The sequence below is a fragment of the Vigna umbellata genome, chromosome 5, assembly GCF_029865625.1.
Source record: "Vigna umbellata cultivar VRB3 chromosome 5, Vumbellata_1.0, whole genome shotgun sequence".
Taxonomy (NCBI): domain Eukaryota; kingdom Viridiplantae; phylum Streptophyta; class Magnoliopsida; order Fabales; family Fabaceae; genus Vigna; species Vigna umbellata.
Window position 1 is genome coordinate 58241854 of NC_142169.1, and position 502836 is coordinate 58744689.

The 502836-nt window shown below is 32.5% G+C and overlaps 53 protein-coding genes, 2 non-coding genes and 1 pseudogene across 74 annotated transcripts; 34 read left to right on the plus strand and 22 right to left on the minus strand.

Annotated features, from left to right (window-relative positions):
• Nucleotides 1-19982: 19982 nt before the first annotated feature.
• Nucleotides 19983-34176, plus strand: LOC148198725 (putative LRR receptor-like serine/threonine-protein kinase At1g06840). 3 transcript variants are annotated; one of them, XM_088115490.1, is made up of 22 exons: nucleotides 19983-20312; nucleotides 20426-20477; nucleotides 20749-20922; nucleotides 21584-21734; nucleotides 22342-22413; nucleotides 22593-22664; nucleotides 22925-23068; nucleotides 23213-23284; nucleotides 23415-23486; nucleotides 24127-24201; nucleotides 25531-25599; nucleotides 25733-25801; nucleotides 25922-25993; nucleotides 26547-26633; nucleotides 26772-26840; nucleotides 27055-27542; nucleotides 29753-29911; nucleotides 31054-31337; nucleotides 31684-31735; nucleotides 31925-32175; nucleotides 32802-32936; nucleotides 33460-34176. In XM_088115490.1, the coding sequence occupies exons 3-22, from the start codon at nucleotides 20817-20819 to the stop codon at nucleotides 33814-33816; spliced, it is 2856 nt and encodes a 951-aa protein (XP_087971616.1). In that variant the 5' UTR covers nucleotides 19983-20312; nucleotides 20426-20477; nucleotides 20749-20816; the 3' UTR covers nucleotides 33817-34176. The 3 variants fall into 3 exon arrangements, with proteins under 3 accessions (XP_087971616.1, XP_087971614.1, XP_087971615.1); XM_088115488.1 differs by lacking the exon at nucleotides 20426-20477 and having other exon boundaries at nucleotides 19984-20312; XM_088115489.1 differs by lacking the exons at nucleotides 19983-20312; nucleotides 20426-20477 and adding an exon at nucleotides 20360-20425.
• A 788-nt stretch (nucleotides 34177-34964) lies between these two features.
• Nucleotides 34965-37462, plus strand: LOC148198726 (large ribosomal subunit protein uL16-like). The gene is made up of 4 exons (XM_088115492.1): nucleotides 34965-35293; nucleotides 35860-36361; nucleotides 36936-37017; nucleotides 37167-37462. Exons 1-4 carry the CDS (start codon nucleotides 35284-35286, stop codon nucleotides 37233-37235), a joined length of 663 nt encoding a protein of 220 aa, XP_087971618.1. The 5' UTR covers nucleotides 34965-35283; the 3' UTR covers nucleotides 37236-37462.
• On the minus strand, nucleotides 37431-42179 carry LOC148198727 (metal tolerance protein 4-like). The gene is made up of 7 exons (XM_088115491.1): nucleotides 41775-42179; nucleotides 41024-41193; nucleotides 40421-40619; nucleotides 39479-39657; nucleotides 39248-39398; nucleotides 38829-38959; nucleotides 37431-37918 (listed from the first exon to the last, which is right to left on the minus strand). Exons 1-7 carry the CDS (start codon nucleotides 42004-42006, stop codon nucleotides 37739-37741), a joined length of 1242 nt encoding a protein of 413 aa, XP_087971617.1. The 5' UTR covers nucleotides 42007-42179; the 3' UTR covers nucleotides 37431-37738.
• Nucleotides 42180-51593: 9414 nt separating this feature from the next.
• On the minus strand, nucleotides 51594-55947 carry LOC124828708 (KH domain-containing protein SPIN1-like). Of its 3 annotated transcripts, XM_047302073.2 has the most exons (8): nucleotides 55396-55947; nucleotides 55015-55248; nucleotides 54813-54901; nucleotides 53733-53878; nucleotides 53321-53437; nucleotides 52899-53015; nucleotides 52591-52734; nucleotides 51594-52067 (listed from the first exon to the last, which is right to left on the minus strand). In XM_047302073.2, exons 2-8 carry the CDS (start codon nucleotides 55095-55097, stop codon nucleotides 51921-51923), a joined length of 843 nt encoding a protein of 280 aa, XP_047158029.1. In that variant the 5' UTR covers nucleotides 55098-55248; nucleotides 55396-55947; the 3' UTR covers nucleotides 51594-51920. The 3 variants fall into 3 exon arrangements, with proteins under 3 accessions (XP_047158029.1, XP_047158028.1, XP_047158030.1); XM_047302072.2 differs by having other exon boundaries at nucleotides 55015-55947; XM_047302074.2 differs by having other exon boundaries at nucleotides 54813-54897; nucleotides 55015-55944.
• Nucleotides 55948-68387: 12440 nt separating this feature from the next.
• On the minus strand, nucleotides 68388-70132 carry LOC124845153 (uncharacterized). 4 transcript variants are annotated; one of them, XM_047322216.2, is made up of 2 exons: nucleotides 70004-70132; nucleotides 68388-69855 (listed from the first exon to the last, which is right to left on the minus strand). In XM_047322216.2, the coding sequence occupies exon 2, from the start codon at nucleotides 69467-69469 to the stop codon at nucleotides 68528-68530; it is 942 nt and encodes a 313-aa protein (XP_047178172.1). In that variant the 5' UTR covers nucleotides 69470-69855; nucleotides 70004-70132; the 3' UTR covers nucleotides 68388-68527. The 4 variants fall into 4 exon arrangements, with proteins under 4 accessions (XP_047178172.1, XP_047178173.1, XP_047178171.1 ...); XM_047322217.2 differs by having other exon boundaries at nucleotides 68388-69397; nucleotides 69607-70107; XM_047322215.2 differs by having other exon boundaries at nucleotides 68388-69523; nucleotides 69607-70106.
• A 3231-nt stretch (nucleotides 70133-73363) lies between these two features.
• LOC124845152 (uncharacterized) lies at nucleotides 73364-82603 on the minus strand. Its single transcript, XM_047322214.2, has 6 exons — nucleotides 82047-82603; nucleotides 80898-81074; nucleotides 78434-78547; nucleotides 77903-78103; nucleotides 76029-76196; nucleotides 73364-74046 (listed from the first exon to the last, which is right to left on the minus strand). Exons 1-6 carry the CDS (start codon nucleotides 82326-82328, stop codon nucleotides 73654-73656), a joined length of 1335 nt encoding a protein of 444 aa, XP_047178170.1. The 5' UTR covers nucleotides 82329-82603; the 3' UTR covers nucleotides 73364-73653.
• A 12167-nt stretch (nucleotides 82604-94770) lies between these two features.
• LOC148198728 (uncharacterized) lies at nucleotides 94771-103562 on the plus strand. Its single transcript, XM_088115901.1, has 9 exons — nucleotides 94771-95052; nucleotides 100364-100406; nucleotides 100513-100576; nucleotides 100663-100708; nucleotides 100814-100912; nucleotides 101196-101264; nucleotides 101354-101504; nucleotides 101765-101865; nucleotides 102261-103562. The coding sequence occupies exons 1-9, from the start codon at nucleotides 94771-94773 to the stop codon at nucleotides 103410-103412; spliced, it is 2007 nt and encodes a 668-aa protein (XP_087972027.1). The 3' UTR covers nucleotides 103413-103562.
• Nucleotides 103563-118225: 14663 nt separating this feature from the next.
• LOC148198729 (uncharacterized) lies at nucleotides 118226-123343 on the plus strand. Its single transcript, XM_088115902.1, has 10 exons — nucleotides 118226-118241; nucleotides 118511-118800; nucleotides 119304-119358; nucleotides 119462-119525; nucleotides 119752-119797; nucleotides 119895-119993; nucleotides 120218-120286; nucleotides 120378-120537; nucleotides 120759-120862; nucleotides 121240-123343. The coding sequence occupies exons 1-10, from the start codon at nucleotides 118226-118228 to the stop codon at nucleotides 122764-122766; spliced, it is 2430 nt and encodes an 809-aa protein (XP_087972028.1). The 3' UTR covers nucleotides 122767-123343.
• Nucleotides 123344-154857: 31514 nt separating this feature from the next.
• Nucleotides 154858-156497, plus strand: NDHN (NADH dehydrogenase-like complex N). The gene is made up of 4 exons (XM_047298810.2): nucleotides 154858-155403; nucleotides 155514-155630; nucleotides 155744-155829; nucleotides 156140-156497. The coding sequence occupies exons 1-4, from the start codon at nucleotides 154978-154980 to the stop codon at nucleotides 156201-156203; spliced, it is 693 nt and encodes a 230-aa protein (XP_047154766.1). The 5' UTR covers nucleotides 154858-154977; the 3' UTR covers nucleotides 156204-156497.
• Nucleotides 156498-167654: 11157 nt separating this feature from the next.
• On the plus strand, nucleotides 167655-170307 carry LOC124826056 (cytochrome P450 714C2-like). Its single transcript, XM_047298813.2, has 5 exons — nucleotides 167655-168047; nucleotides 168456-168682; nucleotides 168777-169024; nucleotides 169116-169470; nucleotides 169751-170307. The coding sequence occupies exons 1-5, from the start codon at nucleotides 167753-167755 to the stop codon at nucleotides 170174-170176; spliced, it is 1551 nt and encodes a 516-aa protein (XP_047154769.1). The 5' UTR covers nucleotides 167655-167752; the 3' UTR covers nucleotides 170177-170307.
• A 6211-nt stretch (nucleotides 170308-176518) lies between these two features.
• LOC124826055 (cytochrome P450 714C2-like) lies at nucleotides 176519-178907 on the plus strand. The gene is made up of 5 exons (XM_047298812.2): nucleotides 176519-176881; nucleotides 176997-177223; nucleotides 177316-177563; nucleotides 177659-178013; nucleotides 178350-178907. Exons 1-5 carry the CDS (start codon nucleotides 176581-176583, stop codon nucleotides 178773-178775), a joined length of 1557 nt encoding a protein of 518 aa, XP_047154768.1. The 5' UTR covers nucleotides 176519-176580; the 3' UTR covers nucleotides 178776-178907.
• Nucleotides 178908-182505: 3598 nt separating this feature from the next.
• LOC124826053 (reticulon-like protein B1) lies at nucleotides 182506-188484 on the plus strand. Its single transcript, XM_047298811.2, has 6 exons — nucleotides 182506-182643; nucleotides 182836-183088; nucleotides 183282-183462; nucleotides 184311-184455; nucleotides 184540-184609; nucleotides 184720-188484. The coding sequence occupies exons 2-6, from the start codon at nucleotides 182929-182931 to the stop codon at nucleotides 184881-184883; spliced, it is 720 nt and encodes a 239-aa protein (XP_047154767.1). The 5' UTR covers nucleotides 182506-182643; nucleotides 182836-182928; the 3' UTR covers nucleotides 184884-188484.
• On the minus strand, nucleotides 188138-190237 carry EMB3143 (YCF54). The gene is made up of 3 exons (XM_047298815.2): nucleotides 189809-190237; nucleotides 189222-189454; nucleotides 188138-188632 (listed from the first exon to the last, which is right to left on the minus strand). The coding sequence occupies exons 1-3, from the start codon at nucleotides 190070-190072 to the stop codon at nucleotides 188440-188442; spliced, it is 690 nt and encodes a 229-aa protein (XP_047154771.1). The 5' UTR covers nucleotides 190073-190237; the 3' UTR covers nucleotides 188138-188439.
• A 1262-nt stretch (nucleotides 190238-191499) lies between these two features.
• LOC124826058 (heat shock cognate 70 kDa protein 2-like) lies at nucleotides 191500-193528 on the minus strand. The gene is made up of 2 exons (XM_047298816.2): nucleotides 193309-193528; nucleotides 191500-193207 (listed from the first exon to the last, which is right to left on the minus strand). The coding sequence occupies exons 1-2, from the start codon at nucleotides 193526-193528 to the stop codon at nucleotides 191571-191573; spliced, it is 1857 nt and encodes a 618-aa protein (XP_047154772.1). The 3' UTR covers nucleotides 191500-191570.
• Nucleotides 193529-195966: 2438 nt separating this feature from the next.
• On the minus strand, nucleotides 195967-198080 carry LOC124826059 (Ribosomal protein L17 family protein). The gene is made up of 2 exons (XM_047298818.2): nucleotides 197726-198080; nucleotides 195967-196691 (listed from the first exon to the last, which is right to left on the minus strand). The coding sequence occupies exons 1-2, from the start codon at nucleotides 197979-197981 to the stop codon at nucleotides 196282-196284; spliced, it is 666 nt and encodes a 221-aa protein (XP_047154774.1). The 5' UTR covers nucleotides 197982-198080; the 3' UTR covers nucleotides 195967-196281.
• A 6008-nt stretch (nucleotides 198081-204088) lies between these two features.
• Nucleotides 204089-207129, plus strand: LOC124826060 (bifunctional bis(5'-adenosyl)-triphosphatase/adenylylsulfatase FHIT). The gene is made up of 5 exons (XM_047298819.2): nucleotides 204089-204230; nucleotides 204305-204418; nucleotides 205472-205618; nucleotides 206536-206634; nucleotides 206735-207129. The coding sequence occupies exons 1-5, from the start codon at nucleotides 204123-204125 to the stop codon at nucleotides 206849-206851; spliced, it is 585 nt and encodes a 194-aa protein (XP_047154775.1). The 5' UTR covers nucleotides 204089-204122; the 3' UTR covers nucleotides 206852-207129.
• A 972-nt stretch (nucleotides 207130-208101) lies between these two features.
• On the plus strand, nucleotides 208102-215401 carry LOC124840476 (bifunctional bis(5'-adenosyl)-triphosphatase/adenylylsulfatase FHIT-like). Its single transcript, XM_088114793.1, has 5 exons — nucleotides 208102-208174; nucleotides 208264-208374; nucleotides 214515-214661; nucleotides 214802-214900; nucleotides 215007-215401. Exons 2-5 carry the CDS (start codon nucleotides 208264-208266, stop codon nucleotides 215118-215120), a joined length of 471 nt encoding a protein of 156 aa, XP_087970919.1. The 5' UTR covers nucleotides 208102-208174; the 3' UTR covers nucleotides 215121-215401.
• Nucleotides 215402-218770: 3369 nt separating this feature from the next.
• Nucleotides 218771-228621, plus strand: LOC124840481 (uncharacterized). Its single transcript, XM_047316541.2, has 19 exons — nucleotides 218771-218928; nucleotides 219235-219347; nucleotides 219440-219515; nucleotides 219628-219770; nucleotides 220014-220184; nucleotides 221344-221551; nucleotides 222106-222191; nucleotides 222347-222578; nucleotides 222726-222849; nucleotides 223172-223308; nucleotides 224496-224604; nucleotides 225370-225412; nucleotides 225865-226027; nucleotides 226245-226315; nucleotides 226412-226505; nucleotides 226969-227196; nucleotides 227365-227574; nucleotides 227794-228186; nucleotides 228330-228621. Exons 1-19 carry the CDS (start codon nucleotides 218902-218904, stop codon nucleotides 228453-228455), a joined length of 2754 nt encoding a protein of 917 aa, XP_047172497.1. The 5' UTR covers nucleotides 218771-218901; the 3' UTR covers nucleotides 228456-228621.
• A 529-nt stretch (nucleotides 228622-229150) lies between these two features.
• On the minus strand, nucleotides 229151-232077 carry LOC124840487 (calcium uniporter protein 1, mitochondrial-like). Of its 2 annotated transcripts, XM_047316551.2 has the most exons (3): nucleotides 231871-232077; nucleotides 231107-231707; nucleotides 229151-229783 (listed from the first exon to the last, which is right to left on the minus strand). In XM_047316551.2, exons 2-3 carry the CDS (start codon nucleotides 231581-231583, stop codon nucleotides 229298-229300), a joined length of 963 nt encoding a protein of 320 aa, XP_047172507.1. In that variant the 5' UTR covers nucleotides 231584-231707; nucleotides 231871-232077; the 3' UTR covers nucleotides 229151-229297. The 2 variants fall into 2 exon arrangements, with proteins under 2 accessions (XP_047172507.1, XP_087948190.1); XM_088092064.1 differs by lacking the exon at nucleotides 231871-232077 and having other exon boundaries at nucleotides 231107-231838.
• A 3851-nt stretch (nucleotides 232078-235928) lies between these two features.
• LOC124840491 (uncharacterized) lies at nucleotides 235929-240790 on the minus strand. Its single transcript, XM_047316557.2, has 8 exons — nucleotides 240630-240790; nucleotides 239299-239387; nucleotides 239072-239210; nucleotides 238300-238374; nucleotides 238106-238227; nucleotides 237948-238023; nucleotides 236308-236367; nucleotides 235929-236208 (listed from the first exon to the last, which is right to left on the minus strand). The coding sequence occupies exons 1-8, from the start codon at nucleotides 240750-240752 to the stop codon at nucleotides 236071-236073; spliced, it is 822 nt and encodes a 273-aa protein (XP_047172513.1). The 5' UTR covers nucleotides 240753-240790; the 3' UTR covers nucleotides 235929-236070.
• A 6068-nt stretch (nucleotides 240791-246858) lies between these two features.
• On the minus strand, nucleotides 246859-249105 carry LOC124840497 (aspartyl protease family protein 2-like). The gene has a single exon (XM_047316565.2). It carries the CDS (start codon nucleotides 248710-248712, stop codon nucleotides 247135-247137), a length of 1578 nt encoding a protein of 525 aa, XP_047172521.1. The 5' UTR covers nucleotides 248713-249105; the 3' UTR covers nucleotides 246859-247134.
• Nucleotides 249106-252619: 3514 nt separating this feature from the next.
• Nucleotides 252620-259674, plus strand: LOC124840479 (uncharacterized). The gene is made up of 7 exons (XM_088091663.1): nucleotides 252620-252763; nucleotides 252877-252918; nucleotides 253009-253041; nucleotides 255816-255845; nucleotides 258951-259212; nucleotides 259293-259340; nucleotides 259444-259674. Exons 1-7 carry the CDS (start codon nucleotides 252742-252744, stop codon nucleotides 259466-259468), a joined length of 462 nt encoding a protein of 153 aa, XP_087947789.1. The 5' UTR covers nucleotides 252620-252741; the 3' UTR covers nucleotides 259469-259674.
• A 6140-nt stretch (nucleotides 259675-265814) lies between these two features.
• Nucleotides 265815-271756, plus strand: LOC124840480 (uncharacterized). The gene is made up of 10 exons (XM_088091714.1): nucleotides 265815-265994; nucleotides 266072-266227; nucleotides 267777-268056; nucleotides 270657-270704; nucleotides 270784-270837; nucleotides 270920-270956; nucleotides 271037-271089; nucleotides 271173-271209; nucleotides 271291-271338; nucleotides 271449-271756. The coding sequence occupies exons 2-10, from the start codon at nucleotides 266089-266091 to the stop codon at nucleotides 271464-271466; spliced, it is 714 nt and encodes a 237-aa protein (XP_087947840.1). The 5' UTR covers nucleotides 265815-265994; nucleotides 266072-266088; the 3' UTR covers nucleotides 271467-271756.
• Nucleotides 271757-275345: 3589 nt separating this feature from the next.
• Nucleotides 275346-276287, plus strand: LOC148198730 (uncharacterized). Its single transcript, XM_088115903.1, has 3 exons — nucleotides 275346-275376; nucleotides 275474-275870; nucleotides 276248-276287. The coding sequence occupies exons 1-3, from the start codon at nucleotides 275346-275348 to the stop codon at nucleotides 276285-276287; spliced, it is 468 nt and encodes a 155-aa protein (XP_087972029.1).
• Nucleotides 276288-287473: 11186 nt separating this feature from the next.
• LOC124840498 (protein FAR1-RELATED SEQUENCE 11 pseudogene) lies at nucleotides 287474-289531 on the plus strand (annotated as a pseudogene).
• A 5934-nt stretch (nucleotides 289532-295465) lies between these two features.
• On the plus strand, nucleotides 295466-301850 carry LOC148198731 (uncharacterized). 3 transcript variants are annotated; one of them, XM_088115162.1, is made up of 11 exons: nucleotides 295478-295806; nucleotides 295884-295925; nucleotides 296736-296777; nucleotides 297739-297774; nucleotides 299349-299757; nucleotides 300879-300926; nucleotides 301006-301053; nucleotides 301136-301183; nucleotides 301268-301316; nucleotides 301396-301435; nucleotides 301547-301850. In XM_088115162.1, exons 1-10 carry the CDS (start codon nucleotides 295698-295700, stop codon nucleotides 301408-301410), a joined length of 846 nt encoding a protein of 281 aa, XP_087971288.1. In that variant the 5' UTR covers nucleotides 295478-295697; the 3' UTR covers nucleotides 301411-301435; nucleotides 301547-301850. The 3 variants fall into 3 exon arrangements, 1 of the variants encoding a protein (XP_087971288.1); XR_015786595.1 differs by having other exon boundaries at nucleotides 295466-295806; nucleotides 301268-301435; XR_015786596.1 differs by lacking the exon at nucleotides 296736-296777 and having other exon boundaries at nucleotides 295475-295806; nucleotides 301268-301435.
• Nucleotides 301851-304328: 2478 nt separating this feature from the next.
• On the minus strand, nucleotides 304329-307078 carry LOC124840484 (2-oxoglutarate (2OG) and Fe(II)-dependent oxygenase superfamily protein). Its single transcript, XM_047316546.2, has 2 exons — nucleotides 306181-307078; nucleotides 304329-304815 (listed from the first exon to the last, which is right to left on the minus strand). The coding sequence occupies exons 1-2, from the start codon at nucleotides 307012-307014 to the stop codon at nucleotides 304567-304569; spliced, it is 1083 nt and encodes a 360-aa protein (XP_047172502.1). The 5' UTR covers nucleotides 307015-307078; the 3' UTR covers nucleotides 304329-304566.
• A 4305-nt stretch (nucleotides 307079-311383) lies between these two features.
• TIC40 (hydroxyproline-rich glycoprotein family protein) lies at nucleotides 311384-328427 on the plus strand. Its single transcript, XM_047316535.2, has 14 exons — nucleotides 311384-311826; nucleotides 312831-312942; nucleotides 313104-313161; nucleotides 313257-313274; nucleotides 317407-317683; nucleotides 322872-322978; nucleotides 323061-323124; nucleotides 323638-323710; nucleotides 324313-324353; nucleotides 324720-324765; nucleotides 325418-325512; nucleotides 326235-326338; nucleotides 326414-326461; nucleotides 328058-328427. Exons 1-14 carry the CDS (start codon nucleotides 311634-311636, stop codon nucleotides 328112-328114), a joined length of 1293 nt encoding a protein of 430 aa, XP_047172491.1. The 5' UTR covers nucleotides 311384-311633; the 3' UTR covers nucleotides 328115-328427.
• A 225-nt stretch (nucleotides 328428-328652) lies between these two features.
• On the plus strand, nucleotides 328653-331824 carry LOC124840472 (uncharacterized protein At1g65710-like). The gene is made up of 2 exons (XM_047316534.2): nucleotides 328653-330657; nucleotides 330788-331824. The coding sequence occupies exons 1-2, from the start codon at nucleotides 329440-329442 to the stop codon at nucleotides 331697-331699; spliced, it is 2130 nt and encodes a 709-aa protein (XP_047172490.1). The 5' UTR covers nucleotides 328653-329439; the 3' UTR covers nucleotides 331700-331824.
• Nucleotides 331825-332387: 563 nt separating this feature from the next.
• Nucleotides 332388-336157, minus strand: LOC124840475 (nodulin MtN21 /EamA-like transporter family protein). The gene is made up of 7 exons (XM_047316536.2): nucleotides 335507-336157; nucleotides 335383-335430; nucleotides 334450-334572; nucleotides 334077-334226; nucleotides 333461-333632; nucleotides 333148-333208; nucleotides 332388-332897 (listed from the first exon to the last, which is right to left on the minus strand). Exons 1-7 carry the CDS (start codon nucleotides 336140-336142, stop codon nucleotides 332795-332797), a joined length of 1293 nt encoding a protein of 430 aa, XP_047172492.1. The 5' UTR covers nucleotides 336143-336157; the 3' UTR covers nucleotides 332388-332794.
• Nucleotides 336158-339377: 3220 nt separating this feature from the next.
• Nucleotides 339378-340520, plus strand: LOC124840489 (NDR1/HIN1-like protein 6). The gene has a single exon (XM_047316554.2). The coding sequence runs from the start codon at nucleotides 339595-339597 to the stop codon at nucleotides 340324-340326; it is 732 nt and encodes a 243-aa protein (XP_047172510.1). The 5' UTR covers nucleotides 339378-339594; the 3' UTR covers nucleotides 340327-340520.
• A 5345-nt stretch (nucleotides 340521-345865) lies between these two features.
• Nucleotides 345866-349180, plus strand: LOC124840485 (Ubiquitin carboxyl-terminal hydrolase family protein). 3 transcript variants are annotated; one of them, XM_047316549.2, is made up of 3 exons: nucleotides 345866-347341; nucleotides 348564-348817; nucleotides 348894-349180. In XM_047316549.2, exon 1 carries the CDS (start codon nucleotides 346086-346088, stop codon nucleotides 347334-347336), a length of 1251 nt encoding a protein of 416 aa, XP_047172505.1. In that variant the 5' UTR covers nucleotides 345866-346085; the 3' UTR covers nucleotides 347337-347341; nucleotides 348564-348817; nucleotides 348894-349180. The 3 variants fall into 3 exon arrangements, with proteins under 3 accessions (XP_047172505.1, XP_087971013.1, XP_087971012.1); XM_088114887.1 differs by having other exon boundaries at nucleotides 348655-348817; XM_088114886.1 differs by having other exon boundaries at nucleotides 345866-348817.
• Nucleotides 349181-349900: 720 nt separating this feature from the next.
• LOC124840486 (uncharacterized) lies at nucleotides 349901-351516 on the minus strand. Of its 2 annotated transcripts, XR_015779909.1 has the most exons (3): nucleotides 351184-351516; nucleotides 350572-351087; nucleotides 349901-350275 (listed from the first exon to the last, which is right to left on the minus strand). XR_015779909.1 is itself a non-coding variant. In XM_047316550.2 (2 exons), exons 1-2 carry the CDS (start codon nucleotides 351395-351397, stop codon nucleotides 350834-350836), a joined length of 468 nt encoding a protein of 155 aa, XP_047172506.1. In that variant the 5' UTR covers nucleotides 351398-351516; the 3' UTR covers nucleotides 350508-350833. The 2 variants fall into 2 exon arrangements, 1 of the variants encoding a protein (XP_047172506.1); XM_047316550.2 differs by lacking the exon at nucleotides 349901-350275 and having other exon boundaries at nucleotides 350508-351087.
• Nucleotides 351517-354059: 2543 nt separating this feature from the next.
• LOC124840502 (putative metal-nicotianamine transporter YSL7) lies at nucleotides 354060-356960 on the minus strand. The gene is made up of 5 exons (XM_047316569.2): nucleotides 356808-356960; nucleotides 356517-356614; nucleotides 356285-356419; nucleotides 355847-356036; nucleotides 354060-355151 (listed from the first exon to the last, which is right to left on the minus strand). Exons 1-5 carry the CDS (start codon nucleotides 356943-356945, stop codon nucleotides 354060-354062), a joined length of 1653 nt encoding a protein of 550 aa, XP_047172525.2. The 5' UTR covers nucleotides 356946-356960.
• Nucleotides 356961-360796: 3836 nt separating this feature from the next.
• On the minus strand, nucleotides 360797-364738 carry LOC124840482 (FLUCTUATING-LIGHT-ACCLIMATION protein 1, chloroplastic-like). 2 transcript variants are annotated; one of them, XM_047316542.2, is made up of 8 exons: nucleotides 364571-364738; nucleotides 363753-364144; nucleotides 363388-363493; nucleotides 362801-362856; nucleotides 362090-362251; nucleotides 361817-361900; nucleotides 361237-361350; nucleotides 360797-361143 (listed from the first exon to the last, which is right to left on the minus strand). In XM_047316542.2, the coding sequence occupies exons 2-8, from the start codon at nucleotides 364107-364109 to the stop codon at nucleotides 361021-361023; spliced, it is 1002 nt and encodes a 333-aa protein (XP_047172498.1). In that variant the 5' UTR covers nucleotides 364110-364144; nucleotides 364571-364738; the 3' UTR covers nucleotides 360797-361020. The 2 variants fall into 2 exon arrangements, with proteins under 2 accessions (XP_047172498.1, XP_047172499.1); XM_047316543.2 differs by having other exon boundaries at nucleotides 364545-364738.
• Nucleotides 364739-364876: 138 nt separating this feature from the next.
• On the plus strand, nucleotides 364877-366040 carry LOC124840483 (GRIP/coiled-coil protein). Its single transcript, XM_047316545.2, has 2 exons — nucleotides 364877-365092; nucleotides 365777-366040. Exons 1-2 carry the CDS (start codon nucleotides 364892-364894, stop codon nucleotides 365843-365845), a joined length of 270 nt encoding a protein of 89 aa, XP_047172501.2. The 5' UTR covers nucleotides 364877-364891; the 3' UTR covers nucleotides 365846-366040.
• An 816-nt stretch (nucleotides 366041-366856) lies between these two features.
• Nucleotides 366857-367991, minus strand: LOC124840488 (protein LEAD-SENSITIVE 1-like). Its single transcript, XM_047316553.2, has 2 exons — nucleotides 367845-367991; nucleotides 366857-367717 (listed from the first exon to the last, which is right to left on the minus strand). The coding sequence occupies exons 1-2, from the start codon at nucleotides 367936-367938 to the stop codon at nucleotides 367077-367079; spliced, it is 735 nt and encodes a 244-aa protein (XP_047172509.1). The 5' UTR covers nucleotides 367939-367991; the 3' UTR covers nucleotides 366857-367076.
• A 2132-nt stretch (nucleotides 367992-370123) lies between these two features.
• Nucleotides 370124-371039, minus strand: LOC124840500 (protein LEAD-SENSITIVE 1-like). Its single transcript, XM_047316567.1, has 2 exons — nucleotides 370946-371039; nucleotides 370124-370839 (listed from the first exon to the last, which is right to left on the minus strand). Exons 1-2 carry the CDS (start codon nucleotides 371037-371039, stop codon nucleotides 370124-370126), a joined length of 810 nt encoding a protein of 269 aa, XP_047172523.1.
• A 4012-nt stretch (nucleotides 371040-375051) lies between these two features.
• Nucleotides 375052-375990, plus strand: LOC124840496 (uncharacterized). Its single transcript, XM_047316563.2, has one exon. The coding sequence runs from the start codon at nucleotides 375178-375180 to the stop codon at nucleotides 375715-375717; it is 540 nt and encodes a 179-aa protein (XP_047172519.1). The 5' UTR covers nucleotides 375052-375177; the 3' UTR covers nucleotides 375718-375990.
• Nucleotides 375991-377462: 1472 nt separating this feature from the next.
• On the minus strand, nucleotides 377463-377535 carry TRNAE-CUC (transfer RNA glutamic acid (anticodon CUC)). The gene has a single exon. It is a non-coding gene; the product is annotated as a tRNA-Glu (tRNA).
• Nucleotides 377536-378596: 1061 nt separating this feature from the next.
• ARF8 (auxin response factor 8) lies at nucleotides 378597-385610 on the minus strand. Of its 3 annotated transcripts, none has more exons than XM_047316538.2 (14): nucleotides 384972-385607; nucleotides 384639-384751; nucleotides 384383-384481; nucleotides 384224-384280; nucleotides 383978-384133; nucleotides 383816-383900; nucleotides 382935-383025; nucleotides 382679-382843; nucleotides 382473-382595; nucleotides 381799-381874; nucleotides 380909-381056; nucleotides 379535-380526; nucleotides 379261-379451; nucleotides 378597-379133 (listed from the first exon to the last, which is right to left on the minus strand). In XM_047316538.2, exons 1-14 carry the CDS (start codon nucleotides 385012-385014, stop codon nucleotides 378956-378958), a joined length of 2517 nt encoding a protein of 838 aa, XP_047172494.1. In that variant the 5' UTR covers nucleotides 385015-385607; the 3' UTR covers nucleotides 378597-378955. The 3 variants fall into 3 exon arrangements, with proteins under 3 accessions (XP_047172494.1, XP_047172493.1, XP_087972499.1); XM_047316537.2 differs by having other exon boundaries at nucleotides 384639-384754; XM_088116373.1 differs by lacking the exons at nucleotides 378597-379133; nucleotides 379261-379451 and having other exon boundaries at nucleotides 379529-380526; nucleotides 384639-384754; nucleotides 384972-385610.
• A 304-nt stretch (nucleotides 385611-385914) lies between these two features.
• On the plus strand, nucleotides 385915-387579 carry PQL3 (PsbQ-like 3). Of its 2 annotated transcripts, none has more exons than XM_047316556.2 (3): nucleotides 385915-386051; nucleotides 386338-386814; nucleotides 387132-387579. In XM_047316556.2, the coding sequence occupies exons 2-3, from the start codon at nucleotides 386356-386358 to the stop codon at nucleotides 387225-387227; spliced, it is 555 nt and encodes a 184-aa protein (XP_047172512.1). In that variant the 5' UTR covers nucleotides 385915-386051; nucleotides 386338-386355; the 3' UTR covers nucleotides 387228-387579. The 2 variants fall into 2 exon arrangements, with proteins under 2 accessions (XP_047172512.1, XP_047172511.1); XM_047316555.2 differs by having other exon boundaries at nucleotides 385916-386056.
• A 9126-nt stretch (nucleotides 387580-396705) lies between these two features.
• Nucleotides 396706-401661, plus strand: LOC124840494 (cysteine-rich receptor-like protein kinase 3). Its single transcript, XM_047316561.2, has 8 exons — nucleotides 396706-397158; nucleotides 398934-399325; nucleotides 399439-399561; nucleotides 399825-399952; nucleotides 400111-400324; nucleotides 400416-400647; nucleotides 400772-400922; nucleotides 401061-401661. Exons 1-8 carry the CDS (start codon nucleotides 396773-396775, stop codon nucleotides 401376-401378), a joined length of 1944 nt encoding a protein of 647 aa, XP_047172517.1. The 5' UTR covers nucleotides 396706-396772; the 3' UTR covers nucleotides 401379-401661.
• A 4365-nt stretch (nucleotides 401662-406026) lies between these two features.
• Nucleotides 406027-409437, plus strand: LOC124840495 (cysteine-rich receptor-like protein kinase 2). The gene is made up of 8 exons (XM_088116017.1): nucleotides 406027-406534; nucleotides 406674-407065; nucleotides 407272-407385; nucleotides 407733-407860; nucleotides 407944-408157; nucleotides 408260-408491; nucleotides 408642-408795; nucleotides 408876-409437. The coding sequence occupies exons 1-8, from the start codon at nucleotides 406068-406070 to the stop codon at nucleotides 409176-409178; spliced, it is 2004 nt and encodes a 667-aa protein (XP_087972143.1). The 5' UTR covers nucleotides 406027-406067; the 3' UTR covers nucleotides 409179-409437.
• Nucleotides 409438-410134: 697 nt separating this feature from the next.
• On the plus strand, nucleotides 410135-414845 carry LOC124840501 (cysteine-rich receptor-like protein kinase 2). The gene is made up of 9 exons (XM_088092034.1): nucleotides 410135-410943; nucleotides 411545-411854; nucleotides 411980-412371; nucleotides 412581-412700; nucleotides 413142-413269; nucleotides 413410-413623; nucleotides 413733-413961; nucleotides 414075-414228; nucleotides 414301-414845. The coding sequence occupies exons 1-9, from the start codon at nucleotides 410166-410168 to the stop codon at nucleotides 414619-414621; spliced, it is 2646 nt and encodes an 881-aa protein (XP_087948160.1). The 5' UTR covers nucleotides 410135-410165; the 3' UTR covers nucleotides 414622-414845.
• A 1607-nt stretch (nucleotides 414846-416452) lies between these two features.
• Nucleotides 416453-420268, plus strand: LOC124840492 (cysteine-rich receptor-like protein kinase 2). The gene is made up of 8 exons (XM_047316560.2): nucleotides 416453-416942; nucleotides 417960-418348; nucleotides 418470-418610; nucleotides 418678-418805; nucleotides 418933-419146; nucleotides 419240-419471; nucleotides 419562-419715; nucleotides 419802-420268. Exons 1-8 carry the CDS (start codon nucleotides 416563-416565, stop codon nucleotides 420114-420116), a joined length of 1953 nt encoding a protein of 650 aa, XP_047172516.1. The 5' UTR covers nucleotides 416453-416562; the 3' UTR covers nucleotides 420117-420268.
• A 13157-nt stretch (nucleotides 420269-433425) lies between these two features.
• LOC148198732 (uncharacterized) lies at nucleotides 433426-437238 on the plus strand. The gene has a single exon (XM_088115904.1). It carries the CDS (start codon nucleotides 433426-433428, stop codon nucleotides 437236-437238), a length of 3813 nt encoding a protein of 1270 aa, XP_087972030.1.
• Nucleotides 437239-437265: 27 nt separating this feature from the next.
• Nucleotides 437266-440677, plus strand: LOC148198733 (uncharacterized). Its single transcript, XM_088115905.1, has 2 exons — nucleotides 437266-437616; nucleotides 440624-440677. Exons 1-2 carry the CDS (start codon nucleotides 437266-437268, stop codon nucleotides 440675-440677), a joined length of 405 nt encoding a protein of 134 aa, XP_087972031.1.
• Nucleotides 440678-448132: 7455 nt separating this feature from the next.
• Nucleotides 448133-451614, minus strand: LOC148198734 (uncharacterized). Its single transcript, XM_088115906.1, has 2 exons — nucleotides 449659-451614; nucleotides 448133-449625 (listed from the first exon to the last, which is right to left on the minus strand). The coding sequence occupies exons 1-2, from the start codon at nucleotides 451612-451614 to the stop codon at nucleotides 448408-448410; spliced, it is 3174 nt and encodes a 1057-aa protein (XP_087972032.1). The 3' UTR covers nucleotides 448133-448407.
• A 15263-nt stretch (nucleotides 451615-466877) lies between these two features.
• LOC124838510 (cysteine-rich receptor-like protein kinase 2) lies at nucleotides 466878-470226 on the plus strand. The gene is made up of 8 exons (XM_088116273.1): nucleotides 466878-467285; nucleotides 467364-467758; nucleotides 467984-468097; nucleotides 468386-468513; nucleotides 468874-469087; nucleotides 469167-469395; nucleotides 469512-469665; nucleotides 469745-470226. Exons 1-8 carry the CDS (start codon nucleotides 466909-466911, stop codon nucleotides 470045-470047), a joined length of 1914 nt encoding a protein of 637 aa, XP_087972399.1. The 5' UTR covers nucleotides 466878-466908; the 3' UTR covers nucleotides 470048-470226.
• Nucleotides 470227-473615: 3389 nt separating this feature from the next.
• LOC124838516 (cysteine-rich receptor-like protein kinase 2) lies at nucleotides 473616-477509 on the plus strand. The gene is made up of 8 exons (XM_047314138.2): nucleotides 473616-474178; nucleotides 474353-474744; nucleotides 475539-475649; nucleotides 475781-475908; nucleotides 476046-476259; nucleotides 476362-476593; nucleotides 476687-476837; nucleotides 476922-477509. Exons 1-8 carry the CDS (start codon nucleotides 473802-473804, stop codon nucleotides 477222-477224), a joined length of 1908 nt encoding a protein of 635 aa, XP_047170094.1. The 5' UTR covers nucleotides 473616-473801; the 3' UTR covers nucleotides 477225-477509.
• Nucleotides 477510-480213: 2704 nt separating this feature from the next.
• LOC124838517 (cysteine-rich receptor-like protein kinase 2) lies at nucleotides 480214-485398 on the plus strand. Its single transcript, XM_047314140.2, has 8 exons — nucleotides 480214-480675; nucleotides 482502-482893; nucleotides 483237-483350; nucleotides 483604-483731; nucleotides 483940-484153; nucleotides 484259-484490; nucleotides 484633-484786; nucleotides 484877-485398. The coding sequence occupies exons 1-8, from the start codon at nucleotides 480296-480298 to the stop codon at nucleotides 485189-485191; spliced, it is 1929 nt and encodes a 642-aa protein (XP_047170096.1). The 5' UTR covers nucleotides 480214-480295; the 3' UTR covers nucleotides 485192-485398.
• A 2069-nt stretch (nucleotides 485399-487467) lies between these two features.
• DJ1D (Class I glutamine amidotransferase-like superfamily protein) lies at nucleotides 487468-491567 on the minus strand. Its single transcript, XM_047314134.2, has 5 exons — nucleotides 491318-491567; nucleotides 491098-491214; nucleotides 489792-490235; nucleotides 489122-489484; nucleotides 487468-487883 (listed from the first exon to the last, which is right to left on the minus strand). The coding sequence occupies exons 1-5, from the start codon at nucleotides 491369-491371 to the stop codon at nucleotides 487695-487697; spliced, it is 1167 nt and encodes a 388-aa protein (XP_047170090.1). The 5' UTR covers nucleotides 491372-491567; the 3' UTR covers nucleotides 487468-487694.
• A 756-nt stretch (nucleotides 491568-492323) lies between these two features.
• On the plus strand, nucleotides 492324-492405 carry TRNAS-AGA (transfer RNA serine (anticodon AGA)). The gene has a single exon. It is a non-coding gene; the product is annotated as a tRNA-Ser (tRNA).
• A 107-nt stretch (nucleotides 492406-492512) lies between these two features.
• Nucleotides 492513-496924, plus strand: LOC124838513 (ARM repeat superfamily protein). The gene is made up of 8 exons (XM_047314135.2): nucleotides 492513-493694; nucleotides 493907-493991; nucleotides 495128-495224; nucleotides 495589-495652; nucleotides 495738-495794; nucleotides 496075-496112; nucleotides 496212-496293; nucleotides 496629-496924. Exons 1-8 carry the CDS (start codon nucleotides 492642-492644, stop codon nucleotides 496716-496718), a joined length of 1566 nt encoding a protein of 521 aa, XP_047170091.1. The 5' UTR covers nucleotides 492513-492641; the 3' UTR covers nucleotides 496719-496924.
• Nucleotides 496925-497410: 486 nt separating this feature from the next.
• On the minus strand, nucleotides 497411-501919 carry LOC124838518 (helicase sen1-like). Of its 3 annotated transcripts, none has more exons than XM_088115951.1 (7): nucleotides 501751-501919; nucleotides 500731-501318; nucleotides 499052-500281; nucleotides 498634-498961; nucleotides 498243-498501; nucleotides 497913-498149; nucleotides 497411-497749 (listed from the first exon to the last, which is right to left on the minus strand). In XM_088115951.1, exons 1-7 carry the CDS (start codon nucleotides 501856-501858, stop codon nucleotides 497722-497724), a joined length of 2778 nt encoding a protein of 925 aa, XP_087972077.1. In that variant the 5' UTR covers nucleotides 501859-501919; the 3' UTR covers nucleotides 497411-497721. The 3 variants fall into 3 exon arrangements, with proteins under 3 accessions (XP_087972077.1, XP_047170099.1, XP_047170098.1); XM_047314143.2 differs by having other exon boundaries at nucleotides 497411-497761; XM_047314142.2 differs by having other exon boundaries at nucleotides 497411-497764.
• Nucleotides 501920-502836: the final 917 nt, after the last annotated feature.

Consider the following 502836-nt stretch of genomic DNA (forward strand, 5'->3'; position numbering starts at 1 on the left):
TTCTTTTAGTTTTTTTTTTCTCAAAATTCAACAGAAAATATCTATAAAAATCAGACGACTAAAGTCAGATATCTCTAGTTTGAATTCTGTGAATCAAAATAAGATAACTAAAAGAAAAATGTCATTAGTAATAGTCAATTGAACTTCTCAGTCGAAATTAATCAATATGATATATGTAATGTACAAAAAAAAATGTCACGGAAACATAAATGTATAATGGTCTTTGAAGAAAATATCATGAGAGACGTAATATAAACAAAAACATGAGTTCAATATAATATAAAAATTAACATATTTCGATCTGGTTCAAGAATCAAATGTTTTGTTATGGATCTCAGACTATATGACATTGTTTTGATCTTAAATTTATCGAATAATATTAAGATTAATTATTGAAACCTTATTTTTTTTAAGTTTATTCTTAAAAACCACATTTTAAAAGAGATAAGTCTTATATTAGATAGTAATAAAAAAAAATAAAATATCCTACAAAGACGAAGATACATTAATTTATTATTTAATATGAAACTTAAACTTCTGATAAGATACATTAATCTATTATTTAATATGAAACTTAAACTTCTGATTAAATTCTCATGACATACTAAATCCTAAACAAAGTTAAACACGAAAGACGAATACTACTATATGCAAACTGATGAACTTTCTTTACTCTTGTTTTCAATGATTACCCATCACTACAAACACTAAACAAACTTACTTTTACTTTGTTACTGTATGATATGATTTGCACATGCTGCAAACACCCCATATTCAGACGCAGATGGCAAAGGGAGAAACATAGAAATGAAAGATGTGAAGTTGGTGAAGGTTTTAACATGAAATCCGGGTAATGTAAACGATAATAACAATATTTTTTTAAAATGTTTTAACACCATTTATTTGTCGTGATGGATCTATATTAATGTTTATGATTATTATTATTGATTGTGAAATAATTTTAGACCAATCATAAAATAACATTTAGATAATATTAAAATGTTGTCAAAATATTATCAAAATATGGTTATCTTAACGTAAAATAGTGGGAGTCCAGGTGCTCAGAATAAGAAAAATAGGTTGGTCCTAACCCTCAAAACGGTCCATGCCCTTCTTGAAGGGTCATTTTGTGGCCAAAATGAGAGACACTGACCCAAATTTAACTCCAAAGCAAAGCTTTAATTTACTGGTCAAACTCGGCATTGATTGCAGAGACATCGGCCACCTACACCGTTTCCCTGTTTCAAAATAAGCATAACTGTATACAGTGACAGTAGGTAGGAACTTTATAACATACCGTCTATTGAAGTGTCTTGGAGAAAATTATTAGCCTCATTGAGATAAGATGATAACCCTAGAAAAGCGACTTTTTAATTCATCTCATTGGATCAGACTCTTCTATAATTGCCAAAACACATCAAGATCAATCATAACTTCACCAATATAATCAGGTTTTTATCCAAACAACCTATTAAAACATTATGACATCAAAATGCATGTTTGGTGGGGTTCCTATGTTTCAGATAATGTGGGTCATATTCTGTTCTATTATTCTTCAATCCTTTTATTTTCTCCATAATTTCACTCATAAAACACAACTTGCATCTTATTTCTTGATTTTTACACATAAATGTGGCTACCAATTTTTGTTCCTCTTCTTGCATATAATTTAGAACAAAAGAAAGAAAATACACATGGCAAGGAATGAAGTATAGGTTTAATTTAAAATTTCTTTCTATTTAAAATTGTCCCCACTTCCAAATTTACTCTGTAAGTGTTTACATTCATTTTAGATATCGTATATGTGTATAAGTTTGAAAAAGGTAGATTACAAAAATATTATATTAGTTATAACTAAAATCTATGTAATTAATCAATGTAATATGCTTTTTAGCAGGCACTAAATTACTTTATAAATACACATATTATAATATAATATATAATGTTATTTTTTAAAATTATATTATGGTTTATACGTACGTCAACATGCAATTATTAATGAATATATACCAAATTATCAAAAATTAAAATTATATAAGATTCTACTTAAACATTAACGCTTATTTAAGTGCACCAAAATTATCACAAAATTAATTATATGTGACTAATCATAATTATTAATAAAAAAATAAATTAACTGGATCAAAATACAAAAATATATTGTCTAAATACTACAATATAACACAATAAATACTAATTGCTAATATGTAAAAAATAACTTATCAACTGTAACAAAGTTTTTCAATATCAAATCTACTGCTTAATACATAGACAAAAAGATATACAGTAATAAATAAATATTATCTTTTTTTCATAACATATATGAAATCGAAATATGAGTTTTCTATAATATTTGAAGTGGTTTATTATATATTTCCAATAATTAGCAATACTATATAAGGTATAGTTCACGTCCAATGCATCTTATATTAGTGCTTTAAGCTTTCTTGTTGTTGAATGTACTAATTAATATATGAAAGTTAACTATGTTAATTTATAAAAACATAATAAAAATGATCAAAGTATAGTTTCAATACAACTAAATATTTTAAGGAAAATCCAATGTAAAATATAAAAAATAAAATAGATTTACCATGATGTTACATATATTAATAAAACTAAAACAAAAAGTTACTACCATTAGTTCAAATATATATACGAATTAGTTATAGAAATTAAAGAACTGTAGCCTAAACTATGGTTATTATTCTAAAGCTGCTTACGCTGAGACTGGAGATACAAAATTAGACAATGATACAGGTTTGCCAACTACTCACACTGATTCAGCTATCCAAATTCAATAGAAAAGAGGCTTTGATTATAATAAACAATTTCCATATACACTTTTGAATTTGTTAATTTACAATGAATTATCATTTAATTAATGTTACATCCTTCTTATGTGGGCTCCAAACTAAAAAAATATCCTTAAATCAAAGATTATATATTTTCGGTTTAATGTCTTCATAATTCTCTATTTTTATCCAGAATTTCAAATAGAACCCTTTTTTTTTTTGCGTCTCAATTGGATCCTTATTTTTGTAAAATTTGAGTAATTAAAGGTCTGCCGTTAAATTAAGCAAACGACCGTTTAAGTGTTGATTACATGGCATGGTCAATCTTCAAGTTAATGAGACGTGGCATTATACATTAATTTTATATTAAAAGTTATGAATGCATGATGGTGTAATAAGCTTTTTGAAAGGGCAAAGTGGGAAAAATAAAGACTTTCTACTTCTTCTTCTACCTCCACATTCTCGCTCTTGCATCCCAAATTTCCATGGCTGCGTTTTGGTTCTTTTGAATTGGGAATGCATGAACCTTGAAGGTGGTTTCCCTTGCAGGTTGCGATTGGGATTCTGGCTTAGAGGAGGTGGATAGAGATTCACAGTGGTGCTCTGGATGCTTTTTGAGGGTTTCTGTTGTGGCCAGATTTGGGGGTTTTTGGGTTTTTCTGGTTTGGCTTTACTAGTCCGGTGATGGTGGGGAGCGATAGTTTTAGTGCCTGCAGTTGGAGTGTGGAGGAGATTGAATCTTGTGATCTGGCAGAGAGGAACACGCTACTGGTTATGCGATAGTGGAGAAGACAAAGATGTCGCGGCGCACTCGCGATGATGGAAGGACATGGTCTGAAGGTTCTCGCGACGGTGTCCATGGTAGCGTGAGGTAAGATTGGACGAACTATGTCTGTGTCGTAGTGGTCATAGAGGTTGGCGATTTGGGTGGTGCGACTGGGTTGTCTGCTTTGCACGGATTGGGGTTCATGGCGTTGGTGGCGGCGACTTTCGCTCCGACGAGGATGATGATGGTGGAGGCATGCGATGATGATTTTGCGAATTGATTTTCTTTGTTTAGGTTTCTGCGATTTTGTGCTTTGATTGACAAAGAAGATGATGGGGTGTGTCGCGATTCTGATGGTGGTGGCTGTGGAGGCTCGCGACTCTGCAACGACACTAACGGTGTAGATGAACAGCGGTGGTGGGCCACGGCGAGATGAGCAAGGTGGTCATGCTTCAACTTGTTTCAAACGGATGTTCTTCCCCACCAACACTTGCATCTATTTCAACAACAACAATTTTGTGAATGAATGATGAGGCCTATGACTCAAATTTCCCCAATTTCATTTCGACATAGCAATTGCAGAGAGAATGTATAATACCAATTTCCAACTTTGCCCTTTCTTTAATTGAATTTCCATTCTGTTTACTTAATTTTTTTAATTCAAAATTTAAAATAATAGAATTGAGTCACGTTTTTAATGACACATATGTTAAAACAATACTGTCAGCATGTCAGGTGACACAATCCTTAACGCCGTTTGATCAATTTGACAGAAAGTCCCTATTTGATTCAATTTTACAAAAATAAGAACCCAATTGAGACGCCAAAGAAAAAAAAGGTCCTATTTGAAATTCTGGATATAAATAGAGACCTATGGAGACATTAAACCTATATTTTCAACTGCTATATTGACAAGGCCGATAATAAATTAATAAAGGTTCTTCTTTATTTATATTCTTTTTAACTTAACTTTTTGTTTCATTTGTAAGATGTGTTTCCTTTTTAATTATGAAGTCATATACTTTGCAGCAATATTGTTTTCAATAATTAGCATCTGGTTTTTATGTTTAAAATTTGTTATTGCATGTATTAGATCCTTTATGGTAACATTTTAATTGGATTAACTTTTTGGATAGCATATGTTTTCTTCGTATTACATTTTTTTTGTTGCTTACGAAAACTGTCTTATGCTGAATTACTTTGCCCTCGCATTAAAAAAGTTTAATGAATTTATAGCCTCTTTTTTTTTTAAGAAATCTGTGCTGGAATTTTTTTTTTCGAAAAAAATATATGTTTGTTAATCTCATTTTTCAAAATAATTGTACGTAACACCTTCACTCGGGCTAAAGCAGACTTATTGACACCGGTGCATATGGACAAATTATTTTAAAGATACAAAATAATTTAGTCATGTAATTTTAATGTTTAATTTTATATTGAATATAATTTTAATGTTTAAATTTCTGTGTAAAACTACTCTAGTTTATTCTTTATCAATTGTTCTCAATGATTGCTTAAAAATTGAAGTATAGATAATTTATTTTTTTTCAGTTTTTTGAGACGATTTTTAATAATAAAATTGTGATAAAAAGATTAAAAACAAATAATATTTCAAATGTACGAGAATTGTGTATGAGACTAATTTGATGCGTCTTTTAAAAAACAAAATAGGAACTTAAAATCAAAATAATACTATTTTTGCTTTACACATAAATAAATAAATGATATAGAAAAAGTGTATCTTAAAATCATCCATGGATCCCTGACAATATTAGTAGATAACAAGTTTTGGTGGTAGATATGGTGAAGAAGTTAGAGAAGGTCAAGGTAATTTCGTTGACTAATCTTTTAATCACATAAATAAGTTAAAACATGTTTGTTCATACTACTTTTTTTTTGGGTTAATAGATTTTATATGCCTCGCAAAATTATGGATAGGAAGAAATTGACCGTGGTAAATAAAAAAAATAAAAAGTTATTAAAATAATTTTTTAATTTTTTAATTTAAAATTTACAAATATAATAATTAAAATAAATAAAATTAATATTTATTATTTAATATGAATGAATTAGAAAGTATATGGAAGAAATTAATCTAAACAAATTTGGTATGGAGAATCTACAACACAAATAGATAACAATCACACGTAAACCCACAAAAGGTAATATAAAGGGTAGAAAAGTAAGAAAAATAACATGAAAAATATCATAAAACTAATAATGCTAAATAAGAAAACTCTTAAACTCATATAAATCCACAAAATATATTATAAATGGTAGAAAAGTAAGAGAAATAACATGAAAAAATTACGTACAATTAGTATGGCTCAATTGAAATATTAACAAATTTTAATTTACATACATAAAAAAATTCATTAAACTCGTATGTTACAATTTTACATAACAAACTCTCATATCAAACTTTAATTTCAATTGAATGTATAAAGGTTCTATTTATACAACAATATGGTATAGTAGGTACTTGATCGATCGCAGCAATATATATTAATTAGGTAAGATCCAACTTATGTATATAGAACATATTCAATCAGGTTTTTATGAAGATCGAGCAGTGAATAGAATAATCGATCTGAGTATACCTTAGTCTAATTAGACTTATATGTAGTGATTAGTGCAAATCAATGTGATAATTATAATTAAGAGGTGATTGAACTATAATTAGGTTGGTGGTAAATAAAAGTCTATTACAATTTATATAAATAAGGGGGTCATGTGAGGTAGTTGTCGACATTTATTGGTGTATTTAATGCTTGAGCGACCAAACCCTTTTTGACTTAAGTATTAGAGTGTCTTTTGAATGTACCACCCGAGTGAATAATTGAGCAAAATGAGGATTCATTATATCACACGGACTAGAGGAGAAGATTTAAAAATTAGGGAGAAGGAAACCAAAAACCGAACCACCTAAGAGTTATTGGTACTCCACCGATCTAGCATAAACATTTTGACGCTTACTGTGAGGCCAAACAAACACTTATAAACTCACATGGTGACTACAAGGAATATATACGAATAATGTTGTGCTAGAAGAAGCTTTGGATTATCAACTGGACCCGAGGGAGATGATAAGGAACCTACAAAAGTGAATGGATGAAATGCAAAGTAAATACGAGGAAGAATTGAAAGCCTTGCACACATAGAATGAAACCATGTGATAGGGGCAAGGGCCTGAAGAATCCTATGCCTTCACCCTGACTCTACTAGGACCAACCAAACAGTTGCGTGATGAGTTTGACCATATGGTTTAGGAAAGTAGCTTTGGATCCAGTACAAACCATGATCCATTTGTAGCAATGATAGACACAATCAAAATGCTCCCTTTCACTTTGGAAATTGCGATACCCCTTTACTCGACATTTGGAGAATGCCAATGTTTTAGAAGTATGACAGATCCACCGATCTGGACAAACACATAAGGATTTTCATGAACCAAATGACAGTGTATACGACGAGCAATTTTCTCTACTTCATTGAAGGGAAAGGCCTTGGCTTGGTTTTCGTTACTCCCACTGGACACTACAGATTGTTCAACCACAATCAGGTCGAAATTTGGAGTCCAATTTTCCATGAGCTGACCACACCACTTGACCTCGATCACCCTGGTCAATGTAAGACAAAAGAAGGATGAGTCTCTTTGGGCTTCCATGGACTGATTCGACAAAGTAACCCTACTGATAAGAAATGTTAGTCTTGACACCATGCACCACATGATCACAATGTTATGATTTTGATCATTCATTGACAATATGTGCAGCAGCCCGTTGAAAATCTCGACGAACTAAGGCAGAGAGCTGCAAATTTCATGCATGTAGAAGAGATGAGAGATTTTCGAAAGGGGATGATGGTCGAGCCATCCACCGATGATAAGGGTGATAGAAAATCCTTCGGGAAAAGCGGCGCGCGGTCCAAGTAACCTATGAAAGGACCACATTTTCATTAATACATCCCTCTGAACACTTCTTTAAAAAAAATATTGAAAGCTTTGAGTGAGGGTATTTTGCCTCCACCTAGGTAAAAAACCACTCCTCTTAATGCGGAAGACAATAGACATTGCCTTTACCATCGCAACCTCAAACACACCATAAAAGAGCATGCTACCTTATGAGATAAAATTGAAGAGTTGATTCGAGCGGAGCATCTGAAAAAGTTTGTGATAGTCGAACATGTTGAAAGAAGTCCTCCTTGTGGGTGTAATTCGCCAAGAAGTTGTTTCCTAAGAAGGAAACTTGAAGAATCGATTGGTAAAGAGTCAGTTCACTTACGAAGTCGCAACAGGAGTAAAGCTAGATTGTCCATTAAAGGGTGCAATTAACACGATTTCAAAAGGTTTTGCAAAAGGAGGATATTAGCTTCCACTCAGAAGAAGCATACCCTAGTGCTAAAAATAGTACAACCAGTGGAAAGGCGTGTAAAAAACATGCCTTCTATTATGTTTACAAATGAAGATTTTAAAATCCTCGACCCCAGTCAAGACAACACAACAATGATAACAATCGAACTTGTTGATTATAACTTGGTGACATCTTTATCTCTATTTTATTTTATATTTTTCTCTTATGTATTTTTGTTTATCTCTCTTGAAAATTTAAATAAAAAAAAATATCATCTCGCACCATTGCGTATTATCTGAAATATGATATCCAAATTGTATCACATCCGAACTCTTTACTTAGCAAAATGATTATTCATTTTAAACAAAAGGATAATTCATTGAATGAACAAGAGAAAATGACTTACAAACCAAGAAAAATGAAAGCCAAAAGTCAATTCAGAAAAAGAATTTTATAACACAATTTACTCCATCATTCTTCACCTTATAAAATAAATATATTAAAATGAATGAATATCCGTTGTCCGTGTGGTATTATCATTCCTATTTAGACTCATGTTCCGTACAGTGGAAAATATTTTCACTTTTGAAATCTTGCTTTTGATTTCATTCATTTGTTGGTGACAACTATGATAGACAATAATTTCAGCATTAGATCTTTATTTTTGTTAATGGATTTTAGGGTTTCAGAAACAACCCACTTTCTTTATTGCATGCTCAGAAGCAGGAAACATGGAAGCGAACTTCCGAACAGTGTTCAAATTGTTGAAGACACGTCTCAAACAAGAGACACTCTTGCAAGAAAAAGACATAAGCTGGGGCAATGAGAATGTTGTAAAACATTTTTTTTAAATCAAATAAATAAAATGAAAATGAATGAGTTGTTATGTTTTCCATGTTTTTGAAACCATAAATTCATACGACAAATATTTGTTGAAAGTTTTTCAAAAGAATTTTAAAAATTAGTTATAATAGAGTTAACTGAGTTGGATGAAATTTGCTGTAAATATTTTAAAACATGTGTTTAATTTTCAAGTGGAATAGTTCTCTAATTATTACAATAATTTGGTAAAAAAAATTCTACTATTTTAAATATTTTCATTTTAAAAAAACATTATAATTTTATCTGTTAAAATCATGTAACATAGCATGCAAACATACAAATTCATTATTTAATAAAAAAACCACACATAACAAAAAGAGTGAATGACGGACACAAATCACCACAATAATATTTTTGTCATTAATTTAAAAAAAGAAATACATTGGTAGTACTAGGAAAAAAGAATTATTAAATTTATTTTTTATAAATAAAAAATATTCTTAGATACAAGTAAAAAGTATTAAAGTAAAAGGAATTAAATAAAAATGGACTGGTTTAATTTCAACCAATCAATAATCATTCCAAAATCTTTTGTTTTAAATTTTGTTCCTATCTCCTAAGCTTTTTATGTTTTAAATTTTGTTGAATTTAATTTAAATGTCTCTAATTTTAGATTTCTGAATGTGACTGAAACATGAATGCATATAACTTGTAATTATAAAACTCCAATAATGAAATGTGTGGACGATATAAAAAAATAATTTTGATATAAACTTCCGCAATGCATTTTTTTTTTGTGGTCTTCCGCAAGAGCAAACACGTCTTTGTTCATCGGCAGAGTAATTGGGCCCATTCTTAATTTTGAAGCCCACCATTTATACGAATGGACAGAGAGAGAATACAAAACTAGGTGGCCCTCGCTATCCAAATCTAACAGCTGGGCATTGTTGGGCCATTTTGATAAAAAAGAAAAAGAAAAAAAGTGACCACTAGAAAATGGCTTAAATCAATTTTTATTTTTCTTTTGAGTTTGATAATGATGTTAGTTATCATCTTGTCCATTGTGAAATATTTCTTAGTTTCAAGTAGCCATTCTTCTCAATTATATAAGACTTATATTTTTAAATACGTTCACTTGTTCATTATTATTGGATTTTTTTTTTCTTAGAGAGTAGAGTAGATGATCCAAAAATAAAGTTAGATTAATTCTAACAACGATCTTAAAATATAATCTAATATGCAACTAAGTTGAATAATTGAAGAGAAAATTTTATCGGTAATTTATCTCTCCCAACAAATATATGAAATTTGGCAACCATAAAATGGTTTGAGTGCGAGTTCACTTTTAACCAAAACAAAATTTTATTTGAATTAATTTGATTCTAAATGAATTCAAATATACAAAAATTAAATTGATTCAAAATGATTTTTTTTTAGTGAAATAAACTCTACAAATCTTAAAATAATATTCCATTTAGGATGACGAATGGCTCCTGGGCTTTTATTGGGCCATGATACCAGCGAAGCCCATCCACAAATGTTATTGATTTCGTCTTCGTGATGTCAATAAGGAGGGAAAGCAACCTATTCATAATGACTTCATCATTTAGTAAGCAATTTAATCTAATTTATTTATTAGTAAATTTAAGAAATTATAATTTTTTTAATCTACACCCCTTTACAAGTAACCAAAATTCAAACCTATTTTAAAATTTTGTTTGCTTCACATACAAATAAATTATTCGTTCAAGTAAGTCAAGTTATTAGTGAGTCAAATTCTTTATTTATTTATACTAGAATTTAAAAAAAAAAATTAATCCATCTGACTTGAATCTTTAATTTCGGATTAGCTTAGAAGTTTTAATTATTTTGAGAGCTTTATCTATTTGCGTAGTCAATTTAATTTAGTTATCAAGTTTATAAATATATATATATATATATATATATATATATATATATATATATATATATATATATATATATATACATTGTTTTGAGAGCTTAAAATAATATTAATCATTTTTGGTTAATTATATTGTCATGTTTACATAATTTTTATTGTGATATAAAAATGAAAAAAGAAAAAAATCTCGTAATTATTTTATTAAGACTAGCTAAAATTCAAACGACACTTATACCACTGTTATATATATATATATATATATATATATATATATATATATATATATATATATATATATATATATATATATATTAATAATCTGAATCATTAATAAATTTTTGTAATTAAAAAGCTATAAAAAAATTAGATTTGTTTTCTTTATTAATTCTATGTGCGATATATTATAAAATAAATTTAAATGTAACATTGCTTAAGATTTTATATCTTTTAAATAAAGAAAATAAATATATTTAACTATTATTAAAAAAAGTGTAAATTAGATAATAAATAAATGGTATTTGTATGTTAATAATGATTATGTTTTTGGGTATTTGTATGTTAATAATGATTATTATATAAAAACAATGGATAGTTACTCAGTTTGTAATTTTCTTTTATCGGACTCATAATGTATTGTGTTGTTAAAGTGGGTGAAGTTACTTTTAACATTCTGATAGTTTATTTTTATTTTTATTAATTTTTTAATTTTACAGTATAATTAAAAATAAAATAAGATTATAACATATGAACACTAAAAAGATGCGTATAGATTAATATATTTCTTTTCTTTTTTATATTATAAGAATCTTATTATAGTTAATTTATAAAGTAAAATTTATATTCATTTATGTATTATAAATTCCTCTTATTTAATCAATAGAATCTTTAATTTTTTTTGAAATATACAAGAATATGACTAAATATTAAAAAATAACGACTTTGAATAACTTTGATAATGCCACAATAATTTTATCTATTGATTGAGTATGAGTTTAACATTTCGATGGATAATAATATTTATCGTAAGAAATGAGAATGATGACCAAACTTGGAACTTTAATATAAAATAGTTCTATCGATTAAGAGAATTGTTAGGATAACTTGAAAAACATTATGGAAGGTGGTCATTTTAATGGTGGCGGTTGGTAGGGACCACAACATTGAGTTTCAGAAGTTTGAATAAATATTTATAAGAAAATAATATTAAAGGAAATTGTAGAGAGCTACGTGAATTTTGGCTGCATCCGAGTTTGAAATCAATACCACACTTAAAAGCTCTTTAATTTTGTTTGAAATTCAAACTATGCCATCATTGTAATTGTGACTTATAACCGATAGGGGAACTAGAAAATTTTCAAATCTAATCATAATTCAAAATTATTTCTCATTCTTGCCAACAATAAATATCATTAATCCATACTTTGAATTGAATATATAATTATTTTTTTTGTGAGCTCGTTTTTAATTGAATATTGATGTGGAGAATGTTGAATTTTCTGGAAGAGCCGGCTATAGGTTCATTATAAGTATTATGAGGTGATGGCAACAAATAAATTATAATATTTATTTTTTGATGAAGTAATAGTGTAGAAGCTCGAATTATGGTTTTCATTGTACAAATTATAGATGTGTATTTAATATGTGGACCTATATAATCCTAATAATGTATTGGGAATTATTTGTAAAGTATTGATGTTTGATTTGTATTGATAATAGTTTATGTAACAAAGAGGGCTATCATGAATTAATGTATAGAGTGTAGAAAGTTTGCACAATTGAATTGTTCTACTTGAATTTGGAAAAATATTTGTTTGATTAAAAACTTGTGATTTTTTTTAATTAACTTCAAACTTTGTTTTATCTAATTTTGAAAAACAAAAATGTTGTAAATCTAGTTATAAGTTTTTAGAAGTGATTGTATATTTCTATAATATTTTCCCTTGTTTGTCGTGTTTACTTTCTGTATATCTGTATATTTGGATAAATTTATTCACGAATGCTAAAATTGAAACAGATTTTTTGGGGAGTCAAAACTTCAGTTGAAGTGCGAGTTTAAAATAAAAATTGAAAGAAGTTATTGTGACCACTTTTACAAAATTATTTCTTGCAAAATATAATTTTCCCGTACTTATTTGGTGTTTTCCTTTTGTTCTAGGCGTAAAAGAAATGCAGTCTAAACTCAACCTAACATTGAACATGAGTAGTTGATAGGATTTGGATAATTTAAAACAAACTTAAGAAAAATGTGTTTTTATTTATTACTAAAATAATGTATGCTAAAATGTATTATAATGTTATTTAAAATTTATTTTTTAGGTTTTGTGTGATGTAAAATTATCTATGAAATTATCACAATAAATTTCATTTTATTTCTTTTCAATTGATAATAAGATACTAAACATTGTACGTATTGATTTATGTAATGTTCTAGTTAACATGTTAAGTATAATGAGAGATACATTCATAAGAATGAAATTCAAAGGAATTGATAGGAGCTCATATAATAAGTAAAACATGTGGTTTAATTTGACACAAAACAAAGAATCTTATTAAGGTTTCATGTGTTGTTAATCTTTCTGAAAGATAGGTGTGTTTTCAGAAACGCAAACACAGCATGACTGTTGTTAGCTTGTGTTGTAAGGTGTTGGGTTAAGTCGTGCAACCAGCACAACCTTCATGTTTAGTTATCAAGATTAAGTTTGAAACTCTGAGTATTGTCTGTTATAAGCTGAAGAAAGATGAGGATGATGTCAATCTATTTAATATTTGTTGAAAAATTATTGATGTTAAATAAATTTTTATCATCTTTAGTTTTGAAAAACTCATTTCCACTTAAGAAATTGATATTGAAATTGTTGTAACATTATTATATAAGCTATGTATGCATTGAAAAAAAAATATTTTCCTTTTATATAATTAAGAAGATCAATTTGTTTATCACTTCTCAATCCTTACGAGAATAAATCCCATTTGTCAAGATCAAAAAAATTATCATGTTCAAATGTTTTCGAAGGTTTTAGCATTTTTATTTCAGAAGTATAAAGTATAGTGACTTTCATTTTTTAACATTAAAGGAAAAACCAAAAATATATTGATATATTTTAAATTGTTCAAATCTACTTTGAAATATGATAATTGTTTCATCTACATGTACAAAAAGTAATCAATTATGAATGATTCTTAAATATATTTTACAATTTTATTCTCAATGTTTTCATTAAATTGGTTAAAATAATGAAACCTAGGGTTGTCACACTAAAAAAGAAGAAATACTAACTATCTCATTCTACTAATTAAAATAGAAACATTGATAAATTTTGAGATATTATCATTATGATTATTTATCATTAATTATGAGATTTTTTTTAGCCTTTTTATGGACATTATTTTGTGAAGATAATTATGAACAATATTTGATTGACATAATTAGTGACATTATTTGATAAACATTTTTATGAGTGATATGTTTTCTCTTTATTTAGTGGAGTGTATGAGTGGCATATGAAAAGAAGAGTTGAGTTTTCTTATTGTACTTCTTCTATTTCTTAACATAGTATCAAAAGCTAAAAACAAATTAAGGAAAACTATTTTTTTTTTGCATCACTCCAATACAATGGCAACAACCTTTTGACATTCTTTATATTATTGACACGAGAGTCTCACATCATGTGATAGGAAATTTATCTATTTGATAAATGTAAAGAAGATGCCAACCATACTTGGTGAGGTTGTCGAATGGGAAAGATGTCACTGCTATAAAGGAGTGCAATGTGGTTCTTGATGATCGTTTATAGCTTGAAAATGTTCTTTTTGTGTCACAATTAACTTGTAATTTAATTTCTATATCTCAACTAATTGATGCCTCAAATTGTATTATTCAATTCAATATCATTAAAGTTTTTAGTTGTTTATGTCATACACATCATCAACATCGTATTAGATACATATCTGCCAGCAGAAGTCAAAAGTATATATTTGGGGTACCCCAATGAACAAAAATGATGAAAATTGTATGATTTGGAATCCAATAAATAATTTATCTCTCGAGCTATGAAGTTATAAGAACATTAATTTCCTTTTGTTGACTCACTAGACAGTGCTCCTTATACTCCTCCTGTTAATTATATTATTGAGTATATTCATGAACAAAATTCCATCATTAAAATTCCATCAACAAAATATAAGGATTTTGTAAATTGTATCATTAGAAAAGTAAATTCCTCAGAAAGTTCATATGCTCAACAACATGTCTTAGGTACTCTTTACCTTATTACTTACCTTGTAAATAATGAACGAATTTTTGCTAAACATCACAAATTTTGTTACACCTCTAACAAAAAGAGAAAAACCTAAATTTTTTAAAGAAGTCATAAAGGATTCTGGTTGGGTGTTGTAATGACCTATAAAATATAAGCCTTTGAAGAGAATAAGACATGGATTATGCAAAAAATCCTACCTGAAAGAAAGGTCTCGGATGTAAATTTAAATGGGTATACAAAATAAAACATCACTTAAATTAGAGCATATAACATTTGAAAAGCGAGACTTGTCATCTTCAGATATTGATGAATCAATATTTTCTTGACTTTATCTAACTTATTGTACTAGATTTAATTAGGGAATTGTGCTTGAATGTTCATTATTTCTCCATTTTGCTAATTGTGTTTATACCATAAATTCAAAATTTAATTAAGCCGTATAAAAAAATTGGAGAGAAAGTATTAATAAAAAAATTTTTAGACAGAAAAAAAAAACTTTGTCAAATTTAGTAGTATCACAAAAAAAAAATCCACGGACTTTGCAGATTATTCATGTTGAATATAAAAAACTTTATATCCAAGACTTGACTTAAAAATGCATAGCAAAAGTAGGTTATGAATTGCATAAATAATGGCATCTTCTTTATCCAAACAGCTCGCTATAATCATAATTCACATTAACTCAAATAAGTTTGTGACATTTGGATAGTTAGGTAATTAAATATAAACTAATTTGATGTATGACTTAGATATTTTTAAGTTCAAAATTTGACAATTCTCAACTACTTTCAAACTACCTGCTACAACTCCATAAATGTCCTTAAACTTGACTTTTGTGCTTGATGTGATGCCTCTTACCTCAGTCTCATAATGTCAATTATGCATAAAACGTTTTTCATTTTGAAAGATACAACCAGGCAGATTATTAAAACTCCAAACCCTAGTTAGTAGTTGGCTACAAATAAATCTCATATTCAACTTTTGGAAGCAAAAATTATAAACATTTTATATTCTCTTACTTATTTCAAATAGAAGATAATTTTTATTACCTATTTTCTTCGTTTTATCTTAACAAATGTAACTATAGAAATTGAGAACAAAACCACTTAATGATAAAAAAATAAAATAAAATAACTATTTTTATTATATTCAATTGTCTCACCTCATTTAAGAATTAAATATAAGATAGTTTAAATATTATTTTCTCTTTACATAATTTAACACTTATTTTAAAAATAAAGTCATAACATTATATAAGTTTTAAAACGGATAATACCTCCACAATGTGATAATTGACTTTAATAACAATGTTTCAATAAACTTGAGATTAGGTTAAAATAATAATCATGCTCATTTTAATAAATTAATGTTAAAATTTAATTGTATTTTTTTTATTGTTTATTTTTAATTTACATATGTTTAAAAAATATAACTTACTCGAATTTAGATATGAATTTAAGTCTTATATTATATATAAAATAAAATTAAAACATATATAAAACAAAATATCCATAAACATATTACTTTAAAATTTTTAATTAAAAATAATATCAATCTCTAATTTATAAGAGTTAGATATCATTCTCATTATATATTCTTAATGAGTTCGTTTCTTCAAAACCCATACTATTTGTTACAATTTTTAAATGGAAAACTTCAATGAAGATATTATGGTTATTAATTTTATTTGATTTTGTGTACACCCAATTGCGTGTCTTAATTGTTCCCTGGTAGTGCAACTAATTAAAATACTTCATTCATAAAAGAAGTATATTTAGATAGTTTTTCGTGCAATCTTATGAAAAATATTGCTATAATAATGTACTATTGGTAGTTTAATAATTATAATAATCATTTAAAAATATATATTTCGCTTGAGTGAGAATAATATATTTGGTTTTCTTAATTTCATATTTCAACTTGACTCAAGTATCACACTCATGAATTCTAAAGTATGTGTTGACTCTTGCTAATGTGGGAAAGAAATTATGCAAGTATATATATATATATATATATATATATATATATATATATATATATATATATATATATATATATCTTTATTTATTTACTCATGTGTGTTGTGAATGTGGAAACAGATCTTGAGCATATGTAAATTGGAATATTTGTAAAAAAAGTCAAGTGAAAAAATAATTATTCTATTATTGATATAATAATAGTAACTACTACGATAATTAATTAATTATGCCGTGTTCATAATATTAATTTAGTGCATCTAACTTAACTACACTAACTTTATTAAAAATGGATATATTAAATAGCAACTTTATATGTAGCAAGTGTTGTACTACTGTTTTATTTAATAACTTTGACAGGTCGAGAGATTTAAATTTTAATTATATTTAATGAAAATTTTCTATACGTGAGATTATATTCAACGGAAGCTATATATATGATCAATGCCATCTATTTATCATTTAACGATATTGTTCATATTTTGCATTTTTATTTCTTAATTATTATATGTAAAAAAAACATTATGTATTGATAATATACATGAAATTTACACATTATAAATTATTGTTGATATATTTTTCCATAGAATGATTATACAAGTCAATAAATAAACTAACAATTAAACCCCCTTCATTATTTTGGTCCGAAATTTAGTAATCTTATATCACGTTTAATGGTAGAACTGAAGGAACACTTATATAAAGTTCGATGTGATAATTATGTGATACATTAAAGTGACATGCAAAAGCAAAGAAATAAATTAACAATTAAATTAATTACAATTTAGAAGTTATTAAAAGAAGGTGTTTAATTTTTTTTATATCGAAATTTAAGATAAACATAAACTTTTATGTTAACATTTAAAATTTATTTATCATTTATTGCCATCGTATAAAATTTTATCAAAATAATAAATTAATTTATTAATCATTATTTTTATTTTTGCATGTTGTCCGAACGTCTTATAGCTTCAGCTAGACAAATTTCCACACCATTCATGTTGCATTAGGTTAGTTATCACATCATCGAAACAACAATTTCCATTCAACTTTTATATGAACCATTCAATAAAATCAACAACATTATATTCAAAAGACCAAACAATAAAATAATAAATTCTTTCATATTGTATCATCACACAATCAGTTACATACTAGACAATTAACTGTTAATTAAACGATTAAGCAAGCTACCATTAAGATTAGACAGTCACATAATTTAATCATCGATCAACAGTCAGAATAATTAACTATAATATTGAACAAGTTAATATAAAGTATCTTTAGCACCAATTAAGTTTTAATTAAACAGTTATTAATAAAAATTTACTAAAAAATCTATAAATATAAATTTGAGGTAAGATGATAAATAATTACATTTATTACATTATTAATATCTTCAAAAATTAAATTGGCTTTAAGACAGGGCGAGTGTCATCTAAATAGTTTCAGGGAATTACAGAAAACAATTTTTAAATCCTTAAATTAGTTTCTAAACATTGAAAGTTGATTTCGATCCTACGTCCCAAAACAACTTTATTCAAAAACAATTATTAAAATAAAAAAGAAAAACACAATTACACAACAGCCGAGAAAAAAAATTCTAGAAACAATTATATATTCCAAATATATTAACTTTGTCTATTTATATTAAACAAAATTTAATTAATATATACACATTGAAACTTCTCACAGATAGTGGCATTTGGTACACTTTCTTTTTCCGCAATTGCACATGTTTGACAAAGGTGCAAATTTCACAAAAAAAAAGTAACCTAATCTAATTTCTATTACTTTCGTATAGCAATTACTTATGGTTGCTTTCTACACAATTTAGAATAGTTTTAGGTTTGCCTAATCGCAACTATTGGTTCACCTATTTCACATTACTTTCTTTTTAGACTAAGTAATCCACCAATTTCATACCATTAGGTCGTAATCGAAGGTGTGAAACAATATGAACACTTTCAACAAAGAATCTAGAAAGTTGATTTAATGATTCATATGTTTTCATCAATTACTTTCATCAAACCAAGCTGCTTTTTATTTTTAAAATAATAAATTTAAACAATAATAAATTATTCGTTTGATATACGTCATTTAATGTTTTATAAAATTGACACGTAAGTGGCAACTTATTATTATACACATATGCGTTTTGACGTCAAAAAAATAAATACAGCCAAAACATTAGTGGAATTAAAAGTAAAATCTTTTTACTTCCTTAATTTTTGCTATTTATGGCACTGATACTGTAATTTATACATCGAGAAATGCAACCACATTAGGCAAATAAAAAAAAGACCCTAGTACAAAATGAATAAGATTTAAAATGAAGTGGGTAAATAAAATATTGACGATTTTTAATTTCAGAGGTTATTTTGTTATGGTTTTATTTTCAAACTAATTTGAACAATGTTTATAATTCCAAAACTAAATTTATTGATAACCTATAATTTAATGATTGCTTTGTTGGTTTTAAATATTAGTTTAACACTTTTACGATTTTAAACTCATTAAATCGATGATTGATTTGACATTAATTTCAGAAATTGGAGTTACAGTGAATAAATTTTAGTTTCTTAATTTTTATTTCATTATTTTATTCTTTCTTAATTAGCCGACACCGCTATCAAGGACTTTGAAATAACACTATTGAAGCTGGTTAAAAACTGCAATAAATGGTTTTTTTTCTTTTTTATCAAATAACATATCTGGAATTAAAATTTACTCTCCGAGAAATATTTATGTAAATAGTATTTTTTTTAATGTTGAAAAATTGAATTCTGAATTATGTTATTTTTTTTATAATTTTTGATATATTTTTCTTTTTTAAATTAAGAAATGAAAATTTTGATTCAATAAACAGAAACTGAATTTTAACTTATTTTTCCAACAATTCTTCTAATCATATTTCAGAATTTAATTTTTTCAAAACTTAAAAAATCATATTATTTATGTTTTTTGAATGCATATGTATTATTTGAGTGAAAAAAATCTTATAATTGTTAAAAACATTTTCATTTAATGATGATTTAATTTAATTTTGATGTTTGATTAGTATATTATTTTGCGATAAATAAATTATAGCAATATTTTAAAGAAAAATAATGATTGAATCTCTGGGTGGTAGTTGGTTGTTGTCTCTTGCCAGAGGCATTTTCATGCTGATTTTGGGTGTAGTGAATGTCTGGTTCATGTATCATAAAAGTCAAATTCGTCCACCCTCTCATTTCAGAGCTTCTTTATTTCTTTTTTCTTTCACCAATATTTTAATGCATTTGGTTCAAATCCACAGTTGTGAAAAACATGGCCTTCCCACATCATCAATCCCCCACATTTTCTGCTGCATTTCTTGTTGTGGCGACCTGGTCTCCCAGACAAGACAATACCCAAGAACCATCGCATACTGTGACGCCCTTTCACTTTCACCTTCTTGGTACTTAACATGTCGCACACCCATATGTTACTTTTTTTATTTTTATTTATCTACTTCTTTCAAAGTTTGAGTCTTTTTGTATTTTGGCTTCAGTTTTTCTTCTCTTGTCTCAGGTATTCTCCTCTAGTTTCAAAGGGTTGTTTCTGAATTCGGTTTTGCTTTAGTGTAAGAGTTGCTGGGATTTGAACTTGTATTCATGCTTCTTACTTGGAATGAGATAATTGTAGTGTAGATGTATCAGTCTATACTAGTCCATTATCAGTCAATTTCAGCTGAATATATCTGCACACATGTGTATTGATCGCCTTTTTATGTGAAACATAGTTGTATGAATCTCTTAGTTGCTAATCGACATTAATCCTTTATTTTAATGCAATTTTTCAATGAAAAGTAGAGATTCTCCTCTCAATTTTTCACATGGTTTTGTTGTTATCAGGGAGAGAAAAGTACACTGCCTAGTTCATGAGAGATATTTGAGAGTTCTAGTGCTTTTGCATTTTTGGGATGTATCTTTCAAAGAGTTTCAAGCATGAAGTTGTTGTCATCCTGTGGTTTTGTTGCTATTTGCTACATGCTGCTGGGCAGAATAACATCACTAGCACTGTTGAAGGTATTTTTTTTTTTTTTTGTATTCCCTGATTGATTTGCTTCTATTAGGAATGCACTGATGTTTTTTGACTAGTTGGTTCATTCATGACATTATGTAAGAGTCTCTGTAATTAAATTATTTAGTTTAGAGTCTTATTCTTGTCTTCTCTATTCCTCTACATAAAAATTGGAATTTAAACACAGGGTAGCTGGACTTGTGCACTAATCATTCTTTATCTCAAAGGACCCTTGCATGAGGGGCTGTGCAAGGGATGTACTATTAAAAACCATTTATTTTCACCTAACAACTTAAGATTTTGAGATACATGTTTCGGGATAGCTTCTCTTTGATGGTATACAAGTGTTTGTCGAAGCGGTAGCTCTTATCTTTGCGGAGTGATTTATGTAATATGTCATAGCATACGCTATTGTTTCTATGTATAACTATGATCGAAAAGATCACGTGTGAAATTGCTATAAAATCTGAAAATATGATATGCAAGTGTCTCTTACAACAATAATACCCAGACTTTTTTTAAAAATTGAGAATGGAGTAAGAGAACCCATTATTCTAATAAAAGAAAAAAAAAACTAGGTAGGAGCTGTGAAGTGTTGCTTGTGATGTGTACTGTATTTGTTGGTTCTATTGATGATATGATGTTCTCATTTGAATTAATGTGCAGTTGAAGCATTGATAGCCATTAAGAGTAGTTTGATTGATCCTAATGGAAATTTAAGCAATTGGAATCATGGAGACCCATGTACATCAAGGTGGAAAGGAGTTTTGTGCTTCAATGAAACACAGGAGGATGGCTATCTGCATGTTGAAGAATTGTATGAATTATATCTTCTACTCGGCATTTCTTTTTCATAATTGATATTAACATTTCCTTTGTCCTTCTTTTATAAGAAAAGTGCTTGCGGCACTCTCTTTCTCTAAGATTTTCTCCATTATTGACTATAATTTATTGGAAATCGGAAATTTTGGTGGGTCATCTTATTTAATGATTCACGCTCTTGATTTAGATTTGGATCCACCAAAGTTAGTGATTTTCATTAAATTTTAGCTGAGGTGAGTGTAGAGTGTTGCTAGCCTTCCTCCTTTGTTGCTCTCTCTAACTCTCTTTCATAGGTTGCAAATAGATTCAGTCGTTATTGTGGGTTAAACATCCTCCTACTCTATAGTTTATAAGCTGTCCTCTAGAAATCAGTATAATCACCTAAACAGGATGAGAGCTGAGGGACACAACAAGTGAACACTTCTTTATGATGATCTTTTCAGCATATTTTGATAAATTTACATGCTTGATCAATAATCAATTTCCTTTTATTTCTGACGTCAATAATTCAATACTTATAATGCAGATCTATCAATCTGTGTGAGAATTGAGAGCTTTCTTTTCACTTCTACTCCATTGAGTTTGTTTTTTCTTGGCTGTAGGCAATTACTGAGTTTGCAACTGTCTGGAACCTTGGCACCAGAGCTTGGCAAATTAACATACATGAAAAGATTGTAAGAAAATATTTGATCTGATGTTTGAAAGGACAAATATTCTGAACAATATTCAGTTTAGCATTTGCTAGATACCATTTTCGCTTGAGTAGGGGATTTCGCTAATTTGAGTTTTTTACCCCTTTGTAGCTTTTATTTACCTACTTCCTCTGATACATGTTTTTATTTGTATTCTAAAGGAACTTTATGTGGAACAACATAAGTGGCAGTATTCCAAAGGAAGTTGGCAATATCAAATCTTTGGAACTATTGTAAGTTGAGCCCTTTAGGCATGTATGTTGTCCATCAAATTGATTGAACAATTCAGTTGTTTTATTACATTTTAGAAGTATTAATGCATAAACATCCTTGTCATTGCTTGAATTATGAGTTGATTATATAAATTGAATTTAAATATTGTTTCCTTAAGGGGTAAAAGATTGTTTTTAATGGTTGTACGAATAAAGGAGTAGTAATATAACAAGAGTTGCAAAGTTTCTACATTGTTTCTCATCAAATGTGTTTTTTGCAGGCTCCTGAATGGAAATAATTTAACAGGTTCACTACCAGAGGAGATTGGCTATCTTCCAAACCTGGATAGAATACAAATAGATCAGAACCATATATCAGGACCTCTACCTACGTCATTTGCAAATCTGAACAAGACAAAGCATTTGTAAGTTTTTGACACGAAAATGTGGTTTAAGAATGACCACTCTTTCTATTTTTATGTTAACAATTTTATTTCTCAACATTTTTTATCCTGACCTAGAAAATAGAAAGAAAATAATGTTTAATACCCCTCCCCTCAATGGAGCAGTCACATGAACAACAACTCACTCAGCGGGCAAATCCCACCAGAGCTTTCTCGATTACCAAATCTTGTTCACCTGTAAGTTGGTAATTGGATATCGTTGACATCTGCAGCTATTAACATTTTCCCATGTGTGTTTTTTTTTTTTTTTTAATTCTTAACGATCATGCTTATATCTTGCTCAAAAGATGCATCTCTGTTTCTGCAGTCTTCTCGACAATAACAACTTATCTGGATATCTTCCCCCTGAGCTGTACAAGTTGCCAAAATTACTTATCATGTAGGTTTCTTATTGTTTAAATAATATATGTATATATATATGTATATATATATACATACATACATATATATATATATATATATATATATATATATATATATATATATATATAAGCATGTATAGTTTTGTTTCTTTTTTATTTTTGGATGGAAAAACGCATCGAACTAGTTTCAAGGGACATCTTATTAGATTTCAGAGAAAAAACAGAATGTGTATTGTATTGATTTTACTGTGACAGCTAAGCAAAGAAAAGGACAAAAAAGGTCCTCTTTATTCTTTAAAAAGGAAGAATTGAGAATACTTCTGAAAGCACAAGGAAAATGATCATGATATGAACACCTTGTACCAAGTAGAGAAATGGAATTTTATTTCAATGCCATCTGATGCTTTAGGTTTTGATCAACCTTAGGTTGTAAGAAGTGAAATTGCTTGGCAAGTAGTGGAAAACAGGGCTGGCTACTTTGCCAGCTAAGTCATCTATCATAGATTTTGTTGCATCAATATTTGATATTTGCTACATTTGTCACTGTAAAACTTTTAATCCTTTTCTGATGTGTTCTACTTATTGTTGACTGTTTTAATAAATATTCCTTGATGTTTAATTAGATTTTTAAAATGTTTCTTTATCTTGCTTTTGCAGTCAACTTGATAACAATAACTTTGAAGGAAATAGTATTCCTGATACGTATGGCAACATGTCAAAGTTGTTGAAGATGTAAGTGAATTCTGTAATTCCTTGTTCTTTAATGGGTTTTGCAAGTTCAGGTGCCTAAGTCTTTATTTTAAATGTTAATGGTGAAGTACCAATTTGAGATACTATAACCTTATGATTGATTTCTTATAGTAGGAGCGATAATCATACAAAAGGGAGAAGTCTTAGATATATATGATATGTAAGCAGAGGGAAAAAAAAGGTTTAAATAAGAAGTGCTTGTGGAAATCATATTTAGACATTTGAATCCTTGGTAGAGCACCATTTATTGTTATGCACATAGAGCATTATGAATTTATGACTCAATGAGTTTGACACAACTAACATTCTCTCCCTCAAATGAGTATCGTGTTATTCACTAGCAATGATGCTCTGTTACTAATGCTTATGTGTGATGTTCTTGTTGAAATAAGTAATAAGTAGTGCATTGGGAACCATTTATCTGCTGTAATCATGATTAGTACCTAGTCTTGTACCTAGAAGTCTAGTGCACTCTATGAGTTGTACCTAGGAATCTAGGGTAGTCTGTTGATCTTTCCTCTTCCATTGTATCAGTTTCTATCATTATAAATAGAAGATCACAAGAGGGATCTTGTAAGCCCTCCAATTTTATATTCTCTTTTTACTCTCAACTATTCTCATTGTTTAGAAAGTTTCTTGTCTTTATTTGGAAGGATTTTTGTAGTTGTCTAAAGAAAAGGCTTTTGGTATCTGTTCCAGAATAATATAAAGTCCATACTTGCCAACCCAGTCTTCTTTGTTTGGATCGGTTTATATATTTTGGTTTTGTCTCTTTTTTATAAAAAAAATTGAAAAGACTATATTCAGTCAGCAACCAAATGAAATTGCATTATATATATAGTAAGTGTAGAGCTCCAAAGCGATGCATGAATTTCTATGACGCCTATTTTTCATTTATGGACAACTGTTATTTGATAAAATGTCAAATACATAATAAAATTCCTTTTCATTACTGAAATATAATAGACAAATCCTAGAAGTTTAAGATTATAATATGGAAACCACTAAGTTTAGTATGTTTGTGGTTCGGTTTTTGAACTTGAAAACCAAAAGCAAACTTAACTGAAAAGCTTAGTTTTTCAGCTAAGGTTTTGTTCAATATTTGGTTCTTTAGATTGATTTTACGGTTTGGAATGATTTGAATGGGCTCTTGCACACTATTGGAGGAGAACATGCAATCACTATATATTTCTTCTATCCTCTGCTAAATAAATTTCTCACCAGAGAAGAAAATTTAATTTGGTCAAGACGAAGGGCTTGATGTCAAGATTGACTGTCTAAATCTTATTAATGGTTTATTGGTATTATTAGGAGCCTTAGGAATTGCAGTTTGACAGGACCAGTTCCTGACTTAAGCAGGATACCTCACCTTCTTTATCTGTAAGTTCAGTTATCTGTAATAAAGAGAAGTATCTTTTCCTGAAAAATGAAGATTCGAATATACGTGTTTGGAAAAGAAAATTTCTAGTGCAGTTTGTAACTGTGGTTATTCTATTATTTGTGTAAATTTCAGTGACCTTAGTTTCAACCAGTTGAACGAATCAATTCCTGCCAATAAGCTTTCTGAGAATATCACAACCATGTGAGAGTCTCTATCATTTCATCTGTTGTACGATTTTATGTTTAATTATTTGGATTCCATATGTCATTTTGCCAATATTTTCCAAATATGTTAGTTCTTGACCTCTTGAGATATGTGCAGTGATTTATCAAACAACCACCTAACTGGAAATATTCCATCTTACTTTGTTGATCTTCCACGTCTTCAGAAGTTGTAAGTTGTTTTCTGTTTTGTCCTCTTTTCTTTTACATCAAGCTATATAAATTTATTTATACATTCTATAAGCCAGACAAGAGTTACTACTGTCTCCCACCTTATGTCACTTATAGATCATATATTGGATTACTGATGTTTATAGAAACTGGATCAGAAGTTCTTACAAAAAGAATTCTCAAAGGGAAAAAAATGAGAGTTTTGTATATTTCTTCCAATTGCACTAAGTGTTCACAATACATCCACTGGCACTTCGAGGGTCTAGCAACCTCCCACAACAAAACTATTTCTCTCCCCCTTTTCCCGGACGTAAACACCTCTCTGTACATAACCTCCCTTCAACCCACAACTATAACTAACAGATTTTACAGCTGTTTTAATCAAAACAAAGAGCTGTATTTTCCTTTTTCCTTGTTTCTTTTTTAATAGGCCTTTGTAATAAGAGGTTGTTTCCTACCAGATGTTTGATATCGAAGTATTAAACTTTTATATTTCTTATTTAATCAATCAAGTTATAAAAAATTATATTTTCTTCTATCATTCTATTGGGCAGGTCACTTGCAAACAATTCATTGAATGGCACTGTTTCATCCTCTATTTGGACGAATAAGACTTCAAATGGAACAGAAAACTTTCTTTTGTAAGATCTTAAGTGATAAATTTCCCATTTTGGGAATTTCACCATGCTAATATCATTTGTTTATCTGTATGTCCCTCTGTGTAGTAGACGCTACTCAGTACATTCTGCTTCGCTGAGCTTTCGTTTCTGATCATGCAGGGAGTTGCAAAATAATAGCCTTACAGCTATATCAGGAAGTATTGATCTTCCTCCAAACGTCACAGTTGTGTACGGTTCTAAACTTATCAGCTATTATTGTCAGTTTGTTCTTAAATCATTGTGGTGCAGATTGGAGATTTTCATATTTTTCCTCCTTGTTATGCATGTTCTAAACATTACAGTCACTAGGCCTAAGGTCAAGAATATAGCATTGGATTCAGCATCATCCCGTCTTTTTTAAATAGCTTCACATGTCATTATTTAAAAAAAAAATGTATTTCAGGCTTGATGGGAATCCCCTTTGCTCAAACAAAACCCTTGATCACTTCTGTGGACCTGGTGGTGCTACTGTAACAAATGGCTCATTCACTACAAACTCCAGTTCATGTAAACCTCAAGCATGCCCTCCTCCTTATGAGTACTCTGTTGATTGTTTCTGTGCACTTCCATTGCTTGTTGCCTATCGGCTGAAAAGTCCTGGATTTTCAGACTTTACTCCGTATTTGGATGATTTTGAGACCTACATGACTACTGGTCTTCAATTATCTACTGATCAGCTAGAATATACTTTTTATTGGCAAGCAGGACCTCGATTGAGAATGGACTTGAAATTTTTTCCTCTATATGTTAATAACACTAGCAATCATACTTTCAATAGAAGTGAGCTCCTACGGATCAGAAGCATGTTCACAGGATGGCTAATTCAAGACAGTGATCTATTTGGACCTTATGAACTGCTTGCCTTCGATCTTTTGGGTCTTTACGAGGATGGTAAGTCTTGGAAACTACTTTGGATCTGCTAGATTGCTTTGATGGAATAAGGATTGATGCATGCTTTTAACAAAACTACTTGTTTCATGTTTGATTTTATACATACCGTGTGTGGACAAAACAAAACAAGATAAAAGTTTAAAAGTTATGTCGAATCTGGTAGATGACTCTGTGCCTGCTGTTAGGATTAAGTTTAAAGGACCAAATATGAACCAAATCAGACTGGATATTCTTTAGGAAGTTTTCTATCGTTGTCTTGTTTCCTTTTTTCCCTTCCTATTCATGAATGTAGGGGATATGCTCCTTATTTCAAAGTCCCAAACTATCTCTGATGGGTTTTGTTTCTTTGTGATTGGATCAAACCTAATCCAACCCCATCCAATCTGACCCAATTTTCTACTGTTAGGTGACAAGTTTAAACTTCAGACCCAACCCAACTTAATCTACCAAAGTTATTAAATAATGTTAATAGCTGTAGTAATATTACTATTTTTAAATTTACTCCATTACTCTATTAACTAAAAGTGCATTTTTGAAAAAATAAGTTATTTAAATATTAAATAATATAGTCTGCTTTTTTAAAATAATATTTTAAAATATGTAACAATATGTGTTTTGAAATTACAAAATTTAGCAAAACAAAAACTGTGGCCCAATTAATTGACTTGAGTCTAAAAAAAATGTCAAAATCTGACCCAACTCGAGATATTTTTATTGGGTGTGTAATGGGTTTGTCCAAACACAACCTAAGCTGACCTGTGTACACCCCTAGTTTTTGGGAGCTGGACAGGCCCATCAACATGCCCCCACAATTCCTTCCCTTTCATAAAGGTGTTGAATTGAAACTCAACTAAAGTAATGCTTCCCACTGAGTTGGCCAATAAAAAAATAATTGTAATTATCTTTTTTTGGTATGTTCAATAGTCTTTTAGGAGTCGAAACTAAAGACAAGGTTTGGGAGAATAAAATGTATTTAAATTGATCTTGACGTCAACAACTTCTGAGGAATATGAGACTTTAGGTGTACCAGAACATAACATACACATTTAATTGAGAGGAACAAATTCCCACCAAACAAGATTTCATGAATCAAAACTCAAGAAAAATTGGGATTGAAAAGTGAGAAACTGAAAGTTCCTAGGGCACTACAAGAAATTTAGGGTTTAGAGTAAAAACTCTTCTATCATATCAAATCTGTCTAAATAATACATGACTAATTTATAGCTATTCAAATCTGTGAATTAATGAAAGAAAACAGCAAATAAAGTTGTAGTGAAATTATAGAGGAATCAAAAAGGAAGAAATAAGTCCGGATTTAGCTAATCCTTCAACCCACCAACAACATAAATTCTTGTCCTTTAAATAGTTTCCTTTCCTGCATCCCCTTTCCTAGTGAAGCTATGTTGTCTTATAACCAAACCCTAATATCCATTAATAATTTGCAAAATGTAGCACGGGTATTGACATCGAACTCGACACTGACATGTGTAGTGTCGAAAATGTTGGAGATGGGATACAAATTTATATATTAGATCATTATGAATTATTTAATTTAACAACCAATAATTTATGTACTCAATATCATCTATAAACAAGGTTAGCCATATATAATAATATAAATATATTGTTACCTAATACAAAAATGAATTTAATCCATCTATCTAATATTCAAAAAGTGAAAGTAGTGATAGTATAAGATTTGTTCCTTATTTATGTAATCATAACATAAAAATCAACTTATGCAATGAGTTTACAAGTTTATGGGTTTTTAAAAAATCATTGTATTTGTCATTATTAACATTGTGTTTGAGGCATGTCAAAATTATCTTCCAAACAAAAAAAAAAGTCTGTCAAATTTGACACTTCATCGATGTGTTTTACATGTGTTGGTGCTCGATATGTGTTGCACATGGGGACACACCATTTGTGAGGCATGTCCAAGCTTCATAAGAAGATGAAGAAGATAAAGTGCCACTTTTGACCAATACCCTAATGCATCATTTTTGCTAACTCCTGATAGCTTTCACATGGCCTTTCTGTTTTAGGTATTGGAGTATTAGGAGTCAAAAGGAGAGGATCTTGTATCACACACATTATGTCCACTTTTCCAATTTTGTTTGCACAAATGTGTGCTGTACTTCCAAATATTGAATATCATATTTGATAACTGTCACAGGACTGTCTTCATACTGCCCATATTGTTGTTGCAGAAATTGGCAAGGATTCAAAATCAGGAATAAGCACAGGTGCACTGGTTGGCATAGTTGTAGGGGCAATTGCTTGTGCAGTGACATTATCTGCAATTGTTACCCTTCTTATATTGAGAATCAAAATGAGAGGCTACCATACTGTTTCAAAGCGACGTCAGGGTGAGTTCTGTAACATGAATTATCAGCTGTATTGCTACTTTCCTCTTTAAATTGTTTTAAGTGCTCTTCCTCTTCACGATGAGAAGTCTTGGTGTTATTATTATTGCCTGAACCATATCTGAAATATAGTTTCTTTTAATGTCATATTTACCTTTGGGATGGCTTCTGTGGACATGTCATAATAAATTGATTTCTTGAAATAGTTCTAAGATGTTCTGTCTCTTTTTGTTGCATTCATTGATAAATGTCCTTGGATATTTTTCTTAGATTTTGTTAAGAGAAAATTGATTAAATAAAAACGAGAGAAAATACGACTAGTAGGAAGGGAGGAGGGTGAACTGAATCCTATACACAACAAGGAACGTGACAAAATTTAACACAGCAAAGCTCGTAATGTTTGCAAATCAGAATTCAGAAATAACAATGGCCTTGTGAACAGCTATGAACAGAACACCAAAGATAGCTCTAGGCCATAACCAGTATACAGAAAAAGAGAGACATTTTTATGGGGTTGGGGAGTGTGGGGACAAGATATAAGACATTAATAAAAAGACAAGACTTCTGCCACTGAAATATATATATGTTTGTATGAATTTTTACGTTGTATCTAATCAAAGTTGAAAAATCATAGGAGAACCAAGAAGTTTAGCTCAAGACCGTCATGCTATGTAGCTTGTTAATCTTGTAATATTAAAGATGCTTGTGTATTGAGAAGCTCATGTGGTTGCAGGTTGCTCAAATCGAATTTTATCCCTTCTTATCATGATTTGTATTGTAATCATCAGCCTTGCTTGTAAATTGGATACTTATGACCAAGGAGGTGCTAATACCGCAACATTGGCTATACTTGTTTTTAGTGTTTTTCAAAACGTATAATCAATTTAACTGCAGTTTGGATATTCATCTATAAGCTGTAAAGATATAGTTTACACTAGGTATAAAATTACTATTGTTTTAAGTTTTTCCCATCAGAACTTCAACATTCTTGGTGGAATTATATCCATTTTTCTTCCTGTTTGAACTTGATATGATGGAATCAAAAAAATTATGTGGTACTATGACTACAAACCATATCTGATTGGTTAATGATTGATTTATTAATAAAGTCTTCTCTATTCACATAGACTTACGTTTATTTGCAGCATCTAAAATCTCTATAAAAATTGATGGTGTAAGGGCCTTTACTTATGGAGAATTGTCCTCCGCCACAAACAATTTCAGCATTTCTGCTCAAGTTGGACAAGGTGGCTATGGGAAGGTTTATAAAGGGACTCTTTCTGATGGCACAATTGTTGCCATAAAACGTGCTCAAGAGGGATCTCTGCAAGGTGAGAAGGAGTTCCTTACAGAAATATCATTACTATCAAGGTTACATCATCGCAACCTTGTTTCTCTGATTGGATACTGTGATGAAGAAGGTGAACAGGTAATTCTTTTTCCAAATTCATAAAATTTAACACTCACTATTTTACTTCGTAATCTTAATGATTTTCTTAATTCGTGATGTCCTTTGTGGAAGTTAATATCCAATAATCCCATAGATTTCTACCCCTTTTTAACTCCTAGAGGAAGTTATTTGTACAAAAATTAAGAAACAAGCACTTACGGGCTTAGCTAGAACCATTTTAAACAAAAGGAAGGAAGTTATATGTAGGTCGAAACTCACATCCAGCTGTTATTGAAATTTGGATTTTGATATTCATGCATGACTTAAACTTTCTTGCTGACTATATTGAATTCCTTCCATTTGGCTTGCTGCTTCATACTTGCAGATGCTGGTTTATGAATTTATGTCTAATGGCACATTGAGGGATCACCTTTCAGGTATAAATTATGCTCTTATTTTCTAATATTCTGAAATTATTAAGATTTTGGTTTCATTGCATTATTCTGATGAATGAGTAGCCACGTATGCTTTGAACATATTACTTGTCTCGAAGCCCAACCTACATAATTGTGTGCCTAATTTCCTTTCTAAGATGTCTCTCTAAAGGGTAAGCCTATTGTTTACAGTTACAGCGAAAGAACCCTTGACTTTTGCCATGAGATTGAAAATTGCACTAGGGGCAGCTAAAGGCCTCATGTATCTACACACAGAAGCTGATCCTCCAATATTCCACCGAGACGTAAAGGCCAGCAACATATTATTAGACTCTAAATTTTCGGCAAAAGTGGCTGATTTTGGACTTTCGCGGCTTGCCCCAGTTCCAGATATGGAAGGAGTTGTTCCTGGTCATGTATCTACGGTGGTAAAGGGGACCCCGGTAAGGGTTTCATGATTGGATTTGGTTTTGCTAAATAGTGAACATGAATAATAATTACAAGATTATAAATCATATTGTTGAATTACTAATCTATCTTGGCACTTGTATAAATACTATTAGTGTAAGCTGTAATGGATAAATAAGTATAGGAACAGCAGATCAATGATATCTTAGCAACTATCTCTGCACTGTATTATTAACAAGCCAAATTAATACCATGGAAAAGGCTGCTAGCATCGAGTAGTAGTATATAGAGCATATAGTAATGTTCAAAAGAAAATAATGGTTTTGAGAAAACTATAGAGGTTGACCTAGTTAAGGCCAATGTTAGGAGTGTTTCTTTTGAGAAAAGAACAGGTATTAAAACTTCAAAAGTATTAGAGCTTGCTGTGATAGCACCAAGTCGTACATTGATTAGAGATTAAATAATGGTATATAACTTATAAGGATGACCAATTTAGCAAGATGGGTTAACTTTTTAGGTTATATCATGCTTCACTCATGCAGTTGTCTCCGTCCAATTAAGCTTCAGTAATGAAATAGTATCTCAACATGGTTTTTGAAGGGTTGACTTTTGTTTACTTGGTGAGTTTTAATCTATTTTTCTCACTGTTTTGAATATGCAGGGTTACCTTGATCCAGAGTACTTCTTAACTCACAAGTTGACTGACAAGAGTGATGTTTATAGTCTTGGTGTTGTATTTCTGGAACTTTTGACTGGGATGCATCCTATCTCACACGGAAAAAATATTGTTAGAGAGGTATTTGCTTATTGTAGAACCTCTTTTCTCTCCCTTTTCCCTACTGATAACAGCTGGAACTTTTTCTGCTGTCTCATTATACTTCACCCTCATATAGTTTGAGTGTTGTTTGTAATTGAATCATGTCACCTCAATATAAAGACAGAGAGCGTCCTTTCTCTCTACATAAATTCTCGTCAACAAAGGTTCTTTTTTTTTTTGGTTATTGATGTCCAACTATTATTCCTTTAATCGAAGATTTTGGGTAGACAGCAGCATAACTAAGTATTTCACATCATAGGTTGAATCAAATTAAAGAATTTTCAAGTAATGTCTGTCTATCCTTTTGTTTTTGTCGTGTAAATATTCCTTCAACCATTTCCTATGCCTTAAGATGTCAAATAATAGAGTGTTTGACAATTTACTTTTCTAAATCTTTCAGTCTTATAAACTAATCTGAGTACTTGGTGAGATCAGTCTCTAGCTTTTGGCTTGGGGATACCCCAAATTCACCTTTGCACTAACTTTTCTGAATTCTATTCAGGTTAATATTGCGTACCAATCAGGTGTAATATTTTCAATTATCGATGGACGCATGGGGTCTTATCCATCTGAGCATGTGGAGAAATTTTTGACATTGGCCTTGAAGTGTTGCGAAGATGAGCCAGAGGCACGGCCTAGAATGGCAGAAGTGGTTAGAGAGCTTGAAAACATATGGTCCACAATGCCAGAATCAGATACCAAGAAAGCTGAATTTATGTCCAGTGATTCTGGCAAAACTGACATTCACAGTATACCATCTTCATCCTCTGCTTCTGCTATGAAGACTCCTTTTGTATCAGGGGATGTGTCTGGTAGCGATCTTGTTAGTGGAGTAATACCAAGCATCAAGCCAAGATAGAACTATACAAGTTAAAAATTATTACCTTCTGCAATCATGGTGATTCAAATGAGGTTGTCATTAGCCTGTGCATTAAATAATTTGGCCATATGGTTACTGCTTTTCATTTTCACCCTTTAAATTTTCTTCTCTGTATAATATGATATACTGATAGAGCTCTAGCTGGTAAATAACATCGATTTTGTATACCATCATATGCTCACTGGTTGTTTGTATGTAGTGCTAGATAAGTACTAGGGAGTTGAATTATGTTTGAAGTAGCTTATTCAAATGTTTTAAGTTTTTTCTTTCTTTCTTTATTTTGGTTAAGTTTGAACTTTTCATTTATGGAATTATTCAAACTGTTTACTGATACTCTAATCTAATCCTACTGGCTAAAAAGAGTAGCTTCCCTCTTGAACCATGTTTATAAATTACTATTTTTTGATTATCTGTTTCTTTACCTTTTTATTGTATGCTATAAATTGGAAGGATTTCAAAGTTGAGATTGTCATCAAAATGAAAAAGAATTCCACTGCTGTTTAAAAAGTTCATAATATATACTTGATGAAAGAATTTTGTCTATAATCTCTATTTTTCATCCTTCGGTTGAGTATACAGTTAAATGCAACTTTATTTACTTCCGGACTTGAAATGTTAAAATTTTAATTATAAGGACTGTTCGGAAGTAAATAGTATAAACACAATATTGTAAAGATATTTTATCCTGTATTAATTTTATTATCTTTCGCAATAATTATTTTAAAAATTAATTATAGTATAAATTTTTGTTTTGTTAGCCATGTATTCAATGACAGTAACGGAATATAGAAATTAGATTCTATGTTCAAATGTTAGTTCTATCATTGTCTTGATGATTTAATGGTGAGGTTCGAGAATAAAGAAGTGGAACAACACAACGGTAAATAAAGAACCATTAAAGAATAGGAGTTTAACTTCTGTGCAAGTGACTTACTAGTGTTTGAATGAGTGGTGTAATTTATTTTAATACACAATTTTAAAAGTTTTATGAGAAACATACACTAAATAGATATTTTAATACATCCGTGCCTGTTGGGTGTATTTGGTGCATTTATTATTAAAAATAAAAATGGAACATTTCGTTAAATTAGGAGCACTTTTTTTTTTTTTAAAATTATTTTATTATATGTACTTAATAATAAATCATGGTAATTATTATAACATTTTATAGATGGCGAGTTTTACCAAATCATTTTAAGTCGGTGGAACTTAAAAGGCTTACCTGAAAGTGGTCTGATTGGGCCTCAATGACGGGTCCAAAAAGCTAACCTTTTCTCGAACATTCTGGGCCGACACCCAAAACGGGCCCATGCAAGTAAACATGACGCACGCCCATACGCACACGATCACAAACCGCGTGCACCTCCGAAGGGTATAAAAGGACCACCATCTTCTCCCCCTCTTTCTTAAACTCTTGGACTGTTTCATCAACGCAACTCAAACATAATGGGAAGAAGTAAGCCACAACAATCTCTCTTTTTTTTTTCTTTCGGTTCCTTCTGAATGTTAAATCTGCTTCTTCAATGTATTACGCCAAATATATTATCATTGAATAATGTAGAAATCTAGTAAAGTAGTTAGTTAGGTCATATTTAGATAATTTTTTTGATGATTTAATTCCTTTATCTGGTAGCATAGAATATTCATCTTTTATGTTTTGATTCAGTAAACTTTCTTACATTTCGTCTTTAGATATAACCCTATTCTGTGACATTTATATAATTAGAAACTAATAACAGGCCTAGAACTTTTTGAAGTATAACATGAAGCAATTAGTTAAACTAGTTTTCCATCAACTTTAGTTAACAGTAGGGTTTATGTATGAATTGATTTTAAATTTAAATGTTAAATGTAGAATTTAATAATTTTACGCTGGCTATTAAAACTTGTAACCAGTTGGTTAATGGAAATGATTGTCCTAAAGAACGATATGATATGATATGATCGAATAGTTGATGATTGAAAGAGGATGAGGAGTTGTGTTACCAATTTCTGTAACGGTGAGCGTGTGATGTGGTTCAGGACCGGCGCGTTGTTACCGTCAGATAAAGAACAAGCCGTATCCGAAGTCGCGGTTCTGCCGCGGCGTTCCGGATCCAAAGATCCGAATATACGACGTGGGGATGAAGAAGAAAGGCGTGGACGAGTTTCCCTTCTGCGTCCACCTCGTCTCCTGGGAGAAGGAGAACGTGTCCAGCGAGGCCTTGGAGGCGGCGCGCATAGCCTGCAACAAGTACATGGCGAAGTTCGCGGGAAAGGACGCGTTCCACCTGCGCGTTAGGGTGCACCCCTTCCATGTGCTCCGTATCAACAAGATGCTATCGTGCGCCGGGGCGGACAGGCTCCAGACCGGGATGAGGGGGGCTTTCGGGAAGCCGCAGGGGACGTGCGCGAGAGTGAGTATTGGACAGGTGCTGCTCTCCGTTCGATGTAAGGATGGGAATGGTCAGCACGCTCAGGAGGCTCTTCGCCGCGCCAAGTTCAAGTTCCCTGGCCGTCAGAAGATTATTGTCAGCAGAAAGTGGTTAGTTATTTTGGTTTCATATGACATATCAGTTTTTGGATTGATTGAAATCGATAAACACCCCTTCTAAATCGTTGGGAAAATTGAAATATTAAGAATATAGAGTGGAGGTTATAATAATTTGGAAGTTTTTAACAGTTGCGCGAAAAACTTGGTTGCAGATTAGTTCTTAAAACTGGTATTTGCAAAAATCGAGTAATAGTGCTTCTACATTGTATTAAAACTAAAAAGGCATACATGATTAGTTCTTTTATGTGGATGCTTCTACATTGTATTAAAAATAATTTCTGTTATTGTTTATTAATGACATGATGTATATATGCTATATTAGAATGATAATTAAGATTATATGTCTAAATATATTCGACATTATTTAATGACGATTAGAATTATTTTTGAGAAAAAAAACTAATAATTTCTTTAAAAATATTAAAATCAAATTTCATATATTTTGAAAGATTAAAAACATCAAGAATTGTTAACCAGCTTGAATTTAACCTCTTTTTTTTTTGCTTAAATAAGGTTAATTTGGTGGTAATGGCCGTTTATTTAGTAGTTTTCTTTAAATTTTCAGGGGATTTACAAAGCTAAGTCGAAGTGAGTATTTGAAGTTGAAGTCTGAAAACAGAATTGTGCCGGATGGGGTCAATGCCAAGGTTTGTCCTTCTTAGATCATAAAATGTGATTTTGAAAAGTATTTCTGCAATGTGATTCACTATATCCCTTACTTAGAAGGGAACTTGGAAATTTTGATTTGACTTTCTTTAGGATTAGTAGATTGACTATTTGATTTTGTCCTTCTCAGGTTCTTGGGTGTCACGGACCTTTGGCAAATCGTGCGCCCGGAAGAGCTTTCTTACCAGCTACTGCTTAGGTCATTTACCAGTAGGAAATTAATTGAATGTATGGCTTTTCGTTTCACCTGGTGAATTCATTTGTTACCTGTTGATTATGGTCTGAACTGTAACTATAAATTATGTATCAATCTGTCTTCCAAATGCCCTGGGAGCTTGAAAGACGCACATTTGTTGTATTGAAATCTCATTATTCTATCACACTTTAAACGGAATAGAAATAAATAAATATGGTTTCTGTTGTGTATATTGTTTCTGAACTGTGGTAAAGATGTCGAGGTCTACAAGGACCCCTTCTCTGTTTTTTTAGCGTATTTCGTCTTTTCCAGACAACAATTCTTCTGAACTAAATAACGATTTAATTAAAAGGAAAATTTTTGCAAACATAATGGTTGCCGTTTCACACAACAAACAGCTGGATCCTTCTCTACTGCTTAAAGTTTCGTTCTTCGTGAAGAAGTTATTTGCCATAGACTCTACAACAGAGGTTGGGCAGTTTTATACATATACCTGATAAATGTGCTCAAGACTGATTGTTGGGCAGTTTGACGAGAACTGAGTGCTCTGGTTTATGATCACATTCGAAGTCTAAATGAACAAACGCCCGCTCAACTTCTGGGAGTTTCTCGAGCTTTATCTGTAGGCTCTCCCCAATGGCGTGTGCTTCTTTTAAGGGTAAATCTTCTGGCAGTTCAATGTCAACCTGTTACAAACCGAATCCAAATGAAGAGACAAAATCTAATCGTACTGAAATATGACTTCTTAATTTTTATTAATGATTTAAAAAAATCATGCAATCAGCATAATCCAGATAGAAGAAATATATTTTATTTGTACTACCAGAGAATTGCATCCAATTTCATACATGCACATAGTTTATCTCTCAATAATTCGAGCATGGATTAATGCGAACCATTACGAAAAAATAGTTATATAGTCTAAACCATGTGCAAGTATCGATATGCCCAAGCCTTCAGTCGTCACAAATATGTTAGTGTTAAGTACATAGAAGAAAAATACTACTATAAAACTAAGGGAAAGCCCGAAAGGAAAGCATATTTCTGTACAACAACAATAATGACCAGGTTTTATCTAAATATGATCAACTACAAAGTTTAAAATGAGACTGTTGGTCTATCAAAAACTTATAAAGTGGTTCACTCCTCTTTTATGAATTTCTATATTAAATTTAGATGCCATGTGACACTTGTATGATTTTCTGGGGCAAAATTGGATGCAAAATCGCTTCTGATAGTCTGTGCTCCATAAATTCAAGCGGACCTGGATTTAGTTTCAAGTTGTAATTTATAAGATTTAACAAATTGAACCCAATTGGAGACATCGCATCTGATTGTCATAAATTGCTCAGCGTGAATGTTATTGTGAAAATGAGTTGGACCTAGACAATCACTTTTCTAACATTCTATATTAAAAACGAATAGAACAGGGCTATTTGTTCGTTGCTTTTTTCTCTTGTGATAATGAGTTAGACCTAGACAATAACTTCCCTAACATTATTTGTTCGTTGCTAATATAGAATGATAAAATCAGCAAATAGGTAGTCATTTATAGTTTAATTTTTGGCAAATCGATTTTGTATGAATAGAGCATACCTCCACAAAATACAGAACCCCAAATGTATATGCGCGAACAGTATCAATGCGCTTGACTCTAGGGTGCCTTATAACGAGATATGTGAGCTTCTGCAAAACTTCAGGAGGTGCAGATTGTCCCACCAGTGAAACTACATAGAAAGTTATACAGAATCAGAATTAGTAGAGTTTTGATAGACACCAGGACTTGAGAAAAGTGGTGGTTGAAGCAGTAAGAGCTAGATGTAAAAGAATCTACTTTCTAGAGTTAACGACATTTGTGCTTAGTGGAGAACCCTGATTTAATATCCGTCTCCCAACATGGGACACGAGTGTCGTAAACTTAGCTAATAAGTTATCGATGTTCGTTTATAGCTTTCTCTCATGGGCACATACACTCGCTAAAATCTGTCTGTTTCAGAACGCTGATAAGGATATACCTGCATTTTCCATGACAGTGCGTGACCAATTTGTAATAGTGTAAATTGCAAGCATAATAGCTCCAATCGGGTCGATCCACCAGTAATATTTATCACCAAGCACAGCTGCAACTAATCCAACCACGTTTGTTACAACATCAAATTGATGATCCTGCAAGTTGGCATTTCTGAGATAGTTCAGTTGTATTTTAACTTCATTCATAAAGAAACATCAGAAGAGAACCACCATACATCTGCATAGGCACGGACAATCTTGTTTGCCGAGTTTCTACAGTAAAGCCAGAGCACAAGCTTCACTGCTGTTGCAAATAGCATAATAGAGTACAACCATATTATCTGTTCCGGGGACATAATTTCACTAGGACTGTTTTCTATTAGTTTTTGTACAGCTGTGATTAATACCTGAAAGCCTATAGTGAATTGAATTAGTTGTTAATATACGAATGCATTTCAGTACTTTTAATAACACAAATATGTGAAAACTATAGAGTACTAAATATGTAAATTTAAAAAGCAGTAGGATTACAACCATTAACATTTGAACGTATACTTCAACATATTGAAGTTCACCTTTTATCTATCACTTCATTAAGAAAAACTAATTTAAAGACTTTGATTCTGGTAGAAGCTGTATGTTGTCAATTGTGGGGTTTAAAAGCTTGGGGAAGACGGTATACCGCCTGCAGCATTCTTTCTCATACTAGGACCTTTTTGATTTATGGTCGAATGAAAAAATAATAATTCTAAACATATCTCCCATCATATTGGACATTCTGTAAGCAACCTGTTATCAGCTATAACCTAAGCTGAATCCTTTTCCTTAATTAGGTAAATAAGAAAGCCTTTAAGAATTTTGTTCTATTGTTTGGGAAACAATATTGTCTCTTTAAGTTCACCATAGACATTAGAACTTCGAGCAGTTAGATTCTACTGAAAAGAGCAAAAGTAAAGAAATTTGATTCCTTCGTATTGGTTTGCATTAAGCATGAGCTGATGCACATCCAGATTGAAATCTGAATCAGAAATCTTTAACTTTTAACTGAATTTTTTTAATTTAAATAAAAGGGATATTGCGGCATGCAACTCCCAGGAGAAGGAAACACTTTTGAATAAAAATATAAGAGCATAATGGACAGTGAGAAAACAGGAATAGCTCAATTCAGTTTGACCCACCAAGTGTAGCCATGATTGCTGCAAAGATAATAATGCCAACTGGCTGAACTCTTAACTTTCCTATTGGGTATTTATAGATATTTATGTTCTTCATTGCGAGGTGAGTGAACCAAAGTATGCCACCAGCCATGAGATCAAGCAGCGAATCCAAAGTTGATGCCGCAATAGCTATTGACCCACTCCTTATGGTCGCATAACTCTAGACAAAGATATGTATATATTGTTATTTTTCAGAAAAATTATCAATAATGGCAGTAGAAAAACAATCACTTAAGGAGTTAATTATGATTAAACAAGTTTAAACAATCAACTAAGCTTCATCCACAAGTCCAAATAAGCTTACGTGATTGTTAATACGTAAAAGTTTTTTCATTTAGTTTCTTCTAAAACTGCTTTTAACTTATATATAATATAATTTTAAGCTTACTTATTTTTCTTTCTTACTTTTTTTACACTGTGAAGACATTTATCCAACAGGATCTAAGCTAGTTCAAAAAATCAATTCTCTTCTAAACACTGGAGAGAATCCTTTCATGACTTGGTCGCTACTTCAGATATAACACATGCATTCTAGACAGACACACAAAATGACATATCTATCACCTTTAATATCAACAATGCTACATTTGCATAATTAGAAATCCTCATCGCTCTTTCTTGTTGAGCTAGTCCAGCACTGTCTTCCTCATCAATGCAATCAGATGACACCACAGAGTCCACTTCCTCAAACGATTTCAGAGTAGCTAATTGTCTTTCATAGTATTCTATTTCCCCTGTAGCTCAACCAAATTCAAAGTTAAAAAGAACCTCAAACGATTTATTTCATCTTATAGTCATCTCGTTCTAAGTCTAAACCAAAACACAGGATTTATTTCATCCTACAGTCATTTCGATCTAAGTTCTAAACCAAAACACAGCATATTCCGCGACGTTTACAAGATAACCGAAACTTTAACAGTTTAAAATCACCACAGAACATCCCGACAGTGATAAATTGTTATATAGAAGTATGTAGAGGCTATACATTATAAAATGAGAAACTAGGTGACTAGTTTAGCAAAAAAATAAAAAAAATAAAAAAAAAAGAAAAAGAAAAAGAAAAGAAAAAACATTATTCAAGAACTTCACAGAAAAAAGCAAGATTCATCAAGAACACGCATCACAGCCTTCAATAATTTCTCTGTTGACATTTGACTTTACACATAACACAAAATTCACCAGTGTGATATGTGCATAACACAAATATAAACTTAATCATACATTCTGTGAACAGTTATTCAATACAAAATTAAAGACCAAACATATTTATACACAAATATTCATTAAACTTATATTCATATATATAGACATAGACCTTTGCTTAAGGCGGTGGTGGAGGAGAGGTTAATGCCGTCGTAGGGAGACTCGGAGTCGAGGCCAGAACGGACTTTATCGGGAAGCTTGGAGAAGAAGAAGGTTCTGATAGAGTTGACCGAGTTCCGACGAGTGAGTCGGTCAGTCCGGCCACCGTTTTTGGCGGAGTTGTTCTCATAATTGTCCTTTTGGAGAAGCGGAAGCGTCGGATCCAAACCCGTACTTGTTTCCATGACGATTGATGAACCTACTAGGACAAAGGTCGTGACACATGCAAGGCTCACAGAGATTCTGAAAATGAACCGCAACTAACAAAAATATAATATCCATAGCCTTAGACACAGATCATATATAGCCGGCTATAATTAAAACTATGGGTTAACATAAAAATAAACTCGATTTGAATCTATTGTGCAATAGTTTAATGGTGTCTCACGTCAGTGTATTATTCTCTTTTATTGCGAGCTAGACCTCTAACAAAAAAATATCTATGTACTATACCCTAGAAAGTGATAATAATGCTTCTCTTTCTTTCTAAATTTAAAATTTTGAGAAATATCAAGAAATTCGAAATTAGTAAAATATGACACAACTGCTAGTAAAAGTTTAACTACCAAAAGTGTATCATGTGTTCTTAACTTTTTTTTATAGGTTGATTAATTTTTGTGTGAGAAAATCTTTATTGAATTTATTAAGATGACAATTAACTAGTTAATATGATTAGAAATTAAATTTGAGATTATTATTATTATTGAAATAATTTTGGTGTTAGTTAATCTTTGTACGTTATAGTAAAAGTACTTTATTTTCTTAATTCTAGATTTGTATCGTATTTAAAACTAAAAGGTCGAGTGTAAATGTGAAGGAAGAAAAGTTGGATCAATAATAAGGGTAAAGAAGGAATGAGCTATATGGTTTCGAAGAAGCTTATTTAATATGAAAAACGTGTATTCTTTAATATAGAATTTTCATAAATTAAAATTAATAAAAATAATTTCTATAATAAATAGGTTAATTTTAATTTATAAAAAAATTGTTTAGTTTATTATTATTATTATTATTGGAGTGGGTCTATGTACAATAAAAAAGGACCACGTTGTTACCGACATATCTTACAAGAATACCCTACTTAGTAAATTGGGTGTGTATGGTGTTTTCTGGAAAAAAAAAATTATAATAATAACAAAAATACATGGAAAGGAAGGTGTTATACATTATTAGATATTAATTAAATTTACTTGATGTCATAAATTATTAAATATCAATTAAATTTACTTGACGTCATAAATTATTAAATAGTAATTAACTTTACTTAATGTCGTAAATTATTAAATATTAATTAAATTTACTTGATGTCGTAATTATTAAATATTAATTAATTTTGAATGACACAGGGAGATTTTGAATTTATATCCAAAAACTAATTAGTTTTGTTTAGTAACATGATAAATTTAAAATTTATTTCATTGTAGCACTAGATTATTTTAGTGATAATTATATTTTCACCGAGGTTCGTAATTTATAATGTATCAACATTTCATAAAAAAGAAAAAGAAGAAAAAGGAGTAAATAACTTGTTAATAGACTTTATATGGTAGGTTAAAAGTAAAAGGAACATTTAAGGAAGGGTTATCATTTTTTTTAAAAGAGGCCGGATAATTCAGATAAATAACAAAAAAAAAAGGAGTGGATGTTCCCTTTAAGGTTCTTGTGAAGAAAGTAAGAAATATAATTATTTTATTTTATTTTAAGAAAATATTTATAATATATATATAATAATAATAATAAACAAAATTATAAACAAGAAAAGTGTAATTACTATTATTTTAAACTTTGAAATTACATTTAAATAAAAGAAAGTTTCCAGAAATACGAAATTTTAAAAGGAAGTTTGAAGAAGCAGTTTGATGCATCAGTTTCCTTTGATGACATGTGTGGCATGCGTATCTAACTTTGGACCAATTCAGCAAACTATATGCTTATAAAAGACAAAATTAAAATTTCTTAATACATGTTGTTATCAGAATATATATTCAACCACGCTGTCAATTATATTTAATTAGTACTCACATTACTTCTATCTTATTATACTAATATAAAAAGAAAAGTGTAATTTATGAAAACCTCAAGAAATATCACTGTGATTTACTCTATTATGAAGTATTTAATAAATTACTTTCAGGACTTACAATATTTGATTTAGTTTACTTTAGAAATAATTATATCAGTAAAAATGTTGACGATTAAATATTGTTTATCTTGACAAGAAAAATACATCTGTCTTGCGAAATTATTTACCAAGAAATATTTACAGTAAACTATAAACTGATAAAACAATATTTTAAAAAATTACAATATATTATATTATGCATTTTTATTCAAATATAATCTTGCAACGTATGGTATTTCTTTAATTAAAGCTGATAAAAAATTATTTAGCATAATCTTACTAAATTCTTTAAATTTTATTTTTATTTTGAAAAATTCACATTAAATATGTAACATTCTATTTTAATAATATAAAACTACTAAAAGAAATTGTATATACATAACTGACAAGGAACCTGATACTACTAAATCATAATATTTCACCCTTGAAGAGCCAAAACTATTTATTTTTATGTTTCTTTCTCAACCAATCACTGAATCAATTAAAAAGATGTTCTCTTCCAAAGCTTACATTAGTTAAAGTGATCATTATAAAAGAAAAAACAACACACAAATAGACAAAACACAAAAAGTAAGGGTAAGTTAGTGATACAAAACATTTCATAATATACTTAAATATTTTAAAAATTCCACACATTATACATATAACACAATTTAACCAACCAAACACTTTATACATAACCATATTTTAACTGGACTGTCTGGACTTAGAATGAACGTCGAACTATGGCGGGTTATGCACTTGTGGTGGTTTCTACTGCTTTGCAAAGTCATTGCTAATGAGTTTCACCATACCATACTCACAATGTTAGTCTCTTTCACGCCTTAGATCATACTGGAAGCACCAAAGACTAAAAAGACCTCTTGTTACTCTCACCAAATGTGTCAAACCTCTCTGTTTGAGAAAGTAAGACCATTAGAGTGTCAGAAAAACTTCCAAGACTAAGTTACATGCATTCATCCTAACCACACTAGAAACCACAACCGGGAATTCCACCTTGGAACTCACTTTCACAACTTTGAAATCATTTGAAACCATTGAGATCACTTCACATTCACTTAGTATATCAATACATCAGACTCCTAATCGTACATTAAAGAATTAGAAACACACTTACAAGTTATCAGAAGTCACAAAATAACATAATTTTCTTCATAGCATCTTGATACCCACATTAGGCAAGGAAAATGGCTTGGAAACCCTCACCAACAGCTCCAGAAAGGTCCAAAATCCCCAAAACGACCTAAAGAATGTCCAAAACTGATATCTAGAACTCCAAATTTGAGATCCAAAAACTAAAACCCAAAAAAGGGTGCAATAGCGCTTAAGGGGCGCTCGGGCGCTGCATAAGCTTCTAAAATTCACCTATTTTGACTTTGGTAACCCTCTACACAAGTTTGAATTGTTCCTGCAATCCCGTAGGCATTAAGACACCTCAGAAAACACACCTCTAACTCAAATTGACCACTCCAAAATCAAACTAGCCATTATAGGCTACCTAAACTCACTTTTACCACTTCCTACACCAATTATAGCAAACTAAAGGACTAGACAAGTCCTAATTGGCTCCAACATAGACCTTAAACTCTTCAATTCAGTCTCAACTCCTTACATCAAAATTTCACTACCCAAACCTCTCATTTTGTACTTAAAACCACTCAAACATTAACCATTGACCACCCTTTTTAATCTTAGATCAGTTTCCACTTAAAACACACTTCTAACAGACTTCAATTTACCCCATAATAGACATGGAAAAACTGCTTTCTCACACCAATTCATATCTCACAGATTTTCCATTGAAACCTCCATTTTCAACTACACACTTATGTTTTTTGGACCACCTATTACTTATTAGAATCACATCCAATTCCAATTATCCAACATCATCAAATTTACAACCATTATAACAATAATCAATTAATCATCACCAAATATTAATCATCCAAGCATCATGCATTCCAAAGTCATCATCTAAACATAATGCATATTAGAACCATTTTTCACAATTTCAGTTTCATCGTAAAATCGAACATAAAAAAATACTAAACATATACAACAAACATAACCTAGAGAAAATACTAGCTTTCCTCACCTCATAATGAACAACCCAACTCTAACTACGTCTCATCGATTGCTTGAAATGCAAGGAATGTCTAGATGAACATACGAAACACCAAATTGGAAGTGGACAGAGTCCATAGGACTTTAGATTACTCAAGAATGAGTAGATAAAGCAAGATTACACATGCAACTACACTTAATTCTTCTAAAACCATATTAGAAACGAGAAAAGAAAAAATTGTCGAAACTTACTTGCTCTATGACATATATTGATCAGCTAGAAATGTGAACTTTGTCGCCGTATTTGATTAGACACCTTCTGATCATCAAAAAGACGACTAAAAAGTCAAAACTCTTAAATAGATGATATAAAACTCAAGAAGAGTGTTTAATAGAGAAATAATATGTTTTAAAATAATAAAATTTGTTTATAACAAAACTATTTATAAAAAATCATTTAATATTAAAATAACAAGTCTCACTATTTTTAAATTAAGACCATTACTAAAATACTATTTTGTTGGGTTTTACAAAATAAGTATATGGTAATAGATAGACTTAATTGGAACTTTAGTTCTTCAAACTTTTAGAAAAAAAATATATTATCTTGATTAAATAAAAAAAGTTTGTGACTTAATTACAATTCTAGCAATTACAACCAAATATCATTAATACATGTGTCAAATAACATAATAAATAACTGTTATATTATTATTTACTTAAACATTGAAAAAATCAATTAAAAAAATAGTTAAATATATTTTGTCCAGTGTTAATTTTGTGATAATTTGTTTATTGAAGAAGATGACGTAGCCAAGTGGTATTTGACATGTCTGATTAATAATTTAAAATAAGAAATGCCGTGTAATTTAAAAAAAAAATAGTTTTTTTTAATTTTTATTTTCTTTTCCATTTCTTTTTTTTTTTCTTTTTCTCTTTCATCTTCTTCTCATCTCCAGGAATCGCCAGCGTTCACCTCCTCCCTCCATCTTCTCCTTTTTAAGCACGCGCACCAAAGGCAACCAGGCCAAAACCCTTCGCTCTTCCTCTAACGAGCGATGTCTGCACTAGCCGCAGCTTGCCGTTGCGTTCCTCTTGCTAGCCAGGATCGTCGTCGAATACCATTATCACTACAAGTGGCTTTGCTAGCGTCAATGCGAACCTTTCCCTTTACTCCTTCTCTTGCGCGAAACCAGATGGCTTCCACCAATCGATATTGATTTTCCTACACGTTGACCCAACTCGCCGTCGGCTGATCACAAAAGTAACGCCGTCCAAAATGAAGATGAATTTCGCACATTTTAAAAATACATAAATAAATTTTATATGTACGAATTCAAATATGTAAATAAGGAGTCGAAAAATATACTTTAACCTAAAAAATTAATAATAATAAGAATTACACAATTATAATATATAAAATAAATTACATTGAAAGTCCACGAAGTTTTCCTAAATTATAGTTTTGTATATATATATTGTGTTTAAAATTTAAGATATGATGTAATATTATTAAAACTTAAGAAGGATGACATGTGACAAAAGAATGGGACAATGTAATATTTTAAAAATAAAATATTTGTGTATTATTAACAAATGCAGTATCAACGTAATTCTTCAAAACCTAAAGAAACTATTTGTGTAATTTAGTCAATTTACGCAATATAAATCTAAGACCCAAATCACACAAATATAATACAAATACGCGAAATTAATCTTAATAAATAAATATTAAAAAGAATATATTGAGTTATTATTAATGAACTTGTCAGTTTTTTTTTTTGGTATAGAAAATTATTTATGGATTGGACTCCTGAGTCCGATCGCATAAGAACTTAGATAAAACGTTACTGTTACTTTTAGAACGAATGTAGAAATAAATATAATTTAATATTAATTTTAATGATATTTTTTTAATATTTCTTTTTGAATAATATATGCATGGACTAACATAATATATTTTTCATCATCTATATATACTAATTTTTAGATATGTAACTTCATATCCTATATTCTTAAATTTTAAAAAGATTATTATAAGTTAAAGATAAAGTTAACTGATGAAATATCAAATATAAAGTAATCTTTAATTGTAACATCCCAAAATACAGTAATCACTATAATTTAGAATTAATTACAATTAACAGTTAAAACATGTAGTCTTACACTAATAATAAAAATTCCAAAACGAACGCTGCTTAAGTACAAAGAGAAACCACCATACAGCAGTATTTCAAATTTTAAAGACGAACGGTTTTACAAACTTTAACCGAACGTCCAAACATCTAAACACAAACACTAAAGTCTACAACTAAACGAGCGTTCTAGGGCTCGACTTTAACCTCTACTTCGACCAGATTGGCGTCCTCCAAATTTTCTTCTTCCAGAGTTTCTTCAAGCAACATCTCTCCGTCTGCTCACATCCACACGGATGATCATTGCATAGACAAGACGGACGTACACAGACGAACGACAACACAAGGAGATAAACACAGGGTAAGCTTAGGTAATTTAATTCATACAACTCATATAAATTTTTAACATATGAAATCAACATACAAGAAATACACAAATAAATCAACATAGAGTAAATCATCCCACTCTCATAAATAACGACGGTCCGGACTGTATGAATCCATGTAACCGCAGGCGTTCGTGCACCCGGGTGATGTAGTAACTGGAACCATCCATCAGCTGCCAACCGAGGTTAACCCTATCAGTCCAAAGTACTCAATAGGACTAGAGTCTCCTGCCATTCCCACGCATGACCTACTCCCCTCTACATGAGGACGAGCACTCATGGAATATCAGGATGAACAGCCATCAGCGATTTTACCATGGTCATACTATACAACATATCACATTTAGATCATAGAGACGTTCCTCCTTGGAATACTCGTTCGAATTTCACAAACATTTATTCATCTCATATAATGTTCATCATTCCAAAATAAAGTAATACCGACTACCAGATAGATGAACAACCTGTATTAACACGGTACTCGACACTGTCGGTCGACACAGATGAATGGTCTGCATTACAAGGATGCTCGACACTGTCGGTCGACACATATGGATGATCTGTATTACCAAGGGTGCTCGACACTGTTGGTCGACACAAATGAAGGATATGTCTTACAAGGATGCTCGACGCTATTGATCGACACAGATGGATGATCCGTATTACAAGGATGCTCGACACTGTCGGTCGACACAGATGGATGATCTGTATTACAAGGATGTTCGACACTGTCGGTCGACTCAGATGGATGATCTGTTATACAAGGGTGCTCGACACTATTGATCGACACAGATGGATGATCCGTATTACAAGGATGTTCGATACTGTCGGTCGACTCAGATGGATGATCTGTTTTACAAGGATGCTCGACACTGTCGGTCGACTCAGATGGATGATCTGTATTACAAGGATGCTCGACACTGTCGGTCGACACAGATGGATGATCTGTATTACCAAGGGTTTTTTAAGAGAAGAGTAAGAGCGCTTGGTGTAAGACCGAGCTCTACCCAATACAATTACTATGTGTAAGATCGACACTGCTCATTATGAGCTCTAAGTAAAAGACCTACATAGCTCATGCCCAACCAGAATCCTTCCCAAATGAAAGTATTCCAATTCAAAGAAGTTTACTAGAACACCAAACGGTCGAGAACCGTTTAATGTCGGACATACGTTATCATAAGGAAGTTGATATTCAAGTTTCACTTACATTCATTCGCTTCTAAACATGTATATTTCATATTCTCACGTATCACCCATATCATACATTTCAACCAACACATATCATATTCATCCAGTACAGCAACGTTCGATCATGCATACTCAACCAGCATACATCTCATACATTCAGTTCATATCATGTCTACATACAACATACAAGTATAAATTATATTACTAAGCTTCCCTTACCTGGTCCAGTAGTGAACGAACGTCCTAACGTGTAAATTCTGGATTCGCCCAACTACCACTTCTATCCTCAGATCACTCAACTCTTGCGAACTACAACCATTTACAGAACCAAAGTTTGATTCAGACAAGGAGAATGCAAGTAACCCTATTTGGTTTTGCATGAGACCTAATAATGGACAACTAAGGGACGAACTTACCAGATTCAAGACTTGAACTTGTTCGGGTTGATGGAAAGCTTAGGACGTCTGGATCTCTTCTACGGTCTCTGAAATTTGATCGGAGAAGAAGAAAGTGAGTTATGGTAGAGAGAAGATGGAGGTTCTAGAGAGAAGTTAGAGAATTTGGAAATCAAAAGTTTGGGGAAGAAGACGAAGCATGCAGAAGAGTGGGAAGAGTGTTTTTCAGAAAAATTAATTTCTCTCCCCACGTAAGACGGACGTCCATTCACCTACTGCCACTTGGATTCCACTAACGTTTTCGAATGTTCCAAAGTGACACTTGGCAGTTGCATGCAGAGTGAGTGTGAGTGCGTTTTAATGGCACTGCACGTGTGGCGATGGTGCATTAAATGGTGTTCAGAACGAGAGGTTGTGGGTGCGTTTCTTAATAAAATTTCTGGACAGGGTTTAGACCATTAATGGGGTGATTTGACAGGTGGAGGTTTTAAATTTTCGAGACCTTACATTAATTCTTTTTTTAAAGTTTAGCAAGTTTAATTTAATTTAGTCAGTGAGAAGAACTCTCAATCTAATAGTTGAATTAATATATTCAATGTATAAAAAACCATTAAGCAAAATAAGCTATTCAAAACCAACCCTTAGAAATATGAAAAACACTTCCAAGTACAATTGTTTCCCAAATTCAACTTTATTTTGAACCAACATAATAGTCAAACATTCATTTAAACACATTCTTTTGCTCCTTATGATGAAAAATGGACTTCGAAAAGCTCATTTCTGTTCTTCAATCTCAACATCAGTGACAGAAAAACAGGTTGAAATCCATTTAGTAGAAACTGATTTCTGACCTGATTTTATAATGATACAATGACGTCATCTGATAGATCGATTTAGTAGAAAAGCATCTTTGAGTTCATCTTTATTCCCATCCAAGAAAAAGTTTATCTTTATGGGGTGTAAAGGAGGTTCATAAAGGGTTGAAGAAAGCAAGTGATGTCCATAGTGAAATGATTGCTGCATGAATGGTGGAGAAATGCAATCTAGAATATCCCCAACTTTACACAGACAATGATCTATGAGTCAACCTACAAGAAGGTTAGTTTGTCTTTTTAGACTATCACCATAGTCATGGTCAATAACATCAACATCAACAATAAATTCTAAGGCCCCCACCATTGATGTTAACCCCAAGACATGATTTTGTGCTACAAAAGGGGTTTGTTAAAAAGTGCATATAGCACAATTGTTTTTGCTTGGTGCTCATTTGGCCAAACTTTTTATCAAAGAAGTGGCCACACTGAGAACAAGTAGTGAAATACTTTTTATGCTCAGTAACATATGCCAAACTTTGTCACATGATATTGAGAAATTATTGTGCTTTGTAGATAAATAGTACACTGTAGCAAACATGCATAGTTACATATGGTCATGCATGTGATAAGGATTTGAGTGAAGTCAATTTTTTAGATAAATATAAGTGCAACTCAACTAGAAAAATTGCAGATATAAGAAGAAGTTGAAGTACATCTGATATGAAAACATATCTTTCCAATACTGCAAATAGACAGTTTTAAGATAAAAAAAATATCATTATGATAATGGGGCCATAAATAGGTCAAAATGTAGTTGAATAGTTTTTGTTCTTGTCTAGTGACAATGAATACTATGTTGTTTCTCTCCTTTATTTTGTTCTTCAAATCAGCAGCATCAAATCAGCAAGGTCTTTTCATTGCAGCTTTACAAAATTTAGTTACAGGAAGCATTCAGCATTCAAGGAATGCAACAATTCTCAACATATAATCACTATTGATCAGTTTTGACCCGTTTTATTTCATTAGAAGTGAATGGAGAGATGCTACCACTCAGTTGAGGGCTCTCTTCTCTGAAATTGGAATTAAGCATAGCTAGTTCTCTTAGTTGTTGTCTTTTGTAAATGTCCTGTGACTCATCCTGCACATGAAAGGGGAGGAGAATCAGAAAAACTTTCTTAACTACACAAGATATTTCCATCATGTTACTTTGTTCATAGAAAATTTGTTTGAAAAGAAGGCACAATAAAATATTTGTAGCACTTTTCCTGGTATAGGCTTTCCTTTGAAGGAAAAGAAAAACAAATACAATTTTGTGCAGAAAGAAGGGCATGGTTTAATATGCTTACAATATTGCCTTTCATTAGTTAGTCACACTGTTAACCATAAGTGGTAGCCATGATACAGAGGGAAAAAGTTGCAAAAAATCTCTCATCACATTTTCTGGTTTCAGTTTAGTCCTCACTTTAAAACATTTTACTTTTTTCAATTAAAATGTCACTATCAGACTAAGTTGGTTGATAATTTACCACACTATAAAATATCGTATAGATATTTGACATGTCAGTCAAAACAAGAAAAATGACTATTTCCATGTAAAAAGTCACTATAAAGAATCAAAAAGTTGTAAACTCTGTAACGTAGTTGGAAAGGGAGAAAAATACCACTGGTTTAAGTAGTTCTTGTATGATTTCCTGTGCTTGCCTCAACCTTACATCAACAACACTGGCAGGTAGTTCAGCTTCAATTAAAATGTGAAGTGGATCATTCAGGTGCTCATAGCCAGGCCTTCCTCTTAACAACTCTTCCTTTATAGTGAGAAAATTAGAACAAATTTAGAGCTCACAAATAACATTGATGTGGAAACAACAAAAGTACTCAACAAATTTAAAGGAGAAACTATGAAAAATTGATGACAAGAAAATCAGGCTCCATAAAGTTAGTGAACAATGCATAAACCAGAGGATGTTACCTTGTCTAAGTCTTTAATTGAACCTTTCCCTCTGATAAATACACGGCACCCTGTAGTAGCTTCAACTCGCTTCAGTGAATTACCCCTAGGGCCAAGAAGCCGGCCAACAAAATTAAACTGAAAATTAAAATAGCCTTATTAACCCAAAGGTTAAAAGAATACAAAACTAAATAGTTCACGCACCCATTATATTGTCATCATCATCAATCAAAATCTTCATATGTAGCAAGTTTATTGACTTTTACAATAATTACATTGGAAGTCATACTAGTCATAGTCATGATATTTGATTCATTGACAGTGTAAAACTTTTACACTGACAGTGCATAGAAATTGAAGTCCTAAAACTATCAGAATATCATAATAATAAGCTTGATTTATTGTTTATAGTAAAGTGCTGTGAAGCATGTTACAAATCTTACATTTGGATAGCTATCCTTAGGAATATCCAAGCGCAATATTTTCTTCACAATGGGAGAACTTGGAACAACGGATGAAGTTTGCCAATCCATGTTTAGTCCCTGCATACCAGCTAACCTCTGATGTATAACAAGTTTAACAAATCAGTAAAAGAAACTAGAGATTACAATGAAATAATGAAACAGATACATAAGAGGAATGTCGGTACATGATAGAAAGAAATCAAACTGTGTTATACAACAAAGATTAAAGCATATATAAATTTCTGATAGAGGCAATGTTGCCACCTTGGACACAATGGAGAAGAGGGAATCTACACATTTAGTGCTAGAACTATACAGGTTAAGAATCAGATTTTTTACAACAATACATAAATGATATACACTGCATAGAACATAAAACTCAGGTGCTTACTTCATGTGACAGACTGTTCCAGCCAGTAAAGTTTGATGTTGAGTTTGGAGAAGCCATATGATTTGGATTTATGAATCGAATTCTATCAAAGTCACCAAACCCTTGGGTCTGCACCAATTCATTCTTTCCAGTAACCCTTGAAATCTCTGATAATAAAAATGTAATAGTGAATATAAGAACTTGTACAGAGATTAGTGAATCAAGGAACATGAATGGTATTAATGCAACCTTTCTGATAGTAAGGCAACTGTAAATTATGCATAGGAACTAGGAGGTGTAGTGAATGCCATCTATATGAACATCTTGATTATCAAAACTGAATGCCATTAAGAATAAAAGTGATCATTTGAAGGTTTGTTCTACTCATGCAAAAGACAACGCCTATTTTTGTTTTCTTAGACTATATAAAGTCTCAAAGCTAGAAACATTTTTGCATTTCTCTGAAAGGAGGCAATGGCTAAATTGCCACCATCTTTGAGTACCATATATTCTTTTTGTGGGACACCCAAAAAGTATCATTCTAAGATGTTCCCTGTTGTTGATTGATCAAGAGAAACAAATTCTAGATAATCACTGGGAAGATAGCTTTGCAAAAGAAGAGTGTAATTCAGTTGATTGTTTTTCAAAACATACATGTTTAAACTTCTAATTCCTTAGGCATTTAGTAACCAAGATTCATTCTCAAGCATTAACTGGTTCAGGCTGGTGAAGGTCAGAAATTGACAATTCAGTGCATTTTAAAGAACCTTAAATAAAGGTTTCAATAAACAGTCCCTGGCTGCAATTCCACCCGCAATGCAAGGTTGTTGGAATCTCTACAACCACAATTGTGGATGCATCGGTCGCATTTGTCCGCAATTTCTCACAATATTGAGGAATGCAACGAAACTGCGACCACAATTCAAAACCTTTGAAGACAAAGAACAGTGAAAAACTAGTACAAGTAACCAGAAAGGTAATTTTTGCCATGACATGGCCTAATTCAAATGAAACAATAGAGATCAGTCTAAACGAATGGAGAAGAAATAGGAGAAAATTCACAGAAAAATACATGAATACATGGATATGGAACAAACGGACCTTGATTAAGGAGTCTGGTGCATAAGGGTAGAACTTGCATGAAAGGTCCAAGCTTTTGGCGTTCTGCCAGCAGCTCCGCTAAGTACTGACTAGAACAAAGGTAAATAAGAACATATTGAAAGAAATTAATATACAAATGTATGTGCAAAGGAAAAACAAAAGTTCCAAAGTAAACGGCAGAAGAATCACATCATCTACATACCTATCAGCATCAAAAGTGCTTCTCATGTTTATGTTTGGTGAATTGGCCCTTTGGGATGAAGGTAAGGAAATCTGATTGTACATGTTAGAAATGAATTGTACAAGGATGTGGGTTGGTTGGTTGGTTGCAAGGATTAGGCTTTTGAGAAAATTGAAAGGCAACAAGAGGGGAGAAGAAAGAGTTGATCGAGTGAGATTGGATGTGGTTCAAAAATCCCGATATGAACAGAATCACCTAACATATGAGTTAGAAAGACAATAGAGAAAAATGGTCAGGGAAAAAAAAACAATAAAGGAAGGTACAAAGCTACAAATAAAAAGGAGGGCCACTTCTGTAGTAGCTCAGCAGTTAAAGCAAGCCTTAAAGGGTGTCACTCTGTACCTCTCTGGGTGTGTTTTAATTGATGTTTTGTTGGCTTGTGTTGCATATGCAAGAAGACTTTATATCATGTTTGCGTGTTTTCCTAATTCCTTAACAAACACAAACAGGTGGGTTTTTTGGTTTGCTACCAAACAAAACAGAAAACTCTCTAATCAAACATGTATTAGGGGATTCAAGAGATCATGGATGAAAAAACCAAACAGTCAAAACTACAAGAGAAATCTCATCAGATATTCACTTCAATTCATAAGCAGATTGCAGAGGACAAATTAAAAATGCTAAAGCAATCATGCAGCCTCCAAAACATGAATTTTTTCCTATCAATCAGAAAGAAGAATCAAAGAAAGAAGCCACTCCGATGACCAATGAGGATCACTAGTTCTGTGTCACTAGATCATGAGCATGTAGATTGAAACCAATCGCTACCTATTATCATGCTTCACGCATATGAATTATATTTAATATGTTTATGTTTATATATTTATACATAATAGCATATCAGTATCTATATATTGTGAATACTAATAACGAAATAGTATAAAATATTTTTCTTCTTGTGAAGTCTCTGGAAGTTTTACTTAGTCATAAACAGCAACAACAGAAACACAGAAAAATATCTTCTAACTGCCTTCAAATCAATCAAAATTTGTAACTTCGTTTCCCTACTTTGGTGCTTAGCATATCAAATCTCATAAAGTAGGGCAAAATATCAAGCTATTATTTATTATTATTATACTGCTATTAATTTTGACAGCTTAATAGCCGCTATTATTGATTACTATAATCAACTTGCTTACAGTTTGTTTCAAATCTGGTTAGTATTAATGTTATGCTATTTGTTTTTTAAACACCTGTCACCCTATTCTTGTCTTACTCCAACCCACCTACCAAACAAATTCTGCTTTGATTGGAATTTTCATACACCTCATTACTAAGGAATCACCCAAACATCATCATTATTATTATTATAATGATAAAAATCATATTTTTTTTACATTGTTATTATTACTATTACTAAGGAATAAGTCACTTCACACCTTTCTATGTGTGTATTTTAAAAAAAAAGTGACAGGAAAAGAAAGAAAAAAATAATGTTAAATGAAGTCAATTAATTCATGGTGGTTGTTATTTGAAATTAAGAATAAAAATTGTGCATTGAAATAAAATATCCCATTAAAATAGGTATAAAGTATTAAATAGCATCCGAGTAGTATAAAATTGGAATAAAACTTATCACATGCATGAAGTTTGAAACACTATAATACAATACCTTTCCATGTCAAAACATATATTAAATGAGTTCCTAATATTGTTTATTCGGTAATCAATTAGATTGGCATAAAATATAATGTGAAAGTACTCTTACCATTATAAAAAGATATAAACTTTTTGTAACCAAAGATGTAACGTGAGAAATTGAAAATGCCCATTAATTTATTTATGAAAAAAAATCAATCTTTTTGATATTAGAATGAGGCTTGAGACTGAACTCGGATGTAATTGTGTCAGATTCCTTAAGGGTGTTATTCCTCTATTTGTTGGCACCTATGCATGAGTTGCAAAATGACAGAAATAGAAAGAAATGTTGTTTCTTTTTTGAATTTTATTAATGGGGGAGAGAAAGATGAAGAAAATGAAAGCATAGAATGAAAGATTGAAGGGAAGAAGAAGAAGAAGAAAGCTAGGTGGTAGCATAGGATTCCTAGAAGAAGTAGGAGAGATTGGAAGAAATAAAAAAGTAAATAAATAAATGATAATGTGCAATGTTGGGCCAGTGACAAGAACGTGTGGAGCAAATAAGCCACAAGATAGGTGACAATTATGATACTCATGCACACCCTACAATGCTATTTTGTATTTATTTTTTGGCAAGTTAGTAATCTTCAAAAATCTCATGCAATGTTGTCGATGATGCATCACATCTCACTGCAATAAATTTTCAAAACAAATAAACATGCATTGGTTCATTTTTAATGCCACTTGGATCTTACTTTCTTCATCCTAGATGACCACAATGTATTTCTCTTCAAATGAAATTGGCTAAAGTTTTCATTTTTATTATTGAGGAGGTTATTTTAGTGAATTCATTTTAAAATAATGTATTATGGAAAATCTAAAATTACTGTTTATATAGATTATGAAGGTTTGAAAGTGGTAACTCATACTGATGCATCTACCTGCTATAGCCCGTGTGTTGGAATGAGGCCTTTAAAATAAAAGTGACAAAAACTATTTTCATTTTAAGAAAATAAGTTTTTCAGGGAAATAATAGGTAAACTCTAAAAGGAATTTGAATAGTTTAAAAAACTTTTCGTAATTTAGTGTTAGACTCTTTTTATAAGGATCGGTTGGTCTATAGACAGTTTTGAACACTTAAGAATTTTTTAAAAAATGTTTAGAAAACTAGTAAACAAATAATATAGAGATTTATTTTTATACTGATTCATTCCAATAGCTACATCTAGTTCTCTTTTAAAAATTAAAGAATTCCATTATCTTTGAAAAAATATAACGAGTTTTACCATTCCTACTTAGTATAACCACTTCTACATAAGATAATCCAACTGAATATAAAAGTTTAACTCTCTGGAGTTAAACAACTAAGTGTTTTAAATTACTTTTGATTATTAAAAAACAACAAAGTGCTTTTAAAATAAATACATATATAAAAACTCTCAGAAATGATATTTGTCGATACAAAGTTTATTTGAAAAACTTGTTACAAGAAGTTTTCTTTTTCAAAGAGTTAGACGGCTAAAGAGAATAATAATGTAAAAGTATATGCAATTAGTTATTTTATTGTCTTCGTGTAGTCTTTTTTATATATGCAACTTCGAAAAAGATCGGTTATTCAGTTTGATGTAGGTGTATAGCCTTTTATATTAGGTCAAATACTACTTTGCTTTTACAGAAACAATTGTACTCTTTATACAAATTGGACATATAAAAAACATTTAAAAAATCTTTCTGGAATGGCTTCACATCTCTTAATGTTTTTTTAAATCAATAAAGAATTTTTGAATAAAGTATTTGTTTTTTTATAGATTTGTACAAATAAAGATAAACAACACAACATAAAAAGGATATTATTCATATATTTGGATTCAAAATGTTAGATGTTCATCATAACATTTAGCTTAATCATTATATTATAACATTTAGTGCAGTCATTTTTATAGATACTATTTATTTTTACTAAACTTCAAAATAAAATATTCCTAGATAATCTTCTCTTATCATTTATCAGTATATAAATATTTTTTCAAAACTTTTTTTTACATAAAATATCATTTTCTGTTTTTTCTTTTAGTTAAACATTTTTTTTAATTTTGAATCCTTTTTCAAGATAAGTATAACATATAACTAAACATTGAGCTTCCATAATATTTAAAAAATAAAGTAAATAAAACATAAAATTTCCATGTTATTTTGAATCATTATCTGCATACTATATGTTTTCGTACCAATTTCCACTATATCTGTTAATAAATAAAATAAGAATAAGGATAAACTAATTTTAAATAAATTTTTGAATATATATATATATACGAATACATTTACAAATTTATAATATTATTATCTATTATTATAACATCACATATATTTATTAATTATATTATCATTCACATCATAACTTATAAAATTCAAGGAATCAGTAATTACCCAAGACTCATGAATAACTCTTTCATATAACAACATTATCTAAATGAAATAGGAGTAAATTCATCACAACTCAAAACCTTTTCAAAGATGCATCATAATAATAATAAAATAAAAAGTATACTGATCGGAATTGATTGTCATTTATAGATAATTAAACATGTATTAATAGGTCATATTCTCTTACGCTCTAGAAATGTACGACATTAATGATTAATTATTGGGTTTGATTACCTAAAATATATTGCACTAATGGTTAATCAATGGACGTGGTACAATCATCTTCTTCTATCCTACTAAAATATAAACCTCTCTATAAAACATATATGAGCGTCGAAGTGTCTTCTGCAGGTCAATCAACCGTCGAAAAAGATTACTTGAAGAGTTGGTCGATCGAAGCATACCAACGAAGGACGACCGACCTCAGACAAATGTAATCGAAACAAAAACTAAGACTCAAAACATACCAAGTTTTTTAGTATAAGAACATGATTTAGCTTTTCACCACCCAAACTTATATGGTTTACACCATCGATAAAACTATAATACATTTTTTATTTAATGTGTTTTTTTTTTTACTTATAAATACCATAAACCTCAACTCAATGATATTGTCATCCTAGATATCCACCTTTTCATAATTCCATCAATTATTGTGTAAGATACAACTCAATTATATATTTCCAACCAAACATTTAATGATTACATGATTCAACCATATACATAATATAATTATAGCATTTAAATTCCACAAATGAAACAAGCATTTGGAAAGAAAGGCATGTCAACTTAATTAAGTCACCATTTTTTAAACAATATTCTTTTTCAAGACAAAGAATCAACATTGATCCTCGTTGCTTAAATTATGAAAGATAATTGTGTTTGCTTCTCTCACAAAAAGTTCAAATTATTACTTGAAAATTAAGTTATATTTCTTAAGTGACCAACAATACTTTATACATACATTTAATGTCATTTCTTGAGCACAACTCGATTTCAAGGAGTATAGATGACAACAAAAGATACAAAATAATTAAAACATATTTTGAACAATTTTAAAAACTATTTTCCTCCACTTAAACCTATTAGCTTAGTTTTAAATACCAAAATGCACCGTCTAAATAAACATATCAAGGTTTTCGTATATAAACCTTTTGTTTTTTTATTCACAGTACCAATAAGAGATTCAATTCATCTAAATGCAACTCAAGCAATTCCATTTTTTGTAAATTTTTTATCATAATCATTTTAAACTAAGGTTGTCAATATCAATCCAAAAGTTCAGGATAGTTCCCTTATTTAGAGGTAGTTTTGTTATGGAAGAAAACTAACTTCCAAAATCATAAAACTTCTACAATGCTGAAACTTTCAAATAACTTTGAGAGTACACATTACAAAACCAAAATAACACCACTAGTTCAATCTAAAAGAAAGTTTATATTTCTCAGTTGATTAAACATGTGGATTACACACAACCCCACATGTGCTAGGAAAATAGAAAAAGAAGGATTAAAAAAACTTACCCAAATCAAAATTCTGATAAAATACTTAATCAAATCTTTTTCAACCTTTAAATATTGCGATGTGATCGTGAAAATGATAGAATATTAATCTAAAAACTTATAGAGAATATATAATATTTATACTTTTAAGGAGATGAAGGTTTATAATAAATGCAAAATGAACTCAAATCAATTGAAGCTTACATAATCAAACATAATTTCAAATTAAAAGAAATATTTTTCATAATTAAAAATTGCAGTATTTAAAAAATTTTAAATCTTTCCCTTTTCAATAAAATAAAAATAATCATTTAATATTTATATCTCTCTTTTTTATAAAAATAGAAAATATCCTTTTCAGTTTTTAATCTTTCCTTTTTCATAAACAAAAAATATATTTTCAAATTTTAAAGTGTCCTATTTTATAAAACAATAAATTTTGAATATTTCTTTTAATGAAAAAATCTTTTCAAATTATGAATCGTTCCTTTTCATAACACTTTTAAGATTTTTTAGCGAAAGTATTGTATAGCGGATATTTTTATTGTTTTTAGTTTTTATGAAAGGAAAGAAGATTTTAAAGTTATTCATATTTCTTTATCATATGAAATAATGAAAATATCTATCACGAGAAAGGAAAAAAAATTTAAATATTAAAAGAGTCATCATAATCCAAAGCTTCAATTATAAGAAAATGATAGGATAAAGAGACCTTTGCGCAATATTTTCAATCTTTGTCTTAAAGTTATTTGTTTACCAGTATACGTATTATTTTATAATATTAGTAACGTTTTCCAACTTATGTCAAACGTAATTATTTTCTGTTAACATCAACATATATTATTTTTTTTCCATATCAATCAGTGATTTCTCAATCAACATCACTATGTTATTTGTTTAGCCGTGGTCAAATAGGATTTTTATATTATTATTATTGATGTCAATAAAACTATTTTTTATTGAGAGTAAGAGCGTTTTGTTTAATTTTGATATAAATGATTTATTCTTTTATATTGTAAATATTATTTATTCACTAGCACAAAATAGAACTTTTCGATGTATGACAAACTGTTATCTATTTATTATTATGATTATTTTTTTATTCATGTTTTCAAGGTTGAAAGTTTTATATTTGTTTGTAATTAAAATGTTTTATCCAAATAAAAACACGGTTTAAAATATAATAAATTTGAATAGTTTTATCTGAACAAAACAATTAGAAATTAGAAATTTAATAAATTTAAAAATAAAGTAGTTTAAATTCAATACATTTAAATTTCCTGCAAGTTATAATTTATCCAAATATAAGGTTAAGTTGAACAAGGAGTTATCGTAAACATCAACAATCTATAAAATAAATAAGGAAAAACTTTTTACTCATTGGAATCAAACAATCTGATTTGACTATGGCTTAGATTTTGTGTGTTATAGATTTGCTAAAATTTGCTACAATAAGCTAACAAACAAATGCACTGCTAGAAATTTAGACTAACAAAAATTCATCCTTTTAACCTAAAGAGAGAAAAAAACTCAGTCTAAACATACTTTTTTTCACTTTACTTTATATTTACTCTTTGTTGCTTCCAAGTTTGTAACTTCGGAAAAGAAAAAAAAAAAAGTAGATATCCTTAAAAAAATTGTGGAGAGAATGTAGGTTTTAGATATAATGATTTTATAGAAAAATGTAAAATAAAATGATCTTATTTATATATGTGTTTTTTTTTAAAACTTAAATCTTTAGCATTCTTCGTTTAAAAATCTCCTAAAAACAAGTCATTACATAAAATGGTCACATTGCTGCATTTTTATGAGTTGAAAGGCTTAATTTAATCTTTTATTAACAACCGAACAAATACTTTGACAATATTTTTTTTACAACATTTTAATATCATTTACATGTCATTATGTGATTTGTCTAAAATTATGTCACAATCAATAATAATAATTATAAACACTGATAACAGAATGACAATGTTAAAATGTTTAAAAAAAAATATTTTCGATATATCATTGTCTAATAAAAAAATATTAGCACTAAGAATGTTGTTTGAGCAAGACACATGATCTTCATCTTTTTTTTATGACAAAAGCTCAAGGCATGTTCGGAGACAATAACATAGGATTTTAGATATTGTTACTCCAGAATATTGTTACATCACATCAATCATAATTTCTGAATTCTACTATATAATGTTATTATTTATTTATTGCAAAAGATAAACAATACGTTGTGCAAGTTTCATGCATTAGTTGCCAACGTTAATTTTATGTTTGTTATGCAACGTGCTGCCAACTTCCGCAAGCAAAGGTCTCCAAACGGTTTGCAACGTTTAATTTAATTAAAATATTATTTTTTCTAAAAGATATTTTGGACTTTTGGGATCATGGGCTTGATCCATGAACTCTATAAATAGGGAGCTCCTCCTCCATTCCAAGACACACAAAATTTCATTCTTTCTTATTCTCCTCTTTTCTGAGTTTCATTCTCTAGCTCTTTTTCCTCTTCTAAACTGGGTTGTTCTTATACTCTATTTAGAGTTCCTTGCTAGTTCTGAGATCCTCAGAAATTCTGAGAAGTTCCTGTTGTATCCTGGGGGCTTGCGCAATACACCGCGGATAAGTCCTTAAGGGCAGTGATCTACACGCCTCAGGAAGTATTTTTGTTCGTGATCTTTATTCTACTTTTGTCAGCTTTTACAACAATCTTAAGGACTTATGGCTGACAACAACAACAACTCAATCCCGGAGAATCAGAATAATGTTTCCGGAACTCAGACGGTCTTCGCGAAACCTTTCCCGGATGTATCAAAAATTGAAGTCTTCTCTGGTCAGAATTTTCGGCGCTGGCAAGAACGCGTGTCAACCCTCTTAGACATGTACGGAGTCGCTTTTGCTCTTTCATCTTCAAAACCCGAATCCAGTCTCCCTCCAAATTCAAAACAAGTTGAAGATTGGGTTCATGCAAACAAGGTATGCCGTCATACTTTACTTAGTGCACTCTCTAACGATTTGTTCGATGTATACTGTTCCTATAAGGAAGCGAAAGAAATTTGGGATTCGTTGATTCTCAAATACACTGCTGAAGATATAGTCAGACAAAGATTCATAATTGGGAATTACTATCGCTGGGAAATGGTTGAAGATAAGGACATAAAGTCACAAATTAATGAGTACCACAAGCTACTCGAAGATATCAAAGCGGAGAACGTTCTTCTTCCAGATGAGTTTGTTTCGGAGCTTCTGATCGAGAAACTGTCGCCTTCATGGACTGATTACAAGCAACAACTAAAACATAGGCACAAGCAAATGTCACTTTCAGAGCTGATCACTCACATAATTATTGAAGATACCAACAGGAAAGAATGTGCTGCTGTAAGGGCCAAAGCATGGTCTGCAAAAGCAAACATGGTAGAAGATAAACCTGCTCCAAAAAGGTACGAACACAAACCTGATCACAATAAGAAAAATAATTTTCGAAAATTTCGCCCCAACACATCTAACCCCACCTTTAAGAAGAAAGGAAATTGCTTCGTATGTGGGAAGCCGGGCCATCATGCACCGCAGTGCAGACGCAGAGTAAGAAACGACAATCCTCCTAAGGCTAATATAGTCGAAGGAGATGACATTATTACTGCGGTCGTTTCTCAAGTAAATCTGATGACCAATGTGAGCAAGTGGGTAGTAGACTCTGGTGCTACTAGGCATATCTGTGCAAACAGAAGTGCTTTTACCTCTTACACTAGTGTAGGGGATGGAGAAGAACACGTTTACCTCGGTGATTCCAGGACCACTCCTGTTCTGGGAAAAGGGAAAGTTCTTCTCAAACTCACATCTGGAAAGACTCTGGCCTTGAGTGATGTGCTACATGTGCCATCAATCAGAGTTAATTTAATCTCTGTAGCACTACTGGGAAAAGTGGGGGTTAAAGTGTCATTCGAGTCTGACAAGATTGTAATGACAAAAAATAATGTTTTTGTGGGGAAGGGATATTGTGATCAGGGTCTCTTTGTACTTAACATTTCTGAAAATATTAATGAATCATCTTCTTCTGCTTATATTATTGATTCATATGATATATGGCATGCTAGATTAGGACATCTAAATTCTTCCTATGTTATGAAATTAAAACAACTAGGATTAATTAATATGCATGATAAACAGAGTAGTAAGTGTGATATATGTGTAGAATCTAAAATAACAAAGAAAACATGTTTCTCTGTAGAACGCCAAACTGAATTGTTAGGGTTAATTCATACTGATTTAGCTGATTTGAAACAAACAATGTCTAGAGGAGGTAAAAATTATTTTGTGACCTTTATAGATGATTATTCTAGATACACCAAAGTATACTTAATCAAACATAAAAATGAAGCCTTTGATGTGTTTCTTACCTATAAAGCAGAAGTAGAAAATCAATTGAATAAGAAAATTAAGAGGATTAGATCAGATAGAGGTGGTGAGTATGTGTTATTTAATGACTATTGTGTTAAAGAAGGAATCATCCATGAAGTAACCCCACCGTATTCACCTGAGTCTAATGGAGTAGCTGAGAGAAAAAAATAGAACTCTTAAGGAGATGATGAATGCTATGCTTATTAGTTCTAGTGCACCTGATAACCTTTGGGGAGAAGCCTTGCTTACTGCGTGTTTTTTACAAAATAGAATACCTCATAAGAAAACTGGTAAAACTCCGTATGAGATGTGGAGAGGTTATCAACCTAACCTTAAATATTTAAGAGTGTGGGGGTGCCTAGCTAAGGTGTTGTTACCCGATCCTAAGAAAAGGAAAATAGGCTCTAAAACCTCTGATTGTATGTTCTTAGGTTATGCTGAACATAGTGCTGCCTATAGGTTTCTAGTTCTTAAAAGTGATACACTTGAAAGAAATTCTATAATGGAGACGAAAAATGCTGAGTTTTTTGAACATGTTTTTCCTTTAAAGGTTAGTGAGACGTCTCAACCTATAGAAAATAATAATAATAATAATAGTGATGCCTTGTGTGAGGAATTAAGAAGAAGTAAAAGACAGAGGAAGGAAACTTCATTTGGTAATGATTTCTATACCTATCTAGTTGATAATGATCCAAGTAACTTTGTAGAAGCCATTAGTGCTCCTGATGCAAAACAGTGGGATAAAGCCATTAAGACTGAAATTGAATCAATTCAGAAAAATAATACTTGGACCTTAGTAGATTTGCCTAAAGGAGCAAAACCCATTGGTTGTAAGTGGATCTTTAAGAAAAAGTATCATCCTGATGGATCTATAGAGAAGTATAAGGCAAGATTAGTAGCAAAAGGTTTTACTCAAAAACCCAACATAGATTATTTTGACACTTTTGCCCCTGTGACTAGGATTTCCTCTATTCGAGTGTTGTTAGCTTTAGCAGCAATCCATAGGCTAGTGATACACCAGATGGATGTTAAAACTGCCTTTCTAAATGGTGATTTAGAAGAGGAAATTTATATGACTCAACCTGAAGGGTGTGTTGTACCTGGTCAAGAGGATAAAGTATGCAAACTCTTAAAATCCTTATATGGGTTGAAACAAGCACCAAAACAATGGCATGAAAAACTTGATGACATGTTAATCTTTGGTACATGCGATGAGATTGTCACTAGAACTAAATTGTTTCTAGGATCAAAATTTGAAATGAAAGACATGGGTGAAGCCAATGTGATTTTAGGTATTAGAATCATAAGGAAGGGAGATAGTATATTACTATCTCAAGAACAATACATTGAGAAACTTCTTAAGAAGTTTGGATTTTATGACTTAAAACCAGTGAGTACCCCTTATGATGCTAACTCTAAATTAATGAAAAATAGAGGAGAATCAGTATCTCAGCCTCAGTATGCCCAGATAATTGGGAGCTTACTGCACTTGATGAGCTTTTCTAGACCTGACATTGCTTATGCAGTAAGGTAGACTAAGTAGGTACACTCAATGTCCAAATCAGGAACATTGGGATGCACTTGCCTAGGCTTATGAGATACTTAAGAGGTTCAATGGATTATGCCATTGAATATAGTGGATTTCCCGCTGTACTAGAAGGGTACAGTGATGCTAACTGGATCTCTGATTCAGATGAGACAAAATCCACTAGTGGTTATGTATTCACTCTTGGGGGTGGTGCGATTACATGGAGATCAGCCAGACAAACTATTATTGCAAGATCAACAATGGAATCTGAGTTTGTCGCTCTTGAGATGGCTGGTAGTGAGGCTGAGTGGTTGAAAAACTTCTTAGCAAACATTCCACTAGGAATGAAACCAACCCCATCTGTGTCAATACACTGTGATTGCCAATCGGCAATAGCTATAGCTAAAAACAAAAATTACAATGGAAAGAATAGACATATTCAATTGAGACACAATTTGGTGAAGCAGCTGCTAAAGAGTGGAACTATTTCCATTGACTATGTGAAGTCAGAACGGAATCTAGCAGATCCTCTGACAAAACCCATGGGAAGACAAGTGATATTAGAAACATCGAGGGGAATGGGACTTAAGCCACTTGCAAACAAACAAGTGATGGTAACCCAACCTTTGTGATTGGAGATCCCATGAATAAGGTTCATATGGGTAAAAACAAGTCACTTGTTAGTTCTGATAGCACTAAATTGATTTTAATCAATTATGTCCCTTCCTATGGTGTTTATGTGAAAGTGCTAGAGACTGCATTATGAGAGGTTAAACTTTGTCGTTAAAATTCTATATGGTGAAAGAATTTTAGCTTAAACAAAGTTTTTAATGATTTTTCATATCCCTTACGGGTGGTGTATGATTTGCAGCATACACTTGATGAAATCACCTATATGAGTGTCAAGTGGGGCCGCTTGCATGAGATCTTGGCATGATCTCTAGAGCACTCATGAATACCGGGCAAGCGCATGGCCTAGTAAGCGCAACACAGCGATAACAGCAAGGATTGTGGGGGTGTATTGTGATTGATAAACCTCTAACACACGTCAAATGTCTATGGTTCATATAGCTTGCTATACCAACTACATTGTGTGTTAAGTTTATAAATCTAAGACTGGTTCATATAGCTTGCTATACCAGCTCTGATGCATTACATCCTATGAGACCCAGAATAAAAGTTTCTTGTTTTCTGTTAGTGTTTGAACTATTTGAGTCAAAGACTATTTCTTTCAACTCTATTTTGCAATATGTGGGGGATTGTTATAATATATTATTATTATATTGCAAAATATGAAAACGTTGGCAACGTTAAGATTCTTTCATAATTGCCAACGGAAATTTTTTTTTTAATAGCAACGTTCAAAAACTTAATTGGTGCAACGTTAACATTTAAATGTTTTAATTTCATTTTAATTTCTTTTAATTAATTGATTCTCTCCAGCTCTATAAATAGGGAGTTCCTCCTCCATTCCAAGACACACCAAATTCAATCTTCTCATTCTTCTCTTTTCTGAATTTCATTCTTAGCTTTTTCTCTCTTCTAAAAATATTCTGGGTTATCCTTATACTCTCTTTAGAGTTCCTTGCTAGTTCTGAGATCCTCAGACATTCTGAGAAGTTCCTGTTGTATCCTGGGGGACTTGCGCAATACACCGCGGATAAGTCCTTAAGGACAGTGATCTACACGCCTCAGGAAGTATTTTTGTTCGTGATCTTTATTCTACTTTTGTCAGCTTTTACAACATATAATGAGTCCACAAACAGCTAAATCAACACAACGGATTTCCCAGCTAAAACAAAGTATCAGAGATGACATAAATGAAGGTTCTATTCTACCAAACAAAACCAAGTTTTCTGGTTTTTTGGTCTAATATTGTAAAAGCAAAGCCAATGAGATTCATGGAAATCATACCAAACTAAACCAAGAAGCCTGAATTATGATGGCTATCAGTTAGGGAAACTAAAGCATTTTTTGAACTCATTATGAACACAAAAATTCCAAAAAGCAGGGAAAAAGAGAAAAGTGGATTCAACAAGAATCCTGAAATCTAAGGTACATAATCATTTTCAATCGTTGGTCTTGTGCGAGTCCCCACTGCTAGTGGTGCTTTGGTGCCTCCAATGGATGCCATATGCAAAGTTTCATTGCTCTCAGCTGCCCATTCCAACTGCTGAATCTTCATCCCTTGTTTGGTTCTCCTCACTTTAGCAATCAATAGACTCAACATGATCAACAACAGGCACCCACCAACAAATGATGCAACAATTATCCACACCTTGTGCTTGCTCCTAGTACCTCCTTTTCCAACATCAGCAGCCACAGCAACAGCAGCAGGTGCTGGAGATGGGGCATTAGACTCCACAACAATAGAGAAGTGGCCTTGTTGGACTGTTGAACATACATTACCATGTGATAGGATATCAAATTGCACAGAACCTTGTAGATCAAAGTACACACACTTTGGCACTGACCCTGATGGTGCTGGTTTTACATGAGGGAACTTGATCAAAATTGGCTTATCAGAAGCTCTAATGTCCAATTCAGGCAAATCAGAAGCATTCAAAGTGGCACCACTGTATGACATCAGACCCAAAACAGGAGCCAAATAAGAGTAACCAGGCAAAGGGTAAAACTTCTCAGACCAGTTGCCCAAGTTGTGGTACACCAAAACAAGCCTCTCCACATAAGGCTGTTCAAACACCCCAATTGGGATCTGAAACTCTTCGTACCTCTCAACACCTCTGGTCCTCAGACTACCACTCCTAAGCCTCATTGCTGAAACTCTAATCCCCGTTAGGTTTCTGGGCACTTGGGCATCATAGGGTACCCCAGTTTTTGGCCTCAAAAATGCCTTAAAGGCGCAATCTTGAAGAATGGCATCAAGGGTCCGGGATGACATTGCAGTGTCAGGTGGGAGCTGAGCGATTGAAAGTGGCAGAGAAAGAAGTAATGGCAACAATGAGAACAAAAAAATGGTTCCAACCCTCATCAAGATCTCATTCGTTCAGTCAAAATCAAATTAAAACCACCAATATCTCTAACACTGAAAGAAACAGCCAGAGACTCAGACACGCAAAGAATGCAACACAGAGACAGAAAATAGAGAGAGAAAGAGAGAGACTTTACAATTTAAAGCACACAAGGTGAGCAAAAAGTGTTGACCATTCTGTTTATGCAATCTGCAGATACCAATGACGAAAGGAAAAACGGCAGAAACCCCACCCCCCAAGAACTAAAAATCAGATCTTTCATGGGACCAAGTGACGTGATGTGGTGGGCTGTGGGGAAAATGTTGAAATTGTCGTCAAAGATTCAGTCTGGTGTTTCAGATTGAAGGAAGTAGCAAACGGGCACGGCCTTATCCCATTCCAGAATCTGGTTGAAGAACAAAAATGGTGGGGAGGGAGAGAGAGAAAATGGGTTGAGGAAAGAAAGAAAATTAACAAATTGCAAAAATATCAAGAATCAGGATATGTAAGAAGAGGAAGCTTTGCCGTTTGAGATTGGGAATGGAGATACTCACACTCACATTGATGTACATGTCAATGTGCTACTGCATGCAAATTCCTCCTTCTGCTGTTCTGTTCTGTTTTGCTGTGTCGTTGTGTTGTATTGTATTGTGTTTCATGGGACCCTAATTTGCCAATTTTAGATTTTACTTGGATTGTTTTTCTGGTACATTTTTATCTGATTACCAATGTGCTGTAAATATATATATATTATTTTCTTTCTAAAACTCAGTCAATAGTTTTTCACTATTGTATTTTGTAATAGGGAATCTAAAGAAAAATCATTAGATTTGTGTGTAGTAGGAATATATTAGATATTTTCCAGAATTATAGAGTTAAGAAGATTTTTTTAAGATTCTGAATTAAATCCAGAGAGAATAATGGTTTTTAAAAAGATAGAGGAAAAGGTGAAAAACATTGCAATTTGAGGGTGTCAAATCAAGTAGGTACCAACAAGCATGTGAACTCTGTACTAAAAAGAAGCATGTGAAGCTGTTTCATAGGTAGAGAGGTGGAAAAATAGCTGCTAATTGCAACTGTAATTTAATAATAGCATTATTATTAAGGCATACATTTAATAGTCAATGCCACAACTAACTTCCTGTCTCAGTGACTTCTTCAACTGCCTAATTAGGAAAAAAGGATGTCAAAAAAGCTTAAGAGCTTCTCATAACTATTCAACATTAATATAAAAAAAAGTTAATATGGAATTTTATTTTAAAGTCAAGACAGTTATCATGAACAGCAGCACTGCTGCTACCTTGTGAAATCACTTTTTCATTTTAATATTCAATAATAAAAATTGACATGTTGATTATTTATTACATGTTCTGTTTTTTTTTTCTCTTGGTTGCTGAATGGACGTTAAACTTTCCAAGGATTCCTATTTAAAACGCAGTTTAAAAAGATTTGTCATCCATAATCAATCAAGTTGCGTCATGGCTCTCTTTTTCTTTTTTCCATGGCGTCATCACTTTCGTAACCCTTGTCGTAAGTAGTTTTTATTTTAAATAGTAAATACCAGTAAAAGAATTGTATTCAATTTCAATCTCAATATTTTAATCTTAAGGATCAAAATTAAATTTTGACTAAAAACTTGTATTTTCTTTTCAAACAAATTATTCTTTTATACAGAATATATTTTTTTACTATAATTGCCATAATAAGAACTTCTTATTTCTACGAAAATGGAAAATTCTTGGGGTATCATCACTACATAAATAGTAAATGAAATAGTAATAATAATAATAATTTTGAATAAGTTAAATTAGGTGACAATGAAAGAGGGTGTGAAAGAAACTGTAAATTGGAAAGGATAACTAAATTTCAGTAAAAAATGAGAGAGAAAAGCGAAAGAAACTCGATCCTTGTCTATCGGAAGAGTATCTTTTGGCAGACGCCATCATCATATCATATCATGCCCACAGATTCCACTTCTGAAACAAAGCTTTCTCCATTCTCAAGCCTCACATTATATTAAGTAAAAATCGTGTTAAACTCGCAATGGTTATTTATCCTATTATTTTAAATGATAAAAAATATGGCTTAATAACAAATATCAATAATGTAATTAACTGGATCTGTTTATTCTGGGGAAGCTCTAACTCGGTACATATTTTCTTATTTGGATCTGTTTTGTATTGATGTACATCCTAATGAAAAAGCAATCCACAGAAAGCTTTTTTTTTTCAAATATTATAAGTTTTTACTTTAAGTTAAAGCATATATGTTTTCAGTTAAACTTCAAACCCTTTAAACAAAAAGAAGTTTGTGTATTAACCAATATTTCTTATGGTTAAGGTTTACCTTGGTGGTGATTAGATTACTCTTTTTAAAGCTTTAAGTCAATCTCGTGCAATTACAAGTAAAGAATGATATATCGTAGGACTATTTCTTCAGTTATAGACTAAACCGTCAATTCTTATTTGGATTTATGTAAATTATTTTCAAAACCGAATGGTTATCAAAATGAATCGATTAGTCAGAACAATTAACATTAATATTGATTAACTTAGAAATAAATTGTGACTAACCGTAATTAGGTTGGTGTTAATCAAAAGTTTATTCCAAACTTTATAAATACAAGTTTGAAGTAAGAAGGTAAACATTTTGCATTTATTATATTACTAATATCTAAACTGTCAATGTTAAGCTGACTATGATATCAGAGTACTTTTACAAGTATCCTCTGGAACTATGGTTTTGTTAGAAATTAAACATTAGGACAACTTTTGAACCTCAAACGACTCTTTAGACTTTAGATTATTGATCTCAAAGGAAAATATAACAATTATGTAGAGAAACTATTTATATATTCTAAGCTTTTTATTTTAGGAATATTTGGTCTCTAATAAAATAAGAAATAAATGTGATAGATAAAATTAATTATAATTAAATTTGATATTTTATAAGTTGGTTTACCTACAAAATTTTAATTGAAGTTATTCAATTTTAATATTATTTTTAAAATATAACATAATTTGATTATTTTAATAGTAATATACTAATAACGTTAACTCATTCATGTTTTTTTTCAATTTTTTTAATTTTTATTTGTCAGTGAAATGTAAACGTGACAAAGACAACTTTTTTTTTAAAATTAGAACAATTTTATTTTTTTAAATTAAAATCAAATTTAACATTATATAAATATTATAATGATTATTTAAATTTATATTTTATATTAAATCTTATTTAAATTTTATTTTAAATATTTATATACCAGTAATTTCACACTATTATGTGTGGTGTGATAAAGACTCTCCATTAAACCCTTTTAACTTTTATATAATTATTATAATGATATTTTTATTAAAATTAATATTTTTAATAATTTTAAGTTTATTTAAATTTATATTTTAAATTAAACTATTTAAATTTTGTTTTAAAATTTTACATTTATACTTATAAAATTGCCATTTTTAAATCAACTCATACAAATATTTGAAACAAAAATTAATAAATATAATTTAAATAAAAATCTTATCATTATAACATTGATATAAAAATTAAATATAATAATAATTTAAAAGGAAACAAAATCATTTTATTTAATAAAACTTAAAACTAAGTTGAAATAAAATAATAAAATAAAAAAATTAAATTAAGATTTTATACATGACACTTATTTCAATTGTAACACATAACACTGAATATTACGTAAAAAAATCTTCATTTACTAATTAAAAAAATATATTTAAAAAAAATCATAAACTGAAACATCACACATAAGTTAACATTATTATTACAATATTAATAGAAACAATCAAATTACATCACATTTTAAAAAATAAAATTCGATGAAGATTCGATTAAAACCAACCAAAACCTAAAGACCTAATTGAGATTTTCAAATAAATAGTAAACTATCAGTATGAGAACTAACAGAATTTAAACCAAATATTAAATATGAGTAGATGATTTTGACAAGTTTAGCCATGATACAGGAACTTTTTGTCATGTATTGCTGCTTTGACATAAGTAACATATGCTGATATAATGAAAAAATAAAAAAATGAAACCCAAAGTTACAGGAGATAAGGTTAAGGTACAAAATTACATCAAGGAAATGTCACCCACGATACATGAAACGAGCAGCATATAAATATCAAATAAAAGAAGTATAAAAAGAGGTGCATCACTATCTCAACAGACGACTTTCATGTTATTTTGCATCATGTCCTGTGATGGAAGAGATGCTTCTAGTGGCTTCAGAATTCCGTGAATCCTTTACGATTTTAACATCCTTTCCAGATACAGTAGATGGGATGCCTCTGGTTAATTCTGAAGTGATGCCAAGGTTGGGATCTGGAGACTGTGATAGGGGGGATGTGGGTGTAGTAATAGAATCCAGGGATATATTAGGCACTTGGGGGAGGTTAAGAGGGTTAACTTCAGTGACTTCTTCAGTACTCTCGTCGAAGTAGACAACATCCTGCATTGTAAGTTGGTGGTATTCAACAACTTCCCTTAGAAAGCGATTCTCACGGGCATAAACAGAGTTCTCGTGCGCCAGGCGAGCTTTTTCAGCAAGAAGAGATTCAAGTTGCAGTCGTATCTGTAATGGGAATTACAAGTATGTTCAAAACACATTTTTCGTGAGGACTAATCTGATAATCGAATCAATTGGGTGAGATTTTTTGGTTCCTTTTTCTGAATGACATTGGGAAGTGGGGCGAATGATGCAAACAATAGAGAAGAGGAAAAGAACAAGGGGAAGGATAAGATGGGTTGCGGTCCATATACAATAAGTGAGCTTAGAAACTGACACTGTTTACTAAAGTCAAATAAAATGTGAATTAACCCAACCATCAAATCATACGATAACTATCTTGATAATCAGGAATGAAATAGAACAAGTCAAATGGTCAACAAATACTTTTATATTATGCAACATAAGAGTGTGACAAAGTATGTTGGATATCACATATAAACAAGAAATATAATCAAATTATTATAGTATATAACGGAGTGCATAACCTCAGCCCGAACCCATCAAAGAGTTAGATGTATCGGAGATTTCATAGCCTAAGAGTTAGATGTATTGGAGATTTCATATGAACTAGTGATATGACGATTTAATAAAATGTAATGCGCAAGGTTAAACTATCTATGACACATCATAGACCATTCATTAACCCCACGTGTTGGTTTGATTGGTTCAGTCACTTCAATAACACAATTATTTTAAAAATTAAAAAATAAAATATATTCTTTTAACTTAAACAGGTTAGCCTGCCTGATTGTTCCCATGTAGCCAACTCAACCTAGATGAAAAATGTAATTAGGCTTGGGCACTTGGCCCTAATTATGGTAAACAAATTATACATAAGGGCAACCAGCATTAGCCACCTCAGCTCAAGTTTAAATTAGATGGGCTCGGATAAAAAAAATTGTTAAAAACATATTAAGAAACTTTTTCATACAAATTTCAAGGAAAAAAGTAAAAATGAAATAAAATTCTACATTAGCTAAAATTAGTTTGTATACAAGTTAAAAAATAAAAAAATTAGAAAAATTATGAGAGTCTCTACATATTAATTTATCCCTAAGCTAATTTTAATTTATGAAAAAATTGATTTTATTTTTTCTTTTTCTTCAATAAGTGCTTAAGGAGAAATTTGTCCAAATAGATCATAAAGGTTTTTACTGTTAGATGTTGTTAGATTGAGAGAATGGGGCAGATGGAAATAAAATAGAACATTTGGTGAGAGAAGAAAAGTAAAGAAATCATTTTAAAAATGGTGGAACTCATTAATTATTTCTAACCTACTTTTATTCTCTTCATCTCTTCTCTATTCTTGTTCAATCAAAACACATTTAATTTCTACATTATTTCTCATCTAGTTCTACTCTGGCAACTTATTTTTTTCTCTCTTTATTCCTATCCTCTGTACCCAACAAAACATTATTAATGTGCTAAATATAAGAGACATGTGGGCTCCACAGGGATGCACAATGTCAGCTCCTAACATCTTTACAGTTGATCCATAAAGTCAAGTTAAACTCAAACTTTAAAAAGAAAACTTGAAGTCTAGCAAGTAAAAGGGTCAACAACCATCCAAGAATAATTCTAAAATTGTAACGAAAATGACAACCAGAAAATAAGCAGGTTGCAATGTTATTAAAGTACTACTATCATACATTATAAGTTTAAACCCCTGAATGCGTAGCATAAAATTAAAAATAGCTAGCCAGTGCACAAGGCTTCTACCTATATAGGGTTTGAAGTGGGTTAAACAAAAGTGGCTTTATCATTATGCGCCGTGAATTTAAGGATCAATAAGAACCACGTCATAAAAAGCATAAAATAATTCATAACTGAAACAAAAGTAAAGGCCAACTGTGCTAAAAAAAATAGATTGGAAAAGGGGACGTGTGAAATCAAATATGTGAAAACAATATCAAATATGCGGAGAAATCAAATGTGAAAAGAATAGCAGATGATAACCTTCTGTATGCCACTGAAATATGCATAAAAGGGGAACTAATGAAATTGAAAAACCAAAAGGATAAAAAAGGACAATGAGACATGCATACCAAATCATCATCATCATCTTGGTTGTCTCCCCTTTCACGATTCTCACGGAGGATTTTATTTTCTTCCTCTAGCTGAGCGCATCGATCTTTTGCAAAAGCTAGATCAGCTTTGACAGTCTTCAACTCCCGAAGAAGTAGTTTTGCTTTGGCAGCCATTGCCATTGCAACCTGTGACATAAACAAAAATGCAAACAACACATCTTATAAAGAAGATTAAGATATATTCATAGAAGCTGGTAAATGATATCAACTTGGTACCATGCTAGGAATAATTCAGTCATAAACTTTAATATATGATCATGAAACAAACATACTAAAAATCAACTTTTTTTTCCTTTGGAGAAAAGGGAATATATAAATCAGGAATATTAAACATGATCCTTTTTCTAAAGAAACACGCACAAAAGGAAATACAAAAGTATTCATGCATTAGTGATGATATCAATCCAACACATGGTATATAAGAATAGTAAAGGCAAAATAATGAGTTGAGAAAAACCTGAAAAGTAACACCAAAGTATTAATTTGGCATTACTCTTGCTTCAGCTGTAGAGTCCACAAAATTGACCTAGGATGATTATGGCTATGGCTATGTGCAAGTTTTAGGGCCACAGTTTTTAAAAATAGCTATAGGTTTGCAAATTAATTTTGTGGAGATCAAACTAGTGATTAAATTTAGAAGGTGAGAAGAGATATACTCAATGGAAACTAGGGACATAAGCATCACTATGAATTTGATTATCTATATTCAACGTAGCAAACGATGATTATCCAGATAGGTGGGCAGGTAAGGTTCCACATTATCAATTATGGGAGGCTTAAGGTTTAATAAAAAAAACATGGTTAGTTGAAGACTACTAAAGAGATAATGCAACTTTAACTCTATCATTCTTTTAAGTTTCAACATCAAGGCTGCCCCTTCAATAGAAATATAGAAATATCATTTCCTTTTATATCTTTTTAGCTGAAGATTTCACAAAAACAAGTTCATCTGTGAGAAACATGAAACTGTCAGGTGAAAAATAATTGTTAAGAAAAAACTAGCTAATGCACTACTGAGTCTTTCTTCAAACTGAACAACAATCATTGAAATTTTTAAAAATTCTTACACATTTCCTATTCAAATTTCAAGTGTCTATAAACTCCGTACATTTAAAATAAAAATACTGACTTATAAAAATGTAATTAATTGATAAAAAAAACATTTTAAGGTCTGACACTCCAACATTCAAATACAGATGTGTGATCCAGACTCTAAATACAAATAAAGAAAAATGATTGCTTTCTTTAGGCTCGCTTACACCCATTAACTGCGAAGGTCAGACAAAAATCTCTTACCATCTAGTAATGCATATTGGACCAATACATATTCTATGCTGTATGTATATGAGCACAGGTACCTATGTTATTTGACAGAGATGGTTACTCCACACAACACATCTGATTTGTAATTTTAGAATTTAAAAAATTAAAAGAAACTCATTGTGTAAAAAATGTGTGTTTTTTTCATGTACTTTGATTCGAATTTGATGAGTGACAATTTTTGTATTATGTAAATTACCAAATTGTATCTTCACACCCCATGTATTGATGACCATGAATCCTAAGATAGAAGCGTCAATCAATAGACACATTCAAAATTGTCCACCCTTAGTCATATCTCTATTATTTGATTAACTGAATATGAGAAAGCAAGATATTTACAGTACAAACAAATATTTATTCAGTATATTTTAAGAGCATGAAGTAAAAATGAAAAAAAAATGTAAAAAGAAAAAAATGGACCTAGAATATTGAGCAATTTTGATGCTGCACAAGTTAACCACACATGTACTTTTACCACAATAAAAAGTGATACACAGTTGCCACCTTACGTCGCGTGATGCCTTCAGTTGAAGTTCTTGGTCTGTTTGCTTAGGTGACATCTGGTTTCGCAATTGGGATTGTTGATGAACTGTACTAGAATGGTTTCTCTCCTGATTTTGCCCTACAAAGCTTCCAGGCTTCTTCCTGATATGCCTACGAGTTTCGTGAATGATATCTGAAGTCCGGTTCTCAACAATTGTTAAACCTTCCTACACAAATGAATTAGCAAAGGTGCTAAGGAATCACAACACATACTTTTTGGAAGGAAAGGAAGTTTGAAATTTGTATTTGAAGCCTGACAAGAAATAATATAACCAACAACCTACTACAATAACATTCCCATCCCTATCTACATAAGCCCACAAGGCAAATACATAGTAAAATAAAAGGACACATGCCATCCTCACCATAACCAAGAATTCTAATATTGATCTAAATGTCTAATACATTTTGAAAGATTGAAAACACCAAGTAAAGAACATGTTTATAAGACACGAGAAATATAATACGTAAGCAAAAATGTTCACATCAAACCTCACCTCCAAAGATTTACCAATATGAGTAAGAGAAGATGTGATAGCATCTAATCCCTTCATAAATGCTGGACTTTCCCTTTTGAGATTGTTCTCCTCTGGGTGATTTGAATTTTGGAACTACAAAGAGAATGACAATAGCATCGAATTTTAAAGTTCAAAAAATAATGAACAAGCAACTATTACAAGCCCACTAAAAGAATATCACAACAATTCAAATTCAGAAATTGGAAGCGCATATGATATTTATAGCCATCCTCGGTGTTCTGTTAATAGTTATTTGTTATATCAGTAGAGTTACCATTTCAAACAAGGACACAGATTGGGCAGTTTTGCAGCAATCTTTTTTGTATTACTCTGATGCACCTAGTAGGATTCTTAATCCATCTTTTATATGTACTTCACCTTCTTTCATTTAATCTGATATCAATAAACCTTCTTCCCTACTAAAATAAAAAATAAATAATTTAATAAATTATCCTTTTACATTTTAGTGCAAGAAATCCATAACTGTCAATCCCACATAACAGCAGCTGACGGCAAAAAAGCCACAGGGAAAAAGTGAGAAACAGGGGATAATCACTATTTTGATATTGTGATGTTCTTTAGATGTATTGTAATGTTCTCAAACTTGAGGATCAGAAGGGAACAAAAGTTCATGACTCGACCCGGAAGTGTTATGTGTATACAAAAAACTATATATTGTGCATACATTAAAAATAGGGTTAAATATGCATTTAATCCCTTAATTTTTACACAAAATTGGAATTTGTCCCGGTTAGAAACTTTGATACATTTTGATCTCCAAAACTTTAAAAATGAATGGATATAGTTTTTTTAACCCAATTATGTTAAGTGTTTTTGACATGCTAGCATTTTAGTTGTTTACATCATTTGATATGTTTTTCTTCAGTGTTAACTAAAAAACGTCTTTGACACATAAAAAAAATTTAAAGTAATTGGATTAAAATAACTATATTCATTCATTTTTAAAGTTTAGGGATTTAAATGTATCAAAGTTTCAGACAAGGAATGGCTGGCTGTTCACTTATATTTCTTTATTTCATGTACATGGCTTCATTTCTTTCATGTTTCTTCTCCTTTCTTGAATATTCAACTTTCAAGAGGAGTGGGTGGGTTATCAGTTGTAGTCTTTCCCTGCTTCTCTACTACAATACTACTTCTAGCAACACCATTGAACCACTTTAAGTAGGTTTACTTACACCAGATGCCATTTTTTTCTTGCAAATTCTGAACAGAACACTCCAAATCTGAATGGCAGCAAGAGCAGAAGAAAATATAAAGAAAAAGTAACACAAGCAAGCATCAATGCCGATGAAGCAAGCCTTGTTAATGGCTAGTCACCACAAAGCGAATTTTGCAATGCCAGTGATGGTGACAAGTGCGTTGTGATGGCCAACACCAACAATGATGGCCAACAACAACTACGGGAGTTTTGTTGAATTGGTGCTCTGCCGAGTAGAGTTACAAAGGATGCTTCGTATCTTCTCTAATATGTAGCTAGGAGCTCTAAGAGTAAAAGGGCCATTTTTCATTTTTAAAATTGGGTCAAAATAAACTTGACCCAAAAAGCCTAACTACATGAGTTGACACAACATATTAACTAGCAGCCCGAACCCACACACAAGAACGCATCAGGCCCAGATTGACACAACGACCAGTATGTCAATTTCCCAAGTAAAATCACAATCCTATAGCAATCCCTGATTTTCCCAATCTGCCTCCCGTATTGGCCCACATGGGCCTACTCTTCTCACATGATAGTGTGAGTTTGCATCCGTACACACAATTTTGACTACATTGATTATACTACTCACAGAAGTATCAAGGACTTAAAAAAATCATATGTAAAGGATTGGCCAGAACAGTAACAAGTAAGCTTGCTCGTAAATGGCCAAAAAATGTTATGTGATGCCAGAAGTTTAGCAGGAGAAAGGTAGGTCTTTGTCAGTAGATATGCAAGTGAAGGGGGGTGTCTTTCCTGATTTGATTCTATATAAAGGGGGGCAAATTTTCAAGATTGTTGGCTTAAAAGAGCACCAAATGATACATTCCAGAACCAAAAAAGGGATTTTCACCCATGAATACTAAACTGAAAGATATGGCCATAATTTCATGCAAAAGCAGCTGCAATTCAGCTATACAAAACAGCAACACAACAGGCCACACATGCAACACTGCTATAGCAGCGCTATGAGCTAGCATACATGATTATGTGTGTATCCCTACAAAATGAAATTCACCTTTTCTTTTGTGAAGAACTAAAACTACAAAATTAAACTATGATATGATTGTTTACAAAGATTAAATACAAGATCCTTCCATAATCTTGAACCCCTTCAAAGCCTCAGTTTCAAATCACTGAAATCATATTTAACTGACTTTTATTCCAGTCATAACATACAAAGCAGCATCTCTGCAGAGAATTAAGATATAATTCCAAACTCACCTTGCCCCTAGATGCTGCACCAGGCAATTGTGACCTTCCCACTCCAGACATTTCAGATTGCTGGGGTACATTATCATCCTCGATAATCAATTTGGCTTTTCTGGCTAGAACACCCCAAAATCCATTCTTGGATTCGTTCATGTTCTTCATAGATGTATATTCATAGGGTCTTGAATCCTATATATACAGCATTACATTTAGCAAAATGACTATTATTTTGAATCAACATAATGATACATTCAGCTAAATACAAAGACTACATATTAAAAGAGACAGAAAGTAAGCATATCTACAAAAGAATTTCCAACATTAACGCATTCTCTCGTAAGAAAATAAAATCAGTATTAGTTGTAACAGACTCATCAACTTTTTAATTTTAAGTAATAAAAAAATTCGGAACTGGAATTATCCAGACATCAACAATTAAAAGAAGTAGCTGCCATAAAATGCGGGCAAAAACCTAATAAAAGAATTCACCTAACGAGGGAGAATTATACAAAAGATGAGAAGCACACTTAGAAAAATACAGAGCTATACACAAACACTACAATCCTACAGATCAAAAGTTGCTGATAGGAAGGTACTGCAGAGACTTTAAGTTGACAACGTTTATATACACCATGTTTTGACTATTTTTGCTAAAGTTGATATCACTTTCACACCCTGCTCGTATTGCAACTGCAGTATGAAACTGAAGGACGACATCACCCCGTATGCTATACTACACAGCAGCGACACGAACCCTGCAATCCAATAAGACCTCCCTTTCCCTGCGCCACTTGCAATTGCACAGGAATTGGTATGCCATCGGCAACTACCTCGTAGCATCTAAACACAGTTCTGATGTTTCACTGGCATGGGAATAGTTCCCCACTTTTATATTCTTCGTAACAGTACTTTAACAGGATTTCTTTAACATATTCACTGATTCAGAGATTTTACGAAGCTCTTTCAAACTAAACTACTCCATTTCCCTTTGCCTATAAGATTTCTCTAATTTTCTTCTCGGTTGATAAACAAATATTCAATAAACCCTATCCAGCAGAAACCTCCAAAGCAATAACACACAACGCATAATTGAAATCAAACAAGTACAGTCACACTCAGCGTACATCGGAATGTTCATATTTTATAAAGAGAGGAGTGGACCTTGGAAGAAGGAGGAGGAGTTGGAATGGGTTCAGAAGGAGCTGTCGGAGAAGAAGCGGAGGAGAGACCATAGAGAGAGGACAGAGAAGAGTCGCGACGCGCCGAAGAAGCTCTGATAGCTTTCGCAGCAAGCGAAGACGACGACGACGACGACGACGAAGCTAAACCTTCAACGACGTCGTTTGGCGGCGGAAAGGAGTTAGGGTTTCGAGTGGTTTCGTCTTCGAAGGTCGAAAACGAAGGTTTCGAAAACCCTTGCTGCTGTCTTCGTCTATACGCCATGGAATCAATCCACCACGATTTTCTGGATCGAACGAATCAATAACAGAAAAGAAAAACACCGAAACGATTCGCACTGGAAACAAACTGAACTGGCGCCACCGCCAGTGCCACGGTCTCGGAGCTACCGGAAACTGCTTCCGCCCTCGAATTCGGATCCGATCGCGAACCACCGTCGGAAGACTGTATATGCGCAGTGACAGCGTTTATCGAAATTAATATATTTTTTAATGTAATAAAAAAAAATGGGATATCAGATAGTGTCTGCGTCTCCCTCTTTCTTTGTCTCTACTGCTTCAACTAATAATTACGGATAAAGTATATTTTATTCTTTTATGATTCGCGAGTGGTTTTAGTGGAAAAAAAATATATGCAAAATAAAAAAAATAAGGTGAAGAAAAAATAGTAAAAAAAAAATATGTATTGTGTCATTGGTCTTATTTTCTATTTGAAATATTATTTTAAAACACTGTATAAATTTTATTTAAACGTTGTGTAAATTGTATTTATAAATTAAAAATAAAATTATATATATATATATATATATGGGTTTGCTAACGTAGGTCTGTTTTTCAGTTGGTACATTTTAACAATGTGTAATGAATTTTAATAGACAAAAATACTCTTATATATCATGAATTCTAAGTTTTAAGGTTAAGGATATTTTAATAAATTTCATTCTCAGAACTAAAACTTAGAATCCATGATATATAAGAATATTTTTGTCTATTAAAATTTGATACACATTACTAAAATGTACGAACTGAAAAACAGGCCTACGTGCGTTGTGCGTTATATATAATTGAAGAGAATAAAAAACATGAAACGTCTTATTTTATTTTGAATAGTTACATTGTTACGTTCATTTTATTTTGAATAGTTACATGTGTTACGTTCATGTTCACTTTTCCTATTATAAAAAAATTATTATTAATAGAAATGTAAAAAAATATAAAGTTAAACATAAATAATTTTACAAATTTATTGTAGATAGTTTTTATTTATTTTTTAGGAAAATTTTATTATAAATAATTATTTTAATTTAAAAATGGTTAAGTTTAAGAAAAAGTTAAAATTAAAAAATAGTTAAATTTAAAAATGTCACCTGATAAAATAACTATTCTAGTTTACAATTATTATTTGAAAAATAAAATTAAAAAGAAAAATGTATAAATCAAACTAAGAACAGAGAGAATTTTTCTTAAAAAGAAAAATAAGAAAATAAGGAAAAGAGATAAAATGAAAAAAGAAAAAGTATATAAGTTATAACTTCACTTCTAGTCCTTGTCTCCGCTCTCCGGTTTGGAGATGTACCTGTCAAAGGTTCTCCAATACTTAAGTTAGTACCTTGTTCGCATGACAATAAATGGACAGTAGATGTAATCACCTACTTCCTACTTTTGACCTATATTTATAATTTTTGGCATAAACTCGAAACTAGTGAAACCTTAGTCACGGCCCAATCTCACTACCTATAATTATTATTTACCTCAATCCTTGTGAAAAAACTTATTTTTTAACTAAGATCGGACGTCTCTTTTCCTGGTCGTCCGGTCTTGCCTGCTGGTTCTGACACGTTCGATCCTTGCTTAACTGCTTTCTATTTTCTAGAGTTGTTCGGCTGACTTGATGTGGGATAACAGGATGGCAGTCCAGCTATACCATACACTCATATTTATTAGATGTGATAAAAAAACATATTACTTTGAACAAGTTTCAAAGATGTAAATATTTTACATATAGAGATGTTATAATGTATAACAATTTCTTTTTCTCATGGTAATCTAGTATATTAATATATGCGATTTAGATAAATTAAAAAATATTTATTATAATATAAATGTCAATACTTAATTTATTTACACATTATCTTAAATGCATGATCTCAAATTAATACAACTTTTATTATTTATTTGTAAATTTCAAATCATTGCACATTCTACTTGTACATATTTTCTTGATTAAAAACTCATCCCATATTAATATTCATATCTACTTCGTCTTAATTTAAATGCTAATAAATTAAAATAAAGTTTCAATTGGATTAATATAATATTCAAATACAACATAATAATAAAATATAACAAAAGAGTGAAAGACAAACAAATTTTGTTATTTAAAAATATTTAAAAACATGTTAATTTGAAGTTCATAAAATATTATCTTATTAAGCCAATATTCCAAAGCTGAGTCCCTATATCAATATATCACTCTACTTGGAACAACTAACAATAATTTCTCCTTATAAACTCTTCTCAAACCATACATACATACCCTCTTACATTAAGATCATATAATTCATTTTATATTACTAAACAAACATCAAAGCATCAAAACATCTTGTAGGGTGAGGTTTGCACCCACTTATAAACTAAGAATTGACCTTATCTCTAGTCGATGTAGGACTTCCAACAAGTGCCCAGTGTTAGACTGCTCGCCTAGTGAGCTACTCTCTAGCGTCTAGCGAGAGCGCAAACAAATCTCGCCCAACCTCTGAAACTCACTACCAAACTACTATATTACTCACCCAACGACTCCTTTACTCTCCCAACTAGTCTGTAGAATTTTTCATAACATTAATTCTATAGAATTTGCACCCCTTAACATCAAAAGTTATAACTCTCACACCTCTACATGCATCTACAACTCTCATTTACTATTTCAAACCTTAATTGAACCCTTTCAAGTGATTATGACTCATCTGAAACTCTATTAATTTTATTTTCCCTTGAATTTCCCACTAACACAATCTAAAACACCATTCTAAAGCCCATCATTCATTCCTACTCATTCCTCATCATAATTTGGTAAATTTAACATTTAAACAAGTATTAAATAACCTAAGAACACACTTTAAACCTCAGGATTCTCTATCAAACTTTTATCTCAAAATCTCACCTATCAAAACTCTTATTTAGCACTAAACTAGCTTACCACTCTTACCAATTCACTACTTTCCAATTTAACATCATTCCTTTCTATTAATTGAGGTTCTATACAAATTTTAAATGACTAATACCAATCACAAACATTAGTTATCACCCCAAAGTTATTCCTCTAAAGTTTCACTTACCGAAACCTAAATCAGACCAAAAGCACCCCCATAACACTTTCTTTTCACTACCTTTAACCATACGTCAAATTTATACCAAATTAGACTACAACACAAGAGCATCAAATGTTCAAACCAATATGAATTCTCAAGCATATACAACAAAATTCATCAGAATATAAACATCACTCAACAATTATCTCAATTATAACATATTCAATCAAACATAATTTTTCACCTCATATCAATCATAAATTCATGCATCTTAACACAAAATTAAGGGCAATATTAGCTTCCCTTTCCTAGTTGGAAAAAATCAAACAGTTCTACAAGGTAAATTATCCCTGTCATCACTCAGATAACTCTATCAATACCTAGAGACCATAAAATCATGATCAAGGTAGGTCCTTAGGACCACTGATCGATAAAGAATTAACAAAAGAGATTGAATGACATGTGCGTGCAATTCTATTCGCATGTGCCTTAAATTGAAAATCAAAGAAAAAATGAGTAGAAATTGACTTACTTTATATGGAAAACTGATTAGCTAATGTTATAGGTATTACTGTTGTGATCACCTAGGTACTTCCTTATCGTTAAAAAAATGACTCATAAGTTAAAAATATTAGAAAAAAGAGAGAGAAAAGTCACATAATGAGTTTTAAAGAGATGACAAGTGTTTTAGATAACGAGACGTGTTTATAAAATTCTATTTATATTATAGAATTATTTTAAGATTTAAATAATTGGTCTCATTATTTTAAAATACTTATCAACTCTAATACTCTATTTTTTAGTTTCTTACAGTATTTTCTTTTAAAAAAATGTCAAATACATGTGAAAAAGATAATGGTGCCAAAATAACTTTGTCTTAGTTTATCATATGTAATTTTAGGATTTTACGTTATGGAGTTATAAATATATTATCTATACGTATATTATTGCAGGTTTATATTTGTGTTTTTTGATAGTACTAAGATATATATTTATAGGACATTACAATTGAGATTTTTATAAAAACAAAAGTAATTATTTCAAATTTGAAAGAAATAAAAAATAAAAATAAAAGTTTAATCATACTAACAATATATTTAAGTTTTTAAATTTGTTACCAAAAGTAATAAATTATAAATTAATTATCACTTAATAATTTTTGTTTGATTCATGTTTATTAATTAAAATCAATATAAATTATATTAATCATATATTTAATAATTACACTGAATTCATTAATTATGCATTTTAAAATTATACATTTATTTTAATATAACTTTCACTACAGATTTGGGTTAAGACAGATACTTTCACTAACCCTTGCAAAGGGACAAGGATCCTTTCAAAAGAGATTAATAAGATTTAGTCTATATTAAGGTATGTCTAGCTTATCTAACATTTAATCTTAAAACTATCTGTTTAATGGTTAGTGAATTAAACATGTTAATACACCTTAAATTGAAATAAATATTTTTAAAATAAGAAATCACTTTTATAATTTATTTATATATTTAACAAAACTACATAATTAGAATTGTAAATCTTATATAACACATATTATAATGAATTCAAGGATAAAAAAAATGGAACTTGTGGTGACCAAATTGCCCTGGGGAGTGGCCCAGTTTCACTACTTGTTTAGAGACAAGGCTTCCTATAATTCTAATCAATTAAAGTCTTCCCTTCCCACTCTGATTTGAGTTTCTTCATTTATACAAAAGAATTATGTAAATTTTACTGTTTTCTCAAATCATTCAATAATTTAGTAATTATATTTAATTAACAATACAATATACATTAAAAATAATAATTGTAATTAGATACTTTAATGATATATTTAATAATTACATTAAATACTTTAATTGTTTTTAATATTTTAATTAATTATATTATTTCTTAATGGTATTTTAAATAAATAAGTCAGGTATAACATTTAATTATATTAACATATAAATGATTTAAAATTGAAGATGGAATCAGAATTGTAAATTTTAAAAAATAAAGACTAAACTTTCACAAAAGCAAATAAAAAATCGTTAATGAAAATAGAAGAGAGACCAAAATTAAAATTATATATATATATATATATATATATATATATTAATAGTATTTTTTTTTTATTATCATTAATTATATATAATTATTTTTTATAATTATTTGCAGTAATATAAAAAAAAAAATTTTGTATACACATTTTACATTTCTATTTCATTTAGTTATGTTATATATGCAATGCATGGAGAAAAAAAGTTTATATAAACTAAGCCAAATGATAACGTCAACTATTCTAGAAAATAAAGTTAATCTTCTTTTCTTTTCTTTTACTTTCTTACAAATTTGTAATTTGTATTTCTCTTTTTATTCAAATTATTACACGCATCAAATGAAGAAAATAATAATATAAATGATGTATTTAAATAAATTTATGAATTAATATAAATATGAAAATTTAACTTATTAAAATAAAATACCATAATAAAAAAAATGTAAACATAAGCCGACACACACCTGTTTTCATTAGTATCATTAGTTATTTTTATTTGATTGGTAATTAAGAAAAAATACTCAACTTATAAAAATTAAACTTATATGATTAAAAGGTAAAAATTTTATTTTCACTTCATATAAGGAAAAGTTTCACTTATTAATAATGAAAAAGGATTGAATTTACTAAATCATTTCTTTTAATTCACAAAATTTTTTGAAACATCTTTTATTATATACAATTTCTCTCTTCCTTTTGGACTCTTTGCTCTTTGTTGGTAGTGTTTCTTCATTGCTGCATAATCCAAAAGGTGCGTTCTCTGTCTTAATTTTGCTTGATATTATGTTCTCTATTGATGATCTTCTTCTTCTTTATTATTATAAGCATACGTCATTTGTTTTTTTTTTCATGCATTGCTTTTTTGTTTGAACTTGAATGTGTTTTTTTTTATTATTTATTTGACTTTGAATACCATTAAGCCTTTACAATATGCAGGGATAACGTGAATTTTCATAACATCCGCTATAAATAAAACCAATTTAAAGTATATAGATGCAAACCTCATCTTACAAGTTATTTTTATGGAATTAAGTTAAATTTAAATCTATTTCTCAACATGATATCAAAGTCATATATTAGATTTTATTTTAACGAAATCTGTGTTTGTTAGACATATCATTTCACTTCTTATCAGACTATCCATTATCGCTTGATCTCACCTAAGTGATATATATTTTGGCATGAAAAATTGAATTAATTTAAAATCCACCTTTTATGATTCACTTAATATTAAATGCTTTTAAGAATATTTGTAACTCTTTTTTCATAAGGAAGGTGATGATGCAGGTAATGACCATGATTAAGATAGATTAGTTTGTCATTTTTTTTAAAATTAAACATAAAATTATAAAATAAAAAATTGACTTTTTATTTTTCATTGGTACAAAAGATGTGTTTAGCATGCATTTCTCATATTTCCCTATTGACCTTCTCTTCACCCTTGTTTGATTTGTTAGGAAAAAAAGGGTCTGAGGTAGATGGTGTTTTCCATTTCTGTGACTGGAGATGGTTTTGGGTTGAGTAATTGATATAGTGTTTCTAGTATGTTGGTTGGTGGTAGTTTGAAGAAGGACATTATAGTTTTTAATGGAGGCTATAGACATTTTTGTTAAAGATTTCATATAGATAAAATTAATCTATAATAATATATAAGTTAAGATAATTGGTGTTTTAAAAATTAATTTTTATCAAAATAAACTAGACTGAAATTTAATTTTTTTTATAGTTTTTATACAAATTGGTGATACAAGATTTATTAGTTGGTAACAAGGTATGTTAGTAAACATGGTGCAGTGATTATGTTAGAGATTATGTGGGTGAGGTAAAATTGAGAGATATCTTATTAGTTATTTCTTTTCTTATATCTTACTCTTGTTTTTCTCAAATTAGATGTAGTATTTGTACCTTGGACTATTGACTAGGTAAATATGTGAAATTTAATTCATGAATGAATATTTATTTTTATTTTAGTCCACAAAGTTCTAAAATTATGTCTCTTTATTAAGTTTTACAAGACTATTTTCTTATTAAAATATAATTTTAAAGATCCATTTAATAGTATATATTAGAGTCTATTTTTTTATTGAATGTAATATTAAAAACCAATTTAAATATATGAAACGTTAGATATAAATTTTATTAGTTTTTACAGTGAATAATTTTTAATTTCTTTTTGAAGATTAATGACTTAAATTTTATTTATTTTAATTTGTATATTTATTTATCAGTTAAAATAATGTTATAAAATTAAATTTTCATTTATGAAATCATTACTTTTAATTACTATTTTTCATGAATATATTTGAAAGTAATTAATTTTAGACACTGAGTATAATCATTAATATAATACTCTAATACAAGCATTAATATAATACTTAATATTATAATTAATATAAGTTTATTAAAATTTTATAATAAATAACACCGGTACAGAAAATCAACCCTTCATTAAAAGCAACCAAGTTCATTAAATTTTATATATTATCAAATTGTTAAGTAAAACAACTCAATTTTGTCAAGTAAGATTTTGAATTCAATAAAATTTCATCCACTAGAAATCATCTATTAAGTTTTCCCAAAGAAATTATGTTCACAAAATATTAATTATTAGAAGTAATATGTTGTATATTCTTTGTTGTTATTTCTGTGATTGAACCTTTTTTAGAAATTATTATTGGTTATATGTTACAATAATATATATTACTATTTAATAACATTATTAAAATAAATCACGAAAATACAAAAAAAAATATTTATTTTCTTATATAGTAAAAGGATTTAGTTCAGAAAATGAATATTGAGAAAACAAAATTTGAATAAATTATTTAAAAACACACAAAAAAAATATTTATTTTCCTAAATCATTAGAGACTAATATTTTACAACAAAGAAATGTTAGTTACTAAAATTATTGTTACTAAGTTATTAATTTGTCCTAAGCTATTTTTTTTAACTAGAATAAAAACATGGTAAAAGTTCAAATTTAGTTGTTATGAAGTAAAACACTTTGCTTTAAAACATTTAAGTTTAAGCAAATAATCTTTATTTTATATATATATATATATATATATATATATATATATATGTATATATATATATATATATATATACCACTCTTATACATTTTTGGTCTTAAATGTGAGAATTATTGACTTTCAACAAAATCAAACAAAACGTTTTATATTCAATATTTTATTCTTTTGATCATAATTCATTTAATTTTATGATATTAACATCAACATTGTCTAATTAAGAAAGTTTTTGAGAAATTCAATGTGGATGTTTTTAAAACAATTGAATGAAGCATTTAATTATTGACTAGGTGTGAAATTTACGTTACAAACTGTTAATGAACTTGTGGATATCCCAATGTTCATATATTAGCTGCTAAATGTGATAATGTCCTAGAATTTTTTGTGTCTTGTACATTAGTGATACAACTGTTTATGGGGGAACTGATTAACTTTCTTGTTCAAATTTTTACACAGGTTGATGTCGTTTCACTGTTTAGGTATGTCCCTTTCACTAATTTTTCATCATCAAATGAATAACATATATAATTCATGGTTGAGTTATTTATTTTCATCATCAAATGATTTAATTTGAATTAACATTAATCCCTTCAAACTATAACCTTCTTTGTGACTCTTTTTATCTCACTAACATGGTGATGGCTAAAACTTTGAATTCACTTACTGATTAGGAACTCAATTGATTTACTTCAAATCACATCATTTTTAGTAACTTAAACTACCCTTTATATTTTAAATTTATTAATTTTATTATATTTACTTAAGTATTAGATCAAATTTCATAGAACCCTGATCAACCCAACTTCATGTTAGTTTAGAAAATAATGTTATGTAGTTTTGTAGTCTTATATATTTTGTTTTTGTAATTCAATAATTCTTAAATTAAAAAATATTCAAAGGGTTGATTAAGATGTAAAAAAACAACTCTACATTGATTGATTTTAACAAAATACATAAATTGGTTACATTGAGTCAACTTAATCATGAACACATTATTCTATAGTATATATCATTTTATAGGTTCATCATAAAGTATATTTATTGGGAATTTTTTATTTATTTTCATCAATGTCATAACTTATATTCTCCATTTGTAGAGTTAAGAAGGTGTTAAATTGAGCTCAATCTAACTTAAGTTGTCATCCAATAAAAACTAATTTAGCTAGAGTTAAGGTAAAGTTTTAGATATTTTTTTTTAAATTTTAATTAAATTAAACTTTAGTTGAGTGAAAGTTGTGTTGATGAATAACAAAGCTTGTTCACATAAAAAGGGAGTCAATTGTAATTGTAAAATCTTTTGATAAATCTAAAACAAAATTATGTGATGCAATGGGATTCATATCCTTTCTTCTTCTTGTTTTCTCTTAACATTCATAACCATTTTTTTTAAATTTTTTTTGAAGTTCTTTATTTTGATTATGTTGGAGATTTCACATGAACAAGAGATAAGACAATTTTATAGTATATAAGTGAATGCAAACTTCACCTTACAAGCCAATTTTGTGAGGTCAAGTTAGGATTAAAGTTCACTTCTTAACATTGTATTAAAGATATTCGTTTGAGTTTATCTTAGCTATATTTTTTTTAGCCTATTGTGCTACCCGTTATCGGGAGATTTTTTGTTTATTGGATGTATCGTGTCATTTGCTATCAGGTTGTTATCATACCGTTCATTAATGTTTAGTCTCACACTCAAGTATACCTTGGTGTGCGGGGAGTGTGCTGGAGATCCCACATCAATTAGAGATAATGCAAGCTTATAGTATATAAATGGGTGCAACTCTCACCTTACAAACTGATTTTATGAGATTAAGTTAGACTTAAAGTCCACTTCTCAATAATTTATGACATTTTAGTAACAACTCAATTATAAGTATAATACTACTAATTATGTTGTTTCATTAGTGATACTAAGCAATTGAAACAACCAAATATATATGTGTGTGTACGTATGTATTCTAGACTCAATTTTTGGAATAAACATATTTTGAGTTGAACAAATATTAAATCATATACCTATCATGTAATATCATAGCGAATTATAGCTAATGAATGACCTATACCCTCTTAACCTAATTCCCTAACACTATTTCATACCGATCTTATAGACCAACAACCTTCTTCAACTCTCACCACCTAAACTTCATTCTCTATATGAGTCTTTGAGTATAGTAGAGTTAGGATGACTTAACATTTAGGACTCTCACTTAATACATACCCTAACATTGGAAAATGTGTCCATTTTCCTTAAAATTAACCATATTCATGCAACACATCCACATAAGATAAAACAATTCAAACAATTAGTTTTATGGCATAAAACCCCATCTCTATTAAACATAACATTCACCATTACCACAAAATCATCATCCTTCTGTTACATCCATTCTCATTCATTCAAGAAAATCTTTTATGAAAACTTTTTATCAATTTTTGCTCAACGTCACTCATTCTCTGTTCAGTGAGTCATTCTTAGAGGAAGGTCCACCCAACAGACAATATGGCATACCTAGTTAAAAAAAATAGAGTTCTTTTCGAGTTAGCACCTTATGCCAAAAATTCTATGCCTAACACCTCAACCACTAGAGTTCACTAGAATTAAATTTGTAGGTGGCGCCCAAGGATCTCTAGGTGATGCCCAACACTCTAGATCTTTAAAGCTCACTAGAACAAAATTTCTTTAGCTCCTAACGACAATAAGATACCACTCAACATTATCACAAATTTTAGGATGTTGCTTATGTGAATCAAATTTTCTAATTTAGTCTTTGTGTGCAAATTTACTCTTTTCTTACAACAAATGGGTATAATTAACTCTAACTATGCTTGGGAAACATCAATTAACCAATTTGATACATCATGAAGTAGATTACACAATAAACTCATACATTATTTCAATATTTTACAAACAAACCAAACACAAATTTTAGTTTTAATCAAACTAAATCATCAATAAACCAAATGTTCACATTTACTCAAGCTTAATCAATCACATTATACAACACAAGCAAAGCAGAGTCATACATATAAAACTACTAGTCCCTTACCTATAGTAGAAAACCTTAGACACAAAGATTGCTCCTAAAGTCTCTAGTTCTCACAAGATGACCTAACTACATAAAAAAAAAATCCTCAATTAGAGATTTAAGCACATCCTTACAACTACAGACAAACAAAGATTCATTTTAAACTATTTTGAGTCACATGCATTGGATCGGAGGTCACGTGCAACTCAAAATGCTCATTAAATTAAAAAATGAGCAAAAAGTAAAGTTACTTTATTCTTAGTTTTGATAGGTTGGATGTGCATATCTCTTTGTAGGGATCCTTCTTATGGTTTATGATTTTCAGACAGATGAAGGATAAAGTCAAAGATTTAGAGAACAGGCAAAGATGTTTTAGAAAAAACAAATTATAGAAAGATGGTGGTTTTTATAAAATGACATTCGATTAATAGAAATTTTATTTATAACTTAACGTTTTAAAATGATAATATAATTGAGAATCATCTTTTGAAAATCACTACCACTATTTACTATTTTCTAAGTCCTTACTAACTTGTCTATTCACATTCAAAATTGTTAGTCCTTAACCTTTTATTTTAATATAAATACTTTTAAGATATATAAGACACAAATACATATGTATGTGTCCACTTGTGTGCATGTATATATTCTCATATGCATCATATACATGCACTATTCTACAACACAATACTCTATATAGGTCAAAAAAAATTCAAACATAATTTTAGTGTTTGAAAATTTTGATTGATTATACTTTAAATTACTATTTTTTTCATTTAATTAGCGATTTTGTTAAAATGAATAAAAATTTAAGCACTTGTATATTATAAACTCTTTATTTATACTTTTAATTTTTATTAAATCTTTTTACGTTACATAATCAAATTTACCATACTCACTTCTCTTACCTTGTTATATAGTGCAATTTATATATTTATCATATTTGTTGATTGAAATTAATACATGTTATCTCACATTATTATTAGTTTTACTTATTTAAATGAAAATATGGAAAATTATTATTAGTTTTACTTATTTAAATGAAAATATGGAAAATTATTATTAGTTTTGCTTATTTAAATGAAAATATGGAAAACAATATGTGAAATAATTAAAACAAATCAATCTTTATAGAAACATAATTAAAGATAAACTAATACACACATTTTATTTTTTATATCAAATTAATTAAAGAAAAAATAATATTTTCAAAAACAGTGACATAAATAGAATGTAGAATGTAAAGCTTAATCTTTTAAATGTATGTATTATGCATAAAGGGGTTAAAGGAAAACAAATGAGATCAGAAGAAGATGAAATAGAATGTAAAGACAAAAGAAGAAGTAGTAGAATTATTGCTTTAGAAGAAAGGAAACGACAACAAAAAGAAAGAGGACTCGAATTAGAATCACAAAGGAAGAACAACTCAGTCAATCATGACACTAGAAACAAAGGAAAAGGAAAAGCAACAATGGAGGAACATAATGATTTGTGTAACAATATTAATGAAGTCGACGAGAGATCAACCAAGAAGAGACGCAAGAGCAAAGAATTTTATCAACTTATTTCTTCGATCAAGGTATGTCTTTATAATTTTGAATATTTCAAATTGGTAAAGCATAATATTAGAAATGTTACTCCTAAAATAGAAGTATTGCACACACATTATTTTGTTGATTTGATTATTTAATTGATTTTATAACAATTATGATTGCAAATTTCACATCTTGAATTAATTGTTAACAATATTGTAAGTTGAGGAATATAACTTACAAATTTCAAAATTTTAGTTATTTAAAAACAAATCATTCATAAATAATTAAATTTGTTATTAATTTCCTTTATCTCTACTACATACAAGTTCATCTATTCTAATCTCAAAATACAATCATAATATAATTAAAAAATTAAACTTAATATGGTAAGCTAATGTTTATATTAATATGTTTATGTTAATATATGATATAATCAAATATGAATAATTTCAACAATTATCTATTAAAAGTCACATGAAAAGTTTTCATTAAATAAATAACTAAAAATTACTTTTTTAAAAAACTAGCATTAAGTTTAGACTCAATAACTAACACCTATGTATATCTAATATGTCTAACAATCTACCTTACCTATATAAAATTCATCCAACAAAAGGGTGACTTCTACCTTTCTAGTTGAATATTGGTGACTCTCATCCTTAATTTAATCTATGATAATTTTTGTCTATCCATACAACGACGAGAAAACCAAGGGAAATCATTTTGATATTCAGTTTGGAAAAGAATATTGAGAACTTACTAAAAATATATATTAGAATATGAGTGATAAATCATAAAATGAAATTGATCACCATGAGTTACCATGATAATATCAAATTTGAGTTTTTATAATTCAAAACTCCAAAAGAATCTCACAAACAGAATATTCAATATTCTACAGAAAAACATGTATCTTGTTGCATTACAAGTACATCATTTTTATAAGTAGAATTATGCAAGACTCCCTAAATTAAGTAGTATTTAGTATTCATTAGTGTTACCACTAATTCCCACTACATGCATCATTTCCACGATGAGAACATGAATCACTTTCTTGTAGTTTTTTTATCTTCTCATGTAAGTATTCAACTTCTTAATTAAAAAAAAATAAAAATTACAAAGAAAACTCAAAATTATATGGATCCTAGACAATCATATCATGAAATCATTACAAAAATACCACTTTAGTATTATTAAGACAAAAATTGAGTTAAACTTCTATAGGACACAAGTTGTAGTTTTGCCACTAACAACCAAATTTTTTGTCATAAAAAATAAGAAAATTTTGGTTCGTCTAATGTTAGTTACCTGGTGTGAAATTTGTGTAATATGAAATAAAATGACGATGTTTAATCATAAGAAAAACACAAAATCTTAACAAGATGAATGTAGAAGATTCATGAACATAACTTATGATCATGCAAATTGTAATAGATGTTTGTAAAATAAAGAACACACGAGTTGTGATACACACGTAGAAACGCTAGATGATTTTGTTAAGTATGAATGAATAAAAAACTTCATTAACAAAAATATATCTTTGGAGATGAAGGTGTATAAGACTTAAAGAACATAACTTGAAGTAACCATAACTGAAAAAGTCATTATAAGAACACAAGTAAATCATGGACATATGAAACAATAGTAGACATTTATTGTTGTACATAAAAGACTAAGGTTCTCTCATATATAACAAAAGGGCCTCATTTGCATATGATAAGTGTGAAAAAACCTTCAAATGTTAAAATTATAGTTTGTATTCTAGTGAAATTAGATAAAGATATCTTCGTTGCAAACTCTATACTTTCTTGAAGTAGTCTCTCTAAAGCAAGAAGAGTGTATATTTCATATCCATTTATTTGAGTGTGAACTTTGTAATCAAACATTTTTTTCCTGTATATTTGGAAAGACTTTGTGTACATTGTCTAAAGAGACCTAATGTACTTGTGTTTAATCTTAGGAGGATCTTAAGTGGATAATTTGGACAAACTTGTGTTCTTAGCTTGGAGAGGCATAGTATCTCTAGAGCAAGGAGTGTATTATTTCATATTCATTCATTTGAGTGTGAACCTTTTAATCAAACAATATCTTTTTATTGTCTAGTTTGGAAGACTTTGTGTACATTTCCCAAAGAGACCTTATGTACTTGTACTTAGGGAGAGTTTAAATGGATAATTTGGAGAGACTTGTGTTCATAGCTTAAACAGGCTATTTGACTTGGATAACCAAAAGTAACTTTAGACAATTGTAAGTTAAAAGTAATCATAATAATAATATTTGTAAACTAATTTGTTAGCGAAGTCTTTGGTTGTTGTCATTGAAGAGTTAGACATAACCTAAATTGGAGTGAACTAGTATTTGTTAGAATATTTACCCTATTTATCATGATCATATTATGTCTAGGGTTACCCTATTTATCATGATTATATTGTGTCTAGGATTATCCTATCTATCATGATTATATTGTGTCTAGGTTACCATATTTATCATGATTATATTGTGTCTAGGTTACCCTATCATGATTATCATGTACTCTTGTATCAATTTATTTTTATAAATAGAAGATTACGAGAGGGATCAATCAAGCCCTCTAGAATTATTTTACACTCAAGTTGGTATCAGAGCAGGTTGTCTGGGTCTCTTCCTACTCTGTCTTTGTTGCTGCCAGTGGTCCGTGGCTGAAGCCACCAACGGCCTTAAAAATTTCATCTTTTCTAAAATACCTCAATGAGCAGTCTTGTTCTGGTTTATGTCTAGTCTTCAAATCCTAGTTATTGTCCGGTGCCATTTGTCGTTGTCCGGTGTTGTTTGTCGCTGTTCAGCGTTGTTTGCCGTTTGGTGCCATTTGCCATTTCCATTTGGCACTGTTTTGCCACTGTGAGGATAAGTTTGTCACCATCAACCTATGTTCCCTGCCATTTTGACACCATTGTCGTTGTCCTCTACCGACCACCGTTTACTGTCATCCGTTGCCATCTGCCGCCACAGTTTAGTCCTACGACTAGTGGATATGGATCACCTCCTTGAGCGAGAGGGCTAGTTCTCATCCAGGCGCCGCCACACGCGCCACACCTGTTTGACGTCTACCTCCGCTGTCGTCACATTTTCTCTGGCAAAGTTAGGGGTTTTGTGCGCCTCAAGGAACGCGACTCATCCCTATTATTGCCTCATTCTCATCCACATGGGCGGTCACGCACGACTTCTCTTCGATAAGCTTCTAACACGTGTCTGTCACATGCCACTTTCCCAATGTCGAAATCACACCGCGCCACTACCGTTCGTCTCGCTCGACCAAATAAAAAAAAACTCTTTGTTTCAGCATTTTACCTCTATTTTAGTATTGTTCCTTAGCCTCCTTTCATAATATTTGTTTAGCTTTGCATATTGTAGCAGCTGTGATGTTCTTGATGGTTTGTGTCATTTATTTACAAGTCTCCAAGGAGAGTCAGTGTTATTAGCTTGTTAACACCAAGGAATTTCAACACCAAAGTCATAGGTTGAAGGTTCATCATGGCATGAGGGGGAGTCTATTTCTGGCAAGATTTAGAATCTTAGTCAAACAATTTCACTAGTCCCTTGTTAGATTTGTTTTTGGATCCTTTGATGAATAAAGGAGACCATTATGACCTTCCGTCTTCACAGTTTCCGTCGTTCCCCGTGTGGGGAGTATGTTTCAACCACTACAGGCCCCCATCGGTCCATGATGGTAGTTTAGTCCTTGTAGTATGTTTCAACCATTGTAGACCCAATCCATCAGTGATGGAAATTTAGTCAATGCAGTTTGTTTCAGCCACTACAGGCCCCATCAGTCAGTGATGGCAATTTAGTCCCTGTAGTTTGTCGCTTTTAGCCACTGCAAACTCCATCCTTTCTCGATGGAATCCAGTCTCTGTAGTTTGTCGCTTTTATTCATGTAGGCCCCATCCTTACTTGATGACAATCCAGTCTCTGTAGTTTGTCGCTGTCTACCACTCGTCATTCACTTTTGATGTAAATCAACTTTGTCAAAGTCATCCTACTTGAAGGTTCATGGTGCTAGATGAAGTTTCATGGTTGTCCAATATTATTCTCCATAAGCTTATAGATAAACTTTGTCAAAGTCATCCAGTCTCTTTGGTTACGCTAGTTTGTGAGTCCAATTTGGTTTATAGACATTCTCTCTCGATGGTCTGAAGCATATGTGCATCTTGTTCGGAGCCAAAGTTACCACGTCTATTGTCTCAACATTTTAAACAAGTTGATTTTGTTGGATTGAGTTTATTTATTCCAAGCTTGGCATATACAATTTGTATGCTTCAGCTTAGGGGGAGTGTTAGAATATTTACCCTATTTATCATGATTATATTATGTCTAGGGTTACCCTATTTATCATGATTATATTGTGTCTAGGTTACCATATTTATCATGATTATATTGTGTCAGGTTACCCTATCATGATTATCATGTACTCTTTTATCAATTTATTTTTATAAATAGAAGATTACGAGAAGGATCAATCAAGCCCTCTAGAATTATTTTACACGTTTTGTTGGGTTGAGTTAGGCTTAAAGTCGACTTTCTAATATGGTATCAAAGCCATGGTTAGAACCTATCCTAGCGAGTTCTAAGTGGGCATTTCTGTTTTCACACGTTGTCGGGTCGCTATCGGACCACCCATTAATTTCTACTATCACACACGAGATGTCTATACCTCGGCATGAAGGGGGTGTGTTGGAAGTCTCACATCAACTAGAGATAAGACCAATTTATAATATATAAGTGAGGTGCAAACCGCACCTTAAAAGCCGGTTTTGTGGGATTGAGTTAGGCTTAAAGTCCACTTCTAATAATATTAAAATTGTATAATAACTAAGTATTCAAACAATCTTTTACTATTTGGTAGGTCAATTGTGAAAATGGTTTTTAAAAAGTATTTTATTATCTCTATTAAAACCCTTCATTTTTATAGCTAGCATGTTCTTTCATTAATCATCCACATTCACACACATTGTATCATTGATCACCCTCACCGATTCATAACATATCATCAATATCACTCAATAATTCATAATGTTACATCAATAATGCACATCTTACTTAAGTAAATTGTTTCTCTAAAGCAACAAATGATCATGCTTTGGGTTATTTCTTTGTCTACTTTAATGCATCTATAACATTTTTCTCAACAAAACATCTTTATCATTATTCACTTCTTTCATAACAAATATCAGTTCAATACAATTTCGTCTGCAAACTTTTTAGTAACTCTGGAAATACTAAGTTTGAGTTTCCTTAATGAAAATTTGATATTTCACTTACCCTTTATAAGCTAGGAGTTTCTGATAAGTTTTTATCAATTTTTCTGCCACTTCAAATTCATTACAGGAATTAGAAAGACAATCCACTTCAAGAACAAATGGTATGCTTATAACTATCTCAAAAAGTATAAGTATTTTTTTGTAGCTGCACTGGTGAAATATTATGCTTCAAATAACAATCATCGTACTTTTTATTTTTACATGCAGAATCATCATTGAATGGTATCCCATTGAAGAACACCCTTGAGATTATTGTCGATTTTTTACAAAGGTGAAAACCTTATATTATGTCCCATTACAAAGATTTCACTGAAACTTATTCATTATAAATAATTATAAAGTTATTTGAATGTGTAGGAAGGACCCAGATGAGCTATTTGCTGAACCAATCAATCCTGATGTGGTTTGTTGTTTCTCTAATTTGGAAGATTTAATTAGTAATTTCTTTTGTGTTTGATAATTGAGTTTTGGTAATCAGTCATATATGTTGAATATACTTGCTCTAAAGGTGAAGAATTACTATGAAATTGTGAAGCAGCCAATGGATTTTGCCACAATGAGAGCCAAACTTCATGAGAACATGTATACAGACCTCAACCTCTTCAAGGTATGAAAACCATTTGTTTTCATAGTTTCTCAAATTTTATATTTTACAAACTCTAGATAGGAATAGTGTAAACAAACATCTTTATATAGTTATTTTGTTACTCTTGATCTCACCATTTACACACTGTACTTGAATTGACTGCACTAGTTTAAAATAATGTTATGACAGCTACATACATGTTTCTGAACCTTTCTTTAGTCATATCTGATCTCTTTATTTAGTAGTTGTGAACAATTTCCCTCAATACCAAACTAATGCTTTATTTTATTTCAATGATTTACAGCTAGATATCCTTCTAATATGCTTAAATGCAAAGAATGTTAATCCCAAAACCTCAGTATATCATGAAGTGGTATGATCAAAATAGAAAGCTTTTTCGAGCTATTCAAGTTCATTCAGTCTAAAATTTTAAACTAGCTTTGTTCAACTATTATCTGTCAGGCTGAAGACATTAGTAGGCATGCTAAGTTCATTTTTGAGGCTCTAGATGTTGTCCCTCGACGTCTTGACTTGGAATCTTCCCTTACCAAGAGACGCCCAGGTAGAAAGCCGAAAAATTGGGAACAAAAGACCTCACAGAGGGATTCTACTGGTATGAAAACCTGCTCCTCATTTCATGTAGATGTAATCTTAGCCACTGTTATATGTTCCTCTTTCTTAGAAAACAACTTATTGCTCACCTTGTGATAACAAATGTGTGATTAACATCATTTTCATCATCCCTAATACTAGAGTTTCATCATCATACATAGTTAAAGTATTGATGTGAGAAAAGATAAAAGTGATAGTTTTAGTTATTGTTAAGAAATTTAGTAGTTGATATTCCAACAAACCAAGGCTTTGTTAATACAGGGAGACAAAATGTTGCTTACCTTACAGAAGTTGAAAAGAGGGACACGTATAAGTCGCTGGTTTCAGAAGTCCTGCGTGGTGGTAATAGGCCTAACTTTCAAGTAAGTTCTATTTTTCTCCTAAACAATTACATGATTAGTGATCTATAAACAACAAAACAAGTTGATTGTAACAGAGTAATATTTGGGAAAAGTGTGAACACAAACATTGAATATGGAATAAAATAGAACAAATATGGGGTCATATTTGCACAAAAAACTTCCTTATTAGAAGATCTCATTCTAAATACATAAAATTTGATTTGGTGATGGCTATAAATTAGACAAAGGGGCATGTGATATAGCCTTCCTAAATTCCTAATAAAACATTCACACAACTTTTCAAACTAGTATTACTTCCATGTAGATGTTATTTCAATTCTTCACCAGTCTTGAATCCAATTTCAGAATGAGCCAAAAAAAACTATTACCATTCATAATGCATGCTGCTATTTTAGGTGAATGAAAACCAATTCATGTACAAAGAAAGTCTACTGCAGTTTGTGAAGGATTTGGGACCAATCGTTCAAAGGGTTGCAGCCAAAAAACTTGAAACACTTCAGCACCAACAACTTTGCATTGGTAGCACTTCAACCCAGAACCTCCTGGTAAATGCTTCTGGTTCTCAAATTACCCATCAACCAACTCCACAGATACCAACACAACAAGACAATCTCAATGCTCAGACATTTCCTCTTGCCCTTCCCTTTCTCAATAGGTCACTTACTATTCCTGGTTCTGCAACTCAAAAAAATCACATTGTTAATAACACCAGGAACTTTAGGGCCATCTCAAAGGGAAAACTGGATTCAGCGGTTGAGAATGCTTCTTCTTCTGTTGGACTCATTCGAGAAGAAACAAATCGAGTCCACTTTGGAGTTAACAAAACAAGCAACAACACTAGAGAGTGGAATACCTCAACTGGTATTCCATACATGTTAGCCAATGGAAGCAGCACCAGCTCCAACAATGTGTTTGCTCCTCATCATCCAACAAGCATAATCTCAGGGTTATCAGGCAATAGAAATAGCATTTCGGGGCTACCACTCATGCCAAGCATTTTGTTAGAAGACACTATGTCTTGCATGAGAAGCAACATTATTGAGTCATCTCTTGTGAATCAGCCAAGGCCGAGAGCCTCCATGTATGACATGCCTAGACACAATCTTGCAGAGTTGTCTCTGGTGCATCAGCCATGGAAAACAAACGCCATGTTTAGCATGATTCCGTCAAGGGTAACCCCTTGGTCTCAACCAATGCAAGGAGGCTCAATTCCAGGTAAGAACCTCTCAATGATAACTATATATTTTTTTTCCTTCTTTAGCTGCCAACATTCTAATCATTCAAACAATTCATTGTATGGTTTAGGCACCTCATTTCAAGCCTTGTTGAATTCACCAGACCTCAACAGCAGCAGTTACACAATGCAGGCAAATCTCGGCCAGGTCATGCACCAAACACCTAGCATGCAAATGCAGTTAAGGCAGGAATCGGTTCCTCCACAGGTACTAAATTCATCATCAGCATCAACATCATCTCTTCAAGAGGCTTCTCCGGAATTTCTTAGGGATACTAATGATGAACAAGTTAACTTAGATCTTCATCTCTAAGTGTAGAGACTTCAAAGGATTCGATTCATAATATTGGTTTGTCACGGTACAACATGTGACATATATTTGGTGCTTTTATACTACTGGTATGTTCAAGACTGAGCGTTGTAAATTTTGCAGATTTGATTTTTTTTTCTACCATTCCCAAATTGACTTGTTATTGAGACTAATGAAATTTTCAGAATTTCTTTTATTTGGTTTCTTGGTACTGTTCTAAATTTTGCAAGAATTTAAGTTTTAAAATGCAAAGTCAGAAAAAAAATTTTATGCTTGAAAATAATATTTCAAAATTTTAAAAATAAATTTTATGTATAGTTCTAGCAATTTTTTTTCAAGAATATCCACTTTATCTATGAAAATAATACTACCCTGACTCTAATATATGAAAAACAATTATATAATATAAGAAGGTTAATAAAAATAGTTTATTACTAAAATAGGCATCTCAAAATCAAGGGTTAAATATGTTTTTAGTCCCTAAACTATTGGTCGTTTCTGGTTTTCGTCCCTGTTTCAAAGTAAGGTACAATTTGGTCCTCATTCTTTTCGAAAACGTTCGTTTTAGTCATCGAAAACTAAACACTGTTTAAAAATTTGGTCCTCATTTAGCAACAAATGAGGACTAAAACCAAAATTCCGATGACTAAAACGAACGTTTCGAAAAGAATGAGGACCAAATTGTACCTTACTTTGAAAGAGGGACGAAAACCAGAAACGACCAATAATTTAGGGACTAAAAACATGTTTAACCCCAAAATCAATAGTTAAAAACAGATCATCGAACTAAAAGAAAAAGTGACATAAAGCGTAATTAACAAAGACCTGTACAAAACAAAGGAGCTAAATTGAAATGGAAAAAAATTTAGAGTGTTTCAAAAGAGTTTTATATAAACTAAGCCAAGCCTAAAAACTAAAACTTGTTTTTCTATTATATTGAGCTAGATCAAGTGCTACTTCTTTATCTGCTTCAATCAATTTATGTGATCATTGTACAAGATAAAAAATACAAGACACAATCACAAAGAGAGTAAATTAATATGCAAAATAAGTTTCATATAATGAAAATAAAATTAACATAACATACTTAAGTCAATCATAAAACCTATTGACACAAACATATCACACTCATACAAAACTTAATTATCCAGATAAATATATTGATATTAGATTTTGGCAAATTTTGCACTTACAGTAGTCTTCACGGTTCTGCAAAACCAAATAGTTGTATACCATTAAAATGTAGTTGAATTAATTTTACTTACCAATGAAAATAAATAAATTACAAAACTTTTTCGATTACTGTAAATATTATTTAATTTATAAAATTGATTTAATTAGACAAATTAAGTTAAAAGACGTAAAATATATTAATAATTTAGTTTACATTTAATATGAAAACTAATTTTTTTTGTTAGAGAAATTAAATTTATAAAAAAGCTAATACAAAAACTTATTTTTTAAAATTATTTTAATTATTGAAATTTAGAAATACCAATAAGAAGTTTACATTTATGTTTTCAATATTTTGTTTTTTGTTTTTTTAAAGAGTGGGTTGATTCTTGTAGTCAATTTTCAGATCGGACAAGATGATACAAAATATTTTTATCAAAAATTTTAAAGAATTATAAGTTTAAAATGGGTATTTTTTAAAAATTTAAATTAAAAAATAAAATTAATTTTAAAAAGTTATTTTAACTTGAAGATATATTTTGTAATTAGGTTTATTACGAATTTCAACTCTAGAGAAGAAGAATATTGATTTAAAAAAAATACTTAATTAAGTTAAAAAATAAATATAAAAATTAAATTAAATACAAGTTAGGGTTATCCTGACAATAACATATAATACTCACATGACATAATACAAACATAATTAATAACAAAAACTTAAAATAAAAATTAAGAATATTTACACTAATACCATTTATACAAATATAAATAAACACTAAATTGAAAAAAAAATAACAAAAGTTGAGAATTTTTTTTTAACCTTTATTATATCTTACAAGGAAAAGTATCCTTTAAAGACGGAAAAATATTAAAATTGTTCATATATATATATATATATATATATATATATATATATATATATATATATATATATATATATATATATATATATATATATATATAAAAGAAACGTCCGAAATCCTTAGTCATCTTTCTCATTCCTTTTAATTCTTTCTCTTTCATTTTTCTCACTCCAATATCTTCTCTGTCATCCCTACTGTAGTCCCAATTGAAAAAAATCAGAACTTGCGGTTAAACAATCTTACAAAAAAATGACCTGGAAAAAATCAGAAATACTTGTTGTTAAACAATTTCTTACAAAAAATGATTTTATAATGAGTTTTTATTTTATAATTTCTGTCTTATCTAATTTCAGCTAATAAGGAATTGGTAATTGGCCTGGAAAAAATCAGAAACACTCGTTTTCTTGCAAAAAATGACTTTATAATGAGTTTTCGTTTTATAATTTTTGTTGTATATAATTTTATCTAATTTTCATAAGCGTAATGACATCTGAAAGAATTGGTAATTGGCCTGGAAGATTTTTTTAGAGATGATGATTCAACATATGCAGATGATGAAATTAGAGAGATTAGTGAAGATGCTGAAATTGAAGAGATCTTGAATGAACCTTTGTCTGAAGATGAATATTTCAATGACTCGACTCTTTACAAAAACAAATTGTTTAAAGACAAGTGTTTCTGATTTTTTTCAATTGGGACTACACTAGGGAACAGAGAAAAAGTTGGAGTGAGAGAGAGATGAAAGAGAAAGGATTGAGAGGAATGAGAGAGATGAGTAAGGGTTTAGAGGTTTCTTAACCTTAAAACTTAAAATTCATGATATATAAGGATATTTTTGTCAACTAAAATCCGGTACACATTGCTAAAATGTACCAACTGAAAAACAGACATACGCGCGTTAGCAAACCCATATATATATATATATATATATATATATATATATGTATATATATATATATATGTATATATATATATATGTATATATATATGTATATGTATATATATATGTATATATATATATATATATATGTATATATATATATATATATATAATTACTTATTCTATACAAAAATATCCCATTAACTATTATGCAAGTTAATTTATGAGTTATTAATTAATTTATTAATCAATCTATAATTAAGACATGTAATGAATTATTAAATGTTTGAGAAATATAAGAAAACGTATCTTCTTTCCGAGGTGGAAAGTTTAAGCAAACCTGTTGAAATTCAATGAAATTCAAAAGCTGATGTACGCAATAAATATCACCTTGATTTCCTGCACAACTTACGATTACAAAACGTTTAAGTTGATTAATAAATACTTTCACTTTGCCAATTGAACAAGAGTCATGTTACGCATAAATTCATTAAATACACTATTAATGAATAATTTATAATTACATTAATATTCCAGCTGCTTTGCCAGACAAAGAATAGCTGTAATGAATATTAAAATTTCACCTTAATTTTCTTCTAAATATTAAGGATGAGTATTTGGGATTCAGTTCCAGTTAATTATAAAACAAATGTTATACTAAGAAAATCTCGATCTTTTTTATACACCACAATTTTTTTTTATTTTAAAAATCTTGATATAATTAGGTCTTTGTTAATATTGTACTAATAACAAAGGTATTATGTGTCAATTTGTAGTCCTTTTTTATTTTTTTATTTTTATTTTAAATAATAATTTCACATATCAAAGTTGACATTACCTGACAATTAGAATGTGATATGAAAGTGATAGTAGTATATGTCACTATATATATATCATATAATTATTTTGAATTTAATTTGATTTTTATATTTTTATTTTGTTTCAATTTAATATTTTTAATCATATAATTTAGTCTCTTTTTAAATTAAAACAAAATTTAAATTTAATATAAATGTTATATAAATATTTCTATTAAAATTAATATTTTTACTAAATATTTTTAATAAAATTAAGTTTATTTCTATTTATATCTCACGTTAAATTTTACTTATAATTGTTTTAAAGTTGTTAATAACAAGTATTGATTAATAGAAAAAATAAAAATTAATTTCAAGTAACAAATATACTAAATTTGTTTATCAACTGCAACTCATAAAATAAAATAAATTTATCGTTTTTTTCAATTTTTTTAAATAATTGTATGTTTTAAAAATGTGTAAAATTCAATAACTTTTATACAAATTGTAAAATTTTAAAATAATTTTAAATAATTTTATGACAATTTTAAAATAAAATTCAATGCAAAATATAAATATAGATGAACTTAATATTGTTAAAAATATTTAATAAAAATATTAATTTTAATAAAAATATTTCTATTATATTAATACAAAAATTAAATTCCATTTTAATTTAAAAAGAGAGGAAATTGCTCCATTTTATAAAAAGAAAATTAGATTGATAAAATAAAAATGCAATAACTAAATTAAGACTAAGACAATGACACTTAGCGTGACAATGATATGTTACGCCAAGTGGCATTGTCACTACAATATTACATTGTTACTATTACATGATACGATATCAATTTGACACATGATAACTTTTTCAAAGAATAAATAAATAAAACAAATTTAAAAATATATTTAAACAAATATTTATTATTTTGTTTTTGCTTGAAAAAGTTATTTAAGTTCCTTATTTTTCAAAATTTTGCTGGTTTAGATTTGTATTATAGAAAGTTTGTAATTTTTTTTTATTTAAAAAAATTGTAATTACGTGAGCTAGTGAGCCAACCCGTTGATCCACCAACCCGTTGACCCACCAACCCGTGGTGGGTCGAGCCGGATTCGAATTTTTCTGGCTCGTTAATAAATGAGTCGGGTTGGGTTGACTCACTAAGTGACTAACCCGTGGTGGACCGGGTCGGGTCGGGCCGGGTGACCCGTTTTGATAGCTCTAATTTAACCTAAAACAAATATAAAATAATTTGAACATTTAAATATATTAGTCTATATATAGTTATTTTCCATAATTTGTAATATGGAGACCAACATACAATTTATTAGGATCCCTTTTGCAACTTATGTAACATCCCCATTATATAGTAAGTATATATATAATATAAGCATCATCAGATATAATATTGTAAAGAAGTTAAGGACATGTAAATAAAGTATTTAACTTACAGTCATCCAAAATGGCTATAAATTTAAATCTTGAAGTACAAAGAGTATTTCAAAATATACGAAAGTAGATATGCATCCTAACTACACTAAGCAGCATTGTCATCTCCCTCCAAGGCCTGCTCTAGAGGCACCTCATCTAACTCTGCTCACATCCAAGTGGATGATCATTGCAAAAGAAAACACCACACACAAGTAGGCACAAAAACAAGCAGAAGGGTAAGCTAGTAAACAAAAAAACATATAATATAACAGTCCGTAGCATACCAGATTCAATTTCAATCAAAGCAAGCTAAATCATACATCCTAACATGTTGTGTACTAGACTTGACTCGTTCGGACTTAGAATGATAGTCGAGCTATGGGAGGTCGTACACTCGTGGTGGCCTCTACTACTTTGCAAAGTCATTGCCAATGGGTTTCACCCTACCACACTCACGAGGTTAGCATGTTCCGGACCTTGAGGCATACTAGAAGCCCCCAAGACTAAGACCTCCTGCTACTCCTCACGACATGGTTCAATCCTCTCTACTTGAGAATGATTGACCATTGGAGTTTCAAGATGACCCCCAAGACTGAGCTCCTACTCTCATTCTTAACAACTAAGAATCTCACCAAGAGATTCTAAACTTTGAAACTTATACTTGCAACCTTGAGATCATACCACTTTCCTTTTCAACTCATATACTTTTAATTAGAATCAACATACATGTTTAGGCTCCATAAGATAAGGCCATAGATATTAAAGCATGCTTCACAAACAGTGTAACAACCCACTTAATCAATCATAAAACCAAAGGAAATTAAACAACTAAACTCAGGGTTTCTCGCATAGTGCACACTTCTCACATTGCGAAACCAGAGTGGCTCGCATAGCGCACCATACTCGCCTTGCGAATTACTTCGCATAAGTGACAGACATTAGGTCTCTCGCATAGCGCTACCAAGTTGCACAACGAGAGTCTAGACCGAGACCAACCCCCCAAACCTTCTCGCCTTGCGCCCCATTCACTTTTCTAATTAAAATGGCAGTGGCTCCAGGCCACCACCAGTCGCATAGCGACAAGATTCGCTAGGCGAATCCACCAGGCAGAGAGCAGCACTCTCTGGTCATTCGCGAAGCGCACCAACTCGCACAACGAATGACCCTGGCAGAGAGCACCCCTTGCAGGGACTCGCTATGCGAAATCATTCGCATAACGAGTCTGCATAATCTGCAGAATGTCAGTTCTGCAGAATTATGCACACTCACACCCTCTTACCATTTCCAACAATCTTCCCCAACTTCTAAGACCTCTAATTGGTGATATAAACCTAATTAAACTTATCTAATTGATTTGACACATTCCTATAGTGATTATTAAGTGATTAAGACCCAAATTCCTTCTTAAAACACTAATTTCCTCAACTTAGGGGCTCAAATCCAATTCTACCATTTTTAACATGTTCTAAACCAGTTTTACATTCCTAGCAAGCCACATTGGACCTATTTAAACTGTCCTAACCCTCCAAAAATACTCTAGACCTCATATGCTCATAATCACTATCACACTTTCTCTCAAATGACCTAAAACACTTCCTAATTGCTAAACTGTCTATCTAATGAATACTACAACAGAAAATCTTACCCCCAAACACTTCCTACATGTCCAATTTACAGTAATTAAGTTCATCCAGTTCAATTCACAAGCAAGCCATTACAGTTTCATCAACTACATGTTTCAGTCCATAACGTCCAATATACTTAAAACCAAAAATGCAGTCCAAACAACACACCAATTCAGCATTCAACATGCATACACATTTATAAAAAAAATTCAAACAAACAGGTAGCTCCCCTTACCTTAGAGTTGAACTGCCCAGCTCACAAGAACGCTTCTCTATAGTACCTCACACAGCAAGGACCCAACCAAACCCTACAAACCACCACATTGATGGTAGAAAACAACTCTTAGAGCTAGAATTTGACAAAGATTTAAAGAAAAGCGTTTCTAGTTACATGCAACCAGTAGAGTCGCATGCCCTAGGTTCCAAGGCAACGAAGGAAAAGGAAGAACTACTTACCGGTGAGAAGGAAGAAAATGATCGGTTCAAAACGGAGCCCTCTACGCTGGGAACGCTCGAGCACTACCTGATCAACAATCTGATGGCTCAGTGAGAAGAGATTGAAGAGAGAAGGCAGGAGCAAGAAAAGAAGAAAGGTCTGAGGAGTGAGGTTTGGGTTGCTCAGGAAATAGGAAGGAACTTTGAATTCCACGTTTCTATACATAAGTTATTTTATTAATAATGTTTCATCCTATCCTCTGATGCCACGTGTCCAGTCCCCAAAGCTGACTTCTTTTCTCAATCTTTACAACTTACATTTATCTTTTAAGTTTTTATTATTATATAATATTATTTGTGTATTAAATACAATTAAATGTTTTTATTTATTATTCTTTTATAATTATGAATTTATATTTTATTTAATAGTTCACATTAATATTATATATATATATATATATATATATATATATAAAATATGTTATGTTTCTTAATTTTATTCAACTCTTTTTTTATTGTTACCATCACCACCTGAATTATCCTAGACTCCTCCCGTATAAAAATACACATCACACTAAAATAATTAACAAACATAAGTAAGTTGACCTAAGTAAAAACCTCAATTTTAAAAATAATTCCTAATATGTTTAAAACTCCAAAACATTAAAAAGTAACTTTTCAAAAAGTTTTTCTTCATTCAAAATAAACAGAATACACTCATAAAAGATATTGATGAGTCATTTGGAACAAGTTTAAAAATCTTATATTTTCAAACTTTTATTTTTAACTAAGATGTTCTTATGTTTAAATTTAAATAATGCAAGTAACTACTTACGTTTTATAAATAACTCTTTTTAGTTTTAGTTAACTAATAAAAAATAACATTTATAATAAAATAATATTTGATTTATAAGCAATTTTTTAAATAACTCATTTTAAACATATTTTTAGTATTATTTTTTATAAAAATATTGAATTTATACATAAAATTTATTTTAGTTCATAAAAGAATATTATATATTTTTTCTTCTAGAAGTGTCTTGGAAGAAAAAACTTACTTAAACATACTCGTATATATTTTCTTTAGCTCTTAAGAAAAAGAAAATAAAGTATTTTACTTTATATAATTATTTACTTGAATCTTTTATTATATACATGTACAAAAATTAGACTGTCAAAATGGTGTGACAACAAACTGAATTTTTGTTTCACTGATGAACTTTTTTATATAAATAACTTTTTCACTTGGCAACCATGATAATAAAAGTAAGAGTTATTGTTTATTTTAGATCATTATATAAATTTAATTGTGACACCCGGGCACTGGGCGGGGAGTGATCACCGGTGCAAGAGGCACGAAGTGCAAGGGGCACAAACAAAGAGCGGCTCTTGGCAGGTTTCCAGTAGAAGGGACAGATCGAACATACACCGGAATGAGAGGGAACTAGATATTGTATAGGTATGACACTATACAGTTGAAGGATAGCTTAAAGGGATTGATTTGGTTACTCATATCACCAAAATGCATTTGTTTTTCGGTAGCCTAACCCATAAGAACTCCATGGTTAAGCGTGCTTAGCCTGAAGTAATTTAGGGATGGGTGACCTTTCGTGTTGATGTGTGGGGGCAGTCAATATTCCCTATAAGTTGTCGGGGCGTTACAAGAGGGCCTAAAAATATATGGCAGTTGGGCCTTATGTTGAAATAGCTAGTCTCCTTAGGAGCCTCTGGAGCAGGCTTTGGAGGAAGGTGATGTTGCGGCTTAGTCTCCTTAGGACTCTCTTAGTATTTCTTGTATTTTGAATTATTATTTAGTTGTTAAGAATTTTCCCAGTGATCCCTACCCTTTTGAAACACTCTACTTGCGTGTAAGTTTTAAATTATGCCTTAATATGGGATGATTGTAAGCGTAACTACTTTGTTTACAGTCTACTCTAACTGTTCTCTTTTATTTAAATGTGGACTTACTATTATATGCTTCTATATAATCTGGGATGTTACACTAATAATTATATTTTTTTTCCATTTAATGTTATAGAGGTAATTTTTTACTATTTAGATCCATAATAAATTTACAAAACTTATTAAAATAAAAATATAAATATAAATGAATACAAGATATTATATTAAACTCATGATAAAAATTACATTTTAAATAAGTTAATTATTATGAATTTTGATATTTTAAGTATATTAATAATTTAAATTTCATCAATTATTTATTATTACGTGAAAATTTATTAAAATAAAAAAGAGAAAGATAAATGAATATTAAACATAAAATCACATTAAACCATGGTAAAAATTATATTTTATAAAATATAGACAAACTATACCTATTGTAAAAAAAATATAAATAAATATATAAAATAAAACATTGAAACACTTGTAATTTTCTAAAAACTAAATTAGTTAACTTATCGTTACAATAGTTTTTTCACGAAAAATATGAAAAACATTGAATTGCATACGGTCATAAAAATGCAAACATACACATTATCTCTCTCTAGTACTCTAAGGAAGCACTCATTAATCCAAAACAAAGTAGAAGTCTATGAAAGTCCTCCCTCGAAGCATGATTTAAAGCATAAATGACTCTCAACACATAAATAGAAGTATGCACATCTATAAATGTTAAGAAATTACTCATATATTCAACTCGACTTCCTCTAAAAATACCAACACATGTAACTAAACCAAGACAATCTCTAGTTGCACCATCAATATTCACCTTAAGTCAATTAATATATTGAACTTGTTGTATTATATCCATTACCCTTCCTTATTTGAATATTGAGAAGTTTCAATACCAAAAAAGTAGAGACAATATTATTCATATACTTATTGTATTACTTTTCAGTCATACATACCAACTTCTTAATTTGAAAAAACACCATAAGTAAAAACAATTAAATCCTGAAATTTATTATAATTTCTCATCCTCAAAATTATATGATAATTACATTAATAAAAGTCATTTTAAGCAAAGAGTTACAAGGAAATTTCACAAATTTCACAATTAAATCCAAAAGAAAAACTGCAAATCCTAAACAACTTCCTTCAATATTCCTACAACTGCATAGCAATAGAACAACGAAAGAAAAAATAGAAAAATTCAACATTATTCCCACATAGAACACATACACATAAATCACTCCCATTTTTCATTTGTCAATATAAAATTGTGACTATTACTTCTATCTTCTCATCTCTAACTCACTCATCTTATTTCATCCATTTTTAATCACCTAAAATTAATTCACTCTTTCTTTGTCCAAGATTAAGTTGATTAATGGTTAAAATAAATTTAGTTAAAAAAGACCCAAGTTGATTGTTGATTGGTTAGTTAAAAACAAGAATTACAATCATGTAATCTACAAAATATTTAGATAGAAATAACAAACATTTTGAACAATTAATAGAATAAAAGTTTTTAATAATGATTTAATTGAAAATACTCAAATTAATAAAGTATTTAAAACATAATTAAGTAGTTAATAGATATTAGTATTGTAGAGGAAATAAAATGCAAGCTTGTTTATTTCTTTTATTACATATGATAATGTGATGAAAATCCAAATATATGAGTGTAAGTTTCATATTCAATACGAGAAAGTTGACCATTATATAAGAAAGGAGACTTGTATACTCGTTATTGTAACGTCTTAAATTAAAGATGTTGTTACAATTGAGAAAGTTGAATATCATATAAACAAAATAAAACTTATTGTTTTAAAGTTTTAAATTAAATATGATATTAATTAATAAATAAAGCTAATTAATTGAGTTTTTACTTACTATATTTTATATAACTCACTTCTTTCTAGTACTGATGTCACAAAATAGTACTAGAAAAAAATACAAATTAATAATAAACAGAACTTCTTACACTAAAAATTTCATGATATTTTTTAATCTCAAAATTAAAAAATATAGAATTGTTATTGGTATTAACAATCACTACAAGAAAATACTTAAATAATACCTAATTTTGGAGATGTATTGTTTGATCGTATGGTCAACTATTGACCAAATGATTCATAATAAAGAAATATTCATCAGAGCTCGAATAACCAACCACTCGGTCAAACTCTGGAGATGGCAGAACAATTTAATACCAAAAACATTTAAACACCTTAAACATCACTAACAATCAAGTTTACTGGTAAAGTATGCTTATTGATTATTAGGTCATGATTAAGCATGTGCTAATTATAAGTCTATCTGGAAACCTATAAATATGAGTCTCAGATAAGAAGGCCATTTATTGCAAATTTAAGATTGATAATTGAACGATTTAATACTAAAAACATTTAAATACCTTAAACATCACTAATAAAGTATGTTTACCAGTTATTGGGCCATGATTAAGTCTATGCTAATTATAAGTCAATCTCGAAACCTATAAATATGAATCTCAGATAAGGAGGTATGTGATTGCATTTATTGCGAATTTAAAACTGATAACTGAATGGACTTGAGCTTTGAAGTACCTTTGACAGGTACCCGATACGACTTGACAAAAGCATCAAGGACTTTAAAGAACTTTTTTATCTAGATTATAAAGGCAACGTTAGGAGTTTTGGAGAAAAGTGTAACATGGAGTATTTTGATTGTAATTTTAGACCCCACACCCGAAACAAGAGACAAAACAATTTGTCACTACAGTTACCTATTTATATATTAATTTATAAATTAAAAATGATTGGTACCTAAAATAGTCTCTATTATAAATATAAAAAATATGGTTGGGTCGTGAATTGGTCACTAAATTGGTTTTTAATATTAATTACTAAGGTTTTGACTATAAAAAAAAGTTAATATTTAAATTGGTCACTAATTAATTAGAAGTACATTTGGACATTAATTTATGTGATAGCCACAACCTTAATAACTAATGTTAAAATCTAATTTACTGATGAATTTGTAAATCAATTATAACTTTTATTTATAATATATACTAATAATTTTTAATTTATAAATTGATATATAAATTAATCATTATAATAACTCTTTATTTTTTATTTTTAAAATAAGTTATTATTTAAACCTTTTCTTGCAGTGAAAACTTTCTCAAATTTTGTTTTAGCTAGAATTAAATAATTGTGTTTTAATTTTAGCTAGAAAAGATTCGAAAAATTTTCACTAATTATATATATATATATATATATATATATATATATATATATATATATATATATATATATATATATATATGATTGAATCACACCTTATTGTTGTTTGGATTAAAAACTAGTAAATTTAAAATAAATAAATAAATCATTTAGTATTTTTATTATTTTATTAAAACGAATTAAATTTTAATATATAAACTTTTACATATTTTAGAATGGAGAATTTAATCAGTAACCAGCTGGCAAATTTACGTTATACGATTAGTGAACCTATGACCGACAATGGTACTAACTTCCAGTCATTTTAATCACTTATAAATAATGTCTATCTCAACACTCCTAAGGTATCAATTGAATGTGTTAAAGTTCTTGCATGCTCAGAAAAACTAGAGATTTCTGAAACTTGGAACATTTCAAGCTTTCAAAAGAATAGGTTCTTCTTACTTATTCTCTTTGCTGTGCCTTTGCTTAATTTTTTACCTTTCACCTTCCTTCTATATGCCTTCAAAATTAGTGTTATTTTTTGCTAATCATTTTTTCTTGTATTATTTTTTATACAGGTTGATGATATCTGACAACATGGGTATGTTTCTTAAACATCCTATAAAAATCTTAGCTAGAGATTTTCTTTGAACGAAATATATATAATTTTTTTTCTAAATTAATTTTCAACTTGTTTTCCAAATTGTTGTTGTTTTCCTTTTGTTCTCATTTTATCCCCTAAATTATATGCAAGTTCTTATTAAACATAATTTTTTTCTTAAAAAAAATATGTTTGTGTGTATATATAATTCTTTGATTATTATTTTTAATTGACTTTTAATTCTTTTATTTTTCATTTTTTTCACTCGAGTTTTGTTAAGAGATGTTATTATTGAAAATCTTATATTAACAAATTATGATATATAATTAGAGTAAAAATTTTATTTTGTAAATCGATTTTACAAGATTAAATTACATTTAAATTTATTTTATATAATTGTCTAATTTAGTGGTTTTATTAATCTATGTGAGATTTTTCTTCTTTCTTTTTTATAATTAAGATATTTTGTCATCAGCAAGACGAGTCAGAGGTATTATATAAAATATATCTAATGAAATTGTCAAAATTTCAAATATCTAAGGTTCTTTTTTTTATTTAGATGGATGATTTGACCTATAATATGGATTTTTTTTTTGTCATTTCCCTTTAAGAAAGGACTTAAACATAGTCATGTTGAATTCGAGAAAACTATTCAAAATATTAGTAATAGGCTGAATCTATCATTGCATGTTTGCTTTTCATGAAAAAAGAAATACCATAGGAAGTGAAAGGTTTTGCAAACAATAAGGGATTAGGTTTAATTAGAGTACATGGAGGTTGAATTAGAGTACATGGACCTTTTGTCATAAGGATGTGTGTTGGATATCTCAAATGGATTAGAGATATGTCCAAATTATTATTATTATTATTATTATTATTATTATTATTATTATTATTATTATTATTATTATATATATATATTAGTCATAACTTATATATGTGTAGTGTCTGGGTCCTTGTTCGTATAATAAAAAACATTTAATAACTCAGGAAGTTTTGTGAGTGGGTGCAAGCTTGCAAAGATATTTAATAACTCAGGAAGTTTCATAAGTAGGTATACACGCGCGTGCATACGAGGAGATGTACGCACGCGCGTGCATATGAGGAGGAATGCATGTTTTTGTGTATTCATGTACATGTGTAACTAAATTCTAATTAACATTAATTTGTTTTTCTATTTCTATAAATAAATAATACTTTACTTTTTAAATATTTTCATTTCTTTTGAATGCACATCAATAAAAAATGTAATTTATTAATTGAATTCTTGTTAGTAAAACTAAATATTTATGAGTATCAAAGTTAATAACATTATATATTTGTATTCATCTACATCTTATTGTTTAAATACACTTTTATCCTTCAATTGAAATGTCTATCTCTTACTCAATGTGATACGTTAAAATCTCGTAAAGACATCTACTTAATAAAATTATTGTTGAAAATCTGAAATTATTTTTTGTTATATTACATGAATGATTTGATCTGTGAGGACTATGATTAGATTTTGTTTACCATCTTTTTTAAGAAAGTGAATCATAATCAACTTGTATTTGGGACAACAATTTGAAATCTTTGTTAAAAATCAAATTTATTATTTTGTCTTTAATTTTCATGAAAAAGTATAAAAAAAAATAGAGGTGGTATCTAAATAATAGGATATTATATAAATCAGAGATTACTTGAACTTCCTCGTAATGAGAATATATATGTTGAAATTTTAACATTGACAATGTATGTCCAAATTAAAGTATAGAAGTAAAAAACTTTTGGCCCTCATCATTCATGTACAAGTAACAAATAATTGACAAATATTTTTATCCTTGAAATTTAAATTTTACTTTAAATATATATAACTTTTTACTATAATTAGTAAATGTATTAAGATAAATAATGGTATATGAACATGGTAAATAAATTATTAATATTTACCATTTTTCTTTATTCTTCTTCACATCATATCATATTGTCTATCGTTTTCATATTTGTTTTGTTTCTTATTAGCATCATAATGTATCTACTTTAACTCATCTTCAATCAAATCAAAGATAAAATACTTTTTTTTATATTAAAATTGACTAAATCTTCAAGAAAAAAGTCATATTGAAACTAATTACTCAATAGAATGTACAATAAGAAATCTAACTTCTCAAATGAATGTCTTCTTGATATGGACAGGTTCTAAAAACAAACATGTAAGATTTCAAGAAGATGTTGAAAACATGGACAGAAGAAGAAGTAGTAGAATTGTTGCTTTGGAAGAGAAGAAGCAACTGGAAAAAGAAAGAAAATTAGCCATAGCTTTGGAAAAGAAGAACAAATCAATCAACCAAGATGCAAAAAACAAAGGAAAAGGAAAAGCAACAAGGGAAATATGGGATGAATTAAGTGACTTTAATAATGATGAAGGTTCAACAAAAATGGCACGTAAGAACAAAGAATTTTGTCAATTAATTTCTTCAATCAAGGTGTGTATCTTCTTTTTTTTTTTTAATTATTAGTGTCTTTTTAAAACAATATATATATATATATATATATATATATATATATATATATATTAAATTACATTTCTTGAATGAAGATACATATTAGAAGACTATTTGTCTAACTTAAATAACTTTTTTTATTTATGAAAGTATTTACAAAATTGAGATATAACATTTCTTAAGTCATTGATCATGCACTTGAAGTGTTGATTAATTTCTTTCTTATTCCTTTTTATCCATGCACATTATTCTTAAAAAATAATTTCATCATCCACTTTTTTCAATAATAAATACTAGTTCAATATATTTCTGATCAACTTTTTTAGTAAATTTGCTAAAGTACCAAATAATCATTGATGTTGTACTTTTTCTCATGACAAACTCGAAGTCTCTGATTTGTGTGTACAATGAAAATTTGATATAACCACATGCTCAGCATTTTCTCTGTTAATTCACTTTTTTTCTACTCTTTTGCCACATCAAAGTCAATGCAGGAAATAGCAAGACAATCACAAAATGCAAGTTCTTCAGGAACAAATGGTATGCTCATAACTAATCTCAAGAAGGAAACAAGTAGATTTGGCAATGGCAACTGTCAAATATTGTGCTTATAATAATAATTACTGTACTTTTTCACATGCAGACTCGTCTTTGAGCACTATGCCACTGAAGAATATCCTTCAGATAATTATCGACTTTCTGCAAAGGTGAAAATTTTAAATATTCATAATTGAAGATTATGAATCTAAGTGTGAGCTTAAGTTATGCATTAAGTAAAAATAAAAAAATTGAATATATATGAAAGATTTGGATTGAAAGTGGTGTTCATCTCTTACATATTTTGACTCGAGTCTATCTCGATAATTTTTCTTATATAAATATCTTACCAGAAAATATTTGTATTAATAATTATAGAACTGTTGAAATGTGCAGGAGAGACGAGGATGAACTATTTGCTGAACCAGTTAATCCTAACGTGGTTAGTTGTTTACCTTTAATTTGAAGATCTAATGAATTACCTTTTGTTCATTTGATTATTGAGTTTTGTTACTTATGTTGAATAATTACTTTGAAAGATGGATAACTACTATGAAATTGTGAAGCAACCAATGGATTTTGCTACCATGAGGGCCAAACTTCATGAGGGCATGTACACAGACCTTGAACAGTTCAAGGTTTGAAATCATCCCACCTAACTGTTACTCTTAGAATCATTATGCATATTCATTTTTGTCTCTGTTGTTCATAATTTCACTACTCACATTATCTAGAATAATATGACCAAGTTATCTAGCTTCATGTCTGTAATCCTCTTTTCAAACATATCTCAGCACTTTATTTAGTACATGTTGTGAAACATTTTCCCTTCCTGACATATTTCTATTTCAATGATGTGCAGCGTGATATATTTCTAATATGCTCCAATGCAACCAGTGTTCATCCTGAAAGAACAAAGTACCATGAAGTGGTATGACCAAATAAAACAGAAAGGTTCAAGTTATTCAAGCTTATTCCTAATAACATTTTGAATAATCTTTGTTCAACTTAATATCTTTCAGGCAGAAGATATAAGTAGATATGCTAAGTGGACTTTTGAGGCTCTGAGTGTTCACCCTCAACATCTTAATCTAGAATTTTCACAAAGCAAGAAACGCCCAAATACAAGGGCACAAAAAGGGCAACAAAGAACTCCAAGGAGGGTTGCTCCTAAACAAAGTGGTATGAAAATGTGTTCTTCATTCAACATTCATATATTCTTACCCATTATGTTTTTGTGCCTACATCTTAGAAAAACTTGTTCCTTGCCTTCATGTAGTCCTAGTCCTCATTTTATTCATTATGTCAGTGATACAAAATTGTAACTGTTTTAACTTTTTAATTTATTCTTTTACTTGTTTGAATGAATACGAACAACTAATTGTGTTTTCCTTCTGATACAGAGAGTACAAATTCTCCTGAAACACAGAAAAGAGACTTTTATTGGCCTCCAAGTAAGCCCTTGTTTTCTGATGTCCTAGATGCTAGTAAGAAGGCTAACTTTCAAGTAAGTTCTTTTCCCCCCCAAAACATGCACAATATATGTTAGTGATTTGAAACATGCTAACAGCAAATTATTAATAATTGGAAAATGCATAAAACACAGTAGATGTGGAATTAAGTAGTACAGCAAGTGGAATCACAATAGCACATAAAACTTTCTTATTAAAGATTGTAGAAGCTATATATAAAATTTCATTTGGTGACAACAATTTTGAAAGACAAACATGATACTCTAGTATTAATTCCTTATACTACTCCCATATAACTCTTCAACTGATGAGATAATACAACTTCCATGTAGCTGTATATCTTCATCACCTAGTTACAAATTTTTTTGTATAAAAACTATTACAATTTTACTAGTGCATGTTGGTATTGCAGTTGAATGAAAGTGCAATTAACTACAAAGAAAGCCTTCTGCGGTTTGTGAAGGGCTTGGGACCAGTTGCTGAAAAGGTTGCTGCTAAGAAACTTGCAGCACTTCAGGAACAGCCACTCAACACCAGTGAAAATGTGTCAGGAAATCAGAGCATGCACCAGCCAACTCCAAAAGCACCAACAAATCCTGTCTCTTTCAATGCTCAGACCCTTCCTCTTTCCTTTCCATCATTCAATAATAGGCCACTCACTATTCCTGGTTCTGCAGTTCAGCAAAACAGAACTGTCAACACCAATAATGTTGGCAGAGTTGGCATGGGGGATAAACCTCATCAGAGAAACAAGATCGTTACAAATGAAAATTGGCAAGCTTGTGCTGCTGCTCTTTTGAGCAACATCTTTTTTGAGAATGGGCAAGGGGGGAGCTCCAATGCAAATGAAACTATGGACGCTAGAACCCTCGCAAAGGGAAAAATGGTTGCCCCAGTTGAGAATCTGTCCTCTCTTCTTAAACCTGTTCAAGAGAATTATAACAGATACAGATTAGGAGTTAACAACAGCAGCAGCAGTGATAATACAATACAGTGGAATACCTCCACAAACATGCCAAACATGTTTTCTGCAGGAAGCTCAAGGAATTTGCCTCCCATTGTTCATCCAACATGTGTGATTTCAGGACCTCAGCCAAGGCCAATGAGATCCACATCATTGAGCAGTGGGAATACCCCTTTTGGGTTACCAATGATGCAACAACCAGGGATACAAAACACCGTGACATTGCCTAGCAATAACCTCCCTCTGTACCAATCAATGCAAGAAAATCCAACTTCTTGCATATCAAGCAAAAACATCACTCAGTCATCTCATGTGCGCCAGCCAAGGCCAGATGACTTTATTAATCTGGTAGATCTGCGTCTTAAGCCTCAGTCAGAGGCAAGAGACTCAATGTATGGAAGGCCTAGTAACAACCTTGCAGAGGTACCTCTTATGCAAGAACGTCACCAGCCATGGCCAGCAGATTCCATGTCTAGCCTCAATACCTCAATGCTTTCTCCTTTGTATCAACCAATGCAAGGAGAGTCAGTTCCATGTAATAACCTCTCAGCAGGGTCAACGGCTTTCCCTTCCCTAGAAGCAAATTTTGCCGATGACTCAAACAATTTACTGTATGGTTTTGACACCTCACATCAGCCAATGAGCTTCCAAGCCATGATGGACCCTCAAAACTTTATCGATGACACTTGGCCAATGAATGCAAGCTTTGAAGAAGTCATGCACCAAGCTGCAACATTCACTCCACCATCAACTCAAGGTTTCGCTGACATGCAGATGCAGGCACTTAGTCAAATGAACACTCAAATACCAGCTCCTCCACAACAACAAAATGCAGTTTCACCTCCACATATGGCCTTAGGAGGTGGAATAAACTTTTGTGGAGGAGGAAGTGCTACTACAGGCCAACCAGAGGAAGCTCCTCCACAGCTTCCTTGGTACGATGATCAGCTGCCTAACTTAGATCTTGAGCTTTAAGTACAATGCATCTATAATACTGTTCTGTTAAAAGTATGCATGCAAGAGTAAAATCCTTTTTGAATTTCGTCAAATAGTTGCTATAATTTGCAGCTGAGTTCGTTGATTTGCCTATTGATGAGTTGTAGACAATTTTAAATGTTTGAATTGGAAAATGGAACTGTTTGTTTGTTGTACAGAACATGTTCGATGAAAATTGCAGCAGAAAATTTCTTTTGAGTACAATAATACACTGGTTCAGATTTTGCGAGAATCCAATTTAAGAAAAATAACAGTAGAAACAATTTATGCACACAAATAATGATTTGAACTCGTGTGTGAAAAAAAAAATGTATTCAATTGATAAAATAAGGTTTGAAATGTAAATCGAATATAATTTAAGTTCATTTTTTGACAGCAAAAATATAATTTCACTGAACTGAATTATTTGTATTGATGAAAGACTACAAGAAAAAAAAGACAACTAAATCATAGGACCAAAGAAGCTGTAGAGGAGACTCTTCTCATTTGTCTGAAGAGCCATTCCTCCACAAAAGTTTATTTGCACCTCCTATGACCATTTCTAGAACAGAATATAGTTCCTATTCACCTCAAATCTGGTTTTCATAACTAAGAGCAGCTTCTGTATTTATAGCCAAGATCATCTAGCTTTAGGATGCTTAAAATAACTCAAAAGAAGGCTCTCGTGATATTTTTTAGGGTGTGTTTGGATCAGGAAGCAGATTTGAAGAAGTGAAGAAAAAATATTAAAAAAAATGAAAGCTAATTATTTGGATAGAAAAAAAATGAAACATAAGAAAAACAATTAATTAATGTGATAAATTAAATTTACCTGTATATTACTATATTTAGATAATAATTTAATGTAAAAAATAAAATCTCAAAATTGTAAGTTAAATTTTAAATCAAATTAAATTAAAAGAAAGTAAAGATTTAATAATTTTCCTATTCTTATATTTAAGTGGTGTTTCTTTGTATTTTCTCTTTCAATTCTTAGTTTAGTTGAGACTTTATCGATTTAACAAATATTAAAACATTATTAAAATAATTACTTTTAGATTGATATCAATTATAATTTTTTAATAAATTTTAATTAATTTGTTAGAATTACTGTTTTTTTTACGAAGATGGTTGAATACGGTGAAAACTATATATATTGTGTTGAATATATATAGGATCATTTATTTGAAAAAAATATAAATTAAGTCGAAAATATAAATAAAAAATAATAATAAATTAATTAAAGATTAAAAATAATATAATATATTTAAAAAAGATATATTATTTTTAATTTAATATTAATTAAAAATTTCTTCGTGAAACTATTTTTTAAATATTGATATTTGTTATTTTTTTATGCTTGTAGTTATATTTTGGTTTAATCTCTATATTTTTGATGATTTTTTCATGTAGGTTCTCATTTATTGTGTCTTAATTGAGTTTTTATTTTTTTTTTAAATTAGAGCAATTAGAACAATTAGGTCATTTCGGTTACTTCCATATTAACAATATTAAAAAGATTATAATGTTTGAGTTCATGATTTTTAAATTTTTAAAAATTATTATTTTTAATTTAAGTGTCAAACTAACATATTGTTATCTGACAATGACATTGTTACGACATCATTACATTAGTTTCAATTTGGTCTTCTCTATTTTTATTTTGTCTCAATTTAGTCTTTTTTAAAAAATTAAACAATTTTGTTCCTCTCTAAATTCAAATAAAATGTAATTTTATATAAATATTTTGCAAATATTTTTATTCAAATTGATATTTTTATTAAATATTTTTAACAAGATTAAGTTTATTTATATTTATATTTAGTTAATTATGTAAATGTTAATTATGTTCTTTAAATAATTTTACATGTTCACTCAGTCACATCATTTGAAAAACTACACCAACATGTCATGTTGTTTCTTTTAACTCTTATAGATATATTTAATTGTTATCAAATTAAGACAAAATAAACATACATAGACGAAATTGAGACAAATCCAATGCAACATAGCCTGACAAGTGTCATATTATATTGTTATTGTCATGTGATACAATGTCAATTTGTAAAAACCCGATTAAGATAAAAATAAAGTATGAGACCTATTTAAGAAAAGTAAAAAAAAGTTAGGAACATATGTATTATTAAACCTATTTTTTTATTATTAATATTAATCTTATTTTTAACAATAGTTTGCAAAGATTTTCTTTTTGATTTTAACGTTGATTATATGAACTTTTAACAAACTTTAATTGAGATTTTTTCCATTAATATTAATTGGTAAGAAATTCCAACCGACATTTATCTAAGACTAGAAAGGAAATTAACTAACAATGTTGAACAAATAATCCTATTTATAAAAAAGTTCATCAATATCAATTGACGGAACATTGAAAAACTTTAACAAAAAATAGCATAAACTAAAAGCTTATCAATAATATTTTAAATTTATTGAAAATAGTTTGATATTTAATTTTTTCATTTATTTGTTTTATTATATTTGATCATTTATATCGTTTTTACAAATCAAAACAATTTAAATATATATTTCTTTTTTAATTTTTTTAAAGACAATATCTCGAATACTTTTATCATACTGATAATAAAAATATTTATTAAATTAATTAATTACAATTTAATACATTTAATTTGTCTTTATCCGGATAAAATATTTCAACAAAATAAATAACTTAATATGAAATTAATTTAACTTTAATATATTTAAATTTATCATAAATTATTGAAACGTCTTATGAATATTTTTCCTTTAATAAATCAGGATTAATATATTTCTCTGTATAGTCATTAAAAGGCATGATACGAATTCATTGCATTATTAAATGATTTCTATCTTTATTCATTATATTATTGAATGAGCTCTTTTGTATTAATTATATTATTGAATGAGTTCTTTGTATTAATTATATTATTAAATGAGCTATTTTCTCACTCATTCAATGAACACAAGGTAACGGTAAAGTTTACTGCTATTTTATGAAGCGCCACACTACCCTATTCAAAAGCTAACCTTCACCAGTAAATACCTTCCTCTTCGACGTTTAGGATAAATATGCTTTTTTATCATTCATTATATTATTTAATGAGTTCGTTTTCTATTCATTAACGGTATTCTTTTATAACAATAAAAATAAAAAACTATTATTAATATAAAAATAAATATAAATTGTTTTTATAATTTTATTATAAATACTTCTAATTTATTTTTTAGATCATTTTTTAGTTAAATTTTTTTAAGTTTAAAAAATAATCAAATAAAAAATATTTAAATTTTAAAAAAATATAATTTAAAAGATAAAATTAATAAAATAATTATTTTAATTTAGAAATTTTAAATATTTAAAAAATAAATGTGGACACAAAAATAATAATCTTTTTATATACGGGTATAGATAATTATTTTAATTAAAAATTATTTAAAAAATAAAATTAAAAAATGAATATAGACAAAAAAAACCTTGTATAATAAGTACAGATATAACTGAAATAGCTTTCTTTGTCATTATTAAAAAGTTTTTAATTTATTACATTAAATAAATACAATGTAAAATATGCCTCGTTTGGCCCACCCACAAACCCACCTTCACTGGGAAATACCTTCCTCTAACAAGAAAGTAAGTTACATTTATCTTTTAATTTAAATATCTCTTTAAATAATTTCATTTGTCTATATATTTGTAAGAAAAATTTAAATGGATTCATTTTTTTTATACATTTCAATTCAATTTTTGTTTTGAAAAGTTTGATACATTCCAGCTTTTTAATTAGTATTGTATTAATACTATTATTTTTATTTTTAATTTTAAAATAAAAATAAAAATATTAACGTCGCAAACTAAAGCAGATGTTGTTGTCCTAATCTTAATTTAATTATTTTATTTTTATTTTGTCTAAATTTAATTTATTTTTTTAAATGAAATAATTTTTTTTTAAAATTTAAATTTTATATAAATGTTATACAAATATTTATATTAAAATAATTAAATATATTTTTGTCTTTTAACTCTCGGTAAAAATTGGAATGAGTCTATTTCTAAAAATTTATATCAATTTAGTCCCGAACTTTGTAAGTGTGACTAACATTTCAATCTATTTTATCTTAACTGAGTTCTTATTTTAAAGGGTTAAATAGTTTTCGTCCCTCTTTCAAAGTAAGGTACAATTTGGTCCTCATTCTTTTCAAAACGTTCGTTTTAGTCCTCGAAAACTAAACACTGTTTAAAAATTTGGTCCTCATTTAGCAACAGAGGAGGACTAACACCAAAATTCCGAGGACTAAAACGAACGTTTCGAAAAGAATGAGGATCAAATTGTACCTTACTTTGAAAGAGGGACGAAAACCAGAAACGGTGAATAGTTTAGGGACTGAAAACATATTTAACCCTATTTTAAAAAAATAAAATCAGGTCCTTGCATTAGTATCATACTAACACCAATGCGTTGTCCTTTTTTTATATAACTATTTTTTTTATTTTTTATTTTTTTTAAATATAAAATTTTCACATGTTAAACTAAATGTCACGTAATAATAATAATATGATGTGACATTGATAGTGTCATTATTTTGTCTCAATTTATTTTTAATTTTATTTTAAAAGTAAATAATTTTGTCCCATCTTAAATTAAAACAAAATTTAATTTCTATATAAATGTTTATACAAATATTTTTATTAAATACTTTTAACAATATTAAATTTATTTATAATTATATTTAGTTAATTATATAAATGTTAAATAAGTTCTTTAAATATATCTATAAAAGTTAAAAATAATACGGTGAAACTCCTAATTAATGTAGAAGAAAATGAAAGAAAAAAATAAGTGAAACTATCTTTAATTATGGTTTCCATGGAAATTTTCTTCAATGTTTTATTTAAAAAAATGAAATTTATATTAATAATTTGTTCAACTGAGTTAGGTTATTTGAAAAATTCAAATCAGCATGTCAATATTTTTTTTAAACTTTTATAAGTATACTTAAATAGCATAATTAATATTTATATAATTAACTAAATATAAATATAAATAAACATAATATGGTTAAAAATATTTAATAAAAATATTTATATAAGATTTATATACAAATTAAATTTTATTTGAATTTAAACAGGGATAAATTTGTTTAATTTTTAAAAAATAATAATACTAAATTGAGAGAAAATAAAAATACAGAAACAATAATATATGATATTGTCAGTGTTACATTTATAATTGTCACGTGATAGAATGTGAGTTTGATATGTGACAAAAATTTAATTAAAAAATAAATAAAAAATATTTAAAATAATCGAAAAAACTATGAACGGATGATACTTGTATTCATACGGTAATAATAATAATAATAATTAATTATTTAAATTTTTCAAAAGTAAAAATTTAAATATGATAAAAGATTGGAAGAAACTATTTGAGACAAGTGACCAAAGTTAGAGACCTCCAAAATATCTAACTTTTTTAAGATAGCTATTTCTTCTTCTATTTATTGTATTATTAAACGTTTCTTTTAAATAGCTATTTTTTTCTTCTATTTATTGTATTATTAAACGAAGTATTTTCTTCCTTCATTGCATTATTTAATGAGCACATGTTTTTATTCATTATATTATTAAATGAGCTATTTTTTCTTTAATATATCATTAAGTGGGCTATTTTTTCATTCACTACATTGAATGAACACAGTGTAAAAAGTAACCTTCACTAGTAAATACCTTCCTCTCCACAATTTAGATTATATTTTATTTTAATTAAAATAGCTAAACCAGTTTTCCCTTTCTATTTTTTTAAAATATAATATTAATATATTTGTCACTTCTTTTCTAAGTTTTTTTTCTCTTTCTATTTTAATTAAAGTCAATTTAATTTTTTATCTGAAATCAAGTATACATTAAATTTCTATCATAAAACTGGTCCCCATTAATAATCATCTCCTTAGAATACAAGAGTTTCATTATCTTTTTATTTTCATCACTTCAACGTTTTAGTCCCCGCCTATAAAGTTACAAATTTTAGTTTTATAGATTTTTTTAACTGGTTTTAATTTTATTTATACTTTTATAAATGATTAATTTTGCCTTTTAACTCATTTAAATTCGTATATAGTTTTTTAGCATCTAATACGAAAAAAAAAACACAACGGTACTAATTTAGATAATAGGTTAACCGTAAAGACTAAAATATATGATTGATTATGGTTAAATATGATTGTAATTTTCTTAATTCAACTACTTAAATTTTATTGTGTTATATAAACAATACAAACACAAATCTTGTGAGACCCTGAAAATTACTCTGTAATTACCTGTCACATCACCATTAATACACCCCTCAATCCATTCTTATCTCATTTTAAAACCCATTTTCAAATCTGATAAACTCTCTGACATCCACTGAAACCACGCCCATCATTCTCTGAAAACGCACATGGCTTCACCTGCACACACGCCACGTGTTGCAAAAGAAGCTTCCAGTTCAGAATTTAGTGGGCACGTGTCAGCTCGGGGTACGTTCGCTCAAACGAACGTGAATTTCACAAAACTGGATTTTCAGAAAACCCTCTCACCTGCACCACGCACTCTTCGTCTTCCTCTGAACCCAAACCTCCATTTTCTCCATCTTCTCTCTAAAGCTTCCAACTTCTCTCTACTGTTAATCTTACGTTACTTCTCCAAACCCATTTTCAGCACCGTAGGAACATTCATCCAGCTGTGGTCTTCCTTTTGGACCGAACAGAACTGGAATCCAACTGGTAAGTTCCTCTCTTTAGTAGCTGTCCATTAGGGTTTTATGCGAAACCATGCTCTCGGTTTATGCATGGACTGTATCTGAATAAATTCTGGTTATGGGTGTTTAGATCAAGTGGTTAGATTGAGTAGAAGGAACTTAAGGGGCTGTTGCGTATAGAAGAACTGTAGTTGAACGTGTGGAAATCATATTTTAGGGCGTACACTGCTATCCAGGTAAGGGAAGCTTATAAATTTAATTTATACTTGTATGAATCATGAACGTATGATATGAATTGTATGTATGATAAATATGTTGATTTTAGCATGTATGAATGAACGTTGATTGAACTGGATGCATGGAATATGTGTTGGCTGTGATGTATGAGTATATTTGATACGTATGAATGTGAAGGATTAATGTGAATTGTATAAAGTCTGGAAATTGTGTTGATTTAAAATTACAAAGTGTGAATTATATGAGAAATATTGAGTTAAGATAAGTTGGAAAAATCTGGAATCCTGTAAGGTTGAAAAATCTGTATCTGAGAAGGTCCCTATGATAATTAACGCTCGTCACTAGGGATGGCAAAAAAATCCGCGCCCGCGGATATCCGCGGATAAAATCCGCGACGGATAGTTGATACCCGCGGATATTTACTACCCGCAACCCGCGGATATTTACTACCCGCAACCCGCGGGTAGCGGATATTTTAATACCCGCTTATAATCGGGTCGGGTGCGGATATTATACTATCCGTACCCGCGGATACCCGCTACCCGCAAAAAATAAAAATAAAAATTTAATTTATATTTTATTAAGTTAAATTTAATTAAAATTAACATTAATTTATATTTTACAATATTAAATTTAATTAAAATTTATATTTAATTTAATTTATATTATATTTTATATATTTTTTATAATTTTATTTAAATTTTATTTTATTAATTTATTAAAATATATATTTTTTTAATATTTGCGGGTATCCGTGGATATCCGTGGGTTTTAAAATACCCGCGGATATTTTTTAAGCGGATATCCGTGCGGGTAGCGGGTCGGGTAGCGGGTGGATTTTTTTTTGTCGGGTCGGGTTGCGGGTAGGCACTATCTGTGCCCGACCCGACCCGTTGCCATCCCTACTCGTCACCGTACGGTCTTATACCGTTCGGTTTCCCTGCAAAGGCTTAGAATTGAATTCTTTCATTTGGGAAGAATTCGGTGTGAGAACGAGCGTCCTTATTGAGTTACTATGTTTGAGTGTTCGGCTCAACGTAGAGTTGTCGTACGCCTTAAATTAAACAATGCTGAAAAGAGAACGTTCGGCCTTATGTCGAACGTTCGTTCGTAATAGCGTTCGGCCTTATGACGAATGTTCGTTCGTCTTTGGTAGCGTTCGACCTTAAGTCGAGCGTTCGTCTTTGATAGCGTTCGACCTTAAGTCGAGCGTTCGTCTTTGATAGCGTTCGACCTTAAGTCGAGCGTTCGTCTTTGATAGCGTTCGGCCTTATGTCGAGCGTTCGTCCTAAAATAGCGCTCGGTCTTATAACGAGCGTTCGTTCTAAATTGCGCAATGTCTCAGACCAAGCGTTCGTTCTAATTGAATACTCATTTGATAAAACAGCGTTCGTCCAAAGTATTAAATATTCAATTTTCTTTACGTTCGTTCCATTCCTGGCAGTGGTTTTCATATGCAAGTCTCTTCAAAAATAATTCTAAGTGTTCTTGATCCTCCATTGTGCATTAAATCTGGTGCAAGTTTTTATCCCAAATATTTTTCTAAGTACCAGTACACTTCAAAGTTGAGTCAGTTCATTTAATTGGTCAAACAGAAAGTACGTTCGTTATATATTTTTACTGATTATCCAGTAACTTCATTTGGACGTTCGTCCTCACCCTTCATTGGACTGAACGTTCGTCATTTTTGACTCCTGAACCTAATGATGTGAAAGATGATGAAATATGATAAGTTAAAGTGTGGACACTATGAGAACTGAATTTATGATGTTGGATTTTGGACGAGCGTTCCAGGGAGGAACGTCTCATATATATATATTGAAAGATTGAATTGGTAAAGTATGACTATGGTTAGCTAATGCTGGTTTGGTCCATCCTGATATTCCGTGATGCTCATCTTCATGTAGAAGGGAGTAGTCATGTGTGGGAATGGCAGGAGGTCTTTCGTATCCCTCACTTAGCAGGGGCGAAGGATTAACCTCGAGTGGCAGCTGTTGAGGGTATCCCAGTTACTACATCACTCGGGTGCAAGGACGCCTGTAGCTACACGGTTCATACAGTCCGGACGGTCGTCTTTTATATTTATAAAAATTTCTATATTCCAATATGTTAAAGTGTAAGTTATACGTGTGCATTGATATGTTGAATGTGTATGCTGAACGTATGAATTAAATATTATAAGCTTACCCTTGCATTTCCATTGTGTTGTCTACTGTCCATGTACCTTCCGTCTTGTCAAAATGCAATGATCATCCGTTGTGGATGTGAGCAGATGGTGGAGCATCCCTTGAGCAGATGCTGGAAGAAGAAAATTTGGATGAAGCAAATCAGGTAGAAGTGGAAGTGAAGGCCGAGCCTTAGAGCGCTCGTTTAAATGTTAGAGTAGTTTGAACGTTCGGCTATGTATTTTGTAAAGCCGTTCGTCCTAATGATTTCCATTTCTGTTTAAGCGTACGCTATTTTTATTATCCAAGTCGTTCGGCTTTTGAACTCTGCTTTATTAATGTAAAGACTGCTTATTTATTGTTAATTGTAATTAATTCTAAATTATGGTAATTACTATATTTTGGGATGTTACAAATCTCAAGCATCATTTCATTTGTCTTAAAAGAATTTAAGACAGCTGAGTTAAGCAAAATATATTTGTTTATTTTCAAAACTTAAAAATCAAGAATTAAAGTTTGAAACATACAGAAATATTAATTTCTTATCAAAATTTAGAAACTAAAAGATATTTAACACGTTATATTATTATTATGATTAAATTATTTTTTTTATACTGAAAAATATACATGTTAAAAATACACAATTTTTATTGAATATTTTGATTATATTATTAAATAGAGATGAAAAATAGATTTATTAATTAGATATGTCTATAATATGGATAATATTCAAATTTTATAATTTGAATATGAAAATAGTGATGAATTTACATATATTTTTGTCCATTCTCCCATCTAAGACTTGTCTCAATCTTTATGTTTGTTTTCGTTTTAAATTATTAAAATATATTTAATTTATTATATTATCTATTAAATTTATTTTAACTTTATTTTATCCTTAGTTTCCTAAATTTGTATCATTTTTACTAATTTTTATAATTATTTAGTATTTATTTAATTATTATTTGACATTTATATAATTATGATTTACTTTTTATAATTAAAGAAAAATAATATTTTTAATATTAAATATTTAATAATATTTTTTTTATTATGATTTTTATTTTTGATAAAAAATAATACTTAATTAATATTTAAAAGAGTAAATGAGCTTACATGAGTGTCCGTGTACTCCGTTTCTATTGAAGATGATGATGAAGTAAAAATTTCGTACAAGTATGAAAGTGAGGACGAATTTTTTTTTTTTACTATATAGATGTGAGAACGTGATATCAAATCTGAATCCAAATTTTTTATTGTTTCGTTTTTGTATTTTTTTTTTCTGTTTCCAAAATACACTAATTTTAGTATATTAAAAAATTGAATATATTTTAAACAAAAACATTAATATACATTAGTATATTTTTGAAAGCTCAATAAAAATAAGACACAAAGAAACTCAAGAGATATTTCAAATTTCACCTACCCCACTTCTCGGACCAGTGATGCATATATTTTTTTTTCTACTATATTTTTTAATATCCTTATTATGGGCCTATTTCTTGAAATCTTGGGCTTCTCTCGGATTGTGCAACGTTACTTTATGCACCTCTCCCATTTTCTTCCTAAACTTCTGTATTTAGAAATATATTTTTTAAAAGATTTCGAAATTTCGTTAAATTTTTTTTTTTTAAATCAAAAAACTTCAAAATTCGTTAAAAACTTAAAAAATCTTTAAACAAATTTCAAAATCTATTGAAGGATTTTTTTTCTTTCATAAATTTCGAAATTTGTTGAAAAACAAAATGTAGAATTTTTTAAAATATAAAAAATAATTTGGAATTTTAAAAAACGTGAGAGTGCGAAGATAAATGAGGAGTAGTGTAGAGAAAAACCCTCCGGTATAACCCTTCAACTTTTTTTTTCTTTTAATTTCACAAATATCAAATTAAAAGAAAAGTGGTTAACCAAAATTGGTGATCCATAATTAAATATGATTAACTAAATTCTTTGATCTAGATTAATCATAATCAAAACCAATACATAGTTAAATAATAATAAGAATAATAATAGGTTAGAATTTGAAAGCCATCTTGCTAATGTCGTAATCACTTATGTGAATGGTTAAGAACTAAACATGTGATTGGTATGTAAAAGTGGTAACTGTGAGTCTACAAATAGATTAATATAATTTTTAAAAGATAACATATTATAATTTAAAATCATTACCAAAGTTACTTGTAAAATACGTCTATTTATTTAAAACATTACTTCCGTAATTCTCGTTGGTTGTTTGGTTGTGTTAAGTTTTGTATTAGATTAATGAGACGAAACAAAGAGATAATCTCTCATGACTCTAAAGTTCTATGTGTAAATAATGTAAAAGAGAAGGTAATGTTGAAGACCGTAGGTTATCAATTATATAAAGTGTAATTTTCTTTATATCATAATATATCGTATAAATAATTAAAAAGAATCTAACGAGGAGGCTTAATTGTCAATTACCAACAAAGTCAAATCGTGCATGTATATAAGTAGGTTCCGTTAATTAAATTCTAAGTAGAATTCTTATACACTTTTTGTTTCTTAATCACACTTTTTGATTCATTACTGATTTTAAGTACATCATGTAATTGTAATAACAATAAATAATATTAATCAATTGAAGTGCACATTACCAACAAGCAACCGCGTGATTGGTGCTTAGGATATGGTAGTTGTTATAGGGTAATTAATTGACCATTCAAACTATGTAGCCCATCTTTTATTTTTATATATCAACAAGTTCCAACAAAGATTATTAATATCTTAATTAACACCTGACTCATAGATTTGTTCTTCTAAAACCGGATTATCAATAAAAAAAGTAATTGAAAATATATATATATATATATATATATCAGAAGTAGTAGTATGCTATATTTGTAAATGAATTTTAGTCAACAAAAAATCAATAAATGTTCTGCAATGATTTTATAAAAAGATTGCAAATAAAATATATAATATATTTTTTTTTTTCATGTATATTTAGGTTCTCAGTTTAGTTGTTTGTTTTTAAGAAAATCAATATTTTTAAAAATCATTTTCGTCTTTGAAATTTTGATTGATTTGATTCTTTTCAAATAATTACCCTTTCCTATTTTATGATCTAGTTTCTAACATTTGTTATTAATCCATAATATTACAATCTGTAAAAGAGAGTATAATTTGATAGTTGTTAGTATCAGTTTCCCACGATTATCTCAATAGAATATTTTTATTATAATATATAAAATTTAGTAACTAATTCTGCAATCACTAATTTGGAATTTTAAAAAAATACTTTTGTCAAATTATATTATATAGTTGAATGAGTACTATTTGTTAAGTTAAATTTAAAATATATTTTCTCTTAACATAAAAATAACTCTCAAATGAATCATAAATATGTAGTCTCGCTCTTTTACATCTAGCTTTTATTATATTGAAAATTTGACATTTACTAAAGCCACACATTATAATAGTGCAAACCTCATAACGTGTTTTTTAAAGTTGAATAAAACTTAAAAAGCTATTTGATAATTATTTTTATACATCATAATAGAATAAATATCTAAATTAATTTATGAAAGATGATTGTGTTAACTAATAAATGATTTATTAAGATTTTCATGTAAATTAATGGTTGAAAGAAGCATTGATGAGGGTGATTATTTACTCGACAAGAATATGTTTTATTGGTAGAATTGTTGGGCAATTAGGTTGAATAAGGGAAAGGGAAAGTGGACGAAGCAAGCACCGGCGCAGCAGAATTTGATTTATAAATATTTATAAGATTGTGTCTACACTACTTTATGCACAAAAAACTTGTGTATATTGAGTGCATTTGAAACTTTCACATTCATGAATGGTAGGTGAGAACTAATGCCCACCAATTATTAAGTCCGTCTTTATATTAGTTTCCCTCTAAATATTCTTAAAATAATTGTAGATATGATTATAAGTATTATCATATTCTTAATTAAATTATTACAACTTTCTAAATTAAATGGTTTTGTATAATGTGAGTGTAAGTTTAATTATATTTTTCTTCTCTAATTTTCTTGTACAAGTTTCACATTTATATTAGAAATCGTGATTAACTTTAATAATGTTATGTAAATATATTTGAAATTAGAATAATTAAATCATTTGTGAGAATAAAAACTCTTTTAATTAACCATTAATTATTGTTTCAATGACGATATTATCTCAATGAAATTATTATTTTACTAATAATGTTATCTCGAAGACTTAAAATAACGATATTTGTGTCAATAGGCGAGTAAAAACTTCTTTAATTATAGTTAGAATATTTAGTTTCAACAGTAATAGACTCTAACAATATTATCTATATATTTATATAAAAGTAACTTTTTTATTTACACTTACAAAATGTTTTTCCAATTTTATCTTTAAATAGGGTCAGGGTCTAATCCTAACTCCCTAACCCTAACTTTAATATTGACCCTAACCATAGGTCTAATCTTGAACTCAACCCTAACCCTGACCCTATCTCTACCCTTGACCCTAACCTTAATCCTAACTATAACCATAATCATATCTCTAATTGCTACCCTAATCCAAAATCATAAACCATAAACCTTAACTATAACCCTAATCTTAACCCTAACCCTGACCACAAACAATAATCATAACCTTAATCCTAACCATAATCATAACTGTAACCCTAGCCCTAACATGAACCTCGACCATAAAGACTAATCGTAACTCTAACCATAACTTGAACCTTAACCTTAAACACTAACACTAATTAATCTTAACCCTAACATAAACATTACCCATAAACTCTAACCATAACCATGAACATAATTTCGATTTCAAGCTAGTTTTGGTTGAATAATATCATATTGGTGGTGAATAAAGAATGATGGTTATGAGTTAAAATAGTATTGAGTTATAGGTGTTATTTTGCTAAAGTAGGATCTGAAATTAAAATGCATGTTTAACATTATATATGTGTTTAAATCTAGTAGAAATTAATAAGTTATCTCCATGTGAGTTTGATATTCAAAATGTGAATTTGGTAGTATTATTGTTGGTTTTGCTATGTGTCTGAATGAGATGTTGTGATTGGTGCAACTAGTCATTCTAGTATCCATTAAAAAAATATTTTGAAACCATTTAGAACTATGAAAGATATTAAATTGATAGTTAAACAGGTAAAACTCTCATTTCATGCATTTTCCAGTATGACATTGAGTAGTGGCTTAAGGATGCTAGACACCAATTTTTGAAAATACAAATCAGTAGCTATTTTGCGACAAGACGTTGAGGGATGATTTTTATCGCTCAACATGCTCAAGTCAAATATTGCTGAATAAATCCTATTCATTGTTAAGCGTTGGTTTTTTTTTTTTTTTTCCTCTGTGTTTCATGATTTCTTTGCTTTTGATCATTTGATTATTGTTGTCTAAGTTATTAATAACATATGTATACTAGTATGGTGGTGATTTACCTCTCAACTTATAACCGTATTTCTATATTTCTAACTTGTAAAGTCATGAAGAAATATGATTGAAAGGTAATTTTAATGACAAAATAATTTTTTTTAAAAATGAAAAGGTGAATCCTATATTATAGAAAAAGGATGAAATCTTTTTAAATAATCATGTTATTTATAGTCATATATATATATATATATATATATATATATATATATATATATATATTTATATCGTATAGTTTATTATAGTTTATATATAATGATTTAAAGTTTTATTTGACAGTACTCATATCGTGATGAAATGTGAATTTATTATATTATATGTATAATTATAAAATGTGTATGATGTATGATTGTTGGTTGTTGATGATGAACATGGAATGTTATGTTTTGCTTTTAATTAGATTCTCTAGTGAAAGCAACGAAAGTTATAATTGACTATTCAGTCTTATTATATTAAACATTTTAATGATATATACTTTAAAGAATTCAAGTCCCTGAATCTTATATTAACATTTAACTCTGTATGGTTATAATTTATATATCTCTATAATAGTTAACAGAACTTCTTTGCGCATTGCCTCTAGCTATTCATGAGCCAAGTGAGTTCGTTCTCCACCAAATATACTTATCAATATATAATTAAAAAAATGAGTAAATAAATATATATCTATATATTAATGAATAAATGAAACTTATATTTCTCTACTAATATAAGAATGAACTTTGATCATGATATTCATAAAGGATCCGATATAGATTTCCATTTTAATGGTTATTATGTTCATAAAGGATTTTATATATTCCTCCAAAAACAGTGACAAGGCACCAACAGACACAATCACTTCCATTTGTTTGATCATTTATTAACATATAATAGCGACAGATTTATAAAGGATATGGATTTTTATTCCCTCAAAAACTGTGATCATGCACCAACAGACACAATCACTTTTTAACACATAATACCAAAATAAGTTATAAAAGTTGATAATTGTATGTGCTGAATTGATGATTATATTTAATAAAAATATCAGGCAATAATGGATGTGTACTTCATATAATAATGAAGCTACAAATACAAGAAATCGAATGCATGTAGCCTTATCCTAGAATATTAAACTATGGCATATAATTGTGCACGTAGACCACTTATATGTCCATCCAATCACGAATTCAATGTCAGAGTGTATTTAGGGAAATTTTTTGATGAATTCTTTTTTCTGAATAAAGAAATTTTTATTAAAATTTATCCAAAGATAAATATGGGTCCACCTTTTAATACTATTCTGAAATTTAGGAATTAGTTTTCATGCAGTTTTACATTGAACAATTAACGTGATTTTATTTGGGCGAATAGAGTAATTAATTGTGATATCTGTAAGAACTATGAAACGAATACTGGTACACGATCATTTGCTAATAAAATTTGTGTATAATTAGTACTCGCGTATATGTATTATATGCAACTAACAAATAAATACTCATTATGAGTATTATATTATTTGTATCTACGATATTATTATTTGCAAAAAAAACTAAAATTAAAATTTAATTTATATTTTATTAAATTTAATTAAAATTAATTTATATTTTAATAAGTTAAATTCAATTAAAATTAAAATTTAATTTATATTATATTATATTAATTTTTTACTTTATTTAGATTTTTTTAAAATTTATAAAGTATATTTTTTAAAACATTCATGGATATTCATATTATATATATATATATATATATATATATATATATATATATATATATATATATATATATGGATTTTAAAATATCTAGAGATATTTTTTAAATAGATAAATTTTGTCAACAAAAATAAGTCTGAATCATTAATTAAAATTTTAAAACTCGTCAAAAAAGTTCATCAATAATTTAAATTTGTTCATGAATTTATTTTTATTAATAATATTTCATCAATAATTCTAAGAATTGTTGTAGTGTTATGTGAAGTTGGAAAGGAAGTTATTTGTTTGTGGTGTAATTGCATGCTCAAGAAAAGTCCTGTTAAAATGGGTTAGAATCCCTGAATCAACTTAATCCATCACGAGTTTGGGTCAGGTTGGATTGAAAAAATCTTGAAATTTCAATAAGAATCAATTTTGAACTCGGCTCATTAAGAACCTGACTCACTAAGAACTCGATTTACTAAGCACTTGGGTTAGGTGGGCTTACCAACTTACATAATTTTTTTAACAAGTTCATTTTATTGGGTTAGTCATTTTGCAAAATATTTAAATGTAGGCTCAAGTAAAATTATTTTTGTATGGAATAATTAGACAATATGAAAAATCCACAAATCTATACTTAGTAACTCAATTTTTATGTAGAAACAAATTTGAATTGCTATGAAGTCAATAAAAATTTTGTTGAGGAAATTTTGTGATATCGTTGTGTGAATGAAATCTTATGTTTGATTGATTATAAATATAATTTAAGACCATTCCCTTTTATTTAGATTTGAATTAGAAAACTTTTGTTATTTTTTTAATAATAAAAAAAACTTGTAATTAAGTGAGATAACTCGTTTAACCCACTAACCTGTGGTGGGTCAGGTTGGGTTCAATTTTTTCGACTCCTTAATAAGTGAGATGAGTTGGGTTAGCTCACTAAGTAGCCAATCCATGATGGGTCAGGCCAGGTGACCCATTTTGACAACTATTTATGAATAATAATATTATTAGATGTTTTGATAAATGTATAATTCTTGATAGATGTTAGAAACATTGAATGTTGTGTTTTGTAGTTTTAATTGTTATAGGGTATGATATTACTAAAGTGACACGTGATTACTTAGGTGAAATTAAGTTGTATGAAATCATTACACTTATTATTAACATTATACTCATTCAAGCAATATGTTGCGTAGCTGAAGACATAAATTGTACTCAAACGATAAAGACCTAAATAATAATATTTCCTCGAAAAACATATTGTTTAAGTGGTAATTAAGACACTTAAATTAGTGAGTCAAATTTTGTTTTTGAACATTTGAGCTAGAGATAAGGTGGTGTACATGTGTCACTATGTATAATGATTGTGATGTATGGAGTTGGTGTTCAAGCGTTAATGTTTAGGCGATTTTGTCTATAACTTTTCTATTATTCAAGTTATGTTAAGTCTTTTTACTCTAAATACAAAGATGTTCTCTTTTAATTCAAGTACTTCTAAGTTGAAAGTGTTGCAAATATACTCTCCCACTCAAATTAAATTGGTCATAACACAATAATAAATATATAAAACTTACTTTATAAATAATATTTTTAGTAGAGTTGTTAAAATGGGTAACTCGACTCGACCCGACCGGGTCCACCACATGCTGGTCACTTATTGAGCCAACCTAACCTGACTCACCTATTAGTAAGCTGAAAAAATTCGAACCCTGCTTTAACCACCACTGGTTGATGGGTTAAACAGGTTGACTCACTAGCTCATTTAATTATAATTTTTTTTAAAATAAAAAAATTACAATTTTTTTAATTCAAATATAAATAAACGTCACTTTAAAATGATGTTAAACTCCAAAAACAATTCAAAATAAATAAAAAAATATTATACAATCTAAGCGTAATCCAAAAACATATACAAAAGATGAACAAATAAATTTTTAATATTGATAATTTTTGTATCACTTGTCCATTTATAATATTAGAGTTTTGAATAAATAAATCTATAATATTTGATTCTCTTAAAACATCTTTTTCTTTATCACCATCTATAATATAATAAAAAAAATACTAACTTATAATATTGAAAGACAAAATAATAAATAATTAAATTAAATTAGGTGGGTTGGTGCCAACCCAGCTCACCACGAGTTCAACCCGGTGAGCCGGATTCTAAGTGAGCCGAGTTGAAAACTAGCTCACAGAAAAATTACATTTTTTTCAAACCCAAACCGCGAGTTACAATCCATTTTGACAGTATTAATTTTTAGTTTTTTTGTGTGGACTTTTATTTAAATAGATTTTCAAACCTCTTAGGTTTAAAATTTAGTTAACTTGAATTGCATATTAAAAGGAATTTAGGTTTATTTATCTACTACGAGTTAGATTTTTAAAGATTAGTTTTTATTTTTTATTTTTATTTTCGTTTTACCAATGTTTTACTTCAACTAGTTTTATTTATATTTTATTTACTTTTTAAATTAAAGTATTAATTATCTTTCAGAGAACTTGCTTTTGTCAATGTCATGGTCAAATAAACCTTTTTAGTCAGTCAGAAAGTTAGAACTTGGGAATGACATGATTAGACCACTGAATACATATAACTGTAGTTTGAAATTTTAAACATATTTGCAAATTAGTTTTCTAATTAATTCTTGTTGCGTAGATTTTCACATTGAGTCCTTGGAATTTCTAAAACTAACTTATTATTTTGTGATTTTTAAGTTGTTAAAAAGAGCTCTCAAAACTTAAATTTTATTTAATTCAAGGACTCAAATTAAAAAAGAAATAGTTTAACGAGGTAAGTAAAAATATATAAATAGTTCAGATATTTACTAAATTAAGTTAAACCATAAATTTAATTTTTTTATGATAGAATTTAATTAAAAATCATATTCTCTAACATTTTCTAATAAAAAACTGCTGTTGTTTCTTTAAGAATAGTTGAACTAGTTTTTTTTTTTTTAAATATAAAATACTTGAACCATAATTATTTAACTTTTTTACTATATTGACCTAGTTATTATGTTAATAATACCTTAAAATTAATTATTATTATTATTCTTAACGATATTAATAAATATTAAAAGAAATAGCTTTTTCATTAACTTAAACACTAAGTTTAGTTACGAAGAACATTCAAGGTAAACATAAAAAGAAACTGAAAATCTCAATTCACATTGTTAAAACAAGAAATGATGAATAAAAGTACATCACAACAATATAAAAAAATCTAGAAATATAAATAAGCGAATAAGTACAAACGTGCATATGAATGTGTAAAATCCACAAGAAAATGTTGTATTTAAAACAGTAAAGATGAATTACAGTAAATATAAAAAAGAAGTAAATAAAAATATAAAAAAGAATAAGATTAAAGTAATTTATAAAATATGGTGAGAAAGAAGTTATTATGATATTTTAAAATGTGGGAGAATCTCTGAGAAACGTGGACATGGAAACCTGTTGATGGCAGGTGGAGTCATCTTTTTGTAAACTGTATAATTTCAAGTACCCTGGTTCATGATTTTCTCCGCCAGTCTCATTAGTGAGCTCAAACCCTATATATACGCATCATGTTCATCGATTTCCATGTACAAAAACCAGATCGAGGAAATAGCTGTTGTAGAGTACCCACTATAAAAGGAGAGAGAAGAGGGTATTCAGATTGTAGATTACTAGATTGTAGTGTCACTCGCTCACCAGAGTCTAATAGAGAATAGTGCACAACAGTGGAGTGAAGTGACTGGCACATAGAGAGACTTAAAAGAAGTAACGGGAACCCCACTTTTCCATCTTCACTTTCCTGTTTTTTTACCCTTTATTCACTGTACTTACACAGTACAACGTTTATGTCGGTTTGTGTGAGTGTGTGATAAGGGTCTTTCTTTTGGTTCAGAGAGAGAAAGAGGAATGAGAGAAGGAGAAACGTGATGAGAAACGAATATCTCCCTTCTTGCTGGTTCTGGTTTTTCTATCTCTGGTTAGTGTGTTGTGAGTGGAGAAAAACCCTCTCAGCAACAGAATTTTTCCATTTCCTGGAAAAGGAAAACATGATATTTGCTTACCCTTTGTTTCGTTTTTTGTTTTGGAAACAGTGCTTTTACTGTTTTGCCAGATTTGTGTGGATGTGAGATCTTCAATCGTTTTCCCTTCTCTGACTCTCACGAAGACATTGACTACTCTTCCTATTCTCTCTCTCATTCTGCTACTTCTTTAACACAGTTTCTCTTCCGTGATTTCTGCTTCTTCTGACCCTTTGTTTTTTTTTTCTTTTTTCAATTTTCTAGCTGTTTATTTCTCCTGTCCAGTTAAAGTTATATGGAACTCATTCTGTGTTCTAAGTCATATCTCTTCTCACCCTTTTCTTTGTCGATTTGGTTCCTTTTCTCCTTTAGCAGTTGTGGCTCTGATACTGTTCTTTGGTCGAAGCTTTTGTTTCTTTGGGTTCACCTTGCGGGAAGAACCGGAGAAGTATTTAAGTGAAAGATGCAGTTAGTTTGGTTGTTTCATGTTGTTGCTTAACGAAATCGACCCTTTGATTTTTGTGCTTATGAATATTACATTACATGCTCCTGTGTGATTTGATCATACTAATTACTACATTAGAGTTTTTCTGCTGTGTCCGATCATGATCTTTGTATGCAGTGTCTTTATCGGTGTATCTATTGTTCATCTGTTTTTTGCATGATATTCAAAGGGTTAGAAAAAGGACACTATTCTAGTATGATGAAGGAAAAATATTTTGAGTACTTTGAGACTTTTAGGTCCTAGGGTTAGGGTTCTTGTAAAAGAAATGTGTTTTAATATCTTGGAAGCCGATTTCTCTGAAGTTGTGGTATGATGTCGATTAACTTTACATTCCTTGGCAGTCTGCATGCTAGTTAAAGATGATTCTAAATTTGTAATCCTTAATTAATCATTGTTAAGTCTTTGAGTGCTTGACAGAAAATGATTCCTTCTTTCTGAAAAAGTATACCAGGTTTAGTCATACCCATGAATACTACTTAAAGGTTGCCATAGTATTCAGATTTTGTCACTGTATCTGCGCGTCTGTCAATATGAATTACAGTTTCTTCAATCCTTTCATTATTGTTAGTGATTTCCTTCTATGCTTAGTAATGAGCGCATTCTATTTCTGTCGTCATAGTTTCATCTATGTTTGATGAATTTCATCTGGAGTCATATACTACATATGTTGATTTATTATACTTTAATGCAGCATTTTTGCTTGATCTTGGATTAAATTAATTGCCTGTGGATTTCGTGAATGAAATGTTATATGAAGATTCCCACACATTATATATAGTCTTTGAAATTCTAAATTTATCTGTATTTTTGCAGCCACTCAATAAGTATTGTCTCATTTGATGTCATTTTGTTCGATCTTAGATCTGATGGAATATTATTGTTGTAACATTCTTGGTACAGAATTTTCTTATATGCAATGTACGAATTTTGGACTGATAATAATAATAACAATGAAGATGTAGTGTGAGGAATAGTTTAAGAGAGCTTCCTTCAGTCCACTCATGGATGGGTAGAGGGTTTGAATTATCTGCTGACTCATTCATTCAAACACAATAGAATTGGCATCATGGTATGCTATTGTGAATGTGTGAATGATGCAGGAGGTAAAATTCATCCTTTTCTTGTCTTTGCTTGGACTGAAGGGAGCTCCCTTTTGGTATTTATGTCATTATAGTTCACTAATTATGTTTACTTTTTCTTCATCTTGTTTACCCTCTCTATACATTTTTGCTCATCATTTCACTGATTTCTTATACTTTTTGGCATGAAAGATATTTCCAATTTCACATTTGAATGTCTTCTATCAAATCTGAAACTAATGGTTTATTATAATCATGATTTGTTATATGGTTGTTGAAAAACTTATTTTACTGCTTTATTTTCATCATTTAGCTATCTCAGCAATAGTTGCAAATTGTCGTTTAAAGAGTTTATTTTGTTATTCTGCTTATTCCCCTTGATTTAGTTCATGTATTGCCAGAACGCATCAACTAGGATGGTTTTTTATTTTTTAATTTTTAAATGGGTAGGATAAATTGGCAGGCGAAAAATCTAATTAAGTGTGTTGAATATAACTTTTTTCTCACCTTGTGTTTTTAATTAAGCTGAAAGTTTATTTACATTGTTCTCAAACTTTTAATTACTTTAATTACTAACATATTTACACCCTCTTTGCTTTAAACCCAAAAGCTTAGTGGGTATTCATGTTATTGTTGGATTTTGGGAAAATTTGTGGGATGAATTAAGAAACAAGTAGGGCATTTTTATTTTCAGGACACACTTTAACATAGGGTCTCTCATAACATGCTATTTTGGTTGTAATTTATAGAAGATTTAAATTTAGTGTAAAGATAGTGCTACTTTTTTATTGTAACTCATAATAATTTAGAGAAAATGTTTCAATAAATTCTTTTCTATCTTTTGAACCTTGATTGTCAATTTTGACCCTTTGTTGTGGAGCTGGGTTTCTTTCTTTCCCTTGGATTTGGGCTGTTAAATTCTGTAGATATACTGAAAGTTTTGGTTTAGGTAACATCTCACCACAGTATTTTTGAAAATTTATATAGATTTTCACTAATCCTTAACAGTTTTGGATTAAGGGAAAAAAATGGGTTTGTTTGGTAGAAACCAACATGACATTAGTAATTATCAGTTTGTTGTGTGTGAAAAACAATTTTGAATGTTTTACTACATATGAAGGTAGTGGAAATGGAACTATGTTATTACCTTGCTATCACATGATTTGTCACACAAGATTCTGTATTATGTTGGGTATTATTGATAGTTCAGATTTTGTACATATACATTAAATTGTCATTATCCTAAACAGTGACGTGGGCCCAATATTGTCTCCTAATTATAAAACTACAATATACATGCATGGACTATACAATACTACAGATCTTACATCAACTATGCCTTAATTCTTTATTGGTTATGCATGTATTTATATCTTCATAAATCATTTATGAGAAAAATTATTTTCATTGTAGCCTTTCTTATCTAATTTATCATGTAATTTGAAGATTTTATTTTTTGACGATTTAGTTTTTATATATATAATTTTAATTAATCTGAAATCATTATTTGAATATACCAAGCTTAAAACTAACAATCAAACCTCTAATATTTATTTACAAGTTATTGATTTTAAATGCTCGTACTTTATTATTTGAGTCTTAGGAAGTAATTAATATCTAATTTCACCAATTTACTATTTTTAGTCATTATTTAGTGATTATGTAATAGATGAGATGTCATCCAATCATAAATACATGCATGTATAGTGTCCAATCAAAAACAGGAATATAATAAAGTGGAAGCTTTTATATTTAACATAAATGTATTTTTATGGATTGATATTTGTCAAATTTTAACATTTAAAGAAAAGGGTGTTTATATAAAATAATGTTGTTGATTGAAGTGTAAGTTTTTGTTGATTAAGATAGTGTTACTATGTAAGATATATTTAAAATAGATAATGAAAGATGATATAGGAATTGATATATATATTTATATGTCCAGTTCTTTTGGATTCCTATATAAACTGGTTTATATGTGATAATAATTTATTTTTTACTTCAATGTTATTTAATATAGTTATGTTAAGATTTTATGCATGTTTACTATTGGTCATTGTTTGTAATGTTTTCATTGAAGTTTTTCTATTTAGAACTTGGTTTAATTTCCCGCGGGATTATTTGTAATTGTGTATTTACAATACCTATGAGTCATTAGTTTCATCTTTGATTAAGTAATATATTTTTTTTTGTAATTTTCTCTTTATTTAGTTTAATTTTAATGAACAACGTTATAACTGAGGTTCTTCTTATGTTTAATTATTTCAGTGTAAATTTTTTACGAACAATATTAAAATCACACTAATATTTGAACCGATTATGACTTGAGATTATTAAAAAATTATAGTTTTTATTTTATAAAGTAAAAGTCTTAATTTAATTATCACTAAAGCTTCGTATTAAAAAATATGTAAGTAATTTTTATAATGTATTTATTTTATTATTTAGGTGTAATGTAAAGGTTTACTATATATATATTTGGTTTTGTAGTTGATAGAGAGGATTCTGTCTGTCACATGTAGTCTTAACATGTATATTCCACTATGATATCAATGTTTCTATGATTACAATTTAGAATTTATGATGTAATATGTTTTATGTTAAGCAATCAGTAAATGATGACTCTAATGACTCTAATTGTAGTAAATCAACTTTTTTATTCTAAGAATAAAAAATGAAGACGTTTTTCAGTGTTAAATCATCAGAAAATTGGAAAGATATGTAGAGTATCCGAGATTTTCTTTTTTAGTACGCTTCCTTGATATTTTTTATTTTCTCCTATTTACTTTTTACTTTTGTTATTTATTAGTCAAAATATATGATGAGTACACTAGGTAGACTACAGCTCAAAGGAGTCTTAGCTCATGAGGAATTATTTATTTATTATATTAGTTTTGGATCGCTAGAGGGCTCTGAACTCTGTCACAGATACCTCAGAAATATACTACCCACCTACATTGATTGCATTGTAGGGTCTGTTGTTATATATATATATATATATATATATATATATATATAGAGAGAGAGAGAGAGAGAGATAAGCATAGATGAATTTTTGTTTAGTATCGATTTTAAAGACGAAGATATTGGATTTCATATTATGAAAAATGTATGAATAAAGTCCATAAAGAAAGAATAAATTCAACAAATCATTAAAGAAAAAGTTGAACAAAAGAGAGAAAAAGCTAGACAGTAGAAGAATGGACTTAACGCCGTTGTTGTCAACTTAACGAACAATTAGTATGGATTTAACGTCGTTATTGTTAACTTAACGGACAGCAGAAAAGGAAGTAAACATTTAAACCTATATTTTAGTCTTTTACAAAACGCGAACAAAATACAAAACACCAACAAAAGCAAACCTTGGTCTGTTTTGGAACACAAAGGTTTGGCTCTTTTAGTTGGAACTCAAAGACTACCATCTGCATAGAATAGGGTCAAGTTAGGCTGTGATTGGAACACATTTTACTGTGACATGTCAATTTAAGGTACGTGTTGTTGACAGAACAATCATAATAAAAGGTGCACTATGAGATTGGAAAAAAAAACCCTGGACTATGGATAGATAATAATAAAAAATGAGAAGAAAAACACAGCATTTTTGTGTGTAAGAAATTAAGAATTGGCCTAGCGTTGTTGGTTATACAGTGTTTACTGTCATTGTCTTTTAATTTCCTTTTGTGAAAAGAAAGAAAAATTCTCTGTTAAATGGTCACGATGAACCTTCTAGTGTTTCAGTGTCTGAAATTAAATATTAGACGTGCAAATAGGATCAGAAACGATGTCTTCTTGTCTATCTCTAATGGGGTCTAAGAGGTTGGAACTTGGAGCTATAAAGTTCTACTACTATTATCTTGTAAATTTATAAAGTTTAACCTAAACTAGTGATCATGTTTACTTATTATTCTTTACCATGGAATAATAGTTTCATTGATATCTTATAAAGAAAATAATAGAGAAATTATTTAGGGTTTGTATGTGTGAGTATTTAGGTTGTTTTGGAACTGGTAAAACAAAGCACATGTTGTATAGGGTGTCATTTTTGGCATTTTTTATGTATGATATTTTTTGGGTTTTTAAAAGGTTTTGGCAAAAGTATTTTTCTTGAGGCAACGTACTTCCAACTTGAGGCAATGGTTCCAATATGAAATAATATTATTTAAGTACGTTTGCATGTGTTTATCTGAACTAACTTAAAAATTAAGTCAGTTTGTTTAGGAGTTCGAGGTGCAAGTACACTTGAACTGGATTTTTTACATTTTCTTCACTGTTTAGTGACTTAATGACGGATGTTTCAAGAAATGCACACTATGTTTATTTGTGCTTACTGTTAATTAAAAGAATTCTCTGGTAAATCTGAAGAGGATTTTGCCCTAATTCTTGGTCTCCATTTGTTAGAATCTACCAATATTTAAATTTTATTTTAGTGCAGGACCACTACTTTTGGCCTGTTTGGTCAGCACTGTTTTGGGTTTCACCAGATTCAGAGTGAATTTTGAAATATAACACTTTATTGCTTGTAGTTTATTCTAGAACAATATATTTCTTTTATTTTGTCAATTTTATTATTATTTAATAGTACACTACAGAAATATTATATTGCAAGTATTATTAAAAAATTAATGAATTATGTTTATTGATTTTTGTTGTTTTTATGTCTTTTAGCAGTTAATTCTGAAAATTGATATTTTCACTTGTAATAAGAATAAGTTTCAGAAATCCATGTATATGCTATTAACGGATAATAGAATAGAATGGTAAAATTCACATTGAGTATTTAAATTATTTATTTAACTAAAACTTGTGTATACCTTTGTGGGCAAATGGGTGAATTGTTGTTACATTATTATAAGAACTGTAATGGTTTATCTTCTTATATGTACAACAATCTCTAATATTATATCGTGTTCTTTTTTAGTGCCTTATATTATATCTACTAAGAAAATATATTAAAATTTTATCTTCACACAAGGTAAACTTTTATTGTCAAATTCTGGTCACTGTATTTCTCTACTGATCTACATGTGGGATGATGCTATTCACTGCAGCTCTAACCATAACTTATTTCCTTTTGGGTTGCATCCATTTTACTTATTTTCTGATAATGCTTGTTTTAATGATTATAATTTTGTATTAACAGTTAATGTAATGATTAAATATTTTATTTGTAGATTATCTCACTGCATCTGGTATAATACAAGAGTGTAAGTTTTCACATATTTTTCCTACATTTGTGGTCCAATGAAAATTTGAATGATAGTGTGTTAAGTGAGGTTGAATGATGTTGACATGAGTGCATGCATGCATACAATAATTTTTATGGTAATGCAAGTGGGAATGCAGAGAGGAGGAAAGAAGCAGCAGGTATGGGTGAAGGATTCTTGATTTCATAGGGCAAACAGCAGAGGAAGAAAGAGAAAGGAAAACAATAAATATAGGTATGAAGAAAAAGAATCCCATAAAGACAGACAGCTACATGTGAATCCCATGGTAGGGTTTCAAAATGAGCATTCATGGTTTGTTGGCAGAGGCAATAGCATACTCCATAACGTGCGGTGGAATTGTACCCTAATTTGGTTTGGAAAATGACTTTACATAACACTCTTCCATCTTTCTGTGTAGGGGCTAACTTACGGATGCCATGTGTTTTGTTTCTATGTCATCTGGCCAACCAAGATTTTTCAGTCAACATCTTTTTCAAATGTATAACAATATATATAAATATATAATAAACTCAACATGATTTTGTAAATTTTATATTAGAGAAAATACTAGATTTTGGATGACATTGTCATTTCCACCCTTTTGGTTTCTCCACTAAAATTTTTGTAAAAGGTTGATTCATGACAAAAACTAATTTGAAATTTGTCATAAAAAAATGAGAATTTTTTTTGATGAAATATAATGTTGGTTTAATACCCTCTTTAATCCCACTTGGATAAAGTTAATGCAGTCCTTATATTTTAAAAGTGTTTGGAATATGATCACATTTAGTAAAATTTGTGTCTAATTTGTCCCTTCCGTTAAATATAACCAAACGGAGTTAGTGCGTTGATGATCTGGCACCAGTTATTGGCAACGTGACAATATATTGTTTTGTATGCACTGTTGTGTCAATATATTCTTTTCCTTCACGGCCAAACCCAGTTTTGGGTTCTTCTCATTTCTTTGTTCATTCTTTCTCTCAGACAAAAGTCAATCTTGAGGCTCTTCGTCTCACACGAGAAGCGGATTAGGGGAGCACGAGCACCCACCTTCATCTTCTCTTCACTCGGTTTCTACTTTGTTTCACAGGAGGGAGACAATGATTTCTTTTACTTTTGTTTTCGTTCTGGTTCATGCCGTAAGGAGAGAAGGCTTCATTTCTCTTCTCTTTCTTGGTTCTGGGTGGGGGGTTTTTGCACGTTGGGGATGTGAGTTCAGGTGGCTAGGATGCAAACTCCTTTCTTGTGGCGCAGTGAGTCTTGCAGCAACGGCGCCTTCGCGATGGCTCGATTCATGACGTATTCGTGGTGTCAGAGTCCATGTTTAATGGCGTTGTCGTGAAGAGCGGACTGGCGTTTCGTGGTGTGGTGGTCTCCGTTCTCCGGTGTTTCTACGGCGACAAGGCTTGTGTGGGGATGCATCGTAGTTTTGAGGATTCATACTATCATTTCTGGTTTGCGATTTGGGGTTGTTCTCGTGGTTCTATTATTCTCTACAGGATGACGGCCCAATGTTAAGGGTTTTGATCTTGTAATTTGGGATTTTGATTTTAGGGTTTCTATATTTGGGAATTTTTCCTTTAAAGTTTTGTTCTTGATTTTCTTGATTTTTCTGATGTTGCGATTGAAGGAGTTGGGAATTTTGTTTCCAATTTGGATTATGGGATTTTCCTGTCCTTGCTTTCTCATTTTGGAGTTAGGGTTCCTGCATAGGGTTTCTAATTTTCATGTTTTTGGGTTCTGGTTGACGGTGGTGATGCAAGTTTGCGGCAATGGGGGAGCTGATGGGTGCGGCCAATGGATGCCGCGATGACTCCGGCAAAGTTGGACTGTGATTGATTCAAAATTTGGACCCATCTTAATTAAACACCATATATTTAGTGAGTTACATGTCAGCATGCACAAAACAATATATTGACACGTTGCCATGTCAGATCATGAACACACTAACTCTGTTGGGTTATACTTAACAGAAGAGACAAATTAGATGCAAATTTTACTATTCGTGTACATATTCCAAACACTTTTAAAAAAAGAGATTGAATTGACATTATCCAACGAAAGTGAAGGCCAAAGAGGGTATTAATAGAAAAGGGTGTGGTGTAAAATTTTGTAATGAAATGTATGACTATATCTTATGTTGTGATATCAACCATGCTTTTATAAAAACATATTTTTAATAATATTTTGATATAAAATATGTGTGGTTCATTATTTATTTATTATTATATTGATGTACTTTAAATTTAATAAAAAATTAACGCATGTGTTATATCAAAATATGATAAAAAAATTGTTAATATCTCATTATTTTTTACAAAAATCTTAAATATTTCGTATAAACTTGATTAAGTAAAAATTTGTGTTGTTGTTATGATGGTGAAAAGATTTATTTTTAGAAGATTGTGTTTGGATGAGGTAGTTTTGAAAAGTAATTTATTTATTTAAATAATTTAATTTTTTATATTAAAATAATTTGTTTGGATAAGTAATTAATATAAAGAAATTGAAATTAATCTTTTTAAACAATTATTTTAAATGAATACAATAAAATAATTTCAAATATCTTAAAAATTAAAAATTTGAAATTTTACATTGTTTCACTCCACTTACAAAAGTTAAGTCAAATAAGTTAATGTTAAAGACTTAAATGAGTTGGTTTGAACATAGTTGACTTGGATTTAGTGCATATCGAAGACTGAACTGATTTAATATAAAAGGTCAAGTCGATTTTACAAGAATAGAAAATTTAGTCGATTTAATCTAAGCAAAAAGTTAAATCGATTTAGTCTGGATAGAAGGATGAGTTGATTTAGCTCAGACTTAAAGTCAATTAGATTTGGTTAAGAGTGAAAGACGAGTCAAGCTGGTAATGACTGAGTAGTCTGAGATAGAGGTTGGAATGAGTTGACTAAGGAAAAACAATAACATCATTGTAGGCCATAACATTACTTGAAACAAAATTAAGATGTTTTGATTTAGTAGTAATAATAAATTTTAACTGTGACACTTAAAGAAATAAGTCCCAATTTTAATTGTTTGCTAAGTAAGTACGTCGAATCATGTCACTTGCAATGAGTATGTAATGTTTGAAGTGACATTCATGAGCTTGATAACAAAGTGACTCTCAAGCATTGTTGCTTACAGCGAAAATGTAACCTTAATTAAACCTTGATTTTACGACTCTGATACTTGTTCTACACTACCTGTTCCAATTAACCATTATTCAAAGAAAGAATACGTACCTGGTTCTTGACTAAGAGAAAACAGTTTCCAATCCAAAGCATCCTTAATTTGTACACAAGCAAATCAACAACAAAAACTAAAAGGATTTTAGTATTTTATGCTTTCTCCAAACCTTTACTGTATTTAGATGCTTTTTCTTCTAAAACATATCAGACGCTTTCTCAAGATTCACATAAGCATCAACCTTTCTTTTATATTATGTAATCTAAACATTACGGATTAAACAATCTAAGTTTTCCAAATTAGAATATTTGGAAGAGAAAAAAACTATAAAATTATATAATCTCTGCCAAACCAAACAAACCCAACTTTTTGAGGCGCTTGTCGAAAGGAGGCCGCGAAGGAGCCTCTTTTGCTGGCCCATAAGAGCATTACCTCCTCCATAGTAATTCTCTTTTTCACTTCCAAAGCTCTATTATATATATTTCACTGCTATCAATTAACATAATTTTTTATTTATAATTCTAGAAAATATGGTTTAGAAAGTAGATATTTATATTAATTGTGAGAAGTTCTACATTGAACATTGATAAAGTTATTTTAAAAGTATATTAAATAGGTGTAAATTTTATTTTGCTAGTAAGTTAGTTTTAAAATTTACTTTCTTCTAATATAATATCAGAATCATAAGATCTATTTTAATAAAATTTATTGTTTGTTTAATTTATTATATCACTCCGTTATTAAAATATTTGTTGTTTATTAAATATATTACTTCATTTATCATTAGATTATTATATTAAAAATATATAAATGAATATAATTTTTGCTGATTAGATTTAAAATCTACTTTCTATTATTAATGTAACACAAAAATGATAACATTTCTATGCAGTCTCGTTTAACAATTTCCTACTTGTAAAGACCATCGACTTTAGTTATAATCGGTAAAAAGAAGAAGACTAAATTCAATCACAATCTTGTATACTTTGCCAGTTGGGCTAGGCATTTTAGGCCTAGAATTCATTAGATTGGGCCAGATATTTAAAGGTCCACTTTTTATGTCGGATCACATCTTCCTGCACCTCCATGATATCAACCTGCAACTCCACAAACATGTGAAATGACTTACTGCTCTTAATTTTTTTCTCCATCTTCTTTCACTGGTGTACCCCTTCCTCCTTCTTCCTTCACCTGCACGACACATTCTCTCACTTTATTACAATTTACAATATTTTTTATTTTGTATTATGTAACATAATATCTGGAACACAAAAATTATATTATTGTGTATTTCAAAATTCAAAATAAGAGCGTAAAATTAAAATTTTAAAATGTTTGAGCGTGCAGGATGAAACTAGGGAGGTGCAGGAAGTAGCAGCCTCTCTTTTGTCATGGAAAACCGTATGTGAGATTTACTAGTTATTCTTAATTTATTGAGTGAAGCACATTCCTTACTTTTTTAAGGAATTAAAACATATTCCAGACCAAGTCTTATACTGTCATATTTTAGACAGAGTTTAATGTTTTAGATGGAGACTGACTCTTTTAAATGCTTGATATGTATAAAATCTTCTTTATATGTATATAGTCTGAAATCAAACATAGGTAAAAAGGCTTAACTTTTTTTAAATTGTTTTGGATTTCATTGGAAAATTTTTAACAAGAAATGATTCAAAAGCTACTGGTACCACAAGTTTGGAGTGTGAATAGATTATTATTTTTTAGGGGAAATAGTAGGGAAGCTATACCACATGGTATAATCTGGAATAAAAGGTTTGAAGTGAAGACAAACCTTGTATCAGTGATAACTTTATCTCATTTCTCCACCATACAATTCACAACACTTAATTTGTCACGAACTTGTGCTACTAATGCAAGCTTAGATTTTCTTCTATCTTCCAAAAGACACCATGAACCCTTAGTGACAAAAGAGTCTTGATCAAATAGAAAAGAAAGAAAAAAAACATGTCATGCAGTGGTGGTAGCTTGGGTTATGGGGGAGCAACCTGCTTGAGCAATGTTCACCACACAAAGAAGGTGCAGCAACAATCACTGAGAAGCAGTTTGATAGGCAGGAAAAGTGGTGGAGTGATGAAGTGTTGGAGAGGAAAAAATGGTAATAACAGCAAGAGTTGGAAAAGGGTAGGAGTTGTGCAGTGTAGAGGGATAGGAGACTTCGTCGGAGGAGACTTGATATGGCTAGATATTGATCGTTGGCTTTCAGATGTTGAAGAGCACAAAGCACTTGCAATATACCCTCCTCACGAAGGAGGCTATGAGGGGCGTTACTTGTCACGTCTCATACGTCAGGGCTACTATTTCCTTGACCTCTCAGCTCGTGGCCTTGGTGACCCTGAAACCACCCTCACCAAGATTCACCCTGTTTGCCCTGTCAGTTCTTCTTTTTCACAACACTCTTGTTTATCATTCCTTAACCGAATCACAATCACTTTTAACTTGAAACATTGAAATTTTTCAAATGGTTTCCTGATGAATTTCAGGCTCATGTTGGAAAGCAGCCAATAGCAAGGTGGTATTATCCTCCAGAAGTTGATTTCAGATTAGAATCATTGCCACCAAATGCCAAAGGATTGGTGGTCTGGATACTTGAAGCCAAGGTGTGAGGATTGTGGCACTACTTCTTTACTTGTTTTCCGTTAACAATTTTACTTAACATACAATTACAGGATGTAACTCACTGTCATATTTTGTTATGTGTTGTCTTCCACAGGTTCTCTCTAAGGCAGAACTGCAGTTCCTAGCTTTGCTGCCTACACTTAGGCCTAATGTGAGGGTCATTGCAGAATGTGGAAACTGGTAAAACTAACTTTTTTAACCTTTACTTATTCTAGTTAGATTTTATAGTTTTTCTTTTGTTAACTATCAGTGCTTTCTGCTGCTTGAGAACTTGAATTTGTCTAACTAAGAAGGGTTTGATAAGAACAACATGAAACATAGTACATAATATTCATTTGTTTTCACTAAGAACTGTAGAACTAAGGAGAAGAGAACAGAATATAAGATTGTTGCATCCATTCTATAACAACACACACCCCAAATGCTTATCAGATTTTTACCTTTGTATTGCTTTGCGTCCTGTTTGATATCAGTTTTATGTGATGATCAGGAGAAAGTTTATGTGGAAGCCACTGAAAGAAATTGCAGGACTAACTAGCAGTGAGGAAGCTTAGTGGTGCTTCAATGTTACTTATCATTCCTTATTTCCAACAATCAAGTACAGTTATTCATTTTATCTTATTCAATTTAAGGTTTTTCATAGCTTAAGAGAAGTGACATATGAAAGGAAGACACAGAGATATAGGAAAAATAATTTTCCTTGTAAATAATTAGATTTGTCTGTCATGAGTGGCCCTTTAATTCTCAAGGTTTAATTTTGTCCAAACACATACATTTCCTCAAATTCCATTGTGAAATTGTTCAGAATCATTTATTTGATCTAATACTTAGTCCTGTCTCTTCTTCCAGTGTGTTTTAAGTTCTAAACAGTATAATGGTGGCTTTGTTATGGTGTAGTTTCCTGCAATTTTTATCCCTGAAAAACAGTATTTCATAAACACTTGAATCACTTTAAATATTCTGTATTTTTACAATTGTTCTACTTAATCCAATAATTCTATATTAGAAATAGAGACTAGAAATAGATTAAACACTTTCGAAACAATTTTTAATAATAAAACCGTGGAATCAGATCTAGACTTCAAAGATATACAATGAATCATGATGTGTTAACACTTTTTAACAATTTTTTTTATAATAGATTATTGGTCATTATTTTATTTTATTATTTTATTAGTTTGTATATTTAAAATGAAATGAACATAGTAAAAAATTATAAAAAAAAAGTTAAGAAAACATTTTTCATATACAATATCTATGTTTTGACACTAACTCTGAGTGGTGATAGACTGCATAACTAGAACAGCAAATTTGAAATTTGTTTAACCAAGATTAAGTTCAAAATGTTAGTTTCTAAACAATTTTAATACTTTATTCATCTTAAAATAGTTTTATGTTAATTTAATATGGATACAGTAATCAATTTTATCATTAAAAAAATAATACAATATCATTCATCCTTAAAAATAAGATACATTTATTTAAATTCTACAAGTTATGTTGAAGTGGAGACATCTATGCAAACATTTATTATTATTGAAAGTTCTCTAACATGATATAAAATGCTAAAATATAATCAATTTGACTACTACTTTTCCAACGTGTTTATTCTAATTTATGTTCACATTCTTATGTCTAATAACTCTAATCTAAATCTTACTAAAGGGTAATGTGATTTATTCAAATGTCATTGAATATCAATAGGTATCATCTTCAACTTAAAACAAAAAATATATATATTCTCATAACATCTTTTAATTCAATTCACTTCATCAAATTATATTTCAAAACTTTGAATCATTTAATATTTAATGTAAATTTTAATTATTCTCAGGGTTGAGAATGATTTCATCTTAACATTAAACCAAAATCAATTTTATGTTTTCAACTCATTTAATTGTTGAATGAAACTTTTTTCACATCTAACTACAAGAAAGTACTCATTCATCTATGACCATCCACCCCTTCAACAAGTTAACACAGCACCTTATAATGTCTCAACAAAATTTACAATCAAGTACAATAATAATTATATTACCATTTTATTCAACAAAAAATTAATTTCAAAGTAAAAATTATTTACACATTTCAGTTCTCTTTACAACAAAATTGTTTAGAGTTACACGAAAAACAATTTATAATAGAGAAAAAGTTGGAACAACCTAAATACTCTAATAACCTAGGGGGGGAAACATTCGAACTATCAAGACATAAATCAAAAGGTAAATTAGATGAGAGATTACTTTCATACTATTACATATGTAAAATCTTATAACACTCATGGAAAATAATAGAAAAAGATAAGATAGAGGGATTTGTGGAATTGAAAAGGACTTTCTCCAAAGAAAAAATATATATGATAAAAGCTTAATCTATTTGGGCAAAAGATAAGAAATTAATTTTAAAAAATAGAAAAAAAAGAGAGGGAAGAGTTTTAGTATAACAATTCAATATAACAATAGTTTTCAATGTAACATTTTAATTTGAAAATATATGTATACAATAATTATTTCATTATACAAATAACATAAAATAATATAAAAGGGCACATTTATATTATAAATAATCTTATTCTATATCGATCTAGTTTAATTATAATTGTAAATCTAATAAATTCAAATTATTGAAAAACTTCTTCATCAACATTTCACTTAGAAATGAAACTAACTCCATAGGTGTAATATACATTGTGATTGTTGATCAACAATAATTATAGCTAAAAAAATATAACGAAAAGAATATATATATATATATATATATAATATAAAATTGAGATATAATTTGATGAAGTAGCTATTAAAGAGTAGCTATTAAAGAGCAAAATCATTTTCGTTAACTATGTGAAGTTAGAATGAAATTTATTAAATCCTTTAACAAAATCCTAGGAAAAACATGATATTAAAAACATCGGAGAATGTGACTTAAACCACTTGCAAATAAATAAATGAAGGTGATTCAACCTTTGTAATTAAAGATCCCATAAATAAGGTTAATATAGGTAAAATAAGTCACTTATTAGTCATGTTAGCACTAAAATTGATTTCAAATCAATTATATCCATTCCTATAGTGTGCTTGAAAATGCTAGATATTACATTACTTAATATACTTTGTAATAAAATTCTATGTGGTTTAATAATTTTAGTCTAACAAAGTTTTTAATGATTTTCATTTCTCTTACAAGTGGTGTATGATTTGTAGTATACACTTGATGAAATTACTTATATGAGTGTCGAGGGGCTGCTTACTTGAGATCTTAACAATATATCTAGAGCACTCATAAATACCAAGCATGTGATCGCTTAATAAGCATTAGACAACGATAATGACAAGAATTATGGGGTGTATTATGATTGGTAGACCGCTAACACACATTAAGTGTTTTTGGTTCATAAAGCTTGCTATACTATTGCATTGCGTGTTAAGTTTCTCAATGTAAGACTAGTTCATATAACTTGCTATACCAACTACGATAAATCACATCTTATATGAGATCCAAAGTTTTCTTCTTTCGTTCTTTTTATCTCTTATCTTTTTCAATAAATGGAGGATTGTTGTAAAAGCTAATTCTTCTACCTTGTTTTATAACATAAGAACATAGTGCTTTGAGGGTTATAGAAAAGGTTCACATGTGTTTTCTGTAACATCACGATTTTTGGGATGTCTCGATTACTGGTAAAATTTAAAATTTTTAAAATCATAACACCATTGCGGAAATCCATTTATATAATACCAAAATTAGTAAAATAAAAGCGAAATAAAATAAAATCCGATTACATGGTTTCTAACACTTATAGTACAAAAACTTTAAATAACACAAGTCTTTTTTCCACTCTCGTGTCTCTATCATGCATCTGGAGCATCTGCAACATATGCTCCCATACAACCAAAAGTTATACGATCATCGCAAGACACACACAACCACAAACACAACAAATATGGGTAAGCTACCATAACACAACCAATAACAATAAAATTTGTACATAGGAAACAAACATAACTTAATAACAAATCCATCATCTACAACACTATCCTACTAACAGAACCATTTCTACACCATGATCATTATCAACATCACCATTAACTATATCATGATTATACCGTCAACGTCATCCTTATCAACATCGTCTCCAAACACATCGTCACTATGAATCATCATCACAAGTACCTCCATTAGAAATAATCTCATCATGAATCCTTCATCATCAATAACAACATGAGCCTCTACAATACCATAACTCCATAGCAAAAAGAATTAGTCACACTCCTATACCCTACCTCAAACCCGTAGCCTCCCCACAGATCCCCTGCAACCTCTCCTACAAGTCTGCTCGAGTAGTCTCGCCTACCTGGCTAAGGAACATGTTTCCTGCCACACAAGGACAAGGCAAATACCATCACCTCCATACAAAGAAGGTTCAATACTCGAGCACCACCTTTTCGCACACAATGCCAAAGGAAGTCGTTATCTTGTATCAGACGATCGATAGTCTCAAGCTTTACCAGGTACAACAAGTAGACCTATCTTCCACTCTTATGCTCATCAACTACACACTCAGCTACATCTTAACATTCACTCGTTCCAACATCAACCAAAATTCATCGTATACCTAAGTACAACAACCATTTTCATTCTCTATCTAACATTATTCATTCATCATTATCCAAAATCTTATTAAAAAATAAAATATGCTCAATAAATTCCACTCAAACAATAATTAATAAAAAATAAATAAATAAAATTCAATATGAATCCAAAATAATAGATCAATTGTTACTTTAATCAATCATTAAAATTAAATTTCCAATTAATTTAAAATCTTATTAACTTCCTTTTTTAATCAAATTAATTTCTCTTTCCAACTTTTACTTAAATTAATTTAATTGTCAATTAATTACTAAATAAATAATAATAACTTTCTTCTCATAATTATAACAATTATTATTATAAATCAATGTTTCATCTCTCCTTTTACAATTTATTTTCATTAATTAATGTCAACAAATACTTAATTCTATTTCTTCATTTACAATTTATTGTTATTAATTAAAGTCATAGATTATGAGTCCTCTAGACCCAAACCTACACCCAGGCCCAACTGGCCCAAAACTCTCCTTGCCATTGCCAATCCAAGTCCATGAAGGACTCTACGGCCAACCACCACAACCAACCTAGGGACGTTTCATCCTGCACCTCCAATTCCCAAGAATGCCCTCATAATTAATGGAGTTGTTGTGCATTAAAAATTTTTGAGTGAAGAAATTCAATAATGCATTTAATTAACGGGCATTGAATATATATTTTAATTTTCACTTTCATCCCTACACTCCATATCAGTTTTTCCTCTCCTTCTTTTCTTAGAGCAATTGAAAGAGATTTAAGAGAGATTTTTCGAGAAGTTGTTCATGTTTGAGGCTACTAGAGTGCCAGTGTTGTGTTGGTGGTTGGCATGAAGATTGTTCTTTTAAGATTCTTGCGTAAAACAGGTGTATAAATTTATAATAAAACTCTTATTTTGTAGTCAGATATTGAAATTCGATGAATAAGTAATCGAATATCAAAATCGGATATCAAAATCCGATTTTTCTTTTATCAGATTTTCATATCTGAGAGTGGAAATTGGATGTCGACATCCGAGTAGAACAAATTAAAATATATGAAGAACTATTATTGTTGTGCTATGGGAAAATCGACTTGAGAGCTATGATTGGTAGGAACAACTAAAGGCTCACGGTGATTGACCAGTTTTGAAATGAACCCATTGTAAAGCAAAGCGCATTGTCGACTCCATACTCCGTAGTCAAGTCTTGGCGGAATCACTTTCAGGTCAGCCACTGCAAGATAGATACACAACCCACATACACGATACATACGCAACACATTACAAGCACAATAATCCTTAAACACGAATTCCCAAACCCTAACCCTCAATTTTTATTCCGATTCCAACGAGATCTGAGGGACATTGCAGAGCCCTAAAATTAAAATTCCCTTTCGGAGAGATCCAAATCTCTTCATGGCGCATCGAAGAGTCAATCTTTTGTTCTTTCTTTGCGCTCTTTGTTATTCTCTCAGTGCCATTGTTGGGTACCTCTCTTTCTCTCCTTTAAACTCTAATGTACACTTAATTTGTTCTGCATTGCACTTTGCTTACATATGTGTATTTTCGTTTCAACCTGTTGTAGGAAGAGCTATTACTATATACTTCAGTGTAAGCTATTATATACTTCAGTGTCGAAGGGTGCATCGGACGATCAGATAAAGAGGGCGTATCCGAAGCTAGCCTTGAAGTATCATCCTGATAAGAACCAGGGCAATGAAGAAGCGAATAGGAAATTTGCTGAGATTAGCAATGGTATATTGATTTGGTTTTCATGATCTAGTGTGTTGTTGCTATCTGTGTTGATTTTTTAATGGTTTTCTGTTGTTGTTTTTGTGTGTTATTAATGGCAACGTATGAAGTATATGGACTAATAGCCTTTAATCAAAATATAAATTATTAATTAATTAAAATAAATATATGTATCAAACAATAAAATTTATTAACAAGTATAATGACAAAATTTTAAAAGGACGTGGAGAACTGAATATTCAGATAAATCAAAGAAAACAAAGGAAAGAGAAATTGAGATTAAAAGAGAAACAATAGTTTTTTAAGAAAAAGAAAATTAAAAGGTTAAAGTTGTTAAAAGAATCTGGTCAAAGATTCTTTTCCTTCTATTAAAAATTAATGGGTTAAATATGTTTTTAGTCCCTTAAATATCACACGATTTTGGGTTTAGTCCCTACTCGAAACTTTGATTACTTTTAGTCCTCATAGATTTGAAACTATTATAAATAGTCCCTAATTTTGGATGGCGTTAACTTTTGTTTGACGTGGCTAACGACCAACCCACGTCTGATGTTAGGTATGAGTTTATTCTTTGCCACGTTTTCTTTTCTTTTTATTCCAAATTTGCACACAAGCCCCTAATTTCTTCAATGTTTACACTTCAAAAGGAACACCGCAATTAGGGTTCAGAAGGAACACCACAATGAGATTAAGTCATTGGCAGCCATCTCGCAACGTACAGAAACACAGAAGGCGAAACTCAAATCGCCATTGAACCTCCAACGCAAGGCCGCCACCACCTAGCCTCCATGCCACCACAAAAACCCTAAGCCAACCACCTGTAAACCTCGAGCAGAAGCGCCACCGTCATCTCCTTCAAATCGCTTTGTCATCGTCGAGAGAGAAAACTAGAGCCACCAGATGGCGGTTTCATCTTCACCAGACCACCTCGTGCAAGCCAATGGTCAACCTCCAAAAACTTACAGGAATCAAACCAAGAAGCCAGAGACACAAAAACCCATCACGAAGCCACTATCCCCATTCTCGCAAGTCATCAACCTTCAGACCTAAGAGAGATTTGCGCAGCAACTCACGCCATCTAAGCGCCTCCATAGCAATTCTGCTTCGCAGTGAAGTAAGTCGGGCTCCATCAGAGAGCAACCCGCTCTCGTGTTCTTGCCATGACGGCGTAGGCACAACTTCTTTCCTGGTGCTCAATTCAAAACCCTAATTTTGGGTAAAGGGTGAATTGGAATGTGGCATGGTTTCACTGGACAGACTCACCTGAGTCAACCCTGCACCTAGCTGGTCAAAGGCTATTATGCAATTTTGAAAAGAAGTTAGGGGTTGAAGTGTAAACATTGAAGAAATTAGGGGCTTGTGTGCAATTTGGAATAAAAAGAAAAGAATATATGGTCAAGAATAAACTCATACATGGCATCAGACGTGAACTGGCCATTAGCCACGTCAAACAAAAGTTAAGGCCATCCAAAATTAAAAACTATTTATAACAGTTTCAAAACTATGAGGACTAAAAACAATCAAAGTTTCAAATAGGAACTAAACCCAAAATTGTATGATACTTAAGGGACTAAAAACATATTTAACCCAAAATTAATAACATTTTAATTTCTTTTAATTAGGGGTAGAATTGTGCTTTTTGAAATATTTGGAGGTGTTGGATCAATTGTTAGGAGGTGTAAGATGAAACACCCTCAACCTAGCTGCTCTACCTGCGCCACCACTAACAGCCACCACGGTTCCAAACGAAACAGAAACACCATCCCTGTGAGACCGAGAACACCCAGAAACAAAATGCAGAACAACTCACCATGTTCACGAGATCAATCCCAAAACGCAAGTTCACATATTCAAGCATAACCCAATTGTTTCAGGATCAGAAACGCAAAACAGAACAAAATCCAAATTTCAAGGTCGAAAAACAACAACAGGAAACCCCAAAATCTCTAAACGAAACCCTAATTGCAAGCCCCAAATCGAAAACCCTAAGCTTGCAAGAGGGACACGCGATTCGCTCGATCCGTCGCGGTCACCCTCGCGGTTTGTTTCGAAAGAGCACGCCTCCACAATCCTGACGCTGTCCCGGTGATGCCTACGGCTATGAAGAGGCGCTGCCCTGAGCCGCCACAATTAGTCCTCTCCTCCCTGCAAGAAATCGCTAGAACCAGAAAAGTACCTTTCTTTATTTTCTATCCCTTATTTATAATTTCTACACCTCAATTACAAAAATGGAAAGAACATTTTTGCCCTTAAGAAAAATATAAATAAAATCAAACAAAGGTTTCACATAAATCTTTCTTTAAAATTTGAACTCAAATTCATTCAATCCTAAAGAATCATCTCTCTCAACTAGCCAACACACCACATTAAAATATAACACATCACAAATTTAACAACCATAAAATAACATAGAACTTTATGTTTTACTCAAGGCTTGCACACAAACTCAGCTACATAACACCTTGTGAACTCATGCAGATTTTAATAAAACATACTCAAGTCTTATTTAAAAACTCTATATTTTCAACCATATAAAAAATCACACAAGGTAGTTTGGAGTGAGTTCAAATATTGTGTCATTGTGATAAGAAGTTCTTGCTCACATGGAAATCTAACGACTCCTCATTCCTTGAAGAATGACGATTCCTCCACCGAAAAATGCAGTTCCTCTTTTATTATCATGAATTTATTACTCTTTAAAAGTTTATCTTGTTAGTTTTGAGTTTCTCTAGAAAATCTAAGAAGTTTCTGTTGTATTATGGAAAACTTGTGCAACACACCATATATAAGTCCTTAAGGATAATGATTATACACACGCGTTAGGAATCAAGTTTTATTTTGATCTTCTTCGATTTCTTCAACATCTTTAGAGCTCGTAGTTCCCAAGCTAGTCTTTTTGATGAAGAAATAAGTCAAAATGAACAACATCACCATTTTTACCCTAAAAATCACCCTACTAACATAGAAATAAGATAAAACCCATTAAAACAAGAATATAACGTAAAAATTCCAAACTTGAAAAAAGAATATAATTAGGGTATAATGACAGCTGAGAAAAAATATTATGTGAAATTTTTTACAACACAAACAATTTTTCAATGTGCATTGACTCGAAGTACACACTATCTCCAAAACAAAAACTTAACTCAATCTCATAACACTGTACTACAAAAATATATAATAAAAAAAATCAAATACATACTTAAAATCATCTTTAATTTGAAATAATTAAAATGTTTAATTGCTTGTTTTGTCCCCAGTTTCATTGAAGTGTGTCAAGTTCGTCCACCCTTTTAAAAAAAATTGCAATTTCGTCTACACATGGTTTAGTGTCAATTGCATCCAAACGTAGAAAAATTTGTCTCAATCAAGTCCCTTCCGTTAAATAGACAGAAACGATGTTAACTTTTTCTTCTCTCTTATGCTTTTTTGTGTAATGCAGCCTCTTAATGATTACTTTCCAAATAAAACAATTAAACCCTTTTTATTTCAACGAAGCAGTTAAACTTCTGTACAAAAAAAAAGATAATATTATGTTTCACTCCACTTTTTATCAATCTAACTATTACTATTACTATTAAGTGTACATATATACCCTTCTTTAAATAAAAAACAATGTTTTAATAATATAAAAGGACAAAAACAATATATGTATATTATTGTGTAAATATATCTAACCAAAATATATGTTTTTTTTTGACACCCAGTTTCAAAAGAATATTAAATTAATAAAAATATTATAATAAAGTTAAATACAAATAGAATTTGTAAAAACTCAGTAGTATTTAAATAAATTTAATAAATAAAATAAAATATAGACAAAAAAGAGAAAACGAGAGCTTATGAAAAAAAAAGTTAATTTTTTTATGAATTGTTAGTTGGCAGTTTTTTTTTAATATCTATAGTGTGTTTTTTTACTGTCAACACAAATATTATTATTTATTAATAATTTGTTTTAATTTTTGTAAATGTTAGACCGAAAAAATTTTCAACAACGATTATTTTACTTTTAAATAATTGTATGTATTAGTAATTGAAATATTTCATCTGAATAAAAATATTCAAATTTGAATTTACTTATGAAATAAATAATGAAAATTAAAATAATTTAAACTAATATCAATTTAAATTCAATATATTTAAATATATCCTTTGAAAAATCTCAATATTAAAGCAAAGTAAAATTAAACAAAATACTTATAATGTACATGTACCAATTGTCAGAAAGTTTCAATTCAAAGTCCATTTAAAATTTATCTATTTTCTTTTCTAGTTTAAACATAAAAATGTTATTTTTGAATTCTGTTAATTGAAGTTTATTGTATGTTTTTGTAAATGTTTCTTCTAGATTTTTTAATTTACGAAACTTAAAACTTATATTGCTAATATAAGTTAAAAGAACTCCCGTTAATTTATTTGTTTGTAAGATAAACAGATATTTTAATTTACGAAACTTAAAACTTATATTGCAACTTTTTTAAAATGGTGGACAAACTTGACACACTTCAACCAAATTGGGGACAAAGCAAGCAATTAAACCTAATTAAAATTATAAACTTAGGTTGTGTTCACTTTAGAAGATTGATTTAGGGGAGAGTGAGTGATTGAATTTGAGGGAATTTGAAAGTGAATTGATTGTTGTTTTTTTGAGTGGATTTGAAGGCGAGTGAAAATCGATTTAGAAATAAAGTTTATAAAAATTAGTGTAAGATTTGATCGATATGACAGATAAAAAAATTATTTAATTAATAAAAATTAAAAATTATCAAAATACCCTTAATAGTAAAACTAATATAAAATTGTAATTGTTAATATTATATATAATTGTAAAAATTATTATAGAAGAGAAAAAATAAAAATTAATTTTTAACATAAAAAAATTGTATTATTATTATTATTTTATTATTATTCTTATTCTTATTATTATTATTATTTTATTATTATTATTATTTTATTTTTTTTGCATATTAGGAATAACACAGTAAAGTGATGTTTTCCTCCCGAAAATATTCTGTCATTAAAAATGATATTAAGGTCATCTCTCAAATTCTTCCTTTCATTTTCTCTTAAATATACAAATAAACAAAAAAAAATCCTGTAAATCTATCTCTCCACATATTTTTAAATAGTAAATTTGTGCAAGTAAACACAGTCTTAAAGTTCATATATAATCCCTAACCTTGACTCCCTTACTTCTCTTAAATAATATAAAACTTTTCAAGGTATATTATTTTACATATTGACATGTAATTTCTTATTACCAATCCCTAGACGAGGTGCTTCTCCACGGCAAGTTCTTTCCCCACTTCTACAAATCCTCGCCCAAAAATAAGAGAAAAACAAAACCGAGGTGCCTTTTCTCATTACTACCCTTCTGACATTTCATTTATTGCCACTTTAATAGCAGAAAATAGTCAAAGCCAACGAATTTAAGAGAACTGGACCCAAATGCCTGCGCAACAACACGTACTCACCGAGGTGTCCAGCATGCAGCCCAAAACATCAGATGTCCATGCATTGGTCTTCAAATTTTCACCAAACACCGTCTGAGATTTAATTATTTACATCTAACTCATTTATTAAAATGATACCGTAATAATATAGGGATTATTTATTGGATGATAGGTTTACTATTTTATTTCAGCAAGTGGGCTTAAACTGTACATGATTCCTGTCCTATATCAAACCCCAAAACAACAGAGCTTGGATGTGACACTTTGATTCTCAGTGAAGAGAAGGTGTTCTCTAGCCATGCAGCTTCAATTTGATTCTCAGTTTCTTATGTCTATTCTGTTTCTTTCTTTTGTTGGCTTGTTATGTTATTTGTACACTTCTTTTGTGGACAAGCCAAATAGGCTTCGTTCTAAGCTCATGAAACAAGGTATCAGTGGCCCACCTCCAACTATTCTGCTTGGCAATATTTTGGAGTTACAGAAAGCTCGCTCTGCCACTTCAAAGTCTTCTTCTTCTTCTTCAAAAGTCCCTTCCTCTCACAACTGTGCTGCTCTTCTCCTTCCACTCTTTGATAAATGGAGAAACGAATATGGTATATGTCTTTCATTCTTTTAATATATGGAGTTCATTACTCAAAAATCATGAATCAAACCTATCAGTAGTAATACAATTTCAAAATTGCAGGGGTATTAGCTGAAATAAACTGCTTAGAGGTGTGACATAGATATATTGGAATACAATTTCACTACTCTCCAATCAAACTAATAATTGCATAAGTTTTGAGGAGTATGAGTATATCATATCTTATACTGCTCTTGTATAATCATATAAGTGTTATGTTAATGATAATTTGTACCTACAATCAGTATTGTGTTGTTTAGATCCAAGTACACAATGCAGAATTTCTCACCTTCTCCTTGTGGACTGATCTGTACACTGATTTTGCAAATAGTTTGAGTGATTTGAGAATCACCATGCTTCAATTATCTTGTGTAAACAGGTCAAGTGTTCGTGTTTTCTCTTGGAACCATTCAAATAGTGTGTGTGAACCAACCAGACATAGTGAGAGAGGTCACTGTCTGCACATCCTTGGACATGGGGAAACCTGCATATCAACTGAAACACATTGGGCCTTTGGTGGGTCAAGGCATTTTAACTTCCAATGGGACTAAATGGGTTCATCAAAGAAAGATCATAGCTCCAGAACTATACATGGAAAAGGTTAAGGTATATATAAGGTTTTCTTTTTCTTGATATTCATATTGATACTTGATTTCATTGACTCTTAACTTGAAATAACTTTATTTGATGTGCTTCCAAGGGAATGATGAATATAATTAGCGAGTCTGCTGTATCTGTGGTAAACTCGTGGAGTAATAGAATAGAAGCAGAAGGTGGAGTTGCTGACATCAAAATTGATGAGTGCATGAGAAACTTCTCTGGTAATGTTATTTCAAGAGCATGCTTTGGAAGCAATTATACCAAGAGTGAAGAGATTTTCTTGAAACTCACAGCTCTCCAAGAGTTATTGTCCTGGAAAAATTTATTCAGACGTATCCCTGGCATGTGGTACAATACCGTTTTTCCATAGCATCACGAATATTTTTCTGATATTGTCCTTTTTCTTTTTCAATTTAAGAACAACTTATGCATGTTACAGCTACCTTCCAACAAAGACCAATAGAGAAATATGGACATTAGAAAAGGAGGTGAATGAAATGATACTCCAGGTGGTGAAGGAAAGAAAGGAAACTAGTTTTGAGAAGGACTTGCTGCAAATGGTTCTTGAAAATGTTAAGGACAGTAAGCCAAGTAAAGAGGCCATTGACGATTTCATAGTTGATAACTGCAAGAATATATACTTGGCAGGCTATGAGACAACTGCAGTTTCTGCTACATGGTGCCTGATGCTGCTGGCCGCAAACCCAGATTGGCAAGATCGTGTTCGTGCTGAGGTCACAGAAATTTGCAGGGGTAGAATCCCAGATTTTAGTATGCTTGGTAAGATGAAGCAGGTAAGGATCCTTAGGCAGCATACACTACAAAAACAACTCATATACTTGTGGTTTTACATTGAGTTAACCTTCCCATTGATATATCCTTTAGCGTAACATAAATTGTTTTATACAAATTCTAACTACTCTATACAAACTCATAATGCCTACACTAACAAATTCATATTCATTTCTGTTAGACGAAGAAATAGCTGCTATGCTTATAGAGTATGATGCCTAATTGTTTTTCATAGTGATATTACAGTGTAGCATCAAGCATAACTTGCATTTGTTGTGGCAGCTAGCAATGGTTATTCATGAAGTATTGCGGCTTTATCCTCCTGTGACTGTGGTGTCAAGAGAGGCCTTGAAGGACATGAAATTTGGGAACCTTGATGTTCCAAAGGGGTTTAACCTTTGGATAATGGTAGTAAGTTTGCACACAAATCCTGATATATGGGGAGATGATGCCTACAAATTCAAGCCAGAAAGATTTGCCAATGGAACCATAGGTTCTTGTAAGCTGCCACACGTGTACATGCCCTTTGGGGTTGGTCCACGAGTGTGTCTTGGACAGAACTTGGCTATTGTGGAACTTAAGATGATCATAGCTCTCATATTGTCCAAATTCACTTTCTCACTCTCTCCACGCTACGTTCATTCGCCCACTCTCAGGTTGCTCATAGAGCCTGAGCATGGAGTCAATATCTTGGTAAAAAAAATATGAACTGTTCCTTCTCAGTAGCAGTTCTGCTAAGAGATTTAGCATTTTGGTGAAATAAGTTTTCTAAGCATAATGTGTTCATGTTATGATGCATGAAATCTTATAATGCAAAAATAATGCCGGTATTTGTTTCACTAGTTTCCTATTTCAACTTGTAGAAGAAAAGCAATAAAAACACTTATCATTATGCTTCTAGAACCTACAATTATGACCAATAATTTGACAATTTGAACAAAATAGAGCCATTTTCATATACTCAACGTTACTACACAATTATACGAATGGATATCTCAATTAATCACCTCATAACCATTATCAGCACTTCCTCAAAGTATTTCAACCATAAAATCCTTTATAATATTATGGAAATAATAATGACACAGTAGCAAAATTTTCTTTATACACTAGTACAAAAATCGCATACAACTCGAAAACGACATCATATCAGAAGACGTTAAATTGACGTTACATTTAAAAAATTCGACGTTAACTTAACGTCGAATTTTGTTAATATATGACGTTAATCACCTCTTTTTTGTTTTTTTAATTAATTGTGATTCTTCTTACAACTCTATGAGACCTGAAGGACAAAAGGACGAAAATAATCGGTCAAAACAAACGAAAATCATACATAAAATGCATTTATCAAATGAAAGAAAGATTACATGTGATGGTCGTCAAACTTCGTTTGAGAAAAGTTTGAGAAGAGAAGAGGGTCTCGCGCGCTAAGATAAAGTGAATGAATTTTCAATCTCCCGCTCAAATTTTTATTGAATTCACTAACCTTTTGACGTCTAGCGCTGGGGCATTCGACATTTTATATCCTTTTACGTCGAATTACAATTCTAAATGATGTTTAATAATTGCATTTATTTACAAAAATGTCATCGGTCATTTTTAACATTAGTTATTCAGTGGTTGAACGTTAAATGCGTGACGCAATACGTTGTTTTTGTACTAGTGATAGCAACTTATTAGACACACTAGACAAGGAAAACAGTTTGGAAACCTTCACTAACAACTCTAGAAAGGTCAAAAACTCCCAAACAACCTAAAGAACGTCCAAAACTGATGTATAAAACTCCGAGTTCGAGATTTCTAATAACTTAGTTATTGTTGGATATCTCGTACCACCAGACGACTCCTTACTAGATGACTTCTTCCCAAACAACTCCTCATTAGACAACTCCTCACAAGAACACTCCTTCCCAGACGACTCCTTTCTAGACGACTTCTTCCCAAACGACTCCTTACTAGGCGACTCCTTCCCAAACGATTCCTTACCAGACGATTTACCAGATTTTTAGTATAATAAGAGACCAAATAAACCCTAAATGACCCCAAGGCAGTTCCCACAACTGCATACTTTCCCCAAAGCCATGATCTTAAAATTTTACTTGTCAAAACCCTCATTTTATGCCCAAAACTTGCCCTTCTTCTAATTCATCCCAAACCAAAGTTCTGTAAGAATAAATCTGCGCAGATTTACTAAATCTATATTCACAAATTCATTAATAAACATACTTCACATCAGCCAACCAACTACACACCAACATGCATAAGTATTCAATTCAAAACACCACCATTTTCAAGCACCCAATATACAAAATTTCACGATTTAATTAAAGTTCATAAATCAATCATCATACAAACAACAAATATCATATGTATACCAAATCCAAACCAAACAAACTAGTTTCCCTTACTTGGTTGACTCTCCGACGGTTCTAAAAATTATAAATTTCTTCTTACGACTCCAAGATCTCTATTTGCTCTCTCTATAACTGAAATCAATCGGTTAGAAATGAAAATCTCGCCTTAAGGATTTCTTAGGCAGTCTCTGATGTTCTGATAAATGAGTATGGAGTTAGGGTTTCTAGAGAGAAGGTAGAGGTAATTTTAAAAAAAAGAGATTTTAGAGATATAAAGCTTCTTCTTGATTAGAAAAGTCTAGGTTTAATTGCTTTCTTTGTCCCTACTTTTGGTATAGTGTGTCAAGTTGGTCCAACCTCTTAAAAACGTTTTAACTTCGTCTACACCTGATAAAATTTGCCTCAATCAAGTCACTTCCGTTAAATATGAATAAACATAGTTAATTGTGTTCTGACATGGAAAAATGTCAACAACTTTTTTTTTCTTTCTGCTCAGCTCCTCAGCTTCTCTTCGCCAATATGTTTCTTTCTCTTCTCTACGCCCATCTCTTCTTTGTTCAGTTAATAAAAGTTTAAATAATTTGATCTTTTACTTTCTTCTAAAATAAGTTCATAATAAAAATTTTATTTGATTAGTGCTTAAACAATTTTCGATTTCAGTGTCATCCCAAGAATCCCAAGAACCGATTGTAGAGTACAGAAACGACAACGACAAATAAGGCTTGCAATTAGGGTTTGGAAACGAAATAGATTGAAACTGGTGTTTTCAACTAATAAAAAAAAGAACATCGTTTGAGGTCTATATAGGGTTCTTAGATTGCTCATAGTCTCCCCCTGATTTGTCACCACGCTCACAGCTAAAGAAGCCTTCGACAACATTTTCCTCTCACATTGCCTTCTTCACAATGATGCTTCTTCTTCCTTAACAAGCATGTGTGCCCCCTTTCTCCTTCTCCCAATATGTGAGCCATACCCTTCACCTAAAGCACTACCAGTTGAATCGCCTCTGGCAACTACATCAACTTCCATCGGCTATGTCCACTATCACGCCGAGCTCGTTATCGAGGACACCATTCCATTTTCTTCTATTAAACCTCAAATCAGGATCCACGCGTAGCCTTCATAGAAGACAACATTGCGCCGCTTGGGGCTTCAGCCGCAACCACGACAGTCCTCCTCCATGTCACTGGCATTTTTTCCTTCTACAGCACCACCGTCATTTCAGCGGCGATTGGAGGTCGCCATTGACCATTGACACTCTTATGTTTTCCCTCTGTGTGATTTTACTCTCTGATTTTTTTTTTGGTGAAGATGAAAGATGAAGTGTGGAGATGTTGATGATGGTGAGTATGTTTTTCTTATTTGTGCGTGAGGGTGGTGTGCATTGATGGATACGACACTGCGTGAGGAATCTGAAGGAGTATTTGGAGATTAATTAACGGAGAAGATGAGTTGTGAAGGAGTTAATGGTAGAGTAGCTTGGGAGTGGAATGAAGGACAAAATAGCTTGTCTAATTTTTGTTCTCATGTATTGGGTTGGAATTAGTGGATGGGAAGAGAAGAAGATTGGAATCTATTTGTGAAAAATCATGGTGAGAAAGACGACGATGATTGATGGGCATGGAGAATAGTAGAGGAGAAATGGAAAATTGAATATGAAGTTGTGGTGATGAAGATGAAGATCAGTTGTGCCTGATGTTGGAGGGGAGTTGGAACGGTGATGGTGAAGAGGAATTTTTGGAAAGAAAGAATGAAATGGAAATCTAACATAATCCTTAAAGTTTTGCAGATTTTTTGCTACAATTCTTCTTAGAGATGAAATAATTAATTTCAGTTTATGGTGAATGAGAGCCGGAAATATTTTCGCCAGGAAACTAATGGATAAAGAGAAAAAAGAGAAACATATGGGCGTAAAGGAGTAGAGGAGAGAAAGAAAAAAGTTGCAAACTTTTTTGCCATGTTAGTATACAATTAATTTCGTTTCTGCATGTTTAACGGAAAAGACTTGATTGAGACAAATTATACCAAGTGAAACATTTTTAAAGAGATGATCAATTTAACACACTATAACAAAACTAGAAACAAAGAAACTAACTAAACAAAAACTCTATTTATACGGACTTATATTTTTCTGAAATAAAATAATAAAATATCATAATTAAAATACTCTACCACCTGTAGTACCTGTTTATTGAGGATCTTACACGTTCCATGCAAAAAAGATGTCAAAAAAGCAAAAAGTCGCCTTCAACCAAAGCACAAATAATTAAACCCAACCAAACTCACACTACCACTAGTAAAAAATGACGTTTTTAACTCGTACATTATGACTCGGTTTTTGTTGAACCGAAGCATATCAAAACGCGGTGGCAGTCTCGTAATTTTAAAAGCATTATATGCCTCGGTTGTTAAGCAACCGGTGTCTAAAAAAAATAACGGTTCGGTTCCCAGGGTGAACCGAGGCATAACCTTCACGTAGCAGAGATACGACATCGGTTGGCATAGAGCCCGAGGCATATTGGGCTGGACTTAAATCGAGAAAAAGCTGGGTAGCCAAATCATTTCCCCAAAACACCTCTCCTCTTCTCCTGCGATCTTCTCATGCGCGACGACCTCCTCTTCTCATGCGATGTACAACGACGGTGGACGCGGCGAGGCAGCACCGACGGTGGACGCAGCGGCAGCGAGGACGCAACAGCGACGAGGACACATCAGCGGCGAGGACGCAACGACGACGAGGACGGACGCAGCGGTGACGAAGGAAGGTGACGGAGGGCAGATCTGGGCGCATGGAGGGGCGGAGGTCAGATCTGGGCACATGGAGGGGCGGAGGGCAGATCTGTGACGAGCGGAGAACCACCCGAGGGGATGGCGGAGGGGGAGCAGAGGAAGTCAGTGACGGTGGCGAGGAGGGTGGGAACGGCGGAGGATATGCTGGCAAGCTTCGTGGGGACGACGGAGGGGGAGCAGAGGAAGTCAGTGATGGTGGATGCTGGCAAGCTTCGTGGGGGAGATGGTGGTGGTCGGAGATGCTTCTGTTGGGGGAAGAACAGAGAAACCCATGTGCGAAGAGGAAGAAATTTGATCTAAAACGCTTCAGCTTAAGTCCATCTTCATCGCTGCTTCTGAGTTTCTGCTTCTGAGTTTCTTCTCATTGCTATTATCACTTTGGTTTTGTGGGTTGTAATTTTGACATTGGTTGTTTATATGTATGAGCTCATTTGCTGCTTCTCTATACATATTTTTTATATTGATTGTTGTAATATTGTGTCTTGTTTTATTCCTGTTATCGTTTTCTTGTTTGTTTTAGATTCTTGAGCATTGGAAAATTTTGAGTTTGTTTGGCATGACATAATGAATGAACCGTGAACCGAGTCTAAATCTGAAAAAAAAAAACACACACGCTATTGTCTCGGTTATCTAAGAATCGAGGCATATTCCTATTTCGTTTTATCTCGGTCTATAACCGAAGCATAAAACTCAACCTTTTTACCTCGTCCGCATATGTCTCGGTTGTGGAACCGATGCCTATAAACATATACAACGAGTACCTTTACTTTTTATTGTACTAGTGTACCTTTCGCTGGCAATGTAATTTTCAAAGAAATGGTCCAGAATCTATATCAAGTATACGAATCTAAGTGCTTATAACTTATTTGGCTTGCATATATGTAAATCTTTTTATTTTTAAAATATAAAGTAATAATAATAATAATGATACAAAATTAATTTACATCATTATAATAAAAAATTAATAATATAAATAATAATAATTAAATAAATTTATAAAATAATAAGAATAATGAAATATGATTATGGTATAAATAAATTTATATTTTAATAATGTTAATAATAATAATGATATAATTATATACTAACAAATACATATCTAGTTATATACTCAAAAATATTAAATGACAAACAAACAAAAAAGAGAAAACGGCGCGTACATCATATATTGAAAAAATACAATAATTTTCATTACTTTTTCTAGCCACCATCGTTATAACTCATCAATTCCTACTATATATATTTTCTCAATATGATGTAATGTAATTGAAAAAAACAATGTAACTTGTTATTATCATCACATTTTAAGCTGATATATGTACATGTTAAATTTAAACTTCAAATTTATAACAATAAATTATATTCATTTTATTATTGTTTTAGTGTCTATATAACGTTATAACAATTACATTCTTCATCATAACAATTATATGATAAGTATTACATTTCAACAATATTTAATTTCTAATCATAATAAACATTCATTTCAATTATATCTAAACATTACCTAAAATAATTCCTTAAACCCATAACAACCAGCACCGATTTAACTATTATTATACATTTTAATATTTAAAAATGTACATATAAATGTTACAATATATAACATTTTCTTTACATTATTGAACTTTTCATTTTCACATCACATCTATATATTAAACTTTAAAATTATTTATTTAAATATAATGATAATTATTTTACTTAAAAATAAAAATAAAAAATAAAGAAAAAGTGGCCCGTGGATGCCCACGGGTCTCACACTACATTTTTAAATATGCACGCGTCAGGGTCTGGTAGTTATATATATATTATATATATATATATATATATATATTATATATATATATATATATATATAGACACATGTCCATATATATATATAGACACATGGCCAATCAAACCACAATATAACAGACTTGGATGTGATCACTTGAGTCTGCTGAGAAGAGAAGGTGTTCTCTAGCCATGCAGCTTCAATTTGATGCTCGGTTTTTTATGTCTATTGTGTTTCTTTGTTTTGTTCGGTTGTTATGGTATTTGTACACTTCCTTTGTGGAGAAGCCAAAGAAGCTACGTTCAAAGCTAGTGAAGCAAGGTATCAGTGGCCCACCTCCAACTATTCTGCTTGGAAATATTTTGGAGTTAAAGGAAGCTCACTCTGCCGCTTCAAAGCCTCCTCCTCCTTCTTCTTCTTCAAAAGTCCCTTCCTCTCACGACTGTGCTGCTCTTCTCCTTCCACTATTTGAGAAATGGAGAAACGAATATGGTATATGTCTTTCATTCTCTTAACATACATTATCATTTCTACCTACTATCAGTATATATTGTGTAAGTAGTTAGATCACAAGTACATATATATAATGCAGAATTTTTGTAAACAGGTCAAGTGTTCACGTTTTCTCTTGGAACCATTCAAATAATGTGCGTGAACCAACCAGATATGGTGAGAGACTTCACTGTATGCACATCCTTGGACTTGGGGAAGTCTGCATATCAACTGAAAAACCTAGAGCCTTTGTTGGGTCAAGGCATTTTATCTTCAAATGGGGCAAAATGGGTCCATCAAAGAAAGATCCTAGCTCCAGAACTATACATGGACAAGGTTAAGGTATATAAGATTTTCATTTTGCCTGGTATTCGTTGATACTGTATTTGATTGACTCCTAACTTGCAATAACTTTATTTTATGTGCTCCCAAAGGGAATGATGAATATAGTCAGTGAGTCTGCTGTATCTGTGGTAAACTCGTGGAGTAAAAGAATAGAAGCAGAAGGTGGAGTTGCTGACATCGAAATTGACGAGTGCATGAGAAATTTCTCTGGGAATGTTATTTCAAAAGCATGCTTTGGAAGCAATTATACCAAGAGTGAAGAGATTTTCTTGAGATTCGTAGCTCTCCAAGAGTTATTGTCCTGGAAAAATATGTTCAGACTTATCCCTGGCATGAGGTGCAATACAGATTTTCCTTATGGCTCATAAAATATTGTTATAATTGTCCTTTCCTTTTTTCAACTTATGATTAATTTACGTGTGCATGTTACAGCTACCTTCCGTTAAAGACCAATAGAGAAATATGGACATTAGAAAAGGAGGTGAAAGATATGATACTCCAGGTGGTGAAGGAAAGAAAGGAAACCAGTTTTGAGAAGGACTTGCTGCAAGTGGTTCTTGAAAATGTTAAGGACACTAAGCTAAGTAAAGAGGCCATTGACAATTTTATCGTTGATAACTGCAAGAATATATACTTGGCAGGCTATGAGACAACTGCAGTTTCTGCTACATGGTGCCTGATGCTGCTGGCCGCAAACCCAGATTGGCAAGATCGTGTTCGTGCTGAGGTCACAGAAATTTGCAGTGGTAGAATCCCAGATTTTAGTATGCTTGGTAAGATGAAGCAGGTAAGGATCCTTAGGCAGCATACATTACAAAAACAACTCATATACTTGTGGTTTCACATTGAGTTAACCTTCCCATTGATATATCCTTTAGCTAACATAAATTGTTTTATACAAATTCTAACTACTCTATACCAACAATATGATACTTCAAACTAATAACTCTAAACTTCTATCAAGTTGATTTCTGTTAGACAAAGCAATAGCTGCTATGCTAACAGAAACAATTCCGATGCTTAACAATTTTTCACAGTGATATTACAGTGTATATTATCTTCAGAAGATGTTGAAAATTTGAAAATAGCATGAAGCATAACTTGCATTAATTTGTTGTGGCAGCTAGGAATGGTTATTAATGAAGCATTGCGGCTTTATCCTCCCGTGACTGTGATGTCAAGAGAGGCCTTGGAGGACATGAAATTTGGGAACCTTGATGCTCCTAAGGGGCTTAATATTTGGGTAATGGTATTGAGTTTGCATACAAATCCAGATATCTGGGGAGATGATGCCTACGAATTCAAGCCAGAAAGATTTGCCAATGGAACCACAGGCTGTTGTAAGCTGCCACACGTGTACATGCCCTTTGGGGTTGGTCCACGAGTGTGTCTTGGACAGAACTTGGCTATTGTGGAACTTAAGATGATCATAGCTCTCATACTGTCCAAATTCACTTTCTCACTCTCTCCACGCTACATTCATTCGCCCACTCTCAGGTTGCTCGTAGAGCCTGAGCATGGAGTCAATATCTTGGTCAAAAAACTATGAACTGTTGCTTCTCAGTAGAAGTTCTGCTAAGAGATTTATCATTTTGGTGAAATAAGTTTTCTAAGCATAATGTGTTCGTGTTATGATGCATGAAATCTTATAATGCAAAAATAAGGCCGCTATTTTGTTTCACTAGTTTCCTATTTCAACTTATAGAAGAAAAGCAATAAAAGCACTTATCGTGAACGTGTCTCACAACATATGATCATAAGTTGTGTCAGGATGTTATAAACTCCAAGCATGTTTAACAACAGATTATCATAAGTCGTGTTAGAATGAGACAAACTTCCAATTATATCGCGGTGGAATTAGAAGTGTATACATTATTTCTCATTCTCTTACTTATTATAAAAATCATGTAAAAAAAATCATGAGTGTAGATCTGTCAACCTATTATCACTGTATATTAATCTTTACGTTATTAAATCCTAAAAATCATGTCAAATGAGTGTAGGCATGTGAATCTATTATCACTGTATATTAATCTTTACGTTATTAAATTCTATTGTCATCTTTTGTAATAATTTAACAAATGTAATTCTAATATGTGAAATTTCTCCCTTAATTTTACCGAAGAGACACACTTCAAAGTATTTATGAGTATCAAAGAAATTATAAATTAGTGATTTTACATAGGATGATGAGTAATGGGGTCTTAGTAGTTTAATGCATAGTTTTACTAAACAGTCAAAGTTTACAAATTCAAAACTTAGACATATTAAATATTAGACACTACAAAAGAAAAATTATTTTTAATTAGGGTTATATTTAGTGTTTCTAGGTTTTAACTCTTATTAAGTGTGTTACCCACGATTTGACTTTTCTCAAGTAAAATCAGCGTCACTAACAATTAACCACCGTTTCTAGTAACCTCTGAAAAAGCTGCTTTCTTGTGGTTTATAACCCCCGTAGCTTTTCAGGAATTTCAAACCCATATTACTTGGGGTTTTCAAACCCTTACAACGTAAGTCATTATTTTTTAATGTTTTTTCTTCGGATTTCAAACCACCAATTTCATCTATTTCTTTTCTTTACTACACATAAATGTTGAGAGAATAAAAAATGATAAACAATAAAGTTTAAAAGGTGAAATTAATGAACATTTCAATATATACATTCATGGACGTATGAAATCACTATAGACATCAAAAGCTTCATTAACTCAAGCATTAACTCAAGCATTGATGGAAGAACCAGATTTCGTATAGTTTATGTAACCCTTGGACTCGGTCACCATAGAAAAGTATAGCATTGGCTATAGGTACCTGTAACAAAATCAGAAAAACTTCATTTATATCATGCACCATTTCTAATAAAACAATTTTATAACAGTGATTAAAAGATAAGTCAAGAATTAAATCCAATAACAGCAGTTTCAAAATAGCTAGTAAAAGTTTCAAACCTTAACATTAATTTTAATTATATGTTATGAGCAAATAAAAAAGCAGTTGTTTAAAAATGTGTTTGCTTCTCGAATTTAATAATGGTCTAAAAACGAGGATAATTTAGACAATACAATGAATTGGAAAACACAAAACCAAGGGTTTTCCAAACGTAGATAAAACAATTCGTCCTATCTCTACGGTACCCATGTGCTCTGCAAGCTCTAGAACTTTCCCCCAATTTAAAACCCAATACGAAACTTATCATAAAAAAAATTTACTGGGGAATCATAAAAAAAAATTCAAATACTTATCAGGGTTTCTGAAAATCTTTGTAACTTACTAGGGATCTCTATAAAACCTCCAAAACTTACCAGGGGTTTGAAAACCTCTGCTACGTGTATCCATTACTGGAGGTTATTATAACCTCTGTCAATAAACCTACGTTAAAATCAACATTTTTTGTAGTGAGAGTTGTTTCAAAGATTACAAATTGTTTGATTTTATAAAATTTATAATATGATGATGTTTGTTATTTATACTGGGCTAAAGGCTCTTTACTCTTTATTAGTACTAAGTCATATTGACATATTGGGCACCAGAGATTGGATATCCTAGTCTGGAAACATAGTACTGATATCTTAGAGAATGGATCGATTAAAACTCGTTATTAGACCTGAAATAGATAATTGAATTAGAAGATTTTTGGGTTGATGACTCACATAAGTATGACTTATCTAGTTGAAATCTTAGTTAATAAAATTAAAATACTATAAATACAATATTAATAACAATTTACTTTTACTTTTTATATTAATTAAGGTTTATATTAATTAAGATTTAATGTCAGAGCTCTAATAAATTATTATTGAACGTCAACAAACCTTTTTGTATGATCTTTTGTAGTAGTCTGTGGAGTGTTGAGGACGAAAACCGAATATCTAAATGTGCAGAGGTCTAAAAAAAAAGTCTTTGAAGAGATATTGGATCCTGAAAGAACATTATTTAATAACTTTCATAAATCTGTCTAAAATAAATGAATAAATTAGGAAAAAAGATGTCTGCATAACAAAGAAAAATTTAAACTTATATATGGTAGGACGTTGTAAAAAATAATTGATCAGACAACTATTCAGTCTATTAACCGGCACAAAATAAGCTGATCAAATCAGAGATTTCAGCCAACTAACTAACGCAATCCGGACAGCACATTTACTGCCCCGTCGAGCAACCTGCGGGCCGTGACAGGCAAGCCCACAGTCCGATAATTAAAGGAAGAAATCCTTTTGATTCGCTTGAATGGATTTAAGACAAAAATTGAAACGAGAAAATGCAGATTCATTCCTTTTTTTATTCATAGCTGAATTATTATAATTTAAGAGATTTGTGATAAATTGTAATGTTTGTCCTCGCACCATTTCATAATTATCAAAATTTGAGGATAATAATACATGGTGCAATCGATTTCAGAAACCTTTATTCGATTCTAATAGTTGTCATGATTTCTTATTATCTATTCCATGTCTAGGGTTATAAATATATAATGATATTGATATTCAAATATAAAATAGTTTGCTACAGTATTCACTCACATCAATAACATGAATTAAAGTAAATTATATTCTTAAAAAGTTTATTCATAATTATTTGACTTTATTTAAATATAAATTTATTTTATTTTAAAAAAATTTGATTTTTTTTCTTTTTATAATAACTTTTACCATTAAATATATTATTAGTAAATATCATTTTATATTATTTTTATCACTAACAACATTTTTGTAATTTTTATTTTTTATTAATTAAAATATTTTTTTTATCTTCAATCAAATCTTAAAATAACTTTTACAAACACTTTTTTCAAAATTCACTCTGGCCTCTAAATATCATAAACAAAACAACATTCAATTTACACTCAATTTTTTACATTCTTACATTCTCTCTTTCTTAAATCCATCTCCAATTGAATACACCTTTAAATTAAGAAAACTATATGATTGGGAAGAAAGATTTTATTATCCTTCTCTTTAATCTGTGTGGAAAGAAAGTTTTAAAACTTAATTAAAGAAAATGTTTTGAATTTTTATTCTTAATAATATTTATTTTATTTTAACTAAATAAAAAATTATATTAAAAATATTTATTTCTAGATACAAAATGAATATTTATCTTCCCTAATATATAGATAAAAAGAACTAGAAACAAAAAGTAACTATTTCATTATAGATAAATATCATAAAAAAATAAGTTAATTTCAAAAAAGAAAAAATTATATAAATAAAAACAAAAGGGAAAATAATATTAGTTTAAAGTCTGATTGCTTTCATGAGAATATTAAGGGGTGGATTAGGGTGTATATAGGTTCTCTGAGATTTGTAAAAATGCAGGGGGTAGAAAACAGAGTTTCTCCAAAATGAATCCACGTATTCTTGAAAAGAAGAAATCTCGAAAAGGATAAACTCTCCACTGTTTATTGATTCATGATAGTAAGAAATTGTATATTTTATCTTACAGACTTTGAATTTCTGCGCATCAGCATGCAAATACTTGTGCATTTGTCATAATTGAATCAACCTTTTTCATTTGTTCATGCAATGAACATATTTGTAACATTGATTAATTAATATTTTGTTAATGCATGTCATTGTTTTTTTTTTTTGAAATGTCATTCTTTACAGGTTACACTGTATAAGAACATTAAGAAAGGATCCAACATATATACGTGTATGTATATAAGAGGAGGAAAAATAATACCTTAACCAAAAGAAGTCATGGATGTTGCGGACTCGGATTTACTCAGTAACAAAGAATTCGATGATGAAGACTCTGAATTTGAGACTGATTTGGAGAGATATTTTGTATTCTCCACTGCCAAGAACAGATTCTTTGGCAGGAAAATACCTCTTCGTGTTACCCTAGGCTCTGGACTGAGTATGCTCCTCTGGCTTTTTTTACATCATTTCTTAGTACATGACATAATTTGTAAATTTCATTTGTGTTGCAAAAATCACATTGAATCTGTTAACATAGTTTGAGGGTGTGAATTAGAAATTACGGTATCATTTTACACAACAGTTTGCAAAAGGTAGAATTTACTGTAAGCCTTGGATTCTTTTTTTCTTAGTTGCTGATATTATACTCTGGAGGAACAAGAAGATCTCATTAAGCGTTCTTGTTGGTGTAACTTTCATATGGTTGTTTTTCAAGAGGATGGATTACACCGTGATTAGTTTCATTTGTGACTCTCTCATACTTCTGGTGGCAATGTTATTCCTACGGAGCCTTTTAACATCCTTCATTCGCATGTGAGTTTAATTCACTCTATCAGTCAGTTGTTATAGCATGTTTTCTCTATTTTAAGGCTCTTAATCCAGCTAATGTAACTTGCTATTAGTAAATTGATATTAACTTTCAAGATATATTTTTAATATTAACTTGCTTTTTTTCCTTTGATTAAAGATTTCTTTAATTAGTCATTTGTAGCATCTTTCCTGTTATATTCATACTTAATTTTGGAGTAACAATTTACAATGATACAACTATACCTATAACTTCAGTACTGTGCCAATTCAAGACTTACCACCACATCCAGGTGTTGGTTCTTATCTTTGGTAGGATATAACAATGGGATAACTGATAGATATTAAAATATTTCTTGTTTAGTTCTCTTCTCGCTTGCCCTTATTATCATATCTGTCACAGACAAATCAAATTGCCTTGTTAAAGCAGTGTGATTCTTGTTTTATAAAAGACCAAATTGAGACTTTCTGCCAACTTTGTTTCAAAAAGCCGCCAAATTTGCTTCAAGAAGCAACTTGAGTTAGTTTATTGGTTTCCTTGTTCTTTGTGATGTGACTTGACACTAGTTTCACTTAATGTGTGTGACAATATCATCAAATCAGTAAAGTAAAACGGATTATTGATTATATCATTTTCCTCTTATCCATTTATTTTCCTATTTTTCATCAAAGAACAATATTTTTACAACTAGTGTGAATGAACCGACAAGTCCCTGTCTAGAGGGCTTGGTGATATGAGAATTTGTTTTTCCCTATCTCTTCATATTGTGTTGCCTGCATATTTTCATTGTCTGCACACTTATTTAGATTATTGTTTTACACCAAGGAATGATGCTATCTTCCTGTTGATACAGATTACCACCACTTGAATTATCATCATTCCTCTTACCCAAAGGATTGCTTGTCAGTACAGCTATTTCGGTGACACGTATACTTAATAATCTACTCATGACATTTGGGGTCATAGCTTCCGGACAAGATTTGAAGAAATTTCTCTTGGTGCTTCTCAGCATGTTCCTAACCTTGTGTACTCAGCTTGTCAAAATGCTATTTGGTTTTATCTGACAAGAAAGTAATCTGCAGGTCACAGGGACATTAGGAGCTATCTCATTTCTTGACTATCGGTACCCTGCTGCAACTCTAATCTACATAGGTCAGCTACCAAATTTATGCATATATTTATCACAGCAATGAAACATTGAGTGATTCTACTTAAGTGCAAGTTAGTACTAATCTTTTTTCTCCTTTGCTTTGATGGCGCAGCATCCGTGATATTGCTGATAGTTCCAGTGGTATATGAAAAGCATGGGGATATTATTGACATCCTTGCTGAGAGGGTCCTGTTTGAGTTTAATAATCTATATGAAAATTTGATGATGAAGATTTTCGGGAAATCGCAAAACTCACAAGAGTACATTGAGGATTAGAAGTAATGAAATTCCTTTTCATGCCATGGCATCGATTAACTATGTACAAACTTGTGGTTAACACGTATTATGTGATTAACAGAAATATAATGGGGGGAATATAATTTGATTATTGATCTTAAGAAATCGATTATTATTGCTACCAAAAAAACTTGTGCAGGGTTAACCATTTAGTGTGCAAGAACCATTTTCCATACTCGATTGCTATTGGTTACTGATACAGGCTTCAGTAACCATGCGCATCATCATAATATATTTCCTTTTGGTGTACTATTTGATCGTCCTTCGCCTCTTGCATGCAGAATATGTCCAATTTAGTGTCACTCATTTGCTTGGCGTTTGCTTTATTTCAAAATTCATTGGAAACTTTGTAGTACTGGGTTTCAAATGTTTCCATAGAAAAAAAAAAAAACTAAATAGAAAACAAAAGCGCTGTAGAAATTGCTTACAACCTGTTCTGTCGTCTTTTAAGAAACCAAATCTAAATGAATAATTTAGTTTGCTTCACAATTAATGATATAATGTATCCATACCAATATATATACCAAAAAGTTTTACATATTAACGTTTACTTTTTCTGTTTTTGATTGAAAGGCAGGATAATGAGCATTTGACTATCATCCAGGGAACAGTTGTTCTTGTTAGCAAGGCCAATATTTGTGAATATAAAGAAACATCATTCAGAAGAAGAATCTAGTCTGACATTGAGGAAGGTAACAGCAATGTCTAGTAGACCATAACAGAGGCAGGCTGTAGTTGATGTCTGGCAGACTCATGGAAGGAATGAATCATGGGAATGGCTTTACAACCTTCAAGAAATGCAGAAAGTGTTCCACTTCGTGAACTACAAAGAAACCTAGTGGTCCTTCTTTCTTTGAAGCATAACTTCATTACACTAAAGAAATATATCTGACCATTTTTCTTTCTGTAAGAAAATGGCATCTTCAATAGGCAAAGGATAGGTCTAGACATATAACACATGAAAAGTAATACCAATTTCCACACTGTTGAATTTACTCGTGAACATGTTCAACTTCATATATAATAAAATTTGCAGACCTCCGTATGAAATCAAATAGCCCAACACTTATTTGGCTTTTTTTCTGCTATTATTCGTACCACAGTGGATCTTGTAAGAATAAAAATAGGAGCATCCCCTGAGAAACTACCTTTAGTCATCTAATGATAACCTATCTTTTATGCTAAGTATTACAGTCTGTCAAGCCATTATGGAGTTTATTTTATTACGTCCCCATTCAGTTTGTGCTGTTTCACATAAGGAGACAGAAGTTATGGAAGTTGGATACAATTACTGGAGGGTAGAACAAATTACGTTCAGTTATTTGCTTTATAAAAACAATAACACTCCTCAATTAAATAAACCTATGCAGTTTTATATTTCTTTGTTCCACTCTCTCAAACTTTTTTTCAATAAAATAACCTACAAATTGGTATCAGAGTTACATCTTACGGGACCTGAAAAATGGATATTGAAACAAGTTTCTCTTAAGTTGCTCCTCCTATCTTTGATGGAGATAGCTATGATCTCTGGGCCAACAAAATGCAGAACTTCCAAGAGGCTTTGGATCTTTGGGAAGCACTGGAGGAGGATTACGATATTGCTCTGTTGTCCGACAACCCTAGTATAGCCCAAATAAAAAACTACAAGGAAAAAGAAACCTGGAAAGCAAAGGCAAAGACATCTTTATTTTCTGGTGTTTCAAAACTAATTTTCACCAGGATCATGTCTCACAGCACAGCAAAAGCAATTTGGGATTACTTGAAGGAAGAATATGTAGGAGATGAGAGAATTAGAAGCATGCAAGTATTGAATTTAATGAGAGAATTTGAGCTGCAACGAATGAAAGAATCTGACACCATCAAAGAGTACTCAAATATGTTGCTTGGCATAGCCAACAAAGTAAGATTGTTGGACACCGCTTTTTCTGATTCAAGAATTGTTGAAAAAATTCTTGTATAAGTACCAGAAAGATATCAAGCTTCTATAGCTACCTTGGAGAACACAAAGGATCTATCTAAGATCACTTTGGCAGAGGTGTTGCGTGCCTTACAAGCCCAAGAGCAAAGAAGACTTATGAGGCAAGAAGGATCTGTGGAGGGTGCTTTTCAAGTCAAATTCCAGAGCAATGGCAACAAACACAAGAAGAAGCAGAACAATGATACCAGACCTAGAAGATTAAACAAGATCAACAACAAGAGTAATAATACTCAGGTTTTTCCACCTTGTCCTCATTGTAAGAAAACCAATCATCCACAAAAAAGGTGTTGGTGGAGATCGGATGCAACGTGTTATAAGTGTGGGCAGCTAGGACACATGGAAAAGATTTGCAAGTATCATCAACAACAAGGAGAAGTTAAGGTTGTTGAGGATCAACCACAAGAGGAACAATTGTTTGCTATTACATGCTTCACTACCAATAGCTCCACAGAAAGTTGGCTAATAGACGGTGGTTGCACAAACCACATGAGTTATGATCGAGAACTCTTTAAAGAACTTGACAAAACTCCACTTTCTAAAGTCAGAGTAGGTAATGGAGCATATATTGCAGTAAAAGGCAAAGGAACAGTGACAATTGAAGGTCAAACAGGTTTGAAACTGATTTCAGATGTTTTATATGTTCTAGAAATTAACCAAAACCTGTTGAGTGTTCCTCAATTGCTTGAAAAAGGTTATAAGGTGTTGTTTGAAGACAAAAACTGCATGATTAAAGATTCACCAGGCAAGGAAGTATTTAAAGTTAGAATGAAAGGAAAAAGCTTTGCCTTTTACTGCAATAGTGAGAGTCTTAAAATTAATAGTTAGGTCTTAACAATAAAAAAACAATGTTTCAAGAATTAAATTAATTTTGAAGACATAAAAAATTGAAGTGCAATACAAAATTATAAAAGTGTGGGTTCTTATAAAATCTGGCCATTACAGCAAAACTAGTAAAAATACAATGAGTTGCTTAAAAGTGATGTGGCATGGTGGGACTTATTTAAAGTACATTAAACCTTGGTTTTCTTGGCAGACCCTTGATTTTAGATATAGGGTTATTCAGGTTCAGAATTTTAAGGGGCCGTGGATGGTGATTGGACAAGGCTCTGAATGTTTTAAGGAAGCCTTAACATACTAATGGACAAAAAAGGTATAAAGTGAGTACATTTGAGGTAAGTTCATTTGATGAATTGTTATTTCAAGCCTCACAAGCAAGCTTTAAATAATGTAAAATTGGGAGCCTTAGAAGTCAGTCTATTCAAAAGATAAAAAAAATATATTAAGTTGCACGCCTTCACATACATTTCTAGAAACAGAGAACATCAATCTCATAACAATATACATACTTAGCTCATTTGATAGACATAAAATGCAATTCCTACAACTTAGATCCTAAGGGAAACACTTCAACTTAAATAATCATACTGCCTCCCAAAAATACAAAACTGAATGCAAATTTAGCCTTCTTTAACTACCATCCAGCTGCACTTGAACAGAAACATTAGAGAAAAAGATTTAAGACTACCAAGCACTGAAACAGTGTTGATAAAGACTATCTTAAGGCTTCACCTCGTTCTGAACAGGGGGCAAGAAGGGTTCCCACCATCCAGATTCATATTTGGGATAGGGTGCCACCCATTTCTCAGGCTTCTCAAACTTCAAATCAGTAGGAGTGAAAGCTAATGCTTCTTCTAGGCTCTCAGCTTCAAAACTGTCAGATAAAACTCGGTCCAGTCTCAATTTCATGAACCTGCCAAAAGTCCAAAACATACATAGGGACAGAATTACAAAGTGGATGAAGCATTATAAACTGACATTTGATGCTATTTTGAGGATTTTCATTGCAGCAATTTTGTTGATCAAACACTGCTTCTTTCTTACACCATTATTTCATGTTATATCATTTGAAACGGTGGAGATCCTATCAGCAGAACACAAACACTAAAAGTAAAGGGAGGAAAATATATAGAAACCCACCCTTTTACCACATTTAACAACTGGCAGCTTTAAGATTGTGAAATAAAGAAAAAAGCAAAATGATCAATTCTTGCTTGAGAAGTGAGAATCACCATGATGCAAGCATATAAAATAGCATCTATTTTCCCACATAGGCTTAGATTAGGTTGTCGATCATAGGTGGCTAGGGATTTGTCTACATAGAATGGCTTCCAATCCAATCCACTGTATGAAAACATTCAGAGACACACATAACTTACATATAATATGGAAAGATTTCCCTCCTTTCATAGTTTATGATATCATCATATTTTCATTTATACTCCATAGCTTAAAGCACTTATAGAATCAATCACTGAAAAATGAAGAGTTGGTGTTCTTACTTGATCCAGGTACCATTGGTTGACACAAGAGCAACAGCAGGTCTCTTTAACCTCTTGGTAATGTTAGGGAACTTATCCAAGAACTTAGGCTCAATGACAAGCCAGAAATCCTGTTCTTGATTACGCTCCCCAAAGAGACGGATCCGCTCAAACAATTGCTCCTGGAAATGCTCCTCCTCATCCAACATAAATTTTGCATTTGCAACAACAAAATAATACTTGTTTGCTTCATTCTGCAGAAGACAAGCCAAAAAAAAAAAAAAAACAAAAGTTAATTGTAATGCTCGGACAGTGTAAAACAATGTTAATCAAATCACCCTACATGTGACTTTTTAAGGTAGTTGTGGTCAAATTTAACAAATTGATCATCTGTGATTAGATGACAATCCATCGCATATTTTCTTATAAAGCAATTATCATCAAAACCAATTCAAAAACTACACTATCAGGCGTTTCTCTGGTTACAAGGATAACACCCCTCAGCAGAGAACAACTCAGGATAACATAACAAAGGAAAAACATCAAAACTGAAAAAAAAAATTGAGCACAAATTCAATGTGGGGTTGGAGTGGGAGAGAGGAACAAACCTTGGTGGGAGGATCAGAAGAGTTGAGCTGGTCAGAATCAACAGATGCAACAGCTGTGGTGAAGGGGCGTGCAGGTGGTGATTCCTTGAAGGAAGAGAGAAAAGTGAAGCTCAAACTCATGGGAGAGGAGTAAGTCCTGTTGGAAACACTGCGCCTTCTGTGTCCATTGGCTGAGGCAAGAGTGGTGGCATGGTGTTGTTGAGCATGGTTCTGAGCCACCATTGCGGTTGATGAACCCAAAGTAAGGGTGGCCATACCAAGCATCGTGGTCTTGTTCCCTCAACACTCTTCTTCCAAACTTTTCCTTTTTCTCAGAATCTCTTACGTTGGGAGAAGATAGAAAGAGAGAGTACGTTTGTGCTGAGGGCTTAGAAGAAGAAATGAAGGCTGCGAATGGCGCATCGACAGTGGATAATGGGACAAGTTAAGAGATATCAACGACAACCTTATCTAGTTATCTAAATCTACCTATGATACTTCCCTTCCTGGTTACTTTCCTAAGTATTTAATTACCTAAGTTTCCATATAATTATATTATTATAATAAAAAAATTTAAAACAATTAGTTTGGGTACATAACAAATAAAATAATTATAATATTAATCTTCTTTACTATCTTCATATTTGAGAAGTTTTATGTTCTTGTCTAATTCATTATTTTATATATTTCTTACTTTTTATTTTGATCAATTGAATTGTAGATATAACAGATTCATTTAAAATATTATTTATAATCGGTTTTATTCATTAAAAGAAAAAGAAAAAATATGCATACGGATCGTGTTTTCAAATTTTAATATTTTACATTTGATATAGTAATAAGGCATAAACTAGAGGTGTTAACAATAACGAATTTATTTTCATACTTGAAACTACCTTATAAAACACCATTACCTAAACATAAATTAATTAGGATCTTCTTACATAAGTGTGTGTTAGCTAGGTGAAAAAAAAATACTCATTCGGTTTCAAGATATCTATGGATTTAGTTATATAGAAAATTTCAAATTGACATAAAAAGGTGAAGTTATTTTCATAAAAAAAACATGCAATAACTTTAAATTGCATAGTTAAATAGAAGTAGTAACTTTATTACATATTTTCATTAATTATGTACTAAATATTATGAATATTGTTTTGTCGACAGTAATGAAAGTAGTTTTGGTATTGGTAATACTTTTTTGAAAATTTAACAAATAAAATAAAACTAATTTTTTTTATCATTGAGTGTGACTATGTTAGGCGAGTCTTGTAAAGACCAGAACAAAATTTAATATCGTAAACTTGATTACAAATTTATTAAAAATAAAATTAAAAATACTCGTTAAAAATCATAAATTCAGATAAAATTTACATGAGCTTTTCGAACACCCTCTAATTAACAGTGGTGTAGCAGAAGCAACATTTTTTGTACGTATATTTGGGGAAATTGAATCAGAAATTATGATCAACCAGGAACATAAATGCCACACAACTTATCCATAAAGTAATAACTAAAATTCTAAATATGTGATTCTAATAATAAAAGTAAATCAACTCTTTCTTTTAATTCAAGTGGTTAAATAAACTTTATTTTTCATCCGGTATGAGTTCTGCATAAAATAAAAGTATTTTGAGAATTTTATTCTTGTAAACAAGTGTATTTAATTCGATCTTCCATTGTCCAAAAGCTTTAACAAAACCACATTTTTCCACATAAAAGTTTGCATTCATCAAACATAAAATAACAATTCAGCACAACAAAATTCTAAGCTAAAAAACACCTAATCAGACTTTTCAACAAAGCGTTCAAAGAGGTTAATAAGTTCTTTCAGATGATCCTCAAACACATCTACTTCCTCATCCTGCTGATCACCATCAAGTAACTCTGTGGCCTTAGTTATTGCAGAACTGATCTTTTCCCTGTCTTCTGAGCAAACTTTTGAACTGAAATTCTCTTTTTCCAAAGCTTTCTTTATATTGTAAGCATAGTCATCAATTTTATTCATTGTTTTGGCCTTCCTAAGGAATTTCTTATCTTCAGCTTTGTATTCCTCTGCTTCTTGAATCATTTTATAGATTTCTTCCGCTGACAGTCGATCTACGTCATTGGTTATGATCATCTTATTGCTGATGCCAGTTGTTTCTTCCTTAGCAGAGACAGATAGTATACCATTTTCATCTATGGCAAAGCACACATCAAAAGGATGGTTCCTAGGAGCTCGAGGAAAGCCAGAAAGTTTAAAAGAACCCAACAAATTGTTTTCCCTGCTTCTTGTTCTCTCACCCTCGTAAACCTTTATTTTAACAGATGATTGGTTATCTACACTTGTCAAATATTGTTGCGTCCTCTTCACAGGAATAGTAGTATTCCTTGGAATCATTACACTCATCATATCTCCCATTACATGAATACCAAGTGATAACGGTGTTACATCCAGCAACACCATGTCTGGAACATTCTTAATACCTACACTCAACAAAGCAGCCTGCACAGCAGCACCATGGGCTACAGCTTCATCAGGGTTTATGCTTTTGCACAGATCCTTTCCCTCAAAGAAATCTTGCAATAATTCTTGAACTTTGGGAATCCTAGAAGACCCACCAACAAGAACAACATCATGCATACTTCTCTTCTCCATTTTTGCATCAGCAAGGCACCTATCTACTGTCTCCATACACTGGTTAAATAGCTCCATGTTGATTTCCTCAAATCTTGCACGAGTGATTGAAGAAAAAAAGTCATTGTCATTAGATAAACCATCTACTTCAATTGTGGCACTGACAGCATGTGATAGTGTCCTTTTGGCCCTCTCACAGGCACTTCTCAACCTCCTTAACGCTCTAGGGTTTCCACTAATGTCCAACTTCTTTTCTTTCTTTATTTTCTCCACAAAGTAGTTCACCATTCTGTTATCAATGTCCTCTCCTCCAAGGTGAGTGTTTCCAGCTGTTCCCTTAACTTGAAACATCTTACCCTTAATCGTTAGGATAGAAACATCAAAAGTACCACCACCGAGATCAAAAATGAAAACGTTTCTCTCTCCAACACAATTATTCCTTCTGTCAAGACCGTATGCAATAGCTGCAGCAGTTGGTTCGTTGATTATACGTATGATGTTAAGGCCAGCAATGGTTCCAGCATCTATGGTAGACTTACGCTGAGAGTCATTGAAATAAGCAGGCACAGTAACCACCGCATTCTTCACCCTGGTTTCCAAATAGCTCTCTGCAATCTCTCTCATCTTCACCAGGACCATGGATGAAATTTCCTCAGCACAAAATTGTTTCTCCTTACCCTTATAGTTAAGGGTGATCATAGGTTTGTCATTAGCACCAGCAACAACCTTGAATGGCCATAACATCATATCTTTCTGAACAACAGGATCACTGTATTTTCTACCTATCAACCTCTTGGCATCTGAAAAGTTTTACAAAAATGTTCACCTCGTTAAGATAAAAAAATTACATGAAATAATCATACAAGGAATGCACTAATAGTTGAAAGAGTAGAAAATATACCAAAGATAGTGTTTTGTGGATTGGTGGCAGCCTGGTTTTTAGCAGCATTACCAATCAACCTTTCATGGTCTGTGAAAGCAACAAAAGAAGGAGTGGTGTTATGGCCTTGGTCATTATGAATGATATCCACTCGACGATGATGTTCACGCCACACTGCAGCACAGGAGTAGGTTGTGCCAAGGTCGATTCCTATGGCAAGTCCCTGATCTTCTTTCGCCATTGCTTGCTTTCAAAGTGAGTGAAGACTGATATGATACTCTACACAGGAATTGAATTCTAAATTTAGAATACCACATGATGATTTTTTTATATAACCGTGAAATACGAAAATCACCTTAAACACTTATTAAAAATGTATTAAATTACTACATCTGTTCATCTTCGTCTCATGAAATGCAATTAAGCATAACAGTTTAGTTAATGGAAATCATGACTTTAATTATTCACATGTAACAGCATCTTCTCCTTTACAGTTTATATGCAGTGTGGAAATTGGATGGCCTTCAAGTTACATCCATTCATTTACTTTTTTTAAGAAGGTAGTAGTAATATGGTTATGCTAATTTATGCACAAATGCATTGGATTAGATTTTCCAAAATTTTGTTTAATTAATTAAAATCTTAAAACATAATAAATATTTATAAGTTGTTTTCAAGTTGATTTTAATTTGGTGTGATGCTTCTATTGTCAAAGTTTCATGCTATATCTTTAATTTTAGACTCTTCATTACTTCATTTATTTCTATCACAGTCAGTTTTTCTTTCTTTCTCTTTTTTGTCTTCCTCTTCTAAAATAATACCACAACATTTGTTAATTAACTTAATTAACTTCACTTCTTTAACATGTAATTTTTCATTAATTTTCTTTTTTTTAAATAAAATTATATTACATTGATCTTCGTATAAACTTGAAACAGTGGAAAAAATCCAATAATAACTAAACATATGTTACTATATTAATCGTTATTGATAAGGATTGGAAAGAGAATTTTAGAATTTTTAAAACATACAAATTTATTAAAATTATATCAATCTAATTTAAAATTATTTTATTTGAATGAGACAATTTAAATTAGCATTTTTACGTCATGAATAATGAATACATATTTTATAATATTGTAGAAAGACTTGTGAATTTATGCAAAACATGTAAATGAACATGAAAAAAAAAATACTAAAATATTAATGCAATAATAATATAAACTTTTATAATTGATAGTTGAGAGAACAAGAATGTAAATATTTTTTCTTCTTCCATGCCTACATATTGTTTTCATTTAAAAAAAATTATTAATCAGATTTTAAAATATTGAGTATTCAAATTTAGCTTAAACAATTTATTTTGAGATAAAGAAAGTTAGATATTTATTATTTTTATATATTTCATTTAATTATATTTATTTATTTTATGTTCTATTATTATTTTACTTATATTTTATTATTCTGTTTATTTAATTTATTCATTGAGATGTTCATAACCTTATTTTTGTATTTATTAATTTTATTTAGTGAGTGTTTGTAGGCTCACTTTTTTTTATTTGTTTTGATTTATTTAATTAATTTAGTGAAGTGTTTATAACTTTATTTTTATTTTTTATTCTAGTTATTTAATTTATTTAGTAAAATCTTTACAACCTTATGTTTTTTATTTATTATTCTATTTATTTAATTAATTTAATTTATTTAACAAAAAGTTCATATTGATGGCAAAACCTATTACAAGTGCATAGTCGCACCATAGCAAATAATAAATATTAATATGGTTCTCTCATATAGAAGTTGTGCATGACAACAACTTTTTTTTTTCATATATCAATCAAACATATATAAAAACACAAGGAAATGTTGAACATAAGGAAATGTAAAATAAATTATTTAAAATTTGTTAAGACTAGTTCCACTTCTTTAATATATTAGTAATCGTCTCAATTCCACTTTTATATCAAAAAGTAAAATCATTAATAATCATTTCAATTTCACTTTTATATCAAAAAAGTGAAGTTATGCTTTAAAAAGAGTATAAGATTACTAGTAAATTACATTTTCTACTTGGATATAAACATCTTTTAAATATTAATTTCAATTTTACCTTAAAATTATATTTCCTAATATATCAATGAAATTAATCCATAGTAAACATGAAAATTAAACATGAAAATTAAATACTAACATAAATTAAAAAAACATATATTATTAACAAAACAAAATTTCACTCTTGACAAAATTGTGATAAGATAAAAAAACACAATAAAATAAATCATTTCATAAATAAAAATTAATATGATACAAAGTCAACATTTTGAAGAAAAAAAAGTTGATACTATATATTTTCTATAACTTAACTTAAATATAAACTAACTTTTATTTAGTAAAAGTATATTTTTTTAAATTCAGAGTCCACTGAAATTTGTTATGTTGTTTGTCTTCAAAATATACTAATTTTTTTATATTTACAAATATATTAAAGGTACACACTAGAAAGATAACACAAAAAATCAATAGAATCCAAATTATAATTTCTTCTTCTATAATTACCTAATAACTGTTTCTCCATAAGTTTAGTCAAGAGATGCAACATGAGAACTGGAAAAATACACAAACCTTTGAATTTTTAAAACATGAGTGAATACTTGACCTTATGCAGATAATGACCTGATATCAGAAATGCTGTGTGTCTAGAATTATTACAGCAAGACCCGTAAACAGAGTAGTCAAAAAAGCATATAAAAAATACAAACACACTTAAAACATCCGTAATCTTAACAGATAAGTGAATCTATGAACTTCTGCAGATGATCACTTCAGATCACAGTGGCTGTTGTTTGTCATTAAATACACAAAACGATACACAGACTAAAACTAATAAAAAATGCATAATACACAAAATGTAGAATCATTGTTGCCGATGGATACATAGCCAAGCTCAACATTGCAGTGAGATTGCTGATAATAGCACCCAAACATAGGTGATGGTTACACAAGTTCAATGTATGCCATAGGTGCATTATCACCTCGTCTTGGTAGGGTTCTTATAATTCTCGTGTAACCCCCATTTCTTTCACCATAACGCTCTGGCACCTCTGCAAATAAAGCATGTACAATCTGCTTCTCATAGATGAACCCAAGGGCTTGTCTCCTTTTATGAAGGGATCCATCCTTTGCTAAAGTTATCATTTTATCAACATACTTCCTAATTGCGCTGGCCCTTGCTCTGGTGGTCTTGATACGACCATATTTGAGGAGCTGAGTTGTAAGGCCTCGAATAAGCGCACGGCGCTGATCAGGTGGCCTGTTGAGTTTGGGTACCCGCCTCCCATGTCTCATGGCAAATACTCGACCACCATTGTCAATAATGGTGAAGGAGTGATCAAAGCCGGTGTATTCTGTAACATGGAGATGAAATTGGAATTGATGCCAAAGGAAACAGGACTACTATATTTCATAGTATAATGGGTACAATTGGGAAGCATAGATTATTCACTCAGAACAACCTCAAAGGCAATGTTAGAATATGATTTCTTCACTTTATCCAACAAGAGGAAGAGGCCTATCAGATCAAGGACTACTTTTTTATGGTTAAATCACATGCACTGTCTGTAGGAGAAAATTTAATTTGAACCAAAGACATCCATAAGATGGTGGAACTAGCTTTCGCATTAGATGTCTTTTTCACATACAAGTTTAAAATAAAAAATCTATAATTAAGGAGAACCAAGCATATACCACTTTAACCAGCCATACCACAAAGACTGCTTAATTTGAAAACACATTTTTGTACTTTTAGAAATACTTAAAAATACTGCATCATTTTCACTTTATTTCCAATATCCAAAGCCATGTGATTGGTGGATAGAGTTTCGAATGCATGTATACTAAACTCTTGAGTAATTATTTGTAGAGAAAAGTTCACCCAATCACAAATCTTTATAATGATGAGTTTGTCAAATTTAACAATAAATATTATACAAGTTACATTTACTACGATCACTGGTTAGTATTGCAAAAAAGTGCAAAGAATTAAACTCAAATCAAAATACAAATAACAACAGTTAACTAAATTTGAAGGCTTAAGCATCTAAATGCTAATGGATTTCAATATCCCAAAAGTTCCTTTCACAGTTGTAATCAATAAATCTAACACCAAATGAACCCTCTTTTCCTCACACAATGCAATGCTCTCCACAACGGATTCAATCATAGAACTATTTAGAGTTTTTCTGTGAACAACTGATAATTGTTTAAAAACGATAAAGTATAAACAAAACATCAACCAGAAATGAAGATAAATCAACGAAGCAATAAGTCTAATTGACACAACCCTGTTGAAGAAGATAGCAAAACAAAACCGAGTAATAGCAACGCAACGCATTAAAAGAAAAGCAGATAGAAAGGGGAATGGGTGGTTGTGAGTGAGTACCTGAAGCAGAAGAAGGAGCGGAGAAGAAGAGGGGGTTAAGAGGGGTTAGACCGGTGAAAGTGGTGAGAAGGGATTTGGGTTTGGTTCGAGAAATTCGGAGTTTCATTGAAGAAGACAAAGAAGATGCGGCGACAGAGAAGCGCACTGAAGAGGAAAGTGAAGAGGGAGGAGTAGAAGGAGAGGGTAAAGCAGAGCGCAAGGAAGACATGGACCACCTGCTATCGCTGCTCGTAGCCATGACTGAAACTGACGCCATTGTTGTGTGCGTTGAGCAACACCAGAAGTCCCACTCTCACTAGATAACGAATGTGGATAGAGAAAACAAAGAGAGAGAGCGGTGGGGAGAGAAAAAACTGTTTTGGACCGGGCTTTAAGCCCATAGTTTTTCTTCGTACCTTATAGTTTCTTCAGGCATCTGCATTAGTATGTGAAATGTCTAACATACCCTTAGTTTATGGAATCAGGAAACATGTTTTGGTATACAATCCAAAATATGTGTTCGGATCTGAAAAAAATTCTTATGTAATTTACAAATGCATTTCAGAATTCAAACATATTTTCCAATTGTGTAATTTAAAAATATATTATAAATTGTGTATTTTAAAATACATTTTCAAATTTTCAAATTGCATAATTTAAAATGCTTTTTCAAATTGCATAGTTTATCATATGTTTCAAAATTTTAAATATGTAATTCGTAAGAATATATTTTTAGATTTTTTAATTACTTAATCTAAAATGTACATTTTAGATTAACATGTAGAATGTGACTAATTTTTAAATTTCATAATTTAAAATATATTTTAAGTTATACTATCTAAAACATTTCTAATTCATGGATAATTGATCTTTTCCTACACCTGTTATAGAAAATAGAAAAACTTTCTAATATCAAACATGTTCTGTGAACTCTACTTCTCATTTTAACAATACCATTTGTTTTTGTATGAATTTACGGGACCGAGAGACTAACATGTTCCGACACGTTTTCCTTGTCTTTGGCCATCTGGAATACTTGAATCGCCTGTCCTCTTTTAATCTGGGCTGCCTACTTCTTTGCAATCGCTCAGTCTCCTAATGCTAACCGTTCGGTCTTTGGCGTCGACCGATCAATCTCCTTCTTGACGGGAGGAGATACCTGCAAAAGGCACTCCAACACTCAAGTTAAGCGTGCGGTGGAAGAGCTTTGGTTCTTTGATTGAATACTCAGTGAAGAGTTATCATTATGTGAGTATTTTAGAGTAGTAGAGTATGAGTAAAGCATACCTGACTTTTGGCCCTGGCCTTATATTTATAGGTGATCTCATGGACCTTAAAATGACATAAGTCCAATAAAATATAAACAAAATAAAATATTAACAAACTTACCTAAAAATCTTATTAACATCTTTAATCAGATATTCTTGATTATTCTTTGATCATTTTAATTTATGTCGGGCCTCTGGCCCAATAACAACTAAAGTGTTGATCCAAATACCATTTGAAGCAATTGATTAGCGTTGTGGGCCCAATTACAACCCAATGCCCTTGAAAACCATTTAACCAGGTTGACCAATGACGGATAGACTGATCGGTCATATTTGATGACCGTTCGGTCAATATGTCATACAATACATTATGCCCCCCAAGTCCGAGTTTAATCGTTCGGCTTTAGCCTTGATTAACTAGATGACTTACGAGTTTGAGGGAGGCTGTTTTTGCTGCAATGGAGAGTGTACCTTTATGTGTTTGTTGAATGGTGGTTTGAGGGGCGCTCTTTTCATAACTTTTTCCCGTGTAGTCGAGAACCATGTGAACAGGACCGTTCGGTTGAGGAAGATAGTTAAAGATCCCCCTGTTCGGTTTATTACCTAGGGCTGCTGAGTGAATGAAGTGAATGCTCGTTCGACTTTACTATAGAGGGTTGTTGGGTGACTGGAGCAAATGACCGTTCAGCTTTACTACCCAGGGTCGCTGGGTGACTGATGTTTAACGTCCAAGTGTGCTAGATGACGGGAACGACCGACCCACTCGGTGTTTAACGTCCAGGGTTGCTAGACAACGGGAACAACCAACCCGCTCGGTGTTTAACGTCCAGGGTTGTTAGATGACTAGTGAGTTGTTTACCTGTTGTTGTGTTATACCAGCATTCGTTTATTGAGAGCCCGTTCGGCCTTTGTCCATGCCTTCTTCAGTCCAAGACTATTAGGCTTTATTTATCCCTGTTTGATGATAGACCGTTCGGTCCGTTTTATAAGGCCAGATTAGATTCTACAAAGAACGTTTGTAACCGTTTGGCTTTGACGTAGGAGTTCTTCCTAGAGAACGGGCTTTACCGTTTGGCATTGTACTAGGAGTTCTTAGAGAACTTCCTAGTGAGATGGCTTTACCTCTTTGCTTTGACTTTGACCTAGGAGTTCTTCCTAGGGAACGGACTTTACCGTTCGACTTTGCACTAGGAGTTCCTGGAGAACTTCCTAGCGAGAGGGCTTTACCTCTTTGCTTTGGCTTTGACCTAAGAGTTCTTCTTAGGGAACGAGCTTTACCGTTCGGCTTTGCACTAGGAGTTCCTGAAGAACTTCCTATTAAGAGGGCTTTACCTCTTGGCTTTGTGACTTTGACCTAGGAGTTCTTCCTAGGGAACGGGTTTTACCGTTCGGCTGTGCACTAGGAGTTTCTGGAGAACTTCCTAGTGAGAGGGCTTTACCTCTTGGCTTTGTGGTTTGCAGGATCCTATCACCTGCACTGAAAAAAATATAACAACTCGAATTTTACATGGTGAGAAAAAGAGTAGCCAAACAAACCAATGCATTAATGTCAAAATAGGTTATGTTATAAGGTCGATCGGCCAAGCAACTAAGACCACTCGGTCTTTGGTTGAACGTTTGCAAGTCAAATTGAGGAAGCCACATTAATATGTGTCTCGGATGAGTTGTAGGTGTTTTATGCTTTGTGACCCTGTAAGTAATATATTTTTGCTTAAATTTTCTCCGGTCATATGGATAAGAGCGATCAGCGTGAGGCCATGGAAGGCTGAGTAGTTGAGGCCGAAGGACTGAATACCTGATGGCCGAATTGCCGAATACCTGTGAGGCCGAATGGTCGAGCACATGTGAGGCCGAATGGACGAGCACCTGTGATGCCGGATGGTCGAGCACCTATGAGGCCGAATGGCCGAGCACCTGTGAGGCCGAATGGTCGAACACCTGTGAGGCCGAATGACCGAATACCTGTGAAGCCAAATGGCTGAATGCCTGTAAGGCTGAGTGGCTGAACACTTGTGAGGTTAAATGGTTGAATACATGTGAGGTTGGATGACCGAGCACCTATGAGGCCGAATGGCTTAATGCTTGTAAGGCTGAGTGGCTGAACACTTGTGAGGCCAAATGGCCGAATACTTGTAAGGCCGGATGACCGAGCACCTGCGAGGCCGAAATGGAATCTCTGTTTGGTAAGTCAAACAGTTTGCAGGGGTTAGGTTCCCTTCTATCTTGACCATTGCAATTTTGTTGGTTTGAGGCGGACCGCTCGGGAGGGACTCGTTCCATCCTTAGCACCGCAATCTCCTCTGAATAAAAAAGGTGCCCGCATATCTTTCTGATTTTTACATCAACATTATTGTTATTGATAGTTATCTCTAATATAATAATCTCTCTGATTATTTTAATCAAACAAAAAATGTTTCGATTACAACAATTAGATAACTATATTTATAGTTATATATTATATGATATATTATATATCATATATAATAAATAATACATCAAAGCCACTATTTAATATCTTTAATATCTATATTAAATAGTTATTATAATATCTTTTATCAATCAGATATTTAGATTTTACTAGCGTTTATCATAAAACTCAAACAATGGTATAAAATAATATCCGGACAGATTTCTTATTTTCATATGAAATATTCATATTTCAAAAATACTTATCTTGTTGATGATATTTCACATAGAGATGATCACCCATGTGGTGTAGCTTTAGCTTTGCTGAAAGTTCCTGGTGTTGATCCGTAGTGATGTTGAGACCGAGCGCTCGTCTTGTTTCCTTGCAGTTTCAATAGGATGTCGCTCGACTTGGTGTGGTTGGACGGCTGGTGAATGTAGCTGTTCGGATTGGTGTTGTTGGATGGTTGTTGAATGTAGCCGTTCAGAATGGTGTGGTTGGACGGCTGTTGAATGCAGTCGTTCGGAATGGGCCCGTTCCGCCCTTAGTGCTGTAATCTCCTCTTAGCGTTTCCACTGCATATCTCTGATCTGTTCCCGTGGACTCTGTTGCTCCTCTGTGTTTCTCGTGGTCATCATTGGGTTTCTTCAGCTTGCTCTCGGCCCCACGGTGGGCGCCAAAATGTTTTTGTACGAATTTACGGGACCGAGAGACTAACATGTTCAAACGCGTCTTCCTTGCCTTTGGCCACCTGGAATGCTTGAATCGCTTGTCTTCTTTTAATCTGGATCGCCTACTCCCTTGCAATCGCCCGGTCTCCTGATGCTAACCGTTCGGTCTTTGGCATCGACCGATCGATCTCCTTCTTGACGGGGGGAGGTACATGCAAAAGGCACTTTGACGCTCAAGTTAGGCGTGTGGTGGAAGAGCTTTGGCTCTTTGATTGAATATTCAGTGAAGAGTTATCACTATGTGAGTATTTTAGAGTAGTAGAGTGTGAGTAAAGCGTACCTGACTTTTGGTCCTCACCTTGTATTTATAGGTGATCTCATGGACCTTAAAATGACATAAGCCCAATAAAATATAAACAGAATAAAATATTAACAAACTTACCTAAAAATCTGGCTAAAAATCTTATTAATATCTTTAATCAGATATTCTTGATTATTCTTTGATCATTTTAATTTATGCTGGGCCTCTGGCCCAGTAACAACTAAAGCATTGGTCCAAATACCATTTGAAGTAGCTGATTAGCGCATTGGGCCCAATTACGGCCCAATGCCCTTGAAAACCATTTGACCAGGTTGACCAATGACGGATAAACCGATCGGTCATATTTGATGATCGTTCGGTCAATTTGTCATACAGTACACAATTTATAATTATTAGGACAAGTCCCTTTTAAAATTGAAATACCTAAATTTATGTAATAAATTTGTTTTTCTTGTAGTTTTTAGGCTTAATACCTTTGTACTTCTCCCCCAAATCACGAAACTCTCCTCAGGCCACCGCGCTACCCAGATCACCTCCGCGCCTCCGCCATCATAGGATTTTCTCAAGCCGCCACTGCCAGCATCTCATACCTGCAAATCAAACAAAAGCACCTAGAAACGGAGAAAGTTGAATCGCACCACCCAAACCGCTAAGTCTTCACTGTCAATAATGTCGCAAGACACCCTAATCTCGAACTCCATTCTAATCTTCATTCTCGCACATCAGCCATGAATCATCAAAATCGAGAGCTTCATCGTCATCACGACAATCCTTGTTGCCGTCGCGCAAAGCTCTAAGGCCATCATATTCTCCAACTTGCAGAGAACCACAACGAAATTCAGAAAATCCCAAATCAAAGAAACTCGCTGCTTGCCTCCACCGGCCACCATGAGTGCTTTCTTACACAACTAGGTTCGTCTTCTTCATGCTACCATGAGCCGCACAATTCGCGAAATCATCCTCCATTGAAGCAAAACCGCGAGCAGCGTTTTCCTTCTTCTCGCGGCACAGGCGCGGGAAGGTTTCCCCCAAATGCAGAACCCTAATTTTAGGCTGAAGGTTGAAGAAGATGGTGACGTGGCAGAAGTTATATGCCATCTCATTAGTCTCGTGCACACCTGGATTGTTTGCCGTTAACGATTTAAACACTGTTTACAAAAAGGACTAAATTGAACAAAAAATATATTCTTTAGGACAATGTTGAATAGAAAAAAAAACTGGGACCAAATCGAACACACCTAACAAAAATAGGGACAATCAAAGATATTAAGCCTAGTTTTAAACCTATTCTAGCAAATTAAAAAAAAGTGTAAAAATATATTTTCCACTTGTCCTTATTGTCAGTATCTCTACAAATTAAAAATAGTTTATGAAATGTTAATTAATTTAGTTTAAAAATTTAAAACTTATGTATATATTTTATGAAATATATATAACTAAATCCAATATAAGCAATTTCTCAAACCACAAACTCTAAATTATTTAAATGAAATATTTTTTCCAATACCTTGAAATTGATAAATCTATTGCCAAGTTCTAAGAAATATTTATTTGAACTGATTTTTTCCCCAAGTCTGCTACAGTCAAATATCACTACTAAATATTAAATTTCTATGATAGACTATATTTTATTTTAAAATTGAAAGAGTAAATTCACGAATATAAAATATAAAATTGAAATTTGTGTAAAAATCCTGATTTATTTTATATATGAAGATACAAGTTAAATATTGGTCGAAGTGGTTAGAAGATGCAAACAGTGTTAGTATCCTGCATTGGCAAGAAGATTCCACGTTGGTTTTTGACACATTCTTCAAAATCGCTACAAATCCGACCAATTTGGTCATCCTCCATTAAGGTAAACATCGATCAACCTTTTCTCACTGCAATTTCTCGCTTCTCCAATCACCATTGTTCTTCTCTTTCACGCAGATGGCTGCAGAAGAAGACTACACTTTTGGGCCATACAAGATACACCACACTGAAGTGTTCTACTCCACACATCTCTCCTACGCCATGGTCAACCTTCGTCCTCTCCTCCCTGGTAACAAAACACGACACTGCCTATTTCTTCACACACCCATGATTCGCTTCGTTTTGCGTATCCTTTTTCACTTTCCCTTTTGTTTTTTATCGGTTGATTATTCAGAAAACAATGAAGCCATAAAAAAATATGTTTTCTTTACTGTTTGGTTTATGAAGTTGGTGCCTTTATTGAGATTAAGAAAAACCCATTTTTATAATTTACTCGTCTTTGTCCCTTTGCAGGTCATATCCTTTACATGGGGTTCAATTCAATAACACAGTGATGGGGTGGGATGATAGATTCTTTTTGGTAGTTCGAGATTGAATGAAAATTTTAATTGGATCTACTTCGGTCGATTGAGTAATTTGAATGTGTTGTTGCAAATTATTTAGTACCCACATTAATTCCTTTAAACAAAAAATTCTTTTAATTGGGGGAATTTCCAAATATGGTGATGTTAGGCAAAATTGGGTGAATTTCATAGCTATGTTTTTTTTTTCTAAAAAAGGGGCCTTTTTTTGGCTATAAAAGGTTTTTGGATTAGCCATGACTGCAATTGTGGCTGCAATTTCTTAAGGATCACTGTGAAACTGCAACAATGATCTCAATTTAAAACCTTGTTCATTTGGGTCGAAAAATCAGTAACAAGCACAAACATATAGTTATTCTGAGTTTGGTTGCATGCTGATATTGCAGTGCATTGCATAAGAAATGTGCAATTCCAGCACAATATGTTGTGCGGTTTTCAGCCCTTGACGGCAATGGACATTTTAGGGAGTCTGTTTATAGGACTTCTGTATTTTATCAGTGCCTATTTTTGATTTATGGGTTTATCATGTTTTATATAATTGTTGCTAGATTATCCATCCGTGAAGTTAATTGTTTGATATACCATATCTAGGCATAGGGGATTCATTTGTGTTCTTCATGCGTTGATTTGAAAGAGTATGAAGTAGGCTAGACTTTGGTGGTTATATTTGTTTCACAGTTAATCACTAGAGATTTTTTGCATGGTGTAATATTATAAGCTTGATTACGAGCAGCTATGTAAATGTTTGGCTTAACAGTTCCTACATGTGCTCGTCTGTCCAAAGCGTGAAGTTAAGCGTTTTGTTGATCTCACTGGGGATGAAACTTCTGATTTATGGCTCACTGCACAGAAAGTTGGTAAGCAGCTTGAGAGCTACCACAAGGCTTCATCACTTACTCTGGCAATCCAAGTAAGACTCATTTGGAGTATGCTCAGCTTGTTTAATAATTTATCTTGTAACTGCTTTGGATTAAATTCTTTCTTCTTTTACATGAGTTTACTTTGAAACATTTTTTTTTTCTAAAAGAGGATTTAGTTCATATTTGTTGTTCTGTCCCAGTTGGGCAGTGTGTCACAAATTTGCAATCACGTAAAAACGGAGTCTACCTTTGACCAAACTAGAAATTAGATGGATACTAACCTTTTTTTTGTTCTGTTTTTTCTCTTATTTCCTTGTTGTTGTTTACCTATACTTGGTTTCTCTCTTTTCATTCTCAATTCATTATGTACACAATAACACACTTATTTGTTAGCATTATTATAGTAAAAGAAAGGGGGATGTTTTAGAACTTATTTTCTTATATTTATGTCAAATGCACGACTGTTTATTTATCGTTTCAGTTCTTTTCTATGAATATTCTTGGTTGGTATACTTATTTTTTTCGTGGCTATTGTTTGCCGAATGCCAAGTTAGTTAAGATGTGAGGATAGAATGTGCATTTTACTAGTTCTCTGGATAATTTTTTCCAAGTTACTTATTGTCTAATAATTTGTAGTTGTCTCATGGTGAAATTTGAAAATAGTTGTGATCTACAGTAATTGATGTTAGGCAAATTCCCTATCGATGAGATGATCAAATAGCGATACCAAGGGGCAGTTCAATTTTTTGATTTTTGAGCCGGCAATTTAATGTTCAAAATTGTACAAAACTGACATAGAGTATTGATAGATGAAGTGGTAGTTTTGATAGATGAACACTATCAACATCATTTATGGTGCTATATTTGAAATGTTTTTAAAAATTCCCCTACTATTACACACTGTATTTTTGGATGATATGCTACTTGTGACTCTGAAAAATGACTGAGTTATATTTCTGTACCTCAGGATGGACCCCAAGCAGGACAGACGGTACCCCATGTTCATATTCATCTTATCCCTCGAAAAAGTGGTGATTTTGAGAAGAATGATGAGATATATGATGCAGTAGGATGGATTTTTTTTTTCTGTGGCTATGCTGCTGATTTAGTATGGTGTTTTATTTGAATATGATATGAGCTTTATCTGCTGTTTGTCATTGGTTCAGATGGATGAGAAGGAGAAGGAATTGAAACAAAAGCTTGACTTAGACAAGGAGAGGAAAGACAGAACCCTTGATGAGATGAGTCAAGAGGCAGATGAATACAGAAAACTTTTTGTATAACTGTTGGCTTGCTGTAGAAAATGAATATTGTGTGCATCATGTCCAGATTTTCTGTGTGCAGACAACAGTAATGCACTTCCTTGGGGTCACTGAAAATTTTATGCAGCTGATTTAGATTATAGAGGTTTGAGTTGCGCTGAACCATACAAGTCACAAATTCTAGTCTTCTGGGGAACTTATTATTTACTGTTACATGTAGCATGGAACTAAAGTTTCAAAGAATGGTGACAATTTGGTTCTTATTCAAATAATAGCATTTGGTCCCTCTTTTTATTTTAGCCTTAACTTTGCTTGGCAGTGTTGAAACTAAAGTTTCAAACAAGTTATTCTTGTTTCCATTCAGAAAGCAGGTAAAAATCTTTAGTTGAGAGAGACGCACAAATCTTTTCATAATCAATTTTTTCCTTTCTGCTTTCTCTTGAAGATCCACAACGGCCACCAATCACATGAATAAATTAAAATACAAAAACGGGGGAAGAGGGACAACTTTAATTGTAGAAGTTGGCAGTAAGATTGAGTTAAATTTAACTTACACAGAATTCTAGTTTCTTTTCAGACCATTTTATAAGTTATGGTCAATGGTGAACTTCTTAGGATTGAAACTAAAACCAGTTGCTTAGAACCAGTCATCTATACTCTGATTTAAATACAATGCATACTCTGATTTAAATACATTTCAATTATTTTTAGTTGCAAAACCAATTTCAACCCTTTGCTTTTATCCATCAAAATGCAACACAATTATTTTTTAGTTGCAACTGAGTTAACCAATTATTTTTAGGCATACCCTTCTGAAATTAAATTGCTTATTTGAATGAAAATTTTTATAATCTCTTAAAAGAGAAAAAAAGAGTAAATTATTAAAATTGTAAGTTAAGAGGTTTATTTGTTTAACTTTCTAAAATGTTTATTTTTAGTTTGTGAAAAAAATAATTTTTTTATGGAAAAAAATACTTAGTTCTTTTTACTTTGTTTTTTCTCTTAAAAATACATATAAAGAAACCTTTCGAACATATTCTAAAGAAGTATCTAAGTCATGTTGTGAAAGAGGAAAATCTCAATTTAAATGTTATTCATATAGGATTAGGTGCCACACAATTAACAACCATTGATTGACTTAACCATTCCCATATTTAAAAATATTTTTGGGAAGACTAAAGGAGGAGTAGGTAAGAATAAATTACAATAAATTGATGGATAAAACTAGTCCACAGATTTTGTACATCTATAAATTCAAAGCAGATTGCATTTTTATTGCATTCTGTGCATATTTCTGATACATTAACCGGGTGCAGTATTCTCTCCCTTGCCCCTTCCATTAAGGTAAGATAGCATCCGAAAGTCATAAAAAATATAGCCCTTGCTATTTTCTTTTTATCTTTATGCATTATTGAGAACAACAATGTTGTTAGATGGCTGTTGAATACTATGATTTTGGGCCTCACAAGATCCACCACAGTTCAGTGTTCCATACAACTGATCTTTCTTTTGCCTTTGTCAACCTGCGTCCTTCTGTGCCAGGTATGCTGTTCCTTTATATTTTCAATTGTCTTACAATCATGCTTTATTAACTATCACCAATGTTCAAAGTGACATAATCATTTTCTTTCAACCATTGTTTGGTAGTGTTATGAAATTCGTATGCATGCATAGAAAAGAAGAGATTAGGCGAATTTAGTTTGAGACAATGCTTTCGTAAGCTTTTCATGTCCTCCTTTTCTGAAATAGTTATAAAACTGCAATTTTATTTTCATTCTATTCTTGTTTCGACGACCAATATATGAAAAAATGAAAACCAACAAAATCTTATGATTCAGAAATCTTCTGCATAAATTCTTGTTTTCGATCATAGAACTGCATAAATTTGAGATTAATCAAATTATTCAAAAATCTTCTCTTTTTTCTGTGTGAAGTCTTACTGGTGTTAATAATAGATTTTAATTTTAATTTTATAAATGACTTACACTTTTGAATCATTTAACTCGCTAATTGACTTTTGTTATCCATTTGCAGGTCATATCCTTTTTAATAGGATGTTAGCAACACATTCTGTGTTTTATATGATTAGTTGAGACACTGCAAAAAGCATCTAAAGGAAGGCACTCCATAAATGATCAGTCACCATATTAGCAAATTTAGCTTCGTTATACAATTACAAATTTACAATTGTACCAGAGGTGCCGGATGCCGTACGGAAGGACGCCCACATAGACGGCGCCATATGTACCGATAGAGGACGTCTACCCAAAGTAGAACGTCCGCCCGAGACTTGACGTCCGCGCAAGGTAAAATGTCCGCCCCGGAGGCTGGACCGAACGAGCGGCCAGCCATTTGAGAAGTGGACGTCCGCCTAAGTTGGCGTGTCCGCCCAATAATCCGGACGTCCGCCAAACAGTCTGGACCGAGCGTCCTTAGGAACCGGACGTCCGTCCCAGGACGTCCGTCATCCGCCAGTCCGCCCAATAATCTGGTACGCATTCACGAGCCGGACGCTCGCCCAAGGATTGTACGTCCGCCCAAGGAGTGGACGACCGCCCAAGGACTGGACGTCCGCCCAAAGAGTGGACGACCGCCCAAGAGCTGGACGTCCGCCCAAGAAGTGGACGTCCGCCTAAGTTGGCGTGTCCGCCCAATAATCCGGACGTCCGCCAAACAGTCTGGACCGAGCGTCCTTAGGAACCGGACGTCCGTCCAAGGACGTCCGTCATCCGCCAGTCCGCCCAATAATCTGGTACGCATTCACGAGCCGGATGCCCGCCCAAGGATTGTACGTCCGCCCAAGAGCTGGACGTCCGCCCAAGGAGTGGACGACCGCCCAAGAGCTGGACGTCCGCCCAAAGAGTGGACGACCGCCCAAGAGCTGGACGTCCGCCCAAGGAGTGGACGACCGCCCAAGGAGTGGACGACCGCCCAAGAGCTGGACGTCCGCCCAAGGATTGGACGTCCGCCCGAGAGCTGGACGCCCGCCTAGGGTAACATCCCTGACCGACCATCATTCCCAACCGACGCACGTTGCTGATTACACGGTTAAATGCTAATGACACATTAAAGTCCTTAACGAAGATTAAGGTATTATTGGGCCGTCCCCAGGCCCCCAAAAGGTAAAAGCCCATTACAACTCACTATAAATAAAGGTCTCAGGTATGAACTCTGACCAACTTGAATAACGATGCATACACGCATTACAATCGCTCTGTCATAAAACTGACTTGAGCGTCGGAGTGCCTTTAGCAGGTACCCGGCCCCTCCCCAACTGGGAGTGTGGAGCAGCGCTAGGAGAGGGAGGACGCCCTTCCAGGAACAGCGTTCGGCCATCACTGTACCGTCCGCCCAATCTGCATCAGCTGGAGAGAGGCGTCCGCCCGTTTCCAGCAATCGCCATCAGTCGTCCGTTCGTTAATCTTCGTCGTCCGCCGGTCCGTCTCCAACAGTAAGTTAGTGTGTTTTAACAGGGTCCGCCCGGATCCAGCCGAAACATTTGGCGCCCACCGTGGGGCCGTGTGACTTCGGTTACCCAAAGGTGACCACAAGAAATGAGCACGGACAACCCCATCACCAGTACTTCATAGCCGCACGACATATGTCCTCGGCCCGTTCGGCCTCCTCATATGTAAGGACGCTCGGTCTCAGCATTGTCTCGACCGTTCAGCCTCAGCATAATCTCGGACGTTCGGCCTCAACCTATTCTCGGCCATTTGGACACATATTTTCGACCTTACAAGGTACGAACACACCCTTTAAGCTAGAAATACGATCATGTTTCCCTTATACTGCAGGTGACCAACCAAGCCGGACTTAAGCGTTCGTCCAATCCGGACCTAAGCGCTCGTCCGCCCGGATTCAAAGAGCGTTCGTCCAATCTGGACTCAAGCACCCGTCCGTCCAGCTTCAAAGAGCGCCCGTCCACTTGGCTGTAGCCAACGACCGGCCGAAAAGCTTATAGTAGCGCTCATCCATCACGCCTCATCAGGCGCTCGGCCATTGGGCCTCAACTCTCGGCCGTCCGGCCTCAACATATTATTGGCCGCTCGGCCTCAACATATTATCGGCCCGCTCGGCCTCAACACATTATCGGCCCGCTCGGCCTCAGTGTATTATCGACCGTCCGGCCTCCATATTTAAGGACGATCGGCCTCAGCATGATCTCGGCCATTCGGCCTCCAGATATCCTCGGCCGTTCGGTCTCAGCATTGTCTCGACCGTTCGGCCTCATCCTGATTTCGGCCATTCGGCCTCCACATGATTAAAAGCGTTCGGCCTCAGCACAGTCTCGGCCGTTCGACCTCAACCTCTTCTCGGCAACTTGGCCACAGCATATTTTCGGCCTTACAAGGTACGGACACATCTTTCTTTAAACTTGAAATTCGCTATGTTCCCTTCATGGTGCAGGTAACCGGCAACAATGGCGATGAAGCGAAAGACCGTCCGCCCCATTAAGACCAAGCTGGTGAAAAAGAGCGTTCCAAAGAGAACGACTCTCAGCTTGGTTGGGCAAAAGGACCGTCCACCCCAGTAAGACCAAGCTGGTGAAAAAGAGTGTTCCAACGAGAACAACTCTCAGCTTGGCCGGGCAAGGAAGCGAAAGACCGTCCGCCCCATCAAGACCAAGCTGGTGAAAAAGAGCGTTCCAAAGAGAACGACTCTCAGCTTGGTTGGGCAAAAGGACCGTCCACCCCAGTAAGACCAAGCTGGTGAAAAAGAGTGTTCCAACGAGAACAACTCTCAGCTTGGCCGGGCAAGAAAGCAAAAGAGCCGGTCGTCCATAACTTAGCCAAATCTGGCATTCAACAAGAGCCGGACGTCCATAACTTAGCCAAATCTGGCATTCAGAATCATAACTTAGCCAAATCTGGCATTCAACAAGAGCCGGCCGTCCATAACTTAGCCAAATCTGGCATTCAGAATTGACCGGCCGTCCATAACTTAGCCAAATCTGGCATTCAACAAGAGCCGGCCGTCCATAACTTAGCCAAATCTGGCATTCATAATTGACCGGCCGTCCATAACTTAGCCAAATCTGGCATTCAACAAGAGCCGGCCGTCCATAACTTAGCCAAATCTGGCATTCAGAATTGACCGGCCGTCCATAACTTAGCCAAATCTGGCATTCAACAAGAGTTGGCCGTCCATAACTTAGCCAAATCTGGCATTCAGCAGTCAACCGTCCGGCCATTTGTCCTCCAGGGTACGCCAAGTCGACCTCCACGAGGACCCCGCAATTCGGAGGCCATCTAGAAAATCCCTTCGCACAATAAAATTATGCTCGGGCTTGGGGGGCTTATGTAATAACAGGACCTCCCGGCATAGGACGAGCATCCAGCCATGTGGACGACCGCCCAAGATGGAACGCCCGTCCAATGTGGCGAGCGTCCAACGACGTCCGCCCAAGATGGCATGCCCGTCCAAAATGACGAGCGTCCGCCCAAGATGGCGAGCGTCCAGCCAACCAAGACAGAACGTCATCCCAAAGAGGGGCCGTCCGCCCAAAGATGGAATTCAGGACGAGCATCCAGCCATTTGGACGTCCGCCTAAGATGGAACGCCCGTCCAATGTGGCGAGCGTCCAACGACGTCCGCCCAAGATGGCATGCCCGTCCAAAATGACGAGCGTCCGCCCAAGATGGCGAGCGTCCAGCCAACCAAGACAGAACGTCATCCCAAAGAGGGGTCGTCCGCCCAAAGATGGAATTCAGGACGAGCGTCCAGCCATTTGGACGTCCGCCCAAGATGGAACGCCCGTCCAATGTGGCGAGCGTCCAGCCAACCAAGGCAGAACGTATGTACCAGGGAGTGCAGAGCGTCACCTAAATGGCCAAATGCCCATCCGCCAACCGGGTAGAACCCCTGTTTGTAAGAGAAAATTTGAAGAACTCACATGGAATTTTATCACCACAAGATAGCACCGCACTCTCTACACTCACAAAAAGTGTTCTTCAGGAAAATGCCGAGGGACGAAACGTCTGGGAAATATGTATGACCATGGCGTCAAATCTTCTCTTGTTTTAGATGATTATTTATAATCCTACGCACACTACGTGCACTAGGACTTGGGGGGCTTATGTACCAGAGGTGCCGGATGCCGTACGGAAGGACGCCCACATAGACGGCGCCATATGTACCGATAGAGGACGTCTACCCAAAGTAGAACGTCCGCCCGAGGCTTGACGTCCGCGCAAGGTAAAATGTCCGCCCCGGAGGCTGGACCGAACGAGCGGCCAGCCATTTGAGAAGTGGACGTCCGCCTAAGTTGGCGTGTCCGCCCAATAATCCGGACGTCCGCCAAACAGTCTGGACCGAGCGCCCTTAGGAACCGGATGTCCGTCCCAGGACGTCCGTCATCCGCCAGTCCGCCCAATAATCTGGTACGCATTCACGAGCCGGACGCTCGCCCAAGGATTGTACGTCCGCCCAAGAGCTGGACGTCCGCCCAAGAGCTGGACGTCCGCCCAAGGAGTGGACGACCGCCCAAGGGCTGGACGTCCGCCCAAAGAGTGGACGACCGCCCAAGAGCTGGACGTCCGCCCAAGAAGTGGACGTCCGCCTAAGTTGGCGTGTCCGCCCAATAATCCGGACGTCCGCCAAACAGTCTGGACCGAGCGTCCTTAGGAACCGGACGTCCGTCCAAGGACGTCCGTCATCCGCCAGTCCGCCCAATAATCTGGTACGCATTCACGAGCCGGACGCCCGCCCAAAGATTGTACGTCCGCCCAAGAGCTGGACGTCCGCCCAAGGAGTGGACGACCGCCCAAGAGCTGGACGTCCGCCCAAAGAGTGGACGACCGCCCAAGAGCTGGACGTCCGCCCAAGGATTGGACGTCCGCCCGAGAGCTGGACGCCCGCCTAGGGTAACATCCCTGACCGACCATCATTCCCAACCGACGCACGTTGCTGATTACACGGTTAAATGCTAATGACACATTAAAGTCCTTAACGAAGATTAAGGTATTATTGGACCGTCCCCAGGCCCCCAAAAGGTAAAAGCCCATTACAACTCACTATAAATAAAGGTCTCAGGTATGAACTCTGACCAACTTGAATAACGATGCATACACGCATTACAATCGCTCTGTCATAAAACTGACTTGAGCGTCGGAGTGCCTTTAGCAGGTACCCGGCCCCTCCCCAACTGGGAGTGTGGAGCAGCGCTAGGAGAGGGAGGACGCCCGTCCAGGAACAGCGTTCGGCCATCACTGTACCGTCCGCCCAATCTGCATCAGCTGGAGAGAGGCGTCCGCCCGTTTCCAGCAATCGCCATCAGTCGTCCGTTCGTTAATCTTCGTCGTCCGCCGGTCCGTCTCCAACAATAAGTTAGTGTGTTTTAACAGGATCCGCCCGGATCCAGCCGAAACAACAATGGTTACTATTGACTTTGAAGATCCATGCGATAAGATAATTACTAGCTTTCAATACAAGAGTGAACATGAGTTATAAAACTAGTTTGTCTCATTAGGGAATCATCATGACATAGTTTGCATATACCTTCAGATTACAGTATCCATATGAAGAGAACAAAAGAAGAACCACACTTGATTTAATAATGGTTTCTTATAGTTGTTTGCTTGAGAGCTCTAAGAATTAGGCTCAAAACTAATTTTGTACAGTAAAATCTCAATTCAATTAGCCATTTGAAGCTGAACCTGTTTAACTTAACAGTATATATATACATGTTCTTGTCTGTCCTAAGCGCGAAGTGAAGCGTGTTGCCGATCTCACTGATGAAGAGAATATAGATTTATGGTACATAGCTAAGAAACTTGGTAGGCAGCTAGAGAGTTACCATAAGGCCTCATCACTTACATTTTGTATCCAAGTAAGACAACTGAAGAAGACTTTAACTGTGTTTTTTAGTTTCTACCAAGTCTCATAGTCATTCTCTTGTAATTGTCTAAGACTTGCATGTTATGCTTCGACTATTTTTGAACCTAACAAAATCATCTTCATGAATTGTAGGATGGACCTCAGGCAGGGCAATCAGTGCCTCATGTTCACATCCATATCCTTCCCCGGAAAACTGGTGATTATGAGAACAATGATGACATTTATGAGGATGTAAGATGAACATTTTTGTTTTACCTTTTAAAAAATTTGTCTGTTTTTTGCAGGTAGATCTGATAATGTAACTTTGTTGTGATGTTTTCTTTATTGGATGATGCAGATAAACGAAAAGGAGGAGTTGAATCAAGCACTTCAGGTGGATAAAAAAAAGAGAGACAGGAGCATTGAAGAAATGGCTATTGAGGCCGATGAATACAAGAAATTTGCCTTTTGATATTTTTAGGTGGCACCGAAAACAAGAAAAGAAGATTACAAACTGAAAATCCATATAAAAATGTTCTCATCGATGGAACATGATTTGATGGTTCTGTGTTTCATAATAAACATTTACGTTGTCTAAGGAGTTCGGAAAAAATAACGTGTTTGAAGTTTCCCCTGTTGTTCTTCAGCCTATTTGGACAATTTCATGTATGCACTTCTCTGAGATAATCAAGAACTTGTCAAGCTTTGGCCAATTTTTTTTTTTTTTTTCATTTTATGTTCTCGAAGATGAACCTCAATACAAGTCAGAAAAAGCATAAAAATTGAATTCCGAAATATGATTTTAGTTTACTTTGTTCTAAAAATTTCACTCCCTCCACCACCCCATTCCCCTTTTACCCTTTTTTTTATGGGTTAAATATGTTTTTAGTCCCTAAACTATTGACCGTTTCTGGTTTTCGTCCCTCTTCCAAAGTAAGGTACAATTTAGTCCTCAATCTTTAAAAAACGTTCGTTTTAGTCGAAAAAACGAACGTTTTGAGGACTAAAACGAGGACTAAAAACAAAATTTTGAGGACTAAAACGAACGTTTTTCTAAAGAATGAGGACCAAATTGTACCTTACTTTGGAAGAGGGACGAAAACCAGAAACGACCAATAGTTTAGGGACTAAAAACATATTTAACCCTTTTTTTATTCTTTCATTCCTAATTTACCCTTATTAAAATTTTAGGGTTAATATTATTTAAAATCTCACGTGACATTCATTCTCTTTATCATTATTTCCTCTTTCTCTTTATTATTTTTCCCAGGTTACTTCTTCTTCTCTTTTATAGAATTGTGACGTGAGAGTGTGGTGGACTTTGTGTTTAGTAAGATTTTGAAAGTGGGGAAAGCAATTCATCTTCAGCCGTGAGTGTGGTGGTGCTTCAAGTGCTGGTTCAGAGGCGTGAGAGGTTCAGAGGTGTGAAGGTGCGTAATAAAATCCTAAAATATAAACCGTATAATCTTTAAACGGATGTGAGCATCCGTCAACGGATGTCAACATCCGTTTAAGGGAAAACGGATGTCAACATCCGTCAACGGATATCGACATCTGTTTCAGATCCAAACGGATACCCGACATCCGTTTTTGGCCTGGTTATCTTCTTCCTTTCTCCCAACACACGCACACAGCAAAAAAACGCAGAGCACAACACAACACATAACACAACACAGAGAGATATATGCATTGCGTTTAACAAAAAAATTAAAAATATCATCACTATTGTGAGGAAAAATGGAAGATGAGAAACAAATGTTTTGGGTGAGAATCTGAGAGGGTGTGGAGGTGGGTGAGAAGGGGTAGAAAGATATATTTTAGGGTTAAAGTAAATAATTAGGATTAAAAAATAAAAAGGTTATTTGTGTAATTATAAAAGGTTAGTTTTGTAATTCAAAAAATATGTAATAGAATTGGGGAGGTGGAGGGAGAAAATGTGGTGGTGGAGGGAGTAACACCCTAATCAGATTGCCTGTGTGGGCCGGTCGGTCGCAAGGCCAAACTTTGGAAGACCGGCCGGCCACATCGCTAATTTATCAGATTTAAGGTAAGTAATGGTTAAAAGCTATTGGGCTGAATTTGGGCCGTGATTAACTTTTCACTAATCCCAAGCCCATAGCAAAAACTATAAATACAGATCCAGAGTGAGTAGTAGATAGGTTATGTGACTGCCGGTCTTCCAAAGTTTGGCCTTGCGACCGATCGACCTAGATAAACAATCTGATTAGTTGGCAGTACGACCTCTTGGACTCATATGTTGTTTATCCAAGTGACAAGCGGCAGTGTAGTTTGATGTCCGATCCCTCTAGATGGCGAGCGAAAGAATAACATGGTTAGATCGTTGTGGTTATGCGGACGTCTGGTCTGTTTGACGTCCGCCCCCTGGTACAGTACCCAATGCTTGAAAATGAATAAACACAAGCACTAAAATTTGATGGATTTCCTTCATTAGATACCTTCACGTGATTCATTGGTTGTCTTCCCTACAAAGACCAAGAATTGAAGAAAACTACAAACTTCTTAAATTGAGACGACATTGTAGAAACTAGATAAGACGAATTCAAGAATGAAAATCCCAATGGAGAAACTCATAACAGGCACGCACGATGTTACTCGACAGAGGTGCAGAGAAACAAGAAGTCAAAAAGCCCTAAGCTCTTGCTAATTACAATTACTAAAATGAAAGAAATGACTCCGAAATCTATTTCTCAATACGGCTACAAGCAAAAATATTAATTCAGAACTGCGATGCAAAAGATCAATAATCTTGCAACACAAATTGGGCAAGAACATTGATGCTTTCGAAAGAACAAGTTCAAAATTCATCTGTGAATGGAGAAAATAAAAAAAGACAATAAATCTTTTTAGAAAAAAAATTGAAGCCAAGTAGTCCTGAGCACTTGCTAATTACCACTACGAAAATGAAAGGAATGACTCCAAGATCTTTATTTTCAATTTAGCATCACCAAAGTGCACAGACACTATCATAAATTCAGACTGTCAGATCATAATTTAATCCATTTGTCATGATCATCAGGTAAAATTGGACATTCTTTGGTTACGCCCAATAAGAGAAATAAAAATCCAACCAAAAAGTTTTCCAATGACGAATTAATGCAAAAGAAAAAAGTTAATCACCGGCCACTGTTTCCACATAAATGTAAGGAACAGGAATTTCAAGAAAACTATTACTGGTAACAGAGGAGGAAGTATAGTTCGATTGAATCAATACAAGAATTAAACAAAGTATAGAATAATAAGATAAATTCAAGAACTGAAAAAAAAAACAATGGACAAGCTCATAACAGGACGTCAATGCCATGCAGCAGAATAAATTAGGTTAGGCTTTCTAAACTATCAAGAACACCAACAAAACTCAATCTATATTACGAAGAAAATAGGACAAAGCTGAGGGAATATATATAAAAAGGGTGAGTCAAGATTGACGGCTGAGATTAATCGATGGGTGGAAAATAAACACTTTGATGATATTTAACAATTTCTTATTAATATTGTTTTTTACTTTAGAAGACATAATTCATTAGCTTTTCTTGTCCAGAAAATAAAAATTTTAGGACTGTTTTATTTGAATTCAATTTCTAACCTTTTGAATTTTACACATCATATAAAAAATTTATGTACTTTTATTGAAAAAAAAAACTTATTTCGTTGAAGTAATATTTTAAACAACATTTTTCACAAAATTACTTTTAATATAATAAGATTCATAATTTTTTTATCAGTTATTATTATTTTAGATTTTAGAGTAATACATTGTTATTGCATAACGTTTATATTAGTTTTCTTAAAGCTACATTATTAGTTTTTTTTTTTAATTTTATTACTAACCTCAAAATCACAATTCTCATTCCTCTCATACCCACAAATCTTCATCACAAATTTGCAAACATTACACAAACAAACTATGACTTGCATCAAGTCAACACCACCTACGTCTGTTTTGCCTGTTCTTCTTCAACCATCTCAATTCATCATGCTACAACCTACACCTATTCCATAAACATGGCGGTGTGTGAGGTGCAGTTAGTAATTATTGAAGTGCAAGAAGCAAAACTCTCACCTGTATGACATGAAATCTAGCCCAGACCAAGTGAGGATCAGGCCCAAAACCATGTGTGTGTCCAGTTGAATTGGCGGGAGTGTAGTATCAGTTTATTCCGATATCAATGTCAGAACTTTGAGGCTTCCGACTTTGAGACCTTACGGTGGTTTCTCTTCCTCTCCTCCCCAACATGGAGACCGTTCCCTCTGTTCTCAAGGTAATCATAGTCAACACCTTTACCTCTACCAACCTCGTTTTACCGTTTCATTAATGAGAAAATGATTGGTTGTACAATGCCGTTAATCCTTTGTAAGATAACTTCAATACCCACTTTCCAGTTTTCAGTTTCGTTGGTGGGATTGAAACAAGTTTTATTTTTTGTTGGTGCTTTATCTAAATAATAAATAATTAAATGTGCAATGGAAATTGTGTTGGGTTGCCCTATCAGTATTGTGAATGACGTGTTTGAGGTTTTGAGGGTTTTATCATTGCTGGACGCTGATGTCTTTTCGACTGTTTTCAGAAATACTTTGGGTTTTCTCATTTTCGGCCTTATCAGAGAGAAGTTATTGAGAAAATTATCGAGAGAAGGGATTGTTTGGTAGTCATGGCTACTGGTAGTGGGAAGTCCTTGTGGTAAAGCATCATCATTCCCTTTTTTTCTCACTCATTCTGTTTTTTGCTTAATTGGAGAGTTCAGAGGTGAACGTTATTTTATTTCTTAACAGCTATCAGGTACCTCCCTTGGTTGTTAAAAAGACTGGGATAGTTGTGAGCCCTCTGATATCGTTAATGCAAGACCAGGTGAATTGATTAGTTCTTCTGAATGAGTCTACTTCTTTTACTTTTTTATGCTCTCAATGCCTTTCTGTACATGTCAATAGTGATTCTCTAATAAGAAGAGATGGAAAAACAGGTGATGGCTTTAAAACAACGAGGTATTAGAGCTGAATATCTTGGAAGTGCTCAGAAGGATTTCACTGTGCACTCTAAAGCTGAACGTGGTCAATTTGACATTTTGTTCATGACTCCTGAGAAGGCATGCACAGTTCCTACCAGGTAATGGATTAAACACATGTCTAACATTCAGCTGGCAGATTGTGGCCTTTATTTTGAGTGCATTTCACTGAAAAGTAATAGCTTTTAAAAATGGAAGTGTCGTGGAGCTATTCTAGAAGTTACATGACTAGTTCACTTCATAAGTTAATTATCTTTTTAATTTCTGAAATTATATCGCCGATTTTAGTCCATACCATGTCTTGTCTAATTATGATATTCTGTTCACTTAACTTATTTTTGTAGTTTCTGGACCAACTTACTAAAGGCTGGAATTAGTCTTTTTGCTGTTGATGAAGCCCATTGCATATCGGAATGGGGACATGATTTTAGGGTGGAATACAAGCATTTAGACAAGTTACGTGAGGTCTTGCTTGATGTTCCTTTTGTTGGTCTAACTGCGACTGCTACTGAAAAGTAAGCATCTTTTGCTTTGGCCTTTGGTGAAGCATATCATTGCTGTACTTTATAATGACTCTGATACACATTTTGTGCCTTTTTTATCTTGTATATATTATGCTCTCTAATTATTCATTGACAAATTTGTTTTTAGTTTCAAGTCACTGTCAAGATCATGGTTTTTTACTTTTACATGAACTTTACATCCATGCTTTGCTTGCGTTGGATTAAAATTTTAGTCCATTTCAGCCTTCTGTCTGCCCCTGTCTATTTATCTATTTGTCTCTCATGTTCCCTTTTCCTTTCCACAAATAACAGCAAGAACGGTAAATGTTGGAGAATGATATAATTATAAAATGAAGGTAGTTTGACCTATAAAGACTAACCAGAAACTAACTCCCTTTTATTTTATTATGTCGTCAAAATAATCATAAACTGATAAACAAGGGAATTAAAACTAATCTCGAGGTACTGAAATCTATTTATGAAGTTGTTTAGGGGCAATATGGGAGGGAAGGAGAGCCAGGACTTGAATGTATTGGGGTTGGAAGTAGTGCTTCTGTTCTACAGCATTGATTCGTATCTTCCTCTCTGATCTGGTATTCTATTATCCAATTTATAGATTTCCAGAGATAGAGGACTTTTGTTAGTAAACATCACATATTGTTCTATGTTCTGCAAGTAGCCTATTAGGTTTCTTAAATTTTTAAAACAGTGATGTTTGTTGCAAAAATAAATTAGCAGGTTCTGGAGTGATTAAACCACCTCTACAGAATCCAAACTTGTTTCTGTTGACATCAGTTGTATAGGGGAGGGCTGCTGAAGGTCTTGTAAGATATTTTTTCTTTAAATCTTTTCTGGTACAACGAATCCTGCAGTGTTTTGCATACTGTGTACTTCTGGTGGTTTCTTTCTCTTTTTTCTTTTCCATTTTACAACATCTTCTCATCACGAGGAAAGAATTTTCTTACCTGTGTTGAACGGTATCATGACACATGAGCATAGGAACGGATTAAAATTAATTGATATTTCTACTTTGTAAATTAATTAATGAATTTGTGATACTTCTTTCTGTTGCATTATCGTACTTCTTGGTTCTATTAATTGATAGCATACTGTAGCTTTATTTAGATTAAAGAAAAACACAGTCATGTTAATTTGTGTGCTTTATTTCCAGGGTTCGATTTGACATCATCAGTTCCCTGAAGATGGATAACCCTTATGTTACGATTGGTTCATTTGATCGCACAAATCTTTTCTATGGTGTCAAACTATTGAACCGTGGACAATCTTTTATTGATGAGCTTGTGCGGGAAATTTCAAAAGAAGTTGCTACTGGTGGTTCAACTATAATTTATTGCACAACAATCAAAGATGTAGAGCAGGTAATGTGCTAGAAATGTTACAAATAAATCCCAAACTAGTTTTCTATCTCGTTCTTTGTTTAAGGATAATGGCAGATTTTACACGACTCAGAACACTTAGTAAACTATGTTGAAGGGACAGATTGCTTGATGACTCATTAAGATTTTTTAGTTATTACAAACAATAATTAAGGTGGTGCTGTATTGTACTATATGGGATATTCATTCATTATTCAAAAGACAAACATGAGAACCTTCAACAAATTGTTTAATAGGAAAGAATTACAAAACTCATGCTAACACCAAGTGTGCCTTCTTAGGTATGGATATATATATATATATATATATATATATATATATATATATATATATATATTTGCATGGAATTCCCTCCGAGTATAATTTGTTCATGACCTTTCACTATATCTGGTTACTTATCACGATGGCTTGTCAAAAACTGATAGTCTATCTTTCTGTTTTACCTACTGAACTCTTGTTTTCACTTTTGTTGCCTAAATTCTGTTCGTCTGCAGCCTTTTTAAAGTTTGTATCCTGATATTTATTGTTTTAAATAGGTATTCAAGTCATTTACAGAAGCAGGCATTGAGGCAGGAATGTACCATGGCCAAATGAATGGAAAAGCTCGAGAGGAGTCTCATAGGTGAATGTTCTTTCTTATTTTAGAACATGAAATAAAATTTCATCTCTGATCACTGTGAAGGTGGAGCATATTCCTTACCTCCCTCCTGTTCTCTAATTTTTGAAGATGCTTCAATGTTTTGAACCTAACTAAACTGTTTTCTAATTTATTCACAGACTATTTGTTAGAGATGAACTGCAAGTCATGGTGGCCACCATTGCTTTTGGCATGGGCATAGATAAACCTAACATTAGACAAGTGATTCACTATGGTTGCCCTAAAAGTCTAGAATCCTACTACCAGGAAAGTGGACGATGTGGTAGAGATGGTATAGCTTCTGTTTGTTGGCTTTATTACACAAGAAGTGACTTTGCAAAGGGCGACTTTTACTGTGGAGATATAAAATCAGTATGTGTATTTATATTTATCTGAAAAAATTTGGCTAAGGATTTATTTGTAGTTGAATGAACATTGAAGCTGCTTACTTCTTGCATATTGTCCCCATATAAGTTATCCCCATTCTCCTACCTAATATTTAAGTCTCCAATGTACCAGGAAAAACAAAGAAAAGCTGTTATGGAGTCATTGCTCGCAGCTGAACGCTATTGTGTGCTGACAACTTGCAGAAGAAAGTTCTTGCTTGAATACTTTGGGGAAAAAATTTCAGCTGATAGATGCGGTTTGCCTTTTACATAGATGCTTCATTATTGTCCTTGTAGAGTTAGAGCTTAAACTTAATAACATTGTTACTTCATTGACTTTATAGAATTAGGGGAATCAAGAATAGTATGTTTAATCCTAATACCCCTGTAAAGGTGGATCATGTGTGTCATATGCTCCCAAGGTTTCTAAATAAGATTAAATCTAGGTTCTCTAAGGGACTTACAAAATGAAACAGCTAACTGGACAAGTTGACACAATAACAATCTTTATCATGCCTGAAACTAACCTTTTCTTATTTAGTTTACTCCATTTCTATTTCTTTTATACGTGCTTTATAGGGAACTGTGATAATTGCAAAGTCTCAAAGAAGGAGCGAGACATGTCAAGGGAAGCATTTCTTCTAATGGCTTGCATTCATTCATGCAATGGCAGATGGGGCCTTAATATGCCTATTGATGTCCTGCGCGGGTCTCGAGTAAGATGTTCAAAATTAAAGCTAAGAACTGTTTTCATTTCAGTTTTAAAGAATTCATTCCCTTTTTGAGTTCTTGTTTGGTAGCAGTAATTTCTTATTCCTTTATTTAATCATGTACATGTACTTCCTTTTTTTTCAACTGTCATTGTTATCCTTGTGTTTTGACTAACTATTTTTTTCTTTGGTTGTTTATCATAATATCTATAGGTTGTTTAACTTTTCAGACAACTGTGCCTTATTTTCTTTAGTCCTTTTCAAGTATAAGTGTATCTAACTATCTATCTACTACTATCAATTAGGTGTTTCAGGGAAATAATTGAACTTCTACAAACAGATCAAAGTGGGTGTATTTTAATAATGAATCTGTAGATCTAATTTTGAAGCCTTTTTGTTTAATAAAGTTGAAAAAATGCTATTGGATTGCTATACTGTAGGTTAGCACTACAACCTGTACCCATCATATGCTGCATTCTTGATTAAAAGAAAAGAAAAAAAATACAAACGTGGGGGGACCAGTTATGAAACCTTAATTGAGAACTTGACAGCAGACAATTTGGAAATTTTGTGTGATGATAGGTCTAAGGATGGGAAGTTTTATTCTACAGAATGTTAAAAAGAGTACTCAAGTAATGATTCTGTCACAATGACTAAAAACCATGAACTTTACAGTTGCACAAAGAAGAAAAGAAAGAGAAAGTACCAATTTATCTTCCATCCACTGATGGAAATTTATTACACTAAATTTAGATATTTTAAACTAACAACTCACATTACTTCATTTATATGATCCTAAAATTGTTCAAAAGGAACATTCCGGTTATTCAACTGCACAAAAAGCTCCCTTAGTTCATGATGACAAGGTGGTTTTTAACAGACCTATAAATCCTGTTTCCTCTTATTCATAACGACAAACATTGAAGCCTTAGTGCATAAGGAGTCTGATGTTACATGGTAGACAAGCATATTCAAATCCTCGAGTACCCACAAAATGATTTTGAATCTAGCAACTTGGTACTTTCTTTTTGCTGTCTGTAGATACTGCACTCTGCTTTAAGAATACCCTCTACTTGGTATACTCTAAAAGCATAAGTATCATTTGGTTTTCATTCATCCTTAGCTTTACTGTTGCCTTTAAATTTATTTAGTCGTTCAAACTGTTGATAGTTGTATTAGCTTGTAACTTGTAGGCCAAAAAAGTTCTCGAGGTTCAGTTTGATAAGCTTCCACTTCATGGGCTGGGGAAAAATTATCCAGCAAATTGGTGGAAATCACTTGGGCAGCAATTGATTTCTCAAGGTATTCAGCGGAAATAATTTACCTAGTTACAATCAAGAGTTATGTTCAAACAGTTCTGTTGATTGACATTCTCAGTTCAGGGTAGTTTGAAGTATATAGCGCAAAGCATTTTCTGTCGCTCTGTATAAGTTGACTGCCTGTTATTTTGGGTAATTTCAATCATTAGAAGGCAGTTTTAACATTGTAAACTACTTGGTTTGTAAACGATTTCATTGGTTTTGAAAATGAAATCACATTTTCTGGTTTTTGTTGCCTTGTTTGCTGTCCCTTGTATTCATTTTCTAAGTCTTGTGTATAATTGGATTGCAAGCGCTAGGTTAGATGTTACGAGACCATGTATGAAAGTTTGCCTTTTTCTCTTTGATTATCTAAGTGAATATGTTACATAGAAGAATGACAAGTGACCCCTTTTATTTTTCATTTTTTCTACTTCCATTTTTGTTCAATGCACAGAGGGTGTGGGTTTGTTTCTTCCTTCAACTGGAGCTTTTTGAGCTAGTAGCAGTATCACTATACGTCCATGCAAAGAAAAAAATACATCTGAAAATAATTGGCATTCTTTTTTCTGTTTTCAAACATAATTAATTATTCAGACATTTCATGCTATTTATTTGGTACTGGTAAGTCTATTTCTTGCTTCAGTATATTTTACATATTACTATTCACAATCTACATCTAAAAATGACAATCCTTTATATTACACAGTAAATTCTATTGGAAGAAATTTCTAGATGCGATTTATAATAAACTCCTATTATTCTACAGGTTATCTGAAGGAGACTGTTAGTGACGTATACAGAACTATAAGGTAGATTCTTCAATTTATTTGGTAGATTGCAGAAGTTATTTGAATTCCTTTTATGCCACAAGTCTGTTACCTAAATGTAGGATGAAAAAGATAATTATCGCACGGATACCTTTGTGAAAAATAATGATTCCTCAAGGAGGAAAAGTTTATGGATAATTATCACTGGGATTTCGGGAGTCCAGCCCTCTTGCACTTTCTAACATTACAAAAACTGTTCTATCCCCTTCCAACTCCATTTTTATCCTCCCCCTAACTACTAGTAATTATATGTTTCTCTTATCCACCTCATCACCCAGACTGTTAATACACCATACTTTTGTTATAATTTTTTATCATTGGGACCTAAAAATTTAAAAGCACATCTATTATGCAACATTTGAGTTTCTTAATGTTTTAGCGTGTTTCACAACTGAAGCTATAATTAGACGCAACATTTGTTCTTCATGAACCAGTGTCAGTTCAAGAGGAGAGCAGTTTTTGGCCTCTTCAAGACCAGATTATCAACCTCCTTTAGTTTTGACATTGACTGCTGAAATGCTTGGAGAAGAAGATAATGGAAACACACAAGACGAATTTAAAACTTTATCCACTTCAGAATTAGATGGTTTTTCAGAGGTTGGTAATTAAGTGGTTTTATCTTTTTCCAACATCTTTTCTCTCTTTCCTTTTCTTTTAATCATCAGTGAAGCTTTTTGAGTAAGTAGTTGATAATTATATGTATATGTAAGATAAATAAGCCATTTATTCATAAAAGGTAAAAATTTCTTATAATTTTTGTCTATAAGTGAAATTATATTAATTCTAAATATTTGTGCTGTACTTCTCTACTCAGGCTGAGAGAAAGCTCCATCAAATGCTTTTGGAAGAAAGATTAGAGCTTGCAAGAAGTGTCGGAACAGCTCCGTATAGTTTTTGATTTTTAACAGTTTGTGAAGGATATTAATTCTTAGTTTCTTTTATCCATAGTTTGATCACAAAACTGTAATTCCGTCTTTGTAGATATGCTATCTGTGGAGATCAAACGATCAGGAAAATTGCTTTGACAAGACCATCTACAAAAGCAAGACTAGCAAACATTAATGGTGTAAATCAGGTATGCCTTCAACGTTTTCAATATGTCTGGAAACTGGGTCAGACCTAATGGTTCAAGAAGAAAAAGCAGGAAGATGTCAAAATTCATCAAAATGGCTTTAGTAAACAAATTATTTTATTAATTTCTTAATTCAGCTTTAGTTAATATAAAATTCTTGGCAGCAATTACGTCTATGGAGAAATCTCCCAATTGCGAAGGTTTATTGAAATAATATGAAATGGCTTGCTAGATTTCCAAACACGGGGATAAATTATTGATGCAGGCAGTGTGAACTAGTAAATCCTCTGAATGAGCAATCTCTTGGCAGTAGTTTACCTTCCAATGATCAGTAATCACATAGCAGACCATGCTGCTTTGTGAAATTTGTTTGGCCTGTACACATGTCTTAGATAACTGAAGCCATTTTTATTTTTACCTTCTGTCTTTGTCATTTGAAATACTAACTTCCAACAACGTTGTTCAGCACCTAGTGATGAAATATGGAGATCATTTTCTTCAAGTTATTCAGAAACTGTCACAAGGACTAAACCTATCATTGGACGGGGAAGAAAGGGTCCCAACGGCTAGTTTGCAAACTAATACAGTAACGAAAGTGTCTCCACTAACCAACAAATCCAAGAAGTTGACATCAGCGAAGTTTGAAGCATGGAAAATGTGGCATGAAGATGGTCTTTCTATTCACGATATTGCTGTATGTCATTCGTATCTGCTGTTATTATTAAAGATCTTTGCTTCACAATTTCATTGTATAATTTCATGACATTGTTGTATATCATATTAGTCTGTTGTTACTAAGATCCATGCCCACATGTTTCATTGGGTAACTACTTTCTCTACTGACTCCTCTCCGTAATCTCAGAACTTAGAAGTTAGATCGGCTCCTATAAAAGAACAAACTGTTGCTGAATATCTACTGGAAGCTGCCCAAGAAGGATTACCTTTTGATTGGGTTAGATTCAGCAAGATGATAGGACTCACTCAAGAGATCATGTCAGAAATTCAGGGTGCTATTTCAAAAGTTGGATCTACAGACAAGCTGAAGCCTATAAAAAATGAATTGCCAGAAGATGTGGGTTCGGATTTCCTACCTTCATGATTTGAGTACATCATGTTATTTATGCAAATAATATGGTCCAATATATTTCATTCTACTGCTTTATCTTCAATGGTGGCAACTTCATTATTTTAGGTTTACTTGTTTTTATTTCCTGAAAATTATTCGAACTTGTAGGTAAGAACTGCTTATTGCTTCATTGAATTTGAGATTGAATAATTTCTTATGGTGCAGATAAGTTATCAGCACATCAAGACTTATTTGTCAATGCGAAACTGTGGTATATCCTTGGAAACTAATCAGTCTGGAAGTAACCAAACCGGGAAAGATGACGAACTTGCACACAATGCTTCAAATTTGTCAGACTGTACTTTAGAAACATGTCCTGACAGGCAATGTGAAGATGACATTTCTGTAAAAGGTTTGGCTGAACAAAGTGACTTAGAAATGGATGAGGTACCTTCTTTACCTGTCAACGGTTCTGAGGAACAGAATATTTCAAATGCCAGGGAAGGGGAATTCACAAGAAAACGACAAAGGGTCAGTGAAACGGAGGAAGTAAACTCAACTAGATTGAAGGCTACAGTGAGTTCTGTTGTAGAGTGGATGAAGAACCTTGATGAAGGGGTAAGTGGAGACTTGTTTGTTTTTGACGACTTTCTATATATATATATATATATATATATATATATACATAGACTCAGACACATATATATGTGCTTTGCTTTGTGATCATAATTGTAGGAAAATGTGTTGTTTATTGGTTTCAGGCTACGTTGAGCAATATTTTGGAACACTTCAATGGATCCAGTGAAGATTCTGTGGTTGAACTGCTCAATTGCTTAGAGTGTGACTTTTTAATATATAGGAAAGGGAACGTGTACAGGGTTTTGTAACAGTTTATGCATCGTATTTTTGTAGATCACGCTTGTGAAAATCTATTTCTTTGTAGTCTGTTGCATTTTCACTACAATGTTAACTGCCTAGAGTAATGAACATACTAGTCATTTCATAACAGCTCCAGGTGTTTAACGGTAAATACATTTTTCGTTTTTCGGTTTATTACTCGTAGATTTCGTATTTTATCCTATTTCTAACTTTGATCACTCGTTTTAATTGTTCCCATTTAGTTATAACAAATTTGTAGTTATTCATATTCAGTCTTAGTTTCATAAATCCATTGGATGAATGACAAACAGTAGAATTTGATGTATCATTAGTTTATGTAATTTTGTAAAGGAAAAGGTTTATAAAATGACATCACATCACTTTTGAAGTTTTTATTTAAATATATATTACTCAAACAATAAATTTGGACATGTCTTAGTTCTTGATGTGATTTGATCTCTCAATTTAATAAATTTAAAGATGTAGCATTAAAGCTTTAAGGATTTAGTTTGTCGGGCACGTAGGTTGTCCAAGCACCTTTTACTACGAATTGTTGAACTAGTGAACTTTATTTTCAGTCCAGACCATTTGAGACATTTATCCCAACGGTTAACAACAGAACCGTGGAAACAAAAACCATGAAAGATTCCTGGATTAGGCCAACCAGGGACTCTTACGCATTACTCATACTCAACAGATGGAATAGAACATAATCTTCATGCATTGTTAAGAAAATGAGGCAAATAAGAAGCCAAAACTATAGTTAGTTTAATCTTTCTCCCCACCAACACTAAAACAAGGGGAACAAAGTTAACTATAGTATAAAGAATTGCAAATCCTCCTGAAAATGTTAATCTCTATGTAAAGCATCTTCAAGATCCAGTTCTACCCCTATGCGATTTTTTAAAACGGTACTAGCATGTAAAGGTGTTTTGCACTTGCACTGGAGCTCCTTGAATCTCTCAATGTCAAAATTATGCCTCTTGAAAAGCTTCCTCTGCCTTGAAAGAAAAAGCCTCTTCATCAAGTCTTGGTAAGTAGGGTCTCTTGAAGTGAACAAAAAGTATGCATAGCCTATGACCAACCCTGTGGTTGTGGTAAAAAATGCAATTGGCTCCATTACGTCCCATGAAAATTCCCAGAATGTTAGCCTGAAAAATAGGCTCACTGTCACTACGCTGAATCCTAGTCCAGACCAGAGGATGCGCCGCACCTGCTTATGTGCCAACACATCAATTTCCTCTTTCTTCTCCTGCAGTATCTTCAACTCCTCCCTTATAGGATCGTTTTCAGCAGTCAGTGCCAGCGGAACGGCTCTGCGAACCAGATCCACCACCTGAAACACACAACATTGCCATACAACACAAACATAATCAGTGAATTTACAAAACTTTCCACATCATCACAGAATTGAATTGCATATTACTTTCTCTAATGTCATTTTCAGCAACAAAAATGGCGGTTGACCAGATAAAGGTTATACAAACAAACATACTGCTAAGATTCTGCAGACAGTTTGTACCAGACCAAACACACCATAGAGAACTTAAGGAATCACAAATTATTTTCTACTGTTGTTTAGGTTCTGCTGTGGTTTTAGTTTGATGCATAGTTTGAAAAGACTAATCCTGCATTGAAACAGGTTTAGGCATGATAATCAATGACAAACAGCTGGAAACACAACTAATTAGCTATACGTAATAGTATTGGAAGTTTTCATGAACACTACTCCCTATTATGTTTCATCAGTGAAATGCATCAGCCCTAAATCAGTAAAGTTGTTCAACTTGGAACCTTTTTGCATAACTAGCACACAGAAGACTAACCAAATATTACAATTTTGCACTTGCAGAACCAATTATAATTTTATAAGACCTCTATAGAAGCAGGACATGTCTATTTTGCCATTTCTAATCTTCTAAGATGAAAGACACGGATAAGTCAACAAATTTACAGGGCAAGAAGAAAAAGAAAATTAAAGTAATGTTAATATTCTACAACTGAAAACAAGATTCCAGAATCCAGATAGGTTGGATCTGAATCGTTCACGTCATTGAGACTATGCAATGAAACAATTTGGAGCTACAGAGTTCTTGAAAGCCAATGTTCTAAACCCAGTTTGTTCTCTCTATTTCAGAAGAAGAAAAAATAAAATAAAATAAACTGTAACTGACTTGATCAGCTCTACTACATAAAGCTACAATGAAAGAGAAAGCACGCATCATAAAGCATAAAACTAAGAAATTATATTTGAATCGTTAATTGATAGATGAAAAAAATAACTCCCATCCACCATGGAGTTAAGCCAAAGGTTGAATCATGAAATTATTTCAGGTTGAACACGAAGAGTGCTAGACATGCAGGATAAAAGGGTGGATGCTACACAAGTCACAACCCATTCAAGATTTTTCCTTTACAAATTACATGTAATATTTCCCTGTGAAAAGAGATGTGAAATACATGGGTCAGGGAGGACCCTCACACACTAAAAGGCAGGAAAAAGAAGGCAAGACTTGATATCTATTGCACCTATGGTAGTTAAGTAAATATTCTGTTAAATACTTAGATCCGGCCATGCTTTTCGTGAGCCCCACAAACAAAAATTATGCTCTTATGCCAGCATAAACATAAGCAATTCAAATCAATCCAAATATCTCACCTTATCAGGATGCAAATACACTTTGTCCCGGAAGAGGAGAACAACCCCAGCCTCATCAAGAACCCTAGCAAAAGCTGCAGCCTCTTCAGGACTCCTGGCAATCCCCATGCTCTCACAGGCCTCAAGAAGCTCAGAATAGCAAATAACTTCCTTCCCTTCCATACCAAGCTTCATCTTGAGGGACTCCACATTCACCAACCTCATAAGCTTCTTGGCTTCCGAGAATGATATAAAATCTTCTCTTTCATTACCATTACTGACACCCCCACCCCCAGTTGAAGTTGATACACCCCTCTTTATTTGATTCAACAGAAAAGATAAGGGCGTCATTTCACCACCACCCCTTCTTCCACCACACATCAAAGGAGGATCAAAAGGATGAAGTTTTTCCCTATGACCATGACTAACACTACCAAATGCAGATACCCTTTGCCTTAGAAAACCCCCACCAGCACACCACCGCCACCTACCCCACATTTTACCAGAGCCCAGATAAAAAAAATCCAAACTTTATGAGAAAAACACCAGCATCACAAAAAATCGACACTGGCCAGTAAAGTCACCACCGTGAAAAATCAACAACCTTCATCTCCCCTCTCATCTGAAACATTCAAAACATAATGGTCACTAAAACCGGTGCTCAAAAGTAGCAACTTCCAAAAAAGGACTGGCAAACAAGTATACTTTAATAAAAAAAAAATCCTAAGAAAGAGAGAAAGAATCTTTGTGTGTGCATCTGGAAACTTTCATAAAAAAAAAATTACCTTCAAATAGAGAGAGAAAGGAAAGAAGGAAAGACAAAGTAATCGGAGAAGGTAAGAGAAAGAAGAGGAGAAAGTGGATTACGACGGATTTGCTACGTAGAAATACTCGTTAGGTGTGAATCGACGTCGTCGTCAACAACTTTGGGTAACGGTTATTAACGGAGAAAGGCGGAGGATAGGGTTGATGAGTCAGACAGGGAGTTGTGTGGGTCCCAGGAATTAGATTGAAATTCATGCACACGCCATAGACTCGCTTCTCACTTGTCTGACTTCAATGTCTCTGTATTGGGTCCATTTCGTGACCTTACAGTTTTAGAGGTCAGATTAATCTAACGGTGGAGGTTAAATGCTACAAGCTTCCATTTTTATGACAAGAGTGTCATTTTCTTTTTTTCTTTTTCAGAGAATTAATTGGAATGAGGTTTCAGAATAGTTATAAACTATTGCTGTTTCAAAAGATTGCGTGATAAATTATATGACACATTTTCTTTAATTCATAATTTTTTTTGTTTAATTTCAATAAATTTATATTATAAAAATTTAAAATATTTGAAATGATTCCGTCGAGATTTAAGGTCTTACAATCCATTAGATACAATTAAAAAATTGTTTATTTTGTGAAAACGTTAAATAATTTTGTTTGATCTTATATTTTGAGCATTCACTTTTATTAAATATTTAGATGGAAATTTATTGGTCTAGTTTAACTTAATTAAGATTGTTATAGTTGGCCTCTCTAAACAAAAGGCCTGTGTTTTTCTTTATTATGACATATATATATATATATATATATATATATATATTAGTTTATTAAAAAATAATCATGTTTAATAAAGATACACACAAACAAAATTGCACCAAAAAATAAGTAAATAAAAGTTTAAAATAAATTTGGAAGCCCTTTTTTAGAGCCATTTATTAAGAGATTAAAAGATTGTCGGTGATAAAATAAGTGGAGTTCGAAATATATTTTTTGAGTTTGAAACACAATATTATAAGTAATTCAAACTTATTTTTCCGCACTGATCTTTAACTCAACTATATTCAAGTTTTCTTTAATATACGTTAAAAAATATCTCTGATAATTAGAAGATTATATAATTATTTTACACTATGATTATTTGATGGTGGATATGGAAGTTGAAGACGAAGAGGTTGAAGATTATGGACGAAACTTCTACTCCATTTCATTAACCCTAAGTGATTGTATCATATTGTAATTGATTACATCAACTTCTAATGGATTCGTTGTTATTTCATTATTTATTATTTTCTTTTTAATTCTAGTATATTAAATAATTTAAAAAATCTATAGATATTATTTTATATTACTTTTACAATTAAGAACAATTTAATAATTTATATTTTCTATTTATTGAAAAATCTTTTTAATTTACCGTATCAAACAAATTTCTTACCTACTTACATAAACTTTATACTATCAATCATCTGTAAATTTAGAAAAGAAATAACACATAATGTATTCTTAAAATCCTCGTAAATTCATTCACCTTTTTCTACAAATCATTTATTTTAAACGAAGACACCTTAGTTCTAATTTTTATTTCCCTCAAAACAATATATATATATATATATATATATATATATATATATATATATATATATATATATTATTTTTTACCAGATCACCCATATATTTTACTTTCACACCCATGTTTACAGTAAATAAATAATGTTATTGAAAGATTTAATGATAAAATATTTGCGTTATTTGTATTGATAAATGCTTGATTCAGTATATTTAATTATTTTGATGATTTAGAAATTGAGATAAAACACAAATTATATATATATAATTCTAGAAACAATTTAAAAACTGTAACGGAGTTTTCAATTTTAAAATGAATAATATTTTAATTAATTTTAACAAAAGTTAATGTTGGAAAATGAGTTGTTTGTAAAGTAAGATACCTTTGTTTGCAGCCTCGAAACCCACAGTATTTTATATGTTAGATTGATTGACAATCAGATTTTTTTTTTCTATTTTTGGAACTTATTTTGTATAAACCAAATTTTTTAAACATCACCAAAATCAGCACATTTTTTAGAAAACGTAAGTTATATAAAATAAAATAAGAATCGATATAATTTAAAACTTCACTGAAATTGTGTCAGCCGAAACAGACTTTTCAAGGCCATTCAGCCTTCCACAAACTACTTATGGCAAAAAGACTCTTAGGTCAAATATATAACAAATTCAACTTTTGTATAATGTAAGTGGTCCTCACTGATCGGTATTGTAATTAATTTATGTATCAAAATAGTTATGTTTATATCTCAAATATATCATAATTAAATATAAAACGATGACCACTTTTTTATTTACATGCTTAAATATAATTTTGGTTTCTTTATTTTATTTTTTATTTTTTATCAAAATTTTATGAAATAACATTATGAAAATTTATTATTACAACTATTCTTCGCTTTAAAGTTTGTAATTTCATTATAATTTCATTCTTAAAAAGTATCTCCAAAAAGAAAAATATTTAAACGGTATATATCAGAATAATTTCAAATAAAAATATTTGGTCTTCTATTTTATAAATTTCAAAAATTTTGTCCAATTTCAGTTTCATTTATATTTATTTCACACATTTAATTAATTAAACTATTTTAATATCATCTTAAATATAAAATTTAATTAAATCAAATAATTGTGCATGTATAAGAAATACTGCACCTGTTTACTGTGAATTAGTTTAACATTTAAAATTTTAAATTCATAAATTAGAAAAAAAGAAATTATTGCATAATTAAAGTACTAATTCCTAGATACTATAATTGAATTTAGTAGGCATGTATTAAGAAAAGTTGAAACATGGATACAAACAAGGAATGTGGACCTGTGTTTTAATTTTGGACAGGGGACCGCAGAAACAGTTGTCAGATTCAGATCATGCTTACATCTTGTCAATAATATTAATTTCATATAACTTTTTAATGGTAATGTATAAATAAATAAATATTACAAAATTTAATTAATATCAAAATTAAATTCAAATATTTTACTTTAGAATTAACAACAGTAAAATAATTTTAAACAATTAATTAATAAGTTTCTCGATTTAAGATATATTTTTCTCAATTAATTAAACATACATATATAATTGGTTATTAAAATAATTATTTTAATCACTCCGGAGAGGTGGTTTCTTCTTTATCAACTAAAGTGAAATTATAAAACAAATAAAGAATTTGGTTGTGGTCGGAAAGCAAATCCAAACCAAAGATTTCTAAATAAAAAAGTTATCCAAAAAATGTTGAGATATTGGATTTCATTTTAGGGCTTCTTTTTGTTCATATTCTTTCTATCCATATTTTAACTCCGTTACAGATTGACATTGACTCTGTTTGGACTGTTTCAAACATGAATAGATTCTTGAAACTGTATCAGACTTTCAATTTAGTCATAAAATTTAAATAAATAAAAAATAAACGTGTGAAACAGAAATTATCTATAAAGACATCTTATTTATTTACTAATATTCAAGGACTGATTGGGAAAAAAATGCAATTTAAAAAGACCGAAAAGATCGTCGGACCGAAAAAAACATTATGCCAAAAAATAAATTTCAATTATATAATTTGAAAGTTAAAAGAATCTTCCAAATTACAGAGTCTAAAAACTTTCTTTTTATGCAAAAAAAATAAAAATGACTTAATTGTCCAATCTAAAAAAAGAATAAGATTCAAATTGGCCAATTCGAGAAGTTTCTTTAAACCCAAACAAGCAGTTTCCCCTGTGCTAAAAAGATCGTTCTGGGAAATGCTAAGTACTTCATATCTTCCCAAAAAATAATAAACTTTTTAAGACACCCAGAATTAGGCTAATGCAATAGCCTTACCATACTCATGTCATTTTGTGGAATAATAAACAGTATAGGAATGAAACTGAAGCATGAGTTGTATTCAATCCAATGTCATAATGGTAAACGACAAGGTATGATAGATGCTACAGAATTTTTGAACCATGTAATGATATATCTTTGTGGTTTTAATTTTAACTTTTGCTTTCTTTACTGATTCAGAATACATGTATGTAATCACAACAATATATTCAATTTCTAAAAGGCAAATATACAGCATATACCGTACTGAATCTTTTTAGAATGTTAAGAGGAAAAAAAAAAGTTAATCACAACTGTACTAAATGAATTCAATGGCCATTTAGTAGGCTCACTTGCCATGCTTTGCTTTTGAAAGAGTTTTAACCAAACCCTTGGCAATCTTCCAGAACCAAAACAAATTCATAATCGTCAACACAGGAGGCACCACAACCAAGGTATAAAACCCCAATGGGAAGATCTCATTGACCTGAAATTAGGGAGAAAAACGTTGGATTTTATCTACTAAATCATAATCAAAAGGGAAATTGTGATGTATGTTTGATGAGGAATCAGAGAAAACGCTCGCCTCATCAAAATGGGTCCACATGTGGACAAAAAAGAATATGAATAGGAAAATCCTTGCAATCTGCAGCACAAAAGATATAAAAAGGGTTAAAGCAAAACCACCAAGTAAATTTGTTCCAGACTTCCATCATTACAATCATTAGAGTGAGGGTCAGATCACAGCAAAATTTGAACTCTTTTCTTACATATATAAGAGCTAGTTTCTATTTGGGATCAAACAGTATGACAGAAGTGAACAAAATTTTACTTTGAGAAATCAGAGCATTGAAATGTGTCAGCACATGACATCATGCAAATGGAGGTAGCAAAATAAAACAAAAAAACTCTTAGCAGATCAGTGAAGGCGCATAAGTTGCAACCACCACTATCACCACTACTCTTACTTGCATTGCCACAAGCGTTGAGCTATTGTCACAGCCCTTGTTACAATCATCATCAACACTCACTGTGACAATCTCACCACAAAACCAACATTGTTGTTATGGCTGCAATTAATGTTGTCACTGCAAAAACTATTATTATCATTATTGTGCTACTATCACCATTTTTGTTGCCAGTATGACCACAACCCGTTACCATTATCATTGTCACCATTGTCATTGTTATTACCATCATTACGTTCACTACTGCCAATATGACCACAACTCATTACCATTGTCATTGTCACCATTGTCATTGTTAATACCATCATCGTGTTCACTACTGCCTCTACCTTCATGGCATCACTATCGTCACTCTTAACACTACTACAATTGACATTATTTCCATTGCTGGCACACCCACGCCCAACTATAGCCACTATCACAATGGTTATCATAATTGCGAGTAAACTCATTGGAGTTTACAAGTCCACATGTACAATGTGGGTTAAGTCATTGGTAAACTCTTTTTTATTTAGAGTAGACACCAGAACTCAAGGCAAACTCATGCTAACTACCTAGTTTACTTTGCTGGTTAAAAAATCAACCGAAAAAAAACATCCTCGGTGTTTAGGACCCAACAACCCTAGCTAAATTTTGCATCTTGATCCAAAAACGAAGAACCTTCCTATCCAAGGGATGGAAGGCAGAAGCCTGCCCCCTCTAGTCAAGGAGTTAAGGTCTTGCAATGAGTAGTCAATATGTTTGCTTTTCTCTCATGCTTGTTTTTGTTCATGGTTTCTTATTCTGGTGGCCAAGGAATATAGGAATCACACCAATCCATCCTGAACTTGGTGGTTAAATGCTAATGAGGTGACGACAATATTTATTAATCCTCCTTCCATTTTGTGTATCAATCTAAATATGAAGGCCTCCAAAGTCCAGCTTTGCTTCTTCTCTCCCAATCGCAAATCACACTTTTCCCTCAAAGTAACAGTTGCAGATTTCTTTCAATCTCACTAATGGAAGTTATTATTTTCCCTATTTGTCATTTGGTTCCAATATGTTGAAAGTTCCTTTGCACTCTCTGTTGTTGGCTGGTTCATTCACGTAATACATTGCAACCCATATTTAAACACCATAACCTACCTAATTTGATTTTTTAGAAGCCTCTTAAAGCTCAAAGAAAAAATTATAAAAAAACCACAAGAAACATAAGCAATTCCTTCAGGTACTACTATAGTAGAATTCAAATTGAGACCAAAAGTATATTATACAGTACCAACCACCCGAAGAACAATGCAGCGCCATTCCATACGTAAAGCTTGGAGCTCTTAAGACCAGCAACGTCCAAGTGCCTGTACATGCACAATTAATGTAACAAGTCAATGTTGACTCACGTTCATTAGATGACAGAGTTAGAGTCTGAACAACAATTACCATCTTAGATTTACAAAAGGAGTTGTACTCTCAGAGAAAAGAACCATAAGGATGTAGATCTGTCCTTGACCACTCAGCAAAGATTGAATAATTGAAAACATGGACAGCCCGTGGTGTAAAACCTAAATACGAATGAGTTTAGTTTACCACCTTCTAAACAGAAAACCTAGAGACCGAGAGCATTCATTACTTACGTATTCCACACCACCTAAAGCTGGAAAATGCCAAAGAATCATTGCCAGATCAGCTAGAAAATAACCTATAGAAATCTGTAAAAAAGAGAGGAAAAGTATAGAAGACAAAATCACAAATAAGCCAACAGGACAATCATTACTTTACAAGGCAAAACAATAATGTTAACAACAAGAATAAGAGACAGAAAAACATATCAAAAAAGAAGAAACAGAAAAATTAAGAAAAGAGTGACATGGCACTAAGATTAAGAATGCACCAGCAGCATGTGCATCAGATCAATATGGAACTAAAGGGTCGCTTGACATTTCTAACCCTGGGTCCCAACAAGTAATATTTACAGTGCACAACTTGAGGGGTACACCAAGCATGCAGGAACCTTTTCTCTTCCAATGAGCAAAACATAAAATGATTTATCCCTCTTACATTTATTATAAAAGCTACACAATTTAGAACTGAATGCTCCTCAAGAAAAGACAGGTTCATTCTAAAAGCACTGCAACTTTAACAAATCTAGGCTTCAGCATTCAGTACTTGGTACCTAAAGAAGATTAACAGTAGAACTACATGAATATTAAATAATAAACAGAAAATACTACAATAACAAGTAATAGAATTCCCCTTTTCAGTCTGTATATTTTATCCGTACCCTCACATGCATCATGATCATTTTAGCCCAAACTTAGTTAGAAATTAGAATGAAAAAGAATTTAAAATCAACATCTGATAAATCAAACAAGTTAAATTTTGCTAATAATATTGTCTTCAACATACCCCCAGTACCGAATTTGAGAAAGTGGATGATCTATTAATAACAAGTTCTTCTTGTGAATCCTTTTTGAAGATGTCTGATAACACCAGAAAGTAAAATGACGCAAATGATACAAACAGAGCATGAACAGTTGAGAATCCCCTGCATAGGCAAAATGTCCAAAAGTTAACATAAAAAGTCAATCATGAACGGAATAAATTAAAACAAATTTTTATACAGTTCATTTTACCGGTTATTCCATTCAATTTTCTCTGCTCTATTCAATTTGCCATATCCCGCAAACAACAGGGAACTCAAATTGGCAGTCAATCTATAAACCTTCAAGAAGGACATGAGGAAAGGATCAATTGTTAAACATAATAATCTCCAAGACTATAGATCTTTTAGTACCATTCATCTAAACTGACCATATATATATATATATTTCACAAGAGCAACTAGAAAAGGTAACGAAATAACACTATATGAATGTATAAAAATCCAAAACGTTAAACACACTCAAATAACCAAAAGTGTTAAGACTGAGGGATTTGGAGCTAAAAAAAATAGCTAGAGTTCATTTCTACCAAGACAAAATATAGTGAACCAGAAATTACTTTCAAATACATTTTCAGATTGTTATTAAGTGAAAATCCAATTGGATTTGATAGCCATGAAGCAATAAACTCACTCAACATAATTTCAATATATATACTGAAAAGCAAAAGCATGCAGATCTAGTGAATAGCATTAAACTCTAATGTTAAATATAATCTTCAATTGCTATGTTGACACTTGACAACAATTTATGCATTAAATATTTTGCTAAAGTAGTAAAGCATCCAATTTTCCTCTGGAATTGTTGTTAAAGGAATGAGGTCACCATCTATGAAAAACTATATCGAGAGTGATATGCAGTAAATAAATAGTGAACCATGTTTATTGAAATGAAGAAGTCAGCAGAGCACCTAAAAAGAAATCTTTCTATCTTAACAAGAATGAGACAGTTGCAGCCTCAGTCCAAGGATATCCCAAAATTACCACTTGACCCCGTATCTACAAAGCCTTTACCAATTACTTAACCATAAAGAACGCACACGAATACAAGCTCCTCCTATTCAATTGAAATACATGTTTGCTTCTTCACCACAGACCACATAAAAATAGGCACCATCATTTTAAAGATGCCTACTCCTCAAATTGTATCCCAAACCTATAGTATTAGTATCAAAAGACTAAGAGCGATTCCTAGTCCACGAATGTCATATCCCATAACTGATCCTGCTTTTGGATAATGACATGCATGATTGTCAAATACCAATTTCCTCATATATATTTCTGCATTGAATCTTCATCTGCGTCATCAACCATCTTATTTCAATTTAAGTAAAAAGCATATCCCTAATCCCTCCCCACCCCCTTCCCTCCTTTTTTTCTTCTTTTCCTTGTGATCCTCTGAAAATGATATTCCATTCTGCTCCTCTATCAATACTTCAAAATCCTAATTTGGTCCACAGAGAAAAAAGAGGAATTTGCAACATAAAAGACACTGAGAAAGTGATGAAAAGCTCATTTACTTACAATAACACAGAAGAAGACACCAGTGAAGACAGACCCCAGCCATTGAATTTCTTTGGTTGGGGTAGCAACGTCATAGGAGGAAACCGAACCAACCAGGGAACCAAAATAGAAAGTAAATCCCATCCAATCAACTTGTTGAAAGTGCTAAACTGCATCAAACACATAATGCATAAGTGCCCCCACAACAGCAAAGGAATCCCATTGGAAACAAACAATAGAGGGTGGAATCCCCACTCAACAAAAAACTGCAGCAAAAAAAAAATTCCCGTGAGTCATGGAAAAGGAAATCTTGTCTACAATAGTTGCCTGTTATTTCATTTGCACCCACTTCACGTGACTTTTAGCACAAGTTGATCAATCAAACCATGATGACCATAGGAAAAGGCAATGAAGAAAACTTCTTGGCAAACAAACCAGACAGGTAACAGGACAAAGGGAAAAAGTCAATTTATTACATCATGTTCATTTTAATATTAATTGATATAAAAAGAATAATGATAATGATCATACACAAAATCAACATCATACCAAGAAGAGAATAGATAAAGAAACAAGAAACAAAAGAAGGATCAAGAATAAATTTTCTTAAGGAAAAAGAAAATGAAATAAATCGAAAGAGAATAATTAGGTGACCCGTTAGAAGCAAGTACAGTCATTGAAATGAAGCTTGAAACTTTAGCACAGAGAGAAAAAGATTGAGACCTTAGCTGAAATGGGATACTGATCGAGACCAAGAATTGCGCAAAGAAGAAGAGCCTATTCGGCCATCTCAACGGAACATCAAATTCTTCCTTATGCTCAGTCAAAACAATATGACTAATTGTACCCTTTCTCTGTCAACAGAGTAATAATAATTAAAATCTACCAAAAAAAATTATATCTTTATGATTCTGGCCCAACTAAAAAAAGTATTGAATTTGATAAGAAAATTATATTTACAAGTTGTATTAAGTAATTTTTGTTAGGGTTACAATATTATTTTTACGGGAAAATAGGAGTGAAATTAAACAAAATAAAAAATTGAAAATAGGAGAGAAACTGGCTTTACAAAATTTAGTTTTGAGTTTTTGTTTTTGTGAATGAAAACTCAAACAAGAAAATCAATAACTATTCAAAAGTATCATATTCTTTAAAATTAGTTACCAACAAAATTGACATCAATGACAAAATTAGAAAAATTACTACTAATAAGAATAACTACAACATTAAACTGGAAAATTTTAAGAAATTTATTCAACAAAATATACACAATTTATATCTTAGAATAAAAAGGTTGATAAGACTGTTATTGTTTTGGTTCAGAACATTTCTTAACATGATGTTAAACTTCTTATCTTTCTTTTCTGTATTTGACCAACAGTGTTGTAATGATTTAGTAATATATTTAGATTAAATAAGACATTTTTTTAAAAAAGTAAATTATATAAAAACACGTAACCATTAACTCTCTTTTTTCATTATTGTATGAACAGACAAAGTAATTTAAAAATATACATAGTCGATGTCATGTTTGTAAGTAATAATTTACTTAAAAGCCCAAAATCTGAGTTTTAGATGCTCCGAATCACCTAAACCAAACCTCAATATTATACTTAGAAGTTCACATACATATAAGCTCTGGCAGGGAAAAATTGCAGCATCTATGCATGTGGAAAGAATTTGGTTATGAGCATAAAATATTGTAAGCTTAAATTGTAAGCAAAGAGGGATTCCCTACATGTATAAAATAGAGCGTTGACCAAAGAGAAAATATGATAAAATAAAGAAGAAGATTAAGAGAGGAAGTGATTGAGAAGATGTGATGAAGAAGAAGAAGAAGAGATGAGAATGATCTTCATCACATTGAGTTAGAATAATGGTTTCCTGAGGATTGTTGATTTGGAGCATGGCTGTGTCTGTGGTTAAACCAGAATACTGTAAGGGAAACTAACCTTCTTTTCTGATGCAACCATTAATAGTTTGAATCCCAACCACACTTTCTTTGGTGGCTAATTCAGAAGCTTTGAACCCACAGGTTCCTCTGCATGCATTAACACTAATTATTCGGATCACTGCTTCCAAAACTCTCTCCACAAACACACAAAACACTACTACTTCTCTCGCCCACCTATTCTTCTTATTTATCTCACTTTTCCTTCACATTATATATAGCATATGCTGTGAAAAGTAATAATATATTAGAAAACATAGCAAAAATTTAAAGTAATTCGCTTAATTACACAAGAAACAAAAATGATAAAGGTATTTTATATCAATTATATCAAATGAATTTTCAATCATTTATTGTTTCTCCCAAAGTCTCTTAAGAATTCAGTAACTAGACAATTTTTTGGAAAAATTGTCTTAAATTTAATTAAAAGATTAACACTTCTCAAATCAAATATATACATCCTCACATTATCGAACTTGTCCAACAACTCTAATACAATAAAATGAGTTTCGTATACATTAATGATTCTTTACTCGATTAGATGCTAAAAACGTTCATTTCTTTCACCACTTCGTACTTTCAATTATATTATTTGGTTATGATAAGAGTTTACATATCTTTTCAAATTTCTTAACTTAATACTTATATTACGCATCAACAAACGTTATAGTACTTTCAAGATAATTACGGGTTTTGTACGTTATATCAAAACAGCTAATCTCAATCGATCACATTTATTATATAATTCATATAAAATATTTAATCTAAATAAGTTTTTATTTTTAAATTAGAAACTAATTTAGAATCAATAATAATAATTAATTAACAATACAAAAAATTCCTTAACTATGAAAAATTTCTCGGTATAATAAAATTTACGAATAAATTTTATCGATGAAAATAAATTCGATTTAATAAATTAGAATTTAAATTACTGACATAAATATTTTATCAATAAATATTCCTTGATGAAGTTCATAGATAATCTAGAGGTGGTAGAATGGGGAAGCAGTGTGAACAATGTAAAGAGGACAGCGATACTAGTGTGTTGACGACAACGTCAGTAGAATGACTGTAGTGGTGGCAGTGAAGGAGAAAAAAAAGAAGAGGATGAGGGGGAGAGAAGGAGGAGAAGAAGAAAGAAGAGAAAGATGAGAAAAAGAGAAGTCGGTGACGAAGCTGGAAAACACAATAACTGAACATTTATTATTAAAGAAGAAACTTGATGGATCAGTGGAATAAATTCGATCAACAAACTTATAATAATTTTAAAAATATTAATTTTGAGTTTATTTGTCTTTTTATAATTTTTTTTCGAGTTTTTTACATAGCAAAATTAGGCTGTTGTTTAGTAGGTTTGGAAAAAATCATAATACGCAAAATTTTAAAATTAATATGGGGCGCGTCATTGATTTAATATTCAGTTTTAACCCATTAGAATTAGATTGTAGCATATTTAGAAAGGTTGAATTACGATATTCTTTATAAAAAAATGATTTGTAATTTCTTTAAATAGTTGTATGTGTTACAACATATAAAATAGTAGAAATAAAATTTTAAAAAGAGAGTAGTTTTTTTTATGGTGATCACTAGTACACTAAAGGAAAACGACAACGGTTATTTTCACCTATAAACCAAACGGTTCTCGTCCTCGCCGAATGGTGCTCGCCCTCGCCGAACAGTGCTCGCCCTCGCCGAACAGTGCTCGCCCTTGCCGAACGGTTCTCGCCCTCGTTGAGCCCTAGCTGCGTCATCGCGGTTCTTTCGCTGCCATCGCAGTGCCCTTGTCGTGCCCTCGCCTCACCATCGTAGTGCCCTTGTCGCGCCCGTGCCTCACCATAGCCAGCTCTCCCAGGTTGGTTGTCTACGTGAAAGGAAGAAGAAAGAAGCTTGAAGCAAGTTGTTGAGAGAAGTCTTAAAAATGGCAAAGAAGAGATTAGGAATAGAACCGCTCGAGATAAATGGTAGAGAGAAGAGATTGGGAATAAAACCTCTGAATAGGGTTTGTTGAGAGAAACCAGCAATAGGGAAAAAATTGGTGTTTCCCTTCTCTGCAATACCAACCTAGAACCAGTGAGAAAGGGGAAAGAAGATAAATGGCAGAGAGAAGAGATTCGAAATAGAATCAAACCTCCTTTGCCGCGAATTAGAACAAAGAGAATAAGAGGAACAAGATCCCTAGGTTGGAGAGAAGAACTTCTTTGGAGGCGCGAAAAGGAAGAGGAAGAACACTACGCGAGAAAATGCGTTCCCGTTTAGTGTTATGAATTTGAACTTACGCAGGGGCTATTACCTCGGTTAAGGAAAAGATCGAGGCCGAACGGTACTATAGGCCTCGGTTCGCGCCTAAACCGAGACATAATAATGCCTTGAAACGTTCAGTTCGCGCCAAAACCGAAGCCGAACGGTCCTATTGCCTCTGTCCCCAAACAACCGAGACAGTATTAGTGGACAAAATGAACTTGGAACGTTCGGTTCCAAAGTGTCTAGCAGGACATACTGCCTCGATTCATAGCAGAACCGAAGCCGAACGGTCCTGTTACCTCTGTTCCCAAACAATCGAGACATATTAGTGGACAAAATAAACTATTGGAACATTCGGTTACTGCCTCGATTCATAGCAGAACCGAAACCGAACGGTCCTATTACCTCTGTCCCTAAACAACCGAAGCATATTAGTGGACAAAATGCTTGGAACGTTCGGTTACTGCCTCGGTTGATAGCAGAACCAAAGCTAAACGATCCTATTGCCTCGGTCCCCAAATAACGGAAGCCTATAATTTCTTCATAACAATGAAAATGCCCCCGCAGATTTATATGGTTAAAAAAACATTTTTTTACTGGTGTGAAAAACCTGCATTTTATCATGGGTCTCTAAAAGCTGGTTTTTTCTTTCAAACAAATTAATTATATTAGAAATTATTTTCACGAAATTTTAAAAATAAGAACGACTTTCTTTATGATTGATTACTTTAAAGTATATTGCTGAGAAATTTAAAGTTATTCTTCAACGTGATTAATATCTTGTATTCATAATTGGCCTTGGCATCAGCAAAAGGTGAGTGAGTGCATGCAGCATAGAATCTATTCATGTGGATAGAATTTGACTAACATAAAATATTGTTAGCTTAGTTTCACAGCAATGAAGTGGAACATTGCCTATTGCGGGCTTCTTCATCTCTATATAATATAGTGTTGCCCTAGGCCTATGTATCATCATCAAGGAAAAAAAGATTGAAAAGATATACTATATATCATTATGATGAAGAAGGAATACACAATAATGATCTTCATCATATCTGCTAGTTTTTAGCAAAGAAGGGGTGCCAGTTTCCCAGTGTTCTTGTTGATTTGGTTCCAGGTTTGAGTCTCAATTTCCAGCAACAACAACAAAAAATGGAAAACAAGTGCGTTGAACTTGTTTGTCAGGATATCAGAAAATATATGGTTTTGAAGATTATAGATACTACGGATCGTTATACTATACAATATATAGATACTACGGATCGTTATACTATACAATATACTGGGGCTGTTTTGGATAGTGATAACAGCTACAGTGCAGGAAGCTTAAGCGTTTCGGAGCCTTCACGATCATCATCATCGATATCATGCAACCAAAATAAAGGTACAAACGACTCATTTAAAAACGGTGTCAATGGGAAACAAAACTTTTCTCATGCAAGCCTTAATAGTTTCAACCCCAGCCAAAATTTCTCTCATGCCACGTTTCAAAGTGTGGCACATTCAGAAAGTCTGCGTTCATCTACAAGAATCGGCACTAGCTATTCAGATTACTCCATGCAAAATCATTTCTCTCTTGCAAGGTCCGCAAATTCAGACAATAGTGACTTTCCTACCGGCCCATCCATTGTTGTTGCTCCCATTATTCATCATCATCATTATTATTATCGTTAATGGTCTATCCTTTTGTCAAGTCGTCAAAGGATGTTATATATATATATATATATATATATATATATATATATATATATATATAAATTTATAGAATTCTCTTATGTGAAGAAGAATAAACACCTTCTGTCGTGAATGAAATAAGCTATTCATTTATCTGTTTTCTTTTTTCATATATTTACCATTTTGAATTATTATCCAACAACATATATTTTCAAAGAAAATGTGTGACTTAAAGAATGAACAGAGTACAGTGCTGAGTAGCTATCATAATTAGTTCCAAAAGTTAAGAAATTTCCATTTAGAAATTCACAATCCCGTGTGTTGACCTTGAAACCATTAGAAGAGTCCAATAAAGAAACCTGTAGAGAATTATGCCGACAATGATAGAATAGTAGCTTTCTGTATATACGAGAGCTTCGTTCTTTGGATTAATTTCTTGGTTGGAGCCTTAAAAATCATAATGGTTGTTAAAATACTAATGTAGAATTTAAAATATATCTATATGTAACATTTTGACGTGTTACACAATCGTTTTACCTAGCTACCATTTGACTTGTTCTCATACTATATAATATTGTTCACACACCTAACCATCATATAGATGGCAATCAAACCCTTAAAACTACATTTCTAAGAGCTAATAATATGATGCTGATGCTAAACCTCAGCACACCTCCTTGGAGAATATCCCAGCCTAGACCTTTTCATATCATACAGAATGTGAAAATTCTGCTGTAGTAAGTTTCCAATAATTGTGAAATGAGAGTGATGTGGACTTTCCAAAATTGCCAAGCAAATAACTTCATCCAGTTCATATTGGTAGAAATAGTTCTCTGCTGGGAAATTCCACACAGCCCCATCTTCAAAATGAATCCCAAAGTCAGGCAGCTCCACTTGCAGTGCTCCTGACACATTGTAACATGGAGCCATAATAAAATCATCTGCAGCAATCTGTTGCAGTTTAATGTTTTTCTCAAACGCTTCTTTGATGATACCATAAACTGGGTCAGGGAAGAAAGTCAAGGTAGAACCTGAATCAATAATTGTACCGCCACTAGCAGCACCTTCTGATAACCAATGCCAACTTTGTTCTGGAATGTCAAGCCTTTCCCCACCAACCATGATGGACTTTATTTGAAGATAGTAAAATGTATCATCTGGAGTTTCTTCTCCTGCAAGGAATGAAGTGAAGTTCATATTGTGGTTATTCAATAGCTCCTTGTCTTCACCAAAGACCAATTTGCTGCTAGTACTTGAGTTGCTGAATAGGTCAGTGAGACAATAAGAAAATGAGTGACCATAGATAGATTGAAGCTGTGAGAAAAAGGAAACAGGTCCTCTCCCAAGTCCCAACAACCCAGAAGCTCCATGAAAAAAGCCTTTGTTCCAATGACCACAACCAAACATCACATCCACTGCTGGCTTACACTTTTCCTTCCCATTAGGCCAGGTGAAGTTTACAGTAAATTTTTCTAACGCAAAATCTCCTGTTGTGTTTGAACCATCAGCATATTCATAGAAATAAGGACATGTTTGGTTTTCAACTTTGCAAGGCTGAAGAGGGTCCGGGGAAGAAACCAGTTGGCACAGGGGATCATAACAGCTTATGTTCCTGTAAGAGCTAGAGTTCTTGGGATTATAAAGGGGTCCGTTTTGTTCAAAACAATCATAACAAGGGTCACATTGAATCCAACTGAGGTCACTGCCAGTGTCAAGTATCAACCAGACATGCTTAGGAGGTGTTCCTACAAACATGTCTATGAAATACTCTCCTGTGCCAACAGAGGCCCCAGACTTTAAGGTTGCCATGATGCTACCTGAAAAATCATCTTTAGTAGATTCCAACGATGCTGTAAAAGCATTAGAAAGGCTGTTCTGCTGCTGGATGGAGACACTTTCCTTTTTCTCTGTGACTTTTCTATGAAGAGTCTGAATCCTGACCAAATCCCTGGTCGCTAAGTTCAGTGCAAGTGTTTTAGGCTCGTTGCCATGATTCATTGGCCTGCGCCTTAGGCGTAAGATTGTTGACCTTTGGTGAGCATTTTCTGATATATCATCGACTCCATCCTCTTCCTCGTTCAATCTAGTTGGTTCTGAACTAGTGGCTTTCGTGTAAGATTCTACGTTGGTGAGAGTTGGATCATTGGTGTGATCATTTTGAGAATCAACTTCAGTGTATGTTTTGAAAGTGACATAGAAAACTGAAAAGAGGACCAAAATAAGGTAAACTTTCATGATCACAGTACTTCTGACTCCTTTTTTGATGGCATATACAAGAAAAGTTAACAAAACAAAATTGAAGTTCTAATCCTAATGCCTATAAAATGCGAGTAGACAGTATTTTCTTTCAATTCCTTAGAGACAAGGAACAAAATCCAGAAACAGAACAACCTAAGACAACAATTCACTAGAAGTTGCTAAAACATAACTTATTTAAAGGTCTAAGGAAGAAACACGTATGCCAAACAAACAAATTAATGGGATCAATGAAGTTTTAGGCTTTTAACTGAAGATAGCTTTGCTTAGGTGATTTGATTGCAGTGTGAGAGTTAAAAGCAGGAGAAAGTGATAAGTTCAAGGTTGAAACTTTAGGTAGTCCGAATTTGGGGATCATGTTGGCCACACTGAGTTGACAAGGACTTTGAAATCAAATTTTGTAGGTAACTTAAGACAGGTGATATATTATTACTTTTATCAAATTGAACAATTTTGCATTGAATTTCTGCCAAAGGGTTTTCGTTGAGAAAGTCTCAGATTACAAAATTCCAAATTCAAACATCCCATTTAAGATTCTGTAATCTGCTTGTATAATTTATTACATAGTCCTAATACAAAAAACCAACATAGGACAAATGAAAATAAATAAACATTGACTTTAGTTCCTTTTTCTTGTTGTCACAAAAGCAAAACAGATACCTAATATTTGACTATTTCATGAGAAGAGCAAAGGTTTTCACACTGTTGGAAAGCCACTTCATTAGCTCAGATAAAATAATAATGCAGATAAAAGTTGCAGATTCAAGTTATGACAGCCATTTGATAACGTGTGAAGTTTTTTTGTGAGAAATGAGAGAGGCATTGAAATTTGTATGAAACATGCAAGGAAGGTCCATCTTGAAATGATATATCCCATATTAAAATTCTATGTGTCATGGTAGGTTAAAATGTGACATAATTCAAGCCAAGTGGGGGTTTTCATGTTGACATTTGAACCTTAACCCTTTCTTTCACCAGTTTTCTTCTTTTCTCATTTGGTATATTTCTGAATTTGACACATAAAATACACCAAAAAGTCTTCTGATAAATATTAATGATAGTATCTTTCTTTGTTTATCCTTTGGATGCTTCTGAGTTTGAAATTTGCATAAAAGACAATGGTTTTAGTTCACAATGGTATCTATAACCTTTGAGGTTGGGATTGCGAAAAACTGACATATAATAGATTGGTTTGATCTGATTGGATATTTAAGTGAGAAATCGTCACTGTAATAAAAATAGTTGACATTAAAATTTAATTAAAAATTTATGTACATTTATAATCTTACTTTAAAATTTGACAGAATGATTTATATTTATTTTAAACTCTTTTATTTAAGAAAATTATAAGCAAATTTTATTCAAGAAATTAATAATTTTTTATTGAATACCTAACTTACTTAAGTTGAGTTTATACCTACCCACCATATCAGCTAATCAAATACTTATTTTAACTCCAAATTACGTTAAGGTCACAGTAATTTTAAGGAGTGGGAACTTGACAATTTCTTTTAGCCTCTTCATACATTTTTCTTGCACCTCCATGTGTGAGAAAAAGATCCAACTTATGTATAAGTTAGAAATATTTTGGATGATACAATTTAAAATTGAAAAACTATTCTAATTATTTGATTCGGAATATGTTTGTAGATTAAAATTTCAATTACATAGGTTAAAAATTTTAAAACTATTTTTGAAATTAAAAAAATATTTTAGATTATATAATTCAAAATAAATTTTAAAATCATTTAGTCCAGAATATATTTTTGTATTTTGAAATATATTTCAGATTATGCAATGAAATCTAAATTCCATTATAGAAAAATCTAAAGTATGGATATTTTAGACTTTTTCAACAGAACGAAACTATGGAGTGCAAATAGTAATTATTTGAGACCTACAGGTAGTTTCTTCTTATCCTCGTATAAAGAAATTTTCTATTTTATTTTTCCGATTGTGAAATCCAAAAAAGACAAAATGAAAAATTCATTTACATGTAGGTAGAAACTAATGGTGGTGCAAAAAGAATCTTTTTTTCTACAAAAGGGCCAGCCCAAAAAAAGAGCGCCGGTATCGCATTCTTCGAAACATTGCCGGAATATTAAACTATAACTAGGCAATTTTATGTAAAACAAAATTCATTTCTTCACATTCCTGCCTGAAAAAATGGCTGACAGAACTGGCATCGTTTCTGCTCCTTTCCAGCACCACGGTCTCCATCTCCGATTCTGATGGAAACGGAAAATTTATTATCTATTACTTAATTTTTTTTTACCAATTTCAAAATAATTCATTATAACAAATAATACTTCATCAACGTTTTTCTAAGAAACTCATACTTGAATTTAGATACAAAATGTATGAAATATTTCAAATAATTTTTATGAATTTGAAGCAAATGTTAGTAATTAGAATTTAATAAAAGCTTAAGAGAATTAGATAAATTTATTAACCTTTATATTCAAGAGATAAAAGAAATTTAAAATCAAGTAACCTACGTATGTGTACATTAGTATGAGTACGAAGAGTATGATACGTCTACCCTATGTCCGTTCGTTTAGGAGTTCTAGATTGATTTTTCTTAGGTTGAGTTCTTTGACATAGAGTTCTCCAATATTGAGTCCTTTTAGTGGATTTTTTCATTGAGTTATTTTTTGTTGAGTTTTTTTATATCAAACTTTTCGTGATAGAATCATTTTTAAATAAAGTTCATTAGCTGTCTAATCTAGACTGATAGGTTACAACATGACCGACCAGTTATAATATAATAAGATTAATAATGGTAGTGACGAATTAACCTCTTAATACAAATTAAAATATGATAGAGTCATGTTTATGTTGACAAAGTAAAGACTCATCACAATTAGTATATATAAAAGTTCAGGTATGATTTTAATATAATATATATTGATTGTTAATCATCTATTGACTTTAACATCGGAATACTTCTATATATATGACTTTAAACAACACTAGAAAGATGTTGAAAACTTACTTAGTCTACAACATAACCCGTCAAGTATCAACAAGTCGAACCAAAAAATTTCAAAAATGAATTTATTTTATATTTTATATTTTTATTATTATTCATTTACCGTGTTTTTAAAATATACACTAGTTTTATATATTAAAATTAATGTATTTTAACAGTTAAGTAAAAATACAATATTAAAAGTTCAACAGAAAATCTGAAACCGTTCAAAACTGTTTTTCAAATAACAAAAATCTATATTGAATTATTATAAATTGAAAAATAAATTGAAAAAAAAGTGAATCATCATATTTTTTCCCAAAAGTATTCTTAAATGTTCTGAAAATATACATAGAATTGAACTTTTCTTTATTCGAAGCTTTCTTTTTTATTCTCAAATCCATAACAACCGTTCATTTGTATTTTTTTTTACACGTCTCTGTAATGACTAATCGCTAGAAATCAGTGTTACACGAAAGCCAAACAAAAGCTGATAACACCAAAATAAAAATAATTATTTAAGTTTAATATAGTTCTGACCCATAAGAGTATTATTTTATTTATCTTAATTTATACAAAAATATAGTTTTATCCTATAGTATACTTAAGTATCTGTCGAGTTTAGTCTAGATACATTATTTTCTTAATTAAGTTAAGAAAATGCAGCCAACAGTGTAAAAGGAAAATTGGTTTTTAAAGGGAATCAAGTTTGTTTGATAGAATTTGGCTTACTATATGCAACAGATAAAGCGCAATACAGAAACAACTGGTCAGTTGTTGGCTTATCTTCTAAGCAATGAAGTGACAACATTCCATATGCTGCATAGTTTGACAGTGTATGAAGTTACTGATTGATAAATGAGAGAGAAGAATAGTGGGTGGTCCATATATTCTTCAATCAAGAACCACATCATCGTACATATGTTTATTCCATTGTTCAAGTATTTATTAGTAGCTTCGTTGCTTCCTATTTCCAACCCAAAGATAAGAAAAATAACACTGGTTTCTGGGTAAAGGCTATCTGCAGAAACAAGAAGATGTTGAGTTTAAGGCAGTCAAGTAAATTTCCTTTATGCCTCTCTTTCTTTCCATTGTAAATTTCAATCCATTTTTTGTTCATGCCCTTATTTTTCATGGTAACAAATATTCTTCTTCTTCTTTTCTGAACATAGGTTTTCCTTTCTCCAAGCCTGAGGGCAAATTCTCTACTGAAGGTACTGTTCGTTCATGCTTCTGTAATGTATCATAAAGTTATACATGCATTGGTTGTTAATAATATATGTTTTTTTTTTTACTTATTGCAGAGAGTCGATTGGCCTATGCCAAACTAGAGAAAGGTACTAATCCTCCAACAACATATAAATGAGATTAGGCTCTTACTTAGTTGATATTAATGATTCAAAATTATTAGTCTTCTTGTTTCTAATTTTATCATTCAATATATTTCATCATCATGTCATCGTATTGTGTTTTATCATCCATGATAATCATTTATTAAAACTTTAACATAATTTAGATTCAATTTCAGAAATACTCATGCATTGAGATAAATATTCATGCATGAATTTTCTTTACATTAAATTTAACATTAACAACATTTTTGTTATACAAAACTCACTATTCTTATTCCAAACCACCATGACAGAGTTAATTCTTTTTTGTCCTTTAAGTCACAATATTATTTATTGATTCGTAGACTGAAACTTCCTTCGACTCTCTACATAAACCTTATTCTCTATATGAGTATGAAAATATAGTATAATCATATGACTTCGTTCTCTAGATTCAAACTTAATGCAATCATACCTTATGGAATATACTTCTTTTTAAAAATGAACATATTAATAAAATTCTCACAATCATAATATATTGGGTTAAATATGTTTTTAGTCCCTAAACTATTGGTCGTTTCTGGTTTTCGTCCCTCTTTCAAAGTAAGGTACAATTTGGTCCTCATTCTTTTCGAAACGTTCGTTTTAGTCCTCGGAACTTTGGTTTTAGTTCTCATTTGTTGTTAAATGAGGACCAAATTTTTAAACAGTGTTTAGTTTTCGAGGACTAAAACGAACGTTTCGAAAAGAATGAGGACCAAATTATACTTTACTTTGAAAGAGGGACGAAAACCAGAAACGGCCAATAGTTTAGGGACTAAAAACATATTTAACCCTAATATATTCATATCATATTATCTCATAGGTTTGTGGTGCTGAAGCCTAAATTCTATTCATTCTCACGCATACACCTACTCCAAAAATTCTCATATCATCTATTCTCATTAAGTCATAAAAAGTCGTCATAAAAAATTTCATATCACATTAATCAAGTTACAATCATATATTAATAATTCAACTCATTCTTTAATATTAAACACAAATAAACCTATAAGACTCTAGTTTCAGATACGTATACATACGATGTCGATGTTTTTGTAAAGCCTTGTACTTGTCATAATGTTTTAATACAATAGATTCAACATCAACAACGATACTTTTTCTTTTACTTTTAATTAAACAACTCTATATGGAGACCTAACTTTTACAATGAAATGTGAAAATTATTTCTTTTAGCATAAACAATTAATTATAAATCTTATTGGTCTATATTTCAATAATACTCTATAAAAATTGTAGCGTACTATAATGGTTTGTGTTATTGTGATCACAATTTTATCAAGATAACTTAAGAAGAAAAACTAGTTGACACTTTAAGTTATTATTTAATTTTTACAAAATCTTTTTTATTTATAATTTATTAATTTACTTATAAAATTATATTTAAATAAAAACTTAAATATAATTAACATAAAGGAGAATGTCACATAAAATCTCTTTATATTACACGTAATATTTGTCCTATCTCATTCAAATACCAATAACACTTAAAATAAACTTAAAGATTCATATATCAACTCTCATCTATTTACACTCACTTCAAAAGTAGCAATATAACTCTAAATGGGAGGAAAAATTAGAAATATCTAAAAATCTAAAAAAAAGTTAAGTTATGCTACCTGGCCAAAAAAATATAGTGACCCAGAACTAAATTAAAGAGAAAACGTTCTCTAATGATTAAACATGTGAATTCTAAAGATACCTACAAATAAAACTTCAAAAAAAAAGTAAAAGAACTTAATAAATGAAAAACTTATTTTAAAAAAAATTCTGATCAGATTAGATATGATTGATTTATATATAGTGATCTCCTAAGTAATAAACTATGCTCGGAAAGAAAAATGATAGGAATCAACTTCAAAAACTTAGAAAGTATAAAGTATATGGATAATACGAAAAATGAAGTTTTAAAAATAAATGATTAAATAGTTAAAATTTTACTTTATATTTAATTTAAAACTTTAACATTTGTCTCATTGAAAAGTATGGATTCTAAAATATAAAAACCAGCTCTTATATCAAACACAACACACAATAAAAAAAAATGTTATATTAAAGAAATGGAATTTTTTTAATAAATATAAAAAATATTTCACGGATAATCTTATAAGATATATATAAGAATACGTTAAACATAAATAAAATAACATAAATATGTACATATTCAAAAAATTACCTAAAATATGTCCAAGTTTATTTTTTGGGTTAAATATGTTTTTAGTCCCTAAACTTTGGTAGTTTCTGGTTTTCGTCCCTCTTTTAAAGTAAGGTACAATTTGGTCCTCATTCTTTTCGAAAACGTTCGTTTTAGTCCTCGAAAACTAACACGTTTAAAAAGTTGGTCCTCATTTAGCAACAAAATGAGGACTAAAACCAAAGTTTCGAGGACTAAAACGAACGTTTCAAAAAGAATGAGGACCAAATTGTACCTTACTCTGAAAGAGGGACGAAAACCAGAAACGACCAATAGTTTATGGACTAAAAACATATTTAACCTTTATTTTTTTATATATAACTGCCATCACATAAAACTGAATAAGAAAAAAAAAGAGAGAGGAAGATATAAAGAAGTTTATTCTTTTAAAAATAATATTTTCGTATTATTTTGAACCAGGACATGGTTGAGTGAACTCAATTAACATATTGATGCGTGCTTTAATATCTTTTATCTATATAACTTAATTGCAAAATCTTATGTCATGTCTTTTTACTGATTGTAGAGTGGTCCCAGCTTATGAAATCGCTTCCAGGTAATAATCTTGCTTTCACCATTATAATATTATTCAAAGCATAATATATACATGTTTACTGTTTTATTTAGAAATTACACACATATTTCTAATTGTTATTTTTGGTTTATATGATATATTAAAGATAGTTCATTATTCTTAGGCCTATTATATAAGATATAATAAAAATATTTCATATTTTGTTTACCAGTATTTGATATTTTAATTTTTTGATTTAGACTATAAGTTAAATTAAAAATCTTCTTGCAATGTTATATACTTATACTCAACACTACCTTCATAACAAGATTGAATTATCATTCGAAGTACTACGGATAACATTGGATCAAAGTGGATAGAAGGTATATTTGTAGTCACGTAATAATGTAAAAACAAATACTCGTAGGGTATTTGAGAAAAAAATGCTTTGTGAATTTTTTTTATATCCAACCAACAGATCAAATAAATTTATTAAAAAGATTCTTTAAAATGTAAACCCATATAAAAATAATTTTAAAGTATAGTTCAAATAAAATTGCCTAATATAATAATAATGTAAAAAAATTGAGTTTCCTAAAAGCAAATTCAAATAAATTGTATGCATAATTTAAGTTTTAAAAAATAAATTTGTTTAAAACAAATTCAATGTTATATGTGTAAATAAAAAATTACATATATAATCAAAATATGATATTAATCAAATCATTAGTAGAAGGACACAAAATATATATATATAACTATCAACAATTTCTTTATACACAACATTTTTATTCGTATTGTGTATTATTACTATTTGCATCATTATCTACTCATACATAACATCAAGTGGAAGAATAAAAACCATAACTAATAGAAAAAAAAATAAGTTAATGAAAATTTAACAATTCATATTTTAAACAACTCATTAGTAGAAGCATAATTATAAAATTTAACCGCAATATAATATTTATTAAAACATATAACTACTATGTACTTAAATTTCGAAATATATATGGATTAAGTCGGATAATCATAAAGTTATACATTTGTCATGTAGTGGATTATAACATAATAACTACCTTAATTCCAATTAACCTATCTCACCATGATTGGGTTAGTTCCTATCAATTCTCTAGGTCATGACACTATTTCATATTGATCCCGTATATAAAGAGACTTCTTCACATAAACTCTATTTTTTATGAGTTCATAAATTTAGTAGAGTTAGAATGACTCTACACTGAGATCCCTACCCAATTACATACCCTAACAATATAAAATGTGACAAATCCTCTTATAGATGAGCATATTCATAAAGCATACATATATATATATATATATATATATATATATATATATATATATATATATATATATATATATATATATAAAAGATGAAGCAATTTCAAACCCAATATTTTTATGGTATAAACAACTCTGGTTGTACCCTCAATCATACTGCATAAGAACCCTTCTCCTTGAAACAATGATTTCTTGCCCAATCACGACATAGTTTGTCCAACAATTTTGAGATATGTTATTCCTTCAAACTCAAACTCGCACAATGAATTGTCCCCTTGTTAAATGACACACCCCTAGAGGTATTCTCGTCTAATGAAGCCTTAGATTGTCCAACAACCCCTGAAACTAAATTCTTTTAAATTCGCCTAAGACCACTAGACGCTTGTTTCACCAGACTAACACAACAATTCTTATCTCACCCAACAACTGTGACCGTTAAAGCTCACTACATTTGGAAATTTTATAGTGAAAGACTTGCTTGCCCAATGAGTCTGCATGAAACTAAAAACTTACTAGATGTATCATACAAGCCATTTAGTCTCTTTAGACACTCTTACACGTTTTCTTAGTTAAAAAAAAATAACATGTACAAAATTTTAAGTGCCTTATATGAACTAAATTGACAAGCAAGATACATCTTAGATAAATTAAAAACCACAATTCACATCATTAGCACAAGTTTAAATCAATCAAGGTTGACAAATTTCACTCACATTACAAATTTCAAATTTAATCAAACCAAATCACAAATTAATCAGACATACAAATTCACCCTTGCTCAACTTATTAGATTGTACCAAAACAAAAAAAATCATACATAAAACATTATTAACTTCTCTTACCTAAAATAGGAAACTCCTTACTCAAATGTTCCTAAGGCTTTAGTTCTTACATGATGATCTAATTATATAAAGAAAATATGAATTAGAAATATGATCATATTCTTATGATCATAAATAGACAAAGATTGACTTTGATCTACTTTTCATTAGCATGCATTGGATTTAAGGCCAAATGCAACTTAAATTGTTAAATTTATTTAAAAATGAATATACTTTATTTTTAACACTAATAAGTGAAATGTGTAAAGCTTTTCTGTAGATATTTTTTTATAATATTTTATCTTCAGATATATGAAAGATGAAATTAAAAATTTAGAAAGAAGATAGAAGTTTGAAAGAAATAGTAATTTTTATAAAATAAAATTCCACTAATAAAAATTGTATTTATAATTTAACACTTTAAATAATAAAATAATTAATCTTTTTAAAACTACTATTACTTTTTACTACTTTCTAGGTCCTAGGATGAGAACAATAAAAAAAATTAAGTTTAAAAGTAAGTTTTAAAAATAAATTATTAAATAGTTAAAACTTTAATTTAAATATAATTTAAAATTTTAATATTTATTTCAATGAAAACTATGAATCAAGAACAGTTAATACCAAACACATACACACTAAAAAATGTTATATTAAAGAATGGACTTTTTTAATAAATATAAAAATTATTTAATGAATAATCTTATTCATATAAGTTAAATATAAGATAAATTATCGAGTATCATTAATAAGTTTTTCACGATAATTCCAGTAAAAAAACTTGAAGACAAAAAATTTATAATTTTTTTTATAAAATGTTTTTATTTTTATTTTTTAATGTTAAATTTAAACTCAAACTTAAATTTAACTTATATGATCAAATTCATTAATTAAAGTATATAATTTTTTAAATTATTAATCCTTTAATTTAGAATTATTAATTACCAATTGAATAGTATATTGATTATGATATTTGAACATGACTTTGCTAAGTCAACTAAGTATTCTGATGTGGAATGTTCAGATGCAAAGGATAACGATGAAGAAGATGAGGAGTCTGAAGGTGAGGAATCTGAAGTCGAGGAATCTGAAGGTGAAGAATTTGAAGCCGAAGAAGAATATGAAACCGATGAATCTGAAGTCGATGAATCTGAAGTTGAGGAATATGAAGTCGACGAATCTGAAGTTGAAGAATCTGAAGCTGAGGATATAAATTCTGAGGAATCTGAAGCCGAAGATATAAATTCTGAATCTGATGCCGAGGATTCAGATGAAGAGCCACCGAGGTATGTTCATGTGTTCATAACTGGCTTAACTGTCGATCATTTCTTCTTATATATTTCATCAACTTTTTATATGAATGTAGGAACCTCACGGGTATCAATCAAAACATGCGTAATTTGTCTATGCCGAGGTAAAAACTATGTAAATTAAATATTTAATGTGACCACAAAGTTGTGTAATTAATAATTAACAATTGATTCTACATTTCTTTGTTGTTTTGTTGTTACAAACAGACAGGACAAAGCAAACTACGCATGAATGAATAGTCATGGTTATGGACTCGCGAAGAAGGAGAACTTCTCATAATGTTAATATGTAGCATAAACTACAGTCGATGGCAGTAGCTTAATTAGAATAAATTGCAAACTCAAACCTTGTCGTCATTCTCTTAAATAATTTGACCATTACCTTGGTTTGGATGGTGGTTTGTTAGGTTATGTGGTATAATTATTATTGTGTGCTTCTATGACTGTTATATTATCCTCAATACCTTTTGGCAGTATTCTAACTCTACATGCACATGACTCATCAAATTTTATTTGCCTTTTAAATGAAATGCATCATTTTCAAAAGCTTTAAGAATTCTAGATTAAGTGTGTTAGAATTTGAGATAGACAATATGATTGTTTATCAAATTTATTTTAAACTATATATCCTTGATTTTTTAAATGTAGATTAAGTGTTCTAAAATTTATTTCTTATTTAGAGAAAACATTTTTTTTTCGACAAATACAATCGTCTATATATATACGATTAGAATATTGTTTGACCAGTAATAAATATCACAAAAATAGGTTTGTGAATTACTAAAGGAAACTTTTTAGTACAAAGAAAAGAGGAATTTTTTAAGGAAATTTAAGTTTATGAATTGTCGCAATTCTTTTAATAAACTAAATTTTTCTTTCTTTTCTTTTCTTGTAAAGATTATAATTGTTGTCTCGTACGTTATTGGAATGATCTAAATAAAGAGAAGTATGATTTTCGACTGAAGTAATTGAAATGTAAATACTACTGTCAATGTGAACTTAACAAGACGAAAGTTCAAAAATATCAAAATTACAATAGTAAACTCTTGAAAGATATTATGTTTCTGTTCATTTTTTAGGTAAAATTTTTCTATATTTCCATACATTTTAACATGCATTTCATAAAATTATAAAATAATTTATTTATTTTTTCATATTTTATTGAAAATTCAAATATAAATCTAAGTCTTATTATTTTGGATAAAAAATAATATTTATTTTTTATGTGGTTGAACTCAATTCTTTAAATTAAAAAATACATTTTAAATTGTTAATTTAAAATATATTTTTTATCCTGCAAAATGTAAATCATATTTTTTATATTTCAAGATATACAATCTAAAATATAAAATTTACATTCTAAAACGTGTATTTCAAAACGAAAATCCTAAACCAAAGATAAATTTAGAATTTTAAAATACAGGGGGCGCATAATGAAATTATGGAGCTGCAGGAAAATTCGGCCCATTTTTAGTGTCTTGGACTTGACAGGGAAGACTTGATAGGAATGTTTGTTTGGTTTCACTGGACTTCCACTTTAGGTTTCATTACCTTTATTAGTGTAGAACATAATATAACATTAAATATACGAATAAATAACATAGAACACAAAAAAATAAATGTAAAATAAATTAAAAAAAGGGTGAAACATGTTTTTTTTTCAAAAGTGTTCTTAAAAAAATATGATTTTATTTATCACAGTTTATAAAAAATATTATTTCATCTTTTAAAGAAATTCTAAGCAATTGGTCAGTTGTTGACTTATTTTCTAAGCAATGAAGTGACAACATTCCATATGCTGAATCGTTTGACAGTGTATATAATTTGAACACATATTCCAGTTAAAAATAATGCACGTAGCCTCTAAAATGTGATTAGCATAATTGATATGGTTAACAAGAAAATGTAATCAGTGATTCTTAGCGTATGAATTGTTGAAAGTTACCTGTTACTGATTGAACAAGTCAGTGAGTTAAATTTTCATAGTAAACAATGACAACTTTTTCTATGTTGTTTCTTGGTAAAAAATAAAGTTCCTTTAGTTGATATTAACAATAAATGTTTTCATTAGAAGTAACCATGGATACTTCAAACATCCAAGAGAATAGTATGTAATTTACTTAATATTCTTGAAACAAATGTGCCAAATAAATATGCGTATATAATTGGTTTTTTAAAATACCGCATTATTCTTATTAAATAGTTTAATATGAGATATAATAAATACATTTTTAATTAATATTACATTTATATTTCTTGTTTAGGAAATTTGTGTAAGGTTTACTAAACAAAATTTGGGAATAATTATTTCGAAAAAACCAATTATTAAAGAGTTAATTACTATAGTTAGAATAGCCTTTTGAATTTTGTATATTTTTCTACCATTACACCTATTATTAAAAACAAATCACTTTTATTATTTTTAATACTGTCAATCTCTTTGATTATTAATATATTTAGTTTTAGTTTTTATTTAATATATATATATATATATATATATATATATATATATATATATATAGTCATATACGCATTTTAATAATATTTTTTTTACTTATTGAGGGGCGTCAATTGATCTATCTAGTGTTGTCAAAACGGGTAACTCACCACCACGAGATCGTCACTTAGTGAGTCAATTCAACTAGGTTTATTTATTAATTAACGAGCCAAAAAAATTTGAATCCACCACAAATTGTGAGTTAAATAAATAGGTTGACTCATTGACATACTTAATTATAGTTTTTTTTAAATCTATAACAATTTTTTTTTGCAATTCAAATCTAAATAAATTTCACTCTATTAAACTCTAAAGGCAATTCAAAATAAAAAAAAGTACCAAACAATTCAAATATAATCCAAAAGCAAGCACAAAAATCGAACATATAAGTTTCTAAACTTGATCATTTTTTTGTCACTTATCCATTTATAATATTAGAGATAAATTCATAATATTTTTCTCTCTTGGAAACACATTTTTCTTTATCGTCATCTACAACACAATAAAAAAAAGTATTAACTAATAATATTGAAACATAAATTAATAAATAATTAAATTAAATTAAGTGAGTTGATGAGTCAACCCAGCTCACCACGGGTTCAACTCAGATGAGCCGAGTTCTAAGTGGATCATGTTGAAAATTGACCATTGTAAAAAAATGACATTTTTTTCAAACCCAATCTAACCCAAACACGAGATGGATGTCAACTTTTTATATGAATGTTGACATTCCGTGGATGTCAATGCAAAAAGGAGTAATTTGTGTAATGGAATGTTTATTGAGGTATTTCAAAAAAGATGAAATTTTTAAGACAGGTGGCGACACCCACTAGCCACCAGCGACAACAAAGACAAAGTAGGAAAAGACTCAAACAACCTACTCTAATACAAACTTGAGATTGAAAGATAAAATAATTTTAGAAGACTTAATTGATCTTATAATTTTTTATTTATAAGAATAAACGGATAAGAGTAAACACAATATAATCATGATAAATAAAATAATCTTAAACACAATATAATAATGATAAAAAAGTAAATATTCTAACAAGATCCAAATTAACAAATTTTAACCAATAACTTTAAAACAATAAATTTATAAGTATGTTTTCTTTTTAAGTATTTTTTTTAAGAACAACCAATTTCTTTTTTATCTATCTTAATTGTGATTTTCATTTAATGGAATACATCAAATTCTGAATGAGGTGAACATGCATCATTTATCAATGCAAATTAGCAAAGACGAAAATCCAAAAATATCAAAATCACAATCGTCCCTTGAAAATGTTATTTCATATACAAATAAATTTTACTTAGGTTACTGATGAATATTTAATCTAAATTATATTTCAAATTAATCATTTCTAACACAACTCAATTTAAAAAAAAAATCAAATCTTATATGACAAAATCCAAAAAGAATAAGAATTCACACTCCGACTACATTAATTATCGTTTTTAATTGATTTAAGCCTTTCGCTTTCCTCTAAATTAAAAAAAAAAATGTATAAAATGTAAGGGTGTCTCTGGCATATTTATTTTCCTCACTTATTCACTAATATTTCATAATTTAAATTATTTCTGGTCAGAAGTGGCAATATTAATTATAATTTATTTACATAAGATACTCCAAGTAGTGAAGCACATAAATGACTGTTTACTAATATTTTTCCTACTAATTTTATTTAATTCTGAACAATTTAATCCGCAAAGAAAATTAATTTTGGATTTTCCTGTTTTGTAACTTTCCAATAAATATTTCAGTTTACATTTATAGATTATCCAATAATTTAAATAAGGAAAAGTTGAATATTTTCTTAAAATAAAAAAAAATGAAATCGAAATAATTTGTTATTATTATCACTATACTAGTACAATATTAGTTCATGCTAATTCTTTGTCTGGGCTTGTTACTATATTATAAAATATTAAAATTTTTATCAATATATTATAAAATCCTTTTCATAATTTGCTCAATATATTATAAAATCCTTTTTATAATTTTCTCAATATATTATAAAATCAAATACTGAAAACAATTGAAATGTTGAAGCGAGAATAAAAAAAAATTGTATCTAGATGCCCGTCTTTCTTCTATTTCATTATTTCTTCTGATTTTCTTTTTTCATATTTTGTCAAACTTTTCTGTGAATATTTCATTGAATTTAAAAAAATTTACATAAAAATTGATAGAAAATCGATTTAACGAAATTTTAAAAAATTTATAATTTTATTTACAAAAAATATTAAAATTTTTCACAACAATATATCATATATTCAAATTATTTTATTGTCGAATATTCGTGTAAGATAATTAAAGTTGATTTTCTTCATGTTGTAAATTATTGAAAATTTTCTTTTTCTCTTATATTACAGCTAATAACTTTGTATTTAAATAAATAACATAAAATAATTATAATTTTCTTAATCACTAGTAATTCAATATTGTTCGAAAAATTACACGCTCTTTACATTTGAGAATCATTCAATAAATAAATGAACAGCAAGTTATACAAATAATATAAAAATTCATCTAATGAGAACAAAAGAATAATTTTATGTGAAAATTTGTAAAACACATGCACTAATATAGTTCAAGTACATTCTTACCTTCTAATAAAAGAATTTAACCCAAACTTAATATCATTATAATGCAAGAGTATAAGAAAAATCAAATACAAATAGATTGATTTTTATCCCAACAAGAAACATAAAAGATTTATAATCTATTATATAATTATCAATACTCACCATATATGATCTTAGATGATGTGTGACTTTTTAAGACATTTTTTTTATTATCTCAACAAAAATTGTGTAGGTTATCAATGAATGAAGATCTTGTAAACTTTAAGTTTTATCATCTTTTATGGTTAGTGTAGGATAATCTTGTCATGTCAAATATCTTATTTATAGTTGATATATGTTATTTAAGTGAATCAAATCATAATATTTAATCTAAAATATTAAATATAGAAAGGGTTGCACTTTAATTAGTATTTTTAATTTTTACAGTTTTTTTTTCTTTTGTTCATTTTGTCTCGAGGGATTGAGAGGTAGATTTTAAACCTAACTCAATAATAGAAAACCGGTTTGTAAGATATAATTTGCACACTTATATATATTTTAAATTCGTTATATCTTTAATCAATGTGAAATCTTTAACATAACTCCCACGTCCAAACATATAAATATTGAGTGTGAAAAAAGAAACATTAATGTGACGTCTGATAGCGAGTGTACATGATAAATCTAATAAACAAAAAAAGGATAATCTTAAATTCATAGTTTTGATATCAATGTTAAGAAGTCAACTTTAAATTTAATTTAATTTTATAAAACTTTGTAAAGTGAACTTTATACTTATATTATATATGTAAATACATTTTATCTATTAGTTGATGTGAATACTTTATAGAAGACTTGCCATGAATGTTTGATAGGTTTTATTTGACTTAAAGTGAAGCTTTTGGTTTTATTACTTTGACACTGGAGAACATAAATAATATAATATATGAATAAATAATATAGAATATAAACAAATAATAGTAAAATTAGCTTAAAAGAATTTAAACTTTTCTTTATTCGAATGTTATTTTATTCTCAAATTCATAACAACCATACATTTCTATTTTGAATTTTGCCACGTCACTCTAAGCACTAATGGTATGACATCGGGGTTATTCCATCTTAATTATAGCTAATAATAACAAAATACAAACAATTATTTAAGTTTAACATATAGTTTTGATCCATAAAAATATGATTTTATTTATCCTACTTTATAAAAAAATATTATTTTATCCTTAGAAGAAATACTAAACGCATATTTGTGATCGATCAGTTATAATTATTTCATGTGACTTTTAAGGCGATCATTATAATTAGTATGATTAGCGTTTTAATTAAGTTAATAAAATGTAACCAACACTGTAAAAGAAGATAAGGCTCAACACAGGAACAATTAGTCAGCTGTTAGCTTATTTTCTAAGCAATGAAGTGACAATATTCTAAGTTGATGTTTATCAGTATAATTTGATGTCAAAGCAGAGAAACAAGACAAAAAAAATTGAATAAAGAATCTAAATTGTTCTCGATATGAAACATTTCATGTAACTGATTAATTGATAAAGCATAGAGAAGAATAGTGGGTGGTGCATATGTTGTTTGATCAAGAACAGAGTTCTATATTCTTGAAAAGGGATGAAGATACTAAACCTGAACAGTAACATATCGTGCAGTAGTTGATTGGATTGTCGAAGTATTTATTAGTAGCTTGGTTGGTTTCCATTCCCAACCCAAAGCTAAGAAAATTAACACTGGTTTTCTGGTTTTAAGGTATCTGCAGAAACAAGATGATGTGGCGTATCAGGAAAACATGTGTTGAAAAACACAACTCTCGGGGTAATATGGTGAGGAAGACAGAAGAAGTGGTTGTGATAAAAAAAGTCAATGCTTCAAATAAAAAACAAGAGAGAAAACCACCAAGTAAAGGTATTAAAGATTATCCCTCTCATGCACCTCTTTCTTCTCTTCACAAATTTCAATTCACTTTTGTTCATTATTGTTAACTTTGCATGCTCATGTTTAAACAATACCATCATATTCTTTTTGTTTTCTCTCACTCATTTGGATTTAACAATACTTTTCACTTTTCACTTTTCTTACTATTTTTTTTTATCAATAATGTTATGATAACACATATTAATATTTATTTGACATATATGAGATAAAATAATTATAAAAAAAATAAACTTTTATGTTTATAAAAAAAATGAAAAATATATTGTTAATGATTCTTATTATTTTTGTTTTGTGAGGAAAGGAATCTGACCCATAGATAAGTTGTTTCAAAATAGATATCCCACTTAAGATTATGTAATTGTAAATACATGATTTGGGTGAACTAAAGCATCAATTTCTTGACTTGTTCAACAAAAGTTCTTATAAATATTCTTCTTTTATGAACGTATTATAACTCTACATGCACGTGACTCATCAAATTTTATTTGCCTTTTATTTTGGTCCTTCAAATGAAATGCATCATTGTCAAAAGCTTTAAGAATTCTAGATTAAGCGTGTTAGAATTTGAGATAGACAATATGATTGTTTATCAAATTTATTTTAAACTATATATCCTTGATTTTTGAAATGTAGATTAAGTGTTCTAAAATTTATTTCTCTTGGTTAGAGAAAACATTTTTTTTCCGACAAATACAATCGTCTTGTTATATATATATATATATATATATATATATATATATATATATATATATATATGGCTAGAATATTGTTTGACCAATAATAAATATCACAAAAATAGTTTGTGAATTGTTAAAGGAATTTTTTAGTACAAAAAAAAGTAATAGAAAGTAATTTTAAGTTTAACTCAGTATGAGAGTAGTCCAATAGCGAATGAAATAGAAAGTCTATATAAGTTTTTATAACCTGGTTTTATGAGATTGAGTTAGGTTTAAAGTGAAGAAATTTTTCAAAGAAATTTAGGTTTATGAATTGTCACAATTCTTTTAATAAACTAATTTTTTTTTTAAAGATTATAATTGTTGTCTCGTATGTTATTGGAATGATCTAAATAAAGAAAGTATGATTTTCGACTGAAATAAATTAAATGTAAATACTACGTGAACTTAACAAGACGAAAATTTAAATATATCAAAATTACAATAATAAACTCTTGAAAGATATTATATACAAACAAAATTTACTTAATACAATACTAGGGATTGAATTTTGAATGACGGTTAAAATAGTATGTAACAACGATTTTTTAAAATCATCGTTATTTTAACTCTTATTAAAAATTTAATAATGAATAAAGCCGTCTTTTAGGAATAGAATATGTAAATAAGAACTTTACAATAGAAAATATTGGAGGAGAAATCTGATTTTACTATATTTTTCCTCTTCTAACATGATTAAGACCACTAATTAAAGTTTAATTCCTTAAATTATTAATTCTTTGATTTATAATTGTTAAAAAATCAGCTCAATATATAGTTTATTGGTTTTGATATTTGAACAGGTGGCTTTTCAAAAACAAAGGATATTGCGGTTGTAAAGGGTAGTGATGCGAAGGTTTCAAAAACAAAGGAAATTGAGGTTGTAAAGGTTAGTGATACTGAAGATACAACTTCTTTGGAACTTGAAGCTGATGATACAAATTCTGATTCCTCAGAAGCTGAAGATATGAACTCTGATGAATCAGAAACTGAATATATGACTGCTGAGAAATCTGAAACTGAGAATATAAATTCTGAGGAATCATCAGAAGAAGTTGAGGATTCAGATGATGAGCCACCAAGGTATGTTCACATGTTCACAACAACTTAACCAAACGAAAATCGTAACTATTGTTGAAGAAGAAAAAAGAAAAAAGAAATGTTCATCAATAACAAGATACTCAAGCATCTTTTGAAAGAATTATGCTATGGTGGTTGTTCTTCTCATTGACTTTTGAGTTGAGTTTGTTTTCTATATATTATCTTTAAGTAATTCATAATTATAGATTATACACTAGTGCAAAAAAGACTTTAACGTCTGATCTCGACGCGACGTTTTTATAGGAGATGTTAATGGAACGGCGGATAGCACAGGTCAGACGTCTATATAGACGTCGGACAATATATATCAGACGTCTGCATAAACGTCTGTCTGGGTGACAACCGACGTCTAAGCCACTGGAACGTGAGTAGCCACTGTAAGCCATTGGACGTCTGTATGTGCACTGACAGACGTCAATAGACGTTGGACAATACCATAACAGACCACTACTGGGTGTTTTTTTTAAAATTAATTTATTTTTACAATAAAACCACACCTAAAAAACAGAAAATTGTCTCAAAACAATAAAATATAATATATATATATATATATATATATATATATATATATATATATATATATATATATATATATATACACGTTTCAAGTTAACAAAATACTAAAAAACAATCCAAAACCTAAACTATCAAAAGTTAAAGTTAAACTAAATGTAAATGTTCAACAACAATAACAAATCTTCCTAGGTACATCTTTGAAGATAAGTTGCCCACTCTTGTCTTATCTTCTTAATTGTGTCTTCTGTATAGGAGATGTACTCTTGAAGCGTTGCAAAATGAAGAAAGATTCATTATGTTTGCATATGTTCAAAGATGAATTTTATTTTTAATGTATTGAAGGTAAGAATCATTACCTCAATCCAGTCATCTATAATGGCAGTTCGAATGATGATCTTAATCCAAGACATCACATAGTAGTCACATTCTCATGAATCTAGCTACTTGTTACACTAAAATGACAAACTAAATATTCAAGCATTTAGACCAAAATGATGGTCTTAATCTAGCTACTTGTTACCCCAAAATTATCTTCCCCAACATCACGTATCATGTCCTCTAAATGATCACTCAACCATTCTTCCACATAATTCGTTCCTCGTGACGTGGTAGACTGGTCCAATACTTCTTCATGCCAAGTCCAAACGGTATAAGTTCTCATTATGCCGAACATGAAAAGATGATCACGCATATTGCTTGAGTCTTGGAGTATTTGATTAAGACAACAAACACAAGGACAAAAATATGTCCCATTCACAAACTTTGCATTTTGTTCAACATATTCCAAGAACTCCGAAACACCCTTCTCATATTCTTCACTGATGCGACGTTCATTCATCCATCTTCGATCCATACTATGTACATACTTCATCAGTTTCAATTTTTTAACTCTCACAAGGTTAGGCCCTACCCATTCAGAAAAATTATTTTTCATAATTTGCTAAGTCACGTGCAAAGAAGTCTAACATGATAAATTTGATAAGATTTCGACAACATTTCGCATTGATCTTCGAAATACACAAAATGAGAGTAGTAAGTGATGACCATAATCAAATATGCATCCGGAAAACAACAGAAATAATCTGAACTGAAATTTTATCAATCTTATCCATAAACTCCAATGTACAAGTTATAGCAAATTATGAAAATTAATTTTTCTAAACTTTCCAATCAGACAATTCAAAATTTAATACAAACAATTAAAAGATTAATCGTTTGTGTTAAATTTCAAACGGAAACTAAGTTTCACTCAATGATTTGATACTTATAATCTAACATGCCAATCATAATAACACAACAAAACTTTATCACATGCATATTCAAAAGCCAATAACATGCATACCTAAAAGTCAATAACATGCATACACAAAAACCAATAACATGCATACACAACATCCAATGACATACATATATCCAAAAGCCAATAACATGCATATATCCAAAAGCCAATAACATGAATATCCAAAAGCCAATAACATGCATAACCAAAAGCCAATGGCAATTGAACAGTCACTTTTCGCAGTCCATTTGGTGTCCAGGAGGGGGGCTGACGTTTAAATAGCCTATAAACGTCGGAGTGGCGGGATCGGACATCTAAATGACATCAAAAATTAACTTTTTGGATTCTGGGCTGACCCTTTAGGCGTCTGATATGGGTGGTCGACTATAGACGTAAGCCCCCCTGCACCCCGACGTTTATAACGAATAAATAATTAATTTTTTTACTTTTTCGTATCTTTTTGGTGTCCATTTGGAGGAGCTGACGTGTATGAGTAGTTAGACGTTGGTGCCCCCATAACCGACGTTTAAATACTTGTTCTACTTACGAAAATGCCACCAGTCATTTTTTAAGTTGGATATTCAGGAGTCGAATGTCTAAACGGTGACGTGAAAGACTTTTTCTACACCAATGATATAGCCTTTATTTTTTCAGAAAAATAGTAATTATAGGAGAAGAATATAAAGAAAAGAATTTTTTTTGTATGAATGCATAAAGGAGTAATTTGTCTATGGAGAGGTGTGTTATATGGTTCATAATTTTTTCTTATCTTTTTATATGAATGCAGACGTCCCGTGGATTCCACTTCAAAAAGAAGTAATTTGTCTATGGGGAGGTTGTCATAAGGTTCATAATTTCTTTGACATCTTTATTAATGAAAAAAATCTTTAAGGTTAATTTTTATATGAATGCAGCTCTCTCGCGGATTTGGATATAAAAAGGAGTAATAATTTGTATGTTGATGAAAGGTATGTCATAAGATTCATAATTTTTTCTTATCTTTATTAATGAAAAAAAAATTCTTAAGATCAACTTTTTATATGAATGTAGGGTTCACTTCAGTATTCAGGGGTTGAATTATGGAGGGGTATGTTATAAGTTTCATCATTTTTTCTTATCTTTTATAAATGAAAAAAAAATTAAGGTCAACAGTTTACTTGAATGTAGCCACCCAAAGATATTCAATCGAAGGATAAGGGAATTTTCAATGCTGATGAAAGGTATGTCATAAGATTCATAATTTTTTCTTATCTTTATTAATGAAAAAAAAAATTCTTAAGATCAACCTTTTATATGAATGTAGGGTTCACATCAGTATTCAGGGGTTGAATTATGGAGGGGTATGTTATAAGCTTCATCATTTTTTCTTATCTTTTATAAATGAAAAAAAAAATTAAGGTCAACCGTTTACTTGAATGTAGCCACCCAAAGATATTCAATCGAAGGATAAGGGAATTTTTTATGGACAGGTAAAATTATGTAAAGTATATATTCTAATGTGATTATCAACAACAAAGTAGTGTAATTAATAATTGACAATTGATTCTCTTTTTCTTTGTTGTTTTGTTGTTACAATCAGAGACAGAGACTCAAGTAACTATACGTGTGAATATTCACGGTTACGGCCTACCGAAGGAGAATTTCTGTTCCTGTTAATATGTAGCCATAAACTACAATCAATGACACTAGTTTAATTATAATAAAATACAAACTCAAGAGAGCTTTGCAAACTTATCTGTATTCTCCTAAATAATTCAAGGTTTTAATGTTGTTGTTAAATGTCAATTGACCACTAACCTAATTTGGATGGTTGTTGGTTATGTGGTATAATTATATGTGTGCTTCTATGTATGATTGTTATATTATCTTGAATAACTTTTGAGAGTGTTCTTCTTTTCCCACATGCATGCACTCAACGAAACCTTTTTGCCTTTATTTTGGCACGGATCGGTTATAGGTCCTAGAATTTATTAAAGGATTATTTTTCTCAAAGATACTATTATATGGTACTTTAGAAAGGGGATATTTTGACAAAACATTATTTAGTATGAGGAAAACTTTGTTCTTTACCCCACATACAATGTTAATATTAAGTCTTATCAATGGATGAAGATCCTGAGAACTTTAAGTTTTATCATCTTTTACAGTGTAGGATAATCTTGTCATGTCAAATATCTTATTTATAGTTGATATCAGTTATTTAAGTGAATCACATCATAATATTTAATCTAAAATGTTAAATATAGAAAGGGTTGCACTTTAATTAGTATTTTTAATTTTTACAGTTTTCTTCTCTTTTGTTCATTTTGTCTCAGAGGAATTGAGAGATAGATTTTAAACCTAACTAAATAATAGAAAACCGGTTTGTAAGATATAAATTGCACACTTATATATTTTAAATTCATTATATCTTTAATCAACGTGGAAACATATAAATATTGAGTGAAAAAAGAAACATTAGTGTGATGTCTGATAGTGAGTGTACATGATAAATTTAATAAACAAAAAAAGGATAAACTTGAATTCATAGTTTTGATATCAATGTTAAGAAGTCAACTTTAAATTTAATTTAATCTTATAAAATTTTGTAAAGTGAAGTTTATACTTATATTACATATTGTAAATATATTTTATCTTTAGTTGATGTGAATACTTCATAAAAGACTTACCATGAATGTTTGATAGGTTTTATTTGACTTAAAGTGAAGGTTTTGGTTTTATTACTTTGAAACTGGAGAACATAAATAATATAATATATGAATAAATAATATAGAATATAAACAAATAATAGTAAAATAAGCTGAAAAGAATTTAAACTTTTCTTTATTCGAATGTTATTTTATTTTTAAATTCATAACAACCATACATTTCTATTTTGAATTTTGCCACGTCACTCTAAGCACTAATCGGTATGACATCGGGGTTATTCCATCTTAATTATAGCTAATAATAACAAAATACAAACAATTATTTAAGTTTAACATATAGTTTTGATCCATAAAAATATGATTTTATTTATCCTACTTTATAAAAAAATATTATTTTATCCTTAGAAGAAATACTAAACGTATATTTGTCATCGATCAGTTATAATTATTTCATGTGACTTTTAAGGCGATAATTATAATTAGTATGATTAGCGTTTTAATTAAGTTAATAAAATGTAACCAACACTGTAAAAGAAGATAAGGCTCAACAAAGGAACAATTAGTCAGCTGTTAGCTTATTTTCTAAGTAATGAAGTGACAATATTCTAAATTGATGTTTATCAATATAATTTGATGTCAAAGCAGAGAAACAAGACATAAAAAAAAATTGAATAAAGAATCTTTTGTTCATTATTGTTCTCTTCACAAATTTCAATTCACTTTTGCTCATTATTGTTAACTTTGCATGCTCATGTTTAAACAATACCATCATATTCTTTTTGTTTTCTCTCACTCATTTGGATTTAACAATACTTTTCACTTTTCACTTTTCTTACTATTTTTTTTTTATCAATAATGTTATGATAACACATATTAATATTTATTTGACATATATGAGATAAAATAATTATAAAAAAAAATAAAATTTTATGTTTATTAAAAAAATGAAAAATATATTGTTAATGATTCTTATTATTTTTGTTTTGTGAGAAAAGGAATCTGACCCATAGATAAGTTGTTTCAAAATAGATATCCCACTTAAGATTATGTAATTGTAAATACATGATTTGGGTGAACTAAAGCATCAATTTCTTAACTTGTTCAACCAAAGTTCTTATAAATATCCTTCTTTTATGAAAGTAATTGTGGTCTCTTGTCCAACCCTCGTAGACAATTCCCTCCTCAAGGTATTGTTAGTTCATATTTCTGTTATGTGTCATAAACATAATAGTATTATCTTTCACTTAATTACATGATTGAGTGAGGAAGTATCAAATGGTCAATATGTAACCCTCTTATCCAAAATATAAGACATATAGCATAAGAGAGACATGTACATAATATAAAATATTTTAAGGATATTACATAAACATACACAATAAATAAATAAATATATATATATATATATATATATATATATATATATATATATATATATATATATTTACAACGACATCAAAAATAAAATTTTCAGTGTCTTTCATATGCTGTTCGTGCACCTATTTCTACATTTGCTCATGTTAACACAATCATAACATATATCATGACAATAAAATTAATTGTAACTTTTGAAAATAATTTCTTGCATAACATATATAAAAATAATAATTTCATTAGCAATTCATAAACAAAGATTTTTTATAAGAACGAGAATTCTAATTCAATATCCAATATAATCCTTTCTCAAACAATAAAAATGTATATAATATGACTCAAAAGTGCTTACATAAATTTTTGATACCTTTTTATATACATAAGTTTAAAAAAACTTAAAAATCCTAAAATAAAATCCAAAGTCCAAAGCATATAAAAATAACACAAAAAGAAAATTACAGATGTAGACTTTTGCCTAATAAGGTATGTTCATGTAACGAACATAAACTTGCTCGCCCAATGAATTTAACTATAAAATTAAAATAAAATTATAATTTATTTAATTTACTAAATTATTCTTCAATTGTGCTTATGATCTTCATGTTCTTTAAGTTCTCTTCTTCATGAAACATTATAAGATTCAAGGAGATATATTTTGATCTTTGACGTTATCATAGATCCTTTTATTTGCAAACGGTCTTCCTTAAGAGTTTCTCATATATGTTCAAGAGATAATCCTATCATACCCTCTTCTTGAAGAAAATTTGTCCTTAAATTTGTATTACTTGAAGATTACTTATCATTCTCCCTTGTTTAAAGAGAATTTGACCAAAATTCTAGAAGATCATGTGCACAAACAAAAACATAAATCAAAGATATAAATATAAAATAATCAAAAATAAAAATTATACTTAAGTGATATTTAGATCCTGAAGGGAGATCCGAGTTGATAACAAGTCGACAATCAAGTTGGCAAAAAACCCAGTTAATCACGGAAGGAGCAAGCACATCGACATCCGTTTTCATTTCATCCGAAAACAAGTCAAAGAAGGAAAGGTCAAGCTGAAATATGTTGAAAGCCGAGTTCAAGTCGCAGACATATTCACTAAGCCACTGTCAACCATATTGCTGGAGAATTACAAAAAACTTATTGGAAAGAGAGATGAGAAAAGTATTTAAGTTTTAGAGGAAGATTTGTTATTAAACTTAAATTAAAAATTTATTTCTAGTTGGTTAGAATAACATTAATAGTTTTAGGTGGCAGACATCATTATTTATCTTTAGTATTTGAAAGGACAAAAAAAAACTTTTGAGCTGCTTGGCATGTAAAGACGCAAACCTTTTCCTCATAAATAATTGTATCAGGTCATTTGAAAAAAGTAGAGAAAAACTAAGTTTTTTTTCATACGTTGCCAACCTTTTGCCTTCCTGTTGCCAACAGGAGAGACAGAGCGATGATGCGACACTTGACGAGAGTGCGAACTGGTGAGAGAGAGAGAAGAAAATTCTTATGCACTTTAGGGTTTTGCACGTTACGTTAAAAAATCAGCTCAAAAGTTTATTGTTTATGATATTTGAACAGGTGGCTTTTCTTCTAAGGCAAATGCAAAGAATTTTGATGCGGAGGTTTCAAATGCAGAGGATAGTGATGTTGAAGATGTAGAGGATAGCGATGCTGAAGATACAAATTCTGAGGAATTTGAAGCTGATGATGATACAAATTCTGAGAAGTCAGAAGACGGCGTTACAAATTCTGAAGAATCTCAAGCTGAGAGTTCAAATTCTGAATCAGAAGCTGATGAAGCAGAAGATGAAGATATAAGTTCTGAGGAATCTCAAGTTGAGAGTTCAAATTCTGAAGAATCAGAAGTTGATGAAGCAGAAGATGAAGATATAGGTTCTGAGGAATCTGAAGCCCAGGATATAAATTCTGAGGAATCATCAGAAGAAGTTGAGGATTCAGATGATGAGCCACCAAGGTATGTTCACATCTTCACAACAACTTAATCAAATGAAAATAATAACTGTTGTTGAAGAAGAAAAACAAAATAAGAAAGTGTTCATAGATAACAAGATCCTCAAGCACCTTTTGAAAGAATTATGCTGTGGTGGTTGTTCTTGTCATTGACTTTTGTGATCAGTTTGTTTTCAATATATTATTTATAAGTAATTTATAATTATATTATATAGACTTTTTTTTACAGAAAAATAGCCATTAGGAGAAAAATATAAACAAAAGAATTTTTTTCTTCCTTCATTGTATGTGCACATTCTCATATTGTATGCGATTTTCATTAATTGTGTCATATGGTTCATTATTTATTCTTATCTTTATATGTCTTTTATATGAATGTAGGCCCCTCATTGATATAAGGGGCGTAATTTGTATACTGTAATGTGTGTCATTCATCATTTCTTCTTATATTTACCACTGAAAAAAAAAACTTCTTGTCAACTTTTTTGTATAAATGCAATCGTATCATGGATTTCAGTCCAGAAAGAGTAATTTATTTGTTGGAAGATGTGTTATAAGGTTTATAATTTACTTTTATTTTATTAAAGAAAAAATTCGTAAATTAACTTTTTATGTGAATATATAGACCTTGGAGGATTTTAATTCATAAAGAAGTAATTTATTTACCGAAAAGTGTGTTATAAGGTTTATAATTTTTTTTTATTAATGAAAAAGATCTTTAAAGTCAAATTTTTATATGAATCCAGATGTCTTATGGATTTTAATTCAAAAAAAAGAGTAATTTGTCTATGTTATCAGGTTCATAGTTTCTTTTATCTTTATTTTTGAAAAAAAGTTTTTAAAGTCAACTTTTTTATATGAATGCAGTCATATAGTGAATTTTAGTCAAAAAAGAGTAATTTGTTTACGCTAAGGTGTGTTATAAGGTTCATCATTTCTTCTTATTTTTATTAATGTAAAAGATCTTTAAAGTTGACTTTTTATATGAATGCGGACGTCTCAAATTTCAATCCAAAAAAGAGTAATTTGTCGTCTATGCCGATATGTGTTATAAGGTTTATAATTTTTTGTTTATCTTTATTAATGAAAAATTATTCTTAAGGTCAACTTTTTATATGAATGCAGACGTCTCGTAGATTTCAATCCAAAAAAAAAGTAATTTGTCTATGTCAAGGTGTGTTATAAGGTTTATAATTTTTGTTTATCTTTATTAATGAAAAATTATTCTTAAGGTCAACTTTTTATATGAATGCAAACGTGGATTTCAATCTAGAAAGGAGTAAACTGTTTATGGGAAGGTGTGTTATAAGATTCATAATTTCTTCTCATTTTTTAATAATGAAAAAGATCCTTAAGGTCAACTTTTTATATGAAGGCAGACGTCTCATGGATTTCAATCCAAAAAAGAGTAATTTGTCGTCTATGTCGAGGTGTGTTATAAGGTTCATAATTTTTTGCTTATCTTTATTAATGAAAAATTATTCTTAAGGTCAACTTTTTATATGAATGCAGGCGTCTTGTAGATTTCAATCCAAAAAAGAGTAATTTGTCTACGCCAAGGTGTGTTATAAGGTTTATAATTTTTGTTTATCTTTATTAATGAAAAATTATTCTTAAGGTCAACTTTTTATATGAATGCAGACGTCTTGTGGATTTCAATCTAGAAAGGAGTAAACTGTCTATGGGAAGGTGTGTTATAAGATTCATAATTTCTTGTCATTTTTTAATAATGAAAAAAACCCTTAAGGTCAACTTTTTATATGAATGCAGACGTCTCGTGGATTTCAATCCAGAAAAGAGTAATTTGTCTACGGGGAGGTGTGTTATAAGGTTCATAAATATCCTTAAGGTCATATTTTTATATGAATACAGACCTCTCGTGGATTTCAATCCAAAAAGGAGTAATTAATTTGTCTATGGGGAAGTGTGTTATAAGATTCATAATTTCTTCTCATTTTTTAATAATGAAAAAAACCCTTAGGGTCAACTTTTTATCTGAATGCAGACGTCTCGTGGATTTCAATCCAGAAAAGAGTAATTTGTCTACAGGGAGGTGTGTTATAAGGTTTATAATTTTTTCTTATATTTATTAAAAAAAAATTCTTAAGGTCCATTTTTTATATGAATGCAGACTTCTCACGGTATTTCAGTCCACAAAGAAGTGATTTGTCTAGTGATGAAAGGTGTGTAATAAGATTCATAATTTGTTTTTATCTTTTTTAATGAAAAAATTCTTTAAGGTCAACTTTTCTATAAATGCAGGGTTGACATCATAATTTTGAGGTTGAATAGAGAGGTATGTTATAAGGTTCATCATTTTTCTTATCTATTATTAATGAACAAAATCTTTAAACGTCATCTTTTTATATGAATGTAGCTACCCAAAGATATTCAATTGAAGGATAAGGAAATTTTCTACTGGGAGGTAAAATTTTTGTAAAATATATATTCTAATGTGATTATCAACAACAAAGTAGTGTAATTAGTAATTGACAATTAATTCTTTGTTTCTTTGTTGTTTTGTTGTTACAATCAGAGACAGAGACTCAAGTAATTATATGCATGAATATTCATGGTTATGGCTTGCTGAAGGATAATTTCTCTTCATGTTTATATGTAGCGATAAACTACAATCAATGAAATTAGCTTAATTATAATATAATACAAACTCAAACTCGAGAGCTTTACAAGCTTATCAGTATTCTCTTAAATAATTCAAGGTTTTAATGTTGTTGTTAAATGTCAATTGACGACTAACCTAATTTTGATGGTAGTTTGTTAAGTGGTACAATTACATGTGTGTGCTTCTATGTGTGATTGTTATATTATCTTGAATAACTTTTGAGAGTGTTCTTCTTTCCTTACATGCATGTACTCAACGAAAAAATTTTGCCTTTATTTTTTGGCCATGATTAGTAAAGGTCCTAGAATTTATTTTTTTTAAAAGAAACTTTTTTCTTAAAGGTACCATTATACGGTACTTTAGGAAGGTTGGAACTTTTTAACAAAATATCATTTAGTATGAAGAAAACTTTGTTATTTACCCATACACAATTTTAATATATTGACCTTAATTCTCATGGAAATCTTTATGATTACTTACCACATCGAGAGTATTTCTTATTCATATTAGTGCAAAAAATATTTTTTATACCGACTTTTTATACTAGTTGAAATTTATTAGGTATAAAAAGTGGTGAGGTGACAATATAGTAAATATGATAATTTTTTCTATACTAGTTGGATTTAGAATTGATATAGAAAGTGATGCGGTGGAAAAACTGTAATAAATATAAAACTTTTCTATATTGATTGCACTCAGAACTGGTATAAAAAATCATTTTTCTATAATAATTAGATTTAGAACTGGTATAAAAAGTCATATGCTGACAAAAATGTAATATTGGAAAACATTTTCTATACTGACTAGTCACTATAATGGTATAGAATGTTTAACATTCTTCTGCACCTTCCTTTCGCCTTTCACTTTCTCTTATTCGTGCTTCTTCTTGTTTACTTCTTCTCATGTTGCTACATTACTCTACAATTCGTTTCATTGTTTGTTTCTTTCGTTCACTCTGTCATTCGTCTTTGGTTCTCGGTTGTCTTTGTTGTCCTTGGTTGTCGTCGTTGGTTGTCGTCGCTGTGGTGGGTGACTGATAACTCTCAGTTTTTGCATCTTTTTCTAGTCTTAGAAGTCTATCTTAGTTTCTTTTAGTTTTCATTGTCTAGAATTAGGATAGTTTTTAGTTTTTCTTTTAATTCTTTAGTTTTGTAAAAATGTGGTTAAAAAGGTATTTTTCGGAGTAATTTTGGTGCTCTTTAAATAAATAGTAATTTTCTCTTTTATAGAAACTACAAATTAAAATGCTTTTTCTCCAATTTTTCTTATATAGCCTTTATTTTTTACTTTTTATTGTTTAACCCTTTCCATTTTGCAAAAATGCCCCTAGTCAACTAGGCTGGAGAGTCAACTAAAGAAGCAAATTGGGCTGAAACTGCAATTGGGCTGATGTGTTGTTGATTTGGGCCTCTCTGAATTGGAATTGAGTGCACTAGATATTGAGCCGTGGAGATTTGGGTTGCGGATTAAGTGAAGCTTTGCATTTTGGAGTGACGTTGCTACCTTTGAAGAAGGGCCAGTGCCTTGAGTTCATTTTGGAGAGAAAAGGAGCGAGCACCCAAAGTTAGGGTTTTTAATGAGCACGAGAGAAACAGGCTCCATGGCCCATATGTTACTTTACCAGAGCTCAGTGAAGACCGGGTGTTAGCTGCAAAACCAACGGCAAGTGCACCGGTCGCAGTGTAGCAAGTGATAAATATCGTTCTCTCCCAAGGGACTGTGCAAAACATGACAATTCTTCCTTTTTATAACTCAATTAGACATCAAAGTGTACAAAAAAACACAAGAAACTCTTTTTGGTATTCTAACAAACAGTTGGTGTGCAAGGAATTTAACATAGAGTATTTACAATTTGTTAAGACTAGAATTCATCCATTTCATTCTCATGCATTCACAAACATCTCAAGTCCATCCAATAGGTGTTCAATTTCAGTTCTAGGTTCAATTCATATTTCTCAATACATCAAGAACCAAAATTCATGCATGGGTGATCAATCCAAAGCAAGCATTAAGCATAGAAATTGAATACTAACATGAATTGGAACAACATATATCATTAACATTACAAAATACATAAGAATTCCATGTTTTACAACTAATCTCAACAAATAGGAAAAGCCCTCCATGGTGGAGAACTTAGGGTTCTACAAAATTGAAGAGATAAGGAAGAAATTGAAACCATAGAAGTGTACATAGCCTTTCTCAAGGTTCTTTGCAGCTGCTCCATGCTCCAATTGTGCTTCCCCTTCGCATCTCCATCTTCAATTCGTGACCCATCTTCTTCCTCAACCCAAAAGGGGTAAAATCACCATTGATGAAGCTTGAAGACCCAAGGAGGAAGATGGGTTGTTCCCACAGCTCCTAGCTCACCTCCAAGTGCTCTAGGTGAAGGAAAACATGTCTAGCTCTAGGAAGATACAAAGCCCTTCGAGTTTTAGCCCTAAATAGATCAAATTTGTCACATCAGCATTGCCACCGCTCAACTACCCTAGCTGCACCTCAGCGGCAGCATTCCAGAGAGCTGGCGCTCAGCGGCACGCCAACTGCACCCAGCGGCAACATTCCAGAGAGGTAGCGCTCAGCTGCACAAAAACTGTGTCGCTCAGCTACAACAAGTCTGGTCGAGTGGCGCTCAACTGCACGCCAGCTGCACTCCAACGGTAGCAAGTCGCGATCAGGTGGCACTCAGCTGCACGCCTGCCGCACCCCAGCGGCAGCACTTATGTTCATTGTTCTTCTTTTCACACTTCTTCCTGCTTTTGTGGTTCTTTGATTCTTTGGATTGGCAAATTGATCTTTCATTGTCCAAAAACATGTTCCTTTGATTTATTGCTTGTTTTCCTCCACTAGAATTGCTTCCTATTCATTTATTTCCAACACTCAAACAAAGAGATTAGAGGTAAAAACAAACATATACTAAATAAAACACAAGAAAACTAGAAAACACACTAAACTTGAGGATAAAACACGGTAAAAGCTATGAAGGAGTTGATTTATTCACAAAATATATACACAAAAACACGTAAAATCAACCGTTATCACCGGGGCACGTGCGAGAGGCTTAATCAACAGAAAGGAAGAAGAAAGATGAAGAGGATGATCGAAGGGTTCAAAGAGAAAGAGTGAACGAGAAGAAGGGTTGATCGTCCGATTGAATAAGATGCGTGAAACGTTAAAGCGCAGGTTCTCTTTTCTCTTGAACCCTATAAAAAGGGTTTTGCTGTACAGAGTAGAGGGTATCGAGTGGAGGGTGACAGACTCCGCTTTAAGGAGTGAAAGCGGAGGGTGACAGACTCCGCATGAGAGAGAGACGATCTGAATTCACGATTTTAGGGTTTATGCGCTTTCCTTAGAAGTAGTTTTTCTAGTGTTTTGGATTGTTCAAGCTAGATTTCACGGTGGTGGCAGCCCGTGAACATCTCGATGGTGTTGATTCCGGTACATTGTAGTTATTTCGTTCCTTATAATAAAGATTTAGATTTCTTTTAGATTTCTCGCATCAATTTTACTTTTGTTGCGTCTTTACTTTGATTTCTTACACAACTTTTATTTCTTACACAACTTTTATTTTCCAGCACTTACTTGTTATTTTCCAGCTTTGGTTGAATTAGTTTAGGTTTATAATTATTTACTTTTATTGCAATTTGCATAGAATAGGTTTTAGTTTTATGAGCTTATGGTTTGTTAATTGTACTTAGTTATGTTTTGAATAGTTTTTGTGATTTGATTGAGAGATGTGCAGATAATGTTTTCACGTCATGTGTATTATGTAGGGGTTAGGTACTTGTTCTATTACTTTTTGATTCAGTTTCTAAGATTTGTGATGTTAGTATGGTTGATTTTGATTTCTAGAAATTTTGGTTTGTATGGATGAGTTTTCTTGTATCTTGAGATTAGGATTAAGATGTTTTGTTTAGTTTCATTTAGCTGATGTCAATTAGCATTTAGATTTTTTTTAGCATTTACTTTTGTGAATATATTTTGGATTGTTCCAGCTTTAGTATATAGGTTCTGTTTACTTCTTTTCTTTAAATAGGTTTTTTTTTTTTAATTTGATTCTTTTCCTTTTAAATTTCAATTTTATTTCTTTGTCCCCACCTGTTTAGTAATTAGTCAATAGTAAATAAAATAACTAGATTTTAACCAAACACTTTAAAACTTAACTTTGTTGAGTCCAAGGATTGATATTATGGTCATTCCTATGCTATATTAACGGGGACCAATTTTGTTCTGATTTTGTGCGACCGAAATCAGTTTAACAATGACGCTCTCACCCGTGGTGGATCAAGTTGTTGTTCGTATGTGATGAAGCCCTTGTCGTGGTTACGCCTATAGTGTGTCGCTTGCGTGGTGGGTTTTGTGGTAGGTTGGTTGGTGGCGTTTCTACCAATTTGCTCAAGCTACCATGGTATAGTGGGTCACTAACGTTGATCGTCGTGCTTGTGGTGTTTTGTTGATCTTCTAGTTATGGTTACAGGTAAGTTACATGTATTTACTATTGTTGAAGATGTCGTGGTTTTTGGTATTTATTGTTACATTGCATTTGTTGTGAGGAAAATTCAATATTGTGATGTTTTCCATATTTTTGGGAACTTTCTATGTTTGTCCTATTGCATTCAATTGGTTTGATTACCCTTTTGTGTTAGAATTAATGAAAAAACAATGAGGTATAAAATAAAGCGAAGGCATGTATCTTGTTTTTTTTTCTTTTCGTTGAATCCTATGCTAGAGGTGGTCTATTTTTTGTGGTAATCAAAATCACCAAATAAATTATAGGTAAAAAAAATGGACATCGATATGTATTTAACTATTTCTTAGCTCCACCTAAAAACAAAGTTATTGGTTTTTATAGATAACAATGAATGGGAAATGAATAAATTTGATACACACAACAAATGAATATGAAAGTGGAGTAGAACAATTTTTTGAATTTGAAAAAATGAATGTTCCAAACAATAATGGAAGATTGTATAGCCCGTGTATTAATTGTTTGAATGAGTGAAAACTACCAAGTGAAATTATTTGGGAACATGTCCTTTGTGATGGATTCGTAAGGAGCTACACACAGTGGACATGGCATGGTGAATTCGTAAGGAGCTACACAAAATGGACATGGCATGGTGAATTAATAGACATGTCAATTGTAAGTGAGTCTCAAGTAGAAGTAGAAGAAGTTGATTTAAAAATGTGTGATCAGTTAGAGGACATGATATGTGATGTCGAACATGATTCCTTCGAATGTGCTCACGTGTATGACAACTTGTGCAATGTCGCAGAAAAACCTTTGTATCAAAAATGCATTAAATATACTCAATTGTTAGCGATATTAAAATTGCAATGTGAAGCCAATAAATGGGTAGACTAGTAAAAGCTTCATAGAATTGCTTGAGTTTTTGAGTTACATGCTTCCTGAAGGTAAAACATTGCCAACACACAATTATGATGTCTGCAGAAGATAATAAGGGTCCTTTTCCAAAAGTCTTATGGTATCTTCCTCTTGTTTCATGATTGAAACGCTTATTCAGTTCAACCCAAATGATGCAAAACTCATGAGAGATGGTTGTTAACTCTTTGGCAAACATGCCAAATCGTGCAAGTAATATAGTTGTAATTCCATATATCGTCTCCCAAAGGATTTACAATTGTTTAGGTAATTATGCTTACTCACTAGTTTAGACAATGAATACAAATGATGATTGGTTCAAGTGTATATTGAACATAAGAAAATTACTGAAAATAACAATTATAAAGTGATATGGATAAAGATTCATTGGGGTCAGATTTCATGACCCAAGCTCTAGTCACTCAATCATGCAATATAATTCTAACATATTCACACATTCACATCAAAAGTAAACAAACCCTAATTCCTTATAAACAAGTCCTAAACCTTCTTGTAAAAATATTAATCCCTTAGATATTCAAACACAATATTTGCATTAAGAAAAGATGTCAAGAATGACCAAGAGCCTTAGTCTATGTCTAGAACCAAGCCTTTTGGTTGTTCTATTCCGGTCTAGGTTCTAAAACACTTTCCAATGATTAGATACCAACAAAAAGAGCATATATATTCCATAATGCAAGTAAAAACAAGAGATAAAACATATGAATACAAAAAGAGATTCTATTGCATGGGAAAAGTTACAAAGAGTTTAGATACATTACATCCAACCCCAATGAAATGGAGTTTAGCTACTCCTATACATTCTAGAACATAAGGATGGATTGGATGATGAAAATGATGAAGGAAGATGAAGCCTTGAGCTCTAGAAGTGCCTCAACCACCATTCTTGACCTCTGCCTCCTTTCCAAGTGCAAAAGTGTTTCCTTTCGCTCACTTTCACACTTTAAGCACAATCCCAAAAAGTGCATTTTCACTAGGCGAGAATCACCACTTGTTGGGCGAGTGGTACTTTTTATGAAAGTTAGACAGCTCAGCTCACTAGGCTACAGGCTCTTCTGGCAAGGCTAGCGTTGGATTCTTACTGGGCGAGTTAAGATGGCTCACTAGGAGAACCATTTTTGGCATAATTGCTTAAACAAGCTTCAATCTTCCTCTTTCGCTAGGGGAGAGATTAATTTGTATATGATCCATACTTTTTATATCAGTTAAAGCATTAATTGTATAAAAGTCTAACTTTTTATACTAGATAAGGCTTTATCCAATATAAATAAATGTAACTTTTTACACTGATTAGTGTTACAATTGATATAAAAAGTCATTTTCTATACCGATTATGGCATTAACCGGTATAAGAAATAACGTTTTTAATCAATACCAAATATGTATGTGCTTTCATCCACATACAAACCTATATAAAATTCAATCCCAGAACAGTCCCATAATACAATCTAGATATATATACAAGGAACAAAATAATCAATATACTTCCAACTACTTACGCATCAAATAATAGTTCATAAACTCAACATAGAATGAATACATCTAATATTTACCTAATATCATTTATAAACACATAAAAGAAATGCAACCCACTGCTTTCGAATATCCTTTAGGACCTTTTGCTCCATTGGAGAGACATTATCGAATATCTACACAATGAACAATTTGAGTCAACTTATAATAATAATGACTTAAGTTGATAGTTATAAAATATTCATGTTACCAAATTTCATGAGTCAACAACGTTTGTGGATATGATTTTCTTCATGTGTCTCATGACATAATATTCGCACTCAAAGCTCCTTGGTTGACGTCAACACTATAAGTTAAATTTATAAAGTATCATAAATTATATAATTGTATTTCAATAGTCTAAAAAGTTAAGTACTTATAGTTGGTGCAATGAACTACAACTTATTTCTAGAGGCGATATGGGTTTCCTGCAACTTCGAATAAGCCTCAACAACTCTATAAAAGTTAAATGTACATTGAAATGACTGACTAGTATGAACTTAGTAGAATTAAATTATATGTAAACAACAAATGAATTATTAAAAAACTTGTGCTATTAGTATACTTTTAATTGTCAAAGTGTGAGGTTTTTTGTGTAATGAACATAAGAGAACCACAAGAAGCTATTGAGGAAGAATTACTAGCAATTGCCAGTGACCCAAGCAGATTCAGACAATATCAATGTTAAATAAGATTTACCTTAATAGAATTTAATTTATAAAAATCATACTTATTGTTGAAAATAAGGTGCTAAGTAGATTTATTTATTTTTCCTTTTTAAAGGCCTCTAAAAGATACTTTTGCACATCTTCACCTTTATTCCCAAATCTTTGAATAGCAAGAGGGTTAATAAATCCATAAATGGAATCATTATTCCTTTTAATGTTCAACCAATGTAAATACCTTAAACATTAAAAATGAATAATGTTAGCTAAAAAAAAATGAAACCCCCGAAACCCTTACTCACCTCCCTCATTCCTCTCAACGCTTTCTCTTTCATCTTTCTCACTCCAACATTTTCTCTGTCATCTTATGGTAACCCCAACTGAAAAAAATCAGAAACACTTACCTAACCCTAATCCACCTTCCTCACTTATTCAATTTGTTTCTCTCTCATCTCCATACTCTCTCTTACCTACACACAACAACCCGCGACACCGCAATTTGTTGCTCTTACTCTATTCGTTCATTTGTTTTTCTTCTTATTATTATTAAATTTCTTTTTTAAAATTTTAGAATTAATAGTTTATTTTGAGGAGATTTAATATTTTGACTATTAAGTGATTCGAAAATACTGCATATCGCGTAAATAAAGAAATTAGATATTTATTCATTTGGAAAACATACTGTTACTTTTTAAATTGATTCCATTTTTTTTATAAACCCTAAATTTAATTGTATGCAATGTTACTCAGGTTATAAGAAAATAGAAAAATATTGGCGTTTGTGTGAGACTAAGAGGAAGGGTTGCATTTTTTGATCATTCAGAGGAGGAAAGGCTAAGTTTCTGGAAGGTTCCCGGTGCGAAGGAGGTTGTGGAGCGTGGGATTGGTAACCGCGGGGATGAAGTTGCAATGTCATTAAACAACTCCCAACACATGTATGAGAAAACACGCCATTGATGCAAGTGGTAACGTATTGTATTCAAGTTTTAAATTCTGGTAAATTTGAAAAGTGTTTATTATTATAAGACTCCCCATATATAAGAAATTGCTGATCTTTTATAATTTTATAACTTTTGCTTTTCATATTAAACATTAAGAATATTTATGCGTTACTGAATGATAAAAAGAGAACATTAAAAATTATTCATATATTGGTAAAATTCATGATTATGTTAGAAGTATATGGAAAAAGAGCAGAAGTTAAATAGTCTATTATATGAATATATATATATATATATATATATATATATAATTTGTACATCTAGTTATAATTTTTGTCTTATCTAATTTTCACAAGTATAATGACATCCGAAGGAATTGGTAATTGGCCTGAAGGGTTATTTAGAGATGATGATTCAACATCTACAGATGATGAAATTAGAGAGGTTAGTGAAGATGATGAAATGGAAGATATCTTGAATGAACCTTTGGTTGAAGGTGAATATGCCAATGACTCAACTCTTTACAAAGAAAAATTGTTTAACAACGACACCGATGCTTATAATTTTTATTGTTTATTTGCAAAGACTTCTGGTTTTTCAGTTAGACGTGGACATAGTTACAAATGGATCAACAATAACATTGAAGATATATATAAAAGAAAGTTTATTTGTCACCGAGCAGGTGTTGCTAAACAAAGAAAAATTACTGAAGTAGAAAACCAAAGGAAACAAAAAAGTTCCAGATGTAATTGTAGTGCAAAATTATTGATATCTAAAAGAACATTTGGCTTCGAGGAAAAATGGATGGTTACATGTTTCGAAGACTCTCATAATCATGCATTATTAGATGAGAAAGAAATGTGATTTCTTCCAGCTTATCGTGATATCCCTATTAATGATCAAGCTCGTATATTATTATTGTCGAAAGTTGGTGCTCGGTAAGTCTCATTATGAGAGTGCTTGAAGCGGAGAAAGGGATAGAGGCAGGACATCTACCATTTCTGGACAAAGATATTAGAAATTTTATTAAATCTCAAAGTAGCATTGATAAAGAGAACGACGCTTCAGATGTTCTCAAATTATGCAAAGATTTGAAAGACAAAGATGATGCTTTCCAATATGATTTTGCATTGGATGAAAGTAACAAGTTGGAACATATTATTTGGGTATTTGGTGATTCGATACGAGCATATGAAGCTTTTGGGGATGTGGTTGTCTTTGATACTACGTATCGGATTAATCGTTATGATATGCCTCTTGGACTATGGGTTGGAGTTGATAATCATGGAAGTTCCATTTTTTTTGGTTGTGTTCTATTAAGGGATGAGAAGATACCTTCCTTCACATGGGCTTTAAAGGTAAGTTATAATTATTTGTTGTTATTTTTGTTTCTTAAATATTAACTTTTGTATTTTCATAATTTTTATTATTTGTTATATTTTCAGAGTTTTGTACGCATTGTCAAAGGAAAATGTCCACAAACAATTCTAACTGATCAAGACCATGCACTTAAAGAAGTTGTTTCAAAAGAATTGCCAAATACAAAGCATGCTTTTTGCATATGGCATATTGCGACAAAGTTGCCAACTTGGTTTTCTTTCCTTTTGGGTACAAAATATGACGACTTCAAAACTGAGTTTTATAGGCTATATAATTTAGAATGTGAAAGTGATTTTGAACAACAATGGGATTTGATGGTTGAACGCTTTCATGTAAGTAATAACACATACATTGAGGAACATGCTGCATCCATACTCACACCATATACCTTTGAGTTGCGTCAACATGAGATTGAGTTATCTACAAAATATGCAGCAAGTGTGATTGACAATGACTCTTACTCGGTGCGAGACCATACCAAACTTGATGGAGGTCGTTCTGTAACTTGGATAAAGGAAAAAAATTCAATTCGTTGTTCTTGTAAATAATTTGAATTTTCTGGGATACTATGTAAACATGCTATTCGAGTGTTGTTGAAGAATGACTATTTTAGCATTCCAGAAGAATATCTTCCTTCTCGATGGAGAAGAGAAAGCTCATTGATCCCACAATCAAGACACATAATCAACTATAATGATAACTCCTCTGTTGAGTTTCGATCACTCGTGCAATGTTTAGAGGTTGAATCTTTAAAGATCAAAGATCAAAGATCGAGTTGAAGTAGCTACTAAAGAGTTAAAGAAAGTCATTCACTATTTAAAAGGCATGCCTGAAGTTCAAGAAAATTCAATTGATCTAGAACATGATGTTTTAAATGTTGATGAGTGTGATGTTGAAAATCCTATCACTTCTAAAACAAAAGGTCGACCAAGAGGATCAAGGGCAAAAGGAGGAGTTGAAGCTGCAAAGAAGTCTCGTCATTGTCATTATCCTAATTGTGGTCGAACCGACTCACGAAATTGTCCAATTAAAAAGAAGAAAGATTCACTATTAGCTTCTCAATCATCTCCTAATAAGTTATGCATGACTCTGTTGTATTCTAAAGTTTCATTAATTTGTAATATGTAGGTGATTGATTGAGAGTGACATGTATTGGTTATATTTTCCTCTTAATTAAACTTGTGATATTGGTTATATTATGTGATTGTTGCACTGCTTTTTTTCAGTAGAACTTTATTACACTGCACTATATTTTTGAAGACGGTGAAAATGGAGACAAAACAAAACAAAACGCATAAATTTCCTAAAAATGAAATACCAAAAACGACATTCATTTTCCTCATTATTTACTAACACAAAAATGACTATACCTTTTTTTTGTTATACGTTATTACATAACATTTAATAATAATAACCATTGTTAACTTATTATAAACTAGTTTTAGTTCTTAGAGAAACTTATTTTATTTTCTTTTTCTTATTTTCTTCTCCTTAAAAAAATGTTTATAGAGATGTTCATGTAAACAAGTCTAATGTTAAAAAACAACAAATACATAAACTGTTTTTTGAAGTACCTCGATTCTAGCATAGTGTTACAGAAAAAGGAGTGTTTTACTTATTTAATGACTTCATGTTTTACTTTTACGGTCTTAATTATAAGATCAAAATTCCCATAACAGAAATGAAAGTGTAAAATTTCCAAATTAGTTCATGGCCATTTTGTGTACCAAGAAGTGATCCAAGTTTTGAATGTCTATCGTGAACTGTCTTTGTTGGTCAGTCACCCAAATTTCAAAAGATTTCAAACAAGTTAAAAGTTGAGTATAAACTTTTTGAATTGAACGAGTTACCTGCAAATATGCCTACTTAGACTTAATAGAAAGCATGAGCTATATGAAGGTATTTAACAAAAATCCTATTCATACTTAAAATGTGGATCTACATTTATGTATCTCCTCATCATGTCCAACCCCTGCTGTGGTGAAACTGGCTAACATCTGGCATTCTTCATAAGACTTTGCCTCAGAAACAACTCCATTAGATTTTTATGATCTCGAAATCATTTGGTAAAACTTTGGCCATATAATTGTGAAGTTGCTGATATGCACTGTCTCAAGATCCTCAACTGTGTCGCCAATATCAAGATGTATAACACTAACATCATCAATCTTAAAATGCTTCAAGGCCCATTTGCCAACGAGTTCAAAGAACTCAAGTGCACAATCTTTCAAGTGCAAGGTCTCAAGCCCGTCAGCCTCCAATATAAACTTGTCCAAACTGATTGATTCTACATACACCTTCTTCAGCGTTGAACTACTCAATTCAACAGTCACCTGTGCATCAGACATTGCAATCTCAGGATTCACAAGCTCCAAAGCTTCAATCTTCGGGCATGCATATACCAGAAGATTCAGATCCAATGCAGATATACTGACATAACTCAGGGAAAGAGACTTCAAGCAAGGGAATCATTTTTTTTTAATTTTAATAATTATCATTAAAAACAAGTCATGTATACACATCAATAAATAGACTCAATGTATACTGTGATAAAAAATATAATGAAATATAGTGTAGAAGTGCAAATGATGCATGGAAATTCTATGATTTGAAAAAAAAAATCCAAACCTATCAACTCTTTCTTTTTCATCTCTCTCACTCCAACCTTTTCTTTGTCATCCCTACCGTGACTTAATTTAAAAATGAAATTTAATAATAATAAGAAGGGAAAATATATAACATAGTCCTCCAATCAAAAATCAACATCAACATCATCAATTATTTTGTTATTAAAGTAGAAAACAAATGAACAAACAGAGCAAGAGCAATTCTAAAATTTAAAAATGAAATTTAATAATAATAAGAAGGAAAACAAATGAACGAACAGAGTAAGAGCAATTCTAAAATTTAATAATAATAAGAAGGAAAACAAATGAACGAACAGAGTAAGAGCAACAAATTGCGGTGTCGCGGGTTGTTATGTGTAGGTGAGAGAGAGTATGGAGATGAGAGAGAAACAAATTTAATAAGTGAGGAAGGTGGATTGGGGTTACGTAAGTGTTTCTGATTTTTTTCAATTGAGGCTACCATAGGATAACAGAGAAAATGTTGGAGTGAGAAAGATGAAAGAGAAAGGGTTGAAAGGAATGAGGGAGGTCAGTAAAGGTTTGGGAGGTTTCCTTTTTTTTTTAGTTTTGAGAATTATTAAAATACCCTTAACCTTAACACTTAGAATCCATGATATATTAGGGTAATTTTGTCTACTAAAACCCGATACACATTGCTAAAATGTACCAACTGAAAAACAGGTATACACGCGTTAGCAAACCATATATAGACATATATATATATATATATATATATATATATATATAGACATATATATATATATATATATATATATATATATAGACATATATATATATATATATATATAGACATATATATATATATATATATATATATATATATAGACATATATATATATATAGACATATATATATATATAGACATATATATATATATATAGACATATATATATATATAGACATATATATATATATAGACATATATATATAGACATATATATATATAGACATACATATATATATATATAGACATATATATATTAACATATTAGAGAGAACTTCAAAAACACCCTTCTCACATATAAAAGGGAGGAAAGTTGTTTTGTTTGTGACTTCAGGAGGCATTTGTAACACTATAGGAGAAAGAGAGATTTTCACTACCAACACACTAAGTTGTTCCAAAATTATTTGTTGTGGTGACTGTGACAGTTGTGACATTGATTCATTCACATCTTTCTCCCCTTGTGCTCCAACCTTATATACATATTTAAAAACTTATACAAGATTAGTATACAATTATCAATAAAAACAAGAAAATGCGTAATTAACATAAATTTTGTTTACTAGTTCTCTTGGTCCGAGATCATCAAGGATAACATCACATATTTGCGTTTTATGCACAACTACAAAGGTAAATTGTAAATCACTAACATCACACGTCACAGGTTATGTTTACTGCTCAAGTTGCCATATGAATTAATTCCATATGTAGCAAGTCGAAACTTAAAGTTCCTTGAATCATTAGAGAAATTAGGGAACATGAAATTAATATTCTTCTATTGCAAACCATATGTTGGGTGCCTCAAATTCTCATCTTTTATATGTCCACCCACATCATTGATAAGTGTGATAATTACTTACTTTTCACACTTATTAGAACCCCTTCTTGTCTTTGATTCATGTGTTTTGTGTTTAAATTAAACAGAGAAATGACAAAATTATACATAAGAGTTATAGAAACAGATAGTTATTCATTTTGGAGTATCTTGCAGAACTTTCTATACTGGTTTAAGTATCGATATAAAAAGTTTGATACTTTATATACCCTTTGTTTCTATATCAGTTCAAAAACATGTATAAATAGTCCTTTTCTTAATAGTATAAAAAGATTTTTCTAGCATAGTGTTATTTTTATGTTCTTGTCCTTAAAAGTGTTACTTTAGATATGAATTTTAACAACTAGAAAAATAATTTTTAACATTAATACATGACCTCACTACAAAATGTCAAATTTTACTAGGAGTTATTTTTTACATTACTGACAGTTTTAACCCCTGATAAATATATTTTCCAATGTTAGGAAATTGTCGGAAAAAAATAACGTCGGTAAATAATTACTATCAATTTCTTATTAACTGTCGTTACTTGGAGAGTTTTTGGGATTTTCCAAAATCGTCGCTACTTGTTGGGAGTTTTTGGGATTTTCCAAAATCGTCGCTACTTGTTGGGATTTTCCAAAACTATCGCTACTTACTAGAGTTTACCGAAACTGCGACTACTTACTAGGCTTTCCCGAACTGTCGAAAATAGAAATCATTTTGAAAATTAGTATAAATAATTTTTTTAACTTGTATAAAAAGAATTTTCTAACATAGTGTGATTTTCATGTTCTTGTCCTTAAAAGTTTCACTATCATAGATGTGACATTTTAACAACTAGAAAAATAATTTTTAACCGTAGTTCATGACCTGACTAATAAAATGTTTATTAAGAGTTATTTTTCACATTCGACACAGTTTTATCCTTGATAAATATATTTTCTACAATTACAAAAGTAATAGGAAAAACAACTCAATAAATAATTGTTGTTAATTTTTGATTAATTGTTGCAACTTCAGGGTGTATTTCAAAATCGTCGTTAATCGTTGGAATTTTCCAAAAACATTGTTATTTATTGGGTTTTTTCAAAATTGTCGTTACTTACTGAAATTTCCAAAATTGTCCATGAAAATAATTGTAATCTTTTTTCATTATTGAAATTATTTGACAATCATAAAAATGCTTTAATAATAAAATACTCAATCAAATAATTTGAAACTAAATTTAAATATTATTATACAAAATAAATTGTGAACATTATTCAATACAATTAATTGTTTAATATAAAATATAACATTATTTAATAGTAAAAATTAAAAAAAAACATGTTAAACAATAATCATTAATTTTATTTTTCTTCATTATCTTCATCATTTAGTACGTTTTTTTAATCAAATATTTACAATATATAGAATAATAGTTAATGACTAATATATAAAAAAAATCATTTTATAAATTTAACGTGCAAAACTTTTATGAGACCTCCTTGCAAATACTTCTTACGTGGATGTCATCTTAAACAAGTTTATCAGGAAAGAATATTAATGGCATGAAAACAAGTCACACAACACATTTGAGTTAGAAAATTAAAAGTAAAATGTGAAACCACCCGCCAGTGACACAATTATTGTATTTAAATAAATTTATCTTTTTCTCTTATATTACACTATAATAATTTTGTATTTAAATAAATAATATAAATAATTATAATCTTCTTAATCACTAGTAATTTAATATTGTTGAAAAAAATTACAATGTAAAAGTATAAGAAAAGTCAAATACAAACTTAGATGTTTTTGACCAGGACAACAAGGATTTAGAGTATATAATGACAAATACTCACTCTATTTTATCCTAGACATTGTAGGACTTTTTAAGACGTGTTATTTTGTGTAAGTTCGTGATCAATGGATGAAAATCATATGAACTTTAAGTTTTATCATCTTTTGCAACTAGTAGAGGATAATATTGTGGATTGAGAGATTTTATTTATATATGATATCAATTATTTAATTGAATCAAATCAGAAAATTAAATCTACAATAGTGTTAAATATAAAAAGAGTTGCACATTAATTAATATATCTAATTTTAGAATTTTATTATTATTTTGTTTAGAGGGATTGAAATATAGATTTTAAATCTAATTCAATCTTTTAGAAAATCAGTTTATAAGACGATATTTATAAGACAATATTTGCACTAACTTATATATTTTAAATTTATTTTATTTTTAATTAATGTTAAGTCTTTGACACATCACGTGAAAACATATACGTTTTGAATGTGAAAATAACAAGACAAGTCTATTAAACAAAAAATTTCATTAAGATCAAATTTCATTAATTTAATCTTAAATCTTAGTAAAGTAAAATTTCTATCTACTTTTATTTATATATTAATGGTAAATTCATTTTATTGTTAGTCGACGTGGATAACCAGGAGAAGCTTGCCATGAACGTTTAGTAAGTTTTATTGGACTTGAGGTGAAGCTTTTGGTTTTATTACCTTTGGTGCTAGGACATAAATAATATAATATATGAATAAATAATATAGAACATAAACAAATAATAATAAAATAAACTTAAAAAAATGAAATATCTTGTTTTTGTAAACCGTATAACTAAATGTTCTAAAAAATATACATAGAATTTAAACTTTTCTTTATTCGAATTTTTTTTATTCTCAAATTCATAACAACCATACATTTATTTTGAATTTTGCCACGTCACTCTAATCACTAATCGGTATGACATCAGTGTTACACGACAGCCAAACAGAAACTGATATCGCATAAGAAACGGCAATGAAAAAATGTTATATCTTAAATATTGCTAATAATACCAAAATACAAATCTTAAAATCAGTGTTCATCATTATACTTTAAAATCACAACAGACCAGTAGAGAATCTAAATTGTTCATGATATGAAACTGATTAATCGATAAAACAAAGAGAAGAATAGTGGGTGGTGCATATATTCTATAATCACAACCACATCGTACATATGTTTATTCCATTGTTGAAGTATTTATTAGTAGCTTAGTTGCTTCCGATTTCCAACCCAAAGATAAGAAAAAGAGCAGTTTCTGGTTTTAGGGTATCTGCAGAAAGAAGAAGATGTTGAGTTTAAGAAGAGAACGTGTTGAAAAACAAAACTCTCGGGGTGAAATATTGAGGAAAGAACAAGTTACGATGACCAAAAAACCAGAGTGGCCACCAAGTAAAGGTATTAAACATTAAAGCATCAAATTCTTAACTTGTTCAACCAAAGTTCTTACAAATATTCTTCTTTTATGAACACAGCTGTTCTCTTGTCCAACCCTTGTAAACAATTCCCTCCTCAAGGTATGTTAGTTCGTGCTTCTGTTATGTGTCATAAACATAATAGTTTTATTTTTCACTTACATGATTCAGTGAGGAAAAATTATCAAATTCTCAATATGTAAAAAAGTAAAAAGAAATGAAAGAAATGAAAGAGATGGTCTCACATATGATTTCCTATTTTTTTTCTTCATGCAAAGAAAAATCCTTCCATATCTTTGAACAAACAATCCTGTTTAATTATACAATTACATATTCTAATTTTAAAAAATTAAAAAATATATTCTTTTAACAACTTTTCTTTTACAACTTTTTTTACAACAGCATATATAATAGATTGTGATTGATCTGTTTTAAATATACGAATCAATAAAATAATTATTAACCTATCATAGTCCAAAAATTAGTTCAGATTTAATTCTCAATCTTTATTAATAAATGTAATCATAGTAAATAAACAACGTTTAAAGAATCATCTCCTTCACTGCCTTCAAGTCAATTTCCAATTTTGCTTTTCACACCCTTACTCTCCTCTTCCTCCTCAATTTATGTGACCTAGGTCATTAGTTAACCTATGAATATCAATATCATCTAAATATCTGATCACAAATTCCCAATTTTTTTATATTCAATGAATATTTTAATACAATATAATTCGTTTATATAAAACTAAAAATCAATTATAAGTAGGAATTAAGGTTGAATTTACATTTATAAAAATATTCAAGAGTTAAAGATAGAACAAAAGAAACCTTATAAATTAGCTGAATAATATCATTTGTACTTTAATATTTGTTTACATAATAATATGTTATTTTTTTCCCCTGATTGTAGAGACTAAGTTGGTCGAGTATATGGGCAGAAAACCAAGAAGGGGTACAATCTTTGAATTTTATATATATATATATATATATATATATATATATATATATATATATATATATATATATATATATATATATATATATATATATAATCAAACAGCAAAACATGTTTTACATGATATCTAATTAAATAAAATATGATTTTTTTTGGTTTACTAGAACTTTTAAAGTTTTTTTAATTGTCTATTATTTTTTAAGTAAATGCATATTTAATAAAGATAAAATTATTTCATATATATATATATATATATATATATATATATATATATAATACATATTTAAATAGAATATTGCTCTTTATCACTCTTTATAATAGCTTTTGATAGTATTTTATTTACAGTGGTAGTGCAATTTTTTACTAAATTTACACTTAGGCCAAAAAATTAAGTTTACGACTATGGATAAATTGTGTTACATAACTTCAATGAGAACAAAAAATAATTTCAGAGATTGTGACTAATAAAATCATGTTTAACTTACACGACTTCTTCTCTTACACTGAAATTATATAAAAGGATAAAAAATTTACTTAAAAAAAAGTTTGAAATTGTATTATGAGTACACTATTTATTTCTTATAAAGTTGAAGTTGTATTATGAGCACTATTTATTCCTTATAAAGTTGTATCAGCTTAATATAATTGTTCATAATCATAAAATTTAAAAAAATTATCCATTTATGTAAATTCACTCTAAAATTAAATCATTTTGATTAAAAAAACATTTTACATATAAAATTATTTATTTACATTTATCAATATAACTTGTTTAATTATTTTATCTTTTAAATTGTGTAACCACATTTAAAATTCAATTAACTATTAATAATTAAAATCTACCTAGAAGAACATTTTAAATTTAGGGAGAGAATACATTTCTTTAAGGTATATTTTAATTTCTTATATATAGTTATATATGCATTAGCTATTAATATTTTTTTCTTACTTATTGCAGGGCGTCAATTGGACTATATCAAGGAGAAAGATCTAGGTACATACTAATCTTACAACAACATATAAATGAGCTTAGTCCCTTAGTTACATGATATTAATAGTAAAATAAAATATCCTTTAATTAATATTACAATAAAATAAGTCAATTTAGAATTTTAAGCAATATAAACACATACCAATTGGTCTATATATTATATATTCAAGTATTTATATTATAACATCCTAAAAATTAAACTATCATTATATAATAAATCCACAAAAAGAGGTTGTACAATATTTATCATAGCACCCTAAAAAACTCTGTTCACTTCCATATGTTTTTCCTGGACATATGTCTATATTCGCTCACTTTACAAAACAAAACATGTTGAGGGGGTGTAAGGAGAAAGAGGGGTGTCTTAGTAAATCTGAATTTTGGGTCAAATCCAATTTGATAGGGGGTTACGAATAGAAAGCCAGCAGGTGTTAAGAGTAATTTTTAATATTTTTTATTTTTTATTATTTTTGTATTTCATTTTTCCTGATTTTTTATTAATTAAACACCTTCAAATAATTTTTATTTACCTAGTATTAACAATATATATATATATATATATATATATATATATATATATATATATATATATATATATATATATATATATATATATATTCTATGTAACTACACATAGCATTCTATATAACTACACCTAGCACATTTACTACTCTTAATGTTCATTACGCTCATCTATATTTGACAATTTTATCCAAGCTTGTATACATTTTATCTACGCTCATCTAGCAGTTAATTTTTTCTAAGGTCTAATATTTTTCACAAAACTAATTTTGCCTAACAAAGCAAAAGACTAAAAACCCTATTTAAAGGCTCGTTCATGGAAGCTCTCTATATGTCAATTGAATTTTTCCGACAGAGTATATAGACTGCCCTAACAAATATCCATAATTCAAAAACTCAAAAAGACATTCAATTATCAAATTGGCTTAAAGTGGGTTTTCTCTTTATTTATTATGCCAAAATTATTACATATAATTCAAAATAATGTCTAGGGAAACAATTTGATTCAAATGATCCAAATTTAAACTATCCAAATACTCAATATAGTATAAACAAGTTAAATATATCTATTTCAATCAACTCATTAACGTTTATTCGTCATATGCTTATACAACTAGATAATCGATTCGTCATATGCATTAAAATCAATATTTTTAATATAAAATTATTTGGTCAACACTAACTTAGTCGCCCTTAATTTTTATATTGTTCTGCTATCAAAGAAAATTAAATAAGAAAATAAAGAGGAAGATAGAAAGAAGTTTATTGGTTTAAATCTGATTATTTTGTTCTGTTATGCACCATATCATAAATATTTAGTACTATATTTAACTGTGATTATATGGTTAAGGGTAAATGACAATTAGGTGACTGCACGTTTGATAAGAACGAGCTCATTTATCATTCTTAATTAAATGAACTGAATTAACATATTATTAATGAGTTACGTATCCTAAATCCTTATGAATTCCCCTCTTTTATTTATTTGCGATTTAATATTTTTTTATATAAATTAATTACAAATCATATGCCATTTTTTATTTCTGATTTTGTAGGGTATCTCATTTCCGAGCTTGTCAAAAGACGACAACAAGGTACTACTTCTACTGATAGTGATGTTGAAGATGTAGAGGGTAGTGATGCTGAAGATACAAATTCTGAGGAATTTGATGATACAAATTCTGAGGAATTTGATGATACAAATTCTGAGAAGTCAGAAGACGGTGATACAAATTCTGAAGAATCTCAAGTTGAGAGTTCAAATTCTGAAGAATCAGAAGCTGATGAAGCAGAAGATGAAGATATAAGTTCTGAGGAATCTCAAGATGAGAGTTCAAATTCTGAAGAACCAGAAGCTGATGAAGCAGAAGATGAAGATATAGGTTCTGAGGAATCTGAAGCGCAGGATATAAATTCTGAGGAATCATCAGAAGAAGTTGAGGATTCAGTTGATGAGCCACCAAGGTATGTTCACATGTTCACAACAACTTAACCAAATGAAAATAATAACTATTGTTGAAGAAGAAAAAAAGAAATAAGAAAGTGTTCATAGATAACAAGATACTCAAGCATTTGAAAGAATTATGCTATGTTGTTGTTCTTGTCATTGACAGTTTGCTTTCTATATATTATTTATAAGTAATTCATAATTATAAATTATGATTCGGGTGTAGGGTTAAGGGCAATTGTCTAAGTTGTATTGTCTTATCTGAAAACCAAATGTTATCCAATAAACGTCTCCTGTGCATCCAAATCAAACGGGTGATATATATGTGCAGAAGATACTTTAATGCGATAATCAGTTTAACTTTTGACAAATTGCAATTAATCTCACAATTAATGTAACCTACTTTTTTACCTCAAATATTTTTTTATAGGTTTTGTGATGGATTTTTTATTAGTGTTGACTTAATCAATTGTGAGTAATTACATTTTAATCTTAAGTTAACCAATTTTAAGGGTAATTTGTTATAGTATTATTCATTTGGATCCGTCCAATTCAAGGTTGGAGGATCTCTTTGGTAATCATCCAAGCTCAACTTCTTATCCAAGCCAGTGTTTAACTTATCTAAGTTGGTGCATGACCGACCAACCTGTTTGATGGCCAACTAGGCTCAGTGTTCATCTCACTGAGTTGATGATTGGTTATCTATATTAATACATGGTCAGCTGGCTTGTTTGGTGATTGACCAAACTTAGTGGCTTGCACTCTAAGTTGTGAGACATCTATCCAAATTGTGTATGATCAACCGGTCTTTTTGATATTCAATTGGGTTTGCTGACTCTCTAAGTTTCGAATTAACCATCTAGGTTGAATCATGATTAAATGACGTATTTGATGAGTGATCGAGTTTGTTGTTTGACCATTTAAATTATAGTTTGTAGTCTGAACTGTAATAGTCATACGGTACAAATTATATAGCCTGTATATTTTCAGAAAAATAGCAATTGTTGAAGAATATAAACAAAAGAACTTTTTCTTCCTTCATTATACTTACACATTCTCATATTTGTATGCGATTTTCATTAATTGTGTCATATGGTTCATTATTTATTATCTTTTTATGTCTTTTATATGAATGTAGGCCCCTCATTGATATCAACGGAAGCGAGTGTAATTTGCCTACTGGAAGGTGTGTCATAGGTTCATCATTTCTTCTTATCTTTATCAATGAAAAAGGAGTTAAGGTCAAGTTTTTTTTATGAACGCAGGATCTTCACGGATATCGATCAATGCATAAATAATTCACTTTTGAAGAGGTGTGTCATAGGGTTCATCATTTCTTCTTATATTTACCACTGAAAAAGAAATTCTTATTATTAACTTTTTATATAAATGCAGACATCTTATGAATTTCAATCCAGAAAGGAATAATTTATTTAAGGAGAGGTATGACATAAGGTTCATAATTTCTTTTTATCTTTATTAATGAAAAAAATCCTTAAGGTTAACCTTTTATATGAATGAATGTAGGGCTGAAATCAGAATTTTTAGGTTGAATAAATTATACGCCGTCGGAGAGGTAAGTTATAAGGTTCATTTTTTTTTTATCTTTCATTAATGAAAAAAATCCTTAAGGTCAACTTTTTCCATGAATGTAGACACTCGTGGATTGAAGAGTAAGTGAATCGTCTATGGGAGGTAAAAATTATGTAAAGTATATATTTCAATGTGACTATCACCAACAAAGTAGTGTAATTAATAAGTGACAATTTATTCTCTTTTCTTTTGTTGTTTTGTTGTTACAATCAGAGAGACAGAGACTCAAGTATACGCATGAATATTCATGGTTATGGCCTACCGAAGGATAATTTCTCTTCATGTTAATATGTAGCCATAAACTACAATCAATGACACTAGCTTAGTTATAATAAAATGCAAACTCAAGCTCGAAAGCTTTGTAAGCTTATCGGTATTCTCTTAAATAATTCAAGGTTTTAATGTTGTTGTTAATGTCAATTGACCACTAACCTGATTTGGATGGTTGCTGGTTATGTGGTACAATTATATGTGCTTCTATGTATGACTGTTATATTATTTTGAATAATTTTTTAAATGTCTTTTTTCTACATGCATGTACTTGGACAAATTTTAGAAAAAAAAGTTGGATAGAGTTTGAAAAACTTTTCATAATTAGTGTTAGACACAGTTTATAGAAGTTAGACAGTCTACAGATAATATTGAAAACTTAAAGATTTTTTAAAGTATTTAGAAACACAATAAAAGAGAACAAAGATAAAAATTCATTTTTATATTCATTCCAACTGAGCTACATCACGTTTTCTTTTAAACACTCTTAAAGGGTTCTACTAACTTTAAAACTTATGAATTTCACCACTCCTGGTTTTATAATGAGTTTCACCATTACTGTATATAATAGTTCAATTGACTAAAACGTTTAACTCCCCCTGAATTAAACAACCAAGTGTTTTAAATCATTTCTAATTATCCAAAAACAACAAAGTGTTTTTAAAAACAAGTATAGATTGAAAAACACTCTTAGAGATGATTTAAATCAATACCAAGTATATCTGAAAAACTTGTTACAAAGAATTTTTTTTTCAAAGAGCTAGACAATGCAACGACAAGAGAATTTTGGCAGCGTGATAATATATGCAGTTTTTTTTTTGTTATCTTCTTCTCTTCATGTGGTCTTCTTTATGTGGGCAACTTCAAGAAAGATTATTTACTCAGAAGCATTGAGTTTGAAGTAGGTGTGTAGCCTTTTGTACGAGGTCAATGCTATATTACTTTTATAGTGGCAATTATTTTGCTTGTACAGTTTTAGCAAACAAAAGGCATTGATGAAACATTTCTAAAATGTCTTTGTATCTCTTAACGTTCTTCTGAATCAGTATAGAGCTTTTGAATAAAACATTTATCCTTTATGGATCTGCACAGATAAAGAAAAACAACACAACAAACAAAAAGTAGCATTCATACATTTGAATTTAAAACCTTAGATGCTTATTATAGAGTTTAGCGTAGTCCTTATACTATAGCATTTATGTGAGCCTATTTATCAAATTGTTTAGAGTATTTTATATTGTTTGTGTTTAGGATATTATCTAGACATAGATATTGTTCAACGTATTATCCTAGACAATAATTTTGATAAAGATTATTTCATTAGCTTCAAAATAAAGGCACTATAGTAAAAATGCATATTTTTGACAAATTTTTACTAACAGAATCATATCTGTCGATAAATGGTAATTTTCGATGGATTTACAAACAAAATTATCAATAAATGTTTATGTTGTACTTACCGACAGATATATCTGTCGATAAGGGGTGTATGATTTAGTTTACCGACAGATATAACCCGTCGATAATATGCTCTATGATATAACTTAGGTTTTCCTTCTCCTGATTCATTTTGCGCATTGCCTCTTCTTCCTTCATTCCCCTCTGTCAATTGTCCTCTTCTGTTGATTCAATCCCCTACACCGGTGAGAGGTTGTCGTTCCCCAATTGATTTTGCATGTTCTCCCATTCGTTCTTTCATTCTCCTTTGCAAGTTGCATTCTTTAGTTTATTCAATTCCCTGCACTAGTGAGAGGTTTTCGTGCCCCACTTGAATTTTCTCGTTTCCCCCTTTATTTTTTTATTATCCTTCACTAAAGAAGGATGCTTCCCTCCTCTACCGTGCGTTGGTTTAAGGTAGGTTTTCCCTGTTTTGTGCATTCATTAATTTGTTGTTTCACTAAAGGCTCATTGGTTCCCTATAGTGGTGCTAATCAGTGCGAGGAGGTGTGCGTTTTTTTGTTGTTGTAATTGGGAAGTGAGGTTGTCATCATGGAGGGAGGTTGTCCAGAGGCCTTACAATCAATGTGTGTTTTGTGCTTGTTGCCTCGTAGTGTTAACTAGGTCTATGGTGGGAGCAATTTCATTTGCCCATCTCAAAAAGGTAAAACTAAGTTCATATGTCTATCTCTAATGATGCATTAGACAAAAAGGAAGATCTTGGATATGTGATTTTGAATCTGAAGGAGGTCATCTTGACTGTGATCGAAAAAGAAGAGATTGGAGAAGGAGAATATGGTTTGGAGTCGCACTTGATTATCTCCTAATGATGTTAACATTAATGTAGTTATTCAAATTATAATTTTATTATTAAACTAATTAATACTGCACATGAGTAATGATATCAGGCACTTCTTAAAATTTTAATACGTGCATAGTTAAATGTGAATCACACTTTAAAAGACTGAACGGACTATTTAATCAAACAAAAACTAAAAGAAGTCCGTTATGGCATATTGTAGTTTGATGATTTTGAATTATGAGAAATAATGTTTTGTTTAAGGGTAGTTTTCTTTTTCAGATGATTGGTCTATTTTTGGACACTAAAGGGTCTTGGTTATTGGTTTAGCGCTAAGTTAGAAAAGATTCTCCCTTTCTTTCATAGTTGCTTCCAAACCCTTTTTCACTGTATGTGATTTTCAGTAAATGTGTCATAGAGTTCATTACTTCTCATCTTTATCAATATGAAAGCCTAAAGGGTCAATATTGTATAGTTGCAAACGGCTCATAAAACTGATCGGAGATCAAAGAAAGATTGTAGATATCATATTGTTCTTAATTACAACAAAATAGTGATTATCATGTTGTTCTGTCGTTACAAACAGGTTGCCATAGTAAAGAAGATTCAAGGTTTTATTTACTATCCAAGAATGAGGAATTTTACATTATGAAATAATTTTACTTACTCTACCCCACAAGATACAAGCCAAGCCATGAGACAAGGAGAGAAAAATAAATGCACAAACCTAAGAATCCAGCACAAGTGCATCGATATTTCGTTTTCCTTCAGGGCCTTTGGTATACCATGATAACACATAGTCTCCATACACAACATCACGGTATTTAGCAGGTGATGACTCATCTATCAGTTCAGAGACAGGGGAGATCTTCACTGTCTTAGCAGGGTCATGAAATGTTGCCACAGAAAGCCTTGCTCTATCAGGATTAGTAATTGCCCTATGCTCACAGCTCCTGTACTTTCCATTGGTTATAATCTGGTGCCAAAAGAATTTTCTGTTAATTGAAAACTTGCAAAAAGACCAATTGTGGTTGAATTCACCCCAACTTTCTCTTCATCCAAATTTAGCCAACTTTTATTTAACTTAATGAATCAATGGTCAATCAGGATAAAGAATCACAGATCATCAGAATTCACTATTAAGCTGCCATGTTGTAGAATACTGAATTTACAAGTCAAAATGATACAAGCAAATGCTTATAATCCAGAAAGAAACATTGTTCTCCACAGCTGAGGGATAGTAATGGCGCCAATTTAGCTAAAAATTGGAACTCGTTAAATAAAACCGAACCTGTCATGTTTTTTACCAGTTCTAAATAATAATTTTTACATGGAAAAACAATCTCTCTTTTCCACACATTTTTCCTCCTTACACCCACTTCCCCAATTGAAGTGAAACGGTTTGCAATATTATATATATTATCTGGTAAATCATAACCTGTCCATTGAATTTAATGTCCCAAACAAAGTTCAATACAACATAAAAACCAATACTTCACACCTACTTACTTGAATTTCAGCAATTGTTAGCAATTTAATAAAACTGGTCACAAATAGATCATGCTAGTGCTTATTCCTTTGCAATGCACATATACCATACTCGTGCCATAAATTGCTCACATAAACCCCTTTGGCCGTGCTCAGTAATCTAAATTAAAAAAAAAAAAAAAAATGCTTTCCCCTAAACGCTTCAGGCATCTGCTTTTCTTAACTCTCGGCACTTTAAATAAATGGCAATACAGCCAAAATTCTCCAACCCACTTATTTCATATTAGAGGCATACTATCAGTACATTCTTTTCTTAAAAAATTTTCTATCCCTCTTTCTTCTATCAGTTGAAACTCACCTAGCTCCCACTAGTTTGGGAGTAAACCCAAATGGGAAAATGTGATCACTGAAATTCAACCAAATTTCACTCAATAAGAATAAGTCTGAGAGTTTTTTGCAAGTACTTTTTTTCTCTTCGGATGCTCTTAGTGTGTGTTTGGTTTGGCGTTTGACAAACACTAAGAATCCCTTCACACATTTGGAAGATGAAAATAGAGAAGGAGCTGTATAGGTGGATTAGGGAAAACGTGGGTTACTTTCAACCCAATGTTATATATCCCAAACACACCCCTAGTCCTATTATTCAATAGCCTTGTCTCATCAGAGGTAACAACTAAATACCAGTATAGATTACCGAGATAAAACTTCAATTATGATTGAAAACCGGCCCCAAAAAGACCTAATAACAACATCTGTCCAGTACAAAAATCAAATGTTCAAGTTCAAAAGAATTTCCATATTTCCTATTGTACTGTAAATTTATACAAACCAAAAGGGTCAACAGTTTATTTACCTCAGTTTGGTCAGCCAAGAGGACAAGAACAGCATCTGACAAGGGTTCAACAGTAACCCACTTGTCAACACCACCATCACCACTCTTTAGCACTTGAAGACCCTCCACGTCATCCTGAATCAAAAGCGTGATTGCACCTATGTCAGAATGCGATTGCAACCCAAGCGTGAGGTCTGGTTCGGGACACGGAGGATAGAAGCTAATGGTGATGTTCTGGTAAAATTCTCCAACAGCATCTTCAATGCACGAAGCACGCAACCCTAGACTCTCAGATATCAAAGCCAGCAACTTTTGCGCCAGAATCTTCATCTCGTCGCTGTACCTCGCCACTGTGTCCCGGTAATCGGGGGGAAACTCCGGCCACCGATCAGGGTTCCGCCGAGAGAGGGGGAGAGTGTGGTGGTCGAAGTAGTCCCTCCAATCGAGGACCTGCGCGTCGTCTTGCTGCTGATCGGAGGTTGCCAGCATCTTGCTGCCGTAGCCCTCCGACGCAGTCGTGGAGCAGGCGTAGCGGAGCTTCTGCGACATGGGGCAGTCGGTGAAGAATGCGCGGCCAGTGCGGCGAATGGCGCCGAGGAGTGACAGAGGGACGCCGTGGTTGGTGACGTGGAAGGCGCCCCAGTCGCGGCAGGCGCTTGCGATTGATTCAAGGGTGGAGGCGCGGCGGGTCGGGTCGAAGAACGATAGGTCGATGAGAGGAATATTCCGTGGTTCGGTTCGGGTGTGGAAAATGGGTCGGGTATGAAGAGGTTGAATGTATTGGGGTGGAACCCGAGAGAGACCCGATTGGGCGAGGGGTTGCACCCTCCTTGTGCCTTCTTCGCTGACTTCCATTGGATAGGATCCTAATCCAATACACGCTGCGTTATTTAAAAGCTACGACATCAAGATAAATAAATATCAAGTACTAATACAAATAAATAAACTAGAATATGAGAAATTTGTCGAGTAAGTACTATGAACATTTATAGAAACTAAGACTTAAAAACCAATGTTTTCGGTGGACTTTAAAAGTTTTCATTGAATGGTTCACTGAAAATCCAACTCACACTATTTCATAAATTCAATTTTAAATTGTATTTTTTACCGGTTTTGAAATAAAAAGGCAGATATCATATGAAAAGAAAAGAGAAATAAAAAAGAAAAACACATTATAAGACTTGGTTCCTTTTGAAGGAAATCTTGGTATTGATAAGATGATGAATAATATAAGATTTCTTTGGTTTGGTTATAGAAATGGATAAGTATTTATATATCCATCATGTTGGGTCTTTGTATTCATGTTATTTTGTATTTATTTTCGTTTTCAATTATTTTAAAAAAAAATTAAAGTTGTTATTAGAAAATAATGTTAATAGTTGTTTATTAATTGTGTTTCATAAAATAAAATTAATGTATTAACCTCTTCAATTTTTTAAAATAATTTTATATTTTAAAATCTGTAAAATTCAATCATTTTTATACAAATGGTTGAGTTGGTTTTAAAATGTTGGGTTTAAACTCACAACTATGTCAAAAAAAAAGTCCAAAATTGTGATTAATATATTTTTACTAGTGGGAGGGCTACCAAGTCGGTGTGTGAGTCTCTTTAATTTCTCAAAATAGAGAGCACATAACTTGGGAGAGAAAAGATAGAGGAGAAATTTTGTAGAAATTTTTACTATGCAGTCTTGGTATAACAAAATTTTTATATTCGTTTACCGTTTGATCAAGTTGAAACATTGATAGGAGGTTCGCAATAGAAAAAGAATGATAATCATAATGATGATTGTGTCACTACTACTATAAGTGTTGATATTGTTCTTCTTCGTAACTGAGTCTGTTAATCTTGCACTAACGAGAGCATGTTGATTATTAATAGTAATAGTACACTGTACATTACATTGATAATGGAGTTCTTCACATCTTACACTTATGGTGATTTTAGAATGTTTAAGATGGGTAATGATGGTGTTTCAAAGGTTATTGGTGTTGATGATGTGGGTTTGCAAACCAACATGAGAGTGCAATTATTACTTAGATGAATCAAACATGCTCCGAATGTTTACTTTAATCTGATATTTATGCATTTGCTTGATGATTGTGGTTATGACAACCACTTTGGTTATGGTAAATGGAGGCTCATTAAAGGTAATTTGGATATGGACAAAGGGGAGAAACACTCTAAATTGTATTATGGTTTCTGAAGACATTGTGATTGTTATGTATAAGAATCTTTGTGGCATCGGAGACTTGGTCATATAAGTGAGAAAGGGCTTAGTTGCTTAGCTAAAAAGGATGTTCTTTTAGGATTAAAGAATGCAAAGTTGGAGAAATGTTCTTATTGTATGGATGGTAAACAAACTAAAGTTTTTTTTAAAGAAACATCCTCCCTCAAGGAAGTCGGAGTTGCTTGAATTGATGTATTATGATGTTTGTCGCCCGTTGAAGGTAAAGTCATTTTGTGATACACTTTACTTTGTTACTTTTATTGATGATTGTTTCAGGAAGCTATGGGTCTATGCACTTGAATTAAAGGATCAAGTACTTGAAAATTTTAAGGAATTTCATGCTATGTTGAGAGACAATCAAGCAAGAAGCTGAAATGTATCAGTATTGATAATGGTGGTGAGTAATGTGGACCCTTTAATGCTTATTGTAGACAATAAGGTATTGGACATGAAAAGACTTCTCCTAAAACTTATTAGTTCAATGATCTAGCAGAGATGATGAACATGACTTTTATTGAACAAGTTAGATGTATGCTTTCTGAAGCAAAGTTGCCTAAGCGCTTTTGGGGAGAGTCATTGTTTGCAGCAGTGCATGTTATTAACCTTAGTCATGCAGCTGCTTTGAATACTGAGGTGCTAGACAAAATTTGGTTTGGTAAGAATGTTGGCAATGATCATTTGCATGTCTTTGGTTGTAGGGCATTTGTTTATGTTCCAAAGGATGAAAAATCCAAGTTAGACGCAAAGACAAGGCAAGGTATCTTCATTTGTTATGATCAGGATGAATTTGGCTATAAGTTGTATGATATTGAAGCTAGTAAAAATTCATGATGTGAAATTCATGGAAGATCAAACCATTAAAGACATTAACAAGGTGGAGAAGACTATACTCAAGAAGGATCATAATCTCACTAATGGTAATCCAATGTGATTGTCAGTTCACAATCTGGATAATGTTGAGATTGAAGCTCAAGATGATGATCAACATAGTGATGTTGATGATCAACAGGTTAGAAATGGAGTAAAGGTTTCGATTGATGATGCTCAAGAGGAGTATGATGATGATCTTGGTGATATAACTTAATTACCACAAGTCCCTACCAGGAGGTCCAAGAGGCTGAGAAAACCATCTTCCAGATATCCTTCAGACGAGTATGTAACTTTGATTGATGGTGGAAAACCTAAATGTTTTGAAGAAGGTTTAGATAGTGAAGAAAAACAACTGTGGCTGGATGTAATGCAAAATGAGATGAAATCTTTGCATGATAATTACGCTTATTATTTGGTGAAATTGCCTAAGGGCAAAAGGGCTTTGGAAACCAGCTGGATTTTTTTGGGTGAAACAAGATTCAAATTCTACATTTCCAAGGTATAGGCTAGATTAGTGGTGAAAGGATTTAGACAAAAAAAAGGTGTTGATTTCAATGAGATTTTCTCACTTGTGGTGAAAATGTCATCTATTAGAACTATGCTAAGTTTAGTTGCTACTTTTGATTTGGAGGTTGAGTAGATGAATGTGAAAACAACTTCTCTTCATGGTAATTTGGAGGAAGAGATTTACATAAAACAACCTGATAGTTTTCATTTTAAAGACAAGGAAGATGATGTGTGTAGGCTGAGAAATAGTTTATATGGTTTGAAGTAAGTTCTAAGACCATGGTATAAGAAGTTTGAGTCTTTTATATGTGATCAATATTACAAAAGGATTCCTTTTGATTATAGTGATTTATTGTTGCTATTCGTTGGTTATTACTCTTCATAGATTCTAGAAAGTTAGGAGAATTTTATCTACTACATTATATGGTATATTGGTTGTATTGTGTTGTTTTTTCCATTAAAAAATAACAATTTTATAAATTCAAATATAAAATTTTAAAATAATTTCAAACAATTTTATAACAATTTAAAACAGATATATTTAAATTTGAAAATGATTTTAAATAAAGTTCAATGTAAAATATAAATATAAATAAACTTAATCTTATTAAAATTATTTAATAAAAATATCATTTTAACAAAAATATTTGTATAACATTTATATAAAAGATAAATTTGATTTGAATTTAGAAAGGAACAAATTATTACTAAACATTTAAAAAAAAATTGAGACAGAAACTACTATAATCATATCGCACTGTCATGTCGTGTGATTTACACGTCACAATCAATATGAGAAGATAATGTCACGACAACAAAATATGCACAACACAAATTCAAAAATAAGTCAATATTATCTATTTAAACATTGTCAATATAATTAGATTTGATTAATGCAGATTATATTAAATATGCACGAAGTTAAATTTTTTTTTAAAAAAAGAATGAAGTTGATACACTATTAACAAAATAAGCAATTAAACCATTAAAAAAGTGTAGTTCAAAACAATATTGTTAATTTGAGAATTCAAACCAATTTGATCGGCCAAGTTTGAGAGTCTACCTAGTCCATGTTGTCTTTTTGTTAAATGGCTTCAGTTACTATTTTGTATATTTCCAAGTTTTTAAATTTCTTCTGTTTTTGGCAGCTTGGTAGTTCCACATCAGTTGGCAACCAAACATCAACTTTAATATTAGTTATTTTTAACCCAACAAAAAATTTCAATCCATTCATATATAAAATATTAGATTTTCAATAATAGAAAAAAAAAAACAAACCAACTCAACAACTTAACAATTTGAGAGATAAAATTTTAAAATTCAACTTACTTGGCAATTTAACTCATTTTTTACGAATTAATATGGAATCGGACTTAATCCCCCACCGTCTTGTATGAAAATCAAAAAATTATATCAAGACTTTTTCTTCTCTTAAAATATATGAAACTATTTAATTGTAAAATTAATCAAAATAAAAAAGCTTATAAACCCCGCAGCCTAATCTCACTCAAAGCAAGCAACAACAAAAAATAAAAAGAAAAAAAAAATGTCAGCAAATATTCTATAGACGACATCGTTCTAATAACATTTGCAAAGTTGAAGTTTTCATTGCCACTTATCCCTATAACTATACAACCCAAAACCTCAAACCTTCATTAGCCACTCCACACTCCATTGCAATCTTGCCCCTTCTCCAACCTCCAAACCCCCACTTACCGGTCCAAAATTTCCCATAAATTGCACCCCTTTGCTTCCAAATCCACTGCCACTCCTATCCCTACTGATTTCAACATTTTAGTTCATTCTTTGCTATTAACTTCTGGGTCTTTTTTATTCTGGTTTACATATCTTGGAAACGAGAAGAAGATGGACAACCTGAACTTGGCCCTTGTGTCTTCCTCTAAACCTTTGATGTTGGGACGTGTTCTTGCAAGAGACGCCACCGACAGAGACGTTTTAAGAAGAAAGCCCTTCTCTCTTGGAAGGGTCTTGATTGCTCCTCACCGTTGCCGATACCGTGTTTCTGCGCTCTCTTCCTCCCATCATGGCCAGAAATCTTGTATTCAATTCTTGAACTTTTGTCTAGTTTTGTTATTATCTTTCTATGTGAGCGTAGGTGTGTTTGATGGGTTATTAGAATCTTTAGTTGGAATTTATTCTTGGTGGGAAAAATATTCACTGAATCACTGGATTCTGATGGAGTCCAATAAAATGAAATTTTTACTGTTGAAGTTGAAGGTGAATTGATAGGTCTGATTATGCTTTTGCTGTGTTTGTTTTGCTTTTTGTTTCTTCTTCGGCACTAAAGATAGAAACCGAATTGAACATGTTGGTTCTATTGTTATTGGACTTGAGTCATGAATACACTATGTTGACATTTTCAAGGGTTTAAGGGAGTGTTTTGGATATGCAGGCAATATAGAAAAACACTTTTAGTGATACGACTTTGTTTAGGAAGCCACTCTATTAGAAAAGTTTAAATCGTCTCTTCTTTTTCTGGTTTAATTATGTTTTTAGTTCATGAAATTTAGGATAATCTGGTTTTAGCCCTTCAAATTAAAAAGAAGAAGTTAATTTTAGTCCCTCAATTTTGGAAAAGAAATGGTTTTATTTCCGAAACACTAAAATTGAGGGACAAAATACAATTTTAATAATACCATTTTAGTCTTTCAAATTTATGAAGCACTTTTTACTCTATTAAAGAGTAAAAACAAATGAGCCCTAATTTCTGATGAATCAATATAGCATTCTATGTACAATAGTTTACCACTCTATTTTTAAGAATAGTAGTTCTACACTTAGAATATACTGTTCGTAGACAGACACAGATTGTGGATTTTGGAGTTTCTCTCAAGGACCTGATAGCATTTTGAATTTGAATCCATGGTTAAAAAAATTATCTCGTGTCTGTGTATTTTTAATCCATTTAAGTAATGTATTTATCTTGTCTATTGACTAATATTCTCTTGTGATTAGTGAGTGCTTGCTGTACAAGTTGAATATCCTATCGATATTTTTCACTCATCACCTAAGACGCATAAGTAATGCATGTCAATGAAACAGTGCAGGAGAAGCCGATAGTAAAACATTTTGCAAGTGTTTCGTCTTCAAATACTATAGAAACGGCATCAATTGGAGTTAACCCACAATTATCACCATCTCCGTCCTCAACTATGTAGTCATTTACTCTTTTTACCTTTTGCATATTACTTTTCTTTAAAATTGTCGTCTCATGTTTTTATGATGAGCAGCTACTGATATTTTATCGATTGAAGTTTGCTGACATCTTTTGCATGTAAATTCACACTACAACTTATCTATTTACTATATTTGTAGAGGGTCACCTCTCTTTTGGATCGGTGTTGGTGTTGGGCTTTCTGCACTGTTTTCTATGGTGAGAACTGAGAACTGTAGTCACAATTGTACATTACATGTATTGATGACGGATTTATTTTTGCTGCTTGTTTAATAAATTTTGTGTTTTTGCAGGTAGCTTCAAGATTAAAGGTGAGTGCCACTTTATTGCTATGCATTGAGATAAGCTGGTTCATTCTTTGAGTTCGAGTATAACTGTGTAAGATGTAACAAAGTGTGTTAGTCATTGGTATAAAGGCTATAATTTGGTGCATACACTTAATTGAAACTGTAAAATAATTCTAGAAGGCTTAATTGATACCTCTCACAATCTTCTATTTATAAGAATAAATTGATATACAAGTACATGATAAATAGGGTAATCCTAGACATAATATAATCATGATAAATAGAGTAATCTTAGACATAATATAATCATGATAAATAGGGTAATTTTTGACACATTATAATGATGATAAAATAGGATAAATATCCTAACACTCTCCCTTAAGCTGGAGGATACAAATTGTATGTACCAAGCTTGGAACAAATAAACTCAATTCGAGGACCCCTTAATGACTTGGTCAATACATCTGCGAGTTGATCGTTTGACCCAATAAACTTAGTACATATTTCTTTGGTCAACAACTTTTCACGAACAAAATGACAATCAATTTCTATATGTTTAGTCCTCTCGTGAAACACTGGATTTGATGCAATGTAGAGAGCAGCTTCATTGTCGCAATACATCTTCATAGTATGGATGTCACAAAATTTAACCTCTTGAAGGAATTGTTTCACCCATATAAGTTCACATGTTAGTGATGTCATTGCTCTATACTCGGCTTCCGCGGTTGATCGAGCTACTACATTTTGTTTCTTACTTTTTCATGAAATAATGTTTCCTCCCAGAAAAACACAATATCCTGTAATAGACCGTCTATCAATAGGTGAACCTGCCTAATCTGCATCACAATACCCAGAGACCTGAATGCTTCCTTTATCTTCATATAACAATCCTTGCCCGGGGGCCTTTTTTGCATACCTTAGAATGTAAATGAGAGCATTCCAATGGTCAACACATGGAGCCTACTGCAAAGGATAGATCTGGCCTTGTAATAGTGAGATAAATCAGTTTTCCAACCAGCCTCCTATACCTGTCTCTGGATCGGAGAATAATTCACCTTCTTCTGTCCTTAATTTCTGGTTTGGATCCATGAGACTGTTTACCGGTCTACAATCAATCATGCTTGTTTCTTGTAATATATCAAGAGCATACTTCCTTTGGGAGATTACAACTCCATCTTTTGATTGCGCTACTTCAATGCCTAAGAAGTATTTGAGACTTCCAAGATCCTTGGTTTGAAAATGTCTACACAAGTACTCTTTTAGTTGAGATATTCCAACAACATCATTTCCTGTAATGACAATATCATCAACATATACTATTAAGTAAACATATTTCCTGATAGAAGAATGACAATAAAAAACTAAATGGTCTGCTTCACTGTGTTTTAGCCCAAATTTTTGAACAATGGAGCTAAACTTTCCAAACCAAGCATGTGGGGATTGCTTGAGGCCATATAGAGATCGATGCAATTTGCATACCATACCAGACTCCCCTTGAGCAACAAACCCAAGAGGTTGCTCCATATAAACTTCTTCCTCAAGATCACCATGTAGGAAGACATTCTTGATATCCAATTGATGAAGTGACCAGTGACGAATGACTGCCATGGCAAAGAAGAGACGAATAGTAGTCATCTTGGCTATAGGAGAGAAAGTGTCACAATAATCAAGACCATAAACTTGAGTGTAACCTTTTGCAACAAGCCGAGCTTTCAGCCGATCAGTTTCACCATCAGGGCCAACTTTAACTACATACACCATCGACAACCAATCGCCTTTTTTCTTGGGGAAGGGGCACCAACTCCCAAGTATTACTGTGGTCAAGAGCCTACATTTCCGCAATCATAGCTTGTCGCCATCCAGGATGATCAAGTGCTTCTTTCACATTCTTGGGTATAACAACAGAGGACACTAAGGATAAAAGAGAAAAATAGGAGGGCGACAATCGATGATAGCTTAGAAAATTATAAATGAGATGAGGGTTTCGAGTGGAACGAATACCTTTTCTGAGGGCAATAGGCCATGCTGAATCATTTGCACCAAGAGGTGTGGGAGGAGGTGACGAGGGAGAAGAATCTGAAGTAGGAGATTCACCATTGTCTTGGGGAGGTGGACTATCCATTGGGGCCCTGTGTGGGATGATCTCAGTATGTGGAGAAACATGTGTAGAAGGATTGTGATCAAGACTTGGAATGACAGAGACAGTGGAGCTATTTGACTCAGCCATTGGAATAAGAAGGACCTGCTGGAGGATAGAAACATCCTGAACAGATGGAGAGAAGTAAGGAGTCTGTTCAAAGAATGTGACATTAGCAGACATGTAATACTTCTTAGTTTCAGGAGAGTAACACCGGTATCCTTTTTGAAGTGTAGAATAGCCAAAGAAGACACATTTGAGAGCGCGAGCGGAGAGTTTGTCTAGACCTGGAGACATGTCATGAACAAAACATACACAGCCAAACACTCGGGGAGATGTATGAAAGAGATGATCATTAGGAAACAAAATGGAGAAAGGGACTTTATTATCAAGAGAGGAGGAGGGCATCCTATTAATAAGATAACATGCAGTTAAGATGACATCCCCCAGTGATGGACAGGAATATGGGCACCAAGCAAAAGGGTACGAGCAGTTTCAACCTAGTGTCTATTTTTTCGTTCTGCTATACCATTTTGCTGTGGTGTATGAGGACAAGTAGACTGATGTAAGATACCATGGGAACTCAAGATGGCAAAAAAGAAGGATGAGAAATACTCTTTTGCATTATCACTTCTTAATATTTTGATTACTTGACCAAATTGATTCTTGATTTCATTCAAAAAGGATGTAAAGATAGCTAACAATTCAGAACAATTTTTCATAAGATAAACCCAAGTACATCTTGAATATTCATCAATAAAGGTAACAAAATATCTAAAACCAAAGGAAGAGATACGACTAGGTCCCCATATATCAGAATGGATGATGGAAAAACTAGAATTACATATTGATTGAGACCTGTTAGATGTTAAGTTGTGTGTTTATGTTAATTGGGCTTAGCCCATTATGTCTTTAGGGTTTAACCCTTATCTTACATTATAAATAAACTACCCTATGTGTATACTAAATACATAAGGGAGATTTCTTCTAATCTTCTCTACTATTTCACATGGTATCTAGAGCTTAGGTTTTGTTCCAGCCAGTTCCACAGGCTCCGAATAGAAGGTAGAGGAACTGTATAAATAGATTGTTTGGATAGTTTGAAGGGACTTTTGGAGAGATCTTTGTTGACAGGTATTGACCTGTGAGGGTTAAGCCTCTGTATTCAGTTGTACAGAACATTCTTTCTGTGAATAATATTCAGTTTTTCCTATCTTTCTTGTCTCTTTTGGGGAGAAAGAGAGTTCTTAATTAGGTTCCCAAATTAGGAACCTAACAGATGTACTGAACACCACTTCAACAACTGTTTTGAGGTGTTTGAGCATTCTTTTCTAGAATAGTTTTTTAATCTGTATGACGGGCTTCTTTTGAAATTACTTGGAAGTTGAAGGCATGTGTCCACACACAATTTGTTGTCAACACTTCTACTAACCGTAAAACAGAAATTATAGCTTGATTTTTGCCTACTCCAATCAACAAATGCAAAGTATACCTTCAATGTTTTAAAAGAAATTATAGGTTTTTCTATCACTGAACACATTAGCTGCCATCTTCCTTATTCAAGTAAAATTTTACAGATGTTTAAATAATGTTTCAGCTTTTTTTCTAAAAGGTATGTTTGTTGCTTTAATTTACATTGCTTATTGTTCACTCTTCATTTTGGAAGCACAGTAAGTACGTAGAATTCTTACAGTTTGATTGAACTTGAGATTTTGATTTAGCTTTATTAGAATATGGGTATTATTTGTGATGCCACCTTTTGGTATTTGAATTTCTCTCTCTGTGAAAAGACTGGGAGCATGGATCAAGAGGGTGATATTAAACCCAAAAGAAAGTCTTACAAGTTTATTCATGTAAGCCTAAACTCGTAATACTGTCCTTTTGGGCCTAATATCAGCCTCTTGATCCAGGCTTGCAGTCCTATCACTTTGTTAATTGTAGTATATGCTCTGTCTTACCTTATTTTTTATGTCCTGAACATATTACATAATTTAAACATGCCTTCTGATTTTGTTTCAGAAATATGCAATGCAACAAGCTTTCAAGACCATGATGGGCCAGATGAATCCACAAAATAACCAATTTGGTAATGCCGCCTTTTCTCCGGGGCCTCCTTTTCCGTTTTCAGCGCCATCAGCAGCAGGGCCCACTGCAACTGCTCAATCTCGAGCACCTTCAGCATCTATTGGATTTCAGTCCACCAACACCGTAGATGTACCTGCAACAAAAGTAGAGGCTACACCAACTGCTGATATTAAAGATAAAGTGGAAGTACCAAACGAACCCAAAAAAATTGGTAACTTAACCTTATAATGTCTTCATAGCAATCCTATTTGTTTCTTGTTCGATGAGACATGCCACTTTTCTAATTTATATATGGTGAGGTGATGTGTCCACTAGGAGATATATGTGATTCCAGGTAAATTGAATAATAGTCTTGAAAGCTCTTTGTTTTTTTCTTTTTGGCCTATTTATTTGGTTTAGTACAGTATTTTCTTATTGGCTTTTAGCCTGGATTACTGTTCTAATTGACTTAACTCTACTGACGTTCTACACAATATTAAAGGATGATTTGGTATTTGCCAGTATGAATTTGATAAGATAAATTTTTGTATGGAATCTTCCAAAGGGTATTGCCAACTTGTTCAGCCTACCATGAATGCTTCATTGACTTGCCAATGATGATCTTTAAGCTTTCTTATTTTTTGTAGTAGCTGGGATGAATCTATGTCACTAAGTTGTTTGAGCTTTGCATGCATGCAAGTGTACCAGTTCACAGTTATTTGTGTTATTTACTTTTAGTGGCAAGTTACGTGTATTAAACATTTTAATATGAAAAACTAGGGGTGAGTTGGTGAGATCACATCAATTATATATTCAGAAGCTAAGATAATGTAGAAAATGGGATAATGCTGGGAAATAGAAAGTGGGAAGTTGAGGAGGAGAAAACAGAAAGCAAAAGCTTAACTATTTTTGAAATTGTTTCATATTAAAAGTATTTGAATAATTATTAATGTTTATTACTTCCTTTTCTTTATTAATTATTTTAAAAAAAAATTAATATTATATAAGTATTTTTAAAATATTTGCAACAATTTCTTGTTATCTATATAAAGATTTCCAACGGAAATTGAAGATGGAAAACCTTCATTATCCATGTTGAAGTATAATGTCATTATTTTATTATTAATACTTATGTTAGGGTTTTGTTAGGGGCTTCCTGCCTTTTTATCTTTCAGAACTACTGCTTCTATAAAAACAGCAGTAAAGTGTATCACTTTTGCTTAATCAAAATATAAGACTCTTCATCTTCTCTGAACTTCAAGTTGGTATCAAGAGCCAGACTCTTTGTCTATAGTCGGCGGCATCGTCTCACGGTCATTTCCGCCTTTCGCTCCGCTGTCCGCCATCGCCTCCCTCGCCGCCCAAAGCCGCTTTCTCCGGCGAAGTCAAGGGTTAGGTGCGCCTTGAGAAGCGCAACCCAACCCTGGTGGGGTCCCGTCCTCTGAAGCCTCCGCACTAGCCGCCACACGCCGCTTCTTTCCGGCCAGTCCGTCGTCGCCGCCGCCGAACGTCGTTTTCTCCAGCAAAGTCAAGGGTTAGGTGCGCCTTGAGAAGTGCAACTCAACCCTAGTGGTCCCGTCCTCCGAAGCCTCCGCACCAACCACCACGTGCCGCTTCTTTCTGGCCAGTCTCGGCCGCGTGTTCTGCATGCGTCGCCTTCCCGGTGTCAGACTTTCACCGCGTCACTACAGATCGTCTCGTCGGGGCTTCTTGAGTGTGTTTTGGTTCTTGTTTCTCCGTTTAGTTGGCTTGGGCTCATACCTAGGGTCTTCTTTCTCACGTTTTTGAAACCCTAAGTCCCATCTCTTCTCTAAGTTTAAAATGGCTTCTTCTATTGGAAGTAATTCCTCTTTATCTGCTACCCCTATCATTACATCTGCAAAACTGAATTGGAAAAATTATTTGTCATGGTCCTCAGCCGTGGAATTGTGGTTTCTTGGTCAAGGACACCATAATCACCTTGAACAAGATATTTCTATGGTCCCAGACGAAGAAAAATCTCAGTGACAGAAATTAGACTTTCAGTTATGTGTTGTTTTGTGGCAATCAGTTGAGCAAGAGGTTTTAGATATCTTGAGACCCTATAAGACATGCTCCTCTTTTTGGAAAAGGGCCCAAGATATTTTTGCTAATGATGTTCAACGTCTTTTTGATGCAACCCAAAGAGCAACTTCTCTCAAACAAGTCAACCATAATATGGTTTCCCATGTAGCAAAAGCTCGAGCTGCGGTAGAAGAGTTAAAGAACTTCTTTGTAGTTGATTCATTAGAAATTCTCAACAAAAAGCTTGACAAGTTTTACATGGTCCTAATTTTGAAAAGTTTACACTTTGATTTTGATCATGTACGTGATCAAGTTTTAGCTGGTGATCAAATCCCGTCGATGGATGGCTTAGTTACTCGACTCCTTCGGGTACCTAAATTGGTAAAGGAAGAGAATTTAAGTGATGCTATTGAAACATCAGCAATGGTGACACCGCGAGGAAGAGGAGGAGGTAGGAGCAATCAAGGAGGACGTGGTGGTTGAAGTGGACGTCCTCAATGCTCATATTGTAAGAGAATGGGTCATACCCAAGATAAATGTTATTCCTTGCATGGCTTTCCAGACAAAGCTGCTCATGTGTCTAAATCTGATAATTCAGAATCTAGAATTTCTGCAGCATTTTCTTCATTCTTATCTTCCCAAGGAATTTTACACCAGTCAACATGTCCCCACACTCCACAACAAAATGGCATTGCAGAGAGAAAGAATAGGCATCTCATTGAAACTGCACGCTCCTTGATGTTGAATACTAATATTCCTGTTCATCATTGGGGTGAAGCAGTTCTTACTGCCTGTTTTCTAATCAATAGGATGCCTTCTTCCTCTCTTGAGAATAAAGTCCCTCACTCTATCATTTTTCCAAATGACCCTCCTTACCATGTCTCTCCTCGTATATTTGGGTGTACTTGTTTTGTTCATAATGTTTCTCCAGGTCTTGATAAACTCTCTGCAAAATCTATTAAGTGTGTCTTTTTGGGATACTCTCGCCTTCAGAAAGGGTATAAATGTTATTCTCCCTCAACTAAGAGGTATTATATGTCTGCTGATGTCACATTCTTTGAAGATACACCTTTTTTCTTGTCCTCCATGGAGGACCGCTCATTTGTTCAACAAATGTTTCCTCTACCATCATGTGATCCCTTGGTTACTCCTGCTTCTTTACCTCAAACTCAAAATGCAAATGACATTGTTCCTCCACCTCTTCTCACATATCAGCGTCAGACACAATCTCAAACTCCAAACACTAAAGATCCTCGAGACTCAGATCCTCCTTCATCAGATTCCCAAACCATGGATCCTTCATCCTCTTCACCCTCTCTTGACTCAGATAATAATTGGCCTATTGCCCTTCAGAAAGGTATTTGCTCTACTTGTAATCCTTATCCTGTTTATAATTTTTTGAGTTATCATCGTTTGTCTCCTGCATATTTCTCCTTTGTTTCTTCCTTATCTTCCATTAAGGTTCCTAATAATGTTCATGAGGCACTTGGTCATCCTGGATGGCGACAAGCCATAATTGATGAAATGCAGGCACTTGAACACAATGGCACTTGGGACCTTGTTCCTCTTCCTCTTGGTAAGAAGCCTGTTGGTTGTAGATGGGTCTATGCTATTAAGGTTGGTCCTACTGGTGCAATTGATCGTCTCAAAGCTTGTCTGGTAGCTAAGGGATATACTCAAGTCTATGGCCTCAACTATTGTGATACCTTTTCTCCTGTGGCTAAAACCAGTACAGTTCGTATTTTGCTTGCTATGACTGCCATTCGTCATTGGCCCCTTTACCAGTTGGACATTAAAAATGCCTTTCTTCGTGGTGATTTAGAAGAAGAGATATACATGGAGCAACCTCCTGGGTTTGTTGCACAGGGGGAGTCTGGGTTAGTTTGTAAATTACATTGTTCCCTTTATGGTTTGAAGCAATCACCTCGAGCTTGGTTTGGGAAATTTAGTCAGGTTGTGCAGAATTTTGGATTGAAACGATGTGAGGTGGATCATTCAGTATTTTACAGTCACTCTTCTCCTGATAAATGTGTTTATCTTATGGTCTATGTTGATGATATTGTCATTACAGGAAATGACGTCATTGGAATTGCTCAATTAAAGAATCATTTGGTCAACCACTTTCAAACCAAAGATCTGGGTCAGCTAAAATATTTCCTTGGTATTGAAGTGGCACAATCAAAGGAAGGTGTCATCATTTCACAAAGAAAATATGTTCTTGATATTTTGGAGGAAACAGGTCTGACAAATTGCAAGCCCATTGATAGTCCTATGGACTCAAATCAAAAGTTAATGAAAGACCAAGGTGAACTTTTCTCAGACCCAGAGAGATATAGAAGGCTTGTTGGAAAAGTCATCTATCTTACCATAACAAGACCTGATCTTTCTTATCCGGTGGGAGTTGTGAGTCAATTTATGCAAAATCCACATGTTGATCACTGGAGTGCAGTGATTCGCATTCTCGGATATGTAAAAAGGAACCCAGGACACAGATTGTTGTATGAGGACAAGGGAAGCACTCATGTTGAGGGATATTGTGATGCAGATTGGGCTGGTTGTCCAATTGACAGAAGATCTACCTCAGGATATTGTGTTTTACTTGGAGGGAACCTTGTATCTTGGAAAAGTAAGAAACAAAGTGTTGTTGCTCGATCTAGTGCTGAAGCTGAGTATCGATCTATGGCTCTAACTACATGTGAAATTGTGTGGATTTAGACAACTCCTTCAAGAGTTGAAATTTTGTGAAAATGAGCAGATGAAGTTGTACTGTGACAATCAAGCCGCCCTTCATATTGCCTCCAATCCAGTGTTTCATGAAAGAACAAAACACATAAAGATTGATTGTCATTTTATTAGAGAGAAGTTATTGTCAAAGGATCTTATTACTGAGTTTGTCAACTCTAATGAACAACTCGCAGACATTCTGACCAAATCTCTAAGGGGGCCTAGAATTCAATTTATATGTTCCAAGCTTGGTGCATATGATCTATATGCTCCAGCTTGAGGGGGAGTGTTGAAGTATAATGTCATTATTTTATTATTAATACTTATGTTAGGGTTTTGTTAGGGGCTTCCTGCCTTTTTATCTTTCAGAACTACTTGAGGGGGAGTGTTGAAGTATAATGTCATTATTTTATTATTAATACTTATGTTAGGGTTTTGTTAGGGGCTTCCTGCCTTTTTATCTTTCAGAACTACTGCTTCTATAAAAACAACAGTAAAGTGTATCACTTTTGCTTAATCAAAATATAAGACTCTTCATCTTCTCTGAACTTCAAGTATCCATATAAGTTGCAGTGATCATATCTGATGACAGCTTTTATGTGCTTAAAAATTGAAACTTTAATTGTTAAAATTCCTTAGATTTTCCATTATAGCTTTTGTAGATGTTTCTCCTGAAGAAACTGTGCAGAAGAGTCCTTTTGAAAGTGTTAAAGATGATGAATCAAGTTCTGTCAAGGAGAAAGCCCGGGTTCCTGATGAAGTGAGTTTTTAAGATAAACATTTTTGCTAAAGAAGTTCAGTGACCTGTGTTGCTCTTAATATCTAATACGCATTTATTGAAGGTTTCTCAAAATGGAGCTTCCTTTAACCAAGGTTTTGGTGGTTTCCCTGGTTCTCAATCTACAAGTAAGTAGAAACTGTTGAAATTGTAAATATTTGCAATTCAGCTTTATTGATGGAAAACCCCATGGAATGTGATACATCTATTCAAGCCTCAATTTATGGGAAAAGTGCTGACATAACATGCCTTAGATCAGTCCTGCCAAATAAATGAGTTGTTCGTTGCATTATGATAGTAAATATCAATTAATTCTTGTTATCATTGCTGATTTTATCATGGATCGTGTGCACTTCATATGCTTTGTAATTTTACTCTTTACTTATGAAGAATTTCATGTCAGCTTTCATTTACTTTTTGACTCTGATTAAGTATTTAAAGTTGTAAATAAAAAATATATATTAGTTCCAAAAGCATTGCTTTTTAGTCTCATTGGTGCAACTGGCTTAAATCAATTAAATTTTTTTTTGTTGTCTTGAAATATATTGTTTGTACAATTATTGTTATTTCCATGCTTCCTTCAATAAGCTGCTTTCTGGTTTAATCAAAGTCCTAAAGGTGCCATTATTTATTTTGGATAGAAAAATCAGTCTTGTCAGTGGAGGCTTTGGAGAAAATGATGGAGGACCCAACAGTACAGAAGATGGTTTATCCGTAATGTTAATTCCCTTCATCTTAAATAATGTTTATACTTTTGCATTTCTTGTGGCTTTGTCAGTGCTGAGTAGGAATATGGATATGTTTAAACTTTGAGTAGTTTGGTAGAAGCCTCTTATCTTAGAACTTTTGATGGCAGTAGTACTAGTACCTTTGATACTTAGAATTGGAGTTTAGAGTAGTTCCATTCTTTTTTTTTTTTTTTTATTTCTGTTGAAATGTTTACTTTGGAAGTTTGGATGTGTCTAAAGATTCTGTTGGAGCACTTAATCGTTTTTTCCCTCTGTCCTCTTGGCACTTTCCTGCAGATAGTTTTGGGGGAAGCCTATACTTATGATCTCTTTTCATTTCGAAAAGCTTTCTTTATTTGCAAAAGAATTGTAATTGGTTTACTGGTATCATTTTAATTGTTGATCATTGAATGGAGTGGAGCTAACTTATGTTCTTTCTCTTGTAAAATAAACTGATTCTTAATGTGTTCTTGTTTACAATTACTTGATGAAAAATTTCATATATGATTTACATGTTTGTGTAGATTATTTAAGAACTTTTTTCCCTTGTTATCCAAAAGGTTTTTACTTTTCTGGGTTTTGTTGCAGCTATTTACCTGAGGACATGAGGAATCCTGATACCTTCAAATGTAATTCTCTACTTTTAACAGTTTCCTGCTGATAATAGTTTTAAGATTCATTATTTGTGCAGTGTGTAATTTTTGTTGTTTAGCTTCTTCCTGGAATTAAATCCCATGTAACCACAATGCTGAGTTTGCTTGTTATAACTTTTGTTTCCATGCTCAATATAGACTATATGCAACACTTGTATATGTGCATACATTTTTATCAGTTACAATTATATAATGTAAGCACTTTATGTTTAAAAATAGGTGTAGGTCAAAAGTCATGTCTTTCTGCATAACCTCTTGATATGTAGATATTACTTTCTGCATAACTTCTTGATATAATGGGCCAATGAGTGATAGTTGCTGTTCTGTCGCTGCTTTTAATAGGGATGCTGCAGCATCCACAGTACCGTCAACAACTGGAAGACATGCTGTAAGTTCTTCTAACTGTTTCTTCAGATGCTTAGAGCCTTTTTGCTTTACAATATTCCCATTGACTATGGTTCAATTTGAGCAGCTAAGGTAGGAAAATGCTCATCTGCATTAAGCTTGTTTGACATATTTCTATGGAAACTAGATTTTAGGTGAATGAAAAAGTTCTTCAGAATTACAATCCAGTTATTAATCTCTTATTTCATGAATTTGATGAGATGATAATTAAAACTGATCCTCGTTCTTTATCCTTCACATATTAGAATTTATAATTTAGGATTAGGAAAAAATGGTGGCCATGATTGAAATATCTGTTTTACTTCTTTTGTACTTTAGGCTTCCAGCCCTCCCTCTAACCTATGGTGGTGGAAATGCGTGTTCTTACATCCGGATTTTGTTGTTTAAAGTTCTTCTCCTTGTCCTTCTACCCTTGTATATTTAGATTAATTTATATTTTAGCTTTTCAGAGCCAGGTTCATGTGTCTTATGACAACCACACTCAATGTCATTGCATTGACTTGAGATCTCAAGTATTTGAAAATTGTTTTTCTTATTTATTATTTCCCTCTCATCCGATGTGCTGCAGTTAGATAAATCTGTGCATATTTTGTTAATATAGGGTGTGAAATCTTCTCTTGTATTTTTGATTTCAGAAGCAACATGGGTGGAGGTACTGAATGGGACAGCCAAATGATTGATACCTTAAAGAATTTTGACCTCAATAGTCCCCAAGTTAAGCAGCAATTTGGTAAGTTGTTATTTTATCATTGTTATGCCCTGAATCTTATTTAGTGTCACGTCAGCATCAACTAAGAATTGATTAATCCATTGTAGTTCAATTTTTGCTTATTACTAATTGACATGAAAATATTCTTAAATAAAAAGTCTCTTCTTTTGCTTCCATCCTAGGAAATCATCTGTTCTACTTAGTTTATCATCTTCGATTCTTGAAGATCAACACTACTTGACTATTTATTCATGACTTGTTTTATAAGTTGATTCCTTCTGTCTGGTTACTTCTCAACATGCTAATATTTTCTTTATCAAATATTGGTTTTAATTCTGCTTTAGTAGGGGTCATATACTGTTATTTGTTAAAAGAATCAAAATAAAATTTTTCAGTGAATTGATAAATGCTTTGGTAAGTTCCATTGAGAAAAAAAAAGATGATAGGTTCTCATTTAGAAACACCACTTTTCATGCCAATTTATCAAAGAATAGTATTTGGTATGATTCAACATTCTTTTTCACTCGTTAACATAGTTTGCTAGACTTCGTTGACTAATTTATCTTCATGAGTGTAGACATCACTAGTTTCTTCCCGTCTCAAGGTTTAGTTAGTTTATTGAATTCTCAGAAGTCTTTGAAAATATCACCTCGTATATTACCCTTCAAACACTCGTAACAGCTTAAAAATGAATTTTTTTCTCCATTCTGTGTCTTTTCTCAAAATACTTTTACTTTCACCAGATCAAATTGGGCTTTCTCCAGAAGAAGTTGTTTCAAAGATTATGGCCAATCCCGAAGTTGCAATGGCTTTTCAAAATCCTAGAGTTCAAGCAGCTATCATGGATGTATGTTCTAATTTAAATACTTTATTGGTTTTTTATGTCAAAATCCTCCCTGACTGCATCTTCTTGTGGTTGCAGTGTTCACAGAATCCGCTGAATATTACTAAATATCAAAATGATAAAGAGGTATGCTTATCTAAACTCCTATTTTGTTGTAATGTAATTTAGATTCCCATTGGAATTGCTGATTTTTCCTGGCTTCAATTAATTAATTGCAACATGTGGACAAGACAATATATTTTTGGTTTAATAGTCTCTTTTGTCCCCAGTTTTGTTGCATAATGTCAATTCAGTTCCTCGTTTTAAAAGTGTTTGAAATGGGTTCTTAATTATTAAATTTTGCGTCAAAAACGTTCTTTCCTTAAATAGAACCAAACGGAGTTAATGGGTTGATGATCTGGCAGCAGTTAGTGGTAACATGTTATAACTTAGTTCTATGCGTGCTGAGGTGTTATTTAATTATAAACCTAGGGTTTGTCTTCTACCTCCAGAAACCTTAATTTCCATTAGGCGTGAAATCCTAGCCGCCACCATTGTCACGCTGCCACGAAAGCCCTAAGCCGCCATTGCCTTGTTGTTGCTGCTACACCGCCACAAAACCCCTAAGCCAACCACCTACACAACCCAACCAGAAGTGCAAAAGCCGCCACGAAGCCTTCAATCTCCATGACACACACTTCGCGCCGCTACCATCATCACTGCGCCACCATTGCCCCAGAGCGCAATGCGCCACCACCCAGAGCATCTTCCATTGACGTCGCCAACCATAAACCCAAGACGCCGCGAGTCTAGAGAACGCGAGAGCCTCCCTTGCGCGAGCATCTTCTCCTCCTTCACAACTCACATTCATCTTCATCACCCTCGCTTGCAACCATCAACCTACAAAGGAAATGCCAATGACAACAGATAACCCAGAAATGCAGATTTGCGAACTCTCGCGAACCAGATGCACGAGCCTTGCACCGTCAGGAACCCTAAATTGTATCTTCTTCCTTCTTCACGAAATCAGCAGCTAGGAGGGAGAACCCAATCGCAATGAACCCTAGCACGAAATCGCATCCGTCTTCATCTTCAACCCAGGCTACCAGCAGAGCCATCTTCGCACCTCCATCAGAGAGCAAAACCCCTCTTGCCTCATGATGGCGCAAGCAGGAGCAAGCTAGGGGAATTGCAATTTTTAGAACCCTAATTTTTTTGGGTGGGGGAAGGGGCTGCCATGTGGCAGTTCCCCATTTTTTCCCAATTAAAAAAACCCTATCTTTAGAAAGACCCTAGGTTCTGTAATTAAATAACATCACAGCACGCGCACAACTTAACTAAGTTATGACACATTATCACTAACGGTTGCTAGATCGTGAGTTCATTAACTCCATCTAGTTCTATTCAACGGAAGGGATGTTTTTTATGCAAAATTTAATAACTGAGGACCCATTTCAAATACTTTTAAAACGAGGGACTGAATTGACATTATGTAACCAAATTGGGGAGAAAAGAGACTATTAAACCTATATCTTTTTACCTAAAGAGTTTAGAGAGAGAAACATTCTATTAGTGTTCCAGCTGGCATGAACTGTGTTTACAATTTATGAATTAATACAGAAAAGGGATTTAAAGCTATATAGTTACCCTCTCTATCAGTAAATATAATAAATGTCGATTTTTGAAGATTTGGCTCTTAAATTTTTTCTGATGGTTGCTGCTTTTTCCTCATGAACACTTCAGATTATGGATGTCTTCAGTAAAATATCAGAACTCTTTCCAGGCGTAGGTTCACCGTGATTCATTTGAGTTGCTGTTTGCTGGGTCAAGTTATGAGAATACCACTTCCTAACCAACCACATGTTATCCTGAAAGCTCTCATGCTCACGGTTACACTCCATTGTGAAATGCGGATACTAACTGTCTGGCCTGGGCCAAATATTGCCAGTTTTTTTTTTCACTAAATAGTTGGGCTTGTACATTAATGTTTGAAGTTTCGGAAAATATTTTGTTTTGAGGAATTTTATCTGCAGTGTGCTTTTGAGTATTCAGGTTCCGTAAAATTGTGAATGTTTCACATAATAATATTTCATAAATCATTATTTAGGTTAAACGTTTGCTTGTGCATATATGAACTTTTAACATGGATCACATGAAAGCTCCACGAAGTAATTTTGTCTGCTTAAAATTTGCAGTGAAATTAAAGACGAGTTATTTGTTTGGAAAAGTTTTACCTTAAGCTCCGACAAGTAAGAAGTAAAAGTAAAATAACTTGTTTATAAGTTAAAAATAAGAATCGAGAAGAGATATACTTAGGATATTTATAAATTACTTTAGTTCTTTAAAATAAAAGTTATCTTTTTTCTATTATAGGAACATGAATAAGAAGTTGAAGTACAAACTGAAGTTTTGTAGGCAGCCAGATAAGTGGCAACTGTCAAATCCTGAAGTGAACCGTTTCATGGAGGGCTATTCGTTGGAGTTGGTAGACCTTTGCCTAATGTCAGTTATTGACGATTTTAATAATTTCAACTTTGACTGTCCGTTACAGCGTTCTTGTACCATGCAGTTGACTGGTTGGTAAAGGCAAAGTATTCCAAAGTATAGCCGTTGATGATTTCGTTAGCCAACATAAAGTATATAACACTGGTAATTTTTTGTGGATCCAAATGAAATATATAACCGTTATACAAATTCCCCGTTGTACAAATTTGAATGCTGACAGAGTAAGAAGTGCAAGCAAAGGAGTATTTAATATTTATTACTGCACGGTATATACTTCCATGGTCAGAAAAACATTATGAAATTGAAGTTAGTGACTTTGTGGGGTCGGCTGGGTCAGACAACACAACTTGACCCTTTAATGAATCTGGGTTGCAGAATTCCAGCCCGCTCTGTATTTCAAATTTTGAATTGTTTCTCTTTCACTGTCATTGATAAAAAGGCCACCATCTTTTTTTGAAAAAAATATTCTTGGGCAGTGTTCAACCCCACATTCCCCTCCTCTCTCCTTTCTATCTATTCTAACTGTGATTCAACTCTCCTGTTCTTTCTATCCTAACACCATCTACGCATTTTTTTTACTTTACATTTTTTGTTCACTAGTATCTTTCTCTCAAAATTCCATGGGTGCATGTTTGAGTAAGAAAAAAGGGTCTTCTACTTCTACCTCTTCCCCTCTTGCTGCAGCCAAGTCAGCTTCCGCAGTTGCTGAGCTGACGAATCCTTCTTCTGTTGTTGGTGTCAATGTTTCCAAACCCAAACTGGAAACTGACCCAGAAGTGAAACTGAAGAAGGAGAATCCTAAGAAAGTGGAAGAGAAACATGAGGCAGTGGCAGAAGTTGAGGGGCATGTGAAAAAGGAGATATTCATCATCAAGCACAGGAAGAGCCATGATGATAGGGAGAGAAATTCCAAGTCGCCACCTTGCACAACACAGCAGAATGTCACCACCGAATCAATGGGTGACATAACCGCACAACCACCAGCTACAAACATTGGTGTTGTAGGTGTGAGGACTTCAAGCTGCACCAAAGAGGAGGTGGATGCAATTCTCATACAGTGTGGGAGACTCAGCAGAAGCTCCTCAGGTAATGCTGTCGCTGCTTCTGGTGAACACAGAAGAAGGTACTCGGGTTCAAAGAGAAGTTACGATTTTGACCATTGTGACAATGACACCATTTCTAATGATGAGGACTCAAAGAAGGTCAATGCCAATGAGAGCAACAGTGATTTGTGTGAGGATGAGAGGCACCAACACCGGCTGCGGCACCGCCAGTCACCTAGTCCAAGGCCTTCTTCTCAGGAACGGAGAAGAAGAACACCAAGCAGGGAAAGAGAGCAGCAACAACGTTCAAGCAGCCGAGAGAGGAGAGTTAGTAGATCTCCTGGAAGAAGGTCATCAGAGAACACACCTGCCACCGCAAGAAACAATAGCAACACTAGTTCTAGGCCTGGGAAAATGGTTTCAGTGCCTGCTACTGTTTCATCACTAGTGATGGATAAGAGTAACAACAATGGTGGTGGTGGAGAATCTGCAGCAACTACTGGCATCAAGAGGATAACAGTGAAGAGAAATGTTGGTGTTGCCTCACCGCGTTCTCAGTCTCCTGCAAGAGCAAATGGGAATGCAGCAAATGCTAGTAAAGCATTCAACGAGAATCAGCAGCCGCCATCCCTTAGTCGCAGCTCTTCAAGGAAAGCAGAACAATCACCTTACAAAAGAAATCCATTGAGTGAGATTGAACCTAACTCCCTTGCTTTTCCACATTCAACAGCCAACAATAACAGCAGCAGGGTTCAAAACAAACCCAAAAAGGAATTTGAAACAGAGGCTATTCAGGTACTATTAACTCTATTTTTCAGCTTTGGAGATTCGACCTTTCGACCTTTCACCTTTCATCTTTCAATTTTAGAAATGGATTAAACTTATAGACGTGATTAATGTGAGTTATACGTTATCATCACTGCAGAGAACAAATAGCAGCAGAACTGCATTGGACAAGGGCATGACTGTAAACTGCAAGACGAAGGTGCAACAAGATGGAGATATCAAAGTGCAGTCTTCAATTACTGATAATGTTGTGGTGAAAACAATGGTACCACCAGGATTGGACAACCCAAAACCCCATACATTAACAAGAAGCAGATCTTCAAGGCGATCCCGGGACTTAGACCTCAACCCTGAAGCTCTATTGAATCCTCCGCAGTCCTACGCTTCACTGCTGCTTGAAGATATCCAGAACTTCCATCAGAAGAGCACTCAACCTGTTTCTCTTCCAGCTTGTGTCACCAAAGCTTGCTCTATCCTTGAAGCTGTTGCTGATCTCAACTCTAACACCAGCTTAAATCTCTACGGTGCAGAGGATAGGAGAAGTCCACCAGCTTTTCAGTGTAGTAGGAATGACTACAATGCCCCATTGAGTGACAATGATTATGGGAAGAGGGAGCCAGATGCTGAGGACCCAGTTGTGGAATCTATGTTAGTATTCAATGATGATGATGAGATGGAATCAAGCTTGCATAAGTATGTGACTGTGAATAGGGGTGGTTCACTCGGTGAGGTGGACATGGAGGACCAAGAGTCTTCAGGAAGCAACAGCTTCACTGTCGGTAATGGTCAACAGCACTGGGGAATTTCTTCTTCATGGGAGCCCAGCTCTGTTGAATCAAGAGATTGCTGGACCTCAAGATTGAATTACTCCAGAGAGGAAGGAGGTGTGTCATCTGAAACAGGATGTGATATGGATGGAGCCAGGAAGAAGTTCAACAGCAACGGGAGGGACTGTGATCATCAGCATGGGAGTGGGATAGGTCGTGGCAGGCTTGGTGCCAATACAGTACATCACACCGTACCTATTGTCACAGCTCCTGCACCCACATAGATTGTGTTGAATGAATTCCCCTTCATCTTGTATGTTAAAACACTCCATGAGTTTAAACATTCCTAATGTTTGTAGTTGCATACTTCACAGCCAGATCTCATTTAACTATGCTCAACATTTTAACATGTTTCAAATTGGAACCTTATGCTCTTTATTTTTACAATTTGGAACAGTATAACATAGGGTGATCAATCATGCATTTTGCTCCATTTATAGTAACTCGGATCCTATGGTCCGGCAATGATTCGTTGTTACAATTTCCAAACGAAAATGGGAACAAAAGCTGTTATGTTAAATAAATTAATGAACAAAGTTTATTCGGGGAGACTGGTCAACAGTGTTTTGCAATTGACTTTGGTTGGTATAGCTTTTCTGCATTTTAGTCTAAAAGTTAACCTATTTGTAGCGGTTGATTTTTATTATAGTGCAGCTGTATCATATAATTAATGCCAGTTTATGTTGTTTCATAATTTCAGATATGCACGTATCAAAGAAGTTATTAATCATTAGTTAAGAATACGCGCAGAAGGTTCGTGTTATAATTAGTCCTCCACAACTCATGCATAAACTAAACAGATTAAGAACTATTCAGTTATAATTTGATTAAGCATTAGCAGCATGTAGCTCCTTAATTGCTGGTACTGAAATCAAGATATTTCTTTCATAGCAGATTCGCTGCATACCAAACTTGTCATATCAAAATATTTCTTTCATATACATCAACCTTGTCATATACTGGTCATAATAATATGTACATTCTGTTGAGTCATAACATCTTATACAAGAAAAGAACCTTTACGGAAAACAATTTATTCCGATATATGGTTTGTGCCCTGCCGAGGTAACTTCCAAGTTTTTGGTATATGTTGCCTTAGCTTAGGAAGAGGCTTGAGCCTAATTTAACTAACATAACAAAATTGTATTTACTCTGCAAAGCATGTTTACAAAGGCTCAAAATTGTTTATCACCAAATTTCTCCTCTTCTGTCCAAACTTGTTTCTGTCTTTCCCAGTTTCAGTTCTTAATAAACATCTAATTCTCCGAGCAATTTTTTACCATTGGATTAGGTTGAAAAAACCAGGCAAAAATGATGATTCATTCAGCAGTATTTCTGAAGTTAACCATGTATATTCCAGCCACAGTGACCAAGGCTCCAATTAGTTGTACAGGAGAGAAGGTCTCGCCAAGATAGAGAAACCTGAAATACCAAAGAAAAATGTGAGTCATACACAAAGGTCCTCGGAAAGAAAATTAAACCTTAAAAATGGAAGAAAACACTAATTGCTGCAGAAAATACCGGTAACTTCAAAATATTATGTAAGAATGTCACTGAATTTCCAAAACATTAAATGTAGAAGGTCACTTTTTCCTCCTTAATGTCATTCCTAGAAAAAATATGAAAATAATTGAAAATCCTATGACTCTTTCCCATTGTAAGGCAGCCTTACCCAAAAATTGAAGCAAACATTGGAGTTAAAAACGTGAGTGAACTGAGCTTGGTCAAGCTGCCTGCAATGCATCACAAATGCAATATCAATATGGTGGTCTATTTCTATGGGATCAATATAGATTTTGAAAAACAAAAGAATTTTCAAAGCAGTATGCATACAAGTTATAGCTAAAGATGCATCAATAACAGTGATTACAATATTGAAGAATAAATGAACCATTTCGGATTTTACATGGAAGCTGGAATTCTCAGTGACCATAAAAGGAAATTCATTGATGAATAGAAGAAAATATTGCTGGAGACATACAGACCTTTAGTTGCACTGTAAAAGAAGACGCCATAGCTGACAGCACTTCCAAAAACAGATGTATAGAGGAGTGCCAATATGTCAGTTGAACTGTACTCTTTGAGACTCCCACTCACCGCAGGGTCAGCGTTAAGAATTGAGAATAGCAGAAGTGGGAGACCACCAATAATCATATGCTGCAACAGAAAAGAGTAAAGTTTTGATCTATAAGCTTCTAACCTAACATCATGTCGTATAGCTTCCTCCATTTTGCTTGTGTGTTCCTATTTTTTTCTTAGACGACAGTTTTTTATGAAATAATCAAATAAGATATGAATTTAAGAACACAGTACACTCCATTTCACTAGTATCACATACAAACTTACTATTAAAACATATAATATTTCTAGATACATCTGCAGAAATTGCTGCAACTATAATAGTGAACCGTAAAGTAGAAGCATATCCAAATTTTATAGTTTACCAAACTTGCAATGTCTGGTTTTCAAACTGATAGTGCAAAAGGCAATATGACATTTTAAAACAAACATGATAATTAGTCAGGTGTCATAGGTATTTAACAATGGTAATCAACATAAAGATATCAAACACTATATAGTCAAAAGGTATTTGAAGCGCACCCATCCAGTTGCCATGACAGAATCTGAGTACTTGGAGACCCACCGGACCATGACTGTGCCAACTGCCATACTCTGAGCTGCAAGAAGCATCCACCACTCACCACTTCCCCACAATGAGAAGTTGTTTTCATCAAATGATAGGGCGGGTAGCTGCAAAAAAATCATCAGTGCTTGCAGAAATTGTATATTTCCTGGTAATAAAAAGTAAATAGGCAATTGCATAAAAAATTTGGATGATGGTAGCTGCAAAACGTATTCTTAACATCCTACTAAATCAAATATACAAGAATTCAACTGTTAATTTTGTGTTGTGCTTTAAAGGGTACGATAATTACTGATGTCTACTTATAACTAATTGCGGAATCGAATTTACCTCGAGTAGTACAAGTCCAATGACACCAAGTACAAGCCCAGCAGCTCCTACAACTCCAATTGACTCCCCAAATAATAAAGCCGCAAGTACAGCAACTGTCAAAGGCTGTGAATCAATTATAACCTGCAATATATCCACCCACGGTAGATAATCAAAGCATGCAACAACAATAGCTGTCGCTGTCCGAATTGGAAAGTAGAATTTGAATCAATACAAAATTCACTCTAATCAAATAATATGACTTATATAGAATGCAGTTACTATGGACAAAGAAAATTACATGAATTGTTACGAATGATCTCAAAATTATTAACTTTTTATAATAATTATTTATAAGAAATATATTTAAAGTGAGTTCTAATTGATTGAGAGAACTAAACTTTATACTGACAGCTTATCTCAAAACTAATCACACACTCACTTCACTAGTTAAAAAATATTTATATTGTTAAACCCACCAGAGATTAACAATTGTAAAAACAGTTATATTGCTGACACGACAGTTAATTACGTGGTTTAACTTTTTAAAATAATTATTATAACAATTAACAAACTTATCATGCATAACTATTATATTATAATAACAAAGTTAGCAAACCTTCACATTGTTAGATTATTATGCTTATGATATTTTTCTAGTATAGTATTTTATAAAGGAAACATTATATAAAAAGTAAATGTACTAATAAGATTTAAGAAATTCTTCCCAATAAGTATTATAAGAAAAAACTTAAATAAGTTTGTTCATAAACTAATACTAGTTTAACATAGATTAACATTCACTATTTAAAGAAGCTAAGATACAATAAATTTTAAATCTAACTCATACATAAACAAAATTTCGCTTATAGATAAATTATATTTGTCCACTGCAGACTTAGTTTGAATGCATAATAATGGTAAAATTGATGAAGAAATTAAGTGGCAACATACGCTTCCTAAACCAGCTGAAGTCCTCTGCAACCCTTCTGCGAGAAAACCCTGTCACAATCAATAAATCAAACGTCAACCTATAAGCATCGTATTGTATTCAGGCAAAAAGAAGACGAAGAAGAACCTGAAAGCAAGTGGCATCAACGAGGGCGAAAAGTGTGATGGAAAGCCAAGCATTGAAGCTAGAAGGAAGAGACTTTCCTCTGGAAGCCGCAAAACCCACGAGAAGAAACCCCGCCGGAATGAGGCGAAAAGTGGAGACGAAGAACGGTCCATATTTGGGAAGCACCTCTTTCATGGCCACCATGGCCGTACCCCAGAAGAAGAATGGTGAAACCAACACCGTCCATTCCCACAGCGCTTCTGCGAGACAGGGCATCGACGATGAAGACGAAAGTGTTTCCAATTCTGTCTTCTCCGTGTTCACGAGGCACTCCACGTCCTGTTCGGTTCCCACGCAATCCACCTCGTCCGGAGCCGGCGCCGGAGAATCCGGCAAGGCGGTTTTGTTGGAGCATGGAACCCTAAATCGGAGAGCAGGTGGAGCGGCGGTGGAACGACGACAGGAAGAAGGGGGGAATGCGAGGGTTTGGATGCGAAACTGGGAAGTGATGGAGTGGCGGCGAGCGGTGGTGGGTACAGAGAGGGTGGCGGAGGGAGAGGAGCACCACCACGACGCCATGGTTGGAGTGAGTGGGTGGCCCTGTGGTGATGTGTTACGCTTAGTATCAGAAACAGTAACTGAAAATTTGTGGTACATGCAAGTGTAACGATGAAATAAAATTTAAATAATGCACCTTATTTTATTTTCAAAAAGATATTTTAAAACATAATTTTTACATTTTGAAACACTACTGTTTACCTTACTATTCATGGGACTGACGAAGTTGGAATTAGAAATGAGAATGGTTTTTCTACCTGCACCCTCGTAATTTTTCAGCGCACTACCATAACTTTTGAAATGACTATTTTACCTTGTAAAAATAACTTTCGAATAATTTGTTTCAGAAATTTTTTGAAATAAGTTTTTCAAAACATAATTTCTAGAAGAAGATTTCTAGTAAAGAATTTCTGAAAAGGGACTTTCAGAATGCATACCATGAAATGTGTTCTGAAGAGTTTTTTTAGCAACGTGTTTCATTTCTCTTTTTCTTTCGAGTTTCTGTTAGAGAATTGGGCAATTGGGCTTGCATGGGTTCGAATAGTAAGTAGCCTTCTTCCTTAAACACCCACTTCAACCGCTACACCACAAATTTAGCATTTAAATATATTCACAAACATCCCTATCTACATCATACAAAACGAATCATATATAAATAAAAAAATAAAACTATAAATTAAGTTATTTATCTACTAACAATTTTAACATAAACCACAAAAAAACTAATTTATTTTATTTTATTAACTTTTATTATTATCTACTTTATTTTATTATTATTTTTCGGGTTTGTAGAAAAACATAATAGAAACAAACAAGTATAAACATTGTAAACCTAAGAGTTTGAATCTTATGCGCACGCTGATGGCAATGACGGAGTCTTTATTATTTATGTCATTAATGGTTGCACGTTTGTGTGTGTATAGGGATGGTAAGTGTCCGGTCGGTCTGGATAGTCTCTACTCCTAATTTGATTTAATAAAAAAATTCACTTACTACTCGATTCGTTCACATACGTCTGTTTAAAAAATATCTGTGAATACATGTAAATATTTAAAAAAATATATTTTTATAAATTATTATAATAAAACCTAAACAAAATTATAAAAAATATATAAAATATAATATATTAAATTAAATATAAATCAAAATTTAATTTTAATTATATTTAATCTTATAAAATATAAATTAATAAAATATAAATTAAATTTTTATTTTTATTTTTTGCGGATAACGGATATCCGCAGGTACGAATAGAATAAGACTTGCATTCAATCCGTTTATAAGCGAGTATTAAAAAACCTGCTACCTATAACCTGCAGGTAATAAATATTCGTGTGTACCAACTATTCATCGTGGATTTTTTGCCATCCATATATGTGAATGGGCTTGGTAAGAGAAAAGCATATAGAAAAGAACTGAAGAAGGAGATGACGTTAAGAGGAAAAAATTGGGAAAAATGTGTGCCCTTCCTAAAGAAGGGAAATTTGTGCACTGCAAAAATTTATAGAAACCGAATTTTAAAATTTGATTTTCGATTTTTTTTTCTTTGGATTTTGAAATTCGTATTTGTGTGCGATTTTTTTCTTTGGATTTTTTTTATTTGGATTTACCAAATTTTGAATTCTGATTATATAGTTTTTATTTTGTTTATTAGATTTGGAAATTCAATTTTTGTGCATGCAAATTGGACAAAGGAAGTGCATGTGAAGGATGAGGCTGGGTTTTCATGGTAGTGCGGAATGGTCAAATAGGGTTTTAAAATCTAGTCAAAGTCAAAGCCTAATAGTTGCTTGGGATTATTTAGGGATATGAAAATGTTTAAGGGTGCAGAAGTAATTGGTGTGGTGCATGAAGAAGCCCCTTGACTAAAACTTCAATAATAAAAAAGCCTCGTGGGAAAAGAAATGGTCAGGAAAGAACCAAACGAAAAAGTAATGACTGACTATTTCCGAAAATTACTTAACCCATATTTTCTCAAAATAAAATAGCGACAAATCCACCAAACTTTAAACAAATAATATTTAAATATAATAATTATTCCCAACAATTAAGATAAGAGGATTAGGTAAGTGGAAACTTGAATTTAATATTCTAAATTAAATTGACACACACGTTGGTAAATTATTATTTTTTATTTTAAGAAATGTAACAATGAAAGGTTAGAGCTTTGACTCTGTCTTTGGAACGCCTTATACGCGGCTGCAAAAGCATCCTTTGAATATGACCTTTTCTTTACATAAAATATGTTATGCGCTTTACTTGAAAGCAACAATATGTAATCCAAGTTGAGTATACAAATAGGAACTCAGATAATTTTTCAAGTTTAGATCCTCTTATTGATTTTGGTGTTATTCTTGTATTTTTAAATTATAATAACTTTGATATATTAAAAAGATTAAATTAAGGGCAATACTAAAAATCTAATAGAGAATTAAAATTCTAAATTGTGGGATAAATATAACTTTAAACTCACACTACATTAATTGCTTTTACACTAATTTTTTAGACCAAGAGAACAATTACGTGATTTATTGAATTATTAAGAGTGATTTACTATATATTTTGTAATGATTATGTATTGTTAAGTAGAGTTTATCCATGTTCAAATGAGGGATTACATTATCAAGCATTGTGACGTTGAATTTGAAACTATGAAACAGTTTGAGTGCACGATTTCAATGGTTTACATGATTGGGAATTTTCTTCACTTAATATTATCCTTTTTTCTCAAATTATTCAAAATTAAACGTCCTTTTTTTTATATGTAGAATAGTAGAATTGAGACTAAAATAAAATCGACAACATTTAAAATGTGTGCGGAAAAACTATATGATTAAAAAGAAGAAACAGAGTATGTTACCAATGAAGAAATATATTTGAGTTTTATTTTTTAAAACAACAAGCAACATTTTTAATTATTTTATCGAATCAGAAACAGTATTCCATCAAACGTAAGAGAAATATAATTTATACAACATGGTTTAGTATGTTTTACTTTATCATATGACATTTTCTTATAGAAACTGGTTCATGACTTTCAGTTTTTGCAGAAGATGCCAAATGGATAGTTGTTTTATGCAGCAACTTACCAACTATATATATATATATATATATATATATATATATAGAAAAAAGGTACCTGTTGTATGAACTTGGATTCCGTAGCTAAAAATGCTTAAAATCACAAAAGTTGTTCGATTTGCGTCAGCATTATAAAGACAGAAAGTTGAATAATCGCCTCATTTGATTGATAATTCTGCAGACAAAATTAAAACCAGACAGTGACAATTTAGGTTTTAACATTTCAAGTCAAACATTAATAGGAAGCTTCAGCTCTGCTCATTCGCCATTACCAACTCCTCTACGTGTTCATCTTCCCACCCTCTTTCTCCACACACCCTTTTGAATATCCATTCACCTATATATTTACACAAGGAATATCATCAAACAAAGAGAAGAAGAAGGAATATCATCAAAAGCTCCAATCTTTTTGCAGTGATCAATTGCATAATAAACATTGCAGTTTCTTCTTGCTATTTTGATACCAAAAAATGATGGCGGAACACCAAAGAATTCATCCTGTTCATGATGTGGAGGCACCACACAGACCTCTGGTGCCTGGAAACAGTACTAAATCTGATAGGGTTTTTCCTAAACGGGCCTTTCCAGTGATGCATTCGAAACCACCAAAGAGAAGACGAAGCTGTTGCTGCAGGTTTTTGTGTTGGACGCTTAGCATATTGCTGATTTTGATCATTGCTATTGGGATTACTGTAGGGATCATGTACCTTGTTTTTAGGCCAAAGCTGCCAAAATACTCAGTGGATGAACTGAGGATAACCCAGTTCAATGTTTCTGACAACAACACCCTCTCAGCATCCTTCAATGTGGCAATCACTGCAACAAATCCAAACAAGAAGATTGGAATATACTATGAGGGTGGAAGCCACATAAGGGCTTTGTACATGGGCACACAATTGTGTGAAGGGTCTTTGCCAAAGTTCTACCAGGGTCACAGGAACACCACAGTGCTTGATCTGTCTCTATCAGGTGAAGCACAGGATGCAAGTTCCTTAACAAGTAGAATTCAGGAGCAGCTGCAGCAGACCAACAATATTCCTCTTGATCTTAAGGTTAATCAACCTGTTAGGGTTAAGCTTGGCAAGTTGAAGCTCTTCAAAATCAAGTTCAGGGTTAGGTGCAAGCTTGTGGTGGATAATCTTGGTGCTAGTAATGATATTAGCATTTCAAGCAGTAGTTGTAAGTTCAGACTTAGGCTATGAAATCACTCCTTCGTATTACTGTTAATTAGCATATAGTGTTGTTTATTTTATATATGACTATTTTCTTTTCATCTTTTTTGTGCTTTGTTTGGTTAATATTTTTCATAAGGGGTTGAGGATCGTATGTGGTTTTTCTCTCTATCAGAACCTTCAGAATTGAGACACAGTTCTTGTAATTTGATTCTATTCATTCAGCTCACAAATTAGCATACATTATTATCTTTTTCATATGATTAATTAATCAAAGGTTAATCCCAAACCAACCTTTTAAGATATTGGTTTACTTCTATTAATAGGTTCTTTACAGCATTTCTAAAAACAATGTGAATAATTATAAATAATGTATTTTCAGAGTAATTAAACTGTGTCAGAACCATTAAATTCCCTATCTCAGTGGGAAACATGTGTCTACAAAAGGAGAATGAGATTCAGGAAGTGGAATACAGGTGGCTGTCAGAGAGTGGAATGATCGGTTTGTAGAGGGAGTATATAATCTGAAATTTTAAAAAAGGGTTCCACTTTCTGCATGCAATCTTCTCCTCCAAACTTTCTGAACTCATTTTCTCCTCATTCTCTCTAACTTCTCTCTAAAATTATCATCTTTTCCTCCATTAATTCTCATGTTTTCTTCCACTTGATCATCCATCAGAGTGTATGTGAGGTTGCTGGTGGCAAGGATCCTCTTTTTCAACCGATTGAGTAGTGGTTTGAACTAGTAGGTTCTTTTACTTCTAAGAAAATCTAGTTTTTTTGGGTACATACAAGTTTAGTTTCTGGTTGCATGTGGTTGTCTTCTTCTTTTTTTTTCAAATTTGATCATATTTCTGATCCTTTGGTTGGTCGTTTCTTTAAACAGTGAATCTTGGCTTTTGAATGTTTGGTCTTGGTGTAAATTTTGTATTGTGAGCGATCGATCTGTTAAGAGGTAAGGGAAGCTATTAAATTTAATTATGCATGTGATGATTTTGTGTATGTATAGAATGAATTGATTGATGATTTGTATATGAGTGTATGAAATGTATGTTTCTGGGTTTTGGGTGGTTCTGTATAAGTCTATAGGGATTCTGCAAAGTTATGCAGAAGAGTTGGATGTTCGGTCTCAACCGTTCGGTCAGATCAGTTAATAAGTTATCAATAGAGTTAGCATTTTAGCCTTACTAGTGTATAATCGTTCGGTTTATAGGAAGTGATTAATATATCAAGTGTTGATGGTTATATACCTTTATAATCAGTCTTATTGGATTAGGTATTTTAGTTTGTGATAGCTCATATATTATTATTAGTAGACTTCGTACTTGGACTAGGCTTAAAATACGTTCGTTTATGATCAGATACAAGTTTATGTGTATTTCAGCTAAAATGTCTTAACGTTCGGTTTTCTTAAAAGTACTAGGTTTGATGAATAGTTTGTAGGAGTAATCATACGTGTTCGGTATAAGCTCTAGACGTTCGATTTTGTCAAATAGTGAAATATCGTTCGATCTTACACCAAGGATCAGTTTTTATAAGTGTTCGGTATTATAAGCTCCAAGTGTTCGGTTTTGTTAGATAGTGAAATAGCGTTCGTTCTTGTTTTGAGAATAGTAGAATATCGTTCGTTATTACTTTGAGGATAGTGACATACCGTTCGTTCTTGTATTGAGGATAGTTAAATATGGTTCAGTCTTATATTAAGTATTTGGTTTAATTAGAGTGTTCTATTCTTAAACTATGTTCGACTCATGTCAAAGTCCTAACTATTAAATAAACGTTCGGTCATATTCGTATGTTGTTTTGATCCTCCGATTGGTTGTAATTAAGGGTGGTGTTATTTGAGCATTCTATCTTCTTATATGAAATGTGGTTTGATCTTTCAATGTTGGTGTTATGGCTTGGTGCTGGTTGCTTATTATAGCAATGATCTATTATGTATGGGAAGTATTATTGGTATTCAAGTAAAAGTTTATGTTTCAAGTAATGTGGAAGAGAATTCCTGGGAGGAATGTCTCAGTGTAAGGATAATGTTGTGGTAAAGTATGAATACGGACAGTGAAATTCACGGAGTCCATCCTGATATTCTGATGATTACCCGTTCTCAAGTAGAGATGGGTAAGTCATTGTGTGAGAATGACAGGAAGTCCTAACCCATAGGTTCTTGGGTGAGTTATAACGGACTAACCTTGGGTGGCAGCTGATGGTTTTCTAGTTACTACACCATCCGAGTGCACGAACGACCTCAAGCTACGTATTCATACAATCCGGATGGTCAAGTCAAGTGTCAAATGTACAATGAATCATGATATTCAAGTTATGTATGATATTTCCGTTGGCTCTTGTATGCTATAGCGTTCGGTTTGTAATGATTTGTAATTTTATTACATGTATGAATGCATGCTCAATTGAATTATAGTGTCTTACCCTTATTTTCTGTTGTTATCCATGTTGACGTTCGGTTTTCTATTGCAATGATCATCCTTGTTGGATGTGAGCAGAAGGAGAAGACCTTACGTCGGAACAAGAGTTGGACGATGAGACTCCTACTGAATAGGAGATGACCGATCGGTCATATAATATATAGTTTTGGTAAACCAACCGTTCATTATTTTGTTCTATAAATATAACCGATCGGTTATATGATGAACATTCGGTAGTAGTATAGGAAGTTCTTGTAAAGTTCAAAAATTTTATGGTTATTTTTGTAATAACTGTAAGTTTGACTTTATTATTGTAGTAACTGTTTTATCATATTATTAGATCTCGAGACATAATTGTGTGCTATATTTTTGAGATGTTACAATAATTAGAAGAAACATAGCAAGTGAATCGCTTGCTTTATACGTATAATACATATGTGGGTAGGTAGGTTTGTTGTTTATTATCTTGAAAATAAACTAACAAAAACACAATTAAAATACGTAATTTAAAAGAAGTAAGTACAAAAAAAGGGTTATATTTTTTAAAATATATAATTTCGAAGACACTTAAATAAACTAACAAAAAAAGGGTTATATTACTTTGTGCCTCATTTTTTTTAAAAAACTCACCAATCTCAATCCTAGAAACCGCTTATCTTCTCCAAATAGAAACCCTGATCCTCTTCTGTCGTCAGCCGTGTCGCGCCCCCGCAAGGCCTTCACTGCCGAAAAGCTGCCATCAACACCACGAATCCTTCAAGTTCACATCGGACCACCACCATGAGCAACCTTTCATCGCCGTCGCGAGCCTCTACAGCCTCCATCATCAGATCGCGCAAGCAACCCCCAAGTCGTTGCGATTTCAGAGTGCGAGCATCCTCCTGCGCGAGTCATCCTTCATCGTCCTTCACCGTCAATGCTACCGCAAAGACCACCCAGAGCTCCTTCTTTGCGTCGCAAGCGGCATCATTCAACCTCCTTCCACAACCAAATGAGCAAATCACCACCAACATCCAGCAACATCATCTTCTTCCCAAATTGTTAGCAACACTGCGAGCTCCAGCGCCACCAACAATTTGCTAAATTTTTTAACTTATTGTCCCTAATAATTATAACTATAACTTTCATCTGTCTCCCTTGTTCTGAAACATTTACAGATATGTTCACTAGGGGAATAGGCATCCAACCAGTCAATGTTGTTATTAATTTTGATTTTCCCAAGAACTCAGAAACCTACCTACACACGATATGCTTTATGCTCAATTTTTGCTTTCTCTCCACTACAATATTGGTTGTGTTCTTATGGATGTTATGTTAGGCAGATTGGTCGTTCAGGGAGGTTTGGGCACCTAGGTTTAACAGTGACTTCATTCAAAATTCCTATAGATTTCTCATGGATTTCCATTTATTTTTTCCAGATATATAAGTGAACAAGAACTTGGCATTGAAATAAAACAAATTCTGCCACCAACAATCATCTTTCCGCCGCACACAAGCCTTCAACATGCAAACACAACCAGAGAAATGGAGAACCTAATTTGATTTCAAAAAAATAAAAGCAACATGTGGCACAAAGTAATGAGGAAAGTTGGCATCACACATTTTGCCACATCAAAGAAAACTTAACGTCATTCAATTTTAAGGACTAAACATAAGAGTTTCAAAACTAAGAGGACTAAAATGAAAAAACTTTTTTTAGAGGGACTACACTCAAAATTGCTTGATAGTTTAAGGACTAAAAACATATTTAACCTATTAATTATTGTTCCTACATATATGTTATTATCTTTAAATTTTTCAGAAAATTAAATGCTAATGTAATTTGTTAAAAAATATATTGAAATAACTTAGATGTGTAATTAAATTATAGGTTTAATTATATTTAAATATTCTAAAATTATATTTAACCAATTCTAATATTTTTACGGATATTTTTACTAATTAAAATAAACTTTTATTTATTTAAACTTATTTAATTAATAATTACACATGTAAATTTTTATAAGTAATTTTTATCTATATTAATAAATTTAATAATTTTTATATATTTTATCTATTTTAATTAAAATTGAGATGAAACGTTTAATTTAATCTTAATAAAATAATATATTTACATAAAATCTATTAATATAGTTAAAATTAAATTAAAAGAAATGTTTAATAAAAATAGTGGCAAAAGACTTATATAGAAAAATAAAGTTGATCCAAAGTAATTTATTTTAATTAAAATTGGAATGAAACGTCTAATTTAACCTTAATAAAAGTTTGTTTTAAACTAATTTATTTAAATGATATTACTCATTTAGTTAAAGTTATTTAAAAAAGAATATTTAATAAAAATAGTAGTATACGAATAACAAAAAATAAAGTTGGTTTTAATTTAAGGAGAAACACATTGTTTCATTTTAATAAAAATAAAAATTAAATTAAATTAAAAAAATAAATATAGATATTAAATTAAGACTTTGTCAAGTGGTTGTGTCACTACAACACAATACAGTGACTGCATTACTTTGACATGACGCATTGAAGTGACATAAGAAGAAAAATGAAAAACTTTCAATAAGAAAAAGAATTGAAAAAAAATCACAAAATTAATATTTGACATTATCTTTAACATCGTTTATAAGTTATAAGAGACATAATTACATCAACTTTTCATATATCAAGATAAAATTTAGACGAAAAAAAAAACTGGAAGACCAATTTAAGATATCAAAAAGTAAATTAATATCAAAAGAATAATTAAACATAAATCTGAAAAAAAAATACATTAAATAAATTTATTAATATATATTAAACGACTTTATGTATTATCAACAAGTTTTAGAGTATATATTAAACAAATTTTATTATATATTTATTAGATGAATATAATCATACATATTAAATTAATATGTTAATTTATGTTAAAGGATTAAGTGAATTTGTCAATGCAAATTAGCATAAGAACACTAGACCAATATGTTTTTGTATTTTTAATGAGTTTATGCATATTTTTTATATTTTTACAAAGTTTATTATTTTGTATTTTTCCAAACATATTAATTTTTTAAACTTATAGATATTTTTTTTTAAAATTTGATTATAAAACTGGTTTTTATATATGAAATATTATACGTCTACCTACGCATACACTATATACAACATAAAAGAGTAGTCTTGGACTTGTTTGTTTAACTGAGAGGCAGAGTGTAACCAAGATTCTCCGACATCAAACCTAGCAACTTTTGCATCCAACTCTGTCACGGATTCCATATACTGGATGGAAAATCAGGCCTCTGATTAAAAGCGGGAACATAATTTTCTATGTTCTGGAATCTGCGGTCTTTTTGATTAATAGTTGAGTCTCAGGTGTTCGACGAAATGTCAAACCGAGTTTGCATAAAAAGAGGGTTGTTGACACTAATGGGTGTGAAGTTTATGGGCAGACTGGAACACCCAACTAGTTTTTCCATGTTTGTTCGATCAAAAACAACGTCTGCTCAGTATGTAGCATCGAGATTTCGAGACCCCACGTTTGAGAAACTCATGGACAACTACAAGAACCTTGTTAAGGTCATTTTCATTCAAGACCTCATCCTTGCAAACCCAAAGAACCCATCAGTCTCCATTGATTTCCTCTCCAAGCTCTCCCAGAAGCTCCACTTAAACCGCGGGGCCACTGCCTTCCTCTGCAAGTTTCCTCACATCTTCCACATTTACTATGATCATTCCAAGTTGAAGCCCTTTTGCAGGTTAACTGACGCTGCTCTTGGTGTTACACGGCAGGAAGCGGTGGCCATCAATGCTTCTTTGCCTGTTGTTGTTGAAAGACTTGTCCGGATACTCTCCATGTCAGCATCCAGAATGGTGCCTCTTAGAGCTGTTTTTAAGGTTTGGAAGGAGCTTGGGCTGCCTGATGATTTCGAGGACTCTGTTATATCTGCTAATTCTGGTGTTTTTCAGCTGTGTGATGGGCATGAACAGAATACTCATTTGTTGAAGCTGGTTGATGGTGTTTCCAGCAATGGCATTAGGGCGGCTGTTGAGGATTGGAGGGTTGTTGAGTGCTGCAAGGAAGACTGCAGTGTTGATAGGATGGAAATGCAGTTTAGTTTCAAACACGGGTATCCTCCGGGGATGAGGTTGAGCAAGAATTTCAAGGCCAAGGTGAAGGAGTGGCAGAGGTTGCCATATGTGGGGCCTTATGAAATGCCGGGTGAGAAGAAGAAGTCTAAGGCTGGAATGATGGCCATGGAGAAGCGAGCAGTATCGATTGTTCACGAGTTCCTGAGTTTGACAGTAGAGAAGATGGTGGAAGTTGAGAAGATCAGCCAGTTTAGGAAATGGTTTGGGATTGATTTAAATATAAGGGATCTCTTCTTGGACCACCCAGGGATCTTCTATTTGTCAACTAAGGGTAAAAAACATACTGTTTTCCTGAGGGAAGCTTATGAACGAGGGTGTTTGATAGAACCAAATCCTGTCTATGATGCAAGAAGACGGCTACTTGATCTTGTTGCTTTAGGACGTCGGGGTCTGCCAGCTGTTAATTCGAAGTTGGAGGATTCAAGCAGCTGCGGTGAGGCTAGACAAGAGGAAAACCAGCAAAGACATTATTTGTCACCATCTTGATTAAGGTGCCTCGTTTATTTGTTTTTTCATGTCTAGGGTTCCTTAGTTTTCTTGTGTGTTGCTTTTGGAATACACCCACATTTACAAGGATAGAAAATTTGATATTTAACTTGGTCGAAGCTGAATGGTATATAGGAAAACGTCATAATTAATTAGAAGCTCTATTCTCTTCTGTACTAGATGGCTGGATGGGTTAGACTTTTGTATAAGTTAACTCCATGCTGTTACTTGGTATCAGCTTGTTCTGAAAATGTTCTGTGCAGTTGTAGCTATCGTTTAGTCTTTATTACATTTAAAGATGCTAAACAATGGTTCCCTGCTTAGCACAGAAGCTTTGCTACTGAAACCATAGATAATACAAAATCTTTGTCTTTTATGCATTCCTGACAGATCACTTTTCTTGAATGGTTCAACCAATGAAATCTTAGTAAATAAGCTCCGAATAATCGCAAGTCTTGCCTATATTTGGCATAACTATCATGCTAGTGCTGGGACATCCCGCCCCCTCTCTAATGCAAAACTAAGTTTTTTTAACTGCTTTTGTTTATTTTATCTGTATAAATTTATAACCTGGTCTTCAAGCTCCCTAAATAATGAGAAGAAAAAATATTTTTAGGGGGAATAGAATCCCTTTTATGGCACTCAAATTGTAGTGATTTCTTATTAGAGTGACATTAAACAAAGGGATATTCCATTTAATAGGTTTTGGCTTTGTGGAATATCTTTTGCCAGTGGACTTTATCGAAAACCAAAACTTCAATAAAATGGCTTTTAGATGAAAGAGTATCGGATTTCTTTTAATGTGTTATCCGGTCTTCTATCCCTGTTTGACTATATTCCATTTCATTCGCTTACTTACTATGATAAGGGTGTATTTGGGAAAACCTTTTCAGAAACTCTTAGGAGAGAAAAATAAGTTGAAAAGAAATGCAATAAGTTTCTCAATAAACTAAAATTGTTTATATACATAAGCTTATTTGCAAAAGTCTTCTCGTAAGCTTCTCTAAAAGTTAATTCACGCATAATATCTTTATTTTAGTTTATGAAAAAACTATTCCACCTTTCCTTATTTTCTTCTCCTGGAAGAGTTTATTGAAAAATTTACCCAAACAAACCTTAGGTTATTTTCGATATATATTTTTTTCCTGTAATAAGCATCTGTCTTGCGAGATTTTGGTTTGCTGTTTGGTCTGATTCACTGAAACTGATGATTTGGCATGTGTCTAGCTGTCCATGCAAGATTAGCATTTTGTAAACAGGGAACTAGCTTACGAGATTACAAAACATTAATTTCTGTTCCCACTTTGAGGATGAACAGGGCCAATGGTGAATTCATTAAATTATTTGGTTTCAATGGTGCCTACATAGTTTAGGCCCCGAGGATAGTGGTAGCTGGTTGGAATGATTGACTTTTGATATTGGCTCATTTCTATTTGTGCTCATCTCTGTGGCTGAAGGTTCATATTCTCATTGAGATCAAGGTGCGTTATAAACTTGTGATAAAATATTTAGACGTCTGTTCAGTTTTTATTATATATCTATTATGCTTCTTTACAGCGCCTTGGAAACTTTTGGAGAAACAAGCATCTAAGGAAGAACACGCAATACCGCTACCATTCTGGCCCAATACAGTTCGTTCATTTATGTTCTGCTGATATAATTCTTCAAAGTTGAGTTTGTGAAGTTTTTGCATGTTTGGTGTTAGTAACTTCTTTTAAATCAAAGTAGCTTTTGGAATCGGAGATTATAGAATAATCGATCTTCCTTCAAGTGAGTTTAAGTCAGAAGTCAGAACTTGTTTTCTAAGTCCCATTTTTTAATGAAAGAACAGTCCAGTTTAAGTCGATGGAAGCTGAATAAATATTGCTGAAAAAGGCTCACCGGGATGCCTGGCGCATCTTGAAATTACATGCTGCAGTAACCAATTTAAATTAGCACAGTTTAAAGACATCCTAAATAGGAAAATATCCTCAAAGTGTCTATTGTTGAAGCAAATACGGTACTAACGTTATCAATCTATATAATTTCTGCTTACTTGATTATATATATGGCCTTCGTAATATTCTTCTTAGTAAGCTATAGAGGCACTACATACTCATCATCTGGCACTGTACCCAAATCATTTTCATACTGATCTTCGTTTTTCTTTATAAAAAAAACAATTAATGGAAACTAATTTGCTTTTATGATTTCCAAGCCGAAGCTCAAATAGGGATCAAATTTACATTCACGTGTTTCTGAAGCAGAATATGTGCTTCCAGACACGATTGACCTGGAGGATCCATTTTACATATATGGACAAGATTTTCTTTATGACATAGGTAGAAAAGTAAAAAGAAAAAAATGAAATAAATTTATTCATAACATAAAATAAATATATTTTCTTAAAAATTATGAAAGCTTTTAAAAGTTAACTTATGCAAAAAATTAGAGAAGTACATTCTATTTTCTATTTTCTAATTTCTTTTATAGGCAAGAGACGTATTCAAACAATCTCATTAATGATTATATATAATAAACTTTTACACAACATGAATTTTTTAAACCATCCCCCCAAAGCTTTCACCTTTCGTTTTTTAAAACCTTCCCATATTTATTGTAAAAATAATTGTTCCCTGCCTCAACTCCTCGTGAGAAAACATTAACATGTAAAAAATAATCAATGCTCTACTGCATCAAGTGCTATAAATGTAATCAGCGATGATGGGTTAAGCATGTCATCACTGAGATTTCTTCATTACGAAGTTCTGCATCTGATATCCCCCTATTTGGAGCAATTATATCTTGTGATTGCTTGCTATATCATTACATACTTCTCACGAATCACAACTACTGGTATCCTTTTCACCATAACTCAACTCTTGATTTCCTAATGGTTTCTTCTTTATTTCATCACGTTACCGATGGTTTGACCATATTTCATCACGTTACAGGATTTCCTACAGCAATTAAAAAACTGTTAATGTAAAGATAATGCAACATGGTTTGACCTTTAAATAACGCTACCGAAATCCAACTATGAAGGTGCAGGAAAGATTGTTACACGGTTTCAAATCATATAGTCCTTGAAATATTTAATAAAGTGACAGTGGCAGTATTTGTATTTGAATATTTAATAGTCACAATCTGGCCCTTCTCGTTCTTAAGTTCAAGATTTGTCTAGCCAAAAAGAGGTAAAAATAGAGACTTTCTTTTTGATAAAGTATACTGCAACATGGATATTGACTGACTGTACCTCTGTCCACGGTTGCTCCTTTACACCACAGAAAATTTACAACTTCGATATTTTGGCAAAAAGCATAATAGAGCCACAAAAGAATCTTTGGAGCCATTCTCTGTGCCAGACAAAACCCACAACGGCTATGCGCTATCATCCAATTACAGGGTCAACATAATCAAAACAAAACAGCACCATGTGGACAGCATCAAAAAATCCCCAGTCACGTTCTTCTAACACCGGGTTCACATGAGTCAAACGAAACATTCACGTCCAAACTTCAGAAGGGAGAAAGTAGGGATGTCTTCAAGTGTTTGATTTTCTTTAGACAAACTTGTGCTCTCTCAAGAACCAAATCCACCCTGTCTTTCCTCTTCTTCTTCTTCTTGCTTGGGAAATGCTTTATCAAATCACTCTTGGGAGTTTCAAGCTCAGAACTTCCGCTCATCTCCCCCTCGATCACTACTCTGTCTGCCGAAGCAGGTTCAAAACTACAGTCACTGCTCTTCCTTTGCCCCTCCAGGCTTGTGGATTCTGTATCACATGAAAAACAAATATCTCAAAAACCATGTATATATATAGTGGCGTGACAAAACATATAAAAGAAGAAAAGAAAGAGCAAAGGAAAACCTTCAGTATCAAGGAAAACAAGGTGATTGTTGCAGAGGTTGTTTTCTAGAAGAAGTTCAGAATCCATGTTCTTGGTCTGGAGTTGAAAGATGAAGGACTTGAGTTCATTTTTTAGATACTCATGCTGGTTGGGATATTGAGCTTCAAGCAGCTCCAACTCTTCCTTTGCCAGTTCTTCCATCATGCTTCCTTTGCCCTCATTCCAAACCATCATTTCAGGGTTTTCCTTGATAGCTTCATCCCATTCCTAAGCTCCCTTTCGTGTTCTCTTTCTCACATTCAGACTCTGCCACTCCCTTCTGACTCTGTACCACTGATATAATGACTGAGGTGATGGAATTACTTATTAATCTTATATTTTATTTGGATAAACTCCAATCTATTATTAATAGTATTAAGTTCATGCAAAAAATAATAATTTTATAAATATATTAATTTGCAGAACTCAATACTTTAAAAAATATTTTGTTTGTATATATCTTATTTCCATAATTTTTGTTACAAAATTTAAACTCAATATCTCACAGTATATACAGAATAAGTATTATTAATCTAAGTAAAACTTTATATTTAATTTCTATACTTTAAAAAATAATTTGTAATCTGTATTGGTTCGGTATATTGGTAATCTACTTAAGATGTACAATTATAAAATTAAATAAATAATTAAACTTTATTTTATATTAAATATCATATTTAAAAAATGTATATATATATATATATATATTAATTTAAGCATCATTTTCAAATTAAAAATAATATTAATTATTCTTTTACCATTTAGGTTTTTTTATCTTTCACCTAATGATTATTAACTAGTTTAAATATATTTATTATAATAAATGGCATACTTAAAAAGGTGGGAGCATGCAGTGGTAATTTGAGAACAGAAGGCAGAAAAAGAGGGAAAATATAATTGATGGCATTGGTTTTTTGAAAGTTGAAAAGTTATGTCTGCTTCGGTTAGGTTTCCAAAGTCACTAACTTTATTTGTTCATGATTTGTTTGGTGGTGGAATTGAATAGTTTATCAGTGCCACCATAACAAAAAGGACCAAACTTTAACTACAACAATTCTATCTCATATGAATATAAAAAAATAAATAACTGTGTCCCTTCACCAACCCTTTCATTTGCAGGGAATGTTCCAAATTATTGTTTAATTGGTCTCTATGATTCCCTTTTTGTCTTACTTTATTTTGATATCATCAAATACAACATTTTAATGTGTTATTAAAACAATGCTTTCACCCTTCTCAAAATTAAGCATTCCCTTCTTTTTAATTGTGATATTTAAAAAAAAAACTTTTATCAATAGTTTCTAACGTTCAATTTAATACTTTTAACTGAATTTTTTACATTTATTCATTTTTTTACACTTGATAAGTTATTTTTGTCTCAGATCCATGTCTTTGAATAAAGTAATAATATTTTTACATGTTCCTCCATCCACTTGGAGTTTCTGTATTTCTCACTATTTTCTTTTATTTCAAAAATACTTTACATTTTTCTACTATTTTTTTTATTTCAAAATTACCCTACACCTTTCCACTATATTCAATAATATTTCTCTTTTTCTATCTGCATTAATGGAGCATTCACATGATTCAGATTTAAACTTGTGATATATTGCAAAATTTTATTTACACTTTCCCTTAAATAAGCTTGATTCAATCTTATTTTCACTGTTCAATATATATTTTTTTCTTCAAATCACTTAATAAATGATAAAATTTTGTTCTAAATTTCTAGAAAAATGTTTATATATATATATATATGTGTGTGTTTTTTTTACATTTAATATCTATAATTTTTAACATTATATTATGTTTTAACTTACCGACATGTTTGACTCAAATAACTTGAATAAAGTATTTAATTTATTAGATAAATAATATAAAAATATTATTAAGTACTTAAAATATAAAAGAAAAATTATTTATTAAAAATTTGATATTTGTTTAGTTCTTTCGTCATATGTTAGTATATAGTATATAATAATAATAATAATAATAATAATAATAATAATAATAATAATAATAATAATAATATTATGTTATTTACTATTAATATCTTAAATAAATACATTAAGTCCAAAATAATTTAAATGCAACCTCCTAACTTATATTCTATTACTTTAAATTAATTTAATATATTTTTTAAAATTATTTATTTTACTAAATAATATAAATAATAAATATTCAACTAAATCCTAACTTAAACTGGATATATAATTTATTTCAACTAAAAGCGTGTCTCTTAATTATTGATTTAAACTTAAACATATATTTGTATACCCTATACTAAGTGTCTTAGCCTAAAGAAATTCACCAAAACCCACTCTTTAACTATTTTGATTGCTCTGTTATAACTTCAGCTTATGGTATAAGTTCTTTTATCTGATTCTCATAACAGAAAGAAGCTCAAGGAGAAATTTGTAGATATTGTCCATGTATTATCCTATACTTGCACTGTTTGTTGATCTTGATTAAAGGGTAATTGATGTTAAGAAGTGTTATTATCTAATTCAACTTCGTAAAACTGAATTCTAGGATGAGATTTGTAATATTTATATAATTTAAATTAATCTTACTTCTAGGTTGATGTGAGATTTTTAACCTAAGTGGTTTGATATCAGCTCGATAATTTTGTCATGATATGATATAATGTTTAAAGGTGGACTTAAGTCTAATTTAACTCATAAAATCGATTTTTAAGGTGATGTTTGCTGTGAAGAAAGAACGAAAATAAAGTGAGTTTAGAAATTAAAGGCATGAAGTTGGTTTTCATGATTAAGGCAAAATAGCACGCATTCAGAAAATGTACTACAACTAATGTAGCTTTAAAAGAACGTAGAAAATGAATGAAGTGATGATATCAAGATTCTAAAAATCCATCGACCTTTGCATTCTGTGCTCTGGACAAAAACTTCATGCAGATAGGTGGCTTGACTCCTGCCAAAGCTAAAAAGGAGCTAGGAAGAGTCCAAATTCCATCCCCACAAATCAAACCAGAAGCCACAGCTGATCCAAACGTATCAGCACTAAACTTGTCAAGCTTCCGCCAAATAAGCAAGATCAAACTGCCAACACACATATCAATGGCAAAATAACTTCCAATGTAAAAAGGTATTGCCATAGCCATAGGAACAGGGATAAATTCCGCCCACTTTTTTCCAACCAAATCCCGTACAAGATTTATAACTATTGCAAATCCAAAGAAGGCATAACAAAAGATGAGACAGTATTTTGGCAGAGCTGATAGGCCATCTACTCCCAGTATCGCCATGTTACGATAAACAAGAGCATAAGGAGCAGGATATGCTGAGCCAGCAACCCCAAGGTTTCCAAAGGCCTTGTAGAAAAGCCAGAAAACACAAGGAGATATGACACAGCCCATTGCAGTTCCAAAAACTTGGCTCACGAACATAGACCTTGGTGAAGCCATTGTCATGTAACCTGTTTTGAAGTCCTGCATCAGATCAGAGGCTGTGGATACAATATTCATCATGACCCCACATGCAGACAACCCAGCTATAACACCGCCATGAGAAGCTCCTGCCCATGCACCGATAGTGAAGATTGCTAATTTTCCATACGTGGATGCAAGGGACCAGTCTGTTAGTCCACACCCATATGCATTACAAAATGCCAGTGCTGGTGCAATCACGTAGATCACAACAATGTAGTACCACTTGAGTTGATGGAAAATCATGGGAACAATTATAACAGAGATTACTGCAATGATAACGTAGCCAGTAAGGGCAAACCAAGCAGGAATTTGGTCCCTGAGGAACATGTCTGTCCTACACTTATCATCATATGACAGTGATGAAGATGAGTCGGGATCACTGGATGATCTCGCTTTCTTTTTGAAGAATTCCACATACAAACCAATAAAAGTGCGACCGAGAACCTTAACAAAATTGTATAGACCGTCACCGAGAATCATTGCTATGGCTATGAAAACCTGCACTTGGAGAATACATTAACAAGACTGTTTGACCAGAACATGTTCCTCAATTAATATTATTCAGAGAACAATAGTATTATTACAGTACTGCGTTGTATCATACTGATACTACCTGTCTGTTCCGTGCAAGTTATTAATATGGGGTGCCAAAACAATAATGCATGTTATACTAGTGTAGTCATTAATATGATATGTTTAATCAAATAACCATATTTGATTATGTAAACAATTTAACAAAGAAGTTCATTAAATATCTATGCTTCAGTTAAATTTAAGCTTAACTGTGCTTTTAGTCTCTAAATTTGGAAGCAAAATTTAGAATTTGTTTCTCTCTCAAACTTTAATATATTTTAGTTTACAAACTAATAAAATGAATTGATATAATTTTTTCAATCTAATAAAATTGATTTTTTACTTGTTAAATCTTCCAATCTGATATTTAAGGTAAAATGTGTTAAAATAGTATAAATAATTCAAAAGTCGTCTTAAAATGTGTTTGATATGTAAAATAAATTGACGCAGTTGAATTATGATAATTATATCAATTCAAATTTAAAGTTTAATTATATATATATATATATATATATTTTTTTTTTTTTTTAATTTCACTTTTAAGTTTATAAACTAAAACCATATTTAACCTTTCAATTTAGAAGATGTCTGGTGTTTGTAAATGTGGAAAGAAAACTTACTTTGTAACCTTGAAGGCCATGCAAGCTGCTTGACTTGAGGTCTGCAGAGTACCAATCTCCTTTTTTTGCATCAATGAGAGGCCACATGATGGCCCAAGATAGAATTCCTCCAACCAAAAGGGATATATTGATTATATATGGACATATCATCCCCACACCCACATATGTTGTCGAAAAGTCAAAGAAGAACCTGTTATATAGATAAATATTGTATATAGACTGAGAACTAAAATACATATATAAAACTTTATTACAGATAGTTCATGTCAATAAAAAAGTTAAGTTAGCATTGAGCTTCTTTGGGTCAACTTTGAATAATTTGCACTCATTATTAAGTATAAAAACATTCTGATGGAAAGGAAAAATCAGAAAGAAAACACAAACAGTGCATTCATTTTTCCTGTTTTATTCATTAATGAGAAATATGTAGTCACATACTTGTTTTGATAGGCTTCAAGACCAAATGTAGGGAAGCTATTAAAGCCACAACCATCACTAGCAGTGTAAAACCATTGAAAGAAACCCCACAAGAAGCTAAAGGAAAAGAACTTTCCCAGCACACGTACTTGTTTCCTAGAAAGGAATGTGTTAAATAAGAAATTAAAAACATTTTAAAGCTGTATTAATCAAGAAAAATAAGGTTTTACAATAACCAGGGCCGAATTTTTACTTTGCTAGTTTGGCACCCTCTGTTGTATGGAAACTGTTGATAAGATGAGCTGTTGCAGTACCACTAGGATATGTCAGCCTGAAGTCTACAATCATTATCTAACAGCAAAAAAGGAAAATAAAACTCAATTCAATCGATAAGAAGATTCATGCATAGAAAATTATATGCCATGAAGGAAAATTTACAATTAGACATTCAAATTATAAACTTATTCTGCATTTTCAGTGATGCTTGTTATAACTAATAATTGGTGTTGTTGATTACTTGTTGGATGCCCTTAGATTAGTGTACCTTCCTAAGCGGAACCACTGAAAAGAGTCCCAAAAAGCTAACAATGGAAATAAATCCTATCATCCATCCTAAACTTGGGTTCTTAATATCCTGTGGACCATTAGCTTCAGGAGATTGGTTTGCTACTTCTGAACTCATTGCAAAGATATAGCTACCAAAACCACCTGTTCAAGCAAATCCAATCAAAGAAGTGTCAACTGAAAATAAGGTTTATCCATTAGAAATGAGTTAGCCGTTAAAGCATTGACTATAATTTCAACAAAGTATATACTACTTGTTGATCATGGATTCAATTTTAAAAATCTAATGTAGATTTAATAAAGATATATCAAATCCATCTTAACAAAATCAAATTGCAGTGTATTTTTTCAATCTAATTTAAATTATATTTAATTGAGTTTGCATAACTTCTCGAAATTAAATTTAAATTTATAATTGAATTGATTCAACTCAGAAATTAAATTTAAATTTATAATTGAATTGATTCAACTCAGATTTAATGTGGCCAAATCTAATTTAACTATGGGGCGATTAAGTCCAATTTAACATGGGTTTGACCCAATCAAACCTAAATTTATTTGGGCTTGGTCCAACATGACTTGAGCTTGACTCGAGTTCACCAAGCATGACTTGAGCTAGGTCTAGTTTGACTCACTTGATTTATTCTTTACTTAACCCAAAATAGATTCAATAGACTCGAGCCTAAACTAACCTAGGTTTGACTTGACTTAATTTCAACTTGACCTGGATTAGATCTAGCCGAATTCAACTTAAATTGGTTTTGACTGAGCCTAACTTGACTAAGCTTAACTTGACCTGAACTTGGGTTTACTCAGTCCAACTTAGACTCACTTTACATTAGATTGATCTTAATCTTGTCAACTTGACCCAATTTGGGTCTCATTCGACTTGGTCCAACTTTGGCTTAGCTTAACACTATTTGACATACGTCTAATTTGGCATAATATATGTTCGATCCTATTTGGTCTTACTTGGATCTAACTTGACTAGGCCTTACTTAGACTTGGTTTAACCTATCCTTATTTAGGATCAACCTTACCTAACTTGACCAAGACTCATCTTGACCTAATTTGACCAAGACTCATCCTGACCTAACTTGACATGGTTATGTCTTGATCTAACTTCACTTGGACTCGATTCAACCTAAATTATCCTAGGTTTAACCTAGCCAAGCTTGACTTAGATCTGAGTCAGTTTTGACCAAAAGTTGATCAAATTTAACCGAGTTCTAAAAAGTTGGTCATTAACCCAATCATGATTCAACTGAACCGAAAATCAACTGAATTTAGTGAGTCAGTTCTAAAAAAAATCGACAAAATTCGACTAAATCAATCTCAATCAAAATTTGTTCGAGCTGGCATACTACAACTTTAGATATTTTCAAACAAACAAAAGGTATAAAATAAATTAATTTTAAATTAATGAGTAGTTAAAACGTTCACTTTTTATTTTTTTCAATATAGTACCGTTAATTTATAGTTGTTTAATTAATTTTACCCTCTTCTAGTTAGAAGATGTATAATGACAAACACAATGCACATAACTCCTTTCAACTAAGAAGATTTTGAATAATATGGGAAGACCAATGCAGAACTCTACTACACAGATTTATTTTATAATGACATAATTGTAAAGTTCATAGCAGCAGAATTTTGCGTGCATGCATACAAAATTTAAAAAGGAGAAAGTTATAACATCGTTTTATCGAGATCATCTGCATTGGATTATTTGACAACAAAACATAGAGCCCTGATTTGATCATAAAAAAGTTGAAAAGATGGTGTGAGAAAGGAGAAGAAGGAGGAAATGAGATTTCTTTGTTATATTGGATGCATGAGTTTGATCCACTAAAAAAGAAAGGGTGGTACCACTAAAAGCAATGCCAGCAGATGCAACAACAGATGTCTGAATAACAGTATTCTCCTGACGAGTGAATGGCTGAGTGAGCATTCCTATTTTAGCAAGCAGAGTCGTCCACGTCTTGAGAAAGAAGAAGCCTAACAAGCCTGCCGATATGTTTAACGACGGAATGATTCCGGTGGTTAAATTGAGTTTCATGACAATGAATGTGAACAACACTGCCAACAACAAACTGACCACCATTGCTCTCAGTGTTATCTGCTTCTGCCATTGTGGCACCACCTTCCCCTCAAACGCCTTCTCAACAGATGTGTCTTCCACCTCCTCATTACCATTCTCCACCTCTGTTTCCCAAACCATTCTCTCTGCTTTGCCTCTCTCTCTCTCTCTCTCCTTTTCCACTTTCACTTTTATTGCTTTCTAACTCTCCTGTTGACCTTTTCTTTCGTCTGTTATTGCTTCTTATAATTTGGAACACAGACACACATGTTACCTCCTCTCTTTTCGCACTGCATTTTACCTTTGACTTTTACCTCCTCTCCTGATGTACACATGTTTTCTAATTTCACAATATCATTACTTTTCTTAACCTGATGTTTTGTGTTAAAATATTTTATAGAATATCATACTGTTAAAATATTTTTAAAAAAAATTATAGATTTTTTTTTATACAAGATGATGTTGTGTTGGAGAAAAAAACAAATAAAACTATATATTTTAAAAATGGTATATTAAGTTAATTCTAATAGTATGCTATTTTTTTAAACATAATCTTAATGGTATGAACTTTCAACTCAACTATATTATTGAAATTCTATAGACACTTGGTGAAAAAAAAATATTTAATTTCATCGAATAGATTTTGGTTGTAAGAAAATTTTTAAATGTGATGGTATTTTTAAAATTATTTGTATATTTAGACTTTGGTTTTAAAATAATTGAAAGACACAGTCTCGTTACATTCTTCTCCTCCCTTGTAATTTCACATTTTCTTCCATTTTAGTCCTAATTGAGATTCATTTGTCTTCATTGTCGTTTATATTCTTTCTCATTTCTCATTTAACTATTTCTTTCGTTTTTGTTTCTTTCTTTCTTCTCCTAGTTTTTTTTTTCTCATTGCTATATTTTAGCAGTCACTATAATGCTTATGCAAGAAAATTGCGTGTTCTTATTGGACACACAACAATATTTATTTTAATGTTTGTTAACTGTGTAAAAATCTTTATAATGCTTATGCAAGAAAATTAGATTCTATTTTTTCATATAACACATTTTATTAGTTAATATAATATTATTGAAAAATATATTTATTGATTTTATTGATAACTAATCTTTAACAGTAGATTGATTAATCGTATTTAATAAAATCTCATTTTTTTAATTATTTTTAATACAGAAGTTTCACTTAATATAAGAATTCCATTTTCAATCAAACCAGCAATATATTGATAGTGCACTTAATATATCAAAAAAATTAAATATTTATACTTTTGTTTAAGTAAATGATAATATATGAATGAATGCTAGGTTATATTAATGAGCCCATTTTCACTCAAACCAACATTATTGATAGTGAATTTATGAGATAATTGGTGTTAAAAGCTAATGAATTTGAGAATATTTTTAAAGAATTATTGCGTTGAATAATAAAATAAAATAATTTGTAAAGGTATTATGTTTATTGTATTTATTGTCCATTGGTGTTATGTTTATTGATAACTACCTCACTTTAGTTAAAGTGTTGATTACATGTAGTTAATAAATCTGATCGAATTTAATTTTAGTTTAAAATTAATTATACGAAAAGAATTTGATTTTGGTATTACATTGCAACTATTTAAAAAATATCTAGATAAATTTATTAAGGAATTAAAATAAAAATGAACAAATTTATTATATATACATATAATACAGCATTAATAGATTAAATGATTGTGTGCAAAAAAATACTGGTAATACGCTTTAAATTAATTTATATAATTTTGAATATAGGCTGAATTTCTTTAACTATTTGTAGTTGAATTACAAGTTTAATCTCTATTACTGGTCGGTGCAAAAGAAAATTCATTGTCAACCAATCAGAGATAATGCATGGCAGGACTTTTAAATAATAAAAGACAAGAACTTTCTTTATAACTGGATAACAAATGTACAGATATTTTACACTGTCAATGCAATTTAGGTTCAAGTATACAATTAAATGTATAAAAACTCACATTTAAAACCTAAGAACACATTGGACTGATTTTATATAGATTTTTAATTTTAAAACCTGAAAAGAAGTTAAGTTAAGGGAATAGTTTAGCACAGAAAACGTGATTATGCATTTGTTTCATTCGTGTTTCTTAACAAGAAAGGTTTTCATGCAATTTGCTAATTGAGGATAGTCTTCAAGTAGTTGTCGTTTTGAAAGAGTCTCATCCTCATTCTGTGGGGTCCACAACACCTTCCCAGCCTGAAGAAAATTGAAATTGTTGTTAGTACTGATGAACAAATGACACTGATTCAAATATATAAAAATGGATTGATTTGATTAGTGATCTCTCACCAATAAATTGCTTGAGAGAACAGTTCTAAGCTTTTGCAGGGCATTCTTCATATCTTCAGCTCCATAGACGTTAGGAAGCTTATGTGCTCCTTTAGCAGCTACCAAGATGGTTATCTGGCATAAGTACGTCATGAGTATAAGAACAAACAAAAGCAATTTTTTTTTCATTTTTGAATTTTCAACTTTCACAAGAAAAGGGTCTTTTCAATATACATGTTCTGGATTCAGGTTTTTCAATCCAACCATAAATGTGCGCCTAACGATGAGATAATTAGGAATGAGTTTCATCTTAGAAATATTTTCCTGCTATCCGCGTTTTAGTGCCTATTAAGTACACTTAGGAATGAGTTACATCTAAAAATATTTTCAAGATAAAAGTGAACTGAAGTATCCAATGTGAATAGTGAAATCTTCCACTCGTGCCACCCTGTTTGTTAGATCATACAAATTAAGCAACTAAGGATGAAAAATTTGCGGAACTGAAGCACTTGAAATCTTTTTATGCTTAAATTAGGAGTGGAATGAAAGTTTATACTAGTACATAAACATAATATACATGCAGAAAGCGATCATACCATACCACTATGTACTCGTTGCCAAACCTGTTGAGAAGTTTCTCTTCTTCAAATATTTTTCTTTCCTCTTTAATATCTTTTCCATCAAACTGCAGCAGAATATTAATTGTTTATATCTCTATTGATGGTATTAGATGCAAAACTGTGATTTTCCAAAGAGCTAAAATTGAAGTGGAGAACACTTTTTTGCAAAGGTGCATCACAGTAATCATTTTGCATGCTGGATTCCAAGAAATTGGAATATATTTTAGACTAGGTTTTTACTAATCAGACCATACCACTGAGCTTTCATTGTTAATCTCATCACTCTGGATTCTTGTGTTCCTTTTTTCTGTTTTGTTCAAATTAACCAATGTTTCTTCATCAAATTTCGTCCTTTCTTCATTTGATAACTGATAATAGCATTTCTCCCCATCATCTTTACTCTGCTTTAGATCCACCTGCCAAAGATGGTTCATTAGAGATCACCTCTTAACAGTTACAATTTCCTAGCTACAGAAAATTTAGATGCATATATTTTAACTAAAAACCCAACACCATCTAGCTTTACAAAACATATATACATATTAACTTATAAGGTGTTGACGGTTTGGTCCAGTACAAAGAATGGAGACGAAGTTGATAACTGTTTGAGAAAACCAAATTGTTTTAAAGAAATGCTTGAGTTTTTTTTTCTATGGAAAAAGTGTGGCTCTTTTTTTTCATGGAAAAAAAGGTTGGGTTTGGTTCTTAACCAGTTCGATTCAATTAAATTCTTTTGAGCACCTCTAATTTGTTTATGATTTGGTTCAACACAAAGAATTGAACTGAACCAGTAAATGATTCTTCTGAATTGAACTGAATTATTTTTAAAAATGGTGAGGTTCAGTTTTTTATAAAAATGATTCACTTTTTGTGCTTCGGTTTGGTTTAATTTTTTTTAAACTCCTGCTAATAACCAACAAACAACTACTATTGAAATTTGGCCACGGGAGAAGGAGTGAACTTACAAATGAATATCCTGCTACACAGTGACCAAGATGTCCAACCAAACTATGTATTGTGTCTGTCACATGTTAAATACTAAGAACATCAAATACAGAGCCTTGTATAGATAATGAAATGTTCAATGTTAGCCAAAACATAGAACAAAATATAAAAACACAGCCTCAAGAACTTTGACAGTAGATTGTAATTATAACTATAGTTCGCAGAATTACAGACAAAAAACTTCCTACGTGCCCACTAATATGACAAAAGGCATCATATTCATGTACAAGTTTTTCACTCCTAATCACAGTAATTTCTACCTTATTTTACTCCTACACACTGAGGTGATTTGCTTCTTAGGGACGTGCAAGAAGCATTATACCAAAAATATTATTGCTTATAAAGTTTATCAGCTATAACAAGTAACCGTGGCTAAGGAGGATAACTCAAGAAAAATATACCCTCCCTCCCACCATCACATCCACACCAACTGATAAAAATATATAACACAACCTATTTTCACATTGGTTTAATAAAACCATACAAATAATATCTCACAAGACCCACATCATGCACGAAAAATCTAAAAAGCAATTCATGGAACTACCTGTCAATAGATATTTCAACCCATCCCGAGATGATGTATCTGCAGTTTCTGCAATCCTAGTTAGATCCCTTTGTATTGAGCTTCCCTTCCCACCCGACATTGCAACCTTACACAAGACAGCAAAACAAAACTAAAAATAAACTCAAAACGGAAAACGCAAGGACCAATGACTGTGATAATGCATGCACTCTCAAACTTCATAACAATATCAGTTCAAACCAAAAATATCAAGCTAGTAAGTGACACAAAAACAAACATTATCCTAAATCTAAGTTCCAGCAAACATTTCTGCATTCTCAGCATAAAATTCATTATTAGTCATTGGAAGTAGTTGAAGAGGGATCAGAGCAACTCAAGTTACCAACCTGAAGCTTGAGCACAGTAACTGAATTTCCATTTTTGTTTTTATAGAATCCAAACAAAAACATAGCCAACATGAAGAATAGAAACAAGAAGGGCACTCCAGCGTGACCTCCCTTTGCATGCTCAGTGTCATTAGACTCGACATTATCACGATGATGCATCATTCTGTATGATTCTGAATCCCTAGTGTAAAATTCTGAGGACGAAGAATCTGAATCTGAATCAGAATCGAAGAAACTCCCTCCCATCACACCACCGGAGGAAGCCGAAGCCAAGTTAAGGTTGCAAGCCAACAAGAACAGCAAGAAGACAAACGAGGCAACAGCACTAGCAGCAACATATCTTCTCAACAAGGCCATTTGTCTTTCTAATACAATTCAAATTAAATCAAGTCCTGCATTCAATTAAACATGTTCAGTAGAGAACATTCATCGAAGATTAATTCTAATGAATAAAAATAAGGAAAACGATGCCCTTTATCTAGGCATATATATTGAGGGATGTCTAAGATTTCGTCGAGATAATAATGTGTAGAAGATTGAGAATCTCAAACCCCTTTCCATTCCAACAATTAATTGCAGAAACTTGTTATATCATCTCAAACAAGAGTCAAATGCAATATTAGTGGAAGCAGTTATCTTATGCACATCAACTCATCTTATATACACATAAATAGAATATAATTAATGACAATATAAATTGAAAATGCAAAATTCATATGCAATTCATAATCAATATGGAATCCATTACATATTTAAACACGAGATGAAAAGTAAATGAACAGATTTCGTCACCTTACAATATTATCAGAAGACTTTACCTAATGTCCAGTTTCCTACACACCTTGAGTTTGTAGAAGAACATTAATATCACAACACAACAAATCTAAAGAACTGAATTTGTGGAAATATATATGAGAATTGAAACTCTAATTTCAATTATCAAAAAATGGTTGTAAATTGTCGTCACAAAACACAAGGATGGACAATGGCGGTGAAGACAGAAAGGTGTAAGAATTGGTGAAGAACAAAACGCGAATGGCTATGTCGTTTTGGGCCGAGGAGAAATAGGATTATTGGGCCGATCCAGGAAGTATTGGTACCCGACCCGGATCCGTTTGAAGAGAAACGTTTCCATTTTTATGGTTCTTTTCTTTGACAAGAGTGTGTTGTGTTTCGGAAGTGTGAGAGAGAGAACAGCGATGGCGAGGCGAGGCGAGAATCGGAACGAGTCGTTGTTGACTCGGGCGATTGTGGCGGTCTTCGCCTTCGTGAGACACGCGGAGTTTGAGATCCTCTTTTTTCTTTTCTTCTTCATTGCTTATCTTCTCTTCAAAGACATCGTGAGTACCTTCTTGTCTTTGTTTTCCCACCACCCAATTTCCTCAAATTTTCGTTATTTTCTATGTGGTTAAATTGTCTATGGTTTCATAGGTTTTACCCTGTAATTAAAACTAGGCTCAAATTGTGACCTTTGGATCTCAATTTTGCTTCAAATTCAATATCTATGCAGGATTAGTGATCAATGTATTGGGAACTATGCGGACCCTGTTATTGATTTTTTTTTTGTACTTAATTAAATTATAATTCTCGTGAATGAATTATATGACTAAATATTTACCATATTGGTGTTGCCTTATTGATTCATGAAATAAAAAGGTTATTTTCCTTCGTATGGAGGTTTCGCTGAATAGATGCACATGTGGAAGAGATTTGTGGAATTTATCTGATCTTGTAAAGTTGTGTTTAGCTTGTTTTAACAAGTTTATTAGCGAAATTTCTCTTTTAAGCTTATTCCAACAAGTTTTATGATCAAATTTAAGATATATAAGTCCTCATGTGATGAGAGTTTATTGAACAAGTGCTTTTAACTAGGCTAGTTAGCTGAATGCATTCCTAAATGATCAGCGGTATGACACTTTTCTCCATCTGAATTCCATTCCTCTCTACCCCTTCTCCATTGATCACATATTCTGAGTTTTGGGAGAGTTATAATTTCTAACAATAACTGTTTGCTTCAATTGCAGACATCAAGGCCTGAATACAATCAATTGTTTGTAAAGAAGCCCGGTGGACCAGAATTTTGGCCTTTTTAGACGAGTTTGTTTGATCTGGTTGGATGTCTTTGTCCATAGAGGTATTCTTAGTACGCCATGCAGTAATTTGTGGATTTCCCTTTTGTATTTGTATCTAAATGTAACTTTGTATGTAAAACATGTGAGACTAAAAAGTTTGTACAATTTTATGTTCCAGTTAGTTATAGCAACGTTAAGTATACAGGTTTGCTTTTATATTGCTGTCTCTTTATATCTCATTTCTTTTTCATTCGATGTCTCCTTCCTGTAGTCTAGGATGGAAGTGCTGTGCTCAACTATCTCAAATCTGGTTTACGGTTTAGTTCATATGTTCCTTAATCCTTATCATGGATTAGGTGACATATCTTGGAATTTGTTCTGTTGCTTCAACGCATCAGTTTCATCGTTTTCTAATTTCTTCTAGAGTAGAATTTGAAAGATTACTTTTGATTTTTAGGGCAGGTAATCGAACCAATAGAGATCATATTTGGTTTATTTATGCTGCTTCACAGCTTTTTATTGATTGGTTTAAATCTGGATCTGAGTTTCTTAAATAAATAAAACACAAAGAGATCATGTTAACCATTTCTTTTACTTCATCTATAATGTATTATTCATTATAAAAAATGTCTACCTAACATATTAATAATGGAGATTTGTTAGAAGTTTTCATTTCCATTTGTTTGTTTATCCAATTAGAAGAGGCAAATACAAATATTGTTTATTAGTTTATCTATCCTGACGAAGCAAGAGCACTCCTTTGCTAGAAAATAATATCAACTGATTTCATTTTCTACCCCATTCCTTTCCTCATATGAACAAGTGACACGAGCAAGGTGATTTCAATCATTTTAATAGCAAACCATAGAAGTTAATAATTGTCGTTTTTCCTTAGATGACTCTTTGTACCAAAAGACAATAAATACTTAGTCAAATGCAAATACTTCATACTAATCCATACCACGCGACTAAGACTTGTAAGAGAACAAGTTTGAATTTATGTCGAAATTTTTTGGGATCAAAAAATTGTGAGATAACTTTTTACAAAAAATTTGTTGTAACAAGGGAAAGAGAAACAGTGTATATCATTTTCTAATTTTTCCTGGCATCCTCCAATAAACAAATAATTCCAGAATGGACAAGTTAACTCCTGCTTTTTAACCTGTAAATATTTAACTTAGTAATTTTCATAACATAATCAAACTACCCATAACACACCACAGTTTTGTATAAACCTCTATCTAGATTATAGTCAATCTTCCTTGCATAATAATTCAGTTATACTCTCCACTGGAACTTTAACTGCATCACTGCGTACTCCAATATCAGAAACATATCTGCTAACACAATACATTCCACATCCTACCAATGCAAGGCCACCAAAGCCAGAGGCCATGAATCTCAGTGGTGAAGAAACTACAGCACTAGCACCAGCCAAGCAAGATGCTGCTTGTCCACTCCGCCCTACACCGATGTTTGTAACAACAAGCAAACCTGTTTTGCAGTAAATTGCAAAGTCTTCACAGTTATTCTTGAACACATTGTAGCCACCAAATCCATTCTCAAGAAGAAACAAAGCACGGTGAACAACATCTTCAGTTGGATCAGAAGATGCAATGGTACAAGTGCCTCCTCTAGCTTCGGCTAGAAAAAGTGCAGGTGACACACCATATTCAAATAAGTATAGATCATACCCAGAGAGAAAACAATCTAAGCAGGAACAAATGACACCATCACTTCTCTTTTGGTCACCACATTTTGGACATAAAATATCACAAGTATTATGAAGGGGTGATGAACTTGTAAAAAGACGGTCCAAGATTGTCCCTGTTCCAGTTTCTTGGGCTGATCCTCTTGTGAAGTGGATCACCATTCCCTCTCCAACATATATTCCTGAAATCTTACAAATTCAGTGACAACATAAATCCATCAAGATAAACACCTGAATATGAATACATTTGTAGATAAACCTAAAAGTGTTAGACATTAGAGAGAATAAACAAAGGAGAAAAGAGATGACCATGATGGGCATAGATGTAAGCCTGCCTCCATGAGTAAATGTGATCTCCTGGTTTCAATTGATCCCTGTCAATCTTATTGGAAAGCACTCCCATTTCCCTCAGATTACTGGTTAACAAAGCATGCCAAAAACTGCTAGATTATCAGAATTATGTGTGTTCTTTGTAGAGGTGAAGAATGGAAAAAGAAAGGAATGAAGTGATAATAAATACGAATAAGAATCAGGTTCTTGAATTCCAACCGAAGGAACCGACTCCTTGGCTTCTGCACCTTCCACTTTAATTTCACACTTACCTACGCTCTATAGTTATTATGTTCAATGCTGTTTCGCATTCTATATTTTTCTCGGTGGGAAAATATTTTGTACATATATTTAAAATATCTGCATATATTTTTAAAGCCGAGTAACAGAAAATATAAACCAATATTAAAATATTGTTATCTGAAAAAAATAAATATCCATGAATATTAATTATTTGTCGCTGTTTTCATTAGCTGTAAGTACATATTTTTTTGCCCTTAAGATTCTCTCATTTTCTATTGTTACCGTGAATGCACTCACTAAACTACTGATAATATATTATTATTTGATTTTTTTTAAATTATGATAAATGTTATTATAAATATTTTTATATTTAAATTTACCATACTATTTGTAAATATGTAATGTTTTATTTATTTTATTAATATTAATCGATTAAGTTATTTTTCTTTAATTTATATATAGAATCGGACCTAGTAAAAAAAGAAAACAATTAGACTAAAAATTTATGAGTTTGATTTTATATTTTTAAAGATTTGAAATTAGTATCTTTAGTTCTTGTAAAATAAATAAATTTTCATTTTAATGTCTACAAAACATGTGTTCTTATTCTTCTAAAGTTTTAAATCAATATTTTTATTCATAAAATTTATTTTGAAAAGGATGAATATCATTTGCTTTAGAATTTTTTTTTAAAAAAAATTAGAGGTATATATCACATGTTCACCTTCTATTACAAACAATATATATAGTTATTTGACCTTTGGTAGTACAAATAATTAAGTAATGATATATAATATTAGATATCAAAATAATTATTTTCAATTTTAAATAAAAAGGAAATAGAAAAACTATAGAAGTTAAAATCAAAACTTAAAATGATATCAATATTTACTACACTCATATTAGCAAAATAGTAAGTTTACTATTTACCTCATGCCAACTCGAGCCAAATACTTACTGGTAATTTTTTTAAAATAATAAATACATGTCAATTCAGTTTCTAAATATATTATTTTATTCACTAAATTTATTAAATATCAATATTTTAGTCCTGTTTGCATCATTTTGAGACTGAGAAAAAAATAATCATTTTAATCAACTTGTGTTTGTCTAACTTCCAGCTTAGCAAACAATTGAAATATTACATTTTGATTTTAAGAAGCTAGAATTAATAACAAGGGTTATAAACCAAAAATCTGGGTATTAATACTTTTATGTTACTTTCTGTTTAAACTTTATATTTCCTATTTATTATTATAAGTTCAAATATCTCCATACACTCTTATCCAATTTTTAGTATTTAAAATAAATAATATATACTTTTTGCAATGACAATTTGTTTCTTATTGTATTAGTTAAATTGAAACATTTATTATTATACTCTCCATGTTATGGTTTCGTCTTTATTCATTTATCTCATAGATCTATGTATATTAACACCTTTCGATTGCTTTCATTATAAACATAAACATTGACTTTAGTAACATGTTAATGATTGAAATTCTTTGCTGGAAGAGAATTTTCGTCATTGTTCATTACTTTTCTCTACGTTGGCCTCATTTTCTGCCTCCTCCGGATGTTAGAAGATTAACTTTGCATATTAAACTCTTTCCAAGCAATTCAAGTTTCATCATAAACGTTGTAATGAGGTAAAAACAACTCATAGGAGAATGATATATACATATTTTTTTACAATATGTTAATACTTGAGCACAATAACAAATAAATAATAAACAATAATAAAATAATATATGTATGTTGTGTTAAAATATTGTAAAAAAAATTATTTTTACCAACCCATTTAGGGTAGTTATGATATTTTAATGGGTTTTTGGAAGAAATTTATTGTAAAGATTCAACGTTAAACCCACCTAAGAGAATGTGTGTATGAAAAATATTTTAGAACAAAAATCAAACTTTTTAAAAATCATAGGCAACAGAGTTGTCATTGCATTGTCCAACATCATGTGATCTTAACCAATCTCTATGTGATATACTATCAGTTTTCCCTGTGATTACATATTATGTAAATACTGATTTAGACCACATAATCTAGACCATGTAATAACTTCTCCAGACCATGCAACAATTTCTTGCATCCAATCTTCTTTGGCCACCTCATGAATCCTCTCTACCGAAACTTTTGATACATCACAGCGTACTCCAATATCAGAAACATATCTGCTAACACAATACATGCCACATCCAACCAAAGCAAGACCACACAAGCTAGTGGTCATAAACACAAGTGATGAAGAAACCAAGGCACCGGCAGCAGCTAATACAGATGTTGCTTGTCCACTTTGCCCTACGCTGATGTTTGTGACTACAAGCAAGCCTGTTTTGCAGTACATTGCAAAGTCTTCACAGTTATTCTTGAACAAATGGTAGCCACCAAAACCAGCCTTGAGAAGAAACAAAGCACGGACAAGAACAGCCTCAGTTGGATCAGAAGATGCAGTGGTGCAAGTTCCCCCTCTAGCTTTGGCTAGAAAATATGCAGATGAGACACCATACTCAAACAAGTATAGATATCCACCTCGAAGAAAACACTCCAAGCAGGTTCTAGTGACTCCCTCGGTCTTTATTTTGTAACCACATCTAGGGCATCCTGTCTCACGAGTATCACGATGAACTCGCTTCAAGACTGTTCCTGTTCCTGTTCCTGTTCCAGTTTCTTGTGTTGCTCCTCTTGTGAAGTGGATCACCATTCCCATACCAACATATATTCCTGCAATCTTACCAACTTAACATTTAAGAAAACATGAACGGTTTTTACATGCAGAAACGTAAAAGTGTAAGATCAAATGATTGAAGAGTAGGAGAAAAGAGAAGACCGTGATGGGCAATGATGTATGCCTGCCTCCAAGAGTAAATGTGATCGCCGGGTTTCAAGTGTTCTCTGTCAATTTTATTGGAAAACACTCCCATTTTCTCTTATTGATTACTCAGTATGTCAAAGATTAAAAAATCAAAACTACAGACAAAAATTTGTGATGCAAATATCAGTGACGAGTTTCGTCACTAATATTTGATCACTTATTACTGATTTCTCCTAACTAGATTATCACATTCAGATCCTATTTTGTGTTTTCTAAAGTTGAAGAATGAGGAACTGGGTAGAATAAGAAAGGAATGAAATATATATATATATATATATATATATATATATATATATATATATATATATATATATATATATATAGAACTCTGTGCTCTGCTTCAACACCTTCGTTTCACTTTCTTCAATTTGACATTCACCGCCTCCTTCCAATATTTTATTAATATTTAACGTCAATGATGAGTATATAAGAGCTTCTTATAGTGAACGAAAGGATACAATATTAAAATAAGCTAAATAAATAAATAAGAAGCTATATGTGTGAAATTAGACAAAAGCATGATAAGTTTGATGGATATGAAGTATTACATTATATTAAAAATATAATTGTTTAATATGTCGTTATTTATATATATACTAAAATACTTGTGATGATTTTATGGCATAAAATTACTATCTTTTATGGCATAAATATTACTAAAACATACTTTATTCCTCCCAGCAAACCAGTCACACTGTAATTGATTTCCACTTCTTATAACCTAACACACAACGCTAAGTTCATTTTATAAATTATTTTCTAAACAGCTATCTAGTAAAACTTCAAAATATATATAGTAATAATAACAATAAAAAATATGTTCTTAATTAAACATCCCTTTAACGTGTGTTTAGATTTGGATTATGATTTGAAAGAGAGTGAGTAAATAAATTTGAGGAAATAAAAAAATTATTGTGATATTATTTGGATTTTAAATAAAAAATAATGTGATTTAAGTGGATTTAAAATAAATGTTAGTTAGAGTTGATGTATGATGTATGATAAATTAAAAAAATGTTTTAATAGATAAAATTAGACGATTATCATTTTACTTTTGAGAATAAATGTGGTAAATTAAATGTAATTATTATTATTATTATTATTTAACAATTTGCTAATTTCTTTCTGTGTAAAAATGAATTTTAAAATTTATTGAATATTTACCGCTTGAATTGTTCTCTCTGATGGATATAATTTGATTATAGTATAGTAATTGGATTATTCAGCTTGATTATAAAATACTTAAATTAAACACAATATCCTCACAACAATCTCCTACATCATTATCACTATACTAAGAAACACCATCTAAGGACCAGTACGTTTCTACTATCACATGTCCACTACAATCACCACCACATACCGTCCACCACCCTTTGTTCTCTATAATTTGAAAATTAAGAAAAGAAAAAAGAAAATGGACAATCATATAAAATAACATTGATGAATAATAAAGTTGATTGAGACATGGTTAAGGTGAAGTTGATCCCCAAACTATAAATTAGTTTATTTTTAATACATTTTCAGTTATTTTTTTTATTTGTTTTATAATTTTTCTAACATTTTTTAAGTTTTGCATGATATTGATATTTTTTTTTCTTCTTCACTCAAAAACATCTTTCAAAAATGTTAAATACTTAAGAAAAATTATAGTTTTAAAAATTTTATTACACAATAATAATCTGATAAAAAATATACGTTTGATATAAATTAGTATAATGATTATATTTTATAAATTTTGAAAAAAGAAGGTAATTTATATTTATTTCTAATCATGAAAATTATTATTCCTAAAGAATAGATAAATATTGGTTTTATAAAATGTTATTTCAAATAATTTTTTTAATAGTAATCATATTTTAGATATATAATTTCATTACTTTAAAAAATTTAAAATTTAATACAGGTTGAATTTGTTTAAGCTAAAGATAAAATAATTTTGAAAGAAAGAAAAACGTTTAAAACAAGTCATTCAAAAATTACTTATATTTGAATATAATAGTAAAAACACATTTTTTTAATCCTTTCACGTTTTGAAAGTTTTTTATTTTGATAAATTATTTAAAAAATATTATATATTAATGGACTTTTAACAAAATTTTAGTTTTGACATCTAAAATATAATAAATATATTTTAATCTAAAAATAAATTATTTTTTCTCAAAAAGAATCATCCATAAAAAAAATTATTATTTTTATAAATCAGTGCTAATATAATATAAAAATTGAATAAAAATACACACAATTTCATAAAATTAAAAAAAAAACTAAATATTAATACAATGGCATAATTTGATTTAAAAATATATAACTAGATTTTAATAAGAGAATTTGTTTTAAATATTATTAGAAATAAAATGTTAACATGTTAAAAGAAAATCATACATATATTTCCATTTATAAAATTTTATAGATATTTGACGTTGTTGTTGACTGTTTTTAATATAGAATTTTTTGGTTAAGTGGATTGTTTTGATCCAATCCATGTAAGTTAGAATCTATCAGATGGACTAATTTAACTGATCTATTTTTCATATATATAAATATTATTTTTCTGTTCTCTTTAATAAATTCATTCTTTCATATCATCTCAAATCCACTCAAACCAATACTTGTTATTTTGTCTGGGAAAAAAGTTTATCTACAAGAACAAAAACAGTGTAAGTTAATAGGAGAATTAAAATATGTAGTTTCGCTTGGTGATGACTTAAATTGAATAGAGACTAAAGAGTGTGCTTGCTTATTATGCTTTTATTATATGATAATTATGTTGCAAATTTAATTATGAGCTATTTAAATAAAAAAAATCAAATTTTGATGAGTTTTTATCATAAACCCTGTTGTAAAAAATTAAGCTAGTTAACCAATAATTTATTATTATTATTATTACAAATCATATCATATAACTTAATGTTCTGTGTATTTTGACAAAATACTTTTTCTTTTAATTAATTACTTGACTCATAACCTAAAAACAATTTTTTTTTCTTTGTTAATTTAAGGCAGGGGAAAATTGTGTATGTAACTGACATAATTAACCATGATATTATTAATAAATTGAGCTTCTAAAGTTGGTGATATATGATAATGCAGCTATTCAAAATATCTCATTGTAGGAGACCAAGCATTAAGATAGATGCATTGGAAATTTAGACATGGTTGTGGGTCTTATAATGTTGAACTGTCTGCCATTTTATCATGGAAAATCTTAGAAACCCCAACCACCGTATTCATAGGATATTGAATGCTCCTTTGGAATTTTAGTATCTCACATTACTTATATTCATTTGACATGTTTATGACTTGTATACATGTTTTTTCTTAAGAGAGTAAAAAGTAAATGTAAAGTTTGTCAAAGTAATGTTTTTCAATTTCAACATAATCTGTATTCCCTAAATGTACTCGTTAGTGGAATATGCTTGTAAGATGTTTTTTGGCTTTTTCAAATAAAATGTCTACTTATTTTTGTTTAAATAGTCTATAAAAGGAATAGATCTGCCCAATTTAAAATATATCTCTCAAAAGTAAAACAAACTAACTAAATCTTTTAAGATTTAACTCGTCACTCAAATAAACTTTAACTCTACCCTATTCATTTTCAAAAGCAATTATTATAATTTAAAAAATATTTTTTTTAATATACATATATATATATATATTATTTTTTCCCTCTCTCTATCTTTCTCCTAATTTATATTCTTTATTCTTTTTCAACATCTATTTTTCTTCCATCTATCAAACAAAAACATTAAATCTAATATTTTTATTTGCGTTCACTATATTGTTTTTATCATTTTTTAATTATTTACTCTCTATCAACACATCAAATTGCGTAGTAATTAATTACCAATTAGTTTGTCATTGGAATCTACCATATATTTTTAAAAAAATGTTTAATGTTAATGAATAAATTAGCAATTTCTATTTTTTAAGAGTTAGTCAATTAAATTTTATTAAAATAGAAAAGAATCAAAGTATTTTTTTTATTTCAAAAAGGGTAATTTAATGTGTAATTAATTACTATTTGACTTGTTATTGGAACCTACACCATTAGGAAACTCACACCATACCACCTTCGTCTTTCGTTTTTTTAATTTCTTTTCTTATCTTTTTCCATTCCCCTCTTCTTCTCCCTCACACCAATATCTCTTCCCATTTTCTCTTCCAATTCCAATTTTTCGTCCCTCATGGCCCGTGTCGCGATCGCCGTCCTTTTCGTAGCCGCCGTCATCCTCGCCCTCTCCGCTACCTCCGTGACGGCGCGTCCTTGCAGGACCTTCATAATCTCCTCCTACTCCTTCCGCAACCCTAACTCCAACACCTTCGCCACCATCACCGAGATCCGATCCTTCACTCCTATTTTCATCACCGACAAACGTTCTTCCTACGACGTTTTCTTCCCCCACGCGCTCCCACAGCAGGAGCGCGTCAACCCACGCGCCCCTCTAGGGTTTGCCTCCGCGTATGACTTCTCCTCCCTCCGCGACCGCACCAAAGACATCCTTAGCGTCGCCCTCGCGCTTCTCTTCGGTGTAGGCTGCGGAGCCCTCACCGCCGCTACCATGTACCTCGTCTGGTCTGTTTTCCCTATACGCCACCACGCTGCGGCCTACGACGACTTCTCCTCAGACGAAGAGATCGATAGCCCCAAAAAGTTAGGATACGTCAATATTCCCGCCCCGGAGACCGTTGCCGCCGCTCCAACGCTTGCGAAAGGCTCAGTATAAAATCCCCGAATGTTGAGATTGGGGATATCTCTTGGTAACCGTGTGGTTGATGTTGGTTGTTAATAATTATAGGTGAATTGAACAGAGAAAGTATCGAATGGTGCGAACTTTGGCCATGTATTTGTGTCTGCTTATTCTATGTTACATGTTTACTTTTGAATTTGGTGTATTTGCGTTGTTTTATTTCTAACTGGCGAGCCATGGTGTTTTTGGCGTTAATCATTGCCTTGGATATGGAACTAGTCGTCATATATAGTAGTATTTATGTATTTACTCACGGGTTTTATTTGGAAGCGTTGTTTTTCATCATTATCTTTTATGCAGGTTCTGCTGATTTGTGATTGCTAATCTCAATTTTGGGTGTCTCTGGGTGAATGTTGCATAATTTACTCAGGGTCAGCTTCTCTATAATTGATTTTGAATGAAAATGATTCTGTTTGTAATTGATTTTGTCTTGAAATCTGGGGAAAGGGGTTAAAATCTGAGTTTAATGTGCTATGGTATGACATTGTTGAGTTAGTTTGATTTAGAATGATTCAACGCGATCTATTGTTGTTTCAATGTGATTTTGGATGACTAAGCGAGAATTCTGTGTAGAGGTTTTGGTCTGATCTGGTATATAATATTGTTGGGGTTCATTGGGTTCTTGTTTTCTTCCGTGAGCTTCTTCTGCATCATTTTGCATCTATGGAATGATCTGTGATTTTGTATTTCTGTATTAATATTGTTGAAATCATGGAGCTTCTAAATTCTAAAGTATTTTGTGAATGTTGACTCTTGTTGGTATTGCTAAACTAATTGAATCTTCTAAATCGATTAACTCAGAGAATTTGCACATTGGGGCTTAAGTTAGTACTTTGTTGTGTTCAGTATTCGCGCCCAGTCAGATTGCAGTATGATAATGTTTACTAAGAAGGAATTTAGAATAACTGTGGCTGTATTTTTGCCTTGCACGTATCCAGTTTTGCTGAATAGTTTGTGTCAATATCAGCATCTTGAGAATAATGCAAGCAATATTGTTTTTAGTTTTGGTTATCGTAGTAAAGAGGAAAACTGCAGCCTTGTGTGATGTTATTGTTGTTACTCCGTCCTTTCCAACAAATGAAAAATCAGTGAAATTTTGGGTTTGTAAGGTGTTTGTGCTTCATCTTCGGATTTCTGCCAGACTTGGAATTAAAGTGGTAAAGCAGAAAGTGGAAAAGAAATGAAAAGAAAAGAGAAGTAGAGTTAAAAGTAAAGTTAACTGGATTATACTAAACTGAGTAAAAATTACTTTAATAAAAGGGAGAAAGATATCCATAATTGATTGACTGACATATAAATTATTATGCTGATTTTCAAACAAACGTGTTTAGAATCTTTGTAATATAATCGTTTATGCTGATAAACATGATATATTATGTAGTTATTGTCGACTATGTGTTTTACTTTTCTATTTTGAGTGATATTTAGTATGTCTCTCTCGTTTTAAGTATATTCCGAGCCTTTCAGCTGAAGCAAACCTAGGTTTCAGTACATTCCATGCCCTTCCTTCTTACATCAACACCAAGGCTTAGAGAAGGGTCATTGTCCTATGAGGCTCCACAGAAACTCAATACATGAAAAATTGTTGGACTCAATGCCGCATTCAGTTTTAATATAGGAGTTTGCTGATTTCAAAAGATTTAAACCCCTTATCAGAAGCTATTATATATAAGCAGATAAATTAATGGTAATTCGATTTTTTATTTAATCAGAAAAAAAAATTCCGTTGCCGGGACTTGAACCCGGGTCTCTCGGGTGAGAGCCGAGTATCCTAACCAACTAGACTACAACGGAGATCTTTGAAACTAAAGCTTCTATTATAATTTACCTAACTTTTAATTTCTGTTCCATTTTTTCTTTCTTTCCATCAAAACAATACTTTTATTTTTACTTATTTTAAGTCATTTATTAACTTACGAAGGAAATTAAATTCATGTCACTGACTCTTCAATACGGAAAGCAAATTATTATAAATTAAACTAAAATATTTTTCTTAAAGCGAAATTGTAATATTATATTCTTATTTCAATTTTAATGATTTTTATGAATTAAATTTTTCTTAACAGAAAGGTGATAAATAATAGAAACCATGATTTAGACTTATAATAAATAAAAAGTAAAGGGGTAAGTTGCATAACTTTCTAAGGTTTTTTTAATTTTTATTTAAAATTTTAACTTAGCTAGTCAATTTGTTTAAGGGTAAAAGTGATTTAAAAGAGCTGAAATAAAACATTTTATGTTTTGAATTAAAAGCTTATAAATAAAAACACATTTAAATTACTTGTTAAGTTATTTCATATTTTTCCATATTTACAATGGTAACTTTCTTTACAAGGATTCCCATTGCAATATCTTTGCATATACATTTAAGAGGGTTAACGCAAAAAAGAAGTTAGTTTAACATTTTTAAGTAATTGAGATAAGTATGAAGATAAAAAAAAATACATGTTCTTATGTATTGCAGAACTTCAAAATGTTTACTTTAATTTACTCTTGCATTCACTTATTTCCTCCTGAATATTATTGTTTTGTTTAATTTCCTGTCAACGACTTCCTATCAGTCATCATAAGCACTAACTTTCGCAAAAAAAACTTTAGTACCCAGAAATTGCGATATGCCATAATCCAAACCCGAATACAGAAAAATATTTAGTTTTCACATTTTATCACAAATCCACCGATAAAATATAGCCAGTAAGTATTGAGTAGGAAGTAACTATTTAGAAAAAAAATTATTAAAAGGTTCAAATATTTGTGAGAAACTAAACCCTGCAAAAACAATACGTTGCAACAGCATAGTAGCACTTTAGAGACATCTCAATGGTATATGGTAGATGATGATTTTGACAACAATATAATAAAATACTACTCATACAAATGCCATTGTAGAATACATAGACAGTTCAAGCATAAACAGCCTTCTCTAGTTTCCTATATAGAGTACATTAGTTCATGCAGAAGTTTAATCAAATATTATGCTAAAATAATAGCAGCAACACTAACTCTAGCTTGCAGTGCCCCATGTTCAATTGGCACACAAGCATGTCCTAAGTTTTTTCATCATAAATATATATTTTCTTCAATGCTGATAGAAACAATAAAAGGTGGTGAAATGGGGGAACTGATCCTACACAAGATATTCCAACCAAAGCAATAAACATGCACAGAAATTCTCTAGACCATGGAGCCTAGAGGAATACATGTTTCAATTATCTCAGTATTCAAGTGAGCCAATTGATGGTGGTCCAGAAACAATGTCCTGAGACTCAGCACCAGTGCCATTGAGCCTTTGTCCTGAACCTAGAGCAAGGGATTCCACTGCTTGTTCCCCCATTTTCTGAATGTCTTCAGGTGAAAGTATTTTGATATACCAAACATTATTCACGAATGATCTGCAAGAAGTAAAACACACACCATTGAAGAAAGGGCTAATGAACATAACCCAAGTGAAATGAAACATTTCAATCTCAATGCTAGCTCATTGAGTAAAAAAGTAGCACAAATGAAACTGGTACTTACTCCCACGGATCGTCTCCAAGGAGAAGAACATCGTTCTCCCTGTCAACGAACACAAGCTGCCAGCCTGATCTAGGAGGGTCTTCCAACTTGCCCTCAATTCCAAACATCTGAGCCAACTCCTCACGCAGTTCATGATAGCTGCTGAACCGGGATATGTCAAGTGAGCGCCCAACAGACCCTGATTTGTATACCTGTTAAATGATAAAATTAAACACCTCGTTTAGATATAAGAAAATCATACTTGAAAAGGCCAAAGAATACTTGAAAATCATACCTTCACAAAGGTTTGAGTCTGGTTTTGTGGATCAACATGCCCTGCGCTTTGCAACAACTCTGACGAATCTTGCATGCAACCAAACAGAGAACCCTGGAAACCAGACTCCCCTAATGGCATTGTTGATGAATTAGTATCCGCAGATGAGGTGCTGTAACCAGGGACTGTGGTGGGAAGAAGAAGGCCAGATGAATCAATATTGACACCAAATAGAGTTGAATTTTGGGCATCTGAGTTAAGATGTGGTAGCACCATTGCAGAATCTTTTCCAGAATATTGTGTCTGCGACACAGTGCTTCCATAAGCATTGACCTGCACAGGTGCATACTTTTGAGTCCATTGCTGTTCACTCAGCAAGGACGGACCACTCCTTGATAAATTCAAGAGATTTCCACTTCCTTCAGGACAAAGTGAACTAAGCATGTTTTGTCCAGGAGAAACTGAAACAGGGAACTTCATGCTCGAATCCAAGAAATCTGGTTTTGAATACGATGGTGAAGGAACGCCAGAGTGTTGTCTCTGATGGAGCTGATCACTTGGAATTAAGAGCGATTCTTGATAAGAATGCTGCTGCTGTTGCGCTTGGACTTCTTGATTGTTGTGCGGTTTCTGAAGTAGGTGCTGAGAGAGGTTCTCTGTCAGTACATGGGCTTGTGGCTGCAGCATGTTAGAAGATACAGATTGTTGAACTGATTGCTGCGACTGAAGTTGCAAAGGAGAATTGCTGTTTCCTGATTGCTGAAGATAGTGGAAAGGCTGTTGAAAATTCATCATTTGTTGCTTCATGAGATATCCACTGCCTAGATTCTGCAACCCAGCTGCCAACATGGCTTGGTACTGTTGATTCTGATCACTTCCTAGTAAAGTGGGATCCATTCTCTGCTGCATCCAGGGCAACATACCAGCTCCTTGAAAATTTAGCGAATTGAGACCTTGGTCTACAGCTCCACCCCTCAGCCACATCAGCCCATTACTTGCTTCATCTCTACCATCTGTAACAAGATTTAGTAAAGAAAGGTCACAAAAAGTAGATTCTCAAATCAACTGTCATTTGCTAGGAAAGATAAGGGATGAATGAGACCACAACACCATATTTAGGATACTTGCTTTTTAGATCACTAGGAATAATTTCATTTTTGTAAAATTTTAAAATTTCCAGTTACATAATGTCCAATGCCAATTCATGCCCCGTTAAAGTCCAAAAAAATTATTTCTTGACTGTTTTGGGAGGATATTTATTCATGCACCTTGTCACCCTCCTTTTGGAGATAAAATCTCCTTTCATTAAAAAAGCAAGTCGTATCTCACTAACAATCTAGTGGGTAGTCAGAACAAAGTCTTCAAAAGAATAAACCATTTAGAGAATAAAAATACCATGCAGAGATGAGGAGCCAGGATGCCATGGACGTTTCAGTCTAAGGGGAAATAATGACGGGTACATAGGGAATGTTGTTAATGGCTCAATTTCCCACAGAGACACTCGTGGTTGTCTCTCCCCAGCTGTTGATTCATCCCAACCAACCTAGCACAGCAGAACAAAAATCAAGCAACATCAATTATTTTAAAACATGTAATGAAATCAAGTACTGATACTTTTAAAATGGTATTGTCATAGAGCGGTCTTTGTTACAATCACAGATGACCATTTGATGCTTAAGCATAACATTCCCTTATTTATGTAGAAGTAGTAGTAGTAATAAAAGGAATCAGGAGAAAAACACATGATAAGAAAGAATGAGAAATAAGCTAGATTTGAGTCTATTGTTCCCTTCCCTCTGAATCGATCAAGCAACACAAAAACTACAATGGCTTTTCAAAACCAAATTAAGTTGTTCATAGCTTTCAACTGACCCCTTTCTTAATTGAACGTTCATTTGTCAAAGTCGTAACAGAAGCCTATGATTGATAGTATACTTCTTTTTTCTTTCATTTAATGGCGGATAGGCTAGGAGGAACCACACAAATTAAATTCAATATTCAATATTTCATAAGCTCTGATGCAACGAAGGGTTATTTCAGGTGCTAGATGAAGGGAAACTAGTACTGCAAAAAGGATGGAGGCAATACTACAGACACTGCAATAAAACTTAAGGTTGATAAGAATAAAATACCAAGTTCATGAAACAGGACTAGATATTATAATTAAATCTGGTCAGATATCTAAAATGACTGCATCCTTATGCAGTGTATTTATCAAAGGAGTATTGTGAATGTCATTACTGCTATATAGTCTTTTGACTACAGTGCAATGTTTTCTTCCTTACCTTGACAGAGCGCCAGTGAGAATTCGGCCACCGAACAGAATCCAAATCACTTATGCCAGTTATTGTACCCATGTACCTTCAAAAACAAAGATGACACACTGATAAGTAAATGAAGCAATTGTATGGCACAGCATTGATAATATTTTTCTACTGGTCTTCACAGTCTTCAGATTAAAACCCCAGGTTTTTTGGATTATGTTCCAAAATAAAGATAATAAAATAAAATAAAAAGTAAACTTCAAGACAAACAGTACGATACCAGAATCCCCAAATTTAGCAGTTGACATATCCTTTCTTCAGATTGCAGCTGCTAAAGTTTTATCTCTCACATTCTAAATAAGGGCTAGCCAACTATGCAATAGATCTATATGATTTTTCTCACCATGTCATTTCCTACACAGCTTTTAGAACTGGGCAAGACTAAAATTACTGACTGGTACACCACGAAACTTGTATCCAACCATTCTATACACGCAAAATATCACCCTCATTATAGGCAAAGGCAAGCTATTACTATTTTTATTTATTTAAAAGGCACAGATTCTGTATCATAAGTATGTCTATCTATGAAAAATACAATTAACTGGTCTAAGAGTCAAAAGAAACGTCTCTAGATTTTCAAGAGCAAAAATACTATTGTTTCTTAAGGAAAAATAAAATCTACTGATGTGTACCTGCGGACACTTGATTCTTCAGTCTCGAAAAGCATCCTGAAACGCATACCAACAGAAATACGTGTATGGTACACAGCTTTGATATACTTTGAAAGTGGTATGACGAACTCAGATGGACTAGCCCTGCCAATGACGTAACTATTAAAAAACATTACGATTAATTGAAAAAGAATTTCATGAGTATAAACTTAGACAACATTAAGAACCTCGGATTATAAAACACGGTAAAACAGCTATTAGTCGCTGCAGCATGGGCAGCAGCAGCAAGAAGTCCAATGTGCATGCTATCACTGGATAGAACCGATGATGGCATTACAGTTTGTGGTCTATTGGCACGGCGGATTCCCAAAAGAAGCTGATTCTTCTCATTCCTAAATGTAAAAATACATAGGAAAGGCAAAAAAGAATCAATCTCCAGCTTTCATGGGGGAAAGAAAATATCACTTCAAGAGGTTAAAGTACCAAATGAAAAGCACAGAATCTCCAGCCACGAGTCTCTTGGCACTAACAAATATACTCCAGCCTGTAGTAAGAAGGTGTCGTTTCGGCTGTCCTGCAATTATATGAATGCAACATATTGTGCGCTTGTGCTCATGTATAAGTAGTAAAATTAATAATGACACTAGTACGCATTTCCAATTTTAACAGCTGTGTTTTTAAAGTTTAATGCTACTGTTAAAGTAGAATAATTGACTCAAACCAAAAAATATACAGGCAAATTCATGACATAAATAAGTCAAGGAAATGAAAAAATAAATCGTTTGAAAGTAAATGATCATTACATTTACTGGCCTATTCTCTTGCATGGAACAACTAGCAATTACCAAAATACTAAGAAGAGGATTGAGATATGGTCATGGAAGTTGTATTGATACAGTTGATGGTTTGCATGCACATCAGTTAAATTTGTGAAATATACAGAAGAAGAAAAATCTAGCAAGTAGTAAGCAAAACATATTTAACACGAGTACACACAGTTGGCTTCCCATCTCTTATGCCATTTATGATAGGCTACATTAATCTTTAGTACTTCCCTGTACTCTTACAATGTTTTGAATAGGTCCCCCTTAATAGTTCCAAAATTATAAAGGAGTCATTGTAATTTCAAACATTTTTAATTAAGTGCTTGTAGGGACCTGACATAATCAAGATCAGGGACCACATTACAGTTTATAACATACAAGAACTTATTTAAAATCTACTGAAAAAAAGTATAAGGACTTTTCAGATTAAAAATTAGATCTGCTAGAGATGCTGACTACTAAAGTGCCTTGCCCCAAAGTCTAATGCGAGAGTCCCTAACAAGATCATACACTTGAATCGATAAAGAACTAGAATCCTACCCCGAAAAATATGCCGAAATTTCCATTCAACATCATGGAGATCCCTGGCAATCAGTTCCTGTGCTGGTGGCTGCTGTGAGAAATCCTGTATGGCGCACAGATATAAGATAAATGCATCTATCCCAACAAGAACCAAACACAAATTTAAAATATGAACATTACCAGTGGAGGGAAAACTTTCTCAGCAGCACGACGAGGAACAGAGAATCCTCCATGTGTACTGGTATCACTGGCTGTTAATGTCTTGCAAAAATAATTTGATGGCTGCTTACTGGGAATGCCCAATTCCATAGGAAGAAATGTATCTTTCTGCTCTTGCTACATCCAAAGTTAAAAAAGAAAGCTCAGTAGCAGAATCATAGAGGTTCATAACTCATACACTGAGCTCATCAAAGAACAACAGGATACCGGAGTCAACGGCTGCAATGTCATTTGAGCATACACTTCATCCGTTTCAACATCTGCCTGAAAATTAACACATGTGCAGTTCACTGAGTTTACTCTTAACAGTAGGCAGCCATAGCTCAATCATGATACATAACTAAAAGGAAAACATAGTATACCCACATGCATTGTAACATTGTGCAGTTGACAAATTAACTGGGGTGGCAAGCTCGGGTAATTGGGAATGTGTCCATCAATTTCTCTGTTAGTTGTGGCAGCAACCTGGAATCAATATTTGACATATCCATCTCAATTTCTATTTATAGAATCATTTGAATTGGTTTCAATTCAAGTTTACATGAAACACTCTATTTCTTCTGTATTATGCAAATTGACGCAATCTAGAGTAGAGTAAGTAGTCAAAAAAAGAAACAAAAACCTGCTCACTATGACCCTGAGGGAAGTAAACCACACGAGTCCCTGCAGTTGGTAGGGACACCAGGGGCCCCGCGCATGCATGCCATAGCTCAGAATTCAGACACTTCTTCTCCCCTACTAACCATCATTACTCACACATCAATCAAATTATCAAAAAGGGAAAAGGAAAACAAAAAACTCACAAGCATGTTCAAGCAACACAAAAGGGGTATGAAAGGGACACCTTACATTTATATACAACTATGACAAGAAGCCACACTAAGAGCACAGAATGTTAGCTCAATTTAACAAATAATAAAAAGGTAAAAAGAGAGAATTGGAATAGAATGGATACCTTCTAATCCCTGCTGCCCCAAACCTGATGTTGAAAGCTTCATATCATCAAGCTTTACCTTCTTTTATTTTTCTCTTTTACACAAAGACACTAGTATACCAATCAACCAATCACACATGAAACCCTAGCTCAAAGCCACTAGCCTCAATTTGCTTCAAGCCATTGCATAAGCAAGCATCCCCAACAACACCCTCGTCCTCCAACATGATGCCAATGCACTCACTCCATAGAGTGCGCACATAAAACCCAACAATCTAAAACAATCAAACGAAGCCCAAATCCAAAGACCACAACATCCCAACAAATTCACAACCACTCTAGAACCCCAGAACACAAAACCACCCCTGCAGACTCCAACAACAACAAAGTTTTCTTTTTTAAAATTTTTATTTTGCTCCTCTTTTAGCAAATTTCAAAGCAGAAAGCAAACCCAATTGGAGTGAACTGCAGCAACGGTGGCACGTTCCCCGAGATCGCCATGAAAGCTGAGAATGAAGTGTGATGTTGAAACTAAAGGCTCTCTTTTGTGGCCTATCACTTTCGATGGAGACCCAAGTCAGGATTTTTTGGCTTTGAACCAATGCAGAGATAGAGAGTGTGATGAGAGAGGAGAGAGAAAATGACAGAGAGAGAAAAATAAAAGAAGAGTCTTTGCCATATATAAGGGGGTCCCGACCAAGCTGGACATGCTGCAGTAGAGAGAGAAAGCGTAGGAGAGAGAAAATCCATGTTATAGTGTTATGGGCGGATGAAACCATCTCAGCCGTTGGATCATCCGTACGTGAAAAATCTGGACCGTTGTTCGGAGTGATGTGACAGCAAGCATGTGCCACCATCCTTCACAGGTCGCTGTCAGAAGTACGGAGTATATAGAGGAAAATATTAGTACCATAAAATAATTGTTATTTTAAACTATATTGTTTTTTTATTTTTAAAATATCTGTGTAAGCGCGTGCTCCGCAAATGGATGTGAAGGGTAATAAGTAGAAGAAAAAGTTAAAAGCAAAGAGATTATCATCACCCAAAGCAAAAGCAAATTGGTCGTCCATACAATTTCGCTTCATCTTTCATCTAGATAAGGTAAGGTAAGGCTCTTTACCTTCTTCTACTTTCTACTATTTCATCACTTCCATTTTTGTTTTCTCTTATTTTCTCTTCAACATTCCAAACTCCCTTCATGAAATCAACCAACTTTGCATTCAATTTGTTATGGGTCAATTTTATTTCTTCATTCAACCCTTCTTCGTTACATGTTGTTTTCATCATTAAAAAGACATGGTACTAAATCATATAAAATTGCCTTTCTGAACATAAATCAGGAATAAAACAATTCATGTGAAGTAATAAATACGGTGGATGTTTTCAGGAGTTAGTTCCCTTTGCAATGGAGTTAAGATCATTGATTTTGCAACCAAACTTGTCGCACTTGTTTCCAACATTCACATGCTGTGTTAAACTCAAACCTTCTTTCCGGCATTTACAGCAGAAGGAATTATCATTGAAATTCACCAGAAGGGTGGGATTTTTGGCAATCATAACCCCCTTGATTTTGGGTGGAGAAGATATTTTTAGTACACAAAATGCAAATGCATTTGATTTTAGATTTGTGGCCCCTGACATGACAGCTGAAGAGGCCCTGCGTGGTGTGAGAAATCATGCACAAGATTTGTTACAAGTTAAAGAATTGTTAGAGTCAGAATCGTGGACAGAAGCACAAAGATATCTAAGACAGAGCTCAGCAGTTCTCAAGAAAGACATATATATCATAATCCAGAGCAAGCCTGGAATTGAGAGGCCAGAACTAAGGAAGCTTTATTCCGCTCTCTTCAACAATGTAACTAGAGTAAGTGTTACAACATGCCCATTTTCAGCTGCATTTTCAATTTCATAACCATAAATGTGTCAGAGATATGTATTCATTGTCTGGTTTCTTGTTGCTCATTAATTAGAGAAAGCAATGTGCATGATCCTTAATCGATTGAACTATACAACTTATACTTAGAAGAATCTAATTGGTAAATTGATACTTGATATTCAAGTTTGCTTTTGGATTTTGCATTGAAACTCTGTCAGATAGCTTCTTGACTAAAAAATAATTGTTCTTTTTTGTGTGAAAATGTGATCGATTGACAAGATTCATGTATGGTGAAAACATTGCAGCTAGATTATGCAGCAAGGGGTAGAGATGGACCACAAGTGTGGCAGTGTTATGAGAACATTGTTGTGGCTGTCAATGACATTATATCCAGATTATAGTGTTCACTGTAGACTTTTGAAAATGGAGGATTGAACTGCTCTTGATAAGTTTATGCGAACAGTTACCAACATTGCTTGCTGCAAGAAGTGGAGTAATGAAGAAGAAGAACCCTGTTATATACAATTATAGATCATGGGTTTGAACGTGAAGAGTAAAATTATTGAATGTTTGATTATATTTGACACTAAGATGTTCAATTTTGATACAGAACTTCTATAAGATGGATTTTTTAATTGTTGAAGATAAAACTTTGCCTTTTTTCTGTCAAAGTTTATCTAGATAAAAAGACTATTTCAAAAATTGTCTCAAATATTTTTTATTAAAAAATTACTATGTATTAGATTGTTTATTTATCTTTTGTTAATATTGAACTTCTTTTATCTAAAGAGTCAATTGTATTACTTTGTCTTATTTAAAATAGGATATTAGTTTTGTTCACAAATATCCTCATATAATGTGAATGAGTCAAACACATCTATTATGAAAACTATCATAAAATTAATCTTTTAATAGACTTAAGTTATACCGTATTTTTATGGAGTTCAAACCAAACTACTTTTGCATTGGAGTAGGCATATTCTAGAAAGAATAAAAAAACATCATAAAAATATTAAATTTTCCTTACTAAAATAATATGGAATAACAAAAAAATAGATGCACATTAATAAGTGTTTCCCTTAGTCAATATAATTAATGTCCATGTATCATAAATCAATACCTAACATGCTTCAAAAGATATATACTAAAATTTGTAGAATTTTTCATACATAGTAATTTAAATTTTAATGTTAATCATTAATGTACAATGTTAGAAATTTAAATATAGATTGAAAGTATCTCTTTAATAAAAAATTGGACAATAATAACAAATACAAGAATTAAAAAATTAGCAACTCTATTTGAAATTTTGAGTTAAAGATAATATATTTTTTTTATAGTTAATGGATGTTAAATCTTCTCATAATACTCTTTCTTCATTTACTAATAAAGGCCTGACAAGTTGTATATTTCATGCACATGTAAACATTTTCTAATGTTGATTAAAAATAATTCCTAAATACAATATTGAAATATATATATATATATATATATATATATATATATATATATATATATATATATATATATATGTACATGAATAATGTATTAATTATATTTTCAACTTTGAACAAATTTATTGTGATAAAGTATTACTTTCTACTTTTAAGGAAAAGATAATCATTTATAGAAAATAGATTGTACTGGGAAAAGATAATCATTTATAGAAAATAGATTGTATGGCCAAATATGTACTAAATCATTCCACACAACAACTAAAGATTATAAAGGATGAATATATAGTGTGAAGAGAATAAAAGAATACTATATTCGTATTATTTTGTCTTAGAATTATCATTTAACTTGAATTTCGACGTACTCAATGACAATAATGGTATAAAGAGTTTAACTTGAACATTATTACACTATCTTATAATGTAACATATTTTAGAAAGTGATTTTAAACCTAACTCAATTCCACAAAACCGGTTTGTAAGACGAGATTTACACCCCATTTATATATTATAATTTGGTTTTATCTATAGTCGATGTAAAACTTCCAACCACATCACAAATCCACGATTATGACAAATGTTAATAAAAACTTTTAAAAAAAAAGTTGTTGACATTGTATGAGATATCCAATAAAAGATACTTTTTATTTATCTGTAGCATCAGTGTATTATTATTATTATTTAACTTTTCTTTTGGCATGGTTAATGAAAGATGTTCACATATTGTAAAGTGTGATTTTTCTAACTCTAATTTAATTGTATATCTTTCCTAAAAGTAAATTAATTTTTAATAATTTAAAATAAAAAATAATCTTTTTTATTTTATTTTTAATACTAGTTTAGATACTTCAAATAATATAATTTATTTTATTAAATATATTACATTAATTAAATATAATTAAATTATGTATCATCCCATATTATATAGAAACATATAATATAATATAATAAGTCCACATTTTAATATAAGAGAACAATGAGAAGTAGACTGTAAGTAAAATATTAAAGTTACAGTCATCCCAAAATAGGTCCTAATTTAGAAATTTAAGTACTAAAGAGTAATTCAAAATACATGAAATAACTACAAAAATCCTAAGGAGACTAGGCTGCAACATCATCTTCCTCCAAAATCTGCTCCAAAGGCACCTCATCCACCTCTGCTCTCATCCACCTCTGCTCACATCCAAATGGATGATCATTGCAAAAAAAAAGCATACCCAAAAAAAACACAAACACAAAAGCAAGGGTGAGCTAGATATTCAAAAATCATGTTATAACAGTCATAGACAAGATACAAGTAAGGACATATACACTACACAACACAAACATGACTTGGTGCACTTTAAACTTGACTCGTTCGGACTTAGAATGATTGTCGAACTATGGCGGGTCATGCACTCGTGGTGGCTTTTACTGCTTTGCAAAGCCGTTGCCAATGGGTTTCACCCTACCACACTCACGAGGTTAGTCTGTCATCACTCACCTTGGGTCATACTGGAAGCACCCAAGACTAGGACCTCCTACTACTACTCACGACATGGTTCAATCCCCTCTACTTGAGAATGATTGACCATTGTAGTTTCAAGATAACCCCCAAGACTGAGCTTCCATGCAAATCATTCTAAACACACTAAAAGGGCACCACCATGTATCCCTCCCTTGAGAATCATGAAATTATGTCCAATACTGATACTTTTCACTTTCAACACAACAATACATCATACCTTCACATACTTTCAATTTAACCACATTACAACAATCACACTTTACACGGAAATCATCACACACACTTAATTTACCCAAAACAATAGGAGCTTTGGCCGAGCACTTAGAGATTTGGCCGAACACTATGAGCTTTGGCCGAGCACTTAGAGCTTTGGCCGAATGTTATGAGCTTTGGTCGAGCACTTAGAGCTTTGGCCGAACGCTATGAGCTTTGGTCGAACACTTAGAGCTTTGGCCGAGCACTTAGAGTTTTGGCCGAACACTTACAGCTTTGAGACCGAGTGCCAGTAAGAGACCGAACACTCATTAAGAGACTGAGTGCCAGTACAAGACCGAACACTCTTTAAGAAACCGAGTGTCAGTACAAGACTGGACACTCTTTAAGAGACCAAGTGCCAGTACAAGACCGAACGCTCTTTAAGAAACCGAGTGTCAGTACAAGATCGAACACTCTTTAAGAGACCGAGTGCCAGTACAAGACCGAACGCTCTTTAAGAGACCGAACGGTCATGAACTGGTAAGACTCAAAAGAGACCAACCCAGTTATAACCGAGAGCAGCATAAGACCGAACGGTCAACTGTAGTGTTCTGCATAAGTTTGCAGAATTCCGAACAAAACCCAACATGACCATTTCTAACCATTTTTACTAACTTCTAACACCCTTAATTCTTGTTTTATACTTAATTAAACTTATCTAAATGATTATAAACATTCATACTACAATTCTAAAGTGATTAAGACTCAACTTCAACTCTAAAACACCAATTTTCCCAACTTAGGGATCCAAAACCCAATCCTATTGCTTTGCACCTATTTTGATCAATTTAGTGACTCAAACAAGTCACAATACACTAGCTAAGATTGCCCCAATAGCCCAATTGCGCTTTAGGCCCCAAATGCCCAAAATCACTACCTCACTTCCCCCAATTTGCCCTAAAACACCAAAATTTTACTTAACTTTCCATTTCATTCAAGCTATAACAGATATATCACTCCAAGCACTTCCAACACGCCCAATTACAACAACTAGATTCAACCAATGCAATTTACAAACCTCACGCTACAATTTCATACATCACACGCGTCAACATATATGACCAACTTACTTTAGAGCTTAAACAAGCAAACCAAACAGCACACCCATTAAGGAATTTAACATACATACAAATACTGCAAGCAAATTGAAAACAATATCTAGCTCCCCTTACCTTAGGGTTTCACAACTAAGCTCACAACTTGATTCGACAATGCTTGACTCCGCAAGAACTCAACCAAACCCCGCTGAAGAACGAGAATCTAATCGGATGGTTGTGAAGCTCTCTGCGCCGCGGTCACTTGAGCACCACCTAATCAAACATGTAATGGCTGAATGTGAAGGAATGGTAGAGAGAAGACAGAGAGAATGTGAAACAACTTTTTAGGGGGAGAGAGAGAGTGTGGTTTTAGAAGAAGTGAGCAGAATTTGGTAAAGTTGCTAAGTTGTACGCTTTTCAGAATAAAAGAAAAAGCTCTTCTCTTCATTTTAATCCTTTTCTTTGTTATTTAATATATATATATATATATATATATATATATATAAATAAATAAAAAAGTAAAGACAAATTTTATTTCAAATTGATTGTGTATAATTAATGATGTTTAAAATTCACTTTTAAAAAGTTATTTTCTTTTGATTCAATAGTATTTTTCATCTCAAGTTTTGTTAGAATTCTTCAATGAGGTCTTTTTTTTAATATAGTTCTTATTTTTGTTAATAAAAGTTAATGTGATTTTGTTTTTAAATTGGTGTTGACAAATTAGATAGTAGTGATAATGTAATAATGTAAATGACACATGACATATAAATAATCGGTGTTAGTCACCTTAAATATTTAGAACAACCATGTGTCATTTATACTCTGATATTATTAATTAATATTTAAATAATGCCATCATCATTAATTAAACATAAATTAAAAAAAATAGATTCATTAAATAATTTCAGTAAAAACTAGCACGAAGCAACTATTGTACCTTTCATTTAAATAAAAATTGAAATAAATAAATAAACAAAACCAAACCTATAAAAGAAACATTAAATTAATTTGTAGTAGTGTAGTTTTTGTTTTCTGACCTAAGAAAACAAAGGGGGTGTGGTGAAAAGAAGTCAAACGTAGGATCTTTGTCTTGTTTGTGGGTCACTGAAACCAAACCCTTGCAATGTTTATGACAATTTTTTAATGAAAAGAATATAAAAGCATTAAAGTTGTTGAAAATTCCTTCCAAGTGTGCAGAGAAACAGTGAATTTTTAGAATAGTTTGAAGTGTGAAAATTGTAAGAGCAAGCATGGCGGGGAAGAAAGTTGTCGTGACTGTGTGAGACATGAATAGGCTGATTTTGTTGGCTTAGAAATTAGTGTGATCTTTGCATTCTAACTATTTGGTTTTATGTTGTTTGTGTGACATTAACAAGAATAATTGAGTTTTGTACTTTTGTAATCTTTTGACATTGATAAGGTTTTGTCGATAGGAGACAAACACGACTAGGTTTTTTTTCTCACTAACAATGAAACATCCAACTCAATTCACATCTTCCAAATTAGTGGAGATGTTTGTGTTGTGGGGTTTTCAGTTAATCATAGTTAATAAGAGTTAAAGGCATGTTAATGAATCTTCTATTATACTTTTTTATATTTTAAGAGCCAAAAAGAAAATAAAAAAGGAAAGGCACTAATTGCGTAACGTCATGAAAAGGAGAAAAAAATAATTATAGTGAAATTAAACTATGATTAGTGATGTGGAAGATGGTAGAAAGCTTCAAACTTTGATTAGTATAATATATATATATATATATATATATATATATATATATATATATATATATATATATATATATATATATATATATATATATATATATATACTAATAAATAGATACTGATCGAGATTAATCGTTCGAAAAATAATAGGTGTTTATCCGGTCAATATTTAGATTTAATAGAATTAAATAATGAATAAGTCAACTGTAATGATAAATTCATTAAAAGTCTATAAATATATGTCAATGTCAAAAATATGGTTGTTAGAAAACATTTATTATATTAACTATTAAACTGATCAAATACTAACTAATTTAAATATCGAAATATTCTTACCCATACACTCGATTAATTAAACAGTAAAAAAGAAATAAAAAAGAATAAAATGTTTTAAATAAATACTCAATCCCACGTGAATCAATTAATAATTTCCTTGTTTCTCTCATTTATCTTCAACACGCATAAAAAGGAAAAAAATTGTAGTGAAATTAAACTGGGAACATTTCTTATACTCTTTTTTAAAAGACGAGAGATCTTATTATAATTTTGAATAGGCTAATGGATCAGGCTCAATTGGTGATAAACTTATAACCCAACCCAATTGAAAAATCTTGAATCAGATTAGGTCAGCCTTTTACAATTTTCTTTTCATTAGATCCAAATCACTAATAATTGATTTGGATTGAATTAGGTCCATTAGTTCAATATTTTAACATTTTTTTCTTAAGTTTGTAATTTAAAAATTTGTTATATTTTTTATGATAATTTATATAAAAGTTGACTTGTTATTTAATATTTGAAATTTTTAATATTTAAAACATTATGTAATTAACAAAATAATAAAATAAATTGAATAATAATTATATTTTTATTATAGTTACATAAACAATATTAATATTGGTAGTTGGAACAGGTTTTTCTTTCAAAAAAGGATTTTAAGACATATTATATCGTTTTAAAACACTTGGTAAATTTATTAATAATTATGTAATTTTTTTGTTGGTATGGGGAATGCAATTTTTAACGAGAAGTTTGAACGCTATTTGCAACCTTGTCTGAAAGGGAGTGGCCAAACATGAATTGAATTGAATAACTAACATTTCTAAGACAGAAATAAAATAAATAACTTGTATAAATTATATGAGGCATGGGTCCTTTATAAACAATTAACAAATCTCGTGGCAAATTATTTTTATTAAAATTTTAAATTTAATTAGAAGAGTTGTCACGATAATATTTTTTAATCAGACTTATGAAACCGTCTAAAACTAATATTTATGGGCCAAGTAATGGAATATATATACAGGGCTTGCTAACGCGCGTACGTCTGTTTTTCAGTTGGTACATTTTAGTAATGTGTATCGAATTTTAGTAGACAAAAATACCCTTATATATTGTGGATTCAAGTTTTAAGGTTAAGGGTATTTTAATAATTTTCATTCTCAAAACTTAAAAAAAAAAAAGAAACACCCTCCAATCCTCTCATTCCTCTCAATCCTTTCTCTTTCATTTCTCTCACTCCAACCTTTTCTCTGTCATCCCGTAGCCCTAATTGAAAAAATCAGAAACACTTGTCTTTAAACAATTTGTCTTTCTAAAGAGTTGAGTCATTGACATATTCACCTTGAGGCAAAGGTTCATTCAAGATCTCTTCAATTTCACCATCTTCACTAATTTCCTAATTTCATCATCTGCATATGTTGAATCATCATCTCTAAAAAAAACCCTCCAGGCCAATTACCAATTCTTTCGGATGTCATTATGCTTGTGAAAATTAGATAAAATTAGATAAGACAAAAATTATAAAATAAAAACTCATTATAAAATCATTTTTTGTAAGAAATTGTTTAACAACAAGTATTTCTGATTTTTTCCAGGTCAATTACCAATTCCTTTATGCTTGTGAAAATTGGATAAAATTAGATAAGACAAAAATTATAAAATCAAAACTCATTATAAAATCATTTTTTTGTAAGATTGTTTAACGGCAAGTGTTTCTGATTTTTTTCAATTGGGGCTACAGTAGGGTGTTTCTGATTTTTTTCAATTCGAGCTACAGTAGGGATGACAGAGAAAAGATTGGAGTGAGAAAGATGAAAGAGAAAGGGTTGAGAGGTGAGTAAGGGTTTTGGGGTTTTTTTTTTTTTAGTTTTGAGAATGAAAATTATATTAAAATACCCTTAACCTTAGAACTTAGAATCCATGGTATATAAGGATATTTTTGTCTACTAAAATCCAGTACACATTGCTAAAATGTACCAACTGAAAAACAGGCGTACGCGCGTTAGCAAACCCATATATATATATATATATATATATATATATATATATATATATATATATATATATTATATTATATTATATTAATCTGATGCAATTGTTAAAGCATGACTATAAGTATATAATTATTTTTAGTATTACATGATTGATAAGGATGTTGAACGATTCTACTGATAATTGGGATATTCAATTCAATACCACATTCAGACAGCAATTTATTAATTTATTTGTAACCTATTAATAATTAATGAAAGAAATAAAAAAAATTATTTGTGTACGTTGGGAGAGAAAAAGATAGATTTAAAAATTATGATGATATCATTTTTTTTTTCTTTCCTCTACTCCGGCGAATATTTTCGCCAACAGAAATACTACTTTCATAAGTAACATTATTACTATAATTATGGTAATTATTATTTTTAAATTTTTTTTATTATATATCAATTTCAGATAACAATTAGGAGAAAATACAATGAAGGGTGCATAAAGTAATTGCAGAGCTACAAAAAGTAATTACGTTGTTCTTTTAAAAATAAAATCACGCACTTTCATTGGTTGAAATTGTTTTTCTTAACTGGATTTAGAGAATAAAAGGCTATTTCTTTCTGCACTTCCATAGTTTTAATGTGCACCTATAGAGTGGTTAAAACACCAAAATTTCCTTCATGACATTCATGATGTTATCTTACTTTTTCTCTTCTTCATAATTTTTTCTTCTTACTCCATTTCTGCTGCTTTAGACCCACCGTTGAGACAAACTACCTTAACCACGTCACTCTTATTGTTGAGGTTTATTCTTTGAAAAGAAAAAAATCATTTGCTGCTATTTTATTTTAAGTTTTCAAATTACATAATTCAAAATTTATTTTTTCAAAAGTTGAACGTATTTTAAATTGTATAATCTAAAATTTATTTTTAATTTAAAATTATATTTTAAAAATTAAATATATCCAAAATAGACATTAAATCGATCAATTAACATAATCCAAAATAAACACTAAATCAATCAATTAACCTTGAAAGTTAAACATCGAGTCAATCAATTAATATCTATCTGACATTAGATTAGGATTATTATTATCATACTCTAATTAATATTTATGCAAAATTGTTATATTTATTTCTGTATAGAAAGATGATGTAAACAAATTTAGCATTTTCTGATAGAGATACGGTATGAACAAATAATATTAAATAATTATGTCTTTTTACTCACCATATATTAACATCCGCCGCCGTGTATAGATATTTATTTACTAAGTAATCAATCATATTTCCAAGTCCTAAAAGGAATTCTTTGTCCTAAGATCAGCACATACTAAATTTGTGTATATCTCTCTCTACGTGGATAAACTTCTATATCCTCATAGTAATTTTTATCACACTGCTACTTATTATCATTTTCTAAATTTCTTAGCATCATTTCAGCACTATGTTTGATAGGGTATTTGAAGACGCAACCTCGCAAACGCCAATCAGAAAACGATTAACTGTACCAAAAAACACCAATCGTCGACAACGATGTCAATGCTGTCCTGTCCCCACCAACAACATCAACACGTAGAATCTTTTTCTTTCTTCATTCTTATAATGGACCCTTTTTATTCTCCGATTCACACATAAAAAACACCATATAAAGTTTGTAACCTTTTTGGTTCTTGTTGTGTTGGTTTTCTTGGATCACGAACATGGTGGTGCGAGTGCATCTCAGTTCCCTCCTACCCTTAACTGTGTTGATCTTATTATGGAGCCTTGAGGGTGCCCTAGGAGACCCTCAGATTCTTCTGCTCAACAAAGGTTGCAGCCAATACAACGCCACGGATTTGTCCACTTTCAATCAAAATCTCAACGCAACTTTGAATGATCTCAGAGTTCAAGTTACCAACCAAAGCAAGCACTTTGCCACGGCTCAAGAAGCCAGAGGACAAGACCCTGTCTATGCCATGTTCCAATGTAGAAACTACCTCTCTACCACTGACTGCGCCGCCTGCTTCGCCGCCGCCGCCGCCCAAATCCGCAACTGCTCCGCCGGGGCTAACGGTGCCCGTGTCATCTATGACGGTTGCTTCCTCAGGTACACCTTCACCTTCACCACCTCTATACATCACTGTTTCTTTCTTCATATCGCAGTGTTATTATTCTATGAAAGATTGTTTTATTAATAAAACAATCTTTTTTTAATTATATCTATATATCAAAACATTTTATTAATTATTATACTATTGAAGAAATTCTATAGATATTTTTTTTATGGAGAATAATGGAAATATAATGATTTGATAATTGTCGTGTCTGTGATGGAATTCCAATGTTTGGACTTTTGAGATTGCGTCCATGTTGTCATGTATGGTTTCTACTGTTTTAATAATGTAAACAGACTAAATTTTAAACATGATTTGACAAAACTTTAATTAAAAAATTAGTGAAGAATTTTTTGTTGGTTTAGTCATGAGTCGTGGTTCAGCATTAGCTAGCTGAAGAGATAAAAAAAGGTTTGTGGTCTGAATTTGGCTTCACACCCAAATAAAATTAAATCTGAATTATATGTAAATAAGTTATACGCAAATAATTGTATATAGTTTGGGATGTAATTAAAATTAATACAAAAATGCATACAATAGAGAAATTTATCAATATAAAAGCAATTAATACAAAAATGCCTTTTTGTTAATTTTGTTCAAGAGATAAGTTCAAACAAATTTGTTAGAAAATGTATTACGAGTGTTTGTTTTTTTAGGTAATTTTCAGTTTATTAGTTTCTCAATTTTTTTAATAAATATAATTGAACTTATGAATTACTTTTTTCATTCTTGAGAAAAAATGAGCGAGTTTTTGTTACATTTTCCCATGTAAATGATGAAAAAATATAAAATATAAATGCTAGTTGACTTTTTGGCATGATTAATAATGAGAAATGAGATGATATATTTCCTTTATGTCACTAGCTTGCATAAGTCGACAACAAGAACAGGGTTAATCTTATTCGAATTATAAATTATTTATTCAATACTATTTTTCTTTCTTTCCTTCTTCATTATTTTATCTTATATATATATATATATATATATATATATATATATATATATATATATATATATATATATATATCCCTTATTTTCCTATTTCTGTCTCTACCATAAACTAGTTGTATACATGTATTTCTTTTTTCATGTTATTTTAATGTACTTTTAAGTTATCTAAACATGCTAACAGAAAAAAAAATATAGAATTTCTTATTATTTTTCTCATTTTCCTAATCTCGTAAAATATTAATAAAATTTTCAATACAGCAGAATAATGATGTATAGACTTCAAAAAAATGAAGATAAAAGCATTAAGAATAAGATTTATATAATGAAATAACTAAAGTCAAAGTTACACGTTTCTATCTCTTATAATTTATTTCAAAATAATCAATAATTCATATAGTTGTCCTAAATACAGAATTTTTTGCTTCTACATTGTTACAGTATATCACTGTTCTAGTATGAACCATTAATTAGGAGTTTAATACTACTATTTTTTAAATGGTGGCTACAAGATCATTGAGTTGACTCTACCGTGATCTTTGGTTAATGTCATGAAAAACACGACCCATTTCTTAAAACTAAATCATAAAATAATACAATATAGTATGTACATACATTCGTTAAAATGCTATTGGTCTGTGAGTTGACCGATATAGAGTGATGTACACTTGTTAAACATAGATATTGAAAGATTTTATTCTTATTTATTAGAAGAAATAAATATAAAAATGTCATTTAAGCTTTTGTTTATAGAAATTCTTTAATTTTGTATTTTAAATAAGTAACTTTGATGTTTCATACTTTTAAATGTGTTGTTGAGGTATGAGAGCGCCGGCTTCTTTGACCAGACAACTTTGGCTGGGAACAGTATGATGTGTGGAAATCAGACAGCAGTTGGAGCCACTGATTTGAATACAACTGCACAGCAAGTGCTGAAGGATCTGCAAATTGCAACCCCCAAAATCACTGGTTTCTTTGCAGCTACCAAGACTCAACTGGCTGGTGCTGCAATCTATGCCATTGCACAGTGTGCTCAAACTGTATCGGAGAGTGGTTGTCTGGATTGCCTCACAGTTGGATACAACAACATTGAAGTTTGTTTACCCAATACAGAAGGCAGAGCATTTGATGCTGGATGTTTTATGAGATACTCAGAGACAGCCTTTTTTGCTGATAACCAGACAATCGATATCACACCCTTCTTGCAACAAGGTAGAGTTAAGGATAATTTCTTTACATTGATTTTTATATACAAGGTTGAATGAATGATAGTGGTGAAGGAAATCCAAGAAATGTACCTTTTTAACTGCCTTTTTATCTTGCAGGGAGTTCAAGCAAAAAGGGAGCCATTATTGGTGGGGTTGTTGGAGGTGTGGCTTTGATTGTGATCCTCCTTGCACTAATTGCCTTGCTAAGATGGTACAAGAAACCCAAGAAGGTTCGAAGAGGTAAGACAATTCGGATAACCTTTGAATTTATGATTTCTTCTATGTTTGGTTTGACTTTTATCACAGTATGGTATAGTATAGAAGTTAACAAACTTATCATATATTATAATTTATGATTGACGGCAGAGTAAAATAGCATACTGATGGAGTTGAATTTGTACTGATAACTCCTTTAGCAAAATAACATAAAATTTCTGTTTCTATGATGAATAATTGGATCCATTTTGTCACTGAGATATTCCAAATTTTCGTTTCCTTGTCAGGTGACATATTGGGAGCAACTGACTTGAAAGGTCCAGTGTCCTACAGGTATAAGGATTTGAAGGCTGCAACAAAAAATTTCAGTGAGGAAAATAAACTGGGAGAAGGAGGTTTTGGAGATGTATACAAGGTAATTTCAACATTTTTTTTTATTGGTTTACATGTTTAAAAACAAGCACGATTCGTTCTGAGAAAGGTAATATCAAGAAGAGAGAAAGTTTATTAACTCGGGAGACAAAGATAAATCACTTTTTAAAACTGTTGCTGAAATCACAATTCATGGACCAGGGCACTTTGAAAAATGGGAAGATAGTTGCAGTGAAGAAATTAATTTTAGGCCCATCAGGGAAGATCGATGATCAATTTGAAAGTGAAGTGAAGCTTATAAGCAATGTTCATCACAGGAATCTGGTTCGACTCCTTGGATGTTGCAGCAAAGGCCAAGAAAGAATCCTTGTTTATGAATACATGGCAAATAAAAGCTTGGATAGATTCTTATTCGGTAAAACTCATGTCAATCTCCTGATTGAAGCATTTTGTGAGTCTCTGTTCCTCCTCTTTACTCAATCTATTTGTTAAAATTTTCAAAACAGGTGAAGTAAAGGATCCCCTCAACTGGAAACAAAGATATGATATAATTTTAGGCACAGCAAAGGGTTTGGCCTATCTGCATGAGGATTTCCACGTTTGCATCATACACAGGGATATAAAGACTAGCAATATCCTCTTGGATGATGAAATGCAACCAAGAATTGCTGATTTTGGGTTGGCAAGACTTCTACCAGAGGACCAATCTCATCTCAGTACAAGATTTGCAGGAACATTGTAAGACCAAATGTTTGTTTCTTAGATGTCTTTTACATTATTTTTCTTGGATGTTTCCATTTCATGGTATGTGTGAATAGACATTCTTCCATTGTTGATGCTATGAAAATTATATACATGTCAGAGGATACACAGCACCTGAGTATGCACTCCATGGTCAGTTATCAGAGAAGGCCGATGCCTACAGCTTTGGTGTTGTACTCCTAGAAATCGTAAGTGGCCAAAAGAATAGTGAATTGAGGACAGATGCTAATGGTGAATTCCTCCTTCAAAGGGTAAGCAATTTCACATGACCCTATAAGAAAATTTTCAACTTTATTTTATTGACGTACAAACAATGTCCAGTGTTTATCATATTACCTTAAAAGTTGTATTTACATGAAACACTGATATGAAACTCTTTGAAATACCAGGCTTGGAAACTGTACGAGGAAGACAGGCATTTGGAGTTGGTTGACAAGAAATTGGATGGTGAAGAGTACGACGTAGAAGAAGTGAAGAAGGTGATGGAGATTGCTTTGCTTTGCATTCAAGCATCAGCTGGTGCAAGACCAACAATGTCTGAAGTAGTAGCCTCACTCAAAGGCAATAATTCACTGGGGCAAAATAGGCCCTCTATGCCTGTATTTGTTGAATCTAACTTCAGGACTCGGCCAGCTGACATCTCTACCTCAACTGCTTCCTCTACTTCTAATGCTACTGCTTCCATTTCTACGCTCTCAGCTCGATGAACATATCTTACGTGAAGGAATTACTGTTTCAAAATAAGGGGATTTTTCTTCCATAATTCTTCGACTATTGTTGCTCAGTAAATTGTCAAGTAGTGATTGATGTGAAGTTGATGAATTAGCCACTTTGTAGAACCGAACCATTAATTTTGCATTTTCTTCTAAGTTATAGTTTGGATATTTTGTATGCATAAGGAGATAGAATTTTCACAATGTCTACAAAAAGTGTTGAAATTCTTTACTAAGTGTGCCACTATGAAGTGGGTAGCTTTACATGAGCCAATAAGCAACGTTATCGTTGTTGACTACATACACTTTCCATCTCAACCATTTGCACTGAGTTAGCATCATTATTACTCCTCCACCATATCCCACAGTCATTCCTCTACATAGTGTATATGGTATCCTTAATCAATTCAATTACAAAATGAGATTAATATTCTGTATATTAATTAACTTTTATATCAATACTAAAAATTTCAAAAATATTAAAATATAATTACTGTTATTACAGCACCTCCGTTACCACGCTCACTTTAAAATTCTGTTTCATCACCACTTTTATAATTATACTTGTATTATTACCGTAATCATGAATTGGAGTTTATCGTACCCTTATAACAATAGATAAAAATTATGCTTACATCAGTAATCACAATGAATGATTCTTGAATAATATATATAAAATTAAAATTAATTTATAAAGGCTTGAGTAAGGCGAGAAAAAAAAAGAGTCTAAACTATTTAAAATATATTAAGTGGTGTATTAATAATGGATCCACTATTTTTTTTAATTTTGCAGTTCAAAAAAAAAAACCAACACATTATCTTTAAACACCAAAATTCATGCAAGATAATCAAAATAAATGGTTAACTGAGACTACAATTAATAGAAAAACACAAAAATAGATTTATAAATCGTAGAAATGCACTATTTTAACAAAAAGTTAAAAACTCTACTGAATTAGATAAAGTGTTAGAGATTTTACTTTATAAAATGTTAATAACAATGAATCAAACATAATTTCAAAACAAAACACAAAACACAAACATTCAAGAATATTTAAGAATTTTTTTAATATGACAAAAAAATAAGATAAAAGATGATATTTTAATCCAATAAGCAAATAATATGACTCCAAAATCCAAATACAAATGCAAATAGTATGACTCCAAAATATTTAGATCTACTTCTATATATAGACACATAAGTTTAAGAAAACATATAAACCATAAAATACAGTCCAAAGTCCAAAACACATAAAATTAATAAAAAATAAAAGTTGGAATGGCAGAGACCCGCTCATCCAGTGAATACAAACTAATTCACCTAGTCAATTTAACATTACGTAAATTACAATTTATTTAATTTCTTAAATTATTTTTCAATTGTGTCATGTTATTTAAGTTTCCTCACTTAAACTTTATAAGATTTAATTAATCAAGTTTTAACCTTTAATCTTGTTATAAATAATTTCAATTCTAAATGTTATTCCTTAAGTTATTCTCATATGTTCAAGAGATAACATTCTATCATATTTTCTTTCTAGAAAATAATTTGTTCCCAAATTCATACCACTGGAAGATTTTTTATCATATTGTTTATGAAAATGTAAATGAAATTTATTCCTACAAATTCCTTTTAATTTAGTTTCATTTTTCTAACTTTAACATTTTTTTTAATTTTAAATAACAACTTCATTTTCATTTTAACATAATTTTCATTATTTACATTTAAATTTATATTACATTTATGTTCAAGGATAAAATGGAATCATCTAATTTTATCAATTAAAATATTTTTTAATATATCATACACCCATCATATCATACACAAATTTTTACAAACTTTAATCTCAAATCACACCATCTTTCCATTAATCTAAATAACACCGTAATGTTCTCTCCATCTTCTCAAATTTATCCATAGTGAATTATTATCTTTAATTTCTTGAACTAATATGAGTTTATTTTATTAAATTTACAAGGAATTATAATTGAATAGAGAAGATTTAGGGTTCGCTAAAAGAAATTGGAAACTACTTTTTATGATAATGATTTATGACAATGAAGTAGAAAAAAATATTTATTTTTTAGCTTAATGAAATAAGAGAATAATATGGTCAGGTCTAATTCTAACAATATTTACATTATATTAGCTTTCTCATTTAAAAAATACAAAAATATTGTAGCGTTTAATTGCAACTTTTTTTAAGTTTTTTTGTTATTTAATTTTATTTTATGTTTACTTGTTTTATGTTTAGTAGTATAAAGTTAATATAGTTCTTCTCAGTATTACATCAAATTCTACGTTCTTACTTATTTTTAAAATTATAGTTAATAACGATGTGTTTTGTCACAAATATATTTAATTTTAAAAAAGATAATGATGTTTTGACACTAATTTTTTCTACTATCATTTGACACGATTTCTCATTACTATTTACTCTTTTTTTTTAAATACAAAAGTTAACTTTTGTTAAGATTGTTTGACTTTCGTAAAAGTTTTCAAATGTCAAATAATTTTTTTCCTTTAAAAAAACATATGTACCACAAAAAATCTATTATATATATATATATATATATATATATATATATATATATATATTTTTTTTTTTTTTTTCGTGTCAAGTTTGCCTATGTTTATAGCTCACACGGACTGTTGGACAGGGCAGTGATGTTACGGTTAGAGTTGGGACTCCATTGATATGCTGGCTCGCATTGCCCTATTTTAGCCTAAAGCACGGACTATGGTGTTATTTCTTTGTCACTTTCATGTTTTCTGACCACTAAATTAATCCATTATATCATAATGCTTTTTCTTTAAAGAACGTCTACAAACTTTAATTTTTACATTTTAACTTTATTAAGCTATGTATAAGAGATTAAAAAAATAACTTTTAATCTAAAACATTAAAAAGGTAAGTTTATGATTTTTTTTTTATTATTTATATATTGTTTGCTCATCTTAATGTGAGATTTTCGAATCAAATTTAAAATAATAGATCTACCAAATCTTTCTTTGGTATTGGTTGATCAACTAAAGAAGATCTTTTATAAATCTCCAACATGTTACTGATACTTATTTTTATTCAAGGTTTTTCGGTCTTTATTTTATTTACATTGATATTCTTTGACATCTTTTAATTTAAATGTCAAAATGTATTGCTTAACACATAATAAAAATGTCGATCTTGATTTAAAATGATTATACATTCAACTTTAACGTTTAAGAAACAGAATCTAAATTTAAGGAGTAGAAATATATATATCATTTTAAAAATTTTGGAAGAATGGTAAAAAAAATTATGGGGTGCAAGAAGCAAACAAACATATGATTTTTCGAAGTTATAGTATTTTTTGTCTTAACTCGGCAAACTTGAACAAAAAGATTACGATAATGATTGGAAAACATTTCTATAAATATATGGAATACCAAGATAGGAAAAAAAATAATCAAACAAATTTTCATTAACTAATATTACCTAGTGTTTCGGTTGCGAGATCGAGTCACCAAACACCTTCACAATTTGTTCTCTTCCACCACTCGGTCTTGCTCTCTGGTCTCCTATCTCGCTTTCCCGTTCGGAGGTGTACTTTTTCGTAATTCAATGTAACAGTAATAAATGCACAATAAATGCGATCCCTTACCTCTTTTCTTTGACCTATATTTATAATTTTTAGCGTGGGTCCGAGATTAATGATATCTTAATATCGACCCATTTCGGGTCCATTACCCTTAATCATGATTTACCTTAATTTTTGTGGGATTAATTTGTTTATTTGTCGCAAACTGACCGTCCTTTCCAAGTGTCACTCTTTCTTGTCGTAGTCGTCGTCCGATCATACACTACACCTAGTTTATATACATAAATTGAAAGTATAAAATATTTTTTGCAAATATGATTTATACTTAACTAATTTAACGTTTGAAAAATATTTATTCTTTCCTAAAATATATCACTTAATTTTAGTTTGTTTAAAATTGTCCCATCCACACTTTAATTAGCTTGAGTTGCTTCTTTGTTGTAGAGTAGGCGGCTGAGGGCATCTTCCGTTAGTCAACTCCATTCATTGATAACCCTTCAATTCCTCTCTCTCTCTACCAAGCTGCTTTCTGGTTTGAATAAGAAATGCTCCACCAGTTAATCTATCAGTGTGTGTTGAACACAAAAAACGAAGAATCTGAACTCTAATCCAGTTTGATAAATCACTTAATAAGCTTCTTAACAACCTTAATTACTATCTATACATAGTTTTACATATCTGTTTCCTTTGCTTCATAGAATTTTTATATATTGGCTACTGTCAATTTTGAAACATTGTAGATTCGCTGAGGACCATTTGTGTTTCAAGGGATGAATGTGGCACTCTTATCACTTTAGCTTAAGAATGAAAGGTCCTACTCTACAAATGTCAATCTTAGGTTTTTTGATCTATGGTGCATTTCTAACTGTTTAGATTCTATTGTCAATATGCCAATTATGATGTAAGAGGCGAGAAGAGTGGAGGGGTAGCTTAACTTACTCATCTTAATTAAAGGTTAATTAACGTCAAAATTTCTAATTAAGCAACTTATATATGTACGTGTTGATCACGATTTCTGAGACCAACATGCACTACAGTGTCATCAATCATCATTAATCTTCGTCAAAAAGTCAAACCTTGCTCAATGTTTTTGCAATGTAGAAGATGGAACCACTTCCTCCTTTGTTATCTGTAGCTAAATTGTATAGAGAGGCAAGAAAGCTAAATTTTTGTACCTTCAACAAAATGCTGAAACTTGAGCTACTGGTCTTAATAACCTTGATATGGTGGAGCTCTGATAATATTCATGCATATGGTGCAGTTGAAAATATGCAGACAAATCTACTAAGCAAGGGGTGCAGCGCATACAACGCATCCAACTTGGGTAGCTTCTTTGCCAATATCAATGAAACTTTTGCAGGCCTCAGAGCACAAATTAGCAGTGATAAGAACAAGCATTTTGCCATAGAAGACAAAGCCAGGGGAGAGGTGATCACCTATGCTATGTTTCAATGCAGAAACTATCTCTCCAAAACTGAATGTCTTTCTTGCTTCGACACTGCCACCTCCGAAATCCGCAACTGCTCTGCTGCTAATGGCGCCAGAATCACATACGACTCCTGCTTCCTCAGGTTTTTATAAAAAACATACTTTTTCCACTATAATATCTATGTTACCTATGAGTTATTGGTTCATTAGTAAGTGGTTGAGCATTTGAGCCAGAAAATATATCTGATTTTGATGTTGGATATTCTGAAAATGTGAGATGAGGTATGAGAGCGAGAGGTTCTACGATGAAACCAATGAACCTGGCGGTGGAGTATCATGTGGGAACACGAGTTCAACTGTCACTGGTTTTAAAGTAGCTGCACAACCGGTGTTAATGGAGCTCCAGCAAGCAACACCCAAAATTAAAGGTTTTTATGCGGCTACTAAGACACTGGTTGCTGGTGGTAGTGCAATTTATGCCGTTTCACAGTGTGTTGAAACGGCCATGAAGACTAGTTGTCTGAACTGCCTACAAGTTGCACAGGACAACTTACAACGTTGTCTTCCCAACACAGATGGGACAGCATATGATGCTGGCTGTTTTATGAGATACTCCACCACACCTTTGTTTGCTGATAATCAGACTATTGATATTGCACCCTTTTTAAAACAAGGTAAAGTTGTAAAACCATTCCCTTTCTTTTGATGTATCTGTTATGTATTTTTGTTTTAAATGTTATTGTCCGTTTTCATTGTTTTGATGATTTTGAATGCGTTTTCAGAATAAAAATAGAGTTTCTAGTGAAAAAACACGCCTTCAATAATTTTTTTATGGTAGACCTCGTTTGGAACTGATGTCAAATTTCTTACTTCATCGCAGGAGGTTCAACGAAAAAGTGGAGTATTATAGGTGGTGGTGTTGTTGGAGCTGCTCTTCTGCTCCTTCTGTTGTTTGCTTGGATATGGTTTAGAAAATCTAAGGGGGTTCAAAGAGGTATGTAAATATGAAAAGTCTTCAATGCAATGCTTGCTATTAATAGTTCACGCTTTGCATTTTTAGTGCTTTTCAGTTGTACAATATATATAAAATGATATGTAGTACGAAAAGGATTTCTTCAGTGCAATTTTGTTCTTCAACATCTGTTTTTTCATCCAATAACTCCACATTTTAAGCCTTTCAGTTTCCTTCATGGTTGGCTTTTGATTATTGAGTGGATAATATGTTTTCTCAAAAGATCTGTTATTAAAATGTTCTATTTATAAGCACAAAATAAGCAAATCAAGAAGTCATATCTTGTTTTTATTACAAAATCATAAGTGGTGTGCGTTCTTAATTAGCAGGTGACATATTGGGAGCAACTGAGTTGAAAGGTCCAGTTACGTACAAATATAATGATTTGAAAGCTGCAACAAAAAAGTTCAGTGCTGAAAACAAACTTGGGGAAGGAGGTTTTGGAGCTGTATACAAGGTAAATTTATGTTGTATTTTCTACGCTGTCATGAAAACCATTTACTATTTTCCCTTTTCAGTCACACAAGCTACTTTTAACAGGGTACACTGAAAAATGGAAAAGTTGTTGCTGTAAAAAAACTAGTTTTAGGGAAATCAAGCAAGATGAAGGATGATTTTGAAGGTGAAGTGAAGCTTATAAGTAATGTTCATCATCGGAATCTAGTTAGACTTCTTGGTTGCTGCAGCAAAGGCCAAGAGAGAATCTTGGTTTATGAGTATATGGCAAATAGCAGTCTTGACAGATTCTTATTCGGTACATAATTCATGTCAAACACTGAGAGAAATTAATTTTTCTTTTACAAATATATTCATTTTTTCCCCATCTTGGCAACAATCTTACTTGGGATATAAACAGGTAACAGAAAAGGCTTCCTCAGTTGGAAACAACGCTATAATATAATTTTAGGCACAGCAAAGGGACTAGCATATCTACATGAGGAATTCCACGTGTCCATCATACACAGAGATATCAAGACTGCTAACATCCTGTTAAATGATGATCTTCAGCCAAAAATTGCTGACTTTGGGTTGGCAAGGCTTCTCCCAGAGGATTGTTCACATCTCAGCACAAAATTTGCAGGAACATTGTAAGTTAAAACTAATGCGTTAACATTGATTTCTTTACATTTAACCGAGCATCAAGTCATTTCAAAAGAGACAGATTAAAAGCTTATGTAGGAAAAACATAACATGCCATCTGTGAGTGGTGTTTTATCAGAAAGCTTATGCACTTGCAGGGGATACACAGCTCCTGAGTATGCAATGCATGGTCAATTATCAGAAAAGGCTGATACCTACAGCTTCGGTATTGTAGTGTTAGAAATCATAAGTGGTCAAAAGAGTACTGATCTGAAGGGTGATGAGGAGAGCAGTGAATATCTTCTTCAACGAGTAAGCAAGTTGATATAATTAACTGGGAATTATTGTTTTTCTCTTGACATGATACCATTGCTTTGATTTTCACTTAACAGTCATGGAAACTGTACGAGAGAGGGTCTCACCTGGAGCTGTTGGAAGAGGGCATTGACCCTGATGAATATGATGCGGAAGAAGTGAAGAGAATAATAGAAATTGCTTTGTTATGCACTCAAGCTACAGCTGCAGCGAGGCCAACAATGTCTGAAGTAGTAGTATTACTCAAAAGCAGGAACTCAGTGGAGCACCTCCGACCAACTATGCCTGTGTTTGTTGGAACGAATGTGATGACTCGGGAAGGCAACTCTACAAGTTCATCCAATGCTAATGCTTCCATTTCTATTGTATCAGCTCGATGATAATGGGATGTAGAAAAGGGTCTTGTTCACTTCAACTAACAAGTTGACAGAGTAATTTAGATAGATGTGGATTGCTTTTCACTTCAGTTGTTTATGAATGGTACAATTAAAGTAGAACGTATGTTAGTGACAGGTGGTGTTGACCATACACCTTGTTCAAAATCATGTAAGTTTGAGTCCAATTTGACTTCTTTTTTTTTGTTGGTTTTGTCGAATTTGATTAGCTATTTACATGTGTTTCTACCTTATCTAATATAGTCCTATTAGCTTAGAAGCCGAAGTGAAACACAATTTAAATACTTATTTCTTTGAATGTGTGTTTTAAAGATAAAACTGGAATTTCATGCTCGAAAGTGAACCATAGTTATATCAGATGTACAGTGATTAATCTTAACGCGTTTGGATATCTTGAAAAGTGTCCTAGTTATAGTACTCGTGCATCTTGTTTAAAAAAGTAATTAATCTCATTTAACTAGCTGTTACATGTGTGGGAGATCGTCTCAGTTTCATACAATACATTAACCATACCAAACAATTTATTTGGGTACTCTTTATTTGTTTTAAACAACTCAATTAATTTATTGTAACTGGAATCCCTCCTTAAACTCAAGAGTTGCATGTGTTTTATATCCTTCTCGTACATGTAACTGGAACCCCAACTAAACTCATGTGTTCATATTGCAAATATGTGGATAATATTATTAATCAAAATATGTATTTTATTACTTCATTAATTACTAAAATATAAGTGGTTTAAGATATTTAATTTGTAATAGAATGAACATGCTAAATCATCATGGAGTTGCATATATTTTCCAAAATTGTCTAAAGTCTACTTTTGAGTGCGCCACTATATGAAGTGGGTCGCTATGGAAATCATTCACTTATTGCATCTCTCTCTCTCTATATATATATATTATAACTTCTAAACGTAACCAAATACTTGTGTATTCTGTCTCTTAATATTTTAAACAGCTAGAAGTTGTGATGATGAAACCTAATCTACTGGTCTTAATCTTGATATGGTGCTGCACTATTAATATTGTTCATGCATATGGTTCAGTTGCAAACCCACAAACACATTTTCTAAACCAGAGGTGCAGCAAATACAACGCATCCAACTTGCGTAGCTTCTTTGGCAGTATCAATGAATCGTTTTCAAGGCTCAGAGATCAAGTTAATAATCATAGAAAACACTTCGTCACCGCAGAATCACAAGCCAGGGGAAAGATCCTCACACATACTATGTTTCAATGCAGAAACTACCTCTCCAGAATTGACTGTCTTGCTTGCTTCAACACTGCATCCACCCAAATCCGCAACTGTTCTTCTGCCAAAGCTGCTAGAGTCATATACGATGGCTGCTTTCTCAGGTACGAGAGAGGGAGGTTCTACAATCAGACCACTGAACCTGACAATGGTGTCTCATGTGGGAACATGAGTTCAAATGCCACTAGTTTTAAATTAGTTGCAGAAAAAGTGTTAATGGAGCTCCAAACCACAACAGCCAAAACCAAAGGGTTTTATGCAGCTACTAAGACAGAGGTGGCTGGTGGTAGTGCAATTTATGCCATTGCTCAGTGTGTTGAAACTGCCACAGAAGATGTCTGTCTGCAATGCATGACTGTTGGATACAACAACTTACAAAGTTGTCTTCCCAACACAGAGGGTAGAGCATATGATGCTGGTTGTTTTGTGAGATACTCCACCACACCCTTCTTTGCTGATAACCAAACCATTGATATCACACCCTATTTAGATCAAGGTAGAATTTCAATAATTCCAATTTACTTTTTATGAAGGGTTAGATCTATGTTGATTGAACATGTCCTTACTTGCTTGTTTGTTTAAGAGACGGACCTACTTTAAAAAACTTTTAAGAAAATGATACATTAATGATCAAGATTAAACTTGGTCTAAGATATTTTATATACAAACATCTTTTTTAATCATTATACTTGGTCATGGAGTTGAAGGCACATCATATATCTATACCAAATTGCTTAGATTCTCTGGTGAGTGCTCCACTATAAGAGGTGAGAAGGTGGTAGCCTTACTTATCTTGAAATGAAATCATTCATGCACCTGTTGAAGTGAACTTCTGTATTGACTCAGCTTTCTGAGTCCACCATCCACTACGGTGCCATCATTAATCATTCATCAACTGTCAAGCTTCAATGGTTTTCCACCATAGAAGATTAAACTCCCTCCCTATCTAAGTAAACAAAAAAGAACCTTCCTGTGAGACTATATATACACAAAGAAGATTAAAACAGGATAAGCTATGACTGAAAAAAACTTGTCTGATGGTGAAAGTTAGTGGCCTAAACCTTGATGTGGTGCTGATAATGTTGTTCATGGCGCAGTTGGAAATCCACAGCCATATGTACTGAACAAGGGGTGCAGCTCATACAACTCATCCAACTTGCCTAGCTTCTTTGAGAATATCAATGAAACGTTTTCAAGTCTGAAAGCACAAATTAGCAATAATCAGAACAAGCACTTTGCCACAGCAAATAGCACCAGGGGAGAGGTGCTAACATATGCTATGTTTCAATGCAGAAACTATCTCTTCAAAACTGAATGTCTTGCTTGCTTCAACACTGCCTCCACCCAAATCCGCAACTGCTCTGCTGCCAACGGTGCCAGAATCATATACGACGGTTGCTTCCTCAGGTTTCTTATTCACATTACACATTAAACACACCACATGCTACACATAATTTTATTTGGATCTTTTTGGTCAAATATAGAGTCAATTTGTTTATATGTTTGAATTTGATGTCGGTTGGTTTGACAAGGTACGAGACTGGGAGGTTCTACGAAGAGACTACTGAACCTGGGAATGGTGAATCGTGTGGAAACACCAGTGCAATGGTTGTTGGTTTTAGCTTAGCTGCTCAACAAGTGCTAATGCAGCTCCAAACAGTAACACCCAAAATCAAAGGTTTTTATGCAGCTACTAAGGCAACAATGGCTGGTGGTGGTGCAATTTATGCTGTTGCACAATGTGTTGAAACTGCCGCAGAGAATGATTGTTTGAGATGCATGCAAGTTGGATACAACAACTTACAAAGTTGTCTTCCCAACACAGAGGGTAGAGCATATGATGCTGGTTGTTTCATGAGATACTCCACCACACCCTTCTTTCCTGATAACCAAACCATTGATATCACACCCTATTTAAAACGAGGTGAATTCATGACAGCAATTTCCTTCCTTTGTTTTTTAGATTAGTGAATGTATGTGATGCTCTAGCTGATTTTTACTTATATAATGAGTGTTCTTAATTTTACATAACTTGGAAATTTTGAGTAGTTACTGTTAGAAAAATTAACCCAGATAACATAAAATCAGTTAATAAAAACAGTGCAACCGAGTTAATACTTTTTTGTATTGCAGGAGGTTCAAGAAAGAAGTGGATCATTGTAGGTGTTGTTGTTGGAAGTGGAGGTCTACTTCTCATCATCCTTGCAGTGTTTGCCTTTCGAAGATCCAGAAAACCTAAGAGGTTTCCAAGAGGTAAGTTATAAATTTTGAAATCTTTAACTTCATTATGCTTGATATTAAATATCGGTGCTTTGCATCTCATATCAGTGCAAATTGCAATTGTAATCTCTTTTGATCACAGATTTCTATTTTAAAATAATCTTGTTATTCCAAAGAACAAAAGTTAGACCATTTATATAAAGTTAAAGTTAGAAATGCTTTATCTACTTGTTTGTAATGAAGAAAATTCGTTTGAGTTGCTTATATTCTTGTACTAAATTTTCGAGTCAAATGATACAGATTGTTATTTAGAAAAAAAAGAAAAACTACAAAACATTGTTGGTGTTGGGAAAGAATACATATTCAGACTTCATGTCAAGAATACAAGAGTTTTATCCAAAATTCTGTAAATCCAAGAAGACATTCTTGTTTTAATTTATCAGAAAATCAAACCTACTTTATATTCCTTCGCAGGTGATATATTGGGAGCAACCGAGTTGAAAGGTCCAGTTAATTACAAATACGCCGACTTGAAAGGAGCAACACAAAATTTTAGCAACGAAAACAAACTTGGAGAAGGAGGATTCGGTGGTGTATACAAGGTAACTGTTGTGTTTAAGTATTGCAATGGAGAGCATGTTCAAAAACACAATAAGGATATTCTAAAATGTTAATGCTCCAACAACTTTAATAACAGAGAAAAATCACTTTCGTTCTAAAATTAATCAATGATATTGATCAGGGTACTCTGAAAAATGGAAAAATTGTTGCAGTCAAGAAATTAGTGTTGGGGAAATCAAGCAAGATGGAGGATGATTTTGAGAGTGAAGTGAAGCTAATAAGTAATGCTCATCACCGAAATCTGGTTAGACTTCTTGGTTGCTGCATTAAAGGAGAAGAAAGAATCCTGGTTTATGAATACATGGCCAACAGTAGTCTTGACAGATTTTTATTTGGTAACTTTCAACCTCTAATATAGAATAATATCATTTTCTTAAAATTATATTATTTTCCTTCTCTTTTTCACCCATTTTTAAGTCCATGATACAAACCTGATGGAAACAGGTGACAGAGGTCCCTTGAATTGGAAACAACGGTATGATATAATTTTGGGCACAGCAAGAGGACTAGCATATCTACATGAGGACTTCCATGTCTCCATCATACATAGAGATATCAAAACTGCTAATATCCTTCTGGATGATGATCTTCAGCCTAAAATTGCTGATTTTGGGTTGGCAAGGCTTCTGCCAGAGGATCGTTCTCACCTTAGCACAAGATTTGCAGGAACATTGTAAGTCAGAACAATTTGCATTTCTTGACATTCATGTTGGAAAAATGTAACATGTTATCTGTAAGTGTTCATTCATCAACTACGGACTGCTACATGTTCTGTGCACTTGTCAGGGGATACACAGCACCTGAGTATGCAATGCATGGCCAATTATCAGAGAAGGCTGATACCTACAGCTATGGCATTGTAGTCCTAGAAATAGTAAGTGGCCAAAAGAGTACAAATGTGAAAGAAGATGAAGATGGTCGTGAATACCTTCTTCAACGAGTAAGTGATTTTTCTCATGGATTTGTTAGCTTTTTCATGTGGGATGGTTGAACTTTGAATTTCACTCAACAGGCTTGGAGACTGTATGAGAGAGGCATGCAGTTGGAGCTTGTGGATGAGGCCATAGACCCTAATGAGTATGATGCAGAAGAAGCAAAGAAAATTATAGAAATTGCGTTGTTATGCACTCAGGCATCAGCTGCAACGAGACCAACAATGTCTGAAGCAGTAGTGCTACTGAAAAGCAAGAGCTTCCCAGACCACCTGCGACCAACTATGCCTGTGTTTGTTGTATCCAGTTTGAAGTCTCGAGAAGACAATTCTAGGTCTGTCTCAACTACTGCTTCTTCATCCAATGCTACTGCCTCCATTTCTTTGCCATCAGCTCGATGAATGTAACAGACTAAAATGAACAATCAGAGGATTTATCTTTATTCCATCCCTATCAATCAAACAACTTGAACGTATGTTGTAAAATAGTATTGTGGGGTTGTTGAGTTGGTGTTAAGAATTCATGTAGAGTTAAAAGTTCCAAGTTGAAATCAGAAAGTTTAGCCTACCTTAACATATATGTACCAGTCCAGCCACATCAAAGTGCGTCTACCTAAGTTAATTTATTTTTTCAATGTCTATTATTTATTATAATATAAAAATATTAGAAAAATTATTTTATTGAACATATTTATTTTTCTGATAAATAGTTTAAATGTTAGCTGTTTATTCAATTACAATTTTTAATTTTATATATATATATATATATATATATATATATATATATTTTATTGTCACATGTGTTTAAGTTAATATAATCTTTTACTCGTTTATTTTGTTTTTATACCGAAGAGAATATATTTCAACTTTATTATTTTGTTAATTAATATAATTGATTATTATAAACATTGAAATCTATTATGTATGATTTATATTTAAATTATTAATCTTTTTATACTTTCTTTTTTCATTTTTAATTCCACCTATTCATCTTTTCTAATTACTTAATCATTTAATTAAATTAAGTTTTAAAAAAACGTATTTACCTTTATTTTTTAAAATGATGACATGATATGTTGATATGTTTGTTTTGAAAATAATAGGATACTATATATACGATATATAGATATTGAAAAATGTATAAAATTTCTTAAAAACATAATTAATATATGATTGTTTGTTTGAATCTAAATTAAAATCATATGTATTAAACGTTATCAAAATCAAAATTTATAAATTATTATCATTATAAAATTATTATTGGTAAAATATGTTAAAGTATTGGACATGGAGGATGAATATGTGACTCAAAGTATCGCATCATAGTTAAAATGTGTGATAAATATATTAAAAGAATTTAACTATTTATTTATTTTAAAAGCCAGCTCCTTTTAAAAATAATGTTTAATAAAGTATATTTTTAATTTAATATTTAAAAGAAATTGATGCAATGTTGTATCTTTTATAAATATCAACTATATTAATTATGAAAAGAATTTAAACTTTAAATATAAATCTTGTGCAAAAATTTAAAGTGATGATGAAAAAGTAGTATTAATCAAAACAAGAAATTAAATTATTAATTATATAAGTAAATTACTATTTTAATATATGAAATTTTGTATGTCTTTTGAAAAATAAATCTAAATTTTCATTATTTTGATTTAAATTTCTAAATTTAATTGCTCCTTATATATATATATATATATATATATATATATATATATATCTCTAAACATAGTTATCATTTAATGCTATTGTTTAAATTAAATATTATTAATTTAAAATTATTAACAATAATTGAAATTTTAGAGATTAATTTAATGATTTTATATAATGACACTGTTTAATAAGTATTTAAAATATAAGATATAAAAAGAAAAATGGTTGGTCATGCGCTTAGTGGTAGAATCGAGATGGACATTATATTGATTCACATGCAAACGTTCCTTTGATTAGCATGTTATCGCCATTCATTATGCCTTAAAAGTAGGACTTAAAAAATGCTTAGCCTCTTTTGGAAGTTTCAAACCACACTCCGTATATCAAATTTATGCTTCATTCAACTATAACTTCCTTTTTTCTTTTGTGTTAGAAACCTTATTTAATTTCCATAAAAAGTTAGTAGAATTCATTGTTAGGGCATCATATTTGTTCTGCATGAAACCATTACATCTCTTTAATTATCATCAATAGTAACTTCGAACTCTGCTAAAAAAGGAAAAGTTGATGAAAAGTAAAGGTTATAAATTCTTATATTTGATATATTATTTATTTTAGAACATGAAATTTTATTATGATTAGAATATATATACCGATAGAATAAGTTTGCGTGGGAAGAAAATGGTGGAAGTGAAGCTTGTAGGGTTGAGCTTGTTGTGGTTGTGTTCATGGTGGAGCTTAGAGGGCGTAGAAGGAGACCCTCAACTCTTTCTACTGAAATGGGATTGCAGCGGATTCATTGCACCCAACTTATCCAACTTCAACAAAAACCTTAACGCAAGTTTTGCAGATCTGCGAGATCAGCTCAGCAACCAAAGGAAGCACTTTGCCACTGCACAAGCAACCGCCGGAACAGATCCTGTCTATGCTATGTTTCAGTGCAGAAACTACCTCTCCGACACTGACTGCGCCGCCTGCTTATCCGCCGCCGTCACCAAAATTCGCAACTGCTCCGCCGGAGCCAACGGTGCCCGTGTCGTTTATGACGGTTGCTTCCTCAGGTAGGTTTTTTTCTAGTGTCGGAATTTTAAATATTTTTGTTTCTCTTTTACTGTGATTTAAAGTTAAACATAATACTAATTATTCTTTTATTATTAACATTTTTATCTTTCACTTAATCTTTAATTATATTTATATTGATATGAAAATGAAAAAAAAAAAGTTATTATACTTACTTATTTATCTAAAATAACCTTAAAAATAGACTGTAATTTACTTTTTGTTCCCTAAGGGAAAAAAGAGAATTTTACCTAATAGAGTGAAAAAATGAGTAACACTGACTACGAAACTGGTCTTATGAAATGTAGAACTGAGTTTCAACCATGTAAAAACTGTTTTGTCTCGTTTTTGCTTTCCTGTAATATTCATGTATTTGATTGAGTCTAATTATTATATGAAAAAAAATCATTCGACAATTTTATCTTTTAAATATTCATCAACCGATCGGATTAATTTAGATTAATTTTTTATAATCAAATTAACAGCGGTTTTGAATTCGAGATTTTACTCTTCCTTTTTAATTTATTTTTTGGAAAAAATTAATAAATAATTAAAAATTAATAAATATAATTAAAAAATGTTAAAAATATTTCATCTATAAGTCGTTATATAATAGTATATAATTATTTAACACGGACTATTGAAAATGAATCTCCAGAACTTAGTAATTAAAACACTGTTTTTAATTAAATAAGTTTTCCTTAAATAAATAAAAATGTCGTGTGATAATATTATGCTGAAAAAAAAGTGATAATTTTACAAGTAAATAAGAAATAAAATCTAAATGAGTTATATAAAAAGGTTATAAATAAAAACATATGTATGTATAAATTCAATTTGATTGGTTTAATTTCTAGTCCAAAATTTGATGCAATCGAATCTAATATTCCGGTTTTTTTTTATTTGGTAGATAGTTTATTTTAAAGAACAATGCGTAGGTCTGCAGTTCACGAGTTTATGAATTGGAAACAAAGTGATGAGTTTGATGTTTGATAGTTGAAATGTGTTTGACTGTTGAGGTACGAGAGCAACGACTTCTTCGACCAGATCTTTTCTCGCAGCAGCATACTGTGTGGAAATCAGACTGCAGACGGAAGCACTGATTTTGGCGCAGTTGGAGAACAAGTGCTGATAGATCTACGAATCGGAACACCCAAAATCAGAGGCTACTTTGCAGCCACCAAAACAAAAGTGGCTGGTGGTGCAATCTATGCCTTTGCACAATGTGCTGAAACTCTCTCACAAGACACTTGTTTGGATTGTTTGTCAATTGAACAGAGCAGTGTACAAGGTTGTCTTCCCAGTACTGAAGGTAGAGCATTCGACCCTGGCTGCTTTATGAGATACTCAGAGACACCCTTCTTTGCTGATAACCAAACCATTGACATCAGTCCCTTCTTAAAACAAGGTATAGCTCCATTTCATAGTTTTTAACAAGTTTTAACTCTGAAAAACATATTGCTAGTTATCTTGTATTCTTGGACTATATATCATTATGAATTGAGATCAGGTTCTTTTGTGTCTTAAAGGAGGAGGAGGAGGAGGAGGTGGTTCAAGCAAGAAGTGGATTATTATTGGTGGTTGTGTTGGAGGTGCACTTCTTGTTGTGATCCTTATTTCATTATTTCCCTGGCATAAAAGATCGCAAAGTCCCAAGAGAGTTCCCACAAGTAAGACTATTTGGAAAGTTTTTAAGTTATGTATAAAGAAAAATCAAACTGATATTTTACTTGGCAGATAACGTTTTGGGAGCATCTGAGTTGAAAGGTGCAACCAAGTTCAAGTATAGTGAATTGAAAGCTGCAACAAGAAATTTTAGTGAGAAAAACATACTGGGAGAAGGAGGCTTTGGCGCTGTATACAAGGTAAACAAACATGAGTTGTTCAGAGCATTTTCATTTGTCAATTGAGTTCTTATATAAGCCTAAAAAAAGCCAATATTAACTTTAATTTACACATCTAACAATGTTTTGTTCTGATGCTATTGGGCAGGGGACAATGAAGAATGGAAAAGTTGTTGCAGTCAAAAAATTATTTTCAGGAAATTCCAGCGAGATAGATGACAATTTTGAAAGTGAAGTAACGCTTGTAAGTAATGTTCATCACAGAAATCTGGTTCGACTCCTTGGATGTTGCAGCAAAGGCCAAGAAAGAATCCTTGTTTATGAATACATGGCAAACAACAGTCTTGACAAATTCTTATTTGGTAACTATAACATGTCAATTACAACTATTCTGTGTTAAATTTTCCTTCTTTTTTCTCCTATAAAGTTTTTGAGCATATAAACTTGGAAGACAGGTAACAGAAAAGGTTCACTCAACTGGAAACAACGCTATGAAATAGTTTTGGGCACAGCAAGGGGATTGGCCTATCTACATGAGGAATTCTACGTGTCTATCATACATAGAGATATTAAGAGTGGCAATATCCTCTTGGATGGACAGCTTCAACCCAAAATTTCTGATTTTGGTTTGGTGAAGCTCCTACCAGGGGACCAATCCCATCTCAGAACAAAAGTTGCAGGAACATTGTAAGTAAAAATCACATACCAATGACTTAGGTTGAAAGTTTTGAAGGTTAAAATGTGTGGAATAATCTGATAATTTGTTAATATTATCAGGGGATACACAGCACCGGAGTATGTACTCCATGGTCAGTTATCAAAAAAGGCTGATACATACAGCTATGGAATTGTAGTACTTGAAATCGTAAGTGGTCAAAGGTGTACTGATGTGAAGAGTGTCGATGGTAGCCATGAATACCTTCTTCGACGAGTAAGGAATTAGCATAAGTATTTACCAAAAAAGTGTTTGTTTTGATGCATATATGTCTATAAGTTGTTTTTTTTTTACTACAACAGGCATGGGACTTGTATGAGAAAGGCATGGAGTTGGAGTTGGTGGACAAAAGCTTAGGCCCTAATAGCTATGATATAGAAGAATTGAAAAAAGTTATAGGCATTGCTTTGTTGTGCACTCAACCATCGGCTGGTATGAGACCAGCTATGTCTGAAGTAGTGGTGCTGCTCAGCAGCAATGACGCTCTTGAGGATATGAGACCTTCAATGCCTATCTTTATTGAATCGAATGGAAGACCCCCAAGAGATATCTCTGCCTCCACTGCTTCCTCTGTGTCTAATGCCAGTGCTTCCAATTCTATAGTACCTGCTAGATGATCAATTATATAGGATATCAAAGAAAATTATTTTCCTGTTTGCTTTCAAGTTGGGTACATTTATTTGTAAATCTAACTTCTTTTAAAGAATTCCTCCTAAGATTCACTAAAATTGCACATCATGATCTTATTTTTAACATTAAAGTATAATGACAGGACAACCTTTTACTACCGTGCAGTGTTTGATGGAAAATGTATATTTACTATTAGGGTAACACAGCAACACTAATAACAAAACTAATCATATTAATATTAATAGTGGTAATGGTGGTAGTGATAAGAATGATAGTGATAATGGCAGTTATAATAGTAGTAGTTTGGGTGGTAATAGTGGTAGTACTGGTGGTAATACTGATAGTGTAGCGGTTGTAGTAGTAGAAATAGTAGTAGAAGTAATAGTGGTGGTGATGATGATAATAGTGATAATGGTAGTGGTAGTAATAATAATGGTGATGATAAAAGTAGTAGTGGTGGTGGTGGTAATAGTGGTAGTGATGGTAGTAACAATACTACTAATATGACTAGTTTAAGGGTAAAGTAGGTAAAATATTTGTTTTAGGTATAAGAAAAAAGGTTTTAATTTTTTTTTTTACTATTAATATTATTCTATTAATTTAATTATAAAATTATGTTTAAGAAAAAAAATCTTCAAAACTTTTTTTACTACTAATATTTTGTTATTAAATTAATTATAAAATTATGCTTAAGGAAAAATGTGAGACCCTAGAAAATTAACTCTGCAAAACCTCTGTCAAATCAAATTTAATGCATTAAAAACCCCTCTGCAGTGCCTTGAAAACGCACCCACGTCACTTGCTCAGAATAATTAAAACCCACTTCCATAACTCTGCAACACACGCCAAGTGTCACCAGGAAAGAATTGAAGTCAGTAATGGGGGTGCAGGTGTCGACAGGAGAAACGCACGTTCGTGTGGAAGTGGGGAGAACAAAATGGATTTTCTGAAAAACTCTTCCCTTCTCCTGCACGCATCTTCTCCCTTTCAAACTCAAACTCCATTTTTCTCCTCCTTCTCTCTAGAACCTCTCATCTTCTCTCTACTGGAATTCACCATCCTCTTCTCCGATCAAATTTTCAGAACCGTAGGGACGTTCCCTGAGACGTGAGCATCATTTTGGACTGAACATATTTAGAATCTGAGCTGGTAAGTTCTCGTCTCTGACCTTTGTCCTTTAGGTATCATGCGAAACCAAGTTCTGGTTGCATGCATGGGTTATATGTCTGAGTTGTTTCTGATTTTTGGTGTTTAGATTAAGTGGAAGTTATTAAGTGAATCTGAGGATAGAACGCTGTAAGCGGACGAACCAAACCCTTGCATTAGGACGTTTCACTCACTGATCCGAGTAAGGGAAGCTTATTGATTTAATTCGTACGTTGTTGTATGTTTGCTGAAAACGAATGCATGTTGATGAATGAATGAATGTATGTATGCAGTATGAGTATGAATGCATGATGGATGATGGTTGAGATGTATGAATATGAACATGAATATTTATGGGGTATGAAATAAATCTGTATGATGATGTTGAATATGAATTATTAGAATGAATGTTATAAAGTTTATAAATTGACATTGATATGAAGTATAAAGTATGAACTGATATTTTGAAATCTGGGATATGTAATAGATGAAAAATCTGAATGTAAATTACTCCCTATGATGAAATACGTTCGTCATCGTACGGTCTTATACCGTTCGGTTTCCTAGTAAGTGACTTAAAATGGAATTCTTTCATTCGGGAAGAATTCTAAGCGAGAACGAGCGTCCTTTTGGGAAATACTATGTTTGAGCGTTCGGCTCATCATAGTGGCACCGTATACCTTAAATTAAATAATAGTATTTTACACTCTTATACTTTAAGATAAGTAGCGCTCGGTCTTATACCAAGCGTTCTTCCTAAATACCGCTCGGTCTTATACCAAGCGTTTGCCCTAAGTAGCGCTCGGTCGTATACCTAGCGTTCGTCCTAAAGAACTCTCGGTCTTATACTAAGCGTTCGTCCTAATTAGTGCTCGGTCATCTACCTAGCGTTTGTCCTAATGTAGTGTTCGGACTTATACCGAACGCTCGTCCTTACCTTGATTTCTTAACAGACGTAAATAGCGTTCGTCCAAATACTTAGTAAATGTATATTATTGCGATTCGGTCATTGACTGGCAGTCGATTCCTTTAAACAAATGGTTCTCAGCGTAGTTAATTACTCGTCTTGTTATATCTTCATCCAATTGGATTCGGCCTAACATCTTGGTACTTAAAATATTCTGAATATTGATTGTATCACTCTAGAGTCAGTTCATTCAACGGATTTGAGTAGCAATGACGTTCGTCAAATAATCATGTGTCGATTTATTCTGATTGGCAACGAGTTCTTATCGATCTCGCTTTTCACGTTCGTCCTCGTCCTTCAGAGGGTTGAACATTCGTTATTTTGGGTATTTGAAACGAAGGATGAAAATGATAATAAAGTATGAAATTTTAAAAGGTGAACACTATATGGAACGATTATACGATATTGGATTTTGGACGAGCGTTCCAGGGAGGAACGACTCATATATGTTGAATATGGAATTTGGTAAAGTATGACTGTGGTCATGCTAATGTTGGCTTGGTCCATCCTGATATTCCGTGAGTACCATCCTCACGTAGAGGGGGTATGTCATGTGTGGGAATGGCAGGAGGTTCTATTCCTTAGGGGTACTTTGGATAGGACTAACCTCGAGTGGCAGCTGTTGAGTGTATCCCAGTTACTACATCACTCGGGTGCAAGGACGCCTGTAGCTACACAGATTCATACAGTCCGGACGGTCTGTCTCTCTCTCTATATATATATATATATATATATATATATATATATATATATATATATATATATTTCTATGTTGTTATATGTTAAGTTACATGATGTGTGAATTGAAATGTTAAAAGTATATGTTGATGTATGAATTAAATTATATAAGCTTACCCTTTCGTTTTTCCTTGTGTTGTCTATTGTCTATGTACGTTCGTCCTGTCTTGCAATGATCATCCGTGTGGATGTGAGCAGAAGGCGAGGCCACCTTGGAGGACGTGATTGAAGAAGAAAACTTAGTTGAAGTGGAAGTTAAAGCAGAACAGTAGAACGTCCGTTCTTTTTAGTTTTAGATATTCACTTTTGAATTGAACGTTCGGTTATTTTCCTTTTGTAAAACCGTCCGTTCTAAACTTTTGATATTTATGTTTTATAGTATAGAATTCCGTATTTAAGCCCTTTTGGGTTTTGGATCTTAATCATAGTGTAAGACTGTATTGATTAACGGTTAAATGTAATTAATTCTGATTTATGGTGATTATTGTAATTTGGGATGTTACAAAAAAAAAGGCTTCAAATTTTGTTTACTATTACTATATTTCTGTTTGAGAATAAAATTTAATTACATTATTATTTGTGTCTGTTAATTTTTATTGATATTACAAGTTATATTTAGTTAGTCAAAACATTTTTTCAATAAATTATAATGTTGTTTAGGAAGAAGAGAATGATTATAATCAGTCTTGATTTTTATTTTATTTTATGTTTATGTGACTTTTTTTATCGATTGATTCCATATCTTTCCTTGTTTACTTTTATTATAGAGTTTTTCTTTTGAAGATTTTGACATATTTCATCCTTGCATTTCATGGTGCATATGTACTAAATCTTTGTCCTCATTTCTAAATCTTTAGGTATTTTTTGATTTCTAATTTTCGAGAGAAACTAAAATTTTTGTTTGAATTGAATTGCAAAACTATTAACTAGGTTAGGGTTTGGCCTTTTGATAGATAATGAAGATAAAATTTCTATTGAAATAAGAGATAACATGAGTTGGAGTTGGAATTAAAAAACAATATGAAAGTTAAATGAAATTAATTACAACAATTTAATAGATAACTTTACATAAAAAAGTACTTGAAAAAAAACTTTAAATAAAAGATTTTATTCTTAATTTTGCTTCCCAAATTCTTGAGTTGCTCCTGAATAGTAATGATAATAGTAATAGTAATATTGATAGTAGTAGTTGTGGTGATAGTAATAGTAATGGTGGCAGTGGTTGTTGTATTAGTGGTCATAATTGTGGAGATGACAATGGTAATAATGTAGTATTGATAGTGGTAATAGTAATATGTATAGGTAGTTGTGGTTATAGTAATAATAGTGTAGTCATAGTTGTGGTGGTGATAGTGGTAACACTAGTGGTGATAGTGGTAACAGTGTAGTAGTGGTAATGGTAATAAGTAAGTAGTAATTGTGGTGATAGTAATAATAGTAAAAATAGAGAAAGAGAAACAATATTAATAATAATAGTAATAATAGTTATAGTGGTAGTATCAATAATAATAGTAAATAATAATAGTAGTAATAGTAAAAAAAGTCGCAAGGACATCATCACAAAATTGAAGTAAAAGTATAATTTAATGAAAATGATGGAATACAAGTAAAAATAATATAATTATTAAATGAAAAATAAAATAGATATTTTGTCTTTTGAATATTCATGTTCATCTACAAATTGTCTCATGATAATACTTAAAAAATAATATTTAGTCTTTTTGATTAATAGGAGACTATAGTGTAATATATCTTTCTCAGTTTAAAAGGTTTAAATGTGTTTTCACCTTTCAAGAATACCTTGGTTATGATGCAATTGATAAGAGAAAGATGAAATTGTTATAAGTTCATATATAAAATTATTAATTATTTTATATTCATATTTACATACAAGCTCATTATTAGTTAACTTAGAAGTGAAGCTAAGATAAATTTTGTCTTGTGTATTAATTTCTAATTGATTTTTTCAAGATATTTTAGAAACCAGAATCCAGAATGTAGGTTGGTTGTTAGACAATATTATGTATTTTGTTTTATCATTTTTTCTGATTTAATGCATCTTTCCTCTGTAACAAAGTACATGGATAAAACTTCAGGTGTAAATTTCATAAAAAGAATAACTAAAGAAAAAGTTTAAAGATAGACATTGTATAACCCATTAAAAACCTCAAATAATGGAAGTCAAGTGTCAATAAAAATAGTAGTTATTATGGACCGTTCGGTTTATCCTTGGTTATTCAGTCTCGACTGGATTTCTTCTTATGTGGAGAATTTCAGTTAATGACCGATCGGTTTTCTCTTAGTGTGCTTGTAAGTAAGCGTTCGGTCTAAGTATAATTTCTCTTTATGTTTCATAAACAGTTTAGATAATGTATTCTATAATACTTAAAGTCGTAGATGTTATCTTTATCCTTCATTAAAAATAAATGTTGTGTAATTGTGTGTGTGTATATATATATATATATATATATATATATATATATATATATTCCTTCATTTTTAGTTAATCTTAGTAGTGCTCGGTCTTGAACCAAGCGTTCGGTCTCAACAGTACTCGGTCTTTATATGATTGGTCTTTAACCAAGCGCTCGGTATTTCTATTATACTTCATTGTTTACTATCTTTGAACTAAGTGTGTTCGGTTCAATTCAATAGTATTCGGTTTAAGCCTGTAGGGTTTGGTTTAAGTTCTTAGGTTTCACAAATATTTATCACAATTTTCAGTTAAGTCTAAAATACACTTATTCTTTAGTATTCAATACATTCTTAAAAGTTCTATCTAGTAAAATCACGTCCTGTAGTAACTGATGAGTAACCAGTAAACGTCCAAATATTACCACAAGCGTTCGGTTTATGATGAGTGTTCGGATTATAATGAGTCTTATCTAGAATGAACCGTTCGGTTCTATTCTGTGTATAAGTGGAAGACCGATCGGTCTTACACTAAGTGTTCAACTGTGTTAGTCTAGAAAGTATTCAAAACATTAGGTGTTGTCTCTGGGGTGGATGTTATTGTTCGGTTTGGTTCGGTTTGATTGTATTATATGAATGGAATAGTATGGAAATGAAAGAGTATTCCAGGGAGGAATATCTCATGAGTGGTTATTGAATGGTAGAGTATGAATGTGGAGAAAGCTTAGCTGGCGTTTATCCTGATATTCCGTGATTGCTCATTCTCACGTAGAGAAGAGTAACTCATGTGTGGGAATGACAGGAGGTCCTAGACCATAAGGTGAACTTGGGCAGAACGGACTAACCTTGGGTGGTAGCTATTGAGAGTATCCCAGCTATTACATCACCTGGGTGCAAAAACGTCGTAGCTACACAGAATTCATACAGTTCGAACAGTCAGAGTCAAGTGATTGGACATTGCATGTTGTGGTGTATAATTTCGGTTGGAAATGTTTGATTGGATGATTGCCTTATTGATGTATATCAGATTTAAGTGAAATATATGTTTTATTGAATTAATTAAATTACATAAGCTTACCATATTTTCTGTCTTATCTGTTTTGTCCGTTCGGTCATTATTTTATGTTGCAATGATCATCCTATGGATGTGAGTAGAAGTGGAAGTGAAAGCGGAACCATAGGACTCTCCGGTCATTAGGTTGGATTTTATTTTGTATAATCGATCGGTATGATTGTCGTTTTGGTAACCGTTCGGTCTAAACTGAGTTTTGTAAATCTTAAAGTCTGGAGTATTTTTGTAAGGTCGTTCAACCATGAACATATCCGTTTGCTTTCATAACTGAACTGTAATATTATTAATATGTGAATATTCTATAATATGGTTTATACTGTATTTTTTGGAATGTTACATACGGAAGCTTATTATTTTAAAAGAATGATGAAATTTGAGGAAATATTACCAATGAAAATGTAAAATTTTAAATTGTTTCTGCGTGGTTGTGTAATGATGTATTTTGTTTAGGTTTCTATAACCACGTTGAAACTTCTACTTCTGACCATAACGTGGCTTAATTGCATGTTAGCATATTATCATATATATCATTGACTTTTTATTATTTGTAATTAATTTTATATTGCTTGACAATAATTATACTATGAATAGATTATTTAGGCATTATTAATATCTAATCATAATAAAGTTATATAATGAACCTTTGAATATTTTTGTTATACGCTAAATGGTAGAAACGTGGGTTTGACATTGACGAGTAAGACGCCAAAGGAGAACACGGAGAGACCATCCCGGATGCATTCAGATTCCTCTTCTGGTAATGGCAAGGTTTAGGCTGTTCAACCAATTTAATTAATCAGGTTTTCTTAAATAACAATTAATTTGTATATCCTACTTTTTTTTCATTTAACTTCATACATATATTATTTTAATTTGTATATCTTCATACATATATTATTTTAATTAATCCCGATTTTTACAGGAAATTTATATATTACATGTATGAGATATAAGTAATACTCATTTTTAAATTAGAGATGAAAACAACGTATATATTCATCCATCACTTTTTTCATATACGTTCCTCTTTTCATACTTGTCTTTTCTGTTAAATTAATAAAATACCTACTTAATTTATTATATAATCTAATAAACTTCAGTTAAATTTGTTGAAAAAAAAACTTATATTAACCTTTTATTTGTTCATTAATTTTGTAAATTATCTTTAAAATAAATATTTGATTATTTTTACTGAATATTCGACTTTTATCCAATATTTATTTGATACTTTTATTTAATATTTATTTCATTATTATTTTTTCTTGATATTTGTTATTAGAGAAATAATATATATATATATATATATATATATATATATATATATATATATATATATATATATATTGAATATGCGATATATTTGTTGTTTGACGGAAGACTATACCTTTCATAGTAATTAAAAATGAAAATGAGATAAATTTTTATTTGGAAAATAAAAATGTAATAATCAATTACATATCCATTTCATCCTATTGCCATACCTGATAATAATTATATTTTATTTATTGTAATTATTTTATTTTAAAAATTTATTTAATTAATATATGAAATAATAAAAGACGAATATAGATACACATATACATATATTTTCGTTCCTAAATGAAAATAAAAGCAAAACAACAATTTGTACTAATGTAAGAGAAGAAATAAAATATTTTGTACTTCAATAATAAAAAATGGGATTATAATGAAACATGGCTCATCTCATTACAATCGTATGTAACCATATTATAATATAAAATACATTACTAACTTTATGTATATATATCACATTCTCACCGGCACATATTCCGTATTGGGTGGCTTGTGTTGAACAAAATATCATAAACTTATTTAAATTAAATTCAACAGTGTCATGTTATCCTAGATTTGTGCACATGAGTAATCCATTATTAAAAAATTAATTAGTTTATAAGTCAAACAGTAAACATGTTTAGCAGCCTATTTTTATTCATTATTTGTTCCAGATCCACACAATTACTCATTGTATAGTTGTTATGTCTAGATAACAAAAATACTCAAGTATTAAATATTGTTTTCTTGCATAATTTTTGTTTAATCAAACTTAAATAGTTAATCATTGTGCTGCCTTGGGCTACTTGACTTAAGGCAAAACTTACTACAATTAGTCAAATTATATATTTTTTTTGGGAGTTACAAATATCATCCAATTAGGTGTTTCTATCATTTCACTCTTGAAATATAAAATCAAAACTTCATTTCTTAACTTTAGATGAGTAATCTTACTTTTAAAAACAGTCATCAATAACTATATTTGCAAGTATTGTAATCAATTATACTTTTACAGACAATTCTTGTTGTTTTTTTCTTTCTAAATACAATAATGGAATACTTTAGTGGGTTGTGGTTGTTTATGTAATTTTTTGAAAAAAATATGAAATAAATTAAGATTAATATAATATTTAAAAAAAGTATCCTTATCTAACGTCTTAACTTTTATAATTCAATTGAAAATCGATCGGTCAAGAACCGTTCAGTAACGTACGTCCACTTTCTTAGGGGAATTTCTTACTAGAATCATTATTATTCAAATTCAGTTCTTAACATATAGTTTCCCACCTTTATACATTCATACAATAATAAATTTTTCATATCTCATACCATCCAAACATAGAAATTTCATACATTTCATGCATCATAACATAGCACAATAATTTTTCATATCCAATCAAATCAACGAACGTTCATGCAACACATAATCATATAAATTAAATTAATAAGCTTACCTCTAGAGTGAACGAGCGTACAAGATATAGGATGCGGTTTGTCTGACTAGAATTCTTCTACCCTCAACGTTCAGAAGGATACTATGAACTCATGCAAGTAGGAGTTGGATTGCATGTGCCAGGAAACGAACGACTAAAGGAGAAAAGGCTTACCAGATCAGAACTCGAAACTGTTCAGTTCAGAATGAAGCTTAGGACGCCGAGAGTGCTCCTACGGTGCCTGAACGGTGATCGAAAAAGGGAAATGGTGAGTTTTGGTAGAGAGAAGGGAGAACTTTTTGAGAGAAGGAGGAGAAATGAAATATCAGAGTTTTGGAGAAGATGAGTGCATGCAGAGAGTGTGACGCGGTTTTTCAGAAAATCAATTTTGTTTAAAACGAACGTCCGCTCGTCTGACACCTGACGTCCGTTCAAAGGGTTTCAGGTGCGTTTTAATAATTCTGACAGGAGGGATTTTGGGTGCGTTTTGAGTGCGTTTAACGAGGTCTGACATAAGGCATAATTTATATATTTTAAATGAACTTTCAACTAAATAAATCTAACGTGTATACAAAATTATCAAAAGAATAATGAAAACTTTTATCATCAATATTATAAAATGTCATATTAATATAATTATTTATTAAATTTAAAGTGATACCAGGGGCTTTACTGGCGACTTCAATTTTTTTAATTTCTTAAATAAATAATAATATTCCTTTCAAATTATTATCAATAAATATTGATTAAAAATTTTACATCAACTAAAAATAAAATTAACTTATAACATATAAATGAAAACAATTTTCATTTTACAAGATAATTTTATAAAAATAAATTACTAACTCTTAAATTATTGCATAAGAAATAATATATTAAAAATATCACATTACTAAATATAAAATTAATAAATCAATCTTAAATATAAGAATAATTATTCTAAAAATCAATTTTTATGAAAATAATGTAAACTCACTAACTAATATTCATTTAATATTATGCATTCTTATTAATACAAATAATACGTTAAGGTTATATATATATATATATATATATATATATATATATATATAGGTTTGCTAACGCGCCGTACGCCTGTTTTTCAGTTGGTACATTTTAGCAATGTGTACCGGATTTTAGTAGACAAAAATACCCTTATATATATCATGGATTCTAAGTTTTAAGATTAAGGGTATTTTAATAATTTTCATTCTCAAAACTTAAAAAAAAAAAAACCCAAACCCTTACTCACCTCTCTCATTCCTCTCAATCCTCCTTTCTCTTTCATCTCTCTCACTCCAACCTTTTCTCTGTCATCCCTACTGTAGCCCCAATTGAAAAAATCAGAAACACTTGCCTTTAAACAATTTGTCTTTCTAAAGAGTTAAGTTGAGTCATTGACATATTCACCTTGAGACAAAGGTTCATTCAAGATCTCTTCAATTTCACCATCTTCACTAATTTCTCTAATTTCATCATCTCCATATGTTGAATCATCATCTCTAAAAATACCCTCGAGGCCAATTACCAATTCTTTCGGATGTCATTATGCTTGTGAAAATTAGATAAGACAAAAATTATAAAATAAAAACTCATTATAAAATCATATTTTGTAAGAAATTATTTAACAAGAAATATTTCTGATTTTTTCCAGGTCAATTACCAATTCCTTTATGCTTGTGAAAATTGGATAAAATTAGATAAGACAAAAATTATAAGATCAAAACTCATTATAAAATCATTTTTTTGTAAGATTGTTTAACGGCAAGTGTTTCTGATTTTTTTCAATTGGGGCTACAGTAGGGTGTTTCTCATTTTTTTCAATTGGGGCTACAGTAGGGATGACAGAGAAAAGATTGGAGTGAGAAAGATGAAAGAGAAAGGGTTAACAGGAATGAGAGATGTGAGTAAGGGTTTGAGGGTTTCTTTTTTTTTTCTTTAGTTTTGAGAATGAAAATTATTAAAATACCCTTAACCTTAGAACTTAGAATCCATGGATGTACCAACTGAAAAACAGGCGTACGCGCGTTAGCAAACCCTATATATATATATATATATATATATATGTATATATATATATATATATATATATATATGTGTATATATATATATATGTATGTATGCATGCATACATATGTATGTATATATACGTATATATATATATATATATATGTATATATATATATATATATATATATATATACATATATCTATCTTAAACTTTGATCCAAAATTATAATTATTTTTATTTAAAATTTTGATACAATTTAATCTAAACTTTAAAAATAAATAAATAAAATATTTTAAACTCAATTAAATTAAATTCTTTTACATGTGAAATATTTTTTTAACAAAATATTTATACTAATTTGACATATTTTAACTCAAATGTTAATTTGAAATATCATTTAACACATAAACAATATTTAATATTGTTAGATTAAAAAATTATATTTATTTATTTTAAAATTTTAGACACCAAAATATATTAAAATTTAAGACAGATAAATTTTAATTTCACTCACTAACAAAAAAAATACTTGTAATTAGTTTCGAGAATATAGCTTTCGCTAAAATATAAAGTTGGCCTAACAAACAATAATGCGACGCAAAAAATAGTTATGTAATTACATTTAGAACAATATTTAACCCAATACCTTAATTACATTAGAACAAAGTTTATATGAAAAACAAACAATTTATTAAATATGATAATGAATATAGGTATTATTTCAATTGACATACAGAAGTTTTTAATATAAAAGGCCTATTATTCTAGATAATTTAAATTAATATTAAATATTTCAATATAAATGTGACCTTAAATAAACGAAGGCTTAGTATCTCATTTTCTCCGTATAATCCACGTGACCTATTAATTGCTAATATAATATTTTATCTATGTATAGTTTTTGTGACTTACTGAGTTGGTAATTTTATAATGTAGGATGCCATCACATTGCATACCCTATCACCATTGAATATAATGAAAATACAATTTTTTTTACACATTTAATAGTTTTACATTATTTAGCAATTAAAGTTTAAAACAATTTAATATTTCTTCTTTTTCATGTTAAATTTAAAAAAAAAAATCGTAACAGAAAATACACTTCAAGACAAATAATATTTCACATAGATTAACTTTAACTACGTGGCTCAACAATTAACATTCATTGTAAGACTGATAATGAGTTTTTAAAATCATCGATTTCTTGAAGACTCTATTAAAAATATTAATCATTTCTCTTATATCTCGTTTTGGAAGGTAAAATGAAAAATATATATTTAATTTAATCTCAATTTTTACAATATGATATTATTGAGTGTCGTAAAAATAAAAATTAATATAATAATAAATAAAGACTACTATCTATATAATAAAATGAGAATTCGAATATTTAAATTTAACTCAAAGTCCATTTTAAACAAGTTTTTCTTTGTAACGACATACACATAATAGTATTAATTATATTGGCAGTCCAATTAAACAATATTATCGTGACCTTACATTAAATATAATATTTGTATTGTACCATAGGATACCCAATCCTCCAATGGTCGACCGGTGACTAGGGCGACCTGGTAACAGTTGAACCAATACGAGGCCTTCTTAAAGATGATGTGTTGTCGATCACTTGGTCCTCGACAACCAAATAGTAATGTCGCGACATAACGTTCGCACCGCGCACACGACAAGTCACCTATTCATGTCGACGCACAGGACGGTCGACATACAAGCGCTATATCGTAGCGTGCAGTTACAGATAAACAGTTACGCACAATCAGCTAACCAACGCCGCGAATCACAGAAGTAATTGACTTAGTATCAGCACACGATCTAGCAGTTACAACTTCTACACAGTCAAACTTCGATAACTGACCGGATTGCCAGGTAACGGTTTATTTTACTGTTTTAAATACACCCTTCACACCAGAAAAAAGGTACGTTTTTCCCCTGAGAGAAATTATTCTTATTCTTGATCACTTTGAACAAAAAGATTCAGGTGACTCCTTTTCTGACTTGAGCGTCGGAGTGCCTTTGCAGGTACCCAGCCCACCTTTTCCTAAGGAACAGAACATAAAGAAAGGAAGGAAACATCGCGAAGGTGAGCATAAAGAGAAGCAGTTCAGTTTTGTTAGGTTTGTATCTCGGCCTCCACACCCCTACTGAAACATTTTGGCGCCCACCGTGGGGCCCGAGATTTAACATCCCAATTACGACCACCGGAGCTATGGAAGACTTCAACACTCGTGATTTAATCCAACAACTACAAGCTCAGATCGAGGCACAAGCACAAACTATACGGGAGCAGCAGGAACTCCACCGCAAGCAGGCTGAGGAGCTGGCAGCACTAAGGGCACAACGCCAAGAAGAGTCTGACTCCAATCACCATGGAGGACCATCTCACCCTTCTGGCGGGGGGAGGAAAGGGCCTACTTCCATGCGCCTCACCAACCTACTTCCGTTCACAGAGGCCATCATGCAAGCGCACATGCCGGACAAACCTCCCCCAACATTAGAGCGTTATGATGGCTCCGCCGATCCCGACAATCACCTGCGCAACTTTGTAGACGCCATGGCATTCTACACAGATAACGACCCTGTCATCTGCAGAGCTTTCTCCTTATCCCTCAAGGATGAGGCCTTGGAGTGGTTTCACACTCTTCCACGGAATTCTGTAGACTGTTTTGCGATAATTGAAACCCTATTCAGAAAACAGTACGCAACCAACAGAAAACCGGAGATGACAGCCGCTGAGTTGGTAAATACCAAACAGGAAAAGGATGAAACACTGAAAGCGTTCATGCAACGATACAACGAGACGACCCGACGTGTGAAGGATATCAATCACACCTTCATTATCAGCAATCTACCTTCCTGCTTAAGGCCAGGATATTTTGCAGAACAACTATATGCTGACCCTCCAGCATCTATGGAAGAATTGCAATCCACAATTGCAAAATTCATCCGCATCGAGGATCTCCGAAATTGTCGGAAGAAGCAGCAACAAGATACCTCCAATCACGACGCCAAGAAGACCGCAAAGCGAGTGACCAACGACTATAAACCAGATCGACCGCCCCGAAAAGAGTCAGGGTGGACTCCTAAGTACGATCGTTACGCAACCCTCAACGCACCAAGGGCGAGGGTGCTTGAAGAGGCCTTGCACGCCGAACTCTTGACAGTGCGGCGGAAGGCCACCCCAAAAAACGCAGATAACAGCAAAACATGCCGCTTCCACATGAACCATGGGCACGACACCGAGGAATGCAACATGGTAAAAGACGAACTGGAGCGACTTATCCGTGCGGGTTACCTTCAGAACTACATCAAAGATAGAGTTTCCGCTAGAGCCGCGACTCCTCGCCGAAGAGATCCTTCTAGGCGAAGCCCCCAACGATCTCCCCCTGGAGATGATCGACACCGCAGGCGAACGCGCAGTCCGCCTCGACGGACAGAGAGAGAACGCTCGGTCCGAGGTCGTATCGATACCATATCAGGCGGCTTCGCCAGTGGAGGTGTGTCAGCTTCAGCAAGGAAGCGACATTTGAGACAATTGAAGTCGGTTCACATGGTCGAGCGACAGTCTCGGTCACTCCCTGACATCACGTTCACGAACGCAGACTTCCATGTACCCGACCCTGATCATGATGATCCTATGGTCATCACAGCTAATATAGCTCGATATGATGTCAGCAAAGTCCTCGTCGATCAGGGGAGTTCGGTCAACATTTTGTATTGGTCCACCTTTCAGAAAATGGACCTATCTGAGGATCTCATCGCCCCATTCAACGAACAAATTGTAGGATTCTCAGGAGAAAGAGTAGATACCAGGGGATACCTCGACTTGCGAACTCGGCTCGGCACAAGCCGGGAGGCACCGGAACTTAGAGTTCGATTCCTGTTGGTTGAGGCAAATACGTCGTACAACGCCCTGCTAGGACGACCTTGTCTAAATGCGTTTGGGGCAATCGTCTCTACTCCCCACCTCGCTATGAAGTTCCCGACAGAGCATGGTACCATTTGTACCGTGAGAGCAGATCAACGAACAGCCCGACAGTGTTATATGGCCGGGCTAAAAGTCACCCCCTTTGTTCCAACCAGAAGGGCGAAGGGAGCCGAGGCTGCGGCAGTCGACTTGGACCCCCGAACCAATGTCGACGAGCGTCTACATCCGCAGGGCGAGGTCAAACTCCTTTCCCTGACGAATGACGCGTCTAAAACCACCAACATAGGCGGAAACCTTACCTCTAGCGAAGAGCACGATCTGGGGCACATACTGCGGAACAACGCAGATTTATTCGCATGGACGGCCGCCGACATGCCAGGAGTTCATCCCGGGGTCATGGCCCACAAATTGTCTATCTTCCGGGAGGCACGACCTGTCGCCCAGAAGAAGCGACGATTCGGGGAGGAGAAGCGCAAAGCCATTCAAGTTGAGGTCGAGAAGTTGATGAACGCCCAGTTCATCCGGGAATTAACTTACACTACGTGGCTGTCGAACGTGGTCATGGTTAAAAAGTCAAACGACCAGTGGAGAATGTGTGTTGACTTCACAGATCTCAACAAGGCATGTCCCAAAGATTCGTATCCCCTACCTAGCATTGATCGCTTGGTAGATGGAGCTTCGGGTCATGTGATACTGAGCTTTCTCGACGCCTATTCGGGATACAACAAGATCCCCATGTACGAGCCTGATCAAAGCAAGACCGCCTTCATCACTGAACGCGCTAACTACTGTTATGAAGTTATGCCGTTTGGATTGAAGAACGCCGGAGCCACTTATCAACGCCTCATGGATAAAGTCTTCCATCATCAGATACGACGATGCATGGATGTATATGTCGACGACATGGTTATTCGCAGCAATTCTGTGGAACAACACCTGCAGGATTTGACGGAAGTTTTTGGCCAACTACGACGGTACAGCATGCGCCTTAATCCTTCCAAGTGTACTTTCGGTGTCCCCGCGGGTAAATTCTTAGGCTTCATGCTTACACGTCGAGGTATTGAAGCTAATCCAGACAAGTGCAAAGCGGTACTCGACATGACTGCTCCAAAAACCTTACGGGAAGTACAACGTTTGGTGGGTAGGCTCACAGCTCTATCCCGATTCATTCCAAAACTCGCTGACCACATCAAGCCCATTCTGAAGAATTTGAAAAAGGGCACCACTCAACACTGGGACGATGATTGTGAGATGGCATTCCATACTGTCAAACACATCCTAACCAGCCCTCCAATTATGGCTCGACCAGACGATAGGTCAGACTTACAGTTGTATATTGCCGCTTCCCAACATGCTGTTAGTGCCGCCTTGATACAGGAAGCACCCTCCCTTAAGTTGATATATTTCATCAGTCGCACATTGCAAGGGGCTGAGGAACGATATTCTCAAATTGAGAAATTTGCCTTGGCCCTACTTACGGCCTCTCGTCGGTTACGACCATATTTCCAGAGCCACCAGGTGGTCGTCCGCACAGATCACCCCATAGCCAAGATCCTCCGCAAACCAGACTTGGCAGGACGGATGGTTGCCTGGTCCGTGGAACTGTCAGAGTTCGGACTCCGTTACGAGCCACGCGGGTCCATTAAGGGTCAACATTTGGCCGACTTTGCAGTTGAGTTAGTACCTGCACCCGAGGCCTCAACTACAAAATGGTTACTCAGTGTAGATGGTTCCTCCGACAAAAGGGGAGGCGGAGCCGGTGTCGTCCTGGAAGGACCGGACGGTTTGGTCATAGAGCAGGCTATCATATTCAAATTTCCAGCTAGCAACAACCAGGCCGAGTACGAAGCCTTGATTGCTGGCCTATCCTTGGCCAGAGAGTTCTCGGTCGATCGTTTAGAGTGTCGGATGGATTCAAAATTGGTGGTTAGCCACGTGAACGGAACCTATCAAGTCAAAGATAATCAACTATTGCGCTATTTCCACAAGGTTCAGACCTTACTCCAACAGTTCGCCGAATTTAGTGTCATCCATGTACCCAGGGAGCAAAACACAAGAGCGGATCTCTTGTCTAAGTTAACTCATTCTAAGTAGCGAGCACAGTTATCCTCAATTATTAGGATGACGCTCGACCGTCCTGTGGTGGAAGCTTTTGTCACCAATGTGTCGACACCCGTAACAGACTGGCAGCAGAAAGTCAAAGATCTCATGGAGAGGCAGGATAAGGGCGATAGCATTACTGTGGCTGAGTCCAAACGCATTGCACGTTTTCTGTATATAGGAGACGACTTATACCGTCGCGGCCATAGCACTCCTCTGTTGAAATGCATATCAGAGGAAGAGGCAGACTATGTACTGCGCGAGCTGCACACCGGGATATGCGGCTTTCACTCTGGCAAGAGGACCTTGAGAGCACGTGTTCTCCGCGCAGGATATTACTGGCCTACACTAGACCACGATTGTGAAACATTTGTCAAGAAGTGCATCTCCTGTTGTCGCAACCGGAATCGCGACGGGACGACGATCCAAAAAGAAATCGCGGGTTTTGAAAAGAGATTTGGAGTCGCCACCATAGTTTATTATGGAAAACTACGGAAAAACCATAAAACGATAAAGCACGGTCCACGAAAACCAAAGATTGGGTTCGGGAGTCGGTTACGCGTGGGGAAGGTGTTAGCACCCCACAACGCCTGCCCTAAGGCAGTACCTTTAACTAAATGCACGAATATGATGTGATTTTCAAAATGTTTAACTATCCCCTAAAATAAAATTCTAAAATAAACAAAACATATTTTTTAGTTTTTTGGGCCCGACAAGGATTGACCTTGCTCCTACGTATTCTCATTCAAAATGAGAAATCAGGGTTACGTAGTTCTTTTAGAAAACTGCTTGAAAATTTGCTTGAAAATTGTTTAGAAAATTTTGTTTGGAAAATGATTGTGGATAAATTTGGATTTTTGGGAAAGTGAACCTGACAAGGGCTAGCCTTGCTCCTACGTATCTCCACTTTCGATGGAGAATCAAGGGTTACGTAGTTCTGGGTAGCAAGACTATTTGTTGTTTAAAATTGTTGAAGTTTTCGGGTTTTTTGAAGATTCTATACCTTTTTTTGTATTTTGTTTAAGAAAGAGAAAAGGTTGTTAGCACAAGGACGATGCGTGCGATCACACATGTGCCTAAACCTTTAAAACATATTTTTTGTTAATTTTTCTTAAGGAAAAGAAAAGGTTTTTAGCACAAGGACGATGCGTGCGATCACACATGTGCCTAAACCTTTAACACATATTTTTTGTAATTTCAATTAAGAAAGAGAAAAGGTTTTCAGCACAAGGACGATGCGTGCGATCACACATGTGCCTAAACCTTCAAAACATATTTTTTGTAATTTCAATTAAGAAAGAGAAAAGGTTTTCAGCACAAGGACGATGCGTGCGATCACACATGTGCCTAAACCTTCAAAACATATTTTGTAATTTTATTTAAGAAAGAGAAAAGGTTTTCAGCACAAGGACGATGCGTGCGATCACACATGTGCCTAAACCCTTAAAAACATATCTTTATAAATTCCTTTATTTAAATTGTAAATATTGCATTATTAAATATATATTTTTTAGGATAAGTAAATATCTAGAATAAGTAGATAGCACAAAATGAAATAATAAATAAAAATAAAAAAATAAAACTAAAAATAATAAATAAGACAAATGAAATAAGATAGACAAAAATAAATGAAATAGAATAAAATAAAATAAGAAAAACAAACAAATAAAAATAACGAGCGTTGGGTGGATCATAAACGGACGTTGAGAATGAGGAGAAATAACGAGCGTTGGGGGAATTAATGAACGTTCGCTGAAAGTGGGGAGAAAGAACGAGCGTTGGGGGGAATCAGTGAAATAACGAGCGTTCGTTTCGGGGATGAACGAACGTTCGTTGAGAATGAGGAGGACGAACGTACGTTGAGAATGGGGAAGAACGAGCGCTCGTTGGGGGCCAAGCGGACGTTGGGAAACGAGGCTGAAGGATGAGCGCTCGTGGTGGACGAGCGTTCGTTGGGGAGATTGTGAACGTACGCTGGGAAACGAGGCTGAAGTACGAGCGCTCGTTGGGGGACGAGCGTTCGTTGGGGAATTGGGCTGAAGGACGCTGGGAAACGTGGCTGAAAGACGAGCGCTCGTTGTGGACGAGCGTTCGTTAGGGAGATGGTGAACGCGTTGAGAAACGAGGCTGAAGGACGAGCGCTCGTTGGGGGACGAGCGGACGCTGGGAAACGAGGCTGAAGGACGAGCGCTCGTTGGGTAACGAGCGTTCGTTGAGGAATTGACGAACGACCGCTTGGAAAGGGAGGCAGAATGACGAGCGCTCATTTTGAAGATGACGAACGGACGTTGAGAACATGAGGCTGGATGACGAACGGACGTTGAGAACATGAGGCTGGATGACGAACGCTCGTTATGGACGAGCGTTCGTTGGGAAGACGTGGCAAGTTGATGACGAACGCTCGTTATGGACGAGCGTTCGTTGGGAAGATGAGGGAAATTAATGACCAACGCTCGTTATGGACGAGCGTTCGTTGGGAAGACGTGGCAAGTTGATGACGAACGCTCATTATGGACGAGCATTCGTTGGGAAGATGAGGGAAATTAATGACTAACGCTCGTTATGGACGAGCGTTCGTTGGGAAGTTCAGGTTGGATGACGAACGCTCGTTATTGGCGAGCGTTCGTTGGGAAGATGTGGGAAATTGATGACGAACGCTCGCTACGGACGAGCGTTCGTTGTGAAGGTGAGGGAAATTGGTGACGCACGCTCGAAAAAGGCCAGATAACGTGCGCTCGTTCTGGGCTTGGCCCACCCGGGTGGCTGCTAACCTAGAATTCCCCTAGGGGTTCTCTGACTCTACACTCAAAGCTGCCTCCCTCCATCGAGACCCAGGTCTCTTCCTCTCTGATCAGGAAAAGCTAGGGCTGGGATTGCCTCCCTTGAACACCTGCGCCACTACTTCTTCCAACCAGCCACCGCGCCACCACCTTCCACCCGTCTCGGCGTCGGCGGCGACCCCAAGCACCGCCGGAACCACGGCCGGCCACGGCGTTCTCTCCCCCTCTCTCTCTCGCACTAGCCTAGGGTTGAGGCTTTTCCACCTTGGGCACCTCCTGCCGCCGCCTCTGCCAGAGCCGACCACCGTCGCCTCTAGCTGGAGCGCGCTTCTTCACCGGCGCCACCAGTGTCACTTTCCTCCCTCTCCGTCCTGGTTTTCTTATTGGCTGCTATTCACTGGTTCAAATCTGATTTTGTATGGAATTGGTTGATGAACAAAAACATTGAAGACTATGGAAAATCAGAGAGCTCGCTGCTCCATGTCTTCGAAAAGGAGAGACCGAAAATGGATTTTATAGCTTCATTGTACAGGATATGCATTGGAAGGTGTTTGTGTGCGTATGAGTGGGAATGTGATAATTGATTCTCTACTTTTCAGGTGATGGGGTACAGCAAAAACCATATTCATGGTGTTGGAGTTGGGGATAAATGAGTGGCAAGGGAGGGCATCCATACGAAGTTACAGAACACAGCCAAATGCAACGAAACAAATACCATTCCAGATACTATCCCAATGACGATATGGCTTCAGAAACTGAATTTTTTGGTTTTCTTCACGTGGTTATGGCTTTGGATGGTTTTCTTTGCCTCTTGTAGATGAAAGGCAGCTGTAGCAACAGGGAATGGATGACGGTTGCAGATTGGGTGAGGGGATATCAGTTTGCAGGTTGGTGGTGAGGCATGTTTTTGTTATTAGGATGGGTGACAAGCAGTATACGAGGCCAAATCAACTTAAAGGGAAACAAACAAAAGCAGACATCACGAAGCATAAACAGATGTGAGACCAAATCATCATCATCAGATGGAAATAAATAGGAGCACATATCACCCAACATACACATATGACAAAACGTCTACCATTAGCAGTGAAGCTTTAAGAAGAGGAACTTACCTTTTGCATTCAAGTTTTCTTCTCTTTGTAATTTCTAGTAACCTTCCTCTTCTGATTAAAACCTTCTCCCTCCTATTCCTTCGATTGCTCCCTTTCTTTTTTGTTGTAAATAATGTCTCTTGTTCTTCTTTGCAGGTGCCAATGGCTCCTTCTCGGCAATGGATGATTATCCAGTGAAGTTGAAGGTCCCCTTTCTCTCTGCTTTTCTGTGCTCCCTTCCAGAATTTTCCTTCTCTCTACTCTCTGTGTCCTTTGCAATTCTCTCCGTCTTTGTCTTTTGTCATTCTCTGTACCAAAATCGTACATCCAAATCGCGCCTCTGCCATCACCCCGCGTCCTGCAGAAACGGTTTTCTGCTCCCCTTCCTTCCAACACGCGCACCCCGTACCCTGTCTCCTAACCCCAAACATTCCTTTCTCTTCTTTTTTTTTTTTTCTTTTTACTAAAAAACAAAAATGCCTTTTTCTTCTTGTCGTTTTTTTTAGTTATATTAATTATATTAAAATAAAATAAAATATAAAGAGGTAAAACAAAACAAAAAGGAAATAATAAATAAAAGGGAGAACAAAATAAAATAAGATGATTTATATAAATAAAGATAGAATAAATACAAAATAATAATAGATAACAAAAAATAAATAAATAGTAAAAGGGATAAAAACGAAAATAAAAATAAAAATAAAAATGAAATTGATAAAGAAATAAAACTAAATAAATAAACATAGGAGAACACATTAATAGTAAAGTCAAAAATCAATCCGGACGAAATTCGGTATTGACAGCTGCCCCTCTTTACTTAGATTTTACTAGATAATATGACAAACGACGTTTTTATATTATCAGAGTAAAAGATAAGTAAAGATAGAAATACTAATTTCGTCTGGATTTCAAACAGAATGAGAGAGGAATAAACAGGGAAATCTAAACAAAATGAACAAGGCTAAGAGAATTGGGGTGTGTAGACATTATGGAGGGTGTACCAACCCTATGGAAGTGAATGAGGTCTAATAACCTCGTGGAGGGTGTACCAACCCTATGGATGAATGATATGAGGTGGACTAACCTCGTGGAGGGTGTACAAACCCTGAACAAATGATATGAGGTGTACTAACCTTATGGATGAATGATATGAGGTGTACTAACCTCTTGGAGGGTGTACAAACCCTGTGGATGAATGCTATGAGGTGTACTAACCTCGTGGAGGGTGTACAAACCCTGTAGATGAATGATATGAGGTGTACTAACCTCGTGGAGGGTGTACAAACCCTGAACAAATGATATGAGGTGTACTAACCTCGTGGAGGGTGTACAAACCCTGTGTATGAATGATGTGAGGTGTACTAACCTCGTGGGGGGATGTACAAACCCTGAACAAATGATATGAGGTGTACTAACCTCGTGGGGGGATGTACAAACCCTGAACAAGTGATATGAGGTGTACTAACCTCGTGGAGGGTGTACAAACCCTGAACAAATGATGTGAGGTGTACTCACCTCGTGGAGGGTGTACAAACCCTGTGGGTGAATGATACGAGGTGTACTAACCTCGTGGAGGGTGTACAAACCCTGAACAAATGATGTGAGGTGTACCAACCTCGTGGAGGGTGTACAAACCCTATGGATGACTGTGTGTGAGGTGAGCTATCGTAGAAACAACTCTGGGATTCAGATTTTTTTTGAAGAAACATTGGTAGATACTGAGCAAAACATTAGAGAGATTTAGATATAAAGGTCTGCTAACCTTTTTCACCACTTCATTTTCCCTTTACGGATTTTTGAACAATTTTCTTTGCTTTCTATGAAATGATGTTATGTTATGATGGTGCATGAATGCATATGAGCCATTGGTTTCGTTCCCTTCTTTTGCTCTCGCTTTCTCTTTCTTACACCCTTTTTCTTCTTTTTTTTTTTTGTGAAAATTCTATGCTTGGAATTCGTTGTCAATGTTGACGTCAAACGCGATGTACGTTCGAAATGCATTCAATCAAAATAATGTCAAGAAGCAGTGGGTTCTTTGATGAAAGGAAGAGAACGTAACTAGGGGTTCAAATTCCCTCTAGCACTAGCTTGAACCTGAAAAGGTGCGGGAGATGAGTATGAAAGGTGGATGGTTGAATGACTACCTGGGGGTAAGGTTAGCATTTGAATTTTTCTTACATTGGGAGGTGTTGTTAGTACCTACACATGCATGGCCCGCAAGGGCTGCCCCAACTTTGTTACGTATAGTAAACTTGATTTGGAGAGGGGGAAAGGTTCGGGTAGGAAGGATTGCCCCAATTTGGCGATTCTTGATTGACGGGGAGACTTCACATTTTTTGTCTTTTTTTTCTTTTTTTTTTTTTGTTTCATTTTCTTTCCTTCTTTTTTTTGTTCTTTTGAGTGATTGTGTCATTCACCACATCATTTCGTTTCAGGGTTAAAATCGTGAGAAAGATTAGGACAAACAGTCTTCAGTCAGCGTGGACTTTTATTGGCTTGTACCGTGGCCAAAGGTCAAAGGGTTTTGAAAGAAATGGATAATGAAGGCTCAAATAAGTGTTTGGCGGTTAAATTGTTTCAACAAGAATCATTTGCAAGGTGTCGAGTCAACTATCCCTAAAGATTTGAAACTTCGGGCATCCTTTTTTCATTACTGTTTTTTTCTTTCTTTTCTTCCCCTTTTGGGTCGCTTGCTTCGTTGTCTCTGTTGTGTACTTCTTTGAGACTTTATATATTTTTTTATTTCTTTTTCCTTCTTCTCTCTTTTTTTTTCAGAAATCCCCTCCTTGATTTCGGATGCCCTTGATGTACCTTTTAGGTTGACATCGATGTGCTAATGATTCTTGTCGGGGGTGATGAAAACAAATATAATTTATGGCTCAAAAGGGGTGCAATTGGATAAACTTCTTTTAACGTTTGGATAAAGAAAAAATGGCCATACGTCACTCTGAATCTTTGCTTACCTTACTTTCTCGCGACCTTAGCCCTGGAATAAAACTCGGTAGTGGTTGACACATCGACTTCATTGTTTTTTTTTCTTTTTTTTTTATTATTTTTTTTTATTTTTTTTTTTTATCTCCCAATCAACAGATCGTTGGGGATGTGTACCATGATGAACACTGCCCCAGTATTGTATTCATGACAACCCTTTGTTTTAATGGGAAATGAAAAGGTTGAGGGTTCAAGTAGTATGAATGCAGATGCTCTAGCTGGAAAAGAACGATGGTTACCCCCGAAACCTTGCATCAGGAGAAGACCCAACTTTGGTATTTTCAAAATTTATTTTGCTTTTGCTTTTCGAAAACACTACGCCCTTGACAACCTCATTGACAACGAATTCAACATGTGTCTTTTCTTTTGCTTTTTTTTTTATTTTTTCTTCATTTTTATTTTTATTATTATTTACCTTTTTTAATTTTTACGACACCCACCAGGACCGAGCTAAGCCGACTGAATACCCGTGATGCTTTTATTGACATTCGTTCGATTATTTTTCGTTTTCAATCCTCTTTATTTACCTAAACAGCTCAGCGCGACATGCAATAATTTCAGAAAGTATGAACAAAAATTAATATGCGGTATTTATTGAATGAAATAACACAGATTGCAACAATTTAAAAGGCAATGTTAATATTCGCTAACGACAACCCCTATCACAGAATCATCATACATAGAACTTTTTGACCGCATCAGAATTAACCGGTAACGGTAATTCCTCCCCATCCATCCTTGTGAGAATTAGTGCCCCACCAGAGAATGCTCTCTTCACCACAAATGGCCCTTCATAGTTTGGGGTCCACTTGCCTCGATGATCTTTTTGGATGGGCAAAATCCTCTTCAACACCAGTTCGCCTTCATGAAACTCTCTTGGGTGCACCCTTTTGTCAAACGCCTTTTTCATTCTCCTTTGATACAGCTGTCCATGACACACTGCTGTTAACCTTTTCTCTTCGATAAGGTTGAGTTGGTCGAATCGGGTTTGAACCCACTCAGCTTCCTCTAACTTAGTTTCCATTAACACGCGTAAGGAGGGAATTACGACCTCAAATGGAAGTACCGCTTCCATCCCATACACTAGCGAGAACGGCGTGGCCCCAGTTGATGTTCGTACTGATGTGCGGTATCCGTGCAAAGCGAAAGGAAGCATTTCGTGCCAGTCCTTGTAGGTGACCACCATCTTCTGCACAATCTTCTTGATGTTCTTGTTAGCAGCCTCTACTGCCCCATTCATCTTTGGACGATAAGGAGAGGAATTATGGTGGTGAATTTTGAATTCCTCACATAACTCCGCCATCATCTGATTGTTCAGGTTGGTAGCGTTATCAGTGATGATCTTGTTAGGTAGCCCATACCTACAGATCAACTCCTTCCTTATGAATCTAACCACAACCTTTCTAGTCACGTTGGCATACGAAGCAGCCTCAACCCACTTGGTGAAATAGTCGATTGCGACTAGTATGAAGCGATGTCCATTTGACGCTTTTGGTTCTATAGCTCCGATGACATCTATTCCCCACATCGAAAATGGCCATGGTGCAGACAACACGTTCAGAGTAGTGGGTGGCACATTGATATTATCTGCATATATCTGACATTTCTCACACTTCCTCACGTGTATGCAACAATCGTTTTCCATGGTCAACCAGAAGTAACCAGCTCTTAAGATCTTCCTGGCCATCGAATGTCCATTCATGTGTGTACCAAATGTACCTTCGTGCACTTCTTTCAATATCAACTCGGCTTCCTTTGCATCCACACATCTGAGGAGGACCATGTCATGGTTTCTCTTGTATAAAACATCCCCACTTAAGATGAAACTGCCGGCCAACCTTCTTAGTGCTCTTTTATCGTTTTCAGACGCATCCTCAGGGTATTCTCGGGTTTTAAGATAACGCTTGATATCAAAGTACCAAGGCTTACCGTCTAACTCCTCCTCGATGAAGTGGCAATATGCTGGCTCTGCATGGCTTTTCATTTTGATTTTTGGTAATTCTGCATCTTGATCAACCTCAAACATTGACGACAAGGTGGCCAGTGAGTCTGCTAATTGATTATCTTCTCGAGGTATATGGTTAAATGTGATGGAATCGAAATACTCCATTAATCCCCTGATGTAAGCTTGGTAGGGAATTAATTTTGTATCCCTAGTTTCCCATTCTCCTTTCAGTTGATGGATGACCAAAGCCGAATCTCCATACACATCCAGAATTTTTGCCTTAGACTCAATTGCTGCTCGAATACCCATAGCACAGGCTTCATATTCAGCGATGTTATTTGTGCAGCTAAAACACAACCTTGCCGTCATTGGTATATACTGACGCTCTGGGGAGATAAGCACTGCCCCTATTCCATGTCCCATCACATTCGAGGCTCCGTCGAATAACACCGTCCATGCTTTTTCGTTTCGGTCTTCTTTGTTCTCTTCGAATAGAGCCATGATATCCTCATCAGGAAATTCAGGTTGCATTGGTTGATAATCACAAAGGGGTTGATGAGCCAGGTATTCTGCTAGTGCGCTACCCTTGACAGATTTTTGAGTGACATATACGATGTCGTACTCTGACAATAGCATCTGCCATCGAGCTATCCTTCCAGTAAGAGCAGGCTTTTCAAAAATACACTTGATAGGATCCATCTTGGATATCAACCATGTAGAATGACTCAACATGTATTGCCTTAAACGATGAGCGGCCCACGCCAATGCGCAGCAAGTCCGCTCTAACGATGAATATCGTTGTTCGCAGTCTGTGAACTTCTTGCTCAAGTAATATATAGCGTGCTCTCTTTTGCCATCCTCATCATGCTGACCCAACACACAACCCATTGACTTGTCCAATACAGTCAAATACAAAATGAGTGGCCTTCCTGGTTCTGGTGGACGTAATACAGGAGGGTTTTGTAAGTATTGTTTGACTCTCTCAAAAGCGGCCTGACAATCCTCATTCCACACCACAGCCTGATTCTTTCGTAACAACTTGAACAGTGGTTCACAAGTAGCAGTTAAGTGGGAGATGAATCTAGCGATGTAATTCAATCTACCCAAAAACCCTCGAACTTCTTTTTCCGTTTTAGGCGCAGGCATTTCCATTATCGCTCGCACTTTGTCTGGATCCACCTCTATCCCCCTCTGGCTGACAATAAAGCCCAACAATTTCCCGGATTTCACTCCAAATGTACATTTGGCGGGATTCAGCCTAAGCTTATACTTCCTCAATCTCTCGAATAACTTTCTCAAGTTGAGGACGTGTTCTTCTTCTGATTCGGACTTCGCGATCATGTCGTCCACATAAACTTCAATCTCCTTGTGCATCATATCATGGAAAAGTGCCACCATCGCCCTTTGATATGTTGCCCCAGCATTCTTGAGTCCAAAAGACATCACTTTATAACAAAATGTGCCCCACAATGTAATAAAAGTAGTCTTTTCCATATCTTCTGGCGCCATCTTGATCTGGTTATACCCCGAAAAACCATCCATGAACGAAAACAGTGAATACTTGGCTGTATTATCAACCAGGGTGTCGATGTGTGGTAATGGGAAATTGTCCTTTGGGCTTGCGCGGTTCAAATCTCGATAATCGACACATATCCGAACTTTACCATCCTTCTTAGGCACCGGTACAATGTTTGCTACCCATTCTGGGTATCTCGCCACAGCTAGAAACCCTGCATCGAATTGCTTCTGTACCTCCTCCTTGATCTTCAAGGACATTTCCGGTTTCATCCTTCTTAGCTTTTGCTTTACCGGTGGGCAATCCGGCTTGAGCGGGAGCTTGTGTTGTACAATATCTGTATCGAGGCCTGGCATGTCATTGTAAGACCAAGCAAACACATCCCTGAACTCCCTCAATAAGTCACACAATTTTTCTTTCACTTCTGCTTTCATGGCTGTACCTATCTTCACCTCCTTTACCTCATCCCCATTCCCTAAATTGAGTACTTCAACATCTTCCTGGTGAGGTTTCATCTCCTTACACTCTTGTTCCACTAGTCTCAACAGTTCAGGAGGGGGTTCCGGGTCATCATCACAATCATCTTCCGTATTATTGACAGGGCGCCCAAAATCAGGAATATCAACATAATTACTTTCAAAACATTCATTGTCATATCTGCATTATTTGAGTTTATGAAAAGGAAATAAATAAACGAAAAACGACGAGGAATGCAAAATGATGATAAAACACAAACAAACACACTTTGATTATCGCGCTGAGCATAATAAACTAAAAGCGTCAACCCGTAAGTCATGAATCCTAAAGCCCCGGGCAAAGCTATAGGATTAATTAAAGTTATTACATCTTATTCAAATTAAGCATCACGGGCAAATCCAGCATCTCCCAGTTGTCGAGTCGTGCATCCGGGGAGCAGGCCCACACGAAACTGGAACCTTCCGATCCATCTTCATCTCCCACAGCTGCTATGTGGCCAGTGTTAACCCAACCAGCACTGCGAAAGCTCTCCTTGAGGTCACAGATACGAATTCTTCCCACTTTGGGCTCTCGTCTTTCCATCCGAGCCAGACTGCGCTCCCTCCTTTCTTCTATCAACCTTCTCCTATCCTCCTTGGTGGGCTTGTATCCCAGGCCATACCTATTCTTGTTCTCGACGACCTCCAGAGGGAATGCTCGCCCCTGTCCATACCTACCCAAACCTTTCCCATGCATGTAACCTTCTTTTAACATGACTTTGGCCATCATGATAGAAGCACGTGACAGATGTGGACTGATCGCGAATGGCTCCACGTAGGTGTTTCCCACGATCTCCAGAGATTGGAAAGTTGCCTCGAGAGCTTCCTCGGCTACTTCAATATAACGGGAGGATGATGGTCCGCTCACAAGGAGGTCCTCCTCTCCTGATACTATCACCAGCTTATCTCCCATAACATATTTCAGCTTTTGGTGTAGTGTGGAAGGCACAACTCCTGCAGAATGGATCCACGGGCGACCCAACAAACAGCTATAAGCCGGGAGGATATCCATAACTTGAAAGGTCACTTGAAAGACACAAGGACCGACTTGAACGGGCAATTCAATCTCTCCCATCACTACCCTTTTACTGCCGTCAAATGCCCTCACAATCATAGAGCTCGGCTTCATATGCATTCCATCACAGGGGAGCTTCTCCAATGTCGATTTTGGCATGACGTTCAGAGAGGAGCCATTGTCCACCAAGACACGCGCTATAACGTGATCCAGGCATTTCACAGAGACATGAAGAGCCTTGTTATGCCCTCTCCCCTCAGTGGGTATCTCCTCATCAGTAAAGGTGAGGTAATTATTAGCGACGATGTTGCCAACAATGCCCTCGAACTTGTTCAGAGAAATACCTTGTTCTACATGAGCCTCACTGAGTATCTTCATCAACAACTTTCGGTGCGAGGCAGAGTGCATGAGTAATTCTAGCAAGGAGATCCGGGCAGGCATGCGATTCAACTGTTCCACCACTTTGTACTCACTCTGTTGTATGAACTTTAGGAATTCACCAACTTCTTCTTCAGATATTTCCCTCTTCTCCTCTGTGTTGGGGGTTTCCTCGGCCTCCACGTTCTTCCCCCTCAAGAACTCCTTTGCTTTTGCAGCCATTGATGCTTCCCTATCATTGGTTCTTTCTCTCGCCAATTCTGGTGGTGTAAAGATTCTACCACTTCTGGTCATCCCACCAATGCCTGATATGTTTTCCACAGTCGGATTTGCATATTCTCCCTCATCTAATGCAGTTGCCCCATATCTCCATGGGACGGCTTTCTCGTTCTTATAAGGGAAAGGAGTTGGCACTCGGATGACCACAGACGGATTTCCTTCAGTTACCAGTGCAGGGGTGGTCCTAGTAAAATGGATCACCAAAGGTTCGGGTAGAGTCACATCAGATTCTCCACCAATTTGTGCAAACACTTCTTCCTCTCTGACCTTGCGGCACACTTGCATCAGATTTCTATCAAGTAAGTCTTGTAGAAAAATCTCGAATTCCATACATTCCTCAATAGAGTGCCCGGCCTCCGGATGGAGTGCGCACGTTATACCCAGATCATAATCGCCCTTCACTAGGCCCTTCTTCAACAAAGCTTCAAAGATAAACCTCCTAGAACTTCGGATTTCGCCCACATCTCTTATCAGATCATGGTTTCCAACCTCGACGGCGTTCGTCGAGGAACTCCCGTGCCCGGACAATGGATTAGTATTGACGTTGGGCTGGTCCTCTTGAAACTTTAACCAACCCGAATCTATCAGAGCCTGAACTTTGTATTTGAGAGCCATACATCCTTCGGTCGAGTGGCCAATGCCTCCTGCATGATAACTACACCTGGCATTTGCGTCATAACCCCTAGGGTACGGCGGCTGTACAGGCTTCATCGGGCAAATGGCGACCAGACCCTTTTTGACTAGGTTCGGTAACAATTCAGTGTAGGTCATAGGGATCGGGGTGAACCTAACAAACTGACTTCCCCTTGGGTTGTTGTTGTGACCCACATTCAGATTTGGGCCCATGTTTGCGGCCGGTCTTGGAGCTTCGGTTGGGATACGCTGCGGTGGATAATACGCTTGTTGTTGTTGAGGCCTAGCTTGGTGAGCAAACGTGGTGTTAGCAGCGTAAGGAGGTGGGTTTAAGTATGGTCGATAATTAGGATTGGGAGCTCGTCCTCTCCATACAGGCATTACCGACGCAGCATGTACCTCCCCCTCTTTTTTCTTCCCCTGATTGAAACTGGGCTTTTTGTAGTTTGTAGCTGCAGGTGGGCCATATGCTATCTTCCCGTTTTTCAATCCAATTTCTATCCTCTCACCAATGATGATGGTGTCAGCAAAATTGACAGATACATTTCCAACCATATGCTCATAAAACGGCGGTTGGAGTGTGTTTACGAACATCGACACCATCTCTTTGTCAAACAACGGCGGCTCAACTTGCGCAGCCAACTCTCTCCATCGTTGGGCGTACTCTTTGAAAGTTTCATTGTCCTTTTTTGTCATATTCTGCAGCTGCAGACGGTCCGGAGCAACATGAGTATTGTATACATATTGTTTTACGAAGGCGTCAGTTAGATCCGCCCAACAACGAATTCGGTATGGCTCTAGGTGGGTGTACCAGTTCAATGCCACCCCAGCCAAACTTTCCTGGAAAACGTGGATGAGTAGCTGCTCATCATGAGCATACGCAGCCATCTTTCTGCAGTACATGGTCACATGGCTTTTAGGGCAAGTGTTACCCCTATATTTTTCAAACTCCGGCGCCTTGAACTTAGGCGGGATTTTCAAGCCCGGAACCAAACTCAATCTGGCCGCATCTCCAAACCCGTAGCTCTCAACTCCCTCAACAGCTCTCAACCTCGCCTCCAGACTTTCCAACCTACCCGTAGCTCCAACGAGGCTACCGAATCCCCCAACCACCGTGGCGTGTGGTGCAGCTTCGGCTGAAAAATCCTCCCTAGCAACCACAGGCGGTACTGGGGTCACCCGAATTCCATCAGTGGTGTTGGTCTCATTCATTCCCGTGCCCACCATAGGAGCCGACACTAAGACAGGTCCCTGAGTGCCGATCGGTGGTATATTGACAGTCGCGGGAAACGAGAATGAAGCGTGCTCAGCTTCTGAGTACTCTCCTACAGGAGGAGCGTAACCCGGAGGTAAACCATACAGTGGGAAAGGAACTGATTGGCTCGCAGCGTTGAACATTTGAGGATAAGGGTGAGCATTCCCCCCAACATGCGTAGATGAAGACTCTCCAGCAGTCTTCATGGATTCAAGCGTCGCCAAGATCTGGCCGATCTGGTCCTTCAACTGGCCAACATCCGTTTTGAGAGACTCCTGTGACTCCTCCCAGCTTGCCATGGCTTTTGAGTTTGCCCGGGTCCGGTAGGGATGTCGTGGAAATTTGGTCGTCGTTTTTTCTCACGCGTACTGCTTTATTATTTTAATTAATTAGATGGAAATGAAACATGCTGAACAAAAGAAAAGATGATGCATGCTAGTAATAGGGGGAAATCACAATATTGTAATGACATCACTGATGGAAATTAACACAAGCAGATGCTAAACAGCATCCCACACCTTTTCATTTAAAAGGAAACAAGTTCATTACATTTCTTACAGGAAACAAATCATAAAGATCCCTAAATACATCAATTCCTATCCCGAGTGATGAGGGATTTCATCTCGTCTATCAACTGTTTACAGTGATTAATAAAAAGCTCTATCTCTACTGGTGGGCTATAAAAGTGGGTACTCGCTTCAGCTTCCGACACCATTCTGGGGATGTCTTCAATTGCCCCATTTGCCAAAGCAGCCAACTGAGAGAAGCTTTCCTTCCAATGCTTTACGGCCGTTTCTTGCTCTGCGATGTGCTCTTTCATTCGCTTTATCAAGGCCTGATGCCTTTCTTCAAAATCCATCGACCTCCATCGCTCCTCCTGCTCCTCGATGTAATCCTCCATTTGCTTTAACATGGCTCGATATTCCCCTTCAGCCTCTGCCAGCTTCCAGCGCTCCTGATTCAACTCCGCTTCAAATGATGTAGCCATTTCCTTCATTTGATGCCCCGATTCTTGTACTTGGACTTGCGCTTCCCTTAGTCTTTTTAGGGCTTCCCTCTTATCCCTCTTGGCTTCTTCATAGAGTTGTTTCCACTGTCTGCCCTCTTCTAAAGCCACATTCTTCTCATTCACCCTCATGGATAACTCCTTACTTGCGGCCGCAAGATCCTGTTTTACTCGGAATGTATAATCTCTCTCTGCTTTCTGGCTTTTGACAATGTTTTCATAAGCCCGTGACTTTTCTTCGTTATCATTCCTCATATCCACAAAATCATTGCGAGCCTTCTGTAATTCATTTTCTAACCTTGCATTCCTCACCCTCAATTTCTCCACCTCAACCTTCAGCTGTTTCACCTCTTCACTTTCTGGGGCTTGGAATGTCCCTTCACTCGCCGATTGATCATTGATGGGCTTGAAAGGCAACTTGACTTCTCTTACCCTCTCCAAAATCCAGGTATGATAACTAACCCTGCTATCCATCACTCCACTCCTCAGGTCCTTCTCTGCTCGCACCACATTTTCCCAGGCACTTCTGACTCTCCTCAACATTTCAGTACAATGTCCGTCCTCATAGTAGATGAAGAAGGCTGTGAGATAATCTGGTGAAGGCGCTCCCTTCATAGGATATCCGAATTGTCTTTGGACCAAAATAGGGTTGTAGTTAATACAATACCTAGCGCCTATGAGAGGTATGTTAGGGAAGTTGCCACAATGTTGGATAGATGGTTTAGTCTCAAGCCAAGGAAGGCGCCATTTTACGTTTCCCTCTCTCAAACCGGCAAAGAAAAGAGCCCACCCATTACCTCCTTGATGCGACAGATTCTCAGGTGAACTTCTAACATCGACTACCCCCTTAAATACTCGTGCTGTCATCCACGCATATAACGCCGGCAAACAACAAAGAATCCTCTTCCCTTTTCTCTCCTGGCAAAAACTCATAGTCCCATACACATCTGCGAGGACTGCTGTTACGGGGTTTTCTGATCTCGTCTTTTTCGCCACGAAGACATCAATAGAAGTGTAATCTACAAAGTCTTCCAGCTTGGGAAACAGGACAATGCCAAACACAGTGAGGGCTAGTACATCCATAAAGGTCTCCCATTCTTCCCTATCCCCCAGGTCGTGCAAATATTGTTCAAGGTAACCTTGTGTCAGCCCCCGAATTTGATGTCTCGTTATCAACCGGTTCTCCAATTCATTGGGCTGTAATTTCATTATAACAGCAAGGGTAGAAACAGAGGCATGATGCTCCAAGTGCTGATATGGCTTGGTACCCTCTAATGGCAAACCCAGAATATGCTCAAATTCTTCTACGGTTGGCGCCAGCTGGAAGTCCTGGAAGGTGAAACATCTCAGGGGAGAATCATAATACTGAGCTAGAGCTGTAATAGCGGGCAACTGTACTTTCACCTCCATTAAACTCAACAAATTCCCATATTTCCTCCCGAAGGCTTCTCTCTGTATGGTCTTGAGTCTTCAGCCTAAATTTATCGACCCGGTCAAATTTCCAATATGTGTCCTTAGGCTAGACTTCTTTCTTAAAATGGCGGAGTTGGTATGCAGTGTAGCATCAGATCTGGTGTCAACATCCATCTCGTGTGAAGTCAAGTGTATACCTGTGATTTCCCCTAAAACCAACATGTTACTAAATGATGCATGAATATGATGCATGATAATAAAACAACACGATGAATCAAATGCATGCATGGTATGAAAATGCAATAACATAATTTTCGAAAGAGAACGAACAGCGTGAGGATTACAAGAATACACGTTTCTCCCTTTGTGCCCTAATAAAGGTTCAATGGCTTGGATTCGATGTCAAGTACATGCAATTTCACAAGGATGGTCTCCTGAACCTAGAGGTCAATGGTCACTAGAGCTATGGCCCCCTTCATAGCATCTCCACAACAGTCGAGTAATCAACTAGATGAGGAGACACAAGTGAAGAGAACAAACTCTAGCTGGAGTTCTCACGATAGCCAGACAGGAAGTACATCCCAGAATGACACCGCTACACAACTCCTCTAATTCTAAGCTACGCTCAGACCCGGGTATAGGGCCCCACTCATGATATGCTGAAAGTGTGTGTGTGAAGGGAGAATGCAATGCATACCCAAACCCTCACCTGCAAAACAACCAGAAAATATTCCCAGGCAGATATAAACATGTTTTCTACCCTAGGGTTGCATATTCAACAATTCACATGCAGTTATTCCAACTATCAGACACAGATAAAGAAAAGACAACAGGGGAAGAAAAACACAAAGAAAAATCATGTCAAATTCGCGCATCTAATTAAATGGCCTGACTCTCGAGTTCCCCAGTGGAGTCGCCATCTGTCGCAACCGGAATCGCGACGGGACGACGATCCAAAAAGAAATCGCGGGTTTTGAAAAGAGATTTGGAGTCGCCACCATAGTTTATTATGGAAAACTACGGAAAAACCATAAAACGATAAAGCACGGTCCACGAAAACCAAAGATTGGGTTCGGGAGTCGGTTACGCGTGGGGAAGGTGTTAGCACCCCACAACGCCTGCCCTAAGGCAGTACCTTTAACTAAATGCACGAATATGATGTGATTTTCAAAATGTTTAACTATCCCCTAAAATAAAATTCTAAAATAAACAAAACATATTTTTTAGTTTTTTGGGCCCGACAAGGATTGACCTTGCTCCTACGTATTCTCATTCAAAATGAGAAATCAGGGTTACGTAGTTCTTTTAGAAAACTGCTTGAAAATTTGCTTGAAAATTGTTTAGAAAATTTTGTTTGGAAAATGATTGTGGATAAATTTGGATTTTTGGGAAAGTGAACCTGACAAGGGCTAGCCTTGCTCCTACGTATCTCCACTTTCGATGGAGAATCAAGGGTTACGTAGTTCTGGGTAGCAAGACTATTTGTTGTTTAAAATTGTTGAAGTTTTCGGGTTTTTTGAAGATTCTATACCTTTTTTTGTATTTTGTTTAAGAAAGAGAAAAGGTTGTTAGCACAAGGACGATGCGTGCGATCACACATGTGCCTAAACCTTTAAAACATATTTTTTGTTAATTTTTCTTAAGGAAAAGAAAAGGTTTTTAGCACAAGGACGATGCGTGCGATCACACATGTGCCTAAACCTTTAACACATATTTTTTGTAATTTCAATTAAGAAAGAGAAAAGGTTTTCAGCACAAGGACGATGCGTGCGATCACACATGTGCCTAAACCTTCAAAACATATTTTTTGTAATTTCAATTAAGAAAGAGAAAAGGTTTTCAGCACAAGGACGATGCATGCGATCACACATGTGCCTAAACCTTCAAAACATATTTTGTAATTTTATTTAAGAAAGAGAAAAGGTTTTCAGCACAAGGACGATGCGTGCGATCACACATGTGCCTAAACCCTTAAAAACATATCTTTATAAATTCCTTTATTTAAATTGTAAATATTGCATTATTAAATATATATTTTTTAGGATAAGTAAATATCTAGAATAAGTAGATAGCACAAAATGAAATAATAAATAAAAATAAAAAAATAAAACTAAAAATAATAAATAAGACAAATGAAATAAGATAGACAAAAATAAATGAAATAGAATAAAATAAAATAAGAAAAACAAACAAATAAAAATAACGAGCGTTGGGTGGATCATAAACGGACGTTGAGAATGAGGAGAAATAACGAGCGTTGGGGGAATTAATGAACGTTCGCTGAAAGTGGGGAGAAAGAACGAGCGTTGGGGGGAATCAGTGAAATAACGAGCGTTCGTTTCGGGGATGAACGAACGTTCGTTGAGAATGAGGAGGACGAACGTACGTTGAGAATGGGGAAGAACGAGCGCTCGTTGGGGGCCAAGCGGACGTTGGGAAACGAGGCTGAAGGATGAGCGCTCGTGGTGGACGAGCGTTCGTTGGGGAGATTGTGAACGTACGCTGGGAAACGAGGCTGAAGTACGAGCGCTCGTTGGGGGACGAGCGTTCGTTGGGGAATTGGGCTGAAGGACGCTGGGAAACGTGGCTGAAAGACGAGCGCTCATTGTGGACGAGCGTTCGTTAGGGAGATGGTGAACGCGTTGAGAAACGAGGCTGAAGGACGAGCGCTCGTTGGGGGACGAGCGGACGCTGGGAAACGAGGCTGAAGGACGAGCGCTCGTTGGGTAACGAGCGTTCGTTGAGGAATTGACGAACGACCGCTTGGAAAGGGAGGCAGAATGACGAGCGCTCATTTTGAAGATGACGAACGGACGTTGAGAACATGAGGCTGGATGACGAACGGACGTTGAGAACATGAGGCTGGATGACGAACGCTCGTTATGGACGAGCGTTCGTTGGGAAGACGTGGCAAGTTGATGACGAACGCTCGTTATGGACGAGCGTTCGTTGGGAAGATGAGGGAAATTAATGACCAACGCTCGTTATGGACGAGCGTTCGTTGGGAAGACGTGGCAAGTTGATGACGAACGCTCATTATGGACGAGCGTTCGTTGGGAAGATGAGGGAAATTAATGACTAACGCTCGTTATGGACGAGCGTTCGTTGGGAAGTTCAGGTTGGATGACGAACGCTCGTTATTGGCGAGCGTTCGTTGGGAAGATGTGGGAAATTGATGACGAACGCTCGCTACGGACGAGCGTTCGTTGTGAAGGTGAGGGAAATTGGTGACGCACGCTCGAAAAAGGCCAGATAACGTGCGCTCGTTCTGGGCTTGGCCCACCCGGGTGGCTGCTAACCTAGAATTCCCCTAGGGGTTCTCTGACTCTACACTCAAAGCTGCCTCCCTCCATCGAGACCCAGGTCTCTTCCTCTCTGATCAGGAAAAGCTAGGGCTGGGATTGCCTCCCTTGAACACCTGCGCCACTACTTCTTCCAACCAGCCACCGCGCCACCACCTTCCACCCGTCTCGGCGTCGGCGGCGACCCCAAGCACCGCCGGAACCACGGCCGGCCACGGCGTTCTCTCCCCCTCTCTCTCTCGCACTAGCCTAGGGTTGAGGCTTTTCCACCTTGGGCACCTCCTGCCGCCGCCTCTGCCAGAGCCGGCCACCGTCGCCTCTAGCTGGAGCGCGCTTCTTCACCGGCGCCACCAGTGTCACTTTCCTCCCTCTCCGTCCTGGTTTTCTTATTGGCTGCTATTCACTGGTTCAAATCTGATTTTGTATGGAATTGGTTGATGAACAAAAACATTGAAGACTATGGAAAATCAGAGAGCTCGCTGCTCCATGTCTTCGAAAAGGAGAGACCGAAAATGGATTTTATAGCTTCATTGTACAGGATATGCATTGGAAGGTGTTTGTGTGCGTATGAGTGGGAATGTGATAATTGATTCTCTACTTTTCAGGTGATGGGGTACAGCAAAAACCATATTCATGGTGTTGGAGTTGGGGATAAATGAGTGGCAAGGGAGGGCATCCATACGAAGTTACAGAACACAGCCAAATGCAACGAAACAAATACCATTCCAGATACTATCCCAATGACGATATGGCTTCAGAAACTGAATTTTTTGGTTTTCTTCACGTGGTTATGGCTTTGGATGGTTTTCTTTGCCTCTTGTAGATGAAAGGCAGCTGTAGCAACAGGGAATGGATGACGGTTGCAGATTGGGTGAGGGGATATCAGTTTGCAGGTTGGTGGTGAGGCATGTTTTTGTTATTAGGATGGGTGACAAGCAGTATACGAGGCCAAATCAACTTAAAGGGAAACAAACAAAAGCAGACATCACGAAGCATAAACAGATGTGAGACCAAATCATCATCATCAGATGGAAATAAATAGGAGCACATATCACCCAACATACACATATGACAAAACGTCTACCATTAGCAGTGAAGCTTTAAGAAGAGGAACTTACCTTTTGCATTCAAGTTTTCTTCTCTTTGTAATTTCTAGTAACCTTCCTCTTCTGATTAAAACCTTCTCCCTCCTATTCCTTCGATTGCTCCCTTTCTTTTTTGTTGTAAATAATGTCTCTTGTTCTTCTTTGCAGGTGCCAATGGCTCCTTCTCGGCAATGGATGATTATCCAGTGAAGTTGAAGGTCCCCTTTCTCTCTGCTTTTCTGTGCTCCCTTCCAGAATTTTCCTTCTCTCTACTCTCTGTGTCCTTTGCAATTCTCTCCGTCTTTGTCTTTTGTCATTCTCTGTACCAAAATCGTACATCCAAATCGCGCCTCTGCCATCACCCCGCGTCCTGCAGAAACGGTTTTCTGCTCCCCTTCCTTCCAACACGCGCACCCCGTACCCTGTCTCCTAACCCCAAACATTCCTTTCTCTTCTTTTTTTTTTTTTCTTTTTACTAAAAAACAAAAATGCCTTTTTCTTCTTGTCGTTTTTTTTAGTTATATTAATTATATTAAAATAAAATAAAATATAAAGAGGTAAAACAAAACAAAAAGGAAATAATAAATAAAAGGGAGAACAAAATAAAATAAGATGATTTATATAAATAAAGATAGAATAAATACAAAATAATAATAGATAACAAAAAATAAATAAATAGTAAAAGGGATAAAAACGAAAATAAAAATAAAAATAAAAATAAAAATGAAATTGATAAAGAAATAAAACTAAATAAATAAACATAGGAGAACACATTAATAGTAAAGTCAAAAATCAATCCGGACGAAATTCGGTATTGACACCTGTCAGGCCCATGGTCACGACATCCATGCACCCCCCGAAGATTTGCACAACATTGTCTCTCCTTGGCCGTTCGCTCAGTGGGGTCTCGACATAGTTGGACCATTACCGATCGCCAAAGCGCAAAACAAGTTCCTACTCGTGGCGGTCGACTACTTCACAAAATGGATAGAGGCCGAGCCGTTGTCCATTATCAGTGCCCAACGAGTGCAGAAATTTATTTGGCACCTCATCTGTCGGTTCGGTCTCCCCCAGAAGATCATCACCGACAATGGTCGCCAATTCATTGAACGCAAGTTGGAAGATTTCCTTAGCAATTTGGGCATCAAGCATGTCACCTCGTCAGTAGAACACCCTCAAACAAACGGCCAAGCCGAGGCCGCAAACAAAGCCATTCTGACAGAGTTGAAGAAGCGACTTGGTGAAGCCAAAAGTTTATGGGTGGAGGAGCTACCAGAGGTTCTGTGGGCATACAGATGCACTCCCCATGGATCTACAGGAGACACGCCATTCAACTTAACCTACGGCACTGATGCCATGCTCCCCGTCGAGGTGGGCGAGCCCTCATTGAGACGTCATCTCACTGATATGTCGCTTAATGAAGAACAATTGCGGACCAATCTCGACGCCCTTCCTGAACGTCGAGAGATCGCTACCATCCGTGCCGAGGCGCAGAAGCGAATGTTATCTCGAAGGTACAACACCAAGGTCAAGCCTAGAGCCTTCAAAAGCGGAGATCTGGTGTGGCGAAAGCGGGGGAGGCTAGGAAGAATCGAGCACATGGCAAGCTTGCAGCTAACTGGGAAGGACCCTTTAGAGTTGTAGAGGACATGTCGAACGGTGCATATCGACTCCAGCTCCTTGATGGTCAACCAGTTCCCAACACCTGGAATGCCACTCATCTTAAATACTACTTCAGGTCACCATCTCGGGCACTTTTGCACACAAACAAAGTGAGCTACACTCCCACTGGTAGATGTTCACCCTTGAACACCCAGTTCGCTTGGGATACACTCCCACTGGTAGATGTTCACCCTTGAACACCCAGTTCGATTGGGATACACTCCCACTGGTAGATGTTCACCCTTGAACACCCAGTATTCCCACCACTCAACCATCCCCCTCAACGGTCCCACATCGCATCATCAGTACACTCGACAAACATGGATACTTAGCAATCATTACAGCAAATAAATTGCAAAATCGGCAAAGTTAAACGCCCAACATACACAGAAGATCAAGATTCAATACGGTTCGACTTTTGCAGTCATTAAACTTTTCAGCAAATTCAAGTTCAAATATGTTTATATTTACACGGCCATAACAAATCCTAATCTATTACAATATTACGAGTGTCGCCATCGACATCTCCGCCAGTTTGCGCGACAGGTTCACCCACGTCGACCGCGCCATCATTCTCAGTAGTGGCGACCTCCTCCTCATCCTCTTCCTCTTCACCCTCCAGGACAGCGTCTTCAGGGATCTCGTTCAAAGGTTTCAGTTGACCCTCGTGCACGTCCTTCTGAGGGTCGAATTCCGCTCCCTTGGTCGACACTTGACGCAAGTGACCGACCTGCCTCAAAGCCTTCCGGAAACCTCTGGTATGTTCAATCATAATCGCATTTTTCAGCTCCTCTACCAGCTCATTTCTTTCCACGGCCTCGGCCTTCAACTCGTTTCTCTCTCGAACCAGTACTACCATTGCCCTCTTAGCTTGCTCCAGCTCGCTGGCCATTTGATCGCGTTCCTTTTGGAGAGTCAAACCAGCTTCCCGGGTATTGTCTAATAATATCTCAGTCTCTTTCAGAAGTCGTTCCGAGCGCCTCTGCTTGGCATCACAAGCAGCATGAGTCTCGGCAAGCTCTTTCAGTTGAGTCCGTACCTTCTCCAACTCAACCCGCATCATACCTCTATCAGAAGCGTAAGCTAGATGCCACGCCAACGCCTGGGCCCGTGTTGTCATCTCCAACATGGAGTCGGCAATTTCTTGCTCACTCATATTTTCGATCACCTTCTTCTCCGAGATATCCATATTGAGATCCACCTTATGACCCAACGTGAAGGAGGGATCCCATACCCCTAGTGGGATAGGACGCTCGGTTTCCTCGGCTACCTCCCTCTTCTTCTTCGAGGCCTCGCGGCTAATATCGACCGACTTCCCTTTCCTTTTACGTACTAGTGGCACTTCGGCAGCAGGCGCCTCGTCAGTTGCAGCCGCCACTACCACTGGTAATGGTTCGGATGACGACACTTGGAGACGTGGTGGGCCTACAGCTTGTCCAGCAGATGGTCCCGGACGACTAACTTCAGCCCTCTCATTTCCGATCGACTGAAACCAGCTTTTCCCATTTCCTTTTCTCCCCATTATCTCTGCAAAAGCCGAAATACATTCACAATAGTCAGCAACAACAAAGGAATCTACAAAAATGATAAGCAAAGACACATACCAAACACCCTCGCCCCCGCGTCATCAAACTCGAGGCAATCTATAATCTGACGAGAAGAAAAGGGGCGTGGCAACGAGGTCAACACACTCAAAGCCTCCACTTCTTCAATCGTCATCTTATCTTCAGACCACGAGGTGAACCTCAGAGGATCCTGCGTCCAATATAAGGGAAATCTGGGATTCCCATCGCCATCGAAAAAGAACCTTCGACCAACATCGGTGATCGACACCTTAAAAAACTTCTCCTTAAACCCCCTGTACGACTGCAAGTAAAGTTCTAGTAACGCATTACCCGGTTCAGAAATCAGTGATACCCATCCCTTCGTGGCCACCGGTCGACATCTAAAGAAGTATAGGAACAAACCTACAGTGGGCCTAATCGCTAACGCCCGACACACTACGGCAAAAGCTTGGACATACCCCCAACTGTTGGGATGCAACTGACTCGGTGCGACATTTAGGGTGCGCAAAACATCCATTTGAAAAGTAGTAAACGGCAATCTTACATACAAATTGGAGAACAACGCAGCATAACAATAAAAAAATTCATCACCAGCATTCTCCCTACCATAGCATACCCTTTCATCATCCCGGCAAGCTACCAACTTTATACAGGTTTGGTACCCTAGGGTTCTCAACACGCAACTATTCTCAATCCAGTTGGTTACTACAGCCCTACTCCTAAATTGACTTCTAAGTTCTTTCACCTCACGCGCCGCCCAGGCGTATTCATCTCCGCTAATCGGAGATATTACACGTCCCCCTGGACCTTCACCACATACGTTTCCATAGATAAAAGCCTCCTCACCGAAGGGTATAGTGGTAACTTCAGGATATTCCGTCGTTGATGACGGCCCCGGCGTATCGCCACCGGTACTCGGCCCCCTTCCTTCCATGATCAACAGTAAATACACTAAGACGAAGGAGATTTTAGGGTTACCTGGTTGATTCTTGTAGCAGCGTAAGCACAGCAGATGCAAAGGCAGCAATCTCGCTCACGGTTCACACTGTTTCTGTTCTTCTGCAAAAGTGAATTAATTCCCCTGTGAATCGTGTTGAAGAAGACAAACCGTTTAATCGTCAAGCGCCGTAGGATTCTCTTTAATCTAATGGTTCCCAATTCGCGTCTCCTCGCTTCCCTAAAAGAGCGGGAAAACCCTAAAAATCACAACGTTAAAACGGTGCGTAGCATCACTCAACGTCCTCTCGTAAATTAGCCCATCGACGCTATGCTCATTTACTCGGACTCGGGGGGCATGTACCATAGGATACCCAATCCTCCAATGGTCGACCGGTGACTAGGGCGACCTGGTAACAGTTGAACCAATACGAGGCCTTCTTAAAGATGATGTGTTGTCGATCACTTGGTCCTCGACAACCAAATAGTAATGTCGCGACATAACGTTCGCACTGCGCACACGACAAGTCACCTATTCATGTCGACGCACAGGACGGTCGACATACAAGCGCTATATCGTAGCGTGCAGTTACAGATAAACAGTTACGCACAATCAGCTAACCAACGCCGCGAATCACGGAAGTAATTGACTTAGTATCAGCACACGATCTAGCAGTTACAACTTCTACACAGTCAAACTTCGATAACTGACCGGATTGCCAGGTAACGGTTTATTTTACTGTTTTAAATACACCCTTCACACCAGAAAAAAGGTACGTTTTTCCCCTGAGAGAAATTATTCTTATTCTTGATCACTTTGAACAAAAAGATTCAGGTGACTCCTTTTCTGACTTGAGCGTCGGAGTGCCTTTGCAGGTACCTAGCCCACCTTTTCCTAAGGAACAGAACATAAAGAAAGGAAGAAAACATCGCGAAGGTGAGCATAAAGAGAAGCAGTTCAGTTTTGTTAGGTTTGTATTTCGGCCTCCACACCCCTACTGAAACATGTATACTTTCCTCTTGTAATTCAGGCATCATCTCATGTTTAAAAAAATATTATTGATTAAAATTATCATTTAAGAAAATGACGCATATGAAAGTGGTATGAACATGTATGAAACTTGTGCCCAATAATTCTATGCACATAGGAACATCATTCACTTGATGAAACAAATAATATGAACTCCAAATTTTTTAAGCATATTTTTATGTGTTGACTACCCTTAATTTATGGAGATTATTGCTATTTTTTTATCAGATTATATGTAAATAAATCAAATTCAGATCTAAGTTTTTTCCCAAAGCAGTAGACTTCATTCTCTTCGTGGTCTATAGAATAATAAAATCATTGTCCTTGTTTTCCTCAGAGTACTGGTTTTTCTGGTCCTTTATTTAATAATGTTAAATTAAATCTCTAAATTATTATTTTAGTTGAGTTTTAAAATGTGTTTTTAATTGAATTTTGATTTGTTGAGAAAAGTTAACTATTTAAGTCAGTTATCTGAAATCACAACCTCGTTGGAAATGTACAAAAGTTGGTTCAGATACCTAAAAAAATATATACCTAAGTAAAATTTGCCAAACTTTTCAATGATTTATTGAAAGTTTTGTTCTTAAATATACGAAATAATTATATGTGTACCGTTTTTGTATAATAATATATAATTGGCTTTAAGAATTCATATTTTATGATAAATTCACTATTTTAATGATATATATTATCTCTTAACTATTTCTTTTTCTATGCATAAAATTTAAGCACCGTATTGAATTAAGGGATTTTGAAGGAAGTTTACAGTTATACTCTCTTTCATCTTTACCTTTTTTTTACTTTATTTAATTTTTTATTATGTGAGAATATTAAGTCTTGGTTTGTGTGTATTATTTTGTGCAGTGTGGGAAGTACTTACTTATCCTTTTCAATATATTTTTTACTGGTAAAATTTTTTTAAGACTTATTATAACTCGTTAATATTTATTTTGTTTTAAGAAAATACTTTCAATTTTAGTTTTAAATTTAATTTGACTTAATATACCTGCTACGTAATGTTATTTTTCTTTTCATTTAAAATAATTCTCTTATAATATTTATTTGTTTACTTAGTTCTTGAAAACAAATCTAGGTTTGTGCATTTTTAATTCATTTTTATTAAATTTTTTATTTATTAAGTATTTAAAATTGTTATATTTTTTAATTAATTAGATGACGTGTTATTTTGCTCACATAAATTTAATTTATAAATTTAATTCAGTATGCTTAGTTATACATTTCATCTCTTAAGTATTTTTTTTCCTATTCATAAAATTTAAACACCATATTTAGTTGAAAGGATTTGACAGTAGTTTTCACTCATCTTGCCCTTTTACTTTTTTTTTTCTCCTCATTCCTTATTTACATTGCTTATCAGATTCATCAATCTACTCCAATATTATAGATTTATTTCTATTTCTATCCGAAGTTGAAGTTCTTTTAGGGGTTTTTCTTATGATAATATTATTTTGGGCAAGTGTTGGGAGAAGTCACCTGTTCTTTTTAATATATTCTTTTTACTGATAAAAAAGTTTCAAGAATTATTATAACTCTAGTCAATATTTGTTTTATTTTAAAAAATACTTTCAATTTTAATTTTAAAATTAATTTGATTTAATACCCGCCACAAAAAGTTATTTTCCTTATCATTTAAAATAATTCTCTTTTAATATTTATTAGTGTTTACTTAATTCTTGAAAAAACTTTTAATCTTATTTTTGTTTGCTTAATTCTTGAAGAAAACAAAAATCTAGGCATACTATGTATGATCAAGACAAAACCAACATATAATTGGGTTTATGACTTTTTTTTAAGAGAGAATTCATTCTACATTTATGGGTCTTTATTTTCATGGGAGGATTTATTATAAAAAAATTACATAAATATGATATAGGTTCAACTTACAAAAAATGTTGATATAAGTTTCAACTAAAAATATTAAAACAATGAAATAATTATATTGTGCTCAATTTCCTATTTTTATCAAATATGTGACTTCAATTTATATTTGGATTCCTATAACATGACAGTATGTTGGTGATTATTGTTATTTTGATAACATATTTTTTATCTAGTATAATATGATGAAGTTATGTAATTATTATTAATTAATATTTTACTGTTAATATAAACGATATGTTAATTCTTACATATAAATAAATGTGAAGTTATGTAATTATTATAAATTAATATTTTACTGTTAATATAAACGATATGTTAATTTTATTATTTTCATTTACTGTCATTGTCGTTGTCATATTCTTGATGACTTTCACATCATAATACGATAAAGATATTAATATATTATTATGTCAGTAACGTTATGTTAATATATTATTAGGTGTGTAATTTGTCATGCTCTCAAAAACTTTCATATCATTACCATCTATATACATAAGGATAGGCTTTGTCGTTACCAATGTCACTTTACATTAATCATAATATCATTTAATATTAACTAAAATATTATTTTATAATAATTTTAAAATTTCATATTTCTTAACAAAAAAATAAAAACTAACCAAAATGACAGGTAAAATAATATTTATATCACCTAACTTATAAAAAAAATTAAACAATAGAAACTCAAATAAAAATTAAACACTTGAATACAAATATATAAATTTATGAAAGTCCTAAAACTTAATTAAAAAATATTTATTTATTTGCTATGAATTATTATAATATATGTATATAAAAAAAAAACTATCAATGATATTTTAACATCCCATTTTCAAATAGGTAATTAATTATAGTGCATTTTTTCTCCATTTGTTTCTTATGACATTGAATAACAAATATATTCTCTCTTTAATAATTTCTCACCACGTGTCAAGGGGATTGTGAATTTCCAAATATATTACTTTATAAAAATAATTATTTATCTTATTACATAACACATACTAAAATACCAATTTCTCTTCTTTTTCTGCTTATCTTTCTCTTCTTGAACCGACGCATGCCAACGTTTAACCTTTTTCCATAGGAAAATGTTATTTGGACAACAAAAGTTTGACACAATTTTGACAACGGCGACGTGGCAGCTGTGCATTGGCTCAGTGAATTGAAAACAAACCAGAAAAAACCCAAAATACCCCTCATCCCGGTTCACTGAGCCAATGCACAGCTGCCACGTCGCCGTTGTCAAAATTGTGTCAAACTTTTGTTGTCAAAATAACATTTTCCTTTTCCATATATAGGGCAAATCCCAGTTCCTATTCAGCAGAGAAGAACACATCTCTCAAACTAAACACAGAGCTGAAGAAAATGTTAGGACTACTGAAGCTATTGGCCTTAACTTTGATATGGTGGAGCAGTAGTGTTGAACATGCAGATGCAGCAACACAGAAAACACGTCTGATAAACACAGGGTGCAGCCCATTCAACGCTTCCAACGCGCGCAGCTTCTTAGCAAATGTCAATGATTCATTTTCAGAGATGAGAGCAGAAGTTAGCAACCAAAGCAAACTCTTTGGCACATCACAGAAATCAAGGGGAGGGACCCTCACATATACAATGTTTCAATGCAGAAACTATCTCTCCAAAAATGATTGTCTTTCTTGCTTCGACACTGCCTCCACCCAAATCCGCAACTGCTCCAAAGCCAATGGCGCCAGAGTTATCTACAACGATTGCTTCCTCAGGTATCTATCTGTCTATTCATTCAAATATATTTAAATTCACTTTGATTTTGCTGTTTGAAATTCTCAAAATCTGACAAGGTACGAGAGCGAGAGGTTCTACCAACAGACCAACGAACTTGGCAGTGGGGTAACGTGTGGGAACACCAGTTTAAAAACCACTCGTGATTTTAAAGTAGTTGGACAACAGGCACTCACGGAGATTCAAACAGCAACACCTAAAACTAAAGGGTTTTATGCAGCTACCAAGACACAGGTGGATGATGGTTCTGCAATTTATGCCATTGCACAGTGTGTTGAAACTGCCGCAGAAAGTGATTGTTTGAAATGCATGCAAGTTGCATACAATAACTTACAGAGTTGCCTTCCCAACACAGATGGTACAGCATATGATGCAGGCTGTTTTATGAGATACTCCACCACACCTTTCTTTGCTGCTAATCAAACCATTGATATTCGATCCTACTTAAAACAAGGTACTTTCTATAATATTGCAATTTATTCCTTTAAAAAGATTGTTAATTTTTATCCTTGTAAGTAGAATTAAACATCATTGTTATATCATAGCGTATACATTTTAACAAACACTCTCATATATATGGCATGTGACATGAAGTATTTAGATATGCAAGTCACCTTACTACTGATAAGAACATTTCTTTAATTCATAAACATAACACCAACATTAATATGAATTGCAGGAAGTTCAGGAAAGAAGGGGAGAATTATAGGTGGTGTTGTAGGAGGTTTTGTTCTCCTCCTAATTCTGTTGTTTGTCTGGAGGATGTCTAGAAAAAGAAACAAGGTTCACAGAGGTATGTAAATGTGGAAAGTTTTCACTTGCATGCAACGCTACTTGGTATAAATTAGTTCCTGCTTAATGCTTTTTTCAAATAGAAATAATGACAAGCAGTACAAGAAAACAGTTTACCAAAAGCACATCAGATTGCGTTTTGTTCGAAGCAATTTAATCTTCGACAATTTTTCTGCATTTGATGTCTTATACTCCACAACCCTTTTATTTGTTATTATCAATTATTTTATTCTGAAAAGTCGTATCTATATCATTTATTTCAAAAATCTAAACTTGTGTTCCGTAGCAGGTGACATACTGGGAGCAACTGAGTTAAGAGGACCAGTTAACTACAAATATAATGATTTGAAAGCTGCAACTAAAAATTTCAGTGCTGAAAATAAACTTGGAGAAGGAGGTTTTGGTGCTGTATACAAGGTGAATTTATGTTGTGTATATTTTAATAACATAATTGCAAGCATCCTAATGACGATGATTAATGTGTAAGATTTTTTTAAAAGCTGTCAAAATATTCTCTTTTATTTGAAGTTTTTGTTTATGTTTGCAATTAATAAACAAATAATCATTTTCCTAATGCCCTTTACAAGTTTTTAAAAGTATACAATAAAGATTTGATAATTTTTTAAAATAAATTACAAAAAGAAAGAAAAAAGTCTTCAAAAAATAAATATAAAACAAACAGTAAGATTTCAAAACCTAACAAAGAAATACTTAAAGCTACAGTTACATAAACTGAAGATCTCTTTCACTGATTTGCCAATCATATATTTGATATAGGGTACTCTAAAAAATGGAAAAATTGTTGCCATAAAGAAATTAGTGTTGGGAAAATCAAGCAAGATGGAGGATGATTTTGAAGGTGAAGTGAAACTTATAAGCAATGTTCATCATCGGAATCTCGTTAGACTTCTTGGTTGCTGCAGTAAAGGGGAAGAGAGAATTCTGGTATACGAGTACATGGCAAATAGTAGCCTTGACAGATTCTTATTTGGTAAATCATCTTAACCTCTGACAGAAATATTTGAAAACATTTATTCTCAACAGTGCATAATATAAACTCAAAACAACAGGTGCTAAAGGTTCCCTCAATTGGCAACAACGTTACGATATAATTTTGGGCACAGCAAGAGGACTAGCATATTTACATGAAGAGTTCCATGTGTCCATCATACACAGAGATATAAAGACAGGCAATATCTTGCTAGATGATGATCTTCAACCCAAAATTGCTGATTTTGGTTTGGCAAGGCTTCTGCCAGGGGATCGTTCCCATCTCAGCACAAAATTTGCAGGAACATTGTAAGTTAAAACAATTGCGTTTACTCGAATTTCTTGAAATTAATTTGACCACGTCACATGTCACATGTTAATAAGTGTTGTTTTGTTAACTGTGGATTATGTGATGCACTTGTCAGGGGATACACAGCACCTGAGTATGCAATGCATGGTCAATTATCAGAGAAGGCTGATACCTACAGCTATGGTATTGTAGTTCTAGAAATTATAAGTGGTCAAAAGAGTACTGATGTGAAGAATGAGGAGGAATGTCGTGAATACCTTCTTCAACGAGTAAGCAAAGTTCCTATATTGTTGGTTTTCTGATGATGTTTTACTATGAGAAATGAGACATTTGATTATCACTTTACAGGCTTGGAAACTGTATGAGAGAGGCCTGCAGTTGGAGCTTGTGGACGAGGCCATAGACCCTAATGAGTATGATGCAGAAGAAGTAAAGAAAATCATAGAAATTGCGTTGTTGTGCACTCAGGCATCTGCAGCAAGTAGGCCAACAATGTCTGAAGTAGTAGTGCTACTCAAAAGCAAGAGCTTAATGGAGCACATGCGACCAACTATGCCTGTGTTTGTTGACGCCAATATGATAAATAGGGAAGGCAACTCTGCTAGTTCATCTAATGCCACTGTCTCCATTTCTGTTCTATCAGCTCGATGATTATGAGAATTTGATGACTTTGAACCAAATAAATTAGACAAAAGCTTTGGATAATAACTTTTCATCATGTGTACGTTTTGAGAAGTTTATCTAAACAGTAGTTATATATATGAATGTAACTGTTGATTTAAGAGTAGTTTATCAGTGATATTGTCCACGTGTAATGCTATCTATATGTTTTCTAGTTTCCTAGATATCGATCAATTTAATAATGTAATGCAAGTGTCAATTTAATTGATTCCTCTTTGTTGGTTAATTTTTTTCGGAATGTAATTTTTATTTATTTCCAATTCATACTAATCAATCATTTGATGAAAATTCAATTATTAGTTTATCCCAAATTCTTTATACGTTCTAACATCCCCAAATACGAAGGATCTTACCACCTATAGTTACCCACATTTTCAGAAAAGCCTATGACTCTATTATATAATATTCATTGTTACAAGTTTTTCAAACATAGTCCAAGGTTGTAACACCACATATAGACAAGACAACTGGCCAATAAGTTGCTTAGAACCGAAATGTATATGAGTATAATATTGACTTCCATATCTTCTTAAAGATAGGCAGGTGAGAATTTTGGATTTGTATGCAGTTGTCTGTTGAGAACCTATCTTTTCAATTTACATGTGTAAAAGGGTTTGAGCTTCCCAAACACTCTATCAATAAAACATAATTCTTTTTGGTTATAACAAAGAAAAACATATGGTAATTCATTTTATCCTCTCTTTTATACCATTCCCACATTTGGAATTGAACTTGTTGAATGACCTCCTTTTGACATAAATCTTTCCTTTTCATTACACAATTGTTTGCATATTCCATATATGCTCATTACACAAGGTTGCTTCATGTTTGTGTTGCCAAAAGTGAGTTTGAGCCTTTCCTTGTGTTAGAAATTTTTAGGGATTATAGAATAGGGATATTAAAAATATAAGAAATATGGTATGTGGAATAACTTGTTATTTTATTTTATTATACAAAGCAAAATGTAATAGAATATAAAATATAAAATATATTTACAATATTATTTCAATCTTGATTTCTTAAATCTAAATAATAACTAATTTTTAAAGTTAAAACTGAAAGATATTTCTTGAAAAATTTGGTAAAAACTAATAAAAGGATACGTGATATCATTGTTGCAAAATTCATCCGACCATGTTCCAAATCCTCTGAACTCTATCATATGAGAACATGTTATGTTAATAAAAAATTTACAAAATGGACAATTTAGGTTCAATGTTTAGCAGTAGAGCAAAACAAATAGTAATTAAATATTATTTTATTTTATTAGAGGAGTAAATATGAAAATTACAAATATTTTTACAGAAGTGTTATCAAGATTGAGGTTTGAATTATTGTGCATTATGCTTAAAGTTACTAAATCAATCATCATCAAGAAATAATATTAAAATGTAATGTAGATTTTAGAATAGTATAAAATGAGGTAAAAATTTATTCTATAAAAATAAAAATATAGAACTTTTTATCTGAGTATCTGTGACCAGTATTTTTTAGAATAATTATATACGTGAAATGAGATGTATAAATACTCAAATATAAACATTATATTAACATTTGATATACATACAACTACAAAATATATTCCTTTAAATTATTACTTTCATATTCTACTCAATAGTATTTTAAAAGTTATCTTCATATTTTTCATATTCCATCAACTATTCCTTTTATAATCTCAGATACTTACACTCCAAGCCCTTACACTCCAAGCCCTTAGACGGTATTTTCTCTTCCATATTACTTTGTAAATTTCATAAGATTGAACAGTTCCATCAACACCTTGTATGGTATGGATTGCAGTTTTTACATAGTGTTTGACATTCTTCTCCCACTTTGAAACTAAAAAGTGAGGTTGCAAAAAGATTATAAAGTAGAAGAGAGATTATCGATGCAGGAGACAGTTTCTAGTTGTGTCCATAACGTGGCTTAGGCTGTGCAACTAATATCTATCTACATGTCTGCATAATTTAATCTCACATAACCTAAATTCTAGAATGTAACAGAATATAATACACCATTGACTTTCTATCGTATTCACAGCCAACACTTCAGCTTTTCATTCTATACTTATAAGCTTAGCTTTAGCAAAAAGCATCCATATCAAACATCGTTTTTTTTCTGTCAGGATTAATGGACAAAAAAAATATACATAGTAAGAAATATTTAGGGTTTTACTACTTTACAAAACTGACTCTAAAAAAGATTCAACACATAGAAAAAGAAAACTCAACTTAGAGAACTATAGGAAATACCGAAATCACTAAATCAATATTTGGATATATTAACACATATGTATATTAATAAATAAGTTATTTCTGAATTTGGATCACAGAAAGTACAAATAAAACTTAATTAAGTTCATAGAATTTGGATCACATAATTGAATATTTTGATATAAATCCTTAATAAAAGTAATCTTAGAATGTCAAAAAAAAATTTTATTTTTGTCTAAGTATTTTTTTTCTGTTTAATTTTATTGTAACTAGATGACGTGATTATTTATTTTCAGCTTGTCGATCAATTTTTTTTCCGTTTTCTTTCTACTAGTTTTCAATCTGTTGTTGAAGAAAAAGGAAGTTAAGTCATCGATAAATTAGAAGAGATTGAAGATAAGTAATTTAGAAATGGAAAGAAAGAAGTAATAATCACATCGATTTATTAAAAAAATAAAATAAAAATTAAACCTATATAAAACATAACAAAAGAAAATGCATTTAAAAAATACTAATTGTTGCAAACTTTATAAGAAATCTAAGTCTATTGGTTGCATAGCTTTTGAATTCTAACGAATATCTGATATATATTTATTAATTGGTTTCATTCTTATGAATAGAATTAAATATCCCTAGATTGAAACATTTTTACATTTTTTTTCCATTTGGTTTTCCTTCTAATGCTGAAACCATACTTCAATTCCTATAACAATAATTTTAAAATTAAGGCCATGCCACCTGGTACTCTTAAAGCAAGGCCATACCATACACTTTCAACACATAATAGTTTATTTCTAAACATAATAGTTATTTTACTCAACAAATAGTTTAGAAGTCAATTCTTAAACAGCCGCCTATTTTTATTGATGATTTGGAGATCCAACTAAATTATTAAAGTATAAAATTGTTATTTAACAAATGTATTAAATATTAAGGGTTTTTTTTTTTATCATTAATACAGTTTTGTTTACCCTCCAGTTCAGCATACAAACACTGTTGAATTCCATCAATACCTACTCCAAATCATATCTGATTCGTCTATTTGTTTATTTTCTGAGTTTTTATTATCAAGAACGTGTCCATAAATGGTTTTTTTATATATATATAAACCGTTAATTGATTAAAATGTATTTATTTAAAAATTCATTAAAAATAAAGTGACATAAAATGATGTGAACATATTTTACTTTTAAATACAATTACAGAAAAGAGTGTAGTTGTAAGGATAACAGTATAATCATTTCCAGAATACAGAAGTAAACGCCACATTTTATAAGCATCATTAAGAGCATTGACTTCGTTTAATTGTTACAATCATTGTTCATTAATTGGTACAGGCAATACCCTACATAAAAATTCAGACATAAACTGTGTTGCAACAACGAATATGTAGCAGACTCCTATAATAGCTAACAAAACACACTGCCCTTGTTAATTGAACATAGTTTACTCTTTCATCAAGTTCCTATCACAAACTTATACACTTCATTATCTCTCAAACTCATACATATATGATGCTGCAACTTAAGGTTGTGGCCTTGATTTTGATATGGTGGAGCAGTAATGCTGTTGAAGATGCAGTTGCAGGCCCAGATACACATTTAGTAAACATAGGGTGCAGCTCGTTCAATGCTTCCGATTTGCGTAGCTTCTTTGCAAATATCAATGAAACCTTTTCAGACATGAGAGAAGAGATTAGGAATCAAAGCAAGCACTTTGGAACAGTACAGAAAGCAAGAGAACAAGTGCTGACATACGCTATGTTTCAGTGCAGAAACTATCTCTCGAAAAATGACTGTCTTTCTTGCTTCAACACTGCCACCACCCAGATCCGCAACTGCTCCAACGGCAACGGCGCCAGAGTCATCTACGATGGCTGCTTCCTCAGGTATAATATATCTCTGTAAGATGAGATTTGAAATCACTTAAATTCACCTTATTTGTAGTCGAGATATCCAACAGAAATGTATATTCACATTAAGTGGCTATTAAGAATTTTGAGCTAGTTTAATTATTTACTTGATTTTGATTTTGATGTTTTCAAAATGTGAGAGATATGTAGATATGAGAGTAACAGGTTCTACGATCAGACAAACGAAATTGGCAGTGGGGTATCATGTGGGAACATAAGTTCAACTGTCACTGATTTTAGAGCAGCTGGACAACAAGCCCTAATGGACCTCCAAACAGCAGTACCCAAAACTGGAGATTTTTATGCAGCTACGAAGACACTGGTGGCTGGTGGTAGTGCAGTTTATGCTGTTGCACAGTGTGTTGAAACTGCCACTCAGATTAATTGTCAGAATTGCATGCAAGTTGGATACAACAACTTACAAAGTTGTCTTCCCAACACAGAGGGTAGAGCCTATGATGCTGGCTGTTTCCTGAGATACTCCACCACACCTTTCTTTGCTGATAATCAGACTATTAATATTGCACCCTATTTGAAAAAAGGTAGAATTGCAGTAATTACCTCTAATCAGTGTATATTTAGATAAAAATGGCTGGTTTAAATATTTGTATAGTTTTTAAAACATTTTTCTATTTTAATAAATAATTATTATGTAATAATATTTTATTCCAAGTAAATATTGCAAATTCAATTTTACACCTATTAAAAAATTGTTAATTCTACTTTTTATTTTTATTTTTTATAATTTGAAGCTCACTGATTAAATAATGCAGTTTTAGTTTATTTGCCAACCAAAACATATTTAATAGAAAATTAAGCTGGCATGATGTGTAAAGTTATGCATGTGTTGATGTGAGAGTTAAGTTATTCTAGCCTCCATTAAATATTGAAGTTGGGTTAGCAAATACTTCAAAATTACACAATTGAAATAAATAAAATCAAATATAAATATAGTTAGAAGAAAAAATTTGTAAAATAGTACAAAAAAATAGAAGTGCAATTAAATCTTTATTTTTAAAACCATCCCTAACGTCATTGTGTGTGGTTGTTATAATTTTCTTAATTAATTTATAAAAACTAAGCTAGGAAAAACAAAATTGCAAGATCAAAATTAATTTACCACATCTGAAGGAAATTGTAAATAACTATATATAAAAATATCAATTATATATTTTTCATTTATATTCTAAAGATTTCATATCATTTTTTTATTTTTTATTTTTTATAATAATTTAAGAAAAAAAGAATCAAACGAAAAATATGTCTTTAATTTTTGTATGCAAACCTCCACAGACCTGAGTTGGAACATGAGGTGAATTTCATCATTGCATTGCAGGAAATTCAAGAAAGAAGTGGGGAATTATAGGCGGTGCTACAGGAGGTGTTGTTCTTCTTCTTTTGTTGTTTGGCTGGAGAATGTCAAGAAAAAGAAACCAGATTCCCAGAGGTAATTAAGCAAATGATGAAAGCATTATATTCAATGAATGTTTGGCACTAAAGCTCAGAACATTGTAATGAGAAAAAGTTTTTGTTCATCCAAAATATAACTCCACAATTAAAATTTTCTCTATTTTGCAGGTGACATATTGGGAGCGACTGAGTTGAAAGGTCCAGTTAACTACAAGTATAATGATTTGAAAGCAGCAACCAAAAATTTCAGTGCTGAAAACAAACTTGGAGAAGGAGGTTTTGGTGATGTATACAAGGTAAATTTATGCTGTATTTTTCAACATTCTCATGAAAACTTTGTTTACGAAAAGAAAAATATGCTATAGCTGAGAACTATCTAAAACCAGAAGAGAAAACACTTTCCCTTTTCAGTCATACAAACTATTTTCAACAGGGTACTCTGAAAAATGGAAAAGTCGTTGCCGTAAAAAAGCTAGTTTTGGGGAAATCAAGCAACATGGAGGATAATTTTGAAGGTGAAGTGAAGCTTATAAGCAATGTTCATCACAGAAATCTCGTTAGGCTTCTTGGTTGCTGCAGCAAAAGCCAAGAAAGAATCTTAGTTTATGAATACATGGCAAATAAAAGTCTTGACAAATTCTTATTCGGTGCAAAACTCATCTCAACCACTCAGATTATTCCATTTATTTTATAACCATCAAATTTTCCTATCTTTTCAACAATCTTTCTTACTTTTGAAACAATAGCAGGTAACAAAAAGGGTTCCCTCAATTGGAAACAACGCTATGATATAATATTAGGCACAGCAAGAGGACTGGCATATCTGCATGAAGAGTTCCACGTCTCCATCATACATAGAGATATCAAGACTGCTAACATCCTTCTAGATGATGTTTTTCAGCCCAAAATTGCTGATTTTGGGTTGGCAAGGCTTCTCCCAGAGGATCGTTCTCATCTTAGCACAAAATTTGCTGGAACTTTGTAAGTAAAAACCATTGCTTTCACTTTACATTTACTTGCATGAAGTCGTAGCAGAAGAGAGTGTTCTTATATTTTATGGACTGCACTTGTCAGGGGATACACAGCACCTGAGTATGCAATGCATGGTCAATTATCAGAGAAGGCTGATACCTACAGCTATGGTATTGTAGTCCTAGAAATAGTAAGTGGCCAAAAGAGTACAGATGTGAAGAATGATGAGGATGGTGAATACCTTCTTCGACGAGTAAGCAAGTTCCTACATTCAACATTTTTTCATGTCATTTGAGCAAGTGATTATGAATTATAAGGTTTGGTTTTGACATAACAGGCATGGAAACTGCATGAAAGAGGCATGTACTTGGACCTGATAGACAAGGCAATAGACCCTAATGAATATGACGTAGAAGAAGTGCAAAAAATCATAGAAATTGCTTTGTTATGCACTCAGGCTTCAGCTTCAACGAGGCCTACAATGACTGAAGTGGTAATGCTACTGAAAAGCAAGAACTTATTGGCGCACCTTCGACCAACTATGCCTGTGTTTGTTGAAACAAATATGATCCCTCGGGAAGGCAACTCTACCAGTTCATCTAATGCTACTGCCTCCATTTCTGTTCCCTCAGCTCGATGATTAAGTATCAATCAATGCATCAAAGGGTCGTCATGACCTTAACCAATAAAGTGATACAGATTGTTCACCATTCTACGTCTTCTGAATCTGTCCTTCTGCATATTTTCTAAGTGTGGGTGCAGTTTCACATCCCAAGTTGTATGTAAGGTTTACAAATGCATGAACTTCTGCATAGCCCAATCATTCTACCAGTTTCACATAGTCCAATATCATATCCAATTCTAAATTCTGCACAATAAGCATTCATATATATTTTCCATCCATCCCTTAGAATTGTAACCTTCATTTAAGCATCCAAATGATAACCTATTATCAATATAAAAAAATACAATAAAAAATATTAAAGTAAAGTAAATTAAATTCATTGAATTATAAAACTCCTATTTCTAGTGGTTTATTAACACAAGACAAATAATAAATTGCCAACAAAAAAAATGTTTTTTTTTTATATGTAGTGATTAGGCTTTGAATGGAAAATTATTTTTTTCATAAACGTTTTTTAGTCCCCAAATAATTTATTTGAAACATCTAAATTGTATATTTCCAAAAAAAAAGTGGCATAATATATTCATAAAATCTAGAAAACTGAATATCGGGTTAACCTTATATTTCAAAAAATTATTAAAAGCACAATTAAGTCAATTAATATATGCAAAAAATAAAATATCAACCTTAACCAATTTATCTAAACCCTAAAAAAGTCATTCCTTACGTAATTTATCTCTTATATACAATGTCAAGTTGTAATCTTACGGCATTTTGTATTTAATTGATCAATGTATTTATTTACTTGGGGAATGAGTTCTTTCATTAATTAGTTATTTAAACATTTTTTCTTACAATGTTCATGATAGGGATCGATATTTTCTTGATGTTTTACCGAAAAGGTCTATAGAAAATCGATGACATTGACGTGCTCTTAAATAGAAAGATGGCTAAGACTATTCAACACATATCTTCATATATATAAAGATGACAAATCCGATGATTCTGCATCATGTGCTTATAATTAAGTTTCAGGTTATTGAATAATAGAAAAATATTAAATATCTAATTTAGTTAGTTGACCGTAAAGAATTTAATACATATATTTGATTAATAAAACTCATCACGACCATGTTTTTTAAGCAAGTTGTAAATTCGGGTCACTCACCATATAAATTTATAGCAAAATTACGTGTCGTCCTTAGATGACAGGTATTTCTAAACAATCCAATTTTTTTTAAAAAAAACATTAAATTGGACGATGAACTTGTTCAAAGTCATCTTTATAAATCTTTATTGTTTTTCAAGCTATCCGATCATTATTATAATAGCACAAATTATTAATGGATATTATTGCAATGTACAACAATGGTGTTTATTCTTCAAAGTCCGAAATCAACTAGAGATAAGGTTAGTTTAAATTATATATTTTGAGACAAACTTTATTTTACAAACCGATTTTATGAGGTTGAGTTATGCTTAAAATTTATTTCTTAATATGATACAAGAGTCATGGATTAGAATTTAACCTAGTGAGATTTATGTTTGTTCGATATATCACTTCACCTCCTATCAGCCGATCCATTAATGTATAATATCATGCACGAGATATATATATCTTCACATCGACTAGAGATAAAAAAAAATTTAAAGTATATATATAGGTGCAAACCTTACCTTACAATCTGATTTTGGGAGTTGAGTTAGACTTAAAGTCTATTTCTTAATATGGTATAAGAGTCATGTGGATTAGAGTCCAATCTAGGGAGATTTGTGTTTGTTCAACATATATCATTCCACCTCTTATCGGATCGTTATCGAATGATCTATTAATGTCTAGTATTATACATAAAATGTATATACCTCCACTTCGATTAAAGATAAGACAAATTTAAAGTATATATACAGGTGCAAATCTTAACTTACAAGTCATGAGTTTTGTGGAATTAGGTTAGAGTTAAAATTTTATTTTTAACAAATGCCTTCCATCTAATATTTTTCAAACTATGGTGGATTTCATAAACATGATGCACATATAGTCTAACAAAAAAAAAAGACTATTTCAAACTACTAACGTATGTCATTAAATAACTTTTTTTAAGTGACTAATTTTATTTCAATTTGTCAAGCAAGTTACGCTGTAAAGCCTTGTCGTAATATGAAAAATAGAAAAGGTCCTGTCTTAAATATTAATATTGGAGATAGAACTAAATAGTTTCTACACGTCTCTCTTTTTCTTTCAACAAAACTTAAATACATTTAGTTATGAATTCATACACTTAATACGATACAATGATAGTACTGCTAAACAAATTTATTAGCATATAAATATTAAAATATAATAATATAGTAATTTATAATTATAAAGGATGAAGTGTATACTAGTCCACATTGTAAAAGAATTTAGTGTATTTGGATGGTATAGGATGATGACATTTGAAGACCAATAAATGAGCATGGACTCTAGAAACCGGCCGTAGTCAACACGTAGCTCCTATAATTCTAGGTTTTACTTAATATGTGAATTATTTTCCTAACATGTGTAAAATTCCAAGCCTCCCATACTCACATTTATATATAAATAAATAAATAAATAAACCTTTTAACAGAAATATATATTTTTCTAAATCATAAAAAAAACTCTAAATTAATAACTACTCTTAACTTTCAATGAATTAACATAAACTGAGAGGAACTTTTATAACAATTTTTTATAAAAAAATTATGATTTACCAACGAAGAAAAATGGTCAGGTGTTAATAAAATATAGTAAACTCCTTCCAATTTAATTCAGCTGTTGGCTCAAAACTCTAGTTTGATATCAATTATAATACCAAAACAAGTTCTACAAATAAAAGAATACTGATCTGGGGTTTCACATAAATAAAACTGATAATAATAAGTTAATTTACCAATTATATGTTATTATTTCCTTTGCGATATTTATGGTGTATTTTTGTCATTTTGACTATATATAATATAACAAAAACATATTGTCCTCAATCTCTTGGACGTACTCTAGGGTTCTATAGATATAACAGTGAAGAGCATTGTTGTTGATTCTCTGAGAAAGCAGGCAGAAAAAGATGATGTTTGAAGTAAAGTTAATTGTCTTAACTATGATGTTGTGGAGCAGTAATATTGCAGAACACGGTGCAAAGGGTGATCCACAGACATATCTGGTAAACACTGGATGCAGCACATACAACGCTACGAACGTGCAGAGTTTCTATGCGAATATCAACGCAACATTTTCAGAGCTCAGAAGAGATATTAGCAATAACAGCAAGCACTTTGGCACAACACAAGAAGCCAGAGAAGATGTTCTCACCTATGCTATGTTTCAATGCAGAAACTATCTCTCCAAAAATGATTGTCTTTCTTGCTTCAACAACGCCTCAACCCAAATCCGCAACTGCTCCCAAGCCAACGGCGCCAGAGTCATCTACGACGGTTGCTTCCTCAGGTCGGTACATATATAAATCATCCACACTTTCAAAAAACATAAACACTCTAAGTTATTACCAATATATGCATTTAAAACTTCTCTCTCATATCTTTTCGACACTAAGCGAGCTATACGTTACAAATAATTTTGAATAAAACACAATTTGATCAACTATTAAATTAAAACTGTCTATTATTTTTATTTTTTGTATTAAACTTGGTAAAAATTAAACAATAAAATGAAAATATAACTATTACTATTTTCCAAGTATATATTTTTATAAGTTTGATGTGTATAAAGAGATATTGAAATATTTTAGATTGATATAATTGTTAATATGATATATACTTATATATATATATATATATATATATATATATATATATATATATATATATAATTTATATACATCTCAATTTCAAGCACTTTCTTGGTAAGAAAGATATGAATTATAGAGAGAGGTAAATGTATATAACAACGGAGATAGAGAAAAATGTGAAACAACATAATAATTTGATGAAGAAAAAACATATAGTATGATAAAAAAAGGTTGAACAAATATAACAATGATGGAATTCAGTTTTAATTTTAATGCATTTGTACTATAAAATTTTATATTATTGTGCTATCATAAACTATTATAGAAAAAAGTGGCTAGCTTTTATGATACATATTTTGTCTCTAAATTATATTGAAAAAATTTGTCTTTTATTTAAAATAAATGTATATTTGTTTCGTCTTATAGTGTGTGTATATATATATATATATATATATATATATAGTCTAAAAACGAAATATAATTTTTAAAAATAATTTGATAACTGAAAAATATATTTAACATTGTTAATAGCTTGGTTAATTGGTTAACAATATACTTAAATTTTTACATCAACACTTTGTGACATATAAAATTTGAATAATATAGAATAAAGAAATCTACGTTACTTATTCAAATTAATAAAAAGGAAGATACAAAATACAGCAAGCAAGAAATAAAGTGAAGGGAAATATTTTAATTTGAACTTAACACTTATTATATCAAATAAATAAACTAAATTCATATATGTAGAGAGACAATAATTGACAATTCATCACATAAATTAGTTTTATCAATTCCAACAATTTTTTTCCATCCAACTCGTATTAAGACAATACATAGTAGTCTAGCATTAACTATTCGGAAAATAATTTTTTAATACATCTAAATATTTTACATTCATTTAATATTATTTTTATTTACTTTTTATTCTCTTCTTTCTTGAAACATTACAAAACTTTATACTTTTTAGACCATTTTATTTCTGTATCCTATGTCAAATGAATGTAAAAGTGTGTTATGATACTAATTCTCTAACTATTTTGGATCAGGCAATACAATAGTCAAACTTATAATAAAAATTATTTGAGAAAAATACAAAATATTTTTTCTCATAATTCAGCTTCCATATATATGTATTTGTCAATATATAGATTTGTACCAATAGTAAATATAAAAAAAATATTAATGCATCCATAAGTGGAAAATTATCATTGATATAGTTTCTTTTAAAATATGATAAGTTAACATCTTTATGTAGTGAATAAGAGTTTGTAATTATATAGACGAAAGTATATATATAAAAAGTAATGTACTATGACACATGATGTAAGGATAAAATGGTTATAAAAAGAGTAAATTTTTTGTATTTTAAAAGAAAGGTAAAAAGTAGAGAATTATAATGCGTACAAAATTTAGGTGTGCATAAAAATTGATTGTGAAAGTGTTTAGTTTAAAACATTAGTGTGAGCCATGTTGAGGATTTGAGCATTAATTTTAACGTTGGATATTATGAAAATGTGATGAGGTATGAGAGCGAGATGTTCTTCGACCAGACCGATGAACTTGGCAAGGGTGTATTATGTGGGAATAACACTTCAAATGCCGCTGGTTTTGGATTAGTCGGACAACAAGTCATCGCAGATATCCAAACAGCAACACCCAAAACTAGAGATTTTTATGCAGCAACTAAGACACAGGTGGCTAATGGAACTGCAATTTATGCTGTTGCACAGTGTGTTGAAACTGCAACCGAGGATAAATGTCTGAGTTGCATGCAAGCTGGATACAACAACTTACAAAGTTGTCTTCCCAACACAGAGGGTAGAGCTTATGATGCTGGCTGTTTCATGAGATACTCCACCACACCTTTCTTTGCTGATAATCAAACCATTGATATTGCACCCTATTTGAAAAAAGGTAGAGTTGTACAACTTTTTTATGTATACTTCGATCAAAATGGTTGGGTTATATGGTTTATTAAAACCCTTTTTATAGTTTAAATTTAATTTTATTCACTGTAAATAATGCAGATTTTGGTTTTATAGTCTTTAGTTTTCATTTTCATAATGTATCTGTTTAAAATATCTTAATCTTCATTATATTAGGTAGTATACATCCACACAGACTGCATATAATTGTTTTAATAATTTTCAATATGAAATTTGGAAATAAAAATAAAGTTCCTAATAAACATATTTGATTTTTGTGTGACTACCAGAATACAATTTCGGAACTGATATAAATTTGTACTGTATTACAGGAGATTCAAGCAGGAAGTGGATTATAATTGCTGCCAGTGTTGGAACTGTTGTTGCTCTCCTCTGTGTGTTGTTTGCATGGCGATGGTTTATAAAACCAAAGAGGGTTCCCAGAGGTGAGTAAATGTGGAGAAGTCTTCAATGTAATGCTTGAGATTAATTAGTTCCTGGTTTGCATTTTTAGTGCTTATTAACTGGTAGAAAAAGAATGGATTGATACAAAAGAAAATACTTATTTGTTCATAAACATCTGTTTTCTTTCTTATCCAATGTATCCGTAGTTGTATTTCCTTATTCTGTTTCCTAATTCTGTCATAATTGGTTTTGAATATATATTGTAAAATAAAAAACATGGTTGTTCCGTAGCAGGTGATATATTGGGAGCAACTGAGTTGAAAGGTCCAGTTAACTACAAGTATAATGATTTGAAAGCTGCAACGAAGAAATTCAGTGCTGAAAACAAACTTGGAGAAGGAGGTTTTGGTGATGTATACAAGGTAAATTTATGCTGTATTTTCCAATACTGTTATGAAAAAACATGTTCAGAGAAGATGATCATTAGGTTTTTTTTTTATTGTCAATTATATCATTTTTATTTTGAAGAACAAAATACAAAAGAAACCTGTTTTTTCCTGGCTGAAAAATATTTAAAACAAAAAGAGGAAAAGATTTTCCCTTTTCAGTCACACAAACTACTTTTAACAGGGTACTCTGAAGAATGGAAAAGTTGTTGCCGTAAAAAAACTAGTGTTGGGGAAATCAAGTAAGATGGAGGATGATTTTGAGGGTGAAGTGAAGCTTATAAGTAATGTTCATCATCGGAATCTTGTTAGACTTCTTGGTTGCTGCAGCAAAGGCCAAGAGAGAATCTTGGTTTATGAGTATATGGCAAATAGCAGTCTTGACAAATTCTTATTCGGTACATAACTCATGTCAAACACTGATAGAAATTCCATTTTTTTTTCATTTACATACTCATCAATTTTTCCTCTCTTTCCAACAATCTTACTTGTGAAACAAACAGGTAACAAAAAAGGTTCCCTCAGTTGGAAACAACGTTATGATATAATTTTAGGCACAGCAAGGGGACTAGCATATCTGCATGAGGAATTCCACGTGTCCATCATACATAGAGATATTAAAACTTCTAATATCCTCTTGGATGATGATCTTCAACCCAAAATTGCTGATTTTGGATTGGCAAGGCTTCTGCCAGAGGATCGTTCCCATCTTAGCACAAGATTTGCTGGAACATTGTAAGTATAAACAATTGCATTTCCTTCAACTTTTACAACATCAAGTCGTAGCAAAAAGGACTATTAAAATCTGATGTGGAAAATCTAACAAGATATGAGTCATGTTTTAATAACTATGGACTATATATGATACACTTGTCAGGGGATACACAGCACCTGAGTATGCAATCCATGGTCAATTATCAGAGAAGGCTGACACCTACAGCTATGGAATTGTAGTCCTAGAAATCGTTAGTGGTCAAAAGAGTACCGATGTGAAGGATGACGACGATGGTCGTGAATACCTACTCCAACGAGTAAGCAAGTTGCTATAAGTAGAACTAGGAACTGTTGGTTTTGTCAAGACATTTTAGCATTTGAATGAGACATTTGACTTTCATTAACAGACATGGAAGCTGTATGAGAGAGGAATGCACCTAGAGCTGGTGGACAAGGCCATAGACCCTAATAATTATGATGCAGAAGATGTCAAGAAAATCATAGAAATTGCATTGTTATGCACTCAGGCGTCGGCTGCAACGAGACCAACAATGTCTGAAGTAGTAGTGCTACTCAAAAGCAAGAGTTTAGTGGAGAACCTGCGACCAACTATGCCTGTGTTTGTTGAAACGAATATGAAGATTCGGGAAAGCAAGTCTAGCTCAACCAGCGGCTCTTCATCTAATGCCACTGCCTCCATTTCTGTTCTATCAGCACGATGACTATGGGGCCAATGCATTAAATGATCTTAACGAACTGAACCAATAATAAAGTAGACAAAGATTGATTTCATTCCAGTTGTTTATCAATAGGTCAAGGTAAAAAATTTGATGTTAATTAGGAACTGTTGTCGTGCTGTTGTATAAGAACTAAGAATGCTTATGTAAATTTGTGGATAAATTATTGAACGGTCTGAAACCATCATATCATACGTAGTCTTGACCAATGAAATTATAACATGTGAATGATATACTAATTAATATTAGGTTTAATGTTTTCATAAGTCCTTATTTTTATCCAGAATTTGAAATAGGACTCTTTCTTTTTTGGCGTTTCAATTGGGTCCTTATTTTTGTAAAATTTGAGCAATTAAAGGTCTGCCTTAAATTAAGCAAACGACGGTTTAAGTGTTGATTACATGACATGGTCAAACTTCAAGTTAATGAGACGTGGCATTATAAATTAATTTTGTATTAAAAGTTATGAATGCATGATGGTGTAATAAGCTTTTTGAAAGGGCAAAGTTGGAAAAATAAAGACTTTCTACTTCTTCTTCTACCTCCACATTCTCGCTCCTGCGTCCCAAATCTCCATGGCTGCGTTTTGGTTCTTTTGAATTGGGAATGCACGAACCTTGAAGGTGGTTTCCCTTGCAGGTTGTGATTGGGATTCTGGCTTAGAGAAGGTGGATAGAGATTCACAGTGGTGCTCTGGATGCTTTTTGAGGGTTTCTGTTGTGGTCAGATTTGGGGGTTTTTGGGTTTTTCTGGTTTGGCTTTGCTAGTCCGGAGATGGTGAGGAGCGATAGTTTTAGTGCTTGCAGTTGGAGCATGGAGGAGATTGAATCTTGCGATCTGGCAGAGAGGAACACGCTACTGGTTATGCGATAGTGGAGAAGACAAAGATGTCGCGGCGCACTCGCGATGATGGAAGGACATGGTCTGAAGGTTCTCGCGACGGTGTCCATGGCAGCGCGAGGTAAGATTGGACGAACTCTGTCTGTGTCGCGGTGGTCATAGAGGTTGGCGATTTGGGTGGTGCGACTGGGTTGTCTGCTTTGCGCAGATTGGGGTTCATGGCGTTGGTGGCGGCGACTTTCGCTCCGACGAGGATGATGATGGTGGAGGCGCGCAATGATGATTTTGCGAATTTGTTTTCTCTGTTTAGGTTTCTGCGATTTTGTGCTTTGATTGACAAAGAAGATGATAGGGGTGTGTCGCGATTCTGATGGTGGTGGCTGTGGAGGCTCGCGACTCTGCCGCGGCACTAACAGTGTAGATGAACAGCGGTGGTGGGCCACGACGAGATGAGCAAGGTGGTCGTGCTTCAACTTGTTTCAAAACGATGTTCTTCCCCACCAACACTTGCATCTACTTCAACAACAACAATTTTGTGGATGAATGATGAGGCCTATGACTCAAATTTTCCCAATTTCATTTCGACATAGCAATTGCAGTGAGAATGTATAATACCAATTTTCAACTTTGCCCTTTCTTTAATTGAATTTTCATTCTGTTTACTTAATTTTTTTAATTCAAAATTTAAAATAATAGAATTGAGTCACGTTTTTAATGACACGTATGTTAAAAGTCAGCATGTCAGGTGACACAATCCTTAATGCCGTTTGAACAATTTGACGGAAAGTCCCTATTTGATTCAATTTTACAAAAATAAAGACACAATTGAGATGTCAAAAAAGAAAGGGTCCTATTTGAAATTCTGGATATAAATAGGGACTTATGGAGACATTAAACCTTAATATTATATACTGTTAGGTTTCTAAGGATTGAACCTAACTAAACTCACTCACAATCACACAGAACAACCAAAAGATGAATGAAAGAAACTCTCAACAACCCCTTCCTCTGTTTAACAGAGGCTATTTATACAACCTGTTCCCGCCTCCCTCCCGCCTCCCTTCATAACTGTTAAGACAGTTATGTTATTACACTCTTTCCCTCCTTCTGTAAACTAACCAGGGCCTATCATATACACTTAAGATTTTGGACCAGTAAATCACTATTGGCTCATATTATTGTAACATAAAGATAAACGATCAGTTTAGTTTAAAATTTTAAAAAATCACAACAAAACTAAATTAAAGATAAAACTATTATACTGTAACGATTAATTATTAGTGTATGCTCATGTCAAGAGTGATTAGAGTATGCTTAGGTAATCCTCCATTTTGAAATTTACTTTACTACATCAAATGCTGCAAAATGTCAAATTTGATGCAGTAAAATGCATAATTATTTACTTTTATGAACCAATGATGTTTGCTGGTCTAAATACTGCACAATAGTTTTATTATAGAGGAACCGAAACTCACACTAACCACCATCAGATGCTCAAAGTAACAAGTGCATGATGCACTTGCACATTATAGGTCCTTCAAATGCAGTACAGTAAAACGAATCCACATATTTATAACATTTGATAAAAAATGCTTATAGAAACAGCCAAGCCTTTTTCACTGATAATTAATTACATCACAAAGTGCAGCTAGAAAGATACTTGAATACCAAGGAGTGCGATCAACTGAGAAATGAACTCAGGGTGCCCTGGCCATGCAGCCCCAGTAACCAGATTTCCATCAGTGAAGCAACGGCTTATAGGGTCAGGCTCCAGCCATGTTGCTCCTGACAGAACCACATTAAGCTTCACCGCCGGATAAGCAGTGCATTTCCTCCCCTGTAACAGTAAAAATGTATGTCAGTATAGAACTAAGAATTCATGCTATCACTCAATGCATATACTCATCACAAAAGCAATGGCAAGAAATAGTAGTGCTGATTTCTGAAGTTCTGTGACAATGGATGATAAATTAAACAAAGGAATGACAAAAATACCCTCTATTCTTTATCCATAATATTCAATGATTATCAGTCTGTGTTTTACTACCCACTTTCACCGATAAATTGTGTCAGAAATTAAGAAAAATACAAGCAACAAACAAGACCTCATTGAATATACAAGATGTCATGACTAATCGTAGCATCTAGGCAGTAATAATAGAATTCAATAATTCATCAGGCATTTCAAGAGGCGGCAGAATTAATCAAACTGACAGTATTATAAGTTATAATTCTAGAAGATGAGGATGCCCCCCACGACCAAAGATTTAATCAATTCATAATAGGTGGTCAATTGGAAAAGATCAAACAAAAGAAGCAATTTACAGAGAGTCTTGGTTAACATCTGTCTGGTTCCACGTGTATTTAATTTCTCTAAGATTAATTCTATATATTGCCATTCCTTCTGCTCCTTGATGGAAGATAGCGACAAAGAAAGAGAACATCATAACTTGGGATTACAATCAAATTATCCAAGGAAGCAATAAAAAAAGGTATACAAAAGCTAGAGAACTGCCTAAGTGAGATAGAACTAAGATAAGAATAATTTGAGTAACAAAAGTAATGCTAGCACTTCATGAACACAATACACCAGGTGATGAAGTCACGCAGAAGCTCTGATTACATGAATTTCATTATCTGTACGTCTGTAAAGTAGATTCTGTGATACTCAATTCATGCATGATGTATGTTGCTACCAAGCAACTCCGGAATTAAGACAGGGACAAAAACTGTGATAACAAAACTCGGAGAAAGCCTGCGGGACTTATATTTAAGGAGATGAACGTAATCCAATAGATGATCATAAGTTAAAACTTTTTACTAACTCGGTCTTACTAGTTACACCTCTGTAACCCAACAATTCAAAGAATTGTTTTGACACTGTTAGAACAAATAATTAAAATCATAAGTTGGTGAAAGACAAATCTAGACTAGAAAGATAAATAGAAACAAGTATAGAATGACTAAGAGCATAAAAAAACAGTAGTAAAATGCCTCAACTTCAAAATATAAAATCCATCCTATTTTCTTTGTGAGTGAAACATAAGAGAGTGTTTTTTATACAAGTAATAATACCTTGAGAACACCAGCTGCAGATAAAATCTGTTGGCCATGACAGATAGAAGCCACTGGCTTCTTGGTTTCAAAGAAATGCTTCACCAAGGCAATGACTGATTCATTCAAAGCCAAATACTCAGGTGCTCGACCTCCAGGGATGACAAGAGCGTCATAGCTCGAAGGATCCACGTCATCAAAGGATGCTGTTAAAGAAAATGGATGTCCTGGCTTCTCACTGTAAGTTTGATCTCCTTCAAAATCATGAATAGCAGTTGGGCAAGTGTCACCAGCCTTCTTTGAGGGGCAAACTGCATCAACATGGCATCCTAAAGCTTGAAGGGACTGAAAAGGAACCTTGACCTCATAATCTTCCATGTAATCCTGCAAAAGTTGGTAAAACTCATCTACATAAATCATCTTTGCAATTAGAGTGAAAGAAAGAAAGATGAAAAACAAGAGATTACTGAGTACACTAGGTGCAATAACTGAGGCAAATGGCCTGGAGAATTTAGGTGGAATTACACAATAGTGTAAGATGATACTCTTACACCATGTGTAGCTAGGGGTCTCAAACAAAAGTAAACGGTCTCAGCTCTATGCCTGAAAAATCTACTCCTACAACTAGTCATGCCAGGGTAGTAAGTCCATGATTATCCCCATAAGCAACATGAGAAACATTTGAACATACCCCACAAATGAAGAGGATTCTTCTATCAGAGCCGTTTATTGTGCCTCCTAATGCCTTCACAAAATGGCGAATAAGTTCAGGGTGCCCATCATAAGTAGCTGCAGTAATGAGATTACCATCCACCACTGTTGCTGCCATGGTGTCAGGTTCAACCCAATGCGCACCAGCAGCAACCAGTACTGGTTTAACAGCAGGAAAAGCTGTGCACTTGCGACCTTTAACCACTCCAGCAGCAGCAGCCAGAATCAATTGTCCATGACAAATGCTAGCAATTTGTTTTCCTAAACTGACAAACTTGGTCACCAGCTCTACAACACCAGGAATATGAGCAAGATACTCTGGAGCCCTCCCACCCGGCAACAACAAACCATCATAGCTTGCAGCATCAACTTCATCAAACGTTGCATTGAGTGCAAAATTGTGACCAACTGTCTCAGTATAGGTCTGATAGCAGCCAAAAAGAATCACTCAAAATTAAAGCTTCCCCATGGCAATTAATAAAAGTTTACTAAAAGTACTATTGTTGGAACTAAAATTCTGGGAATGAATTATTAGGAGTCGTTTAGCTTAAGAAAACATTTGTTGCATTCACTCTTAACTATTGAATACAAAAAATGGCAACTTGTTTTTTCTGTTTCCTATTTTCAAAACTCTGTCGGAGAGAAAACAACTTTTTTTCTCCATTTCAAATTGTTTGTAATTAAAAGTGGAAACAGAAAATAAAATCCCCATACTAAAAACAGTATTATTGACCATCCATATCCAATTAAACATGACTCGTTTATTTCTCACGATACGAAAAAGTTAAAGCTCTATTCATCGACAAAAAATTTACAAATCAAGTGCTCAAAATGTCCCTTAGTTTCGTTCGATTGAGTGCTCAAAATATTTTTTTTCTCGTCTAACTACCCTCATCACTATCGGAATGAGGTAACCATTACTTTTGTTTTACTATCTTCGGCTCACTGATAAACTCGTTTATTCCTTCTACAATCTCATCCATCTAACCAGTCAACTCTTTTTTCTTTCCCTATCCAAGAGATTGTTAGGCGAAGAGAAGAGTTTGAAAAGGAAGGTTTAAGTTGTTAGGCGAATTAGAGAGACAAACACATAAATAAGAGCCACCAAATTCCGTTATCGACAAAAACAAATGGCGAGATACACAAACGAAAACAAAAATATTTTAACTACTCAAGAGACTTCTTAAAACTCAATTCAAAATCCTCGTATTGATAAATTATTTAAGACTTAAATTACACTGGAATTTGGAAATACTATGTAAGGCAGAGAACAAGATGACAGAAACCTGAGCACCGGAAAGCACATGGACGGCGGTGCGGCAGACATCCCCGGCCTTCTTTCCGGGACAGACGGCGTCGACGGCAACACCGAAGGTTTGCAACGCCTGAAAGGGAACCATGGCCTGCAAGCAACAGGAGATAAATAATTGGTATGAATGGATTGGAAAGAGTGTGAAAGAAGATTAATTCACAGTTCTTAGTGAAGAGTGAATGAATAAACGTTACTTCGTAGTCTTCCATGAAGTCCCCGCAAAGGAGAAGAACCCTTTTAGAAGCCATGCTGGGTAGCTGCTACTAACACTTTCTCAGAGAAAGTGTCAGAATCAGAGTGTTGCTGAATTTACAGAGAAAGACAAAGGAAGATAACGAGATTATGCGGCAAGGAGCTTCTGGTACCTATCCTTTAGTCCCACCTTGTAGGATTTGCCAGAAATGAACATTTCACCATTACTTAGATCTCTCCTCGGGATCATAAATTCTCTCAGGACTCTTTTAATAAATACTATACTGCTTTGTTCCAAGATATTAGCTTAATTAGTTAATTAATTAAGAGAATCTTCCGAATGAGATTATCTCCAGAACAATTAGTTCTTATTCAAAATCATACTCCATACTTATGGTAATATGAACATTTTTATTTTACTGTTTTTATCTTAGAAAATTTAAGATTTAGAATAACCTCTCTGTTAATAAGGTGATGAATTTCAACTTCATTTTTTTTTTCAAAATATTTTTAACTTAAAAATTAAAGTTAAATAAATTCACTCTTTCTTTCAAGATTTTAATTAACTACATTTAAAATCTAAACAATTGTGAGAGTGTATAACAATTGTAAGACCCAGTTTAAAATTTTGACCAGAGTATATATATATATATATATATATATATATATATATATATAATTATATTGACGCTCTTATTATTATTATTATTATTATTATTATTATTATTAATAATATTAATATTAATATTAAAATCTTATGGACTTAAAAGTAAAATACTACAAAAAAAAAAATATGACCTCGCATTCGTTTCTCAAAACAAGTAAAACACAAGAGTACGACACATGAAAATATGAAGAAATGGAAATGATGATAAATACTGATTTAGAAGAGAAATCTCCACACCATCACTGTCACTGTCACTGGTGCCAACATGGATTTTTTTAATTAAAAAATATCACTCTTTTCGTTTTGTACATTAATATACTACTTCTTCTCTAAAAAAACAAGTGGACGTGCCGGAGTGGTTATCGGGCATGACTAGAAATCATGTGGGCTCTGCCCGCGCAGGTTCGAATCCTGCCGTTCACGTTTTTTTTTCTTTCATTTTTATGTAAATAAAATAACTTCTACTTAATATTTTATATATTTATAATTTTATATTAAATCTTCTAATTTATAAAAAAGGTATAGCTTCACCACCACTACAAGCTAGTAATACTCTAGCAGCACAAGCTGCAAAAGTTTTTCTGAACGACGTCGTTCATACCCTTCATCTGCAAACCAAACCCCTCAAATTATCATTAGGGTTTCCTATCCCCGGCAAAATGGAGGTAGCGAACGCCACCAAACGGAAATTCGACGACGCCGTTTCTAATGGCGTCGCCACTGATGTTGATCTGTCTCTCCTCGAAGCCATCGAGAAATCGCAGAACACCATCGAAGTCCTCGACCTCCGAACCCTAAAGAAGCACGTTCTTTCCTTCGAGCGTCGCCTGAAGGAGAACATCGAAGCGCGCCTCAAGTACCCTAACCAACCGGACCGCTTCGCCGATTCCGAAGTCGAACTCCATGACGAGCTCCAGAAGCTCAAGGTCCTCGCTGGTGCGCCAGAGCTTTATCCGGACCTCGTCAGCCTCAACGTTGTTCCGTCAATCGTGGACCTCCTCAACCACGACAACACCGATATCGCCATCGATGTTGTTCAATTGCTGCAGGACCTCACTGATGAGGACGTTCTCGACGACAACGATGATTCTGCTAGGGTTTTGGTCGACGCGCTGGTTGATAACAGCGCTCTCGAGCTTCTGGTTCAGAATCTTCATAGATTGAATGACTCTGACACCGACGAAAATGCTGCCGTGTATGGAACCCTCGCGACAGTGGAGAATTTGATCGAGGTGAAGCCCGCGGTGGCGGAGTTAGTTTGCGAGAAGACGAAGTTGTTGAAGTGGCTTCTTGGGAAGATCAAGGTGAGGGAATTTGATAGCAATAAGCAGTATGCTTCGGAGATTTTGGCGATTTTGTTGCAGAGTAGTACGGTGAATCAGAAGAAGCTGGGGCAGATGAATGGGGTTGATGTGGTGCTTCAGGCCGTGGCCATGTACAAGTCTAAGGATCCTAAGAGTTCTGATGAGGAGGAGATGTTAGAGAATTTGTTTGATTGCTTGTGTTGTTTGTTGATGCCATTGGAGAATAAGGAGAGGTTTGTGAAGGCTGAAGGGGTGGAGTTGATGATAATTATTATGAAGCAGAAGAAGTTGGCGTATGGGTCGGCTATTAGAGCGCTTGATTTTGCCATGACTAAATACCCGCCGGCCTGTGAACGTTTTGTGGATGTTTTGGGGTTGAAGACAGCCTTTGCAGCTTTCATGGGTAAGGCAAGTACTACTAAAACATAACTTTCTCCCCTTGGCAGAAGTTTAAGCCTGTTTTTGAAATGCTGGTAGTAGTGTCTGTGATGGTTTATGTTGTTTGTTTTTTATTTGTTTGATAGTGTGTTGTGAACTTGCCTTTTGCTTTCGTCGTCTTCTGATTTGGTAGACGTGTTGTAAATGGATTATCTAAAGAAGTTGTCTGTTTTGATGCACAGATTCCCTTAAGTAAGAAGAACAAGAAGGAAAGGTACCAAGAGGATATGGAGGAGCGCCTTGTGTCACTGATTGCGTCATTATTTGGTAAGCAGGCAAGTGAACTTTTATGTGAGTTCAGACTTAGGATGTCTTGTTTGTTGGTGAATAACAGTTCCAGACTGTATGTGGAATTAGCCTTGTTTGAAATTTATTGTGGTCAAATGGTAGTTCCTCCGCAAATACACAGTACGTCCTGCATTTGACTGGGTGTGATGAGTTTTGAACACGAAGGGTTTGTTTTTATTTTTTTTCTTTAAACGGGTCACTGAAAATTTTCGGTTTTTTTAATGCCTGGTTGTTGTTTGTGAAGGTGTCTTTACATGCCTTTATGGATTAATTAAAATGTTGGTAGTGTCTATTACATGTTAATATGTATCTATGCAAATGGAAACAATTTTTTTAATTGTTCAAAGTGCCATTAGGTGCATCCAATAATGAAATTGAAACATGCATTTCAGTGAAACATGAATGTGTGCCATTGTTATCAGTATCTTACAATTCACAATATGATTCATTTGATACAGTACATATGTGTGATGTGATTTTGAGTGACTAGCAATGTGAATAGGATGCTAAATCATTTTGGCCCTTGAATCACGCCATGAATTGCGGGAAATGTGGTGCTTACTCTGAATCGTGACTTGATGTGTCTGATCTAACTGGGATGGATCATGTATGATCTGGCTTTGAAAACCCTAAAATTCTATATAGATATTTTTTTTTTTAAAGTATCAGTAGGAAAGAAAGGGAATCAACCTGATAGGTGGCTATTCTTCATGTGCATCTCATTTACCTATTTCTTGTTCTCTTCTATGCCTCTCCCTCACTGTGCTGTGTATTCCTCTATTCAACTGCTACAAGTTCTGGTCATTGTCTGCCACTAACATGTGTTCCTCTTTATGCACTACATGTGTTGACTTTTGACATGTTTCTTCATGTTAAATTGTTCCTAGATTTGTCGTATCGGTTATTGATCATGAATTTGTGCTTTCATATTCAATGTTAGTTGTGTATGCTATATTATTATTTGTTATTGATAATGAACTTTAGATTCATGACAGTTTGATCCACAGTTCGAAAAACAGTCTTTCCAGTGAATGATTTGAATCTTGATTCAATTATCATGGTGTCTATTAATACCATTTCTGATATTAAACTTTAGTGCTCTGTATTTTTGCCAGGTGGAATCTTGAGGGGTTCTAGGAGAGAAAGATTATTAAGTAAATTTGTTGAAAATGAGTGCGAGAAGATAGACAGACTGATGGAACTATACATCAGGTAGTTTGAATTTGTTATACGCATTGTGAATTTCATTATTATGGAGCTGTGAGAATGTTAAATAGTGCCCTACTTACACTAGTTAAGGAATTAAACATAGAGTTTTTAAAGGAAAGCGTTGTATTTAATGTTGCCAAAGCACCTCTACTGTAATTTCCAATAAAAAACATTTAACATTTATTGATTCATTGACCAGTACACTTAGCGTATTTATTTGCTGGAAATCAACTTATTCTCTTTTCTCCGAGCTTAAAGTTAGTCTACATATTTTCCTGTATATTGTAAAATTTCTGATTGGTAGTAAGCTCTCATGTTAAAGCTCATTCTCATTTAACAAACTTCTTTTCCATTTTATCCTAACCAGGTATTCAAATAGAGTCAGAGCAGAAACTGAACGGTTGAATCAAGTTGAATTTGATGACTTGGAGGTAGTTGATTTATTCTACTACTGCTTCTACGTGTCACACTGAAATGCCCTTTTTTAGCTCAATCTAATATTTCTGTATTTTGTAGATGGATGAAGATGAAATATACAATCGCAAACTAGAATCTGGACTTTACACCCTTCAGGTACGACAAATGCCATCCAGTGTTCGTTTTTTCTGTTTGAAGGAGAGACATCCATAATCACTTTAAAACCATGGATGCCACCATATATGATTTCCCAGGAAACATTTGTTCTTTATACATAATCAACTATATTATCATCTGGATTTTGCAAATGTCCTGTTTCTTTCCATTTCAAATAGCATGTAGGAGCTGATAAATGAAATTGCATTTAGGAAGAACTTTAGTATACCATTTCTGCAGCACATTTTATGTACTGACAATTTTATATATGGCTCTGCAGTTGATTGCTGTCATTTTGGGTCATATTTGGTGCTCAGAGTAAGTATTTGCATCTATATATTGGTAATGTCAAGAGAATAGATGTGTGTGTGCGAGTGTGTTCACCTGACTAGTGTTAATTAAATGTTTTGTGGTCAGACATCCACAAATGAGAGGGAGAATTGAGCTACTTCTCAAGCAGAACAAACTTAGTAAGAAGCATATAAAGGATATACTTCAGGTATGTATTCTCAACGATATACTAATCATCTTTCCATTGTTGGTTAGAAAAGTTTGTGTTGGTCGATGTCCCATGTCCAACTAAATATCAGTTTGCAATATTTCTTATATTTTTCCATATTTCAAGGCGTATGCAATTGCATGACTTAACCACCACCTTCCCCTACCCCTTAAAAACGAAGTTTTAAAATAATAATCTGAGCAGAAATTGCCCTTAGCACAGTGCTTTGGTTGTAGCATACATTTCCTTAAAAAGGTTGCGACCTTATAATTTTGAATAATTTTGTGAAAAAGAAACGGCAGAGTCTCAAATCTATTGGAATTTTTTTGTTTCAGGAGTATCATGACAATATTGGTGACCTTGACGGACCAGAAGAGAAAGAGAGAGCACAGACAAAAATTCAGAAGTTCATAATGGCATTATAATTAGCTAAGACTTGCAAACTTAAATGAAAATGAATGAAGTTATTCGTTAAGTGCTTGTAAAAGAGGAATAGATTAGTTAGGGTATTCGGAATGAAAAAACGCTTAACTGCGAATGTTGTTGAGATCATAGCCTTGTAATGTTTTCTTCCTCACACTTAGTGTAGTTATAATGTATGTTATTTTTTCCCCTGGAAGGGTGTCTTGAACTTTGTTTTTCTATTCTATTACCCATTCCATTAACTGTGCATTTCCGTAGTATAACCTGAAAGTAATCTGGTTGAGTGCGGTAGTTAAAGTTTTGTTGTAGTAATCATTTTAATTTGAGCCTTTGATGTTTCAGGTAAATTTGTCTACGGTTATAATATGGTTCGCCTACAACCAGCAATTGTTCCTCCCGTCAAGAAACGTAACTATTGTTTAGTAATATTCTTTTTGCACATAGTAATAAGATGAGGAAAATATAAATTAAGAATTGGACAATGGTATGTTAGGGTAATTTTTTTACTGAAGTAATTATACCATTCTATTTATAAGTTGTTTTTAATATAGGAATTATATATTGTAAAGTTTATTCTGTTCGATCCTGTAATAAGGCTGGTATGACATTGGGGATTCAGTGACAAAATAAGCAGCGTAAGTAAATGTTTCACTGGCCGTATATTTAAAAGTAATAAAATCGTGGAATCTGAACATAATGCAAGAATGGTTTCATATATTTTTCATTGAATTTTAGAAATCAATAAAGTCACCCTTGCTTTATTTTGACAGTTGTACACAAATTTACAGTATATTAATCTAACGTCCCAGGTGACACTCTTCAGCCGTGCTGATACTCTATATTTTGTACATACTACGGCTGTAAACTGTTACAAAGCTTGGATTTGGCCCTAAATCTTAAACAACAATATAAAAGGATACAACTCACAACATCTGCAGGCAAACTCTAACAATTCACTAGTCGTATTTGTTGTTCCGGGGTACAGTCTGTAGAGTCTCCCATTCTTCACCACCTTGGTGCCCTTGGCCTGCCCCTGAAAGACCCTCTGCTATATAGTCATAAATGATTAGGTCTCCAAACTAGCAATAAAAGTTATCATTTGCCTACTTAAAATACACTTCTTAAAAGTTATCATTTGCCTACTTAGTCTTTAATGAGTAAAATGAAAATTGATGGGCAGGTTGGTATTCACTAACCTGAAGGCGGTAGCAGTAGTTCGAGAAGGGCCCCCTAGACTGAGTTTCTTAAACGGGGTATTTGATTCATCAAGTAGTTCAATAAGCAAGGCTTCGCTCTCAATGGCCTTGGCCAGTTTTTTGTCATCGTCGGCCTTATGGAAACACTCTCTTTCCTTAGCATCATTGACTAGATTTCTCCATAGAGAATCACTACTGCTTAAAGTTTTTTCATTCCCTAATATCCATAGGCAATGTCTGCACAAATTAAACCCGGGTTTTAATCAATTTATGTAATTTTTCAGAACTTGAAAGAAGGAATGCTACGGTTATCTTATGTAAGAAACATACCTCGCCCGAGTCAATGCCACATTGGCTCTTTGCCTGTTGTCAAGGAAACCTATATTTCCATTCCCATTTGATCTCACAGTGGAGATTATTATTATATCTTCTTCACCACCTTGAAAGCCATCGACAGAACGAACACTAACAGAAAAGTTAGGATCAGAAACCAAATTTTGGTGCTTAATTCTTTCCTGGATTTCAGACACCTGACCATTATATGGAGATATGATTCCTATGCTAACTTTCTTCTTTGACCTCAAAAATTCTGTAGCAAAAAAAGAAATGATGTCGAGGGTTATATTATTGTATCCAAAAGAAGTTTTCTTATTTCAAACTAATACAGCAAACGATTCACAGACACATAATTCGACACTAGAAGGAGGGAGAAAAAAGAAACCATTTTCAAGGCTTTCTATAATCTTGCAAACAACAGCAGCCTCAGCCATGTTCTTCCACCCGTGGCCACGACCAGGTTTCTGCTCTTTACCCTTAGCTATGTTTATAAATGAATATGAAGCATACATTTTTCCTTCAAGGAAGCGCCTATTATAGTCTATTTCTCTGACAAAAGGGGCATCAGAAAGTTGCTCCTCATAGAACTCCTTATTTGGGAATAAGCTGATGGATGGGTGCATTCTATACTGAACATTAAGCAGATGCTTCTTGTACCCTAATGATACCAGCCTCTCAAACAAACTTCTTCCATATTCAGCCTCTTCAGAAACCTAAAATTTGACCATGTAATCATATTAAAAACTAGCCCTTAAAGATGTGCACACAGTCCAATCATCAAGAATGTCAAAAAAGGTAAATACCTGGCTTTTCACTACCGCAGGAAGCTGTCTCTCGTCACCAATGAGGATTACATGGCGAAGGCCTGGTAGCTGCAATGGAATTGTCGATTCACATTCTTTCAGTTGCGCTGCTTCATCAATAACTAAGAATTCTACTGGTGTCATTCCATCTTCGAATAATTTTGTTGAACTTGATGCAGTACAGAAAATCAGGCGTGCTCTCATCAAGCAAAATTTTGCCATTTCATATTTGTCCCTGATGTTTGGAAGTAAAATTGTCTGAGAAAGTGATCTCAGTTTGATAAGGCACTCTTCCTTTTTTATGCTTAACCTTCGAAGGAAGTCAACAATGCTTTCTCCTTCCTCACAGCCACCGGAAGTTTGCTTCAACTTGGCTTTGCACAGAGAGTTTTCAAGAGATCTTAGCAAATCAAGAGCAATAGGAATTTTCTTTATCTCCGCAAGTGGAACTAAAGAAGTCGGAAGGTGCATGCGCAAAGTTCCCAGGTTTTTCTCCATTTGCTCTGTATTGGAACGGAATCTCTCTATAAAAAATTGATCCAGAGTCTTGATGCTTTTCTTTTTTTCATCCTTATACAAAAGGTATTGCTCAGTAATGCTGCTAGTGAACTCCTTCAAAAGTTCCAAGGTAAGAGGATCATCATTCTTCTCGCTGAAGTACTTTTGCTTAGCAAATTCTTCCAATGACTTGACACTATTTTCTTCCTCACGCTTATATGAATCATATTGCTCTTCGGGGTACTCAAGCAACTTGATCATAGATTCCAAGGAATGTTTCCATCCAGAACACTTCAAAAGGTTGTCTACACGATAATCAAGAAAGACATCACTGAGGCCTCGATAACAGTCTACTTTCATTCGAGATTTATTGCCAAATACAACTATGTCACCAAATCCAATATCAAACTCAAGTGATTCCTTAACTAAATTATGCAGGCGAGCAGCCACTTCCAGAACTGCAGTATTAGTTGGAGCACATGTTAATGTTCTCACTTTTAACTCAAGCAGGGAAAATAACAAGGAAGCTACTGTCTTTGTTTTGCCAGTTCCTGGTGGCCCCCAAATAAGTTTAACAGTATCATTATGTTGGCATTCCCTTGAAGCAACACAGTTTAAAACTGCATCTTTCTGGGATTCGTTCAGATTCTGAGATCGGACTATGTTTTTTACTTTAGAACAAGTTGCACTATCTTTTTCACCAGAAAAACAAAGTTGACAGATTTCTCCATTCTGTGAAACATAAGAAAGAGTAGTTATGATGAATAAACATGATATACATTGACTTTACTATAAAGTTTCTACAGTGTCATCTAATCACACATTATCGAGTATAATAATTTTGTTCACTTTTACAATAACAACTTTAAAAATAATATTAAAAGCGATTTTTGATTGGCTGACATTGTAAAAACTGACAGTACATGTCTACTACTCAATACTCATTAGGTAGCTATGTTTCGTTGATAACTATGTAGTGAGAGAATCTCAAGAGGGGAAATGATCCTAACAAAAACATTGAATTTCAACATACCACATGAGCAACAAATGCATGCACATTTCAAAATATGTACATATGCAGAAGAAGTTACCAATGCTAATTAAATAAGAAAAAAAAAAGCTCTAGTAATGTCATCGTTATCCAATGATAAGAAATCTCTGAGTTGACTAGAGATTCATACCTTTGAGTCAGCTTGCAGAACTTTCCTCATCATGCTCAAGCTTGAACCCTCCAGCTGCAATTTCAAGGCTTTCCAAATTCGAACATTTGTGGTAAGGTTCAGAAGACAGAAGGCGTAAAGCTTTTGTGCATTGTTGCTACTCTCGGCATAAAGCTTTGGTGCACTGCTGCTCGTCAAGGAAAACGGAATGTCCATGTCAAAGCTTTTGGATGAGAGTATTGAGATCTTGTCAATACTTTCTTTTATTCCATGAACATATCCAATATGGTAGCTTGTTTTGGACCTGTTCAAGTCATCTACGGATTTTGGTTTAAAATCTGTGAAGGCAATGAGATCTCCAACCTCAGGCTCATATTTTCCATCCTCATCACTGTTGGTTCTATTCACTGCAATTTGGTAGAACAAGTGCTTGGTAGGTGTGAAGCTTCTCGACCTTTCAAGTTCAACGCTCGAGATTTCACAAAAGGGAGCCTTTGACACACCTTTCAAGCTTGAAGACAGGTCGCTGCGAGTCTCCTCAATCAGAGAAGGAACGAAGGAGTTCAAGTAACCTGTTATTGACAAAAATGTCTGTGGAATCTTCCTTACCTGGGAGGAAACAATGCTTCAGACTTACATAGTTTTACGATAACAAAGCTTCGTAGACATCAAAATAAACTTTAAAAAGTTAGTATAACAAAGAAATAACTTGTTTTATTTTCATCTATGAATACTCAAAAAATTATTCAAACAGGGTTTACTAGGCATAGGTATGTTTCTCTTGCCAAACTGTAAACCACTGTAAGCAGTGATCAAACGAAAACCAGATTTCATATTTTCCCAACCACTGTAAATGAATGTGATACACGCAGCTTTAAAGTTCATTTTCCAGTCTAAAACAGATGCAGCAAAATCAGGAAAACTATGAAGTGTAGAATCTTTAGAACCACATGGACGATTGACTTCATGTGTTTCTCAGATATTTTTTGGAAGTTAATGTGTTTTTCATCACGAGCATTGGAAAAAAAAGTAAAAAACAACCTTGTGTTTGCAGAGGTTTTCATTGAGAACATCCTTGACAGTCCAAGAAAATACAGTCTCGAGCAAATCAAGACCATCTTCTATGGCACTACAGCTTCTCTCCATCATTTTCTCTGTGATAAACTCTAGCAGAAGAATGTTATTCGCAAACCAAAACAAAAGGACAGAGAGATACAATACAAAGGATCCCTTACATGCAAAGGAAATAAATAGTTTCCACAAAACTTCCTCAACAAGTATACCAACTTCAATATCCACCGTTAAAGTTAAAAAAAGATTCTCCTACTTGATGTGCTCATAAAAGCAATTTACCCTACACTTAAACCTTATAAGAAAAAACAAGAAATATTACTTTTTCTTACATAAACTTTTTAGATTAATTTGATATCATGTTTTTATTTTTTATTTTTTTTAAATATAAAAGTTTATTCTTTTATAATAATTTTATTTTTATAATATATATCAAATGAATATATATAATAATTATTTTTTTTATGACGATCTTATCTTTATAATATTTATGAAATGAATGTAAATGTATATTATGGTTATTCTGTTTGAGAAATTATGGAAGAAATGTACGTAAGACATTGACTCAAAGTCAATTGTAAGTGATTCGATGGGAACGCATAAAGAGGTATGCCACTCCGTCTTGTGCTCTGTTCATTAGTTACTTACACTGCAATTTTTGTGGAATGTGAAATTGTAGAAGATTCGTTGCATTTATTTCTATCACTTCTCTAATGTTGTCTACTTCTTTCTCCACTCTAATGGAAAAGTTTCTCAACCAATAATATCTTCCTTAATGTTTAAGACTCCATAGATACACAACATAAACACACATCAGTAATTTTTTTTTACAGGATTAATATAACTTTTTGTCTCAATTTTTTAGTAATTATTCTGATGCTTTATTAAAATAAATTAATGTGATGAATAGAGTCTGTGTATTCATTTACACAGATGGAAAATATCTTATTTTGTGAAGATTGAAAACAGTAACGAAATAAAGTTTTTCGCAAGTTGATTGAAGATTGAATGTTTGATAATAATTGTGCTTGCGCTTGTGGATTTTTCCTGTGACAA

Coding starts and splice junctions, on each gene's coding strand:
- LOC124840500 (XM_047316567.1), bottom strand. CDS start 371,039: ATGGGAGTGTTTTCCAATAAAATTGACAGAGAACACTTGAAACCCGGC. Junction 370,840..370,945: donor ATACATCATTGCCCATCACG/GTCTTCTCTTTT, acceptor GTAAGATTGCAG/GAATATATGTTGGTATGGGA.
- LOC124840482 (XM_047316542.2), bottom strand. CDS start 364,109: ATGGCCTTGTTGAGAAGATATGTTGCTGCTAGTGCTGTTGCCTCGTTT. Junction 363,494..363,752: donor TTACTGTGCTCAAGCTTCAG/GTTGGTAACTTG, acceptor GTCTTGTGTAAG/GTTGCAATGTCGGGTGGGAA. Junction 362,252..362,800: donor GTGTAGCAGGATATTCATTT/GTAAGTTCACTC, acceptor CATCTTTGGCAG/GTGGATCTAAAGCAGAGTAA.
- LOC124840481 (XM_047316541.2), top strand. CDS start 218,902: ATGGAGACCGTTCCCTCTGTTCTCAAG. Junction 219,516..219,627: donor TATCGTTAATGCAAGACCAG/GTGAATTGATTA, acceptor ATGGAAAAACAG/GTGATGGCTTTAAAACAACG. Junction 219,771..220,013: donor GCATGCACAGTTCCTACCAG/GTAATGGATTAA, acceptor TTATTTTTGTAG/TTTCTGGACCAACTTACTAA.
- LOC124840486 (XM_047316550.2), bottom strand. CDS start 351,397: ATGATGGTTTGGAATGAGGGCAAAGGAAGCATGATGGAAGAACTGGCA. Junction 351,088..351,183: donor TGTTTTCCTTGATACTGAAG/GTTTTCCTTTGC, acceptor CATGTGATACAG/AATCCACAAGCCTGGAGGGG.
- LOC124840472 (XM_047316534.2), top strand. CDS start 329,440: ATGGGTGCATGTTTGAGTAAGAAAAAAGGGTCTTCTACTTCTACCTCT. Junction 330,658..330,787: donor TTGAAACAGAGGCTATTCAG/GTACTATTAACT, acceptor TCATCACTGCAG/AGAACAAATAGCAGCAGAAC.
- LOC124840491 (XM_047316557.2), bottom strand. CDS start 240,752: ATGGGATTTACTTTCTATTTTGGTTCCCTGGTTGGTTCGGTTTCCTCC. Junction 238,228..238,299: donor CTTTAGGTGGTGTGGAATAC/GTAAGTAATGAA, acceptor ATTCGTATTTAG/GTTTTACACCACGGGCTGTC. Junction 236,368..237,947: donor CATTGTTCTTCGGGTGGTTG/GTACTGTATAAT, acceptor TTTGTGCTGCAG/ATTGCAAGGATTTTCCTATT.
- LOC124838517 (XM_047314140.2), top strand. CDS start 480,296: ATGATGTTTGAAGTAAAGTTAATTGTCTTAACTATGATGTTGTGGAGC. Junction 483,732..483,939: donor GTTTTGGTGATGTATACAAG/GTAAATTTATGC, acceptor TACTTTTAACAG/GGTACTCTGAAGAATGGAAA. Junction 484,787..484,876: donor GTGAATACCTACTCCAACGA/GTAAGCAAGTTG, acceptor TTTCATTAACAG/ACATGGAAGCTGTATGAGAG.
- LOC124840485 (XM_088114886.1), top strand. CDS start 346,086: ATGTCAAACCGAGTTTGCATAAAAAGAGGGTTGTTGACACTAATGGGT.
- LOC124826058 (XM_047298816.2), bottom strand. CDS start 193,528: ATGGCGAAAGAAGATCAGGGACTTGCCATAGGAATCGACCTTGGCACA. Junction 193,208..193,308: donor TCCACAAAACACTATCTTTG/GTATATTTTCTA, acceptor AAAACTTTTCAG/ATGCCAAGAGGTTGATAGGT.
- LOC148198725 (XM_088115490.1), top strand. CDS start 20,817: ATGTATCTTTCAAAGAGTTTCAAGCATGAAGTTGTTGTCATCCTGTGG. Junction 22,665..22,924: donor ATCAAATCTTTGGAACTATT/GTAAGTTGAGCC, acceptor TGTTTTTTGCAG/GCTCCTGAATGGAAATAATT. Junction 23,285..23,414: donor TTACCAAATCTTGTTCACCT/GTAAGTTGGTAA, acceptor CTGTTTCTGCAG/TCTTCTCGACAATAACAACT.
- LOC124840476 (XM_088114793.1), top strand. CDS start 208,264: ATGGCTGTTGAATACTATGATTTTGGGCCTCACAAGATCCACCACAGT. Junction 208,375..214,514: donor TGCGTCCTTCTGTGCCAGGT/ATGCTGTTCCTT, acceptor AGTATATATATA/CATGTTCTTGTCTGTCCTAA. Junction 214,901..215,006: donor ATGATGACATTTATGAGGAT/GTAAGATGAACA, acceptor TGGATGATGCAG/ATAAACGAAAAGGAGGAGTT.
- LOC148198727 (XM_088115491.1), bottom strand. CDS start 42,006: ATGGAAACAAGTACGGGTTTGGATCCGACGCTTCCGCTTCTCCAAAAG. Junction 39,399..39,478: donor TTGTCCGTGCCTATGCAGAT/GTATGGTGGTTC, acceptor GCCAACTTGCAG/GATCATCAATTTGATGTTGT. Junction 38,960..39,247: donor CACTGTCATGGAAAATGCAG/GTATATCCTTAT, acceptor CTTTCTATGTAG/TTTCACTGGTGGGACAATCT.
- ARF8 (XM_047316537.2), bottom strand. CDS start 385,014: ATGAAGCTTTCAACATCAGGTTTGGGGCAGCAGGGATTAGAAG. Junction 384,281..384,382: donor TGCACAATGTTACAATGCAT/GTGGGTATACTA, acceptor GTTAATTTTCAG/GCAGATGTTGAAACGGATGA. Junction 384,134..384,223: donor CATTGCAGCCGTTGACTCCG/GTATCCTGTTGT, acceptor CTTTGGATGTAG/CAAGAGCAGAAAGATACATT.
- LOC148198728 (XM_088115901.1), top strand. CDS start 94,771: ATGAGATCAGAAGAAGATGAAATAGAATGTAAAGACAAAAGAAGAAGT. Junction 95,053..100,363: donor AACTTATTTCTTCGATCAAG/GTATGTCTTTAT, acceptor GCCACTTCAAAT/TCATTACAGGAATTAGAAAG. Junction 100,577..100,662: donor ATTGTCGATTTTTTACAAAG/GTGAAAACCTTA, acceptor TTGAATGTGTAG/GAAGGACCCAGATGAGCTAT.
- LOC124826053 (XM_047298811.2), top strand. CDS start 182,929: ATGGATGTTGCGGACTCGGATTTACTCAGTAACAAAGAATTCGATGAT. Junction 183,089..183,281: donor TACCCTAGGCTCTGGACTGA/GTATGCTCCTCT, acceptor TTTTTTTCTTAG/TTGCTGATATTATACTCTGG. Junction 183,463..184,310: donor TTAACATCCTTCATTCGCAT/GTGAGTTTAATT, acceptor CTGTTGATACAG/ATTACCACCACTTGAATTAT.
- LOC124845152 (XM_047322214.2), bottom strand. CDS start 82,328: ATGGCGTATAGACGAAGACAGCAGCAAGGGTTTTCGAAACCTTCGTTT. Junction 78,548..80,897: donor GTGCAGCATCTAGGGGCAAG/GTGAGTTTGGAA, acceptor TTCTCTTTGTAG/TTCCAAAATTCAAATCACCC. Junction 78,104..78,433: donor ATATTGGTAAATCTTTGGAG/GTGAGGTTTGAT, acceptor TCATTTGTGTAG/GAAGGTTTAACAATTGTTGA.
- LOC124840492 (XM_047316560.2), top strand. CDS start 416,563: ATGGTGGAAGTGAAGCTTGTAGGGTTGAGCTTGTTGTGGTTGTGTTCA. Junction 419,147..419,239: donor TCTTGACAAATTCTTATTTG/GTAACTATAACA, acceptor CTTGGAAGACAG/GTAACAGAAAAGGTTCACTC. Junction 419,472..419,561: donor ACAAAAGTTGCAGGAACATT/GTAAGTAAAAAT, acceptor TAATATTATCAG/GGGATACACAGCACCGGAGT.
- LOC148198733 (XM_088115905.1), top strand. CDS start 437,266: ATGACGCTCGACCGTCCTGTGGTGGAAGCTTTTGTCACCAATGTGTCG. Junction 437,617..440,623: donor ACCACGATTGTGAAACATTT/GTCAAGAAGTGC, acceptor TCTACTTTTCAG/GTGATGGGGTACAGCAAAAA.
- LOC124840483 (XM_047316545.2), top strand. CDS start 364,892: ATGGTTCTTTTCTTTGACAAGAGTGTGTTGTGTTTCGGAAGTGTGAGA. Junction 365,093..365,776: donor ATCTTCTCTTCAAAGACATC/GTGAGTACCTTC, acceptor CTTCAATTGCAG/ACATCAAGGCCTGAATACAA.
- LOC124826055 (XM_047298812.2), top strand. CDS start 176,581: ATGCAGCTTCAATTTGATGCTCGGTTTTTTATGTCTATTGTGTTTCTT. Junction 177,224..177,315: donor TATACATGGACAAGGTTAAG/GTATATAAGATT, acceptor GTGCTCCCAAAG/GGAATGATGAATATAGTCAG. Junction 177,564..177,658: donor AGACTTATCCCTGGCATGAG/GTGCAATACAGA, acceptor TGCATGTTACAG/CTACCTTCCGTTAAAGACCA.
- LOC148198731 (XM_088115162.1), top strand. CDS start 295,698: ATGTTGAGTTTAAGAAGAGAACGTGTTGAAAAACAAAACTCTCGGGGT. Junction 295,807..295,883: donor AGAGTGGCCACCAAGTAAAG/GTATTAAACATT, acceptor TTATGAACACAG/CTGTTCTCTTGTCCAACCCT. Junction 301,054..301,135: donor AATAATTCACTTTTGAAGAG/GTGTGTCATAGG, acceptor ATATAAATGCAG/ACATCTTATGAATTTCAATC.
- LOC148198732 (XM_088115904.1), top strand. CDS start 433,426: ATGGAAGACTTCAACACTCGTGATTTAATCCAACAACTACAAGCTCAG.
- TIC40 (XM_047316535.2), top strand. CDS start 311,634: ATGGACAACCTGAACTTGGCCCTTGTGTCTTCCTCTAAACCTTTGATG. Junction 324,354..324,719: donor GAATCCTGATACCTTCAAAT/GTAATTCTCTAC, acceptor TGCTTTTAATAG/GGATGCTGCAGCATCCACAG. Junction 325,513..326,234: donor CCAAGTTAAGCAGCAATTTG/GTAAGTTGTTAT, acceptor TACTTTCACCAG/ATCAAATTGGGCTTTCTCCA.
- LOC124826060 (XM_047298819.2), top strand. CDS start 204,123: ATGCAAACAGTGTTAGTATCCTGCATTGGCAAGAAGATTCCACGTTGG. Junction 204,419..205,471: donor TTCGTCCTCTCCTCCCTGGT/AACAAAACACGA, acceptor TAACAGTTCCTA/CATGTGCTCGTCTGTCCAAA. Junction 205,619..206,535: donor CACTTACTCTGGCAATCCAA/GTAAGACTCATT, acceptor TCTGTACCTCAG/GATGGACCCCAAGCAGGACA.
- NDHN (XM_047298810.2), top strand. CDS start 154,978: ATGTCATGCAGTGGTGGTAGCTTGGGTTATGGGGGAGCAACCTGCTTG. Junction 155,404..155,513: donor AGATTCACCCTGTTTGCCCT/GTCAGTTCTTCT, acceptor GATGAATTTCAG/GCTCATGTTGGAAAGCAGCC. Junction 155,631..155,743: donor TCTGGATACTTGAAGCCAAG/GTGTGAGGATTG, acceptor TGTCTTCCACAG/GTTCTCTCTAAGGCAGAACT.
- LOC124840495 (XM_088116017.1), top strand. CDS start 406,068: ATGGAACCACTTCCTCCTTTGTTATCTGTAGCTAAATTGTATAGAGAG. Junction 407,861..407,943: donor GTTTTGGAGCTGTATACAAG/GTAAATTTATGT, acceptor TACTTTTAACAG/GGTACACTGAAAAATGGAAA. Junction 408,158..408,259: donor TCTTGACAGATTCTTATTCG/GTACATAATTCA, acceptor GGATATAAACAG/GTAACAGAAAAGGCTTCCTC.
- EMB3143 (XM_047298815.2), bottom strand. CDS start 190,072: ATGCTTGGTATGGCCACCCTTACTTTGGGTTCATCAACCGCAATGGTG. Junction 189,455..189,808: donor CTTCTGATCCTCCCACCAAG/GTTTGTTCCTCT, acceptor TGTCTTCTGCAG/AATGAAGCAAACAAGTATTA. Junction 188,633..189,221: donor ACCAATGGTACCTGGATCAA/GTAAGAACACCA, acceptor GACTTTTGGCAG/GTTCATGAAATTGAGACTGG.
- PQL3 (XM_047316556.2), top strand. CDS start 386,356: ATGGAGTTAAGATCATTGATTTTGCAACCAAACTTGTCGCACTTGTTT. Junction 386,815..387,131: donor TCTTCAACAATGTAACTAGA/GTAAGTGTTACA, acceptor AAAACATTGCAG/CTAGATTATGCAGCAAGGGG.
- LOC124840502 (XM_047316569.2), bottom strand. CDS start 356,945: ATGAGTTCAGAAGTAGCAAACCAATCTCCTGAAGCTAATGGTCCACAG. Junction 356,615..356,807: donor CAGTGGTTCCGCTTAGGAAG/GTACACTAATCT, acceptor TTTTGCTGTTAG/ATAATGATTGTAGACTTCAG. Junction 355,152..355,846: donor ATGGCCTTCAAGGTTACAAA/GTAAGTTTTCTT, acceptor CTCCAAGTGCAG/GTTTTCATAGCCATAGCAAT.
- LOC148198726 (XM_088115492.1), top strand. Junction 36,362..36,935: donor ATTATTGTCAGCAGAAAGTG/GTTAGTTATTTT, acceptor TTAAATTTTCAG/GGGATTTACAAAGCTAAGTC. Junction 37,018..37,166: donor CGGATGGGGTCAATGCCAAG/GTTTGTCCTTCT, acceptor TGTCCTTCTCAG/GTTCTTGGGTGTCACGGACC.
- LOC124838510 (XM_088116273.1), top strand. CDS start 466,909: ATGTTAGGACTACTGAAGCTATTGGCCTTAACTTTGATATGGTGGAGC. Junction 469,088..469,166: donor CCTTGACAGATTCTTATTTG/GTAAATCATCTT, acceptor TCAAAACAACAG/GTGCTAAAGGTTCCCTCAAT. Junction 469,666..469,744: donor GTGAATACCTTCTTCAACGA/GTAAGCAAAGTT, acceptor ATCACTTTACAG/GCTTGGAAACTGTATGAGAG.
- LOC124826056 (XM_047298813.2), top strand. CDS start 167,753: ATGCAGCTTCAATTTGATTCTCAGTTTCTTATGTCTATTCTGTTTCTT. Junction 169,025..169,115: donor AGACGTATCCCTGGCATGTG/GTACAATACCGT, acceptor TGCATGTTACAG/CTACCTTCCAACAAAGACCA. Junction 169,471..169,750: donor TGCTTGGTAAGATGAAGCAG/GTAAGGATCCTT, acceptor TTGTTGTGGCAG/CTAGCAATGGTTATTCATGA.
- LOC124840484 (XM_047316546.2), bottom strand. CDS start 307,014: ATGGAAGTCAGCGAAGAAGGCACAAGGAGGGTGCAACCCCTCGCCCAA. Junction 304,816..306,180: donor TCTTGGCTGACCAAACTGAG/GTAAATAAACTG, acceptor TTTTGGCACCAG/ATTATAACCAATGGAAAGTA.
- LOC124840479 (XM_088091663.1), top strand. CDS start 252,742: ATGTTGAGTTTAAGGCAGTCAA. Junction 252,764..252,876: donor GTTGAGTTTAAGGCAGTCAA/GTAAATTTCCTT, acceptor TTCTGAACATAG/GTTTTCCTTTCTCCAAGCCT. Junction 259,341..259,443: donor CGTAATTTGTCTATGCCGAG/GTAAAAACTATG, acceptor TGTTACAAACAG/ACAGGACAAAGCAAACTACG.
- LOC124826059 (XM_047298818.2), bottom strand. CDS start 197,981: ATGGCGTCAGTTTCAGTCATGGCTACGAGCAGCGATAGCAGGTGGTCC. Junction 196,692..197,725: donor CGCTCCTTCTTCTGCTTCAG/GTACTCACTCAC, acceptor TCCATGTTACAG/AATACACCGGCTTTGATCAC.
- LOC124838516 (XM_047314138.2), top strand. CDS start 473,802: ATGATGCTGCAACTTAAGGTTGTGGCCTTGATTTTGATATGGTGGAGC. Junction 474,745..475,538: donor TGCACCCTATTTGAAAAAAG/GTAGAATTGCAG, acceptor ATTGCATTGCAG/GAAATTCAAGAAAGAAGTGG. Junction 475,909..476,045: donor GTTTTGGTGATGTATACAAG/GTAAATTTATGC, acceptor TATTTTCAACAG/GGTACTCTGAAAAATGGAAA.
- LOC124840475 (XM_047316536.2), bottom strand. CDS start 336,142: ATGTACCACAAATTTTCAGTTACTGTTTCTGATACTAAGCGTAACACA. Junction 335,431..335,506: donor TTGATGCCACTTGCTTTCAG/GTTCTTCTTCGT, acceptor TGATTGTGACAG/GGTTTTCTCGCAGAAGGGTT. Junction 334,573..335,382: donor CTTCAGCTGGTTTAGGAAGC/GTATGTTGCCAC, acceptor GATATATTGCAG/GTTATAATTGATTCACAGCC.
- LOC124845153 (XM_047322216.2), bottom strand. CDS start 69,469: ATGAGGGTTGGAACCATTTTTTTGTTCTCATTGTTGCCATTACTTCTT.
- LOC124840489 (XM_047316554.2), top strand. CDS start 339,595: ATGATGGCGGAACACCAAAGAATTCATCCTGTTCATGATGTGGAGGCA.
- LOC148198729 (XM_088115902.1), top strand. Junction 118,801..119,303: donor AATTAATTTCTTCAATCAAG/GTGTGTATCTTC, acceptor GCCACATCAAAG/TCAATGCAGGAAATAGCAAG. Junction 119,994..120,217: donor CAGACCTTGAACAGTTCAAG/GTTTGAAATCAT, acceptor AATGATGTGCAG/CGTGATATATTTCTAATATG.
- LOC124840487 (XM_047316551.2), bottom strand. CDS start 231,583: ATGTGGGGTAGGTGGCGGTGGTGTGCTGGTGGGGGTTTTCTAAGGCAA. Junction 229,784..231,106: donor TGTATTTGCATCCTGATAAG/GTGAGATATTTG, acceptor TGTGTGTTTCAG/GTGGTGGATCTGGTTCGCAG.
- LOC124840497 (XM_047316565.2), bottom strand. CDS start 248,712: ATGAAAGTTTACCTTATTTTGGTCCTCTTTTCAGTTTTCTATGTCACT.
- LOC124840494 (XM_047316561.2), top strand. CDS start 396,773: ATGGTGGTGCGAGTGCATCTCAGTTCCCTCCTACCCTTAACTGTGTTG. Junction 400,325..400,415: donor CTTGGATAGATTCTTATTCG/GTAAAACTCATG, acceptor TTTTCAAAACAG/GTGAAGTAAAGGATCCCCTC. Junction 400,923..401,060: donor GTGAATTCCTCCTTCAAAGG/GTAAGCAATTTC, acceptor TTGAAATACCAG/GCTTGGAAACTGTACGAGGA.
- LOC124840488 (XM_047316553.2), bottom strand. CDS start 367,938: ATGGGAGTGCTTTCCAATAAGATTGACAGGGATCAATTGAAACCAGGA. Junction 367,718..367,844: donor TTACATCTATGCCCATCATG/GTCATCTCTTTT, acceptor GTAAGATTTCAG/GAATATATGTTGGAGAGGGA.
- LOC124840496 (XM_047316563.2), top strand. CDS start 375,178: ATGGCCCGTGTCGCGATCGCCGTCCTTTTCGTAGCCGCCGTCATCCTC.
- DJ1D (XM_047314134.2), bottom strand. CDS start 491,371: ATGGCTTCTAAAAGGGTTCTTCTCCTTTGCGGGGACTTCATGGAAGAC. Junction 491,215..491,317: donor ACTTCATGGAAGACTACGAA/GTAACGTTTATT, acceptor TGTTGCTTGCAG/GCCATGGTTCCCTTTCAGGC. Junction 489,485..489,791: donor GAATCCTCTTCATTTGTGGG/GTATGTTCAAAT, acceptor CAACTTTTGCAG/GATTACATGGAAGATTATGA.
- LOC124840501 (XM_088092034.1), top strand. CDS start 410,166: ATGATGAAACCTAATCTACTGGTCTTAATCTTGATATGGTGCTGCACT. Junction 412,372..412,580: donor CACACCCTATTTAAAACGAG/GTGAATTCATGA, acceptor TTTGTATTGCAG/GAGGTTCAAGAAAGAAGTGG. Junction 413,270..413,409: donor GATTCGGTGGTGTATACAAG/GTAACTGTTGTG, acceptor GATATTGATCAG/GGTACTCTGAAAAATGGAAA.
- LOC124828708 (XM_047302073.2), bottom strand. CDS start 55,097: ATGTACAATCAGATTTCCTTACCTTCATCCCAAAGGGCCAATTCACCA. Junction 52,735..52,898: donor CAATTAAAGACTTAGACAAG/GTAACATCCTCT, acceptor CTCACTATAAAG/GAAGAGTTGTTAAGAGGAAG. Junction 52,068..52,590: donor AAGAACTACTTAAACCAGTG/GTATTTTTCTCC, acceptor TTTCATGTGCAG/GATGAGTCACAGGACATTTA.
- LOC124840480 (XM_088091714.1), top strand. CDS start 266,089: ATGATGTGGCGTATCAGGAAAACATGTGTTGAAAAACACAACTCTCGG. Junction 270,838..270,919: donor AATTTGTATGTTGATGAAAG/GTATGTCATAAG, acceptor ATATGAATGTAG/GGTTCACTTCAGTATTCAGG. Junction 271,210..271,290: donor AGGGGTTGAATTATGGAGGG/GTATGTTATAAG, acceptor ACTTGAATGTAG/CCACCCAAAGATATTCAATC.
- LOC148198730 (XM_088115903.1), top strand. CDS start 275,346: ATGATGCGACACTTGACGAGAGTGCGAACTG. Junction 275,377..275,473: donor CTTGACGAGAGTGCGAACTG/GTGAGAGAGAGA, acceptor ATATTTGAACAG/GTGGCTTTTCTTCTAAGGCA. Junction 275,871..276,247: donor TCAGATGATGAGCCACCAAG/GTATGTTCACAT, acceptor ATATGAATGTAG/GCCCCTCATTGATATAAGGG.
- LOC124838518 (XM_047314142.2), bottom strand. CDS start 501,858: ATGATGGAGAGAAGCTGTAGTGCCATAGAAGATGGTCTTGATTTGCTC. Junction 498,962..499,051: donor CTGCGGTAGTGAAAAGCCAG/GTATTTACCTTT, acceptor GTCAAATTTTAG/GTTTCTGAAGAGGCTGAATA. Junction 498,502..498,633: donor TATAGAAAGCCTTGAAAATG/GTTTCTTTTTTC, acceptor TTTTTGCTACAG/AATTTTTGAGGTCAAAGAAG.
- LOC124838513 (XM_047314135.2), top strand. CDS start 492,642: ATGGAGGTAGCGAACGCCACCAAACGGAAATTCGACGACGCCGTTTCT. Junction 495,225..495,588: donor CTGATGGAACTATACATCAG/GTAGTTTGAATT, acceptor TATCCTAACCAG/GTATTCAAATAGAGTCAGAG. Junction 496,294..496,628: donor ATATAAAGGATATACTTCAG/GTATGTATTCTC, acceptor TTTTTGTTTCAG/GAGTATCATGACAATATTGG.
- LOC148198734 (XM_088115906.1), bottom strand. CDS start 451,614: ATGGTGGGCACGGGAATGAATGAGACCAACACCACTGATGGAATTCGG. Junction 449,626..449,658: donor AGTTCTTGAGGGGGAAGAAC/GTGGAGGCCGAG, acceptor AACACAGAGGAG/AAGAGGGAAATATCTGAAGA.